This window comes from Danio rerio, chromosome 24 (genome assembly GCF_049306965.1).
Source record: "Danio rerio strain Tuebingen ecotype United States chromosome 24, GRCz12tu, whole genome shotgun sequence".
NCBI classification, from domain to species: domain Eukaryota; kingdom Metazoa; phylum Chordata; class Actinopteri; order Cypriniformes; family Danionidae; genus Danio; species Danio rerio.
Genome location: NC_133199.1, coordinates 30,682,501 through 31,175,000, shown reverse-complemented (window position 1 = coordinate 31,175,000; position 492,500 = coordinate 30,682,501). Strand labels below are relative to the sequence as shown.

The 492,500-nt window shown below is 35.2% G+C and overlaps 13 protein-coding genes, 3 long non-coding RNA genes and 1 pseudogene across 79 annotated transcripts in view; 10 read left to right on the top strand and 7 right to left on the bottom strand.

Annotated features, from left to right (window-relative positions):
• The window catches only part of dip2ca (disco-interacting protein 2 homolog Ca), a 196,978-nt gene extending 112,385 nt beyond the window's left edge, over positions 1-84,593 (bottom strand). For all 16 annotated transcript variants that reach the window (XM_073940841.1, XM_073940843.1, XM_073940842.1 and 13 more), the window contains exon 1: positions 84,210-84,593. In XM_073940841.1, coding sequence (XP_073796942.1) covers positions 84,210-84,288 — 79 coding nt within the window. In that variant the 5' untranslated portion in view covers positions 84,289-84,593. The remainder of the gene's footprint in view (positions 1-84,209) is intronic.
• On the top strand, positions 5,281-6,854 carry LOC141380715 (uncharacterized). Its single transcript, XR_012399434.1, has 3 exons — positions 5,281-5,340; positions 5,659-5,765; positions 6,728-6,854. It is a non-coding gene; the product is annotated as an uncharacterized lncRNA (long non-coding RNA).
• On the top strand, positions 7,072-8,069 carry LOC141380714 (uncharacterized). Its single transcript, XR_012399433.1, has 3 exons — positions 7,072-7,111; positions 7,411-7,453; positions 7,553-8,069. It is a non-coding gene; the product is annotated as an uncharacterized lncRNA (long non-coding RNA).
• A 1,941-nt stretch (positions 84,594-86,534) lies between the features above and the next one.
• larp4b (La ribonucleoprotein 4B) lies at positions 86,535-111,234 on the bottom strand. 18 transcript variants are annotated; one of them, XR_012399158.1, is made up of 17 exons: positions 110,787-111,234; positions 107,367-107,505; positions 103,137-103,284; positions 102,892-103,047; positions 102,643-102,724; positions 101,099-101,235; positions 100,870-100,973; positions 100,667-100,777; positions 100,505-100,558; positions 100,210-100,416; positions 100,010-100,122; positions 98,195-98,440; positions 98,027-98,075; positions 95,603-95,785; positions 95,147-95,277; positions 90,323-92,343; positions 86,535-89,179 (listed from the first exon to the last, which is right to left on the bottom strand). XR_012399158.1 is itself a non-coding variant. In XM_021470196.3 (17 exons), exons 2-17 carry the CDS (start codon positions 106,953-106,955, stop codon positions 88,521-88,523), a joined length of 5,517 nt encoding a protein of 1,838 aa, XP_021325871.2. In that variant the 5' UTR covers positions 106,956-107,505; positions 110,787-111,234; the 3' UTR covers positions 86,535-88,520.
• A 2,627-nt stretch (positions 111,235-113,861) lies between these two features.
• stag1b (STAG1 cohesin complex component b) lies at positions 113,862-161,533 on the top strand. The gene is made up of 34 exons (XM_687028.10): positions 113,862-114,001; positions 126,810-126,942; positions 127,966-128,083; positions 128,171-128,308; positions 128,398-128,494; positions 130,574-130,650; positions 130,728-130,932; positions 133,820-133,971; positions 134,063-134,136; positions 136,059-136,182; positions 136,274-136,372; positions 136,464-136,543; positions 136,703-136,810; positions 136,919-137,033; positions 137,287-137,404; positions 137,498-137,601; positions 137,828-137,920; positions 139,641-139,730; positions 139,812-140,015; positions 140,659-140,729; positions 140,818-140,905; positions 143,124-143,204; positions 143,301-143,393; positions 143,502-143,676; positions 145,953-146,092; positions 146,164-146,265; positions 146,354-146,502; positions 150,379-150,507; positions 151,970-152,178; positions 154,011-154,185; positions 156,119-156,232; positions 157,787-157,901; positions 158,027-158,107; positions 160,555-161,533. The coding sequence occupies exons 2-34, from the start codon at positions 126,914-126,916 to the stop codon at positions 160,576-160,578; spliced, it is 3,771 nt and encodes a 1,256-aa protein (XP_692120.4). The 5' UTR covers positions 113,862-114,001; positions 126,810-126,913; the 3' UTR covers positions 160,579-161,533.
• Positions 161,534-164,667: 3,134 nt separating this feature from the next.
• Positions 164,668-169,030, top strand: msl2b (MSL complex subunit 2b). The gene is given in 2 exon segments (NM_001163313.1): positions 164,668-165,197; positions 166,606-169,030. Coding segments are annotated over 2 exon segments (1,794 nt in total). The 5' UTR covers positions 164,668-165,055; the 3' UTR covers positions 168,258-169,030.
• A 3,745-nt stretch (positions 169,031-172,775) lies between these two features.
• Positions 172,776-177,842, bottom strand: tnfsf10 (TNF superfamily member 10). Of its 4 annotated transcripts, none has more exon segments than NM_001002593.2 (6): positions 172,776-172,837; positions 172,865-174,182; positions 174,624-174,743; positions 176,081-176,126; positions 176,355-176,501; positions 177,657-177,842. In NM_001002593.2, coding segments are annotated over 5 exon segments (900 nt in total). In that variant the 5' UTR covers positions 177,780-177,842; the 3' UTR covers positions 172,776-172,837; positions 172,865-173,718.
• Positions 177,843-209,164: 31,322 nt separating this feature from the next.
• Positions 209,165-218,989, bottom strand: nceh1b.1 (neutral cholesterol ester hydrolase 1b, tandem duplicate 1). 2 transcript variants are annotated; one of them, XM_073940564.1, is made up of 6 exons: positions 218,437-218,989; positions 213,690-213,784; positions 213,386-213,611; positions 213,108-213,177; positions 211,655-211,826; positions 209,184-210,379 (listed from the first exon to the last, which is right to left on the bottom strand). In XM_073940564.1, the coding sequence occupies exons 2-6, from the start codon at positions 213,726-213,728 to the stop codon at positions 209,759-209,761; spliced, it is 1,128 nt and encodes a 375-aa protein (XP_073796665.1). In that variant the 5' UTR covers positions 213,729-213,784; positions 218,437-218,989; the 3' UTR covers positions 209,184-209,758.
• nceh1b.2 (neutral cholesterol ester hydrolase 1b, tandem duplicate 2) lies at positions 216,790-222,293 on the bottom strand. 2 transcript variants are annotated; one of them, XM_073940861.1, is made up of 6 exons: positions 222,069-222,293; positions 220,767-220,998; positions 220,613-220,682; positions 220,349-220,520; positions 218,437-219,055; positions 216,790-217,768 (listed from the first exon to the last, which is right to left on the bottom strand). In XM_073940861.1, exons 1-5 carry the CDS (start codon positions 222,207-222,209, stop codon positions 218,441-218,443), a joined length of 1,230 nt encoding a protein of 409 aa, XP_073796962.1. In that variant the 5' UTR covers positions 222,210-222,293; the 3' UTR covers positions 216,790-217,768; positions 218,437-218,440. The 2 variants fall into 2 exon arrangements, with proteins under 2 accessions (XP_073796962.1, XP_001335382.3); XM_001335346.8 differs by having other exon boundaries at positions 216,790-219,055.
• Positions 222,294-224,284: 1,991 nt separating this feature from the next.
• fndc3bb (fibronectin type III domain containing 3Bb) lies at positions 224,285-359,337 on the top strand. 2 transcript variants are annotated; one of them, XM_002666672.7, is made up of 26 exons: positions 224,285-224,425; positions 256,198-256,329; positions 256,517-256,592; positions 289,709-289,785; positions 295,557-295,785; positions 298,203-298,484; positions 303,416-303,474; positions 312,118-312,260; positions 312,524-312,583; positions 314,707-314,845; positions 316,784-316,837; positions 317,537-317,661; positions 318,584-318,758; positions 320,672-320,758; positions 323,484-323,619; positions 323,731-323,805; positions 325,704-325,822; positions 325,915-326,020; positions 329,809-329,987; positions 332,160-332,273; positions 335,316-335,465; positions 339,969-340,255; positions 347,068-347,277; positions 349,535-349,701; positions 351,621-351,748; positions 358,970-359,337. In XM_002666672.7, exons 2-26 carry the CDS (start codon positions 256,222-256,224, stop codon positions 359,267-359,269), a joined length of 3,585 nt encoding a protein of 1,194 aa, XP_002666718.2. In that variant the 5' UTR covers positions 224,285-224,425; positions 256,198-256,221; the 3' UTR covers positions 359,270-359,337. The 2 variants fall into 2 exon arrangements, with proteins under 2 accessions (XP_002666718.2, XP_073796958.1); XM_073940857.1 differs by lacking the exon at positions 224,285-224,425 and adding an exon at positions 249,003-249,262.
• On the top strand, positions 261,438-266,383 carry LOC141380716 (uncharacterized). Its single transcript, XR_012399435.1, has 2 exons — positions 261,438-262,920; positions 262,952-266,383. It is a non-coding gene; the product is annotated as an uncharacterized lncRNA (long non-coding RNA).
• Positions 359,338-368,889: 9,552 nt separating the features above from the next.
• On the bottom strand, positions 368,890-374,071 carry ghsrb (growth hormone secretagogue receptor b). Its single transcript, XM_002666671.7, has 2 exons — positions 373,282-374,071; positions 368,890-370,471 (listed from the first exon to the last, which is right to left on the bottom strand). The coding sequence occupies exons 1-2, from the start codon at positions 374,069-374,071 to the stop codon at positions 370,164-370,166; spliced, it is 1,098 nt and encodes a 365-aa protein (XP_002666717.1). The 3' UTR covers positions 368,890-370,163.
• A 5,230-nt stretch (positions 374,072-379,301) lies between these two features.
• On the top strand, positions 379,302-454,206 carry pld1b (phospholipase D1b). Of its 2 annotated transcripts, none has more exons than XM_021470348.3 (26): positions 379,302-379,419; positions 400,594-400,770; positions 403,279-403,445; positions 405,351-405,493; positions 407,419-407,530; positions 407,605-407,670; positions 407,759-407,817; positions 409,509-409,601; positions 410,513-410,665; positions 410,762-410,911; positions 415,329-415,412; positions 419,710-419,791; positions 419,963-420,073; positions 422,296-422,484; positions 424,480-424,696; positions 427,748-427,876; positions 428,174-428,292; positions 429,109-429,222; positions 429,313-429,423; positions 432,406-432,494; positions 432,732-432,845; positions 433,737-433,786; positions 448,242-448,376; positions 450,125-450,278; positions 450,371-450,488; positions 452,863-454,206. In XM_021470348.3, exons 2-26 carry the CDS (start codon positions 400,626-400,628, stop codon positions 453,085-453,087), a joined length of 3,129 nt encoding a protein of 1,042 aa, XP_021326023.1. In that variant the 5' UTR covers positions 379,302-379,419; positions 400,594-400,625; the 3' UTR covers positions 453,088-454,206. The 2 variants fall into 2 exon arrangements, with proteins under 2 accessions (XP_021326023.1, XP_021326024.1); XM_021470349.3 differs by lacking the exon at positions 379,302-379,419 and adding an exon at positions 389,867-389,973.
• A 1,465-nt stretch (positions 454,207-455,671) lies between these two features.
• Positions 455,672-460,574, bottom strand: LOC103909759 (uncharacterized). Of its 3 annotated transcripts, XM_073940858.1 has the most exons (4): positions 458,569-460,574; positions 457,455-457,586; positions 456,693-457,309; positions 455,672-456,602 (listed from the first exon to the last, which is right to left on the bottom strand). In XM_073940858.1, exons 1-4 carry the CDS (start codon positions 458,708-458,710, stop codon positions 455,727-455,729), a joined length of 1,767 nt encoding a protein of 588 aa, XP_073796959.1. In that variant the 5' UTR covers positions 458,711-460,574; the 3' UTR covers positions 455,672-455,726. The 3 variants fall into 3 exon arrangements, with proteins under 3 accessions (XP_073796959.1, XP_068073230.1, XP_073796960.1); XM_068217129.2 differs by having other exon boundaries at positions 455,672-457,309; XM_073940859.1 differs by lacking the exon at positions 457,455-457,586 and having other exon boundaries at positions 455,672-457,309; positions 458,569-459,738.
• Positions 460,575-460,937: 363 nt separating this feature from the next.
• Positions 460,938-467,577, top strand: LOC101887131 (uncharacterized). 3 transcript variants are annotated; one of them, XR_012399432.1, is made up of 5 exons: positions 460,938-461,019; positions 461,098-461,192; positions 461,309-461,488; positions 463,044-463,320; positions 466,912-467,577. XR_012399432.1 is itself a non-coding variant. In XM_073940863.1 (5 exons), exons 4-5 carry the CDS (start codon positions 463,055-463,057, stop codon positions 466,570-466,572), a joined length of 345 nt encoding a protein of 114 aa, XP_073796964.1. In that variant the 5' UTR covers positions 460,938-461,019; positions 461,098-461,192; positions 461,309-461,488; positions 463,044-463,054; the 3' UTR covers positions 466,573-466,653. The 3 variants fall into 3 exon arrangements, 2 of the variants coding, with proteins under 2 accessions (XP_073796964.1, XP_073796963.1); XM_073940863.1 differs by lacking the exon at positions 466,912-467,577 and adding an exon at positions 466,494-466,653; XM_073940862.1 differs by lacking the exon at positions 466,912-467,577 and adding an exon at positions 463,734-463,798 and having other exon boundaries at positions 463,016-463,320.
• Positions 467,578-468,538: 961 nt separating this feature from the next.
• LOC101886619 (rho-associated protein kinase 2-like) lies at positions 468,539-477,925 on the top strand (annotated as a pseudogene).
• Positions 477,926-485,683: 7,758 nt separating this feature from the next.
• Positions 485,684-492,500, top strand: part of tnikb (TRAF2 and NCK interacting kinase b) — a 145,296-nt gene continuing 138,479 nt past the window's right edge. For 20 of the 21 annotated variants that reach the window (XM_073940428.1, XM_068217083.2, XM_073940426.1 and 17 more), the window contains exon 1: positions 485,684-486,022. In XM_073940428.1, coding sequence (XP_073796529.1) covers positions 485,966-486,022 — 57 coding nt within the window. In that variant the 5' untranslated portion in view covers positions 485,684-485,965. 21 annotated transcript variants of the gene reach the window in all.

Below are 492,500 nucleotides of genomic sequence, written 5' to 3'. Positions count from 1 at the left end.
AATATCCTGACTTAGGCGCTGTTTATACCTAAGTCACATTAAGCTGTACTAGAAACCAAGACAGTTCAACATAAACACTTTGTTTAGTGGAAACTAAACTGTCCAGCTAAAGTGTTGAACTGATTGGACGTTGAGATTATTCTGTCCTCATTTGTCTTTTGTGGACGAACAGGTTTTTTGGGGGACTTTAATGAGTTAGTGACATTGTAAAGATGCAATCATTGTTGGGTGTAATTAGTTACAATGTTAACAACTTTTATACTAAAAGTGCATATAATATACTTAAATATTATACATAAGTTTCACAGTTCTGTATAAATCAACCCAGAGGAGCATATTGTAGCATTTGTTTTACAAATTTGTTTTGCATACTAATTTTATTTTCAAATACAGAAAGTTCAATTTATCAGGATAAACATGCTTAAGAAAATAAATAATTCAGTTGAATGAAATAGATTCAGAGAAGTAGACAAATAGTGTAACTATATATTTTTGTTATTCATATATTTTGCATAATATTCCGACTATGTTCAACAAAACAATGTTAGATTTGTCCAACAGTTGAACATGCCTAAGAAACAATGACATAAGAAATTTGCCAATATATAGTATGTAACATAAAATATGGTGTCATTAATTTGAAACATTTTCTGTGTTTTTATTATTAAAAGACTCAAATTAAAAGAGTTTAATTTCTACTTTCTATATGAGTTTTTCTCCCTGTTGTTTTTTTATTTCATGTGTAGGATATTAAAAAACATTTAAAGTTTAATGTTTTGATGACTTCATGTGTATTTCAGGACCATTTCTGGCTCGCGATACAGGAATGTGTGTCATCTGTTATTAGTGACACTCTGTAATATAATATAGTATAAAAATGTATTTGTCATTTCGTTTTCATAGGACAATTATATATATATATATATATATATATATATATATATATATATATATATATATATATATATATATATATATATATATATATATCAGAATTTAAAAGCAGTTTAATGATTTAAATGTTTATTATTGGATATTACGTCATTAAATGCGGCTATGACTTTACAGAGAGCTTACGACCAACAAACTACGGTCTGCCTTAAGAACATGTGATGCAACCGAAGTAAGAACAACTTTAGTTACAAACTAGCTAGTAGTTACTAACCCTTTAGTGTGGACTTTACATTCCAGTTTAAGAAAGAACTTACAAACAGCAGTGCAATGCTACCCAGCTCAATATATTGCAAAGTCAGTGAAAACTGGAAAGTTAAGTTAAGAACGTTGTTAGTTAAATAGGGTAGATCAGATAAATAAGGACTGTACCACTAGGCTTGCCTGATTAACACATAAAATTAAATTTGTTTAGGTTTTTTGTTTGAATATCACATTTAATATTTTATATTGAACCTTCAGTGCCTCAGAGAGCAGAGAGTTTTAAAAAATTACTAATGGCAAGAGAAGAAGAAAGCGGGTAAAATGACAACATCGAATAAGAATCAGAATATCTGCTAAAGTTTTCAGCCATGCAAAAAATCATGAGTTAAAAAATCCAAATGTTTGCACCTTGACATATATATATATATATATATATATATATATATATATATATATATATATATATATATATATATATATATATTTTTTTTTTTTTTTTTTTTTTTTTAACCTAGATTAAATTAGATCACATTTTAAATATGATCATAACCTAAACAAATTTTTTTTTTTTTTAAAAAGCATCGCATTCGCAAGTAATCTTGTTATCACAATACTCAACAACAATATCGATTATTACATATTTTGCCAATATCATCCAAAAAGTAACTAATGAAATATGCTTAAAACTGTTGTTAGGATCACTTAAAAAATGACTAAACATCAGTAATTTGTCCTTAAGTAGAGTTTAGCAGAGTTGTAGGTTATACTCTCATTTTAATCTCCACTAAATTTAGCATCATCCCCTTGAGATGGAATCGACAGAAACACATCTTAACACTAGGTGTAAACAGGGGCATAACAGCAGGTTTTTTAAATTGCATTGCAGGGAATTGTTTCATGTGAATGTGTTTATTGAGGCATATTTTCAGCTTTATGAACGCGTGACTCCTTGAGGTGATGAACACTTGTAGTCATGGGAGATCAGGTAACTATGGTGACTAAGAGAAAGCGAGAGTCAGCAAACAGCCGAGTGCTAATTCTCCATTAGTCTCACAGATTATTGAATCCACAGAGGCCTCAGCGAAACGCTCACGCAAGACTTGTTTTCTGGAAAACACGTCTTCACACCATCTAAATGTTAAGGGAGGAAATTGAAACGACGTGATTTGATGCAGCAGTTCAGTGAAGCAGGAGCGTGAGACTATGATGTTTATTATCGACACAGGTTGTTGCTTAACTTTATCATTTTTTCTCGTGCGGTGACAAAACTGAAAACTTGTCTAGATTTGAATCTCACACACTTCACATTAAGCAGTAGTAATTATATTATGTGTGAAGTAGCGATGCACTGAAAGAAATTGAAATAGCTGACACCAAATATTAAGAATGTTCTGACACCCTGTTACTCTTCCTGAATTGGATATGTGCCCGCCTGTCTGCAGTGTAAGCAGGTAGATCGTTTTTTTACCTGCCGCGCATTACTAAATACTGTAGCAAACGACGTCAACTCTGAGGCTTTCATTTTGGAACAGACTTTAGCAGAGCCCCAAACCTTAAATCTTATACTGTAAAACCCAAAAAGTTAAGGTAACTCAGACCATTTGAGGAAACCAATTGCAACATCCATTTAAGTTTAAAAACTAATCTGTACTTTGTAAGTACTGTGAACTTAATCCATTTGAGTAAATGAAGCAATCTGAGTACAGTAAAACCCCATAAATGAGGAGAACTCAAACCAATTGAGTACTGTAAAACCTTATAAGTTAAGGCAACTCAAAACGTTTGAGGAAACCGATTGCTACAAACCATTTGAGTTAAAAACTAATATATAAGAGTACTATGAATTTACTCCATTAAAGTTGAAGTGGTGAGTTCAAAACTCTTTTTTTAAATGAGTACAAATAACTTTCAGTCAATTTTGAGTTAACTATGCACTCATTTCATTTGACTGTTGGGTTTTACAGTGCATACACAAGGACTAAAAAAGCTTAAAAAGAGAGAGAGAGAGAAAGAGAGGGGTCAACATGTGCTACGTAACCAATATAAACTAATATAAAAATGTTGCATACATCAAGTGCATAAATCACGCCATGGATATTACATTAAGATGCCTACTGTTTTAAAAAGCCTAGAATAAAAGAAAATGGTAAAATGATAACTTTTCTGTCATAAACTATAGTAAAACAACTTGTCAAAATGAATGACAAAAAAATTAAACCCTGCGAACACATTAAATACTGGTATGGGGAAAAGATATGGGAAGGGTATGGGAAGAAAGGATTTTTTATTATCAGTTGTCAAGAGCGCCGGGTCTTTTTTTCTGTGTCATCAGATGTTTTTCCTGTGTCAATCAAATGTAAAATAGCACTACATAGCATCTCCATTGTTTAAATAATTTAATTTAATATATTTCATTAAAGCTTTATATGGTACAATTCTTTTGTGTTGGAATGCTTTAAACTCTCTTGATTTGCTTATACAGTCACGGGCCTTAAAAGCTTGTAAATGATAAAGATTTTCTCCATTATGGTAAAAATCTATAATGACTCCATGTTCTGAACTGTTGCTCCTGGTCAAATATAATCCCAATTCAACATTGCATATCCTGCAATATGATTATTGCAGATAGATACAATAAAAAAATGATATATTGTGCAGCCCTATTTCATATAAATAAAACAATTGTGTAATTTATATATTTATGTTTTTCAATATTACTATATTCTTATTTATTATAATTTTATCTTGAAACAAATATGCACATTATTTTTTGTGCACCATTTTTAAATTAAAGTTGCAAAAATATGAATCATAATTTTTTTTCTTTTTATTTTTATTTAACAGGGACAATGCACATTAAATCTGTAAAATAAAAAGCCAGAGTTATTCACAAGGGCTAATTTTCATCTAAAGCCATTTTTAAATCATGTCTCCACACATACTAAACAATCACCACATCCCTGACCCGGAAAGACCCTTAAACTGCAGAGAGCGATAGTCCTGTTCAGTCAGAGATGAAAACGTACAGTCCACCCCACTAATAAAGACACAGAGCTTGATTAGTCCTGCTGCTGGACAACCTGATGCTCTGCTGAGAGATTTGTTGGCTTTGAAACGAAGGCAGATGAAATAACAATCAGTCCCAGTTGCACTGCTGGAGCTCTAAACACAGATGTGGCTTAAAAAAAAAAGACCAATAGACTTACCACGTCCCACATGCCAGACTAACTCAAAAGCAACTCCTGAAGGTACCATACATGCTTATTAAAAATCAAATAACAGATCAGATGGAGTAAGTGGGTCCAATTCAATTAAAAAACACCCCAACATGCACTGCTTTTCAAAAACTCCTTTACAAAAGCTGGTGATTTGCATATTACACTTATGACACTTTAAAAAGAAGCGGTTTTGGCTGGAGCTGCCGGTCGTTTGTGGGTCAATAAAGTGGTCTGGGCTTTGAGTAAAGCCCTTTTAAATCTGGGTCCACTGAGTCACTCGAATACAGCATATAAATCCACAGCCTAAAGCTCTTACTCTACATACCTTACCATTCAGCTCGATATCAGAGCTTAATACTCGGCTCCGGGTCAAAGAGAAGTACTCCGCTTACAGTCAGACTGCAATAATCAACTTAGAGTAAGGCTGGAGTATTCAGATATTACTGTACGCAGAGTCTTATTCAAAGACTCCAGCTTTACTCTGAGTTGATTATCATGCAACCAAGATGGGATTTTCAAATTATAGTGAGTCTGTACTAATCAACCCATTATTAAGGTTATGTAATTATCAGCTCTGTCTCTGCATTGATTTATGGCAATGATTAAGGATATTGCACGGATATTAAAAATGTGGACAATAGCTGTACTTATTTTCACATTAGGTTAAGATAACTGATAAACATAAGATATTAAAAATTTGCTAGATATTTACAGGGTACACAGCAAATTCATCAGAGTTAAATTCTCGGTGTTGAAGCATTTCAGAGTAAAGTGTTGACGTTAAAGAGTTAGATTTTGATAAATGAATATAATAAGAGTTAGAATTGATTTTATTCAGTGCGAAATCAAGGAGTTATCTTTTTTACACTTGGTGGTGTTATTTCCAACATCCGGGAATTCATGCAGCCCCAGTCACTGAAGAATTTTCCAGACGCCATTTTCCATCTGAAGTTTAGAACAGCAACTGGTGAGTCAAACTACCTAAATCTTGGTATTTTACTGACTTTCTTTAAGGAAATACAGTTGTAAACATATTGTTAAGTTAATAACTTTAGAATGTAGTGACAATTTTAATCTTCTGCGGTTCATTCATGGTCGTTTGTGTATTTAGCTTAACTGCATTACTATCGACTTCTTTTCAAGAATGTTTTTATATGCTCACGCATACATAGTGCATAAAAACAGCAAATGTACATGTTCAACACATTTCTGTCACGCTTAATGCCATTTTGTGCGTTGTTACCCATCTGTAAAATAAAATCGACACTTCTCCTTTAATTCGAAGCAAACTAGCGAGGGAATCCCCGGAGCAGCCTAGCCTACTCTGCCCGGATGCTAACGGCAACACAGGACGGTTTCCATAAGCTCTGGAGAGTTTCTAAAACATATCTGGTGAGTAAATGAACATATGCTTACTTGTAAAAGGCTTCCTGACTAAAACATATGATTGTTTGTTATCCGTGTATGTTAATTTGGTTATTTTAAACACCGCAGCCCTTTTAAACTGGTTCATTCGTGGCCGTCCATATACCGTTAGTCCATAGACTCGCGTAATAACGTACACTTGAATTATATTAAGTGTTGACAACCATTAAAGTCGGAATGTTAACATTAATGTCTTTAAATGACCGCGTTTGCACTTTCTCAGACATTTGACGTTACAGAAGTCTCCCGGAAGTTGCGGGACTAACGTTAACGTTATCCCGCAAATGCACAGAGACTCCCAGATGCCTAAGTAGATGCCCGCAAATGAATGATAATCTCCCGGAAATCGTGCGTCTCCCGCCCGGTCATTAAACACTTTGCACACCCCTCTCCACCGCATCCCTCCCAGCTCTTCAGGTACGTCGCGCGCAAGTCACCCCCACCGCTCTTTAGGTACGTCGCGCGCAAGTCACCCCACCGCTCTTCAGGTACTCATCTCTCCCGCTACCTCCCGCAAATCAACTCCGTATCCCCCGAAAATGACTTTTCCCAACTCGGGATGTCTGACGTTAGTAAGTTAGGCTATTTCTGTAGTCAGGAACATCTTAGTCAAGCTTTTTCTCCCGCATGATATTGTGCTTAACACTAGGCTAAACTTAGCATGTACTGTACACAACATTTCCGTTTTATTAAAGACAATTTAGTGCGTTGTAAACAGCCACCTGTCTGTAAAATTAATCAACTGATTCATATTTGAGCAGCCTAATGATGATACAGGTTTGATTTGTAGATTTATTATCAATAATCAACATCTGAATCAAAATATATCTGAAAAAGTGTGAGGCATACTTTGTGATGTTCATCTCTCTTTTTTTATCTGAAGGTTATGAATATGTGTTTGATACTAATGTTTTGTTGTTTTTTAACAGCCACAGTTCTCTATACAATAACACAAGACCCTGTGACAGTGGCTGATTAGAGACGGATGGTGTATTTCCAGAGTTGGTGAAATGACCAAGCACACCTTCTTGGTCATATGTGGTGATAATAATGAAGGTATGTTTGATAAAGTTCTGTATTTGTTTCACAATAAGCTGAGAGGGTATTAGAGCATTAGAGAATAACAAATGACATGAAGGTGATAAGTTTTGTATTGTGGGTGAACTGTTACTTAAATAATGTTTTGCTCTTTGCTTTGCACTTTTCCTCTTCTGCTTATCCTAATATTTTAGATTATATTTGGACCTGAAACATCTGCTAGACTCCAGGAAAGGTGTATACTGGTCCTGAAAGGGCCCAACAAGTTGAATCTGGTAAAGAAACACGCACGCACGCACACACACACACACGCACACGCTTACAGAAAACGGAAGTTTATGAATATTTTTTACACTGTGGCCAATATTTTGGGGAAGTCAGCATCACTAAATGATATAAAAGATTTTAAGCTCCTCTAAATTTTGCTCCAAGTGTTGTGTTAAATTCAGGATTCTGGACAGACAGCTGCCTGTTTTTCCAGTTCTAGTCATAGTGATTAACCTAATTGTTTTTGGAGATCCAACAGTGATGTATGTGTTTTTTCTACTTTTCCATATCCTGTCACCTCAACCAGCTGGGAGAGTCAAGTTGTGGATCATCATGAAGATTTTCAAAAGGTGAGTTTAGATTTCTTGAATATGTTTTATTTACTTTAAATGTTCTTTTAAATATATTATAGAATTTGATTGCAATTTGTTTTCAAACATTTATCTTAGTCATGCTGGAGTCTTGAAGAGTTCTTAGAAGAGCATCACCCTATATCCGTGCATCAGGAACCACCAGACGAGCGATCAGCAGCTACTACATCGTCATGGATAAAAAGGTCATCCTGTGGCTGGGAAGCACTTCATTCACAGGACATGCTTGATGAGATTTCCTAGCTCCAGTTTGTTTTCACACAAGATTCCAGCATTTATACCTTCATTTAAACTGCTGTGTTTGATATGGAGGACCAAGGAAACACCAGAAGTGAAAGATTTGCACGCCAAGTTGTTAAAAATGTAATTTCAGAAGAAAACTATGCGTTCAGAAGAAAACTGATAAAACATCAAGTTTGGACCAAAGGACTAAAACAGCCTTTTTGAGCACTGGTCATACATATTTTGTTGATACTGTCTGTACTAATAAAACATTTAAAGCATATTTGACATTGTTGCATTTTAAAAACTGAATGAATTGTTGAAGTGGTGAATGTTTTCAAATAAAATGTTTTTTCTTTTGTAATTTACAGTCTATTTGAGTTTTTTACCATATTTACACTCAAGAGAGTTGAATAAAATAATATATTACACCAGGCGGTGTTAAATATAGTTACATTTTTTAACTCTGCCCAGAGTTAAAATTAACCCTTACTTCGGTGTCAATGTGCCAACCCTTTTGAAAGTGTTGATTTAACTCTGTTTTGAGTGGACCCCATGAGACACTTTTAAAGTGTTGAAATTAACACCCATAGAGTTGTTTTGGGTCCCCATATTTTGCTGTGTATATTCAAGAATCAGAGAGTGAACATTTTAAGACTCTTTTCATACATGTTAAGATCTCATCACCACTTTAGGTTTTAAAGCAGTAACATTAGGGAAATTTTAACTTTATATAAAGTATTTACAAAGTACTGATTGTAAGAAACTAATGTTGAACTAAAACATTATTCATGTACTGAATAAAACTGCTAATCCAGCAAGGGGTAGGGCGGTGCCTATAGAAGAATAGGAATAACGGTGTTGCCTTGGTTACTCCAGTAAACAAAGCAGCTTGAAGTCAAATCTAGCACGATTTTATCGATTTCAAAAAGGTCACAGCACCCAAATATTCGCATATTTAATCCAGGCAAACTTTAGCATACAACTATATATTGTATAATCAAAAATTATACAAAATGTAATACCTTTGAATACTTTTTTAAGCCCTTAATGTGATTATCAACTTTTATTACTTTTTAAGACCCCAGCGACACCAATATTTAATAGCATAAATACCATAATAGTCGTTGTTTTTTAAAAAATTTATACTTTTTACAGCAAGAAGGCATAAACAAGTATCGATCAAAAATATTTTGCTAAAGAAAAATTGTAATGATAATTTTCATAACAAACAAGTCTTTACTGACGAAAACTAGATGAAAACTAAAGAAAAAAAGTGATGATGATGATGACAACTACAATAAATATATGCTGAGTCGGTGCCAATAGCCTAGTGGTTACATACGTTGACATATAGCACCCAGGTGCTCCCGGCGACCTGAGTTTGATTCCTGGCTTGAGGTCCTTTGTCAATCCTCTCTCTGCTTCTTATACTTTCCTGTCTGTAAATCTCCACTGTCCTATTAATGAAGGTGAAAACCCCTATAAAATACTTATAAAAATATACTGGCATTTTTGTTTTTGGAAAATATTCAATCAGAATTAATCTTGGTGTGTGACGCATGACACATCTGTCTGATTAAGCTATAATAAAATGGCAACAGCTGAGAGAAAGTAAAGAATTACTGTAAATTTCAAGACAAAACTATCGTAAACTGTATGGGGAGGAAATAGCTGATAAAAACAACAAAACTAAAGCGACATCAGCAAACCAGGGAATCATTCTGAAATTTACGCAAAAATAAACTCTTTTTTATTTACCCGAGTGTGTGTTTTTGCTTAACTGAAATGCAATAGCCTCTCGCAAGAGTCGATTTAGTTGACTAAAATCTTAAAACTAACCTAAAACTAAAATGATACAGAAGACTAAAATATGACTAAAACTAAAATAGAAAGACTAAGACTAAAACTAAATCAAAATCTGCTGTCAAAATGAACACTGGTATCCATATTGCACTAAAAAAAATTATTCAAAGATGATTCCTTGGATTTACTAAATTCTTTTAAGTTAAGTGGTTGTAAATAGTTTATTTGGGTTGAATTTAAACAAACAAATTAAGTTGAGCATTACTAAACTAAATTTGTTTGATTAAATTCAACCCATATAAATTATTTGCAACAATTTTGCAGACATCACTTTTTCAGTGTGGCATATATTATGCTACAAATGATTTTGATTTCAGCTAAAAGACATTCTTTTGAAACATATTGTATTAAACAAAAAAAAAATAAGTGCACTAAATAAATATAAAGAAGCAGAACTGTTTTCAATTCTAAAAATAACAAACAAGATATATTTTTAATATAATTTCTGTTTAATGTATGCTCAAAATTTGTCACATCAGAAATATCTTACAGCACAAAATTAACTTAAACACAAACCTTTATACAAAAAAACACTTTACATTTTATATTTAACAATCACAACAATTTCTAATCCTTTAACACTCTTAAATTTTCAATACTAATGACTTTTTATTATAATATCTCCAGATTTACATAAAAAATATGAAATAAGCATCCATAACTTAGACTGTAATAATCAACTAAGACTCATCAGAACAGGTATGCTTTTTACATCCAAGAAAGAACACCTGCATTTCTGCATCTGTCAATGACAGCGTGGGAAGGAAGGAAAGAAACTGCCACCTCAATGTGCTCGACCTTGCACAAGAACCTTCCCTCATCAAACAGACAGCATATGATCCCAGCTAGCCGTCGTGCGTATTTTATGCTTGGCCTCTGGGCTCGACAAGGCTTTCAATAAAACCGGAGACCCTGTTGGACCCAAACACACACGTTCCAATGTAAAGAGAGGCCCGAGCGTCACACTAACTGTCAGCGGCTGTCACTCTCTCTTGCTTTTTCGCATGTACTATTGATTGATTGTGAATGAGTGGGTATGAATATTAATTTAAATGACACACGTAGGGGAAAAAAACGACACATTGATTTCATTTGGCATTTGTCAGTTATGACTCCACATTTATTCATTTGTCTGATGTCACACATCACAGTTTCTGTGTCCAGACGCCCTATCAGATGCCAAAAGCGAACAGCAAATGGTACTATTACAGTATATACTCAGAGTGTGCTGGAACACTACTGAAAACCATGATCGCAATGTTACAAGTTTAGTTCATCCAAAAATAAAATACTGTCATCTTTACTCGCCCTTTACTGTAGAATTTGCTTTTCGTACAATGGAAGCCAATGGTTACGTTTTCATTATTGCTGCACAATATATCATTTCAGCATCGATATCACAATTTATACAACAGTTTTGTCTGGTTCTCGAATCTGGTTGGCTTATAGCCTTGAAATATTAAAGTAATAACAGCACTCCTACAGCCTTATTAGCCTTGTGTATTACTCTGCCCACACAAGTGGCAAGCAGAGGACTACAGTTTGACAAATATTGTAGCTGTTAGACAACATAATGTACTTTTGAGGCTTTTTAGGCAAGAATGTAGTTGTTTAGATTGCAATATTATTTATAGGGACAGTGCCTATTTTAAATATTTATGATTTCAAAGATTTAGCGCGTTGGCAGCCATCAGACGGTAGATGTTCCACCACAAGATGGCGATAGAGACCGCATAGTAAGTCCTTAGGGGAGAAAAACATAACTTTTTCAGTGTACGTTTCAAACTACAGCTGATCAAATCATTATAGAACAGGTAAGTGACAGTTTAAGTCGATCTTTCTTTTGTATTTTGTAGTGCTGTATTTATACCAAAGTTATCTTTCAGTGTTTGCTTTGCTATGGCTTTTTCGGGGTTAATTATTGTGATTTCCTGATTACAACAGAGAAATACTGGGAAATCTCTGTAGGCTTATGGAATTTAACGTCGTTCAGCTTTATAATCTTAAAATGTGAGCAAAATCACCTGTTTTGGCATTATTTAGACATTACGCAAGAGAATCATTCAAATGCTAGCTCTAAAGTGGCTTTTGTGAACTGGCAACATCTGCAATTGTAATGTACGCATCTGCATTAGTCCAATCGCAGGATCGGATATGTCATGTTGAGATTATATTTAACCAGGAATCACGGTTCAGTGCACATGATTTATGTAGTCATTGTGAAATGTAACCCTAATCTAATAGGGTTCTAATTTACTTAAATGTGTTGTTTAAGGCCAGCAATTTAAAAGCAAACTTTTAAAAAAAATTGGCCAAAAGAAATTGTTACGTTTGCCACTTTTGAAAAGATTAATTGTGTTTCTAAAATGAAGACTAAACCATGTTATTTTAGAATTGATGATTGAATTTCTGTCCCTCAATTTGAGTGAGTAAATAGTGAGTATATTTTAATTTTTTATATATAAATTAATAAAGAAAGGTTTAGAACCAATTGAAAGTGAGTAAATAGTGAGTAAATCTTTGTTTTTGGGGGTGAACTAAGAGAAAACTACGATTTAAAGAAAAAAATTGAATGGCAATTTATCTGATCAATGTAGCGATTTGCGATTTAAAATGTGATTTACTACTATTATATAAAAGCCACAGGTTTGATGTGGTGGTTTCAACAGCACCAAAGAAAGACCAAGCACAATCACAAAATGCGCAACACTGCTACTGTTTATTTAAAACCTCTTAAACATTGTTGCCAATTTTTCCAATAAATTTGTCAGTTGTTATGACAAATTAAGAAAATAACATACAGCATTTTAAATTCAACTAAATTCTTTATATATGAGGATATTTAAATCCTATACATTCAGATTGTGCTACAGTTTTCACACTGATCAGGATAATGTGCTTACGAACTGTCAGAACTTTCAAAAACTATATGCTTGTTACCATATTTGATAGTGCATCCAAATAATAGCAGCTTTTGCACACATTTTCAAATCATGACTTCGTTTTTTTAGGAACGATTAATCATGTTGGCCTGGGGTGAACTGTCCTCTTAATACCTATGTCTGATCTGAGATGGTCAAAGAGTAATTCACCTCAAAATATTAGTGTCTGAAATGCAGAAAGCTGATTTCAAAATTCACTTAAATGTGTGAAATGTCTCAGCCGTGTTTATAAACGGCAATTGAGAGTTGTATTAGTTTAAATGAGCAGAAACCTGCACAAGAAAACACTATTCCATATCACAATTTAACAAGTGGATATTTAAATGAAACTTCACCATTGTTGTCCACAGTTAAGAGTGTATCTGCACTTCCAGAACCTGTTCTAAGGAAAAACTCTTCTGTTCGGTAAACATTCTGCCTTTTTTCCGGTAGATAGGGGTCATGCCTGTTGCTCATTTGCATTTAGATTAGCTGGTTAATATGATAGACTCCCTACGGTGGGCCTTTTCCAAAATCACTTTTACTCTGAGGAGAATCCAGACCAAGCATGTCAATGGCTGCCACATTGATAAGATGACAGGAATAACTCTGAAGTAAATCAATCCAAATCCCGTTCTGTGTGGTGAATTACACAGGCAGCTGTGGCCGCAGAACAGATGAAAGTTCAGAGAAACCATAAAACCCTGCCACGATATAGCGCATTGTAAAATATCAGCATTCAAATGACTTTTCTAAAAAGTCACCATCAGTTGAACCGAATGAGGTCTTGTCATGTGATCTCTGGATTTGTTACCATCTGAAACTAAAAGTGATTTAAGTATGATGTACGTAACTTGGGTGTCACTGGTGTCATCAAGAGGGATTGTATAAAACAAAAGCCATTTTCCTGAATCGTGACTGCCGTTGAGTAAAGCTGACTATAGCTGATCAGTCTTTTCAATGCAATTACAGTAAATGGGGAATATGCTTTAGAAATTATGCAAAAATATCTTGAAAGGCTAATCATAACACTGATATTCTGAGCCCCTTTCACTGTGTGCCCCTTTTCGAAAATAACAGAACAGCTAGACTGACCAGGCATAAAGAAACGTATGCGATAAATGGTGAAAATGTACTTGCATAGGGCTTAAGCCTGGTTTATAAATGAAGCATCCGCTAGTTCGCATGAGTGCGAGCAGCGAATGTGACGTCATCACTGCATTTGCAGAGGTTTGCTTTGGGTGCGCGGGACATGATTTCGGCTGCCGGAGAGCACAGTTTTTTTGGAGACTCGAGGGAACAGCGCCGCATTTCATTTGGCTGAATAGGATACACTTTGAAGAGATTTTGTTTGAAACAGGTACACCTGTACACACATCTTTATAATCAGTCACTGTGGATCAAAGAGATAACCACATGATCAATAATTCTTGGCTAGAACTTGCAACACCAGTGAGAAAGGAGGACTTTGGAAAACTTTGGAAAACCCTGAGGGATAAATTTGTTAAAACCAAAACAAGAGGCCATGGCAAAAGAGGAGATCCATGCGGTTTTAATAAACAATTGCAGAATATGTTTTTCCACCATTCATAGGTTTTACACTGGTGTATAAATTACAATTTTGAATCTAAAACAATTTATTACTTACAAAACTAAAATGAAGTCACAAATTATTTCATTGTTAACTGAAAAAGATTATTTGAACCTGTTAGTTTACAACATACTGATGCCCTGTTTTTAGGCTTTATTGGTGATAATGGTCAGGAATGTTGGACCAGGAATGTTGCAACCAAGCCAGACAGTAATGTGTGAATTGTTGTGTGGGTTGAATAAAAAAGTCAGCATTTTTAGGTAAGTGTGCTTTTTTTGCTTTTATGCTTGCCATAATAATAAAAAAATATTTGTAGAGCGACCCATTTTTCTGTTGTCATTAATATTTTAATATACTTTAAAAGGTACTGTCCAAGATATGAACAAAAGCAAGTGATGCATCAAAGTTTGAATTAAAAAAATCTAAAATGGTTATAAAGATCTTTATAATCATTAAAATAATTTATAAAAATAATTAAAAAAAACAATTAGTTAAAAACATTGAATGATATTAACAATATGACGTAGTTCCAGAAGCTTTGTACTTCTCTGTTTATCCGTCTGATTTTACGGTCAGTTTCTTTTGACCGCCCTCAGTCGTTTTAAAGAATATATATAAGTATAAAAGCCTCGTCCATTTCACAAGGTGCACACGCAGTCAGCAGAGGTCTGCGACGCGACGCCAGGTGAAAGTATAAATCAGGCTTTACAATGCAGACAGCAGGAACCCAAAAAGTCTGGGCGTATATTTAATCTTTTCTTGAAACCAAGACAAGCGAATGAAATGGATACATTTGTGAGATCAATCCGTCAAATCAACAGCGCTGTCACTTGCTAAAAAGATCAATCAAAAAGTGAGGACTCAAGACTAATTAACAAAACTCTTCTGGTTTTGGACAGCCCACGAAACTTGATGTAACATGATGTAAAGAAGATGTGACGTGACAATAACCAGTGAACTATCTGAGGATTCGACTCATAAGATCAACCCAGGCTCGTTCTGATTATGTACCCCTATATATATTTCTGGAGAGAGCAAAATACATCCCAGGAGCAATGTTTTTTTTTTTTTTTTTTGCAGTTTTTGTTTTCGCAAATCCACCAAAAGCAATTTTGAAAAGCAATCCAGAAAAAGAACAGCCATCGCCTGATTTGTACCAAGTTTTTAGATTTTCTTTTTCAAATTTACAGTATGTGTCAAGTTCCAATAACCACCCTGGTCAAAAGCCCTTCATGTAAACACCTAAAAACACTTTAACCATTGTGCACATCTAAATTAAAACATTTTATCATTAGCATCACACATTTATCTCCATTATCATTTATATTCCCTTATTTATCAGAGGTTGCCACAGCTAAATGAACCACCAACTATTCCAGCATTAGTTTGACCCAGTACTGGGAAACACCCATACACTCATTCACACACGAACTCAAACACTGCAGCAGATATTGTTTACCCAATTCACCTATAGCGCATGTCTTTGGATGGTGGGGGAAACCGTAGCACCCGGAAGAAACCCACACGAACACGGAGAGAACATGTAAACTCCACACAGAAATGCCAACTGGCTCAGGAGGTGAAAAATTCTGTTTTCTTAGCAGCATATAGTGGAGACAGACTGTCTAGTTTCATGTGTTCATGTGCTATTCCACTAGAAGCTGTAGTCAACAGCCTGTGTGGATCTATCACAGCGCAGAGGTAATCACACTGAGTGCATTCACAAATCACATCATGCCATTATTTGAGGTCTTAGTTTAGAATTCCATCTCTGTGTCTCTCTTCAGCGTAAATCAGCAGCCATACAAACAGAAGCTTTTAAGGAGGCGTCCTATTCTGAACGCACGGCCGTGACACATAATCAATTAGGAAAAGAACTGCAAACACTTTGGGGATTCACCATCCACCCCCTCTTCTTATCCCGGGGTCAGTGAGTGGTCCGCTGGCACAGAAAGCCCAGGCACTTTTAGTTCAGGCCTCCCTGAATGCCACAGCGCGTCAGATTCTATTCAATCAAATGAAAACGCATTACAGAGAAGATTAATTCACTCCAGCCCGTGTGTTCGTCTAACTCACAGGAACAACTTTAAGAGCTCAATCTTCTTTTCAGTCGGGGGGAAATAAATAAATTAATAAATGTTCACGTTAAGCAGTCTGTTAGGAGGACTATGCCTGACAGGGGCAACAATTGCAGTCACCATTAGAGGTTTAATAAAGCCATTAATGTCAATTTTGTTGCCTTATAGATCACCTGAGCAGACAGTGAAAACAGACCCGGCTAACGATCGATGGACAAGACCAAACCGAAGCACGACAGGTTATCGGCAGGTCTGTCCAGATGCATTAAGAACAGAAAGCTTCTTTAAATTCTCATTCTCACGTCCACAATGTGAAAAAAATAATAATAAATGAATAAGAGCTTATTGTTGCTTTTCAGTAAGATCCAAAATAAGCCCAATCAATAAGAAATTAAAGCAATAATATTGTTTATTTGTGTCTTGTGAAACTATAGTGGTGGTGTAAAAGAAAGTGGAAGAATGTAGCCAACGACTCAAAGTAATAAAGTAATAACTATTATTTTAAGGAATAAATAGGCTACTCAGGTATAAAATGTCATTTGAAAAAATAAATAAATAAATAAAATTAATTAATTAAATTAAATTAAAAATTAAATTACATTTTAAAAATGAATTAAATTAAATTAAAACATAATATAAAAAAATATTAAAAATGTATTTAATTTAATTTTAACAATTTATTAAAAAAATTAAATAAAATAAAAATTATTGAATTTAATGAAAACATAAAATTTAAAAAAAAATAAAAGAAAAATGTAAAAAAGAAAAAAGAAAATTAAATTATTATATTTAAATAAATTAAATTAAAAAAATTTATTTAATTAAATTAAAACATAGGGTGACATAGTGGTGCAGTAGATAGTGCTGTTGCCTCACAGCAAGAAAGTTGCTGGTTCGAGCCTCAGCTGAGTCAGTTGCCATTTCTGTGTGGAGTTTGCAGTTTTCCCCATAGAAATGCGGTACAGGTAAATTGGGTAGGCTAAATTTTCAATAGTGTATGAGTGTGAATAAGTGTGCATAAATGTTTCCCAGTGATGGGATGCAGCTGGAAGGGCATGCGCTGTGTAAAACATGTGCTGCATAAGTTGGCGGTTCATTCCGCTGTGGTGACCCCAGATTAATAAAGGGACTAAACCGAAAAGAAAATGAATGAATAAAATTAAAACATTAAATTAAATAAATAAAAATAAAAATAAAATAAATTAAATATTTATTAAACTTGCAGTTTGTACAAAATTACAGCTTTGCTTTCAGAACAGAAAATATAAATAAAATATAAGTACACAAGCAGAAATTGTAGTGGAATTTTAAAAAATACAAAGAAATGTTCTCTTTATTCAACGCAAAAACCAAATACTTTTCATTTTCTTGACATTAAATGCATCACTTTTTACAGTGTTACACTGCAACAGAATGTTACAGTGTATTTCAGACAAAAACATGACTTAAAATAAAATACATAACATGAAAATCAGCTATATTTAGAGTTCCAAAACAATCAGACCTAAACAGTCAGGACAAAAGCAAAGTTCTCTTAGCTTTTGTTTTCTACAAGGACGAGGCTTTAAAAAGATGGTCTGGTGATGTAACCTCCGGCACAGCAAGTGAATGTTTCTGGCTGTTTTATGAATTAAAGAAATAATAATAAAAATGGCTATATTTACACTTAGCTGAAGAGAGTCGTATAACCAAATCTGGCACACCAGACTGCCCTAATCACCGACCCAGAGTTCAAACCCCGTTTAGGATAAAAGTCAACATTCATTTTATTCCCGCCAACGCTCTTTGTCACCAAACAAATGACTCCAGGAGTACAACAGAGCTCTAATGGGGGAAAGCGAACATATTTCTGTCAGTGTGAAGGGTCTGCAAGGTGAGAGCTAATCAAAGACAGAAAAATAATAATATGACAAGTTGCACCATTAGGAGAGTCAGGGATGAGGAAAAGGTCAGACGATCGCTCACAGAAGGAGAGCCCATGGGACTTCTCCAAATTAAACTCTATAAATACTTTTTTTTTTTACTACAAACAATGCCTGTAAATATGCGTGGAGGACAGTTCAGTCTTTATTTCTTTCAAAACCAACAAATGTCAGTTGCACAGCATGTTGTGTCAACAGCCTTCTAGAAATGACTTATTTATCATTGAGTAAATTGGACCAAAGTGGACATAATTTGTTCATTTTATGGTTAGTTTTTTTCACTGTAAACCAAAACTTACCAAATTATGGCTTGAAAATCCAAATATTGAAATGAAAATGTAATGACAGTATGTGACTGCAACGTCAAGTTTATTGTAAAGCTTAAGTATATACTGTAAACTAATGGTCTCAAACTCCTGGATTTCTGGAGGGATGCAGCTCTGCATAGTTTATCTCCAACTTCCTCCAACTCACACCTGCTTAATGGTTGTGGCTAGATCAAATACGTTTGCGGCCAGAAATTAACAAAAATAATTTCTATTATTTATTAAACTTCTCATTTATTGTATTTAATTAACGTCTTCCCCCATCCCAACCCTAAACCTAACCATCACAGCGACGAAAAAACAGTACTGTAGTTGTACCGAGCATTATTTATGTTATCTATTAAATTACCCAATAAACTGTATTTTTCACACACCCCAACCCTAAACCCAACTATCACAGTACTGTAAAAATATTAGTTATTGTTCTACAGTGTCCTGAAAAAATGCACAAACATAAAAACTAGCTTAAGAAGATTTTAGCCCTTGTTGTTTATTAATACAGGCATTTATTATTCCTTAGTCAAATTTTTTCAGGTAATGTTATGGTTGTATGGTTACATAACGGTATTCCATGTTTAAAACTAGCAGATTATACTATATATTTCACATGTCATGTACTTACTGTTATTCAAGTATCTGCATAATAATAAAATAATAAAATGAAAAAAAACTAAAAATATAAATTGTTAATAAAGTTAAATTTCATAATTCACAATTCCAATTCTGATAACATAGAAAAACTACTACCCTATTCAAATTAATGATGAATAATATTTTTTAAAATTGAAGAGCCATTATTATAACAAAAACAAAGAAACTAATGGACTCTTTCCACAGGCCTGTTATGAGGTGTTTACCAGTCGTCATAACCTTAAATTCTTGAAAGTTTTCAATATTTTAATAAAAAAAAATGTATGAACATTTATATACATTTATGAATGTATTATATCCTCTTTGCGTCAAATTACAAAAAAAAAAAATACAGCTTATGCAAGGTGTTTTTAAATAAGTGTCTATAGGGCTGAGATTAAATTTGACGTTATTCTCTCTCTCTGGCTGCGGTTTTCAGTCTCACACTATTTTTTACATTTTTCTAAAAGTCTTGATACACCATCGTGGAGTTTTTCTTTTATTATTTCAGCAAATAGGATTGTAAAAAAAAAATATTTGTTGTACTCTCCCATTCACTGCACTCTAAGTTTACCCAGCTATGACGTCCTCTGCTACTGAGAAACCCGGATATGTGAAAAGGGTCTATTAAGAGCAACAGCACAAATAAACACAGTTTTATAATTAAATAAACAATGATTTAAGCTTTTTAAGTTTGTAAGTCCACGTACAAAAAAAAAGAATCAATTAAGTATAAAATAAATATAGATAATATTTTGTAAATTCTTTTTTTTTTTTTTGCCGTTATGACTTATGACAATGTCCAGACAGAATCTGCGGATTTCTGTGGAGAATTTCGTAAAAAATATCTGTGGATTTGTGCGGACTGAATTTGGGAGTATCATAACTGAAAAATTAATATATGAAATAAAAAAAATAATAAGTTTTAACTTTTACTTAATGTTTACAATGCAAATCCAATTAGATCCACTTATTATTTGGTAAACAAAGCAAGTACCTCAAATAACCATCTACTAAAAAATAGAAGGTTTTACTTTACAAACTGTATTGTAAAAATCATACAACGATTTTCATATTAGTCAATAATACTACTAAAATTAAATTAAAAACTGAATAAATATATACATATTTACACAAGTAAATAAATACACTATTATGGGCTAAAAATCTGCAGATTTCTGCATGCGCAGATTCTGTGTGAGCCTACTTATGACTGTATGACTTCAGTTAACTTCATTACTGCAAATATAATTCGAAAATAAATGAGGTCATGTGGAAAAATAAAATGTCTAGACATAGTTTTAATGTGACCTTCACACAAAATAGTCTTCAGTATTATTAAAAACCCACTACTGAGATATAAAAGTCCCCACAGCTGATGAAACCAACAAAAGCGTGACGCGATTGATCAGAAGTGACAAACAGGGAAGAAGAGGGAAAGTGAAGGCAGAACAGCTGAGCAGGGTCACGTCAAACTGCCTCTCTAATTCCCGAGATCCAGCTCTTTTCATGATGGAGGGCTGAAGGGATCAAAGCCCTCCAAAGTCACCATAGAGATGCCACTTCTCATCTCGGATGGCTTCTTTCATGGCTGCCTCTTATTTGTGCTGGATGAACACGAGCAGACCTTCAGATGAGGGTTTTGAAAAGTGAGACAGACGCACAACCGTCTCTCTGATTCCAATTCTGTGGATGGAGGAAGCTTTGGAAAGCGTGGATGATCTATTGTTCAGCAAGAAATAATTCAATTGCAATTCAAACTATGGTAAGCTATGATTAAGAGTCAGAAGTATTAGCTTTAAACTAAAAAACTCCAATCCTGTTCAATAAAAAAGTAAGCTAATATTGTTACAATAGTTATACTATCAACGTTAAGCAAATTGAAAATTATTGTTAAAAATATTGAAAAGTCTGTATATTTTATGGCACTAGAAAATGCTTTATTATAGTTGATTTTTGCAATTCTCTCCTTTATGTTCTTCCACAGAAATCCCTTGATAAACTTCAACTGGTCCAGAACTCAGCTGCCCACATCATTACCAAAACTACCTCTCTTCACCATATGACCCCCATTTTACAAGATCTTGACTGGCTTCCAATCAAACCCAGAGTCGAATATAAAATCCCTTGCATACATTCAAGGTCATCCATAACCTTGCACCACCTTATTTATCCGATCTCCTACATATCACCACTCATTCCCGTTTCCTTAGATCCTCCTCCATCGTCCACCTCTCTGTCCTATCTGCCCGTCTCAGCACAATGGAGAGCAGAGCTTTCAGTCGCTCTGCTCCCAAACCCTGGAATTCTCTTCCTCCTGACATCCGCAACACCGACTCTTTCCCTCTGTTCTAATCCAGACTTAAAACTCATAAATCACTTTAAAATAACATACTCTTTTATACACTGTAAACCCAGCTGTTGCCATTACTAAATATATCACGCTAATATAACTTTTCATTACTTAAAATATTAAGTTTTGGCAACAAAGCTTAAACAGGCATGCTTAACTTACTCATTAGGCACCAAAAAACTTTTTATTCATATTTTAAGTTCTCTAAACTTAGTATTTAAATTCTTTAAATGATTCACCATGTCTCTGTTTAAAATGATTGGTTGTGCTTAAAATTCTTCCTTGACAACCGCACTGATTGGTTGATATAAGTTAAATGGCACAAGGTGGTCATTTTCCTTGTGATGAAGCGCAGCAAGACAGAGGCACAGCCTGAACTCATCTGGCGAAAGAGAAAAGTTAAACTCAGTTGGCATTTCTGTGTGGAGTTTGCATGTTCTCCCCTTGTTTGCGTGGGGTGCTCTGGTTTCCTCCACAAGTCAAAAAATATGCGCTCTAGGTGAATTGGGTAAGCAAAATTGTCTGTAGTATATGTGTGTATGTCTTACAGGTTGGTGGTTGAGCATTGGGTTAACGACCCACCTCGTAAAAATTAGATGATACAAAACACCAACATGGTGCGGCTAAATATTAACTTCGATATAAATGGCCCTGCGAGTAAGTAAAGAATATAGAAGCTGAAAAATGTAGATGTTTAGTCTGTTAGCCATTTTTATTTTTTATCTTCAATTACACATTCATTAATTCATTCATTTTAATTAATCCGGAGAAGCCACAGCAGAAAGAACCACCAACTTATCCAGCACATGTTTTATGCAGTGGATGCCTTTCCAGCTGCAACCCATCTCTGGGAAACATCCATACACACTCATACACTACAGACAATTTAGCCTACCCAATTCACCTGTACCGCATGTCTTTGCACTAGGGGAAACCGGAGCACCCAGAGGAAACCCACACGAACACAGGGAGAACATGCAAACTCCAGCAACCTTCTTGCAGTGAGGCGACACCACTACCTACTGCGCCACTGCGTCACCTTAATTAAACATTTAAGTTCATTTAATAAAAAGCCACGTTTGGTCAACGCAATTAATTGAGTTGTCAATTTCACGTTACTCAAACAAGCTGAGGGAATCACTTTTCTCAAAGCATTTGAGTTTTCTCAACTTATTAGGGTTTACTGCAGTGTAACTGCCCTGCTACATTTGAATTTTGTCTTTGTACTTTATCATCTTCTCTATTTTATACTGTTGGTTTATAGTTTTTAAGCTATGTTGTACAGTGACCTTGGGTTAATTGAAAGGCGCTTTAAATGATAATAATTATTATTATCATTATAAGTAGACCATAAGAGACCCAACACTAAAAACATATATTAACAGTAGCTTTTATTCACAATTCAAAGCTCTATTTAATTCTTTTTTTTAATGTAAAAAGTTTGATCATTTATATGAATGACTATACATATGTCTATATTACATATTTTTTTTTAGATTTGTTTTAGTTTATTAGTTAACACACTAATTTCATTTTTAGTTTGACTGAAGCAGCTTATAGTAATTTAAACTAAGGAAAGGCAGAGGGTTGCTGAAGAACTACTAAGAGATTTCAGCTGCTGTCTAGTTTTTCACTGCCTTTTGACACCTTCCTTTCTTCATACGTTCAATACTTTTTCTCTTTGTCATTTTATTTTATTACACATAACTTAATTTTTTAACTAATTATTATTGTTTTCTTTGCATATAAGGATTTCTTTGGTTATTACCAACATCTAGTGAAAATGTCAAGTCAATTGCACCTTTAGAATATGTTTTCTGAGAAAAATGGTGACATATTCAATACTTATTTCCCCCACTGTACCTATTTTTTTTTAGCTAAAGCTTATTTTGTTTTTAGTTAACACATTCATTTCATTTTTAGTTTGTTTAAGTACTCAAGTAAGAATGAGCGGAAATTTAAATTCTGCCAATAATGATAAGCCAATGATTATTTTATGTCATGGCTGATAAACAGTAAGTTGCCATATATACATTTGTATCTAAATAATTTAAAATTAAAAACACTGAAAGCTAAATCAACTAAACTGTTACAGGTTTAAGAATGTAGGCATCACTACATAAAAGTATGAAAACTTGATATTTATTTTGATATTTGCTAATCTTTTTTATAAGAATGCAAAGTTACTTTTAATAGGCATAAGATTAGAGCAAATGTAATCTAATGGCAAATATGGGAGTAACAGACATCATTAAGGACACAAAATTGACCAATATCAAAATTACAGTGTTTTACCCTAAAAAAAAACACATACACAAGTCAGCAACAAACACAAAATTATCATGTTGTCATCTAAGAGCTGGCTTCCTAATTAAGCAAACAGAGATTATACTCTGTCTTTAATCACTCAGTGTGTATCAGCACGCCGCTGATAGCTGTCAATCAACAGGTGTAAACAGCTTCAGTAAATCAAGAGGATTGCTCTTCAATTTACTTACTGACTGCAGCGAGGAGGACAGTCTCAGCCTGTCGTACTGCTACAGAGTGACCTTGACAAGCTTTAGCTCAAGCCTGCAGGCCACGTTGATCCTCTGAGCAGCTCACACACAGTAAACGCTGGACGTGAAAACACAGTGAATATGAAAATGCCGGGCTCTCTCAGGGCCTCAGTATCCATGGTGAATCAGAGCATTACCTAACTCTTTTTGAGACAGGCTGAGCGGCATCAACCGTCTGAAATCGGCATCTGCACAGCACACAGAATATTAATCGCTTCCCCCCACGTTATGTGACGAATGTGAATGCTGCAAGTTAAAAACAAGGGGACACAAAAGCAAACCCAATGCCTTCAGCATCATCATACTTCCTAAAATGAGCACTGAAGCTGGACAAAAACATATGCTGTGTTTTGCAAACAAACATCTACATACAATAAGCTAATTGTGGTTTAAACCAATAATAACATTTTATAAAAGTTTTGTTAAAAAGTTTGGTGTAGGTTAGACTTGTTCTATTTGGAAAGAAGTTGTTTTATACCCACTACGGTAGTATTTATTGTTATATGAGCAATATCAAACTTGTAGCAGTGCGATGCGTCAGTAAATGGCACTGGTGGGAAGCGTGTGTTGCCTTAGTGTCCCACCAGTGGCTACAAGTGTGATATTGCATTTAGTTCGAAGACATGATCGTGTATATAAAAAAGAAAATCAAACAGAGAGTCTCAAAACCCTTTTGCAGGAGGAACTACTTTTTTTCTGCCATTCCTTCGCATCTGCAGCTGCATCTGAACAGCAGAAAGTGTTACTCATTCACCAACGTCACTTTAGAGCTAGAATTTGAATTATTCTCTAGCGTAATGTCTAAAGTGATGAGAAAACAGGATTTTACTGACATTTTAAGATTATAAGGCTGAACAGCATGAAATGCCATCAGTTTACAGAGATTTCCCAGTATTTCTCTGCTGCAATCGGGAGATCACAATATTACTATGGTGAAATACAGCACTACAACATACACAAGAGAGAAATCAACTTAGAAAATAATTTCCCGGTTTTATAATGATTTGATCAGCTGTAGTTTGAAAATACAGGGCTTATTATGCGGTCTCTGTCGCCATCTTGTGGATGAACATCGTCAACCGTCTTTGCTCAAAGACAGGCTAACGCCTAATTCACATAGTGCTTCAGCATAAACGCTTGACAGAGGGCGTGTGTGAAGTTGGGGCTGACACAATCGTCATTGCAGCAACAGCCAATGAAATTAGTCCACAATCTACTACTGTCTGAGCTGGTGTATTTCCATAAACCGATCTGGCTAGCTGGCATGTCCGTTGGTGCTTGAAAAGTTGAGAAATTCCCAACAGCGGCGGCAACAATGTGAACAGGACTAAGTGGCTGCCATTAAGTTGTCTCTCAGAATTGATACAAATTTTAAAATAGACACTATCCTTATAAATAAACTGCATTGTTGCTATCTAAACAACTATATTCTAAACCATAAAAGCTTCAAAAGTACATTATGTTGTCCAACAGCAGCAATATTTTTCAAATTGTAGAGTGTCCTCTGTTTGTAGCTGTATGTGGGCGGAGTAATAAACAAAGGGAAAGGGTGAAGAGGCTGAACGAGTGCTGTTTTGGCAGAATATCGCACTGCTATCAAGAACCAGACAAAACTGTATATAATTTTGTAAGGGTACTTTAGGATTTATTATGCATTTCTTAATCTCTCAAGGTTAATGTGAAAAGCAATGGACCTATTACTGAGCCCTGAGGCACTCCAGCCTTAGGGTATGATTGATATGGCACTTCATTTACTGCTACAAACTGGGAGGGGTTAAGCAATTCCACTAATGTTCTGGCGCTAAAATGTAGCTTATGTTTTATTCCGTTGCTATAGTTTAATAGTTGCCAAAGCATGGCTAAACAGTTGCCAGGGTGATACTTAAAACTGCTTGCCTGCTTATGTCCAAAAAGCACCACTACATTACTGTGAAGCAATACTTAATACTTGTCTACACAGTTCACAAATTTTCAGAAACTATTTTAATAAGCAGAGTTTCATATAAAAGAAATATATATATATATATATATTTATATGCTATAAATCATCTCGTTTTGGAATAAAACATAATTTTTTGTCTACAATAACTCTTTAAGACAAAATGTTGTTCTTCTATGGAATTTTATTTGTTATACGGTGAAGTATCTTGGTTTATCTAACAAATAAATGTATACTTTTATTGTCTCTACGGGTACCCTCCTTTAAAATGTGGTTGTCTCAAGTATGTATATTTCCAGAGAAACTCGCTCATGATATCAATCAAAAGTCCAATGACACCTTATTAGCATTATATTAATAATTTCTCCCGATTTTCTATAATATGGTGCATTTTCAGCTCCTATCCTGACTGTATTATCCTGTTTATGTGTTTTTATATTTCACATTAATTCCTACTGTATAGCTAAGACTATATTTGTATGTGCTGATGTATTAAAATAACCCAAGATTATTAAAAATAAATAAATAATTAAATAAATAAATCAACTGCTACTTAATTTCTGAAAACTGTGAAACACTTTTTAAAGATACATTGATAAATATAGTTTAAGTTGCTTTATTGGCATAGGATTTTTTTTACATTAATAGTACAGAAATAAAAGGCAAAAAAGAATAGAAAACATTAATTTTGATAAATATAAAGTTCAAAAGAACAATCTTTATTTGAAAGGATTACTTGCCTTGAATAATAAACAATACATAAATAACAATAAAAACTTTTTTAAATTTATGGGCAGCTTTTTACATGCATTTTTATTTCTCTTTGCTATTTGGGCTTATTGGAACCTAATTAGAAAAAAAACCCTAGTATCATCTTTTGATATTATGTACTTTTAAAGAAAAATTAAGTCCATATATGTGGACTCGTGGGCTGAATTTACATAAAACACTTTTTTTTCTGGCTGTTTTTTTAATGCATAATATACTTTTTTGAACTTGCTTTGACTATCAGAGAGAAGAAACAACATTTTTTCCTATTTTGGATAGTTAAAAATAGGGTTTGGGACATATCATATGCTGCAAAACAGTTGCAGGATGACACTGTATGTCTGTAACAAAATATAAAACATTCAAAGTATTTTAAAAAGCCACTTAAGAGCTAAAATGTGCTGTCCACATATGTGGACACTCAAGTCCTAGGAGGTTAAACACACAGACACACACACACTAAATATTTATGCATGTTTTTTGCATTAAATGTCAATGGGTATCAGTGTTGTTTTAGATCCTATTGACTTTCAAGGGACAAAAGCCGGTTATCTCATAACACTTCCAGTATTATAGGAAGTGCTTCGCTATTTGAGTAAATGAAGAACTATCATATCAAATCACACATTCAGTATGGAGTACCGCAGGGCTCTGTATAAGGACTGTTCTAGTATACTTTTCATGTTCCGCATAACAAAGAAACTGATTCAACTTTGAAACAATATGAAATAACGTTTGATATCATTTGACGTGATTGAATGACGACATCATTTCTGGCTGAACTATCGCTATAAAGTCTCTAAGTCATTCAATCTCTACATCTGTTTTATGACCTGACGTTATTACCGCGACCAGTAACTCACAGGTGTTTCTAACAACCCTGAGACAGCCGAGACTAATGGAACCAATTAATAAAGCAGACAAGAGTCCGGCTCAGCAACACACACCTTACCTGAGCACCAACCACAGCCAGAAAGAAAGCAAGGAAGCAAGGAATGATGAAGATATCATGATATCAGGACAAAAGCACTCAGATGTGAAGTCCAGGCCACTGTGTGTAGTTCTGTGCTGTTTACTACCTCCAAATGGCCATATTAAAAACTCCCAGAAGGCTTTTCTTCCCTTTTCCCCTGGAAACATCTGATAACCTGTGCCAGGGTCTACTGGTTTACGGCTCGGAGTCTGTTGCCTCGAATACGGCCCAGCTCTTATACAGCCACCACACGCTTTCCCCACTGACAGCCGCTCATCTATAATTCAGCAGATGAAATTTTTTGACCTGTTGGATTATTTAAGCGTGGCACATTTCTCAGGCTGTGGACCCTGTGATCCCAAAATGTCACTTTGTCACTTGTATGGTCCAGGGGATCTTAGAGGAACTGGGACAGAATGGGTGATGGTCACATATTGAGGTAAAATACACCCTAAAAACTGCAACAAAGATGTCAGGCAGTACAGGCAATGTGTTATCTGCAGTTGGAAAAATATATTGCATGTACTGTGTGCTTGTGTGTGTTTGTGTGTGTGTGTGTGTGTGTGTGTTTGGTATGTTTTAGCAAAGAAGATGGTACTCTGGGCCATTGCATTTATGGTGATATCAATCTTTTAACAGTTGTGTCTGGAGGTCTGGACTACAGGCTTTGAGATCTGCTGAGGTCTTAAATTTAGGTCAGGTCCTCTATATAGTGAAAGGCAACACGAGCAAGTAAAATAAATAGCTGTGTTGCAATTACGTTTTTGGGATAGTTTTGCACTCATTCCTCCATATAATATACAAATATGAAATTATCAAAGAAGCTAAACTAGAATTTTAACTAGAATTTCAACCCAGGCTCACTGCAGATACTCAGGTCTACATTTCTGGGGACTGAAATGCATAAGGTGCCTCAGCTCAAAGTTTTTGTTTTTGCAAATCCACCAGAGGCCTCAGTGTTTGATTTTGATGATCCCAAATTCCTCTTGTGATTGCTCTTCTCGTGTAAGTCCACCAGAAGGCGCAACATACACTTCAGCCAACCAGGCCAGTTTACTGTGAACTGAATGACTGGCTGACTGACCCACCCACCGCTTCCCTAAAGTCAATCAATAGTGTTTTCAAAAGCAATCTAGAAAAAGAAAAGCCATCACGGCCATGTGATTTCACCATGTTTTCAGCCTGTTGTTTATTCATGTATTCATTTATTTGTTGATTTTAAGTAAGTAAGTAAGTGAGTAAGTAAATATTGATATCCCTGCTTTCTGGAATTGTTCTTCGCCGGATTCAAACCCCATTGTCGTGGTCAACTCCGCTTTGCATCCCAAGTCTGCCAACATAAATAGTGTGCCACTGAGCAAACACCCGAAAAGAGGTTTATATGGAGGTTAGCAGTCAGCTGGTAGCACTAAAATGAACAGAAGCCACTGACGTTGTCATACAGCCCCGTATCGTTTGTTTTAAAGACGCACCTCTGGCTACATATTTCGCGCTCCCCAGAAACGTTACCAGGGGTACGCAACCACAATAAGCCTGTGTTGCAGAATTTAGATGAGAGGTTTGAAAAAATTCTAGAAACTAATTTTTAATAAGACAATCCACAAAAAAATTCATTGATTCATTTACTCCAAAAAATAATAATTATAATAATAATTTTAGCACAGTAAATATTATTATAAATATCACATAATGGCAAGTTCAGACAGCACGGTTTTCAAAGTAATCATCACGGATGTCACACTGCATGACTATCTGGGGTAGCGTTCCATTGGTGACGAGGGGTTTCACACTGCAATCGGCACTGCAATTGCCGATCTTATTTTTAATTACAAGACATTTCATACGGCATTATTTGAATCGGTGATTCTCTCAGATTGCGTATTTGATAGTTCACACTGTGTGATTGTTACTTTCGTGATCGATCACAAATTTGCCTGTGATTTCAGGCATTTGTCGTCGATTTCTCAAAAGCTGTCGGCGAGTAAAAATCTGGGCTAAAACCATGCAATCTGAACTCGGCATTAATATCCTTTAGAAAAACTGTTGAAAATAAAAATTTGATATTTATATAACGTATATAGGCGAAGCAGTGGCGCAGTAGGTAGTGCTGTCGCCTTACAGCAAGAAGGTCGCTGGGTCACTGGTTTGAGCCTCGGCTCAGTTGGCATTTCTGTGTGGAGTTTGCATGTTCTCCCTGCGTTCACGTGGGTTTCCTCCGGGTGCTCCAGTTTGCCCCACAGTCTAAAGATATGCGGTACAGGTGAATTGGGTAGGCTAAATTGTCCGTAGTGTATGAGTGTGTGTAAGAAAGAGTGTGTGGATGTTTCCCAGATATGGGTTACAGCTGGAAGGGCATCCGCTGCGTAAAAAACTTGCTGGATAAGTTGGCGGTTCATTCCGCTGTGGCGACCACTATTAATAAAGGGACTAAGCCGACAAGAAAATGAATGAATGAATGAATAATGTATACCTTGTTGATTAATTTGAAGTCTAAACCAGTTTAAAATGATTTTAGAGATATTTAGCAAGGTAGCACTATATTTCTGTCACACCACAGAGTTGACTGTTTCCAGCAGTTACGCCTCCATGTGCTAGACAAGTAAGTAAAGTCTTGATTTATTTCATGCTTATTCATTCAGAAAATCTCCCATTGCTCTATATATGACAAAATAAGCAGTTCCACTGAGACTGATAGGGCAGAAAATACAAAAAGTCACATTTCTAACATTTCAAGCATGTTACAGTGCTATCTATTTAAAATCTATGGTCTAGGTTATTTGATATTTATTTTATAGAACACACTTCACTATTTTAAAACTCAATCAAAAGCAAAAGTCATTAAAGTGGGCTGAACATGAGCCAGTCTGTTATTCTGTCAAATCTCTCTCTCCGGTAGAACTAAGAGAGCAGCTCTCTTCCAGTCACAGAGGAAGTGATGTAATTGATCACACAGCCACAAAACCCAGCAGATCTGTTTAGAACCACTTTCAACCCATTGCCAGCTAAATTATGTGCGCTTTAGGAACCAGTGCGGCACAAACGTGTGGGCCTGAGAACAAAATAATCAGGGCAACGGTCACCATAGCAACAGACAGGGTACCTTTCTCCTGTGGGAATAGTCACCGTTGGCTGAACCACCACAGGTGTAGAGTCTGAGAGGGCTGGTGGAGCGTCCACACATAGCACTTCCTCTTTGAAGCTGAAGATATCAATTTTTTCAAAGCTCCATATCCGCTTTGTAATGCACTCTTGTTGCGATGAATGTAAATAACAATCCCTGAGCTTAAACGATGTGATTTCATGCAAGAATGCCTTTTTTCTGTAAAAACTGGGATGAGGATTCCCTGCCATGGCAAATTTATACGACAGGCTGGATGCGAGTATGCGCATATGTGCACGCGTGTATTATGCATGTGCATATGCTTCTGCAAGCCCATCCGTATGAGGACTACTGTGAATAAACAGATCCGCACGCTGGATCACTTTAATCCCTTATAGCTGGTCAGTGGTGACCATCATAAAGCGGAGTATTAGGCTTGACCCTGAGTCATGAGGGCTTTGTATTACACCATTTAAAAACCAAATATAAGAGCTACAACCAAATGTCTATGTCATTTGAGGGTAATAAAGTGAATATTTAATTATGTTAAAGGAACATTAACCCTCCAAATCTTTCATGATTTATGCAGTCTCACAGTCTCTGTTTCAAACCTGAAAAGAAACGTGAAATAATTTAAAGAACGGGTTTAATACTGAGCCTTGCAGTACGCCATAATAAATTTTGTAATTGATATGACAAGTCTTCATTTACTGCTACAACTTGATAGTGGTTATGCAATTCCACTCATGTGGAGAGTTTTTTGTTCAATGAAAGTCAATAACCCCCCAATTATGTCATCATTTATTCCCTCTCATGTCGTTTCAAACTGATATGAGTTTCTTTCTTGTGCAGAACCAAAAAGAGAACAACGGTGCAAATACTGAGCCATTCTGCAGTACTCCATTCTTCATTTACTGTTGCAACTTGATAGTGGTTGAGCAATTCCACTAATATAGATATAATTGCAGGGCAATACCCCCTTATTTACATATATATAAATATATACATATATACATTCATATATATAAGAAAAAGTATATTGCGATACTTTTTCCTGCGATCTTATTGCAATATTGAGTACAGATTCACTAGATGGCTGGAATAGCTCTTTCTGAAAATAAAAAAATCATAATTGACTGCCTGTGATGATTTTGTAGCGGAGTGCATCTGCATAAAATAAAAAAAACTGTTTTCTGTGAGTCTACCATTATTCAGGCACACAAATTAAATAATCCAGTGTCAACTACTGTATAATACAATTACAACTAATCTTTTTTAAAATTACAAACAGTATAATTTCTTATGCCTGAATGATTTGCATGGCTTGAAATGTTCACACAGTCACAAGCTCTAAGAACTGCAAATGACAAACATTTTAGTAAATGTAAACTTTACAATACTCTACAAATCATTAGTGTTTTCAACTGTGGCTCCTGGTCAACTATAATCTCAATTCGACATTGCAGATCCTGCGATGTGACTATTGCAGATGTAAACATTATATATATATATATATATATATATATATATATATATATATATATATATATATATATATATATATATATATATATATATATATATATATATATATATAGGCTAAGATTTCTGCAATGTGGACAACAAGGACACAATCACAGAGTTCTGTCATAAAAAGAATATATTTGGTAATTTTGTATAAATCACTGTAAACATAGTAGCACAGTCAGAATGGCTTTAAGTTGTTTGCAAACATAAAAAAACAAAGTACGAATAGCTTATATCCAGAGTAGAAAACAAAATCTTATCTTAGAAGTATCTTAGAATTGAAATGAGGTCAAAAAGTGAACACTTAAGCCTAATGTACCGTGACCACAGCACGTTAAATTTGACCTATTTTTTAACAGAATTCAAGATTTGATTATTAAATTTACAGATTATGTAGCCTATTTTAATTGGATTACATATTACAGCCTGTAACGATTATGACATGTCTATTTAAAAATTAATGAATTACATATGCCTAATAACTATTACAGTATTGACATACTGTATTCCATTGCAGTATAACCATTAAAACTAATGCAGTATTACAACTATTACAGTATTGGCATATCCCTGATAACTATTACAAAATTGACATACTCTTACTACAGTATAACCATTAAAACAGTATTACAACTACTTCAGTACTGACATATCCCTAATAACTATTACAATATTGACATACCCCTATTACAGTATAACCATTAACACAGTATTACAACTATTTCAGTACTTACATATCCCTAATAACTATTACAATATTGACATACCCCTATTACAGTATAACCATTAAAAGTATTACACTATTACAACTACTTCAGTACTGACATATCCCTAATAACTATAACAGTATTGACATACCCCTATTACAGTATAACTATTACAACTATTACAGTATTACAACTTTTACAGCAGTGGCATATCCCTAATAGCTATTACGGTATTGACATATCCCTAATAACTATTACAGTATTGACATAAAATAACTGTAATGGATTTTACATAACCCTAATAGTTATTACGATATTGACATATCCCTAATAACTATTACAGTTTTAACATATTCCTAATGGTTATTACGTTATTAACATATGCCTTAAAACTATTACAGTATTAACATAATCCTAATATCTATTACAGTATTGACATATTTAGAATAACTATTACAGTATTGACATATCCCTAATAACTAACAGTATTAATATAGAGTTGATATATTTGAGTGGATGAAAAAAGGTTTTCAAAATTGTCCTAATACAAAAATGGGTGTTGTACAATAGTTTTAGGATAACTTAGATGAAAGGTTATGATCCCCTTCAAATGTTTACTACTGTATGTCTGTGTGCGTGTACGTGTTTGTGTTAGTCATGACTTGGTCACATGTTCTACCCCTAATTTAGACTGATGAATCTTTTATAATGCATTAACAAAGTAAATAAAACTCTAATCATGTTGACATCTCACATGTTCCTGTTTTGACATATACACTTTTCACTCTTCCCGAGATTCACCTTTATTTGGCCGCTTTGTTTTCTTTACAAATCAACAAATACATCCTGAGTGGAAAGAGTGAGCCAACTGCGGTGACCTGACCAGCTGCTCAGAACTGTTTCATCTATACACAAAACCTGTGTCGTTTTTTTCTCCCCACTGCCATTCGTTTCAGAGCTGCGGAGAGCTGAAATCAGCAATCTGGTAAGGAGCCAACGCACCACTGCCCTCATCTTGCTGGAAACGGCTCTAAGCGTCTTAGACAAATCTTTTTCCTCTCGTCCCCGACACCCTCATGAAGATCGAGCCGCGTCCAGGTTCGCCTGGGGATCAGAGGTAGTCAGAGGAAATGGAGGAAATCAAGCATGGCCGTGCTGTTTATTTCCCCGCCAAACACTGAGGAGAGATGAACACACGCTGGGTGATCTGTGCGAGGATGGCTTTGGTACAGCAGTCATCCCTGTCGCCCTGTATTGTACAAGGCGGAGCCGGAAAACAACAGAGGCCAGACCGATATAAATGAGACAAAACGCCCTGCGCGCAGCCTTCAAACACACCCTCATGCCAGCTCACACGTGTCAAGACGGCATGGTGAAACCTAGAGACAGACAGGCTGCCTGGGTGGCAAACAAAAAGAAACATGCATGCACCTTCACTGATTTTACTACAGCAAATAGAGCTTTGATGATATTTGATATGTTTTGGTTATATTTATGCACTTGCTCTATAACAGGGGTGCAAAAACATTTTCATATGAAGGGACAAAAACCATCACTGATAGCTGTGGGACAAAAATAAAAATACCAAACTGTTTTACATTAAAATTGCCATGGGTGATTTCATAATTTACTTCATAATATTAAAAACTAAATAGAAAACATTACTTTGCATTATGTTAACTAATGCAGTATAACTTTTTCATTGGAATTTATTGCAATAAAAACAATTAAATTCATAACACAGTAGAGTTCAATGCTGAGTTCACAAGTCAAGTAGAATCTTCCTTAGCCTTGATTCACTCAGTGAAGTTTATTCATAAACTAATTTCGAGAGGATCACGTGCTCATGATTTATCACGGCCGGTCCCGTATTTGCTAATCACTATCTTACAATCATATGAGCCCTAAGCTACTATAAATAACCACAGTTTTCAGTTCATTTTATCTTTGTTTGGAAGAAACCCCCCTCCTCCCCTATCCTCCTCCTTTACCTCTGATTGGGCGGCACGGCGGCCCAGTGGTTAGCACTGTGAGCCCCACAGCAAGAACACTGCCGGCCCTGGTCCCATAGGGCCCGTGGGTGTTTCTGTAAGGAGTTTGTATCTTCTCCCCGTGTCCGCGTGGGTTTTCCCAGGGTTCTCCGGTTTCCTCCCACCATCCAAAGACATTCAACACGTATAACAATCAAGCATTCGTCTAACCCCTCTGTTCCCTTAGCTACCGCAGTCGGGGAGTTCTGAGATCCACCGAGCTCAGGCTCCCCTCTCGCTCTGCCAACGGGAGGAAGCCCCGGGCTCGAGGATCCCTTGAGCTCGGGGCTCTCTCCCGGGACAGCATGCCAAACAAGCTATTATAAATCATCAGCTGAGTGTGAACTCTTGTACCAGTCTCTGCATTGTCCTCTATCCATCGTCTGTACATTTTTAACTAAATCTGATTAATTTACACCATTTACATTGAAACATTTCAGATAGCTTTTTGTAGCTTGAAACTAAAATAAACAAATATAAGCTTACATTAAATTTGAAATTACAATCTCTAAACCATTTTTAGATGGCATGGGGGGCCAAATCAAAGGTTACCACGGGCCAACTTTGGCCAGCCGGCCCTAGTTTGGCCATCTCGGTTCTATAAAGACATGAAATAGTATATTATAATAAAACAATTCAAAGATTATATACTGTAAAATATGGTTTAAAAAAACTCAAATCCTTCAGACCTCTTTAAAAGGGGTTATTCCTAAAGTCTTTACTATTATTAACACAAAACAGTCCCCCTCAACACATGTACTGAGGGTTTTTTTTGGGAGGAGGAACTGAATTTAACGACTGAAGAAAATATCTGGGATCTAATTCTTGCATGAATACATTCATCATCAAAAAATGCTTGGCAAACTCTTATTCAATTCAAGGCCGTGCACAGAATGCACTGGTCTAGAACTAAATTGAATACAATTTATCCTGATCTTGACCCAACTTGCCTGTACAACCGAACCAGCCACACTGTTACACACTGGGGGAAAGTCTTTAGGAGTTTTTCTACTGTTTTTTTCATTGTCAATAGACCCAAACCCCTTAACAGCACTGTTTAGAATCCTGCCAGATTATGTTGAAATAAATTCATTACAGGCTGATAGTGTAGCCCTTGCAACTTTACTGGCTAGATTACTTATTCTTATAAATTTAAAGTCAGCAGCTCCCCCTTCTTATCGCCAATTGGTTTAAAATAATAAATCAAAAGCCAGAACAGTCCCAGAGCCCTTTTCTAATTTAATTATTTAAGGAGACACCTATATCCTAATTGCCTTTTCCCCCTTTATTTTATTTGTATAATTAATTAATAAATTTATTTATTTGTTTGTTTATTTTTTATTATTCTTATTTTTATGTTATCTTATGTTTGTATATCTTTGTGTATATGTGGTATTTTACATTTTATTTATATACTTATTTAGTGTATAATTATGTTTTCCTGATAATTTCTTGTTTAGTGAATTGTATCAGTGCATTCATCTATATGTATCAATATTATGTATACTTAAAAAAACAACCTTCAAATCATACTTTCTATGTTGGTTTTACTTACTTGACACAATAATTAAAAGGACATGCAATATGTAATTTTAATTTCATTTTTTGCACTGAAAAAATAAATGAACTGGAATAGAATTTGAATCATCTCCATTCGAATTACTGAAGGGCTCAAGTTACTGAATCACTTTCATACAATTGCTTAATAATATCCCAATATCCATTTTTTTCCAAATCACTGAACTATTTTTATCCAAATCACTGCAACTTTTTTATTAAAATCACCACATTTTTTTTTATTCCAAGCAGTGAATCACTTTGCATCCAAATCACAAAATGATTTTCTTATAAATATCAATGAATCGCATCTTTCTCAAATCACTGAATCAGATTCAGAGTTGTTTACAGTGTAAAAGAGACTCGTTCACAGAATAAACCTAGTTCTAAAAATCTAAAAAAATATATTTACACAATGATTTCTTTCATTTTCCTTCGGCTTAGTCACTAATTTATCAAGTTTCACCACGGCGGAATGAACCGCCAACTAAGGCTGGGCAATATGGCAAAAATGCAATCTCGATAGTTGTTTTCCATATCGAACGATAACGATAACTATTTCGATATAAGTTGTTAATGCTTTCAGATTTAAAAGAGTTTCCAACAATCACTGAAGCCACTAAAATAAGATGTCCATGAAATGGCATAGCATATTTTGGGCCGATAAATTTTCAGTGGCAAAACATCTTTAATATCAACACACTTTTAGATTCCCACTGTTGTACATTTCCACTGGGTGTTTGGCCCTTAAATCAATATAGAGTAAAAAAAAGTCCAGAGCTTATCATTGTTATTGACATCAATTTTATTGCGATTTGTTATTATATAATTCATCAGCCAAGTCCTACAACCAACTATATGTTTTAAGCAGCGGATGGCCTTTCAGCTGAAACCCAATACTGGGAAACACCTATACACTCTTACATTCACACACACATACACTAAGTTTTTTTACCCAATTCACCTACACTGCATGTCTTTGGACTGTGGAGGAAACCGGAGCACCAGGAAGAAACCCACATGAACACAGGAAGAACATGCAAACTCCACACAGAAATACCAACTGGACTAGCTGGGACTCGAACCAGCAACCTTCTTGCTGTGAGGCAACAGTGCTAACCACCGAGCCACCATGCCTTCTTATTTGCATATACAACAGAGTATTTACTTTTAAAATTGCACTTTCACATTAGTATTAGATTAGTTTCAGATGTTTAAAGCATGGCTCTATTTAGTGTAATTCCTTATAGACCTTATTCTTCACATATGAATCAAGACTGCTCTCATTCACTTCCATTGATTTTTAGATGTTAAAAATAGCTTGTTATGATGCTTGATGATGCAAACTATTTTCCTCTCCTTTTATGTATAGTCATGAGTACACTTGTTTGTAGAGCAAGTATTTTAACCATTTTATGCTGTTTATTTTTTTAATAGTTTTTCCCATAGGCAACTGAATCGGAAGATCTTAAACAATCTCAAAAATGAGCACACTTCCGCATTGCAGAATAAGGTCAATATGATCACTTTGCAGAGTAGAGCGCACACTATTCACTGCAGCACTGCACAGGACTTGCTGGAGAATGACTCCAAAAAAAGTGCTTTAGAGCTTGTAGTCATTTGCTAAGTGGAAGCTGCGCTGCACTTGGGCACTGTTGACTCCGCAGATCTGCCCATGGCATGCCAGTTGCTCTGCTTTTTTCAGAGTGAACTGCAAAGATGAGTCTTAAGTATGTTTCCTAGAAGTATTAAACACCAAAATACTTTTCTAAGAAAAGATAGATGATTAGCCTTATTGTGATTTTATTTTTATTTTTCAAATATTTTCCAAATTTTTCACAGTATTTACTATTTTTTTTCTTCTGGAGAAAGTCTTATTTGTGTTATTTCATGTCGAATAAAAGCAGTTTTTAATTTTTTAAAACCATTTAAAGGTCAATATTATTAGCCCCCTTAGCTATTTTTTCAATAGTCTACAGAACTAACCATTGTTTTACATTCATTCATTCATTTTCTTTTGGACTTAGTCCCTTTATTAATCTGGGGTTGCCACAGCGGAATGAACCGCAAACTAATCCAGCACATGATTCACGCAGCGGATGCTCTTGCAGCCGCAACACATCTTTGGGAAACATCCATACACACTCATTTACACTCATACACTATGGATAATTAACCTTCCCAATTCACCTGTACTACATGCCTTTGGACGGTGGGGGAAACCGGAGCACCTGGAGGAAACCCACGCGAAAGCAGGGAGAACATGCAAACACACAGAATAATTCAAGAGGGCTAATAATTCTGACTTAAACTGTAATTTTGAACAAAATGAGCATAATACCCCCCCCCCCCCCCCCCAAACTAAATCATCAAATGCAAATTTCCTAAATATAAATCAATGATATACTGTAGATGTATCTTTTAGAGTTCAACGACACTACTTAGGAAAAGAAATTCATTAATATTTTTATCAATAATATTTCACAAACTGCTCAGTCTGGCTTCACACAAATTCTCAACACAACACATCAACAGAAAACACTCAAACAGCTTAAAATAACTGTTTCATCACAAAATAGTGTGATGTAATTTTTTTATTTCCGAGAAGAGGGATTCTTCAAGAGAGAAGCAGTCAGCCATCATCTGTGACTAAGCAATCAACTTCAGCGATCCCTTCCAAACATGACGGCATGTTGCATTTTTAATAACCGGACGAAGAAGATGAGGAGAAGAAAAGATTTGGGTGTGGAAGAGTGTCGTGCCAGTGCTCTTGCCACAGGTCAAAACTCAGACAGAAAAACCCTTCACATAACCATTACCATGGAAATAGAAGCACGGATTCTAAAAATGGAAACTGCACATATCCTGAGAACCACCTCATTGTTCATATTTTTCGAGGTTAATTTAGCACATAATACGCTTCCACTGATCCAGATGACCGCTGTTAAAGAATGTTAATGTTTCTATATATGCAGATGATCACTACGTCACATAATTAGGTATTTCCTCACAAGTTTGTATTTTTAGCAGTGGACGAAATGAGCCTTTCAGGGTGAGACGAGTGTATGTTACTGAAAATGGCCAGCTGTCCCAGGAGAACCAAAACATCTCTATAAACACTCTTCTGGCAAAGCTGTGAGCTCTTGTTAAGGAACGCAAATAATGTTAACACATACACACACACCCTTCTTTCTTTGGCCTGTTGTAGGTTTTTTGGCTGAAAAGCTATAAAGGTTTAGCTAACTAAACACTCCAATCCTTTTATGAAGCAGTGTGTAAACTCTTCAGCTTTTATGGCAGACTTCATCGTTTCGATTTGAAAGAAACATAAGCACAAGAGCTGTCAAAAGAACGACAAGGACATGCTTTTAAAACAATTATCTATTAGGTAAAGAACTGGCGCAGGGATATTTGGCTTGAGATTTCACTCTAGCTGTGTGAAGGAGATCATTCTTGCTAACTAATTTTCACCAACCATCTTTTTTACACATACACTCAACTAAATCAAATAATTGAGCCATAAATTAATTAATAAGTAACGTAATTAAACAGAAATAGCCATGAGGTAAAGTCGTACATTACTTTGCATTCATCTTGGCATTTAATTTAGCTTAGCATTTCATTCTAATGTGAAGCTATTAGCTGCAGGGACAAGTAAAGTATATAATCTGATAGAAAAGGAGATTGAGGGATCGAGGTATGCATTCGATTGTTTGTAACATAAACTGATAAAACATACAAAAACAAAAAAACCTACACTAACTATTGACCATTGCAATGATGTACTAAAACAACCTGATCACTTCATGCTATCATTGGAAATGGCATTTTATTTACCTCAGAATATAATTCTGCTAGTCATGAACACTCAATTTAGTATGGTAATGAATATGTATTTGGCAATGTTGATGTATTTGGTCTTGGCGGTATACATCTGCTATGCTGCTGCCGCTGCTTTGATTATTATGGCTGAGCAAGTACCGAGACCTGCTAATGCCAGTATATACACAGACAAGCCGTCTGAGAATATAACACGCTGCTGCTGCAAATGTAATACATATGAGACCCCGGTAGCAGATCTAAGCTCAGGTGGAACTGGGGTAGAGGAGGGTCTCCAAAACACGCCGCAGCTCGACAGTGTGAAATGACACAGAGCATTTAAACTGATGAGGAGCAAGCTCATTGGCTGCCGAGATGAAAGCAACCTGTGCCATGTAGTTAATGACGCAGGAGCAGATTAGGCGTGCACATTGAGTTTCATGGCAGAAATTTCACATAATCAAACATAAAGCTCTTAGCATCAGTGTTAATTTAGTAAATTAATAGTAATAATTATATACTATTATATTTTGTTATCTAAACAACATTTTATTAGTCTTCATGAATCATTTGAATTCATTAATTAAAAGAGGTTTTACATTAAGAGTACAACAACAAAACAACGGAAAGCTTTTCCCTTTGTATTTTTAAATGTTTCGAATATAGAAGTCACCTTCGTCCAAATGAACCCAAATAAAACTGTTCACATCAATCCTCAAAATTGAGTTTTAAAATGCTGCATTTTTATGTGCGTCAACAAGTAGCGCAGTGTTTCTCAACCATGTTCCTGGAGGACCACTAGCTTTACGCATATTCCAGGTCTCCTTAACTAAACACACCTGACACTGAGGCTGCATCCGAAATCATCTACTACTTATCTACTTACTTAATAGGTACTGCATGTGAATTTGAATTTACTACTCAATTGTTAAAAAAGTAAGTTCAATACAGTATGAATGTGAGTAGTATGAATGGAACTCGGGCGTACTACATTCGCCATTTTGTCATGATCACGTGACTTACCCAAGTCAGTTGTGTTACTTCATTCCCATTCATAAATTCTTTCATGGTGCATCATGGGATAGCATAGCATACATTAGATGCACACTTCAGAACTTGGACGCTGGAAGTAGTAGGTCATCCGGGTCCTTTTCACATACTGTTTTTCGAATTCAATGAATTCGGACATACTGCTCGGCTCGCATACTGTTTTTAGCGTACTATATAGTATGGAAGTATGCAATTTCAGATGCAGCCTGAAAGACCTGTAATGGGTGTGACGGGCAAAGGAGACATCTAAAACATGTCGGTGTAGCGCAACTGTGGTTCGGGAGTCCCAAGTTCGAATCCTGGCTTGCAGACCTTCCCGATCCCATTTCCCCTCTCTTTCACTCTCTCCAACTTTATCAAAATCAAAGGCAAAATTTACCAAAACTAAATCTTTAATAATAAAAATAATGCTGCATTTCTCATGCCAGGCTAGAAGGTGGCAATATTGCTATGTAATGAATGCACACAATACACACAAAATACTTAGTTTTTTAGTTAACAACAACAGCGCGTTGAATTATTGTGCCATTTTCTATCAAACTACAAGGCTGTTCCTTTTAGAATGACGAATCCACCAACACAATAAACAGACTAAATGATCAAATAAGCACTGTTGTGTTCAGGCTAACACAACATTATTCCACTACTCACAATCTTCAATTAGGATTAACATGAGACCCGTCTGACTAATAAGAACAACACATACTTGCTATTCACACAATTAATGTTGATTAGGTGAAACTCCATGTTACTTTGCATTAGCCTGCCAGTTTATTTACCTCAGCATTTCACTCTAATATGAACCTATTAGCATTAGCTGCGCCTTATGCTTTCTGGCACCAGACCAAGCCACTTTTTTCTGAAACGATTATCCCCCTTTTAAATGACAATCGCCCATTATAAATGTCAATACCAACAACACTTTGAGGGGATGATTAGAAACACGTTTATTTCATTTGCCTCTTTTACCATGCTTTTGTTTGCATGGGACTGTATTCAGGTCAAAGCAGGAGGAATGAAGACAAACCTTTGTTTGCCCTGTTGATGGTCTATATTGCATTCATTCCAGCAACACAAAGGCTTGTTATTTTCTCAAGGCTGCTAGATATATCTCTGATTGTCCATCTCTGTACAATTCAGCGACCATATGGACTATCCGGAATAGGATTCCACCCTTTAAGTAAACAAAAATCTAACAGAGAAAACTATTATCACAGCTGAAATTACACCACTAGTGTATTGCATAACATGGAGAACATCAGTTTTTAGATGCACTACACACACAGGCTCTATCAAAACCATGCAGCCTGCACAACAAACACCAAGCAGAGTCTAAAATTAACATTAGAAATTAATACTAACCAGTTTTACTGTTGTTTCTTGAAATAATAACAAATAACATTATCATCAATAGGAATAATTCTTATTAAAATGTTGCATTTCAATAGTGTTGGTATTAGTTATTAATTTATTAAAGGTCCTATGAAATTAAATTCAAATGTTTTAGATATTAGTATCAGTATTGTTAGATTTTAAGATATCTATAAGCTAGCAGTGTGCTCAAAAAGAGTGAAAAAATTCACGATTTATCAGAATCCCATGGCACTTCTCGTAAAGAGTAGGGGTGCTCAATCCCTCAATCGGCTCTTACGATCATGGCCTCCCGATCATTCCCATCCACTGAATTGGTTCTACCACCCTCTCTCCACTCCACCAATAGCTGGTGTGTGGTAAGCACACTGGCGCCGTTGTACTGTGGCTGCTGTCGCATCATCCAAGTGGATGCTGCACATTGGTGGTGGTGTGGAGACACCGGCCAATTGCCAGATTACCAGATTGACGTGAGTGTGCCTGACTATTGAGCCTAAAGGCGGATGTACAGCTGATTTAAATAATTTTCTAACCAAAAGCAACAGCACATGACAGAAGATATATTTTCCATACTACAAGGAGTTTTAATTAAAGGAGTGATTCAGGAGTAATTCAGCATGTACATTTAATAATGTTAAAGAGTTTTAATATGTATTAATTAGATTGTAAACCTTACAATTTCGCTTGAGTGCATTAAGTGCACTATTACTGTATGTGCTTCTGAATGGCTGTTTTTAAATCTCTGTCGTGTTTTGTCTGATGCAAACAGCCACACTGCTTATTACTGCTGCTACTGTCCAACGAGGTCACATTTTCTGTTGCGGGCACATGCTTTGACAGCCTTCCTGACTGAATGAATCCATAGATATTTACATTAGATGCAGTATACTCTATTGTTGCCTATTAGAAGGAATGCATCAATAGAGCCGCCATTTTGGTACAGTGTATCACTCCTTTAAATAAATGTGGGACCAAGAAGACTCAAAAACTTACATACAGCACCTTTAAACTAATAAAATGAAAGCAAAATACACAACAATATGATACTATTTATAAATAAATTCAACAACTCATATCAAACAACTCTGATTTAATTGTCGGAATTTACACCCAACATGATGGGGAAAAAAAACATCACAAACACGACAAACCAACCAAAATCTATTTTCATCAGTATATGCTCTCAGGCAAAAAGAATATAACATATCAGATATCAGACTTCATCATTTCCAATACTGCAATTAGATGCATTTCCCAGACTTGCCTGTTCTTAATAAACTACTCCACATGTTTATGGTCAATTAAAAATATTTATGGACTGTACGTTTTATCACATCACCATACATTGGCAAAAATATTATGTTTAACATTGTCTAGCTACAGTTCTGAAACACTCACTCACTTCTGACACACTTTAGGTCTCCCCTGCAGTCGCACTCGTCAATAAAAATGATGATAAACCTCTCTCTAACATCCAATATTTATTAAGCTGCAGGCGGAATTAAAAAAACTGCACATTTGTTGACTTCCCAACCAATGTCGCGGCTGGAAAATTGACTTTGTCATTCAGACATAACTCTACACGTTGACGTAAAGCTGGCAGCTTGCTTTACACGTCAGTAAACTGGGCCAAGCTGAAGACACGCACACCGAATCCCCGTCTGAATTGACTACAGCACACACTCCGCAGGGAGAAATGCATCTTCACCCGCCACAAACTCACACTCACTCGGAGACACAGAGAGTTGCCTAGCAACCGAGATCTTGGAAAAAGGCAGCAGCAGCCATTTTTCATTTTCAGATTTGACGTCTAAAAGCAATAATTGTGAGAGAGCGAGAGAGAGAAAGTGAGACAGAGAGACGGGAGGGGGAAATGTGTGTGCGCAAACATATACACATAAATACGATTAACACAATTAATTTGACTAATCAGCTCTTTCAAATTACATCCAGAAGGTTGCCTCCATGTGCTAATGAATTGAGGATTTGAGGGTCTGGATTCATGGATGCTGGGTGTTTTTGTTGCTGGTATTTCTGTTCAAGGAATAATTAAGCTAAATGATGAAATTATGAATCATTTACAAGCAAAAAAAAAAAAAAACACAAACAAAAATGCTGTACAACAAAATGTAACACATTAGGTTTTCATTTTTAACCAGAAACAAACATTAGTTTGGTGCAGAAATGGAATTTAAGGGACAAAAAAAACGATTAATTAATATACTTACTCTAAACACTAATAATAATTGTTTTGTTATTATAAAATACTATTTTTTTTACAGTATTTATAGGGGTACGATTCTCGTTTGGGTGCGGGTTCATATCCCAGATGAGCTCCCAATTGTTACAAATTTAATTAAAAAATCGTTAAAACTTAAAAAAATGTAACAGAATAACAGAGATTAAAGACATAATACCTGGTGCCCTTGCTCTCTCTCTCCCCAAAGTACCAAATAGTACAATATTACTTATTCACAGATAATGTTACTGTACAAAACGTATAAAAGCCCTTTCATAACGTTATAAAACTATATTAGTAATTTTCCGATTTTACATATGCATAACAATAAAAACTGAATAAACGTCTTTTTTCTATTAAATAGATTAAGGATTTAAGTATCTTTTCTTCACTACAACCTATGAAACAATTATTTTAATAACTGTTAGGTCCTTTGTTTACCTGATTTGCTGATTTGTGGGTGGGTCATCTCACCTGAGACCCATTATGTGGTGCCTATAAAGAGTCCAACATTTGACATGAGAAGAGAGCTGGATTAGCCGGACCTCCCTGCCTATCGTTTTGATTATTTTAGTTTGTTTTGGATCATGAGCTCATTTCCCTACCGTGCACATGCTTTTTACTATTGACTTCCATTTATACTGACTTTGATTAATTTAAATACTTCTGTTAATCATGCCTTTTGTTAATAAATCATTTCTCTTTTTAATTTACCTGGTCTGCATCGTCTCTTATGCTACAATTTTGAGCTGTTTGTAACATATGGGGGCTCGTCCGGGATTTTTTAAACCATGACAGTTTTAATATTACATAAACAACACTTACCTAATTTTTAAAACTTAGTACAATGGAAAAAAATATTCATTGGATTTACTATTTTCTTTTTAAGTTAGGTGGTTGCAAACAATTTATATGGGCTGAATGTAAACACCAAAAAAGTTGCAACCACTTACCTTAAAAAATGTTTTTAAATCCAATTAATCTTTTTTTTCAGTGTAGAGCACCATGATGCCAATATTCATAACCATATTCATTTACTTTGCCAGGGTAATACCATGTGAAGACATTACAATTGGCGATAAGACATTGGTCTGCATGAACATTACCTGCCCTGACCTCAAAATCTCGAGAGCTGCGGCAATAAAGCTAGTGAAAGGAGTAATTAGTAAGCTCAACACCAGCCCATTACAGCCTAATGATGAGGTCAATAGTCCCAATGAGGTCAACAAACCAGGTCACAACAAGAAAAAGCATGACTGTACATAATGGAGTCACAAACTACCGTGAATTGGTCACAATGGACAACTAAATTACTAAACCAACATGCGCCTAATTGATTACTGAGGTTCTGCTTATTTATTTTTTCCAGACGAGTCAATTTAGAAAGCGTTTTATTCTGCACATCCCCAGAAACAAGCAACACTAATGTTTACACGAGTAAAACACAAAACCCCTGGCAGAATGAACACAAGATGCTAAATGACCAGAGGGCTCTGAGCTCCAGTCGCAAATCTAAAACAAGGCACAAGGGCGAGAACTGAAGTCAAAGCTAATGTATTTCATGTTGCAAATGGGAAAACACCACCAGGAGACTCAATTAGGAATCAAAGTTTCCAAATACCGTTTGAGCAGGGCAGGATGAGACACCGCACTTGGGTAATAATGAACACCCAGAGTGATTCTGTGGGGAAGTACGTCTCTCATCTCTTAAAGCAAGTCAATTCTGAGGAAACATTATGGATGAAAGCCCCACTGAGAGCAGGGCAAACAGAGCCAATAAGGGCAGGAATGTTCCCCTGTGAAGCATATAACCCTCCACACAGAGACATCCATTGTCATCAACTACGTCAGATACTGTGGGTGAAGATGAGTCCTCGGGGCATTCTGGGGAATCTTGGGTCTTTCGCCGTCTTGTGATCAGCTGAAGATCATAAACGGCATTCAAGTAAACATGAAATTATCATTTATTTTCTTTAAAAGCATCTGTTATTGAACAAGTAATTCCAAACAGAATTCCAATTTGACTTGCTCTGCCTCGTCAGCTGACATTATCTTGGCCACAAGGACGGGGGAAATAATGTAAACCAAATGTTATTTATTCTGTTCAACATCAGTTCTGTATGCCAAACTATGTCCCAAAAAGAAAGAAATAGTGGGACACGTCCAACTTTATTCATACAATTTTTCACAAACTATACCAGTATGCATGATGGGATTGTAACAACTCCCAAAAACAAGCCATGATGTCTAAATAGAAGATTACACTGGAGAAATGGTAAATACAAATACTACTAACTGTGATGCACCAACACAATCTGCAGAATTGCCAAACAATTTGATGACTGACTCCCATATGCTCCAAAAACATGCTCTTTCCTTTCTTTATTAAATGGATCTTTTCTAAATGCAAAATCTTTCCCAACTTGATGATTTAACTATGAAATGTTGGTACTTACAAAGTTGCAAAATAAGTAACATACTGAGGGAAACTACTTGTGCTTCGTATTTGCTCAGCCCACACCAAACAAGGCCGCAATAGGAGCTGCTGGTTTACCAAAATGTCATTTTACTACAAAATTTTAAAGGCAATTTACAAATAAAAGTAAGCACTGTTTTAATTGGCACTGATAGGCTGGTGGGCTGTGCGCCAATATCTAGCGTCATTGTGATTCAGTTGTCCCAAATTTAAGTCCCGCTGACATGTCCTTATTCCCACCCTCCTCACTTCACTTGCTGTCCAGCTACTGTACTGTTGTAATAAAAGGCAAAAAATGAAAATAATAAATATAAAACAAAACAAAAGCAAAAGTAATCCATGTCATTTTTGTAGCCAAATATGTTGTTTTTACAAGGAATTATAGCTCATTAAAATAAATCATTCAACAAATTATACACCTGCTAAGAGTTTAGATTCTCTGCCCGAGCCCGACTTGACCCTGCCTGACCCAAGAGCTCTTTTGTTACTTCTCCAAGCATACCCCTGAGAGCAAAGCGAGTGTTTATCATTGTTCACGCTTTTTTAGGCTTCGTTTCTTCATTCGGATCAATTTGTGATCCATTCTGAATGAACAAACAATGCAATTTACATGCTTCATCCTTGTTGCATTATTTATTAAAATAAATCTAATTTAAATCAAACGACTCAGAATGTTGGCTAAGAACGTCTAATACAGGGCCCTATCATACACATGGCGCAATGTGGCGCAAGGCGCGGCGCAATAGTCTTTTGGTACTTTTAGCTCGGCGCAAAGGTCATTTTGAGGTGTTGTGCCACGCTGTTTAAATAGCAAATGCATTTGCGCTAAAATGTGCGCCCATAGGCGTTCTGGTCTAAAAAAGCAGGCGTGTTTTGGCGTGTTGCTATTTTGAGAAACTGTAAATAGACTGATCTTTAGACCAGAACAAAGTCGGTCTATTGTCTGGCGCAAAGTGCGCCTGGCTTACACACTAAAAACAAGATGCGGAGCAATATGCAAATATCTTTACATATGAAAAATATATAATATCTTAAGGACATATATATATATATATATATATATATATATATATATATATATATATAGTAAGAATATATACTGGATATAAATATAAATGATTAAAATATTACAAAACATATTAATTTCTAACCTACATGAAGATTTAAAAACCACTGCCTTGCTTTCTTCATCTTGGGAGGCTTTTTCAGTTTATTCAATTTGCTTTTGTATGTTATTATTATTAGCAGTATTATTTATTATATCCATATTTATATTTGTTTTATTAAAAACAAGCTTAGATTTGTCCACCTGTACGGTTTCAGACCATATGGGGCATGGCAGGTGTATTTGGAAATAACTCTTAATATTTGGAAATAACTGGTATTTTGACCACACTTGGTTATTATTGTTCATTTATTCATTTGCTAGAAATTAGAACTGAATTTAGAAATAGTTTTGAAACAAATCTTTGCGCTTAACAAACAAAATTAATTATATATAGGCTAATTGATGTCTGTGCGTAAAGGTTTCCCTATCCACGAGAGCAAAAGCGAAAGTGAACTTACTTTACGTCAAAATGCGCTTATGGCGCGACGCAGCTGGCTCTTAAAGGGAATGGGAGATGAGACTCTGATTGGTTTATTCTCAAAACACACCTATAACTCATTAAGAAAATAAACTCAACCCTTTTAGACTATACGCCATGGCGCAAAGCGGATTTTCTCGTCCTTAAATTAGCAAAAATGCGTTCTGACCCTGCGTTTTGCGCTCTGCGCATGTACCATCAAAATAGAGCCCAAGGTGTCAGGACTCGGGTAGGATCGAGTTTTTTTTTTTTGGGCCCAATCTAGGCTCTAATGCCCGCCACCCTCTCCCCCACAAAAAAAGAAAACACATAATTAAACTAAACCAAAAAAAAAAAAAACACTCATATTAAATCAAGTCATAAAACTACATAAATAAATTTAACAATGCAAAATTGTAAATAAAAACATATCACATAAAAAACAAACCACACAAGAAAATTATTAATAACATTAAACTAAAATAGAGTATCAGACTTGTGCACAAAAACAACTTCATCTCTGTTTGGCTGCTCATCGTAGCTCATTCTCTGGCTAAGGAACTGAGCAAAACTAAAAGTATGCACTGACTGACTGGATTTTTTTTTTTTTTTGATCCAGTACAGAGAGGGAGCAGAGCGAGTTTAACTCACACCCTTAACACACAAAGGACACAAGATTCACCACTTCAAAAGCTCTGGTCGAATCACTGCTGCAGAGACCGACTGGCATGCGGAATCAAATCTGCAAAACGTCCCTCAGGAGGACGGTTTAATCCCTGAACGTTTGGGCTGCTGGGAGAGAGACAGAATTCAAGACACGTTCCTCACAGTGGACATACAATCGCACAAGCGCACTCATACATACATACAGAGTGGGCCTGCAGAGAAGTAATATAACACCCAGGGAACAAGGTGCCACGCCTGACCACGCCGAGACGAGAGAAAAACAGACGGAGAGGGAGGAAAACCAAGAGCGAGAGACGGCGAAGGAGAAAGTGAGGAGCAGAGGAGGGTAGAAACATTATCCCACCTCTCGGCTTTGTGTGCTCCAGAGAAAAGGCCTTTTAACACACATTACACAAGGACAACAGACTTGTGTTCATGAGACAAGCTGTTTGTGTGTGTGTGTGTGTGTGTGTGTGTGTGTGTGTGTGTGTGTGTGTGTGTGTGTGTGTGTGTGTGTCTTTTTTTTGTGGTCAATGTGTGTAGTTAGAGTCACTTTTAAGTAAAATTTTATTGTGGAGCTGTTAAAGGGATAGTTCACCCAAAAAAAAAAAAAAAGAAAAACAACTCCCTTAATTGGTTTGAAATATTTATTAAGTTTTTTTTCTGTTGAACTCAAAGGAAGATATTCTGAAGAATGTTGTAAACTGGAAACTGGAGTTCCATGGTCAAGAAAAAAAATATCATACTTGTTTTACACATTCTTTAAAATATTTTCCTTTGAGTTTAACAGAAGGAAAAAACTCAAAAGCTTTAATGTATGTGGAGAGTAAATAAGGGGCCGATCACATCAAACACATTTTTTTTGTTGAAAGGTGAATAGTTTACTAATGAATGTGAGTGTTTTGCATGCTGCTTAAGCGCCCTGCTTGCCTCGCATTTTTGTTATTGCGCTCTGTGCGCTCGCCGTTGAAAAAAGTCAACTCTGAGCAGAAAAAGCTCTTTACGTCAGTCACGTCTTTTTCATTCTCCAATCAAATGAAAGCAGAGGCGGGGTTTCCGCTAAGGTGACAGCAGTGTTTGTATTGTCATGACAACTACAGAGATTTTTAAAGATGGACGAGAGACTAGTGGCCGATGTTTCCAGTAAAGGCTGATTTATACTTCTGCGTCAAGCGCATGCGTACAGTCCAGTGCAGCCTTCGTGTGGTCGCAATGCACTGCCGCCAGTTCCCGCCTCTGAATGAGTGAGCTTAAGCTAGTTGTAGTGTTTAGAAAAAAGAAAATATCCACGAAGACACTCAACACAGAGGAACCCACTGCCAGCTAGCATTTCCGAAGTGTTATTGCAGAAGTATAAATGCACAAGGCTTGCGCCGTGGGTCACGCCGATCACTCAATGCAGAAGTATAAACCGGATAAACCAGATTTATCCAGAGCTGTATGAAATTTTGAGTATTACAATATTTAAAAATATTATACTTATAACAATATCTATAGCAACACTTGCGCATAATATGCAGCTGATAGTTGTTACCTAGTGGCATAAAAAAGCGCACCATGCTTCTTTTTTTTCTTGTCAACAAAAAGTGTGGTGTGCCTTGCGTTTTTGGAATGCTAAAGCGTGTTTGGTGTGATCAGCCCCTAAATTATCTCTTATTATCTCTTTTTTTTTCCTTCCTCCCCTCCATTGTAGACTAAAGTAGAGTTGTCATGAGTATCAACTTTGGTTACAATCTGATACTGAAATTATAAAAACATTTATTATCCACTAACATTTGGGTGCTCAGCAGATATGACTGATTGTCTCTGAAGGTCATCGCGCCATCACTTTTCACTGCTGTTCACAAATGACAAACACAAAAACACAGACATGGAAGCGTTTGAAATCCACATCTATCAGTTGATTGGTCAGTGTTTTTTTTAATAATTCAAATCAATTTAAGTTTATTTGTATTGTGCTTTTCACAATAAATATTGTTTGAAAGCAGCTTTGGTACACATGACTGCAATACAATCAAATTTGGAAATAGCCATAACTTACCTTCACTAATGAACTAAGAGCTTTTAACATGTCAAGTTCTGATATATTGACAAAGTTAACCTGCAGTTATACAGTATGTAGGTGATATCTACAGTATGTGTACATGTTCAATAAAGTGTATTTGTATATTAAGTGTATGTCTAAACTTGTGTTGTCCTCGATGTCTTCGATGCTCATATATGCTCATACATGAATCAGCTGATAGATGCGGCTTTCAAACATTCCAGTGTCCATGTACCTATACACAGTGTATCTAATGTAGTGCATCTGATTAGCCATTGTATAATTAAAGGCTAATCAGCTGTGTTTAAGTATGCTTAACAACTCCCAAAATTTTAGTGGGAAGTGGACATTTTTGAAATGTCATTATTGATTGGCACTACAAGTTGATATTTTTGACAACCCTAGGCTGAAGTAAATCAAATAAAAATTAAATAAATGGAAATTTCATGAAATGAAATGCAACAATTTGTATGGCCAAATATCATCAAGGTTGAGAAAAGAACACAACCCAACAGACAAAAGCGACAAATAATGCCACTAACATTAGCTTTTTGGATGTCACATTAGACTTTAAAATTAGGTGTCACTGTTTCATATTTATCCACATTCATCCATACTTTCACCCAATTAATATTCACTATGTCTTACAACACCACTAGTTTCTATTTTATTGGATTAGACCCTACACTGATGTAGGAAGCTAGTTTAGTTCCCTCGAAATTAATTCTTATAATCCTGCAGAGCAATTCTGCCAAAAATTACTATATTTGTCAATAATTCTAAGAGTCAGTTCTAGGATCTAGCATACACTGTTTGTGTGTGTGTGTGTCTGTGTGTGTGTGTGTGTGTGTGTGTGTGTGTGTGTGTGTGTGTGTGTGTGTGTGCAACTTAATAACGACATTGTGTGTGACTCATCATTGCAGAAAGGCTTGAATTAACTCCACAACAAATACATTAAGTAACAGTTAGGAAAAAGTTCTACTTACTGTAGAAAGTGAGATCTGCTTCATTCTTGCCTGTCACTGTGCTGTTTATCTATGTGAATGCTACGGCTCTGACACACAAGTGGGAACGGTAGGCAGGCAGAACCAGCTCATTTGCATTAAAGGCACAGGCAACAAAAACAGCTACAATGCCATAACAGCATTATAATAAATAATAAAGGTATAATAAATAATCTGATGGATATTTTGAGCTGAAACTTTACAGATACATTCTGGAGACACAAAAGATTTGTATCTAATCTTTAAAAAGGGGTAAAATAGGTGCTTTTTAATGGAAATTTGGAGCACTTCAAATACCAAAGGAATTTGAAAAACATTAAGATGACAACAAAGCAATAGCAATATCATAGTACTTCTTTGTAAAGGACAGAATTACTGCTTCAAGTCAAGTAGGTGTAGGAGTCATGATGTTTTCTGCTCAGGGAAACAAAGGTTTCAATGTTACAAAGCAGTCTATCAGCAAGACTCACATTTAGCCATTGTTTTGAGGTGAGGGAAACCAATGAGAGACTGACTAGAACCGCAGAATAAAATGTCAACCCAACCCAAGTTCAAGCCATCATAATATGATGAGCAATGCGCTCCTTATTTCACAGAACAGACTTACTGTGTGGACGCATCTGACAGAACTTCAGAGGACCGTGCATGCCTTCACCCACACCCGCCTCCCACAATTCATAGCTTTTCTCCATTACATTCATATTTCCGCAGCTTTTATAAGAGTCCTGCAGAAGAGCGGTGGCTATTGGCCATGACAAAGGATTAAAGAAGCTTAGTCTCTCTTTTGAGATTCCGGATTCTCTGTTGGTTTGAAAAAGGGGATTACTTTGACAAAAAAAGACCACACTTGTATCCCCGAAAGAAACTTGGCTTTTTGTTTAAAGCCTGGTATCGATTTATTTCGAGAGGCCCATGTGGAAATGACTCTTGTTTCGAGAGTCCCTCGGACTGAGATGGGTTCTGGTACGCTTTCCTGTCATATGGACGTGGTGAGCGATTAGAAGAGCAATTGTGGAGTGAGAGGTGAGCAGCTGGATTCCTGGAAATCAACGTAACTGGAGAAGTGGTCTGGAGTCTCTGAGGCACTGATGGAGGGGTTGGGAATGGTGGACTCACCCTTGAGAAAACAGCCTGTTCAAAAATCACGCTGCCAGGTGTAAAATGCCAGCGTCTGTCGGCCATGCCTTGCCAAAAAAACAGCATCCATGGGTGATATTCAAATGTACTGCACTTTTGGAGCCCCCTACAAATCTGATTGAATCAAACATTTCACTGACGTTCCATCACATTAGAGTGCTTAAAAAGCAAGAACAGGTTGAAAAGTGAGCAAAGCATATTACTGGGGACTAAACATCACAGATGACCTTTTAAAGGTGCTGTTAGCTGAAGTGGAACCAATTCAGCATTTTAAACGGAGAGTCCACTACACTTCAGAGACCTTTTTCCATGAATGCATTTTGCACCAAAAATTATATTTCTGATTGGCAGGCCATTTAATAATGTGGGGTGTTTAATCGTTTTTGTTATAGGTGTGTCATCCAGAAATGTATGTGCATTAATTGAAATTATTTACATTAAAAGTTTAATAAAAAATTTAGGAACTAGAATTAAATATCATTAGTGTTTCTAAAATTATATTGCTTATGTATTCAGTCAAAGTTGGGCAAAAATACTAATGCCAAAATAACATAAAATGCCAAATACCAAAATACAGCAGTCACAATATGCATCAAAATAAAATACAGTATTTTGTATTTTAAAAATACTAACAAAATACTTTTACAAAGAGGCATGCCATTTCTTAGCAAATCTTCCATCAATTAAACTGACTTTAATTGCCATCATCTCTGTACATTGAGTATTCAACTTCTTAATATTTTAATATTAAGATAATAATATTTTAAATAAAGAGTTAATTCGATTTTTTTGTCCACAGAATTTTTCAGAAATCTTTTTTTTTTTTTCGTTTTTTTGGTACTGAACTCTTCAATACTCAATGTAAAAACTGTTTAAAGAGTTTTTGATTATTAAATATTAATGTGTTTCATATGTTATGACATCTTAAGGCTTACATCTTTCCTCTTCATTAACTATACAGTTTACCTACTGATCAACTGCTGGCATTTGAAACAGCCAATGAAGTATTGTAGGAATCACCACTGTAGGATTTATTTTTATGTTGTTTTAACGACAAACAATTCTTCTTTAGTTGGAAGAGTCATTAGCATCCAAAGCACCAATCAGAGGCCGCTTTTATATGATGTCATGGTGTAGATTTCTTACAAAGTATTTTTCAAATATTTTTAAAAGTACTTTAAAAAACAAAAATACAAGGCGCTTAAGTATTTTGATACAAATATTAAACCATTTTCATAAACCCAATCAAATACAAATTACAAAATACTATTTTGTATTTAAAATACTCATTCATTTATTTTCTTTTCGACTTAGTCCCTTTATTAATCTGGGGTCACCACAGTGGAATGACCTGCAAACTTATTCAGCATGTTTTACGCAGCGGATGCCTTGCAGCTGCAACCCATCACTGGGAAACACCCATACACACTCATCAACACATATACATTATGAACAATTTAGCATACTCAATTCACCTGTACCGCATGTATTTGGACTTGTGGGGGAAACAGGAGCACCCAGATGAAAACACATGAAAACATAGGGAGAACATGCAAACTCCACACAGAAAAGCCAACTGACCCAGCAAGGGCTCGAACCAGCGACCTTCCTGCTGTTAGGTGATTGTGCTGCCCCCAAATTTAAAATAAGGATTACGAAATACATGAAACATAAATACTGCCCATTTCTGTATTCAGTGATGATCGACAATCAAAAAAAGAAGTTCAATGAAGTAAGCCCGGATCATTTGTCCAATTTTAATGTCCTGGTAGAAGTTATTTCCTTATTTCTTACTTTTTTTTTCTGTAAGTCATGAAATGCTTTCGTATTAAATAATGGAAATCATTTTATCAATTCAGTCCTTTAAATATGGGATTTTAGGGCATTAGCTGCTTTCAATCAGATATGATTGTAACAAGACAAACAAAATATAATGTTATGAAAGCAAATGACAGAACAAACAATGCAAAGATAAAATTAACAAGACAGTACAACCAACAAAATGAAAAATGGATGGAACACACAGACGAAACTAATTATATAATGAATCAACTATACGAGGACAAAACAAATAAATAAAAGGTGAAACAAATAATGGGTAGCTTGAGAGGAAATGCAAACTTTAGCCTGAACAAATGACTGATCAGAATCTTGGATTTAAAACTTTGGAAAGTCTAAACTCTTTCTACTTTTCTTGATATCTGGATTCAAATTTTGTAGCCAACATATTTCCAATTCCACTCATGAAACGAAAGACAGCCAATTCCTAAATCGGTTCATTTTTGGTCTGTTTGCAAGAAGCTAACATATGGCTTCACAAAACTTGGAATGCTGTGCAAACTATTTTTGTGGTGTTTTTTTGGAGCATAACACAAAGCCTGAAGACTGTAAACTGCATTTCGGGCATTTCATTTTGCAAATTTGTTTAGGAAAAAGAAAATAAATAATAAGTGAAAAAATAATTCTCATTTTTGGGTGAACTACCCCTTTAAGTGTACTTTAAGTGTAAAAATAACAAAGCATGTGATTCCCTCCGAAATTCTTTCCCTGTGATAACACAAAAATCAGATCCATCAGTAAGGGGGTCCATGATACCAGTCAGACAGATATCAACATTGAACGTCTTATCTCGGAGCACATGTTTCTCTCTCGAAATGCCTGGAGTGCATTACAGCACAGATGAAAGCACCTGCATTTTACGCCACATTGAAATGAACACCTTAATTGCCTCAAGAAAGCGTGACACAGCAAGAAAGGTTAAAACGGCAATGATGACCGAGATGAACTTTCAAGAGCTGGTCTGCCGCTCTACTGGTTTTAATCGAATACAAATCATACCTTGTTTAAGCATAATATATATTTAACACATGGTTAAATGACTCAACACAAAGGCTAAAGCCTACAATAAAAACCCAAAATGACCCTGATTTCATTATTACTAAGCCCCATTTGGCAGTGAAATTCTAACTTTGTTGGTGCAATTGATATTTCTGTCATTATGTAGGAAAGAGCTAAGGAGGGTAAAAATATTAATGTTATTTGCAAGTTTAAAATGATAGCATGGTAAAATTATTAAATTATAATTCATTAAATCTATGGCCCTTTGACGAGGATGGAATCATTTCATCCAGTGCTAAAAATTTAAATACAAATAGGCCTGTCAGTGTCACAATAATCATTATATCGACTTATCACACAACACATGGGCTTAACCTCAATCATTTTTGGTGATGTAATATATATATAAAGGCCAACTCTTGACTCATCCTTGAAGGCATGGCACAATATTATTAGGGAAATGATTCCCTTAGAATTCCTTACTTGTGTCATTCATTTGTCCACTGAGGTTATTTTCAAGTCTGGAGTACTTACTTGGACTTTATTGATGTTTCTTTAAGCTGCATTTTGAGTTATGGTATGTCATAATTTAATTTGTGTATTTTATTTTATTTATTTATGCATTCCTTCATTAATTTTTTTGGATTAGTCCCTTTATTAATCCGGGGTCGCCACAGCGGAATGAACTGCCAACTTATCCAGCACGTTTTACGCAGCGGATGCCCTTCCAGCGACAACCCATCTCTGGTAAACATCCACACACACTCATACATTACGGACAATTTAACCTACCCAATTCACCTGTACCGCATGCCTTTGGACGGTGGGGGGAAACCGGAGCACCCGGATAAACCCACGTGAACGCAGGGAGAAAATGCAAACTCCACACAGAAACATCAATTGACCCAGCCGAGGCTCTAACCAGCGACCTTCTTGCTGTGAGGCGACAGCACTACGTACTACGCCACCGCGTCGCCGTTGCCATGGGTCATTTCCTAATTTATTTAATATTAATAATATATAAAAATAACTAGAAAACATTACTACAAACAGTTTATTTTATAATGACCTTATTACAGTGCAAACAAAAACAATGCTATTTGAAGTTTTTGCCTTGATTTGCTCACTGATGTCTTCTGCATAGCAAGAGCGACATTATTTACATTTTTAAAAATCTGATTATTTAAAAACAATTAACTGAAATGCTTGTTTATAGCTCAGCAATAAACAAACAAACAAAAGGCTATGTCAAATTAGAAATGACGATCTCTTTTAAAGGCATTCGCTCCAGTCCTCTCCATCCATCTCACTCTCGTCTCAGATGGGACATTGGGCCAAATCAAAGGTTACAATACACTTAATAAAATCTCTTTTTTTGCTTCCAATCCACATAAATTTGTTAAAAGTGTTAAGTTAAATGAATGGATTTGTGTTGGGAAAACATGAATGAATTGTGTGGAACCCTGCATTTTTTACAAACAACTTTGGCCTGCAGGCCCTACTTTGGGCGTCTCTTGTTAAAACGATCAATTTATTTTTTTATGCAAATATGAAGTAAATTACATGTTCAGTTAGGATATTAAGTGAATTTCCTTCCAAAAATATATATAAGCCTAATTATTAATTATTAATATTCATTGCTAAAAACGTATTTGGAGGACTTGATCGATATTTAGATTTTTCTGAAACCTCAGATTTCAGATCTCTGACAAATATTGTCATACTCTAAAAAATCACACATCAAATGGAAACCTAATTTATTCAGCTCTTCGATTATGCAAAAATTCTCAACATTCCAAAAATCTACCCATATGACAGTCAACAGCATTTTTTATGACACTGTATAACAATAATTCATATCTTTACAGTATATGACGGTCGGGTTTAATGTTAGGGTAGGGGTAGACGTTAATAAAATACAATAAATGGGAAATTTTAAAAATAATATATATCATTTTCATTAACTTCTGGACACAACCATATCTGAACAACCTCTCATTCCCCCGTGTTTCAACTACAACTGGAATAAACCAGAATTTGGGGAGAGAGGAGGAAAGAGGTCCAGACAGATTAATCCAGGTGGTGACTTCTTCGTCACCCAAAATCATACAATATTCAGACCCAACCGCGCATCAAAATCTGCTCCCAAAATCTGACCGCATTTCAACCTGGTGCACAGCCTCCAAAACAAACACACACACACACACACACATACACACACTGTAGTTCTGTACAAACTCAAAGGTGTTTTCAAACGTGAATTTAGGTCAGTGTGAGTCACAGATGTAGCTCGAATAAGCAAAAAAAAAACAAAAAAACCTCATGACTCGAATACGGCACAGCTAAAAAAGAGAGCAGCTCCACACATCCCAACACTCCCATGAGACAAAGCCCGGCGCATTCTCATAGCACAGCCTTCACATGCTCCTGAGCTCTAAAAAAGGCCTGCTCAGAGACGGCCTATGAATAGAGCGCATTGTCATCCACAGGCCTTAATGTGTCCACGGTTTCATACAGACGGGGCCTCTGGGCCGGCGGAGCTGAATAATTAAAGAAGAGTTCTGCATTGATAGAGTCAGGGTGCAGAGCGGCAGGCAGTCGGCTACGGCTCATGAGCCTCAATCTCTACATTTTTTTCAGCCTTCTCCATTGGTGAAGTGTTAACCGCCCATGATATTTGTTTGCCTTGGTAAAATGAGATGGTTGACGAGTCTTTCGGCGAGGGGCTTGTCGGGTTGATGGTTTGGATAACAACCGGACAGATTGCTACAATCTACTACTTGGCTGTATGGGTAGTTAAAATTTAAAGAATGTAGGCAACAAACTCAAAACACTGAGGAATAATATTCTAGAGTTTTTAAAGAGAGAAATGTTAGCTATAATTTTTTTTTCAGTTAATACCAAAATATTACTCAAAAATCAATTGTAATACTTTAGTTTAAGTATCAATTCCCACTAGGGCTGAACAATATATCGATTGAGCAATGTGTGTGTGTGTGTGTATGCTGTTAGGCTCTCCAAAGAAAACAAAAAGGACTGTTTATTTTTTTTATTTTGCTTGTAATTTATTATATTTTACATTTTTATAGTCTAAATTAATTAAATATTTCCAGATAGAGAAATGTGAATCATCTGGTGAAGTGTATATATCGTGTATATATTATTGCCTGCTTTTAGAAGATATTTGCTGTTTTTAGTACTTTTAAGGTATCTTATTCTACATCCCTAATCTTACCTAATGCCTAAACCCAACTACCACCTTGTTAAATATTAATTAGTAGGAAATTAATAGATTAATATGCCTCATAGTTAATGGTTAAACCATTAAAACACTCAAATTATATTTACGCCGAACAACTGAGATGTATGTATTCTGACTGCATATAAAAGTTCCCTTCGTTTATGTAATTGACATTTGTTATTTAAAGATAAATGAAAGAAATAAGAAAAAGATTTATGTAGTAATATCATTAATATTTCCGATATGTTTTAAATACCTCTTATTATTTCAGCTAGTGTGTGGAGTATGGAGCTGTGTCAATTTCTCCCCCGAAAAATAAGCAAACCAAATCTAATAGAATTTAACTGCATATATTTATACAATATTCATGTATTTTAACTGATTAAATCTAAAATTGGATTTTTTACAGATTTAGACTGATATAAATAATCTGACAACATACATTTTAAAAACTGACAAACTAAAAAAAAATCAAAAGGTTACAAACAAGTAATGAGAAACTTCATCGCAATTAATTTTTTTCATTCATTCAGTAATTGTCCTGCGGCTTAGTCTCTTTTTCAGAGATCACCACATCGGTATGAACCGCCATTCATTTTTTTAAATGCAGGAGTTGTACCTTAAAATAAAAAGTGATCAAAATGACATTATATATTATATTCATAGTATAAATAATATATATTCATTACATTAATAGCTTTAATAATATTAAATAAAATAATTTGATATTAATGTTTTAAAGTATTATGCATTAAATTCAGTGGTATATAAATACACTTAGATTTCATTACAAATTTGGAAGGTAAATTAAAAGTAAATATAGTATTAACAATATAAAAATAATAAATAATAAGCTTTAATCAAATTATTAAATAATATTAAATAGTATCAATATATTTTTCATATTATTTAAAATATTATTATAAATAAAAGTACATATATAGAAGTAAAATATCATTACATTTTTTAAATAGTATTAAAAAATAAAAAATAATCATTAATTAAATTATTAAATAATTCTAAATAGTTTAAATATATTTTATAGTATTAGTAATATTGTTGTTAATAGAAATAACTGAATTTTAATTGATTTGAGAATATGGTGTTATTTGAACTCTTGCATAGATTAATGAGATTTCACAAAGAGCGGAGTCAAGAGATGGTGAAAATTTCCTTTTACTTTTTACTTGCAGTGATGATAGCTAATTAAGACAACCACAATATGCTAATATAATACGCGCTCTTTTTTTAGTAGTTTCATGATATGTCTTTGTTATAACTCATCCAGTTTGACTCTCAACACCTCATTTTCCTCAACTGTCCGACTTCTAGAAAAGTGCCCAGAACAAAATGTAAAAAACTGTGGACGCTAAAACTTTAACAACCCATGCAGCAGTGTCCAAAAACACAAAAGAACATTCTTTCCCAAGCAGGGAATGTGAAATTGAAAACAGTGAGCGTTAGCCAACAGTTTGCCTCTTTTATTTTTTCATTTTATCCATGTGGAGAGATCCTTAGCAGAGGTTACAATACAGCCTTAAAGCATCCATCCTGCTGATATTCCAGAATTTGTCATTGATATATACACTTGTACAAATATTTGGCAATTTGCCCCCTGGCTAGATTCACAAGCTGTGGGTAACGGCTGAGAAGGGCTATTACACACGCAAATACAACAGGGCCGATCTGAAGAGTGTAAATAACAGAAATGCCTTTTATTCTTATTGGTCAGAGAGGCATTTCTAATTACAGTTGGCTTAATATCAGTGCACGTGCTTCATTCCACAAGGATCAAAACATGCGTTCCATTTGCCCTGCGTTTAAACAAATGGCATTTGAATCCATTAGAAATCAGACTATCTTTAATCATAATATATTACGACATAGTTAAATAACTGAACGCAGAGACTTGAGTCTATACTAAAAACAAAAAATTACCCTGATTTCATCTACTAAACCCGATTTGGCAGTAAAATTCAAGCATTGCAATTAATTGATTATGTCTTTCTTTTTATTTTATTGTCTTTCTTTGTCTTTCTTTTTTATTCTTTTATAACCTGTTTTAACACATCAGTTTTTTTTTTTTGTTTCTAGTTTTATTTATTCTTCCGTCCCATAGTGTTCATTTTAAAGACGAAATGCAGCCACGTGTATGTTTTCAGAATGAGCCTATGTTGTATTTATTAGTGTGTAAAATGAGCGAACATTGAACAGGAAAAGAGCTGAGGGTTAAATGGTTGTAAAGCATCTTATCAAGTTTAAAACAGGGTTCATCCATATTTTTATGACTAAAATGCCAAAACTTTCAGGTTAATTTTCATGACTTAATGTTTTATGTAATGTCAATGTATACATAATAAGAAAAACAATGCATGTTAAAATTTATTACAGCATATCATCACACACGTAACAATGTGTTTCGTTTAAATGTGTGTTTATATCTATGTAAAAAGGCAGCATGGTGGTTTAGTGGTTAGCACTGTTGCTGCGTAAAACATATGCTGGAATAGTTGGCGGTTCATTACGCTGTGGTGACCCCTGATAAATAAGGTACTAAGCTGAAGGAAAATTAATGAATTAATGACTAAATCATCTATGTGAAATGAATAATGTTAGCATGTTTTAAGCCAACGACAGAACAAAAGTAAAGACAACTAACCTATTTTGAGGCATAAAGATATGTGCTAAACTAATATCCATGACTTTTCCAAAAAAAAAATTCTGTTTTCCCAAAACATTTCCTTACCTGGAAAATGCCATGTCAAAATGCCATGTCAACATGCCATGTCTTTTCCAGGTTTTTCATGACCATATGGACCCTGTTAAAAGTCGACAGCAGGGTTATTACAGTTCACTAAAACTAGAGCCCCATAATAACGGTGATACGGAAAATGCAAATGGAATAATAGAATCCTGTCATAAAAATGGAAATAATTGTATAATACTGAATGTGTCAGAAGTTTTCCAAATTTTGGATAATTAAATGTAGGACTGCACAGTGCACACCTAATCAAATCATGGACTAGTGGCTGTGAATATTAAACATGAAAAGCTATTTCAATATAAAGTTCCCTACACCAGAGCTGCAGCAACAGCAACTTCGTCGGCATCTTTACAGTTTCTTTCAAGAAAAATCCACATTTCATAGACACACAGAAACTCAAGTGTCACAATAACCCATCAAAATAAGTTTGCTTTAACTTGAAGAAATTATGAAATAAACATATTAATACAGAGGAATGTACTTTTTGCTCATTTTTCTACCAGACTGACATGCCTAATAAAAATGATGTGTATTATTTTTTAAAAATATATTTTAAAAGACAAAACCAAAACAAAATTAATCATATTTTTTAAAGTATCATTGTTTGACTTAAATAGCATGTCTTAAATAGCATGAAAAAAAAGATTAGTCCTCTTCTGAAATTTTTATTCCTTTATAAATACAGTAGTGATGTTTAACAGACAAAGGAAATTTTCCACAGTATTTTCTAAAATATTTTATCTTCTGGGGACATTATTATTATTATTATTATTATTATTATTATTATTATTATTATTATTATTATTATTATGGGCTGGATTAAAAGCAGTTTTAAAAAATTTTAAAACAATTTTTAAGGTCAATGTTATTACAGAAATGTGTAATTTCTTAAACCACTGTTGTCCAATGTTGTCAAATTAACTTGCTTAGTTAACATATTAACCTAGTTAACTCTTTAAATAGCACTTTACAATAAGTCTGGCCAAATTTGGAATGCAAATCTGACATCGCGATATTTCTGCGATAAATATTGCGATATGAATTCAGTCTCGCAAGATAGTTTGAATAGCACTATTTGACGGTTTTCTGATGAGCCTAACAGCATTTAGGTACAAAAATGTATTAATTACAATGCAAACAAATGCTTTTCTTAGTTGAATGGTCTTGTTTCTAGTGCAAATACAGTATCTAAAAAATATTGCTTTGTTTTCAACTTGAGAAGAAATAAGTCAAAATTAGGAGTTTTTCCTCAAACAAGTAAAATAGTCTGCCAGTGGAGTAAGATAACCTTGTCCTTGCTTTGAAATGTAGATATCTGGAGTAGAAACAGGACACAAATTCTAAGTTAAAATAATGGGTGACACGGTGGCTCAGTGGTTGACACTGTCACCTCACACCAAGAAGGTCGCTGGTTCGAGTCTGATGGTTCGGCTGTGTCAGTTGGCATTTCTGTGTGAAGTTTGCATGTTCTCCCCATGTTAGCGTGGCTTTCCTCCGGGTGCTTTGGTTTTCCCCACAGTCTAAAGACATGCGCTATAGGTGAATTCAGGAAACTAAATTAGCCATAGTGTATGTGTATGAATGAGATTGTATAAGTGTTTCCTAGTGCTGGGTTGCAGCTGAAAGGGCATCCAACGTTTAAAACATATGCTGGATAAGTTGGCCGTTCATTCCACTGGTGTGACCCCTGATGAAAAAAGGGAATAAGTCGAAGGAAAATAAATGAATGAAAAAATTCAGTAATTAAATACAATTCTGTGGCTCCTGGTCAAATATAATTTAGACTCAACATTCCATGTCTTGCGAGGTGATTATTGCGCATTCGCACATTCTTATATCAATGCTGAAACTATATATTGAGCAGCCCTACTTTACCATAAATACTAGTGTCTTGCAAAATAAGTTGTAAAATACTATGCACTTTCATCATGGATAAAACAAAACAAGTTATTAGTTATTACAAATTAGTGATTAAAACGACTGTTTAAAAAATCTTCGCCACATTAAGCAACACTGTGGAAAAATTCATTTAAATGTCTACTAATTTTGACAGCAAATATCATTGTTCATACGCAAGGTTCTAGCTGCGATGCCAATTGGAATGTCAATTCCGTAAATGCTTTTATTATCGCTGAAAACATTAAATAAAACATTATTTTCCACATTTCTTATCGTCCCTCATCAGTTTGCCCGTCACTTTATCCATTTTCCTGTTATTTTAGCTTTCTCCGCCATTCACTGCAATTGAAATGTTTAAAACGGGAGATGATACCGATCAAAGCGCTGCGGACAGATAAGAGAAAAGCAGCGGGTCTCTAAAGGCCTGGAAACACAAGCACATTGTTCCTGAGCAGCACTATGATGTAAATAGAGGACTTGATTGAGACCACATGACTGCATTCCTATAGCAGCTTCAGAGACACACACAGGAGATGGACAGTAAAACTGCTGCTGTTATCCAGCTGTGCATCTGCTGTCTGTACGTCTGTCCCAGGATCATGTGACTGCGCCATTTTCAAAAGCATGTCAGCAATTTAACATCCAGAAAATGAGTGCTGCTTGTTTGTGATGCAAAATATTTATATGGGTGGCCATATCAGTATCAGCCAATCAATGCATGTATGTAATGTTATTATTATCAGCCAATTAAAGGATTAGTTTAGCAAAAAATGTAATTCGATCATTAACTATTCACCCTCATGTCATTCCAATCCCCTGAGATTTCCCATAGTATGCATAAAATCTGATCTGATGGGGGAGATGAAAATTGTTTATGGAGCTTCGTATGTTTACAGTTGAACCACTAAAGTTACATGCAATGTTTTGATAATGTTTTTGGTTCCTTTTCAGTACTTTGAACCTATCAGGACCATGTCTGTCGAGGATAAGAGAGCTCCTTGATTTCATCTAAAAAGTCTTAATGTGTGTTCTGAAGATGAATGAATGTCTCAGGAGATTGAAATGACATTAGAATGAGTAACTAATAACAGAACTTTCATTTTTGAGTAAACTAATAGTTAATACTAGGTTAAATTTAGGTCACCAGGACAATGTTATTTAGATGTCTAAAAACGATGTGAAATGATGTTGATATTATGTTATTTTGTTACATCTTAAACCAACGTCATATTGATGTCAAACACTGACATTTATTCATCAGGAATGTCAACCAAAATCCAACGTCTGATAGACGTCATAGTGGTACCGTTCACACATCATCAAGCTGTAACATTATTAGGGCTGATTATCTGCATGAAGTGCATGCTTATGCTCCAACACGTACCTCTCAAAAAATGTGACTAAACGTCACAATGACACGTAGCACAAGCCCTGTGATTGGTTGGCTTGGTAGCGCTGACGAGTGGGGGCGGGGATGAGAACCGCGCGAGCCCGTTGGAGCGAGTGTTTACAAGTGTCAAGTACTGTGAAGGAGCTCTGGAACGTTTTGTTTTGTCGTTACCTTATGATTAAAGTTGTTGCACGTACCCCAGATCCCGCCTCAATATGAGCATGTTTTAGCTACTTCTACAATAAAGTAGCATTCAGAAATAACAAAAAACCAGTAAAGAAACTCAACACAGAAGAATATAAAAACCTCGCTGCCAGCTTGTTTTGGAAGTGTTATTGCAGAGCAACATAAACAGCATGCAGAAATATAAATGCACGGCAACACACAAGGCTGTGGGTCACCCCAATCACGTGACGCAGAAGTATAAACCAGGCATTAGACGCTGATATTTTGTTGTGTGGAAAGTAACCAAAATGCAACATCTGTCCAACGTTGGACATTGACAAAAACAAAAATCAACGTCCCACAAAGTAGGGGTACAATGTCAATGTGACATCATGTTGACGTTCAGTGCCTGCTAGGAAGTTACAGATTATTTTGACCAGTTGATCCACTTCGGATGTGCGCTACTGTCCATGTTTTAGGCTAATAGGATCTTTGAAAAAAGTAAAACCAATTTGTAAAGTGACAAGGAACTGTAATCTGGTCAAAATCTGGCTTGTGTGTTTCTAACGATAAAATTACTCAATTTACACCACCCCTCAACCGATCAGAATTAACCATTCAGGAGCTTTCTAGAATTTCAAATATTTTTTGGTCTAAAGTGAAGTTGGATAAACAAAAACTAGAGACCACTAGTGAACTAATGAGTGATATCTGCTAAAACTGATATGGATAAATTGCTTGCTCTGCCTTTTTTATGTCGTATTTTTAAATATTAAAGTATTAATTGCATAATTTTGAAAGAAATGTGATATAAAAATGTATTCTCTCCAATCTGTCTGCAGTCACAAACACTAAAAAACACTCAAAAATGAACAGTGGCAACTCAAAGTAAACTCTAAAGATTCAATTAAGATTTTTTTTAACATTTTGAATTCATCCTAACAATGACTGAATTTTCACCAAAACTTTGAGTTTCACATAATTTATGTAAAAAGCATCTCTGAATAAACAGATTAGTTTTGTTGAAAGTTTTAGGGGACATTCAACCTTATTTTGTAAGTGCAGAGCATAGAAACTTGATGCTTGCTGTTTGTTCAAACTACTTATTTAAAATCAGCTGAAACAACATACAGTAGCTCTTGAGGTTTTTTTTGTGACAGCTCAATTGTTTTATGTTAAATCCACTTAAATCTGTAAAACTTATTAAGTTAACTTAATTCCTTCATGTCATCCCAATGATTGTGTTGAACCCAGCATGTTTTACAGTGTACATCGCCACCACATTTAAAGTAAATCCACACAAGAGATATTGGTATTATCCCACCCTATTGATTGATAGAACATAATCTTTTTAAATAATCAGTGAATACTGGTTATCTTTTTTATCATCTGCTATTAATTATTAACACATTGGTTCATCTCTAACAACTGAAAAAGCCATCAAAATATCAAAGCCAAAAGAAACATTTCGCGAGCGCTTATTGGTCAGATAAACAGATGGTCTGGCCCCAAACTCACACCATTGGCTGAGTGAATGTTGTTATACGTCAGCATGTTCAAACAAACTGCGTAACGTTTTAACGGCCCCATTTTGTTTACTCATTTCTACAGTACTCTCAGTTATCTCTGTACAGAGTAAGAGCAAAGTACACATATTAAAACAATTACACACTTCAGCTTTAAGACCAAAATGTTGCCGATTTCTTCAGAGGAGTTCAAGATTTCCATCTGAAATGAATCAAGCCTCGTCTCTACATGAAGTTATCTAGGTTCACTAAGGACAGCGCAGACATCTGTTAGGTTTTAGCACCAAACCGAACACATGTGCAATGTAATGTAAATAAATCTATATACTTATAAAACTCATTCAACAGCATTTTCACCTCCAATTACGAGTGTATGGAAACTTATAAACTGAACTAAAGCCTAAGTAATTTTCTTAAAGCACAACATGATTTTAATCTACAATATGAATAACTCTTTCCCTGCTATTTGACAAGATACCTCATCAATTAAAAGACGTTTTCCTGCCATTGACGAGGTTTATGGCAATCCCTAGTGCAAGTCCTGAATGAGTTACAGGACTTCTGGATATCCCAGGTAATTGGTCATAGTGAATTAACTTGGTTGTAAAAAGAAAAGTGATCAGATCACTTGTAAAAATGAAGAGGTATACAACTAAACAGGCATGCATTGATGAACTCAGTCTCTGATCGTTCATGTTTTAAGTCTTATTGCAATGGAGAAGTCAGTGAGAGAGGTCCTTTTACGAACAAAGAAACTTCTAGATGGTCATGAACAGACTGATAACCCCCTCTATCTCGTTTTCGCTTCCTTTCGGGTTTGTCGTTTCTTTATCAGGGATCGCCCACAACAGAATGATCCACCCCATTGATCTGGACAGAGTTAGATATGTTTTACACACAAACACATAACACACACACACTTGTATACATGGTTTTCAGGGACACTCCATATGCGTAATGCATTTTATACAGTAATAAAATGCTTTTATGATGCAATCTATGGCCTTACTCTAACCCTAAACACTTCCACACAAAACCGCCAACTATCCTAGCCGAAGCTTGACCCAGCGACCTTCTTGCTGTGAGGCGAAGCTGCTACCCACTGCGCCACCGTGCAGCCCAAATTTAAACTTAAGGTTTTTTTAAGACCTTTTTAAAAACTAATTTATTTCCTCAAATGGTTGAGTTGCCTTAAACCTATTGGGTTTTAGAGTAGTCAGTTTGAGTTCTCCACATGTATTGGATTTTACTGTGCTTAAATTGCTTTGTTTACTTGGATTAAGATCACAGGATTAGTTTTTGAACTTAAATGGTTTGTAGCAATTGGTTTCCTCAAATGGTTTGAGTTGCCTTAACTTACTGGGTTTTACAGTACTCAGTTGGTTTGAGTTCACATCATTTATCAGGTTTTAATGTGCTAAAATTGCTTCATTTTCTTAAACGGATTAAGTTCACAGTACTCATTAGGATTAGTTTTTCAACATAAATGGTTTGGTGCAATCGGTTTCCTAAAAATGGTTTGAGTTACCTTAACTTTTGGGGATTTACAGTGTATTTTTTGACTGACAAACAGACAAGTTGGAAACTCTGAGCTTAACAAACTCACATTTATAGAGTCAGAAAGACTGCATTAACAAATGGATTTAACACATCAATATAATCTTCCTGACATGACTTGAATGCATCAGTTGTTATTACAACATGCAACACATGCTAATTTTTTTATTCATTATTTTGAATAATAATTTATTCAAAAATTATTTCTCTAATTATAAAAGATAACAGGCAAAACATTCAAATTATCAGTACAATCAGTACAAAATACATTCAGACATAGTCCAAGTTATTTAAAGTTCACAGCAAAGATAAAATCCACACAACACACAACAAAAAGTTACATCCTCAAAATCAGGACATGCTTTCAGCTGCTGTAAGGAAACAAATGACGGTATTTCCGAAACGCATTATTTACAGCATTATGAAACGCCAGGTGTCTCCCTTCCTATTTACTCAGCACATTCTTCTGTAATCAGGACAGACGGCGGGTTTGGAGGAAATGAGCTTACACCTTTCACTTAGCTACAGGTTTAAAGGTCAATATGAGCCGGATATGGTCAGAGCTCTTTTGAGAGTTTGGTTACAAATGTAGCATGAAGCAAGTCTGATAACACGGGCGTACAGCAAGAAAAATGCACTCCATTCCCAGTATAAAAAATGCGCCAACAGTGAAAGGAGATTTAACTTCACTGAGGCTGTGGAGCTAGTCAGCAAGGTGTGAAATTGTTTACAGCCTTTCATAAGGCTATAAGTGGCTCCCTCACTAATAAATGACGCAAATTTGAGCGTTTATTAAGTGTACGTGGGTCTGTAAATAATACCAAGCAGTTCAAGCTTGGGTTGGTATGAAATGTAACAGTTTGAGCTTGTTCATACGTCTCTCTTTTTCCATCGACGGCTCCAGTTATGCTACGCTGAACTGATGCTACCAGCTTATCTCATAGGCATCCTATGACACTCATCCAACAGTCACAACAACAACAATGCAGGGAAAAAAGAAAGAATATTTGTGCATAACATGTGGGACAACTGGATGTGTGCAGGCATGTAACTTAACCTCTAAATAACCTTGATGATTTCATACTGAGACTTTATGTGAAACATATGTTAACAAGATTTTGCGTGATCATAATTTGTTTATGCTCATGTAATACGATATGTTTGTGTACGCGATAAAAAACAACTTTGTTTGACCAATCCGCTCTATTAGATCTTAACATCTGCTTTGAGTGGAGGGTTATGAGGTCAATGGACAACAGTGATTGGATGAAAAGCGGCGGATAAGCAGTTTGGAGGTCAGTAGGATGACATAATCCCACAAGGCTAACAGCAGTCAGAGGAGATTTGCGGTAACAGATCTGCTTTATTATCACGCTTCATGAAGACGTAACTGCAAGGTGGCTATCTTTGATGGTGTATTGCATCAAACAAACATGTCTGATTTACATTTCACCCCAAAATAAAACTAAAGTAGCAAATTAAGCTTTCTTTAAGCATTGTAACCTTGTTTTGGTAAAAATAAAAACATATTTTCGATTAAAACAATGTCATTGTAGAGCACTAGGATGTTTTATGTAAAAGGAACCTATTAATGCAAGATGTAAAATAAGTCTCTGATGTCCTTACAGTGTTTATGTGAAGTTTCCACTTAAAATACCACACAGATTTGTATGTTTTATACGTCTCTAAAAACTGCCTCTTTTAGGCTTTGATTTTAATTGTGCCATTTTTGTGACTGTCGCTTTAAATTTACATGAGATTGTGCTCTTTTAAAAAGCAAGTGGAGCTACGAAAGCCTGTGTGTCAGCATAGTGGCAGACTGAAAAAAGAATTAATGTCCTATGCTAATAAGGGAGAGACTGCCATTAATGGGCGGGTCTTTCCCACTCTGATGACATGTACAAAAGGAGAATGTAGGGCTATATATTGTTTCAGCATCGATATCGCAATGTGTGAATCAGCATGACAGAATATGTGATTTGTGGGGTCATTTCAAAACTTTAACCTTAAAACTGATTGAAAGAGCTTGTGTTTTTAAGACCTGTGACTGTGTAAGATTTAAGCAAATTAAAACCAAGAGGTTATAAAATTATATAAACCTAAATTAATTGTGTTTAATTATTTAAACAATGAAGACTATACTGTTATTGTATATATTTTACTGTTATGGTGTTATTTTATAATTGTATTATTTTTCTACCAATACAGTTCTATTACACAGAAAACCATCAAACTCATTTGTATCTGTTCAATTGTGTTGTATTTTATGCAGATACACCTTTACAAAATGATCCCAATCAAAGTAAAATAATGAATTAATTCAAAATAGAGTTATAAGTCCTCTTGTAAAATTATATTCATTTCACAATATATATCCAGGGTTCCTGCAGATTTCACCAAGTTAAATGTAGGACTTTTAAAGACATTTCTAAGACCATTATGAATGGAATTTTAGACTCATAAAGGATTTGTCAAATGGCCCGGATGGAAAAGATTTTTATTTGCTCTATAAAAAAATTATTATAATTTAATACATTGAATAATACAATAATAAAAAAATAATTAAAAAATAATATTTTAGATTTTTCTAAGCAAAAAATTTGTGCAAAAACAAGCAAGCTCTACTTGTAGTTTTTTCCAACATAAACTTTCTTTAAAATAAAAAAAGAAATTAACAAATAGATTACATTACATCACAATATTTCAGTAAATTTAAGACTTTTTAACACCCTATGGAAACCTTGGATATCACAGACAAACTAAATATCCCAATGTAAATTTTTGTCCATCATCGTGCAGCCCTATAGGAGAATGTCAAAGTGTTTCTGCAGACTGTTTTTATGAAATGTGATTATAGAAAAATTAATTAATACATTTTTACCATTAGAAGCTGGTTATATTCCCACACTGCTGCCACACGACAGCAGTAAATCCCTCATAAAAGTGATTTTTGCATAAAAGGACCCCTTTAAAAGTATTATGCTTCTCATGAAATAAAGAAATGCAAATTACACAGTACTATGACCTATAAACACTCCCATATCTATTTCATATTAGAAGCTACTATATAAAATATCTAGTAAATGTGTATCAAGACTTTTTGTCCTCTGCTCAGAAAATAAAATAAATGAAATATAAAACAGATGCTCTCAAAAAAGGACTTAAAACTCCAGTGTCTTGTTTTAATGTGTGAACCTTGAATCTGTCTTTAATGCATATTTAAAATATGCATATTATAAATTAGATATCACTTCACACGTGTGGATAAGACATGTTTTGCATTACGGTAATAAGAAATGGGGGTTGAGATGAGGAAATGTGCCCAATTATCATGTCAATGTCACAAATTAAAAATTCTAAATGTAATTTCTTAATGACTGTCCTCACATGTTCACTTTTCACCCAAGTGAGGTAAAAAAGGAAAAAGAGCAGGTATCATTCCATTAACCTCCATTTGCATCATGAGGAAGTGATGCTTACAAGGAAGAAAGAAAAAGCGTTGGTGTGAACAAGGAAGTGCAGTTGATTATTTTTCTATGCAATACAGGAAAAACGGAAAAACAGGGACTCATGGAATTTGTTCCTACTGAGACTAAAGAGAAAGAGAGAGGAAATGATGTCAGCCACAGCAGAAGCTATAGATACACAAACCGTACATTTCCAACTAAATCTTTCAGACAAATCAGTTAGCAAACGTCGAATATAACATGAAAACTGCAGGTAAAGCAGTCAGATGTCATCTGTTTGGCTCAGCTTAGGAATAATTTATGGCATTTAGCAAATGTCATGATCTCCCCATGTCCAGGCACAGGTGACAGGCAGTGACAGAACCTCAACGCTGCTATCCTGCACCACACGCGGCGTCACGACCCCACAGCACAGCCTCTGTCGGCTCTCATCATCAGAGCCCATAACACAACATGCTTCCTCTTGTTTCTTCATATGCCATATAGAGACTAAAAATATACTCTTCAATATCTTTACTACAGAATAAGTCAATAGGCTTATATTAAACTACGCACTTTTATTTTTAAATCTATTTTTGTTAGTTTTATTTTTATTTATTAGTCACACTACACAATGAGCACCAAACCAAATCACACTTTGATCATAACCATTTGCTTGATCTAAAATTCAGGAAAAACAATACAACTCTATTTTAATAAATTTTTGTAAGCAATTTCTTTCACATTGTTTTGCCGATTTTCCAGTCCTCAGTGTGACACAATCAACCCAGGCTCATTCTGAAAACGTACCCCTATAAACTTTTATGGGTAGCATCAAATACATTGCAGAAGGTACGTTTTTTGCGGTTTTTCTTTTTTATGAATCCACTGTGTAAGCTTTTTGAGATCTCAATTTTCTCTCGCGAGTGCCATTTGTGCCTGCTGCTTTCACGTAAATCCAAAAGAGGCTGCTGTCGACTGACTGACTGACTGACTGACTGACTGACTAAAAAGCAATCCAATCTTCACTGGACTCGAACCCCATCGTCAGGGTCAACTCGGAGGTATATGGAGGTATGGTGGCCAGCTGGTAAGCATGAAAAAGGAATGTGTCATAGCGCCCCATAGCGTTTATTTTAAAGACGAAATGCAGCCATACAATAGTCTGGCTACATACTTCGTGATCTCCAGAAATGTACTTAGGGCTACATTTTCTAGAAATGAGCCTAAGTTGCATACAATCTATCAGACTGATTTTTCGGAGTTTATTATTTTGTTGAACATACACTGCAAAAATGCTTTAGATTTGGGTTTCTAGCCCAAATATCTAAAAATTCTTAAATCATACTCCAAAATGAAGTGAGTTTTTCCTTAAAACAAGCTAAATAATCTGCCAATGGGGTAGCATAATAATCTTGTTTTTTGTTTTGACATAAGATTATTTTGTGATTCTACATGGCTGTGCCAAGTACGCAACATCATATCACAGATTCATGGAATTGATTTTCCATTGGATCCAGAGATATGTTTATTGGGCGATTATACAAATTCTAACCTCCAGCATAATCATTCTATTAAGCTTACTGAAATGTTTTTGACAATAGCTAAAAAAAAGTATTCCTTTGAAATGGGAAAGACATTTATGTACCAATTGGACTATGGATCTCAAAAGTTTGCAACTGTATACCATTGGAGAAGATACTCTTATAGAGAAAAGAGTGAAGTATTTAAAAAGATTTCGAATCCATTTTTAAATTATATAAAAACAGTACCACATAATTTGATGTGACAAAGTTTTTCCCTATTGGTTTATACTGTATCTCCTCCCTTTTTTATTCATTATTATTTTATTTATTTGTTTTGATGTTCTGTATTGTTAACTTTTGAAAAAGCAAAATAAATGTAAGTGTATAATAAAAAAAGGGATTATTTTCAAAGCTTTACAAAAAATAAAAAACACTTAATTTTGGCATATTATTTCCCAAAACAAAAAATATGCTATGTTTGTCAAGAAAATGCTTCTTGATTTAAGAATGTTTACATATTTGGGCTAGAAACAAGACTGTAGTGTAGCTGCTAGTAATTTTTTTTTTTCTGGATATTGTGGTTTATATTTTCCTGGAATCTTTGATGAATAGATTTTTTTCTTATTTTATTATATATAATTTGATTATGACACATTTCTTTCCAACTAATAAATTACTTTTTCAGTTTTCTTCTCTAAAAAAGGCTTTCATAATGGGAAAAATATTTGAAAGACCTTATAAAATCATGAATACAAGTGTCAGTGGTCTAAAAAGATATCAACACATCAATAAACCATCTTCTCATACAGAAATAATCCTTTGAACTGACATTTTTAACAGACAAGGCCTCAAGTCGGGGGTCAAATAGGGGTTTCTTTCTTCCACAGCCAGCGTGAACCCTGTTTAAAAACTTGACCTTTTCACTTACTAACAGTGTGACCCTAAGGGTGAAATGAGATCCATTCATCCTTTATTTGGCATGAACGAGACTAATACTGAGTTTGAAGAATCAGCATTCATTAAGATTCTGCCAGCACAGACTGAAGACCACTGAGAAAAACTCCATTCCAATCCAAGTCAAGCAAATCCAAACGAGTGCTGAACTAATTATTCAAGATGATGAATAATCATTAGTAATCACTAAATACGTTGTTTATATAACATACTTGTACTGTGTATATATATGTATATATAATATGCAAATCATGTATATATGTTTGTTATGTATAGAAAATGTTAAATATTTTTACAATATTGCCGGGAAAAGATTAATCGCGATTAATCACATAAAAAAAAAAGTTTGTTTTTACATAAATATTTAAAAAAGTAATGCACCCTTTATTCAAAAATATCTCACCTGTAATATGTGACCATATTTACTGTACAGAACTTGTCAGTGAACTGTGAGGGGAAAAAAATAAATAAATGAAATAATCATTCATTAATTGTAATGGAGTCAAAATGTTCATTAATCAAGATTATGATTTTAGGCCAAATCCCTACACAGTACACACACACATTACGCAAATACAAACTTTTATTTTGTTGTTACAAACCATGTTTATCAAACCATGGAGGCACTGAAACACGTGATAAACTGTATACAAACTTTAAGAAACACAATATCGCCCTTAAGGACAATCTAGGTTGAGTAAACAGATGCAAATCTATCTTCGCAAACTGATGAGCAGACGTTTGGTAATTTCCAGGCCTTTCATCCCGTGCCAGCACACTGAGATAATCACCTCTCCTCGAGCGCAGTGCTAAACAGCACCACAAGCTAAGCTGGAACGGCAAGGGAGCATCTTATTTCTACAAAGGCAAACACAAACACAAACGGAGGTTCAGAAGAACCATACAGGGCTGCAGAAAGAGGGAACCGAGCCAGAATATTCCCTCTACCGCAATCATAAAGTGAGGCAAAACGTTTAAATGCAAAACCAGCTGATTAAGGCTAACAAAGCTTGAAGGGCAGCTAAAAATACTCATGTCCACTTGCAAGCCTGTGATCATCTTAAAGTGAAGTTTTACTGAAATTACCTTGGAATCTAAAAAGGTCGCAACAGATTTCTATTCTATATTCTAGTCATATTATTAACTACAATAACAACAGCAATTCATTTTCTAGGACTTAATTACTAACAATAATTAGACAACATTAGACAGTGGTTTACTCTGAAAGCTCTTTGTATTATATTGTATTACATCACTTTATTATTTAAAAATTTATCAGATACTGTAATAAAAAAATCTGACAAATGTCACTTATTATGGTCATTTTAATATTTAAAACGGCAATTTTTCTAACCTTATTAGATGCTCCCTCTGTTATGTCAGATCCTTACACTTATAAGTGATAGTTCATTCAAAATAAATGACAATTTCTTCAGCATTTCCTCACACTCAAGGGGATCTAACATTTGAGATTCTTTCTTTTGTTGAACGCCAAACAAGATATACTGATGAATGTTTGTTATTGACAACATGTGGTAGAAACAAATAATACTCAATGCCTGCTTTTTACCCAACATTCTTCAGAATATCTTCCTTTGTGTTCAATAAATGGAAGAAACCCAAAACAGGTTTGGAACAAATGAAAGGTGAGTACATGATGGCAGAATTTTCATTTTTATCAACCAATCAAATTAAATCAACAAAACCCTGAAGCTGCTTAGAAATTAGGGATCTATTGCCAAAATGTAAAAAAAAAATAGACAAAACTAACAATTTTGTGTCCACATTTGGAGACTATTAACAGATTTGTATGCTGAGAAACATAAATCTTGACTCACACTTTATTTTAAGATACAATTATCACTATTGATAAACCCTCAACTATGATTTTGCCTTGATATACTCCCAATTTGCTGCTTATTAATAGTTATTATAATGTAGTAGTTGGGTTTTATTGACTAAGATTAGGGATGTAGAAAAAATATTATACAGAATATGCACTTTAAGTACTAATAACCAGCCAATATCTTAATAATAAGACACCTGTTACACTGTTGACAATTTTTGTAAATTACACAATATTTAACTGTAATATGAACTGTATTTTACAGTAGGTCTGTTATGCAGTATGTAACTGTATTTTAAAAAGGCATTGTGAAAATTACTGTATATTTTACAGCAGGCGTGACCAGCCCTGTTCCTGGAGATCGACCTTCCTGCAGATTTCAGTTGCATCCCATATCAAACACACCTGCCTGTAATTATCAAGTGCTGTTCAGGTCCTAATTAATTGGTTCAGGTGTGTTTAATCAGGGTTAGAGCTGAACTTTGCAGGAAGGTCGAACTCCAGGAACAGGGTTGAGCACCACTGTTTTACAGTAATGATATACAGTACATACAATTCTGTAAATACATAGACAGCAAGATAAATAGTGCTGTAAATGTAATTACAGTACTTTCGCTCTTATTAATTTACAGTAAGACCCTGTATACACAAATACGTTTTAGTTTTAAAAAACAAAAAAAAAAAATATCCACGTCCAACCTGGTGTTTCACCTAGCATTTCTGAGCACCGCTCTGTCTACACTTCAACGCTGAAAATGCACATCACTTGACCACACACAGTGGCATGCGTTGCTGCGCATGCGTGCGTCTGAGCTCCAGGCTGTCAGCGGGTGCTTTGAGCACACCTCCCCAGGTGAGAGCAGCTCATGTTGGACAGTAATAAGGGATCTACAAGGATCTACCTCTGGATCTAATCTCACTATATTTGTTAGACATGATAGTTAATTCATCCTGTCGCTCTAACGACATATTCCCCAACTTTGATCTTTTGAACCTATTACTTGTTCTCAGGTAACATGTTTTGGCTGAGCACAAAGATAAGTTAATATATTAATTTATGTGACCACGTACACTGATTCTGCAAATTTAACTGATTGCTTGCCTTTATTTGCTACAATGTATAAGCTTATTTTATGTTATACTTTTATAATGGCCATTATTGATTATTAAAACTAATATTCAGCGAGAGAGTATGTTTCGTATTTTCAATGAAAATGAAAGAAGGCAGTGATGTTATAGGATCCGTTTTATTAAAAATATGCATGCAGCGAAGATGACGCTCATATAAATATGTAGCTACATGACGCCTCAAACATTTTTGGTATCTTTTAAGTTGCTAATATTAAAATGAAAATTGACAGTTCCTTATATCATGTTTTTATTTTATTAAGAAAGTGAAACAACGTAGCCAGGGTGATGTGAATGTTATATAGAACACTGTTCCTTTTGAAGATTCATCCAACGTGTCCTTGGGAGTTTGTTTTCCATATCAAACTTGCGAAGTCGAACCTACAAGGAGAGGATGCAAGACTGAACTTTGTATACCTAATATTGAGGAAAAAGCCCCAATCAGATAGGCGAATGTCTGCAGCCTTGCCTACATTTTCAGATATCTCCGTTTTCCCCCATCCACACTGGCACAGAGCAGCAGCATTTTAAAATTAAAACAGCCACTTCAAGGTTTCCAAAATGCTCTATTTTCATTGCTCAAAAACTCTGGGGTATTGTGGACGGATAGTGCAACCATAGCAAAACTGACACATTTTAAAACTAAAATGTATTAGTCTAAACGTTATATCGTTTAAGTCATTTGATATGCAGTGACATGCAGTCAAATATTTCGATAAGCAGTCCTTAGAGATGCGGTGACACGCAGTCAGATAATTCGCCGAACAGATCCACCACTTTTGGCCCTCATAAACAATCATAAAGCTCTCGTGCTGCAGGAATGAGGAGGTCTGCTGAAGGTGCGCAGCTGTCGTGCAGTGAGGCGTTTGCGTCTTTAATAGGGATGTAACGGTATTGTAAATACCGTCATACCGCAATATTAAATTTTTTCGATATTACCGAAGTCGCATGACTCGGTAAAACTATAGGTCTTCTGAGAAAATTTGCTCAGGCGAATGAAGCGAACGGGAAGTAGCTGGAACTTCATTTCCCATCAGCCCCGGCGTGGCCATAATCCTTTGCGGTCTGTTGTCGCTACAGATCCAGTAATGCGGAAATGGAGTGTGCTGCTAGTAGCGGAGATGAAAAAAAGATGGAAATGATCGAACCTAAAGCGGGTGTTGTCGCCGCGCGCGTGCTGAATAGCGGTGCTGTCGCGCGCGTTCTGATCAGCTATGTTGTGGCGCGCGTATTGTAAAGCGCCGAGGGGGGGTTGAGCGCGCATACTCAAGAGAGGTGTTATCGCGCGCCTACTGAAGGGCTGGACTGGACGGAGGTTGTGTCGCGTCGCGGGGGCACTTTTGATCGTTTTGGAAGGGCATTTTCTATCCAAGACTAAAAAGGGCATGTGCACTGCACAGGTTGAGCCCTATGTGTGCACGTGCCTGCAAGTTGGGGAATACGACTAATAACAGTCATGGGGACTGCAGAAACACAGCACACTGTTCAGATTGATGCAGACATTGACTTGTACCGCAAAGAGATCTCTATCTCACTCATGGTTTGTCCTCTCAAGTGGGGGAAAGACAATGCACAACGTTACCCCACTGCTGTCAACATGGGCCAAGTCATATCTCTCTTGTCCCAGAATCCTCAGTCCCAAATGAGAGGGGTTTTTTCTGTTGCAGGGGACATTGTAAATACTCAGAGATACCAGCTTTTACCAGATTATAGTTATATGATAATTTTCCTTTAAACCCATCTCTATCTAAGTGAGTGATTAAATGTTAAATGTGATGAGTTTTTAACAATACTAAATTGAAACTTTATTTTTTTACATGGTTTAATAATTTTTTGTTATTAAAATTGAAGTTCCTGTTTCAAAGCTAACAGATAGATGGCTAATTTGTATGTCATTGACACTTTTGGCACTTTTTTGGGAGTATTTTCAAAAGTTTTTTTTTTCCTGTAAATGATTCAATAAATACCGTACCGTGACATTCATACCGAGGTATTACCGTACCGTGAAATTCTGATACCGTTACATCCCTAGTCTTTAATAATCTACGGCAGTTTGCGTTCATTGAACAGTAAGATAAACAGTCCCTTAAAGTCACATCTCGCTTTTAGTTTCGGGCTTTGGCGCGTTTTGCACTCACACTACAAGCATACCGCGCCCAAGCCAAAGTGAACTGCGCTCAGGCCCACCTCTTCCAACCGGGCCAGGGCCGGCCAAGTGAACCATGCCTGAGCCCGATTCATCGCACTCACACTTCTCAAATGATACGGGAAACGGGCCTGGGCACGGTTCGGATAGCATAGTGTGAGCATGCCCTACTGTAAATTCTACAAAAAAGTGTTAACAGCATAATAGTGAGAATTGATCTGATGCCTTTTTTTTCACTGTGAAAAACTCACACTTTTGGTCCGGACTAAACACACTAGAACAATAGAACCTCAAGTGTAAAAACACCCTTAAACATACTAGCTTAAGACTTTTTAGCAAGGTTGAGATAATCCATGTTTGGCTGATGACATGTATTGTATAAACAAAACACATATAGCCCTCATCCTCATATTTTGACCTCATTTAAGCAGGTTCGGCTTTAATTAGGGGCGTCAGACACTTCCATAATTCACACCCAGCATTTAAGATCATGACTTAATTAATAGAATTTTAACATGTAATGGACCGTTTAGTACCATAATGCTTTGTGTGAGTCTACACTAAACAAGTGTCAACCAGAGGTCTTTGAAACCTACTGACTGTGATATGTTTGGTATAAAATGATGCAGTTTTTCCTGACAGAGTCTTTAGTATCATTTGGAGACAAAGGTCTGCTGGAACTTTGAGGCAGGGTAAACAAATGCACAAGCACTTATAGCCTTAAATGGTTCAGATCTACACACAGCAGACAGTTGCACATCTACACACACACACACACACACACACACACACGTTAGAAATGAACACCATGCAATTGAATTAAAGAGATAGTTCACCCAAAAATGAAATCTCTTTCATCCTTTACTCACCCTTTACTTGTTTTGAACCTATTTGAGTAACTATGGAAGTCAATGGGTACCATCGAACAACATTTTTCAAAATATCTTTTTTGGATTCAATAGAAGAAAGCAACTTATAAAGGTTTAAAACCACATGAGGAAGAGCAAAAGATGAGGTAATTTTCATCAAAAAATGAATTTTTGGATGAGCTAAGGCAGGAAATGGAGCACAGGTTACTAGTTCACTCAAACCAGTTTGTGTTAGATGCCAAGAGTGTCAACACGATAAATTATTGTAATTTTACATGCCGGGGTTTCTGATCGGGTCTAAATATTATCAGTATGCATAAACAGAATGATGTATTATAATGCCATGTTAAGAATACCAACTCTGAGCCTGGTTGATACATTCGGCTTTTTTAGCATAAAAAGATTATTGGTAGACTCAATATTAAGTTAATACATACTATTTAAAAGGTCAAAAGATACACTCTGTAGAATTATTGGTTGTGGATTTTTTTTCAAGTAAATTTAGACTTTTTAAGCCATTTCACCCGAATAAGTTCATATCTGACCCAACGTTGTGTCACAGAAGCCCAGCATTTATATAATAATAAGTGTCCATGCAAAAATTACCTTTGCTGTTTGTTCAAACCACTTAAAATGAGCTAAAACAGCACAATTCTTGAGGGTTTTTTTGTGACAACTCAATTGTTTTATGTTCAATCCACTTAATCGATAATAATCATTTGTAAAGTAAAAATTTGTACTTTTTTCAGAATTTAAAGGTTAATATGGCATCAGAACAAGTCTACTTCTGTCATGACAGGAGCATATGCTTCATAATAATGTGTAATAGTTTTGAACGCACCATTTTATGCTCCTATAATCATAATATCATATATTTAAAAAGTGTTAATCTAATGTTATTGAATTTATGCAGAGTTAAGACTATTATTTATTATTTATGGAAAAAATGCAGCATCAAGTGCATCTTTTTGCAGTGTAAAGGTGGCATACAGATGCTATACAGTATAGAAGTCATAAAAAAAGCACTGCTCCATTTTTGGCTCAGTGCAAGAAGAATCCAAAGTCAGAACACACTAAGTTTGGTGCTGTCACAACAAAAGCATAGATTTCATAATGTATAACTATACAGAACTATTTGTTCTGTATTTGCATCTTTATACTATAATCACATTTTTTTAAACAAAAGCTTTTTTTGTTGTGAAAACCTTCAGGTGTAGGTTTTGCATTATAAAGATGGTATAACGATGGTATACAATGTGAACCGCCTTAACACCTGAACCTGTCAGGACAAGAGCATCTGTTTCCTAATGTATTATTAAATGTGTACATTTTATTCATAATTTTGTAATAAAAAACATGTTAATTTTAGTAGTTTTATGAAAGTATTATTGTGCATGTCTGTGCAGATTCAGATGCAGCTTTTGCAGTGTTAAAAACGGCAGAAAGATTGGATACACTACAAAAATACACTATACTGCTTTATTTGTGCTTCTGTGCTAAATGACAGCCTTAAAGTTTGTTGATGATTTATATACTTATATGTTCTATTGCATTATAAGACCATCAGAGCATATTTTGTGGTATAATAAATGCAGCTTTTGTGTAACAGAAACCAAATACGCTGTGAAAAAATATATATTTGCTGCATTACTGTGCAAAATGACAACCTTAAAGTTTGTTGCTGTCCTGACAAAAGCATACGTTTCATAATGTATACCTCTATAAAGAACTATGAGTTCTGCATTTGCATCATTTTACTATCTTTTTTAAAAACTAAAACTTTTGTGAGGTAGAAATGCAGTTTTAGGCAAAGGTTTTTGCATTATAAAGATGTAATAAAGATGGTATGCAACATGAAAACATTTCTGCTTCTGTGCAAAAAAGAAGAACCGCCTTAACATTTGGACAAGAGCATCTGTGTCCTAATGCAATATTCAGTTAGTACATTTTTATTCTTACTTCTGTAATAAAAAACATGTTAATTTTGAGTAATTTTATGTCCATTAGTGTACATGTCTGTGCAGATTCAGATGCAGCTTTTGCAGTGTTAAAGATGGCAGAAATATTGGACATGCTATGAAAATACATGATACTGCTTTATTTGAGCTTCTGTCCGAAATGACAACCTTAAAGTTAGTTTATGATTTGTATCATTAAATGCTCCATGTCATGTTTTTATAATGCTGATTTCACATTATAGTAGACCATCAGGACATATTTTGGTGTTATAATTAATGCAGCTTTTGGGTAACAAAAACCGAATACGCTGTGTAAAAAAACAATATTTGCTGCATTACTGTACAAAATGACAACCTTAAAGTTTGTGGCTGTCGTGACAAGAGCATACGTTACATTATGTACCACTCATACATCCATCATTTCGTGCTTTTATGTTCATAATTTCATACTGACAAACCATAAATCATGTGTAAACCAATATCTGCAGCATAACTACGCCTGCATCTTTTTGCAGAACAAAACAGAGCCTTATATGAAGGGAATAGATGGAATAATGGCGATGCATTTGTAGGAAACTGAACTGCTTGTTTACCAAACTGCTGGTGTACAGAAGACGTTACACTAGCATAAATAACAACACAGCCACAGAAATTCAAAACCATCAACGGCTACATGTAGATTCCACGGCGGAATTTCGAACGCTCGGTCCCTAGGGAAACGCGTTTTCAGAATCCTAACGGAACAGAAAGAATCAATTCCGAAGTCTTTGGTCTCCTCAAGGTCAAATAGATACATTGTAACAAAGAGAATGCGGCGGGAGTTACATCAAACGAACGAACGCCCTTACGAACGCAAGCTCCGCGCTGCTGCGGGGATAATAATTGGCTCCAACATCTGGTGTTGGTTGTGTTGGTATGGTTGGTGGAGGTGGTGGTGGGTTTTGGGGTGGGAGGAGGAGGAGGAGAGGAGGGGGGACGTTAACGTATCCTCCGCAACAACCGTATTGTCGAGCGAAATAAGTCATTTAAAATGCCACTCATACCTTCGGATAACTCCAGCTCCAGCTCAGCCAATCTGGCCCGCACCTCCAATGGAAGGGGCAATGCATCGCGGTCCGCCATTGTCCGTTCAAAGGGGTAAAAATCACTCTCGTCCTCTTTCTTCGACTCTTTCAGCGCGGCTGCCGTTTCTCCGAGTCGCAGCGGTGCATAAGGAGGGCTGCGGGAGACGCGTGTCCAAAAACAAACTGCTCGGTGAACGGTGCTACTCGGGAGATTTTCTGTCCCTCTCAACGAAGCCCCGCCATATCTGAAGGGCTCCGCCGTTGGAGTCAGCAGTGGAAGATGTGGACTGTCAGTGCGGTGAAGCTCACGGGTCGGAGCGCTGTGTGTGTGTGTTTCTCCAGTCTCTCCCTCTCTTTCTCACTGTCACTCTCTCATGACGCAAGGCGAGTGTGGTGTTTTTGGCCGCAAGAGGGCGGAAGAGCGCCTATGTTTATGTTTCCAAAAATAATGCTAGTAATTTCTTGATGAGAATTTAAGTAAAGTCGATCATTATTAATTATCGATAAATTTTAAAATAAACGAATGAATAAAAAGTATTAACTTACATTGTAATAGTAAACTAATACCGTTTTTATTCATAAAATGCATTTGAATAGATACGTATTTTAAGTTCTGATAATTCAGAATATTATTTTTTTAATATATTTTTAGTTGTTTTAAAAATGCAATTAAAAAGGAAACAGGCTTAAGTAGCATTTTTTAAAGTAGTAATGTTAATTTTAAGTTGTACTTCCCATTATAAAAATGAATATGTGTATCCATTTCTTAGTGAATATGGGTAATATGAATCGGTGCATTTGAACAAAACAGATTTATTAAACAGATATCTTTATTAAAATAATATTTTAGTCACAGAACATCTTTGGAAATGAAATGATAATAAATTAAAATTCATGCAAAATATTGCACATAAAAAAACACGTTTTTGTAGATTTTTGCTGTTTTTGAAAATCTTTAATATTTTTCCCTAACATATAAATATGGGCTACTAATTTTTGAACTATTATTGTAAGTGATTTTGTTAGATTAGGTCCAGATTTGGCTTCAGACTAATGTTTATGCACAAATAAAATATTGTAACCCATAATACAGAAAATATGGTGTAGTCATATATGCTGGCACTATATATATATATATATATATATATATATATATATATATATATATATATATATATATATATATATATATATATATATATATATATATAGTTGATATCAGAATTATTAAGCTACATTTGAATTTTTTTTTTTTTTTCCCAAATGATGTTTGACAGAACAAATTTTCACAGTATGTCTGATATTTTTTTGTCTTCTGAAGAAAGTCTTATTTGTTTTATCTTTAAAAACTATTTTAAGGTCCAAATTATTAGAACCTTTAAGCTTTTTTGTGGATAGTCTACAGAACAAACCATCGTTATACAACAACTTGTATAATTACCCTAAGCAGCCTAGTTAACCTAGTTAAGCCTTTACATTTCACTTAAGCTGTATAGAAGTGTCTTGTAAAATATCTAGTTATTATTTACTGTCATCATGGTGAAGATAAAATAAATCAGTTGTTAGAAATGAGTTATTAAAATTATTATGTTTAGAAATGTGTTAAAAAAATTACACACACACATACACAGCTTAAATATCAAATAGCTCTTTCAATCTAACTTAGATATTTACACCATGTTTATTATATTTGTTACTGTTAAGGTAACCAGAATCATGACCAGGTTTTTATGCAGTGTTGAATTCATTCAGCTTGATGCTGTAGTGAACCATCTTTCTTTTACCTTAGACTCAACGGTAATAAAGGGATTGTTCTACTAAAAAAAACACACTTGGTTCTAAACTTTTATAAGTTCTTCAGTTGAACATAGAATGATATTCTGAAGAATGTGGGAAGCATTGACTTACATAGTACACACATTCCTATTGCACTTTTGCTGATTTAAAACATCTTCCTGTGTTCAACAAAAGAAAAAAAGGTAAATCAGGTTTGAAACAAGTAGAGGATGAGTAGATGATGGCAGAATTAAAATGTTTGTGTGAACTACCCCTTTAAGGTCTTTCAGTAATGCTGTGGGTTTCAATATTTCCTTTACTTGCCGATATACACATTCAAAAACTGCAACTAAAAGTCCTGTATCTCCTTTATTCTTGTGGAATAAAGCCTATTAGACCGGAAGGTTGATTTTCATGAAGTATTAACGCTTTTATTATGCCACCTTGTGGTCACTTATGTCAGCCAAAGCCTGAGAAAGAAACCATGACCTGGTTTAAATAAAGCAGCCTAACTGAATAGACATCCAATTTGTCATTAACATTTATTTATTATTTTTTTTTCCCATACATTTTCTCATAACCAATTTTAGGGTACCTTTTTAACATTTTTCCAATTATTTACATCTGTACAAAGAAAGCACACACATACGAGTGTATACATGTACTACAGTTTAGACTACAAGCATTTACACAGAGGAGAAACGAAACAAAACAGAAATCCCATCTCAATCCCAAAAGTATTGTGCTACACAAAATGTAGTGACGAAGGCTTTGTGACGCCTCAACCACATCATCCTTTTTCCTACACTTTGGGAATTGAAAGAAAAACAAAAAAAACAAACAAAAACCTCCAAACTGTCATCTAAAAAGTTAAGGCAGAGACTTTTTTTTCAAGTTTAAATAAAATTCAAGTTTTCAAACACTGTTAATTTATATGTGATGTCTGTTTCCTTTTTTAACACCTTAAAGGTTTATGTAATGAAACTTTCAGAGTATGCTTCATTTGTTGATGGAAAAATAATCAGTTGCATTCAGAGTCAGAAAAATCAACATAAAACATTTTCTTTGATAAACCGAGGGGTAAAAAAAAATAAACAAAAAAATACCGGGAAGATACAAAGAGAATATAAACAACAAGACAAACATCTCAAAGCATTCTGCACGTGCTCCACACTGCAGGAAGACATCAAAACAAAAACATGGTCTGTCTCGCTCGACCCAAACACGGGTGAGAACCAACGAACTGAACGAATGATTAGTAGAAACGAGAGTGACACGGAAACGTACAGGAGAAAGTTCACAAAATAGCGCTGGTCCATGTGTGCTGGAGGCTCAGATCTTTTTTGCTCTTGATGTATACGTCACTATAGAAATGTACACAATCCCACACGTATAATTGTGGTGATATGAAAGCGAATGGTTAAAGGTCATACGACAGACATTGGTGCGTGTTGGTGTCTTTCGCTCCATTTACATAGATAAAAAGCACCAAAGTAACCATGTGACAAACCATAGCACCACACCAGGATAACAAACAAAGCCAAAGAACTCATCTATCATTTAGATCACATCAGACTAGGCACATGAACACTTCACCCTCGCAACCTGAGCACTATTGCAGTGTGAAGATCTTTCAGAATCCAATGAAGAGGCATCAGATTCTTCCCAAACAATCAGCGAGAAACAGAAATCATACAGCAAATCAACGTGTGCCATTAAAAGCTTAAAAAGAAAAAAGGAGAGGAAAAACAACCAAAAAAAAAAAGAAAAACGTAAAAGAAAGCATGCACACAAGAACAGGTATACATACACCTGCTACAATATCACATTAGTACATCTGATAGAGGATTAGCATGTAAAAAAATATTTCAGAGCTCAACGAATAAGAAAAAAATAAAGCAAATGTCACTCCAGTGCTGGAACATCCGAACGTAAAAACCGAACGCAAAACAATTTACACAAAGTCTCACTCATGCAGTTTGTAATGACCGGAACTGTCAGAATTCATATCGAATCGCGTCAGTACCAAGACACTCAAGGTTAGCAAAATTATATACATCTCAGTTTAAAAAAAAAAGGAAAGGAAAACCTAAATTAAAGTGTTTCAGGATCAGCACTATCCACAAAAAGAACAAAAATCTGTATTTTCTCCCAACAGCACTGTTTTTTTTAACCCCAAAATAAAGATGAGCTCTGACGAAATGTTTTAAATAGTTACTCTCCAACCGGTGCTGGTTCATTAATCCCATTTTCCTTAGAAAACAACAAAAGATCTTTTTAAATTTTGAAACAAAACGACATAAAGGACAACAAAAATATTCAGAGAACCCTTTATGCACAAGTGCTTTTGTCTGTAGGCCCTGATTCCAGTGACAAGCTGTCTGTGTGTGCACTCACAGAGACCGTGAGATAAGAGGGACTTTTCTTCTTCTTTTTTTTATTTTTTTTGCGGGGGGGGAGCAGCCCTGACAGAGTTTTCATTCCCGCTCGGTCCTGGAAGCAAAGCAGAGGCTCTCAGGATTGGTGGAAGGAAGCTGTGGTGCCAGCGGTCGCTCGATCTCCAGGACTCTGCTGAGATTTCACTGTCTCTCTGGGACACGCTGTGGCTGTGGATTTGGCAGGTGCGGACGCTGATTCTTTGCATCTGCGTTCTGCAGAGTCAGGAGTTTTGACGTCTTCGGCGGTGGAGCTGGGAGCTCGAGGATCCGCTGACGGCTGCTGTGTTGGTGCTTCTCTTATCCTCTGACAGATCTCTGCGTAGCTTGGCTTCCGGGGCTCCTGCTAAATAAATGAATCAAATTAAGTAGGTGATCTGGCATTGCTGTATTATAAGGTCACTCAGATGTCGCTCTTTTTAACTGATATGTAGGATGACAAGGCATTTTAATTATCTGTGTGTATTAGGGACACATCAATGCCAAACAACTAGCACCAACGAAACCCAACTGCAGTGTCCCTTCACTTTGGATAGTACATGGACCAAAAACTGTGCGCAAACACACCAAACGGGGCGAAAGCCGGCTGAAACGAGAGCCAGGTTCTGCACCTGTGCAAGAAGATGAGTCTTTACGCTCCACAGGGGGCAGTAGTCTGTTTTCTTGCACAGACAACATGTAAACAATGCAGTGTTTAGTACCATTGATAGTTTTCAGTCACATGACCTGTGCAGAGACCTGGGGCCTCATGTACGAAGACTTGCGTGGAAATCTTACTAAAACATTGCGTACGCACAAAGCTGTAAATGTGCGTACGCAGAAAAAAATTCAGATGTATAAAAAACACTGCGTACGCCGAATCTCACGCATATTCTTTTGTACATCCGAATGAACGTGAAACTGAGCGCAACATGCATGAGCGCAAAACCCCTCCCTGCCTCCTTCCCCGTATGAATATGCTAATGACTATGCTAATGGCAAAACCCAACGAAAAAGCAATGGCAAAAGCAAGCAAAAAGAGAAACTTTGAACAGAATGTGAATTGGACGTGCTGCTTTCGGAGGTAGATCGGAGAAAAGCGGTGTTATTTGCAAGTTTGTTCTCCGGAATTAACAACAAAAGAAAAAAAATAGAGTGGGAGAGTTTAGCTGATGCGGTTAACACAGTTGGGTCTGAACATCGCACTGAGTGCATTAAAAAAAATAAATAGTGTGGTTTATATCTGTAAAATGTTGCAGCACTTTTAACAGTCTCAGTGGCGCTTCTCGTAAGTTGCATGTGATCATGAATTGATACGTTCGAGCATGAACTCGGCTCGAATCCAGCGTCTGATGAACTCTCTTCTTTTTTTCCCCGCTACATATCAGATTTTGCCCACTATTTATCACAAGAAAGACAAGTAGGAATCATCAATAAGTTTGTGCATCATATTTTATTTGCACATTTATTGAATGGAAATGTTTCTGATTCACGCATGCAAATTCATCTTCAGATAGTGTCTTTATAGCAATGTGCGTGCAGTAGATAGCTCAGATTACATTGGGAAAACAGGCAACTGCTGCAAATTGTGCTTTAATGTTTAGCTGGTCAAATGTATGGTATGGAAACCTTATATACCTGCTGAACCCGTCTCATACAGCTGCCATTGCAAGGCTCAGACACTTTGTAGAGAGGGATTTAACACAACTGCCTCTAGGAGTCGCCAATGGAAATAAAACAGACACGCACAAAAAATGTGCGTACGCCTGCCAGAAAGCTGCCGTGAAGCTGCGCACATTCCCACGTTCAGTTCATTGTTAGTAAATCCAAACGTGAGCGATTCTGAGCGTGAAACCTGGCGTATGCAAAGTTTTTGTGCGTACGCACATTGATACATGAGGCCCCTGGCGGGCAAAAAATAACGGGCCGTAATGGAAGCTACACTGGAATTTCCATAGAAAAGCAGCACAAACCGGTCATATTTCAATCTCTTTCAAGATACGAATATTTGGATCACATATCAACAGAACAGACGTGTTCCCAACATTATCCTCCAATTATTTAAATATTCCCACCAATAACTTAATTTACTTGACACACTCAAGTGAGGATAGCGGCAGCAAAAAAAATAGAAAGTGGACATAAGGACCTTTTTTCAAAGAAAAGTGTAAGTCACATAAACTCAATCTTTCTTAATGAACGGGTCAATCATAATAATGTTGTTAATGCTAATGTTTTTTTCCATTTGACGCACATTCTAATGTTACAGCAGGCTGACATAATCTGTGAATAATATGGTCTGAAAACTAATTGTTTCACAGGGTGATTCACAGGTCCTTACCAATGTCAAGAGCAAACCTAGGCCCTTGGTCTTAGAGATGAAGCCCAAAGGCGAACGGTCCACCCCGACCATTAAATAACATTATCAAAAGACCTTATTTATTCTCACCTGAATTTGATACAGAAATCAGGCATGGGCCAGTATACGTTTCTGACAGTATGATAACCTTGGATAAAAATACTACGGTTTCACGGTATTGTGATTACTGCTCTAAAATAAGTTCTTTTTAAATGTCTATAAAAAAAATAAAAAAATAAATTTCCCCCTCTTTTAACACCATTTATTTGATTTCATGTTAAGAAACATTTTTAATATTTGTAACAGTAAACATGTCAGGCTAAATAGTTAAACTAAATCATTGACTTCTGCTCTTTTCATTAGATTAAAAACAGATTTCTTTACAAAACATAAAAATACATTTAAAAAAAAAAAAAAAAACTTACATATGCCTTGGGAACAGTATAACAGAACATTTAGCAGTGTTAAAACCTTGACTTTTCCAACCCGCCGTAAACCTTGAAACAGGTTATCTTCCCATGTCCAACAGAAATACATAAAAATAGAATTTCATAATATTCAAGTTTACAGTAAAAAGAAAACTACCTCATCTTCAGTGTCGCAGGATTCTTCAGAACTCATTCAAATAAACACGTTTAATGCTCAAGAAATATTCCTTATTACCAACATAAATGTGCAGCTTCTATTTGTGGAGTTGCTATTTTTGAAATTAAGAACAACATTTATTTGAAAAACATTTTGTTTTGTTACTGTAGAAGATGAATTACTGTTTTTCTGATCATGTTTTTGCACGTTAATGAATATTTTCTTTTCAAAATTTCTTTAAAATCACATTTAGTGTACATCTGCAGTGAGAGCTTCAGCAAAGTATTACAAAGTACTGAAAAGGCTGATGCAATACGAGTGCAACAGCTGCATTTGACAGAGCCACAAGTCAGGTGAGTTCAGCATCATTTTTTTTTTTAAATAGTGCTAATAATAGTTTCACTACAATCTTATTGGGAAAAAAAAAAACAACAACTCATAAATCACTCTGCTCTTTTGTCAACATTTTAGTCACAAATTATCTGCCAAATCAGTAACATAACATCACTGCAGATATTCTGTATTGATACAATCGAAGTCTCTTAACTGTGAAAAATAAAACTCTGTGCTGAAGAAACACTTTAAGTGATAGCCCAACCAAATCCCCAAATTTTCCAAACCTGTTTGACTTTCTTCATTTGATTACAAAAGAACATCTTTTGAATTAAGCTAAAAGCCTGTAACCGCTGACCTCCATAGTAGGAAAAACAAATACTATGGAAATCAATGTTTATAGATTTTCAGCTTTCTTGAAAATATCTTCTTTTGTGTTTAACAGAATCAAGAAACCCATACATAGCAAATATTTTTTTACAAAAATACCATAAATATAAACACAAACATATTATAACCACATGGTGAAGCTACCTGCAGACTCACCGTCACTGGATTGCTCAGTGGTGTGGTTTTAGCAGCGTGTGTGTCTGAGCATTTTTCTGCAGGTGTCTGTGTCTCTTTAGGTTTTTCTACAGCTGTCGGGCTGTAAAAAATAAAAACAAACCAGTCCAAATTTTAGAACAAGTCCACAGTTTTGCAAAATGGCACTTTACCCCCACAGAAAGCATATTAATGATAGTAGTAGTAGTAGGATATTTTCAACCTCCTATGTAAGCATTTTAGGCCATTTTCATAGCAATGTTTTATTATTATACAAGATTTTTTTTAAATTATAAAATACTGGCAAAGAAATACACAAAAATATTTTAAAGAATATTAGGAAAAGTGAAAAGTCAACTTAACTTGACATGATTATCTTCCATTCCATGAGTCACAGATTTTATGCTTCTTCACCTTTAAGTTTTTATGGAGATGTTTTGTTGTGATTAGCTAACCACATTTATGTGAATAATAACACCACCTCTGCCAAATTGTTAATTAATAAATAGGTGTTGACAAGCAAAGCTAAATTTTTATTTAAATTAATTCTCCAAACACTTTAAAGTGTTGAAAGCAGTTTACTTTGGAATGAAAATATCCCCAACTACATGACGAAATCCTGAGAAATCACACCTGTCACTGTGACAGCTGTAAACTAACTTCTGAAGAAAACATACATTTGCTTTTAGCCCCCAAAAAACAAACTTGCACATGTTGATAAGCCAATCAGAAATGCTGTAATATGCACATAAGCATTATTTACAGATATTTGGCTGTTCAGAAAATATTATTTTGGTATAATTTACACCTGGTATTAACATTTTTACATTTTCAGTATTCCAAAAACAAGCACTAGAAGCTTTATCATTTGCACCTAGTATTAATGTGTTCAAATATACAACATAATTGTTTTTTTTTTTAGACAGAGAGAAAGCAGGAACACTAAAAGTATGTGAATGGCAACAATTCCAAATGTAATATTTACGCTTTGGTACAACCCAGCAAAGTACTGTATGAACACCATGTTTTACCATGCTCTCTCACAAAACATTTTTACAGGGTTCCCATTTGAAGCTAAATATCAAATCATTTGACTTTCATTGACTGAATTTCAAATGGCATCTAATGAATGCCAACAGACTGCAGTTGGGCAGATATATTAATAATATAATATTAAAACAAACGGTAAAATAACAACATATAGAAACTATGACAATTTTAATAGCCACAGTGCAAAACAAATGCTTTTCCTACTTAGATGTTATATCGTTTCTAGTCCAAATATGTAAAAATCCTTAAAATTTGTGCACTGTTCAAATGTACTACCCTTTCACTGTGGTTGGGATGAAAACATAAACTGAATTAAGCTGCAGTAAAAATGCATCAGATTAATATTTTTTCCAACATCAGTCCTGATCAAAAATATTAAATTGTTAAGAAAAAAACTAGGATTTTAACTTTTTAATTGCCAAGTTCACAAATGATGTCACTAATTTGGTGAGAAAAAAAGTCGCATTTTTAATAAAAAAAGTAATAGTGGGCTAGATTTTTTTCTTTTATCACAGTCTTGTACAAGTGAATGATTAGTATCAACATTTGACTTTGATGCATTGTTAGATTTTCATTTTCTGTTGGTGGCTGTTTTTATGGCTGTCTTTGTTTTTATTTACTCGATGTCGTTTTGAGAGCCGAGATGCATATTTTCTCAGACACATCAGGGTAAGTTCGAAAAGGTCACTCACACACTCGCAGACACACATGCACTTTAATTTGCTGTTATACTTTATATAAAAAAAAAAATCCAGAAACTAGGCTTTTTTCTTTTTTTTGCAAAGAGTTAAAATCTAAAGAGTTAATGGTGCCAACTGATGATTACAAACTGTACCTCTTCCCAACTGGGAAAATCACAAACAATTAAAAATGCATCATTATATGGTGTCATGGTTTTGTAATCAAAAAATGTGGTTATAATGAAAGTCAATGGGGCAAAAACAGCCACCATCAGTAAATTAGGCAGAAAAAAATGAAAATGAATCAAAAACAATGCATCAAAGGCAATGTTGTTTCACATGCCCAAGACTTTTGATAAACGGTAAAAAAAAAAATCCAACCACAAATACTTTTTATATTGAAAATACATCTTTTTTTTCACCAATCAGTGACATCATTTGTGAATCTGGCAATTAAAGAGTTCGATTTTTGTAATTTTCCAAGTAATTTAATAGTTTTGATCAGGACTGAGGTTGATTAACAGATTTATACCAAAAAATTTTAAATATAATATTTATCTGATGCATATTTACAGCAGTTTGATTTAAAAGGTACATTATCTTGGCATGTTAAGCTTAGTTAGGAGGTAAAGTTTGGTCACAGCATCATTAAGGGACTCCCAACTGATGAGTGTGAAAGGAATCAAACTGAGCTGAAAAAAGCCAAACCATAAAATTAATTTTACACTTTATTAAATGAAACTAAAATTTAAAGCAATTAAAAAAGAAAAGAAAAGGAGCAAATATCCTATGTCTTGAATAAAATCAAATGGAATAGACATTTTAAAATTCCATTATATTCCGTGACCCTGTGGGAACTCTGTTTATAACAATGTGTTAGGTCAGTAGACAGAGAGTAGGTGGTCTTTTGTGCCTGTTTAAACTGATTTAACCTGATGAGTGTTTACACTATGAAAGCTATCCCATGAATGGAAGCCGTCTAAAGTGGACAAGCTCCAAAAATGTAGACCCTGTTTATTTCCTCATCCACTTGTGACAGGAATGGATCTTAATACCAGAAGTAAATGGAGTCTTTCAGATGGTGCAAGTGGCTTAAAACTACTACATATGAAGAAAAATCACTTGCAGCAACAGATCTGTCACATGCATTGATCAGTTACTCTACAAGAAACCCACCTTGTTTGGGCGGGAGAGGGTGAGTGTTGGTGGTCCACTGGGGTTTGAGCAGCAGGAGCCGGAGCAGCCTGAACAGATTCTTTGGGGGTCCCTGAGATCACACGGCTGGTGACCACATCCTTATTTAGAGGCTGTGGAGAGACAAAGGGGCTTCTGTCAAACTCCTAAGGCAAGGACAGCATGAACAAACATAACAGCTGGACATCAGGAACACACACACTTACTCACTCTAAAGCACTCAAAACACCCAAGGACATGTCATGGTTATGACTGACAGCAAGGTCTGCAGTGAACATGGCATTCCAGGCTTAGTGCAAGCTAATGTTTCAAAACCCAGAGCATCTGTTTACTCTCGAATAAGTTAAGCCTGAAACATTTTTTACTAGTCAAAACGAGAGGTTGATGCTGTAGCACTCAACGCACACAGAAGAAACGCATTTCAGATCGAAAGCCAACCTTGTCTTTTACTGCTCCGATAACAACGTCAGACAGCCGGTTGTCAAGGCTGTTTTCAGGTTTTACTTCAGGCTTCAGATTTCCTGCGGCTCCTGGCAGAGGAGGGAAGCTTGACAAGCCCAGTTCAAAACTGGGGGAAGGAGTGCGCTCCTGAACAGGAGGGGGCGACTGTGTTCCTGATCTCTGTGTTCAACACATAAGAGAAGAACAAGTATTGAAACATGCTCAACAAATTGCATTGATACATTTATGTTTAAATCTACATGAGCTGTGATGGAAGCATTTTTAAATGAACTTTCAGTAATTTTCCATTATTATCCTACATTATTGTAATAGACAGCTACACAGTAAAGCATAATTCTGACGTGTTAATCACAGCATTCCCTGGTCAAACACCAAAATAATTTTTTTTGCAAATGTTTCCCTATAACCAGGTCCATACAGAATCTGTGCCCACAGAAATATGCAGATTGCCAAATTGTTTTTTCTAGCTCTCTACCTAAGAAAATGTGTGTAAATAAATATTTTAATACTATTAATTTTGCTTAAATACTATAGAAAGTTAAATAAATAAAAATAATAAAATCGTCATCAGGTCAGGGACCTTGTAGGTTGAAAAGTTGTCCAATTAAATGTCTTTTGAGAGGTAAAGTGGCAGTGTGGTGATTTTTTAACTTTGTTGTGTTTGGTTTGATAGAGGACCTGCCTTTGAGATTTTGTGCTCACTGATGTCTTTCTAGCTGAAATTTTGATATATATTTACAATTATTTTTTTCATTATTGAATATTATTTATGTTTAGAACATTTGTGAATAATGTATTTTAGTGGATATATTATATATGACACCTACAGTGGCTTGGTGTAACAACAAGTGTTTCAAAGTGGATTAGCATTGTAAACTTAAATACCTGTTTAGTCTTTTAATATAGTCTCAAAATCATTCTGCTAAGCATATGCTGATAATTCAATATTGAGGGCAGCTCAAAATATTGTAAATAATTATTTATTATTTAAACTTTTAGATTGTATTTGCAGTGGTCGTTCATCACAGCACCACCAGCTTGAAGGTGATTTAATTTCACACGTTGACATTGTTAATCTGGATTAAAACTGTAGTTATTTGTTTGTTAAATCTGTATTACTCCATTTGTAAATGTAACAACGACAACAAAACCATTTATTATTCTTATGGATGTTCATTTCTTAGTTAATCCTAATAATGCATTAAAAGTATTGTTTTATTAAATGGCGATATGAACTAATAACGTTCTCTTGCATTTAGACTTTTTATTAACTTTAACATTCATCTGGTATAATCTGGCTTTTTCTTACTGTTGATTTTAATGCAATAACTGACATTTACTAATGAGACTTTATTGTAAAGTATTATTGTCATTCTTTTGCCGTTTAATTTCTTTAAAACATGGATTTACTCTGAACATGTATGCAATATTATTTTTTTGGTTATCAAGCCTGTTGTAGTAATGTTTAAAAAATAAAAATAAATTAATTAATTTAATTAAATTTGATACTGGCAGAAGCCAATAAATCCACAGATTTTTGTAGATAATAAAAGGCCACAGATTCAGTCTGGCCCTGCCTATGCAAGGTTTCTGCAGGCTTTACAAAGATTAATTTAAGACCCAAGACATTATTAATACTTAATACTTTTTCAAATATCCCAGTTAGAAAAGATTTTCACTAATCAAAAATGATTAATTGAATACATTTAACAATACAATAAAATTATTTTTGTTTTAATATTTTTGTATTCATTTTCAAATATATTCATTAACAAACCCTACCAATAATAGAAAAAGCATAGCTGTCAATTGCTCTACAATATTAATAATTTAATAATAATAAAAAAAAACACAGGTCAGGTCAGTATCCTCAGCAGTAAACAAATGGAGAACTTTTAAGCAAATATTACTGTAAAGAAAGTTATTAAATACTATTTTTAAATCTGAAGGTTTAATTGAGATGGATTGTTGGTGAGTGTATGGGTGTTAATGGTCTAATTGGGTAGCTATCAATGAACAAAGAAAAATTAAGACCCGTTAAAAAAAGATTTAAGACCTACAACACAACATTTCAGTAGATTTCTTAGACATTAAGGCCTAAAATTTAGCTTTTGAGATTTAAGACATTTTAAGACTTTAAGACCTCACGGATACCCTGCTGTAACACTGGTTTCTGTAACTGTCAAACTAATTTTTCAGTCCTATAAATATTTATCTTCATTTATTAACTTACTTCTTATACTTGTAAACTGTATAAGAAAGATATTCTACATACAAGCCCTTCAGGGTTGAGTTTGTATTGCATTTTACTTGAAGTAAACTGTTTTCCATCATAAAATCAAAGCTAATCCTAAAGTGCGTCTATGCAGTGTTGGTTAAAACAAAAAAATAGTCACATACTGGAAATTTGTTGTCATCTCTCCGTTTCCGGTATCCAAAGCCGCCCCTTCTTATAAAAAAAACAATCCAATCAAGACAAAAAGGCCACCATCTAGTATTTTTCCTAAATGTTGTATGCAATATGGCAATAGTGTGCATGAAATTAATAAACAGTTCGTATAGCATTACCTTCCACGACCCGCGTTTAGAGAGTAATCGGCCCCATTTACTTCCATCCGTCCACTTCCTACCTGGTCCCGGCGTGGATATGCCAGACCAGTCGGTAGTCGAGGTCTGCTACCCAAGTGATGAGTCTGTGGAGGACGCGTCCCGTTGGGAATTCTTTCTGTAGGGAAAGTCGAGAAAGCAGCAGGGTTTTCCAGTAAAGTGGTTCCACGGTCTGTTGGGAGTCGAATGTGAGTTTTGTTGTGGTTCCTGTTTGGATAAAAGGATGGTTATACATAGCATTGTCTAAAATATATTGAGCTTGACACTAATTTTACACTACCATTCAAAGGTTTGGGTTCTGTTTAGTGGTGTAATGGATCACAAATCTCACTATTCATATAACAATGTTTTTTTATTCACGAATTGGACCATTTTTCGCATCCGTCAAAAAAAAAAAGGGGGGGGGGGGGGGGGGAATTGTAATTTGCTTCCTTCCCATTTATTACAAAAACAGTACTGCAAGACACTTTTGGTTTTGAAAGACAGAACTTAGAACCTTTAATTTTATTAAAAATAAAATAAAGAAATAATCAGCTGAATAAAAATAAATTGTAAAATATTCAGTACTGTGAAAATGTCACTGTTACTGATAACGCTAAATGTGTAAATCTAACATTATAATTCAGTTATTCACTCATAAAACGTCATGTTTTATAGCAAGAAGTCTCATATTTGAAGAATTATTCAGTGGCATATTTTTGATGGATGTGCCTACAACTTTCATTTTTGAGCATCTTTAAATGCACATGCCAGTGATTTTAATCTTTACCATAAACATCAGTGGTTATATCCAAACTATAAACTGTTATGGCAGTACTTCTGTGTTATATGACTGTTTGTAACTTCCTAACCAACTCAAAAGACTAAAGACTCAATCTCTTTCTTGATTTTCGCATTTTCATATTTGACTGCAACGATTCAAAGGATTATTAAACATATGCAAACCACCATCATTTATAATTTATGTTGTGTGGTTGTTGAGATCCTAATTTTTTAAATTGTGCATAAACTGAATGCATTGATGCAGGCTAAACAAGTAGTGACAAAAAACCCACCACATCCCGAATAACCTACCACAACTTCTTCCGCCATCATTATATTTTACAGGAACGCTTAAATGCTTTCATACATGTTTTTTGAATGATGCGAGAATCGATCTCTCTGTGAACGTTGCAAATTTAGGATTAATCTACCACTAAAAAAGTATTAATCTGCTGGCCATGCGTGTTCCGAACCGTGGACTGTAATCTGTACGAATTACGGATCAACCGTGATCCTTTACAACCCTAGTTCAGTTAAAATAAAAATGTTGTGCTTGTACATGCTTTTATACTAAACACTTAAAAAAGAGACACATAGCATCTCCATCTTTAATAAATGCCAGGTTTTAAATGCCAGCTTAAACTTAGACATTAACAGTACCATTTAAAAAAGAGAAAGTTTAACTGTTAGAAACAGTTTTGATAAACAGTTGGAATCCGGTTTCATTCCCTCAAAATATCAAACATTTTTTTTGTGATCGCTGAATGCTGGATTTTTATTATTCCAGTCTTTAATGCGACAAATAATCAGAAATTATTGTAAGATACTGCTCTGGTGCACATTTCTCATCAAAAAGTAAGAATAAAATTCTTCTTAGGTGCTATCAAACATTTGTGGAAACAGGGACAGCTTTTTTCCAGGTTTCTTTGATGAATGGAAACTTCAACAGAAACCACATGCATACCAATAAGTTTATGAATATAAATTTCGAACTGTAAATTGATCAAAAAATACCTGTTTCGAGGTGCATGTGTATAATGTCTGACAGTTAGTGGAGATGTCGCAGATTTAAATGTCGGAGAACCAGCGAAGCCATTAATAAATGCAGGGCTGGGAAATGGAGAAACCTGTTGGCAGACAAAACATGATTAGTACCTCTCCAGACTCTATTAGGATATTACTCGGAGCTAAACAGAACACATGCAGGCAGTTACCAGAGTTGGGTCCAGGTAGCTCTGAGTAGCTGACCAGCCCTGAGGCGTCACCAGTCTGTAAAGAGGAAACTGTTGCTGTGCTCCATACACAGGTGGGATGTAGTAAGGTGTGTAGCGCTGTTGGACATTTGAGGACACATCTACTGGCCGATATCCATTTTTTGGCACAAAGGTATTGACGGCAATGGCCTTGGCCTTTATTCTAGCCTGTTATCAAACCAAAAATATTATGCGACAACACAATATCTGAAACTGCAACAGTCAAAAATGTGATGTCACTTATGCAGCAGTATACCTTTATTGGCTTTCCTTGAAAAGTTTTCACCTCTTCTCTGAGATATTGATATGCCTAAAAGAGTGATGTTTATCAGAGTTGAGCAATGGGAAATGAGAAATAAAAAATCCTGAAGCAGTTTTCTAAGAAGATCATATCAAATGCAATAAACATGAGATTTACCAGCTGAGCATCTGCCTCGGATTCAAAGGTGATGAACCAGTTGTCGTTGTAGGCAAACTCACAATTGATGAATTTGGGCAAGTTATCACTCTTAAAGAGCGCTTCAACTTCCTGTACAAATAAAAACCAAATGACATACAGAACAAACATTAGGTCAGACCATTAAAGATTTTATTTAACAAGATGGATAGCATAATGTGTACCTCCAGAGGAGTGGCCTCGGGAATCTCTCTGAGAATAACGATGCAGCGGTTCTGATTGGGCCGCACTTTCTCTCCACATTTGTCCACTTGGACAAGAGGCAGCGCTTGTGGGTCAAAAATGAATCAATGTCAGCCCTAACTGCAACATTTAACCAAACCCATATGAAGTCTAAAACAAAAAACCAAACTGTGATCTAATAAAATGCAGCAGTGATGAGTTCAGACTCACTTTTTAAGATATCTGAAATGAGATCCACATCGGTGGTGAGTTTTTTGATTTGATCAAGGTTTGCCAAAGTCACTATTGGCACATACTGGTCACTGTCCATTTGCGAGATGAGGTACATGTCATTAGCGAGATTCTCCCTAGAAGAGAACAAGAGAGTGGTCAGCATCAATCCAAAACAGACTCAACATGTTCAAGCTTTTTAGAAGTTTACAGACACTGTTTTTATATATGAGGATGTGTTAAATAGATAAGTGACAGTACATTCATATATAACGATTTTTTTTCTTTTTCAAATAAATGCCACTATCATTTCTTGAACTTCTATGAAGAATACTGAAAATATTCAAAGTACACCACAAATACTTTGAAATTAAATGTGCATTCCATTTATTTAACTGAGATCTTTGAACATCTAAATGAGATGTTAACTGAACGTATAAGTAGGGCATTGATATGTTAAAATGCACTTTGGTCTCTCAGATAACAAGTATAAGAGGACAATTTCCTTTTTACTCCTCTTTTGTCCACTTTCCTGATTCTTCAAGAGGACGATCTACGGGCAGCTGTATGTTTGTTTGAGCTTTCTGTGATCTTTGATCTAATTTAGCAAATTTGATTGCACAATTTATACAAGAATATGAAAGAAAAGAAAATAATACACAGAACATGCAGTTTTCTTTCTGCTCTGATATCTGCAAATCTACACAGAACATATGGGTTTGTGTTTTAATCAGGACCGATAACGGAACACTTCGAAAAATGTGAAAAACTCACCATTTCAGATGGCAAAGTTTAATGAGTTTAACCATCTCACAAAGTGGTCAAGCACAAAACCTTTCAGCCCTCATTTTTACCAGTTTCAAAAGTTCAACACTTCAGCTGATGATTGATAATAAAGCAAATTTGGCATGCTGTCCCAGGAGAGAGCCGTGAGTCATGATATTCTCGAGCCCGGGGCTTCCTCTTGTTTGAAGGGCGAGAGGGGAGTTTGAGCTCAGTTAGGTCTCAAGGACTCCCCTGCTTTTAAACGTGCTGAGATACAGCTGGCTAAGAGTTTGTCTTAAGATGCAACTTTGGAGTAGTCAATTTACTTATGGTGTATGTCTTTGGACGATGGGAGAAAACCGGGAAATCCAGGGAAAACCCATCCAAGCATGAGGAGAACATGCAAAGTCTGCACAGAAACGCCAACCGGCCTGGTAAGGGGCAAAACCAGCAGCGTTCTTGCTGTGCGTCAACAGTGATAACCACTGGGCCACCATGCCACCCAATCAGGACAAGGGGAGGAGTAGAGGTGGAAGGAGGGATTCTTCAAAACGAAGATGACTGAAGTGGAAAACTCTGATATTTATAGTGTGTCAGTATTCATCCGATTGGTGCAATATGCGGAGCTGATGTGGTACCAGCCATGTTCAATCACAAGCACAGGATTCTCTGAAATTAGTTTATAAATGTACCGCACTTCTAGCATTGTGCACTTATGATTGGATCGACAAAACACACTAATACCAGGGCTAAAATCTTATGAAGATGCTAGTAATTACCTAGAGAGGCAGAACTCCAGTGTTGCCTTCAACTGTTCCCGAAGGTCTTCAAGTTGTCTGGAGGAGTCTGAATCATCCACCCCTGCAAGAAATCATTTGATTTAATTCTCAATTATTTAAGAATGCGATAGCTAAGAGTCATCTATAATGACTGACTGCCACATCTTGTGCTATAATAAATGTACATAACTGTGAACAACTGAAATTTAGTGGGATGACACAGTGAACAAAAGCCCAAATGGATATTACCTTTCATACTGGTGTTCTGGTTTGACACAATGCCCTTCTCAATGACTGAGCTTCCCAAGTACACTGATTCTGGCTGTGCTGCAAAGGGCAATTCTACAGAGGTAGACACCTGCTGTTCCTCATTCCAGTTCCCTTTGTCTTCACTGTTGTTATATCCTAGAATGGACAAAACAAACAGATCAAAACATCCTCAGACTGATATAAGGTTAATATACAATAAATTATCAATTGAAGAGGAGGTTCACCATCTGAGATGCAGTTAGATGGGTCATCGGCCGCTTCTACCCATGACTGCTGAGAGTCAGGGCAGGTTGGAGCAGAAGCCTCCGGTTTAGGCATGTAATTGGCCCATGCCTTCGCATTGGGATTGAGGTCTGAGATCTTGGACGATTCCTGTAAAAACAAAGGCTAAATGTAAACATAAAATTAGGTAATTTTAAAAATTGCCATCACCACACCAAATAAGGGTCTAAAAAAAGGCTCTAACATTTGAAAAAAAAAAACACTTGCATACTCAACCCATCCAAAACATAGATTACTTTTGTCTTTTAGTAGAATATTTTAAAAGTTACATGTTTTTTACTACGACTAAAGTCTGCTTAGGGGCCACTGCATAATAAAAACCAAGCTGATTAGAAAGTACTTACAAGTCCACTATAAGCACTCTGCCAGTCCCATACACAAGATCCCTCAGTCGCTAACAGGTTATAAGGATAGGGCGCAATGAAACCCATTGAGGTCTGAAAATCCTGAAGGCCAACATTGGGGTCAGATTCAGTATCTTGTTCAACATTTTGCATTGTAAGACTTGCTTCAGAAACAGCATGGTCCCATGCTGACACCAATGCACATGCCTCCATTTGGTTATCAGAAAACAGCACATGTGGTTCCTTAGACCACGCTGGAAGGCAGTGACCAGTGTCCACCTCGTCATTCAACTCTGATTTCCCAAGAAGGTCTGAAACCATATTCAGCATGCCTTGCTCTCCATCAATTTCATCCAAGCCCTGAGGGTTTTCCACCTGCACAGGAACTGTTAGTTGAGCGTTATTGAGAAAATAAATCTCATAAGATGGGGTGCTGGCATAAATGTCAACCTGGTCAGGTTCTACCGGTAATGGAATTGCTGCATTTACATAAATGTCGTCACTGATCTCATCATCAATGACTTTCGAATCAGACGGATCAAAATCACGATCTCCAATGCTTGTTGTAGGTTGGGAAACACAAGCCGTTGTAGTTGTAGAGTTCACATCATTGCAACCGTGGCCATGTATGGCGCACAACTGCACCTCTCCGGTTTCAAGTGGCAGTCTTGCAATACTCACGAGAGGAATGCTGATGTCAACACCACCTCCTTTCATTTCTCTCATGTCTTGAAATTCTCCATGCTCCTGAATGTATGTCACTGAAGATCCTTGAGTGTCACTGGCTAGTAGTTCAGAAGATGATTCCATGTACTGGAAAGCCCTTTCCCTCATGCAGTTTGATGACCCTGAAGAGCAACTGGCAATCTCTGATACTTCAAACAGGCATGGTGCCTCAAACGGTGTATGTGCAACACAGTTAGCAGAACAACCAGATTCCAAATGTTCATTGTTGTTATTTGCATCATTTAGGCCATTAAGAATTTCTAATGTTGGTGCGAGTACCTGCGGTTCACATTCTGACATTTCAGTTTTGCCATCATCTGTACACAAACCAATCTCACCCAGTACCTTAGGTTCATCCTCACAGAAGTTTTCACTGGCAATATGCATCTTCTCATCATGCTGTAAACAAGACTCTCCAATTTCATTGTCCATTGACTGTTCTACGAATCCAGGCAATTCGCTTCCCAATTCCACCTGTGATAAACAACTCCCTGCACTGTTTCCTGCCTGTCCTTTGTTACAGATGTCTTTGCGTGATGTATCTGAAGCCAAGACTATACTATTAGACAGATCTTCATCAACAGAACAATCAGGTACAGTTTGTGTGTCTGTATAAACTTCAGCATCAGAAGAACCAAAAAAACTAACACTGTCGTAATCCAATTCACATTTATGAGTAACTTCCATCAACTGTTCAAAGTTTACAGTTTCATTCGTGGGAAGTGGAGATGGATTCACGTCACATGATTCAAAATTTGTAAAATCTGCCTTTAGTTCTACATTCTGTTCCCTGTTTGGAATGTCACAAGATTCTGACACAATCTTTGTCTGATTAGTGGGAAAAACACTACAAGTGTAGACATGTGGGGTCAAAGTCATGTCCATCTTGTCCTCTTCAGCATTACAAGTCAGATCTACACAAATACTTTCTGCATGAGATGGACAGTTCAAACCGTGAGGCACACCAGCAACCTTGAACATGTCAGATTCATTTGTCTGCCCTTCACACTGCAACACGCTGAACCGACAAGGACTGAAAATGACCTCTTCCTGCATTCCTATTTGTCTTGGTTCAACTTCAACTTTTTGACAGGAAAGTGATTTGGACAGGTTTTCTTTTTTGACGGAAGACACTTGGGTTTCAGAGCAAAATTTTACATTTTCAATCTCTTCAGAAGAGTTTTCATAAGATAACCCTTCTTGGACATCTATCTCTACCTGCATTCCTGATGCAGATGTGCTGACAGCTGAGAGAGCTTGGGATGTTTCTTTATGAACTTTCTCAGTATGAGTTTTCTTGGAAACACATTTATCCCATATCATGATAGGAAATTGAGGTTTATCTGCTGTGTTGCTAAGACAAGAAACGGAGTATTCGGCTTCATCTGATACAACTGTGTCCTTAATTAGGTCCATGGGTTCGGTAAAGTCACAAATTTTGTGTTTATTTTCCAATTCCACTTTATCCGGCAGACCATTTATATCTTGCTGAAGTGGACTCGACAAATCTGTGGTCTTGTAACCATTGCTATCATAAAGATCAGGGTTTTTAAGTAGGTCAGCAGGTTCCCCCTGTGGCGATGCAGCATTTGTACTTGACATCTGTCCATATTGTGACAGCAAGTCTGGGGAGGGTTGATCTGTGGTGTCCTCTACAGCAATATTAGGAAAACCTGTGCATTTTGTATCAGAACAGCAAGTTGATTCATTTCCAGATGAAGGCTTTTGGTTTTCTTGAACCGAAAATGGTTTTAGATCTTCATTTAGAAGTGCTAGATTTGCAGGAAGACTAGTAGAATATCCTAGAGTTTTCTCTGAGGGGCATTTGTCTGTTTGTTGTGCTGCTGTTTTTTTAAGTGAAGGGTCTGAACCTGATATTGTGCGATCTTGTGGGAGTGATGTATTACCAAACAAAGCCTTTTCAGAAACAGCTGGTGCACTTGCGTACCTGACTGCATCAGCTTCTGTCATGGACTGGTAGCCACACTCACTTCCAAGATCCTCTAAATCAATCAAGCAGATGCTGTAGAAATTCAGTTCTTTTTTAAAGCTATGGTCGGTAATCAAAATTCCAGAACTTCCCTGTTCTGAGTCACTTAGATTCACAGATTTCCTAATGCAATTATTCTGCAGTAAGGTGGCATGCTTTGGAAGAGAAGCAGATTTTGATTGTACATCCTGAAGAGTCTTAATTTGCTCCTGTTTTGCAATTACGGAGACAGCAGTGGAATGAGACTGTTGACCATCACAGAACCATTTAGCTCTCATTCTGGCATTGTCAGCTATTTTCTTTTTTACAGAATCCAAAGGTACAGTTTCCTTCATCTGGCAATAGTCCCTACCATCTTTTCCCAGTTCACTGGTATTTCCTTTCTGGACTGTAACCTCATTGATAGGTGGATCGCCAACAGGTGGTTCCCAAAATGTCATCCCTTCCTGTACACTGCTACCACCCTCTTTAATAAGGTTGAGACCTGCTGACAAGTTTGTGGAGGAGGCATTACAACTGGTCTCTAAAGCAACGTTCACAGTCCCGTTTTGAGAAGGCTTCTCGTCTGCCAGATCGGCAACAGACCAAGCGTAGTCTCTGAGCGCTTTCGTTGTGGAGCTCTCAGGAATGGCCTCTTGAAGAAGACTTGTTCTTTCGTTTACCGGGTTAGGATTCAATTCTTTGCTGAAACAACACCCCATATTTAAACGTGTGAAAGGATGTCTATGTAATCCGGTGAACAAAAACTTGGAAGCTCCTCTCACAAGCTCCTCGAAGAGGGAAAGGGAGACAGAGGCACAAGCTATGGCTGCTTACCCCCTCTCCAGACCCAAAATAGCACATTTAAAATTATACAGCTGACTCACATGGGCCCATCACTCAAAAGCAAACTCTGACCAATGATTGGTGCTTCAATGGACGCTGTACTTGCATTGTATGAATGGGATCAGCAACTTGGCAGGGTCCCAAAACACAAGGGAGGTTCAGACGACCGCCTTGTTATGCCCTTTCACAACGCCCAGAGCTAGTTTCGCTAGTAGGTTTTTATTCCCCAACCACAAGTACTTAACAGTTCAAAAGACAAACCAAACAATATATTGATTATACTTTACCAAAAGGGGAATCTCTTTCTCCTTTGCTTCCTGTGACTGCTGCACCTGTGGCTCCACGATAGTTTTTCCTTCCTGGTCTGAAGTCATGAGCTGTCCAGGTTCTAGCTCCAAACGCAGAGCTCTCCAGACCACCAGGGAACTGAGGATGAGGAGAAGAAATGACAATCTAAATAGAAATCATTTGTAAAAGATAGATAGATGGATAGATGGATAGATGGATAGATAGATAGATAGATAGATAGATAGATAGATAGATAGATAGATAGATAGATAGATAGATAGATAGATAGATAGATAGATAGATAGATAGATAGATAGATAGATAGATGAGAGAGAGAAACACCTAGCAATGGGAAACATCAGAAGCAATGTTATGAAAGTGACCAATATGCAAAGCACAATAACCACAAAATATTATTCAATACATTAAAAGGAGGTTATTCATTCAAAAAAAAAAAAAGTACATTTGCTGTTAATTTACCTACATTCAGGCCATCCTTGATTTAGTTAATAATTGTCTTGAGTGAAATAATAAAAAAGATTTTTTTTTATCTTAAACTGTGATTTATAAAATGCAAATCAGCCACTACTGGCACTTTGAGAGTCACCAAAAAATAATAATAAATTACACGCAGGCAAGACAAAATTCATAGCCATGGCTCATGATGATACAGTCGCAAGACAATCCGGCTGTGCAAGAAACTGGAAATTATTTATAACCTTATTATCTTAAACCACAGCCTTGGCAGGCTGTCCTGTGCACATTCATGAGAGTCTGAAGTGTGAGTTTCATTGTTGTGTAATGATTTACCACAAGTGCAATCCTCTGTAAGATACACAACATGTTATACTGTTCTTAAAAAATATTTATTTTTATTATTCTAGACTATGCAGGCAGTATTAAATAGTATCTGCTCATGTGGGAGTTTTTGCTTACATGAATATCATAAAGCAACAGAAGTGTGCGTTCCATATAGTCACAAACACACTCAGGACTGTTCAGTGTGGTGTGGTTTAAAGGTAGTAAGGTTGTAAACAATGTTCAGAGACTGAAAATTCAAGAATGTATGTTCCACTTAATAAAATATAAAAATATCTCTCATCAGGAGGAACCATGGGTTTTAACTTTGCTATGCCTGTAAGTTTTTATTTCTTTCTCAAAGTGCCAATAGTTGTTTACTTGCATCTAATAAAAACCACCAAACATCACTGTTTCCTGCTAAAAATCTTTACGTTCTACTGAAGAAGTGACAAAAAACAGGCCTAAGGGTAAAAAATTCTTTACACTTAGCTAAAAGAGAAACTGACACTACAATTACAGATGAATGAATTCCTTTACTGTTCACATATTTGAGACATATTTCTAAAGTATACTAAAATAGTACACGGCTGTCTTCAAATAACAGTTCCTGTTCCCAATACTACTGCATCCAGTTTACTTACTGTATTTCTAGGGAATGCTTATAAATATTAAAAGTGCTTTAACAGGTTCCAAACACCTAGTAATATTATAGATATAAAAATCATAGCTATTATTAATTATATTAATGTTACAGATATTAAAAAGACAAACTGACACTACAATTAGCAATCAGTCACACTTTACAATTCCATATGAATTATTTTCTATACTGTTCACATATTTGAGGCCAGCTTTGATTTCACAGGATTAAACCACATTCTAAAGTATATCAAATAATACACAGCTGTCTTCAAATAATAGTTCTTGTTCCCAATACTACTGCATTCAGTTTACTTACTGTAGTCTAGGAAATGCTTTAAAACTAATTAATTAAAACATGGTTTCAAACACCTGGGCAGTAATGCTATAGATATGTATAATTATTGAATAAACCATTCCACATATCAAGAGTAAAACTTTCACAGTAAGTACTAAGGATGCTGCGATGATTGGCCGTAGATCAGTATTGGCCATTAATCACATTTCACGACTTAATCGGTACTCGCTGATCTTGCCGATCTCACAAACCAATCAAAAGTGTTTGTTTACGACTTTACGAACAGAGAGAGATGCATGTGTTTGTCCGCGATATACATCAGCAGTGCTATAACATGAGCAATGTTTTCAAATTGCAATGTTAGTAATATTTCATTTTTTTTCTATCCGTTTTTTTTTTTGTAAAGCTGCTTTTGACTATTATATGTACGGAACATCCTTAATTTATGTTCTTGAGTAAGGCAAGATCTCATACTGAGAGGGAAAATGTGCTTCATGCAATGGCTAAGTAACAAAGTTTGAAGCATCAAAATCAATCGATAACCATGGCAAGGAATTGGTACTCAGTATCGGCTGAAAAAATCCTGACCAGAGCATCCCTAGTAAGTACAAAAGATTCTCAAAACTAAAGATTTTTAATCAATCTCTAAGGTAATGCTGACTGGTCAATTTGACTACTGTGGGAGGCATCTCTAAACTAGCTGATATAATCAAAACCTTCAAATACTTAAACTGAACTCAACCAGATAGCGCAATTGATTACTGTCAATAGCAGATGGCATTATCGTACTAATTGGAAAGTATCTTTTGTATGCAATATGTATGCAGTCATTTAAAAAGGCTGTATGAGGAGTACAAAATTAGCATTAAAATAAACATAAAACATTATTTAGGCGTATTTAGGCAAACAACCTCAATATAATGCACATTCATTCAAACTAGGTTCATATACAGGTTTCTACATGCTGGTACAAGTACCTAATTCGGATCTAAATAATATTTGGAATATTATTTGTCCTACAAGAGTCATAATCATCTCCATGGTCATGGTGCACGTTAAAAGCATACATTTGATCTGTCAAATGCAAAAGCTGACTCAGACAGTCCTTTCAAATGACACATGGAGGGTATTTACATTATGATGATACGTAAACATGAGAGCAATGCAAAGCCTACGCATCTTAAACGACAACAACAGATGATGTGGTACAAAACAACATACAAAACACACATATAAACCAAATGTCCATAATACTACATTAAATACACCGAAGATGTCAAGGCAATTCTATCCATATGTCAAAGCACATGAACACTGCAGGCCAAACCCACAAACACAACAGACAGCTGCTAAGTTAGCTGACTCTCATTTCTCTGTAAAGCTAACCATACAAGAAGACGCCAAAAACAAACTTTTAAAGCCTTAAAAGCATCGACTGTCATACAGAATATGTTTAATGTCTATGAAACTGCGCATTTAAAAAGAAAAACAACGAGAGTGTGCGTTAGCTTGCATGCTAAACACTGGCTGATAGTGGGCTAGCTTAAACTGTTAGCACTAGTTGCTAACTCCAAATTGTCAATAAACACCCCAGCTATTTATATTTAGATATAATTGTAGTCTAAACTAGAATTGTGAGATTAAATACGTGCTATAATCGTTCGTATGAGTTTCCACTCACCTGTATCTGCTCTCCGCGTACGGGAGACTGCTTGCGGGCCTGAACGTCAGACTTCCACGGACAAAACTTAGAAAAACAAACCCACAAATCCGTGCAGGAAACTTTTAAAGCACCACACAACGTTTAACAGCCTCCGATTTTCACCAGCTCCCTGGAATCAGGCCTGATAGTGAACTTTAAAGGTCTGTTTGGTGATGTTTAAGTGACTGGCTAACGTTTGTTGTCGAAATGGTAACGTAAACGACACGAGACGAGAGTGAATGTGTGTTATTCTTCAAAACGGATTGAATCACAGTGCGAGAAACGCGAACGACGTTAACTGTAACTGTACGTGCTAGTTAAACTGGGATATGATAATGAACGGAACCACACGCCTCTTCCCTCCCCGTGTATTTGTGTCCGGAGTTGAGCTTCTCTCTCTCGGCCAAACCGCACCGCGAACTCCCGCCCAGAGCCGCTTTATTGACTAGCCCGCCCACTCTCCACTGCGGCCCTTTCAGCGACTCAACGGCTGTGTTGTCTGCCCGCGTTTAGCTGCAGTTCAATGAGTGCTGTCGATAGGGGGCGGTATAACACAATGGATTTTGTTGATATCTGTTAATCGTTCTTATGATAAATAGCCTTTTTCATTTTAATCAGATTGTTTGCATTTTGTGTAAGCATGTCGATACGGCTGTATTATTATGTGCGTTTAATTAATTACAATAATGTATAATAAGTATATTTATCCTTTGTTTTTTTTTCAGATTATTTTACGTTTTCTATTTTAAGTTGCTTGTTTTATTTTATTTTTGTTTCTATTCATTTTATTTTAGTATATTATTACCTTATTGCCTATTACCTATTACAAAATACTAGCTAATTTAATTGAATTAATTAAATTTACTGTATTTTATTTTCAATAAATATTTTAGTTATTTTACTTTAAAAGCAGTTTTTTATTTTACTTTTTATTTTTATTATTTTATTCTAATCCATTTTATTTTATTATTTCCACATTGACCATGACCCCATCACAATGACCCGTTTTTAAGTAAGAACCGACCAGCTTTGTTTTTCAAAAGCAAAGAAATATTTATATGTTTATAATATTTGTAGATTATTTTAAATTGAATTAATGATGATTAATGTGCCAGCACCAGCAGAGCCATCTGCTTCTCTGATCTGGAATGTAACCAATCAGAGGCTTTACTGAGCAGCATGTGACTCATGTGTGTCTGAGTGGATGGTCTGGTTTGTGTTGAAAGATTCTGTGCTCATGCCTCATCTGCAGCATTTCTCGATTGGTTGAGATAGTCTACGGGTACTGATAATGGCCAAAAAAGACTTCTGAAATATCTGATGTTCTCATACACTCTTGTAGAAAATATATAAAAATGCATTTGGCACTGTGAGAGCCAAATATTGTATCAATTTGTTAAAAAAAACAAATAATATAAATATGAAAATGTCAATATTTCAATATAGATTTTTATATAATAAAAATACATAATCATAAATATATAAAAAAAATAATTAAATATTTGGTCACATGGGAATGTAGAGTGATTGTGGAATGTATGTAGAAAATTCTCAAAAACAAAAAAAAATTAAATTAAATATAACAAAATAATATTTAAAACAAAAAAATCAAACATTATTGAGATAATACATGCATATCTGTAAAGATCAATAAATATAATAATTTACCTTTATAAAGCATTTAAACTAAGCATTTTTAAAAACATTTTAATCCAGAGATGCCCAATCTAGGGTCCTCTGGCTAAATTTGGCCCATTTTTACCTGTGATTTTGCCCACTGTCCCAATTCAGACTGGAGGGATAATGATGGGGAGGTAGTTGAGGTAAATATTTTTGACTGAGATTGTCATTTTGAAATTAATGTAACTTTTTGCTTGCTTTGTTTTGTCAATGAATCTGATTTTTGCAAATGTACATACTGATACTTAATGAATAGAGAGCTATACGCAGTATATCAGCAAGCAAATCAAGGCAAAAGCAGGTGCAGCTTATGTATCCAGTACTGAACTCCATTGTGTAATATAATTGTTTACGTTTCTACTGTTATAAGTTCATTAAACCTTTTTTTAATATACTACATTAGGTAATATAATTTAAAGCAATGTTTTGTAGTTTTTATATATTTAAATATTAGGCAATGAATTAGGATATTACTCATGAAATAATTAATGTAAAACAGTTTTATAGGTATATTTACCTTCGGCCCACAGACCTCAATCAAGTTTAGGTTTTGGCTAGGGCTGGGCCGATAAACAATAATATATCGAATCACAATAAAATTTATGTCAATAACAATGATAAGCTCTTGGTTTTTTTTACTCTATACTGACCTATTTCTCACACAGCAGAAATGTGCAACAATGGCAGTCTAAAAGTGTGTTGATATTAGAATTTTCTGCCACAGAAAAATGAACGGACAAAAATGTCATGCCATTTAATGGACCCTCTAATTTTTGTGGCCTCAGTCATTGTTGGGGTATTTTAAAAAATCATTAACAACTTACATTGGAATATATATCGTCATCGTTCAATATGGAAAATATTTATTAAGATTGCATTTTTTGCCATATCACACCAATTTTTGGCTCTTTATAAAAAATGTTTAGGCACCGCTGTGGACCATTGATATATCACATTTTCAGACAAATTCAGACAAAGAATATCATTTGATTTTATTGAAACAAAAAAGCCAGTAAATTTTTGTACAATATTTTGTCAACAATATAATCTAAATACGTACGTGATTTATTTAAAAATTTAAATACCAAAATAGCCACAACCAAAGATTATTTCATGAAGAAATCAGTGACTAAACAAATAATGCTACTATATTGTTGTTTAGGGGAGAAATATTACAACACAAATGTTCATAAGACCGACAAGGGCCACATTTTAAAAGCATAATATCCCAAAAGAGTCAACTTTATCGATTTTTCTTTTCCAAACACGTCTTTTATTTAGTATTTGTGTAAAAATGTCCTCTGTCCACCAGGAGGCGACCTCAGATCAGTCTCCCATCGCGCCATTTCGTTGCGGTAAAAGCCGCCAGATGGCAGTTTAGGATTGCTTCTCTGAGGAAAGGCGCGGTTCTGCTTCAGGTCTAATTTACAATATAAAAACATAAACTATTTGGGCAATTAATCGCGCCGATTATTACTGACGCGTGTCCCGGAGGACCACTATAAGCGGTTGAGGTGAGTTTGTACGAGTTTTGTAACAACTGAGTCTGAATCTTTCCGTGGGGCGCGCGCTCACTGCGTAAATCGAGCTTGCATTAAAGATGGAGGACATGCAAGAGGGAGTGTGTGTGTCTGCGTGCGTGCGTGCGCGTGTGTGTATATGTGTGTGTGTAGGGGGATGGGAGCAATTCTCGAAGGACAGTATGTGTGTGTGTACATGCCCCCTGTGCTTGGTGGCACCGTCTTTCCTTTCGCACGTAGCTTTATTATCTTAATAGGCTGATGTACGTGTAATTTTGCTGTGTTATTACAGGAACGCGCGTGACATTATGCCTTCCTGCCGCCGTGCACGCGGACAGACAGACACACATACAGACAGTCAGTCAGTGAGCTAAGCGCGCGAGTCTCTCAACTGCTGTTGTTCTCTGATGCTTGTGCAGGTCGCCGCTAGTTTCAACTGTAATGTCTGGATTCTGTATTTAGCACTAAGTTAGCTCATTTTCCTCAAGTTGTCACGAATTTTATGAAGTGTTTACGGATTTAAGAGATAGAAGTTGATGTTATTTAGTCAATTTATGTCAGTAAAGATAGGACAGCTCAACTTTTTGTTTGTCCGAACTTGGTTGAACATCTGAGATGAAAGAATCGTGTTGGGTTACTTGTGTATTTGAACTATTCTTTAAACCAGTATTGTGTTTTCCTTTATAATTGTGTGTGTCTCTTAAAAATATTGTAGTAACGTACACAATGTGCCGGTAGTTATTAAGTTAATGTTGTATATGAGCACAGTTTAGATATCACTTAACGTTAAAGGCATAGTTCACCAAAATATCTAAATTCTGTAATCGTTAACTCGCCTTTTTACTTGCTCAAGCCTTTATGAGATTCTTTCTTCTGCTAAACACAAAATAATATATGTTTTTTTATATTGGAAACATGTAAGCATTGGCTATCAAGGCAGGGCAAGTTTATTTATATAGCACATTTTTATACACAATGGTTATTAAAAGTGCTTTACATAAATTATGTAGTATTTGGTTTTACTACTATGGATATCAATGGTTACAGGTTTGCAGTTTCTTCAAGATATATTCTTTTGTGTTTATAAGAAATTACCTCATAAAAGTTTGTAAAAAGTGAGTAAATATTCCATTAACAAGCTAATTAAAGGACTATTTTTTAGATTTGTTAACTAACCTGAGTAGTGAAAAGCTTCCAGAATTTCATTGACTTAAATAAGATCAAGTTGTGTACGATTTCTTGAATGAACAAAACATTTCCACACATTAATTGGAAATGTATAGGCTTTCATCTGTTACTTGCAACAATATTTATTTTGTACTATCACTTCAGTCTATTTGACTTTGTTTGTGCAGTAATATGAGCTTTAGGATTTAGAGAGATGTGCTTTAGGAAAATTAATAGTATAATAATTATAATATTAGTAGTACATTATTACACTTTTATTTTAAGAAAATTGAAATAAGGCTGAAGACTTTAAAAAGACATTTCTATGACTTTTCAGCTGATTATAAACACCCTTAAATTAAATCAGAACCATTTGAAAATTCGACAAACATCATTATTTTCTTTTTATCTAGACTAAATGAATACTGTTTGACATTATTAGAAGCCTCTGTTTACCCATCATCAGTTTGTTTTCTACTTGTGTCCCAATGCTCTAATGTACACGCATTATATGTTTTAGATTATGCTGCTTGCTTGGATTTGTTGTTTAAGGTGAGATGTTGGCAGGTGTCTGTAAATTCACATCCTGGCACTGAGTAAGCACTGAACAAGCATTAACCAAATGTTGTTTGTGCAGTTTTTGAGTGTTGATTCAGCACTCAGCCATTATAGTAATGGCACTATGTTGCATTTTAAGGGAAAGTGGTTTATTTCTAAAAATAAAATAGAATTTTTCCAAAACATGCATCAAATTTTGTTGTTAGGTTTGTGTTTTTTAAGTTGTGCACAAAATAGTTCTCATTTTAATGGAAAATTTGGAAATATTAGGTACTTTCAATGTAATAAGACATTAAAGTGTGTCAGAGATTAAAATGTTATTAGATTTTTTTTTCAGATTGGTTTTTGATTCATAAATCGCTATTTCGAATGGTTTAGATTTAAGTTTTAAGGATATCAATAATCAGCAAAAAAAAATCAGAAATGTCTTCTTAAAGTCTAAGAAATAAATTTTTTGTTGTCTTCAGCCTTTTTTGACTTTTCTTACACTAAACCACCATTAGGCGTGGGACGATAACCGTTTTCAAGGTATGCATGGTTTGGAAAAGTCAAGGTTTTCTGCTATACTGTTTTAGGACAACAGTATCTCCAGCAGAAAGATATCCAAAAATGCTGTTTTAAATTGTTTTTGAAACAAATGAAGACAGCAGAAATCAATGATTCATTTAAAGTATTCAGCCTAACTTGTTTACTGTTCCAGAATATGTCAAATGTTTCTCAAAATAAAATGTGTTTAAAGGGGAAAAAGGTTTTGTTTTTTACCCAGACATGCCAAAAGAATATCATTTATAGCGGTAATCACAATATCGTCAAACTGTGATATTCTTATCCAAGGTTATCATGCTGCCAGAATCTTATACCGGCCCATGCCTAACCACCATTAAAAATGTAATGTACCACTAAAATTTTCTGAAAGCACATCTCTGTTAATTCTAAAGCTCATAATGCAGCACAAATAAAAGCAAAATAGATTTGAGTAATGGTACAAAATAAGAATTGTTCCATGGTTTAATGTCAGCCAGTACTTTACAAACCACATTGATCTGTTATTTTTGTGGTGAGGGTTTTATACATGGTCGGTGCTGCTTTGTACATTTAGTTGTACGATTCAAACTTCACATATTCATCATGATAAAGCTGTTTTAGCATTTCAAGTTTATTTAAATTGTAATGCTTAATGTTGAATGTTTTAATATGCAAGCCTAATCGATCTCCAACGGTTAGATCCTTTGTAGATATTACCGAATCACTCTGTAAGTACTTTTAGCTATTGCTTGTAAGTGTTTCTGTTTACACTGTTGCCAGGAACCCGGTGGCTTTTTAAATCAATCAAATAAAGGCAGTGGTTTGTAACTCTATCTGTACATCTTGGCTTAGACTTTGTGTCAATCAAGTATGAAATGGTTGATTTCGCAATTAACAATGGTTTATTCCTGGAGATGTCTCCAACACAAAGCCTAAATCCTTGCTTGGAATACATTGGAGCTTAATATTTAGTAGCTTTTTCTCTTTTGCCTTTGATGGAGTCTTTGAAAACAGTGTCTTGGCAGGCTCTTACCTAAATGTGCTGATTTCATTATCTCTCACCTTTTATAGCGTGAACTGTAAGGCAGAAATCCCATATTGAGAAATTGCTGTCCTTGGCTTTGTCCCTTTGGAGAATAACATCCAGAGCTCTCTATTATTCAATAGCCTGTTCACTTTTGGTCATTTATTATTATTATTTTTATTTATTTTTTTGCATATGTCTTTTTATGTGTGTGTGCTACATTAAGATAAAAATAATGTTTTTATAATACCATTATAAGTAATGATTTTGTTAGGCTTAAGCTGTGTTTAAAATAGATGTTTAATAAATAGAAGTCATACCCGGACGGTCAAATGTATAATAAACAAGCAGGACTTTACTTTTTCTGTTGTAGTATTATGCCCTCTCCTGAGTGTGTTTTTGGCAAGCAATTTAGATGCGTGACATGTATTCCAGGAGGCCGTTGTTGCCATAGAAACACCCTCACTGTCGGTCATATGATCTAATCCTGGGGTTTTATTGGCTGTGTTAGTTAGATCAATGAATGTTGCTTTTAGAGATAAGGAAAAAAAAGTCCCATCACCTGTGGGATAAATGAATAGCATCATATTATAAATGGGTTTTAATATGTGTATTGTAAGCCCTGTTAGGATTTGAACATTTAGTATGGTGTTTTCCCTGATATCAATGTGCACGTGTGTATATTCATGCTTATTTAATACTCTGCTGTTTTGGCATGCAGTGTAAACCTGTATGAAATTTTGTATGGTTTGATTAACAGTGTGTTGTGCACTTTAGAAATGGCTGTACATCATGGGCAAAACACATTAAAGTTATTAGATTATTATTTTTTTTCACTTGTAAAACACAAAAGATGATATTTTTAGGAAGTAATGCTGCTTGGAAACAGTGTGTGGGTGTGTGACTGTTGTCATTTTAGGTGAAATACCTTTTTTATTGTGAAACTGCGGGGAAATGGACTTGCTGTTTGTGTGATTGGTTGAATATTGAATTCATGTTTCTTTTTCATTTTTCATTCTTCATTTTTCTACATTTTTGTGTATTGCAGAAGAATTCAATCAAAAATTCCTGATTTTATACTTTATTTTCATGATATTTAGATTGTTCACAATATATAGCTTATTATTTACACTGAGCTTATATATTTTTAGGTGAAATGCCATTTTCATTGTGAAACTGCTGGGAAATGGGCTTGCTGTTGATGTGATTGGGTAAAAATAGAATTTTTTTCATTCATATTTATTTATTTCATTCTGCTTCATTTATATTCATTCATTTAATCTTTTTTTTGTGTAATGCAGAAAAGTTACAATCTAAAATGAGTACTTTTATAGTTTATTTTCATGATATTTAGATTGTTAACAATATATAGCTTATTATTTCCCTGAGCTTATATATTTTTAAGTGAAATACTGTTTTAATTGTGAATGTGCAGGGAAATTGGCTTGCTGTTTATGTGTTTGGTTGAATATGGAATTTATACTTCATTTATTTAATTTTTTTCATTCATTTATTTCATTTGTGTGTGTATTGCGGCAGAATTACAATCTAAAATGCCAAATTTTATAGATTATTTTCATGATAATTAGATTGTTCACAATATATAGCTTATTACGTACACTGAGCTTATATTTTTTTGGTGAAATATCTTTTTTATTGTGAAACTGCTTGGAAATGGGGTTGTCATTAATGTGATTGGTTGAATATTGAATTTATACTTCATTTATTTCATTTATTTACAAAATATTTTGTGTATTTCAGAACAATTGCAATCTAAAATGCCTAATTTCAACAATCATTTACTACATTTGTGTTTTTCTGAGAAATTAAAGAATTGAAGAATCTAAATCGCCTAATTTTATGGTTTATTATGATGATATTTAGTTTGCTCACAATTTATAGCTTATTATTAACACTGAGCTTATATATTGTATTTTTTGTGTGTGTGTGTATATTTAATTGTAAGATGCTGCGTTGTTGGCATTTTTCTAACACATTCTAATTAGCTATTAATTAATTACTTAATATTTTTGTATATTTGTGCTGATTTTGGAGTAAATTCTGTTGAATATCACTAATATATAGGCGATGCGGTAGCACTGGCACCTCACAGCAAGAAGGTCACTGGTTCAAACATTGGCTGGATCAGTTGCCCTTTTTGTGTGGAGTTTGCATGTTCTCCCCGTGTTCGTGTGGGTTTCCTCCGGGTGCTTCTGTTTCATCCACAAGTCAAAACGTGCTATATGGGAATTGGGTAAGCTAAATTGTCTTTAGTGTATGCGTGTGAATGAGTGTGTGTGGATGTTTCCCAGTGATGGGTTGCAGCTGTAAGGGTATCCGCTGCGTAAAACATATGCTGCATTAGTTAGCGGTTCATTCCGCTGTGGCGACCACTGATTAATAAAGGGACTAAGCTGAAAATAAAATGAACGTATCATTGGTATGCAAAGAATGTCAGAAACCTTCATAAGGCAGGAAATATTCGAATTTTGAATACAGCTGTTCAAATTCTGTGCGCAGGGATCCTAAATGAACAAATTCAGGAGCAGGATTGCTGTAAACAGTGTTGCATTTATCTACATGTACATGTCTGCCCTCTTCCTATTCTATGGAAAGGGCCCTGGATCCTTATTAAAACACTATAAATTGTAGTTTAATCCCAATTAGAAACCCATAGCACGATACCAATTTAGATAAGTATTAAACACGACCAATCTGGTACAAAACCACCTTTCCAAATTGACTTAAATACAATAAAGCAATCAAATGTACACAAAAAAAAGAAATTAATCCTTTAACTCCCCGCTCTACAAAGTAGAAGACCATATTTTGACTGTTTTAAATAAAGACTGTTGAAGTCATTTTAAATAATGGTTTTCACACAGCATTTTTGGTTTACAACAAAATCAACATTAATCTTGTTGCACTACTACACTTGATTTTGGTTTTATTATAAAATTAAATAAATAAGAAATAGTGTTAAATTAGAAATATTTTATGACTTAAAAAAATAAAGATGATTTAGTATTAAAAATGTTTTATTTTGATAATTAAAAAAAATTAATTGGTCTTACATTTAATATTTTTTGAATAGTATATATGTTAATTCCAGTACTTTTACCATAGACCGACATATCAACCATTTGGTAGAGGTTGATATTTTAGAAATGGGATGTGTTGAAAAAAATGCATTAAATGTGTTCACTAACAACATTAGGAGTTAAGAAATGCAATACAAATTCATTTTTTTGTTAGTGGGGCAGTTAAAGGGTTAATAAAATTAAAATAAAATTTTTGTTTTTCCAAAACTCAAATAAACATCAAAAGTCGATATTGCATTTAGCAAAGCTCAAAAAATAGTCCAAATAAAATCTTTCATGTCTTCTTGCTAAAGGCTGAATTCCACATTGACGAGCCACACTGTAATTACTGTACGTTATTTAGAAAGACTTTGTTGGTGATTCCTCTCAGTGCGGCCCACTCGCCTGAAAAGACCTCGATTATGCTGATGTCTCGAGACAGATTTTGATCTATAAAACATCGAGTTTTCTTTCAAACCTGAGATGGGAATAAGCGTGCAAGACAAAGCTAGAGCTAACGCTGCTTTTCTCACAGGCTCTCAGGGCAATTGTCAAGCTATTTTCAGTGTTTCACAGATCATTAGAGACTGCTGTCTGTCCTTAACTGTTTATGAGATGAACAGACGAAGAGAGATGTATAAATCCACACTTATTTATTCCACTCTTCTAAAACCATACCTTGATAAGCTAAGATGGATTTATGAAGATATCATCATATGTATGGTATAAATGAGATGCAATATTAAAAGATGGATCACAGCATTTTAGCACCAGTGTAAATAATTGATAAACAAAAGAGGGAATGGTGGACATAAAGATTTCTGTTTGAAATGTGCTTTGTTTTTGAGAGCAGGTTTATATGGTTGGTATTTCAGAAATGGTTAGTTTTTTTTATTAATTTGCAAGACACTTTCATATTTATATTATATTTACATGGCTCATTTTGGCCCATCATATTGTCCATTTGTGGTCCAAGTTTTTTTAAAGTAAAATTTAATATAAAGTAGTTTTAATTTGTGATCTTTTGTCGTCGCTTATTTATATTAGTTATAAAGTACAGAATGGTTATAGCGCAAAACATAATTTTCTTGTATTAAAGGGATAGTTCACCCAAAACTGAAACTTCTATCATCATTTACTCATTTTCTTGTCAAAAACTTGTTTGAGTTTTCTTCTATTTAACACAGGGGTGTCCAAACTTGGTCCTGGAGGGCCAGTGTCCTGCATAGTTTAGCTCCAACTTCCTTTAACACACATCCCTTTTAGTATACATAAAAAGAGCTTGATTCGCCGGTTTAGGTGTTTTTGATTGGGGTTGGAGCTAAAATATTCAGGACACCGGCCCTCCACGACCACATTTGGACATTTGATTTAACACAAAGTTATTTTTAAAAATGCTGAAAACCTATATTTATTACTTTCGTTGTATTTCCTACTATGGTTATCTAGCTTTTTATTATTATTTTGCTTTATTAGGTTCATCAGACAACAAAATATACATAATATTGATGCATATAGATCAGGGGTGGGCAAACTCGGTCCTGGAGGGCCGGTGTCCTGCGTAGTTTAGCTCCAACTCTAATCAAAAACACCTGAACATGCCAATCAGTGTCTTCAAGATCACTAGAAATCTATAAGCAGGTGTGTTTGATGAGAGTTAGAGTTAAACTGTGCAGGACACCGGCCCTCCAGGACTGAGTTTGCCCATCCCTGATATAGATGCACTGATACAATTCACTAAACAAGAAATGATCAAGAAAACGTAATTTTACACTAAATAAGTATGAAAAATACGGTCAAATATCACGTATATACTTTCCCAGTGTTGGGTTGCAGCTGGAAGGGCATCCGCTGCATAAAACATGTGCTGGATAAGTTGGCGCTGAGGCAACCCTAGATTATTAAAGGGACTAAGCGGAAAAGAAAATGAATGGACAAATGACGTATATACAAACATATGCACACATAAGATAACACTAACTGTTTTTAAAATAACTGTGTCAAATAGAAAAAGGAAACTTGCAATGGTTTGGATCCATTTGAAGGTAATAAAATTACATTTTTAGGTGAGCTGTTCCTTGAGTTAGACCAGGGGCGTCCAAACTTGGACCTATTGGGGCCGGTGTCCTGCAGATTTTAGCTCTTACTTGCCTCAAGACACCTACAGGGATGTTTCTAGAAAGCCTGGTAAGAGCTTGATTAGCTAGCCCAGGTGTGTCTGATTGGGGTAAGAACTAAACTCTGCAGGACACCAGTCATCCAGGACTGAGTTTGGACACCCCTGAGTTATACTATTTGATGTCTATTATGATAATTCAATTTTTACATGTTAGATGTTTTAGCAGTAAATTATTATTATGTAGCGTGAGCATAAGAGGTGCTTTTATTGAACAAAATCATTTAATCTTCGCATGAAATGCAGCTATCAGAGATTTTTGCATGCTGCAAACAGCACTAAGTGGTCAGAACAGTCTTCAGTACAGCAGACTGAAGCATATTGAGATTCAGAGTGTCTTTTTCACATTACTGATTCAACTATGAGAGCCCTGAGTAATTTGAAGGAAATCTGTTGTGCGTAAACATTGAAAATCGCCAGTTCGGTTACCATCATCAGACGCTGCGGAAAAGACATAATTGGTCTGATTTAAAAGCATCTCGCCCAGGCGGTGCCAAGAATAGCCTCATTTCACTGTGATCATACAGTGCAAAGCATTTAATAGTGTGTCCCTAGACTCTAATGAATCTGTGCTGCTTGCTCTAGCAGCTCGATGGACAAGCTGCAGGCCCATTAGCACATTCACTGATCCATTGACTTGCTTTCAGGGCTTGTTTTGAGCAGTGCCTTTAATGGCCACCTGTGCACTTCTTTTTTTCCAATTTGACGTCACAACATGAACACTTTAATCTGTGATCTTGTGCACACCTTTTTGATTGTGTTCTGAATAGATCTATGTTCTTTCATGCTAAAGGTTTAAATGCTTTCACTTGTATTAAGTTGTTTTAAAGGGAAAAGGTTTATACGGATGCATTTATAAGGAAGTACAATCACATAAGATAAGTAGCCTAATACTACGTGCTGTTTTATTCAATACGCAGCGGGTCGCTTCATGGGAGCCGTCATTTAAATATCACATGACTAGCCAAACAGCTATTTATAACCCCAGTGTCATTAGATACTTTTACTGGTAGAATAAATTAATTGTTTCTGACTGAGAGCATTTTTGGAGTGATTAACTGTTATTCAAAGTTTTGCATGATGCTGACTGCAGGTGGTTATTAAAACTGGCATCAGGAATATTATATGGGAAAGCCATAAAAGTATACTGTAAAAATGACTGGGAGGTATTGGAGCACTGTTAAAATAACCAGTTGTTATTTATTTTAGTTTATTTATTTGGCTAAACTTTTTTTTTAGTTTTTTTTTTATTTAGCTTAGCTTTATTTAGTTTATTAATTTTTGCTAAGATTATTTATTTATTAATTTCCACAACAAAATTTATTTCTGATTTAAAATATTTAATTTAAAAAACAATTGAATAGGATTGTCTTTCTTTATTTAAATATATATTACCTGCATTATTAAAAATTGTTACAAATTTTAAGGCAGTGTTGCCAAGAACTCTGTTTTCCTGCAGAACAAGGGTGGGATGTTTTACATATGAGTAGTTATTGATTTTTGTAATTCACAGATTTAACTGGGTATTATGCTTTATATATATATATATATATATATATATATATATATATATATATATATATATATATATATATATATATATATAAATTACTAATACTTTCCTTCTTAGACTTTACAGACCTAAAACTTGCCTATAGCACTTATTCATTGTTGCTCTTATAGTTGTGTAAGTTGCTTCCTTGTCCTCATTTGTAAGTCGCTTTGGATAAAAGCGTCTGCTAAATGACTAAATGTAAATGTAAATATGCAGGGACCCCCAGGAACATTATTGGGAACATTATTGGGAATATTTGGAAATGTTTTGTTTTGAGGTCCTGGCAACCATGTCTTGGGTGGTTACGGAGATTACTGCCAAATGACGGAGATTACTTACCTTTACATTTACATTCTGCAGGCTTGCTGAAATCTGGAGATTATTTAGTCTATCATTAAGTCTATTTATTTACTTGTGTAATTGTGTGTAAATATATATTTTTTCAATTGTTATATTAATTTCAGTAATATTATTGAATTAATAAAGGGACTAAGCTTAAAAGAAATAAAATGAATATTATTAAATGATAGGTACATTTTTAGAGGATTTATGTACAATACATTTTGCAAATGAACATTTTCTTTTTATTCGTGGATATTTAGCCAAATACTGTGCTGAAATGGCAACAAAAAAGTCCACAGATGCCGTCTGGCTCTGCTTGTAAGGCAGTTCCACTTTTGAAGATGAGGATACCTGTTCGGTAATAACAATACATGGATTATTCATTATTTCATTTTCTTTTCAGCTTAGCCCCTTTATTAATCTAGGGTTGCCACAGCGGAATGAACCGCCAACTTATCCAGCACATGTTCTACACAGCGGATGCCCTTCCATCACTGGGAAACACCCATACACTCTCCATCACACTCATACACTACGGACAATTTGGCTTACCCAATTAACCTGTACCGCATCTCTGGACTTGTGGGGGAAACTAGAGCACCCAGAGGAAACCCACGCCAACACGGGGAGAACATGCAAACTCCACACAGAAATGCCAAGTGACCCAGCTGAGGCTGGAACCAGCAATCTTCTTGCTGTGAGGCGACAGTGCTACCCACTGCGCCACCGTGCTGCCCCATACATGAATTAGAAATAGAAATTGGTGTGAAAGTTTAATTCTAATGCTACAAAAATTCTGTACCGCTTCTTTAAATCGCTTAACTTTTGTAAATTTGTTGAATATTTTGGTGCTTTCAAATAATTAATTTACGACAATCCATTTAAGATGTTCCTCAGTAGTGTTTTGCTGACATTGACATTCATATTTCTGCATTCCCAAAAGGATTCAGCTCTCTTCACTGTCACCTACCTCCTCGCTGAGGTGTAAATGACATTTTCTTTTCTACGCTCTGCCCTCAGTACATACTACAGTTATTGCTTACTCATCAGGAAAAAAGCACCTTGTATAAACTTTCTGCTTTTTATTTTGTAAGTTTAATCACTATCTGTTTGTTCATGTGCTGCGCATCTCTGGTGTGCTCTTAAGTTTGACAACTGTCTTTTGTTCCGAATCAGGAATCCAGAGTTTTGGCCTGGTCATATTTACTGAGATATCAAAATGTGTGTGGGGGAGGGGAACGCTACAGATGCAAAGACGTCTTATTTTCTCCTTATGTCCAGTTAGAATAGCATGACCACAGTTTTCTCTTTAAGGGAATTCCAGCATGCTTTCCTGTTGAACGTCATCCATACGCCTGCTTCACGGTCACATGCAGCAATTCAAGTGCATTTGAACCCTCAGTATCCACTGAAACATCTATTACTACGGTGTGGAAAGTCTCCTCTGGGGGTGGGGAGCCATCTTGTGTTGGTTAAGATCAAATCATTTGTGAAGATGTATCCAAGTGCTTTGTCTTAAATCAGTCAGGGGTGGAAATATTTGCTTTTCATATTATCTCATCGCAGAGATATACCCTGATCTAATTTAGATCCATAAACATCCCATCCCGAGTTGACTTAAATGTGTTTAGCCATCAGATCTGCCTCAGTTTCTGCTGTTTCTACAGCAACAGGGAAAAAGCCATGCTTGGGATGCCCCCTAATGGCAGTGTTTCTTTTGTCAAATGCTGTGTGATATTTTGGCCTCAGGTAGAGGTGATATAATACAAATGTCTTTTTGTTGTAATGAAATGCATCCGTAATAACCATTTATTTGAGTCGTTGGCTATTTTTGTGATTCTGGTGCTGGTTTTTGGTTTCAATGAAAAAGCATGGGTTGTACTGTCCCTAGTGGTTGTGTGATGTCATTAGTTTGGGATTAATATAATCAAATGGTTTAGAATAGTAATATTTGTTAAAAATATATTTTATAATTATAATATAATATATATTTTTTATTTTAATTTGTTTAACTTTGTAAAATATTGTCATAAATGAATACATGTAAATATTAATAAATAAATGATTTATTTATGCAAGAATATTTACGATAGATCTTACGTAAACTACATGGAAAAATGTAATATATAAATGTTATTTAAAAATTCTATTTGAAAAATGATTGTTTTAAAGTTTTATTTGGTAAAATTATTTAATTATTCGTTTGTTAGTTTAGATTTGACTTTGCATTGCATATTTATTTATTATGCAACTAAAATAATTTTAAAAATGTTCAAATGTTACCAGGTGCTACTGATGTCAATTTTTAATTTATCTGTTAATAATTATACGTTTTTTAATCTTAATCTAACACACACTTCAATTTCAATCCACAGGTTATGTGGTCTGAAGCATTCTGGGGCTGAACTGAAGAATCGCAGAGAATTTAAGCCATTCAAATTCATCTCTAGAAAGCTCTAGATTTGTCTGAAGACTCAACATGATCAACTCTGACTTCCCTGTTTTACAGTAAGTAAATCATGTTCAAATGTTGGGACAACTTTCTCGTTTGTGTGTGTGCGATTAAACTATGCATTGCTTTGTGAAACATATACTTGTGAAGTGCCCTATTTTTAATTTTATCTGACAACATTTTTTTCTTAAAGTCTTAATGTCTTAAATCTCAAAAGCAAAATGTTAGACCTTAAAAAGTCCTAAATATACTGAAATATTGCGTTGTAGGTCTTAAATCTTTTTGAACAGCTCTTTTTTTTCTTTTTCTTTTTTTCTTTTCGATTGTTCATGTATAGCTACCCAATCTGGCCATTAACACCCATACAATCACAAACAATCCTTCTCAAAAAAACTTTTTGATTTAAAAAGCCTTTAATTACTTACAGTTATGTTTACTTAAGTTCTCTTAAAAGACCTACATTTTTTATTATTAAATTATTATTATTCTTTTTAGACTGAAGTATTTGACAGCTATGTTTTGTTCAATTGTTGGTGTAAGGGTTATAGGGTTTGTGAATGGAAATATTCAAAAATTAATAAAATCAATTTTATTTTATTTTTTTGATAGGGCAAGTGAAAATCTTTTTTTAACTGGGATGTTCCAAAAAAAAATTTAGCATTTTGAAAATTTTAATCATAATAGTTTCAAACATGTCTTAAAGTCCTAAATTTAACTTGGTGAAACCTGCAGAAACTCTGCATTCAAATATTCGGGGGTTGGATTTTTACAAACTATTAATATTATCTGTTTTAAACATAAATTAAAAGTCTTTGATTAATCTAAAGTTAATTAGTAATATATTTGCAGTGTAATTAATATTTGACTACATTTAATAGAATGTGCTCAATTTACGCATTTTATCTTATGTATTATTTATTGCTGTTGATAAATTTTCCGTGTTATAATTTTTTATTATAAAAAAAAGTGATATTCAAATTGAAGTGTTTTCAATTTGATCTGGTTTTGCCATTAAATAGAATATGAAGCTGATATGGCAAAAATTTCAAAACTTTCTCTCTGTGCATTGCTCTGTGTAGGGACTCGTCAAATGACGGTCAAGGTGACACCATCAGTCTGGCCATAAGCGTCAGTGAGCTGGATGATCCTGAGGTGGGAAAAGGCAAGAAAAAGAGAGGCAGGCCTGGAAAACAAGGAGTAAGAGCATCATTTATAATCAGACAAACTGTTTATTTGAACCTCAAATACATGCACTCATCCTAATTTCTTTTTCTCTTCCCCCAGGCGGCTAATAAGAAGGCCAGAAGGTCTCCGGTTGATAAAGGCGGGAGGAGGCCGAATGGAGTGGCCCATCAGAATGGAGAGGGCACAGACCCTAGCACTCTGTTTGAGGTGGTCAAACAAGGCAAAAGTGCCATGCAGGTGAAACATATGTCTTTTTTTTGTACTTCTGTCTATTCGAGGTTGTGTGCTGCTTTGTGACTGTTGTTTCGCTTTGCAAATGTTTCCAGTCGGTCATTGATGATTGGATTGAATCCTACAAGCAAGACCGAGACCTGGCTCTGCTGGATCTGATCAACTTCTTCATTCATTGTTCTGGCTGCAAAGGTCAGTTTTGTTTTCTACTTCTCTGTACCAGTGTTTAACGTCTACGTTCCTGCAGGACCACCAACACTGCATGTTTTGGATGTCTTCATTGTCTGTCACACCCATTACAGGTCTTTCGGTCTCTGTTATTGAGCTAATGATCTCAATCAGGTGTGTTTGGTTAAGGAGACATAGATTTGTGCAGATCTTGTGGTCCTCCAGGAACGTGGTTGAGAAAAACTGCACTATACTGTTCCAAATTAATTGCACTTTTCAGTCGTCATTAATCAAATTAGGGTTGGAAAAGATCAAATAATTATACTGGATACATTAACATTCTTAAATAAGGGGTTCTGTTTACTGACAGAACCAAACCCTACACATTCATACATTATTATAAACTGCAGTATTCAAATAATTAGGGTTGGAATTAAATATATATTATTGGGTTTATAAAAGTTTTGCTTATTGTAAGTTTTTGAACTAAAATAAAGTTACAGTAATATTTTTGCAGTGTGAATAATGTTTAACACTGTGTCCGCAGAGTCTTAAAAAGTATTAAAGGCAAAATGGGAAAATGTAAGTTTGGAGAAAGACGAGTTTAAACAGTGGCTGAAGCCTGTCACTGTAAACAACCACGGCATTTATTCTTTCAAGCTTTGTTAGTTCCACGCTTATCTGAGTTTTGCTCAGCTGTTTATTGACAACTGTTTATTAAGTTAAAGCTTTGCTACCAATTAGATCTTGAAGTGACGATGAGGCCTTTAAATATTCTGAGAAGGTCTTTAAAAGTTTTTAAAAAGTATTGAAATTAGCTTTAGGATTCCTGCATATAGCCTGTTTAATGATGTTTAATAGAACACTATTTGAAATATTATATTATAATATATTTTCAAATGTGGTTTAATCCTGTGATAATTAAGCTAAATTTTTAACCTCATTACTCCAGTCTTCTTTGTATCTTCACATAAACCTTCAGAAATCATTCTGATATGATGATTTGTTTTTTAACAAATGAAAAAAGTTTGTGGAAACTATAATTCTGTACCATTCAAATATTTAGGGCCATAATATATTTTGTATTCAGCAAGAAGACATAAAGCTGATAAAAAAATGACAGTAATTTTGATAACACTTTACAATAAGGTTCCATTAATGTATTTACTGACATGAAGAATACAATTATTACAGTATTTATTCATCTGTGTTAATGTTGATGAAAATAAAGTTGTGTTAACTTCCAGTGCATTAACTAGAATTACAAAGGGGCATTTGATTTTGAGTATCTACCAATAACAAAATCCGTTCCAATACCTCATTAATACATATAAAAGAATAAAGAAGAGCGAAGAAACCGATCCAGGATGTTCCTTATTTTTTATTTAATTAACCTTATTTTAACATTCAACATCTCTGTTAGAAAACAAAGCACTTCTGTGAGGTAGCTTGAACAATAAAGTAATAAATATCATCCATTCTTCACTTTTGGATTTGAAAAAGGTAAAAAAAAAAAAGTTAAATAAAAAACCGTATATAAAAACAAAGAGCACCTCAATTTAAAATACCTGGCATGCAATCACAAGTTTACATATCTCACAGTTTGCTATGGCAATGTTGTCATTCCGCTTCAAGTTGCTTCCGCATTCTACTTTGCCGGCATTTAACTAATAGCGTCTCTGCAACAAAGTGATGCCATGTCGCAAGTGTTGCTGTTTCTGTTTAAAGTCAAGAAAGAGGTCTAACTCTGTGCCACTGCATAGCTATAGATGTGTTAAAAATAATGAGAATATGTATATATTCGAGTCCTAATCGGGAAGTAACGTCCGATTCCAATCGAGTCTGAAACCGTGTGATCAAGCCCAATATCCGATCAAGTGACATCCCTATTAAAAAGCACAAATTTGGATGTTAAAAATGCAGAAAATGTTCAGTTACGATTAATAAATGCAGCACAGTTATTGTTTGTTTTTATTTAATACTAGTAAACACATTAACCAAAAAAAACCTTATTGTAAAGTGTGTCCTAACTTCTCATTTAAAATAAATGCTATTAATGAACATTGTCAATCACATTAACACATCAATGTCTTATTATCACAGGCACTGTACGGATCGAGATGTTCAGGAACATGCAGAATGCTGAAATAATCAGGAAAATGACAGAAGAGTTTGATGAGGTTGGTTTATTATTATCTTCTCACTGACTAAATACCTAAATTCTCTGTTAATTATTATTTCTAATTGTCTAATCCAGGACAGCGGTGATTACCCTCTCACGATGACAGGACCTCAGTGGAAGAAGTTCCGCTATAACTTTTGCGAGTTCATCATGGTTCTGATCCGTCAGTGTCAATACAGCATCATCTACGATGAGTACATGATGGACACGGTCATTTCTCTGCTCACTGGACTTTCAGACTCTCAGGTCCGAGCCTTCAGACACACCAGCACACTGGCAGGTCAGTGCCTTTTTCTTGGAATTTACAGTGTCATGAACCTTTCCGTTTTTTCAGTCATCCGATTTTAAATGGGGTGTTGCCAGATGTGAAAGGGTGAAAAGATAAAGTGTGGAAAAATGGGGAGGTTCGTTACTATCTACATCAGGGGTTACCAACATGGTGCAGGAAAGAGGAAGAGATGATTTGAAAACATGGCAGAAAAAAAACGTAATTTTCACAGTAAATAGGAGGAAGAGTTCTTTTTTACTTTATTTGGCGAAGACAAAGCAGCTCAATAATGAAAGACATTTCAGAACATGTCACACAAGCTAACTTTACCATGCTAACTACCCACTGTGCAGCGCACTATAAGTTGAAAAATTCTGCAAACTAAGGGAAGGTTTTTGAAAACAGCTGTCTTTTTTCAAGAGACCGGTGAAAACTCCCAAAAAACAATCGAAGACTCATTTAGAGCTACACATTTTTGATTAGAAAACAAGGCATTTTCAGACAGGAGAGCAAAACTGTGCATAAAGACTAGAACAAATATAATCTCCACTCTTTCCAATGTCCAACTCCAGGCAACTACAATGGTCAGAAGAGTGTGGGCTATGTTAAAAATGCTGTAGATTTGGTGATAATTTCAGTAAATTCTGAAAGTTGATTTATGTTACACAATTGATTGACAAACATGGTACTTTGTAGTGCATGATTTGTTAAAAATTGTTAGTGGCTAGTGAAAATATTGTAGAAGTAATCATTTCAAAATGTAAATACTTGCAGAGATTTATAGAAATAAAGTGTTGAGTATCAATATTTATCTGTTTCCTACCTTGTTATATCATTGTTGACAATTATTGTGAGAAATCATTAACATGATCAGTGTCTTTACATAGATGAATATTAATAATTATTCATGTGTATCAAACTGGTATCCTTTCACATAAATCGATAGTCCAGAAGTAGCTCTCCGTTTCAAAAAGGTTGGTGACCCCTGATCTAAATAATCCACTGAACTTCTTAATTTCTAAGCTTTCTATTTAAAGCAATGTTTTTTTCCTTTTTTTTTTTCGAAATGAAGACGGTGAAAGAACATATAGTCAAAAGAGACATACTTTCTTATGAATAGTAAGAGAATCTGGCCAGACAGATCTCGTGACATTTGAGAATTTTGTTAAAAAAAAAAAAAAAAAAAAAAAAATCTGCTGATTTATGCAGAATGATTTTGGGAGTTTCATAACTAAATACTTAATATATAAAATAAAAAGATACATTTTTTACTTTTATTTAATGTTTACAATGCAAATCCAAATAGATTCACTTATTTGGTCAATAAAGCAAGTCTCTCATATAATATATCTACTAAAAGACAGAAAATATGACTTTACATACTATTGTAAATAAATTATATAAACATTTTCATATTAGTTAATAATATTACTGAAATTAATTTAAAAACTGAATAAATATAAATTTATCAGACTCGGTGATGGGCTGAAAATCTGCAGATTTTTTGCATGCACAGATACCATGTTGTCCTGTATCGCCTATAGCAGGGGTGTCAAACTCAATTCCTGGAGGGCCGAAGCCCTGCACTGTTTAGTTCCAACTCTGCTCCAACACACTTACCTGTAGGTTTCAAACAAGCCTGAAGGACTCAATTAGTTTGATCAGGTGTGCTTAATTAGGGTTGGAACTAAACTGTGCAGAGCTGCGGCCCTTTTGGAACTGAGTTTGACACCTGTATCCTATAGTAATGAAATTATATCTCATATTTTGCATTATCATAATACATTCACTATTATATATCATAAAAGTTTGCATTAATTGGATAGAATCAGTCCTTTCTCATGAATAAAAATCAGATGACAAACTGTAAATGCATACTCACCAGTCATGCAGAGACTCTTAATTAATGCATATGTCATAAAATTGATGAGTCCCATTAGTTTACAGAATTGTGCAGGACACGTCTATTTAATATATATATATATGCAATGTGCCACCCATATCTGCCCACATGGAAAAAACTACTGTTTTCAATGAAATGTCAGAGTTAAATGTGTTTGTCCCCCAAAACAAGCTAAATAATCTGCTACTGAGGTAAGAAAAATAAACTTATTTCAAAGCAAATCCAGTTTTTTTGCTTACTTCATTGGCAGATTATTGTGCTTGTTTTAAGGAAAATCTCACATAGTTTTGAGTTATTTCTGAAAACGAGACAATATTTTTTACTGGTCTAGAAATTGCATCTTGATTTGAAATTTTTTTTAGATATATGGACTAAAAACAAGACAAAAACTAATCAAGAGCAGCCTTTTTTTGCAATATGATTATACTGATAAATTGTAATAAGTACTGTATTTTTTTTGTCTTTTGCCAGCAAACTGGGTTGTATTGTAATGTAATACGCTTTAGATGTTGTGTTACCATTGAAACGACGTAATCACCACAACAGATTATTTAAATTCATTAATTAATTACGCTACTATAGTATAGTTTAAAAACACTATAGTTTTTACTATAAATTACTATAATATTTTTTCATGAGGGCAGCACCGTGACTGGTTAGCACTGTCACCTCACAGCAAGAAGGTTGCTGGTTTGAGGCCCGGGTGGGCCAGTTTGTATTTCTGTGTGGAGTTTGCATGTTCTCCTTGTGAATGCAAGAGTGTATGTGTGTTTCCCAGTACTGGGTTGCTGCTGGAAGGGCATACGCTACTTAAAGAATATGCTGGAATAGTTGGCGGTTCATTCAGCTGTGGAAAAAAAAATAAGGAACTAAGCCGAAGGAAAGACTATTTTCATGTCGATGTTTGACTCTTTAGTGTTTTGTGACCCTGTAAGTTCTACATGACACCGCAGTTGAGTTTATTGAGTTTTGTCATGCGTCTTATTTCCCCTGCAGCAATGAAACTGATGACAGCGCTGGTAAATGTTGCTCTGAACCTGAGCATCAATCAGGATAACACGCAGAGGCAGTATGAGGCTGAAAGAAACAAGGTTGCAGGGAAAAGAGCCAACGAGAAGCTGGAACTTCTGCTGGAGAAGAGGAAAGAGGTGGGATGTTGGTTTGTTTTTTGTTTTGCTGAAATTTTGCATTTCTGTCTCCTGTATCTAGTTTTCAATTTGTGTTTCATTCATCTTCTAGCTTCAAGAAAACCAAGATGAGATTGAGAACATGATGAACTCCATCTTCAAGGGTATTTTTGTTCACCGTTACAGGTGAGTTGTACACAAATAACGACATTATGTCAAATTACTTTTCTATGTTATATGCTTTTCAGAAAAGGTGTTTACACAAGATATTAAGGGTTTAAGCACACTAGGCTATCTGAACCATGCCCGGGCTCGTTTCCCACTTCGTTTGACCAGTGTGAGTGCTTCGAATCGTGCCCAAGCACGGTTCAGTTGGCCAGCCCTGTGCCAGAGAGCACAGGTACACTTGTAGTGTGAGTTCAAAGCACGCCTGAGCCTGAAACTGAAGATGCGATGTAATTTTTAATGGACTGTTTCATATGGTTTTATTAATCATTTTTACTGTTCAATGAATGCAAACTATCATAGTTTATTAAAGACGCAAACCCCCATACTACACGACAGCTGCCACCTTCAGCAAACCTCCGAATACGTGCTGCACGAGGACTTTGTTTATAATTTATGAGCGTCATATGTGGTAGATTCCGCAAAATATTTGACTTCACGTCACTTATCCCAAATTACTAAAAATAATTCATTAATTTTATTTTTGGTTTAGTCCCTTTATTAATCAGGGGTCGCCACAGCGGAATGAACCGCCAACTTATCCAGCATATATTTTACGCAGTGGATGCCCTTCCAGCTACAATCCATCACTAGGAAACATCCATACACACTCATTCACACACTTACACTACGGTCTTTGGACTGTGGAGGAGAGGAAACCAGAGCACCCGGGGGAAACACATGCAAATATGGGGAGAACATCCAAACTCCACACAGAAATGCCAACTGACCCAGCCGAGGCTCGAATCAGCAACCCACTGCGTCACCGCATCGGCCACTAAAAATAATACAAAATGATATAACTAAAGCAATGTCCACTGTGCTGAGTGAGACAGGAAGCTTCTCTTCCTGTTAAACTGAACAGTCACATCATCGATGACGTAAGCGTACTCCGGCTCGGAATGTATAATGCAGTGTAAGTGCAGAGCGAAGAGTTCAGACTAAGATGTGTTTTCGTTGATTGGATCACAACTGGACAAGGGAGACACATTGTTTGATTTACAACTGGAGTATTAACTTTTTTTTTTTGTCCACTTGATTTGTTTTGAGGGTAAATCTAATTACAAAATTAATTAGGCCAAATGCATTTTCAATTATGTGAGAAAATGGTCAGAAGTAAACAATTTAAACTTCTCAGAGCCTGTTTACAACTGTATTTTGTTTCATTTACTTGTGATCAGATCAACAAAAACACATCTTGATAGCAGGTGTGAACAGGTTTGAATCATGTTTAATAGTTTATTAGTGAATCATTTACAGTTGAAGTCAAAATTATATATTTTTTTCTTATCAGATATTTCAAAAATGTTATTTGACAGCAAGGAATTTTTCACAGTATTTCCGATAATATTTTTTTCTTCTGGAGAAAGTCTAATTTGTTTTATTTCGGCTAGAATAAAGGCAGTTTTTTTTTTTTTTAAATAATTTAAAGGTAAAATAATAATAAGCCCCCTTATTATTATTATTAGCCCCCTTAGCCCCTTTTTTTTTGATTGTTTAAAGAACAAACCTTCAATACACATTGATTACCCTAACTTGCTCAATCTAGATACGACTTTAATGTCACTAAGCTAAATAGTATCTTGAAAAATATTTAGTAAAATAATATGTACTGTCATCATGGCAAAGATAAAATAAATAAGTTATTAGAAATGTGCTGAAAAAATCTTCTTCGTGTTAAACAGAAATTGGGGGAAAATATACAGGGGGCTTATAATTCAAGAGGGTTAATAATTCTGACTTCAGTTGTAAAATGAAACCGATTAAAAAATAAATGAATAAATAAATAAATAAAAATCTTTTTTAAATAGTCACAAACATAGTCATTATATTGAAGTTTTTCCTCTGGGTTTGATGTCGTTTTCTTTAAAAATGTTTTTCAGGGATGCCATTGCAGAAATCCGAGCTATTTGTATAGAGGAGATTGGTGTTTGGATGAAGTTGTACAGTGATGCTTTTCTTAATGACAGTTATCTAAAGTACGTGGGTTGGACACTACATGACAGAGTAAGTGTTATTCATAAGTTATTATCACACACAACAAATGTAATATTGTTGGTCTTGGTTAATAAAATGGTGTAAAATGTAATCATTACAGCAAGGTGAAGTTCGACTCAAGTGTCTAAAAGCCCTTCAGACTCTCTACACCAACAGAGAACTTTACCCCAAACTTGAGCTCTTCACCAATCGATTTAAGGTAACACGTGAACTATTTTTAATAATTTGGTTCCATAACATTTCTGTCATTTTCAAATGGACTCATTGTGATGCGGTTTAATTTCTCTTAGGACCGTATTGTGTCCATGACGCTGGATAAAGAGTATGATGTGGCTGTTGAGGCCATAAGACTAGTCACTTTGATTTTGCAGTAAGTATTATCTAGAAAGAGCTTGATTAGCTGGTTCAGGTGTGTTTGATTAGGGTTGGAACGAAACTCTCCAGGACACCAGCCCTCCAGGACTGAGTTTGGACACCCCTGTCTTACCGCATCATTAAATCTCTCTCCTTGTTTTATTTTCTCCTGTAGTGGTAGTGAAGATGCTCTGTCTAATGAAGACTGTGAGAACGTCTATCATCTAGTATATTCAGCTCATCGCCCTGTTGCTGTGGCAGCTGGAGAGTTTCTTCACAGGAAGTGAGATGAATGACCTTGTATATTGACTGCTTTACTATTTTAAACATGACCACAACACGCCAAACTCTCCAAACCTTTTGATGAGCTGTTGGTTGTGTTTGGCTACAGGCTGTTCAGCAGACATGACCCTCAGGCTGAGGAGGCTTTGGCAAAGAGACGAGGTCGAAACAGCCCGAATGGGAACCTTATAAAAATGCTGGTGCTTTTCTTCCTGGAAAGTGAGGTGAGAAAATTTTGGCCATTTTTGATGGCTTGTATGCAAGCTCGAGCCTGTATTTACCAAACGTTAATTTGATTTCCTTTTGCTTTTGTTTTAAATTTATATTTTCTTAGTAAAAAAGGATTAGGTGCCATTTAAAGTAATGTACATTGAGGTAGCAAACAAGCTGTTTGTTAAATTTTTAATAGAAGAAATCCATTTGAAACCATAAATGCATTTCAAAAGCCCATTTAAACCTTCGTTTTTTTTATGGCAGCTTCACGAGCATGCGGCGTACCTGGTGGACAGTCTGTGGGACAGTTCACATGATCTGCTCAAAGACTGGGATTGCATGGTAGAGCTCCTGCTGGAGGATCCTGTGCAGGGGGAAGAGGGTACAGCAACCCACCATTATTTCTGATCTTTTTGTGTGACTCTTGTACCTCTGTGTTGCTCATTATCCTGTCTGATTGTGGATTTTGTTGCAGTGTTGGGAGATCGACATGAGAGCGCTTTGATTGAGCTCATGGTTTGCACCATCCGACAGGCAGCAGAAGCTCATCCGCCTGTGGGCAGAGGAACAGGAAAGAGGGTAAGACATATTATTAAACACACCACATACATCAAGATGTATCTGTTCGCAAGTGGACGATGCTAAATATAGGTGCATAAAAGGTTTTGAACTCGTCCACTTTCAACAAATTTCTTTGAAAACCCATTTGACTGGATAGCTGTGATTTAAATCTGTGAATAAAAATGGTGATACCTGAAGGAAATTAGGTTTTAAAAGTTTGTTTGTTGTTGTGTGCTTTTCTTAGGTGCTCACGGCCAAAGAGAAGAAGACCCAGATTGACGATAAGAACAGATTGACTGAACACTTGATTGTTGCTCTTCCTATGCTGCTTTCAAAGGTAACGTCAGAGTCCTAGGCCCTGTTTACATTGGCAGTTAAATGTGACCCAAATCTGATCGGATCTGTTCTATGACCTATATGTTTCCGTCATATGTGGAACTAAATCAGATAAAAATCGGATATGTGACAATGCGACTATCGTGTAAACAGGCATATCGGATTTATTGAGGCATGCTGTTTTGTACGTCATTAAACTTGCAAGAGATAGCTGTGATCTCTCTCATACCCACAAATTCCTCTGAATGGTGGAGGACACCATATTTAAACCATAGGCGCAAGCTGCGATGATGGCCCTTTCCCTCCTTCTCCGCCTCTGCATCCAAATCATTTTAAAGTTGTGCGGACTTCGCATATTTCACAGAGCTAAAAGAAAGACAATTTCTTCCATCGTCGCTAGTGTGGAGCAGATGCTAGAACCCGCATTTTTGCATGTGTGACGTCGTAGATTGTATGGCAAGTGTAAACGCATGAATCGGAAATGGGTCACAATTAAAAGAACGTGTTAACGAACAGGCAAAAAAATCAGATAAAGGCAACAAATTGGAATTGGGCATCAAGACCTGACAGTGTAAGCATGATCCAAGAAGTAGAAGAATGCCCTCACAACATGCAGGTTTAATAAAAAACAACTCTTACTGGAAATAATACTAACAAATAATTAAATTAGTTAACAGATTACTCTATTTTTAATGAATAAAGCTGTCCACACTTCTGGTGTTCATTGTGGCATGATACCATTTAGTTCTTCTTTTTTTTTGAAAAGCGTATCCAGTCGCTTTTACAAATATGAATGTGTGTGTGAATATGATCAATTATTATTTAAATTGTTTAAATTTGATAATTTTGTAAATCAAGAACATATTAAACTGGTAAAAATTTAGATAAAAACATAAGGATATTATTGATAATACAAATATATTCATGTTTGTATAAATGCTGTTTCTTTTTAACTTTGTTCTTCAAAAAATCCTAAAGAAAAGAAGAAAAAATATTAAGGTTGAAATTTTAAATTGTAAAAATATTTCATAATAATAGTTTATTAGTGCAGTTTTTGTGAGTATAAGTGACTTATACCATTTAAATGTCTAAATAAGAAATAATTAACAATAATAAAAAAAATTGCCAGTATATATACATACATACATACAGTTGAAGTCAAAATGATTTGGTTTATTTTTCAAATATTTCTCAAATGGTGTTTAACAGAGCAAGGACATTTTCACAGTATTTCTAAAAATATTTTTTCTTTTGGAGAAAGTCTTATTTGATTCATTTTGGCTAGAATGAAAGCAGTTTTAAATTTTTAATAAACATTTTAAAGTATAAATTATTAGCCCCCTTAAGCAATATATATATTTTCAATTGGCTATAGAACAAACCATCGTTATACAATAACTTGCCTAATTACTCTAACTTGCCCAATTAACTTAGTAAGGTCTTACTAAATTGCACTTTAAGCTGAATATTAGTATCTTGAAAATATAGTAAAATATTATTTACTGTCATCATGGCCAAGATAAAATAAATCAGTTATTAGCAATTATTCATTAAAACTTATGTCTAGAGAGAAATATACAGTGGGCTAATAATTCTGACTTTATCTGTACATAGATTAAAAAGCACAAATTAATTTCAGCTTGTGATGGTGTAAATATCCTCTGAACGTTATGTTCTAGGAAAAATAAATCCTTCACATTGATTCTGCTTTTGTACTTCAGTACCAGGTTGATGCAGAAAAGGTGGCGAATCTCCTTCAAATCCCTCAATATTTCGATCTTGAGGTCTACAGTTCAGGAAGAATGGAAAAGGTCTGTTTGACTTCCTAAAAATCTAGACAATGTGTTCCGCTCAAGTATGTGCACTAGATTTTTTTTTATATCTCTGTTTAGCATCTGGACGCCCTGCTGAAGCAGATCCGGGTGGTGGTGGAGAAACACGCTGAGATGGAGGTTCTGGAGGCCTGCAGCAAGACTTACAGCATCTTGTGCAGTGAAGAATACACCATCATGAACCGCGTAGACATCGCTCGCAGTCAACTCATCGACGAGCTTACGGACAAATTTGCTCACTCTGTTGAAGACCTGCTGCAGGAGGTAGGACAAATGGCTCCATTTCAATGCTTTTCTTCTTATGCATCAGTAAGCTGTGTTTCCATCCACCTTTTTTATGTGCTTTTTGGATATTTGGATAAATAACCGGTTGATGGACATGCGAAGATGTGCATACATTTTGAAAACACATAACAGAGTAGGATAAACCTTTTATTCGATAAGAAAAAATGTGTATAAACTACAATGGAAACACTTTTAAATTCCAGTATGTGCATTAAAGTCATGTGATTTTGTTATAGGAAATCATGTGATTATAAAAATGTGTGTGAATGGACAAACCAAGCGGCTGACCACAATGTAAAACATCTAAAATGTTGTTTTGGTTATTCTAAAATGCCGTAACCATTACAGTATTAGTGTTATTATATTATTAATTCCAGTCCTGTCCAGAGCTTCTACGCTCCACGTCTCACGCTTACAAACACCACCATGCATTCATTGTGTGCCGGCATTGTCTTCTGAGGCACGAGTAATTTATTAAATAAAGAAAAGATTCCCGCAGCTTCTCTCACCACAGCAAATTGCATTTTTATTTTTGATATTTGGCACCAGCAAAAAACATAGCTGATATTAGTAAATGGCTTTTATGTGTTTGAAAGTAAATTCTCTCATGTTTTTTTCCTAGGGTGAAGAAGCAGATGATGACGACATTTATAATGTTCTTTCGACGCTAAAGAAGCTCACTGCTTTCCATAAGTAAGAGGTTTTCTAGTGGTTTTCCGTGTGTTTATGAGTGTTTATGAATGTCTGCAGAGCAGTAAGGTTTGTTTTGTATGCCTTCCAGTGCACATGACCTTACAAAGTGGGACCTTTTCAAAAACTGCTATCGATTGTTGAAGATGGGAATCGAGCAGGGCTCCATGCCAGAGCAGGTAAACATGCATAGGGATCGACGGATCAGAAGTTCAGCATTCAAAATATTTTACGTAAAAACTTTTAAAAGGTTAGTTCACCCAAAAAATGAAAATCCATGCCGTTTCAAATCCCTGAGACCTTTGATTGTCTTTGGAAAAGGAATTATGATATATTTAGGATGAAATCTGAGAGCTCTCACTCATTGCCTATAGACTGCAATGGTCAAGCATCATTCAAAGTCTAGAAACACCCTCAAAATCATATGCCTTCAGTGGATCAATCTTAATATTTTCAAGGGCACGCACTCACCCACTCTGGTGTAAATAAGTGCACCCTATACTGACACTAATGAAAAGAAACCATTGAAAAACAATTTTATTTTTGCTTTGTGCGCACAAAAAAATTCTCATAACCGATTAAACTGCTGAAGGCATATGATCTGTTTGAAGATGTTTTTTGGTATTTTTTGAAAGACTGGAATATTGCTCTCTTGAGTGGCACGGTGGCTAAGTGGTTAGCAGTGTTGCCTCAATGCAAGAAGGTCCTTGTTTTGAGTCCAGGCTAGGCCAGTTGGCATTTTTGTGTGGAGTTTGCATTTTTTCCCTGTGCTCAGGTGGGTTTCGTCCGGGTGCTCCGGTTTGCTATAGTCCAAAGACATCCATTATAGGTGAATTGGGTAAACAAAATCAGCCATAGTGTATGAGTTCTTGCCAGAGTATGCGTGTTTCCCAGTACTGGGTTACGGCTGGAAGAGCATTCACTGTGTAAAACATATGCTGAAATAGTTGGTTGTTCATTTTGCTGTGGCAACCCTTGATAATCAGGCAGTAAGCCGAAGGAAAATGAGGGAATGTTGCTGTTTATGAAGAATGAGAGAGCTCTCAGATTTCATCTGAAGACAAACAAAAGTCTTGTGGATTTGAAACAACATGAGGTAAGTAATTAGTAGCAGAATTAGTTTTTTATTTTCAGTGAACTTTAAAATGGCAATGTTTTCACAATTTCAATAGTTTTTTTATTATTTTAAAGTTTATTATTTATAAAAAATATTGCTTTTTCTGTAATGTGTGTTTAATCTGCTATGATGAATTCAGCCTGGGTGAGCCTAAGATATTCAAAAATGTTGAAAATAGACATTGATTTGGTTTTGATTGATTCTAAAAACATGAATACTTTGTCAGCAAAGGTGCATTAAGTTGATAGTAGGGTTTAGGGCTGCACGATAGATTGTTTAGCATCGATATCGCAATGTGTGCATTCGCAGTAGTTGCATCGTATAGATATGCAATATTGAGTTGACGTTTACGTATGCAAAACCATAATGCATGCACTGTTTATTTCACTTTTACCTTTGCTTTGTTGCATTTATCTATTCTTGTAGTTTGTTTATTACATGTAATGCGTGATCATCCCAATAAATCAAAATTAACACATCTAATTTACATTAATTAATACATTTACATTTAATACAAATCAGGAGTTTACTGAAGCAAAGGTCATAAAGGCTTGCTAAAACCAAGAATTGAACCTTAAAATAAAGTGTGAACATATTGTTTCAGATGGTGCTTTTCAATCATTTGCTGGGATTGTATAATTAGATACAGTATATCGCAGAAAAACAAAATATCGCAATGTCAGATTTTTCTAATATCATGCAGCCATAGTAGGGTTTAGAAATAATGTTACAGAAAATTATATTTTAAATGGTCCTGTGCACGCAGATGCACAATAGGTAGTGCTGTCGCCTCACAGCAAGAAGGTTGCTGGTTCGAGCCTCAGCTGGGTCAGTTGGCTTTTCTGTGTGGAGTTTGCATGTTCTCCCTGCGTTCGCATGGGTTTCCTCCGGGTGCTCCGGTTATCCACCCAGTCCAAAGACATGCGGTACAGGGGAATTGGGTAGGCTAAATTGTCCGTAGTGGATGAGTTGGAATGAGTGTGCTTGGATGTTTCCCAGAGATGGGTTGTGGCATGAAGGGCATCCGCTGCATAAAAACATGATAAGTTGCCGGTTCATTCCGCTGTGGCAACCCCGGATGAATAAATGAATAAATGGTCCTGTGTAAATAATAAAATAAAAATTGTAGGTGTGTTTCTACTAAAATTTTAAGCGGCACAACAATTTTCAAGATTGATAATAATCAGAAATAGTTTTCAGCTCCAGATCAGCATGATAAAATGGTTTCTGACGCATGATGTGACATTTGAATAATTTCTTGTTTATTGTCTTGTGGTCAGATCGCTGTCCAGGCTCTTCAGTGCTCTCATTACTCCATCCTGTGGCAGCTGGTGAAAATCACTGAAGGATGTCCATCAAAGGTACGGTACACACCAATAAATGCAGATGACAAAAATAGTCCAGAAGTCTTAATTTTTTTTACCTTCTTTGCAAATCATGCATTTCATACATTTCAGGATGATCTTCTGGCATTAAGAAGAGTGGTGAAGTCTTTTCTAGCAGTTTGCCAACAGTGCCTGTCTAATGTGAACACTCCAGTCAAAGAGCAGGTAAAATATACATCCTACAGTTCTGTTTTTTTGTTATGTTATAGATCTTAAATTGTATATGTAAATGTTCCAGCATGTATTTTAAGTCAGTCCGTTTTATATTCACAGGCGTTCATGTTGCTGTGTGACCTCCTGATGATCTTCAGTCATCAATTGGTCTCAGGCGGTCGAGAAGGTTTGCAGCCGCTGGTTTTTAATCCTGATGGCTCTTTGCAGAATGAACTGCTCAACTTTGTCCTGGATCACGTTTTTATCGACCAGGATGATGAGAATCAGAGCATGGGTGCGTGTCTGCTTTGATTGAGACTTATTTGTTTGGATTTTCGCTGAGAAAATGAAATATTAAAAGTCAGAGAATTCATGTATTGAGCACTTATCAAGACAGTTCTGATAGGTCAACATTTGCTGTAGTGCAAAAAAATATTTAAACATTTGGTGTTACAAATGTTATTTCTGATTTTAAAAAATTTTATTATTATTTACACATCAGATTTATAAAACATTTAGTTTAACTCTGTTTTTATCGATGCATATTAGGTAGAGAGTTACAGTATTAAATGCACAGAATTACAAAACATCAACTGTTCCAATCTAGTAGCAAAAAACATATTAGTTCATGTTTTCTTCCTCTCTGAATCAAACAATAAAATGATATATTCTTGCATCAAAAACAATATTTAGGGCAAAACGCAAATAAAAATATATAATATTATTAAGATAAATAAATTAACATTATAGATAAAAGTAACACATATTAGGCTGTACAGCAATACAGAAAAAAATAAATACAAATTTGCAAAAGGTACAGCTGTAAAAAGTTATTAATTAAAAAATTATTTAATTAAAAAAGGAAGAAAAACTTGCATATTTTCTTTGTGCTTTCCATTTACAGTACAACTAAGCCAGGGGCAAGGAAAATAGGACAGCTATGTTTTATGGTCTGTTTGTTTAATTAAGTTACATTGCATCTACATGCCAACTAATTCTCAGTAGATTATAAGTAGACTGTTTGGGTTAGGTTTGGGTTAGGGTTAGTGTAAGTGAAACTTGCAGTTTCTTATAGTCAGTTAAATGTCTGTTAAAGGAGCAGTAACAACAGATATTAAGCAGGCAGTCTACTTATACTCATTTGGACCATCAAAATAAAGTGTTACCATTATTTTTTCCTTTTTAAAATTTGAGAGGGGGGGATTGCCAAATAGTCAAATTTTCCAGTATTACCTAATTATTTCTGTTTGATTAGACTGCATCAGATCATACATTCATTTTTAGATAACTGGGTGAAGAAAATTTTTTTCAGTTCATTGTTACAAGGCTTTTAACAGGTGTTAAACAGAAGGTGAGTGCATTTGTAAAGATGACAAGGACACATTAGTAGGGTTAAAGGTGCAGTAGGTGATTGTCTTCAGACACATTTTTTTGTTTTCATTCCAATAGTAATGTTTAAAGTAAAACAAATGCTGAATCAAAACTTTAAAATTCTGAATCAATATTATAGTTACTTTTGCATGCTGGAGGAAGGATGACACCATGACTAAAGTATTTCTGTTAGACAGGTAATGTTCTGTTTTAAAATTATTTTAGTCATGCAAAGCTGATGTAGATTTCCTTGTTTTATGAATGGGTTATACGCACGGACGTGTTGTTCAGCCACTGAATGTGAAAAACTGATGCGTCTATTTTCAATTTTATAAGGGACCTTTTACAGCATCGATGACATAGATTTTTATTTAGTTTAACAAGAAAAAATAGTAAAAAGTGCTATTACGCCTAGCCTGCTTTACTGAGGTGAAGTTGGTTTTATATTAACATTGGTTCATTTTTGAACAATGACAGCCTGTGACGCGTTCCCTATATTGTGTACCATGCTGTTTTGAATATTCACTCTGAAATAGTATGTAAGTATTGCTTGATAAGTGTAATTTCTGCACCCTGCCGGCCAAACACTATAGCTGCTTAAGGTCAAAGCGCATGAGAGATTGAGACCAGTGATTCTTGCATACATGAAATATTGCACATTATATAGCATTATAAAGTACTCTAAAGTTTTCTAACTGGCGAATGACATGATCTAGTAGGTTGTCTACGGTCATCTTTAAGGTGCGCATTTGCGTTATCATGAGGCGTGGCTTTGGACAGCAGGGGAGGTGTTTTCAAAGATATTATGCTAACGGACAGCATTTTGGCAGATCACCTTCTGCACCTTTAAGTCTAAATAATGTCTAAATAATTTATATAACATTTATAATTCTACAAGATTTGTATTTTTTATGTTGTTTTATAAATGCTGTTTGACTAAAGAATACTGAACAATGGATTTAAAATGGTTTCCACAAGATTGCATTGCATTTTTTTTATGTTGAAAAATATTTAAAGTAATAATATAAAACATGCATCTCAGTAGAATTTACATGCTAAAAGGCATTCAAATTAAAAAGAGCCTTTTAAATTATAATAGTACTTTTTTTTCTAATAAAATCTTCCTTGGTGAACATTTAAAAGCATTTATTAAGTTTAATAGTTTAAATGTTTTACTTCATGCTGTGTGGTTTTATTTAGAGGGTGATGAAGAGGATGAAGCCAATAAGATCGAGGCTCTTCATAAGAGAAGAAATCTGTTGGCTGCTTTCTGCAAACTCATTATCTACGACATTGTGGACATGCCCGCTGCTGCTGACATCTTTAAACAATACATGAAGGTATGAAAAACATTTCAAATCACATCAATCTGTGTTTGAAAACGATTCAAACAACTGGTGTTCATTTTCAGTATTACAACGACTACGGAGACATCATCAAAGAAACCTTGAGCAAGACCAGACAGATGGACAAGATCCAGTGCGCAAAGACACTCATCCTTAGCTTGCAGCAGGTATGATACGATTGGGTTTTTTAAAATGAATTCTGAATCTCCTAAACTTTAATACCTTATTATTGAATTAAATTTTCCCCATCTGCAGCTCTTTAATGAGCTGATCCAGGACCAAGGACCCAATCTGGACCGAACGTCCTCACACGTCAGCGGCATTAAGGAACTGGCTCGTCGCTTCGCTCTGACATTTGGGTTGGATCAGATTAAAACCAGAGAGGCCGTCGCCACACTGCACAAGTAAGAAACCCCACAAACTCTTGAGTTAGAAACTCTTGGAAGTTTTCACTGAGCAGTATGATTCAGTTCAGAACAGAACAGTGCAAATGTCGATCTCGCCTTGAAAAATATAGTTTTTCACCAAAATAGCGATCAAAATTTGCGGTTTACAATGTAGACATCAAAAATTTTCCTGATAAGTTGAATATAATAGTTTGAAAACATTGCCAAAGTCACACAAGTGGCAATTTTACATGGCACATCCATAACGGAGAGGCGCGTCATATCCATAACGGAGAGGCGCGTCATATCCATAACGGAGAGGCGCGTCATATCCATAACAGAGAGGTATGTCACATCCATATCGGAGAGGCGCGTCATATCCATAACGGAGAGGCGCGTCACATCCATAACGGAGAGGCGCGTCATATCCATAACAGAGAGGTATGTCACATCCATAACGGAGAGGCGCGTCATATCCATAACGGAGAGGCGAGTCACATCCATAACGGAGAGGCGCGTCACATCCATAACGGAGAGGCGCGTCACATCCATAACGGAGAGGCGCGTCACATCCATTACGGAGAGGCGCGTCACATCCATAACAGAGAGGTATGTCACATCCATAACGGAGAGGCCAGAGATGTATAGTAACGAAGTAGAACTACTTCACTACTGTACTTAAGTACTAAAAGGCAGTATCTGTACTTTACTGGAGTGTTATTTTTTTCTCCTACTTCCACTTTTACTTAAGTACATATTTTCCATGAGTTTAATACTTTTACTCCGATAGATTTTTTATGTGATGCATCGTTACTCGTTACTAGGGGTGTCAAAATGATCGATATCAGTTCAGTAATAGGTCATAACCGGTGATTACGTGATGACGTCATTTATCTCCTATGCGCGATGTCGCAATACTATTGCGGAGGACGGAGGCGCGAGTGAAGGCGGCACACGAGCCGCTAATTTACTATAGGGAGAAATGTTGTAAAACTTCACCTCTGCCTCTCTCTTTCTCACTTTGGACATTTGACCCGCTGGCCTGTTTGTAAGGTAACTTTCCCTCTTTTCTTGGCTGTTAAAGCTGTCGATCCATCCAGACACGAGCGTGCCTGATGTTCAAGTTTTCTCCACTGTGTCTATTACCTGTGATAACCGGCTATTCTTCCCGCCATGGGTGAACAGCGCTTCTTTTCTAAAGCCCTTTCTGTTGAGCAGATGAAGATAATAACCAATCATCATAAGACCTCGCCTGTCAGCGCTCAAAAAGCAGGCGGTATAATATTGACATGAGTTTATTAGCTGTAAATGCTCATGCTGTCTTCTGTGCATGAGTTTTGTTTGATACATTCAGAAAGAGTGCTTTCTTTAAGCAGGTCAAATTAAGAGTACAGTTCATATATGTGACTGCTGTATTAAAGAACAAAATTGTATTAAAAATAACCCTATAACTGTCACACCAAGACAAAAGCAATATATTTATGCAATATAAAAGCAATAAGTGCAAGACCAATTTAATTAAAAACATAATCAAAATTTAAAAAAAAATAATACTAAACCATAGCCATAAGCCATAAAGTATTTTAGAGTTTCTTTTAACACAGTACTATAGACACTTTCCTGTTTTTCTTTTTTCTTTTTTTTTTTACAATAAAATCAAAATCAAGTGAATTAGTGCAACAGGATTTAGTTTGCTTGTTTAGTTTAGTTTCACGACTGCTTCCAGAAGACATAACTCCTGTTTATTGTGGTATTAACCAATCAAACTTCAAAACTACCAAAGTGTGAGTGAATAATGCATGTAAGAGAGAAACAGTGTGATTGTACCTGTGTGTGCGTCTGTGTGTGTGTAAGAGAGAGAGAGAGAGAGAGAGAGTGTGTGTGTATGAGAGTGTAAAAGAGTGTAATTTCGTGTTTGTGTGTGTGTGCGCCCATGTATATGTATAACAACATCGGTATTACACAGATGTTAGGAGGAGATGGTGAATTATGTGGACATTATGTATAAAATTCAATCACACTAAATATTTTTTTATTTTCAGAAAGTAAAACTACACATAATTTCCTGTAAGGGTTGGGTTTAGAGATTGGATTTGGGGTTAGAGCATTCAAAAGTTTGTAGAGTATAAAAACAATTGTAACCTATGTAATGTCCCCACAATTCACAAAAGTGTGTGTGTGTGTGTGTGTGTGTGTGAGAGAGAGAGAGAGATAGAGTGAGAACTGTGTGTGAGAGTGTATGAATGTGTAAGAGTGTACATTTAGGTGTGTGTGTGTGTGTAAAAGAGAGAGAGAGAGAGTATGAATGAACATGCTGAATTATCTCATCAGTGAAGTGATTTTCTGGTAAAAGAGCCTGACGATGTGAATTCTTGTACCATAGAAATTATTTACAGAGAAAAACAGTATCGTTAGCCATGTTTCTTTTCATTCTGCTTAATCAAGTGCCCCAAAGATATTTAAAATAAACAAAACAATATGATGTCTTTTGACTGCCTTCTTTAATAACGACATTACACAATACTTGTACTTTTACTTTCAGTACTTGAGTAGTAAATTTTTAAATAAACTACTTGCAATACTTAAGTACAAAAAATGTTGAATACTTTTGTACTTCCACTTAAGTATGGTGCTTAAAGAGCACTTCTACTTCTACTCAAGTCACTTTTTGATAGAGCACTTGTACTTTTACTTAAGTATGGGTCTCTAGTACTTTATACATCTCTGGGAGAGGCACATCATATCCATAACGAAGAGGTATGTCACATCCATAACGGAGAGGTATGTCACATCCATAACGGAGAGGCGCGTCATATCCATAACGGAGAGGCGCGTCATATCCATACTGGAGAGATGTTACAACCATAACGGAGAGATGTCACATCCATTACGGAGTTACATCTGTAACAGAGAGACATCACATCTGTGACAGAGAGACGTCACATCCGTAACCAAGCTTTTTCCTCCTATAAATTTTTTTTATATTTTTTGTTCTATAGTGAGCCAACTCTTATTCTTTTGATTAGCATTGTTGATTGATTTAGGTTGTGCAGTTTAATTCATAGAAATTCTACAAAGTATGTTGTCGACTGCAATCTCGCTAACTTTTGTGGTCAAATCCATAACGCATGTTTATTTTCCTCATTTAAAATATAAAAAATGTTTACAGACTGATATCATTCTGATCTCATTACTCTGTGGTTCATTGTTTTGAAAAATGTAAACGGGTGTTTCAATATAAACAACTGTGATTGGTGTAGCCTTCATGTAGATAAACAACAGAGCAATACAGAGAGATCTCTATGGCTCTGACATGCGCCAGGGAATTGTGGGCGGGGAAAACTAGCTCATTTGAATTAAAGGCACTGGCAACAAAAACTGTTACAATGTACTAACAGCTCAAATTTCCCAAATTCAGAAAGCTATAATAAATAATCTGATGGGTGTTTTGAGTTGTAACTTTACAGACATATTCTGGAGACAAAAGATTTATCCTAAATCTTGAAAAGGCGGTAAAATGGGTGCCCTTTAAAAGTTCTTATCCAAACATGACATTAGGTTAAATGGGTGTTATGTACTCTATCCATTTAGACCAAAAGTCAACAATTGTATCTTTTTGGTTATGCACACAGTATGTCATTGTCTTTATAATGAATATATTTTTCAAAATGTTAATTTAATCTTGCATTTGTGGTGAATGAGGTTTATACTTGCACCTAGTAATAGCTTATTTACTTGAAGCAAGGATGACTCTACACATATATTTGTTTTTCCTTTTCAATAAATCCATTGACAGCTTACCCAAATAAAGTAAAGTTTTTAAATTATGTTCACTTGTATTTTGCTTTGTTCAATGTAAAATAAACCTGAACTAATGTATCTTAACAACAACAGGGATGGGATTGAATTCGCCTTCAAGGTCCCGAATCCAAAAGGACCAGAGTACCCACCACCAAACCTGGCTTTCCTGGAGGTTCTCTGCGAGTTCTCCTCCAAACTCCTCAGACAGGACAAGAAGACTGTGTAAGCACACAACACTCTACCATAGTTGAATGAGAGCATATTGTGAAAAAAAAAAATTCAACTTAATTGATAAGTTGATCCACACAAATTAATGTTGTTAACTAAACAATTTCAGTTCCCATTGATCTTTGTCATACTGATTTGATGTAAAGGCACAACCTAACACATTTTTACTTTATATTTATGTGAATAGAAATGAGGTTGAGTATATTTTTTTCTAATTAATTTCACACTTTGTTTCATTGTGTATCCATTTTCATTTTTTACCCCAAAATAATGGAAGTCAAACATGCCTCATAAGTGAGACACATTATAATATGGCAGCTTAAAAAGAATTTATGCATTTAAACAAAACCGTTTTATTAAGTAGTTATATCCATTAAAATAAGAGTTTGGTCACCTAACATCTTTAGGAATGGAAAGATACATTTTAAATTCAAAGGACTTATTGGAAAATAAAAATAAAAAGTACAAAATTTCAATTGAATTTAATATATTTGTATATCTCTGTTTTTTATTTTTTATTTAATATTTTCCCCCAGCATATTAATTTGTGTGTACAAAATATTTGGACTGTGATCTTAATTTGGTTGTTGTTGATAGATTAGTTTTGGCTTTTGGTACTCACTAATCTAACGTATATACACAAATATATTATTGTAAAGCATCATATAGAAAATATAAATTTAAAAGAGAGATCTGTGAGGGGTGTACTTGTAACAACGGGTCAGGGACAACAGAGGTGAGGATTATTATTTCTCTTATTTAAGAGATTAGTCAGGCAGGCAACATTCAAAACAGGGGCAAACAGGATCACAGAGGAAATCCAAGAGTGAGTCAAAAGCAGGTGAATGGTCAGGACAGGTGGCAAAACAACAGGAAGAATAAACAAAGCCAGGCAAGACAAGGAAAACGCTTTGTAATGCTAATAGAAAACAAGACTGTGTGTGCGTGCGTGCGTGTGGTATTTAAGTACTGGAAATTGTCTTCACAAGCTTCAGCTGCACGTTTGCAATCACAGGGAATCTGGGCCAGGTGTGTAAGTGCAGGAAATAATGGGATTTGTAGTTCAGTTCAGTGGCAAATGTGTAGTTAAGTGAATAATAGAAAGTATTCACTAACAGCCTGTAAGGGCAACAATGCTGGTGATCATAATTTTACTCATTTATGCTGAGGACAAACACACATAGATGCAAACCCACACAAACTCAAATAATTTGCTCATAAAATAAAGTAGTTATTAACTTTATCAAATAAAAGTATTTTTCAATTCTTCTCTCATTCTTCAAACAAACTTCTTTTTGTCCTGATTGTTACAACTTTTATTCTCATATATAGTACATAGCAAGTCATTATTTATTGCTATTTTCCATAAATGAACATCATAGAATTTGATCAACATGGAATAATGACATACTAATGCAGCTGATTTGGTTCACTGTTTAATGTGTTCCTCCCACAGTCACTCTTACCTGGAGAAGTTCATGACGGAGTATATGATGGAAAGAAGAGAAGACGTGTGGCTGCCTCTGATCGCATACAGGAACTCTCTATTGACAGGAGGAGATGATGATCGTCTGTCTGTCACTACCGGAGCCTCCTCCACCAGCAAAGCCAGCACAGTCCGCAGTAAAAGAGGCCGACCGCCACAGCACAAAAGAAGACCAGACGGTACAACACAGCCTTCAACATTTCAAAACATTACTCTAACATGCCAAGAAAAGTATTACAATTATTATTCATATCAGTATTATAATTATTTTTCATATTCGTTAATTTAACTTATCAAAGTAAATGTCTTATTTCTGTCAAGTTTAAAGGGCGAAAGAGAAACCAAAGAGTTAATAGGTAATAACCATAATATTCATTGATTCATTCATTCATTAATTTTCTTTCGGCTTAGACTGCCAACTATTCCGGCATATTTTTAGGCAGCTGATGCCCCTCCAGCTGCAACCCAGTACTGGGAAACACCAATATATTCTCACATTGACACACTCATACACTATGGCCGATTTAGTTCATCCAATTCACCTAAAGCGCATGTCTTTGTGAGGTGACTGTGCTAACCACTGAGCCACCATGCTGCCCTATAACCCTAATATGCCAATAAAAAAAATTTCAATAATTTTTTATATCCATTAATATCAACATTTATCATTGTAAATGTCAAATCTGACAGTGATAGTGATAGAGAAAATGCAGAATTAAAAGTTAAAGTAGACTTTTATTGTCAGAACATGACAAACACATCAACCAAATAAATATTTCACAAATCTGAGGTACAATATTTCTGATTAATAATATAAAACTTGTACTGATTACCTATTAGCATCTTTTTTCCTTAACAACATATCTTAATGGAGAAATGTATTATTTTGATCCTGCGTGTTCTTACAGGTGACTTCAAATCATAAAAACAGAAATATTTAATTAAATATTTATGTATTTAAATATTTAAATTTAATTGATTTGTGAAAATTGTACGTAAAACACGAACCTGAATATATTAAGAATACTTGTACATGGTATTGCTTTTTAACAATTAATACAGTAATTATATTACCTTACTCCTTTATTACATTTAATACATGTCTGCTACAATACCACAGAGATCAATCTGCATATAAACAAACCTGAACTCGCTTGAACAGATAAACAGACTGTGGGGGTGTATGCGATCCTGGATTAACATCTATGTTGATCCTGGAACATCATTTTTGTTCAAAAATGTAATCCATACCTATTTCCTGCCCCTAAACCCAGCCATAACTGTAAAATATTCCCAAAATCAGAGAAGAATAATAGTTGGATAACAATCATGTAGATGTGCATAAATCTAACCGCAAGCATAAACTTGACATAAACAGTGATCATATCACTTAATTCTGATTGGCTGATTGGAATGTTGTTCCAGGATCAACATAGATGTTAATTCAGGAACATGTCCTACTTGGTGAAATCAGGTTGGCAGTGGTGTAAAATAAATGAGACATAAGTGCCATTTAGTTGTTATAAAGCTATAGCATGTGTACCTAATATATTCAGGCTTGTGTTTCACATATAATGATCTGAAATCAGTTCAATTTAAATTGAAATATTTAAATACAAAAGCCTTTTTATGGTTTGATGTCAGCTGTGAGAACTTGCAGGAACTCAAAATAAATAGCAAAAAAGAAGAAAAAGAAATTGGACACCAGTTATCATATTTTTTCCACCCAAAACAATGATCACAGACCCTATTGGTCAATTGTTCTTCACTGCAAAGTGTGACTAGAAAAAACATGAATCATGTATATTAACTTTAAAAAATTGTATCTAATTTATATATTAATTTGTTTGTTGTTTTTAATTGTATATTTTTTAATGAAAAGCTGTGAAAATAGTCTTTGTTTCTGACATGGCATTAAGTAAAAATACATCATAATCTTTTCCCTCACTTTATGACTCTGGCATCTCACAACAATGGGTCTGACTTTGTTTTTTGTGTGTGTTTTTGATAGAGGAGAGTGTTGAGGGATCGTGGGTAATGCGTAATGACACACTGCAGACACCAGGAGGCCTCCACACCCCTCAGCTCACGTCTACCGTCCTGAGAGAAAACCCCAGACAGGCCGCAGATCACATCCCCGACCAGGACTCTTCAGAACCGGGATCAGAACCAGACTACATGCACAAGTACGAGTTTAAAGTCTACGAAAAACAGACTCATGCTCAGAGCCGTTTTACATTGTCAGGGTTCCCACGCTTCTTGAAGGTACTTAAATTTCCAAGATATGAATGAATTCAAGGGCAGGGATTCATTCTTTGCACAAGGATTACTGTTGGATGGATTTGATTATTAACGATTTGACACTATTTTGATTCGGGATCATTTTGTTCTTAACTTTTCCGAGAGTTGTTGTAATAGCAACAGTTCTGGTAGAGCAAAAATGCTTGGGAGCAGGCTCATTTCATATAAACAGGATTAGATCGGGTCATTTCAAGCAAAGGTAATACTGAAAGTATGTACTGAATGCTGACCTTTTCTTACAGTAGTAGGTATTTTCATTTGGGAAAATAGTAATAGTTAATGTGAATATACTGTTATGCGATCTGCTCTCTGAAATAATAGTAGCCTACAAGGACTGTCACGGGGTGGTTCTCCTTATGGACGTTTTAGACACAATTGTGTACTATTTTAAGGTACCAACCAGCTTTAGTACAATTTGTGTATGATAACAGACATGCACAATATTTCACTTTTTTTTTCAAAGGAATAATAATTTATGCAGTCATGCACATGTTATACAGCTAATATGATGGTTATTTGTTGCTTTGCAGATGTTTCAGACACCTTTACTGATATCAAAATGCTTTTTTTATGCAAAATTAACTTAAACAGCCAGTTTATCCTTGCGTAGATTAAGAAACTTAAATAGGCCTACTAAAATAAAGAAAATCCGCCCTAAATGTAAAACTAAATAAATTGCTAAATACTCTTGAAAATGTAAAGCCTGTAGCTCACAACAAAGGTGGAAAGTTATTACGCATCAAATTTAAAAGTTTACTATGCATTTTTAATAGTTGTAATTTTGCCCACATAGATAAGTGAAGTCACAAACTTTCGAGAGGAGCACGTGATATGATTGAGCATGGCTGGTTTCTCATCTGTAATCAGTAACAATCAAATCAGTAACAATCGTAATCAGTAACCCCCATATATACATGCTTATTGACCAGGCAATTATCTCCAAGCTCAGGGTTTCCAGGACAGCATGCCAAACTTGCTATTAAAGCCAAGCATATCTAAGTGTGAACTCGTGAATTGAATATTAATCAGATGATGTCACTACGCTGCTGTTCCATAAGCCAATCGTTGCATTGCTAATTATGATTTCGTGGACTGTAGACAACAAAACGAGGCAGCAAGCTCAGATCAGTTCATCCAGATATTTTAATCTGATTTACGAAATTGTTTTAATAACCAAATTAGCCAGACACCAGTTATCAACATTAAGAGATCCAGGATCTGCCAAATCTTCTTAGATCATTTAGGCAAGGTACAAAGTACGAACCCCTGGAAAGTTTTGAATTCTAAATTCTGCTTTAATTCAGAATTGATCGTGTTATTTCAACAATTGTACGACTACGAAAAAACTGCGAAATTCTTCCTTTAAAAATGTTCAATCTTATAAAGAAATCTTATACAAGAACTATGACAAATCATGCATTTTATCATTATTTCAGAAACCGCACTTGAATATTGCCAGTATTATATCCAACAAATTTTATTAAAGTTATTTGAACACGACTGTTTAAAGCGGTCAGCATTTTTTAAAATAACACATTCAAACATCATTACTGACATTTTAATGCAAATATACAATGTAAGTGAAATGTTGGGTACAGGAAGGACTTTCATGGTCCTGTATATGCTTTTTAAGTTGCTCGATTTAAAATTTATTAGTCCATGAAAGTCCTTAAATTTGGTGCCCATGAAAGTGTGGGAAACCTGCATTGTGGAGGAACATTTTGATGAACGTAGATCAGACTGATTTGTTTTGCAGTTTGAGCTGCGGCTGAAGCAATTGTGAGGCTGTTGTTGCATCACTTTGTTCCCTGATTTCAGCCCACAGATGCAGATGTCATGGTTGGATCAGCAGAAGATGGAGGAAGTGAACCGAAAAGAAAGAAGCGGGATGAACTACATGAAATCACGCAGCGCTGGAGTGAGACAGCAGGTGTACGTAATCATAATCACACCAAAGCAGATGACACTTCTCAAAGCTTTAAGCCTTTTGCTGAAGCAGTGAGACACGAGAGGGCTTTATAGCAGTCGCGTGCAGTTTCTAAAACTGTTTAACTGCAAAACTAAATATTTTGGAAAATAAGTCTAAATATTATATTGTTAATGTATGCTTATGTGTATTTGTTTATATATGTATACATGTATAATGATGGTTTGTTCTGTAGACAATCAAAAAAAATTGCTTTACGGGGGTAATAATATTGAAAACTGCTTTTATTCAAGCCAAAATAAAACAAAATACTTTCTTCAGAAGAAAAAATACTGTGAAAAATGCCTTGCTTTGTTAAACATCATTTGGAAAAAAAGAAAAAAATCATAGGAGGCCTAATAATTTTTGACTTCAGCTGTATTTAAAAGACAGAGCACAGTATAAATGAGATGACTTGGAATCAGGGTCCCCCCGCTGGGTCTTATGTCTTAAATTTCAAAAACTAAATTTTAGGTCTTAAAAAGTCTTAAATTCACTGAAATATTGTCTTGTAGGTCTTAAATAATTTTTAACAGGTCTTAATTGTCCTCTGTCCAAGTAAAGCTACCTAATCGGGCCGACATCCATCCAATCACTAATAATCCATCGCAATAAAACCTTTTTTTAGATTTTTTTTTATTGCATGATCAGCAGGATCCAATTTACAATAGCTGTTTGATTATTATTATTTTTTTTTTTTTTACAGCAATTTCTCTAAATTAAATTCTCTTATCGTAGAAAGAAAAATAGAAACAATTACACGATTCCTCATGATGATAACAGAGCCACATATAACTTTACATGATACATTGTTCTCAATCAATTTGGACCAAAAGTCAACAAATGTACATTTTTGATTATTTGTCATTGTCTCCATAATAGATAAATTTTAACAGTGTTAAACTTGTCATATAAAAGAAATATTATGTTGAAAAAAAGTGTAAACCACTACAGTTTTCTTGTTTTGACACATTAAAATATGTCGCTAAGAAATAATTACATTAGATTTTTGGGGGGATTTAATTATTTATTTATTTATTTTTGGTGGCAACCGACCAGGCCGTTATAAATGATCATTAATGCGAAGCCCTGTATACGTCTAAAATTATTATTATATATTTATTATTATATTATTAATTATAATGGTGTTAAAAAGTTTTACATTTGATTTGAATAAACCTGCAGAAACCCTGTTGAATATTCCTATCTATTTCCCAGTAAATATAAACAATATATTTTGGTTTGATTTATGTTCATTAAAGAAACTGTCTGGTCACCTAACATCTTTAGGAATAGTCAGGTAATTCATGCAGATTAATTGAGGGATTAAGCAGAAAAGAAAATGAAAGAATGAATGACTAATATATACTTTTAAAAAATCAATTTACATAATTTATTAACCTTACTAACCTTATAAAACTTATTAACCTAACTCTTAATAAACAAATAATGCCTTATCACAAAACTAAAGCCGAGAGATTGAATCTATCAGAATATTAATTAAACCTGATGTCTTTCAGGCGAGGCCTAATGGAGGATGATGCTGAGCCCATCTTTGAGGACGTGATGATGTCATCGCGCGGTCAACTAGAGGACATGAACGAGGAGTTTGAGGATACTATGGTCATAGATCTGGTAAGAGTTCAGAGATGTGTCCTTCAGTGTATTTTTTATGTTTCTGCTGGTGATCAGGAATCGCAACATCTATTCATCAGTTAAATTACTTTAACTTTGATCTTACCTTACAATTCACATTTCAGCCGGCGTCGAGAAACCGAAGAGAAAGAGCCGAACTCAGACCAGACTTTTTTGACTCTACAGCCATAATGGAAGACGATCCTGTAAGTACACAAGAGGAATTTGATTAGCTATAACTCGTTTTGAAGGGCACCCATGATGAAAATCACCTTTTGGAAGCTGTTTGGACAGATCTGTCTGTAGGTAAAGTGTGTCCACGGTCAAATTGGAGTGATAGAAACACAATAAGTCTCTCTTTTTTTTTTATCTCCCTATGTTAAAATAGGATCCAAATCCCTCATATTTGAGGCCTACCACAACGTGACGTTGGAGTGTGGTTTTTCCGCCCATTGAATTGATTAACAGACGTGTATTAACATCTCTCCGTAGTAACGCAAATAATCATATCAACAAGACAGAAAGTGCGCAAAGCAAGTTTGATTAAAAGATCTATTCCGCTCTCTGTGATCATCTGCACATCAAGTTTGAGTTTTATAAGTTTAAAACGTTTTTAAAACAGTGCATATCTGTAATAAATAAAGTAAAATTGGTGTAATTCATCTCCACAACCACATAGTGTCATTACAATTATTAAAGAAGATGCTTTAATCCCGTTTTGTGGACTTCAATCAGGTTTATTTTGTACATTAAAATAATATATGTCTATACAGCATTGTATATCCTTTCACATTTGTTATGTCCACGTGCACAAACTTTATAACGACGTTGTGTGCAACTCATCTTGCAGAAAGGCTAAAAAAAAATACACTCCTGAGCAAAATCATAAGACAGAGGGAAACATTTCCAGTATTCACATTATGCATCGACTGGATTGTAATTAGGTTGTAAGTACTGCTTTGAAATGCCAAATGAAGACACGGGTGCAACACGTGAAAAAAACAGAGAATAGGCAATTAAATAAAAATTTGCATTTGATCTCAAACAGGCTCAGATCAGCTAATGACACTCTGATGATCTCTAGATGGCATAGGCAAAAAGGCTTTCTCTGTTAAACGTGGCAGGATTGTTCAGCTGCACAAGCAAGGGCTCTCACAGCGCGTCATTACTGCTGAAGTTGGACGCAGTAAGACAGTCATTTTAAATTTCTTCAAAGATCTTGAGTGCTATGGGACAAAAAAAATTCAAGTGGTAGACCCAAAAAAATTACACCTGCACTGAGCTGGAGGATCCGACAAGCTGTCACAGAAGACACAGGCAGATCCTCAACCCAAATTAAGGCCTTTACTGATGCTGACTGTAGCCCAATAAATATAAGACGAAAGAAGGGCTTCAAGAACAAAAAAACGTCTTCGAAGACCACGTCTTCTCCCACACAAGAAACGCCCACAAACTTGGCCTTTTGGAATTTGCAAGGGAGCACCAAACATAGGACATTGAAAAATGGAAGAAAGTTTTGTTCTTAGATGAAAAAAAAAATGTAACCTGGATGGTCCTGATGGCTTACAACGTTACTGGCATAACAAGAAGATTCCACAGGAGATGTTTTCTACACGGCACAGTGGTGGAGGCTCCATCTTGTTCTGGGGTGCTTTTTCCTTCAATGGTAAAATTTGAGCTTCAGGTTGTGCAGGGGCTCCAAACAGCTGCTGATTACGTGGACATGTTGCAGCGGGCATTCCTCTTGACTAAAGGACCTCGTCTGTGCAGTTACTTTCAACAGGACAATGCTGCAGTTCACAATGCCCACAACGCTTCTTCCATGCTCTTTTGGACCATCCTGCATGCTCTCCTGGTTTAAATCCCATTGAGAACATTTGGGGATGGATGGCAAGGGAAGTTTGCAAAAAGGGACGCCAGTTCCAGTCCTTGGGTGACCTTCTTGAAGCCATCTTAACCACATGGAGCAACGTTACCACCAACCTCCTGGAAACACTTGTATCAAGCATGCCAAAACGAGTTATTGAAGTGATCAACAAGAATGGAGGTGTTACTCAATATGGAGTCATTTTTGACAGTTTTTGTTCTATTGTCGTGTTTTTTGGCCTATAGTGCTAAATTTTTGATCAGCTGATTTAAGCCTGTTTGAGTTTAAATTTTTTCTTTTTTGAATAAATTGCCTATTCTCTATTTTTTGGCTTTTTCACCTGTCTTCTTTGGGTATTTAAAGCAGTACTTAAAATCGGATTATGATCTACTAGTGCAAAATGTGAATAGCTGAAATGTTTCCCGCGGTCTCAAGATTTTGTTCAGGAGTGTATATAAAATAACCATTGGGAAAGTTTTTACTGTAGTTAGGGAGATCTGCTTCATTCTTGTCTGTCACTGTGCTGTTTGTCTACGTGAAGGCTATGTCTCTGACATGCATGTGGGAATGGTAGGCAGGGAGAACTATCCCATTCGCAATAAAAACAGCTAAATGTTATAACAACTCAGATTTCCCAGAATAAAAAAGGAATAATAAATAATCTGATGGGTATTTTGAGCTGAAACTTTACAGGCTCATTCTAGAGACACAAACGATTTATCTTAAATCTTGAAAATAGGTGCCCTTTAAGAAGGAAGTGCTAATCATCTGCTCTTTTCCTAACAGGGATTCGGAATGCAGATGTTTTAGGAGAGATTTCGAACTCGACGGGTGATCGCAACCAGCAACCAACAAGAATCACTTCAAATGTTTATTTAGTTCTTTTTAAATAGCAGTTTCACACAACTGTACGCAGGCATGTGAACTTTCCTCTCTTACTTTTCGTCATCAGCCCATGATCCCATTGTGAGCTTTCCTGTCAGTCAGCATTTCCTTCAGTTCAGATGGACCATAGAGAGCCTGGAAAATCCTCAATGGCGATACGATTTCAGCATCATCTTGACCAAATCGGTTTCTCTTTTTAACATATCATATCTATTGATTTCTCAGAGCAGATGCGGTTTAATCAGACATTTGTGTGATGCTGTTGATTTCTACATGCGTTAACGCCAATTCAAGTTCTGATTTTGGTCAGAAAGTATTCATATTTCAAGTTCATCCAAAAGTACTATTGGCCTTAAATTAATCATTTGGTTGTTCGATTGCTCAGATTTAGCAGATGAATTAAAGTTAAGCCCACATTTTTTTTTTTTTAAAAAGCTAAAGCTGTTATTTGAGGAGGAAGTACAGGGGAGTATTCAATACTTCAGACACTGGTCATGTGTTTTATACAGATATTTTGTTGAAGAACTCGTTTGTTCTGATTTTAAAGAAGTTTACCTCCTCTTGTTTAGAGTCTGCTCAGTGATTTACCTTTTTACTGTGCGTTTGTGGAAACATTGTAGCTTTTCACACAATACTGTATTGCTGTGAACATTTCTTGGTGGTTTATTGGGCTTTTATGTCCATCCGAATCTCCACGGAGCAGGTTTTTGATTGGACCTGTGTGGTGTTGAAGAGTGATGTCAGAACCCGCGTTTCGACTGGTGCTTTCCTGTTTCAAGACTCCAGTCAAACTGCGGGATTGTCATTTATTTTAACCTTTTCACTGTTCAAACTTTGCTTTTTTTAAAAAAAATGTTTAAATAAAAGTATTTAAAATTAATGTTGAGTATTTTCAACTTCATACTTGTTTTAATACACTTTAATTGTTGCTATGAACAAAGTTTGTTTTGGTTATTCTTAGACCATGTGGGACATTATGTGAAGCACATCTAAGTAAAAAAAAATAACATTCTCCTCCAATCTCCATGGAATAAGGAGAAATCTTAGAAACAGGGAAGGAACAGTAAGAACTGTGTCAACAAACATTGGTCTTATTGGGAAACGGGCTTTCAGCCAACATAATTTTGCCAGCAGGGAGTGTGTGTTGGTGCATATATACATACTCACACACACTCACACACACAGAAAAAATGGCTAAAAAAATCTTAAAATGATATTGCTTGTATTGTGACTAAATCAAGGTTGTCAGACATTTAGAGCTTTTTTTTATTATAACTGGGTGACACAGTGGCTCAATGATTAGCACTGTGGCCTCACAGCAAGAAGGTTGCTAGTTTGAGTCCCGGCCTGATCAGTTGGCATTTCTGTGTGGAGTTTGCATGTTCTCCCTGTGTTCATGTGGGTTCCCTCCGGTTGCTCCTGTTTCCCCCACAGTAGAAAGACATATGCTATAGGTGGATAGAATAAATTAAACTGGCCGTAGTGTATGTGTGTGAATGTTTCCCAGTACTGGGTTGCAGCTGGAAGGACATCCGCTGTGTAAAACATATGCTGGATAAGTAAGCAGTTCATTCAGCTGTGGTGGCCCCTGATGATTAAAGGGACTGAGTCGAAGGTAAATTATTTAATGAATCTAATTATAAATCAGGGTTATTAGAAATTGAATTTTCTAAAGATAAAGTGTCGGTACTGTGTTATTTAAGAATATGAACATGTGAAAACATCTATTTTGTTTATTCAATGCAAAAACAACCCTCTAAATGAAATTAATTTACAGTTGGAAGAAATGTCATGAATAGTTTGAGCAGAGAGAAAGAAATCTAAAGAGAGATAGTATAGTATTTTATATATATATATATATATATATATATATATATATATATATATATATATATTATACATACACATAAGTAATTGTGAATAATAAATAATTATATAGTTATATAGTATATTGATAATTTATTTTAGGATAAATTCTATTTTAAATAATGACGCAATTTGGTATATAATATTAATGTATTGTGAAGGTTTAATTCAAATTATCTAAAAAAAAAAAACCTGCAACCATAATGCACTTGAGAAATCGGGCAGAAAACAAAATGTATTAATTGCTGTACGCGTTAGATGGCGCTGTTAAAATGACAAATCCAATGATTTCAAATGTGCTTTTTCAACACTTTCGGGATGAAGTTTAGAAATGTACAGGTTAGGAGAAGGCTACAAAAACAATTCAAAGGCTGGAAAAGTAATTTGTAATTATAAAAAAACAGTAAAAGTTATTTGGAATGTGATTTGATTTCAGGCAGTGTCAAAAATTAATTATTTTAAAAAGGTATGACGATTTTACAATGTTAATTTGTATGTCATACCCCTTTAAAATAATATTTTTTTTATTATTGATTAAGTATTGTTTATTATTAGGTCATGTCAACAAATTAACATTAATACAGTTACAAAAAAAACTGAGAAAGAATATGGGTCAAACGATTCCAGTTGCATATTTTACTTTATGCAAATGGTTGTACCATTTCAACATTTTCCATACTTGTAATTTTTATAAAAATAAAATAAAATGAAGCTAGAAATATAAATTGAAAATGGAAATAACTTAAAATTAAAATGTGCACGGCACACATTTTTTACTTTTTTAAAAATGACAATAAATTTTATTAAAATTTGAAAGTGTTGTCAGACCCTACGGATTAAAACAAATATTCACTTTTAATTCAAACCCTAATAAATCCAGAGGAAAAAATGAAAGATTTAAAAGGTGAACAAATGTTCCACAGATATATTTATGATAAATAAGTGGTTTGAAGGATAGTTGTATTATGTTGAAAATGCACTGAATAAACTATAGACCATTTTGAGGGAAGTAAACAAAAACAATGGTCCCAGCGTATTTCCCGTTTTACATCTTTAATTTCTACAACTTCCGATAAACCAAAAGGAGCTACATATTGACAAATGATGCCATGACCGCTGTTTAAACACGAAGTTATGATTGAATTGCCTCTTGTTAGTTATGAAATAGTTTGACAACAAGCAGGACATGTTCATGGGCCGATGACATGATCACATTGAAATGATCTATAGAAATAGCGTTAAATATAGCCTAATAATCAAACAGTTTATAAAGATTTTCGTTACTCAAACATTTTACACAGAATTACATTTTAGTGGGTGTATTTTACATTTATAGCCCGTATTTTGTTTAGCATGTTAATGAATCTCTTGAATAACGTCTCTGTATGTCTAGTTTTTTTTTTTTTTTTAGTTTGTTTTTCTTCCGCCTCATCTTCACCCGCGCCACGCCCCGCATCTCAACCTTTATGTAACCAAGGGAACCAGTCGCCCACACCAGCTAGCGTTCCCTTCTCGCGAGTGTTCTCCTTATAGCCTCCAAAGCTGATGTATCGCGAGATTACCACCCTCCTCTCCCACAGCTGCCGCGCTTCAGCTCTCGCGAGATGTGTACAGCAGCTCCCCCTCCTTGTTCTACTGCGGAGAGGAAGGGAGGGGAGAAGCCTTTTCAAATACAGATACATTTCAATATCGCTACTGGATATATAATTTCCCAGCTTCTTCTCCAAACGAATGTTTTGTGGATGATAAATTCGCACGCGTAACACCCTCGACGCACGCAGACGACAGGAAAGCGGCGGGAGAATGCAGGAAAGAAGCGAAGCGGCCTGTTTTTGTTCTGAGGCGCAGCTCACACTGACATCAAACAGCCTCTCAACTCACACCGCTTTTTTCCTCACACCCGACTTGAAATCACTTCGCATGGATGCATAGTAAATATCTTGCACCTTAAAGTCTTTTTTAAAAGGAAGGAGCACAAAAGGCGGTCTGTTTTCGTTTATTATTGTTTTTGCAGCGCCATGAAGCGCGGCGGACAATAACAGAGTGACGGTGTTTGCGTGTAGCTGCTATCATTCTAGCTTCAGCACGTATCGGGATTAATAAATAAACAAACAGGCGGAATAGCACCGCAAACAAGGACTGCATTCATCCCATATCACACAAGGAGGCAATCTGTGCTCTCTGTTTGAATTTGGTGGTAATCGGAGGCCCAGTGGGGCGAAGAGCGCCACCAGCGTGTTGTTGTTGAATTAAAAAAAAACAGAAATCGTGCAAATGCATCTCTGAATTGTGCTTTCAACCTGACCCCCGTGGATGTGGTTTCATCACACGATGATGACGAGGATTTGGTCGTATTTCGTGCCGTGGAAGAGGGGCAAGCGTTAAGATGGAGTGGTTTTAATTGCATGCGATGAACAGACATTTCACAGTCGACGGAATTGCACGCGACGTTGATGATACGTGGGCTTTCACCGTCGCTCCTTCACGCTTTTATTTTCCTCCCCGAAGTGGATCCGTCTAGCACGACACTGCTGAGATGAACCCGGTGAATGCGACCACTCTCTACGTGTCAGCTTGTCGGTCGGTGCTGCAGTGCGATCCCCGGGACCCCCAGGCTTTGGCGGAAATCTATAAGCTCTTGCCCTTTTTCAGACAGTCTCTCGCCTGCCTTGTGTGTGGTGAGAGATCCCGTTTTATTCTGCCTCATCACTGCACGCTTGCATGATCACTTCTGCTTGATGCTTTATTATTGCACGCGAAGCTCCAGACAACATGACACACCCCCAGTGAGGCCACGAATTCCTGACCTACAATGACAACTGGAGCCTGGGCGTTCAGACACACAGCAGTGCATTTAGGCTGTGTTTATAGACGCATGGGCTTGAATAGTAATGGCTTGCCTGCTTGGTTAGACAAAATAATAATATTAAATCCTGGATGTTTTAGCAATTTATATTTCAAGACATGCTGTAATTGCTTGCTTAGATTCATTTGTCATAGGGGTTGCATGGAAATACATGGATTATAGAAACTATGATTAAAGTATATTTGGTCTTAATATATTCATAAACAGTTATTTAATTATTTAGAGATTTGTGTAGGGATCCAGATTAACTTAAATAAATTTAGAATTATTTATTGTATTTATTTTATTACATGTTATTTTCAGCACTGTATTTATTAGATGGTTTCAGTGGAAAATTGAAATATTAAATATAGTTTTTATTTATTAATTAGCATTATTCTTTTAATATTAAAATGCTGGCAACCAAATAATTTTCTTCAGAGATTATCCATGTAATTAATAATTAATTATTTTCAAAATAAATATGTAATGGATATTAAAAAAATATTTATACATTTTGTATTAATGTTACAACTGTTACCTTTATATTTTACTGTTAAAATATTTCCTGATTTCCTTTGAAACCTTGATATATAAATACATATTTAAATTTTTTATTATATATAAAATATATGCCATGTATATTTTTCATTATTAATAACAATTATAACGTTTAAGAAAATTAACATTTTTCCAGGCACGCAATTCTGTATTTCAAATAATTTTATATTATTTTATTTTATAATTAATCAGCTAGAAATTAACTTCATCAGTGTGAATAGGATAATCTAAATGTAATTCATCATAAGCAGGCAATTCATTGCTATCTTTTAATTTAGTTGTTGATAATCCATGCATAATTTCTAAAACCCGATTATTGTTTGTATTAAGCAGTGCATGTTTATTTGTTGTGCTTGTGTTTATAAAACTGCATCTGGATTTGCATTTGATATCCCTGCTAACCATATGCCTAGCATGTAATGTGAACCACACCATGAAGCATCACATGACCCTTCAAATCCTCGCATATGCTTTCTTCGATACCACACAACCATGTCTAATGAAATGCTTGTGTAATATTGCTTGTGATCTGGAAAACTAATTACAGATCTGATAGATCGTTTTAAAAGGTACAGCATGCAAGCAGGCGGTGATTTGTATAATTTGCATGCTAATGTGTCGGAATAATCCCCAGACTGTTGTTTCATGGTCTAAATATGTTTTCTTTTTTTATCACTTAGGCAATTTGCTACAAGATCCAATCGCTCCTACCAACTCATCGTGCCAGCACTATGTCTGTAAATCATGTAAAGGCAAAAAGATGATGATGAAACCGTCGTGCAGCTGGTGTAAAGACTATGAGCAGTTTGAAGAGAATAAGCAGTTGTGCATCTTGGTGGATTGCTACAAAAAACTCTGCGAGTACATCGCAGATTCTCCTCTCGCTCAACACATTTCAAGTACTGTGGAAGGGTCTTCAGACATCTTGTCCCTGTTGAATGAGGGACTGGAGGGCCTTGGGGAGGAGTCACTCTCCCTGAGTCTGACAAACCAATCACCAACACCTTCAACCTCTGAAACGCTCCCTGATGAGGGCCAGTCCCCTTCCACAGAGATCAAGGAGCAAGGCCTCAGCCCTCTTGGGGTGAATGGTCTACAGGATTGCAATGGCTTGACCAATGTAGAGGAATTGACTGCCAGCTTACCTTCTCTAGAAGCCAGTGTCCCAGACTCGGAGAGTAGCGGGGGTGATGAAGTGAAGCAAGAGAGTTTCACCAATGAAATCCCTGTTTGCGAGGCAGTGGCAGCAGCTGGCGAGGAGCTTTGTACCAGCACCATGGACATTTGTGGTTTCAGCGAGGATATTAAACACGATGGCGGGACTCTCCTCTTGAGTGTAGAGGAAGTGCTCAGGACTCTAGAACCAGATCATGTTTCCCAGGATGAGTGTCCTGCTATTTTGCAATCAACTCTTGAATCTACGGGAAACTTAAATGGACCATTTTCCTCGGTTGACTCTAGCCGGCAACTCTCCTCACTTCCACAGGACTCGCACGAAGTCCTCGTGCCCCAACATCCGGTGTCCCAGCAGAATCCGCAACATTTAGGAATATCCTGTTCTGCAGTGACGCCGCGAATACCACGGTCCAATCGGAAGCGCTCGCGGTCAGAAAGCGATAGTGAGAAGATCCAACCCTTGCCCATTTCCACCTTCATCTGTGGTCCTACATTGGGAGCCTCCGCTCCGGTTCAGATCAAGTGTGAGCCAAAATCTCCTGCACAGACTATCCCGCACATGGCAGTGGTGCCCAATGGTGGTGGCCTTCCAAAGGTGGGCAAGACATTACTAGTGCCTGCCAAACCTGTCAAAAAGACCCTAGACCACCATGGACCCAAGAAGGCGTACACTAAATCCAAACAAGGCACTCCAAAATCCAAGGAGAAGATAAAAGACAGGATTCTGACTAGCGCCCTCATTCCCGGCAGCCCCACCAAAGTGGTGTACAAAAAGGCGCAGGAGAAAAAGGGCTGCAAGTGCGGCAGAGCAACTCAAAACCCAAGTGTTCTTACATGCCGTGGACAGCGATGCCCCTGTTATTCCAACCGCAAAGCCTGTCTGGACTGCATATGCAGGGGCTGCCAGAACTCCTACATGGCCAACGGCGAAAAAAAGCTGGAGGCCTTCGCGGTGCCAGAAAAGGCACTCGAGCAGACAAGACTAACTCTAGGCATAAACGTCACCAGCATCGCAGTGCGTAACGCCACCGGCAGCGGCGCCGGCGGGATGCTGAACGTCTCCACCGCGGCTGGTTCACCTGTGGCCTCTTTCTTGGCTACGGGACCACACGAAGACAAAGGATTCGATGAACCATTGGACATGAGGTTTGACTGAGTCTCAGATGATTCTCCTTTAACATCGCCCTGTTTTCCAGACTGGCTTGCTTTCAGTGTGGTGGCACTGTAGTGAGGGGCCGATGCCAGCAGAGTCAGCTATCGATAAGGCAGCTACTGTGATTCTGTTCCAGTTCACATTATCAATTATACAAGCTATTGCTGAAGCTCGTGCCTTTCAATCATTTGTAATGTTTTCGGTTTACACGCACACCTTTAGGAGGAGACAAGTTTCTTTAGGTAAAGGGGTTATGTTAATTTTCAAGTGATCTATAAGGCACGATCTTTAGCAAGATATACCTGACCTCATTGTTGCGGGTCACGCTATGTGCATATGTGGAAGATTTTCAGTTTGTAGGCTAGCGGACGAGACCTGTTAAACGAATGGTACCCTACAGCATCAGTAGAGACTGGTTGTATTTATAAAACCGTTTTTTGTACACAGACTTAATGAATTCGATTTAAACAAACAAACAAAAAAAACAAAGTACATTTTATGATATATTTTGTAAGTTACATTAACAACATTTGCAGTATTTATTGGATATCACTTAACATAGATTACGGTCCACCGAGGGCATCAGCTGGATACCATTTCTACAGATGCAAGTCACACAGATGCAGTATGTACGGTTTTTCTGTCTAAATTATGTTGTTGTCCTGATTGTGCTAGTTTTTTGCTGTCTCAAACTGTTATTTTTTTCCCTTGGGGCATTTAAATACCTGTAATATAAATGTAACATATTTCCACAAAAAAGAAAAATCCTAACACGACTCTTGTCTTTCATTTCAAAAATCATTTTAGATTTGCATTTGCTTCTCTGAAGGTTTTAGAATCAGTGGTTCTCAACCACGCTCCTGAAGGACCACCAGCACTGCATTTTTTGGACGTCTTCTTTGTCTGTCACACCCATTTCAGGTCTTTCAGTATGCTAATGAGCTGATGATCTAAATCAGGTGTGTTTGGTCAAGGAGAAATGGAGAATATGCAGAGCTGCTGGAACTCTAGGAACATGGTAAGAAATACTTGTTTAGTTAGCGTGAGGCAGGGGTGTCCAAACTCGGTCCTGGAGGTTTTAGCTCCAACTTGTCTCAGCACACCTGCAAGGATGTTTCTCGAAAGCCTAGTAAAGCTGCGGTCACACCAGAGTTTGTGCGAAAATCTGTCTCACGGTGCTGCGAAAAGGGGTGGGATTAAACAAGATGATTAGACATTTTAAAAAGCGAGCGATTGCTCTATGGTTTAAATTCCTGTTCAGAGAGGTCATGTTTTGATCCTCGGTTGGTCTCACGCAGTCAACTGATGCGATTTCGCTGGTCAGAGTACACCAAGCTTGAACTTTGCATGGCAGCAACCTGCAAAACTTGATGCACGACCTTATGTTTCTGGTCTGACGCATTCACGTCTGTATGAATGGAAGTCTATGGGGAGACAAGTCCAGTGTGACCGCAGCTTCAGAGTTTGATTAGCTAGACCAGGTGTGTCTGATTGGGGTTGGAACCAAACTTTGCAGGACACCAGCCCTCCAGGACCGAGTTTGGACATGCCTGGCATATGTCCAACAAATATCCTGTGATGCAGTCAATAATAAGAGTGCATTACAATCTCAATGTTGTCCATGTATGTGTGTGTAACTTCCTGTACACATTATTTTTCCTGACAGATCATATACCTTGTGGAGAAATCATTGTTTTGTTAGACTTCTTCTTGACTAGTACAGAATCGCTTTCCAGTGGCTGACATGCAATATTAATGAGACATTTCATTCATATTGCAGCTTAGAATATTGCTGAGGTGGGCTTATTTCTTGGCTTTAATCTTTTGTGTGGAAAGACGAAAATCCATATATGAAAATACACTGCACCTGAAATATCATAGGTTAGAAATATACTATTCCAAAATATATATATGTATAGATGGTTAACTGGAATCATATGCTCTTAATAGTGCAATCAAACAAATCCATGGGGTGCAGTAATGTGCTGGATCTCTGCCCAGTAACTGTATTTACAAGCTTTTACCACAAGTGGGCAGAATGTAGACAGAAATGGCTATGATAAAATCATTAGGCATGGCTTTTGTATACCTCAAGCAGAGGGGGATTTATTGATTTGGGGGCCATGAGCAATTCCATCCAAGGGGCCCAACATTCTTAAACTGCACCTTTTGTACTTATATTTATTTTCTTTTTATTTATACCAGTGTTTTTCTCTCTCCTTTTCTATGTTTTGTCTTAATGCAATCTTTAATTTTGATAATTTTTTGTTTCCTTAAATTAAAAATAATAAAAGTATTTAATTTTTAAAGCTAAATCTTAACCTGATTTGACTGCTGGACTGCTTCATGATTGGGGTGGGGGACAAATTTGCGTAGATGTAACAATTAACATTCTATATGTAAGACCTTTACAATACTAAACAGGATTGTAAATAACATTATATAAAATGTATAATTTTTATTTATACTTAAAGGCATTTATTGGGGACCCCAGATTTCCTGGGGCCCTAAGCAGCACACTTACCTCACTTATTGGTTAAATCTGCCCCTGACCTCAAAAGATTTTTAATATTTATGAAATAATTGTAGTGAATGTAATTATTCAGTGTTGCAGTTATAGATGAGATTTAATTAGGTTAAGTGGGAATGCAAAATATTATATATATATATATATATATATATATATATATATATATATATATATATATATATATATATATATATATATATATATGTATGTGTGTGTGTGTGTATGTATATATATATATATATATAAATAATTCAGGGGCGTAGTAAGTGAGGGTGACAGAGTGCATAGGGTTGCAGAGATCTCTCTGGACTTAACGTTAAAGAACTGTAATGTCACTATCACATCATCGCCTCTACCCCTCGGTCTTCACTTTTTCTTTGGTGGTCCCTCTTAAAATACTTGTGCATAGGGACCGATATTGCTAGGGACACCCCTTGAGAAATTAATGTTTTCTTCCAAATTTAAAGTAAAATTTGTATTTTTGTTTTTAAAATGGTTTATACTATTTTCTAGACAACACAATACCAATTATTTGAACAGAAATTTTAATTCAAGTAGGGATTGAAGTTTATTTATAAACTAATTTCGAGAGGATCACATGCTTATTATTGCTTGTGGCCGGTTCCGCATTATCCAATTTATGATTCACCAATCAGACGATTCCTAAGCCACTATAAATACCCTAAGTTCCATATAACATCCATCTTCATTTAGAAGAATCCCCCCTTCCACTCTACTCCTCCTCCTTTAGGTGGCCCAGTGGCCACTGTTTTCTCACATCAAAAATGTCACTGGTTCTAGTCCTTACCAAGCCAACAACGTTTCTGTGCAGAGTTTACACATTCTCCCCCTGCTCACGTAAGTTTCCTCCGGGTTCCCCTGTTTCCTCCCACCGTCCAAAACATGCAACTTACAGTTGGAGTTGTTAGCCCCCGTTTATTTTTTCTCCAGTTTTCTGTTTAACACAGCAGATTTTCTCAACACATTTCTAAGCATTATACTTTTAATAACTATTAATTTACTAGATATTGTTCAAGACACTTTCAGTGCCTAAACTTACATTTAAAGGCTTAACTAGGTTAATTAGGTTAACTGGGCACTTTTGTCCTTAAAATGGTTTTTAAAAAATTAAAAACTGCTTTTATTCTAGTCAAAATAAGTACGACTTTCTCCAGAAGAAACAAATATTAGCAGACAAACTGTGAAAATGTCTTTGCTCTGTTAAACATCATTTGGGAATTATTTAAATAAAAGGGAAAAAAATTCAAAGGGGGGGCTGATAATTCTGACTTCTACTGTAAGTTGATTGACTATTCAAATCGGCACCATAGACATGCTCCTATTAAGTAGTTCTCTCTTAAGAGCAATCCCTATCTGTTCATTAGCTACTACAGCAGGGGAGTTCTCGAGATTTACCTGAGTTCAAACTCTTCTCTCGCCTTGCAAACGGGAGGGAGCCCAAGGATCTTATGAGCTCAGGGCTCTCTTCCGGGACTGCATGCCAAACTAGCTTTATAATCAATCATCAGCTAAGTGTGAACTCTTGAAAGATATATTTATGTATTTGTAATCATATATTTACATATAAACATGGGCAGGGTGGGTGGATTGAGTTAATATAACTTGGTATTATTAATAATAAATTGGCATTTGAATCCATACTTTTCTTTTAAACTACAAACACATACACACACATACACACACACACACACACATATATATATATATATATATATATATATATATATATATATATATGTATGTATGTATGTATGTATGTATGTGTGTGTGTGTGTGTGTATATATATATATATATATATATATATATATATATATATATATATATATATATATATATATTAGAAAATCTAGTAAATATATTAAACTTACAGAAATGTTATAGTATAGTTACAGGATCTAAAAACTAATAATATATGAAAATATTATTATTTTTAATATCAATTATAATGTAATGAATCACATAATCATTGTTTTAACAAAATTACATATTTGTTTAATATTGGAAAAAAATTGGCCAGGGAAATAAACATATCCAAAACAGGAGAACACAGTGTACTGTAACGTACATAGTTATGCTAAACTGAAAGTCAGTTTCAGATTAAAATGTTACAAAAAATATAAAACATTACAAAGAACAAATGAAAATGTGGAAAGTACTGAAAGTTATCTGAAGTGAGTGGATATTCCCACATTTAACGCTGGTAAAAAATATATACAAAAGACATTATATACAAGACAATTTACCATTTTACAAAGTCACAGTGATCTTCACATTTAGGTCAATGTACAAGATTCATGCTTTAGGAATGAATTATGTCATATAAACACATTAGTGCTGAAAGTGACACTCGCAATATGTCAGCAAAACAATCAAGGTTTGATTTATATAACACAAAGTTTTGTCTAAATCTCTCCAACCGCATTTCAACATTACAATCAGTCTTTCAATTGTTAAAAAACGATACAGGTCGCATGTTCAAAGAGAAGAGACACAAACAGGTCTTCCACAGGCGTGAAGAATCACGCTTTCCTTTTTCCTGCCCGGACAACAAACGCATCTTGTCCAACAAACTCGCTTCCAAAATGACTTGGCAAGCCCCTCGCTTTATATCGTCGCCCCTTCCAGGCAGACACACTGAATTTGAGCTCCAACACATTTCACCAAGGAACTGATTTACAATCAGATCCGCTGGCCATACGCTAAAAAAGCGCCAAATATTTGCACCTTTCTGAGCTCTCATCAATCAAGGTTCAACTGTTTTGGCAAGAGACCAAACTCGGCAAGTGTGTCCAAATGTTTTAAGGTGCCTGGCAGCCATTCCAAAGAATTCTCAGGTAGAAATACCAAGCAAGCCGAGTCTTGTTCCTCATATTGGCTCTCGAAACAAATCATCCAGTGCGTTTTTTTACTGACTAGCTCACCAGAAATGCTCCGAAGAAGCTTGACTTCTCATCCATGTCAATTGTGCTTACGTTGCTGACTGTCACAAACACTCGATCTCCACTTCCGAGTTGAAAAAGCCCAGCTTGGTAGATCGAATAAAGGCCGTATTCGGAGTCACGTGACCAACATGTCGTCCGAGCATTCTTCATTAGCAGAATCGGCACCTGATAGGAGCTTACTTTTTTATAAACATACTGCAACATCGGTTTCCCTCGAACCGATTCGCCCATCGAGCCGTACTCATCCTCGCGAGCACTTTCGTCTTCCTCGATCAGCGTATGACGAAAATACGTTTGCGAGTAGATATAATAAAGGCCAGCCTGAGGTACCACCAATTCTCCGTCACTTAACTCCACGTTCTGGAGAAAAGCCAGACCTTTTTCGGACTCCCAAGACTGGATCTTCTGTCCGTAGACCTTCCTGTTTGGTAGACCTGCATTGTCAAGCCAAAGAGAAGGATTATGGGTCGGGTTTGATAGAAAAGCTGCATTGTTTCAGCATTTGGCAGACGAATGAAAAGGGAGGGGGTCGTTTCAAAGAATCGGGTTGAGTTACAAACCAGCTTTTTGTTTCAGGCAAATGGCTACAGAGATATGATGAAACAGTGCGTTTGTTTTGTTTTTTTAAAGAGGAAAGCATGTCCTCTGACCTACATTAAAGGTTTTATGAGCTTCCTTTCAGGGAAGCCAACATAAAAACAATGTTTATTTGCAGGGACGCAACAGCGTTTGTGTGATTTCTGCATAGCTTATTGGCTTTTTATCTGATCTGGATTTCATCCAATTGCATATCTCAGTAGATTTGAAAAGGTGAACATGAACTTTGATCCAAAGATAAACACATTTATATTAGTTAGAACAGTAGAGAAAAGTACCTGCTCCGTCTTTTTCTGATTCTGGTGTATAACTCCCAGTCACATGGGCTGCAATCTTAGGCCGAGAGGAATCCTCTTGATCTTGGATCACCAGTGAGGGAAGAACACGAGAGACTTCATCTGTAAAAATGGTTAATTCACTTGTTGTTTGTGTTTTTGTATAAACTTAAAGGGACAGGTCATCAAAAATTAAACACTTGCTGTTAATTTATGATTTATACTTTTGCATTAAGCGCACGCAAATGCTCATACCTGCCAACATTTGTCTCCGAAAATTCGGAAGACCGGGGGTGGAGTGGTGGGGATGTCTAGGTGTCAGGGATGAGGTGTCTGAATAACACAGCAATGTAACTCTATTATGCACCAGGTTTTGGGCAGCTGCCGCTATCGTATACTATACAAAAGACGTCAATCCAGGGGATTTATAGACTGTTATAGAGTATACCAAAAAGCTGAGGAGCAGGTGAGATTACGGGAGTTTTCCGGGAGAAATAACAAAACGGGAGGGTGGCGGAAGATGGGTCTGAAATATGGGAGACTACAGGGAAAAGCGGGAGTGTTGGCAGTTATGTGTATGCTCCAGCATAGCCTTCACGCAATCCTATAGCCCTTGGCGTGGCTGACGCGCACCTCTCAAAAAATGTTACTACACATCGCAACGATGCGTAGCTCAAGCTGTGTGACTGGTCGGCTTGGTACTGATGACAAGCGTGGGTGGTGCTGAGAGGGCCCAATGAAGCGAGCGTTTACAAGTGCCAAGCTTTATGAAGTCCTCCAGATGGAAACTTTTGTTTTGTGTTTACCTTATGATTGATGTTGTTCCATATCCGCCAATTAAAAAAACAAAATGCCCACAAAGAAACGCAACACAGAGGAACATAAAAAACCTACTGCCAGCTAGTGTTTCAGAAGTGTTATTGCAGAGCAACACAAACAGCACGCAGAAATTTAAATGCATGACTACACGGAAAACAGGCGCCGTGGGTCACGCTGATCACTCTAATGCAGAAGTATAAATCAGCCTGAAGTATATCATGATGACAATTTTTTTTTAGCTGAACCTATTCTTCTTGCTGATCCATAAAATGCAAGTCAGCAACACTTTGATGTAGTGAACACAAGTAATACCCGTGGCTCCCGAAGATAGATTTCTAATCATTATTAAAGAAAAATGTTGGAAATTATGCTCAGGTTCTTGCATTTTTAAAGCCTCAATGTATCTTAAAGTGCTATGAGAGTTCATTTTTTGTGTTGGCGGTATATGTTCTTTTGACTCTTAAAGTGTAAGTAGCACTTTATGAATCCCCAAGAAGTGTGGTTTCAGCATAAAATCTGACTGAAGAAAAAGGTGGCTTCATCTTAGATAGCGAGTAAAATAGAAGGCCAATAAATTAACAGCAAAGTTTAATTTCTGGGTGAACTACCCTTCGATGTGAATGTGATCTGAAAAAACATACCTTTGACAGCAGATGTAATTTCTTTCTGATATCGACTGGACATTGACTGTAAAAAAAACAAACACTACATATCAGGTCACACTGAGCATTGTGAATAGACCAATTCTTCAGTATCATTTCTGAATATTGGGTTGGTTTACTCGATCTAAGCTTCGAAAAATTAAGGAAATTCCTCTATTAATTAAAAAAGAAAACCGATCCGAGTCCTAAATGGGTCCTTTGTCTTCACCATGGGCGGCTTTATGACTTTATGGGCCCCCTCAGAAGCGGATACCTTTTCAATCAGAAAGTGGAGCTGCTGCGTGACCTGCCAGCAGGGGTCGTCCTTGCCCTCGGCCCCGTTCAGCTCCTGACCCTTAATAGTCCTGAGGTTGGCCCGCATAAGACAAGACACGCTGCTCTTGGAGAACGTCTCTTTCATCTGTGAATTACAAATGGGATATTATGTGAGATGAATTTGCATGCCCCATATGAGCATTTATTCATTTTTGTTTTGCATACATTCAAAAAAAAAAAAAAAAAATTTTTTTACTTTAGGTTCTAGTAGATAAATCATAAATCAATTAAAGCAGATATAAAATGACCACTGCTTTAGATCTCTCTTGAATGCACAAGCAAATAAATGAAAAAAAAACAATAATACTAATTCGTTTACATATTAAATTGGCCTTTCTTTTGCATTAAATGCATAATTTAAATGCTTATTTTTCATTATGATCATTTACATGCACATATAATCATAATATCATATGATAAACATGCCAAATATTTATTTTAATGCATATATATATATATATATATATATATATATATATATATATATAATGTCAAATGTTAATTACTTGTCATCATATTCTTATTTTAACTGTAAAAAAAGAAGGTATTATTATTCAACAAAATGACACATTAAACCATATGAATTCACAATTATATGTGCAAATGCAAACATGAAGTCATATTCATCAAATAATAAATGTTCAAAAGGTAAATTTGCACTTTTAATACATACAATGCAAAAGTAATAAGCGTATTCTATAATAATCAAATTGTAACTGAAATATTATCATCGTAAGATGTAAACGTTGCATGATTTATCTGAACAATTATAGCCTATAATGTTTTGTAAAATAGAATACAAAACCAGATCCATTTAATCAATTATGATTATATTTCTATATATAGAGGACACAAATTAAGCCTTTTCTATGGATATTTTTAACTAAATACAATACTAATAATAAAAGTTACATCTTACAAATATTAAATGCCAAGTTATTCTCCTTTTGTTTATTTAAATATATATTGTCAGTGACTACAAATAGAGTCTACTGTTGCTTAACTTGTACTTCAGGCTCCACTGAGCGACCTGTTGGCAGCTTTCCACCAACTTACACAAAATGCAAGAAAGAATTCACAACAAACGAGCCGAGCAACGAAGCAAACAACACTCAATCTATCTAAAGTCTAACATTTACTGCATTTCAGTGCTGCACCATGCATAGCGAGTTGTACAGGGTAACTTTATAGAAGTTCTGAGGCAACGTGCAAAGAAACGCATTAACTCCTCGGCCCTTACCGTCGACAAGACGTTGCTGAAGTAAATGAAAGTTACAGCCACGGCTATTGTTTGCAGGAGGATTGCAGCCAGCAGCAGAAGTCCGATATACTGCATGGTGTGTGAGCTTGTCATGCTGACCATCGCGTGTGTATGTGTGTTACTGCAGCCCGAGACAAAAGCTGAGGCAAAATTCCTTCTCTCTTCATATGAAAAAACATGGAGGCGGGGCAGCGCTTCACTACCAAGGAAACTAACTGCAGGTTTTACTTTCCTGTAAAGACTATCGTGTAAGGAACTCTTTCGTTTTGATTTTCAGATTAGTGTAATCACTACAGGTTATACAATCAATCGTGTCCAACCTACATATAATGTATACAACATATCTGTAATGTAGTGTTTGCCTTGATGGAAGATTTAAAAATGGTGTCATTATTTAGGCTACTCAGCTAAATTTATTTTATTCTGTGGATACCTTTGTTGTGTGGAAAAATTATGATGATTTTAATAACTGCTCTGCTTTTATATGAGGGAAAATAAGATACAAAGATTTGCTGCAACTTGACAGCGAGAAAGTGTGACCGAATTTAAACTTGTAACGTTAAACCTTATAAAAGTTATTTAGCATAGTTTGATTGCTAACCTATATAGCCAAGTTAAATGGATAGTTCACACAAAAATTCATTAGTTACAGACCCTCAAGTTGTTTCAAACCTTTATGAGTTTCTTATTTTCCATTGAACACAAAGATATTTTGAAGAATTTTGGAATCTGACAACCACTGACCTTCATACTTGTTTTTGCTACTATTCCAGCAGAGACTGGACGTCAACATGACGTCAGATTGATTTTATACCCCATCGTCTTAAGACGTTGCATTTTTGGTGGAAATTAAATTTAGGTTGACATCATAACCCATGACAGGCCAACATCAGTATGCAAAGTTATTAGACGTTAAATTTTGGTCACTTTCCAAACCTAAAAACAACCAAATATCAACAGCTAATGATGTTAGTGCTTGACGTTGTGTGTATTTGACCTCTATGACTTCTATCAGACGTTGGAATTTGGTCGTCATACCTGATGAATAAATGCCAGTATTTGACATCAATATGACGTTGGTTTAAGATGTTGGATTTTGGTCACTTTCCAACACAACCTAAAATCGACCAAATATCAACGCCATTTGACATTTTTATTGGTGATCAAAACAACTTTGTCCTTAGACATTGGCTAGACATAGAATTTTGGTCACCTGACATCACAACCTAAATGTAACCTAATATTAATGTCTTGTGACATTGTGTGTCTGCTGGGATGTTTACTAGTTGCATTTTTCAAAATATATTCTCTCACAAGAACACACTTTTGAAAGTCAAGGGTTAGTTGATGATGACGTTGAGTTAAAGTTGGTTTTATATTCGTACATTAGTTCATTTTAAAAGTCCATTTATTTTTAACTACGCTAATTTGAATATTCAGTTCAAAATACCATTTAAGAATGACTTCAAAATAATTTAAATGGCTGTGAACAATGTTGTACTTTATTAGTCATTGGCTGATAATAGGATTTCCCTATTTAGAATTTGCAAATTATACTTTTCTGAAATTATAATATTAGAAGAAAGTCTGAATGTGCGGTAGTGCAGCAATGTTGTGTTGGGATTGTAATTAACCAGAAAGCACAGATTTTTTAGGCCCGCATGTGACTGTGCAAGATTTCAAGCAAATTCAAACCATTTGGGCACTAGAAATTATCAAATGTTTAGCTTTAACAAAGAATAAATGCATTTAGTTATTTCTACACTGAAGACTATTGTAGTCAACATTTGAAGTGGATCACAAAAGTTTTTCAAATTTGTCCTGACACAAAAATGGATGTTGTTGAATTTTTTATGAAAAGGTTTAGTGTTCATTTACATTTATTTCTGTGCCTCAATTCTGTTAGACTCTTTAGAAAACCTTAAAGCACTGTGCAATTTAACTTGTATCTTTGTTTTTATTAATTTACTCTTGTGATATATATTTATTATATTTTACGCAGGTACAAAGTCATGACAATCAATATAAAATTAGGATTTTTTTCCAAGTAGAGTCATAGTCATTGTAAAATAGGATTCATATCGCATTATTGCAGAAAAACAAAATATCGCATTGTCTGTTTATTTCCAATATCATGCAACCATAATGTGCGGATATAATACCAATTTTTCTTCAATAATAATGGCAGAATTTTCATTTTTTTTAAAACTCTCCTCAGGTCACCCAATATTTAAGTGACTTTTTTCTGTAGTACAATGTTAATTTTGTCATTTTAGCTGAAACTGTAGTAATTGATGATTTATAAAATTCAAGTCAAAAGTCAAAGGCTATACTATTACATTGAGAGTCAAAAAATATATAACACACCATTAATAGATAAATGTTTAGGTTATTATAAAGCGAAACCAGATGACACTTCAAAAACTTATTTGTGCTTATCTGAGATCCTGCAAATATAAAAATTTCTACAAACAATTTCAGCTAAAAATCTAGAATGTTCTTCTGAAGAAAAAAACATGCACTTGGATGCTAAATAAATCAATCTTTTTTTTTTTTTTTGCATGTATTGACTCGTCAATCATGTGGTTAATATCCACACATGAATTTATATGAATCATGTTTTTAAAATTAAGTTTTCATCTTTTAACTCATCTTAAATCCGTATTAATGTAATATGCAATTTAGGCATTAGTAAATGATTATACAGTAGAAACAGTGTAACCATAGGTAATCATTTACTCCCCCGCATTTTTCCATATAGTGTTTTTTTATTCTGTGGAACTCAAATGATGATGCTTCTCAGATGGAGAGTTTATTGGAAGGAGCTGTGCCAAAAATATGAGTAAACTGAATTGTGATAACATCTCAGATTGGGCTTCAATGGAAAATAAGTATATATAACTTAAAAATGAGGAAATGTAACAGAATTAAAAAAATCCCTTTAACCCTTTAAACCATATTGTAAAAATGTTCATACATTTTGAGACCTGTAAATTTTAAATGATATAAAAACTGAGAAAAAAGATTTTCTACTTTTAGCTCAAACTGTGATCCTTTGATATAATAATTGGGTTTTTGTCATTTTGCTGTGAAATATTTAATGTCTTTTTTTAATACTTTATTTATAGGATTTTTTTTTTACATATTTGCACAAAACAGAAAAGCAAACAAATATACAAACAAACATGCCAAACACTAATTTCTTTTTTGTGGCTTTTACATAAAGAGACACATAGCTGAAAGTCTGCAAACATCAAGTTCCTCAAGCGTCATACAAATGCACAGCAAGTGTATGTATAAGGTATACCTTTATTTCAAGCAAGTCCTGAAATCTTTAATGTCTTTTATAATCTAAGCAATTAAAATTGTTATTGTGCTTTTTAAAATGACATTTTAAGGAACCGTTCACTCAGAATTTTAAATATTTCATCATTTACTTTCACATGTTTCTATTTCGTGGAACAAAATGAAAATGATACAATGTATTTCCAGACCAAACCTGAAAAAAAAGTACCGTTAATCTACAAAGAGTTGACATTTTAAAGCATTGTCAAGCAATTGAAAGCATGTAACAAACAAAGTATGCTTTTAATGGGAAGTTTTTCCATGGAGAAATTTCAGTCCTGAATGTCCTAAGAGCAGGGTGCAAATAACGGGGTGTTTGACCCCACTAATTAACACTTGATCCCCTTAAGAATGTCAAAACAACATACATTTTACACCCCTATATGGTGAATGCATGATTGTGCCCAGCTGTCTATGTGGGAAAATATTTAGTTGGCTGTCTGAAACCGGCAGATATAGACAAAGTGTGCAAAGGAGACTTTTTTCTGTAAAATAGTTGTTTGTATTTAAGTATAGCCTAAAAGTAAAGTCAAATTATACTCATGTTTTGTATTTTAATAGATACTTATGTCCGCACATGGCAGTTAAGCAGTAATTTACTAAGTGCAATCTTTCATGGTCGTAAATTTATTGCTACAGGAATACAAACTTGTCAGCATTTGTTTTCAATCAAGAATAGGTTATCTTTGCGAAACACTCATCTGTTGAAATACCCTGTTTTACTCAAAACGTTTAAATCATAAATGGGTTTGATTAATAAATAAAATGTAATTAAATAAATATATGAAATTGAATGTATGATAATTGAACACCCCCCCCCCCCCCCCACCACCACATCACCACCACACCTTTTTTGTACCAAGATTTAAAAAGATTATTGAAAGGAAATAAGACTTAAATGTCAACATTGGAATTCAAATACATTCATTCATTCACGAAAGTGAAGAGGACGAGGGGATAGGGTGAATAGGTGAGTGGTGAGGTGGATGGGGTTTTTAGACGAAAGTAATGAGTCGGGGGAGAGAGTTGGGGGATGAGGGGGGAGAGGGTTGGTGGATGGGGTTTTCGAACAAAAGTAACGATTGAGGGGGGAGGGTTGGTGGATGAGATTTTCGCACGACAGTAACGATTGAAGGGGGAGGGTTGGTGGATGAGGTTTTCGTACGAAAGTAACGAGCGAGGGCGGGAGGGTTGGTGGATCGGGTTTTCAAAAGAAAGTAACAAACGAGGGGGGAGGGTTGGTGGATGGGGTTTCGGACAAAGTAACGCATGAGGGGGGAGGGTTGGTAGATGGGGTTTTAAGGCGAAAGTAAGGGTGAGGGGGGAGGGTTGGCAGATCGGGTTTTCAGACGAAAGTAACGAGCAAGGAGAGGATGGGTTGGTGGATGGGGTTTTCAGACAAAACTAACAAGAGAGGGGGAGAGTTGTTAGATAGGACTTTTGGATAAAAGTAACTAGTGAGGGGGGAGGGTTGGTGGATGGGATTTTCGAATGAAAGTTACGAGTTTGGGGGGAGGGTTGGTAGATGGGGTTTTTGGACGAAAGTAACGAGTGGGGGTGGAAGGTTTAGGAGGTGGGGTTTTCGGACAAAAGTAACGATTGGGGAGTGTATAAGGTTTTCGTACGAAAGTAACAATCGAAGGGGGGAGGGTTGGTGGATGGGGTTTTCAGACGAAAGTAACGAGTGAGGGGGAGGAGGGTTGGTGGATGGGGTTTTCGGACAAAAGTAACGAGTGAGGGGGGAGGGCCGTGGGGGGGGGGTGGTTTTGCGGAAGAAAGTGAGGAGCTGGGGGTGGAGCTGGTAATGTCTCCCCTAGTGGTGCCCCTGCAAGGAGAACATGCAAACTCTACACAGGCATGCCAACTGGCACCGCTGGGATCACTAAACTAAACTGAAAATGACGTACAGGTCCATAAGATGTTCACACACCATCCATAGAAATGAATACATATAATTTATTCTAGATTTTTCCAACAGAGTTTAAGAGAGTTTGAATGAATTTAAGTATTTTCATTTTGTAACATGTTTATTTTTTATCTCGATCTACGCACTTATGTGTTCCTTCGTAACGGTTGTGCTTTCTTTGTTCAAGAAAACATGACCGGTTCTGACTGTATTTGATTTCTAACATGTGGTTGCAATCTGGTCCCATTTAGAAAGTCTAGGGGGTATTTCATGTATTGTGCTTTTCAAGGGCTGGCCATTTTTTTGCCATCTGATTTAAAGAGCTATTCTGTTACTCCCATCAACTTCAGTTGACAGCTCTTCGGGGGGCCCCTTTAAAACAGTTAATTCCAAATCTCAGTGCCCAAAAAAGGAAAAAAGCCTACATTTTCTTCCTGTTGTCCTAATGCTATGGTTTTCATAAGACAAAACCATTTGCTTGTGCCATTCCAGGTCCTCCATAACACCCAATCCCAAGCCAACAAACAAACTATCCATTGAAAGTTACATCCATACGGTTTAATTAAAAACAGTGCTGCCTTTGTGTGTAATGGTTAAGTTTAAAGGCATAATAAATATGAACGACGGTCTTTAAAAGCACTACTGTTTCCAGCAAACTATATTTACTCGTTAACCTGGAGGTGCTTACATTTGCTCTCACATCGCCGTTTATGGAGGCTTTTAAAAATGACTCCCAATGCGAGTTCACAGTTGAGCTGGATGGGGGCCTTCTGAAGCTCTGTCAGCGTCAGCTAAAGTTACCCAATATTACTTTTTTTTCATGACTTGTTTGTGCCAGATGTGTCATGCTGAGATTAGATCAGCTTCGATAATCAACAGCAGATGAACAGAGGTGACCAAACAGACTTTAGCAATCTCTTGGGACAGTGACTGACTGTGACTTCCTTTTTGAAAGTAAATGCTCAGCAGAAAATAGAAGGCGTGCTCATTTATAATGGATTAGTGGTGTTTTTAGAGTACTTTTTTAAGAAGAAGAAGAAGAAGAAACCCATGACTGCAAAAGGCACCTAAAATAAGTTTTATTTTCCCCCAAGTTGTATTTAATTTTACTCTGTTTTTATTTGTATATACTCGATTTTGATTATAAAATTCAATTCTCTAATTAATTTAAATCATGAAACAGGCACGTTAACAATTCTTAGTTATGACCGCATTTATACAGTATTATTTTACATATTTTAAATATTAAATGTAGCAACAAAAATCTAGTTCAGTTGCATTTCTTTTAATACAGACTGGAAATGTGTGACTATTGATTCAAAAAATTGTATTAATAATTGTATTCATTATTATTTCTATCAGGGCGGAACAGGGGCACAGTGGGTGGCATTGTCACCTCACAGCAAGAAGGTAGCTGGTTCGAGCCCTGGCTGGGTCTTTGTGGAGTTTGCATGTTCTCTCTGTGTTGGCAATGGTTTCCTACTGCTGCTTCGGTTTCCCCCACAATCCAAAGACATGCGCTATATGTGAATTGGGTAAGCTAAATTGTCCGTAATGTATGTGTGTATGTCCTGGTCCTCCAGATTGGGTGATAAGCGTTAGGCTGATGACCCACCTCGTAAAAACTTGTTACGAAACACCAACATGGAGCGGCTATAAATATCAACTTCGATATAAAACAGTCCCGGGAGTAAATAAGTATTTATTATTTATATTATTATTTCTTTTAAAATGCACTTCACAGTGCAACAGAAATAGCCCTATATGTCTGTCACAATTTCTTAAAATTAAACTGGACTTTTTTTTTGACAAGTTGACTATTTCTAGTAGTTTTTCACAAATGCTAAAACGCTAGTAAAAGTAACATGGTTGCAGTTTAAAGCACTTTAGCATATCTCACCCTGGCAACCACAAAGCAACCATTTGGAACTATCTGGCAACCAGCCATTACACATAGCAACACCCTGACAACCACCCAGATAACATAGCAACACCCTGACAACCACCCAGAGCACATAACAATGCCATTTTCCAAAATAAATGCTAAAATGCTGGTAAAGTGGCTTTCTAGCACAGCTCTGGACAATAAAGGGCACCTATTTTAGACTTTTGTGTCTCCAGAATGTATCTGTAAAGTTTCAGCTCAAAACACCCATCAGATTATTTATTATACCTTGCAGAATATTGGAATTTTCTGCTCTGGACACAATGTAGCTGTTTTTGTGGCCTGTGCCTTTAATGCTAGTTCTCCCAGCCCACCGTTCCCACGTGCCTGTCAGAGTTTTTCTGTCTCCGGCTGGGTCAGATGCGTCAGCACAGTGACTGACATAAAGCAGATCTCACGTAATGTTTGTGAGAAATACTACAGTATTTACCAAAGTACTTTCCCAAATATTTGATGTATTTGTTTTGGGGTAAATTCAAGCGTTTCTCCAACAATGAGTCACTCACAATGTTGTTACAAAGTTCAAGCACACAGCGTTTAATTTTGCACTGTTTTTGCATGCAAATGAGACAGGAAACATGTTAATATCCACTGCTGTATGGATATCTGTTATGTTAATGTACAAAATCTTCTTTTATAACTGTACTGACATGCAGCTGTGGTGATAAATAAAGATGGTAAAATCACTGTAATTAATTTCAATCATGCACTGTCTTAAAAACGTTTTAAACTTGTAAAACTCATGATTGATCATGTTTAATGATGATTGGTGATCACAGAGAGCTGAACAGATTTTTTTAATCCCAGTTTCTTTGCGCACATCCTGTCTTGTTGATTATACGCATTACTACAGAGGCATATTAATACGTGGCTATCAATCAATTCGGTGGGCGGGGAAACCGCAATCCTACATCCCGTTGCGGTCAGCCTCAAAATGGGTTGGATTTGGATCCTATTTTAATGTCAGGATAGTTAAAAAAGAGACTTATTGTCTTTATATTACCCCAATACGACAGGAGACACACTATACCTATACACAGTTCTGTCCAAACAGCTTACAAAAGATGATTTTCATTATAGGTGACCTTTAAGCACGTGTTTATGTTCTCATAAAATATATGAATTCATATTTAAATATACATTTTTGGCAGATTTACCTAGACTTTTCACAGACTCTAGTCCACATTATGATTTAGTGTACAGCACTACTTTTGATTTCTTCATGCCAAATTCTGTGAAATTCTTTATTATATACTGAAAATTGCATGTTTTATGGCTTTATTCCATGATTCTTCCTGCGTTTTTCACCTCGCAGAAATCACAGAGCCCCAGTCAAACAATTCTTGTCGCGATTGTTTACACTGATTCACAATTCCAAAGTCAAAGCAAGGGATTATACTGCAAACATATAATGACCTTACATGCAGAACAATAGAAGCTCTGGTATGAACCTTGTTCTTATTCAAATATTTCTTTTTTTGTCTCCACACCCATTCTCCTTCGCCCTGTTTCTTTCTTTCTTTCACTATATCTCCGTCAGCCAGCTGCACTTCGCTGCGGTCTCTGAAGGCCACGGTGTTGACATGTCCTGCTCTGAATTGAAGGCAACCTAAACAATGCAATAAGCGGCACTGTGGATCTGAGCATATCTAGCACAGACATTCTGGAAGGGAGGAAAAGAGAAACACAAAGACGGAGAAAAAAAGAAACCGAGCGGCAGGCGACCAGTGGACGGGCCGGAAACTTGGGATTTTCCAGCAGAAGCGAATGCAAAGTGTAGATTTGGCTGGGTTTGTTTTAGCTGACGCCAGGAAAAGCTGCAGCCAAATAGTGACAAACTCATCGTTTATGGTGACCCTGCCATATTCATACATCAGCAGAAAGATCTGAGGATGCCTTTTATGAGTGTGTGGGTGGTGTTGGTGTGGGAGGTAGCGGAGGGAGATTCTTCTGCCTGTGAAACATGACTGTAGTCTGGCGCCATGATTGACCGATGTCCTGCTCCAGGGAGAAAACACTCCCCCACTGACTCCCTTTTTCTTGGAGCTGAATGTTTAAGCAACCCCTGAACACACGGGAACACTCTCGCACGATAATCTAACACACAATTGGAAATAGAAGGAAGATATCCAAGATTGTATTTGGCGAAAAGATATAGTTAATACTTGTCTTTTAAACCAATCCAGTAAGCTACCTAACAACACTTAAACAATCACATAGCAACAGAAAGCACTCAGAACACCTTAGCAACATAACAGTTTCCAAATTTAAGCTGAGAATGCGTACAACCACATAGCAACGCCCCATAGATATATACTCTAGATATCGCATACGGACCCTGAGCATGCATCAATTCCGCTGCCACACTTGTACAGTGCTCCTATTACAAATGGCATTCAACCAACTAGTCGAGACTATTTTGTAAATTAAAAAATATTTGCAAACTGATCACTGGGAAAACTTGTGATCATAGATATGTGTATATTAAGGGTGTCACGATCCTCCAAATCCTCGATTCGATTACATTTTCGATTCTAAAGGCACAATTCAATTCGATTTTCGATTATGAATAATTAATTAATTAATGACCAATTAATTAGTTGTAGCCTACCGTTTAAACTACCTGACCTGCATGGTCTTTGTTTTACCCATAAACAAATCATACAGTAAATGAATAAAGGCAAGATACACTCATAATTACCACCTGTCAATCACTTTTTCTGCGGGACTCGTGAATAGGCAGTGATCTGTGTCGTTATAATGGCGTCGGTAAAAAAGACGCACAACCAACAGGAACCAGCCAACAGTATCTGAGGTGTTCGCTAAAACGACTAAGTACAAGTGAGTGAAAGATTGAAGCAGTCCTCTGACTGCCTGGACCTGCTCTCTCGAGCGCATGGCTGTGAGTGCGTCTGTGTGGTCACGTGATGTGCATTTTCAGAGGTAGAGAGGAAGGAGGGCTGCTCAGAAATGCTACACGCCACTGTGGATGTCAAATCGTTGTCGTTCTAAAATGCCATTTAAAAACAAAGACAGTGTAAACAGGGCCTGAGTGTGTACTTTTCGCGAGCGGATTTGCAACGGGGGCGGGCGGAGGATCGCGATGCCGGTGTTGTCTAACGGACGAACCGTACGTAATACGTACATAACAGAGCTTGCAAAACTGTGTTTTTTTTGTCGACAACACGAACGTTGTCAACATAACTCACTGGAAATCCAAAATGCTTCCACACCGGCGACTTCATTAAAAGAGGAGAGGGTTTAAGTTCTGTCGACGGGTCTCCTGCTTCTGCAGTTTAACAAGCACTTCAACAAGCCTGTTATTTTCCCGCTTGGCAAGCCAAGCTGACGTGACATGGGGGTGTGGCAGCATCGACGATTCTATTTTTGGATTCGATAACCGAGATTGAGCATAAATTTCGATCGAATTCGATTAAAAATCGAAATCGTGACACCCCTAATGTATATATTACATACTCCGGATGGCCAATCCTCCACTAAACTTTGGTCCCACATTCAATTCAAAGGAGCGCTACACTGTACTAAATTGGTGGCTCTATTGGCGCATTCCTTCCAATAGACAACAATAGCGTAGGCGACATCTAATGTAAATAATGTAATATAAATGTAACACCCTAGTAACCACCCTAGTTCTCATCTTTGGCAACCACAAATCAACACTATAGCAACCATTTCAAACAAATACCAACAACAAAGAAAAGGTCATGACAACTATCCTGAACACATGCTGTAGCAATGCCATGGGTACTATCTAGAACTGTAAAAAAAACACTCATCCCAACTTGGCATTCACACACGATACCATCCAGAAAACATAGCAATGCCATACCCAATTGATCCAGAATTGGCCTACCTACCAAAAATCCTATGGTAGCTATTTTGAACAACTTATCAATTAACATAGTATCAAGCCATAGAACCAGAGAGTGACCATTTAGTCCACCGTAGTAGCCACTCAGAAGACTTCGAAATAGTGTTATGTATCGGTTCTGACAACGGAGTTGAGGATCCAAATGCAGCGTCTTTATTGACAAGATCTAAACTTGTCTACACCTGATCTGGTAAACTTCCATGTTAATTTTCCAGCATACATTCTTATGCTTGATTCACACAGGGCATCAGCATCAACGCTTCCCATTCACTTTGAATGGGTGACGTCAATCGTTGCTGAACTGAATTGTGGATCTGTTGCCACCACTCGCTGCAGAAGTTGGGAATTTCTTAACTTTTCAAGGGTTGTTGCTAGATCAGATATGGTTGCGGCCGGAAGTTAACGAAAATTATTTATATTTTTTATAAAATTTTCAATTAATTAAATTTTATTAACATCTACCCCCACCCCAACCCTAAACCGAACCATCACAATAACGTAAAAACAGTAGTTGTACCGAGTATTATTTATGTTATCTATTAAATTTTACACATTTAAATTAATTTTTTTATGCCTACCCCTGCCCTAACCCTAAACCCAATCGTCATAGTTCTGTAAAAATATGAATTATTGCTCTACAGTGTCATAAAAAATGCTGCTATATTGACGTGCATAAGCGCCAGCAGAAGCATCAGCCAATCAGATCGCTTAATGCAAACACACCAGCTAAGACAGATCACGTCAGACTCCATTTCAGACACGCCCTCTGTTAAGCATTGATGCCGAAGCCCCATTTGAATTTGGTGTTAGTCTTAAGAGGAACAATTATATATAACAATTATATAATATATAATTATATATTATAAAACAATTATATAAGATAAGTGAATTGGGTGAACTAAATTGGCCGTAGTGTATGTGTACTGTTTCCCAGTGCTAGGTTGCTGCTAGAATGGCATCCTCTGTGTAAAACATATGCTGGAATAGTTGCCAGTTCATTCCGCTGTGGTGACCCCTGATAATTAAAGGGACTAAGCCAAAAAAAATGAATGAATGAGTTAATCGCACTGAAAAATCTCAACCCCTTAACCCCTCTAACTGTTACTTTGTTATGAGTTAAAGATGAGAGGAGGGGAGCAAATCAAACCCTGCCTACTTAATATTCCCATTAAGTTGGAAATCTGTCATCATGCGCAAATAAGTCTGCAGCAACTTCATGTTTACACAGACTTTAAAATAGTTTCACAACCTCATTTAATGTATTGCCAACCACATTGTAACTAGCCATAAGGAAATACCCTGACATCAACTCAGACAGAGCACATTGTAGTGCGATAACCTTTTAGCATTTATCAACAACTTTGGCAACCTTTTACACCAAAGCAACTACATAGCAACTATTTAAGTACGTAACAACACCCTAGGAACCACCCATAATAGCAACACCTTAACAACACTGTTACACAAGAGTAGTGGGTTTTGCACTGGAAAACACCGCTGGATTTGATCGTAATGCAGCATGACAGAAACACATCAAGCTGTTTTATATCAGCCCAAGGTTCATTGCAGTTATATAGAGCTGAACTGTGATATCATTGCGATACTATGTGCTTTTTCAAACTGATAGCGAGCTGAAGTGAGAACTAACAATAGGACCTTCGGCTGCGTTTCCATCCTCAGGGATTTTTAAACTAAGCTGCAGAGGCTGTAAAGGCTCGACAAGTCGCTGATAAATGTGTGATCATATCCGCTGAGAAGAACATGGGGGGTTTCAAGGAGAGTTACGGGGCCTTGATTCAATGCTCCATTGCACTTGGGGAATCAGGAATTTGGCCAGCGAAAAAGACCCCCAATTTCGAGGGGCCCCACTTTATCGTCTGAAAAAAGTTGCTGTTAGTGTCAAATGCGCAAAAATGGAAAACAGAGCTGGAGGAAATGAAGAAGAGGTGAAAGAGTAAAGTGCTTTGTGGGAGCTATAAAGTCATGGGGGGTACAATGATATTCTGACATGCCTAAGTCACGCAATCAAAGTGGCAAGAGACTAAGGCTGTTACACCAGTGCATTTTCATTTTTAAATTCATAACTCTTCATATTGTAAGGCCTAGCATGCATATTAGTATTATGTAACTATAAATTCTGATTGGCGTCTTTATATGCTAGAGTTTTACTTATACCTTAGAATTGCATACATTGTAAAAAATTGTTTCAGCTCATTTTCAACAACTAGTCTGACTGATTATGAGCAAAATAATTTTCTGAGTGTATATAGTATTATACACTCTCAGAAATAAAGGTACTCGAGCTGTCACTGGGGTGGTACCTTTTTAAAAGTTACACATTTGATCTTGAAGGTTCCATATTGGTACCTCAAAAGTAGTACCTACAAATTTTAGGAGGAACACTTTTGTACTTTTTAAGTACTAATATGTACCCTTGAGTTATTAATATGGACATTTTAGGTACAAATTTGTACCTTTTGAAAAGGTACCACCCGAGTGACTGCTCATGACTTTTATTTCTGAGTGTAGCTTCTTGTATTTTCTCTATTTGGTTAAATTTAAAGGTTTTGCTGCTGATTTAGAACTATAATTCTACCATGCTGTCATAATTATAAGACTAAAATCCAAATTCTGATAAAAAAAAGTCAACCAAGTCAGTTTTCTAAGGTAGAAAGTCATAATTCGGACACAAAGGTTGGGATTGAAGTCATTTCAAGTGAAATTACTGACACAAATACTGTAAGTCCTGCCACACTAAATCAAAATCATGAGATGGAAAGTGTTTTTGAGACATTTTGTCAAATTTTGAAGTTAAAAAGTCATTTAAAAAGTACATTTTTGTCATACTACATCAAAATTCTAAAATAAAAAGATTCAGTTCTAACATAAATGATCATGTAAAAGGTTTCAATTCTGAAGTCTGACAAAGTCATTATTCTGGCTTAAAATTCCACAATATTATACACTAATCCACATTTATTAAGTTACATTTTAGTCAAATTTCTGAGATAGAAAGTCATATTCTTACGCAAATATTGGGAATTAAGTCATTTTAAGTCAAATTACTGACACAAATAGTAAAAGTCCTGCCATACTAAATAAGTTATAACTCTGATTTTAAAAGTTGAAATGATTAGATTTTGTCAAATTTAGAAAATTAAAAGTAGACATTTTCGTCATACTACCTCAAAATTATAAGATAAAAAGATTGAATTCTAACATAAAAAGTCCAAATGATCACACCAACAATTTAAAATGATCATGAAAAAGGTTTAAATTCTAAAGTCTGGCATAAATGTCCAAATTATGAGCTGAAAAGTCATTAATATGGCTTAAAATGACATACTAATACACTTTTACTAAGTCAATTATTTAAGTAGAAAGACATAATTCTGATTCACATATAGTGAATTAAGTCATCTTAAGTCAAATTACTGTCAGAAATAGTTAAATTCCTGCCATATATTAAATCTAAATCATGAGATGGAAAGTTATAATTATAATTTAAAAAGTTGAAATAATGACATTTTGTCAAACTTAGAAGATAAAACGTACACATTTTTATTCACATACTACATTACAATTATGAGATTAAAGATCTAATTCTAACATAAAAAGTCCAAATTACCATACTAACAAGTTAAAATGATCATGAAAAAGGTTTAAATTCCAAAGTCTTACATAAATGTCTAAATTATGAGCTGAAAAGTCAATATTCTGGCTTAAAATTCCACAATATTACACACTAATCTAGATTTATTTAGTCAAATTTCTGAGATAGAAATTCAGAAATAAAGTCATTTTAACTCAAATTACTGACACAAACACTGTAAATCCTGCCACACTAAATCAAAATCATGAAGAAAGTTAATTCATTCATTTTCCTTCAGCTTAGTCTCTATTTCAGGGGTCGCCACAGTGAAATGAACCACCAACTGAGATAGAAAGTAAAAATTCTAATTTAAAAAGTTGAAATTATGACATTTTGTCAAACTTTAAAGATAAAAAGTCTACATTTTCGTCATTCTACATCAAAATGAAATGGTTTCAATTGCAAAGTGTGACAGAAATGTCTAAATTGTGAACTGAAAAGTCATTATTGTGGCTTAAAATTCCACAATATGACATACTAATCCAAATATACGCCATGATAAATTGTGCCATGTTATGTCATTGCAATTAAGATGCATATTGCTTATACCTAATATTAAAATTTGGTATCTATACTCATAGTATATCTGCTTAAATATCAACTCATATTTACTCATTTTTACATTGTCCTCTTCTGAATACCGGATACTGAATACTTACATTAAGCAGTGTGACATGCATTTTCAGTCATGAAACCTTGACATAGCCTATATCTTTTCTGAAACACAGTGGAAATGCCAGAATAGATGAGGATGGTTTTCATTTTAAATAGTCGTGTTAAATCATAAATCTCATAGTCTGAGATACAAGAGTGTATTGTGTATTCGCTGTGACTTCACTCCTGAGTAAGAGGGACGGGAGACAGGGAGATTCCCAGTTTTCCCTCTGGGGTGAAAAAGGCCGTATGTTGATTGCCACGTCTCCATGTGGGAGGATTTGTCCATCCATAGCCATTAATGCAGGCTATTCCTATTGAAGCTTTTAAATAGAAAATGCACCTCAGGTCAGAGATCGCTGAGAAAGAACCGCCAAGAAGGAGAAGATTTTCATGGCTGATTTATGTAGATGAAAATGTGAAGGCATTGAGGGGTGTTGTGTGCTTTTACACTTGGCAGGGTTTCTCCATTAAGAAGCTGTGGAAGCCAAATGGTCATTCTTGGGTGGGGAGTGATAGATGAGCTAAACTTTGACTCTCCGTGTAATTCAACATGTCATCAGAAATGTACAAGAAACAGGCTTAAGTTGTAGCCTTTTTTTCATCAAAATGTCTCGTTTGTACAAGCTTGACCCACTCACTGATGTATGTACATACCGGATGAGCTCATGTTCAAGCTGTACGGTTCATCTAATAGAAATATTAGAGTTTAGGTGAACAGTTCTGTCATAATTGGGTGGTGTTGACATTTATGAATTTCAATTTGCAGTAATTTGTTATCTTTGTTTTCCGTTTCACAGAACAGGAAAAGTCAGGCAGGTTTGGAACAACATGAGGGTGAGTTCATATTTTTTAAGTAGTTGTGTCTTAATAGTGGGTGAGAAAAAGAGGTCTTATTTAGCTGAATATGAAAAAAAAATAATCTTGATTTGGTAAATCAAAACTACACTGTAAAAAAATTCTGGCTTCCTAAATCATTCATTCATTTTCTTTTCAGCTTAGTCCCTTTATTAATCAGGGGTCGCCACAGTGGAATGAACTGCCAACTTATCCAGCATATGTTTTACGCAGCTGATGCCCTTCCAGCTGCAACCCATCACTGGAAAGCATCCATACACTCTCATTCACACACATACACCACGGATAATTTAGCTTACCCAATTCACCTGTACCACATGTCTTTGGCTGTGAGGGAAGCCGGAGCACCCAGAGGAAACCCACGCGAACACAGAGAGAACATGCAAACTCCACACAGAAATGCCAACTTACCCAAGGCTCGAACCAGCAACCTTCTTGCTGTGAGGCGATCATGCTACCCACTGTGCCACCATGACGCCCCTGCCTAAATCAAATTATTTAAATGAACTTTTCTAGTCATCTTTACTTACTTCAGTTAAACTGACAAAAAATGCTATACATTAGGACTGATTAACTTATCAAAATAAATTAAAGTAGCATAAAAACATTTGTTGTCATGATTTATTTCGGATTATTTTTAGTGTTTGATTTAAATTTATGATATCAATTTTACCCTGTAAAAAGCAACTATTTACTTCAAATAAAGTAAATCCGACACTTTTTCAACAAGTTGAACCCGTTGTAACTTGGAACTGTTAAGCTGATGTAACTTAATTTTTATAACCATGCAGATCCTTCATTTATAGTAATATTAAAGCTGCACAGAAAACAATATGCTGGGTTTCACACTATTCCTTCATGTTGTCCAAACACAAATCAATTAAGTTAACTCAATTGTTTTTACAAATTTAAGTGGATTGAACTTAAAACAATTAAGTTGTCCCAAAAAAACTTATTCAGCGCATTCATTCATTTTTCATCAGCTTAGTCTCTAATTTATCAGAGGTCGCCACAGCAGAATGAACCACCAACTATTGTTTTACACAGCAGATGCACTTACAGCGGCAACCCAGAACTGGGAAACACCCATACATTGTCACATTTACACACACTTATACACTATGACCAATTTCGTTTAATCAATTCACCTGTAACACATGTCTTTGGACTGTGTGGGAAACTTGAGGACCCGGAGGAAACCCACACCAACATGGGGAGAACATGCAAACTCCACACAGAAATGCCAACTGACACAGTTGTGACTCGAACCAGCGATCTTCTTGCTGTGAGGCGGCAGTACTAACCACTGAGCCACTGTGCCGTTGATTCAGCTTAATCTAAAATAGTTTGAAAAAGCTGAAAAAATCTTTTGTGTGTGCAGGTTTACTCAATATTTTTAAGTAAAGTCAACAAGTTGCTTTTTACAGCGTTTTAAGCATTATTATGAAATAAAACGTTTTCCCAGTAATGGGTTGCAGCTGGAAAGGCATTCGCTGCGTAAAGCATATGCTGGATAAGTTGGTGGTTCATTCCGTTGTGGAAACCTCATATTAATAAAGGGACTGAGCTGGAAAGAAAATGACTGAATGAATGAAATAAAAAGTCCACGTCACAAATTCTGACAAAAGAAGTCTAAATTATGACGTACTTGGTCAAGATCTTACTATTTCAAGTCGAAATTGCAAGCTAAAAAGATTCAGAGTGAAACACAAATCTAAATCATGAGATAAAAAGTAATGTTCTGGAAAAAAAATTAGTTTAAATAAAACACAAAGTCAATAATCCAGAATTGTAATTCTCACAAACTTAATAATTAAGAGTCATAATTCTGTCAAACAATTAAAATGACATCTGAGTTTTCAGATAAAAGCCACCATAATTATGAGATTAAAAAGTGAATTATTTTGGCAAAATGTTAAAGATATACATAAGGTAGACAGTGTCATTTGTTACATTTTATGTTCTCATTAGCAGTAAATGTAGCTGAAAGCACTGCAGAGCATAATGCCTTTATGGTATGATCATTTTTACCTGTGTTAGACTGGTAGTTCACCTAAAAAAGAAAATTGTCTTTATTTATTCACTTCTTCCAAACCTTTTTATGTTTTTTTTTTTTGTTTTTTTTTTGGTCAAACACAGACCAAAATATTATGGAGAATTTTAAAAAATGGGCTTGCTGATTCGAGTGCCAGCTGGGCCAGTTGGCATTTCAGTATGAAGTTTGCATGTTCTCCTCGTGTTAGCATGAGTTTCCTCCGGCTGCTCCAGTTTCCCCCAGAGTCCAATGACATGTGCTGTAGGTGAATTGAATCAACAAAATTGGTCATAGTGTATGTGTGTAAATGAGAGAGTGTGTTTGGCTGGAAGAGTATCTGCTGCGTAAAACATAAGCTGGAATAATTGGTGGTTCATTTCGCTGTGGCAACCCCTGAAAAAAAAGGGACTAAGCCAAAGGTAAATGAATAAACGAATTTTAAAAAAGCAGAGTAAAAACTGTCAAGTTTTTAAGGATATCGGAAACAGGGATGTAACAATTTGCAACATTTTTCTAAATATCTTCTTTTGTTTTTAATAGAAAACAACGACTCACATTGTGTTTCCACTGTAATGAAGGTGAATATGGTGAGTACATTTTTATTTTGGGGTGAACTTTCAACAGTGAATATCAGACTTCTTTAAGGAACCATAGGGAGTTGGAATTTTATGAAGAAATCGCTCAAACAACAGCAATAAGAAAAATAATGAATTGAGGTAAAGTTGGTTTTAAGGTCATGCATTCAAACTTTCTCCTTAATAATATAATTTCAGAAAAGTTCTCTTTGCAAATTCTAAACAGGGAAATCATATTAGCCGCTATTGACTACCAAAGTACAAAATTGTTCAAGGTCAAACAAACAGTGCTAATGTTGTTTTGAATTTAAATGCGATTTCAGACCGAATATTCAAAATGCATGATAAACAATATAAGTAGCATGTCACAAATTGTCACTGAATGAATGTGCCAACTTTATAAGACCTAATAAGACAACTTTATAACAATATAAAACCAACTTTACCTTAATAAGTAATTAACACTTTAAAAATATTAAATATCACCCGTTGAAAGAGTGAGTAAATTGCATGTATAGTTTTAACAATGTTATGCTTTACACTGAGGCCTGGCTTTGTGCAAGCACCTACTCTTAAATTCAGGAAGCAAAGAACAATGTGAACGATAACATTCCTCCGAGCGCTAGGTATGTGAACGACTTGGGTTTTGTTTTCCTGTTTTATACACTGCTCTCTGATTAATCATTGACTGCTCGCATTACCGTGTAAGATGCTGGCATGAAAACATTTTCCTGGAAGCAAATTATGCAAAAAATTAAAAACGCGTATCAGGTTTTGTAGCTGCTGGGAACAGGAACTGCCTCAAAGTTTAGCAGGGAGTTTCTTGAGATCAAGTTTGGCCATGCGACATGACCTGTCACACTCTCGACTAAAGTTCACATCAAAACACTGCTGCTTTTTTTTTTCACTTTCTCTGTCGAAGCACGAGCGATAACAGGTTATTCCAGTCCACAGGATCATCTCTCGGTTGGGCCTGCAGGCGAACTCGTATATCCTTCTGTCACAGTCTAATTTGAGCATTCTGGGAAGCAAAACAGCACAAACATCTCAAAGTCTCTTCAAAGGACGCTAACCAACAGCGGATGAACTTTAAGTTTTCCATAAAAGCGCTTGAACATAAATAAGGAGTTCTGCTTTCGCTTCTTCTGTTTTGAATTTTGGGAATTCAGCAAAAAAAGACACACCCAGAGAAGTTTATTGCTCAGAAGCTGATCTTTGTATTTCAGTTATATTGCTGATTTCAATCTCATTAGAGTTTGCATTTGCCGTATTCATATTCTTAGTGACATTTGGAGCAAGTAATAAGTTTGTTGATTTGCCACTGGACATCTTAAGTACATTCAATTATAATCTTTCACTTTAGTCCCTTTTTTAGTTCATCCAATTCACCTATACCGCATGTCTTTGGACTTGTGGGGGAAACCGGAGTACCCGAAGGAAACCCATGTGAACATAGGGAGAACATGCAAACTCCACACAGAAACGCCAACTAACCCAGCTCGAAAAAGTGACCTTCATGCTGTGAGGTGACAGTGCTAACCACAGAGACAATATTAAGCAAATATTTGGTACATTCATTCATTTTCTTTTTGGCTTAGTCCCTTTATTATTCTGGGGTCGCCACATCTTTTTCACAGCGGATGCCCTTCCAGCTGCGACCCATCACTGGGAAACATCCATACACACTCATTCACACTCATACACTACGGACAATTTTAGCTCACCCAATTCACCTGTACCACATATTTTTGGACTTTTGGGGGAAACCGGAGCACCTGGAGGAAACCCACGCGAACAGGGGGAGAACATGCAAACTTCACACAGAAATGCCAACTGGACCAACTGGGCTTCGAACCAGTGATCTTTGTGCTGTGAGGCGACAGTGCTAACCACTGAGGCAATATTAATATTAAGTACAATAATATTATAAAATGTAGAAAAAAAAATTGATTTGGATTTTAACATTACATCATTGATTTTTTATATTTTTTTATATTAATAAACTTAATGTGGACAATTAATTTTAATGAAAACTTTGAACCAAAAACATACAATCCTAATTCAGAAAAAGTTGGGACAGTATGTAAAACGCAAAAAAAAAAGAAGAAAAGGAAAGTAGTGATTTCTAAATTTACTTTGGCTTGTATTTCATTGCAGACAACACAACAAATATTATTTAATGTGTTCCTCATGATTTATACATATTTTTCTAAATAAACACGTATTTCAATTATGGTTTTTGCAACACATTTAAAAAAAAGTTTTAACAGGAGGCGTTTAGGGCTAGTAATCAGGTAAATTGATTAATGATGTGATTTGAAACAGGTGATGTCAACAGGTGGTAGTTATTATGATTTGATACAAAAGCAACATCCAAGAAAGGTCTTTTAGGAGCAGAGATGGGCTGAGGATCAGCTGTTTGCCAACAATTACCTGAGAAAATGATTGAAATCTTTAAAGAATGTTCCTCGAAGAAAGACATTTGAATATTTCACCTTCATTGGTGCATAACATAATTACAAGATTTAAAGAATCTGGAGGAATCTGGAGTGCGTAAAGGACAAAAGCACAAGCCTAAGCTGAACAACCGTGATCTCTGATCGTTCAGGCAGCACTGCATCAAGAATCATCATTCATCTATAAGCGACATCACCACATGGGCTAAGGACTACTTTCAATAGTATCTGGATGTAACCTTTATGATGCAAGCTGAGATTGCATCACTCAGCGATGCAATGTCAGACACAATGCGCTCAATAGAGTGAGTGGCATCACTGTGACGGGTAAGGTTAGGGGTGGGGTTAGGTGAGCGCAATAAAAAGTATTGAATGCAACTCAGATTGCATTGCACCAGGTCTGCATCCAGACCCCTCTTACTACTTTGGCTAACTTTTGACAATTACCGCAATACAGTTACATGCACAAATGCCAGTTAAAATTGTACTGTGCCAAAAGGAAGCCATATGTTAACAGTGTCCAAAAGCGTTTTTGACTTCTCTGGGCTCGGAGGCATTTGGGATGGACCATCACACAATGGAAATGTGTACTGAGGTCAGATGAATCAGTATTTCAGGTATTTTTAAGGGAGAAATGGACGTAAATGTGCTCCAGACCAAAGAAGAAAATGATCATCCAGACTGTTACCAGCAACAAGTCCAAATCCCAGTGTCTGCCATGGTATGGGGGTGTCAGTGCCCTTGGCAAAGGTACCTTGCACCTTTGTGATTGCACCATTAAGACTGAAAAGAAGACAACAAAACCATGTAAAACTACATTCTGCAGATTACAAAATCCTGGCTGCGGAGGAAGAGAATATAGGTACTTGATTGACCTGCCCGCAGTCCCGACCTGTCTCCAATAGAGAATGTGTGGCGCACTTTGAAGCGCAAAATGGGACAACAAAGATTCTGTACTGTTGCCCACCTTAAGACTTGTTTGCAAGAAGAATGGGAGAAAAATTACACCTGAAACATTTCATCACTTGGTGTCTTCAGTCCCTAAACGTCTTTTAGGTGTCGGGAAAAGGAATGGCAGCATTACAAAGTGGTAAATGCTGCACTGTTTAAACTTTTTTAAATGTGTTGCAACAACCAAAATTGGAATCTGTTTATAAAAAAAAGCAGTGAATAAAAAATGTTTGTTGCTTTGTCTGCAATGAAATACAAGTCAAAGTAAATTTGGAAACCACTTTGTTATTTTTTTCTTTGCTTTTTTCATACTGTCCCAACTTTTTCTGATTTGGGGTTGAACTTCAACCTAATTAAACACTTAAATAGAAAAAAAAATTAAGTAGACTCAAAATATAATGTTTGCTGTTTGTTTAAACTACTTATTTAAAATTAGATGAAACAACTCAAAAATAGATTTTTTTTTCCGACAACTTAATTGTTTTATGTTCAATTCACTTAAAATTTGTAAAAACTAATAGTAACTTAAATCCTTCATGTTATCCCAACACCACAGATTGTGTGGAAGCCACCATTTCTTACAATGTATTCGAATATCAATTCAACGTCCAGCAATCAGGATATGATGTATGCATTTTGTGATTTTTATTTCCTTTGAGCAGTGCTGGTGAACAGTGACATCTTTTGTGTATAAGCCTCAAAGCAAGTCGTCGTCAGTGGATTATTTTTGTGTGCAAGAAATTAGATCATCAAGATAGTTCCAGAACATTTGTACATTTTCACACGGCAAACAAAAGAAGCTTGATTACATACTCACATACCTCCACACATTTGAAAGGAGATAGCAGTATCATTTTAAACACTGGTATGCAGAGTGGTAACAAAGCAATTGAATACGAAAAGGAGATAACATGTTGTACTAAAAAGATATAAATAATTCCAAAATAGCTTCTTTAAAGTCTCCTGAAGTGCCTTGAAATGTGCAGCTTTGCTCAAAATCTTTCACTTGCATCAAACTAACGGTTGAAGGGGCGATGCTTAACATATTTTGCTCAAACCGATATCATCGGAGAAAGACTGCCCTTCCAGAGCTGTTTCATAAGAATGCTGCATTCCCGTGTTTCCCGTATCCGTGGGAAAATATCTTTATATTAAGTGAGGCTACTGCTCGGCCCGGATCCATTACCCGATGATACCACTTAAGGTTTACAGCTTTTAAGTCATCCTTTAAAAAATGTAGCCTACTTCTTTGTATCAGTCAGTGCTTTATTAATATATTTTCTTTATTAAACTTTGTAATTCAGATACTACATATTTAGCAAAATAAACACCCCTCACAGATCAATATTTCAAATTAATATTTTCTGCAGAATGCTTAATAATAATATGTTTTTGCATATACAATAGATTATTCAGTACCAAAGCAAATAATCTAACAACTTAAAATCTGTCTAAAAATGAGTACACTTAAATTAATCTGTTGAGGAAAAACATCAAGTAAAATTTTCATAAACAGGAAAAAAAATCAACATTAACACTTTAAAAAAATGAGTTGAAATGTTGTTTGTATTCTTAAAGATGTTTGGTGTATAGTTTCATTCATTATTAAGATTATTTAAGAATTAAAATGGCATCAAATCACAGCAGGTAAATGTTAACATTACCTTGATTAAGCTTGAACTTGACTTGGCCTAAGAGTTAACCTGCCCAGGACCGGGCTAGTTTAGCAGCATATGCTGGCAGAGTAACTGAGTTTGAACTATTGGAAATTTGATTTATGAAACCGAATCCACCATTAATAAACCTGACTTTCCAAAATAAGCCTGGCTTTTTCTTTAAGCTTGGTTTATGGAATAGCCCCCAGCCTGATCCAACGAGGAAACATAACTATTTTACACTTTGTCAGTTTATTGGCTAATTCAATCATATGTAAAAAGTAAGATTTTTAAAAGGAGGTGTGGCATCAAACCCCACCCCTAAACCCAACCATCATTGGGGGATAAACAAATCATACTAAATTTAAAATAAGCCACTGAATCAAAAAGTTATGAATTGCCATGAGATAGTGTTGGCCGATACAGAGAGGAATTATCAAATAATTACCAAAACAAACATATTTTTTTTAGTGGATTAACTTACACTCAATTAATTATTTACCTTAAGACTAACAATGTCTTCATAAATTAATTATTCACAAGACTAACTATGTGCCTTAGCAAAATAAATATAGTAAATGTTGCTGTTATGTGGACTTTTATCTGGAAAATAGGCAGTAGTGTTTTGTTCATGTCTGTCAACGCGATCCTCTACTTTAAAATACAGAATTCAGTGCAATTCAAAAGGGACCAATGCATCTTGTTGTCTGCACTGATTTGTTCTAATGGATAATAAACATAGAAAGTTCATGTCAACATTGTGTCAGCTACTATTTATTATTTTCTTAGGTCACACTTTATTTCGATGGTCCATTTGTTGAATTTAAGTTACATTGCATCTACTTGCCAACTAATTCTTATTATATTTTAAGTAGTAAGTTGACATGTATTTGCAAAGTTTCTTATAGTCATTTAAATGTCTGTTGAAGGAGCAGTATTAACAGATATTAAGCAGACAGTATACTAATACTCAAATTGACTATCAAAATAAAAGTTAAATTATCTTATAAATATGCGAGTGTGCAAGCAAACCCTCAGTATGAAAACTCTTGCATAAATGACCAATTTCAGTAGGGGCGGGACAAATAGAGAGCATTTGATTGGTCAGATCTGTTGATAAGCTGAGACACTTCAAGCTCCACATTTAGCTACAGTTTTGGAACATTTTGCTACAGTTTCAGGGTTGAAAATACTATTTTCCTGGAAATAGTGTGCAACTTGGTTTGAGATTTGACATGTTTTCTTGTTTGCTGGGTAAGTCAAAATGTCAGCCAATCAGCAGCAACATGTATATTAACCAGGTGTTATTAAAGACAAAACTTGAGCAATGAGTCCAAGTAAAGCCTTTTCATTTTTGTAGCTTTTTCACTGTTACACAAGGGTAGGGTTCGACGACTAGGTTCACGTCGTTTTGGATTGTTTGAATTTCTACTTCAGTTTAGTACAGATTAAAGTGTGTGGGATTATTGCTATAATTGTGTAACCACTGCCGTAACTTCCTGAAAACTGCTTTAAATCCGGGTCTCCCATCTAGCTTTTTGCCTAATGACAGGATTGTCTGTACTTCTTCTACTGACCACGATGCTGTCAGTCATGTATCTTTTTCTTTTTCTTACCAACAATACAGCCGTGGTGGCTGCTGACTATTTAAATACAACAAGCTTGGTTTCTAGTTTCACAAATCCATTGATGTTAGTAGTAACAATTCTCTTGGCCCAATAGATGATCAACGGTGTGTATACGTTACAATTTGCTAACAGTAAGGCTCTCTTGGAACCTCACCTGAGGCAATATTAAAAACAGTACCAGGTACAAAGTTTGGAATGTGATGAATAAGCCCCAAAAACTGACCTGTATAAGGGCAGTGGCTGTAACATTGAGCGTAGTTTTTGCTGTAATAAAATTTGATTTTTACTAATTTAATCAGGCTCCAAACATTCTTTTAAAAGAGCACAAAAAACGACCCTCTCAGCTGCCATAGTTGCAGCTCTTTAGTCATTAGTACAGGGTGTTCAACGCACCACTGTTTCCTTTTAAAAAATCTTTCTTAGTGTTTTGTTGGGGCTGAACACAGCTCTGAAGTGTTCAGTGTTGAGTTGTGCAAAATGAATTTATATAATATAGACAAAATAAAAAGTCTGTCATTTCATAGATCGCTTATTTTGTCACAAAATACATTGCTTATGGAAATACTTTTACAAAATATATATAAGCAGAATATTACATGCCATTACAGGAATGCAGGCAAAAACATGAATAACAGAGTTGTGAGAAAGTTGCAATCTTGAAAGTACAATGATTACATTTAGCATTTTGTGCATAATGATATTTTGCATATTTATCGATATTTTATAGTCCTTTATAGGCATGGGCCGGTATAAGATTCTGACGGTATGATAACTTTGGATGAAAATATTTCTTATTTATATTATTTATAATTTATATTTATTCACAGTTTAACGGTATTGCGGTTACTGCTATAAAATATATTATTTTTTTAATGTCTGGGTAAAAAACTAAAATACAAATTTTCTTTAAAAACTATATATATATATATATATATATATATATATATTTTTTTTTTTTTTTTTTTTTTTTTAAAGACTTAAATTATTTTGGAGCTGTAAACGTGTCAATCTATATAATTCAAATAAATCATTGACTTCTGCTGTCTTCATTACTTTCAAAAACTCAGATTTCTTTACATTTTAAAATGTATAAAAAAAATCTTACACACACCTTAGGAACGGTATAGCAGAAAACTTTGGCGGTTTTAAAACATTAACTTTTCCAAACCGCGGTAAACCTTGAAAACAATTATCATCCCATGCCTAGTCCTTTAAGTGTGGTCAATATACTGTATATAAACTAATAAAATAAAAAATAAATTGTACTATTATTATAATAAATGTTAATTAAATGTACAGAAATGGTACTATATCGGGATGTGTATCATTATTAGGACATGAGATTACTTGTATCGTAATGTGATATTTTTGTCAGATCGCCAAGCCCTAGCTTGTGATATCATAAATCGTTGATCCATATAGACGAAAATGAGAAACAATGATGTTCCAAGTAGACTTCTATGATTGATCATGGCTGGTCTCTCATCCGCAATCAGTCAGATTGATCCAAGCCTACAATAAATAGACAGATTTCACCCTACTGTCTTATCTTGGTTTTGGAAGAACCCCCCTTCCACCCCATCTCCTCCTTTTACCAGTGGGAGCTTTCAAGGCCTACCTGATCTTGGACAACCTTACATGACCAGGTGGTGGCCCTGGGCTCAATTATCTCAGGGGTCTCTCCCGGGACAGCATACCAAACCTGCTAATAGTGTCAAGCAATATCTAAGTGAACTCCTAAACTGTGAATTTTGTTACTGTTTTGATCCAGATTTGGAAAAGCTAGATCAGTGGTTCTCAAACTGTGGTACGTGTACCACTAGTGGTACGCAAGCTTCCTTCTAGTGGTACGCGGAGGAATCAAATATGTCATATGTACATGCTACATATATTTAAAAATGTATCAAAATGATTTGTATATGAATATGACAATGTATAGCCCATATATACTCTATGTTAATTAAGTTAATTAAAGTTAATTATTTAATTTTCAAGAACAGTAACCTACCATTTTTAACTTTTAAAAGCACATTTTAATTTAAATGTTGACGTTTTTATTTTTATTTTTGCTTTTTTTACATATAAGCACAGTACAGTCTTAACGTTCAGACTATTTATAATGTTTAAAGTGGCTGACAATAATAAATATTCTTAATAATAGTAATTAATCTGATACGTTTTTAAAATGTGCAGAGCTGTAGTTGCTTAATTTAGTCTACTACGCTACGTATTTCAATACTGCTCATTATGGTGGTACTTGGAGAGACTATTTTTTTCTGAGGTGGTACTTGATGAAAAAAAGTTTGAGAACCACTGAGCTAGATTATACGATCATCATATTGATGCTAACACTTTAACTTGGATTTCTTTAATGTTTTCACTAAGATTAATGGAAGTGCGTATAAAATCTCAGCAGAATACGCTTGTTGTCCCCACACTACCAATTAAATGGAAAAAAACCCAAAAACGTGCAATAATAGTGTCAGGTCTCACAGGTGAGAAAGCAGCATTCCGGTGCTCTTATCTGCACCGCCGGCGTTTCCCATGCGCTAACAGTGACTGATTGCTTCCCTCAAATCCTCCCTTCCAGCTTGGGTTTCATTCAGCCACCACACCACTTGCTTGTAGGAAATTCCCTTCTGTCAAAACTGCTGACTGCCAGCAGCAAAGAAACTGCCAAAGAAGCTACGATTCCCAGACAGAAGTGAGAACATTTTCCCAGTGGTATTGTATTTTAGCAGACATAAATTACACGTAAACATGCTGATATGCGTTGAGAGAGGATTTCACGGTATAAACACACTTTTTATGAATGTGCTATCAATTTAAAATACTAATATATTTGGCTGAAAACTCATCACGCCAACAAATTACGTCAACTCTAACAGTTACATGGTGCTCTGTGTTTTACAGTTATGGAAAAATGTAACTGGATTTGTGTTTGAATATAGATGTTGTGAGTTTTTTTGCATGTAATAACGTAAATGTTGGAGCGGCACGGAGGCTCAGTGGTTAGCACAATTGATTTACAGCTGGAAGGTCGCTGGTTTGAGTCTGTTGGCATTTTTTTGTGTATAAGGAAGTTTGCATGTTCTCCTCGTGTTGGCGTGGGTTTTCTCCGGGTGCTCCGGTTTCCCCCACAGTCCTAAGACATGTGTTATAGATGAATTAGGTAAACTAAATTGACGATAGTGTATGAGTGTGTGTGTTAATCAGAGTGTATGGGTGTTTTTCAGTACTGGGTTGTGGCTGGAAGGGCACCTGCTGCAGAAAACATATGCTGGAATAGTTGGCGGTTCATTCCACTGTGGGAAAAAGAATGAATAAATGAACATAAAGGTTTTCAGAGGTTTATATTTGCTTTCAGACAACACAACTGCAGTGTTTTCACTGTAGAAGAATTCAGGGATTAGTATTTTGTAAAATAATCACATTTGTTTTTCTGTTATTCTTGTTATAATATTGTCATTCACCCCAAAAAATGACAGTATTTTATTTGAAATTTGGAAGTAGAGTATCACCATTTTTCTCTATTGGTTTGGCTCATTTCTTGAAACAAGAATTACATTCTCTAAACAACATGGACAAACCTCCAAACCACTTGGCAATTGTTCACAACAGACTTGATTTTCTTTTTCATTTCATCAAATTCCAAATGTCTAAGTACATCTCTGCCAATGATGTAGTACAGGTAGCCAACATATAGCACAATATGCAAGTGAATAGATCTAGTTGATCTAAACTGATTGTTGATTCTCAGTTCAATGGTTGTTTGTTCCAAAATTTGTCAGCGTCATTTCATTGTATATGTCATCACATGCACAACAGTCTGGGCTGCGTTTCCCAAAAGCATCGTAAGCCTAAGAAGTTCGTAGAAATGATCGTACGACTGATCTTAATATTACGGTCTGTTTCCCAAAAGCATCGTAACTTAAGTAGCACTTGAAAATCTTAGTGGATCTACGAGTGCTCTGGAGTAATCGTAAAGCCTTAAGTGCATCGTAAGGAGACAGAGTTATGAGGGCACCTGCTGGACAACCGGCAAATTGCACCTACAATTTACTTCTCTTCAAAGTCATTATTCATTTTATTTGTACGTATATCTCTATTCATTTATATTTTCGTCCTATTAGCAAATGCACATCAGGTGGGGATAATTAGGCTAAACTTTTCAAAAATAAATGTAAGAGCTTATTTATTTATTTATTTATTTACTTATTTATTTATTTTGATGTGAGATAAGCAATTTTTGATAAAGAAATTGATAAATAATTCTACTTAATTAAGGTTTCATATAAATATCGAAAATGATGCTGATGTCATTTCCGGCAAGGACTGTTAGAATTAGTTTTATGCGAGATTGGAGCAAGACAGTGTTTTTACAGTACGACATTTCCAGTTAATTTATGTTTTTAAACTGGCTCAAAAATATTTTTTTTTTGTTATTCGAGTTGAATATACATTCACGCAAGTAGAAGAAGAATTATATGGATTGCTATAACATGTGCAACAATAACGAGCCATTCTATAGCGTGACATTTCAGCACTTAACAAACGGATAGCGACTCCTAAGTTGCACTTAAAGCTGGGCTACGTGCAATTGTGTTAAGTGCATTTTTGGGAAACGCACGTGAAACAATAACGAACGTTCGCAAAATGACTCGTAGAAAACGCTCTTAAGTGCTAAGATCAATCGTTATCGGGAAACGCAGCCCTGTTCAATTGTCAAAATTAGTCAAGACCATATTACCATGAATACCATATATGGTTCCGTGGAACATTTGATACATTTATTACAGCAACTGACAGTCAGGTGAAACTAGAACTTGACTAACAAAGGAGGAATTTCACACATCTCAGATGACCAATCAAGCACTCTAGGCTGCATATAATGTTCATAGTTTTTTGTTTGTGTGTTTATATTACAGTGTATTTTGTTTTATTCTGATATATGGAAATTACTTTGTGTGTGATTGAAAATGGTAATAATTTCCTTGGCAGTATGAGTGCAATGTGTGATGTCAAACCTTGGAGGCTACTCTTAAACTAAAATCCTTTTTAGAAATTTAAAAAATTGTATACATTTATTTATTTATTTTTATACACAATTGCATTCTGTCAAAAGACAAAAAAAACAAAAAACAGTAGAGTAGCCATTTTCAAAAACTGGGCTAAGACTGAAAGGTGGACATGAGGGATATTTCAATGGTCCTCTGCGATAGTGACAAAACAACTAAACATTTTGACTTATATTATTACGCAATGCCAAAGGGACAAAGGATTTTGAGGCCACTGACTGTTTAAATGAGAAGAAAATTTAGTTTTGACACACGAGTGAACAGTAAAAAAAAAAAAAAGGAAAAGATATAAGCTTTTGCAAGTGAGCTATAATGTTGTGCTGAACTGTAAAAATGTTTTGCAAAATAATCTTAGAGTGTTGAGATTGTAATTCCTGTTTCAAGAAATGAGCAAAACCAAATGAGAAAAACTGTAAGTCATTTAAAGAATGAAACAAATACGTTATGTGTAGTATTTCTACATAGGTAAACACTAAAGATGTTAAAGTTTTTTTTTACTTTACTCATGAATCATTATCATGTTTTTCTATCAAAATTAATAATAAGCCACTTATTGAATTTGCAAATGAGTTTCAACTATGTTTGATTTTAAAATTTAGATTTTTAATTTGAATTTACAGCATTAGTTTATTATTTTAACTTAGTCTTTAAATTTGCTTTCATGATAGGTGCCAAAAGCAAAATAGAATAATTTATTTGTTTGTAAATCTATTATATGTCAAAATATTATATATAACATATATATATATATATATATATATATATATATATATATATATATATATATATATATATATATATTTAACATGCACATAATTTTGTACATGTTTAAAAATTCATTAGCTTTGCACAGATTGTTTTAACTTCAAACAAAACGAACCTTTATAATAAATCCCTTTTATTAAATATAAAAAAACAACTCATTCATCAATACACCAGCATTTCATTTTTTCATCTTAAAAATCTATATTAAAATATATTTTACAAATACAGTTGATATCAGAATTGTTAGCCCCCTGTTTATTTTCCCCCAATATCTGTGTAACGGAAAGATTTTTCAACATTTTTAAAGATAATAGTTTTATTAACTCATTTCTAATAACTGATTTCTTTTATCTTTGCCATGATGACAGTACATAATATTTTACTTGATATTTTTCAACATACTACTTCATCTTAAAGTGACATTTAAAGGCTTAACTAGGTTAATACGTCTAGTTAAAGTAATTAGGCAAGTCAGTAATAATGGTTTGTTCTGTAGAATTAAGAATGCTTAAAAATATTGACCTTAAAATGCTTTCATTCTACCCAAAATAAAACAAAAAAGACTTTCTTGAGAAGAAAAAATATTATCGCAAATACTGTGAAAAATTTCTTGCTCTGTTAAACATCATTTGGGCTAATAATTTGACTTCAACTGTTTTCGCAAAGACATTTACTCTGAATCAAATTCAGAGGTTGTCCTTCAGCCATTGAATGTAGTTCCCAAAGCTTCGCCTTCCGACCTCAAAACTTAAGGGTCCGAAACCAAAACTGAGGCAGCCATGAAAACCATCTTCATAGTGGTCGAGAGTGACGTGAACTCCGGCCTGCTGCAGTCGTGTGGCGTACATCAGCCCATCATCTCTCAGCACATCATGTTCGCAGGTCATGATATAAGCAGGAGGAACGGCCTTCAGCACTTCACTTTCGGCCAGTAAAGGAGCCGCTCTCACGTCCAGCAGGCCTGGGAGCTTCTCCAGCAGCTTCGGGTCTCCGTGAAGAGGAGACACAGGTTTATAGCTCTTCTGAAAGGCTACCGGAAGAAGCCGAGTCCAGTCGATCTTAGCCCTGGCAGCTTCTATCTTTGGGCCTTGATCCTGAGCTGATTGGATGTTTGCTAGCATAGTGGGAAGAAGAATCTGTTCACCGTTTAGGTACTCCAGCCAAAAGCGGGCCATGAGGGGTCTATATAGAATAGGTGTGAAGGCGTTCTGCTGGTATGACGGTGTGTTGAAGTCTAGACCCTGAAGCACAGGGTAAATCAGAGCCTGAAGTTTGAATTTAATAGGGACGCTGCTGTCCACAGCCATCTGTGAGCAAAAAGACAAATAAATGAATTCTCAAATATGCCAACAAGAACTTTTGAGGTAATAATGTTGTAAAGTTTCTTGCACAGACTGATTGTTTCATATGTATTTGGCATATACTGTATGTTAAATCTGTTTTGCCTAGTTTTACCTCTTGAAGTAAATTGTGCAAACTAAGTGGTAGGGGTAAGGGCTTAGGTGTGGAATTGAGACTGGGTCATGCTCAGTGTATTGTCAAGAGTCATGTTAAATCTGTTTTGCCTATACATGTTTCAGGCTCTCAAAGTCCCAATACCAATTCTATTTTATACCCCTACCCATAAGCCTACCCCTCTGCCATCCCCGTCACCCTTAAAATAGAGTGTAAAGGGGTAGGGATATAAAGATTTTCCAAAGAATTGAAGCATCCCACCCCTTCAAGTTAATTGTGCAAACTCAAGTATAGGGGTGAGAGCTAAGGTGTGGAATTGGGATTGGGCCATGCTCAATGTATTGTCGAGAGTCATAAATGTTAATTTTGTTTTGCCTGTATATAAATTTTGTGGCTCTCAAAGTCCCAATACAATTCTATTTAAACGCCTACCCCTCTGCCATCCCCTTCACCCTTAAAATAGAGTGTAAAGGCGTAGGGATATAAATATTTCCAAAATAAATGGGACACCCCTACCCCTTAAGTTAAATTGTGCAAACTAAGCGGTAGGGGTGAGGGCTTAGGTGTGGAATTGAGACTGTGCCATGCTCAATGTATTCTCAAGAGCCATATATGTTAAATCTGTTTTGCCTATAAATGTTTTTGGCTCTCAAAGTCCAAATAGCAAGTTCATTTTATACCCCTACCCATAAGCCTACCCCTCTGCCATCCCCGTCACCCTTAAAAGAGAGTGTAAAGGGGCTGGGATAGAAATATTTCCCAAAGAATTGAGACACCCTACCCCTTCAAGTTAATTGTGCAAACTGAGTGGTGGGGGTAAGGGCTTAGGCGTGGAACTGAGACTGGGCCATGCACAATGTATTGTTAAGAGTCATATTTGTTAAATTTGTTTTGCCTATAAATATTTTTTTGGCTCTCAAAGTCACAATATCAATTCTATTTTATACCCCTACCCATAATCCTACCCCTCCACCATCCCCTTGTGCAATTGGGATTGGGCCATGTTCACCTGACATACTATATCTAGGATTGCCTGAAAACAAATGTTCATTTTTGAGCGAACTATTCTTGTAATCATATATTAAAGTTGATATTTATTTGCAATTTGATGCTGATATTTCTCACACCTGTTGCGCCACAGCAGCGGCAAGGTTTCCACCAGCGCTGTCACCTGACACTGCCACACGTTTGGGGTCTATAGAGTAGCGACTTAACACCTCGGCTGTCAGGATGTGTTTTGCGGCCTGAAAAACATCATTATACTGATCTGGGAAACGTCCATCCGGGGCAAGTCTGTACCTGAACATATTAAAACAAAACACATAATCTGGCAATTTAAGCAGATGATATTAATTATAACTGCAAGATGTAAACTTAGAATCGTAATAGATGAAATCAAAATTGTAAGTCTACAGAGTGTTTTCACTTAGGACCAATGTCATGGTTTGGTCAGTTAACATATATGCGGCCATTATGGAGATACTCAAGATGTCAACAACAGCATATAGGTTACATGGTTTTTTACTACTAAATATGTTGTTCTGGCTGTTTATGCAACCTAAACCACAGAAAAAAGTGTGTAAGCCGTTAAATCATTTAAAGAAGGACTCAGTAAGAGGGAAATTGGTGTAATATTTTGACAAGCTTAAATTAATAGGCTCTACTCTGCTTGAACTGTTATAACCTTTGGCAGACTTAAGTAGTCTAAATGTTGTTGGTTTTCAGACTGATTATTACGGACCAAAAACAAGACAATTATTGATCATTTTCATCAACATTAATCAGCAAATTATGAAATTATTTGTTAGGTACAGTGGCTTTTATGCTCTGCTCTCCGACTGATGATGTGTCGAGATAACGCATCTATAAACTTTCAGCTAATATATTCATTATTTTGATTGCAAGATGAAGACTTTTAAATATATTTATTACCTTTTTAGTCCTTGAAATACTGTGTTACATTTTTTATTTATTTTTTAATCATGAAATAGGCTTCCTTATTTTCTTTCCTCAAAGAGAGAATGTTTTCAAGGAAATTTTCAGGATTTAATTCTACAGAAATCTCATTGACTGTACTTTAACAGAAATATTACACTTGAAAAGCTCTTTATGTGTTCAATTTCTTTATATTTTAAAATGAAACGATTTGTTATTTTAACAAATAATCCCAAATAAATTGGGATGAGATACTGACATAACCCATGGCTCCAGTAAAACCAAACAGTCTTCTGATTTTTTTATACATAAAAATGTGTGGCTTCAATCTCTACTTTTTGACATTTTCTGATTGAAGTTGACACTGCTCAAATCTGTCCGAATGTGTAACAACAAAAAATGTCTCAGGTTTTTGGTACTGTATGAAGAACTGTTGTCTATTGACTCTTGATTTATTTCCATACCTTTTTATACAATTGTAATGGACATACTCTTTGTTTTGTTAGTCTTTTATTCGACAGTTATTGTCTCTTCTATTTTCCCTCTCAATATCTCTTATATTGATCTGCTGATTGTGGCTGTATATTTTCATTCATGACGATTGTTCATGGAATTTATTAACGCACATTTTACAAAATGACTTACTCAACAGACAGCACGACTGCATCTAGCTGTTTAGCCATCTCCATGCACTGAAGATAATACGCCTCCATTTCTTTAAAGAAAGAATAACAACAGTGACATGAAACGTTTGAACATATAAGAAGCGTTTCCTTTCTCAACCACTAGATGGAGCGAGACAACTCGTCTGCTCTACTGAGCAAATCTCTTATATTTACAACTTCAGTTGTATTCTAAAAACACTGCTTTACATTACATTAAATAATAAACACGTCAATCTAAAATTATAAACTATATCCTACTTGCACTTCCGACTGTCCATCCTCCTCCATGTAAATAAACCACGCCTCTTTTCAGACTCTTCTCCTGTGCAGTGGACTCAAACACCAGCGCTTCCACTCCTCCAAAAGAAGCTTCTGTGATCCGGACGTTTGAACAGGACAGGTTACTTTTTACATCCATAAGAGAGGAGAAATATTTCAAAAAGCCAAAAGGTGAAGTCAGCCCGAAGTCGTGTGCCAAAAAACTCTGAGAGGAAGTAAACAGACAGCATTATCTCTAACTCATCGTTACAGTTGTATAGGCTAATAGCGTTTATAGGCTTACCAACTGCATAGACGATCGTATCATTGCATCTGTGTACATGAGTTTCCATGGCTCCGTTATAGTGGTAGGAAGAGGTATATAAATATAATAAGCCGCTGCAATCGACAGTAAAATCGTCGCGATTAAAATGGGACGCATTGTTGGTTATGCTAAAAGAGAATTAAAATGAACTTTAGCACAAATGACAGTGCTCATATAGTGGGTGCATATGACACTTCACCTGATTGCACAAAATAGATAGAGGTTATGTGAAAGATTTTACATAAAAAGTCCTCTTGTTGAGTTTAGGTTATTTATTGTGTTTGGGATTTTTTAAATAACTTTATCTGTTAATGTTTTTATTGTACTTTATATATTTTTAGCTCAGTTAAACTTGTGAGTGAAGAATATTAAAATGGGGGTGGGCGTGAATAAATTTAAATAAATTATCCAGATTTAGATTTTACAAAAGAGATACAGATAATTAAATAACCAATTAACTGTGTAAAATACTGTACTGAGTAGAAAATGTACAATGTAGCTAAATAGAAATTAAATCGATTCAAAAACATTAACAAGGTTCATTTATACCATAACTATACCATATAATTGTGTTTTTTAACACAATAAATGGTATAAATTTCTTTCATATTTTAAGATAAATGTCCCTCTCACGATACTGATCACATTTGTAAGTTGGTGCATAACTGAAAACTCCCTGATCTACTGAAACTGAAACACAAAGACTTTTATTTTGAAATAATTGCCTTGTTCTGTCAGTTGCTGAAGTACCGTCACATCCATGTCAGATTTTTATATTTGATAGATGTTTTTTCTACTTAGTCGAGTATTCTGTTGAAATTAATGTTGGTTACATTGAATGCAAATATAAATTATTTGCTATTTTGAAAAAAATGATAAAAATATTAACAACCTTGTAAATTTCATCATTTTGAATAGTAGATTCTTTATACAAAATGCAGACTTTCAAAATACCACATACCCCCGAACTCCTATAGCCTATACAGATTTTGTTAACTAACTTATTCATTCATTCATTCATTCATTGTTTTACCTAAGTGCCTTTATTAATCTAGGGTCGCCACAGCGAAATGAACCGCCAGCATATGTTTTTATGCAGTGGATGCCCTTCCAGCTGCAACCTATCACTAGAAATCATCTACACACACTCATTTACTTTGGACAGTTTAGCTTACCCAATTCACCTATAGCGCATGTATTTGGACTGTGGGGGAACCCGGAGCACCCGGAGGAAACCCACGTGAACACAGGGAGACCATGCAAACTACAAACAGAAATGCCAACTGACCCAGCCGAGGCTTGAACCAGTGACCTTGTTGCTGTGAGGCGACAGCACTACCTATTACGCCACCGCATCACCCTAACTAACTTATTCTGGTAATGAAGTCCCTTAAAGCTGTGACATATGTAGTTATATCTATGGAAAGTTCATCTGTATTTGGCTTTTGTGAATGTCTTCTATGTTGTTTTATCTTATTTTGTTATTTCATTTCAGTTATTTGATATTATCTTTGTTGAAGTCAGAACTATTAGCCCCCATTTACATTTTTTTTCTTTTTTAAATATTTGCCAAATAATGTTTAACAGAGCAAGCAATTTTTCACAGTATGTCTGATAAAAAAATTTCTGGAGAAAGTCTTATTTGTTTTATTTTGGCTACAATAAAAGCATTTTTAAATTTTTTGAAAGCCATTTTAGGGTCAAATTATTAGCCCCTTTAAGCTATATATTTTTTCGATAGTCAACAGTACAAACCATCATTATACAATAACTTGCCTTATTACCACTATTAACCTAGTTAAGCCTTTAAATGTCACTTTAGGCTGTATAGAATTGTCTTGAAAAATATCTAGTCAAATATTATTTACTGTCATCATGGTGAAGATAAAACAAATCAGTTATTAGGAATGATTTATTAAAACTATTATATTTAGAAATGTGTTGAAAAAATCTGCTCTCCGTTAAACAGAAATTAGGGAGAAAAAAACAGGGCCTAATAGTTCAGGGGGGCTATTAATTCTAACTTCAAGTGTATGTGTGTGTGTGTGTGTGCGTGTGTGCGCGTGCGTGCGTGTGTATGTATGTATATATATATATATTCACTTCCAAAAGAAAGATAGCAAGTAGAAGACGAGAGATATGATTTGTCTCTTCACTTTACTCTCATTAATGATCTTGAATTATCACGCAATACACAACACATAACAATAAATATTACATTTAACACACAATTGTACATCATATAATGATGGCACTGTGGAATTTGATAGAATTGTGAATTAACCTGGCTGTAAACGATCCCAAACAGGAAGTGGAACCTGGAAAAAAAGACTGACAAAACTTTATATTTTGATAGTAAACCACACTTTTAACATGAGTTAATATAATATAATATAATATAATATAATATAATATAATATAATATAATATAATATAATATAATATAATATAATATAATATGCTAGAATCTTGAATTAAAAAGTACACTTAAGAATTTAACCACTTCACTGATTTTCTTCTATTGCACAGATTCTCATCTGAAATACGCAGATAGCAGGGGTTTTTCCACAAAGGAATCAATTCTTGCATTCAGAATGTGTTACTCAGTCCTGGAGGTATGAAAATGTACATCTGTGCATCATCACACGCCTTGATGCAGCTGCACAAAACTAGGACACAGCACAATTGCATGCTTGTGTGTGTGTGTGTGTTTGTGTGTGTGTGTGAGAGAGAGAGTGAGAGAGTAAAAATGTACAACGCTGCATGTCTGTGTGTGACAGACATGAACCATCTTGTCCTCCCCTCACCATCTGCTCACAGAACATCTGAAAAACAAAAACTTCTGAAAACTTTTTAAATGGGCTCAGAAATTGTTATGCTAAGGTCTATTAGTTTATTGCTGCATCATTTACATGGATTGAGTCCATTAAACTATATTTTGTTCAGATTTCATTTCATGTTGGGACATTTTTAATCCCAGGAAGAAAAAAGTTTGATTATGCAACAATAAAACTGTTATGTAATTATTATTTTTTTAATATCAGCCTTTTTTCATGCTGTTTTTTCATCTCATGAATAGTTGATGCATGGATGGCTTTAAATTGATCAAAAGATATCAGCCAATATACACTCACCGGCCACTTTATTAGGTACACTTAACTAGTAGTACCAGGTTGGGCCCCCTTTTGCCTTCCGAGCTGCATTAATCCTTCGTGGCGTCGATTCAACAAGAAACTGAAAATATTCCTCAGAGGTTTTGGTCCAGACTGACATGATAGCATCACACAGTTGCAGCAGATTTGTCGGCTGCACATCCATGAGGCGAATCTTCTGTTCCATTACATCCCAAAGGTGCTCTATTGGATTGAGATCTGGTGACTGTAGAGGCTATTTGAGTAGAGTGAGTTCAAAGTGATGTTTAAGAAACCAGTCTGAGACCACACCATTACACCACTACCACCAAGGTTCAACGTGTTCAGAGATGCTCTTCTGCATACCTCGCTTGTAACAAGTGGTTATTTGAGTTACTGTTGCCTTTCTATCAGCTGGAACCAGTCTGGGCATTCTCCTTTGACCTTTGGCATCAACAACACATTTGCCCCCACAGAACTGCTGCTCACTGGATATTTTCTCTTTTTCAAGCCATTCTCTGTAAATCCTAGAGATTTTTGTGGACAGATGTACCTAATAAAGTGACCGGTGAGTATATATTGGTCGCTGATACATCAGTGGAGTCCATTTAAATATTTATTTGTAAAAAAAAAAAAAATTGTAGATATAAACTTTTATGTAGATTTTAACTTGCATGGGTGGCACGGTGGCTCAGTGGTTAGCACTTTCACCTCACAGCAAGAAGGTTTTTGGTGGCTTTGCGCCCTGTTTTTGGCATGGGTTTCTTCCAAAAACAAAATTTGCTTTAGTGTATGAATGTGTGTGAAAGAGAGTGTATGGGTGTTTCCCTGTACTGGGTTGCAGCTGGAAGGGTATCCGTTGTTTAAAACACATGCTGGGATAGTTGGTGGTTCATTCCGCTGTGGCGACCCCAGATAAATAAGGCACTAAATTGAAGAAAAATACATTTGCATGTTTTACTCCTCGCAATAGAAAGTGTAAAAGCTTTCTCGCAATTCAAGCTTTTTTGAAATTCAAAATTTTTCTTTCAAATTATATTAGTTCTCATCATTTCAGGTTTATAGTCTTGCAATTCTGACTTTATTTAATGAAAAATCGAGTTCATATAAAGTAAAAACATAATCTGCTCATAATATAAGCTGTTCATAGATTTTGAGATAAAGCTGTGATATAATCTTGCACATTAAAAAGGGATTTAAATTTAATCGCTCACTTTAATACTTTTATAAATGTATATTATTTTGACATATTTTATCATCATTAGCAGCAGGATTACTAATCATCTGAATAATTTCAACAATACTACAGATATCCAAATAGGAATTCTCTAAGAATAGAGACGAGGATTCACTTTCCTGGAAATGCAAGAAGCCTCTTTGTATAATCTGGATCATCTTGCATTATTCATATAACACAAAGTAGCTTAACTCCACCACTCCTAAAACAATACAACCATTGTCCTGAAAGCAGTGTTTCAGCAGCTTTGGCACTGATTGATGCACGTTTCCCCCCATTCATAATCTATGGCATTGGCATGCAGCGATGCATTTTAATTCTAAAAATCCAATTGTTAAATTGTAAAACCAAAACATACTTCATTAGAGGTTCTCCTCCATCCACCTGATATAGTTCCTAAAGCTTTTAAAGCCCACGGAAAAGCGAAAGGGTCCGAAAGCGAAACTGAGGCAGCCGTGAAAGCCGTCTTCATAGTGGTCGAGGGTGACTGGAACCCCGGCTTGCTGCAGTCGTGTGGCGTACATCAGCCCATCATCTCTCAGCACGTCATGTTCGCAGGTCATAATATAAGCAGGAGGAACGGCCTTCAGCACTTCACTTTCGGCCAGTAAAGGAGCCGCTCTCACATCCAGCAGGCCTGGCAGCATCTCCAGGAGCTTCGGGTCCCCGTCGAGAGGAAACACAGGTTTATAGCTCTTCTGAAAGGCCACCGGAAGAAGCCGTGTCCAGTCGATCTTAGCCCTGGCTGCTTCTGTCTCCTGGCTCTGAACTGTGTGGTTGTTTGCCAGTAAAGACATAACAAGTCTTGGATCCCCGTTTAGATACTCCAGCCAAAAGCGGGCCATGAGAGGACGGTGCAGGATGGGAATGTTGCCGTTCTGCTGGTATGACGGGGTGTTGAAGTCTAGAGCCTGAAGCACAGGGTACAGAAGAGCTTGGACTTTGAACTTAATAGAAGCACTGTGGTCCAAAGCCATCTGTGAGAAAATAGACAAAAGACTAGATTATTAATTCCCCTTTTTGCCAATAATGAAAGCATCCCTGCAACTTGAAAAAATAAATGTTAGGCGGTTACTTGGAGTTAAAAAAGTGTCAACATTTCTTACGTTGAGGTTAACAGTTGAAGACTAAATGATCCGTCTGTTTTTCCCAGATCATGACGTATATTCACTTGAGTTTCTGTAAAATGTAGGCCGGTGCATGATTTCATCCTTTGGGAACTGATATGTTTGTTAAAGATGGGTGTTGCTAACAAAACAAGGAAGATTTGAATGCCAGTTTGCACTCAGTTTGGGTGGATTACTGTCTGTCGGGATCACCCTCAGAATGTTTTCAGATGGCCAATGATGATGAAATGTTACATTCATATCATATTTGCATGAACCACTTCCTTTTGTGCATTTCCAGGGGGGAGGCAAGGTTATGGAATTTAATTTAAGATTATGAGAATTATTTATTTATTTATTTTACAAAATAATATGTGTTCATATTCGTACATCATTTACAAGAAGAAGTACTATATACAGTTGGGTATTGAACACATCACCATTTTTTTCAGAAAACATTTCTAAAGGTGGCATTGACAAGAAATTTTCACTGGATGATGGAAACAACCAAATAAAGACATATATAAAAAGAAAACAAATTAAATTAGTTAACATTAAGTTACGCGTTAAAAAATGAAATAGCATGGGAAAGAAGTATTGAACACATGAAGAAAGGGAGGTGAAAAGGCAGCGAAAGCCCAGACAGCAGTTGAAATCTCTCAGTAGTTTTTTTAGCAACCCTCTGCCCCTCCTCATTGTAAATGAATATTAGCTGCTTCAGTCCAACATCTACATTAGCAGGATGATGAAGATGAAATTAGAGTGGACATTTCAGCCAAACAATGATCCCAAACAAAGCCAAGGAAACTTTAAAGTGCTTTCTGAGGATAAAAATTAAGCTGTAGAATGGCCTAGCCAATCACCTGACCTGAATCCAATAGAAAATACAGAATAAACATCAGTTTGGATAGACAAAACCCACAGGACCATCAAGATTTTTACACAGTTGAAGTCTGTGAAAAAATGCAGGCATATTTAGGCTGCCATCTTTTTGCCGTTGTATTTCTTTGGTTGTTATCAAATGCTTATTTTACATCTTGTAAAAAGAGGCATCATTAATAATACAAGACGTTACAACTCCATTTATTTCTAAGAACTACTGTAAGCATTAGATTTCATTCATCAAATATGTTCCAGGTTGTGACATTTTTTTTAAAGATTTACCTGTTGCGCCACAGCGGCAGCTAGATTGGCTCCGGCGCTGTCACCTGACACAGCCACTCGTTTTGGGTCTATAAAATACCGCCTCAAAACCTCAGCCGTCAATATGTGTTTTGAGGCCTGAACGGCTTCATTGTACTGATCTGGGAAACGTGCCTCCGGCGTCAGCCTGTACCTGAACACACAAATTACACAAATGACGACTCATAATGAATGCAATTAAGTCTATTAAGTAAAATAATACATTAGTCAACATACTGTACTTACTCAATTGATATTACAACAGCATCCAGCTGTTCAGCCATAGACCAGCACTGAAGGTAATAAGTCTGCATCTCTTGGGAATGATAAAAAAGGAAATATATTGCAAAAAAATCCAGTATATTCAAACTAAACATTGTTTATATGAATATTTACATACTTCCACTGCCTAATGTCCATCCGCCTCCATGAAAATAGATGATTCCTCTTTTTAAATATGGCTCCTGGTCTGCTTGTGTGGATTCAAACACTTGCGCCTGAACTCCTTCAAAATATGTTTCTGTGACCCGGATGGTTTGGCTGGACTGTGGAGCCTTTATTTCATCCCATGACGCAGCGTACTTTGCAACATCGAAAGGTTGACTCAGGCCAAGATTGTGAGCGAAAAAGCTCTATGAGAAATAATAATTAAAGAGGGATTGATAAACACACTTTAAGAGTCAGCAAATCCCTTTAAGATTGTGAAAATTCCCTTAGTTCTGAAGGGTCATCATGGGGAAGGGTTAAATGAGATCATGACAGTTTGAATTAGTAATGTTTTTAGCATTACATAATCAAATAATGTATATTTTAACTTTATTTAAGTTGTCAGCAATTCAAAAAAGTTGTCAATATTTAAAATGTAAACTTTTTGAGCCAAATATTACATTTGGTAAATGGCGTAACAAGGTAATGTGGTATAATATGGTAAAAAGACAAATAAAAAAATGTTATTTTCTTATTTTTAAACAAATATGTTAAATTTAATTTACATTTTTTATTGTTGCATTTTAGATGTAATCTCTGATTTAAAATGTTTAGTTTCTTATAGTAAAATTAAATATGGTGAGAAGACAAATAGTACACTTTTATTTAAAAATCATTGTTAAGATTGCATTTTATTAGATATTTTTAAATTTATAATAATTTATATATATAACAAATAATATATTTTTCCTTTTTTTTAATTTAAATGATAATTCAATTATTTAAAATAAAAAATATGGTAAATAATTGTTTTTTTTTTTTACTAAATTTGAGTGTTTTTATTTGTTACCAAAGATATTGTCATAAAATATATTTATAATATTTCATTAGTTCATTTTTAAACATAAAATGTTGGATAATTTTGTAAGGTCTCATAAGAGGTCAACAATTCAAATTAAACTTGAATCACAGAAAATCTACCATTTTCAAGAAACATAATAATAATAATAATATATATATATATATAAATATAAATATATATAATATAAATATATATATATATATATATATATATATATATAATTTGTCTATGAACAAAAAAGTATTAAGATTGAATTTCTATGACACAAAATGTACAACAAATCATTATTTATGTAAGAGTATAATATCTATTTTATCACAGCTATACCCCTCTTTTATTTAAATAATATATCCACATTGACTTGAAGTATGTCTTAATGTAAAATGTATATAACATATATAAGGAAAGTCTTACCACATGCATTACACCACGCAATATTGCATCCATAAACATGAGTTTCCATGGCTCTGATATAGTGCTGGGAAGAGGCAGATAAATATAATAAGCAGCTGCTATGGATAGTAAAATCGCCACGATCAGAATGGACCGCATCATAGTGATGGTTTAGAAACTCATAGAATTACACCGGTCTCAGAGTTGACATAGTGACTGACTGGATGATGTTGTAATACCTCATCTGAACCCTGGAGCAGTGGTTTTGAAATCACAGCGAAATTTACATTAAAAGTCCTCCAGTGTGAGAACACCGAAGCTTCGTTTTTTAAACGCACTTGATATTATTTGTTGATTTTGAATCAATTTAATATTTATTATTTAGAATTTTAAGTAAATGACATCTAAAATGGATTTTATGTTTTCGGTTTTGTTTTCTGCAGTTAGACTGACTTTTATTTTGAAATGTTCTGTCATGTAACATTTGTTTACAGTTGTTTACATACGTCACTTTGGAATGTACTGTATATCAGACATCTGTTAGTTCCACTATGAAATCAGCAGGATTTATAGTATTTTACTGCGTTTATCACAACCGCTATTACTACTATTATAATTGCAGTTATAAAGATGTGTGTAATATTAGTCGTCGTGCTGATGCTCCTTCTGAAGTGGTTGTTAATATCCTGGTTTGATAAAGCACTCTTACATTGTTTGATCCCTTTATATGTATTTTAAATATGAGCTGCAATTGCTGCAAATTACCACAAAGTGGCGCTGTTAGCCTAGCTTTATGAAATTGCCACCCTTTAGCAACAGATTCTACTTCTGTATAAAACTTTTTTAAAGTAATTAATTAAACAGCATTTAAGCAAAACCAAAAGATTTAAGAATCATTTTTGCTCACAAATTAGGCAAGTCTTTCAAAACCTTTTTCAATTAGGCTATGATTAATTTGCAATGCCATTCACATGTATAATACAATATTAATAGATTTGCATTTAGTCATGGGACATAATGGAAGTGTGAAATCTTCTTGTGCATCCTGTTTAAGGATGTGGAACACAAAAAAGGAACTTAATATGTTTGTGGGGGGGAGCACATGATTTTAGACCAGTAATGAATTTTTGCATGGGTTGCATGCTTGTAATTTGATAGACAGATGGATAGATAGATGGATGGATGGATGGATAATAGATAGATAGATAGATAGATAGATAGATAGATAGATAGATAGATAGATGATAGATAGATAGATAGATAGATAGATAGATAGATAGATAGATAGATAGATAGATAGATAGATGATAGATAGATAGATAGATAGATAGATAGATAGATAGATAGATAGATAGATAGATAGATAAATGGATGTATGGATGGATAGATAGATAGATAGATAGATAGATAGATAGATAGATGGATAGATGGATAGATAGATAGATAGATAGATAGATAGATAGATAGATAGATAGATAGATAGATAGATAGATAGATAGATAGATAGATAGATAGATATATGGATGGATGGATGGATGGATAGATAGATAGATAGATAGATAGATAGATAGATAGATAGATAGATAGATAGATAGATACATAGATGGATAGATGGATAGATAGATAGATAGATAGATAGATAGATAGATAGATAGATAGATAGATAGATAGATAGATAGATAGATAGATAGATAGATAGATAGATAGATAAATGGATGTATGGATGGATAGATAGATAGATAGATAGATAGATAGATAGATAGATAGATAGATAGATAGATAGATAGATAGATAGATGGATGGATGGATGGATGGATGGATGGATGGATGGATGGATGGATGGATGGATGGATGGATGGATAGATAGATAGATAGATAGATAGATAGATAGATAGATAGATAGATAGATAGATAGATAGATAGATAGATAGATAGATAGATAACCTTGATGATCTATCTAGCATATGTTTTACGCAGCGGATGCACTACCAGCTGCAACCCAGTACAAAATACTATATTTACCATTAACTACTTCAGTATTTTTTCATATGTGTAGTTATATAGTTAAGATAAAAGTTGTTAAATCATGGGCCTATATTTTTTTTTATTGAATCTACAAAAATAAAATAAAAAGTGTAGAAATATTCTTGTCGAGTTGTCTATCCCAACAAGAGTGAGTGGTCTGTGTAGGAAAGCTCCGGGAGTGTATTAGGTGTTTTACGGTAAGCTTCTACACCCCCATGTGCGCTTCCACATAATTGACATGGCGGAATTCCACACTGCTCCTCTCTGGTCCACCGTGGATTTCGCAGCAACGGAATGACACGCTTTCTATTTCGGGACTAAAGTGTTACCACGCAAGATTTACTAAATCTGAGGTAAGTTGGCGTGTTTTCTTTAAATGTATTAAGACTTTAAGGTATTTTTACAAAGCGCTTAGAGAAACTGTTTCTCAAAGTTTCAAGTTGCAGAAAAGTCTCGAGCCGGTTGAGCCTCTGATGGGAAAGGGAAGTCCTGAACCCAATGGAAACGAAACGAAACCTATACGAAACTTTGAGTTTTAAACCTTAAAATTGTATCTTGAGCTGACTGCTTCATATTTACATGTGTTTTCTATGACAGATGTACTTTTAACAAGCACTGCTGCAGTTGCAAATATGTAGCATCTTGTGTTCTTTTGCAAGGAAACAACATTTGATGTATAGGCAAGCTACATCATGTGTTCTTTTGCTAGGTGATAAAACCATTTGTAATCAGAAACAAATACATTTTTATTAAAAAGTAGCCTATTTTTAATAAGAGTTAATAGAGAGGGCTTTTGCTGCATCTTTCCTGGAAACTTCTGGAATTCGATAGCCTATTCATTACGAAACTTTTTTTTTTGTAACAGGGTCTGTTTGTATAATATAATCACTCTGCGTTCAAATTCATGTAATTGTGAAACATTTTATACGAGGCTCAGACGTTTTGTTAAGATGCCAAAGACTGATGGAAAGTGACACGTCAATTCCAAGAAGTTGTTTGCTTTTAAAGCGTCACGCGAATAATTTAATTTCGCAATGTCTGCGCTGTTACATCACTGCAAAAGGTGTGACGTTGTTTATTGTACAAATAAAATTCAGTTCCGTTTACATTGTTACTGTAATCATCATCATCATCAAAGCTGTTTGCATACCATTCTTAAGCGAGAAACTATGCCAACTTGCATTGTGGATAAGCGTTCTTGGAGTTTAATCCTTTCTATAATTCATTCAACTGCTTTGAATGAACAGTTTTATATGGGTAGTTTTACACAATAATAACTTTGCTGTTTATAAGCTCGCTTTCAGGCCATTTTATAAAACTTATTTTCATTTCTACAACATATTTTTTAGTTAAAACTATGCTTATTCATTAAATACTAGTTAGGGATGCACAATATGGATTTTTTTGGCTGATATCGGTAACCGATAACTAGGGCCGCACAGAATCGGCATGTGTACATTTATGTTTATTTAGTTTTTGAATATATTTTTTAGTTACGAAACTCCCAAAATCATTCTGCATAATTCCACAGATTAATTACAAAATTCTGCACAGAAATAGCAAAAAATATCAGCAGATTCTCTCTGGCCCTACCGATAACCCTTAAGATTTGGAGTCCGATAACGGATATATTAACCGATAAATATAAATATTACAAAATGTTATATTTTTATGCAGTAAACAACTGATTTTATTTAAAAACTGATCTCATGAACTAAATAGCCTACTTGAAGCAAAAAAAGCAATAATTTCAAAATTGCAAGGTGATTAGATGTATATTAATGATATCACATACATCAGCATACCGAAAATAAATCAAATCGTTTTCTTCGCATATCAAATTAACATGCAACTTGATTGTTGTATAAAAATAATAGGTTAAATAACAAAATTGGATTTAATTAACATAACTTGATGATAAAATTTTTTTTAAATAAAATGAAAATGAAAGAACTAAGAACTGAAACCAGCTCAAATGTTCTTGAATAAAACATGTTACAGTAATGTACATGTATACAAATACGTAGGCCCAATCCCAATTCTACCCCTTAGCCCTTCTCCTTACCCAATCCCAATTATCTTTAGCTTGAAGGAGGGATGCTAAGGGGAAGAGCTAGATACAACTTCAAACAGAGATTTTTCAGGACCACACTCGAAACCATAGGGTAGGACAATTTCCCAGAGTACAACATCTACAACAGTAGAATGGCTGCACACGCAAGTAGGGGATGCACAAATGAATGTTTTTGTCATTATTATAAGTTTTTACAACAAACAAGCATGTGTTTTAATATATTCATAACCGTGTTTTATCATCGTGATTTAGAAGAAAAAAAAACGCTAAAATAAAAGCCAGCTAAATTTCGCTATCTATAATCTCTAATAATAACTTCTGTATTGTAGTCTCACAACATTCTGCCACTCAATGACACCCGAATACCCTGTCAGAAAAGTCTAGTGGCTGGGAATGAGCTTTTTACAGTGTCTGCTATAATGTTAATGATGTTTCATAGTACGATCGTCTGATCTCATATGCAGCAAAAGATTGTGATGTCAAGGGATGACGTGTGCTGGTGTTGTAGTGGTGTACCATTTCTTAGGGGTAAATTTTGGAGCCCTTCCCCTTCACATTCTGTTTCAATGGCCAAGGGGAGGGGGTAGGGGTACAAAAATAGAATTGGGATTAGACCATAATGTCAGAAAAAGTGAAGCTGCTAGTTAATCAGACAACGCTTTTATGTTCGCTTTGCTGTCTATTGCAGGAAAAATAATCGATGAAAGGTTTATGAGTGTGTTATAATGCACTGGACAAGTCTAAACCCACGTTCGACCCATACATGCACCAGTTTTATACAATTATGTAGTCTATCGGCTTAAAGATATCAGACTAATTTTAATATCAGACCAATAACGATAACATTAAAAATATCATTTATCGGCCGATATCGATATGGCCACCGATATATCGTGCATCCCTAACACTATTCAATTTTCGAGTCCGAAAAAATAAGCCCATCACAGTCAAAGCTAAATTTGATCTAATACATTGAAGCTTTATGAAGGGAAATGATCTGTGATCAGTAAACTGCGTCTTGGAAAATTCTTGAATTTGATACCTATTCATTACAAAACCAGCTCAATATTGTGGTATTGTCTTTTTTTTTCTTTCATAGTCAAAAAGCCATTAGCATCTCATGAATCCCCAATGATGGTTTCAGCTAAAAAGTAAAAGTCTTGTTCTACTGAAGGAAACAAATTACATCTTGGATGGTCTGTGAGTAAAATAACAGTAAATGGATTTTTTTAATCACTTTTTATTGAACCGGATCAAAGCAAGAACTTCCTATCAAGTAAACGGCTTTATTGATTAGAAGGGGAGTGTTGAAATGCTGCAGTATTGTTGACACATTATTATACCCTGTTTCCTTTGAGAATGACAGTTTCAATGTAAACAGTTGTGCAATAAAATGATAGACTGTTCAAATGTATTCATGAAAACCCAATGCATTCAACTGGGTCTTTGGATCATTCCCGTGAACTGGATCCTTTAGCCAGAGGAAACCCGATCCCAAATACATGACGTAATTTAACATTCCAGAGTGAATCTTGAGGTGCAGAAAGCAGCCTTGTAGACGTTAGAGACTCCGGTTCTGGCATCAAGCTTGATTTCTCCCCATAACCTGTTACTACAGTATTTATATTGAGTTTATAAGGTCAGAAAGTGAAAACTTGTTCTGTAATGTAAAGGAATAAAACTTTTATAGCGGTGCAAACTTCAGCCCAGTTTGAGATGGGTTGTCAAACATTGGGTTATATGCACTAAAGTTTTATTGTAAGTGACGCTTTTAAATCATGTCTTGTAAAGGAAATGCGCATTTTTGTGGTGGTAACGTGACCACAGGGTGAGCACTGATTTGTCTGCATCTTGCACCCCCCATTAAAACTCACAGGCGTACCCTGACCCCTCCCAACCCTACAGCCCTTTGGCCCCAAACTCAAACGCTGAAAGAATGCAGTGCTTGTGGGTATTTTCTGGAGTCCCATCCCATTCTTTGGCTCAATCTCCAGCCTGATGATAAAGCCAGGCTATATTTAGTGCTTTTTTACAACCTCCTGAAAGAGAGAGCTCACTCAGAAATTGTCATAATTTGACTTGCTCTCCAATTGTTCATAATTTTATATTTTTTATAACTATATTTATGTGTTCTTTCTTCTGTTGAACATGGTAGAAGATAGAAACTAGTAGCCATTGACTTCCATAGTGTTTTTTTTACTATTATTGATCTCAATGGCTATTTGTTTTCAATATTTTTCTAAATATATTTAGTGTTCAACACTCAAAATATTATTTTTGCTGCATGTTCAAACTACTTATTTAAAATGAGCTGAATCAACACAACTCTTGAGTTTTTTTGGGGGGTACAACTTGATTGTTTTATGTTTTTTTAGGGTTGTGCGGTTAATCGAAATCAAATCGCAATTTGAAACATTGCAGTTAGTAATCTCAAGAGGCTGCAATATAAAAAATATATGCAGACAAGAATGCCCGATAACATTTGAGATGAATTGCTTCAAAACCAGTCCGCTATGCTTCAGAAAATAAACATGCTAGACATTCTGCGATGTTGTCATGAGGCATCGCAGGAATGGTATCGGCTGTCATGAACTATGCCACTTTATATGGGAAGAAACGGTTGAATCTTGTGTCAAGATGTACATTTGTCATTTACGACTCCCCACGTCAAGGAATGTGTCGAAATTGTGTGATCTGACCTTGGCTTTTTTACCTAGCCAATTGAGTGTGCACACTTTCGTTCTGCCCAATCAGAGTTGCGCAACTGAACTATGCTCACAATAAAAAAAGAAAACAAACAGGAAAGTTCTGACAATTGGGAATTCTTCAGAAGCAGTAACAGACAAATTAGTTTCAAAGAAAAACAGCACTGGTAATATGGGAATATTTTGGTTTCAAATCACAGACACGAAACAAAACAAGTATAGTTTAAGAGCTGTCGCAGAATTGTTGCCATGGCTTACAGATTATTAAGCTGAAGCTTGAATAAAATTAAAATCACTTTGAAGTTTAAATTTAATCGTAAATCAAATCGTAATCGAAATATCTGTTAAAAAAAAATCGCTATTAGATATTTTCCCCAAATTGCACAGCCCTAGTTCATTCCACTTTCATTTGAAAAAACAATTAAGTTTACTATGAATTTGTGTTGGGAAAAGATTGAAAAAAAAGAAGTAAAAAAAAAAGGATTTTTTGAGGTAGAGTACATTGACTTTTTTTTTTTGGTTAGGAACTAAAAAGTCTAAAGGGGAATTAAGAGTAATAGTTCACACAAGGTTTCCTGACTATTTACTCACCCTCAGGTCATCCAAGGTATGTATGACTTTCTTTAAAGGTTTGTTTACACGACGCTATTTTCAACAAAAAGGAAAGCTTTTTACGGTCATTCATTTATATGGTAATGGCATTCTGGGGGCTTGAAAATGCAGACTTTTCAAAGCGCAAGACAAAACCGTTATCGACTCCATGTAAATTACAAAAATGCTAATTTGAGAAAACGGTGACAACATACACTTGCGTATTCAGCCTACAGGCTTTTCTTTTGCCATTTTTTGCTGACCTGTGTGAAGGGTAATTACTTTGACGTCATTGAAATTAGTACACAAAAATACTTATCCAATTTTTGAATACAATGTTGTGGCAATAATGAACCCTAAGGTGTGAGGGATTGTAGGATTTTAAGAAAAGAAATAGAAAATGTATAATTTATACTAGAGCTACACAATATTGGAAAATCTGATATTGTGACATTTTGTTTTGCTGCAATATATATTAAGATATGGATATAATTTCACCAAATTATTTGAGTAACTCTGTTTGGAAAGATTTCATTAATTTAGATCGACTTGGTGGCCAGGTCATTTTCTGTGCAGTGGGTCTGCATAAATTAAGCAAACAGTATAAAATAAATAAACAGTGCTTTGAGCAAATCTATGCAAATGTCAACCTTGCCATGAAAAAAAATGTTTTTACCAAAATAGCTAAACCCTTAAGTTTTTTTTTTTTGTAGGCTTGTATTTTACAGGACTGTAAAAATACCCAAAAATGTCTGTCAGTGTTCTCAAACTATTAAATTTGATTTACCATAGTCACACAAGTGAAAATTTCACATCCGTCACATCCATAATGTGAAGATGTCACATCCATAATGGGGAGATGTGACATCCATAACCAAGATTTTTTCCTTATAAATGCAAAAATGTCAAATAAAATAATCAATGATTTTTGTTCTATAAAGAGTCTACTCTTATCCTTTTGATTAGCATAGTTTCTTTTGAGTTGTGCAGTTTAATTCACTGAATTTCTACAAAGTATGTCGTAGATTGTAAACTTGCATACTTTTTTGGTCACATTCATACCGCATGTTTATTTTCCTCAATTAGGTATAAAACATTTTTACAGATAGATAATTTTTCTGATCTCATAACTCTATGGTTAGTTTTTTTGGAAAATATAAACAGATGTTTCAATCTAATGTTAACATCTACTTTCTCTGTGAGTTTATGTTTTGAGTTTTTACTGCAAATGTCACATCTATAACACTGGAATTGCCCTTTATGGTTTTCTGGATGGTACAGAAATTTAACAATCAAATGTAAAATAGTATGGCCATTATTAGGGCTTCATGATGTTGGAAAAAACTGACATTTGTGTTTTATTGATTTTTATAAGATATTCAGTTGAAGTCAGATAATTAGCCCCTTTGATTTTTTTTTCTTCTTTTTTTAAATATTTCCCAAATTATGTTTAACAGAGCAAAGAAAATTTCACAATATGTCTGATCATATTTTTTCTTTTGGAAAAAAGTCTTATTTGTTTTATTTAGGCTAAAATAAAAGCAGTTTTAAATTTTTTAAACGCCATTTTAAGGTCAAAATTATTAGCCCCTTTAAGCTAAATTTTTTTCAATAGTCTAAAGAACAAACCATCGATATACAATAACTTGCCAAATTAAGCTAACCTGCCTAGTTAACCTAATTAACCTAGTTAAGCCTTTAAATGTCACTTTAAGCTGTATAGCATATATAAAAATATCTAGTATAATATTGTTTACTGTCATCGTGGCAAAGATAAACTAAATCAGTTATTAGAAATGAGCTATTAAAACTAATATGTTTAGAAATGTGTTAAATAAAATCTGCTCTCCGTTAAACAGAAATTGAGGAAAAATAAACAAACGGTCTAATAATTCAGGGGGGCTAATAATTCAGACTTCAACTGTATATTGCGATATTGAATATATAATTTCACCAGATGAAATCAATATGTCTATTTGGAAAAATGTCATAACTTTCTGTACATTGAGCGATTTTATTAGAGAACATCTACATAAAATATAATAGACCTCATAATTATTGACTTATAATAAATAAATAATAATTATAAAGACCCTATAATAATTAACCTTATAATAATAAATAAAGAACTATAATAATAAATAATAATTATTTAGACCTCGTGATAATAAAAAGACCTTATAATAATAATACCGTATATAATAATAACAATAATATTAATAATAATAATAGACCAAAATTAAAGAATATATATAGTGATTTATGATTAAAAACACATATAAATGTTTTAGTAACTTTATAGTTAAACTTAGCAATAACTCCACAAATCATTAGTGTTTTCAAATGTGGCTACTGGTCAGTTATAATACTGGTTCGACAGTGCAGATCTTGCGATGTTAATATTGCGTAAGCGTATATTGAGATATCGATGCTGAAACGATATATTGTGCAGCCCTGGTCATCATATAAATAATAATCTTTATCTTTTAATCCTTAATAAACAATTTAATCTAACCTAATAAATATATCGTGATATCAACTCGCATACAACATATTCAGCCTTAATGTATACTTAGAAAAAATCCCTGATTCAGCTACGCAAATTCGCAAGATTCAGTTCATGACATTTTTTGTTTTTTGGTCAAATGTTGCTATGATCAAAACTTGAACTTACTCAATTTCTCAAATGATATCTTTCAAAAATGTAATTACTCTTTGGTTGAAAAAGCAATATTGTGCATCTCTGATGGCTTTTGGAGAGTAAATAATAAGCAAACCAAAATTTTTGGGTGAACTAATTCCATTTTTAAGGGGTACGTTGTAGACGGGTGTTTCCAAAGTGACCTCAACAGTTGTTATCATCAGCATTCTCCTCCTGTACCATCATGCACAGTTCACCTGGTGTGCTTTTGGGCTTCTGTCTGTCCACTGCCTCCCCACTTTGAAGCGAGCTGATGCTATCTCAGGAACAGAAATGCTTGGGCGTTAGTGCTAATGGCAATGTTTTGCTCTGTCTGTCTGCATCATTTCCTGAAAGTGACTCTAATGATCTGCAAAGTGTCAGAACTCCTCTGTTGTCATTTTGAAATTGGTCGTGCTGAATTGTTGCTAAAGGGCACTTACCCCAACTGAGATGTTCTTATAAGAAATGCAAGGCACATTTGTGAACCATTTGATCAAGGATTTAGCATGGAAAGTGTGGTAGTGGTTGAAAATCTGCTTAAGGAATGGGTGATTCATGATGTGGAGAATTACAGGGAACCCTGATCACCATCATACCCTTGTGCAATGGGTTCCTCTTTCAGTCCGGTCTTTTTCGTTCTTTTCTCTCAATGTTTTCGGTTGAGGTTTTGTTTGCAAGTATGAGCAATTAATTTTGCTTCTCAAATTGGATTGGTTGAGTGGTGGTCCAGGAGTGCTGATTGGACACTGTGTTGCTTTTTCTCTGACCATCGTTAGTGTTGCTCTATTTATGCGTGTTTCCGTATGTAAAAATCATTAAATAATCAGGATTGTATCTTTATTTGGATGATAACAAGTGAACAACTTATTAATTTAATTTATTTGTTCAAATACACTGATTCCTTTAGTCATTGAACTGATTTGTTTATTATAGGACTCTTCTAGTTACACAATTGACAAAGTTGATGATTGTATCTCTAGAATAAATGTTTATGTGCAAATGTTTAGTGCAAAACACTTACACAATTTGATCTTTTTTTATATTATTTTTTTTAATTTTGAGATTATGGAAAATTGAGGGTTTTTTATATCAAACATGATTGTTTTGTTAATAAGTTGCATCCCAACAGATGGGTTCAATAGAGACAGGAATGAGATGGATAACAGTAGCTGAATTTGTAGCTGCAGAACAATGTGACTAAATTGACCATATCTTTATATGGCAGCAACTGTAGGAGTAGTACGAGTATGAATTCAGCATATCTTTACGAATGAGTCACTGAATCATTCATTCAGTTGCCTCATTATTAATAATAACTGATTCATTCAGTATCAGCACTGGAATAGTTGTTCTAAAGTGAGTTCTACTTTAAGTTTTTTATACTCGAGCACTGTCAAAATAGAAAATATTAGATGCTGTTTACACTAGTGAGTTTTCTATGTTCAATGTGCAAGTTTTGTTATAGTTACGCCTGGTGTCTGCACTGTCTTTGACCCTTGTAAATGGAGCATTTTAAAAATGATAAAGTCCCTGTTTTAGTTGGAAATGCTTGTGTTCCTTGATTCTTGGTTCCTTATTGATGGATTGAAACACAGACTTTTTGAAAATGAAGGCGTGGCTATTCACAGTCGCTCTCTGATTGGTTTTCTGCAACTATTGCGTATCATTCCCCGGTGCATCAAGCCCCTCTCATATTACTATTGTTCAATCTGTAGTCCGTAAGTAAGGCCTTGTTCACACAAACACAAATATTTTCAAACCTTTTTTTCACATGAAAGTGCAGTATCAGGTGACCGAATCCTAAACTTACTGAAAACTCCAGCCAGGGTGAAGATTTTCCAAAACTCCAGTTACATTGTGGAGGAGTTCAGGCAAACTGAAGTGTTTGCGTCATGATGTCAGCTTGCACACCATTTTCTTTTTTTTGATTGGCCAGAATGTAGAATTCACACTAGGGCTGCAATACGTATTGCGATTATGAATATAACTTCATCAGATGAAGTTTACGTATCGCGTATCACGCACCAGATGCGCACATTTGAATGTTATTTAAAATAAAACTATTCAGATGGCGTCTGTGGTGCGGCATAAATATGAACAGTTTCCTGAGTTGTAGCTGGGCATCGCAGACAGCCGCTGACTTGCGGCGCCATTTGCATATCCTGATAGAAATCTATGTCTAGAGTTTTAAAATGCATGGCGCTGCATTGTGCGACAGGTTGCTGAGCAGCGCATTCAGTGTACAACCACCTTAACAGAATCCAGGTACAGAAATTTAAATAATCGAATATAAAACAACAGCCTTCATTGCATAAATTGTTTTAAAATAATAACATCTTTTAATATTGAATTAATAATCTAATCCTGCGACGTGACTGTGAATACACGCATTGCGATATCCATGCATGTGTTTTTGATGACTATGATTATAGAATGATTTTGAAAACATTCAGTTATAGGAAACTGTAACATTAATTATCTGTAACATTAATTTTATTGAATTAATTTTATCATTTAGTTACTGTACTTGAATATTCGGGGTTCTGGAAACGTTAAACACTTTTTCAGTTGTACCTTTTTTGTATTGTATTTACACGTAGTTATGGATAAAAAAAAATTTGAAATTGTATTCATATCGCAAAATACATAAATCGCAAAATAAAAAATATCGCAATGTTACGTTTTTCCAATATCGTGCAGCCCTAGAGTGAACTTATAGTGAAGGGCTTTTATCACCGCCTGTTGGTTTGCCATGCTCTTAACATAGGGATGTAACGGTATTGTAAATACCGTCATACCGCAATATTAAATTTTTTCGATATTACCGAAGTCGCATGACTCGGTAAAACTATAGGTCTTCTGAGAAAATTTGCTCAGGCGAATGAAGCGAACGGGAGGTAGCTGAAACTTCATTTCCCATCAGCCCCGGCGTGGCCATAATCCTTTGCGGTCTGTTGTCGCTACAGATCCAGTAATGCGGAAATGGAGTGTGCTGCTAGTAGCGGAGATGAAAAAAAGATGGAAATGATCGAACCTAAAGCGGGTGTTGTCGCCGCGCGCGTGCTGAATAGCGGTGCTGTCGTGCGCGTTCTGATCAGCTGTGTTGTGGCGCGCGTATTGTAAAGCGCCGAGGGGGGGTTGAGCGCGCATACTCAAGAGAGGTGTTGTCGCGCGCCTACTGAAGGGCTGGACTGGACGGAGGTTGTGTCGCGTCGCGGGGGCACTTTTGATCGTTTTGGAAGGGCATTTTCTATCCAAGACTAAAAAGGGCATGTGCACTGCACAGGTTGAGCCCTATGTGTGCACGTGCCTGCAAGTTGGGGAATACGACTAATAATCAGTCATGGGGACTGCAGAAACACAGCACACTGTTCAGATTGATGCAGACATGAGACCTCTATCTCACTCATAGTTTGTCTTCTCAAGTGGGGGAAAGACAATGCACAACGTTACCCACTGCTGTCAACATGGGCCAAGTCATATCTCTCTTGTCCCAGAAACCTCAGTCCCAAATGAGAGGGTTTTTTTCTGTTGCAGGGGACATTGTAAATACCCAGAGATACCAGCTTTTACCAGATTATAGTTATATGATAATTTTCCTTTAAACCCATCTCTATCTAAGTGAGTGATTAAATGTTAAATGTGATGAGTTTTCAACAATACTAAATTGAAACTTTATTTTTTTACATGGTTTAATAATTTTTTGTTATTAAAATTGAAGTTCCTGTTTCAAAGCTAACAGATAGATGGCTAATTTGTATGTTATTGACACTTTTGGCACTTTTTTGGAGTATTTTCAAAAGTTTTTTTTTTTTCCTGTAAATGATTCAATAAATACCGTACCGTGACATTCATACCGAGGTATTACTGTACCGTGAAATTCTGATACCGTTACATCCCTATCTTAACATGCATCAAAGTACAAAAATCAATTTATAAAAATACCTTTGTGAACATAGCCTAAGAATGCTGGCAAAATATGCGCATACCCAGTCAGTGTGAATGGTCATGTATCATGCGTTTTAGACTGTGTGGTGTGGAGGGAGCTCATATTTTATGTCTGGATAAGGAAAGTTTTTATTGTAAAGCAGTTTTTAAGTGGAAACACACTAGTATAAACACAGCCTCAGATGCTCTGGATGGTTTATGTCTGAGCTGGTGCATCATTTAGTTTTTCTTCTGATCCTCACCTCTTTGCTCATAGGTGTATTGGAATGCAAAAAAATGAATATTAGGTGTCGAGGCCAAACTTTTCTTGCCCTTGTATCCGCTGTCAGTTGCTGGAGGCAGGATTAAAAAGTAGATATTGATCCTCATCTCTTCCACTGAGCATCATTGGTATGTTTGGTCATAAAAGCCTATTGTGGGTGTATCTCCAGCATTATTTTGCCTCAGATGTTTTCTGAACTTGATGATCTACCCATCTACTGTCTACAGATGTCAAGCGGAACATGTCTGACACATGTCCTGAACATATATACAGACTAACCTAGCTTGCCTGTTTGTAGCTGAGGCCCAAATCAGCATAAGGAATGTGACCTGTTGACCTGTAGAAGAAGAGGGAGGGAAAGGGATGAAAGTGCTGTCGGTTTGTTTTGTACATACATGCACATGTTGATTCCCACTTTGCCTTGGCTGGAGGTTTGTAGACTAAAAACTAGTTTAAAGAATACTCTTAATATTAAAAAAGGAAACATAAGGTCATGGACTGAATCTTTTTGTAAGACATGCACTTCTAGTTAAAAATGATATTATTTGTTTTCTGATGGTTGCGTTAGAGTTATTTGACTGGGATTGTGTGGATTACTTTGAAATTGAAACCAAAAGAAATATTGTGCCTAGTTCACCTGCATTTGATTCACTAAAAAGAACTAGATTATACGTGTTTGGGAATTTGATTCCACTGTTTACACTATATATTTTTTAAAAGTGTGATTTGAACTGCAACGTTTTGCTCTGCGTGTCTTGAATTGCTAAAAAGGACCAGCTGATAAAATTCATTTGTTTAGAAATCTAGGATTTATGTTTTTCTTAAGCCTAATTTATATACTTTCGCCTGGCGCCGCATCGTGGACCTCTGCTGACTGCGCGTGCACCTCACGAAACGGACGAGGCTTTTATACTTGATGCGTTTGCCATTGTGATATTCTTTAAAACCACAGGGGGCGTTCAAAAGTAACCCACCATAAAGTCAAGCGGCTAAACAATAGTAGGAAGTTTCCTATAAATTTTTATAACCATTCAAGATTTTTTAAATTCAAACTTTTAAAGAGCCCATATTATGGGTTTTTGAAAATTCCCCTCCATGTAGTGTGTAACACAGCTCTAAGTGAAGTGAAGTATCCAGCTAAGGCTTAAATCTGTAAGAATACAGTGTTTAAAACTGTTGATTCATCTATAAAAGAGTCGAATCATAGTGCTTCAAACGAGTCGCCTTGATACCGACTCATTAGGTGTTTCGCCATGACGTACGAACGAAACAAAGTTTTTCACGTGCACGCGCAAACCCGGGAGATTTCAAACCTGAGGCCCCGCCCTCTGACGCAGTAACCCAGACACACACACACACACACCCACAAACACACGCACACCCACAAACACACGCACACAAACATGCCGGTCGATTGAAGTCACACTGCAGATGGATATATTGAGTCTCTACCCAAAGATGAAACCTCAGCATTATAACCAAGCAGTTGGAAACTTCTGGAAGCTACATGCTACAAAGAATACTTCATCTGAGTTTGTTAAAGGAAGGATCAGTAAAGAGTAACTGATGGACGTCAGGATGGGTTTCTTCCTACATTTCTCAAGTGTAAGTACGTGCGGTTAAAGTTGTTGCCTCGTTTACTCTAGCTTGCAAATGTATTTAGTTGTGATTTGTTACTTGTAACCGCGTGTACTGTATCAGGTTAACTGGATATATTATCTTATCGCGTGCAAAGTCACGTTAAAAACGCGACGCGTGCTGTTTGTTTATGGAGCTCCGTGCTAGAGTTCTGCTCCCGCGATTTATTCGGAAATGTATTCCCGCGCCGCAGAAATCTGGCGCGGGGAGAGAGAGCGAGAGAGAGAGCGAGAGAGAGAGCGAACGAACGAACGAACGAGCTTTGTGTACTTTGTGCTGTGTGTGTGTTTTTAAACAGACAGCTTGGCTGTCTGGACTGTATACTGGGTGATATTTGGTTGTGTTCTCCGCTCTAGCGGGACCGGGCGCGGCGGGCAGAAAACGGAGCGGGTTCTCAGGCTAAAACCTGGCGGGTGCGGGCTGAAGCGGGAGCGTTGTCATCCGGAGGTGTGTGTGTGTTTTTGTGTGTGTGTGGTTTGGCGAGTACACGACTGTCTCCTTCGTTCGGTTATCCGTGGCACTATCCACTCGCCATAGTGTGGCAGCTAAAGTCCACGCCTACACTATCGAGCGTGTATGAACTGTGATTACTTTTTAAATTGCTGATTAGCTATTGGCCATTTCCCTCTCTGACTGAAGGCAGTCGACCAATCGCGACAGACTGTCATCGGCCCAATCAGCGCAGATTAGCTTCGCGCTAAGGAGGGGTTTGGGAACAAATGAATCACTGGACGATTCATACAGGAGTCGCTGGGATAATTAGATAAAAATAAATGCAGATTATAAGACCATGAAAGTGTTTTTTGACCTTGCATGCATATTAGACTGTTGTTGGAGACCCTTACAACCAAGATATGACCTTATTTCATGTATAATATGGGCTCTTTAATGTGTTACTTGCTTTTGTTCATATCTCGGACAGTTCTACCTTTTAAAGTTTATTAAAATATTGATGATAACAGAACATTGGTTGCGCTACAAATATATATATATATATATTTTTATTATGGCAGGAAAATCTTTTATTTATTTATTTTTTTAACCCCCTCAACAGTTCACACATTACCGTCTGGCTTGTTTGTCCTCTACTGATATGCTAAAAAGGCAATAATAGTCCAACATTCATTATCATTATCACCAATAAAGCCTAAAAACAGGACATCAGTATGTCGATAAGTTCAAATATTCTTTTCCAGTTATCAAAGAAATAATTTGTGACTTCATTTTAGTTTTGTAACTTAAATTGTTTTAAATTCAAAATTGTAATATATACATCACTGCAAAATCTATGTGGAAAAACATATTCTGTAATTGTTTATTAAAACCAAATGGGTCTCCACTTTTGCCATGGCCTTTCGTTTTGGTTTTAACAAACTTACCTCTCAGGATTTTTCAAACTTTTCCAAAACTTTCTTCCTTTCACACTACTGTTGCAATTTCTAGCCAAGAATTATTGATCATCTGGTTATCCCTATGATCACGCATTGACTGATCATAAAGATGTGTGTACAGGCATACCTGTTTCAGACAAAATCTCTTCAAAGTGATACATATTCAACTCAAATTAAATGCGGCGCCGCACGCACTGTTCGCTCGAGTCTCCAAAAAAGATAAACATGCGCTCCACCAGCTGAAATCATGTCGCGCGCACTCAAAGTGAAACTCCACAAGCACAGAGATGACCGTACCTGTCAACCCTCCTGTTTATCCAATTTTGTTCTGTCTCCCGGAAAACTCCCGTAATTACCTCACCTAGACACCCCCCACCCTTTCTCCTGGATTTTCAGAGACAAATGTTGGCAGGTATGGCGATGACGTCACATTCGTAGTGTAAACTTGCTGACATGAGTATAAACTAGGCTTTAAGAGTCATCTTTTTTTCGGATTTTGCTGTATATATTTTTTGGTTCACTAAATAGGGCCTAGGGCTTGTTTGTTCAGAAATAGAATTCGACTCTTTGCATTTAATTTTTTTTTTTTGGCTAAAGGAGCCAACTTATAAAGCCTGATTTATACTTCTGCGTCAGGTGACCAGCGTAACCCACGGCGCATGCAACGCGCGTGGCTGTGCATTTATACTTCTGCGCGCTGCCTCTGTCGGTCTGCATTAACACTTCCGAAACGCTAGTTGGCAGTGAGGTGTAAATGTTCCTCTGTGTCGAGTTTCTTCGCTACTTTTTTGCTGTTCCTGAACACTTCCGGGATGTACAAGTGGCTCAAACTCGCTCATTTTGAGGCAGGAACCGGCGGACGTGCAACAACTTTAACTATGAGGTAAACACAAAACAAAACTTTCCATCCGGAGCTCCTTCATGGTACTCCACACTTGTAAACAATCGCTCGCGCCATTCGCGCAGCTCTCGGTCCCGCCCAGACTCGTCAGCGCTACCAAGCCAACCAATCACAGAGCTTAAGTTATTTCCTTAGAAATAAATTGAATGGGTTGTTTTCAATTACATGGTGTGAAATTCAGATGGAGGGCAGGAAGTAAAAACTGAATAAATATAGGAAAGTTTGTATTTTTACGATTTATACCACATTTTAAAAGAGATATGAATAGAAAATAACCACATATGTTGGGCATGATCCTTATATCATGAAGACGGCTGAATTTTCTACTGAACTAAAATATATTTGCCTGTCATCATCGAGCTGTTATACTGTATAAGCTATTACAATCTATGAAAATACTATAGTAAATAATATAGTGTTTGGAAGCATACTATAGATAATTAATTGAATTAAAATGTCATAGTAATTAGATTGTTGCTGTGGTACGACACAGCTATAGTAATAATCGAATTAACCAATAAGCTTCAGTTTTCAATGCTGTACTTATACACCATCATAATGCACCAACATAGTTTACACAAACATTACAACATTCAACGCCATCAACCAACATTAACCACTGCTGCAAATATAGACGTTAACGTTACGGTTGTTTATTCTGCCGAAGATACTGTGCATTTTTTTATAATACAGAGTTTCTATAGTTCTTGTGATAAACTCAAATAATAGATCTTCATTAGTAAAAATAACTGACCCTGTAGGCCTACTGTATTTGGCAGACAGCACAATTTAACCAAAAACATGATGCTTGCTGTAAACTTGGCCACATTATTTGAGCATTCGTTATGACATTGATCTGTTGTTGTCCAGCTTATGTTTCCTTTTTTAATATTAAGAGTATTCTTTAAAGTCTGTAAAAGGCTACCACTATTGACCCTAATCAAAACACAAACTGGTCTGTTAAATGAAATGTTAATATAAATAAAACTACAGTGAAATATTCACAGTTTCAGAAAAGCCTATATTAGACTAAATCATTTTTTGTTAATGACAATCCATATTGAATATGCATCTGTGCTTCACATTAAACTATAGAATGGCTTTAGAACATTTTGCAAATAGTAGGCATACATGAAAACTTTCTAGGCCCTTATAATAGGCTACTTTCATGGCTTTTGTTGGCTTATAAAATACACAGAATATAGTGCATACACAAGATCAGATTTGGATCGCTACCAGCTGGCCAATACCCAATCCAGCAAAAATATGCGGTATCGAACCGATATCTGATCCAAGTATCGGCATTTTTGCATCCCTTATAATTTTAAATATACTATAAAGAACTGTCCCGTGTACATTAGTTTTTTCAGAAATCCAACAACACTGTTTAAACCAACTGTTTTGATTTGTTTAAAAGAAACACTTTCACTTGTTAAGATTCACTTGTTTTGTAATCTGCTTTAGTTTTTCACATTATATCTTTTAATTTAGTAAAAGTGGCAGCTTGTATGAGTAGTTTATTTAAAAAATTGCACTGTGCCGCTATGCTAATCTCCAGAAAGAGTCTTTGATTCATTCATGCATAGGACAACACTGCTTTAGCTCGATGTTTTGATTCGCTCTTCCCTTATTTTACATTTTGAAGTAAGATCTTAAGGGTGTGAGACTGTATCATTTCCTCCGCTGTGACTATAGACTGCAAAACTCCTCTGTGCGATTGGAGAATATGATTCAGTCAACTTGACCCAGTTAAGAAGCTTCTCTGCTCCTTCTCAGCGCACCGAGTCTGGATCACATTTCATATCAGGCTTACGCAACTCTGAATTTGGATCCTGGGAATCTCTTCAGTGTCTTCTTTCTCTGCACTGTCCCTCATTTTATTGTCCCCTATCTGCTAGTGTCTTTTACAGCAAGTTCTGTAAGGTGAGAGTGGATGGAGTTTCAATGTGTGTGTGTGTGTAAAGAAACAGGGTCAGCTTTTTTTGAGGTCTGGGTGTGTTACTGCATTATTGTGCCTTCAGGGAGGAACCAGGTCGTGCTCCTGAGTCTGTGGTGTCAGTGTTGGGTAACACATTTATCTCTTAAACGGGACAGAGGCGCTCGATGATGCTGATTCTTTTATATAGACCAAAGCAAGAGAAATCGTTTACTAGCACAAGTGATTGACAGTGACTCTAATGGAAGAGCATATTTGACTCTTGAGAAACTGACTTTTGTAATGTCTCTAGAGTATCAGAAAAGATGCAACAAAGTTACAGAATGTTCTTGGATTTGTCAACATGTGCCAATGTCTGAAATCAGGTTCACATTTATTTAATTTTTTTTTTTTTTTTGCTAATTGGATCATTAACAGTTTCTCAATTATTTTCGACTTGAGATTTTAGAACTAAAGCTTACTTGAGAACTTTATTAACACTAGAGCTTTCAAGTAGGGCTGCACGATATCTGACATTGCAATATTTAATATCTCACAATATACAGTTGAAGTCAGAATTATTAGCCCCCCTGAAATATCAGCCCCACATTTATTTTTTTCCCCCAATTTCTATATTTAGTTTTTCAACACATTTCTAAACAAAATAATTTTAATAACTCCTTTCTAATAACTGATTTATTTTATCTTTGCCATGATGACAGTACAAAAATGTGACAAAAAATATATATAGCTTAAAAGGGATAATAATTTTGACCTTAAAATGGCTGTAAAAAATAAAAAACTATTTTATATCTGAAATGAAACAAACAAGAATTTCTCCAGAAGAAAAAATATTATCAGTCATACTGTGAAATTTTTCTTGCCCTGTTAAACATAATTTGGGAAATATTAAAAAAATAATTTTGACTTCAACTGTATATTGCGATTTATAAATACAATTTTGGCACAATTCTGAATATCTTTATTTATTATTGAACAGGTAAAGTCTCATAGAGGAGTGAAAGCATAAATAAATACTATAGAGGAAAAATAAAAGTGAACTAAGGCCCCGTTTACACTAATATGTTTCAGTTTTAATTCGCCATTTTAGAACGAAAATGATGCATGTCCACACTGGTGTTTCACCATTTATGAAAAAATCTCCGTCCACACTATACTGCTAAAAACGCACATCATTTGATCTCACACACAGCCTGACTTTTCCTAAATGTGTATGTATTTTAATATGACAATGTTATTAAACTGTAATGTTTAAATTCAGCATCAGCTACTTTTTCCTGTGTGTGCCACTGTTGTCTAGAAATATTCTGCTAACAAAAAATTACTTTCTAATAGCAAAAACGTAACATCAGAAATGTATTTTTAAAACCAAGATTTTTATTATTCTAAAAATCTTTTCCGCGAGTGAGATAGAGTTTGCACCTTCAGGACTGGTTTATCTCATTTATTTTTATCAACACAATTATAGGCTGTATTTAAAGGTTCTGTATGTAAGTTTTGGACTCCTAAGCATGAAAGACCATCATACGTTTTCAGATATTTAAGAAACATGCTAAGTGAACATACTTGTTTATCTAAAAAACAATGCTAAGGTCAAGAATTCTACTATAAAAATGTGAGTTACGTGCTGGAATAGCTGTCTTTGTTTTGGTCATATTGCCACCCACTGCCAGTTTAGCCAATTGTACTTCAGCACTCCGGTTGCCTTAGTGAAAAACTGCACATTTCAATTATTCAGTCAGGAAGCTTACACCCGCGACTAAAAATGCTACCTCTGGTTGACAATAACAGCCCCGAAATGAGACTCAGATTCATAGTTCCGCATGAGGTTATTAGTTAGCAAATAATAAAAATATGATGAACGTAAACATTAGATGAGCAGATTATTTTGTAACCCCGTGTTCTAACTACATGCTACATGATGAGATTTGCAATAGTAAGCAAATTTCGTCTGGTTTGCACCTGACGAAACACGATAGAAACGTAAATACAGCCATTCAGAAGAACAAAATTGTAAAGTTTACAGTCTAATTAATACATATAAAACCTCTTTAACGTTTTGTTAACTTGTGACATTTTATTTTCTAGATCTGAGATGAGCTATCTGCTGCTGCTTTCAGTATAAGGCAATAAATGTAAGGTAAAATGTCATTCAAACTCGCATTATTAGCATTTATCACTGAGTAAAGCACATGAGGTGCACCTGAGGTAATCATTTTGGTTAGGATAAAAACTCCTTTAGTATGGAAAATATTCCTTTTTTTGCATGTCGTTGCTTTTAGTTTAAAAACGGTTTAAATCAGCCTTAAATCAGCCTATAGGCTTGATTAGTCAGGCTCACTCACATTAATCTGGCAACCTGTGCTTGCATAATGTCGCCAGAGGAGGAGCTGAGTGAAAATTTGTATCAATCCAGGAGTGCAATACCTACTTCAACCACTGGGAGTCAAACTTACATACTACACCTTTATAAAAAGATCTTATTTTTAGGGTAATGGCTTCAACAAACATTACTACAGACATTCAAAGCTTAATTCTAAAATTTCAATACAAGCTTTGAATGTAAATATGACATGACAAATATGAATGGCCATTCTAGTAGTTCCCGAGAATTCTGGTAGTTCCAGTGTTAAAGAAGCACTTCACCCAAAATAAAACTGGAATCATTGTTTACTTGCGCTCATGTTGTGAAAAATCTGCTTGACTTTCTGTCTGCTCTTTCCTAAGCCTTCAAAATGCTTATTATTAGGGCTGTGCAACATTTAGATTATGATAATGTCGTAATTATTGTTTTACCAATGTGCAACATGACATTATCTTGAGGTGTTTTCATAGCATTATTTATACACTTCATATGCCACCTCTTATTTCAATGTCGGCAGTGATCATAAGTGGTCAGCCATGATTGATTACCATTTCAACCTTGGTATTAACATGCATTCAAATGCATCTCTTGTGTTTGGATTTCAGTGGCCCCTTTCCTCTTTTTTTTCTTTATCAAAAAAGGCCATTCACATGTTTGGTCAGTAGCCAGAGAGCTGGTCTTTTGTGGCCGTGTGAACGCATTTAAACCATGCAAGTGTTTACATTATAAAAGCAGCCTGTTTTCAGTTATTTTTTAGAAATGGTTTTAAACTATTCAGACTCCATTGATGCTATTTTTGGGGCTGCACTATATTGGAAAAATCTGATATTGCGAAATTTAATTGTTCTGCGATTTAAATATTGCTATATGAATACAGTTTAACAAGATGTTTTGATTAGCTCTATTGGGCAGTTCATTATTCTTATTTTGCTTTCTAGTTAAAATATCAAGAAATTCTTGCATCAAGTCAAAATATTGTTTTGTTTTCAGTTTCAGAAGTCAAAATTGAGTTTTTTCTTAAAACAAGCAAATGATCTGCCAGTGGGGTAGGTAAAATCTTGTAGATATTAGCGCTTTGCAATATTGCAAAAAAAATTCACAATATCATGTTTCATATCATTCGATATCGATAATTATTAAATATTTTTAACAATACATTTAGGTATTTTAACCACTTTGTTTTAATTTACCAACATGACTTCAAAAACAAAAATATTGAAACAATATATCATCTCTTTATAATAAAATAAACTGTGTTAAAGAAACTCAAACTTGATAAATAAAATGGTACAAAGTGTGTGTAATGTTAAAGTTTAAATGATGAAAAATCGAAGCAAACTTTGAGGTGTGAATAATAATAAAAAACTTCAAACTCTGTAAACTAAACTAATTATCATAATCAAATCTGAGCTTTCAAGTAAAGAATCCAGCCATCATTATTCAAACACATATTGCAACATTAATTGTGAAGTTGAATGACTACATTACCACTATGCTAAAAAATTCTTCAGATTGGGTGCAAGTGGCTAGGATGCACTAGAAAAGAAACCAAAAAGCCAATCTGGTGACCTCCTTACATGCTTTTTTTATTTATAATCACCTTATTGCGGCTATACGGCGCTCATTTTTGCATAAGGTACAGTTATTCTGACCTGAAGTGACTAACGCGAGGGCGTGGTTTCCGCAGCTCGCGCTTGCAGTCCCCTGAAGTTTTTTGTTAACTAGGTGACCATCAATCATTTTCAAAGGGTAACAAACAAACAAATCATTGCTGCAGCTCTGCAAGTTAATGGAGAAAATTAAAAAGCACTGCTTGTTTGGGTGCGCTGTGTTTGTCTCAGGTAATTAGTCTACTGTTATTAATGAAATGTGTATATTCCATACAAAGTGTGACTTGTGTGGAAGCAAAACACACGCTGCTTTTGCTTTTACTGGCCGCCATTACCTGTTCTACTTGCTACAAGTGCACTGCGATTCATGCATTTGTAAAAGTTCAGATGTTTTTCAGCTAGGTGCGCCAGGAAAATCATGCGTGTCACGTGTGCGTTACTTGCACAACATGTGCAGGTCGCTCCTATATGCGCGTCGTGCACCTCCATTGGAATGACAAACTTGCATCCCAAGCTTATTGGCATTCCTTTCAAGGTGCGCACTCAGCAGACACATTGTAATAAAAATATCCGCTTGTTAAGTCGTGATGTATTGAATACTGTTTCCGGGTCCAAGCCGCTACTCAATTGAATAGAGAAAATATTCGTTTATGGACATTTCCGTCATATCATACTTTAAAGGGCCATGAAACTCCACTGTTTCAGCAGGGTTTTTTCACACGTCTACTTTGGAAAAAGTCAGGAAAGTGGGCATGTCCCGCAAACACACAGACGCATGGGAGAAAGACAGTGACTGTGTTTACATGGACATCAGTAATCAAATTATTTGCCAAATTATTAAATGGTGGACTTTAACTGCAGTTTGGCTCTTTCATTCAGGAATTTCATTCATGCCCCTCGTGACAAACGAGATATTTGTTTTGAGGAGCTGCTGGAAGCGTGTATTTTTAATGCAATGTTTGATACCGCACGGCAAATGAGAGAGAAAAAACTCTCCGCATTTCTCTGTAACTTGGATGCACTCGGTAGGTAAAAAGCCAGAAAGCCGCGTGTGTTATTTCGGTCACAAAATGCGGCGAAAATCCTACACGACAGTAATAGTTTGATTCTGGTGCTTAAATGTTTACACTTAGAGAGCAACATTTACTGCGGATCTTTCAGTCCATAAAATTGTAGTGATATTAACGTACTGTAAACTGAGTAACTTAGAAATCGTTTGACTAAGGTCTGTTTTAAACACTGAAATAGTACTGCTGACGATACAAACTAACTTTACCATCTGTATAAACAAAGAACACTGATCACTTACTTACCAAATCTGTAACAGGACAATCAACACCCACTGGATCCATGACTTTATTAAAAGGAGACGAGCAGCAAATCCGGATTTCATCATTTCCAGATGAGAAAAGCTCTCGGTAAAAATTGTTCCTTAGACATGTATTTCTGTCACTCGTCACATGCACTGTAATACACACGTGAGTCCAGCTGCGCTCTCAGAGAGGGAAGATGAAAACAAAATCTTTGTTGCAGCACATTTAAAAACACAACACTGATGACCCGTATCTCCAAACAATTCTTCTCCCACTTGGTTTGGCAACACAACGAGGCATCTCTCTGCCGTCTGAATACTTAATCTGAATACTGTATCTGAATCTGAATACTGTAGAGGTAAAAACGAAGCTATCATGCATATTAATGCATATTAATGAAGACCCTTTGAATTGAATTTGATATAAAATCATGGTCTTGCTGCATTACAAATACCAAACTTTTAATAATTTGACATAATTTATCACTTCCTAGCCACTGGACATTAGGCATGGATATAAAAATTGCGATTGTAAACTTCCAAAGTATTACATTGCTTTGTAAAAATGTATTATTACCATTTTATGAGTCTTCCCATACAGTTTGATAGAGCGATTGGACCCGGAAGCAAGCGGATATCGCTTCATACCGAAACTTCGTACTGAACTTTTTTTTCCGATATCAACAATGGTGTTCGGTCAATAAATACTGATATGGTTATTTTATGGCCCAGCCCTATTAGATATTTGAACTAGAAATGAGACAAAAATTCCAGGCAAGAAAACCGCCTTTTTTGTCAAAAATTCTGTGTAAATTTATTACAATTAATTTTTGTTAAACCACCAAACATCATCATTTTTTTAATACCCAAATGTTTTAAACTCTTATAGAATGCTCAGTCACAGACCTTAAAAGCACATAAAAATGGTAAGCTTTCACTCTCTTATGGGCTAAACTTACCAGTGACTCATGTGTTCCTTTGAAGATGAGCACATTGCAATATTTATACTGAAACCATTTATATTGTGCAGCCCTATTATATTTGTTATCATGCTCTTGTGATCAGCTTGATTGAAAATGTATTACATTAGCAGGTGTAAACAGAGTTTAATGCCACCTTAAATGCCTTTTTTATACCAATTTATACTCATTTGTGTGTTGCATGCATAGGTTGTTTATCTAAATTTGACCGATCAGATGGGGCCATTTTTTTTTTATACCTGTCTCCCTACTCAGTAGTAGTGCTATTGGCTAGACTGGCCTAAAATTGAACCAATAGTAGTGAGCTCAAAATAATTATTTGTTTATTTTATCATAAATGATTTAAAAAAATAGCATTTTGCTTTGGAGATGTTATATCCAAATGAATACTATTGTCGCAAAATCCTACACTGCATATTTTCCCAGTATCATGCAGCCCTAATATTGTTATTGTTATCATTTTTGGTGTGAGCTGACCTTCACTCTTTAACTTTGTAGCTTTAGTTTGATATAGACAGACTGAGTTCCTCTGCTAGTTTTCAGGCCAACAATTCATACTAGAGCACTCCACTTACAGCAGACAAAAATAAAAGCCAGTGAGCTGGGTCTTTATTCTGCCACACTCCTGTAATGTGTCCTCAATTTCCTGTCTGTGCCTTGTCTGGACCGTTATCGCCTGCACTCCATTGTGGCCCAGATATTTTTAAAGAGATGATGTCATCTGGCTGTAAATGCTGATCAGAGTCGCAGACGTGAGTCAACGTCGGGTTGAAGGAAAGCCTGAGCGCTGCGAGGTGAGAAGAGTTACTTTGCAGGGGGAAAAATTTGACATTTAGATTGTTTCTCAGTCTCTAGGAATGTGCGTGTGCAAGCCTGAGCATGTGTGTGTGTGTGTGTGTGTGTGTGCGTGCACGTGTATGTGTGTCAGCTGATCAGGGCTGAGGGAATGAGAGAATAAAGGAACGAAGGGGGGAAATGGAGAGGAAAAAGTGATGGTTTTCTTGGTTTCCCAGCTTCCTCAGTGTTATTATGTGCCATTAGCTGGATTATAGGCCCATGCCATAGTGGGTCCACATCTGGAGCTGTAAACCTGCCAGATGCAAGAGCAGATTTCTGAAAGGAATTGAATCTTTCTTATGGTTTTGCTTTTGGCAGGCTGTCTTTTTAATGAGCTTTAAAGGTAAATTGTATTGTTGTTAATGCATTGACAGTACTTTCTAATAAATGCTTATTAATAATAAGGTGCCATTGTTAGAGTATTGTCTTGTTAAAGCATCTTGACTGATCTTTACATAGCAACACTGGCTCAGCCAATAGCGGGCTATCTTTTGTATTGACTTATTGATGCTGATGAGGATTCAGGAATTTCGCATGTATTTACTGTATTACCAATAAGTCATTCGTTCGTTCATTTTCTTTTTGGCTTCGCCCCTTTATTAATCTGAGGTTGCCATAGTGGAATGAACCACCAACTTATACAGCATATGTTTATTAGTTTTTTCCAAAATTGGCTCGCTTGAGAAAATTGACAAAATTTTTTGATTGACGTTGATTGACTGATAATTTTAGGACACATTACGACTGATATATTGAGGAACATAAATTTTCTCAGGCTTTATTAAAAATATTCTCCATTTGTGTTTGATGGATGAATCTAGGTTTCAACCTCAATGAGTGTGAGAAATTGTGAATTATACTTTTTAAATACGGTAAGCTGCCTGTATGAAGCTGACTGTAAATTGTTAATTAAATATTATTTACATCAGTATTACTCATTACATTTTTATATCATGATATTTTTAAATAACAATATATTATTACCCTCCTACCTTCTAGAGCACAGGCGTCAAATCCATTTCCTGGAGGGCCGCAGCTCTGCACAGTTTAGTTCCAACCCTGCTTCAACAGGGCCTGGTTTATACTTCTGACCCACGGCACATGCAATGAGCGTTACCGTGCATTTATACTTCTGCGCACTGTTTGTGTTCCTCAGCAAAAACACTTCCGAAACGCTAACTGGCAGTGGGTTTTTATATTCCTCTGTGGCGAGTTTCTGGTGTTTTGTTTTTTCTGAACGTACAAGTAGCACAAACTCTCTAATTTTAAGGCGGGAACCGGTGGAGGTGCAACAACATTAATCATATGGTAAACACAAAACAGCAGTTTCCATCAAGAGCTTTTTTGCATGGGACTCAACACTTGTAAACACTTGCTCCATCACTCTCGCGTGCCAACACTCTTCAGCGATACCAAGCTGACCAATCACATAGCTTGCGGTTTACGTCATGCAATGTGTAGTTACATGTTTTGAGAGGTGCGCGTCAGTGTCAGCGACGGCTATGCGACCACGTGCGCCAATGCATACACGTGCGCGTCACACAGAAGTATAAATCAGCCATTACTTTAGGTTTCAAACACAACTGAAGAACTTAATTTGTTTGATCAGGTGTGTTTAATTAGTGTTGAAACTAAATTGTGCAGAGCTTTGGCCCTCCAGCAACTGGATATGACACTTGTGTTCTAGAGTCATCTAAATGTGTCATTCCACTGGCCTTTTACCTTAACTTATGTGAGGAAAATCTACCATTGCACAGCAAAAAATCACAGCATCTCCAAAAAAATGGTCAAAAGCCTAGGGTACCTAGGTACCTTGTTCTTTTGGTGAACAGTTGATCCACTGAATAAAAAATATTTTGGTAATCTTCAATCAAATTCTGACCATTTACTTCTGTGTTTAGAGTGGCTATCTTTCTCTATCTAAGCGAGTTTTTGTCGGCTTCGTACTGTTAGTTTGCTATGAGAGTATGATGCACAAAAAACCAACCCCCTATCCAATATTCCATTTCATTTAAAGTACATCAACATACTAAAATAAAAGTATCTTCCAGTTCATGCAGACTTTAAACTGAATGCCTAAAATATTCATTTAGTTTGATAAATTTGATGGTTTCAATCAGGCGTATTGATTACTAAAATGTATTTTAACTATTTCTGGAAAATTGAAATGCAGAATCCCCAAAAAATAAAATTAAAAACATATTTCAAAGGGCTTTAGGTAAATGCATCACATCCAGGTCTCGTTGAAGCTAAAGAAGAGATTTGTTTGACTAGTGTTGTTTTGATTTTGTGAATAGCCTGCTGTTCGTGTGTGTGGCGACATGGAGGTGGTCTAGGGAATACCCCACATCACTGGGACCCTCACCAGCCCATGAAAGGCCTCTCTGTGCTTTTCATGATTGACACTCACTGTGATGTGGTCACAACAACATGACCCGTGAAGGTAGGGGGTCCGGCACCCCCTTCTCCCGGCTCTGACATTGTACGTATCTCTACCACTTTTCTCTCGGGGGATTTAGCCCTTTAACGCCCCCCTCGGCCCTGCAGAAGTTCAGACTCCAGCCGTCCTCAGGAATGAAGGGAATGAGGAGAGCTGAAAGAAAAGACAGATTGGATCTGAAGCTCGGGGGTAAAGAGAGGCGAGGTGGGAAAAGGACAGAATGGGGTTTTGGGGGCCTGGGCTAGGGGGGGCTAAAGCTGTAGTGTTAATGATTTTACTTGCTGGTAATTACATGCTGTGGCGTAGAGCGCAGGGAAAGGTAAACAAGCATGCTTAGATTGAGAAAAGCTAAAAGATGGATGTGTTAGCAAAGGATAATGTGAGCTTCTTTATGTGGAAGGGTTAAGAATGCTTCACTGTTAGACAAAATAATAGTTTTGTTTTGCACTGGAGTAATCAATTTTTCATGGAGAAATCCATGTGGCTCAGTGGGTAGCCTCACAGCAAAAAGGTTGCTGGTTCGAGTCCCAGCTGGGCCAGTTGGCATTTCTGTGTGGAGTTTGCATGTTTCTTCCCGTGTTCTCATGGGTTTTCTCTGGGTGCTCCTGTTTCCCCCTCAGTTTAAAGACATGTGCTATAGGTGAATTGGGTAAACAAAATTGGCCGTAGTGTGCGTGGATGTGAGAGTGTATGGGTGTTTCCCAGTACTGGGTTGTGGCTGGAAGAGCATCCACTGCGTGAAACATACAGTATGCTGCAATAGTTGTTGGTTCATTCTGCTGTGGTAATTCTTGATAAATAAGGGACTAAGCCGAAGGAAAATTAATGAATGTAAAAATCGTTGTTTATTTTAGAGACATTTACAACTAGTTCTTTATTCTGGTAAATTTGCAGACATGTCTTTCAACTGTTAAACACATCACATGCATAATGTAATGGGTTGAGTTCCTGTAAAAATCATTATGGAAAAAATCCTTCAGGTTAACAAAGTATGTTGGACTTTAACTTTATGGGATTCTTCAGAGAGAGAGAGAGAGAGAGAGAGAGAGAGAGAGAGAGTGAGTGTGTGTGTGTGTGTGTGTGTGTGTGTGTGTGTGTGTGTGTGTGTGTGTGTGTGTGTGTGTGTGTGTGTGTGTGTGCGTGTGCGTGTGTATATGTGTGTGTGTATATGTGTGTGCGTGTGTGTGTGTGTGTCTGTGTGTTACGGGTGGAGGTTGTATTTTGCACGTTGTATTTTGTTGCTTTAGTTTGTTTTTGTTGTGTTTTGTTTGTTAGTGTGTTTTGTTTTTGTTTTATATCTTGCTTTTTTGAAAGGGGGTTTGTTTTATATAATTTCTTTAGTTTTTAATTTATGTAGTATTTGTGTTTATGTTTTTTGGGGGTCGGTTTTGTTTTGTATTCTGTTTTATTTTACAATTTGTTTGTGGTTTTTTGATAGGGGGTTCGTTTTCTTAGTATTTTTGTTTTTAATGTATGTGTAATTTTTAATGTAATATTTGTTTTTTGTTTGTTTTTTTGTTAGTTTTTTGGTGGGGGGTTGTGTTTTTATTCTATTTTGTTTTACATTTTTTATGCTTGTGTTTTTTTGGGGGAGGGTGCAGGTGTTTTGATGTTTTTTGTTTTTGTTTTGTGAATTTTCCTTCTTTTTTTATTTATTAATAGCTTCAAGAAATTGTAATCCACCTCACTGTCCTTCCCAGTCTTCTAGAGACAACTTTTTACCATCCAGTCATAATTTATTTATTTATTTTATTTTTGTACCCATCAAACAATTTTGTGTTTAATAGACATCTAATATACATCTAAACATAGACAAGTTAACTAAAACAAGGCTAAACTTGGGCTGTCAGTGAAAATCTAATCGACGTCTAAGAATAGCCCAAAACTAGACTAGTAGTCAAACAGACAGATTAGACAGACTTTATATGTGTAGTCATTCATTTCTGTTTATTTGATGACTAGTCTAGTTTTGCCCTATTGTTAGACGTCGATTAGATTTTCGCTGTCAGCTCAAACTTAGCCTTTTTTTAGCCAAGATGACTTGACAAGAATAGACATCTATTAGAAATCTATTAAAACAAAAATAAAAAGGCTTGCTGGGTATGCAGTGTTGTGATTTGCACTGTAGATCTGCCTGACGATAAGAACCATCCATCAGCTGCTGTGTATATGATTTATAGGGGTTATTTTTATGAAAACTGCAGAGCCAATGCTACAAAATTTGTTCTTTTTACATGTGAATGACAAAGTCGAGGCATTATCTGATGACTGAAATTAAGTTGTAATCAATTAAAAATATACATTTATATAGTGTCTATATACATAAGGTTTACTATTATTATAGTAATATATTTAATATTATGTATAATAAATGAACAATTAAATGTTTCCTACAGTCAACTCCAAGCAGCACAGGTTGGCAGTGTGGGGTTTGTATGTTTGTGTGTCTGTTTATGAGTTGAAGTGACTGCATTTATGAGCCAATAAAACCTCCATTCTCTCTTCTTCCTCTGTCATGGAGATCAGAGGATGTCTCAGCTTCACATGTCTAAGAATTCCGAGAATGTAAATGATTCTTGTTTTTTTGTAATAATCAGCTGCTATGATTTCATTTATTATGTTTTTTTTTTTTTTTACAAAAAATTCCATTAAATACCATTTCTAAAAAAATCTGCCATTGTTAAAAGCTATATATCAATTATCTGATGATGGTTTCTATCTATTTAAAGGCTTTACTTGTATTCACTTTATGTTATTTTTCCCAGAGTGTGTCAGATGAATGATTTCTCTCTTTCCGGGTTTGACTCCTGTGGTTGATGTTTGTGTTTGGAGTTAATGGGACAGGTTATTGCCTTCTGAGAGGAAAATATAGCAGCAGTCAGATGACATTACCGCTGTTGTGCTGATCTTTCACCTGCCACCTGAACTTTGCTTGTTTTTTTCAGTAGTTTTAGGAGCGTCATGTGAATGTCTATTGCGAGGTGTTGAAGACTGAAGTGTATTGTCTTTCTTAATCAAGCTTATGGACGTCAAATGTATTGACTTCAGAGATGGTTACAGTTGCACAACTATCTGAACTGTTTGCAGAAGTACAACCGGTTCATTTTAAAACATATAAATGTAGTGAAAATGGCAGACTTGTGATCTGTACACTAGTTTGAAGATGCCACATTTACTTTGAGTGTTAGTTTAGTTGTTGAGAATTAAAAAAAAAAGTATTAATAATTGAATAATTTTCTAAGCTAGATTCAAAGCCCAGTGAATATGGTAGGTGTACATTTTAATTAAAAGTTGATATTTCTCTTTACATTTCATAATTACGTTTTGTTTTCATTTAAATTAGTAAACATTTCAGTATTTTTTATTATCTGCACTTTATAGTTTTTTATGTCTGTGTGTGTGGGTGTGTGAGAGTGTTTTTATTTTTTATTTCAAACCAAATAAACAGGAGTTATCGAGAAATTACCTTTAATTTGGATTTTATATATTATATATATAAAATATATATAATATATAAATATATATAAATATATAAAATATAATATATATATATATATATATATATATATATATATATATATATATATATATATATATATATATATATATATATATATATATATATATATATATATATATATATATATATATAATTTGTTTATTCCGGCTTATTTTAAGGCAGATGTTCATAAATAATTAACTTTTTTTCTGAAATGTATTTTTTATTTTTAATAATTAATATTGTTATATGGATATGATAATTTTAGTATGATTGATTAACTTTTTGAATTAGGTTTTCTATTTTGTTTTCATTTTAATTTTAGTAAACATTTTAATTTTTTTTCATTTTGTTTTTCTTAATTTTTAATTTTTTTTAAAATGTTTTATATATTTTTACACATTTATGTACATTTTCTATATTTTTTCTTTAATAATTTGCAAATAGCTATATAAAAATAAATTGTAGTTTTTATATTTGATCAGTTTTTCTGTTAACTCATGTTTATTTTGCCCTGTTGTATGGCATTAGTATTTCATAATCTCAATACCCCTGCTGCACATAATATGTGATGTTATCCCTTTTATTATTTGAATTAGTTTGTATATCATTTTAGTCATGCAGATGTAATAATATTGTTTCACAGAGGCAGTTCCTTTCTCTTATTTTCTCTCTCCGTCTGCTCTCCCGGCTGTGGCTGAGAGACTGTCGCCCCATAACTGCATTTTATATACAGATTACATCATCCTGACACACATTACATCATCATATAAACATCGGTGACATCATAATGATTTCATCCCTTTCCATAACCCACCAGTAGCCCTTCAGTGAGGTTTAAGTGAGTCTTTGATTTGTGTTTGCGGATGGAGGATCTGTTTTAGTCGTCTTCATCGTTTCATCACACAGTCCCATTTAATATTACTTTAATAAAAAGTGTGCATCTCTTTCAGGCTGTCGCCGGGAGGGCTCCATGAATGTTCGTCACCATGATGATGACGGACCAAATGCTGGACCTCCCGCCTCCATTGAGCAACGAGCTTCCCATGATGCACCACATGATCAATGGCGATGCATCACAGCAGGTCAGCTCTTCATTTCAATTCTCCCTAAAATCATTGTGATTATACTTTTCTTTTATTGGATGTTGACTTGTTGTTTTTATAGTCCTCACTATTATACATTGGTTGTTATGAGGCAGATACGCTTTAGCTCTCTGATATAAACAAAAGTTGTGATGAGCGAATGTGTAAATGTTTAATGTTTTTACAGATGATCTTGGTCCAGGTGAACCCAGGTGAGACGTTCACCATCCGCATGGAGGACGGGGCTTTGCAGTGCATCCAAGGTTTGAACAATTCTGTGTTTTGTTTTGTTTTGTTTTTTCCTCTAAGTTAATCTCACCTGTTTTGAAATCAATCAAGGCTCTTTTATAGAAGTGTTAGGTGCCGTTTGATTTATTTTTGTTTATTTTCTTGGTTAATGTGAATGCTGTTTTCTTGTAAATGTTGTGAACACATATCGTGGTTTTTGTCTGGACAATAATTTGGATGGTTGGCAATTAGTGGAAATACACCTTTGAAGGCAAATTTGCAAAGCTTATGATCGTGAGAATGAAGTATAATGAGCTTGTTTTAATGGATGCCACTTTTAAAAATATCTAAAAAAAAATATCTTAAAAATATCTTTTATTTGGCTTTGTTCTTGGGATGCAGGATGATTGTTTTTTGTTTTGATGTAATCACATAATTTTACCAAATTGTTGAATTATAAAACATTTTAAGGGTAATATTTAATATCAGTGGTTTTCAAACTGTGGTACGTGTACCACTAGAGGTACGTGGGCTTACTTCTAGTGATACGCGAAGAAATCAAAACAAAAGAAAAAATGAATACAGTTTAATCATTTGATGCGTACGATAACACCAATGAGATCAGTGTTGATCGTTCTCTAAAGCCTATGACCAAAGCGCTGTGCTTAGAATGTTTACTTTAGTGCATCGTGTCATCAGCTGCTAAAAATCAATTTAATTGGCACATAACTAGAGAAAGAGGTGCGTGGTGCTTGCAGAGCAGTTACTGTATGTGCTAGAGCAGTGGTCCCCAACCCTTGGGCCACAGACCGGCACCGGTCTATAGATCAAATGGTACCGGACCGCACATAAAATCCTTAATTATTTCAACTTTATTTTATTTTTTGAAAAATGACCATGTTCTCATCTCGGTCACTTGAGTAGAAAATTTAACCCACAGGCTAGCAAAATTAGTAATAACTGCAGCACGAAGCGCTTGCGTATTCCAGGTGTCCCCAGTTGAAAACATCTTAACTTTTCAGAATGCCGCACTGCGAGTCATGTGATAAGAACTGACCGATCAGCTTCATATTTTGTATGGAATATAATTTTGTTGAACGAATATGACTCTGCTTCGTTTTTGAACTGTGCAGTGCTGTAGCTGCTTTATTTGACCAACTACGGTACTTTATTTCAATACTGGTCATTATGGTGGTACTTGGAGAGACAATTTTTCCTGAGGTGGTACTTTTATTTTGTTATATTTTTCTGTATTCACAAGCTTGCATGTGTCAGTGTATGTATGTATATATACATATATTAAGGGGTTTTATACAGGGCTTTACATTAACGCCCGCCAACCTGCCAAATGCGGGTAGTTTTCGGTTGTGGCGGGTTAGACAGCCACTCCCACTAGCCACTTTGGCTGGCTGAAACAAAATTTTTAATTGCTTGTTGTCACTACAGATTAGTCTGTTATTTTATGACCGTTTGTCTATATGCGTATCAAATCTTAGAATCATGAAGCAGCACGACTGACAAAACAGCTTTTTGCGCGAGAATGCAGGTGTATAACAAATTAGAGGATCACACGCACGGTAAGACAGGGCTTTCCTCACTCAATGACAAGGGCTTTAGTGTTGCACGTTATAATACAGATTATTGAGCTCAAGCTAGAGCTGGACGATTCTGGCTAAAATAAGAATCGCGATTTTTATTTACTTATTTATTTTTTTGCCTAAAATAAAGATTATGATTTTCTCACAATTCTGTTAATGTAAAATAAGGGTTAATATGAGTGGGCTATTATTATTGTTATTCTCAAACATGTGGTAAAACAGCAATAGGCTTTGTGTAGCTGTACTGTTGGTTAAAATGCTAAATTTTGTATAGACCTGGAATGATGGACTTGAGCAGACTTTAGATTTGTCCTGGTCATTAATGCTGATGATAATTCTAATGTTGAGTTATTGTGTTTGAAACATATGCTTACAATCTGTCATATTCTGCTTAAAATTTGCCACTGGCATGATTTTTGTGAATACAGAAGACTGGGTGGGTATTTTTGCATTTCGGCCGGTTTTGGATACGTTTTGGGCTGTAATCAGTCAGCTACATCTGACAACACTGTGTGCGCTTTCGGTTTAATTTCAACTGCTAAGAGCGGTTCTTTTCCTGTGTGGCTCCCAAACGACCACTCTGTGCCACAAACTGAATGTTATTTACAACATTATTACCTGTTATTCGTGAATCACAGCCTATGCAGGTTCTGTTCACTAAAGTAGACTTCATTCAGAGGCGCGCGCGTGACGGTCAGCTCACGTCACGTGTGATTTTGCGGTCTCAAATACATTACATGAAGACAGAAATGTCATTTTTGGGGTGAATTATATCTTATAAATACAGCATGTGACTCTTAACACCATTTGGAGGTGTCCACGTTGCTGAACAACGTATGTAAAACTATGTGAAGACTTGTGAAGCCACCATTGCTTCTCTCCTGAACTTAAAAATATGATTAACAGAATCGTAGAAATGCTGGATTAAGATTGTCTTGGGGGTCGAATCGAGGTCACGATCTTTTACGATTAATTGTGCAGCTCTAGCTCAAGCTTAACTTCAAAATTAAATCACAAATAAAAACGAAATCACAATATCTGTTAAAAAAAATCACAATTAGATATTTTACCCAAATCACACAACCCTAACATGCAGTGATCAATATGCTGACTGCATTTATTTAGCACTAAAATTAGCCCGGACGCTAACGTTGCATTAATAACGACATGAAAGCGTTGACAATGCATTTGTTTTGCAGTAAAATTAGTCATTTTAAATAGACATATTAGACAAATATAGACATATTAGCCATAAACTTCTATGATATTCCTCTTATTTTAATGTTTTATTTGATCTTATTTTAAATAAATTTTGCTAGCTTACCCCGGTCTATAAATACACCAATTGCCAAATTGTGCAAGCCTACAAACATGCAAATCCATTTGAAAAATCCATTTTTTCCCTATTATAAAAACCATAAGCAGATATTTCCTAAATTCTGCAGCCCTAAAATGTTTCCACAGTAATTATTTGCAAAACCTCTAAGAGATCCATGTGTGTCAGTTCTCCAAAAACCATATCAAACCCTCTCTTGTGTGTGGACAGCACGAAAGGCATTCTCACTAAATGGATCCATACAGTAAATTGCGTCTGACCTCATAATGTCTTTTTAACTTCATAAAGGCCACTGGATTCCCTCAGTAAGAGTTTTGTGAGTGTATGTAAGCGATTTAAAAGCGGAGAGTCACAGTAGCCCAGACCGCAGGAGACTGGATCTGACCGTCTGAGCTCACATCACTGTTTACACAGCTAAGAGGAGCTGCGACGCTCGGTCTGATTGAGTTTGTCCAATGAGAAGAGCAGACTCAGCAGCGGAGGACTGTGTGTTTTATGAGCTGGCAGAAGGCCGACGGATAGAGAATGCAGACAAGAGAGAGTCTGAGCCTCGCAGGTCTGCAGAAGATGCCATCCGAGGCCACGCCGACGTTCTGGCATGTTCAGGATAAGAGCTTTTGTTTGATTTTCTAACGTTTGCTCGATCTTTGCCAGGTGGCCCGTCCTGAACTGGATAAGCCTCCAGTCTCCTGTTATCCTTTGATGTTGACTTTGCAGGTTTTTGCAAACAATTTGCTGATAAATGTTTTCCCAGGGCTGGGCAGTGTACAGTTGGCTTATCGTTATTAAAACACTGCTGTAAAGAGGATCTTGAGCTCGCAGCGCCTTCAGGGTCACAGAATGTCTGAAGGTGCTGAATGGAGCTGCATGAGGGTTTTCATACTAAAGATGATTACGTTAATCACATTAAGTGCATTTATTCTGTCTGTCTGTCTCTCTGTCTGTCTGTCTGTCTGTCTGTTGTTCTGTCTGTCATTCTACCTCTGTGTCTGACATTCTGTCTGGTTCTTTGTTGTTGTGTCTGTTGTTTTGTCTCTCTGTTGTTCTGTCTGTCTCTCTGTCATTCTCTCTGTTGTTCTATCTGTCTCTCTGTCATTCTGTCTGTTGTTCTGTCTGTCTCTTTTATTCTGTCTGTTGTTCTGTCTGTCTCTCTGTCATTCTGTCTGTTGTTCTGTCTGTCTCTCTGTCATTCTGTCTGTTGTTCTGTCTGTCTCTTTTATTCTGTCTGTTGTTCTGTCTGTCTCTCTGCCATTCTGTCTGTTGTTCTGTCTGTCTCTGTCATTCTGTCTGTTGTTCTGTCTGTCTCTGTCATTCTGTCTGTTGTTCTGTCTGTCTCTCTGTCATTCTCTCTGTTGTTCTATCTGTCTCTCTGTCATTCTGTCTGTTGTTCTGTCTGTCTCTCTTTTATTCTGTCTGTTGTTCTGTCTGTCTCTCTGCCATTCTGTCTGTTGTTCTATCTGTCTCTGTGTCTGTCTGTCGTTGTCAGTCATTCTGTCCCTCTGTCTAATGTTCTGTCTGACATTCTGTCTGGTTCTTTGTTGTTGTGTCTGTTGTTTTGTCTCTCTGTTGTTCTGTCTGTCTCTCTGTCATTCTCTCTGTTGTTCTATCTGTCTCTCTGTCATTCTGTCTGTTGTTCTGTCTGTCTCTTTTATTCTGTCTGTTGTTCTGTCTGTCTCTCTGTCATTCTGTCTGTTGTTCTGTCTGTCTCTCTGTCATTCTGTCTGTTGTTCTGTCTGTCTCTTTTATTCTGTCTGTTGTTCTGTCTGTCTCTCTGCCATTCTGTCTGTTGTTCTGTCTGTCTCTGTCATTCTGTCTGTCTCTGTCATTCTGTCTGTTGTTCTGTCTGTCTCTCTGTCATTCTCTCTGTTGTTCTATCTGTCTCTCTGTCATTCTGTCTGTTGTTCTGTCTGTCTCTCTTTTATTCTGTCTGTTGTTCTGTCTGTCTCTCTGCCATTCTGTCTGTTGTTCTATCTGTCTCTGTGTCTGTCTGTCGTTCTGTCAGTCATTCTGTCCCTCTGTCTAATGTTCTGTTTGTCATTCTGTCTGTCTGTTGTTCTGTCTGTCGTTTTGTCTCGGTCAGTCTGTCGGTCATTCTATCTGTCTGTCTGTCTGTCTTCCGCCTGGTGTTCTGTCTCTGTCAGTATGCAGGTCATTCTGTCTCTTTCTCTGTTATTGTCTGTCTTGTTCTATCTGTCTCTGTAGTTCTGTCTCTGTCTGTCTGTCATTCTGTCTGTCATTCTGTCTCTGTCAGTATGTCGGTCATTCTGTCTGTCTCTGTTATTGTCTATCTTGTTCTGTCTGTCTGTTGTTCTGTCGGTCATTCTGTCTCTGTCAGTCTGTCGGTCATTCTGTCTGTTCTGTCTGTTGTTCTGTCTGTCATTCAGTCTTTGTCCGTATGTCGGTCATTCTGGCTGTCTCTGTTATTGTCTATCTTGTTCTATCTGTCTGTCTGTTGTTCTGTCACTCTCAGTCTGTCGGTAATTTTGTCTGTCTGTCGTTCCGTCTGTCATTCTGTCTCTGTCAGTATGTCGGTCATTCTGTCTGTCTCTGTTATTGTCTATCTTGTTCTATCTGTCTGTCTGTTGTTCTGTCACTGTCAGTCTGTCGGTCATTCTGTTTGTCTGTTGTTCTGTTCGTCTCTGTATGTACGTCTGTCTGTCTTTCGCTCTGTCTCTGTCAGTATTTCGGTCATTTTCAGTATGTTTGTCTCTTATTGTCTATCTTGTACCATCTGTCTCTCTGTCTGTTGTTCTGTCTGTCTCTCTGTCTCTGTCATTCAGTCTTTCTGTTGTTTGGCCTGCCTGTCCGTCTGTCTGTCGGTCATTTTGATAGACCTGTCACAATATCCATTTTTTGTTGTACGATATATTGTACCAAAATAAATTGTTATAAAAAATGTTATTGTCATTTTAAGACCATTTATGCCACGCATTATATAATGCCAGAATGACAATAGAAAATCATCACAATGCAAGTTTAATAGTTTAATAATCTGTAATTGTAGCATTCATTCTATCTATTTGTTTGCCTGTTTAAGAGGTCAATAATAAGTATTTGAAAGCAGTAATATTACAAACATTATTAGCATTTTTAGCATAATTTCTCCAGTTTTTATGGTCAGACTTTCATTGTCTAACTTTTATTGTTGTTTTTATTATTATCAGCAGTAGCATAATTATCAACAATGTTAAAATGGTTGTCCTGCTCAATTTTGTTGTGGAAACTTTCTATTATTAACATTTAAATGTTTAATTGTTAAATTGAATCTATTGAATGTATCCCTGTGGCATTAAAGCTTTCTGTTATCCAAGTTATGTGACAAACAAAAGTGGGTTCCTGAGCATTTGCGCTGCATTGTTGATTATAATGTGAGGGATCTAGTTTTATTGGATCTGGCTATAGTGTTGTTTTTGTAAACTTATTTGTGTGGTAGGAACTTTGAATTTTTCGGTGGAAACAGGCAGGCTAGGAGGAAAAGGAGCATGTGGGGCTTGCTTTTCAGCCCTGCTGTGGTTTATGAAGCAGAAAAACATCTGAATTCTACTTCCTTCTCCTATGAATCACCTTTCCTGCTAAGTGTATAGGTCTTCTAATGGGGTTCTGCAGAATTGACACACTCCAGTCTTACAAAATGTTAAAAAATGTGAGTTTTTAATAAAATATGTTTTGCTTCTTAGATTTATGTCACTTTGCATTGAACCCAGATTATGCTTGTTTTTTTTTTTTTTTTTTTATAAATTTACGCATAGCCTCTGCAGCTTATTTTAACTGATTGTGTGCCGGTTGATAATCTTACATGTAGACCAGGAAGATTCATGCATATCCAGTTTCTTTGCTATTTCTCTCCAAATGTTATGAGTATTAAAAATATCTTTGTACTTTGAGTTAGAAATATTTTTAAATCCTCTAATCATTCGTCAATTAGAGTATCAGTTGTTGTTGCTGTGTTTAGTAGTTTATTTGTTTTTTTTTTGTTCTTGTATGGAACGTCATTGGGGATAAAACATTAAATTTATCGACACATTCAGTCTGACCATCTTGAGATGATGATTTTAAATGTGATTCTTTAGAATAGTTTGACCGAGTTCAGACCATATATATTTTTCTGCGTTTGTTTTAGTATGCAACATCTGACAGAAATCACTGTGATTGGCCATGAAGATCTTCAGTTGACTGAAATCACCGCTGTTTACTGAGTGTAACCACAAATACGGGGAGACTGGAGTGCTTTAAAGTCACGATTCATAAGCGGATCACACTTTGCTTTTAGACAAACCAGCTGATCAACGTGACTTTGAAACGCGTCAGTGTCCGTTATTCAGTAAACATTCATGAGTTCGATGAACTGATGACTTCACGTAGCACTTAAATGTTAGCAGGAAATGGAAGTTTCAAAAATTTCAGTATCGATTGGTACCAGATTCCAGTATGATGACAACCCTAATCTGCATTGCAGTAAAGGCTGAATTATACTTCTGCGTCAAGCTCACACGTATGCTACGGCACAGCCTACGCGTTGATGCATCGCCCTATGCCGTGGCCGTCGCTGATGTGCACCTATTAAAAAATATAACCACAAGCCGCAATGACGCGCAGCCTAAGCTCTGTGATTGGTCGGCTTGGTATCACTGTCGAGTCTGGGTGGGATTGAGAGCCGCGCGAGCCCGATAGAGCGATTGTTTACAAGTGTGGAGTCCCGAAAAGGAGCTCCGGATGGTAAGTTTTATCTTGTGTTTAACTCATGGTTAAAGTTGTTGCATGTCTGCGGGTTCATGCCTCAAAAGGAGCGAGTTTGATCCACTTGTACATTAGGGAAGCATTCAGAAAAAACAAAACACCAGCGAAGAAACTCAAGACAGAGGAACATTAACACCTCACTGCTAACTAGCGTTTCGGAAGTGTTATAGCAGAACAACAGAAACAGCACGCAGAAGTATAAATGCACAGCTACTTGCGTTGCATGCGCCGTGGGTCACGCCGATCACTCGATCAGAAGTGTAAACCAGGCTTAACTGTACCTTAGCAAACACCTAAAATCGAAGTGCACTTTAAGCTTTACTCAGATTTTCCTCACACAGACTTTTTGTCTACTCGCTCATCAGGAGGCCTATAAAAACACACATGGTCATGCATTCCAGAAGCTTTCTTTATTTGCATATTCTTGTAATTGAGTCGGTTCAACTCATTTTCTTTATAAAGCGCTCACTGCGCCTGTATCTAGCCCTATCTCTTTCCTTCTCTCCTTTTTCTCTGGACTGCGTAAATATGTTTCCTGTTGATGTGGCTCGGAGGCCTCCCTCCCTCTCTGTGGCCCCGCAATTCCTCACCCCTTTCCTCCAACTCTGAGAAACAGAACTCCAAAAGGCAGATGTCTGATATTAACAGCCATGGTCCCAAAATACAGTGTGCAAAAAAATGCGTCTCCCCTCTGACAGTGGAGACTGAGAGCAAGAGGCCTTGGGCAGACGTTAAGAAAACCTCTGAAAGAATGTGTACATGTGGAGATCAGGCACCGCTAACACATCACACCTGGCTTAGCACTCTTTGCAGGTTAACCCTGTGCAGTCGCCTTTGGCCCCAGGGGAGACAAAATACGAATGCTTTAGCATCACAAAGTTTAATTTGTGTGCAGTGCAAATCTTTTGATCTCAATGTGGGACTTGCTGGCATCGATGAACATTACATGGCTTGCTCATGTTTTGAAATGTTAAAATGAGATGAAACAACACAATACTTATGTTTTTTTGGGACAACTTAATTGTTTTGTTTAATTTACTTAAATTTGTAAAAACTAATAAGCTAACTTATTTCCCTCATGTTGTCCCAACACAAATCAATTGGGTGGTAGCCAGCATTTTTATAGTGTTACTTGGGGTGTTTTCATTCATTCATTCATTTTCTTTTCGTCTTAGTCCCACAGCGGAATGAACCGCCAACTTATCCAGCATATGTTTACGCTCGGATGCCCTTCCAGCTGCAACCTAACACTGTGAAACATACGTAAACACACATACACTACGGACAATTTAGCCTAGCCATCTCACATGTAGCGCATGTCTTTGGACTCTGATGCTAAGATTCATTGACACCTCCCACAGTAGCCTGAATGACTACAAACAGAACAGAGCAGGAGTTCCAGGGACAGATGGTGCTTCATTTTATTTATTAATAATACAAACAAATTTGTTTCAAACTCGTCAATTCCATGTTATTATTTAACGCTCTTCATCTCTTTCCGTCTTGTTCCTGTTTTTCTTTACACTGTCTTGCTTTTTATGGCTTTTGCTGTTTTTTCCCCCTGCTTTCTTTCCCTAGTTTAGTGTGTGACTGTTCTCATCTGGTCTGCGCTCTTTCCTGGTGGAGGAAACCCCCTCTGCCACACAGATGATCATAGCAGAGCTTCAATTCCATTCCTCTGACTCACTCCGCCAAGGAACAGTGGATTTTTGTGTGCATCATGGAAAGGCGCAGAAAGAGAGAGAGAGAGTGAGGTCTGAGGAAAAGGGCAGCGTTGTGTCTCAGTCACGTCCTTTTCATGGCGTGTCCCGTGTGTGTGTGTGCGTGAATATGCCGGTCTTTTCTAAATCCGTTGCCACCCTGGATACTTCTTTGTGAAAGGTCTTTTTGAATGAGTGCTCTCACAGGAAAACTTAATTGCTCAGAGGTTGTGCTTTCATGTCTCAGGAGACGGAGCGTGGAATCGGTGTTTGTGACCCTGTTTGTTTCTCTTGTTGTTGTTCCGAGTCTTATTGTGTGTGAATCACTGGTGCACAATATTCCGAGGGGAAAAACATCTTTATATGTTTCCTCAGGCTCTGAAGTGATTTTTATTTTGTTTTAGGAAAACATTACATAAATTGTGCTCCTTGTTTTTTTTTCACTTGGAAAGAAATGGAAATGCCAAATTTTAAAAAAGTTTAACCAACTAATTATGCTGGGCGATTTGGGCTATAATCAAAATCTCAATTAATGAACATTTTAACTCGATTACGATTAATGAACGATTATTTTATTAGTGTATTTATTTGTTTGCCCTCATAGTTCACTGACAGGTTTTGTGCAGTAAATATGCTCACATATTACAAGTCAGAGATTTTTGAACTAAGGGTGATTTACTTGATTTTAAAATTATACTTGAAGGAAACACACACTATCTACTAGCTATGATCCTCCAAAGTAAGGCTCAAGAATGGGTCCATCATCCTACTTGACCAGAGATCAGATGTGGCTGCAAATTGTGGTTAACAGAGCGGGGTCACGTGACTCCACGGTAGCGAAAATAATCAAGAAAGTGACCTGGAAAAATTTGATCTATTATAGATTCTGAATGTCGATTTCAATTACTTTTTGATTAATCGCTGCAGCCCTACTAACTAACGCTTGCTTTAGGTGATTTTGGACAAATAAGGTTTAATATGAATTATGGAAGATGGAAACACATTTGCTGAATAATCTCTGACCTAGCAAACATTACACCCACATGACCAATCAGCTGTTTTTTAAAACTTCATAGGCCATATTAGGTGTAAAAAAAAAAGTCTGCTCACTACGAACTCCCCCCCCCCCCCCCCCCCCCCCAAAAAAAAATTCTTCGAACATTGTCCTTACCATATACTTGAGGCTTGACGTATTAATGCCCTTGATGCCAGGGCATTCATAAAAATTCTGCAGTTGTTTTGTACATCTGCATAGGTAGGACATTTATACCAAAGACCCTTTAGGGCAAGTCATTTCACTCGGCAGCCATCTGTGAAACGCCTCTTGGCCAGTATGCTCCGGCATTCTGTCTGAATGGGAAAACATCAAATTCTCCAAAACTGTTTGCCAAGTTTATAATTACATTACATATAAGTAATCACCAATTAAATTACACAACAACAGTATCATAAGTTTTGTTTCTAAACGTCCGAATCAAACAAGATCGGCATATTTTCAGGTTGCTTAAGCTAATGCGCATGGGCACTTGAAAGAAACAAGATCACGGCACTAACCTCATTTATGGTCATTCTACACATTATCATGCTCTAGATAATAATTGTCAGATCGTGCTGATCTTCAGAAGTAATCCACTACTTGGTCTTGATGGTGAATCTCCTCTAGAAATGACAGCGACTCTTTGTTTACAAGTTTGTGGGCGTTTCAGTAGTTGTTATCATGCGATGTGCGTTTGACAGGACGGACTTTACCTCGTGTTCATTTCATACAATTTATTGTTTTCAAGTGCACTTGGTTCTTTTAAAAGTACAGATTATGAGCTTTATTTTGATACATTTCTTATGTCTGTGTTTCTTCTTGTTGTGTTTCTTATTTCTTCTATGTCCAAACAAGTGATTCTGCAGATTTTGTGTGATATGAACATTTAGAAATGAAACTAAATAGACAGTTGTTGTTTAAATTTATTGGTTATTTGTATTATGAAATGTAATCATAAGCTTGGCAAGTAATTTTGGAGAATTTGGTGTTTCCCCATAGAAACAGAATGCCCGAGCATACTGTCCGAGAGGCCTTTCAAAGATGGAATAAAATGATTTGCCTTAAAGGGACTTTGGTTACGAGCTTCTTTGTCAGTCAATAGCGATCGATGCTTGGCTCCTGTACTAGTAGGCTGTTTTCTCACGACTGTCATTTTTCTTGTGTTTTTCTTGTGTTAATGAGCACAAAGAATGTGAGCTTGAGTCATTAGTTGCTGGCTGCAGTTCACTTAATGGCCACCGGTGTCACAAATATTGTAAATTTCTCAATTCTAAATATAAACATTGTGCTGTATTAGTATAAGAATATTTGATTGCCGTTTGATTTGGCTGCCATTTTAGTAATGTTATTGTCCAGGAGAATCAGTCAAGCTTTTAAAGAGCTCTCATTTTTCCTTGCAGCTTCTGCCGCTTGTTTCGATTTAAAAGTTTTTGTGTCCTAATTCCCTGATTTTTCAACCTACTGCCACCCCATTCTCCAAAACATTACTCAGTGGAACATTCCACCAGTTGGTTTTTTTAATCCTCCTCTCTTTTTCATTTCTCTTTCTCTTTCCCTGTTTTTTTTTTTTTGTTTCTGCTGACCAACTGTTTTCAGCCACCGCTGTGTGTCCTGCAGCAGGCTTTCTGCATGCCTTCATGGGGCAGTGGTTTGCTAATCGTATTCTCAAGTTTCAGCATAACAAGGGCACACATAAAAACAAACCCGGTAGATTGACACCTCCAGCTCTTGCCAGCACACTGGCACTGTTTGCACTGCCCAGCCTGGAGAACAGGATGAGTGTGCACTTCACAGGACTGAACTCCATAACCCTCATAGCTTTACTAACCAGTGCAAACACACGTCACAGACTTCAGGCCTGTTCATACAAAGAATGAAAAGTGAATAAGAGTAAACACCAGTTCTTGATTACATTGAGCTCAATAAAACAGGATATATTGTTCATCATCTGGAAATTATTATTTAAAAAAAAAAAAAAGATCCTAATAATATTGCAGCAGTTTGGGTGTCCTTTAAAGCTATATCATTATATTTTTAAAAACATGTCTTGAAAGAAGTACAAAAGCAAAGCCTATTCAAATGTAGTTATTATTCTGTAATTCAAGTTATGAAAGCAAAAAAGTCCCTGTATGGGTTTTATTTATTTAGTTATTTATTTATTTATTTATTTTAAGTAACATCACATAATCATGAGTTGTATTTTTAAAACTTTGAGCTGTACTGTGGTGTTTTGTACATTAATGAATTAATGATATAGTTTTTGATCAAATTGAATCAATGAATTCATTCATAAATATAGTCGCATGATTGGTTTCTAAATGAATTAGCAGTTTTAAACCAATCAATTGAGATAGGGACTTGGATTGGGCGACGTCTACCAATTTGGCATTGTACGATGGCTAATGTGAAACATTTCGATGGACAATGTCAGCGTATGTGGAGGTGAATTAATTATTTTGAAATAATTTATAACTAATTAATTATTTGTAGCCACCTGTCAATCCCTTTGTATGAATAGGCAGAGTGATCTGTGTCATTATAACGCCGTTGACAAACTTGGTTGGCAAAAAAGGTGCACAACCAACCAACAGTATCTGAAGTTTTGACTAAAATTACTAAGTACAAGCGTGAAAGTAAAAGATTGAAGCAGTGTACTGATGCTGTGACACGTTACTTGATAGATTCAAAAGACCGAAGAGTCGTCAGATAGAGACAGGATTAATTAAATTTCACATTTAACAACTATAGTGAGACGCAATCCAGAAGTACATCCTTGATAAACTGTCCAATATGCACTGCTCTCTGGGGATCTTTGCTTAAAGCACTTGCTGACCGCTGGAGCTCAGATGCGCATGTCCGCTGCAGCGCATACCAGAGTGTGTGTGTGTGGTCAAGTGATGTGCGTTTTCAGTGGTATGTTGTGGACAAAGATCTGTTCAAAAATGCTAGTTGAAACGTCAGTGTTGACGTGGATCGTTTTCGTTCTGAAATAGCGTTTTAAAACTAAGACGTATTAGTGTAAATGGGGCCTAAGTGTTTTTTTTTTTTCGTGGGTTTTTGTCGCAACGAGGGTGGGGCCGAGGATCACGATGCCAGCTCAGCATAGTGATGTCTATTGGTCATCTGCGATGGATGATAGCATCCTCTATCGACCCATTATTACTTGCCGCCACCACCTAATGCGGATTTTATGATCATATTCAATTATCCTTAACGGGCCTAAATCAACTACCTCAAACCTCTAATAATATTGCTTAATCATTATCAAGAACAAAATAATAACAAATTAAAGATATTTTTGTCAAAAGCAAACACCCCTACCCTCACAGCTTTTACGAAACAAAAAGTGGCATTTTTTAATAATGTGTACACAAAGTTATCATATGACCTATCCTACAATAGTGTCCATATAATTCACGTTTTAAATCTTGGTATAGCATTGTGTGTGCTTTCTAAATCTTGACCGAAGCATTTACTTTAATTCTATTAAAACCGTTGCCAAGTTATTCTTCAGAAATTAGTTTTTTTTTTTTTTAGATCCACAGAACAGTCATAGGTTTGGGGAAATTTGAATAAATGATAAAAGAATGTTCAATTTTGATTAAAAAGTTCCTTTAAAATCAGATCAGCTCCCTATTCTCCGTCAGCAGTAATGTGAGCACATAGTGGGTTTTTGAAGGACTTTTTTAACAGACAGTGGCAGCATTTCTGAACACGACGGGCTGTATGTGTTTCTATCTTGTCCTCTGTATGTCGACTGGGTCTGAGCTTTAGATTGTGTTGGAGCAAAAGAAACTCCTTCCTGAACTCTGTGAGCATGTCCGAGCAGGTCTTTAATGGTCTCCTCTTTCTGTTTTATTTCTTTCAATCTTGCTACTTTTTTAGTGACTCTTTAGTGAAATTTGTACATCTAGTGCACTGTGTTGTCAACATGTTGTCAAATTCACCCAAATGCATTTTAGAACTTTTGTTATTATGGCCATTTATTAATTTCAGTCAATTGATTATTAATTGGTTGACTGATTGACTGACTGACTGATTGATTGATTGATTAATTGAATGAGTGATTGGTTGATTCATTCAAAGGAATTAAAAATAAACAAAATGACAACAGCACATTAAAAAAAAATACATTTTAAATAAATGATAAAGAAAACTCATTATGGAAAACTGAATATTTAATTCAATACAATTCATCTTTATTTCTCTAGCGCTTTTAAAATGTAGGTTGTATCAAAGCAGCTTTGTCATCCAGTTATCAGGGTTGAAGTTCAGTTTAGTTCATGTCAGTATGGTTTAATGTCCAGCACTTTTCAGTCAAATTAATTCATGTATAAGTAAGCAAATCTATTTTGATAAATTGCAACGCAGTGGTGCAGTAGGTAGTGCTGTCGCCTCACAGCAAGAAGGTCGCTGGTTCGAACCTCTGCTCAGTTGGCGTTTCTGTGTGGAGTTTGTATGTTCTTCCTGAGTGTGCGTGGGTTTTCTCCGGGTGTTCCGGTTTCACTCACAGTCCAAAGACATGCGGTACAGGTGAATTGGGTAGGCTAAATTGTCCATTTTGTGTGTGTGTGTGTGCATGTGTGCGTGCGTGCGTGCGTGCGTGCGTGCGTGTGTGTGTGCGTGTGTGCGTGCGTGCGTGTGTGCGTGCGTGTGTGCGTGCGTGTGTGCGTGCGTGTGTGCGTGCGTGCGTGCGTGCGTGTGTGTGTGCGTGCGTGCGTGCATGTTTTTCCGAGAGATGTGTTGTGGCTGAAAGGGCATCCGCTGTGTAAAAACATGCTGGATGTTGGCGGTTCATTCCGCTGTGGCGACCCTGAAATAATAAAGGGACCAAGCCGACAAGAAAATGAATGAATATTGACAAATTAATACGAAAATATCACAAGCACATAGTAAAATAGTAAAATTTACACAAGTTAGAATTTTACACATTTTATTTTATTTTTAACAGCAATTTAAGTAAACATTTCAAGAATATACATTTTATTTTTTATAAAATGTATTTATTTCTTTCCCATATTAAATTTCCCATATTTGCATGAATCCCATATACATTCACATCCGCTTTTGCGAGTCAGAAAAAAACCTGTGAATTTGAAACATCACCAGTCGTGTCTATATACAGCACTCTCAGAAATAAAGTTACAGAAGCTGTTTCTGGGACACTGCCTTTATACAAGATACGTTTTGGAACTATTATGTACCCTTTAACATACTAAAGCTGTGTCCATATTGAAAAGGTACAGCCACAGTGGCCGATTTTGAACCTTCTGAGACCAAAACATTCAGTCTTAGAATTGTCAACACTCAAAGTTCAGTTTACTGTTTGTTCAAACTACTTATTTAAAATGAGCTGAAACAAGACAATTCTTGCTGTTTTTTGGGACAACTTAATTGGTTTATGTTCAATACACTCAAATTTGTAAAAACTAATAAGTTAACTTAATTCCTTCATGTTGATCCAACATAAATCAAATGTGTGGAAGCCAGCATTTTTTACAGTGAAGTAAAGCCCCATGTTCAGAAGGAATGAGCAGATCGGGTGTACAGGGCTGTAGAGGAGCAGAGGACCATCAATTCTCCTTTCCCCCTTCACTTAAAGGAATCACACTACACAAGAGTCTCTTCAACTCCATCAAAATCAAACCACTGGCTGGTAAATTAGATATAAATAAATCAGATGTGCGTCTTCACGGTTGAGTGATACATACTTTCACTTTCAATTATTTAATTATTCTACCAACATTATCAGTATTAAAATAATATGATATTATTGGAAATAGCTTTATAATTTTCTATATTTAGATTAAAATGGCTTTTGTTGTGTTTGTTGTTGTTGTTGGTTAATTAATTAATTATTCATCCATTCATTTTTCTTCGGCATAGTCCCTTTTTTTATCAGGGGTCACTACAGCAGAATGAACCGCCAACTTATTACGCAGCATTTATTTACTGTCAACATTTTTAGTAAACCACATAAATTTATTAGTTGATTAATGAAATGATTTATTCTTTGGCTATTAAAGGCATTGCTCCCTTTTATTGCCAAGAAATTGGAATTAAAATATACCCACTTTTTACGCACCCTCGAGTGGTTCCAAATTTGGATGAGTTTTTTTTTCATTTCTGTTGAACACAAAAGAAGATATTTTAAAAAGCTGAAACCTGTAACCATTAACTTTCCTTGTGGAAAAACAAGTACTATGGACGTAAATGGTTACAGGTTTCAACATTTTTTGAAATCTCTTCTATCACGTTTAACCTAATACTTTAAAGCAAGGGTTTCCAAACTTGGCCCTGGAGGGCCGGTGTCCTGCAAAGTTTAGTTCCAACCCCAATCAGACAAACCTGGGCTAGCTAATCAAGCTCTTGCTAGGCTTTCTAGAAGCATCCTGCAGGTGTGTTAGAGCTAAAATCTGCTGGACACCGGCCCTTCAGGACCAAGTTTGGACACCCCTGCTTTAAAGTATTAGGTCATTTATTAAATACATTCTTAATTATCTATATTATAATATTAAAAACTATTATTATTAGTTGTAGTGAAAGTAGTCGTCATAGTCGTAGTAGTACTAGTCGTCATAGTGGTAGTAGTAGTCGTCGTAGTAGTTGTCATTGTTGTGTCGTTGTCGTAGTAGTAGTCTCATAGTCATAGCAGTAGTTGTTGTTGTCATCGTCATAGTTGTCGTTGTTGTAGTCGTCTTTGTAGTAGTACAAGTAGTCATCGTTGTAGTAGTAACTATTAGCCAATCAGCTAAAAATAACAATTAATTCAGTAAACTCTAGTTTACTATTTATTTATTTATTTATTTATTTATTTTCACTAGCATTTTAGGATTTTTTTTATATTAATAAAATATGTTTATAAAACAATTAAAAATTTATATATGTTAAATATTTTTTCAAATCTATAAAAAAAAATAATATAAAATGAATTTAAAATCTAAAATGAATTATAAAAGATTTACTCAAGCTTCATGTTTTTGGGTTTTATTTTTTTTAACGGATGTTTGGGCGTGGATGGGGTAAAGTTCTCACCCCGTCATCTCAGGATGGGAAGCATGGAAATGAAAACAATGCCTCGCAACAGCAGAGATGGCCTGGCATGATAGAGCCACCCGGGGCTGCTCCTCTGAATGGGCTTTTCTCAATGGCTCTGGGAGTAATCGAGGTCAGTTCTTGGACTCATCACCGCCGGCTGAAGGCTCATCGTCAAGTCGTCTCCTTTTCCTCGAGGGCTGTTTGCATAATGCTTGCTTTTTTTATTGCACATCCTGAAAGTTAACACCCTTCTGACTAGAGCATGCTGGGAATTCACAGACAAGCGTTACTGGGACCTGGGACCTGGATCTGCTGTAGACTTCTGCTGGGAATAATGCAAGTTTTGGGCCAACTTGCTTTTGCTTTGAATGATGAGCTTTGTCTTCTTGGTGTCCACAGGCTAGGGGAACACAGCAATATCCTGTGCTACACTGCTTCTGAGTGGTTTTATGGGCCATCTTTCATGCTCGTTTTAGCTATTTGACAAATACTTAAACTTTCTTTCTTTCTTTCTTTCTTTCTTTCTTTCTTTCTTTCTTTCTTTCTTTCTTTCTTTCTTTCTTTCTTTCTTTCTTTCTTTCATGCATTCATTTATCCATTCATTCATTCTTTCATTCATTCTTTCATGCATACATTCATGCATTTATTTATTCGACCTTTCATGGTTTTTATGATTCATTTATTCAAGCTTTTATTCGTTCATTCATGTTTTTATTCCTTCATTCATTTATTCAAGTTTTATATTTATGATAAATTATAATAATTTGTTTTATTTCATTCATATTTTCTTTCATTCATGTTTTTAGTCATTCTTTTTTTGTGTTTTAATTCATTCATTTGCGTTTTTATTTATTAATTTGTCTTTATATTCATTATGTTCATTCAGTAACTCTTGCATTCATGCATTCATTTGTGTTTTAGTTCAATTTTATTCTTCATTTCTTCATGCTTTAATTCATGCATTTGTTTTCATTTATTAATTCATTCATTCATTCATTCGAACTTTCATGCTTTTATTTTCATTAATTGAAGTGTTTATTCAGTCATGTTTACATTCTTTCATTCATTTATTCATTCATTCATTCAAGTGTTTTTTTATTTATTAATGTTTTTATTATTTGTTAATTTGTTTTTTAATTCATTCATGTTTTTATTGCTTCGTTTCTGTATTAATTCATCCATTCATTTGTGTTTTTATTTATTCATTTATTCGTGTTTTAATTCCTTATTTTCTTCATTTTGTTCATTCATGTTTTATTCTTTTTTTATTCATGCTTTAATTCATGCATTTGTTTTATTACATCCTTCATTCTTTCATTCATTCATGCATTTATTTGTGTTTTTATTCATTCATAAATGTTTTTATTCTTCATCATGCATGGTTTAATTAATGCATTTGCATTCATCCATCCTTTATTCATTCATTCACACATTCATGTGTTTTTTTCTTAATTTTTTCATACTTTAATTCACACGTTTGTTTTATTCCATCCTTCATTCTTTCATTTATTTGTGTTTTTATTCATTCATTCATGTTTTATTCTTCATTAATTCATGCTTTAATTCATGGATTTGTTTTATTCCATCCTTCATTCTTTCATTCATTCACACGTCCATTCATGTTTTTATTGCTTTATTTATTCATTTGTTCTTATTACTTTATTCATGCTTTCATTTATTCTTTTTTTATTTCTTCATTCATTAATTTCATTGAATTATGCTATAATCCATGCTTATAATTATAAATTCTTTCATAGATGCATTCATTCATTCATTTATTTTTTATTCTTTCACTGATTAATTACATTCATTCATTCATGCTTTTATTTGTAAATTTATACATTCATTCATGCTGTTATTCAATCGTTTATTTTTATTATTTCACTGACTAATGTCATTCGTTCATGCTTTTATCTATAAATTCAATCATTCGTTCATGCTTTTATCTATAAATTCAATCATTCGTTCATGCTTTTATCTATAAATTCAATCATTCGTTCATGCTTTTATCTATAAATTCAATCAGTCATTCATGCTTTTATTAATTCATTTGTTTATTTTTTGTTCTTTTACTGATTAATGATTAAATATTCATTCACATGTAGAAATGTTTGTTATAAACAGGTTTATTCATGTATCCATTTGTTATAAACAATACACATTTTTAATATTGTCAGGATAAATTTTTGTTACATACTATACTTATTTACATTGTCTGTCTGTAGAATAAACAAATATTTAGTATTTAAAAAAAATAGATATTTAAAAAATTATTCAGAAATGTATTTTATTTAAACATAAACAAACCGTTCTCAAATAAATGAATGAATGAATGAATGAATGAATGAATGAATGAATAAATGAATGAATGAATGATGAATGAATGAATGAATGAATAAATGAATGAATAATACAAGTAGTTTCGCTATTCCAAGTCAGCAGTCCACACTAAGCGAGAGGTCTCATTTCTACCTGTGGGACATTTTGTATTTACACTTTTAACAGAGTGCGTTTGTCTGTGTGTCTCAAGGCAATCTGCCAAGAATTCTGCAATAATTTTCATTAATGCGAATATAAACATTTCATAGTAAATATTTGGCATTTCCCCCTGTGATTCGAGTCTGTGTAAATCAACTGGGAAAGCAAAGCTCCACTGTTTCTTCTTTAACACCATTTGGAGTTACAACAAACTGACTTTGGCATCATATCTTGTTATGATTGCTGTTCAAGATGCCATTTTTTTTAACTAGCACTTGAATTAGGATAGATTGTGTTTAATTTTGGTCTGCGAGACAACACAATTACATTCTCCATGATCAACACTTGAGTAAACACTTGAGTGGCAGAAATTATTATTTTAAAATGTATATGTTTTTTATTTTACGTTTTCCCTCGTTGGATGGAGAGATGGTGTTTACAGCAGGAACAATGGGCCATGTGATCATAGACAGATGAAAACACAAACAAACCCTGTCGTGTATATACATAATCAGATGCACTGCAGGTCTGGAATTCTGCTGCTTTATCAGTTTGAAAGGAAAAGCTGAAGAAATACTGATGGAAGGCTCATGTTGTAGTGAATTTCTTTCAGCATGTCCCTGTCCTTGTTTTTATGAGCTCAAATATTGATTTTTCATTGTTATGGAGATCCTTGCTTATTTGTAATCAAGGATGTTTTACACCATCCTTTCTCACGTTTTATGCAAAAAAACAAAAATCAAGATGAAATGGAAATGTTTTGTTAATTTTTGTATGTTTTTGAAGGTATTCTCTATGTGCTTTTTGTAACTACACTGTAAAAATTTTAAGATCAATTAGTCCTGACGGAATACTGTATGTTGTCTGTCATTAGAACTTATTAAACTAAGGTAATGATGTTCTATCTTAATTTTATAAGTTACACAAACTGTTTTAAATCAATTTAACATATTATAAGTTCAATGGACTCAAAAGGTTAAATAAATATTTAAATAAAGATTTAATTCAACTTAAAAATTTAAGGTAACGTGTTTTTTTAAGTTTATAGAACTATGATAAGAATGTGTAGAACTTAGCTTAATTTTATTGAAGACATTTTTGACTAAATATTGTTTTCTATTGTCAACAATAATGACAATGTTCATATATTATTTATTAATATTTTAATTTCATTATTTTTATATATTTCTTTTATTTATCAATAATCATTTTAGCACCTACATTTAGACTTAAAGTTTTGAGTTAAGGCTACATTATTAATTTGAGTAAAATATTAGTCTTTTGTTTTATATGTATTTTTGTTTATTTTTTTATTTATAGGTTAGCATGCCCTTCTAACTTCTAAACTTCTGGCTGACTGAAGTTTTGTTTTAGTTTAACTTTAACTTGCATCAATCAAACTGATTAAAAATCTGAAGTTAAATTTTGTATAACTTAAATATAGTTTAAACCTGATTAACCTATTCAAATAGGTTAAATCAACATAAAAATGTGTTGTCTTGTCTTTTTGTAATAATTCTTTTAATTATAAATCTTTTTATTTTTTAGTGCAGAGAAATATTTGGAGGAAGAATAGATTTGTACAAATAGGTTTTTTGTTTTTAATGCACAATCATAGTATTTTTATTTAATGTATTAGTATTAACTTATTAAGACTTTAAACACTAGAGCTTTAAGATCTTTTTCATGAATACTAGTTTTTATTTTTAGTTTACTATCATGGTGTTTTTTATTTAATGTATTAGTATTTATTTATTTTACATGTATTAAAGATGTGGCAAAACTGAGCAGTTTGAGAGCTTTAAGAGCATTTTTCATAAATATTAGAGTTTGAATAGTAGGAGACCTGCTTAGAGCATGAAACAAAGGACATGTTCATGTGTTCTCGCTTGTGATTTTTCTCTCCTACAGAGAACTACAGTAAACACACACTCTCTCACTCAAAAACACAGATCAAATTTGCAAACCCTTGCAGAAAAAAAGCACTTCCTCTCTTCGCGGTCCTCAGATTGATGCAACACATTCCTTCCAGAAACATCCCTTTCTTATGCTCTTTTTCTGCCTGTCGTCTCCCTGTCTGGCCAAACTAGTCCTCCACAGTGAATTAGTGGATCTGACTTGGGAACTGATCGTTTGTGGAGCGCTGAACCTCTATTTCACTTCTTTGTGTCTATGTATAAGCACATGCACACACTGTCAATCACTGCTTCTGGAAAGAAGAAAGAAACCGAAAACGCAGCTTGGCAGCTTTTCCTCGAGAGTTTATCTGGAGCAAAAGCAGTGTAGACGTGCACGCACATGTACTGTAATGTGGCGATGTGTCAGCTACGTTTACACTAGTGTGTTTTAGTTATATTGTTGCATTTTAAAACAAAAATGCTACTCTGTTCTGTCTTGTCTAGACTACATTTCAGAAAAGGTCACTAAGGCTGCATTTACTGCACTGTTCAAGTGACTCAAATCCAATTTTTTTTTCCCATGTGACACAGATCGGATATGGCCCATGTACGTGCAAGCAGGAACAAATCACATGGATTCCGATTTACTCAGAATCAGATTCAGGCCTTGTTCATATGTGGAAATTTATTCAATATGAATCGGATCTGTATTCTCGTGTCTGCAGTGTAAGCAGGTAGATCAGATTTTCGCCTGTCACTGTTTCGCTCAGGCCACATCCTGAGCTGCTGATGGTCGTGGGGAGTGGAGAACATGAGTCTGATTCCAGCGACGCTCCAGGGACAGACGAGTCTTCGCTGAGGCCATCTTCCAGCCTAAACCACGGCGAATGAAGCTCTGCACAAGACTTTTGGCCAGCGGAGAAATTAAACTGGTCGTGCCCAACTGAGTCTGGTTCTCTCAAGGTTTTTTTTCTTCACTCCCATCAGGTGAAGTTTTTTTTCCCTCTCCGCTGTTGCCACTGCCTCGCATGGTTCAGGATTGGTAGAGCTACGCATCGATGAATTTGCTCTTCAGTGTTTGAACTCTCAGTAATGATTAAATCACACTGATCTGAGCTAAACTGAACTGAACTGAACTTAAACACTAAAACCTGAACCACACTGTTCCAGTTACTATGACCATTTATGTGAAGCTGCTTTGACACAATCTACATTGTAAAAGCGCTATACAAATAAAGCTGAATTGAAAAATTGAACTGTCACGCCATAGACATTAAGATGCCTAAAGTTTAAAAAAGCCTTTATATTAAAAGAGGATATACAAATGAGAACCTTTCTGTCATAAACTATAGTAAAACCGCTTGTCAAAAGTGAACAGTGAACAGATTACATACAGTAATAGAGAGAGGAGCACTCTTTAATTATCAGCTGTTAGTCAGCTTTTTATTTTTTTATTTTTCCTGGTCATTGCACCTTTGCAGTGCGCTGTGTAAATGCAGATGATTGGATACAAGTCACTTTTAAAAGATTATGTAAGCATTGGAATCGGATTTGATGGAATCATTGACCATCAAGATCTGCAGTGTAAATGCAGCCTAAATGGCTGAAATTGTAGCTAGGTAATAATAAAATAAACCTACAAATATTACATAAAACACAATTTATAATTGCATTAGTTATAAAGTATTGCTAATTTAACTCGAGAGAGAGAGAGAGAAAAAAAATCCTATAGGTAATTAAAGATAAAACCAGAAACTCGTATTTAGTGTTAAATTTAGCTTGGAGGAAAAGAAAAAGTTTAAGTTGGCAATAAATTTTAGCACCATATTTGTGAATATTAAGGATATTAGGTGAGTAATATCATTCAAAAATACATATAGAAAACCCAAATTATTTCCTCGTAAATTGTTAGAAAAACCAAGTTTAATGAGTGTAATGAGTAGGGTTAGGTACCGAAACCTCTGTAACCCGTATGTACCATACCGAATCAGCATATTCATTTCGGTGCCTTATTTTGGTGTCACTGGTGCTGCGATAAGGACGTAAAAAGCATCAAGGCGTATATCAAAGGCACAGATAGGTATGTGTTGTCATATCATCTCTAAACATCTAACTCTAAACAACTTTGAAGGATACGGACACCTTCTGCGTTTATTCTTGTAGCTTGAGCAACGCACGCACTTAGGCAATGCACACAATATAGAGCATCCGTTGAGCGATTTCCTTCAGTACGGCAAGTCAAAGACACGCATGATCACATTTAGCGAATTTGCTTAAACTAAGCATTCTAAAGTTGGCTACATTTTACAAACAAGGATTCTGACACAGCAATGTGCAGCAGATGCTTTACAATAGTTTAGTGTAAGAGGGAAAGCACATCAAACTTAATGAAACATTATGAGGGCGTATGGAATCAACTTAGGCAGGGGAATGCACTGTCTTCGACAGTTTGTGACATCATCTGACACTTTCACTCAGTACGTTTACTTAGACACCAGCATTCCAATTTTAATATGATTAAGACAATACTCTGATTAAGAGCTCATGGGCTATGAACGATATGTTGCAGATTAAAAGTGAAAGTGCCGAACTGCAGTTAAAGTCGACAAATTAAAAATGAAACACCCGAAATTACATGAAACTTCAGAGGAAAAGTGGATAGCGCAGTGACACAGTTAAGTTAATAGATGTACTATATCATGTAAAGCGTGATCATGAAAGGAACATTCAAAAGCAACCCATGTAAACACTGTAACCATATTATTGTCTTATTCAGATTAAGATAAATAATTAGATTACTGATGTCCTTGTAAAAGTAATCACAAACACCAAGCTTAGAAAAAAAGATATTCCTTGATTCTGATGACAGCCTTCTCACAGGTTAGTAGTAAGCTAATGTAATGTTAATAGCATTATGCAAATCTTAAATGTGTGCTAACAAACAAATGATCAAAAGAAATATATTAAAGCAATTCAATTCAAATATATAAAATATGAATTAAATACTTTCAACTTGAATTATATTGTTCAATTAAAATTAATTTTATTTATTTTTTTGTCAAATAAAATATTTTTCTAGAGTCATCCACCATAATTTTGTGGCTCAAAAAGTATCTGTTCAGTGTTCAGGCACCATTTTGGCACCGGTACCGTTTTAAAAGTATCGATTTAGCACAGATTTATCACTCCAAACTATACCCAACCCTACTAATGAGTGTAAAAAGCTTGAGTTACTTTACTTTAAAAAGTGTGTAAACCTACTGCCTTTAAAATCACCTATTAAAGTCACTTTAAATAGTCAGTAAACCTATTTTAAATAAAGTTTTTATAGACATAGTCTATATATAATAAATAATAATATACATAAATTATAATAATACATAAATAATAGTGACAGCTTAAAAAAAGATAATACATTACATTAAAAAAGTAAATAAATAAACTCCAATTTAAAGACAATAGCTACAACAAAGCCCCTGACAGCATTTCAAAATCAAGTAAAGCCCTCCTCACACTGAGATTTCAGCCATGATTCTGTCATCTGGGACAGACTTGGGAAATCTCAAAAGATTTCTGAAATCCTAGGCTAAAATAGGTGATCTTTGATCATTGGTTTCACATGTTGGCAGTCAGCTGCTTCGTGCCTGTTGCGATCAGATTTTTCCTCCGATGAAGTTCTGGCAGTGTCAGAAGATTTCAGACACTTTCCTGCAGTGTAACAAACAGCTGCAATGAGCGTCAATCCAAGAACCAGTAGGAGCTCTGAATTTGAAGACGCAATTCTTGCGACAATTCAAATGACCGTGGGTAAATGCCATGTTTTTTTTTCTTCCTGGTTTTAATATTGAGGCATGCTGTGCAAAATTGCCGCTACTGATTGTTTATGTTTACTGTGAGGAATTTTGGTGAAAGTGTCACAGATGGAGGACGTGAAACTCAGAGGGCATTTTCTTTCGTGTTTGGTTTCGTGTTTTGTTGGCCCTCATTGTCGTTCAGTCTGACTTTATGACAGCTGAGATCTTACAATGTGACATGGGAGCCATGTTCGTGCAGTCTGACATGCTACAATCATTCAGGATTATATAATTTTGCACAGTCGGCGCAATAGTCTAGTGGTTAAGGCGCTAACATATGGAGCAGTAGCACTTCAAGGCGTCTCGAGTTCGAAACCCGGCTCAAGAACATTTCCTTTCCCTACTCCCTCTCTCTCTCCCACTTCCCTTATTGTCTCATTTCTGTCCTATCAACTTAATAAAGGCAAAAAGCCCCAAAAAATAAATAAATAAAAAATCGCAGTTTGAGCCAGCCTTAAGTATGTTTTGATTAATGCTCAGGTCTGTTGGAAAATATCTGATTTAAACTGCAAATCTGAAGTCATGCGGCGTCATGCGTGAAGTTTGCATGTTCTTCCTGCGTTTGCGTGGGTTTCCTTCGGGGGCTCCGGTTTCCCCCACAGTCCAAAGACATGCGGTACGATAAATTGGGCTAAATTGTCCAGAGTGTATGAGTGTGTGTATGAATAAGTGTGTGTGTGGATGTTTCCCAGAGATGGGTTGCGACTGGAAGGGCATCCGCTGCGTAAAACGTCCTGGATAAGTTGGCGGTTCATTCCGCTGTGGCAACCCCGGATTAATAAAGGGACTAAGTCGAAAAGAAACTGAATGAATAAATGGATCTGCAGTCATTTTCTCAAATATATAAATATATTTTTGATTCAGTCTCTGTCCATTCAAAGTAGGTCATCCAGTTCACTGTAATTATCTTCCTAGCTGTTATTAATCATATATGTAGTGCAAATAAGTAAAACTTACAGAACTGATCAGGGGGGAAGTCATCAACCAAAAAAAATAATAAAATACTGGGTGCAATGGTATGTCATATCTTAAAACTTTACCAATCTCCCTTTTAACCTCCTGCCAATACACACCAAATATGTGACCCACCCCCCACTCTCTCCTGTATTGTGATAATTGTGTTGAACTATCGAATTTGGTGACCGCTAATGGAACTCTAAAGAACCTCATCTTCATCTTCCAGTCGAACTTCTTCCATATTTGACTGCTTATACCCTCATGACAATTCGTGCATGTTTGTTTACACAATTCATCCTCTATTAGTGTTTAACTCTAATTCCCAATTTCTTTTGATATAATAAGAGTCATTAAATTTATCCTGCATTAATTTTCTCTATATTGTAAATGGGCTACATGATTTTTAGTAGAACCATGTTCAATAATATCTACAAAATATTTTGGTTGGAGATCTTTTAACTATATCCTGTTGTTTATGGTTTGTGATATCATGTCACAGTTGTAAATATCTAAAGAAACTGAGTAAACCCATTGTAACTTGGAACTTTTAAGTTGCTGTTATTTTTTTATAACAATGCATGTAGTAGAGATACTAATAAATTAATGGGCAATGGGTTTGCTCACTTTAGATAAAGTCAACTAATCTACTTTTACAGTGTAGGTTTAGTGTGTGTTGGATATAAATATCTTGCCTATAGCTAAACGGGCATCTCTTATTTAAAAGGAATATGTTTATTTTCACACAATTTAGGCTAATTAGTTTTACATTGCAGATGTTTGTTTGACTGCAGACAACATCCTCAATTTAGCAGTGCCATGATATACTCTATTGTGTGCATGTATGAGATGCTCAGACACAATCGCAGGCTTCTTTGAACCTGATCGTGCGTGACTAAAAAGGGGTCTGAAGCATTTCCAATAGTCTGCATTTTTGTGGGTCTAAGACTCAAGTTGTGCATTTGAAAACGAAAGCGCACTATAGTGTAAACGTAGCCTGAGTGGACTTTCTGAAGTAGTCGGGGGGGAGAGCGGCTCTCTTGTGCACAAAGAGGGGTTTGTTCTGCTGAAGAGCCTCCTGAAAAGTCTGGCAGTCCCACAGATGAACCCCCATTTCCCAATATACACATCTGTCTGTTTCACTTCACGTTTTTGTTTTGTTTTGTCATTATTTTATTTTATTTTGTTTTATAATTGAATTTTGTATTTATCAGTGTTTTATTTGTTTTTATTATTTTATTCTGTTTTATTTGTTGTTATCCTTTTATTTTATTTGTTTTATTTTTATTATTTTATTTTTTATTTTTTTATCATTTTATTTGTTTTTATCGTTATTTTATTTTACTTGTTTTTATTATTTTGTTATTTTTTATTTTATTTGTTTTTATCATTTTATTTTTTTTGATATTTGTTTTTTGTTTTTTTCATTTATTTTAATTATTTATTTGTTTTTATTATTTTGTTTTGTCATTAATTTGTTTATCATTTAATTTTATTTGTTTTTGTCATTTTTTGTTTTTATCATTATTTAATTTTAATAGTTTTTATCATTTTTATTTTATTTGTTTTTATCATTCATTTTATTTTATTTGTTTTTACCTTTTTTAGAATATTTTTGTTTTTTTTCATTATTTTATTTTAGTTTTTTAGTTTTTTTGTTTGTTTTTATCGTTCTTTTATTTTTATAATTTTATTTTATTTGTTTTTATCATTTGATTTTGTTTTTATCATTTTTTTATTTTAATTCTTTTAAAATTATGCTGCATGGTGGCGCAGTGTTTGAACTTTCAGTAATGATTTAAATCACACTGAACTGAGCTAAACTGAACTGAACTGAACTTAAACACTAAAAACTGAACTACACTGTTCCAGTTACTATGACCATTTATGTGAAGCTGCTTTGACACAATCTACATTGTAAAAGCGCTATACAAATAAAGCTGAATTGAATTGAATTGAATTGGCGCAGTGGGTAGTTGGTTTCTGTGGGGAGTTTGCATGTTTCCTTTGGGTGCTCCGGTTTTCCCCACAAGTCCAAAGACGTGGTATAGGTGAATTGGGTAGGCTAAATTATCCGTATTGTATGAGTGTGAATGAGTGTGTATATGGATGTTTGCCAGTGAACATATGCTGGATAAGTTGACAGTTCATTCCACTGTGGCGACCTCAGATTAATAAAGGGACTAAGCTGTAAAGAAAATGAATGAATGTTTATAATTTCATTTTATTTTATTTGTTTTTATCATTACTTTTTATTAACTGGCTGATGATAAATATGCTTAAAAATCCAGGAGCAAGCTACAAAGATTTTTTTACACCTTTATCTATCTGTCAATTAAGTGATTACTGTGATCAAAATGACTGGAACTATCTGTGCATTAACCGATTTTAGCCAATCAAAGTCAAGAATTTCAACAGACCATTTAATAAATAACTATAAAATAGTAGTATACTGATTTCAGTGGAATATTGGTGTATTTTATATCAAAAGACATTGATTGAAATCAATACTTAAATAATAACAAAAAACCGAGGGCCAAACAGGCTTCATATGGAGTTATACAAGTGATATTTAAAGCAATATTTCTGACATCAGTAGTAAAAATCTAGTTTTCCCAATCTGTCTTTTTTAAAAAAGCTGTTTTTCTTTCCTTTCAGCCTTCACACCATCCATCTCTTCAACCTCTTCATTTGAAGTAGAGGAATGCTTGTGTTGTTCGCTTTCTTTTTTTTCTCATGCTCTCTCTCCCTCTCTCTCTCTTTTTCTCTCTCTCTGTGGGTCAAGGATAAAAGGGCCCTTCATATTAAGAGCCCGTGATACAATCCTATCACTCAGTCATGTCAGAATCCCCCACCTAAACCTCAATCCCAGCTCCTCCACTTTCACAGGAGGAAAAAATAGAAGGGGTTTGCAGCCACCTACCTGTGCGAGACCCTTTCCAAACACACACACGTGGTACAATCTGAATAGATTTTGTTGTGCTCTGTACACGTCGCCTCGCGAAAAGGTTATTTTAAGCCACCGTGCGTATACACTCGCAACCTGGTGAAACGACCCACACACATCACTATGTACACACACCCCTCCCTCGTCCCGTCTGCTCAAGAAACTCATGTGAAGCCCCTTCAATACAAGCACAAACAGGGTCTTATTCCAGCCTGCTAGCCGGAGAGATACTGACCCCCGCTATTGACTGATGGGGAAGAAACTGTAAAATTCATCAGGGTGATTTACCTCGCCGGAGGTTCCTGCGGGTCTGGATGAGAGACGGCGATGTCTAAAACAGCTGGAGGCCCTCGGCAGCATGGGCCCCGGATGAGGGTCCACAGTTCGGGCAGCATCTGTGGGCTTTATATTTCGACAACAAACAGTCGGTGCGGTGGGTGGAGGGGTTTCATTCATCGGCGTCTCCCCTGAGAGTCATAACAGAAGAGGGTTTGTGTGCTGGCGGTGGCCCATTCTTCCTGTAGTGCACCAGTTGGACTTGATGGCTCAATTTTGACTGTGTTGACTGCGGTGAAGCCATAAACAATGCCTTAAACTGTTTGTTTAACCCAGTGATGTAGTACCAAACAGAGTTCAGAGGGACGGTGGGGAAAAAATCTGAATTACATTTTAAATAACCGTCCACCCTTATGCCATGGTCAAGATACCCGTTTGATATTATTGACATGGACAAGGTGCATTGTTTTGTTTGGCAGCAACCATCACTTTTTAAAACCTTAGTTTGCAGGTTTTAGCAGACAGGGGTTACAGCAGTGTGCTTCTGCTGCTGTAGCTCATCTGCTTTATGTTTTTAACATATCATACTTTCAGAGGTGCTTTTCAGCAGAATCATTGCTCCAGTTGGACCTGATGGCTCAATTTTGACTGTACTGACGGCGGTGAAGCCATAAACAATACCTTTAACTGTTTGTTTAACCCAGTGATGTAGTACCCAACAGAGTTTAGCGTGGTGGTGGGGTAAAAATCAGACAGTTTTAGAATTACTGGCCATTACGATTGCGATTACAATTTGAATAATTGTCCAGCCCTATGCCATGGTCAAGATACCTGTTTGATATTATTTAAGCTTTGTGACATGGACATGGTGTATTATCTTGTTTAACACTTACCTTAGTTGGCTGTTTTTAGCTGACAGGAGTTGCAGCAGTGTGCTCTTCTGCTGCTGTAACTCATCTGCTTCACGTTTTAACACATTATACTTTCAGAGATGCTTTTCTGCAGAACCATTGCTCCATTTGGACCTGATGCCTCAATTTTGACTGTGTTGACTGCAGTAAAGCCATAAAAGCACAATGCCTTAAACTGTTTGTTTAACCCAGTGATGTAGTAGCAAACAGAGTTCAGCGGGTGGTCGGGCAAAAATCTGATTCTATATTGTTTTAGAATTATTGGCCATTACGATTGTAATTTTAGATTTTGAATAATCGTCCATGCCATAGTCAAGATACCTGTTTGATATTATTTCAGCTTTGTGACATAGACATGGTGAATTATCTTGCTTTGCAGCAACCTTAGCTGTTTTAGCTGACAGGAGCTGCAGCAGTGTGCTCTTCTGCTGCTGTAGCTCATCTGCTTCAGGTTTCAACATGTTATACATTCAGAGGTGCTTTTCTGCAGGACCATTGCACCACTTGGACTTGATGGCCCAATTTCGACTGTGTTGACTGCAGTGAAGCCATAAACAATACCTTAAACTGTTTGTTTAACCCAGTGATGTAGTACCAAACAGAGTTTAGCGGAGTGGTGTGGCAAAAATCTTGATTATTTAGATATTATTTATAATTACTGGCCACTTTATTGGGTATGCCGTTCTAGTGCTAGACAGGTTGGACCCACTTTTGGCTTTTTAACTGCCTTAATTTGTTGTAGGATTAATTCAACAAGGTGCAAGAAACTTTCCTGAGAACCAATGCAGGAGATTTGTCAGATGGACAATCAAGATGTGAAGCTCTCATTTCTGCAGCACATCCCAAAGTTGCTCTTTTGCACTCATATCTATATGCCATTTAATTTAAATTGATGATGAAACGGTTTCCACATTTTAAGTGAAAATTGGATCGGATTTGGAAGTGGTATATTTAGAGGGTTGTCGTAAACAGGGGTCAAAGACTAGTTCTGGTAATGAAGATGAGACGCAGGAAATGGCCTCCATCATGTATCAATTGATATCTGGGCTGTTACACACTAGATACAACATAGAGACCCAGTAGTAGACAAGAATATTTGGGAGTGCAAATGTCTAGATGCCATTTGAGTACAAAAGTAACCCATTGCCATGGTAGGGCTGGGAGATTAATCAACGGCAAGTTGAGTGCAGTGTCGTAGTTCACTGATGAGCTAAGCCAAATTGATTTTAAATTCAAATTCGGTGGTAATGGCAACTGTTTGTCTAGCTTTTTCAACTTTACCACACAAAATAACATGGTTTTACAATCCCCTTTATGACGTCAGTTGAGTGTTTGAAATAAATTCTTATGTGAGATAATTCTGTAGTCATATGATTGTTAGTTGAGCTACATCAATGAAATTAGTTAAATCTTCTGTTTATTCAGCAACCGCTATGGGTATTTCCTGTGTTTTTTCCGTGTTTCTTCAGTTATTTGGCTTGTACTTGCTAGAGCACCCTCTGGCCTTTAGAGTTGATTTACTGCTGACCACACTGTTCTTCCCTGACAAGATGTGCTTGTCTCAATCACGTTTGCAGTTTTATTATGAATGATCTCCCAGCCCTATTAAATGGTCAAGATAACAGTTTGATACTATTTGAGTTTTGTGACATAGACTGGGTGCATTATCTTGTTTACCAGCACTTTTGTAACCTTAGTTAGCAGTTTTAGATGACAAGAGTTGCACCAGTTCTCTTCTGCTGCTGTAGCTCATCTGCTTCATGTTTCAACATGTTATACCTTCAGAGATGCTTTTCTGTAGTAAAATTGTTTTGCCAGTGTTTTTTTTATTCTTTACTGTTGATTTTTTTTAAGCTTAAACCAGTCTTGCCTTTTCATCTGACCTCTGGCATAAGTACAAAATGAGACCAAAAATACAGCCCCTTAATATCAAATATTAAAATTTTTTATGAACAATCCACTGTAAACTCTCAGTAGATCAGCATTTTCTGAAATTCATGTTAGCCATCTCATAATCTAAGATTCCCAATTTGCCTTCTCCCCATCCAGGTGCTCAGTTTAATCTTTACCAGATTGTCTTGACCACGTTTACAACATTTGATTGGCTGATTAGCTAATGAGTGTTAGTGGATTGTATAAGTTAGACATACTATATACCAAGCTTTAAATATGCTTTGGGTGGTAATGTAGTTCACCTATTGTGACGCTACAATGATTATCTATTGTACATGCCATATAACTAACGCATTCCTGTTTCTCTACCGTTTTCTTGTAGTCCCTGGAATTTTCTTTGCTCAGCCCTGCATTACGTGATGGAATGAGGGGGTGGAGTCAGCTTTGTGTTTCTCTTTGATTGACGCCATTCTTCTCTTTTTTTTTCTGCCTTAGGGCCTGCTGAGGTTCCCATGATGTCACCAAACGGCTCCATTCCACCAATCCACGTTCCTCCTGGCTACGTCTCTCAGGTAACCAGCAGGAATGGGCCAGTCCTGTGCATCTGGGTGGCAAAAGCTCTCTTTTTACAATGAGAATGCGATTGCAGCCCTGACAGGAGAAATATCCCTTTCTGAGAAACACACTCACAGAGTATACAACCGAACAAACAACTGAGCCACAAGCAGCAAACTCAAAAGTTGTCCGTCTTTACTGAACTGTGTCAAGCTAAAGTTTACTAAAGGTCAGCTGCGGTGACATTTCAGTAGAAAGGTCAAAAAACTTCAGCGGAGAGGGCAGGAGAAAGAGTTTGATTTGTGGGTGTAATAAATCAGTGGGGGGTTATAATGGCACAAAGGTCACTTGTGTAAATATGATCTATTAGTGCATTCCACCCGAATGTGAGGGGCAGGACTGGTCCATGTTTGTTGGGCCGCCCGTTTCTTTGTCTCTTTTAACTTTCCAGCAAGATGGAAACTTTTTAGCTGAAGTGCATCAAAATGAAGTGATAATAATGCCCATTTGCTGTGTAATTGTTGCTGGTTCCACAGAAAATGATGGGAAATGGGTTTTATTGCACAAGCACGTGGCCTCATAAACGGATGTTTTTTCCCATCATTTATTTTACTTCTACTAAAGACTATAGAGTACACAAGATAGGTCACTCTTATAGTTTTGAAAAGAGAAAAATGTTGCGGTCAATATGGTGAATGAAGTCCTGCCTATTAGTACAGGAGTCAATCATCAATCATTATAGACTGATAGTGTCTCTGGGGGAAAAGCTCGAACGAGATGTGTGCTTTTACGACACTTTGGTGGTCAACAAACAAACTGGAATAAAAGCAAATACTTGCTTCACAGACATAAGGAATGTATCAAAATAATGATTGAAATCTGTGCTATTAAATTAACTGAGTGCACTTGAAAACAAACGTTTTTTAGTTTTGTAATCTGTATGAAATAAAGCACGAGGTACAGTCCATCCTGTCAAATGCACATCACATGACAGCAACTAGTCAAATGCCTCACAAACACGTAAACAAAGAGTAGCTGTCATTTTTGGGGGAAGATTCGCCATCAAGACCATGTTGTGGATTACTTCTGAAGATAAGGTTTGTGTCGTGATCTCGTTTCTTTTGAGTGTGTATGCGCATTAGCTTGGGCAACCTGTAAATATGGCAATTCTGTTTGATTCAGATGTTTAGAAACTAAACTTAAAAGACAATTGTAGTTTAATTTCATCCGTGATGCCAAATATGTAATGTAATCTAAAGCTTGGCAAACAGTTTTGAAGAATTTGATGATTCACCATTCAGACAGAATGCCCGAGCATACTGCCTGAGAGGCTTTTTAAAGATGGCCGCCCAGTTAAATGATTGCCTTAAAGGGACTTTGCTTCTACGCAAAAAAAAAAAAAAGCTGCAAATGTATTATTTAAATGATTCATTATTCAAAAATATAGGACCAGTAAGTAGGTCTGACACAATAATCAATATATCGACTTCGCGCACAACTCATGGACATGACCTCAGTCATTTTTGCTAATGCAATATATATCGCCCATACATAATAAAACAATTATAGACGCCTTTCAGCTGATTGTGCAACATCTCCGTCTCTATCATAGCTGCCGGTGTCGGTATGGTGAAAAATAAAACACTGTAGTATTTACTATAAATTACTATAGTGCATTTTCATGTGGGTGTCAGACAACTGAAAATAGATCTGGTAGCAGACATCGCAGCCTCAGTTACTTTTTACCTTCCACTTTTTTTGTTAACATATATTATTTATTTAGGATATGCGTTTTCTGATTCTACTACCTAATTATTAAATTACTAAAATAACTATAATTGAATGAAGTATTTCTAAGAATAAAATATGATTTGTTCTTTGCAAGAGTAAACTTGCATTGTGATGATATTATATTCAGTAATTCTGGCATAATATAACGAGTGGCATAAAATGGTCTTAAAATGACAGTAATATCATTTAACGCAATATATTTTGGTGCAATATATCATACAACAAAAAATAGATATTATGACAGGCCTACCAGCAAATTATTTTGATGCTTATTAAATATTGATATTTAATGCATATCAAAAGATCTGATCTGGCTTTATTTTTTGATAGGAAACACTGATTCCGCTGATATTTGATTAACTCACTATTTGAACCAGGACTATCTTGATTTCCCAGGTCTTGCAGAGCAGATCTTTGTTTTCCATTTAAAATCTTTTTTTATTTATTTTTTTAATATACAAAGTTAATTTTCTGCTGTCGTCACTGTATTGACCACAACTTTTAACTGGGTTGACTTCAGGATTTGAGGTCAGTGAGTTGGTTTCTCCCAAGCGAGCTGAACAGAATCTTCATCTTCCATGCACACATTCCTCCACTGGAATGCATTTGATTCCCGTTCCATTAAAAAGGCCTTGTTTACTTTTGCATTCCTGCCCTTTGTTTAAAGTGGCACCGAACGTCTGTGGTTGCCTCGTAACTGCCGGCACGTTGGATTTGGAGACGGCCTGTATTATTTGTCGAGTCGAGCACTAATGGGACTAGCTTGAGAATTGTTTAGAGCTGCTTGATTCTGGATTATTTTTTGTTTAATATAGATCACAGTTCTTCCATGATTCTCCTATGGTTCTGATAACTTAGACAACTTAACTAAATAATATGCGGTATACAAACATGTTTTGTTAAGTTCATTATTTTGAATTAATTTTGAACACTGTTAATCCAAAATACAGTTTTGTTTTATAGAATAGGGATAACCCCCCTCCCCAACAAACATTCAAGGTGGCACTGCGGCTCAGTGGTTTGCACTGTCCACTCACAGCAAGAATGTTGCTTGTGTAAAACATGCGGTGCAAGTGAATTGAATAAACAAAGGGTGCTTTCACACCTGTAGATCACTGGTTTTGTTCTGAAACAAGGATTAAATTGATGCAATGTTTATTTTTGTTCTTGGTGCTGTTCACTTTCACACGACAAAGTTTCTAAACAGACCAAAATAGTAAAATAGTTAAAAGTGATGTGCAAGTGAACTCTCCTCACGTTGGTCGGAGTTAAAGGGTTTATTTTTCAGTCACCAAAGATATGATAATGAGAAATGAGATATTATAAGCGAAAAGGTGCGATTTCAATTTGAATGGTGACACCCACAGACATCGTCACCAGATCATGAAGCAGATCAAGGTTAATCTTTCTTTCGAGATGTTATTATGACCCTAAAATGTAGGAAAAAATGTCAGATTCTAATTTCGGTCAATAATCCTAACAGATAAATGACAGTTAATATTTCATCATGCTTTCACTTTCGTATTCGACATGAAATGCGCATTTACTTGGTAGGAATGATGACATCTCACCCTACTTATAAGTCATTAAGCTGTATATATGTCTGTTATTCATAATACACTCTGATATGGCCTGGTTCATTAGTTTTGTTGGATCATGTTGCTTTATCACTTCAGTTGATCCAATTCACGGTTCGTTTTGATCAAGCGGAAACCTGGTGATGTTGGTGTGGATCAGAATGTGATTGCTTAATTTACATATGATGGGGGAAATGCACCAGGTTCCGAAACATGCATCTAGTTGTGAAAGCACCCTAAATTGTCCTTAGTGTATGTGTGTGTAAATGTGAGTGTATGGGTGTTTCCCAGTACTGGGATGTGGCTGGAAGGGCATCCGTTGTGTAAAACATATGCTGGAATAGTTGGCGGGTTATCCCGCTCTGGTGACCTCTGGTAAATAAGGGACGGAAGGAAAATGAATGAATGTCAAAAGAAAATTAATGATTTGTCGAAGGTATAATATACATATGCAAATCCCAATCATTTATAATTAAAATTTTGAGGGTATTTAAAACAAGATTAGGGTTGCCAACTTTGCCATTATAAAATTAAGGACAAAACTGAAAATGATGTGTATTTTTTTTTGTGTGTGTTTTTTTTTATTCAGATTCCTATGCTGTATCTTAAATTTTTAAGTAAAATAAAACTAAAATTATATGGTGATAATCCATAAAGAAAATACCATCTAAACATTTCTGAAAGCTATTATTTGCAGCAAAATACTAAATATTTTCTTCGGTTTTCTTCGGTCATCACAAACAGTGAGCTGTTCTGTCTGTCACAGTAGCCGATTCATGTTTCTGAAATCATGCATATCACAGAACATCATGGAAATTCAGAAGTATGAAATGAAGGAATGCCAATATTTGCTTAACTGGTTTACATTAGTACCGAATATATTGTGTTTTTCTATAAGTGCTTGTGTATGTGCTGTCAGTATAGTGTATACATTGTCAGTCTTCACCTTCTCTTTTTCCTTGCTTAATGCTTCGCTGAATGGAGTTTGTATGCAAGTCTGGAAAAAAGATCACGGCCCAATTCCAATTCTACCCCTTCTTTCCATTTCCCCCTACTCTTCTGTTTTACATGTTCACATGAAGGGGTTGTGGTGTCCCAATTGTCTTTTGGTTGAAGTTGCTGGGGTAAAGCAAAGGGCCGTACAGCCTTCCAAATAAACAAACAAAATTTTGCAGGACCACACTACAAAGAAGGGGTATGCAAAATGTCTCTGAATAAAGCAGCAACATGCCTGACCACTAATGTAAAAAAAGGGAAAAAAATATTAATAATATTTATTAATAAATTAATAAAAATAAGCATCTGGTTTATTATGTTAATAACAGCAGTTATTTTATGGCTATGATCTTTGAGAGAGCACTCACAGTATGCTATATAAACCATGCCCGGGTGCGTTTTCTGGTTTGTTTGACAAGTGTGAGTGCTCTGAATCATGCCCAGGCGTGGTTTAGTTGGCCTGTGTTACACTTTTACTCTATAAAGAGGCACACTGGATCACAGGAGTTATCAAAACCACATATTTATTTACAATATTTACATTTAAAAGGAACTAGAAACAAAACTCAACAAGAACATCCAAAAGCTGACAGGGGTGTTTTGCAATGTAATACCGGACAAGGGACTAAACAAACTCAGGGGTATTAATGCAAGGCACACGGATGCATGTTGCAACTGGAGGTCAACTACTATATATAATAACTTTATCTAAAAGCTTTTAGTTACTAGTTAATTAGTTCAAGTTATTAGTAACTAATAAAGTTATGGTAGCTAATGACCTTATAGCTTTTCTGATTTTGGTTGTAATGCAATAACCTTTGAACAAGCTGCTTTGAAACGATAACTATTGTGAAAACCTCTAAACAAATAAACTTGAATTGAGTTAAAGGGATAGTTCAGAAAATCATTTACTTAGTCTTCACTTGTTCTAAACCTGTTTGAGTTTCTTTCTTCTGTTGTACGCAAAGGAAAATTTTCTGAAAAATGTTTTTGAAAAACAGCCATTGATGTCCATAGTTGATTGTGTTCCTACTATGGATGTCAACATCCGCTTTTCCCCCCAGCATTCTTCAAAATATCTGCTTTTGTTCAGAAGAAGGAAAGTCATAAATGTTTAGAAATGAAACATGTGACGAAATGAGGAAAAAGATATTGTGGGTGACTGTCTCTTTATTTTAAATTGATTTATTTTTGTCTCTTTAATTTGTTCAATTATTTTTAACAATGTACGGGAATTCTTATTATTTTATTAATTTTCCTTCAGCTTCGTCTGTAATTTATTAGAGGTCACCACAGCGGAATGAACTGCCAACTACTCTGACATGTCTTTTTTCACAGTGGATGCTCTTGTATGGGAATGTTGGCAATTTTTATTGAAACTGCAATCTTTTATGAAATATTGTTTGTTTTATTTATGTTTTCAGGTTCTGGAGGACAACACCGGCGTGCGGAGGGTTGTCGTCACACCTCATTCTGAATGTTATCCTCCCAGTTACTCTCCAGCTTTATCCCCCAGTCACCACATTCATCCTCCATACCTGACGCACCCTCACTTTATCCCGGCCTCACACACGTCATACTATCCTCCGGTCAGCCCCGGTGACGTGCCACACCAGTTTTACCAACATCGGCTTCCACCCATATACCCAGAAGGTAAAGCTTCAGATGTAAAAGCTCTTGGTCTTATTCAGCTAGTTCAGCATACTTTAGTGAGGATGGGCTGCTGTGTCTTTGTGTCAAAGCTTAACTGTGTGCTAAACAAGCACAACATGAAAGTGAAATACCACACAAAGCTATAAAAACAACAAGCTGTCCAGACCTACACTGTCAGAGAACAGTAGGGACACGTTTGAGGGAAGGTTTCTCATCGTTATATAGATTTTTGATTATGTACTGAATTTTATTTATTTATTTATTTTTTTTTTTTGTAGATTAATGTAACGTGTACACCATTTATAAAATGTAATATTATGTTTCTTAATTGTTATTTTATATAAATTATTATATTTTAATGTATAGAGTATAAGCATATAAACTTATGTATTTTTGCCCTTTTTTCTACAGTATTTAGTCTTTACAAAACTAGCATTTCCTTTTAATGCAAGAAAAACATTTTAAATTGATTTTAAAGAGGATTTTACCATTTCCAGATGTGAAAAGCTCTCGGGTAAAAAAAATGTTCCTTACAAATGTATTTTTTTCGCGTGTTAGCACACTACTGTAATCCCCACGTAAGTCTAACTGCACTCTCATAGCGAGGAATTGAAAACAAAACCTTCCTAGCAGCACATTTGTAAATGCAGCACTGACGACCCATGTCTCTGAACAATTCTTATTCTTCCACTTCTTTTAATTACGGTTGGCAAAAACGTGGCGTCTCTCTGTCGTCTGAACACTGTAACAGGTAAAAACTTTAAAGTTATTATGCATATTAATGAAGTTGCACCTCATACACAATAGAGCTCATTGATTGGCGGTCTGGAAAGACTTGAAAGCCTTTCTCATGAATTAATGCTGAAAAGATGCTCATGTTGTACCTGCTGATACTGACATCCAGTCTACACACTGGAATACACACAAGCACCTAATCGCCGTGATGTCGCTTAAAAAAAATTCAAACCGGAAGAACAAATTTGCTCAAAGTCAAATACTCAAAAACAAACAATTTTCACTTTTTTTTTGTAAAATATATGTGTCCCTATAGTGTTTTTAGCAGCGTTGTGCTCATATAGGAGTCAGCATCTCAAAAAAAATGTGTTTTGGTGTTTTGTGACCATTTAAAGATATTGTATTTTATAATATTTGTTTAATATATAATAATTTAATAATAATTTAATAATTTCTGTAATATAATTTGTTGTTTTGTAATTATATAAACGTATCTAATTGTGGTGTAATATATACTTTTTGTACTAAAATTTTAAGCTACAAAATTTAAGTTAATATTAATTAAGTATTAATAAGGTAAATAAGTTTGAAAGAAAAGAAAATTGTGTTTGTGTGAGTGTGTGCGTGCGTGTACAGTGGGGGAAATAAGTATTGAACACTTCACCATTTTTCTCAGAAAACATATTTCTAAAGGTGCTGTTGACTTGAAATTTTTACCAGATGTTGGTATCACCCAAAGAAATCCATATATGCTAAGTAAACAATATTAGTTAGTTTACAAATGAAGTTATGTGCAATAAAATGAAATGACACAGGGAAAAAGTATTGAACACATAAATAAAGGGAGGTGTAGCAGGGCAGTGAAAGCCCAGACAGCAGCTGAACTCTCTCAGTAGTTCTTCAGCAACCCTCCTCATTGTAAATGAATATTAGCTGCTTCAGTCCAACATCTACATTAGCAGGATTATGTAGATAAAACCAGCGTGGACATTTCAGCAAGACAATGATCCAAAACATTGCCAAGAAAACTCAAATATTTTCAGAGAAAGAAAATCAAGCTATGGAATGGCCCAGCCAATCTCCTGACTTGTATTCAATAGAAAATACAAACTAAAGATCAGATTTGACTGACGAAACTCACAGAACTATCAAGATTTTTACACTGTCAAAATCTGTGAAAAAAAATGTCACCTGAGCAATGCGTGGTTTCATTCTCTATATGAGAAGCATCTTTAAGCTGCCATCACCAAAACAGCCTTTTATAAAAAGTATTAAATGCAAGTAGTTCAGTACATTCTCCTTGTGTCATTTCATTGTTATTACATACAACAATTGTTTCAGATTTTTTCTCTGGCTATATTTTTATGTTTGTATTGTTTGGGTTTTTACCAAAATCTGGATCAATTCCATGTTAACAGCTTCTTTAGAATATTTTTCCCCGAAAAAAAAAAAAAAAAAAAAAAAAAACATGACCTGTCGAATACTTTTTTTAACCCACTATATATATATATATATATATATATATATATATATATATATATATATATATATATATATATATAAATGTATGTATATATGTGTGTGTGTGTGTGTGTGTGTGTGTACACAGTGTAGCACTTTTTGCTTTGTTACACATCTACTATTATTTCCGTCATGTAATTATGATCTGTGTCTCATCTTAGAGATCATCCCGCTATACAACGTCTCCACTTTCATGGGACATGAGGAGTACTGCAAACCTCCACCCAAGAAGCTGAAGCAGCCTGTGGAGCGCACGCCTCTCAGTCAGATGAACATCCCAGTGTCCAACAGCTACAAAAACAGCACAACAACCACCGCTAATGGCTACGGCAAGAGTCACGGTAGCCCTGGAGGAGGAGGAGGAGTAGGAGGAAGCCCGGGCAACAAGAGGCCAGAGAGAAGAGCCAGAGGAAGCCCGAAACACACAGACACCGAAACACAAGGTGAGCACCCTCAAAAAAACATCACTAAATTTAAAAAAAAAATAGTTCACTTAAAAATGAAAATTGTCATAATTTACTCTTTTTCCATGTGCTTACAAACTTGTATTTCCTTTCTGCATTGACTATTTTTTTCTTCCTTCTGTGGATGTCAATGGCTACCAATCCTCAAAAATCTTCAAAATATGTTTCTCGGTATTCCATAGAAAAAGAAAAGTCATAAGTTTGGAACCCCATAAGGGCATGTAAATTGTAAGTTTTAATTTTAAGTAGAGCTGGGATAAATTCATCAAGCTTATTTCATTAATCCAAAACGAATTATTGATATAATGTATGTGTATACTGTACTGTGTATTTATAATGTATACATAAATACACACATGCATCCATATATTTATGATTTTTTTTTTATTAATATTTAAATATTAAATATAAATGTATATGATATAAATTTTGTATAAATTTAAATATCTATGTAACAAAATTGTTGTTTGTATTGTTTGTTTCTATATATGTGTGTGTGTCCCATATACATTTCAATACATTTATTTTGAGTGTGATTATTTGTGATTATTCTTTGTCCAGCACTAATTTTTACTTGACCTATTCCTACATGTTCTTCAATATCTGTGGTATTTTAGTATGTTTTACATCAACAGAGTGCAAAAACAAAGGATATTTCCAGCTGGACACAAGTTAAATCCGGCAGATCTGTTGACTCTTCATGATGAGTCAACAGTCTTATGCACATCTGTTCACTTTAAAGCCACGAAGCTTTATGAGTTGACAAAGTCTTTGTTTTTGAGCTGTTATATCAGTGTCAGCACTTACTCTTTAGTGTGACACACTTTGGATACAGTAAATCGTGCATGAAGCAAGTACTGTAGGGATATGGAGGAGCGCCCACTTCTGGAGTAATACAGGAAGCCGCTTCAGTAACACGGGCATTCTATTGCATATTCCCTTTTAATGCTATACTTTTACTTGCTTTTCAAGTTTGAACATGTTAAAATGATCAGAAGTGACAGTATAATAATACAGGAAAAAAACATGGACATGGTACAGTGATCAAAAGTGACAGTATTGTTATGAAAAATGTATTTATTAATGAAAAAATCCTATAAAAAAAAAAAAAAAAAACAGGGTTTCCATAAAAATCAATAGCCTCATTTGAATAATTATTTTTTAATATAATAAATATGCAAACCATTTTAGTAATTCAGTCTTATTGTTCATTTGAAGTATTTAGTTTACAGTGTTCACAGAAGCATGTGGTATATTTATTTGTATGTAGTATGCAGTAATCACTTGATTTATACAATAGAATACAATGTTCATTTCAAGTATGTAGTGTAATATTCATAAAAGCTCCAGTTTAATAAATTTAACACACATTTAAAGTGTCTAGTCAACAATGTTAATTATAAGAATGTAGTGTGCAATATTTATGGAAGCATGCAGCGTTCATTGATGCATGTAGAATACAAGGTTAATTGAAGTAGCTACTAAACACTATGAATATTATAAGTTTGTAGTATACAGGATTCATTTGAAGTATGTGGTATACAGTATTAATTTAAAGCATGTAGTATGGGTGTTTATTTAAAGTATGTAGAATGCAGTCAGTATTAATTTAAGTGTATATTCAACATTGTAAATTCTCAGTGTGTAGTATGCTATACTTATAAAAGCATGCTGCACTGAGTATTCATTGATGTATGAGGAATATAATTGTAATGGAAGTATCTACTATACAATATGAATTTTCATTGGAATAATGTAGTGTACAGGATTTATTTGAAGTAAGTAGTAGTATACATGTTTCATTTGAAATAAGTAGTATGGTGTTCATTTAAAGTATTAAGAATGCAGTGGTCATTTAAAGTATGTACTGTGTAGTCTACTATAGTAATTTGAAGTATGTAGTATACAATATTCATAAAGCATGCAGTATACGATTATTCAGTCAAGTGTATAGAATACAGTGTTAATTAAAAATGTCTACTGTACAATATTTAGTTGAAGTATGTAGTATACAGTGTTCCATTGTGAATTCTGCACCGCTGAGGGTCTCCGGCTGATCTGTTCTGGGATCAGTTGGTGGATAATTGTGGACCACATGTTGCATCAGATGCAGCAGATTCCATATTCTCCATATCATCCTTTCCTTTTCTTTCATCATTCCTTTGAAAACGACTCAGTCTGTCTCACTCTTTTCCTCTTTGTTCTTTAATGTCTTATCTTACTCTGCTCTTTGTTCTCGTGAACGATCGGTTCCCATGCCTCTTTGTGTGCGTGTGTGTCTGTAGTGTGTCTGTGGCAAAACCGCAGCACATAATGAGAGCCAGATCTTTTCCTGTCTGCAGTGACAGCACAAGGCTTCTCCTTGGTGAAATGCACAGAGAAAAGCCATGGCACATTAACTGAGAGATGAGATGTGGACAGTCAGAGAAGACGCTCAGTTCTGGCTGAAATAAATGACGTCAGAAGGTTAAACTTGGTTTTCAGTCTTCAGCTGTCTTTGGTATATTGAAGTTGAACTGTTCATTTATTTTTGTGTCAAGTTATTATTTTGAAAAAGTAGGGGTTTTTTTGTCTTTCATTATCATGATCAGTCTCTCATGTTATTTAAAAAATGTAATAATATAAGAATTTTAAAAAGCAGTTTTGTCTTATGTTTTATTTTATGAAATAATTTTAATTTTATATTTTTATAAGCACAAAACAGAACAAAAACATTTAAACAATCTGTAAGAATTTTTATATAAATGATAATAAAAAAGTTAAATAATTTAAAAGACATAAAATAATAGCCATGAAAGACCAGTCCATTCAAACATCCTTTTTATTTAAAAATATTTTAAAATGTCTCTTTTTTTGTGATTGAACAGTGTTTTTTTTTTAAGCAGAGAATTATGCTTAATATTTTTTTAAGTATTATTCTTTGAATGAAATATTCAAACAAACTGGATCTATATGTATGCACTACCTGACAAAAGTCTTGTCAGGCTATTGAAGTTTTAGGAACAAAAAATAATAACTTGACTTCTAGTTGATCATTTGGTATCAGAAGTGGCTTATATGAAGGCGAAGGCCACTAGATTACGCATATGTTACCAAAGAAAAGTATGATCACGCCTTAATTTTTAATTATTTCATTAGGACAGTAAGGTCTGACTTTGCTTATACAAAATGTCTTGTCATTGAACAGAAATAATGTAGAGTATAGAATATAAAGTCATGGTGCAGTGGAAAAAGAATTATTATTGTGTATGAGCTTGTAGGACTGCATCCATACTGCATCCATACATCTCTGCAATGACTCAAATAACTTATTAATAAAGGAGGCAAAAGGAATGGCAAAGGATGCGTTCTTGCAGGACTCCCAGAGTTCATCAATTCAATTCAATTCAGCTTTATTTGTATAGCGCTTTTACAATGAAGATTGTGTCAAAGCAGCTTCACATAAATGGCCATAGTAACTGGATCAGGGTAGTTCAGTTTTTAGTGTTTAAGTTCAGTTCAGATTAGTTCAGTGTGGTTTGAAGTCATTATTGAGAGTCCAAACACTGAAGAGCAAATTCATCGATGAGTAGCTTTTCAGATCCTGAACCATGCAGGTCAGTGGCGACAGCGGAGAGGGAAAAAAAACTTCACCAATAGGAGAGTGAAAAAAAAAAAATCAAGATTCTTTGGATTCTTCTTCAATGTCTCCTTATTCAACTTAACCCAGACATGCTCAATAATGTTCATGTCTGGTGACTGGGTTGGCCAATCCTGCAGCACCTTGACCTTATTTGCTTTTAGGAACTTTGATGTGGAGGTTGAAGTATGAAAAGAAGCGCTATCCTGTTAGAGAACTTGCCCTTTCCTGTGGTTTGTAATGTAATGGGCAGCACAAATGTCTTGATACCTCAGGCTGTTGATGATGCCATCCACTCTGCAGATCTTTTGCACACCCCCATACTGAATGTAACCCCAAACCATGATTTTTCCTTCACCAAACTTGACTGATTTCTGTGAGAATCTTGGGTCCATGCTGGTTCCAATAAGTCTGCTGCAGTAGTTGTGATGATTGGGATGCAGTTTAACAGATGATTCTTCAGAAAAATCTACCTTCTGCTACTTTTCCAAATGATCAACTAGAAATCAAGTTATTATTTGTTGCTCTTACAACTGAGATCCACGACAAGACTTCTGTCAGGTAGTGTAGGTGTGCAAATAATGTTATTGTTCTGCTAAATTATTCAGAATTTTTTACAAACACTAGCACGTTAAATCATTTAATATGTCATTTAAAGTCTCACGTTTATCTTTTAATAATTATTTATTTCTAAACGGTCACATGTGAAGTTGTCGTTTTGGGAAAAAAATGTTAGCAGAATTGTTTTCATTGATAAACCTTTATTACTGTTCAAAGCTTTTTACTGATAAATATAATTTGCAGTTTCACCGTGTTTTACTTCAAATTGTTTTTCAATGCTATCATGACTCATTCATATCTGATGAGTAATTCAGGACCACTCTGACCCTATTTTGTCTCATATTTAATCCATATATGGCTCGGAGTCTCTCATTTTTTCCATCCTTCCCCTCGTCCTACCTCAATTAAAATCAAGATTCCACTGAAAACATCCTCCATCTCTCAATCCCAGCAGCATCTTGTTTTGGGGGGAAAACCCTGGAGGTCAGTTTGGGGTCGTGTTGACTTCATTGCAGGGATCATGACTCATTGCAGGAGCCCCTCGGGCCCTGTAACAGCCAGACCTATGAAGCATCCATCAGATAATGCCCCAGATCTGCTGATGCTCATTTTGTGTGCTCTGTCTTTCTGTCTCTTTCTAAAGCTGCATGAAGATGTTAGACACACTCACACAGACACACATGAAATGATTTATGACTGATCGGCTGCATTTGATGTGTTTTGTGTGCAGATCACGATGTGGAAGCGAGACGAGTTCAGGCTGTGCCATCAGGAATGGACAAGCCTCAGGTGGGTGATTTAAAAAATAATAATAATAAGCCAAAAAAAGCCCCGTCTCGGAAATCTTCTCTACAACAAGACGATCCAGCGAATCTAGCAAACACTCACGTTTTAATTTCATGCTTCTGGTTGGGATTGTTTTATTTGTCCTGCAGGATTATCACCTCATAAATGTTTTATGGCTTGCTGAGGCAAATATTACATGACATTGCATTGGGAATATGAACAAATTGGTTAACGTTTAAAAAAAAACCCACTATTTATATTTAAACATTTTGCAGCATTATGTTAAAAAAAAAACGTTTGATTTTTCTTTCTTTTTTTTTCTTTTTTTTGGCATCTTTTGAACATTCTTCCACAGAAAAATTTGTTGCACTACTGATTTATTTATTTTAAAAATATTTTGAACAATAAAACATTGAATAAGTATCAATATGATACTTTATTACTTATTTAAGAAGTATCAAAAGAAATATCAATATAAATTGAGTTCAGATTATTATTATTATTTGTAAGAATAAGAGGAAATTAGATTATAGAATTAGAATTAGAGATTAGATTATATTTATTATCATCATTATTAATAATAATAATAATAATAATATTAATATTTTTTATTTAGTATTATTCAGATCTGGGGCCTGTTTCAGTAAGGAGGTTCAAACAACTCAGAGTTTAAACTTGAACTCTGAGTTGATTTACCGAGAGATTAAAAACTCAGAGTTTTCGGTTTCAGAACAGCTGATCTGAGTTGGGTCAATCAACTTCGAGTAGACCAACTCAGAGTTAAGCGCGCACACCGTGACTATAAAAAGGCATTATCAATGGAGCGCAGACATTACGAGTGACTATGGCAATATCTTATAAAAGAGATCACCATTTCTTTCTCCGGCTGAACTTGATGTTCTCATGCAAAGTTATAGCAAATATGACTGTATATATTTGAAAAGAAGCAACCATCAGTGAAGAAGAGACAGTGAGCGTGGGAAAACAGCTGCTCAAGTTAATGCCTAATTTCACTTTTTAAGTATTTAAATATTTAAGTATAATAAAATAAGTAATGAAATTTGTGACGTTTATATTTTTTTTCTAAACTTTCTTTTATACATTTATTAGTTTTAAATGATTTAACAGTGCACTTGTGTCTGCCTTTTTTATTGATCAAGTGATAGAGGTTAATATAAAATTTAGAAGGTAAGCAGTACTAAAAATTATTTTTAGAAAGAATAATAATCCCATTAATCTAGTTACAGTGCATGTCGAAGGTGAATTTAATTTAATTATTTATTAAAAAAGGATAAGCCATTCTAGTACAGTTCTTCTGTGACAAAAATGTAGGCAATAGCTATTTTCCATCCAAATATATTACATATATTTATGTGCAAAACTGGAATATTGCATAGAAGATGCGAATAAAATTCCATCCAACGAGTCAAAGAGAAAAAAATGGTCACTTCCTGATTAAACTGGCACCAAATATCAACAGTAAAAACAGAATTTACTGTGGTAGAAGAAGCTGCGTCAATTAATTCTTTATTTAGCCTAATTAATGTACTTGCGCCTCGATGTCAGAAGACAATGCTGAAACACAATGAACACGTGGGGGCGTCTGAAGCCATGAGACGCGGAGACTCTTGACACACACTAGACGTTCGGAGGTAATTAATAATATACACTAATACTGAAACAGTTAAGGCATTTTAGAATGACTAAAACAATATTTAAGACATGTTACAGTGTGCTCAGCCTGCTGTTTGTCCATTTACACACATTTTCATTATCATATGATCATGATCTTTTTTTTAATGTACATACTGTAATTTGTTCAGTAAAAGTGATTCCATCGTAGATTATGCGCACATTTTCGATCGAATAAAAGTTTATGCTACTCAGTTATGCGCGTTTTTTATACATATTTTAAAAAGTTATGTGCATCATGACGTTTCTATCAATCGTTTTTATGCACGTATCCAAAATAAGCATAAAAATAGGTGGGTGGAAACGTAAGGCTAAGGCGAGAAATACCGCTTCATCTTTAAAAAAGGGGAGGAGACCGACAGAAACTCTGAGTTTAGAGAATAAAACCTGCTTCTGACCAGGTTAGATTCACAGAGTAAGTTACCACAGTAACTGACTCTGAGTTAAAGTTACCTCTCTTTCAGAAACAGGCTTGACTTACCCTGCTTTCTCGAGTTTAACAAACCTGCCATTTTGAAACGGAAAACCCAGAGTTTCTCTCATTTCAGGGTTAAAATACTCTGAGTTTTCAGTTAACCTCCTTTCTGAAACAGGCCCCTGATCAGTCATAGAAAATCATATAACATATATATATATATATATATATATATATATATATATATATATATATATATATATATATATATATATATATATTAATGATAGTATTTATTATTAATATTATATAAATATTAATATAAAAATAATAATTTATTATTATTATTTATTATTTATATATATATATATATATATATATATATATATATATATATATATATATATATATATATATATATATATATATATTAATGATAGTATTTATTATTATTAATATTAATATTATTATTATTAAGAAGAAGAAGAAATACAATAAAACAGTTATTTAGAATTTACTATTCGTTACTCTGGGAATGAAAAATATTTTCAGACATAAGACATGTATCTTCACCAGTCCAGACTTATCTAGTAATCTGATTATTATAGAGAATCCCCTAGCAATCATCAAGAATACCTTTGCAACATCCTAACTGCCAATACCTGCTTCACACATGTGGAGCACTCAGGACGAGAGATATGTGAGGATGGTTTTTAGATGCGTTCAGAGTAAAGCACTTCCATTAATGTTCAGGAGAGGGCAGCAGTTCTTCATCAGTCCATCATTGATTACTCGCATCAATATGTTTTTCAACTCCCTGCTGCACTATTATGTAATCTTTAGGACATTCATTCAGTAAGAATACATCACACATGTTCAAAATAGGATGTTATTTTGCAGGAGTTGAAATTAATAAGACTGTACAGTATATACATTGATTGAATTGATAGTTTATTTTTGTTTAATTGTTTAATTTAGGCTCATTTTAGTCGATGTGTTAACTAACATTACCTAATGAAACCTTGTTGTAAAGTGTAAGCACATTTATTAATAATTCAAGCGAATATAAAGTTATAGGGTATTCTTGATTGTTGCTACTGTAGGTAGTTTCGCAGTCAAAAGAGTCTAGGTTTCACTGTGATAATCTGATTACGAGATGAGACTCAAGTTGGGTTTATATGTCTTTGAGACATTTTTTTTCATCCCCAGAGCAAAGAAACCGTTTAAAAAAAAAAGGTATTTTGCACTTCTCTGTCGCAATTTCACTGATTTTAACATGAAAAGGATAGCTTTTATCGTGTCACATTGCTGCATTGTGTGTAGTTTGGACACGATGTAACCCATGTTAAAATTAATATTATATTTACCTTAAGAATGATATTTGATAAGTGATTTAAAACGTCTCTGTTAGCAGAAGAAATAGTAAAGAGAGGAGTGTTTTGCTGACTGTATGCAGTATGTATATATTCCACTTTGAGAAATACTTTCAACATTTAAATGTTTTGGCATCTCGTTGTTTTGCTCATTTTTCCAAGACTCATTTGATGCACTACTGATTTATTTATTTTAATCTTAAAATATTTTGAACAATAAGGAAATTAATGAGTGCAAACGCAAATATGAAAAGAAATATCAATCTAAATTGAGTTAAGATTAATATTGTTTGTTATTGCTTTTGAAACATTTAGGTGCACTTTGGGTTAATGTATATTATTCAGTGCAGTTAATTTACATGTATATATTTTTACCCCAAGCCTCTATTTTGTATAAAGCTATTTGTCTTAATTGCCTCCATGTTCCTCTAACCTATTCTTATTAAATTAGATTACAATTTTAACTCATTTTTGTCACAAAGCAATCAACCATTTCTCAGACAAACACCATTTCTTCAGTATAGTAATGTTTTTCTGTACAAGGTCAATCTGACCCCTGCAGAAACGCAGTGAACTGTTCTGTAGAAAAATAAATAGCAAATAGAAGTAAACAACTGATAAGTGTGTCAGAACATTAGCATGGGAAAAGAATCCAATCTTTATATTTGAGCTCTTTGTTTTCCAGATCCAAGTAATAATTTTTATAAAGAATGAATTGCCTTCTTGTAAAATTGGATTTATTTGATTGAATTGTATTCAAATAATTTTGCTTATGTATATTTATGTTCACTCAGATAGAAAAATCTGGGTGTTATTTTTGATGATGGCTTGAGTTTTGATAAACAGATAAATGCAGTGGTCAAATCCTGCTTTTTAGTTTCGACTCTTAACAACAGTCAAACCTATTCTAGCTAAAAAACTGAAAAAAAATATTCATTGTAACTCACTATATTTTGGGATTAGTCTTACAAATATCCTGTCTTCAGTTAGTTCAAAATGCTGCTGCAAGGATTTTAAAAAATCATGACCACATCACACCAGTCTTATGTTCTTTGCACTGGTTGCCTGTGCACTATCATGTCACTTTTAAAATCCTTCTCATGGATTTTATATTACTAAATGGCTTGTCACCTTGTTATCTGTCAGATCTGTTGACAACATCAGCCTGATTGGTCTCTTTGGTCATTAAACCAGAGATTATTATGCATTCCTACTGTAAGTCAAGGCTGAAGTGCAGGGGTGACCATGCTTTCGCAGTAGCAGATCTTAGATTGTGGAATGCTCTGCCCCTCTGTATCATCTCTGTTTTAAAATCTAGGTTGAAAACTTAACTCTTTGATTTGCCATTTTATTAGTGAAAATTTCACATTGGTCAACCTTTGGTTGTGTTTAATAGTGCTATATAAATGAAATTGACATTGACATTACATATACATTTAATTATTTCCATTTTTATCATTCATGTTGTTGCTTTTTTTCTTTTTTTTTTTTCTTTTTCCAAATGTTTCCCAAATGATGTTTAACAGAGCAAGGACATTTCACAGTATTTCCTATAATTTTTTTTTCTTCTGTAGAAAATCTTATTTGTTTTATTTCAGCTGGAATAAAGTCAGTTTTTAATTTTTTTTAAATCATTTTAAGATCAATTTTACTAGCCCCCTTAGGCACTATTTTTATTTAATTGTCTGCAGAACCAACCATCGTTATACAATCACTTGCCTAATTACCCTAACTTGCATAATTAACCTAACTAAGCCTTTAAAGGGCATCTATTTTACCACTATTTACGAGATGTAAGACAAGCTTTTGGTGTCTCGAGTATGTGTCTGTAAAGTTTCAGCTCAAAATACTATTTGTTATAGCATAGAATCTTCCCATTTTGGTGTGGTAGCCTGTAGCTTTAAATGCAAATGAGCTGCTTCTCCCCACAACCTGTTCCCACATGTGTGTCTGCTTCTCATCATGTGTTACAGCAGATAAATAGCAGTCAGTGATAGAGACAGACTTGAATGAAACTGAAATACAGCTCTTTAGTCTAAAATACTAAATAAGTTTATTTGATTTATTTGTGGTGGAGTTTTTTCAAGCCTTTCTGAAACGATGAGTCCCACATAAATGCTGTTTGCAATACATACACACCCACACACACATTTATATGCATGTTTACTGACACCATAAGGCTGTGGTGATTGAAGCGGTTAAGATTTACCTTGGAATTTTACTTACTGTCTTTATTACAAATGTGCTCTGTTTTATAAACATTTTTAACTTCTAAAAGTCACAGAGAGTTAGAACAGATATTTTTATCACAGTTTCTTTGCCAATAAATGTTCCGTGGATATGTGTATACATTTTATTATAGAAACATGGTACCTATCAATTAATTCAGTGGGTGGGGAAACCGTACTCCTATGTCACTTTGTGGTGGGCCTCCAAATCACTGGAATTTGATTGTGTTTTAACGTCAGGAAATTAAAAAATTAAACTTATTGTGTTTCTATCACTCTAATATGACTGTGGATTCACTATACCTACACACAGTTCTGTCCAAACAGCTTACACAAGTTCATTTTCATCATAGGTGCCCATTAAATGTCACTTTAAGCTGAATACCAGTGTCTTGATAAATATCTAGTAAAATATTATGTACTGTCATCATGGCAAAGATAAAAAAAAAATCATTATTAAAAATTGGTTATTAAAACAATTATCTTTAGAAATGTGTTGAAACAAATCTTCCTTCAATAGAAAATTGTGGGGTGGGGTGGGGGGATATATAGGGGGGCTACTAATTCTGACTTAACTGTAAAGATGATATACATATATTAATTTATTGAGTAATTTTCCTTTGTTTTTATAGTTGTATTGTGTTTTCGAGTGTAATAAATCTAACAGGCTAAGCAGCTTTAGTTGTGCTTCTTTCTGTTATTCTCCCACCCTAAAAGCTCATTTATATTCTGCAGAAGAAGCTGTTTTGGTTTCGTACTCTGCTGATTGGCACAGTGGTGTTCCAGTTTGATAAATGAAGCTTTTTTTGCAGTCTTTCGTCATGATCATCTTGCTCAAAGATGTTTGTGAAGAAGATACTCCTCCTTGTAGGTCTTTTTTTCATTTGCCGCTAACTCAAAATGGCTTCGTTTGGATGCAGACGAGGAAGTGTCATGTAAATAGTCTGGTTTGCGATGGCTGAAGCGTCTTTAGACACAGATGTTTTTTGTTTTGTGAATGACTCGTCATGCTTCATTCACTGAGGACGAGCCTGCTGTAGCCTTGGCACCCGAATGAACTTCTATTTACAGCTGCCTACGTTTATTGATGTACCGGAGAGACATCATAAATTAGAATTCAAACGGTCTGCCGTCTTTAGTGGTTTCCCTGTTATTTGCGTTCATCTTCTCCCAGGGTTTTTTTAATGAAAATTGCTTTAGTTTAACTGGTATTGCTTTTTTCGTTTATGTTTTATAACAACTTAAATCTGTGTTTCTTCAGTCTGTGGCTTCTCAGCTGTCTAATGTAGTATGTTTCACCGTTGTTGTACTGCCTTTTTAAAATTCTGATTTAAATATATATACACTTACTGGCCACTTTATTAGGTACACCTCACTAGTACCAGGTTGAGCCACCTTTTGCCTTCAGAACTGCCTTAATCCTCTGGGTATAGTTTCAATAAGGTACTAGAAATATTCCTCAGAGATTTTGGTCCATATTTTTATGATAACATCACGCAGTTGCTGCATATTTGTCGGCTGCACATCCATGATGCGAATTTCCACCACATCCCAAAGGTGCTCTATTGGATTGAGAGCTGGTGACTGTGGAGGCCATTTGAGTACGGTGAACTCATTGTCATGTTCAAGAAACCTGTCTGAGATGATTCACACTTTATAAAATCACCTTTCTTCCCCATTTTGATGCTTAGTTTGAACTGCCGCAGATTGTTATGATCGTCCCTAAATGCATTGAGTTGCTGTCATGTAATTGACTGATTAAATTTGCATTAACTAGCAGTTGCACAGGTGTACCATGTAAGGTGTACCTGGCCAGTGAGTGTATATACATGACATAATCTTGCATGTAGAGTAAGAGGGGGGAAAAAAGCCAAATGTGTACGATTGCTATATCTCTTCGAATTACAATTCACTTAAATGGGGATGTCTTTATATTACCTATAGATCAACCATTTTCCCTACTCTTCCTGAAAATGTCAGTTTTATCCTGAACATAAATGTCACTTTTCCACTCGAATTTCTTCAATTATCTCAAACCACTGCTTATGTTTCAACGTTGAGTCTTCAAGGCAGTTCCTTGTTATAGTCTATTTTGCATGTCACAAGAGGAATCTTACACAAATATTGGTCACCTATGGGGACAGTGTTCTTAATACCTCTCATAAACAAAAATAATGTTAATTGTATTTTAATGTTAAGTTTTATTCAAAAGTTTGTTGATTATTTTGAAAGTGCAGTAAGAGGAATTTAAGTCTTTAAGAATTGCTAAATACAATTGTGAAGAATACATTATTTGAGTAAACCTTTTCTTGGCATTTGTTGCATTGAAACATCACGCCGAAAAGACTTATTTTAAAATATATATATATATTTTAATAAATTAGTTTAAAAAAAAAAAAAGGAATTTGCTTTATTTTGTACCATTGAGTTTTTTTTTTATTAAAGTTTAATCTTCTTCTAGCCCCTTATATAAAATTTTTAATTAAACTCTTAAAAAAACTAAAATTATACTTATACTTGTTTCCCTTAAGTCCCCACAGTTTATGGTTTATTTTTTATTAATAGTTTTTTTAAGGACTTTGAGTCTCCACAATTCACTGTTTTATTTTATTTATTAATTTTTTTAAGCCTTTGAGTCCCCACAATTTAATTTAATTTTGTTTTATTGTTATTTTTTATTTTTTTAAGGACTTTAAGTCCCCACAATTCACTTTTTTTGTGGTTTTTATACTTTTTAAGACTTTAAGTCCCCACAATTTTATTTTATTTTATTTTAACTCTTATTTAAATAAAAATAACTAAAGATATATTTTTTCTGTGAGATTTTAGTTAACAAAAATTAATTTTTATAAATTTTTATTTTTTTCATTTTATTTAATTGGATTTTGATTTAGAAGTGGTTGTTTTTCTTAAAAATGTCTTTATTTTGACCCCTCAGGTGTCTAATTTGCAGTCCCATTCTGCGCTTGTGTCATGGTCTTCAATTTCCGTATCGGGGTCTCCTGGACGAGTCCCATCCTGTAGTTACGAGCTCCAGCTCAAGGACAAAAGTCGTGATGGGAAATATAAAGTTGTCTACAGGTAAGGCCTTTTTAAACATCATGTTCTTCACTTCTGGCACAAAGTCTAGACCGATCATTTATTTGATCTATGTGCTTTTTGCTCCTTAATTTAGCTATTTGTTTACATTCATTTGTATAGTTAAATAACATTTTCATTTTGCTCATGTGGATAATGCTCCTCATGTACGACTGCTGCTTGTTTCGGAGTGTACAGAGGCTATTATTGAAGTTTTTTTTAAAGGTAATTCACTTCTATAAACAGACTGTCTGTGTTTGTTTCAGTGGCGAGGAGCTCCAGCACACTCTCACTGACCTCAGACCAGCCACAGACTATCACGTCCGGTGAGATTAGTGCATTACTTTTGCATTTATTCATTAAGTGCATACTTTTAACTAAAGCTTCTTACAAATGAGGTGAAACTCTCCATTAACTGAGTGCTTTGCATTTCATTAGTGTTATAAAGAGATGAATGAACTGATATCTGAACGACAAAATTAAAGATAAATGTGTTTAATGGGGATTATTGGTTAACTTGAAGTGATTTAATTAAAAAATTTACTTAAGTTATTTTATTATATAGTTAATTTATCCATCCTCTTACCATACAATGTTCAGGGGAATATTTTGTTTGTTCAGTATTAAAGCTGCAACTGCAGAATTAAAATGTCAGCGGCTACCAGCTCTTTAAGAGGAAAAATTTATAATAAACTTATGATAAAATTATAATAAACTTGTAAAAAATTAGGGTCAGTACAATTTTTAAATGTATTAAATTAAGCTTCTCCGGCTCACTAAAACTGCCTTTATTTAATCAAGAATACAAAAGTACAAATTGTGAAATGTTATTGCACTATAAAATAACTGTTCAAAAATAATAAATAATTAAATTTAATCATTTATTCCAGTGATTTTAAAGATGAATTTTCAGCTTCATTACTCCAGTCTTCAGTTACATAATCCTTCAGAAATCACTCTAATATTAATTATTGTAACTATTATTTTTAATTAATTATTATTAATAATTATTAATAATAATAATAATAATAATAATAATAATAATATAAATATTATTAATAGTAATAGTAATAAAAGCAGTAATGACTGGATCAATAATTTCATTTGAAACTACATAAAATAAAGAAGCAGTTATTTAAAAGTATTTAACATTTAAAAAAAAATTTTTTACATTTAAAAAATGAAGCCTTGATGAACAGAATGATTTTCTTTAAAAAAAACATTAAAAAAAAAAATTTGACCCCAAACTTTGCACCGGTAGTGTATATACACAGTCAGGTCCTTAAATATTAAGACATCAACACAGTTCTAACATTTTTTGCTCTATACATCAACACAAATGATTTACAATGAAAAAAGATGTGTGTTAACTTCAGATTGCCGGCTTTAATTTGAGGGTATTTACATCCAAATAAGGTGAACGGTGTATGAATTACAACAGTTTAGATTTGTGCCTCCCACTTCTTAAGGGAGCAAAACTACTGGGACAATTTGCTTCTCAGCTGTTCCATGGCCAGGTGTGTGTTTTTCTCTCATTATTCCAATTACAAGGAGCAGGTAAAAGATCCAGAGTTCATTTCAAGTGTGCTATTTGCATTAAGAATCTGTTGCATCCAAAGAGCTGTCACTATCAGTGAAGCAAGCCATCATTAGGCTGAAAAATCTTAATAAACCCATCAGGGAGATAGCAAAAACATTAGCCAAAATAGCTGTTTGAAAATTTCTTAAAAAGAAGAAATGCACCAGTGAGCTCAGAAACACCAAAAGACCACTGAAAACAACTGTGGTGGATGACCAAAGAATTCTTTCCCTGGTGAAAAAAAAAACCTTATACAGTATATAGGCTACACTTAATTAATATACATAAGACTATAAAGTCTTATGAACTTCACGGTTGTTGAATAAATGTGATGTTATAGATAACATTTCTTGCCCAGACAGTTTATTTTGCTTTATTTGATATTAATATATCGCCAGGAACCACTTTTTTTTTGTCTTGTTCATGTTTTGTTGATTCTCTGCGCTGGTAGCCTTTGACTTGGATTGATGAATGAGACTTGCATTTGATTTACATTTTTTTCCTAAATGTTAAATCTTCTCTAATTTGGAAATTCTTACTGTGTGTACGTGTTTTTATGACACATCAGGACATCTTTTTTTATAACAACACAGTATGACACTGGTATTTCAAGAAGATGGTGAATTATGAAAACATTGCTGATGTCTTAATTTTTCAAAAAAACTTTTTTTCAGCAGGTAAAACAGTTTTCTGTGAGGGTTGAGTTTAGGGGTAGGGTGATAGAAATATCAATTATACTTTTTGTACAGTATAAATGCAATAGAAACCTTTATAATGTCCCCCAATTCATAAAAACAAAACTGTCTGTCTGTCTGTCTGTCTGTCCGTCCGTCTGTCTGTCTTTCTGTCTGTATGTGTGTGTGTTTTCAGAGTAAGCACAGTTTGTAACTCAGTAAAGGGTCCCAGTTCGGATGTGAGGGCCTTCACTACCCAATGTGCCCCTCCTGATATCCCTCTTCCTCCCAGACTGTCCCATCGCAGCAAGAGCTCCCTCACACTACAGTGGAAGGTATGCCTGACTGAATTGCGCCATTAAAATGTTAACGCTACAAATAACAATAATTAAATACTATAATGTAAACTTTTTAGTTTAAACAATCGCTGTTCATGGTTGATTGTTAAGACTCTTACAGTTACAAAAAAAAGAATACAGATGTTTCTCAAATTGTATTATTATAATTGAATTTCAAATATGACTGTATTTTTGAACAAATACAGGTATGTGCCAAAAAAGTAGAATATCGAGGAAAAGTTTATTTCAATAATTTGTTCAAAGAGTGAAATGTGTGTTATATTAGTTCACCACACATAAAAGCGAAGTATTTCAAGCCTTCATTTGTTTCTGTTTGAATGATTATGGATTAAAAATGAAAAAAACTCAAATCCAGGATTTCTCAAAACTAGAATATTTCATTTGACCAATAAGAAAAGGATCTTAAAGTCCTCAGTACTGTGTTTGGCCTACTTTTGCACTAATTACAGCATGAAGTCAGTGTGGAATGGAGGAGATCAGCCTTTGACACAGCTGAGGTGTTATGGTAGCCCAAGTTGCTTTGATATCAGCCTTCACCTCGTCTGCATTTTGGGGTCTCTGTTCCCTCATCTTTCTCGTGACAATAGCCCATAGATGTTCAATTGGGTTTAAGTCAGGTAAGTTTCCAGACCAGTTCAGAACAGGGAGACAATGGTCCTTGAAACCAAGACACAGTGCCGAAGCTTCCAGTACCTGGTTTAAGTCCTGCTGGAAAATAAAATCATCATCATCCAAAAAGCTTGTTGGCAGCAGAAAGCATGAAGCACTCTAAAACGTCCTGGGTCAAGCTGGGTTGACTAAATTTATAATACAAAATTAGACTTGACTTTTGTGTTGCTCCGCTCTTCCTCCAGACTCTGAGGTCTTGATTTCCAAATGAAATACAAAATTTGCTTTCATTTGAAAAGAGAAATTCGGACCACTGGCAGTACAGAGCAGTACTTTTTCCCTTTAGCCCAGCACAGAGACTTCTAACATTGTTTTTTGGTTCAGGAGAGGCTTAACACGTGGTATTCTACAGCTGTAGCCCGAGTCATGCAGATGTCTGTATGTGGTGGTTCTGGATGCTCTGACACCAGCCTCAGTCGCCCTTGCTTGACAATTCTCTCAAGGCTGCGTTCATACTTGTGCACCTTTTGCACTCACATTTTTCCCTTTCTCTGCTCACTGAGCATCCAGCTTCTTTCGCCATTGCCTTTTGAGACTTTTCCTCCTTATAGAGCAGGGGTGTCAAACTCAATTCCTGGAGGGCCGAAGCCCTGCACAGTTTAGTTCCAACCCTGCTCCAACACACTTCCTACATCTGTAGGTTTCAAACAAGCCTGAAGGACTCAATTAGTTTGATCAGGTGCGTTTAATTAGGGTTGGAACTAAACTGTGCAGAGCTGCGGCCCTTTTGAAATTGAGTTTGACACCTGTGTTATAGAGGGTTACAGTTTTGGTCTTCTATACAACCATCAAGTCAGTCTTCCCCATGATTCTAAAGCCTACTAAGCCAGACTGAGACAGTTTCAAGGCTTTGCATTAATTAGCGAAATGGATTGAGACACATGGAACCTACATAGTTGAACTTTGTCATGATATTCACATTTTGAGAAATACTGGATTTGAGTTTTTATTTTTTTCATCTTTACTCCATAATCATTCAAATTGAAACAAATGAAAGCTTGAAACATTTCACTATATGTGTAGTAAACTAATATAGCACACAAGTTTCACTTTTTGAAAGAAATGTTTGAAACAAATGGATTTTCCATCGATATTCCAATTTTTTGGCACATACCTGTAAATGCAGCCAAATCATTTTTTTAAATAACTCAATCTAAAATTTTGAATTGTGGTGTAAATGTAGTTGTATTTGTTAAATAATAATTATTTGTTTTTTATATTAAAATAAATATTTTTTTATTTCAGCCTCCAGCAGACAATGGCTCAAAAATCAACAATTACATTGTGGAATGGGATGAGGTATGTATTTTTGTCCTCAAAATACCCTACAGAAAAATACAATTTTGAAGTGGATCAAAATCTTTAATCAAGTAGGTAAAAATATGTATTGAACAATGCCCATTCTAGTCTTAGGAGAATTTGGATTAACTTTTTTATCCACTTCAAAATATACACATTTTATACTTTTATATATATCTGATCTACCCATGTCTGGTCTACCCATGAACCACCCACTTGATTTCTCTGTCTCTCTCCCTCATTTCCTCTCCATTTAGTTCATTATTTGTCTTCCTTTTTGCTATTACTGTGCTGTTTTTTTCCTATCCCTGTTGCACGAGATGTGATGCTTTATGCCAGAGTTGAGAGATGCTTTATGCTAGAGACTGTCTGCTTTGGTGGTTTTATTTACTCAAAGCTTTTCTGTCTCATTAAGAGTTCATTAAAACTCTCTGCCGCTCCAGAAATGTCTGAAGCTTCTGTTTCTTCCCCGCAGAAATCATTTAGAAAGGCTCTGCCTTGAACTTTAAATCAATTCTTGTGCGTGTTGTTGTGACAATTAGCACAGCTTCCAGCAGCAGTTGTGCTCTTGTTGTTGTTCTTTTCATGTCAAGTGTGTCCTGTTCTTTTGACACAGTGTGCGACTCTCGCTGACTTTTTTATGCATGTTGCTGTCCTCTTTGTCACTGCTGACCGCATCCTTGCTGCTTTTTTTTCCAGGGGAAAAAGAACAGCATTTTCCGTGAATATTGTGTCGTACCCCAGAGACACTGCAAAGTATTGAGGCTGTGCCCTGGTGTCGGGTACACTTTTCGAGTTGCAGCGCTTAATGACATTGGCTCCAGGTTTGCTTCTTTGTCTCTTTAAACATTATAAATAAAAATTTATCTTGGCGTTTAACCAGTTATTTTATTTAATTATTATTTTTTTTAATTTTAGGTCTTTGACTCTCCACTATTTTATTTTAATTTATTTTATTTATTAATTCAATTTTATTTTATTTTATTTTAAGACCTTAAATTTCCACAATTTTAATTTAAATATATATTTTTTTATTTTTTCATTTTATTTTGTAAGACTTTGAGTTTCCACAATTTTAATTTAATTTAAATTTTTTATTAAATTTTATTTCATAAAACCCTGATTTCCCACAATTTTGTTGATAAGATTAAATTAATTAATTAATTAATTCGTTTTTTTAAGTCTTTGACTCCCCACAGTTTTTTTTCAATTTAATTTGATTTGAATTTTTTTTCATTTTTATTAATGTTTTTTTTTTAAACTTCTTTTTAAGAGTTCTGTAACCCTGTACCTTTGGTTTATACATCATTTGCGTATTACGTACACTGTGTGTTTTTGTTATTTCTCATGTTCAAGTATTGAATTGAAGAAATTGAATATAATAGTCAATGAGTATTTTGATATTTCCGTCTGATACCATCATTATATTACGGTTTTCAATAGTTTCTTTGAGGTTCAGGTGAAATACTGTCTTTTTAAGTGGATTGTCTTTAGCCATAAATCATAAAATGGCATTTATAACCCCTCAAGCTTTGGGTTGTACACAATTTATTGAAATGTTGTCTCTGCGGTGTCCTTAAGTTTAATGGTGTGGCAAATAAGAAAAAAAAAAATCCGCACTACTCGCTGTGAGTTTCAGCATAGAGGGAGAAAGTATAAATAATTAATATTTTTTGTGCTTTTGAAGAGAGTCAGATATGAAGTATAGTCTTGATGGAGTGTTTTTTTTTCTGCTTTTGTCTGCAGTGGATTCAGTACAGAAGTCGTATTTTACACCACAGGGAGCCTCCAGCAGACGTCTTTACCTCCACGGCTAGTTCTGGCTGGATCATCCTGGGTTACACTAGAGTGGACGCGACCAAACAGCTGCAGCGCTGAGGAAATGATCACGTACACCCTGGAGATGCAGGATGAGACCAAGGTGTTGAACTCACCCCTACCATACATTCTACATCCTATAATCCCCCTGAGCTTCTGTAGCATTATCTTTCTGTTTTCAAATATATATATTTTTCTCTTTGTTAGGGTAATATACTGGATGACATGTTTGTTTTATTTATTCCCTTGCTATTTTCTGGCTAATTGGCTTTCCCTACAGTGTAAATGGACTCTTCTGACTAATGGCCGTCGTGTTTCACACAGCAGTCTGATGCGTCATCCAAATATTTGAAATCTCACTCTTTGTTGTTTAGTGAGGCTGTCATTTTTGATCCACTAATTGTTAAGGAACAAATGTTCCTTCTTTGTTATTGCGGTAATGTAGCATTTTTTTAATTGTAGGAGAACACAATTATATGACACACACACACACATATACACACACACACACACATATATATATATATATATATATATATATTTTATTATTATTATTATTATTTTTTTTTTTTGTATATTTCTTTTTTTTTATATATAATAAAATACATTTCGCTGAGGTTTAAGTCCTGGCTGGATCAGCTGACATTTTTGTGTGGAGTTTGCATGTTCTCTATGTTGGTTGGGGTTTCCTGAAGTGTGCTCCGGTCTCCCCCACAATTGGCCATAGTGTTTGTGTGTGAATGTGAGAGTGTATGGATGTTTCCTAGTACTGGGTTGCGGCTGGAAGAGCATCCGCTGTGTAAAACATATGCTGGAATAGTTGGCGGATTCTTTCTGCTGTGGCGACGCCTGATAAATAATTGATTAAGCCGAAGGAAAATAATTGAATGAATGAAATAATAAAATAATGCAAGCAGGAGCTCTTTTTTTCTCTATAATAATAACTGCTGTCATAGTGTCTTGCTTTTGTAGGCAGGCATATCCTTTTATGGCGTAGAAAAAATATTAGACAACTAGCACACTTTTTTCCCATGCATGTTTCTAGAATTTATGTGCATCTTCTTGTTTCACCCAACATTATTATTATACTATTGTATCCGTACTATTGTATCCTTCCTCTTCTTCTTCTGCTCTGGGAGTCAATGGCAGCCCTATCAACTGCTTGCGGCATTTGTGCAAACTTTGGTGCACTGATAGAGGACAGTTTGATCTTCAACTACAACACATTTGGACTCTAATTCAAACTCTCTACCGCCACCACTTGTCCAATATTTCATTTATGTTTATCTTTATAAATTTAAACTGGATGGGCTACAATCAAAAATTCTCCTGATTCCTTTGCTCAAGCCAATTCAAACGCACCCAATGACGTAATTTTCGTCATGAAATTTTTTACGCTATTTTGAAATATTTGTAAAACCTATTTGAACGAACTCATCCAAGGCTGTTTTTCCATGGAGTTTTCCAGTTGCTCTTTAGCTTGTTGCCTTGCTGGTTTATGATGTGGCCACTGGGCTGCTTGGCCCCGATAATTGCTGCTTGCAGCTATATTTATTATTGTTATTATTAATTTATTTTAAATTTTTAATTATTTATTTTCTTTTTGCAGTATCCTAAAATGTGCATAAAAATAGGCAGATGTTGTCTGATGTATAAAGGGGTGAGTTGGGGTTTGTTGATGAAATTGTAATTTTTTTGTATATAATTAAATCGCAAATAAACAAAAATAAAAAAATAGGTAGATTGAAACATAGCCATTGAAAAGCATGAGGCATTAATGATGTCATCCAAAAAGAAATTTGCTCGAGTTTGGAGCAGTACTAGGCTTTATAATTGCTGCTTATTTTTTTCCACTTCATTTTCATTTTCACAGCAATTTTCCACTGTTTTCACTTGATTCTGTTTGCAGTATTTTTAAGTGTAAAATGATGATTTAGACGGGCTCGAAAGCAAACCTGTCAATAGTTGTTCCATACTTCACTTTCTGACACCTAAAAGATTATGTTTTTCTGGCAGGGACTGGACTTTCAAGCAGTTTACAGCGGTTTGGAGCTGAACCATAAGGTGGAGTCCTTGAGAAGGAACACACAGTACAAATTCAGGGTGAGTAATGAGCTTTCCAGCACTGATTTGAGATGCAAAGTCTTTAATGTGTACATATACTCTGCTTCCATTCATTCGCATACACACAAACAAACAATTCTGGTGTTTAACTAGCACGCATTCTCAAAACACCTCTGCTTCCTCATTTCCTTCTCTGCTAATCAGGCAATTAGCCATAATCTAATGAACGTTGGTTTCTTCGATAACCTGAAGCGGTTTCTCAGATCCTGCAGCTGTTGAGGTTGTTGTTGGGGGAAGGTGAATTGATTTCCAGTGGTGCTACGTGTTAAAAGCTTTTAGTCTAATCTCTGAGAAGGCTAAGAACACTGCGTTAGCATCGTCAAGGGAGAAACACCCCTCAGAGAGGATTTAAATGTCTCTCCCTGCGATGCTTCTGGTGATTGGGAATGCAAACGTCGTGTTGTCCTGTACACAAAAGTGCCTCCTGAAATCTTCAGTCGTCATCTCAGTTATCCGCTTTTCCATCATGTCATCTCAGGTCACTGCAAATGAGTGCTATAATCCTGAATAATGTACTGTTTAAGTCCCTGTCAGATAATCCACTTACATTATGGTTTGCAATGATGTGACTTATTTAGGTTGCACTGCGCGGTGGCTCAGTGGTTAGCACTGTCCCCTTACTCAGCAAGATGGTCACTGATTTGAGTTCCGGCTGGGATAGTTGGAATTTCTGTGTGGAGATTGCATGTTCCTTCTGTGTTTGCATGGGTTTCCTCCGGCTGCATGGGTTTCCCCCACAGTTTAAAGACATGCGCTATAGGTAAATTGGAAAAAGTAAATTGGCCATAGTGGTTTATGAGTTAGTGTGTGTGGGTGTTTCCCTGTACAGTAGTGGAAGGGCATCCACTTCGTAAAACATGCTGGAATAGTTGGCGGTTTATTCTGCTGTGATGACCCCTGATAAATAAGGGACTAAAAATGAATGAACAAATCAATGAATGAATGAGGTTTTTGCATCAGACAAAATATTTTGTAGTTCCTAGAACTATTGGAGATTGCACATGCGTTTTAGCTGGCAATGATTTTACTTTTTAGAAATGACTTTTGAGGTAGCTTAATTAGTTCCCACTTTAGAGCGAAACCTAATCCAACGCAATAGGAACTACCAGTCATGTTGATTTAGAGAATAAATGTCGAATGGAACACTGGCATAGTATTTAAATGTGTTGCAATACAGAACAATTACGTTAATGGAATTTGCCTTTCTGTGGCATTTTATTATAAATCCAATGACTTGATCCTTTGCGAAAGCCATGCAACTTGCTCTTGTGGCTCCCTTTTGTGGTTGATTTACTCAATTGCCTTTTATCAACAAAGGAGATCAACACTAGCTATGTTTCCATCCAAAAATGCTAAATAACTTTGTGCAAAACTGGATTTTCGCATAAAGGACGTGCGAATAAAGCAGCGTTTCCACCCAATAAGTCAAATCGAACAAAATCGTCACTGATTATCTGGCGCCAAATATCAACAGTGAAAACAGAATTTGCTATGGTAGGAGAAGCTGCGTGAATCTTTTCTTTATTTAATAAATGACTTACGCCTCAGATGGCAATACTGACATGCAGTGAATGCGCAGTGGCATTTAAAGGCATAAGACGCAGAGCACAGACGCTCTTGACAAGTCTGGAGGAAATGAACAATTTAAAAACACTAATACTGAGATGGTTAAGGCCTTTCAAGGCCACCAAAACTACATTTCAGATGTTTTACAATGTGCTCAGGCTGCTGGCTTGTCTATTCACACACACTTTTATCATCTTAGATCTCTTGTAACAAAATAAAACGATTTTTTTAAAGTGCATACTGGAATTTGTTTGGTAAACGTGTTTCAATCGTAATTTATGTGCATCTTTTCTTTTCGAATGAAAGTTTATCCTACTCAGTTATGCGCATATGTTTTTTGTGCATTTTCATAATGTATCTTGAATGGTTCCTTCTGTAACATGCCTGATCTGATCAAACTCAAATTATCTGTTTTCAGAACAATGTATGATTATTTTACATACATCTACATCATCTTGTTTGTCATCATGTTGAAACATGTTTTTAATCTTTTAATTTAAAACAAAGCAATTTGCAGCACAGTTTGGAAAAATAATAAACAGTAAAAGCTGTGATGCATTTTTTAGAAGATTCTTCAGCAAATAAGCAGTTAAAAAGCAGTTTTTGTTGTAATGAAAAAAGTTGTAGTCATTTTTGATCCTTTTTTGATGCACTTTTTCTGAATAAGCAACCAGAACCAAACTGTTAAACATATACTTGTGAAATGCCCTATTTTTAAAGTTAACAGACAAAGATTTTTATCTGGAGAGACTTTAAATGTAAATCCTTTCACAATTGTACAATTTTTATTAAAAATAAACCTTAAAAACGGCTCTAGATTTTCTTAAATATTATTATTATTATTATTATGTATTTTATCTCACATATTATTTATTGCTGTTGATGACTTTTTATTGTTCAAATATTTTCATAATTATAGAAGAGTGATATTTATAAAATCTGGTAAACCTAATGTTTTTTTTTTTTTTTTGCCATGACATAGCCAGAGAAGCTAATATGGCAATAAACTCCAAACTGTATCTTTTATGAATAAAAGCAGTGATTTCTTCTGAAAAACACACACTACATACATAATGCAGAAATAATATATGCTTCTGTTCACGGGATTCTCTAAAATCTCTCCAATTGCCTCCTATAGCTCATCACATGTAGTGGCGAGTGGCGTAGCGCACCGAGTTCTCTGCTTGTGTGTAAGACGACCGCAGAGAGACCCGGACCCCCTGTGAATCCTGCAGTTAACACACTAACATATCACAGCTTCTGCGTGACGTGGGGTAGGAAAAACTTTTATCTTTTAAGCATTTTATCTTTTAGATTCTTTTCTGTACATTTTAATAACACTTCCACCCTTTCCCCTTCTCTCTGTTTTTATATGATGAAATCAGAACCTCCAGAAGATGATGGCGGATCTGGAGACTTGACGTACATCCTGGAGATTTCAGAAAGTAATAATAATGAAGGTATTATTAAAGGTTTCCCTTTTTATTCCAATACTACTAACTCATTTAAATAATCTTATTTATTTAAAGGAATAGTTGGCGCAAAAATAAAAATTTCATATACCAAGACTTTATGACTTTCTTTTTTCTGTCAATCAAAAAATTTGCTAATTTGAAGAATGTTTGTAGTTTAGTTCCGCTTTGGGGCAATTCATTTGGAGATGGTGGTGCTTCAAATGACAAGAATGACACACTTAACACAATAAACACCAACGCTTAACATACCTGTCAACATATGGATGTGAAAATAAGGGAAATTCCTCAAATTACTAAATATGTTTTTCTAGAGTTCATTTTTTCATTGTAAATAAACAGTTTAAATGTAAATAAACTATCAGTAGTATCTTTTATTGTTATTATTATTTACTCAAGATAGAAAAATAGTATACATTATAGTAACTATTATAGTTAAATAGTAAACATTAGAAAAAGCTGCAAATAAATTAGCAGACTGTTATGGCTATAATAGCTATTATAAAGAGGGTGTGCTTTCTCCTATTATTTTCTGTGCCATCCTCAACACCTGAGTTCATAATAACATACAAGACTTCGCAGAGGAATTCACAAAATTTTTCTCCACACCTCCACCAGTGTGCAGCATCCACTTGGCAGCCACAGGACACGCCAGCTGTAGGTGAAGTGGAGAGACAGTCAATTTAGTGAATGAGGATGATTGGGAGGCCATGATGGTTAAGGGCCAATGGAGGGAATTTGGCCAGGACATCGACGTTACACCCCTACACTTTACGAGAAGTGCCTTGAGATTTTTAATGACCACAGGGAGTCAGGGCCTCGGTTTAATGTCGCATCCAAAAGACGGCGCTCACTGACAGTGTTTCTTTCACTACACTGGGGCATTAGGACTCGCACAAACCACAGGTTTAGTGCCTCCTGCAGGCCTCACTAACACTACTTCTGGCAGCGACCTAGTTTTCACATGTGGCTCAGCACTGCTTAGCTTCATTGAGTAATCAGTCTTGGGCTGCAGGGTGAAATGGATGTGGCCTTATTAATAATTGTATGTGTATTTTGATCAAATTTCAACCTGTTGTTCCAAGGCACCTACTGTATATTCCTCCACGACATTGACCTGTGTTTCATTTATGACCACCCTTTGGAGAGCAGGTGTTTCATTCCAAAGTTAACAAGCAATTCTTTAGTTTTTGACACATTCACATTTGCAACGAGCAACTATTTACTTTCGTAGTATTTCCTACTCTAGAAGTAAATGCTTTCAGGTTTGCAGCTTTTTTTTAAAGCATGTATTGTGTCCAACAGATGAAAGAAAGTCAAAGGTTTGAAACTACTGTACTTGAGGGTGTGTAAATAATGAGAAATGTTTCATTTGTGCATGAGTTATCCTTTTAAATGCACTCTGAATTTTTTCCTAATTAGAAAGTTCACAATATTAACAGCATCTATATAATTATGAGTATTTTTGTAGTTGTAAACATGTTTCTATTTTTACTTGAAATCAGATCAGCATATTCTAGTTAGGTATAATGTAATGATATGAAAGGTGACATTTAAATGAAGTAAAAACAGCTGTATACACTCAAGCAAAATATTTTTGCTGCTTGTTCAAACCACTTATTCAAAATGAGTGGAAACAACTCAATTCTTGAGTTTTTCGGGACAGCTTAATTAGTTTTATTTTATGTTCAATCAACTTAAAATTGTAAAAACCATTAGGTTTTCTTAATCGATTGAGTTGGGACGACATTTGTAATCGAGCATTTTTAGAGTGTAGTTTCTATTTAGCTTTTTTCTTGTTCTTTTGCTTGTATGTAAAGTATTGACATGTTCCTGATGGGGCTTTTGACATGAATCTGTAGTTAATCCATGTTCACTTTCATCAGAGAGACAGTGGGAGGCTGTCTATAGAGGACCAGAGAGGAAACATTCGTGTGAGGATCTAAAATCAGCAACGAGCTTCTCCCTGAGACTGAGCTGTGTCAGTGCGGCCGGACAAAGCCAGGTAAGAGAAGATCATTCACTGATCCCCACAGCTGATTCATGTTGTAAGGTCTTAGTTTGCTCATTGTGTTTAATGTTGACTCACTCGTGCAGTGGTCAGGTGAGGTGACGGTGCGCACTCTCATCCCGCCTCCTGGACGATGCCAACCACCGAGCATTATGGGAAATGTCAAACACAAGGAGCTGACTTTGCAATGGGGTGAGGCTTTTTTTTCATTTGATTACTTTATTTTTTTACTTTCCTCTGTGTTTATAAGTGTAAAAAGAGTGCATTCTCTGAAAATAGCATTCACAGTGCCTATAGAAAATCAGCATGCCTTGTGAAAACTTTACTCACATTATGCACCCTGCTTTCAAAAACAACTTTGGGGTAACGTTGTAGGAGAGTTGTTAGTAGAAGACTACAACAAACATTTCAAAAGCTGGAAAAGTTATTTATAATGGAATTTAATTTCAGGCTATTTGACCAATAAAGTAAATATTTCAAAGGGGTTTGATGATTTTTCTATAGTCACTGTATTGTGCTAAAGACTTTTTACCACATTATATGACTTGTAAATCTGTACCTAATAGTAATAATATATATTCTGACCTTTTTAGTGGTTTAGCAGTTGCAGATGTCCTGTCTTATCAGATTTTTAAATGATAAACATGTGATTTAACTTATAAAAATCACAAAAATAATTAGCTTAATTTTTCCAGAGCCACAACTTTGTACATTGAGATATTGATTTGATAATGTAGAACAAGTTAGCATCATGTAAGAAATCCGAAGGAAGGGTAAAATTATTTTTGCTTAATTTAAATTCTGAATTGCAATAAATAATGTTTGAGAAAAAAGTTGGGGATTTGTGAAAATTGTGGAAAAGCCCGAGAACTCACAACTGCGCAAAATAATATGCATTTCTAAGATACTAGTAGGCTCACACTGAATCTGAGTGTGCAGAAATCTGCAGATTTTTAGCCCATCATTATTTATTTATTATAGTCTGTTTTTTTACTCGTGTAAATGTATGTTTATTCAGTTTTTTTATTAATTACAGTAATATTATTGACTAATAAAAAAATGTTCATGTGATTTATTTACAATACAGTTTGTAAAGTAATAATCTTTTAGTAGATATATTGTATGAGAGACTTGCTGTGTTTACCAAATAAGTGGATTTTTTTAAAAAACCTTTTTTAGGTCAAACTATCGTTATACAATGAGTTGCCTAATTACCCTAACTTGCCTAATTAACCTAGTAAAGCCTTTAAATTTCAGTTTAAGCTGAATACTAGTATCTTGAAATCTATCTGGTAAAATATTTTGTACTGTCATCATGACAAAGATAAAAGAAATCAGTTATTAGAAATGAGGTATTAAAACTATTACGTTTAGAAATGTGTTGGAAAAATCTTTTGCTAACAGAAATTGGGGGAAAATATACTCAGGCTAATACTTCAGGAAGACTAATTATTTAACCAGATGTAGTATTTCAGACTTTTCTCCAATAATATTCCCATAGTAACATTCCCCTAGACAACCAGTGGACTGATCCATTTGAAGAAAAGTGAAAGCGCAGCTCCTAACAAGCTGAAGAAAAAGGAGCTTGATTGCTTTTATACTAATTGCTTGTTGTTGCCAGGTTAAAAGGTCAACTATTGAGAACTTTTTTTTTTTTCAATTATAGCTCGGAAAATCTCAAATATGTTTACCCACAATGCATCTGCACTGACTGCAAAAACTTTGCAGCTATGTTTTGTGCTTTTCACACATTACATCACCCCATTAATGTGTCGGTCTTTGTACACATGTACACATGAGTGAGGCAAAAACGCACTTGTTTGTTAGCGATTTCTAGCCCTGACTCACTGTTTTTAAGTGAAAGTGGGCTCGTTTAAGAGGCTGAATGCGCTCTATAAATAATTGAAATAGCAGTGCTGATTTGAGCCGTCCACACTGACTCTCAGACAGCAGACGTGAGCTTCCCTGCATGTTCTCCATCACTGCAATTGATCCGTTCCTTTTTGTAGCCACAGTCGTGGAGGAAACTGGGAGTGTGATTTAGTTTTGAGAGTTGAGATGTCTTGAGGTTCTCAAAAAGTTTGTGTTTTGGGCACGTGAGCATCGTTACAGCAGAATTGCATTGTGGGTTGCACAAAGGGTTTCTGTGATGAAACAGAATTGCGGATTCATAGTGAAATGATTTTTGGTATGCAGTGTTGAGTGAAGTTTTATAAACTAATTTTGAGAGGAAAACATGATATGATTTATCACGGCTGGTCTCTCATCTACAATCATGAATAAACTTATCAAATTAATCCAAACCTACAACAAATAGCCCATTTCATCTTATTTCCCTTATCTGTATTTTTAAAGAATCCCCCTATCCAGCACATCTCCCCCTTTACTTTAGGGTGAGATCTCGAGAACTACCTGATCTCGGATCGCCGTACCTGCTAAATTATCAGGCAGTAGCCCTAGGCTGCAATATCTCAGAGCTCAGAGTTCTTTCCGGAGACAGCATGCCAATCCTGTGATTATTATCAAGCAAGATCTAAGTGTGAACACTGGAATAATGATAAAAATTAATAAGCTAATTAATATTTATTATTATTAATATTATCATAATCATCACCATCTTCGTAATCATAGTAATAATAATAATTTATAAAATTTTATTATTATTATCATCATTATTTTTATTATCAACGCCATTATCATATTTATTATTAATATTGTTATCATTATTATTATTATTACTACTACTACTATTATATTAACCGTCATCATAATCACCATTATTATTATTAATATATTCACCATTATCATAATCATCATCATCATTGTTATTTATTATTATTATTTATTATTATTATTATTATTATTATTATATTCACCATCATTATTATTGTTACTATTGGTATTATTATATTCACCATCATCGTCATTATTATTATTGTTGTTTTTATTATTCCCCATATTAATCATCATCATCATTATTCTTATTATTATTATTATTATATTTGCCATTATTATTATTATTATTATTATTATTCATAATATTATTATACTCACCATCATCGTCATTATATTATTGTTGTTGTTATTATTCCCCATATTAATCATCATTATTCTTCTTATTATATCCACCATTATTTTATTATTATTATTATTATTATTATTATTATTATTATTATTATTATTATTATTATTATATTCAACATCATTGTTATTATTATTGTTGTTGTTGTTATTATTCCCCGTATTAATCATCATCTTCACTATTCTTCTCATTATTATTATATTCACCATTATTATTATTATTATTATTATTATTATTATTATACTCACCATCATCATCATTATTATAATTGTTGTTGATAATATTCCCCATATTAATCATCATTATTCCTCTTATTATTCTTCTTATATTCACCATTATTTTTATTATTATTATTATTATTATTATTATTATATTCACCATCTATATTATTATTATTGTTGTTATTATTATTGTTATTATATTGACCATCATCGTCATTATTGTTGTTGTTATTCACCAAATTAATCATCATCATTATTACTATTATATTATTATTATTATTATTATTATTATATTCACCATCATCATCATCATTATTATTATTATTATTAATATTATTATTATATATATTTTTATTTAATATATTAACTTTCATTTAATTAATAATTATGATTATATGTTTTTTTTATAAATACTACAAATTCGAAATAATATTATAAATGATAACAATTAAACAACTCATGTTGTTTTTTATACATAAATGAAAATAAACGCAATCGTTTTTTGATGTATCCACCATATTTGTTTCACTCAGGATGTCTGACACAGTTCGCCTTAAATATGTAATCATCTATATTGACTGAGAAGTGATGCTTTTCCACTTTTTTATGATTGTGTATTGTTCTGTCCTTGTCTCTCTATACCTCTCCCATTCACTCATCATTCTTTGTTTCTCCAGATGCTTCTTTGTGTGACGAAGAGACTGACGGGGTTGAGTTTTGTTTAGAGATGTGTGCAATAGAGGAGGATTCAGAGCCAGTGGAGGTGTTTCGTGGATCTAAAACGGAGTGCACTGTGGGTAATTTGCTCCCTGGCACCACCTACAGGTTTCAAGTTCGTGCAGTCAACAGTGCGGGGGTAAGCCATTTATTAATTTATTTCTGCATTAATTTACACACATATAAATGTTATGCGTTGATTCATGTGTGTGGTTTTGTATGTTTATACATTTCTGCATTTATTTTTCCGCACTTTTTTCTGCTTTGTTTATAGAATGAACATCAACATTGAATTAACAATGTATAACTGCAATGTCAATAACCATAAAAGTTTACAAACATAATTACTAATATACTAACTAAAAATACAGAACAAAATAAATTTTAAAAGAAAAACGAATACAAAAGGACATTATATGAACTAATGTCACATAATATATAATATACTTATTATATATACTAATACTACAAATGCACAAAAATTACTGAAACGTAAACTAATGCTAACATGAAAACGATGAATAAATAAAAGCTAATTACAAATATTGACATATATACTCAGCGGCCACTTTATTAGGTACATCTTACAAGTACTGAGCTGGACCTCCTTTGCCCTCAGAACTGCCTTAATCCTTCGTGGCATAGACTCAACAAGGCACTGGAAATATTTGGTCCATATTGACATGATAGCATCATGCAGTTGCTAAAGATTTGTCAGCTGCACATCCATGATGCGAATCTCCCGTTCCTCCACATCCCAAAGGTGCTCTATTATATTGAGCTCTGGTGACTGTGGAGGCCATCTGAGCACAGTGAACTCATTGTTATGTTCAAGAAACCAGTTTGAGATTATTCGCGCTTTATGACATGACACGTTTTCCTGCTAGAAGTAGCACAATGTGGTCATAAAGGGATGAACATGGTCAACAACAATACTCAGGTAGGCTGTGGCATTGACACAATGCTCAATTGGTACTAATGAGCCCAAAGTGTGCCAAGAAAATATCCCCCATACTCTTACACCACCACCACCAGCCTGAACTGTTTATACAAGGCAGAATGGATCCATGCTTTTATGTTGTTGAGGCCACATTCTGACCCTACCATCCGAATGTCGCAGCAGAAATCGAGACTCATCAGACCAGGCAATGTTTTTCCAAAGGTCCCATTGTCCAAGCTTGGTGAGCCTGTGCAAATTATAGCCTGTGCTTATAGTTTCCTGTTCTTAGCTAACAGGAGTGGCACCCGGTGTGATCTTTTGCTGCTGTAGCTCATCTGCCTCGAGGTTAGACGTGTTGTGAGATGCTCTTCTGAATACCTCGATTTTAAGGAGTGGTTATTTGAGTTGCTGTTGCCTTTCTATCAGCTTGAACCAGTCTGGCCATTCTACTCTGACCTCTGGCATCAACAAGACATTTGTGCCCACAGAACTGCCGCTCACTGGATATTTTCTCTTTTTCAGACCATTCTCTGTAAACCATAGAGATGGTTGTGCTAGAAAATCCCAGTAGATCAGCCTGTCTAGCACCAACAACCATGGAAGGTTCAAAGTCACTTAAATCACCTTTCTTCCCCATTATGATGCTCGGTTTGAACTGCAGCAGATCATCTTGACCATGTCTACAAGCCTAAATGCATTGAGTTGCTGCCATGTGATTGGCTGATTAGAGATTTGCATTAACAAGCAGTTGGACAGGTGTACCTAATAAAGTGGCTGGTTAATGTATATTATAATGGTACATAAATAGTATAATAATGATCATAGTATAAAATAATTAATTCAATTATATATATATACACATTCAATTTAGTTGTTTGAAATGTATATTAGATTAAATTTTGATCTTTTACACCAATCCATTAGTGTTTTTATTTCACAAATTAGCACATTCTCCTGAAATGCCACAATATAAATAGCATTTATTTTAACTAGTTGCATAATGCAGGCTTTCATAAGCAATGAGTCAGGACAGTTACATTTCAACCACCTATAATTTCATCCCCATCAGTCTAAATCCCATCTCTCCAGTTGTTTTCTCTCTCCTACGTGGAATCCACGTTTTATAACAAACCTTCCACATCACCTCAGGGTGACAAAGAGATCTGCTTTCTGTATTGGAAAACTTATTAAGAAGCTCATTCAGCCGTCACTGAGGATGGATGTCTGACAGGGTGTAGCACTTTGGGTTTTACCTGCCACAGAAATAACAGATTTCCCTCCTTATGGTTGAGCCCAGGCCATTCATTACATGAGAGACAGCAGTAAAAACACACTAAATCTTAGCCGGTGTTTCTCTCTTCTGTTTCTCAGTATGGCCCGTTCTCTGAATCTGTGGACATCAGCACAGCCGCTGGACCTCCAGAGCAATGTAATCCTCCTGTCATCAATGTGACTTCACACACCTGCGCTCATGTGACCTGGGAGGTGAATCAGCTTTCTTTTTTTCCTATTTTTCCATTTTTTAGTTCATTTGATAGCCAAATTGGGCCTTTCATTCACACACAGACACACATGCAGACACACATGCAAAATTGTTTAAGAAATCTAAATCGACATTGATTCTGCATTTTTTTTATTGGATTGCTGTTTTCTTTTTGATTTTGAGTTTAGTTTTTAGCAGCAGATGGCACTCTAGGCTAGTTTCTAACAGCAGATGGCACTCTAGGCTAGTTTTTATTGGCAGATGTCGATCTTGACTAGTTTTTAACAGCAGATCAGATGGTACTCTAGGCTAGTTTTTAAAATAGGATGGCACTATAGCCTAGTTTTTAGCAGCAGGTGGCGATCTAGGCTTGTTTTTAACAGCAGATCAGATGGTGCTCTAGGCTACTTTTTATAAGAGGATGGCGCTCAAGGCTAGTTTTTTACACCAGATGGCACTCTAGGCTAGTTTTTAACAGCAAATGGGGCTCTAGGCTAGTTTTTAGCAGCAGATGGCGATCTAGGCTAGTTTTTAACAGCAGATCAAATGGTGCTCTAGGCTAGTTTTTAAAAGAGGATGGTGCTCTAGGCTAGTTTTTACAGCAAGTGGGGCTCTAGGCTAGGCTTTAGCAGCAGATGGCGCTCTATGCTACTTTCTAACAGCTGATCAGAAAACGCTCTAGGCTAGTTTTTAGTAACAGATGGGGCTCTAGGCTAGTTTTTAGCAACAGATGGTGCTCTTTTCTAGTTTTTTAACAGCAGATTTTACTAGACTAGGTTTTAGCAGCAGATGGTGCTTTATGCTACTTTCTAACAGCAGATCAGATAACGCTCTAGGCTAGTTGTTAGCAACAGATGGGGCTCTAGGCTAGTTTCTAACAGCAGATGGCACTCTAGGCTAGTTTTTATTGGCAGATGTCGATCTTGACTAGTTTTTAACAGCAGATCAGATGGTGCTCTAGGCTACTTTTTAAAAGAGGATGGCGCTCAAGGCCTGTTTTTTTACACCAGATGGCACTCTAGGCAAGTTTTTAACAGCAAATGGGGCTCTAGGCTAGTTTTTAGCAGCAGATGGCGATCTAGGCTAGTTTTTAACAGCAGATCAAATGGTGCTCAAGGCTAGTTTTTAAAAGAGGATGGTGCTCTAGGCTAGTTTTTACAGCAAGTGGGGCTCTAGGCTAGGCTTTAGCAGCAGATGGCGCTCTATGCTACTTTCTAACAGCAGATCAGAAAACGCTCTAGGCTATTTTTTAGCAACAGATGGGGCTCTAGGCTAGTTTTTAGCAACAGATGGTGCTCTTTTCTAGTTTTTTAACAGCAGATTTTACTAGACTAGGTTTTAGCAGCAGATGGTGCTTTATGCTACTTTCTAACAGCAGATCAGATAACGCTCTAGGCTAGTTGTTAGCAACAGATGGGGCTCTAGGCTAGTTTTTAACAGCAGATGGGGCTATAGGCTATGTTTTGTCAGCAGATGGCGCTCTGCTACTTTTTAACAGCAGATCAAATCATGCTCTTGGCTAGTTTTTAACAGCAGATGACGCTTTATGATATTTTCTAGCAGAATATCAGATAACACTCTAGGCTAATTTTTAGCAACAGATGAGGCTCTAGGCTAGTTTTTAACAGCAAATGGCACTCTATGCTTCTTTCTAAGAGTAGATCAGATAATGCTTTAGGCTAGTTTTTAGTAACAGATGGGGCTCTAGGCTAGTTTTTAATAGCAGGTGGCCTGCTACGCTGGTTTCTAACAGGATATGGCGCTCTAGGCTAGTTTTAAGCAGCAGGTGGCGATCTTGGCTGGTTTTTAACAGCAGATCAGATGGTGCTCGAGGCTAGTTTTTAAAAGAGGATGGCGCTCTAGCCTCATTTTTAACAGCAGATAGCGATCTAGGCTAATTTTAACAGCAGACGGGGCTCTAGGCTAGTTTTTCCACAGCAGATGGGGCTCTAGGCTAGGTTTTAGCAGCAGATGGCACTCTATCCTACTTTCTAACAGCAGATCAGATAAAGCTCTAGGCTAGTTTTTAGCAACAGATGGGGCTCTAGGCTAATTTTTAACAGCAGATGGGGCTCTAGGCTAGTTTTTTAACTGCAGGCGGCCTGCTATGCTAGTTTCTAACAGCAGATTGTGCTCTAGGCTAGTTTCTTGCAAAATTGTAAAAATTACAGACAAGTGTAATTTTTTATTGTATTAGTAGTGGCTTAATTGTTTCAAATATACATTTTTTAAGGATTATGAATGTGAATATACAGTGGTGCGAAAAACTGTTTGCCCCTTTACCGATTTCTTTTCTTTTGCATGAGTGTCACACTTTAATATTTCAGATCATCAAACAAATTAAAATGTTATCCAGAGATAACACAAGAAAACACATAATGCAGTTTTTGAATGAAGGTTTTTATTAATATGGGAAAGCTAAATTCAAAACTACAGAGCCCTGTATGAAAATCGTTTTATTATAAATGTAGAGTGGGTTTTTTCCTACAGTAGAAATGATAAATCAAGCTGTTATATGATCGTCAGCAATTTTCTGCTGCACTGTGAATGAAATCAATTTTCAAGAGAGCGTTTAGGCTTTGGGACTCAAAGAAAGCAAATAATACAAGCATAGATTCACCATCCTAGTTTACACTGATGGATTTTATTTTGATCGATCACCCAGAGGACACTGAAGATTTTGTATATTGGAGAAGGCAGATCAAAACCTTATCAACAATAATTGCTCTTCCCATCTTTTCCTCTCAAAAGACACTTGCTTTTCATGACAAAAGGCCTGCTGTGTTTTGCAGTGAATGAAAATTAATGGGATATTTAGCCTTGTTGTGTCTTAAATGTCAAGATATCTGAGAGACTTCCCTTATTAACATTCTGTTTGCTGTCTTGAGTGGTTGATTCATTTATTATCTCTGGGTCTGATGCATGTTTGTCCTGATGAAACCGTGTCATGCAGGTAATTAGCTGTGTAATTCTGGGAATATGTGTTGTTGTTTGTTGTTGTAATTTCCTGGAGCGTAAAGTTTGCTGTGATTTTGATCCCGCAGAACACAGAGAGCTCTGGGATAGATGTTTCTGGGTATCGGCTATACTGGGGCCGGGATTTGGATTCGCTTGAACTGGTCTACAGTGGAGATGAAACCTACTTCCAGATCTCCAACCTGGAGGCTTCGACAGAGTACTGCTGCAGGATACAGGTATTGAAGGCAATAATGACAATGAGTTTTTTATTATTTGGACCATTAGAAAACACAATGGACACAATTGACACATTTAAATATTTTCATTCGTTTTTCTTTGTGTTGTTATTTTTTTAGGTTTCTGTTTCAAAAAGAAATGCGATTTATTTATTTTTTCATTTAGCATAAGAACTTGCTCAAGTAAATTAGCACTGTTAGTACTAATTAATAGCACAAATTTTTTTAATTATAAAGATTTTTTTTAAATAATCAAAAACAATTGTAAAAAAAAAAAAAAAAAAAATTATATATATATATATATGAGCAATATCACAGGAGAAGCAGTGTGATATGGCTGTATCATACTGCTACGAGTGTAATACTGTGTTTATACAACTGTTCGACAATATAATTATGTATATAAAAAGAAAATTAAACACGGAGAGTCTCAAAATCCTTTTGTATGAAGAACTACTTCTACCATTCATTCACATCTGCAGCTGACATCAGAACAGCAGAAACATTGCCAACATCTCTTTAGAGCTAGTATTTGAATGATTCTCTAGCGTAATATCTAAAGTGATGACAAACCAGGTAATTTTGCTGACATTTTAAGATTATACGGCATGAAATGCCATCAGTCTATAGAGATTTCCCAGTATTTCTCTGTTGCAATCGGGAGATCACAATAATAAACTCAGAAAAACCAGAGTAAAGCAAACACTACCAGTTTGTGTGGTATAAACACAGTAATACAAAAGAGAGAGATCGACTGTTCTGTAATTTGTTCAGCTGTAGTTTAAAGTTTGCAATGAGAAAATGCTGTTTTTCTAAGTAAATATATATATTTTTATTTATTTAGAATTTTCTGTCAAAACCTTGAAATATTATTTAAACATCTGGTTGGTATAAATGTATAAATATATTCATACAACTGCTGGTTGTTATAAATTTAAACATGATCATTATTTACTTTTTTTTTTTAAAGCAATACATTTAATTACCCTTTTATCAGAGAAATAACGACTGAGATTTTTCAGTTTTTTTTTTCTCCACAAATGAACATTTTCAATTCAGTAGCCATGTATATAAGCATAAACATTAACATAAACATAAGCAAGGCTCATGTTATTGCTTTTGAGCTTAATCACATTACAATCAATGCTTTACTACCAGCTTGCTTTATAATTAAGGAAATTAGAAGAGTGTAAAATTGTTACAATGTCTATTTTTTTTCTGGTGCGGTTCGCTTTCATGTGGCAAAGTTTCTAAACGGACCAAAATAGCTCAAACAAGTCATGTGCTGTAAACTCGCCTCACATTGGTCAGAGTTTCAGGGTTTATATCCCATAGATTTCGCTCAGCTGTCACGTTGTTTTTTTACTTTATGTTGACAAGCTGTAGGACATTATAATCACAAAGGTGCACTGTGATTTTGACACCATAAGATAACGTCACCAAATATAAATATAAGAGGAAAGACTTCCACATACATAGCCTCATTTCAGTTGTCAAATTTTGTAAAAATATAATTAATCTAAAAAAAATTATAAATAATAAATATAAAAATGTCATAGCTCTCTTCATATAGTAATATATATGGCTATTACATAACCACAGTGCACTGTAATATAGCCTTATTCGTTGGATCGTTTTACATTCTTACTAGCTTTCTTAATCGATCCGCTCCGGAGTTCTTTTAAATCGAACCAAGACCACCTTATTCAGGCGATCTCAGACCGTTTGATTTGTTGCTGATCCGGGTGTGATTGCTGGGTTTACATATGCCAAACAAATCACGCTAACTGCAATCAATAGACAGGTTCTCAAACAAGTGTCAAGGTGTAAAAGCACCCTAAGATTAACACTTATTTTTAGAATTAATTTTTTTTCAAACTATTGTAAAGATCTTGCTTTGCATGCATTGGTGTAGATATTTTTGTTTTTATGCAACAAAAATAAACCCACAAATTGCTTTGCTTAGACATCTTAAATAGTGATGTTAGACTGGAGTACTGTTATGATAATGTTCTGACCTTTGCATGCTCCTCTTTACAAATAATTGGCTCTGAATCACTGTGCACATCGTGTAGTGGAGGAAAACAATCTACCTGCACCAGAGTAACTAGATTTCTCCCATGCTCTTTAAAATGCTCAGTGAATGTCCAGATGTTTTGACAAACTGAAAGCATGTTTGCCTATAAAACTGTAAAGATGATCAGCAAAGCAAGTTAAAAATAAATCGTGTTTTATTTATTTAGTTGTTTCATTTAATGTTATCTTATATTAAGCCGTCAGTCAGAATTTAAATAAAGATAGTTGGCTATATAAAGATTCAGCATCTCTAGGATTCTAAATGATTCTATGATTCTAAATGGTCAAAAGATAATCAGCTAGAAGTGGATTTTTATTTTATTTTAATTTAGCTTTACTTTATTTTTCCTTTAAAAAATTACTATTAGCATTTATTATATTGATTTACTATTGGTTTTTGGAGATATTTACATTTACAAACTATTAAACAAGCAAAACGTTTAGCTATTGCTTCATATACTTAAGTGTTTTTTATTATATTTATTTGTTGTTAACACTTGCAGATATTTAAATCTGCCAGCTATTAAACAAGCAACACTTTTTGCTATAACTTCATGTATTTAAGTGTTGTGTTGTTTTTTTTATTTTATTTATTTATTGTTAACACTTGCAGATATTTACATCTGCCAGCTATAAAAGGGTCATGACACCCCCCACTTTCGGTTCAGGTTTACCACAGAATTTTTTCAAAAGATGCATCATAAAGGGCGTGCGTGCCTAACTGTTGTCAGTTAGGTCACAAAACCGATACACGAACCGTGAGGAGGCGCATGATTATATAGTTTACAAAGTTAAAATGCAAAAAAATAAACAATAATTTAATGCCCTGCTAACTTTGTTATTCGTAATTTCATATACAGATAACCACAATTTATATCAACGCCAGCCATTCTCCAATTCTCGTATTGCTCTCCCGACAAAAATGCTTGCTGCACACAAACAGCTTTGCTTTATCGGCCCTGACAGCATCGCAGGGAAAAACATGCAACAAACCCCGTGGATTATGGAAACAAACGCATACGACCCATCATGAACAGCTAAATACTGTGTGCCGTTGGTCTGTGTCTCACAGCTTGGCACTAACAGGTCTGCCTTGCTTTCGGAAAGCACTTGCAGTCATGAATTATTAAGAAGCTGGCTCTTCTCATAGGATAAGAAAACTCTGCTATGAATAATAATGAGAAACCGACGAGTCATCTTTGCACATGCAGTTTTGCGCTACGTCGCCGATTTTTATCCCGTCCGAAAAATCATTTTAAACCCGAAAAGCTGAAATTAGCTGACAAAAGATCAAAATTATCCAGTGTTTCCCACAATTAAAGCTATTAGGTGCCAACATTGTCTTAACTGATGCTCAACACACACAAATCTGTTAAAATCTTTTTAAAAAAAAGTACTCAAGGGTTTTGTGAACCTTTGAACAAGCAACACTTTTAACTATTGCTTTATATGATTAATTGTTGTTTTTTCATTATATTTATTTACTATTAACGCATGTAAATCTTTACGTCTATCAACTATTAAAAAAAGCAAAACCTTTAGCTATTGTTTCATTTATTTAATTGTTGTTTTTTATTATATTTATTTACTATTAACACTTGTAGATCTTTACGTCTATCAACTATTAAACAAGCAACACTTTTAACTATTGCTTCATATATTTAATTGTTGTTTTTTTATTATATTTATTTACTTTTAACGCTTTTAGATCTTTACGTCTATCAACTATAAATAAGCAAAACCTTTAACTATTGCTTCATATATTTAATTGTTGGTTTTTCATTATATTTATTTACTATTAACACTTGTAGATCTTTACGTCTATCAACTATTAAACAAGCAAAACCTTTAACTATTGTTTCATTTATTTAATTGTTTTTTATATATATTTATTTACTATTAACACTTGTAGATCTTTACATCTATCCACTATTAAACAAGTTAAAACTTTAGCTATTGTTTCATTTATTTAATTGTTGTTTTTTATTATATTTATTTACTATTAACACTTGTAGATCTTTACATCTATCAACTATTAAACAAGCAACACTTTTAACTATCGCTTCATATATTTAATTGTGGGTTTTTTATTATATTTTTTTACTATTAACACATGTAGATTTTTACGTCTATCAACTATTAAACAACCAAAACCTTTAACTATTGTTTAATTTTTTTAATTGTTGTTTTTTTATAATATTTATTTACTATTAACACTTGCAGATATTTACATCTATTAAACAAGGAACACTTTTAGCTGTCATTTGTAGCAACTGAATTGAACAATAGAACATATTCTATATTACTAATGTAACTTATGATCTAAATATTTGTTAAATTCAACAACAGATTCTCAAATGTCTGAATTTAAATTAATATATTGTTGTTTTTTTTCTCTCTCTCTGTCTCTCTTTATCTGGTTTACAGGCAGTTAACCAGGCCGGGGCGGGCCCCTACAGTGATCTGGTGACATGTCGAACCCCTGCTGCAGCCCCTGATCTCATATCCGGATTTCACCAACTCAACCTCCCTCTGAACCCAGCAGAAAGTGAATCCTTCTCCCTCTCCACCTGTCTGGCCCTCACCTGGGACGAGCCGAACTGTAATGGAGCCCAAATCATCTCCTACAACATCCAGATCGGGGACCGAATCATTTCCACTGAAAACACAAACCAGCACATTATCAGAGACCTGCTGCCGGACAGCGAGTACAGGTGAGCGCACATGCTGTTCAACACTTCAGATCCTTTTTTACCTTCATCCTCTCCATCAGCAGCTCTTTGCTGCTGGAGGTCACTGATACTGCATTAGTGCTGACCAGAGACCTTATTTCCTCATTATTTTGGTTCCAATAATATAGGGACGAGTACTGGTAAATCCCTGATAGAGCGTGTCAGTGTTATTAGCTCTACAAATGGACCCCTCTTACATCTGGCTCAAGATGTAATCAGCTAAATGCTGTATTCTGGGTAGATGTTGGACTTTGTGTGTTGCTTTATTGGTAGCAGGGTATATTTGATGCTTGTTTTTTTGGTTAGATGGTACAGTGATGGATCAAGTGGTAAAACTATGGTATTTTTGAAAGGGTTAAACATAAATTAAATGACTTAGTATTATGAGATATATAACACTTGAAAATGTATGGAATATGATACAAGTAAAGTCTAAAGAATAAAATCTAGAATGTGCATAACAAAAAAATGCTTTTCTTACTTAAGAGCTTTGTCTTATTTGTCCAAATATCTAAAAAAAAAAAAAAACAGAGCCATTATCTAGACAAGCAAAAAAATATTGTCTTGTTTTCAGAAATAATATGTAAAAAATTTTTGCTAAAACAAGCAAAATAATCTTGTTTTTTTTATTTGGCATGAGATTATTTTGCTTGTTTTAAGGAAAAACTTCATCACTTTAGTGATATAAAAGTAAAAGTAAAAATAAAAAAAAGTATAAAAAAGTTCTTAGCTGTTTTTTTAAGTGTGGGGTTGACATTGGCACAGTGATGCATGTATTTTGGGAATATGGCAGAATTGAAATGTACTAGAACAGTGGTTCTCAAACTTTTTTCACCAAGTACCACCTTAGAAAAAAATCGTCTCTCCAAGTACCACCTTACGACGCTATTTTTTAACCAGTATTAAAAATAGCGTCGTAAGCCTAATTAAGCAGCTACAGGTGTGCACAGTTTTAAAACGATGCAGATTACTTCCTATTAGTAAGAATATGTATTATTGTCAGTCACTTTAAACATTTGAAATAGTCTGAACATTAACTGTGCTTGCAGATAAAAAAAAAAAAGTTTTAGTTAAAATGTGCTTTTAAAAGTTCATAAAAAAATGGCGCTGTTCTTAAAAAGTAAAAAGAAAACTGCTGTACTTAAATCTAAAGTATTCATAGTAGCCTATTCATCAAAAGCTGGAAATGCTGCTTGGACCTTATAAATATAGGCTATATGTCATATTCATACACTTTCAGACAAATCTTGAAATAAATGTTAAATGTACATGACAGGGTTCATACAGGCACAGCCTAATGAAAATCAATTCCAGCACCTATTTTTTTTTTTTCAAGACTGACATGCTATGTATTGAAGACCTGAAATGTATTCTCAGCAACCCATAAAACATTGCATAAGAATAGATACAAATAAAAACCATTAATAATGATATTTATTAATCATATATTAATAGTATAATAAACCTGCACTAAGTGCTTGTGAAATCTTTTTTGTACTCAAGTAAAAATACTATTACACTGCTAAAATAAATTTTTTTTTAGTAAATAATCCTAATATTATGTAAAAGTACAAATTACTCTATTAAAAAGTACTAGTTGGTTACTTTTGAAAAAAAATCTGATTTTCATTATGAAATCACTTTTTTTTAAGTGTAAACCTGATTTAATGGTTTGATTGCTTACATCCCAAAGCTAGATGTATAATTTGCACTAACAAAGGAAGTATAGTAAATTTTTCCTTTCATGACAATTAATCTTTTTCAATAGCACTGGTAAAACTACCAAATAATCTTTAAGGCCATAGAGACACTTTTTGCCCATTTTTAAAAATATATATTTTTAAGCTTTGAAAGGTTAAATTAAAGTATATGGTAAAAAGATTTAAATTTAGCCTTTTATTTACATATTTTACACTATTTTCTTTACAATATGGCAAATTTGTTTCTTAAATAGCTGTACATCACATGTAGATTTTATTTTACACTTGATCTTAATCTAAAATAGAAACGTAAAAAAATACAAGTACACTGTCAGTAAAAAAATAAAACAAATGACTTCATTTTACTTGAGGTATTTGAAATATGACGACACTACATTTATCAAAGCAGTGCTTTAAGAGCCTTATTGTAAATTGTGATAAATAAACAATAAGTAGGCTAACAACGGATTGCTTTGACCTGTAATGCTTTAGGACAGATCAGAATACAGCTAAATGTATAAATCACACAAATACCTCATCCAGAAACATTTCCAGCATAATTCTTTTGTCGTAAAGAAATAAAAAATGTTGCACCTTTGCTAAAAGTAAGTTTCACTTCAAAACACAGCCAAATAAGAAGACCTTTAGCATTGTCATCGATCATGTATCAATCTAATTCTAAATATTTGATAACTTTGAATACTTTTGACTAAATTTAGTTAAGGAGCAAAGATAGCCTAAATAATGTCTACTTTAATAGTGGAGAGATTGCGATTGTATTCTATCTGAGCACACAGGCGATCATGAGAGGACTTGCAGTTCATTTGAAAAAAAGCCTATTTAAGAGCTCGCATATCTGTTTTAGCGATTTGCGTACATGAATGCGCTCTCGCTCTTTTGCAGAAATGAGTAATTGCGCAATACCTTCATTCCCGCGCCGCCATTCAGAATGTATTTAGAGGAGTGACAGGTCAGAGGCGAGTCGACTGGCTGTCGGAGAGCGAAACGTGTATGAAGATCATCAAATAGGCAGGAAATATGTCCGCGGTTTAATTACTCTGCTAGACATCTCTGTAGTGAAAACATCCGAGAAGCATTATTCCAACAAAACATTTGTTTTTAAGTTGTTTTTTCTGTCTCTGCAACACAGAAAGCCTTTGTCCCGCCCTTACGTTTCACGCAACTAGACAAGGTCGACTGTGATTGGCCACTTTTCATGTCAGTCAAATCACACTTCAGAGTCAATTCTTAAACTTTGGAAACAGATTTTCAGCAGCTTATGACACAATGCACTAAAATAAACACTCTAAGCACAGCGTTGTGATCGTACGTTTCACAAAACAGCCAATGCTGATCACATCAATGTTATATTACGCATTAAAGGATTAAAAGTGTTAATTGTTTCTTTCATTATTCAGCGATTCCTCCGCGTACCACTACCACAGTTTGAGAACCACTGGTCTAAACAATCTACATTGTTAATCATATGGCACTTTTTAAAATTCAGCTATTCTTATGTAAATAGAGGTATATTTTAAAAGGACTAGCTTCCTAACAGGATTGCATAAGGAAATGACTCTCTCACGTTCTCTACAGGCTAATGGGCTTCTGGCAAGCGAGTCTGTTAAAAAAGGGTTTAGTTTGTAATGAAAGACATTAAATGATCACAAATGCGACTTTCCACTGGGGTAATGGACCACGAAACACATCCTCAATTAATATGCCAAATACAAATGCACTTATAATAATTATCAGGGGCACATAATGTGTTTAATGGAGCTGCAGATTTCAGAAGCCTTCTTAAAAAATAACATGTTTCAGCTCCCCCTAATGACCTAGTGTGGCCTGAATGTGTTTGGATACTTAAATTGTGAATTTTAAGGTATTAAATAAAACAAAAATCCAACTAAGGTGTCTCAGGAAACAAATTATGCTCAACCTTTTTTTGAACTCACTTTTTTATATACCAATTGGAGTCAAGGTGATTTGAATGTTGAGATCATGTGTACTAATACTTTTTAGGCACAAATTGCCCTAATATTTTTGTCTTAAAACTGTTTATTTATGATGCATCATGCAACACTTACTAACAAACTTTAATATGGGAAATGTTTTGCTCAAATTGCCCCTTACATGCTTTTTTTTTTTTTTTTTTTTTCAAAAAAGCATGTTTTAGTGAACTGTTGCCTCAAAAATATTTTTGTTTGTTTGTTTATTTGTTTGTTTTTTGCTGTTTATTAATTTTTTTCTGTTAAGTGCTTTACGACATAAGCTTTTACCATTGCGGAAGACTTTTCATTAGAAAACAGCTTCAGGTTTTGTGAATAAGCTTTTATAGTAATTCTGTCGGGGTCATAAAGAGTGTTCTTGGCCATTTCATATTTTCAGCTTCCATTAGTTCTCAAAATGAATCATACTAGAAAAATACAGTGCAAAACAAGTTTTACAGGGTTGAAAATTGTCATTACCTCCTAGTCCTGTTGTTCCATACCTGTAAAACCTACTTTCTGTCTGAGAAACACAAAGTTGAGTGTGTGTTTGTGTTATGTACAATATTTTATATGTATTATATTTATTTGTATTTACACTTACTGGCCACTTTATTAGGTATGCCTGAACGACTGCAAGTGCAAATTTCTAATCAGCCAATCACATGGCAGCAGTTTAATGCATTTAGGCACGTAGACATGGTCAAGACGATCTGACTCCTATTCTGAATGCCTTCGGCAGAATTCAAATGAGCCATTTTAATTTAGATTAATCACATGAATAATCTAGATTAAAAAATTACCCATTATGCCCACAGAGATGTGCAGAAATCCGAATTTACATTTGCTGAAAGACAGTTTCAGCTACTTATGGGAATTATGGGAGATGTCGGCCAGACAATATATAATTGGATGAACATTTTTTTTTTTGTTTTATGCCTTACCCAGAATATAAAGATACATATAAACACATTTAGATCATTTACTTTAATCATTACTATTGGACTGTGAAGAGACTTTCAACCAGTACAACAAAAAATGTTTTTAAAGACAATCACCTACTGCACTATATATATATATATATATATATATATATATATATATATATATATATATATATATATATATATATATATATATATATATATATATAAAAATTTAAATGTATATATTTTCGTTAAATTGCAACATATTTTTGTAAAATAATATATTTGATTTCAATTTAGGAATTTAGTTGTAGTTAACTAACCCAAATCCAAGTAAGTACAGAGGATGTTTGTTCCACTTATACAGAAAGTCAGGTTCAGAATACTGTGAGAGCGAGTAAATGACAGATTGTCTATTTGTGGAATAATATTTAGTGTACATCAAACAGATTGCAATAACTTTCCCTCTTATCCGTGCTCTTCGGCCAAACCAATCTAGTAATGTTTTCAGTCCTGTGTACTCTTACTATAATTGGATTCCAGGTAGATAAGTTTGCAGAATCGCTCATTCAAATGCGTGGCCAGCTCTTCAGTCAGAGTAGATCAGTTTCTCCACTGCTGTCAGTCAGAGTGAAAAGGTCAGAGAAAACTGAAGACACCTGCAGGTACCGCCAAGGGGCAGGACGCTTTTAAATGCCTAAATGAATGTATGTGCACTTTTTAATTACTTTTACTTTTAAATTAGTGACTCTTGGGTGATAATTGCTTTTAGCAACAACAAAAGTGTACAAAGACAAAATAATTATCATGACGTTTCATTATTATATATTTTTTATAATACTTGGCAATAGTTCATCATTTTTGTCTCTCTCTTTTCTGATGGGGTGTGCACAGTACCATTTCTAAGCATAGATGAAGTAAGCGGCCACTTAGGGTGCCACATAAGCAGGATTGCCAATGAGCAGCAAATTATTATTCTCCCTAGTGATGATGTCTGCTTTTTAAAGGAGGACATTAAACAAAACCGAACAACTTTAATCTTGTCTAGGGTGACAAAAAGTCTAGAAACAGCCCTGACTGTGCTGTCCTGCCAAATATGAGCGCTTCTTCCTCAACATTGATCATAAGCACTAATTCATACAATCATAATATAATATAGATCAGTGGTTTAACACGGGACTCGGTGCTTGCGAGTGTTTAGTTTGTTTTCAATGAGAGAAATGTGGTGAGCAGTAAAATACAAGTGTTTTTAATGCTCAGTGACTAACAATAATGTAGTATGAGTGCACTTACTAGTGTACTGTATCTGCCATGTAAAAATGCCTACAGTTTGTGTGCAATATGTCTTTGTCTTGAATAAAAATATGCTGGTTCAGATAGTAATGAGTGTTTGGTTTCCAGCATGTACAGTAAGTTTTTGTCAAATCATAATCAGAAAAGAGTATGCTCTGAGAAAGTTGGGGTTTAAAGAGGCTGGATCTTTGAATTAACTGCTGAGTGAATAAAGCTGATGCTGCAGGGGTTATTATGAGAAAATAAAGTACTGTAATTCATGACCATGGATTGATATAAATCAGGAGACCTCCAATATAGAATTTTCAGTATTTTTAGACTATTTTAAAAGGGAAAGCTCACCCAAAATTAATAATATACTCTTGTTTACTCACCTTTAAGTGGTTCGAAAACTTTGAGCTTCTAGTAGATGAAGATATTTTAAAGAAAGCTGAAAACATATTATTATCGGCCTTCATATATATATAAAAAAAAGAATATTATGGAAGTCAATGGTTTTCAACATTCTTCAGAATATCTTCTTTTGTGTTTAACAGAAGAACGAAACTCAAATATGTCTCAAACAAGTAAAAGCTGAGTAAAACTACTGCTGCCATTAATAAAAAAAGACCAAATCTTAATTTCAATTGTTTAATCCCACTTAGCATTTAATAATGCAGTTTTACAATCATTATTCAAATAAATGTATAAACAACAAATGTCAACATTATTATCATTAGCATCAGTTTTTAACTTTGTACAAAGAGAAAACTCATTAAAATAAAAGCCATATTTAACCTCAATATGATGTAGTGCATTTGTATAAGCATGTTCTTTCTATAGCATGATCAGATTTTGACAGCACTTCTTTTGTAACATGATTTCTCGTTTTTTTTTTCTTTTCTCAGTCTAAAGATTTGGGCAGAAAATGAAATGGGCGCCGGACCCTTAAGTGAGACCCTTAGAGTGAGGACCAGACCCCTGCCACCATCTCCCCCGCGGCTGGAGTGTGCAGCTGTCGGACCTCAGAGTCTGAAACTGCGCTGGGCTTTCAGCAGCCGGAGTCAATTCACAGACGACACCAACTACATCCTGCAGATGGAGGATCGCAATCAGAGGTTTGCACTAAGAGAATGTGACTGGCAGTGTGAAATATGTGTAGTTCCATACTTGACTAATCAGAGGGATGTATTGATGGCTCAATTAGTCATGTCTTGATAGTTAGGCTAATTTAGATGTATTTTAAGATTTTTTTGGGGGTGCCTGCTAAGTAAAGTACACAATCTGTTTTAATATTCAGAACTTAGAACTAAGTGTGTTAATAGTTACTTATTTATTTATTTTTTATATTTTATGTTTTTTTCTAATTAAAAATGTTTTTTATAAATAAAAATTATTTTACTGTATTACAAAAATTAATCAAAATTGTTTTGTTTTGGCCAATTTTTTTCATACATTTTCATGTTAATATATAGTTAAGAGCAAAATTATTAGCACTCCTGTGTAATATTTATTCATATATTCATTTCAATTATTTCTCAAGTGAAATTTAACAGATTAAGGACATTTCATGGTATTTTTTTCAAGGCATTATAAGGAATTTCCTATGTTTTTTTTTTTTCTGGAGAAAGTCTTATTTTTTTTTTATTTCGGCTAGAATGAAAGCAGCTTAATATAAGGTCTATATTATTAGCCCCCTTTAGCAATATCTTTTTTCAGTTGTAAACATTCAAGCATTTAAAAGTCACTTCAAGCTGAATACTAGTATCTTTAAGAATATCTAGTAAAATATATTATGTGCTGTCATCATGGCAAAAATAAATCAAATCATTTATTACAAATGAGTTATTAAAACTATTATGTTTGGAAATGTGTTGATAAAATCTGTGTTAAACAGAAAAAAAGATTAAAGAATTCAAATTTATGTATGTTATACATACATAAAATTTATTATTAAAGTATGTTATACTGTATGTATACTACCTGACAGAAGTCTTGTCGTCGATCTCAGTTGCAAGAGCAACAAATAATAACTTGAATTCTAGTTGATCATTCGGAAAAGTGGCAGAAGATAGATTTTTTTGATGAATCATCTGTTGAACCGCATCCCCAGACATTAAAGGTGAATCCAAAGAATCTTGATGAACTCTGGGAGTCCTGCTAGAACGCTTCCTTTCCCCTTCTAGATGACTTTATTAATAAGTTATTTAAGTCATTGTAGAGATGTATGGATGCAGTCCTCCAAGTTCATACACAATATTAAATCTTTTTCAACTGTGCCATGACTTTATATTCTATACTGCATATTATTTCTGTGACAAGTGACAAGACTTTTGTCTAAGCAAAGTCAGACCTTTCTGTCCTAATTTAATAATTCAAAATCAAGGCATGATCATATTTTATTGTGGTAAAATAAGTGTAATCTCGAGGCCTTTGCCTTTCATATAAGCCACTTCTGATACCAAATGATCAACTAGAAGTCAAGTTATTATTTGTTGTTCTTAAAACTTGGATCAGCCAGAAGACTTTTGTCAGGCAGTGAATATTTATTTTTTGTTAACACTTATAACTCATAATTAAGAGCAATAGTCTCGTATTAAACATCAACAACTTAGTCAGATTGTGTAAACGTTCTTTCTGCTTATATTAATTATATTCACAGGAAAGCCTCTGTGTGTGGTTGTATGTTTGCACTTGATCACTTTAATTTGTCCTTCATGCACCCATAGAGCAGTTTCTTCTCTCTGATGTAAGCAGTTCATCAGAACAGCACATTTTGTGTTTGCGGGTCCATTAAGGTGGGGTTTGCTAATGAGAAGACTTGATCTCTCAAAGCGCTGTGCGGAATTAGATTAGAAGACTCGGGGTTATCAAGACCACCTGCCTTAATGCTTTCTCAGAGTCGCTCGTCACTGACCCACCGATGGCTCATTTAGAAGCAAATCAAGACGTCTGTTTGAGCTTTCAGCCTCGGGTCTACTTCTGAAAATTTGTAACCGTATAAGCAGTAATGGCGAATGGATCTAATGAAGGCCGGCTTCTACCTGCCTGTCTTTTCTTCATTCAGGATATTAATTAAAGCCATCAGAAAGTGACAGAGTTCAGATATAGGATCTCAAGCAATGGATTTACGTTATTTGCACTTGAGAGTTTTAATAAATGACAAAGTTATATGTTATTTTATATAATGCTCTTAAATTTTTTTGCATTCAGACTATCTATTAATGTGATGCGAGTTCACTTATATGATCTCAAGCATCACGTTTTTGCACTTAACACTGTACAAAAATTATTACGCTATCAGATAATAAAGAATATCGTTAAAAAGCTGTACCTAATTATTTTTTTTTGTGTATGTTTGTAATGTTTTGTTAGGTTTGTGGTGGTTTATCGAGGTCCGAGCCACACTTTTAAGTTGCAGAGACTGAATGAATCCAGCAGGTACCGTTTCCGGATCCAGGCGGTGAGCGAAGCTGGCGAAGGGCCTTTTTCTGAGACCTACACCTTCAGCACAACCAAATCTCTGCCACCAACGCTGAAAGGTACCATATTTATATACACATTACTTACTTACTTTATTTCTAGCTGTTCAAGATCATTTTTTTATTTATTTTAAATAGTTTTTTTTTTCTTTCTTCATTTGGTCAAATTCTTTTTTTATTTCTTCATTGTTATTTTTTTTTAAATGTGACAGGAAGGGCTGCCAAATGGTGTAATATTTTTCAGTATTACCGCAAACTGTATATTTTGTGTTCATTTTTATTTTGCAAATATGCATTATATTATTTACAAATGACAGCAAGTATATACACTACTGGTTAAAAGTTTGGGTTCAGTTTTTTTAATGAATTTTATTTAATAATTTAAATAAATTCATTCTGTTCATCAAGGCGGCATTTATTAAATGTAAAAAAAAATGTTAAATTGTTTAATACTTATTTATTGAATATTTATTTATTACTTATTGTATGTAGTTTCAAATGAAATTATTAGTCCAGCCATTATTGCTTTTATTACTATTACCATTATTATTATTAATAATAATAATAACAATAATAATTTAATATTAAAGTGATTTCTGAAAGATTATGTGACTCTGAAGACTGGAGTAATGAAGCTGAAAATTCATCTTTAAAAATCACTGGAATGACTGATTAAATTCAATAATAAACTACTTTTGAACAGTTGTTTAATAGTGCAATAACATTTCATAATTGTACAATTTGTATTGTATTTTTGATTAAATAAATGCACCCTTGGTGAGCAGTAGAAGCTTATTTCAAAACAATTCAAAGACCTACTGACCCCAAACTTTTGACCGGTAGTGTATTTAATATTTATGTTGTTATTTTGAGCTTCACTCATAAAAGAATGCTGAAAATGAATTTACAGATTTCACGAAAACATCAGCAATTAATTTTCAGAAGCAATTAGATATAATAGAATGATGAAGACTGGAGTAATGATGCTAAACTGTAATTTCATTTTGTTTTGTGTCAGAAATAAATGACAAATTAAAATATGTTAAAGTAGAAAAAAAAAATTACAATTCTGGTTATTTCACACGCAAAGAATGGGGCCTGATCGAATAAATCCAAGAGACATAAAACTTAAACTGCAAAGCAAAACAAAAAACCACTGATCCTGTATTATTTGTTTTATTGAGTAAATCTATTTTTAATTGAGTGTGTGTAACAAACAACCATATAAGTCCAACAAAAAAAAGGGGGATAACCATGTGACATTAATTGTATGTGTGGATACAAAAACAGTTTGGGGATATTTTCGCACAACCAAGAGTCTGATAAAGATTTATTTATTTATTTATTTATTCATTTATTTATTGTTAACAAATGAATGTTATTACTTGTACTGTAAGAAGGTCCATGTATTGTACATTGTTCATACTGTATTTTCTGTTTTTAAATAATAATAATAAACTTGAAAGAAATGCTTATTATTAACTCAAAGTTTCTGTTACTTAATTACAACTAAGAAAAAGGAATCAGATCTTTAGTGGTTTAAAGTGATGTGATGAATTGGAGCAGGCCTGACGCTATGGGGAGACAAAAGGGGGCACTGCCCCCTCAGAAAGAATTTGTGCCCTCTCAGTTTTCATAAAGGATTAGTTCACGCAAAACTGAAAATTCTTTCTGTCATTAATTACTAACACTCCCGTCATTCCAACCTTAAGAACACAAATTGAGATATTTTATCATGTAAAAGCAACTAAATTATGACAATTGAGAAATTAATAGATAAATAGTTAACAGATAGCAATAGTCCAGAGATCTGGTCTCCGTGTCAGGTCAGGGTGAAAACTGAATGACATGAAGCCGAGCAGCCTAATTCATTAGTATTGGTATTTGTGTGTGTGTTGTTTTTACAATTTAATAATTATAATTCAATATTTTAAGATTTTACTTATTTTTGTTTTAAATACTCATTTTTGCCCTCTTAGCTCCAAGAGTTGTCCAGCTGGAGGGAAACACTTGTGAGGTCACATGGGAGAGTATCCCACCAATGAGAGGAGACCGGGTCAGCTATGTGCTGCAAGTGTTGGGTGGAAGAGAATCTGAATATAAACAGGTAACATCAAAACCTCATTAACTCTCCTTCATCTTTTACTAACTTTCATGAATCTGTTCCCTCCAAATGTTGACATTGTTCAAACTATATGTGGTTTTTGCACTTTTAGTTTTGTTATTTGTTGTTGTTGAGCACTGACAGGCCTATTTTGCAGTTTATTGCATCAAAGTAATTGAAGCTCAAGCTGTAAAGACTCCGCCCTCTTCTGAAAAGGGGCAGGGAGCAGGAGCTCATTTACATTTAAAGAGGCACAAAAATACTGCATGGTGTAATAAACAATCCATGATGTATTTTGAGCCGAAACTTCACAAATACTTTCTGGGGTTACCTGAGGCTTAAGTTGCATGTAGATTAAAGGTCAAATTGGACTGTTTGACATGTTAAAGACAAGAATATCATGTGGTATTTTTACTTCGCTTCACTGAAGAAAGGGCTGCATTAGGTTTACATATGGCCACAGATGATGATGTTGATAAATAGAATTTATTTTGAAGCGGAAATGGAAAAACTGCTTGAGCTATTGGCATCATTTGCTCTTCGCTCCATTTTATTTGCCGTAACAATCAGCATTTGAATGAATCTGAGTGCTTCTGAACACACAGTCCCAGAGGATTCATTAAATTGTGCCGCGGGTTTAGAAGGGGAACTGGAGAGAGGGAAACGTGTGATTATAGCGATTAGAGTTTATTGAGGTGTGCAGTCGATTTGAATTTTTTTCTGCTTATGTCACTTCCATTGAGAGATCAATCAAATGAAAGCTGGCGTTCAAAATGATGTGTGAATTTATTCATTAAAATAAGAAAACGGGCTTGCCATCACAGTCCCTGTTGTGTCTGAGAGGATCTGTCTTTTTATATTCATTGTTGAGTTTTAGATGGAAACATCAAAGTCTTTTCTTTTATGAAATAAACAAATAGTACCAAATATTCTACTGCATATACAGTTCAAGTCAGTTATCAACCCTCCTGTAAATTTTTGCTCTTTCTTAAATATTTCCCAAATGATGTTTAACACAGCAAAGAAAATGTTTACAGTATTTCTTATAATATTTTTTCTTCTGGAGAAAGTCTTATTTGTTTTATTTCAGCTAGAATAAAAGCAGTTTAAAAATGTTTTTTAACCCATTTTAAGGTCACCGGGTTATTAATTATACTGTGTTGTTAGTAACTGTACTATGGGACTGGTTTCGGGTGGCCGCTGCGATCGGATACTACTGTATACCAAAGTTGACGACCTGGAGGTATTATAGACTGTACCAAAAAGCTGAGGACCGGGGCGTAACAAAAGAGCAGGGTGGCGGAGATGGGTCTGAAATATGGTAGACTCCTGGAAAAAACAGGAGTGTTGGCAGGTATGGTAGAGATAGAAACTAATAATTAATGCGTAATTTAATAAATAATATAAATACTTCTAGTTAACTTCCGATCGAAGCTGTATCCCTTCAAGCAACAATAGCAGCGTCCAGTACCCATCATAAAACATATAATATGATCATTAATAATGATCATTATGATCATTATTATTTCTTTAAATAACAAAACATATGTTCTATCATTTATTTAAGAATCGTAGTATTGGACATTTCACAATATAATAAGAATATTTGTCAATATCTACAGCAGGGGTGGCCAACCCTGTTCCTGGAGAGCCACCTTCTTGCAGATTTCAGTTGCTACCCATATCAAACACACCTGAACCACTTAAGTAGGACCTGAACACCACGTGATAATTACAGGCAGGTGTGTTTGAAATGGGTTGCAACTGAAATCTGCAGGAAGGTGGCTTTCCAGGAACCGGGTTGGCCACCCCTGATCTACAGGAAAGGGCAAAAAGAAACAAAAGAGGATATATACATAGATCATTAGGGCTGATGGGTCAGGTGATAAACTTTGAAGTAACGGTCACAAAAAAACTCACACAGCAGGGTCAGCTGGAGTATTTAAAACTTGCGAGTAAAAGGGTTAAATATTAAACAGGTTAAATGAAATAAACATTCATTTTCCGACAAGCTTTTAAAGACAGAATGAACCACATGCTGCTAAACTAGTGGGCAGGCACTAATTCTCTCTTTTATGCTCCAATTGGTTGTTATTTTGTGACCTAGCACAACTGCTTGTTCAAATTACCATCGTGGCCTGGCTCTTTCTGATTCACCCATACAGTCATACATGTGTTCCAATTAGTTCATCCTACTCATTTAATTTAATAAAATAAAAAGAAAAATTGTTGTAAGTGAAGGATTTGAGTTTTTCAGGCTGTAATAACTTGATTAACAAATTAATTCCACAGCCTTTTTTATTCTTTTCATGCAAACACCACTAGAAAATGATTATACTTAATTCAAGATGGTCGTTTTAATTGAATGTTTGTTTTCCTTTGTATGTTTGGGAGCTTGAGTATTAAAGATTGTCAATATTTTTATCCCATTTAATTAACAAGACTTTTAATACACAGAAGACTGACTGTACAGGGGCGATATTATTGCCTTGACACACACACACATACACACACACACACACACACACACACACACTATTAAGACCTCAAAAATTGAGCCACCGGCGATCAAGAGGCTTAAAACCCCTTTTGTTTCCATGGAGACATAAACTGTGCTCCATTTAAAACAGCTGCATATGACTGGGAACAAAGTCACCTGAAAACGTTTGCTAATATAAATGATCTCCATGTTCCTCTGTTTTGATTTTCTGTTTTCTGAGTGCTGTTTTTCTCTGCATGTTCCCAAAACTGGGACAACAACTGTATTTATCTGAGCTGCTGTGATTCATGTAGTTATTTTGATATTAAAAAAAATAGAATAGTTTATTTTGGTTGATTTTTTTTTTTTGAAGCATGTTTTTTTCTGAGGCGCTGAAAAGTTTGTTTTTCTGTGGTGCATAGAAACTTTAAAAGCAATAGTTCACTGTAAAATGTTAATTTGCTGTTAATTTATTAAACAGGACTTTTCTTCTGCAGTAGCCAGACCCCCCTTGTTTTTTAACTATTTTTTGTTAATTTTATTTTATTTTTTTCAGATTTTGTGGTGGTAATTTTCAAAAATGTATGAACAATCGTCGGCGCTTGTGGTGTAGTGGTTAGTGCGTCGACACATGCACTCCGGTGCTCACGGCGACCCGGGTTCGATTCCGCCTCGCGGTCCTATGCCAATCCTTCCCCTCTCTCTGCTCCCCATGCTTTCCTGTCAATTATCTATATTGTCCTATCAAAAATAAAGGTGAAAACTCCGAAAAAATAATTATAAAAAAAATAAAAATAAATGTATGAACAATTGTTTTTATATCTATTCAAAATCAAGTCAGAATTATTAGCCCTCCTTTGTTTTTTTGTTTTTTTTAGATATTTGCCAAATGATATTTAACAGAGCAAGGAATTTTTCACAGTATGTCTGATAACTTTTGTTCTTCTGGAGAAAGTCTTATTTGGTTTATTTTGGCTAGAATAAAAGCAGTTTTAAATTTTTTTAACACCGTTTTAGGGACAGAATTATTAGCCCCTTTAAGCTATAATTTTTTTCGATAGTGTAAAGAACAAACTATTGTTATATAATACCTTGCCTAATTACCTTAACCTGCGTAGTTAACCTAATTAACCTAGTTAAGCCTTCTTATGTCACTTTAAGCTGTATAGAAGTGTCATCATGACAAAAATAAAATAAATCAGTTATTAGAAATGAGTTATTAAAACTAGTATGCTTAGAAATGTGTTGAAAAAAAATCTTCTTTCCACTAAACAGAAATTCGGAGAAAGAAATAAACAGGGGGCTAATAATTCATGGGGGCTAATAATTCTAACTTTGACCATATATACATATAACTGTTCGTGCAAGCAAAAGAAAGCATGTGAATTCAAATGATCACGCACAATGAGACGCAGACTTTCTTCACGCATTGACGAGGGCTTCAATATCGTGTGCACAGCTGATGTGATGCGCGCAAGTGTTTATAAATCTTGCATGCTCCCATTTCCTTGTGTGAAGCAACATTGCCTGCAAACGCCACTTGTGCGATCACTTCTTTTTAACATAAACTGAACAAAAAGTGATGCTCATGCACTTACATGACTACTGCTTTCAAAAGTCTGAGATTTATTGCAAGCAGTAGCAGTGGCAGCTTTCACTTTAACCATTCTTTGAACCGATTATGGGCCTAAAGTTAACTGTGTGAATGTGGTCATCACCGCACATTGTGTTTTCACTTTGATTTCTTTTACATACAGTTATTTTTTATTTATGGTTTAATTATTATCATTTACAATAACATTGCTTTAATAGGAGATTAACTTCCATTTTTGCATAGTTAGCTGGTGATCTGGGACCTTTAGCTTGGACAGACTACTGTGCATAGTTTTAGATACATGACAATAATTCTTTTTTAAAATGTCTTTTTTTTAAAGAAAAGTATTGTTAAATAAAAAAGTGCAAATATATTGCTATATTTTGCTTGTTTTTTTATTAATTAAAACTTGTGGCTATGAAATAATTAGTTATTTGTTTATTTTTGGTGTGGCCAGAGAAAAATTTGGTAAATCATTTCTGTCGAGCCCTGAAAGTCATGTGAAATAGGAACTAATTGCAATGCAACACTGTGAAACCACAACCCATTTGCTCATGCTCATTGAGCAAGTTCACACACAACACACAAAAAGTGAAATGAATGAGGAGGCATGTGGACATAACACAACATCTAAATTAAGTCATTTTAGAAAAGTAAAATTTGTGCATATAAAATATATTTTCCTAACCACAAAATTGTGGCTAGTGAAAATGGTAGTGGCTAGTAATGTTGAAACACTACTAGCCTCAGTGGCAGGTGATCAGAAAAGTTATATAAAAACTGTATATATATTTTATTTACTATATTAGGTAGCCTACTATGTTAGGTGTGCAATCTGACACATTCACACAAATCATAAAAATAAAGCTTCTTTACTTTGGTCTCTTGTCAAGACAAGATCTGAAACAGAAAGTGTTTTCATATACAGTTGATGATAAAGTTATATGAAATTTTAATTATTTTTTAAAAAGATGATTTTACTGAGAGAGGATTTATTCAAAATACATGTTAAGCAATAGTTTTAATATCTAATTAACAGAACATATTACTAGTTATTTTACTAGTATGATACTGGTATTCAGACAAAAAAAAAATCAAGGGCTCAACTATATTACATAACATTAACTAGGCCATTGTTTGTTCTGCAACCAAACAATAAAATTGGTTTAATAATACTGAATAAAAGACAAGACTTTTTCCAAAAGAAAAAAAATTTATAAGAAATACTTTGAAATGTTACTTTCTCTGCTAAACATGACAAATGTTTGAAAAAGAATTAAAAAGAGGACTAATGTCTCCAGCTTTTGTCTTCAACTGTACAAACATCCAAGCGTCAGACATCCAAATTGCAAGTGCAAATTGATCTTCCAGCCTGAATTGAATTTCCTTTCATTTTTGTGCTCATTTCATTTATGTTTTGGATTACGCACTTTTAAATGACTACAGATCTGTTTTAAACAAGCAAGCAAGCACGAGCAGAAGCATTCATATAGTTCTGTAATCATCTGGGTTTCATGAACAAACACAAGAACCGCTCTCTAGTGTCAGTTTTAGATGATATTGCTCAAGACAGTATTGTTTACTCTCCAGATGAAAGGATTATGGTGGCTTGTTGAGATTTTCTTTCAGCAAAAGTCCTTTATCAGCCCGGATCTGATGATTCATCTTTTGTAATATGTGGGTCAAAGACGGAGTAAAAGATATTGTTTGTCCTTCTTTCAGCTGTCTTAGATGTTTGCTCTTTGACTGATCAATAAACCTGAAATCTTGCTGTGTCCTGTGGCTTGATAGATAGATAGATAGATGGATGGATGGATGGATGGATGGATGGATGGATGGATGGATGGATGGATGGATAGATAGATAGATAGATAGATAGATAGATAGATAGATAGATAGATAGATAGATAGATAGATAGATAGATAGATAGATAGATAGATAGATCGATCGATCGATGGGTGGATGGGTGGGTAGGTGGACGGATGGATAGATAACTGAGTTGATTGAAGGATGGATGGATAGATGGATTGATTGATTGATGGATGGATAGATGGATGGATATGGTAGATAAATGGGTAGATAGACAGGCAGACAGGCGGGCGGATGGATGGATAGATAGATGGATGGATGGATAGATGGATGGATGGATGATAGGGAGGTAGGTAGGTAAACGGATTGATTGATAAATGGGTTGATGGATGGATAGGTAGGTAGGTGGATGGACGAATGAACGAAAGGAAGGATAGATAAATGGGTTTATTGATTGATGGATGGATGGATGGATGGATAGATAGATAGATAGATAGATAGATGAGTTGATTGATTGATTGATTTGATTGATTGATTGACGGACGGACGGACGGATGAATGGTTGGTTGGATGGATAGACTGATAGATGGATGGATGGATGGATGAATGGATGGATGGATGGATGGATGGATGGATGGATGAGTGGGTGGGTAGGTAGGTAGGTAGGTAGGTGGACGGATGGATAGATAAATGGGTTGATTGATGGATAAATGGGTAGATGGGTTGATTGATGGATGGATGGGTTGATTGATGAATGGATGGATGGATGGATAGATAAATGGGTAGATAGATAGAGACAGGCGGGCGGATGGATGAATAGATAGATAGATGGATGGATCGATGGATAGGTAGGTAGGTGGACGGACGGATGAACAAACGAAAGGATAGATAAATGGGTTTATTGATTGATGGATAGATGAGTTGGTTGATTGATTGATGAATAGATTGATTTGATTGATTGATTAATTGATTGATTGATTGATTGATTGATTGATTGATTGATTGATTGATTGATTGATTGATTGATTGATTGATTGACCTACAGACGGACGGACGGACGGATGAATGGTTAGTTGGTTGGTTGGATGGATAGATAGATAGATAGATAGATAGATAGATAGATAGATAGATAGATAGATAGATAGATAGATAGATAGATAGATAGATAGATAGATAGATAGATAGATAGATAGATAGATAGATAGATAGATAGATAGATAGATAGTTATTAGTACTCTTGCTGTGACTACTATTTGTTCTGTTGCAACTATTTAAACATGCAAAATAAATAAAAGTAAATAAAAGTTGATTTGATCTAATGCGTGGTCTTCTCTCCCGCAGGTGTATAAGGGAGAAGATGCGTCCTTCCAGCTCCTGGGCCTGCAGTGGAACACAGACTACCGCGTGCGAGTCTTTGCATGCAGGCGCTGCTCAGACAGCCTCCAGGAACTGTGCGGGTCCTTCAGCCCCTCGGCCCTCTTCAGCCTGCGGCGGACGGACACCACACTGGCTGTGGAAGCGGACGTCAACAAATCGACCATCAGCAGATCGCTCTCTGACGAACAGTTTGCCGGCCTCATAGTATTCGGGGTGGCTTCTCTCTCTGTCCTCATAGCCTTCCTGCTTCAGCTTCTCATTTAGCGGCGAGGAACAGCACATTCCTGTCTGTCTCGACAACTTACAAAACCAATTAAAGGGTTTGAAATGAACATTCTGTCATCATTTACTCACCCTCATGTTGTTTCTGAGAGATTGCTGTCCCTCCTTTGAAATCTGTTCACTCTAAATTAACAATCTATTCGTTTTGTGAAGAGATAATATCACTATATATGATGAACAGATTTAATTTAGGCTTCTTTTTTTTAATGGTTACACATTGGTCAGCGAATTAAAGCAGAAGCTTAGTCTTGATCTGTCGGAACAATTCTTATTGGCTCTTGTGAAAACATTCTGCATCTAGAATGAATTACACTGCCTTTCACTCTTTAAGCAAGCATGTTTGAGCTTCCACGATTCCACCAGATTGTGTTTAAATGCTGAAGTGTTTTATATCATATTATATATTCGTATCGTAACATTAAAAGCCATATATGCTGAAGAGTTTCACCATTATACCGGTGGTCTTATCGTTGTATATTATAAACACTTATTTATAATTTTTATCGTAATTTGCCCTATAAATGAATGAACCATTGGCCAATAATGTTTGGATTATTTCTGCTGGTTGATTAACTTCAGAAAGCCAACAGAATTACGAATAGCTAAAGGGATAGTTCACCCAAAAATAGAATTTTATTTCCTAATATTTGAGTTTTCTGTCTGTTAAAAACAAAAGATATTTTGACTTAACCAGATTGATTTGTTGGAAAATAATTGCTATGGACTTCAATAGTTACACGTTTCCAGTTTTCTCCAAAATATAAAGAGTTCAGATGCAAAAAAACGTGCCATCTGAAATTTTCCTTTAAAATGAGCTTTTTTTCCCACAAGCTTCTGTATGAATGTTTGGTAAATTCACATTTATGGCAAGCAAATAGATTCTTTGCATTGTATTCAAAGTGAAATAACTGAACAAAAACATTGGAGGCTGAGAAAAATGCTCATTTTAAGGCTGATTTATACTTGATGTTGAGTGATCGGCGTGACCTACAGCGTCTGCCTTTTGGACGTAGTTGCGCATTTAGACCTCTGGACACTGTTTGTGTTGCTCTGCAATAATACGAAACGCTAGCTGGCGGTAGATTTTAATGCTTCTCTGTCTAGTTTCTTTGTGGGTGTTTTGTTTTTTCTGAATGCTACAAGTAGCTCGAACTCGCTCATTCAGAGACGGGAACTGGCAGACGTGCAACAATTTTTATCATAAGATAAACACAAAACAAAAGTTTCCATCTGGAGCTCTTTCACGAGACTCGGAACTTCGTAACCTTAGAATTATAAGGTTCTATCTGCGTTATGAATTATTTTGAGATATTGAGCTTTAAAGTTTTTGCATTCCATAGCAAACAGTATGTGTCTAACATTTGTTTAGTTTTTTTAAAGTCTTAAAATTGTAAACAACTTTAAAAAAATCCCATAAAGTAAATAAGTTGTCATTTAATAAAAATATGTCAATTACTAAATTTTTACAAACATGTCAGATAGAACCTTATAATTCTAGGGTGACGACTTGTAAACATTTGCCCTATTGGGTTCGCAGGTCTCAGCACCGCCCACACTCGTCACAGCTACCAAGCTGACCAATCACAGAGCTTGCGCTATGCGTCGTTGTGACGTGTAGTAACATTTTTTGAGAGGTGCGCATCAGCGTCGGTGTCAACCGTGGTGAGGGCTATACAAACCATACATGTGCACTTAATGCAGAAGTATAAAACAGCTTTTAACAGAAAAGACACTTAGAGGCTTTTACATCTGAACTCTTCAAATCTTCTTTAGTTTTTTTAACGGGAGAAAAGCTTATAAAGGTGCTGGATGTTGTAAATGATTTTTGGGTGAACTATCCTTTTAATTATTTGGGGAAAATAAAGATCTGGATGTTTCCAGTTGTTAATGTTTTACAGAAAGATCAATCACATATCAATATTTATATTTTGAGCATATATTTCGGTTACTGACCATCAAATCTAAAGGGTTATCGGTTATCATAATGGGAAAATTCAGGATGTAATCAGACGCAGTAAAAATATCATCAAGATTTAAGTTTATGGCCCAGGATATCATTTATTGACATCCAAATATCCGTGAGGAGTCAGGCTCCACAAAATACATGAGATTTATCGAGATTTATATTGATCAGAAAATATATTCATCATTTATGACTTGGAAACATAAGGAGCTTAGGCTAAAATTTCCATCCATTCCAATTAGGTGAATAAAAGCCTCATTTAAATCTGTTCATCTTTAAAAGTGATCACTTCAGCTTGACTATGAATAATTAATGAACATTTTAAACTATCAGACATTCAATCGAGGGAAAAATGGCTTATAAGCATCATATACTGTATGTTTCATTGCCGAAAGACATGAGGTTGTGTAAATAAATACAAAAACCAGTTTCATTTTGAGGTGAACTAACCCTTAAATACAAGTACTGTCATTTTTATTTTATTTTACCTTTATTTTTTTGGGTCATTGATCAAAAATGGCGCTTCTACCGTTCACCCGAGCTATCGAGTCTTAGATGAATTTCAGTAGAGCTTTTTAATGGTCAGTTTTGAAGTCATTTTAGATCTTTAAATCGTCGTCTAGACCGCTAAACGCCATCAATGTTCTGTTTCCCTCATCTGTGCCTCTCTAAAATCTGTCTGAAAGCTTCTTAAAAGCTTCTTTCATTTCTCCTAAAATAGGTGTCCTTGGAGTGTCTGTACAACAAGAAGTCAAAAAGCAACTGTCAGTCCAAAGAGCGTCACATGACAGTCGTCTCCATGGTCCAGAGTTGTGAAGTCTGGAGAGTTTTGTACCTCAGGGTCTTTAGAGGTAAATCTGTGCCTTTAAATCCACAAATCCAAACGGTCACCACAAATATCATTTCAGATCTGCTGCTTCCAGTGTTGAGTTAACCCTTTACGCCACGTTATACCGTACACGATCGTGTTTACTAGCTCGATCAGCCCTTAACCAAAGTTAGCGAGCGGATATGCAGTAACAGTTTGGTTAGGTTTATTTATGCTATATTCTCCTACTTTATAATGCAAATCACAGTGCAATCTTCATTTATTTATTACAAGAATCTTCAGAGCTGTCATATTCAATATTGTTTTCCTCATGTAGCATGTCTTTTTTTTTATAAAGGGAGGGAGGGGTTGTGACAAAATCGCTATTATTTTTACAAGTATAACACCGCATTTTAACAGCATTAACCTGTCTTGTTTCAGATATATTTGTATTGATTGTATTGTTTTTTTTTAATTGTGAAAATCTGATCAACCTTGGGATTTCACCTGCACAAACAGCAAGGTCTTGGCCTTTTTTTAAAAACATTTTTACTTCTTTTAATCTTTATCTACACTTCATCTAGTATACATGTGTATTGCTGAACTTTTTAGATAAACATTCCATGATTAAAAGAAGTTGAAATGACTTGACACTAGAAAACTTGAAGTGGAAACACTTGAAGAGCTTTTTTATTTTATTTAATTTTATCTTTTTTTTTTTTTAACTCAAAACCCGGCAATTTTTAAATGGAAAAACAGATCTTTTTGCTGTAATTCTATCAGGTATTACGTGGCCTAAACACGTTTTCCATATTTGCATAATGTCCATGAAAATCATTCCATATTACCATCTTTTTAAACATAATTGTCACATTTATTGATGTAAATTATAATCGTAGACATTATATTTAAAAAACAAACAAACTACCATATCAATTTAAATGTATAGATATTGAAAATACTACCCTTTTGTATTTAAGATGATTATGTATCTGTAGCAAATATGTAATATATTTATACGCAATAAATGTTTTTCAAATTTCTGAAATAATTGAATGTTTGTGTTTCATTTATGAAGATCTTGATGTCGGTCTCTTTCTCTCTATAATTATTATTTAACTAATAATTAATATTTTCTATATAATAATAATTCCTTACATTTATATAGCGATTTTCTGGACACTCAAATCTCCTCATCCACCACCAGTGTGCAGCATCCAAAAAACACATACTCTTTGTCCAAGGACATCCTGGGATTTTTAATGACCACAGAGTCAGAACCTCGATTTAACATCCCATCCGAAAGACATCGCTCACAGAGCAGTATAGAGTCCTCATCAATATACTGGGGCCTTAGGACTCATACAGACCGCAGGTTGACCGACCCCTGCTGGTCTCACTAACGCCACTTCTGGCAGCAACCTAGCTTTCCCATGTGATTTCCCATCTAGGTACTGACCAGGTGCAGCCCTGCTTAGCTTCAGTGGGCGACCATGTGAGAGTTGCAGAGAGCTATTAGTTTAGTCATTACTGAAGCCAAATCTGGAGTTAACCTTACAAAATACCTTACGATAGGTTTAAATGTTATTACACCAAAATTCATATGTTAGGGGAAAATATTAAATTAAATTTTAAGAAGAAGAGAAGCAAAAAATATATCAAATTTAGTTTTAGTTTTTTTTTTTTTTTGCAATATTTCTATTGGAGTTTAAATGTATTATATTTCTAATTTTAAAGATTTTCATTGACCTATCTATTATTTTAATGAATATGACTGTTTATTGAATCTGTTTTGTTCAAATGCACCAAAATATGTTACCTATATTCACTGAGAAATTGATAAAGATATTCATTTACGAAATGGGGTATACTCAATTATGCTAAAAACTGTATATATAGACAAACCGGACACTTTATTAGGTACACCTGTCCAACTGCTTGTTAGCGCAAATTTCTTATCAGCCAATCACATGGTCAAGACGATCTGCTGGAGTTCGAACAGAGCATCAGAATGGGGAAGAAAAGTGATTTAAGTGACTTTGAACATGGCATGGTTGTTGGTGCCAGACGGGCTGGTCTGAGTAATTGAGAAACTGCTGATCTAGTGGAATCATACACAACCATCTCTAGGGTTTACAGGGAATGAAAAGAGAGAATATCTAGTGAGCGGCAGTTCTGTGGCCACAAATTCCTTGCTGATATCATAGGAGTATGGCCAGACTGGTTCCAGCTGATAGTAAGGCAACAGCAACTCAAATAACCACTCTTTTCCACAGAGGTATGCAGAAGAGCATGTCTGAATGCACAACACATCGAACCTTAAAGCGCATGGGCTACAGCAGCACAAGACCACACTAGGTGCCACATCTGTCAGCTAAGAACAGGAAACTGAGGCTACAATTCACACAGGGTCACCAAAATTGGACAATAGAAGATTGGAAAAACATTGCCTGGTCTGATGAGTCTGGATTTCTGCTGCGACATTCAGATGGTAGGGTCAGAATTCGGCGTCAGCAACATGAAAGCATGGATCCATCCTGCCTTGTATTAACGGTTCAGGCTGGTGGTGGTGGTGTAATGGTGTGGGGGATATTTACTTGGCACACTTTGGCTCATTAGCACCAATTAAGCATTGTGTCAATGCCACAGCCTACCTGAATATAGTTGCTGACCATGTCCATCCCTTTATGACCACAGTGTACCCATCTACTGATCATGTCATAAAGTGTGAATCATCTCAGACTGGTTTTATGAACATGACAATGAGTTCACTGTACTCAAATGGCCTCCACAGTCACCAGAGCTCAATGCAACAGAGCACGTTTGGGATGTGGTGGAACGGGTCACATCATGGATGTGCAGCCGACAAATTTGCAGCAACTGTGTGATGCTATCATGTTAATATGGACCAAAATTTCAGAGGAATATTTCCAGTACCTTGTTAAATCTATGCCACGAAGAATTAAGGCAGTTCTAAAGGCAAAAGGTGTACCTATTAAAGTGGCCAGTGAGTGTACAGTATATAAAATGTTTTACGCGGACTTCCATTGTTACATTTTTATTTCATCGCTTGCTCAAATACAAATAAAAACGATTTTAAAAATACTTTTGAAATGTATTTTCAAGTACAGATAAAAACATTAATAACACAAAAAACATTTTAATTTTTAAATTAAGTAATACTGCATGACATCATACGCTTTATGCATGTTACACAAAACACATGGCAGCAAATGCATCACAGTGTGCATTAAATCGACACAATATATCAAATATAATCCAGAATGATTTCCACTAACAAAAACGAGATCCTCTGTGATTTACAGGCGTCTTGAGAAAATGGTTTGCATCTGAATTACCAGAATGTCATTAGCTGAAATAAAACACAAAGCAGTTTTTACAAACATGCAATAAGTGCACTTTTTATGCCCCATAACACATTTATGCAACATATACTGACAGCAGAAGCTTGGGTGTTAATGGCATGGGATTGAATCATTCAGCACCATTGTATTTCTCCCTCACAGGGTACAATGTTAGAGTGCTTACATCTACAGTGCTCTGTCATCCAGTACTTCACACAGTTTAAGGCATTTTTGGGTAGTGTGCGTATACAGTATTTACAGTTTGCATGGAGGGAATCATCACTGCTGGTGTCCGCTGATGATTTAATACTTGTGCATACGTTCTCAGAAAATACTTTAATATTTGGTGTATGCATCTGAAATGAATCCATAACAAAATCAAAGTTAGAATAATATTTCATTTAATTATGGTGGCTTGAAAAGCCAACATACTGTTATCTCACTTAAACTTATTATTATTCTTCTTCTTCTTTCTTCTGAGACTAATTTTAAAGTCTATCTCCTCCTAACCCTTTCAAGCTTCATACCTCAAACTTTCGTCAAACCTTCAAACTGGTCTGACTCGGGTTGCTATATCTTTTCCGACTGATCCGACTTTCGGTTTTCCGAAAAACGACCCGGAAAATTCCCAAAATTCCCATTGACTTAACATTGGGTCAAACTTTGTGACCTCATAACTCTGCATCAGACTGTCCTACAGACTTCTAACTGGGCTCATTTAACTCAGTCTTGCCAGCAGCCAATAACTGATGACCTTTAAACTTACTAGCCACTCCCTAGCAACCACTTTTGGCACCCTAGCAACTGTCCCATAGACTTCCATTGTAAAAGACTGCCATTGACTTAACATTGAGTCAACCTTTGTGAGCTCATAACTCTGCATCAGACTGTCCTACAGACTAGAGTCAGGCCTCATTCAACTCAGTCTAGTCAGCAGCCAATCACTGATGACCTTTAGACTTACTAGCCACTCCCTAGCAACCACTTATGGCACCCTAGCAACTGTCCCGTAGACTTCCATTCAAAAGACTCTCATTGACTTAACATGGGATCAAACTTTGTGAGCTCATAACTCTGCATCAGACTGTCATAGAGACTAATGGCTGAGCTCAATTAACTCAGTCTAGCCAGCAGCCAATCACTGATGGCCTTTTAACTTTCTAGCCACACCCCTAACTACCACATACTGCACCCTAGCAACTGTCCTATAGAATGTAATTAGCTGTGCTATCAAATGCTTACATGCATATCTTTGCATAGCAGTGTCCTATTGACTTGGGGGATGGCTCATCTGACTCAGACAACCAATGAGCATCTCAATATGATAATAAAGCTCACAAGCCACGCCCCCAAATTGATTCCATAGACTTCCATTAAAATAGGCCAAGATGCATATCTTTGCATAGCAGTGTCATAGAGACACGGGGGTTGGTTCATTAGACTAAGACAACCAACCACATTCAAGTTAACTCTGTAACCTCGCCCATAGCAACAAAACAGAGTACCCTAGCAACCATTCATCAACAGCTATATCTCAGCATCAGAACATCGTAGAGACTTGGAGATTGGCTCGTTTGACTCATGCTAGCAAACGAAACTTCCTATATGCTACACATGCTAGCAGTGACTAGCTACATGCTAATATTGACTAGCCAAGTACTGTAACTTGCTAGAAATGCTTACTAAGTATAAATGTTTTATCAAGCATGTATGTGAGGCTTGCCTAGTAACCAACCAGGGTACCCTAGCAACTGCCTAGCAACCACCCAAATTACCCTAGCAACCGCCTAGCAACCACCTAGCAACGGCCTAGTAATGCCTTAGTAAGGGCCTAGCGACCACTCAGGACACCCTAGCAACCGCTTAGCAACCACTCAGAATACCTTAGCAACCACCTAGCAACACCTTAGCAACCACCTAGCAACCACTTGGGACACCTTAGCAACCACCTAGCAACACCTTAGCAACCACCTAGCAACCACTCAGAACACCCTAGCAACTGCCTAGCAACTCCTTAGCAACCACCTAGCAACCACTCAGGACACCCTAGCAACCACCTAGCAACACCTTAGCAACCACCTAGCAACCACACAGGACACCCTAGCAACCACCTAGCAACGCCTTAGCAACCACTCAGAACACCCTAGCAACCATCTAGCAACCACTTAGGACACCTTAGCAACCACCTAGCAACACCTTAGCAACCACTCAGAACACCCTAGCAACCGCCTAGCAACACCTTAGCAACCACCTAGCAACCACTTAGGACACCCTAGCAACCGCCTAGCAACACCTTAGCAACCACCTAGCAACACCTTAGCAACCACCTAGCAACCACTCAGGACACCTTAGCAACCACCTAGCAACACCTTAGCAACCACCTAGCAACCACTCAGAACACCCTAGCAACCGCCTAGCAACACCTTAGCAACCACCTAGCAACCACTCAGGACACCTTAGCAACCACCTAGCAACACCTTAGCAACCACCTAGCAACCACTCAGAACACCCTAGCAACCGCCTAGCAACACCCTAGCAACCACCTAGCAACGCCTTAGCAACCACTCAGAATACCCTAGCAACCACCTAGCAACCACTTAGGACACCTTAGCAACCACCTAGCAACACCTTAGCAACCACTCAGAACACCCTAGCAACCGCCTAGCAACACCTTAGCAACCACCTAGCAACCACTCAGAATACCCTAGCGACCACCTTGCAACACCTTAGTAACCACTTAGCAACTAGTCAGAACACCTTAGCAACTGCCTAGCACCACCTTAGCAACCACCTAGCAACCCCTCAAAACACCCTAGCAACCGTCTAGCAACACCCTAGCAACCACCAAGCAAATAGTCAGACCACCTTAGCAACTGCCTTGCACCACCTTAGCAACCACCTAGCAACCACTTAAAACACCCTAGCAACCGCCTAGTAAAATGCTAATTCATGCTAGAATCATGCTAACAACATGCTAATTCATGCTAGAATCATGCTAGTAACATGCTAATTTATGCTAGATGTATGCAAACAACATGCTAATTCATGCTAGAATCATGCTAGTAACATGCTAATTCATGCTAGAATCATGCTAACAACATGCTAATTCATGTAAGAATCATGCTACTAACATGCTAATTCATGCTAGAATTATCCTAGTAGCATGCTAATTCATGCTAGAATCATGCTAGTAACATGCTAATTCATGCTAGAATCACGCTTACAACATGCTAATTCATGCTAGAATCATGCTAGTAACATGCTAATTCATGCTAGAATCATGCTAACAACATGCTAATTCATGTAAGAATCATGCTACTAACATGCTAATTCATGCTAGTAATATGTTAACTCAAGCTAAAATCATACTAACATTCTATTTACACTTTAAAACCACTTCAAACTTTCAGATTCGGCTTTTCAAGCCACCATAAAGTTTGTCCTCAAACTTTAATATCTAGTTAATGTCTGCTATATACAGGCGAAATAAAAAATAGTAGTGATTCGCTGGTGTTTTTAGTTACGCTTTTGAATTGCATTATGGGATCATTATCTGAGGACTTTTAACTTCTAAAAGGTTCCTTTTATTGAAAACAAACCTTTCATTGGTATTTTTAGTAGTTTGAAATCATATATTGTCTTAGATGATCATGTAAAACAGTTCAGAAACAAGGTATTGAGCTGCCAGTGTTATTTTCCACGTGTTTTTTACATTTTAAAACCTGCTTTTCGACACAAAAGTGGTTAAAATTTGGTCAGTTCCATCTGTTTGTTTAAAATCAGCCTTTTTAGAGAAAGAGAGTGTCTCTGTGTATTATTTTTATTATTGTAAAATATTGAAATTGCATTGTTTTAAGCTTCTAAAATTGTCGGTAAAAGTATCTTTTAGATGTACAGTTAAATTGTTTATTAAGATTATGGTCCCATAATGCAATTAAAAAGTGTAAACAAAGAGAAAAGTCCACAAACCATGAAATTTAGGCAACTGTCAACCTAGTTGGGACATTTTTCTCACTATAAATTTTGTAATCAGTTTGGCTGTGTTGATGTAAACTGCATAAATTGCCCTCATTTCCTTACACTATATCTTACACTAGAAAATGTAATATACTCAATGATCTTTTTGACCAATGTGTTGGCAAGTTTTTGATTTTTAATTAGTACTATTTTTCAACATGGCTCAAAAAATAATAATCCATCAATGCTGGCGTGTTATGACCAATGGCACATCTAGGACTGTAAAAATCCAAACGTAGTCTACCTTTAGTCTTTAGTATATGAAAAATAATATGTTTTTCCAAATAAAAAAACAGCAGAGGTGCTATTTAAATGAACTGTAATTTAAAGGGTCATCTCTGTCAGTTAATGCAAAGTCTAGAAAAATATATAAAAATATGATACTTTTATTTGAAATATATTTTTATATTAACTTAAAAGTCTTATTAACATATCTTACAATTTATGACATTGTGTGACTCAGCAGGGGTGCCCAAACTCGGTCCTGGAGGGCAGGTATCCGGCATATTTTAGTTCCAACCCCAATTAAGCACATGAACTAGCTAATTTTCTAGCTAACTAGCTCTTTCCTGGTATGCTAGAAATTTCCAGGCAGGTGTGTTGAACGAAGTTGGAGCTATAAGCTATGGAGGACACCGGCACTCCAGAACCGAGTTTGGGCACCCCTGGGTTATTGTCTGTTTTGAGTGCGTTCAGTCTGTGTTCTGTAGTGATTTTCCAGTGTCACGTGCTCCAGCTGTACTCATTCCATACTGACACGCTCTCCGCGTTCACTATACTCTGGAGCGATCGTCCAGGAGCGCGCTTCACTCGGAACAGTTTGCAGGCTGCGCTCCTGAACTTCTTCGACATGATGTTGTAGAGGATTGGATTGATCGCGGCGCTCAGGTAAAACAGCACGAAGGACACTAAGTTGCAATATTCACTGATTTGGGAAATGACCGGAGAATTCGCCTCTGAAGACTTGGAGACAAGATACCGACCCACATGAAATGGCAGCCAGCAAAGAACAAACGCCAAAACCACCACAGCTGATGAAAAGAGGGAGAAAAAGAGTAATATATAAGTCAGAAATACGTTTGACATGATGTAATTGTAAAAGTTTTATTTATCATTAGTAATAATTATTTGGCGTTGAATATAATGACTTCGAAGCTTATCGAACAGAAGTGTTTCTGATTCTCCTGAAAAAAACTATTCATTTGGGAATCGGACAACATCTAGTTTACTTATTTTAAATCGCCTGAAATTAAACCATGAATTAAACGGAAGAAGATGACATGTTTTGAATTTATAGAGAGTTACAAGCTGAATAATAGAGTAATGTTGAGGAATCGGATAAAGGTTACAGTGGTACCTGTTTATGAATCCCTCGAAAGAAGTGAGTGATTCTCGAAGAATGACTCGTTCGGCAGTTAATCGATTCGTTAACTATTATCGACGTTAAATGGTTAACAATGGGAAATTGGAAAATAGGTACTGGTAGCAATACTGATTTCTATCCATTTAAAGAATCAATCTAGTTCCTAAAAATGACTCGTTTTGAAAATGCGAATGATTTATGAGTCACAATTGGAAGTATGAGTCATTAGTAAGGCCAGACAGAATCTGCATACAATTATTTTTTTTTTTTTTTTTTTTTGCTATTTCTGCCCAGAATTTTGTTAAAAATCTGTGGATTAAGCAGAATGATTTTGGGAGGATCAAACCTTAATATATGAAATAAAAAATAATGCCTTTTTAATTTTTTTATTAAATGTATTTTATTAGATCCACTATATTTGGGTAAACAAAGCAAGTCTCTCATAATAGGCTATATCTACTAAAGACAGAAAATATTACTTTACAAACTGTATTGTAAATAAATTATATAAATATTTTCATATTAGTCATTACTAAAATTTATTTAAAAAATGAATAACTATAAATGTACACACATTTACTCAAGTAAATAAACAGAATCAATGATGGGCTAAAAATCAGCGGAATACTGCGCATGCAGATTCCATGTAGGCCTAGTCATTAGTTCTTAAATCTTTAGTCCCTGTATAAGTGGGCTATATGCGCAGCTAGTGTTTTTCAGCCAATGATGAACTTCCAGTGAAAGCTTTATGTGACTTTTTTCAATTTTATAAGGCTCCTTTTACAGCATCGGTATTGTAATGTAAATCAAATATAATAAGTAAACAGACTTAGCGGAAAAAGAAACACAAGACAGTTTAAACGCAGACACCGTCATTAACCGTTTGCTAGTGCAGAAATTCCATTGAAATTACTGGGGTACAGTAACATTCATTTCCATATTTTAAAAACATGGCGCGGAAAAATATAATTTAATGCAATGCTTTTGTTTGGTCTCATACGCACTTTATATCGCATCTCAGCCAGTCAGTGAATATGAAATCAGACTTAAACATAGCGATTATGTATGAGATGACAATAAACCGGAAGCCCTGGGGCTGGCTGACTGAAATTAAAAGTCTGTGTGCATAATTTGATAATATTATTAAAATTATTTTTTTTAAATCAGTGTTTCATACAATTATAATCTTAATATTTTTCTTTTTATATATATATATATACATACATATATACACACACACATACACACACACACACACACACACACACACACACATATATATATATATATATATATATATATATATATATATATATATATATATATATATATTTTATTTATTTATTATTTACAAATTTACACCACCAAAATAAGGAAATTTAAGACAAAATCCTGTTTTTTAATAAAATCCCATTTTTAATAAAGTTGTTTGATACATACTGCTAATGGACATTATTTTATTCAGATTATGATTAACTTTAATATAATAATAAACAAACGTAAACAGTTTTGCATTTAAATATTTGTATTTGTAACATTTCTAACAAAATGCCAGTGCATCATTGAACTATAAAGATACAGATTACAGAAATTACAAATAGAAGGAACGACAAATTTAAGAAAATATATGTAATTTTATTTTAACATTTACTAATTAATTGATAAACTGTTAACTCTAACTGCTTGCTTTACCAAATAGTTACCAAATTTTGACTGTTTTAAATAATGACTGTTAAATTCATTTAAAGATCGACTGTTTTAAATAATGGTGCACACACAGCATTGTTGGTTTACAAAAACATTGAACAAACATAATCATGTTGCACTACTACACTTGTTTTTTTGTTGTTGTTATTTTTTTTACAACAAAAACAAAATCATGTTAAAGTAGAATCTGAAATATTTATGGCATACTTCAAAAATAAAGATTATTTAATAATCAAAATTTTTATTTAGATAGTTTTTTTTTAATAATTTGGTTTTAGACTTCATATATGTAATAATTCTGGTACCTTTACCATAAATCGACATATCAACCATTTTAGTGAAGGTTGACATTTTAGAAGTGGGATGTGTTGGAAAAATTGCATTGTGTGTTAACTAGTGACATTAGGAGTTAAGAAATGCAATCCAATTTTTTTTCTTGGTGGGGCAGTTGAAGAGTTAATAAGACCATAGTAATTAGATAAAACGAATGCATATTTTAAAGTAAAAACATGTTTTATATTCATTTTCTGAATCAAACCTGCTGTAAAGATTTTATTAGTGGACTCTACAAAATAAACAATATTAAATTCTGAAGCAAATATTGAGATGTTTTCGATAAAGTAGGCTATTCTAATCATTGTATTTCGATTTTTTTTTTACATTTAATTCAATATACTTGTTTATCTGTAATAATTATCAATTTATTCAAGATAAATTCCAAATGTTGTTGTTTTTTCTTGTCAGAATTCAGTGTAAAATCATCGCGCTCACCAAGCATTTTGACCGTTTGTTTATTGCTCTTGTCTCGACTGGAAATGGGTCCAACTGGGTTTTCCTTCCTTCTCCACAGTCTTCTGCCTATGAGGCTGTAGAGCACCGTCAAACACAGGACGGGGAGAAAGAAAAACACACTGGACACCCAAACCATCATAGTAAGCAGTCCGGAGCGGATGGCGTATTCGGTGGCTTTACATTCATTGGTTTCCCACGCGTTGGTGCCGTTCTCGTGCTCGACCCCGACCAGAATGAAGATGGGTCCCGCGCTGCACAGAGCCACAGTCCAGAGGAGTAAAATCACCCCTTTAACTCGACCCCTCGTCACGATCACTTTCGCCCTGAGTGGGAAGCAGATGGCGAAGTATCTCTCCACGCTTAGGGCGGTGATGTTGAGGATGGTGGAGTAAGTGCAGCTCTCGCTTACGAACTGAAATAGTTTGCACAGCTCATCGCCAAAGTTCCACGGCCGGTAGCGCCAAACCCGGTACAAGTCCAGCGGCATGCACAGGAAAATCAGCAGGTCTGAAAGTGCCATGCTGCAGAGGTACAGATTCGTGGTGGTTCGCATGTCTTTGTATTTAGTGACCACTAAAATGGTCAACAGGTTGCCAGCAATCCCGACGAGGAACAGAAAAGAGCAGGTCACCGTGATGCCGGTCAGGATGGGCACCGGGAAAAGATGCACCGGGTACTCGTCCTCGGAGGTTGCATTACTGTCCATAATGTTCTCAGCGCATAAAGTGATGCTGAGCGGGCAGATGGACACGTTTGTCCAATTAGTCATTATGATGAGATTTTTTAAAGGGGCTTAATGGCACCTCTTGGTTTCCACCAGGCTGTGGTTTCCATGCACATCTTACAGGTGTTCAGGGCACAGTACGAGAAGTGCACGCGTGTAACCTGTCAATGATGCGCCTCGAGCTGCGCGCAGGGGGTACAATAATCTGCAACGCGCATGCGCACAACAGTCATTCATTAATTGTGCTGATTGTGAAATGCACATTTTGTCGTTTAGTTATGCATTTTGTGAGACTGCAACCTTTAGTTTTTACTGCAATTCTTTTGTAAATCTTGGGAGACTGGTTACTTTCAGCAGCTGGGTTAAAAGCTGATGGGTCGTATTTGTTGGCTTTATGCCATCTGGTGGTGTGAACACACCCATCTGATGGAAAATATGTCACTTAAAAATAATAAATCTTCATGCTTTGCTTGAGTAAACAAGCTGCTGTTGTCCAGAGTGCTAAAAGCTGTTTGGCAGCTGCTTTTTGTTTTCCCACATTTGGTTAATAATATTTTTGTGATAGCAAAACAATTAAGTCCACTCACCTGAGTGAGTTCTTAGTTTTTAGATTTTTTTGTATTTTGGGGTTTGTGTGTGGTGAAATGGGGAGAGAAGAAGAGTCTTGGTTTTATTCACAGGGGTTCAGGTGCTCTCGGAAAAGATTTGTTTAAGTATATCAGGAGTACATTTTAGACTGGGCTAAAATGATTATTGTGACACTCTGTATATCAACCTTACCCCAACCGGTTCCTGGAGGGGCACTGTTATTACAAAAAGAACAATTAGTGTCAATATCTTTTTCGTTTTCAATGTATATGATGAATAATTCTAAACGAAACTTCTGTTATCTTATTTGTAAATAAGTTGCTATTTGGGGATGAGCCATATTTTGTTTTCCTAACAATATCATGAACAAAAGAGTTCCAGTAAATAAATTACATCTGGACCTGATACAATTCTATTAAGAAATAAAGAGCATGTTGATTTGTTTAAATAAGTTGGCAAAAAACATTGTTTTTCTATCATTGTAGTAGAAGGGTCTAAAGAAGGAAAAACAGAAGGATAGGGGATGCCATGGAATAACATAATAACTCCAGATGGTATATGGCATCAAATAAAACAGCAAATTCTTTAGGGGGGATGTGAATATTAAATCTTTACAATTTATTAAATGGCCATTTTAAATAATCGACTAACACGCAGAATATTTGCTTCAAACCAGCTTTGAAAAAAGAGATGTGTTTTTGTATACAATATTTTTGTTATTCCAAAGCAAAATATTTGTGAGGAGAGAAGTTATATAGTGACCAGACAAGAAAAAAAATCTTATAAAAATTGAGATCATTTAGCTGGTATATTCTCAACATTATAATTACAAAGTAATAAAAAAATGAAGCCTCACAAATTTAGAAAATATATAATTTGGAATAAAGTTCCAGATTGAGTTTGGATTTCTGAGAAAATGTTTCCCCTATTTAGTTTTGACATTAAATTTACAAAAATCCAGCATATTAAGACCACCATTCTCAAAGCTATTCATAATTACTGATTTTTAAAAATATAATAAATACCTTTTTTTCCAAATAAAATTAAATAAAATCCTATCCGTTTGATTATCTCCAGACTTTACCCTGCATGTTTTTGCATATCTACACAATATTCTTGATCACGTCATCGGTGTGTGTTTCAGGGAACTATGCAGGCCAAGAGGACAAAGAGTAGCTACCTTAACCAACAATATTCATTTAAATATATAATATATGTATTATAATGTAGTGCATTATTTACCTATAATAAGTATTCATATAATAATGACATGACTTTTAATAGTACGTTGTGTGTAGATCATGAATTGTTCAATTCTTCCCACACGGTGGCAGCATCGTCACTTAACAGACACCAGTTTTAGACTTCTGCATTTGCAAAGTGTGCCATTTTCTCAGATTAACACACAGTATTTTGAGGAAAGCTGATAACGTAAGTAATATTACAAAAACAGGGAAGAGAGATTTAATAAATTAATGAATTCATTGTCATTTTAGAGAACAAAGACGTGCCTCTAAATATTTCCTTTTTACAGCTCCTTCCTGCTTTTCCAGTTAATTTAGTTTCAAGGTAGCCTAAGTATTGTAAACAGCAAGTTACTTTGGGTTTGGTAGTCGATAAAGGCTCCATTTACACACACACTTGAATAGCTATCCTTATGAGGACTTCACAGACGTAATGATTTTATACTGTACCCACAATATTATATCAGCCTAAACGGACCCCTGCAACACAAATTGCATTTTTACATTGTCAAAATACGTAATTTAATGTAATTCAAAAGACGTTTTCCTCATGGGAACAAACAAAAAAAGATCAAATGTACTGGTATTTCTATATACAATTTACACACATACTGTTTAAAACTTGACATGCTTGGCATTATCATCATTAGAGACAAACATTTAGTGAAATTAAACACAATGGCCAAAAGTACAGTAAGAGCCAGTAAATGGACTGAAATATGTTTGAGGAAATTGTTTTATTTTTGTCACAACCACTCCCTTTTACAATAGCCAATTATTCATTGTTTGAGAAGTGGTTTGAGGCAGACTTTATCAGATCTTGTAACATCAACTGTGACAGTCACATTCATAAAAATATTCAAGCTATGTGTAAGGAGTTTTTTCCCCGTCTATCAGATGCCTTAATTTTCCAGTAGCTATTATCTTTAAAGATAAAATGCCTTCTTTTATGTATCATTAAACTTGTGGTAACCCTAAACACACTTGTCTTCTCATGCATGAATGGGCAGTAATGCAGTTTAAAGCTTGAAATAAGAAACCTGTAAATGATGCAAGATAATATTTTGTGCCTGAGTAAAACCAGATTAGTGATAAAGCCTCAAAACCAAGAATTAAAGCCCACAAAACTGCTGAAACTGGATCAGGAGATCTAAAAATCGGAAAAAGTTGTGTGAAATAACCAAATAAATGAGCTAAAATGTTGATCATAATTCAAAATACAGCTCAAATGCAGCAGTTTCCGCTGTGTCTGCAGTTGATCTGTAGATAAGGACTGCGGTTACATTTATGTGGTTTGCCACACACTAGAACTTACAGCATGAAAAGCTTTGTTTTACTGTCTCTTGGATGTTTGACTTACAAAATTAAAAGAACAGGTTAATGAATGAGTAACTAGCCTAAAGCATATTTCATAGGGAAGATAAGAACCAAAAGTATTTCAACAAAACAAAACAAAAAGCTGAATACTGATTACGTCATCATGCACAGTTCAGTGAGACAGCAATTTTTATAGAAGTGGATGTAAAGTGTGACCTACATGACAGTATACCATTGCAATGTACTTCATAAACAAACACTTTGATGTTTATATATGTTCAAGCATAGCCTACTGCACCATTGGATCTCGTATGCAAAAATGACCTCAAATACAGCAATTTTATTGGCTGACGTGGAAGCACAGATTTAGCTTATTGCATTTTTGTCCTGATTGGCATACCGTGAATTGAAGTCTATATACTCCATCAACATGTGTACAAGAAAGAATTCATCCTGTCTGTGATTTTTCTTTCAGAAGTTATCATGAGCAATGAAAATTTGTAAAAATTTCTCTTTGTACTAATTTAAATTAGAAATGTACACTACCTGACAGAAGTCTTGTTGTGGATCCCATGTAAGAGCAACAAATAATAACTTGACTTCTAGTTGACCATTTGGAAAAGTGGCAGAAGGTAGATTTTCCTGCTGAATCATCTGTTGAACTGCATCCCAATCATCACAAATACTGCAGAAGACCTATTGGAACCCGCATGGAGCCAAGATTCTCATAGAAATCAGTCAAGTTTGGTGAAGGAAAAATCATGGTTTGGGATTACATTCAGTATGAGGGTGTGCAAAAGATCTGCAGAGTGGATGGCATCATCAACAGCCTGAGGTATCAAGACATTTGTGCTGCCCATTACATTACAAACCACAGGAGAGGCAATTTCTTCAGCAGGATACTGTAGCGCTCCTTCTCTTACTTCAGCCTCCACATCAAAGTTCCTGAAAGCAAAAAAGGTCAAGGTGCTACAAGATTAGCCAGCCCAGTCACCAGACATGAACATTATTGAGCATGTCTAGGGTAAGATGAAGGAGAAACCATTGAAGATTAATCCAAAGAACCTTAATAAGTCCTGCAAGAACACTTTTTTTTTGCCATTCCAGATGACTTTATTAATAAGTTATTTGAGTCACTGCTTTTGAATCATTGTCATTGCTTTTTTTTTTGTTTGTTTAAAAAAGTATATGACTTGTATTTTATGACAATGTGCAGTATATAATAATGATTCTACTATAAGAATTGTTCTCGCATGTTTTCCTACAGTACATGAACAAAAACCCTGCATGTTATCGGAGTAGTTTGTCTGGATTCATAGTATTCTGAGGACTGTAATAAGGGGAGCCGCTAGGGGGGCAAAAGTTAGGACTTTTCTAAGGGCCCACGCATTACCGTATGTTTTTGGACTGTGGGGGTACTGGGTGGTTCATACTATCTTAATTTACATTATAAGACTTTTTTAAACAATTGTATACACAAGTAAAGTTTTACCAATCGTGACGTAAAATCTAATTCAAATACTTACCAACCACACTGGAACAATTAGCTTAACGTCATGAATGTGTTTTCACATTGATTTTGGGTAATTTTACTTTTTAAAAAGTGATGGAATGCAACTTTAACTACTACATCAATGAACCACAATTAACAAACTTAAGGGATAGTAACTGGAATGCTAATGGCTAGGTTAATTTGGGAGTGACTATAGTCAACACCACTTAGCAACTAAACACCTTAAAAAGGGATAGTTTACCCAGGCCTACTTACCTCAACTGAATCACTGATTAAGACACAGATGAAGGTATTGTCAAAATATACTTGAAATTTAGCCAGTGACGTCCATTTGCAACATTATTTATAGTTTCTTCAGCGTTTAGTGGAAAGAAATGCAAACAGAACAATTGGAAGGTTAGTAAAGTAGCTTTGTCTGATTTTTTAGTGTCTGTGTCTTTAAAAACATTTCATAAACAACACCAAATTACGGCATACATAGTTTGACATTTTAAAGCCAAGCGAAAAACAAGCAGATTTCCTCGTATGAACACGGTAAATGTTATTTTTAACACTGTACATATCACCGGGTGTGGACGTTGCATGCATTATTTAAATGGGCGGGTCGAACAGTGCAGAAGAGGAAGCGAGAGCCCGCTGCTGATCCGCGATCATTTGCTCTCGTGCTCACTTTATAGTTAACAAGCGGATTCACAGCGCCGCGCGCGACTGTGCCTTCAGTTCTTCGTCAGGTATGTTTACGTGACTTTATATGACTAACAGACGCTCTTTTTCTGTGGGTGAAAGTGAGACGGGTAAGTTTTCAAACGCGGGAAAGTAATGACAGCTGGTGACAGTCCTGTGGTGTCCTAATGCAGTTGTAGTGACATATCTGACACACATGGCAGCAGAAGCTGGCAGCCATACAAGCATCTGGACTGCATTACAACTGACGATGCTACACCACGGGATTGTTTGTATTAACTAGAGTAAAAACCGAGTGTGATGGCTTTAAAATAATACATTTATGTTTTCACTGTCCACACCCACTGATTTTGTAAGGCAAACAACCAGCTGTACCTGCAGGGCAACTTCGAATAACTGAGCTGATTCTTATTGTTGTTACAAACAATACTAAACCTTAGTGACAAATACTAACAAACAGATTTGAGCTGTGTTTATGCTAATATTTTGATTGGAATTTCAGAATATGACAAATGGACCTATGTAGCATCCTTTTCTGACATAGTGTGCGTGAATTCAAATATATTTGTACTGCCTTTAAATCAAATATGTATGTTTAGACTTAAATACATTTCTGTTTCTTGTGATATATAGTAAAAAAAATTGAATATGTGTGTTCTGGACAATTTGTGACAGGTTTAGTGAGATTCCTTACAGAATGTCAAACAAGAGTGACAATTAAGGATTTTCTGTGATTTTTTAAAAATTCGGCTTCATTTTCTAGATTTTGCAGATTTCTTTTTCTAGATTTTAAAGCAAGTTTTCCAAAAATCTGGTCAATTAAGCATACTATTCGAGCATTTTTGGATAAATCTCACTAAACCTATAAATTACATGCCAGATTACACAAAGAAATTCTCTCTTTTGATATATTTTTTCTTTTTTTTGTACTTTCATAGTCAAACTGTAAATTTGTTTGTTTAGATTTTGTATTAAACTTGTCCTAAACAGTCATTTTGTGAGGTTCATCAAAACATTAATGGCTGATATACTTAATTAAGTTTAGTTTACAATGGGGTATATGCACACAGACTTTTAATTTTCAGCCAGCCAGTCTTTCCGATTCCGGTGAACTGTCTTTCCATTATAAAATTGCCATGTTAAAGGTTTGATTTCTTTAAAAATCTGCGATCTTCAGTGCCTGATAGTTACACGATATGAACTGGGTCTCAGACCGGACAAGAAGTACTGCATTAAAATCCATTTCCCCCCGGGCCCCGGCAATGTTTTTAAAATATGACTATTAATTTTAGCCCATTATTTTCAGTGGAGTTTCTGCACTCACCTGCTGATCCTGAGGGTGCTAGCAGTTACACAGTCTTTCATCTGCATTTATGCTTGAACAACTAAATGAATGCTTAACTCTATTTAACTGTATATTTTTAATGACATTACAACATCAATGCTGTAAAAAGGAACCTTATAAGTTTTAAAAAACAGTCATCTTAAGCGTTAATCGTTGGCTGAAAAACACTAGCTGTGCATATAGCCCATTGGCTGCTTGATTAGCTTTAGCAGAGGAGACTATACATTTATTTATTGATTATCTTGATCAAACTGTACAATATAGCCCTGCAAAATTGGTCATTTTGTTGTCTGTCATCAATCCGATCCCCTTAAGGATCTTGGGACACACTGGGAGTGTCTGGTTGACTTAGTGGGAGGTGTGTGATTATATGTGTGCTTGGTACACATATCATACTATTGTCTTATGGAGTTGCAACTTTACCCTTTGTACCCTAATGACACTAACTCCCACATATGACAACAGCATACATTTAGTTTGCATGTATGTGTATGTGTGTGTGTGTGTGTGTGTGTGTGTACACGTACAAAACACAGACCATACTTGTGATCTTATGGGTGTGGTTTCTCAGATATGACAGGTCTGTCATATGATAATACTCATATTATACTGAGCGCAGTGGTTAATCTATGTGATATATCAGCTGTACGTTACAATGATAAAAGTCTTGTAAGAGTTGCTAAACCTCCTCTTCCCCTGTAGCGACATCACTCTTCCTCCTCCTTTATTAAACACAGGGGGCCCAGCAAGATGTGTGAGCACTTCTGCGTGGTGTTAACCTAAGCACAAGTTGCTTTTTTTGTTTGGCAGTGGTGGTGGCTTGTGCTCTGCTATAGTGTTTTTGAGCACTACATGGTCAATCCTTTGTGAAATTAGTTTTTTAATATCATTATGGATTTGCATTGGTCTTGAAAGAGGAAACAGAGCTTGTGGTTGATGTGTAATTTTCTTTTATTCAGTTTGTTGTTGAGGGACAGGAAGTTGAATTCACCACTGTATTTATTTTTGATGTTGTGTGTGTTCTGGAATGGTTTAGTAGAATCAGACCCTCCTCATGTGATCATCTTTATTGCAACACATGGTACAAAATAGGCATACAGTAGATGAGAATGGGGTGTTGCAATGCAAAGTTGAAACCAGTGGTTTTGTTGGTGGTTTGAGATGTTTTGCAGTGACACAGTTGTGAGTTGCTTTTATTAACATGTGAATGATTGCAAGCTAAAAGGGATTGTTCGTCTGAACATGACGTTTTCTGTTTATTTACTTAACCTCAAGCCATCCGAGGCACTTTGAGAGTTAAAACAACATGTACTGGATAAACAAAGTTAATACTGTCTGTGCAGAAGACTGAAATTGTTGTGAACATTTGCGGAAGCTGTGAAAAAATAATGGTCCACAGAATATTATCGGCCATATCAGTATTGGCATCATTATTATACAGTATTATGTACAAGTGTCATAATTGTTAAAAAAAAATACTTGTATTAAGATAAAATATGATCATGCCTTGATTTTGAATTATTTATTTAGGACAGTAAGGTCTGATTTTGCTAAGACAAAAGTATTGTCACTTAACAGAAATAATGTACAACAGTATAGAATATAAAGTCATGATAAAGTGGAAAAAGAATTAATACTGTGTATGACTCCTATGAGCTTGGAGGACTGCATCCATACATCTCTGTAGTGACTCAAATAACTTATTAATTAAGTCATCTAGAAGGGCAAAGAAAGCGTTCTTGCAGGACTCCCAGAGTTCATCATGATTCTTTGGATTCATCTTCAATGCCTCCTCCATCTTACCCCAGACATACTCAATAATGTTCATGTCTGGTGACTAGGCTGGCCAATCCTGGATCACCTTGACCTTCTTTGCTTTTAGGAACTTTGATATGGAGGCTGAAGTATGAGGAGGAGCGCTATCCTGTTAAAGAATTTGCCCTCTCCTGTGGTTTGTAATGTAATGGGCAGCACAAATGTCTTGATACCTCAGGCTGTTGATGTTGCCATCCACTCTGCAGATCTCTAACATGCCGCCATACTGAATGTAACCCCAAACCATGATTTTTTCTTCACCAAACTTGACTGATTTGTGTGAGAATCTTGGGTCCATGCGGGTTCTTCTGCAGTATTTGTGATGATTGGGATGCAGTTCAACAGATAATTCAGCAGGAAAATTAACCTTCTGCCACTTTTCCAAATGATTAACTTGAAGTCAAGTTATTATTTGTTGCTCTTACAAATCGTTTATCTGGTTCCATATCATCAATTATCATTATTAGCTAAAATCATAGATGCCTTAGGGGCCGATTACACTAAATGCAATTTTCCTGTTCTGAAAATGCGAGGTGCACTGCACTGCCTTTTTTGTTGACAAGAAAAAAAGATGTGTGGTGCGCTTTTTATGTTGCCAGGCCTCGACTGAATCAGCTGCGTATTGTGCATGTGCATTGCTGTTAATCTTGTAATAATTGTACTATTTAATAATAGTGTAATATTCACGATTAGTGAAGTCATATACAGTAACTCCAGAGAACTCGAAACAGCGGCCACTTGTCTCTCGTCCATCTTTAAAAGTCTATAGTTGTTTTAACAACACAAAGACTGATGTCACCTCAGTGCTAACTCTGCCTCTGCTTTCATTTGATTGGAGAATGAAAAAGACGCAACTGACATAGCATGATTTTCTGCTCAGAGTCTACTTTTTCAACTACATGCATGCAAAATGCTTTTGGCCATTAGTAAACCATAAAAAAAGATACCTATCAATGCAACAAGCGTGTTTGGTGTGAACAAGGTCTTCGACATTTTAGTGAATCGTACATTACTCAAATTGCGTTTCATTACACATTTCAGATGACAAATAGCCTAGAGTGCGCTGTCTATGTTTTTTCAAAACTGAACTAAACATTTAAGGATGTTTTAAATAGTTTTAAAGCACGTTTATACAGCAAAGTTGGTGCAGAAACCACACCTGAAGTGCCATAAATTATCAAAAAATTTTATTTACATAAACGTGTTCAAACAATAAATACATTTAAGGCAACATTGAGACTGAATTCCGAAGCACGATATACAGACACAGACTAGTTTTAGGTCAACCTAAAATCTGTAGTGTAAAGATGCTTTTAGCCTTCATTTAGTGAAATGTAAAATACATTGCTCAGGGTTTGTTACAATCCAGATGACAAATGCACTATTTTTGCTGTCGACATTTTTGTAAAATTGAAATAAGTTATTCGGGGCAGGTTTTGTTATATGTTTGAAATAAGTTATTTAAGTTTCCCAGTATTGGGTTGCGGCTGGAAGGGCATCCGCTGTGAAAAACATATGCTAATAAGTTGGCGGTTCATTATGCTGTGGCAACCCCTGATAAATAAACGGACTATGCTGAAAAGAAAATGAATGAATGAAGTTATTTAGGGCAGGTTTTGTTTTATGTTTGTAATACACGTCCTGCTCATGCACATCCACAAGAAACTGTAGTCAATTATATGTTTATAGATGTGTTTGCAGATTGACAAAAATGTAGCTCAAGGCACATATTTTCAATGAGGCTCTGTTGCAGCCATGTATTTATTGTGTATTTTGACACTGAGTTTCTGCCAAAAATTTCCTTTAATGCTGAACTGAGAGAGGAAACGTCACCTACATCTTGAAGGGCCTGAGCTCGAGTAAATTGGAGTCAGCAAATGTACATTTTTGGATGAATTATTCCTATTATGAATGTCCTGTGACCAGACACACAGTCGCTCTGTCTTTACTTCAGCACAATAGACTGAAGCTTTTGCACATGATATAGCACTTCTGATTCTGTATTGATATATGTGCTAAACCATACATTTTTCAAAGATTCAATTTAAATGTCATTTGTGACCCCGGACCACAGAAAGTATGAAGGTTTGCAGGAATAGCCGACAATACATTAAATGGGTGAAAATTAAAGATTTCTCTTGTATGTCGAAAATCATTAGAATATTAAGTAAAACTCATGTTGTTAAACTACTCTGTGAGTTTCTTATAATAAATATATGAAAACTTATTTTTGATAGTATTATGCATGGCTAAGAACTTAATTTTAACAACTACATTCAAAAAAATAATTTTTGTAGCTGAAACAACACAATTCTTGAGAGTTTTCTGGGAACAACATCATTGTTTTATTGTTAAAATCTATTAAAACGAGTTATGTTAACCTAATAGGTTTGTGTTATGAATGAATGAATTGTGTGGAACCCTGCAGTTTTTTTTTACAGTGTATAAGGTCAGCTTTTCTTTAGAATATATATATTTTTGAACCCTTAGTTGATATATAAATCTCAGTTTCCCAAAACTGCCTATTATAACTGGTTTTGTAGTCTACATTTGACGCGCTTAAGGTAGTGTTTTGCAAGAATAACAACATTTATTAAGGATGACAGAATTGCAATTAACGGAGCTGGTGTTAAATTAAATCACAAGTTCTTTTTAATCAAATCCCAGTGAATTTAACTAAATTAAAGTCCCTCGTTTGTGAGGATAACAAGTAATGGGTGTCATTCACAACTAGAGGGCGCTTTACTTCCAAGATTTAACATTCAAGCCTGCAGTGTTTAATATAGGCGAAACGCATTAAAAGCATTACCCACGTGACATTGATATGGATTTTGAATGATCAGTGAGACAATAAATTAGTTCTGCTGTCTCAAAGCATGCATAGGAAACCAATGAATGCCAAATGGTCCACGCAATCTAGAGAGGCTTGATTAATAATTTATGTTTTAGATGGAATGGTTTTGGATATGGGGATTGTTTGCAATGCTACATTTAATCTGCTGTAGGAGCATTAGCTATTAACATGGCTTCATTGTGCATCGATGTTCAGTAAATAAATAAATAAGGATTCCTGGCAATGGTTGTGGTGGCCCTCCTCTGTGATTCTTTGTATAAGCCCATTAGAAAAGCAGTAGGCTGGATTCATGCTATTGGAAATGCAGTTAATATATCACCAGCTCGCAGTTCATGAATGCCTGGATAAAGGCTGTTTTGTGTGGTTAGACACTTGTTAATGTTGGTAAAGGGTGGGAATGAGGACCGAACAATGCTTGTTTTAGATTCTGAATACAAGATTTATACCCGATCGTTGCTCTGTCAATGATTTATTGTGCTTTACATTGTTGTGTTTGGCCGAGAGGTGCACAGCAAATTGCTTAATTTTTGTCACTAAAGGCTTTATTTTGATGTTGAATAGTTCAAGGTCAGTGTTTTTCATTTAAATTAATACAGATTATTTTAATAATTAATATATTTTTACATTGACTAAATCAATGAATGAAACAAATAAAAAATATTTACTGTCATAAAAATCTTACTAAATACTAAATACTTTTAAAGGTTTTTATTTATTTATTTATTTATTTACTTACTGGCTCAGTTTTGAGGCTTATTTTGTTTATTATAAAATCACATTGATAATTACACGTTAGTTATTTGAAATATTTATAATATCAATTCATGCATACAACTTTAGATTTTTATTTAATATTAGTAATTGTTGAAAATAACATCATGCAAAATCAAAACGTTAACTAAAATCAAAGCTATTTTAATTGTATTGTAGATTTAATAATGTTAAAATAACAATTATTATAATTTTTAGTTTCTTTTTGCAATGTAAAGAAGGATGTAATTATAATATGATTATAAGTACATATTATTTTTGTAATGTAAATATAAATATTGCCAAAAGGATAAAATATGTTTCATGTAAAAAAAGAAGAGATAAGTAAAAGAAATTTTAAAAAATTTAGGCAATTGACGAATGATGTATGTGGTAATGGGGTGGAAAAATAATAAGCTTGTGCTTCATCCCACTCCATTGACGACCATGTTGAAATGTATCTTTTGTTAATGATATTTTATGTATGATATTTTTGTTTGAAAATAAATCATAATCAAATCAAAATCAAATAACCTGGTGCTATACAGTGCATTTTTACCAACAAATAAATTCATGTAAACAGATGCATATTATTTTCGAAAGGTAAATAATATGGTGCTAGGTGTTTATTGTTTATGTATACTACAGTTCTAGATGCTAGCACTGCACAATGTAAAGCTTCAGCATTGGTATCGCAATACTTACTTAATGACTTATTTTTGAGGCTTATTTTGTTTAACTTGAAATGACTTGCACATTGATATCACAATGTGCAAACCTGCAATAGTCACACCGCTGGATGTCAGCCATGCCGAGATGATATTCAATATGATATTGAACACTATCCACAGTTCTAAATATACATGATTTGTGAGTCAATGCAAAGTTTAACAATACATTTATCAATTAGTTTGTCATTTGCATGTGTTTTAAGACCTGTGACTGTCTGAACATTTCAAGCCTATTTATTTGATTTTATGCACAAGAAATTGTGTTTATAACTTTAAAAGAAATATTAATATGATGCATTAACATTTCACTAATAATTAACATTAATATGATGATTTGTGCCTGTATGTATGCTGGACTCCAAGAAAACAATCAAATAGAATTTATTTTATTTGTGTCGTTGCTCTACTGTATCTATCAATGCTTGTGATTGGAGTATTGTTTTTATGCAGAAATCATCCTAATTAATAGAATTTCATTAATTTATATACTTTTTGTAACGTAAAATATAATATAGCACTGTATATGCAAATGCAAATGTTATATGCTTCCAGCACCATATTAAATTTACATACTTTTTTACATTGCAAAAATACTATTATACCAATCATATGGTATTTTTGCAATGTAAAGAAGCATGTAAATATAGTAAGATTTTATGCATCATTGTACTGTTACACTACGTTACAAAAGTCTTGTCATTGATCCCAGTTGTAAGAGCAAGAAATAATAACTTGACTTCTAGTTGATCATTTGGAAAAGTTGCAGAAGGTAGATTTTTCAGATGAATCATCTGTTGACCTGCATCCCAATCATCACAAATACTGCAAAAAACCTATTGGAACCAGCATGGACCCAAGATTCTCACAGAAAACAGTCAAGTTTGGTGAAGGAAAAATCATGGTTTGGGGTTACATTCAGTATGGGGGCATGTGAGAGATCTGCAGAGTGGATGACAACATCAACAGTCTGAGGTATCAAGACATTTGTGCTGCCCATTACATTACAAGTCACAGGAGAATGCAAATTCTTCAGCAGGATAGCGCTCCTCCTCATACTTCAGCCTCCACATCAAAGTTCCTGAAAGCAAAGAAGGTCAAGGCGCTCCAGGATTGGCCATCCCAGTCACCAGACATGAACATTATTGAGCATGTCTCGGGTAAGATGGAAGAGGAGGCTTTGAAGATAAACCTAAAGAATCTTCTAAAACTAAAACGACATTTAAAAACCAAACATCCCAGTTGCAAGGACAAACCTGTGGACTATTTTCAAAGACGACTCCAATAGCATCTTGATGTTGAAAACAAGTATAGGCACTCTGCGCATCTTACTGTGCTCACCGTGTAGCAAAGACCAAGAAAGCCCACACAATAGCAGAAGAGCAAATAACTGGTGATTATTATAAAAATGGTCATGATTGTTTTAATCATTTTACTTTAATTTGCTTGTTTGTTCTGTTCAGCAGGATCACTGTTGATGTTTTATTAACAGTTCGGTTTAGTTAATGGTACATAAACTTTTCCTCACGCTAACCACCGTTGACAGTATTTGACGTTTTTACTTTGTAATATTTTTATAATTTAATACATTTTGTTAAATGACAGCAATAAAAATGTTGTTTATTTGTAAGTCGTGATTTTCTTGTGATTTATCTGTCACTACTTGTGTATATTGTAGCGAGGCAGAGGGAAAACAGCGACACAGTTGGATAAGTTTACAGACAAGTCCCCGGAGGGTGCTTTATTTACAAAGTGAATGGTGTGCAAACGGTGCTCTTCTACAAGGTGAGGTGCTCTGGTGCTCCGGGAAGTAAGTGAAGGACAGTGAGTAGTCGGGTGTGGGATCGTCACGAGCTGGAGTCTGCTGTGGAGAGACAGAGAGACAAGCATTAGCGCAGGGAGTCATTAGAGGAATAAAGCTCGTCTTCTTCTGGCGTGGGCTTGGCTTATATGCCTCTCCGCTTGATGACGTCCAGCTGTGAGCGATCCTGTGCTGATGATGGTCCAGCTGGGTTGGATTAGCGACCAGGGCGACGTGGCATGTGTGTGCTCGTTACAATATTAACAAATAAATACAAATTAATTATAATTCCTAAAATTATATTATAGTTCCTAAAAATTTGGGTTGCGGCTTGATACATGTAAAAATGTGGGTCCCGTGGCCAAACCAGTTGAGAATCACTGATTTAAAGGGCTTTACCGTTCATAATAGCCACTTTTTATACCAAATGATCAACTAGAAGTCAAGTTATTACTTGTTGTTCCTAAAACTTGGATAGTTGACAAGGCAACTATTGTCAGGTAGTGTAGTTCAATCCTAAAATATAATGGTGTACTATACACACCACCACACCAAATACAACATCTACTGTACTTATAGATATGTAAAAAATAAAAATGATAAAATCTCCATGATGTAACATGAGCCGCTCAACAGTAACTGCCTATATTTGTGTAAAGAATCATCACAAGTTTGTTCCTTTATCACCTTTAACCATCGGCAGAGGTCGTTTTTTTATGACTTTCTTCAGCAGTATCTCCGCTTTCCATTGTGGCACTAAAAGACCCACAAGTGTTACATTTCAAACACGTGCAGCGCTCTCTCTTTTTCTCTTGATGTGGGTGTGTGTGTGGACTGTCATGTCATCTGCCAGGAGTTGAGCGTAATAACAGCTTTCTCCTTCAGTACGCCTTTTCCTTCAACCGCCATTCTGATGTGCATTAAAAAACAAAACACCATGAAAGCAATTGAAGTCTCTGATAAAGTACGTGCTTGTGCATCTCCTCAGAGATAAGACAAGGAGATAAGTGTTATATAAGAGGAATCATCTGGCAAATATTAACTTTTCTGAGTGTGTGTGTGTGTGTAAAGACACATACTGTAAAAAAAGGAGCTCATCCCACACAAAGCATATGGCATCTCTGTTAAGCTCCGCCCCCTTTTGTCATGTGACCACTCAGTTTCAGCCCCCCATATACACTGCTGTTCATCTGCGAGGGCTGTATTTACTGTGTTGCACAGTGCTTGAGGTTAGTTTGGACTTTTCTGAAGCAGAAGAAAGGGAGGATAACAGAAATGATGGGGGCGTCTCTGCCTGTGCGCAGGCAGGTTAGTGAACATTTTTTTTGTTTTGTTTTAGAATCAGTTAAGTTTTCTGTCATGGATGTATTAACCTCTTTTTAAATAGTTGAAATGCTTTTAGATGCGCTTGTCTTTTAAATGAGTCTAAAACATGCTCATTCATGGGGCTTTTTTTTTTTTGGTGTGTGAGACCATAAAATTCCATGCATGCAGACGGAGCAATGAGAAATATGTGTGTTTGCATTGAGGGTGTGATTATTAGCTTGTTATATCTAAATTATTTGCTTAATTCTTTTTTTTAAATGTTTCCTAAGTGATTTTTAATTTTCTATTATGTTTTTTCTTCTAGAAAGAGTTTTCTTCTAGTATTTTAGTTTGTCTGTAATTAATTTATTTGTAAATAAATTTGCAAGTATGCATGGGGCTAGAATGGAAATATTCTTTATATTAGAATATTTTGTAGCTTTATATTTGGAAATTTTCTGTTTTATCGTTCCTAAGGTATATGTTGTGTTTTTGAAACTAATGAAGTTAGCAGAGGTCAATGATTTATTTTTATTATTTAACCTGACATGTTTACTGTTTTCAAAATATTATAAATGTTTTATAAAATAAGATATATTGCATTCAAGGGGAAAAAAGTTGTTGTTTTTTACTTGGACATTTTAAAAGATCTTATTCTAGAGCAGTAATCACAATACTGGGATATTTTGTCCAAGGTTATCATACTGTCAGAAACTTTTACCAGCCCATGCCTACTTTTAAGGTCAATATTATTAGCCTTAATTTTCCCCAATTGGCTAAAGAACAAAGCAGTGTTCTCCGATGACTTGTCTTAAGATAATAAACCTACTTAAGTCTTTAATTTGCACTTGAAGATGAATGTTAGCAAAATATTATGGTCTGTCATCATGGCTAAGACAAAAGAAATGAGTTATTGAAAACTGTTATGCCTAAAATGTGTTGAAAAAACTCTGTTAAACAGCACTCAGGAAATATATGAATAATAGCTACAATTTATGAGGGCTAATCATTTTGTCTTCAGCTGTATGTGGGTTATCGTGAGTCACCGGCATTTCATTTAATAAAAGACGTTTGTATTAATCATTGATGAATATAAGCAGAATTGCTGATTTAATAAATGTCTAAATAAAGCTTTTTAATTGACACTTTGTTTCTTATTTTTTTACATTTTTATTTTTTTATTATTTTAATTTTTTTTTTATTATTTGCACAACAGGTTTTTTATAATGGTAAAAATATTAAACAGCTCTTTGTGGAACCAAAGAATTAAATTTTGGAAACTTTTTTTAAGATTGTTGATATAAGACCAAATTGCATGAACTAAATTCGCTGTGTGTGTGTGTGAATTCAAAAGTGTACGGGTGTTTCCCAGTACTGGGTTGCAGCTGGAAGGGCATCCGCTGCGTAAAACATATTCCAGAGTAGTTGGCGGTTCATTCCAATGTGGTGACCCCTGATAAATCAGGGACTAAGCTGAAGGAAAATAAATGAATGAATGAATGAATGAATTCAGGGGAGTACAGGGTAAAACAGTGCACAATGCTAATCCCCATACTTCTCCTTTTGATTGATTACATTATGCATTGCAAACATTTTTATTACAAGTTTGATCAAATGTTATGTTTAAATATGCAAGCAATGCATTTTAATTAAATTTGTGCTCATTTTCAAACATTTCTAGCACAAAAAAAAATCTGAACACTAGACAATCTTGCTCTTTTTGATATATTGGAGTCAATGTTTCTTTACTGAGGGGATTTTGGGAATCTCTTTCATATTTCTGCAAGTATTCACCCTGTGGTAAGCAGACTGATCACCGTCCACCTTCCTGATTTCTGTTTGCTAGCATACTGTGCTTCCTACCAGCTCTTTACATCCACACAGAAAACATTGTGTTGTATTTGCATTTGGTTCTCACTAATAACAATGTGGCTTGTGAGAGAATTTTTCTCTGTGGAGAAAAGATTGGTGTTATAAATGTTAATGTAAGGCATGTGTTTGGACATAGTATATATTTAAAATAGTTTCTTTTTCATCATAAAGTTGATCTAAAGCAGTGATGTCCAAACTCGGTCTCAGTATACAGTACTAGAAACTTCCTGGCAGGTGTGTGGAAGCAAGTTAGAGCTTAACTCAACAGGACACCGGCCCTCCAGGACTGGTTTTGGACACCCCTGATCGAAGGCTGACTTTTATTTTATTTGATTGTTTGTTTGTATTTTTTTACTTAAAAAAAATAATAATTTGTTTAATACTTTTTTTAAATTTAATTACATTTTCTATTTTTTATTTTATTTATTTATTTATTATTATTTTTTTTAATTGTTTTATTATTATTTTATTTACAATTTATTAACATTTTTTGTGTTAGCACTCAAAAAGTATACAGTAGGTTATACATGAGTATTTTATATTGGCTGTCAAGATTAGTTCAGGTTTAGACAAAAGAAGGTTACATATATACTGAAAATATTCCACATAGTTAAAGGGTTGAAAGGTTAAATCACTTAAAACAAGAAAAAGATATTTAGGATTTTTTACATTTTTATTACTATAGCCATAGGCCATAAGAAAAAAAATTATATATTTTAATTAGTACTTTAAACAGTGTAGGGCTGGATGATTTGGTCTAAAGTCTAAATCTCGATTTATTGAAGATTTTAACTCGACTATGATTTATGAACAATTATTTTATTTATTTATTTACATAGTTCACTTATAAGTTTTGTACTAAAAATATGCCATATACAATTGCACGAAGGATGAACTGGACCATACCCATGCAGAAGTATAAAGTAGCCTGAACAGGTTCACATGACTCCACATGCGGTAGGGAAAGTAATTGAAAAAATTGAGCTGGAAAAATTAGATCAATTATAGGTTCTGAATGGCGATTTCCATTTCTTTTTGATTAATCGCCCACCCCTTAAACAGAGCATTAAATTAAAACATTTTCTTATGCTGACCTGAACCTATAATATAAGTCACACTGTAAAAAACATTATTGATCCCTAAAAGTTTTTTTAGTTGAATCAACATCTGTCCAAATGACTAAAAGTATTAAGTTAAACATTGTATAACTAAAATATTTAGTTGAAACCTGATTAAATATTTACACTTAAAGTACCATAAAAACATTTGTTGTCATGACTTTTTGTATATCATTTTTTACAGTGCAGATTCCTTTTTTCTCAAATACAGTCATCATTTTATCTCTCTTTATGTTATTTGAACCTTTATGGACGTTGTTTTGTATCGGGTTGAGCTGTATTTCTGTTATGGTTTGGGTTTGGATATATGCAGGGATCTGACGTTGTTATACCGGTTTGACAGACTGTGCTGTTCAATGAAGGACTTGCTTCATCAGGTTGATCCACACACACACACACACACACACAAGGATACAGCTGCCTTTTTTCCTGCTTCTGTGTTTGAAAAGACTTGGTCTCCTGCCAGTTAAACGATACCTTTCAATGAACACTATTGGCTGTGCATTAATTACAGGGACAGTCCCATTGGAGCAGTGCATGGGTCAGTAACTCGCCAGTTTCTGAATCACCTGTGCAGCATGCAGTTTATTTGACTAAAGCCAGACTGGTAGAACTTCTATCATTATTCACTTATTCTGTATTTGTTCCAAACCAGTTTGGGTTTCTTTCTTCTGTTGAACACAAAAGAAGATAGACTAGAGAACATTTGGGAAAAAATACTGCTGTTGACGTCCAGTTGTTCCTCCTACATTCTTCAGAATGTGTAGTTTTGTGTCCAACAGAAAAAAGAAAATTTAGAACGTTGTGAGGAAATTGTAAGGAAATGTTTTTATTTCGGTGAACTATCCTATTCTTTGAACAACTTTGGGCAGGATGTCAAACAACAACATTAAATCGTATTATAAGTCAAAACACTGCGTGTGAATAGGGTTAAAAAACTCTCCGGTTTATTGATTTACGTTAAGAATTTGGATGCTTATGTTGTTTAAATAAAATACATTTATTATATTAAATATTCACAATTTTGCATGGATTTATAGAACAAAATCTCAGCATTGGATGAAATTGTTTTAAAATTTTTAAACTTTTACATTTTAGAGTCAAATGTGTTTAATGAAGGGTTTTGAGGAATCTCTTTTTATCGCTACATAATTCAGAAAATGTATTAAAAATCATTATTTTAGTTGAATAAAATGTTGTTTATAATCAGGCAAATTATGTATGATCATAATATTCCTCTGTAAAACCCTTCTGAATATAAATATTAAGTTAAATTATATTATAAAACTATATTATAGTTAACTATATTTAAAAAACTTGATTTTGTATATGACTTACTCTTGTTGTTTGTGGTTTTAGTTTTTGTGAAGCACACCAGTCAATTCAGGGTTTTTCATTTTTATTGTGCTATATAAATAAACTGTTATTGTCATTATAAAGTTTGGCTTGTGTAAGTGCTGCAAAAGTGAAGATTTATGGCTCAACACAAAATCTTTAAATCGGCTGGATCATGAAAAACAGCATCTTTGCCTGCAGCATCTCTACTTGCATCCACAGTGGTATACTGTAAACATATGAACATATGAATGGGATGCAGCTGGGTTCAGAATGGTTGCTAGGACTTTAAGTGGTTGCCATAACAATTCTCAAAAATTTCTTAACAGGAATTCAGTTGCTATTGGATTCTGAATGGTTGTTAGAGCATCTCTATGTGGTTGTTAGGGTGTTTAATGCAATTAGGTGAAATTCTTATTCCTAAATAAAGGTCCCTAGACATTTTCCTCAAATCGCACATCTCTTTTAGGCTTTATACCAGTGGTGGGCAATACAATTTTTCAAGGGGGCACCTTAGACTCTGGGGCAGTTTTAGAGGGCCAAACCAACACAGTTCATTTAATAAAAAAACTGTGAAACTAGTCAATAAACAAATATAAATACGGTATACATATAATAAATAATACTGCTAATAATAATAACATATACAAATGCAAATTGTCATGAATAACCTTTAAAAAAGCCCCCTACATGAAGGCATGGAGGTCGTGGTTTTCATATTTATGTAGTATTTATTTTATTTTTTTTTTCATTTTATTTCTTTATTTTTTTCATATGTAAAAATATTTGTGTATTGCTGTACATCTTGTCTGTATTAGTTAATGTGTAAGCGTTTGGACCATAGGTGCATAACTAACTTTTAGCTGGTCAATGGCACAGTCTATTTCAGTTTATCAAAATAGCAACACGCCAACAATGCGCCTTAACACACCTTCGTTTTTAGACTGGAACACCCATGAGTCAACAAAGTGGCACAAATGGATTTGCTATTTGAACAACGTGGTACAAAACGTGAAAATTAGGGAAAGTTATGGTCTGAAAATACCAGCAAATCACGGCAAACACGTCTTGCGCCTTATTGCGCCAGGATATGATAGGGCTCAAGATGTCAAAATGAATTCAGTATTTCCTTAAAACAAGCTAAATAATCTGCCAATGGGGCAAGCAAAATAAACTTATTTCAACGTGAAAACAAGATTATATTTTAGCAGATTATTTAGCTTGTTTTAAAGAAAAAACTCACTTATTTTTGTCATTATTAAGTAATAAAAGCATTTTTTGCAGTGTAAAGCAGCTTAATGCAATTTTGATATTGAAAGAATAAGTAAACATCTAAAATGCACTGGTCAATGTTTGTTGTTCGCCACAAATTTGCATAAAGCTGTAAATTTGATTTATTGTTTGCTCATTTTCAAATACTATTTGCTATTTTTATCATAATATTGATAACTTAGTGATAACTTTGGTCACTATAATCATCCTTTTACATTTGCATACCATTACATCTCTAACCCTCACAATACATACGTTTTCTAGAACTGCGAAAACACATGCATGCATTCCTCATCTCACCCTTATCAGGGTTGAAACTTTCTCAGCAAAAGTCAATGGGTGAACCAAGTGTGAATTTGTTTTGCAGACTACGAAACAGTGAAATGCAAAAACCACACAGCTGACTTCTCGTGTGAGAGATGTAAGTGCGTAACTGGACCAGGTTATTTGACTGTCTGATTTACATTTACACGAGGAATATTTGAATAAAGTCTGTAATCAGCATGCGTCTTTGGCTTTTACAAGGATTTGTAGAAAAAGCACGGTTCTCTTATAGCTCTTGCTATTATTTATAGGGATTTGTTACCTTGGCGAATGTGCATTTTTAACGGATCAGCTCTGTTACCCACAGCAACCTGTTTATAGCAGGTTTCCATTCATCACAGTAATATGAGTTGACATTTATCATGTTGAGCTTTTTTATTTTTGCATAACAGAATGATGAACTAGTGGACAAGAGCCAACTCAGAGATATATTTGTTGAAAGAGGAGCTCACAAAAAGACATAAGTCGCTGATCTTTCCTCTTCGCATCCTGCTCGAAACACAGTTAGTCCACACTTTGCACTTTAGTGGATGTGCAGTATACTGTATCAGCCATAATTTCAGATCATATTAGGGGGCACTTACATAACAGTGACTACATTTACATGGACATCAGTAATCAAATTATTTGGCTTAATCTGAATAAGACAATAATATGATTAAGGCGTTTACATGAGTTGCTTTTTGAATGTTCCTTTTATGATCACATTTTGCATGTTATAGCACATAATTCGATTAACATCATTGCGTCAACACGTTTTCCACATTTCCTCCGGAGTTTCATGTAATTTCGGGTGTTTCATTTTCGATTTGTCAACTTTAACTACAGTTTGGCACTTTCACTTTAGCTTCAACTCCAATCAAACACACTTGAACAAGTTAATCAGGATTTGATTAGGTACTCATGAAACTTCCAGGCAGGGGTTTGGTAAAACTGGCAGGCATGCATTGTTTGGTTGGCATGGAGGTAGAGTTTATTTGTGTGTCAAACTGATCCTCTTATATCTGGCTCATTTTAAACCACAATTTTGCAATACGATGTTCCTTAATCTGAGATCTCTGCAAGAGCCAGGCATCTTCGCAGAAGTCAAATCAGATCTATTTTAATCCTGCTTTTGTCATCTTATTCATAATCACACACTCGGCCAGTAAACGGCTCATTCATCAGAGAAGTGTTTGAAGTTTTACTGAAGATCTGCTGATTATAATGGACTTGCAGGTCACATCCATGGAAACAAGATCTATGCTTCACTCTGATATTCTCTTTTCATCATAAATCAGCCAAACAATCACTTGAACACTATTACCACTCTCACAATCACTGTACATAATGTCTAATTCTAGCTATTATTATGTTATATGACATTTGAGGACTAGATTAAACAGAAGAGTATCTGATCATTAATTCTCCAGTTTAGTGGTTCTGCGGTCACTGATATGAAAAGTGAAGGATTTAAATACGACACTGATGCAATCATTTATTGTGCAAAGCTGTTTCCTAGAAAGAAAAATGTGACATCTCAACCACAGTAGTATCATGTTGAATTTCTTATGAATGAAACTGTATATGAGAGTGTGAAAATTGAAAAGGGTAGATTTTATAAGCAAATTAAAGTAATTAAATAAATTTTACTAATATAATATAATATTATTATAATATCTATTTAATATTAAGGAATTGTAAAGTTTGCCTTAATAAGCCAAAGGGAATTGTGATAATAATATAATAATTATATATTTATTAATTATATATATAATATATTATAATATAATATATTATAATAATAATATAATAAACGTATATTTTTATCATATGTATATATTATCACTTTTTCCTATAATTAAATGTGTATTAATAAGCCGAAGGGATGTGAGTGATAAATTGAATTATAAGTTTATTACATAAGATTTTTTTAATCATTTTTATAAAATATTTTGATTTTGACTTTTTAAAAAAAAAAAAAAAATTATTTAATGTGCATTAAATGTGCTCAAGTTGTTGTGTATATTAAAGAAAATGTGTATAGTGTGAAGTGTAAAAGTTAACATTTATTGATATATTTAGTTCCTAAACTGTTTCGAGACTTCACATTTCTCACATGGAAAAAGTTTATACATTCTTGAACTAAATAAAGCAGTTGATTTTAGGTGAAATTAATTCTCATTAGTTATTAGTCATCATTCAATTATTCATTCATTCATTCATTCATTCATTCATTAATTTTACTTGTCGGCTTAGTAGCTTTATTAATCCGGGGTCACCACAGCGGAATGAACCGCCAACATATCCAGCACAATTTTACACAGCGGATGGCCTTCCAGCCGCAACCCATCTCTGGGAAATATTAGTCATCATATCCTCAAGAATACTACCAGAGAGTTTTTAATAAACTGATGCATGCTCGCTTGATGTTTCCAGCACGCTGACTGTAAGCCCTGTGCTCTTCAAATTCTCTATATTAATGGTTTTGATGATATCGCCCAACATGTTAACATACTGTAAAATGAATGTCACCAATATTTGACGGATATAAAAGTGAAATGACATTAAAGCCTTACATTTTTTAATGTTTTAAAGTTTATTTAGATTTTTATTTTAACATCAGATTACGAGAATCTAAATACCTTTAGGAATGAAAAGTTTTTGTCCCTTGAACGTGTTTATGCCTATACTTTAATTATGCTGTTGTGTAATATTAATCAAATGGTCTTACTAATACTACTAATATTTTTACTCAATGCAATAATTTGTGTGAAAGTATATATATATATATATATATATATATATATATATATATATATATATATATATATATATATATATATATATATATATATACATATCACAACATAAATAATTTATTGTGATCAGCATACTATGTAGATGTGTGGTATATGATGACTTTTCATTGTGGAGGATTAAAATGGCTCATGATCTGGTTTTGATAAATATATCTTCTTAAAGATAATATATATATATATATATATATATATATATATATATATATATATATATATATACACACACACACACACACACACACACACACACACACACACACATACATATATATATATATATATATATATATATATATATAATATTTAATAAATTCCCATTTATTGTGTTTTATATATGTTTACCCCTACCCAAACCCGAAACCCAACCGTCACAGTAAAATAAAAACAGAAATTGTAAAGAGTGTTATTTATGTTATTTAATAAATTAGCCAATAAATTGTATTTTATTAACGCCTACCCCACCCCAACTGTCACCGTACTGTTAAAATATTAATTATTGAGTAACACTTTATTTTGATGGTCCTAATTGCACTTTTTGTTGACTAAAAGTTGCATTGCATCTTTGCCAATTACTTCTCATTTGAATATTATTACTCTGTCTGCTAAATATCTGCTGATACTTCTCCTTCAACAGACATTTAACTGATTTTAAAAAAACGAACCCTAACCTAACAGTCTACTTATAATTTAATGAGAATTAGTTGGCATTTAGATGCAATGTAACATAAATTGAACAAAATGTGTTAAATGGATTATCAAAATAAAGTGATACCAGTTATTGTTATACATTGTTACAAAAATGATGCCGTATTGATGTGCGTATCTGCAGCTGTATCATATCTAGACGTTACCCTGTGAAACAGCACCAAATTAAGATTAAGCTATTTTAAAAGTCTGACCGCGCCAAAACCACACAAGATTTAGCCACACACACAACACATTTGGTTACTGTGTCTAAACTGAAAGGAAATGAATGTGTGAGGTAGGTCTTAAAGGGCCAGCAGACTAATAATAGACTGAACATACTTAAGGAATAATTTACCCCCAAATTTTTTTTGTCAATATTTGCTACCTTTGATAATATCCCTTATCTGGATTAATTTATTACTGTGTTTTTGATATTAATAAAACAACAAATCATTTTAAAGAATGGTGATAATATGTGATTTTTCTTTGAAAAGAATTGTGATTTGATATTTTTGCCAAAGTTCTTCAAGGCGAAGATCAAGATGCTCTAGGATTGGCCAGCCCAGTCACCAGAAATGAACATCATTGAGCATACAGTATGTGGGGTGGGATGAAATAGGAAGCATGGAAGACAAAACCAAAGAATATTGATGAACTCATTACTCATATTGAGGCATGCAAGAGCAGGTTAATAGCAGGTGTTTCTACAAAATAGATAAGTGACAAGACTTTTGTCAGGGACTGTATGGGCTATGCTGGTCTTGTTTTTTTTTTCCTTTATGGTGAAGGGAAAAGTGCCGAGGCCAAAGGTGAGGTTTGTTGTTGTGTTACTGAGCTACAGGCAGTGTGTCTGAACAAAAGGGAGGATTTTCGGTTTTGTAAGTGATGTTTTTATGCTTCCCGAATCTATTTGTAAGCCATTCGGAGGGAAGAGGAACAGGACAGATGTTGCAGTCTGCTGACCCTGATTTATACAGTCAGCAGTCTTACATGAGTTTCTCCAAATCCTCATTGTTTTTCCTGCAAACACGAGCTAACTTGAACATGTGTGTTTGATTTTCACTAATGTGTGTACAATACTTCAGTTATCATTTCTCACTCCGTTCCATCGATATTTGAAGGTTTTACGACTAAGAGCAAACAGTTTTAATACTTCCTCTTTTACTTGTTAAATAAAGTGTTGTGTATGTGTGCCGTGTGTGTGTGTGTTTTAGGTGCGCTCTGGCCGGCTGGCTGATTGTTAGCCATGCTGCGACCGCAAGATCCCACAGTCAGCACCCTGCATCTGGTGGCCAATGATATGACTGATATCATGGAGAACCTGGACACGAGAGAGCTGGACATCGGCGATGGGGAAGATGAGTTTGACGGCCAGGATCCCAACAGCACAGGTCAAAGAAATGCAGAACAGAGCAATTACTGTATACTAATGAAGGAGAAGAGATTAGTGAGGAACTTATAGGATATATGTTTTTTTTTTTTTTTGCTTTTTTTTGGAGTGAGGGTGAGGGGTTGATTCAGCAAGAGTACGCTTAGTTCATCAAAAGTGGATTTTACAAGTTTATTTATTATTATTTCACTGTTAAAACAAGCAGGTAATTTATTTTATTGATATAAGTTTTTATAATATACATGTTTGGTTTTTTGCCAATACTGGGTTGTGGCTGTAAGGGCATCCGCTGCGTAAAACATTTGCAGAATAGTTGGCGGTTCATTCTGCTGTGGTCACCCCAAATCCTAATTGGATTTGACTGAAAAAAGAAAAGTCATATATACTCGTATACCATTTCGACCAATAGGAGAACGCCTAACTCGGCAGCTTCACCCAATGAGTGTTCAGCTTTGTTTTTACTGTGCCCGTTCCAAGGCTATTTCAACTATTATCCACCTTCACAAAGCCGTTTAACCATACACTTTAGCAGCGTTGTTTTTTATTCACACCCAAGCTTTGATGTTCGATGTCCCAAAAAGTCATTTTCTGGCTGAAATGGATTGCATTGAATGTTGTGAAATCCTGCGAGAATATTCAAACGGAAGGCGCGAGTCAGTCTGATGCATGTCAACAGTCGTGCACTTTTATTTTTATAAAAATCAGGCTCAACCAAAAGGCTATGGTTCAATTCTAAAGACCCACAAGGAAGTAATCACACTTCATTTTTAATGTAAAGCCTTTTTTTAAGAACACTTTGGTGAAGATCGAGCATGGTGCAATTTCACGAGGATCCGGCCCTGCTCACTGAAGTGGAACTGAAAAGCGAGTTAATGGCGAAAAATGTTCCTCTGCCGAGCGCCGACAGCAAGAACGATGTATAATGTTCAGATTGCCACAGCCATATCACCCTGCAGCCCAAGACCAGTTACTCACTGAAGTTAAGCAGGGCTAAGCCTGGTCGGTACCTGGATGGGAGACCACATGAGAACACTAGGTTGCTGTTGAAACTGGTGTTAATGGGGCCAGTAGGGGGCACTCAACCTGCGGTTTGTGTGGGTCCTAATGCCCGAGTGTAGTGAAGGGGACACCATACTGTCAGTGAATGCTGTCCTTTGGATGAGGTGTTAAACTGAGGCTACTCTCTGTGGTCATCAAAAATCCCATGGCACTACTCGTAAAGAGTAGGGATGCAACCCCACTGTCCTGGCCAAATTCCCTCCATCGGCCCTTACCATCATGGCCTCCCAATCATCCCCATCCACTGAATTGACTCTTGCACTGTCTCTCCCCTGGATCTGTTGTCTAGTGGCTGCTGTCACATCATCCAAGTGGATGCTGCACACTGGTGGTGGTTTGGAGAGACTCACCCTCATGATTGTGAAGAGCTTTGGGTGTATGGCCATACACAATAAATGCGCTATATAAATATACATTACATTACATATGAGGGTGAGTAAATCATGGGATAATTTTCATTTTTGCGTGAACTAACCCTTTTTTGTTTTTGATTGAGTAACATTTAGCTTATTTCAAGTAACACCAAATGGTTTTGGTATCTTCCGATTATTTGTTTTAGGGTTAGTTGTAGTGCATTACCTCTTCACTACACTGTGAGAGTCTAGAGTTAAGATATTTATTTGATTAAAATTAAATATCATTACATTTTGTGGAGTTTATTTATAAACATATTTCGAGTGGATCGCATGCTTTTGATTGTTCAAAGCGGTTCCAACTTTAGCTAATGACTGATTATCCTATCAGATGATCCGTAACTCACTATAAATAACCAGACTTTTCTCATCTCGATATCTTTGTCTTGAAGAAACCCCCCCACCCAACCCTACTTTCCCTCCTTTCAAACGGGCGTCACGGTGGCCAGCGATTGGCGCTGTTGCCTCACAGCAAGAATGCCCCTGGTTTAATTCTTTTCCTAACCAGGCAGCGTTTCTGTTTGGAGTTTTACTTGTTCTCTCCGTGGTCACGTGGGTTTTCCCCGGGTCCTCTGGTTTTCTCCCACAGTTCAAAACAAGCACCCTAAACAATTAATCCAAAATATTTTAGGCAAGCTTTGAGTACACCTTCTCAGCATCCATATCTGACACTTTGCTACAATAAGCAGGAAGGGGAGTCATGGAGATCTACCTGAGCTCAAACTCCCCTCTTGCCTTGCAACGGGAGGGCGCCAGGGCTTGAGGATCTTACAAGCTCAGGGCTCTCTCCCGGGACAGCACGCCAAACTAGCTTTATTATCAATCATCAGCTAAGTGTGAACTGTTGAAACTACATTTAAATTTGAATTTGGAAGAAATGTTATCGGACCTTTATACTATAAAACTGATATTAACCTTTTACTCAAACCTATATCTAAGAAGTCCAATAAACTTAGAAGACCTGATCTCTTAGTGGATTTTTTCCGTAGCTCTACATTGAACTTGTCAGTCACTAACATGAAGCATTTGGTCCGCAGACTCCCGCATCCCCTTCTCAGCTGTATATAAAACCAAAGGCTTTAAAGAGCCCGGTGCGCGAGTGTTTCTCACCGCGCTCCCCATCACCGCCAAAATCCTGGAGGTGGAGCGATTCACGTCAGCGCAGGACCGCTTCAACATCACGGCCCAGAGGAGCGTCTCGAAGGTGAGAAATCCCACTGCCGCTGCCTTCAACAAGTGAGAGTTGTGGGCTGAACGCCTTTTATTTGTTGCCCGGGAGATTTCGAGGTTGCCAAGGCAATTTACATGTTGCCCTGGAGATTTGGACACTATATATGAAAATATTTAGCACATGCAAAATAGTTTTTCAGAAGAATAATGACAAAAGGCGCTGTTATTGAATCTGACGAGCATTCGCTGATTGTGTTTTGGGTGTCGTTTATTGCAGATTTCTATAGATGAAATCTATGAAATGAAAACTTAAATTGTGTGTTTTACTTTCATGTTGTTCCAAGTTTTTGTTTTGTTAAGAAAATGATAAATGTCGCAATAAATAAATAAATGTGTGTGTGTGTGTGTGTGTGTGTGTGTGTGTGTGTGTGTGTGTGTGTGTATACAGTTAAAGTCAGAATTATTAGCGCCCCTGTTTATTTTTTTCCCCAATTTCTGTTTAATGGAGGGAAGATTGTTTCAGCACATTTCTAAGCATAATAGTTTTAGAAACCTATTTCTAATAACTGATGTATTTTATCTTTGCCATGATGACAGTACATAATATTTTACTTGATATTTTTCAAGACATTTCTATACAGCTTAAAGTGATATTTAAAGGCTTAACTAGGTTAATAAGGTGAACTAGGTAGGTTAGGGTAATTAGACAAGTTATTGTATATTGATGGTTTGTTCTGTAGACTATCGAAAAAAAAATAGCTTAAAGGGGCTAATAATTTTGTCCCAAAATTGTTTTTAAAAAAATTTAAAATTGCTTTTATTCTAGCTGAAATAAAACAAATAAGACTTTCTCCAGATGAAAAAATATTATCAGACACACTGTGAAAATTTCCTTGCTCTGTTAAACATCATTTGGGAAATATTTAAAAAAAAAATCATAAGGGGGCTAATAATTCTGACTTCAACTGTGTGTGTGTGTGTGAGTGTGTGTATATATATATATATATATATATATATATATATATATATATACCTTTTTTTCAAATATTGCTTATTTAATTCTTTTGATGTTAAAACTTTAATTTTGGTGTTGTCTAAAAGTGTAAAAAGTAAAATAAAAAAGTAAAAAAAGTAAAAAGTTTTGTTTTGTTTTGTTTTGTTTTTTGTTTCGTTTTGTTTTGTTTCGTTTTTTTTCTTTTTTGTTTTTTTTGTGTTTTTTGTGTTTTTTTAATTGTTTCTTTTTTTCATAATTTATTTGTTTTGTTTTTATTTTTTCCCCATTTATGCTTTGTTTTTTGTTGCTTTGTTTTTGTTGTGTTTTTTTTCATTATTTTTTGTTTTGTTTTTTGTTTTTGTTTTGTTTTTATTTATTTATTTTTGTTTTGTAAAGTCCTGATGATTTACATTGTTTTTCGCATAAAATTTAAAACTCAATTATAAGTTTATAGTAACATTTAAATTGCAAATGTTTTAAAATTGAAATTTATAACAAATGTTATTTGAAGACTTTTTATATAATGAAATAAATATTAAGATTTTAATCAAACCGTACTTACTAACTACTACATAATAAATCCAGTAAATCCAAACAAATTCAGAATTTTTAAGCAATTTGTCTGTAAATATAAAAAATATATATGTAAATGAAACATTAAAATAATTAATACAGTATTCAATTCATTTAATCTTTATTTAAATAGCACTTTTACAATGTAAATTGTGTCAAAGCAGCTGAACATAGAAGTTCTAGTAAATTGCTTCTGTAATTAATTAATAAATTAATTAATTAATGCTGTACATCTTAGTATGAACTAAGATATGTTCCAAGTCTTTTGAATCCATCTTTAACTCTAAACCTTTCAATACAAAAATGAATATATGTTTACAGAAGTTTCATTTTTGCTTAAACCACCTCTTTGCTTATGTTCTCTGCATCCAGGTGCTTCCAGCGGTGTTTAAGATAGAAATGAAGCATGGAAACTTCACCTGGATGGTAAAGAGGAAGGAAAAGCATTTTATGGAGCTTCACAGGGAACTCAGAGCCTACAAGACCTTTCTCCGAATCCCACTGCCCTCCCGCAGGTGACCTGATAGAAGAATAATTATAACTATTTAGACAAATGTATTTAAAAATGTGTTATAGTAATATGTTTACAGCATAACTGGATTATGATACATTAGATTATTTGTATGTTTATATAATGTTTACATATTGCACACTATAAAAATAATACTTGCATATAAATTACTGAAAAAAAAAACGGTGAAACATTATTATTATTATTATACTTATTATTATTATTATTATTATTATTATTATTATTAATATTAATATTAATATTATAATTATTTAAATTAAATGTTTTCTATAATATTTTTTACTGTTACCATCCGGTGTAAAGTTTAGAGGAGGAAAAATCAAAGAGTGGATCCAAACGCAGCATTTAAACATTTAATTAAAAAACTATGACAAAACAAGACAAACTAAAACAAAGCAAAACAAACCAGGAACACACAGACATCATGGAAGCAATGCAAACAACAGAAGCTATGTTTCCATCCAAAAATGCAAATTAACTTTATGCGCCAAACTAGATTATTGCATAAAAGACGTGCAAATAAAGCAGTGTTTCCATCCAACGAGTCAAAGCGAACAAAATCATCACTCTCTGTTTAACTGACGCCAAATATCCACAGTAAAAATGAAATTTACTGTGGTCGGAGAAGCTGTGTCTATTTTTTTTCATCTATTAAATGACTTGCGCCTCAGAAGGCAATCCTGACACGAAGTAAACGCGCGGTGGCGTTTGAAGGCGTCAGACGCGGAGCAATGACTCTTTTGATTCTGGAGGTCATTAATAATAATAAAAATAACACTAATACTTAAACGGTAAGGCGTTTTAGAATGACCAAAACTACAGTTCAGATGGGTCACAGTGTGCTCAGCCTGCTGGTTGGTCTATTTACACACATTTTGATCATCAAATGATCTTTTATAACAGAATCACATGACCTTTTTTAATGCACACACTGCAATTTGTGCGGTTTCCATCCTAGTTTATGCGCATCTTTTCTTATCGAATAAAAAGTTTAACGTACTCAGTTATGCGCATAAGTTTTTATGTGCATTTTCAAAATGTATGCGCATCTTGGCAGTTTCGATCAACTGTTTTTTATGTGCATATGCAAAGTGCGCATAAAAATAGGTGAATGGAAACATAGCTAGTGAGAGGGGCACACAAACTAAAATATATAGTCCTGGTGATGAGTGGGAATGAGCCACAGCTGTGAATGTGTTTGTGTGTGTGTGTGAGAGGGAGTGTCTGGATGACGGTCAGCTGGAGCAGTTGTTGATTGGTGCAATGCATTCTGGTTGTGGTAGTTCATGTGGTGTGTGTAGTTCATGTGAATGATCTCTGGAGCTAGATCGCTGGTAATTATGACACTTACATAAGTTAAACATGTTTTTTTATAGTAAAATTGTAGTAACCTAGATTGTTTTTTCACATTGACCTTCATTTGTATAACCACAGTTTTATGACATATACTATGGTAAGACTATGGTTAGTGTTGCAAAATCATGGGTAATTTAGGGTTACCCATAGTTGGCCATGGTAGCCACAAATTTGTTAGATTTAAAAAAATAAAAGTTATAGTTTCAGAATGATAATTGTAGTTATTTTAACCATGATTACTATAATTTTACTGTTCAAAAAAACATGTAAGAAATATTTCTGTCATAGTGAATTACCACTAATCGTTCTGATATGCTGATTTGGTTCTAAAGAAACATTTCATCATATTATTAATTTAGAAAACGGTTGCTAGTTAATTTTTTTGTGGAGACTATAATATATTTTCTTCAGTATTCTCTGATCTCCTTCAGGATTGATATTGCTGTGCTAGTGTATGATCTCAACCATCATAGCCTCTGTTGATGTTATGCGTGTTTGTCTTCTTGTTAATCTTAACATCTCATCCTGTCCTTGGCATCTTCTGGTCAACAGTCACACAGAGCGAAGGCAAACTATAAACAGGAACCTCGAACGGCACATGCCAACTTTACCTCGAGGAGGAGGAGAAGAGCTGGCCAGAGAAGAGCAAGTCTCCAGTCGAAAAGTCAGTTTACATCAGCTTTCATCTGAATATGATTTTTGTATTAATATGCTGACTTGTGTCATGTTTTTTTGCAGAGACAACTTGAAGACTACTTGAATAAGCTGCTAAAAATGCCAATGTACAGAAACTACCACGCAACAGTATGTCCATATTTGAATTATGTGCAATATTTAGGTTAATTTTCTGGTATCCTGTGTGTTAACGGTTTTGTTCTTGGTTTTGCTGTAGATGGAGTTCATCGATGTGAGCCAGCTATCCTTCATTCATGATTTGGGACCGAAAGGCTTGTAAGAGCTCTTTCTTTTTAATAGCTAAAATGTTCTAGTCAGAATGACATTTGAATAAATGTTAAGCTTTAAGCAATTTGAGAGGTTTGAAAGCTCATCCCTCCAGAGAGTCATGGAGAGAATAAATGTTTTGGAAAGTGATCTTGGACTACAAATCCCGTTATCTCTTGCACCCACACACCTGTTTCAGTTCACCCTCTGATTACACTGACACAGGAGTAAGGCATTATCACTGATGTCCTGGACTATAAATGTTCTGTTCACACACTCAACCATTGCTCTGATTTGTATTTCTGTAGAGTGCATTTCAAAGCATTTTCCCAGTTCCGGCCTTGTGTGTTTTTGCATATTTGTTTGTTTGCTGCCTGCCCTGACCATCGCCTGTCTTAGTGTATTACTTGGATGATCATTTGCTGTACTGTTTACTCCTGTTGACCCTTGCCTGCGTGACATCCCTTTGTTTAATAAAGCTGCATTTGGAACTAGTGGTGGGCAGAGCGAGGCTTCTTGAAACACTAAAACAGATCAAGCAAATGTGTCAAACCTTCGAAATGGTTCGAAACCCGTCACTACAGTGACACCTAGTAGTAATTTTTTATGTATTGCTCTGGAACAGCTTCAGCAAAGAAATAGTTATGCAAATTGAGGAATTATACCCCACATCGTAGAATTGAGGTTTCAAGTGATATAGTGAAGCAGTGAGACTTCCTGACTTGCATGCGGAGGTAATGGGTTTAAATTTGAGGTTATGCAGTTATAGATATTAGTTTTTAAAAGTTCTGTTCTTTTAACGTGTTTTGTTTTAACATTGGTCTGACATCCAGAAAAACACTTATAAACACCTTAAAAAAAATGAACATTATTGAAATACATCAAGTTACAATTTCTGAGTATTTGTACAAGTCGGGTTTCGAACTCTGGACATTTGCAGCACAGTTACTCTTTACTTTCCGACCCTGTCAATCAAATGCGGATTCGACAGGTCTCGAAATGCTTCTGAAATGTCTGATGTTTTGAATCGCTTTAGTCACATGACCTGAGTGTTTTAAAACGCTTTAGTCGCGTAACCTAGGTGTTTTGGATAATGCTTTGATAAAGTGTTTTGAAACACTTATCTTTCGGGATCTCAACACTGTGTAGAAACCTCAGTTACTTTGTCAAAACAGTTACATTAGACATAATAGTTACTTTACAATGAGATAAATCACTCTTCAAAACCTTCACAATTTCTGTTTCTCTCTGGTGAAATGAGCTGCCACCCTTGGTCTAGACTGCATTTAATGAATTTATTTATTTATTTTTTTTTGAATAAAAGCATCTGGCTACAATTTTTTTTATATTTTTTCCTCAAGAAAAAAATCTGTGCTCAGTTAAAATATGAATTATTATTCATGCATGTCTGTTTAAAGAGGAATCCACTATTTTGTAAAAACTGCTGAAGATGGCAATATCTAAGATTTGACTCAGATTTAAGCGGGATAAAAATGACTTGTGGAATATGGCTGCATCATTATGTTTTACAAAATTCTACAAAATAATGGATTACTTTGTTAATATACATCCATGATATTTAATATTTTGTTTTACAATCAAAAATTTGAATCAGGGTTTTACATAGAATGACCTGAATGTAGTTATAGGTATATTCTTGTATTTCTTTTGTAATCAATGTTTTCCTGTTTCCATTTCAGGGAGGGCATGGTCCACAAAAGGTCCGGTGGTCACCGTATTCCTGGACTGAACTGCTGTGGCCACAGCAAAATGTGCTACCGCTGGTCCAAACGGTCAGTTTTATTTTCTAAAAGAACAAAAATAATTGTGTTTGACTCACTATGGTTAAAACGACTAGAGCTGATTATGAACAAAACCTCTCACCTTGTACTATATTTTCCAAAATAGAAGAAATTTTTTTATCATCTGAAACCTGCTGTGACTAATAGTCCACGCAAAGGATAATGTGCATCCAGCTTGTTATCATTGAAAGTTATGAAGTTCAATAAACAAAAGAAAAACAGCGTCCTATAAGTGGATAACTAATAACAGTGCAGTAATTGTCAAAATGCCTGTTCATCAAACTTCCTTTGAAGGATAAAGCAAGCAGAACAGTGCGACTTATAGATATATGCAACTTATTTTTCAATAAACGTGTTTGTAATTCAGCTAGCTCTCTGCAACTCTCACATGGTTGCCCTCTGAAGATAAGCAGGGCTGCGCCCGGTCAGTACCTATATGGGAAACCACATGAGAAAGCTAGGTTGCTGCTGGAGGTTATGTTAGTGAGGCCAGCAAGGGGCGTTCAACCTGTGGTCTGTGTGGGTCCTAATGCCCCAGTATATCAATGGGTAATCTGTAATTCTTAGTGAGTGCCCATCTTTCGGATGAGACGCTAAAAAACCTAGGTCCTAACTGTCTGTGGTCGTTAAAAATCCTGGCCAAAATTGCCCACTGGCCTCTGTCCATCATGGCTTTCTAACCATCCCCATATGATAATTGGCTTAATCACTCTGTCTCCTCCCGACCAATCAGCTTGTGTGTGGTCTGGCATCGTGTCATCCAGGTGGATGCTGCACACTGGTGGTGGATGAGGTGATCCCCCCAAAAAATATGTAAAGCACTTTAAGTGTCCAGAAAAGCGCTATATAAATGTAAGAAATTATTATTCTATTAATTAATATATTACTGTTGCTTTTTATAGGTGGATGGTGGCGAAGGACTCTTGCCTGCTCCTCATGAAGCCAGATTCTGGTGCCATCTCATTCGTCCTGCTGGTGGATAAAGAGTTTGACATTAAAATGGACACTAAAGACACTGAAACGAAGCATGGCGTTCGCATTGACAGTCTATCAAGGTGTGTGGACATTGGTCATTTAAGATACCATGTAATATGCTGTTTACTTGCACATTCATTGTAGGGTAAAGTGAAAGAGCTTTATGCTTCTTAAAGGACTCTGGTGCTGAAGTTTACGAGTTACCGTCATGCCCGCTGGTGGGGACAAGCCGTTGATGATTTTGTGCGCAAATACGGCAGCAACTTCCTTAAAGATCATCGTTTCGGGTCCTTTGCCAATGAACAGAAGAACATCCTGTCTAAATGGTAAATATCACTTTTTACATGCATTCCCAGACTAAAATGATCAAACCATAAGGGTGGCCACTTGTTATTTCAGAACACAATAGCAATAATTATAATATAAATAAAATATACAGTATATAATATAATATAATATAATATAATATAATATAATATAATATAATATAATATAATATAATATAATATAATATAATATAATATGATATAATATAATATAATATAAAATAATATAATATAATATAATATAATATAATATAATATGGGCAGCACGGTGGAGCAATGGGCAGCACAATCGCCTCACAGCAAGAAGGTCGCTGGTTCGAGCCCCGGCTGGGTCAGTTGGTGTTTCTGTGTGGAGTTTGCATGTTCTCCCTGTATTCGCGCAGGTTTCCTCTGAGTGCTCCGGTTTCCCCCACAAGTCCAAAGATGCGGTGTTAGTGAATTGGGTAGTCTAAATTGTCCATAGTGTATGTGTGTGAATGTGTGTATGGATGTTTCCTAGTGATGGGCTGCAGCTGGAAGGGCATCCGCTGCTTAAAACTTAACGAAAAAGTTTGTCGGTTCATTCCGCTGTGGCGACCCCAGATTCATAAAGGGACTAAACCGAAAAGAAAATGAATGAACGAATTATATAATATATTATAAAAAAAACTGTAATCTTAAGTTTCATATACATAAATGGATAAATATATATTATAATATACATATATTAATGTATATATGTTTATTTATTGGTTTGTTTTTTTATTCAGTAAAATTTGTTACCTAGTTAAAATCCAACTGTCTTACAAAATTATGTTATATTATTCAATAAAATATTAAATAATTATTACAAAGCAGTTTCTGTTTTTGGTCAAGTGCATCCAGAATTTTAGGTTTTTGGCCCAGAATATTAATATCAATGCTTATTTGAGGCCTTAAGATGATGAACCATATAAGTCCATATACTAAAATTTGGAGTAAAAAGATTTTTTTCATTTGAATTGCGAACATTATAGTATATAGTTTTATTTTACTTGAAGATAAACAACAAAAGCTTCTCAATTCTAGAAAAATATCATTTTTCAGTGTCATTATTAAAAATCAAAAGTTATTGTGATTCCTTTATCTTAGTTTTAATACAGTAACAGAAACTTCAGGTTAATATTAAGCATTTCTTTCAAGTGTATTATTATTATTATTGTTATTATTTGAAAACAGAAAATACAGTATGAACAATACATAGACCTTCTTACAGTACAGGCAATAACAATCAATTATTAACAATAAACAATAAATAAATAAGTAAATTAAACAATAAATAAATACAATGCAGACATGCATCACAGCTAAATATTGTCGTTTATTTAGAAAAGCTGGTGTATCTGTGTATACACTACTTCAAACTGTTGTTGTGCTCTGCCATCTCACAATATAAATAAAGATGTAAACACATAAACTTTGCTTGCTGTTATTAACACAGGACTGGCAGGAAATATGCATTGCTACAGCTTTATTATATATAGTATATGGTTTATTTTGATTGATTAACTGTTTTGTGGTGTTTAGCGCTCCTCAGCATGTTTAGAAAGAGAGATCACATCACATATATGATTTTTCCACTCACTACTTTTGGTAGATTTTTCCCATGGTTTTGTTCTCCTCTTTGATTCCAATATGGTTTCCCAGCATCCCTTAAAGCCTTCCTTTCTTTGATTTTCCACTTGTTCATCTCGGCTCTCCTTTTTGTGCCGAGGATTTGCCTTTTAATGTGCAAAGCGGACATGACAGCAAGCGCCTTCTTCATTTTTCTTTGTGAACATAAACATTTTTTCCGTGTGATGCTATTTTATTGTTTAAAATGCAGACTCCTGGGGCCTCATGTACGAAGACTTGCGTGGAAATCTTACTAAAACATTGCGTACGCACAAAGCTGTAAATGTGCGTACGCAGAAAAAATTTCAGATGTATGAAACACTGCGTACGCCGAATCTCATGCATATTCTTTTGTACATCCGAATGAACGTGAAACTGAGCGCAACATGCACGAGCACAAAACCCCTTCCTGCCTCCTCCCCCGTATGAATATGCTAATGACTATGCTAATGGCAAAACCCAACGAAAAAGCAATGGCAAAATCAAGCAAAAAGAGAAACTTTGAACAGAATGTGAATTGGAGGTGCTGCTTTCAGAGGTAGACCGGAGAAAAGCGGTGTTATTTGCAAGTTTGCTCTCCGGAATTAACAACAAAAGAAAAAAATAGAGTGGGAGAGTTTAGCTGATGCGGTTAACACAGTTGGGTCTGAACATCGCACTGAGTGCATTAAAAAAAGAAATAGTGTGGTTTATATCTGTAAAATGTTGCAGTACCCTTAGCAGTCTCAGTGGCGCACCTTGTAATACGCATGTGATCATGTATTGACACGTTCGAGCATAAACTCGGCTCAAATCCAGCGTCTGATGATCTCTTTCTCCTTTTTTTCCCCGCTACATATCAGATTTTGCCAACTATTTATCACGAGAAAGACAAGTAGGAATCATCAATAAGTTTGTGCATCATATTTTATTTGCACATTTATTGAATGGAAATGTTTCTGATTCACGCATGCAAATTCATCTTCAGATAGTGTCTTTATAGCAATGTGCGTGCTGTAGATAGCTCAGATTACATTGGGAAAACAGGCGACCGCTGCAAATTGTGCTTTAATGTTTAGCTGGTCAACTGTATGGTATGGAAACCTTACATACCTACTAGATGAACCCGTCTCATACAGCTGCCATTGCAAGGCTCAGACACTTTGTAGAGAGGGATTTAACACAACTGCCTCTAGGGGTCGCCAATGAAAATAAAACAGACAGGCACAAAAAATGTGCGTACGCCAGCCAGAAAGCTGCCGTGAAGCTGCGCACATTCCCACGTTCAGTGCATTGTTAGTAAATCCAAACGTGAGCAATTCTGAGCGTGAAACCTGGCGTACGCAAAGTTTTTGTGTGTACGCAGCGTTGATACATGAGGCCCCTGGCCCGCTGGAAATATTCCCAAAGTGTATACAAAGTTCACACAAACAATTAATGTCACATAGTTATCTTATTTACTTATTTATTTGTGGACTTATACGGTTGTTCGTTGCACGCACTCAATTATTGTAATATAATACATGTAATGATTTTTAAAACATTTTAGATTTAATAGGAAAATTGTAAGCTTTTCTTATGTTAAATGATATTATCTATTATATTGTATTAGTGATTTATATTGTGATTTGTTTCTTAATTAACACAATGTTTAGGTGATTTCAAAACAGTCCCTAAAAATCAACAATACAGCCCAAAGCAGAAGCAGGTCTCTGAAGTTTCCCCGAGCTGATGAACATGCAAGAGCTTAATTTGTCCGCCACCGGGTCTTCAGGTGAAGCCTGTTTCACAGGAGTAACCTGAGAGAATGAGAGGGAAAGTGTAACCATAGACTCAATCCTCTTTTGACCCACTGGAGGAGCGAGATCAAATCAAGAGCAGAGCCTTCACTACTGCTCTGAGGGATGATTTGCTGCTCATTGTTGCAGCATTAAGCCCTATTAGTGTGCATGTTGTTCCTTGAATAATACAAATCATGTAATTAAAGGGGTCATGACATGTAAAATCCAAGTTGCATTAATCTTCTGACATATAAGAGGTCTTTTTTCTATTAAATCTTCTGGCAAGTTTAAAGTCTTAAACGATTTGTTTACAACAAGGAGTGCATTTTATTTTATAAAGATGTAAAAAATGACAACGAGATGACGTGTGATGTCACAGTCGGGCATTCATTTGCATAAATGCCAACTCCAGAGCTTGAACCCTACGCACTGGCATTTAGTGAAGGATGACGTCCTTTGATGCAAGTGTTTGACTGCACAGTGTTTTGTAAACAAAGCGTATTTGTAAGTGACAGATCACAAATATTATTTTATTTGTTAAAGATTGAATATGAATATGCATGTTAATGATTTCACAATGTTTTGTCTGTAGATGACAGGTTTTAAATAGATAATGCTGTGAAAATCCATCAGTACAGCACTGTGCAGTTGTGAGTGGGCATCGATGGTGTTTTTTTTTTGCAATGACATCAGCCAATCAAAACATTGGACATTTGTTGACAAGCTTTAAAGGACCCAGTGCTTAAAATCTGACCGTTTCACATTTTAATTGCAGTGCAGTTCTTGCTGTTTCTCACCTTTCGCTATTGTGACCAAAATATATTGCTTAATTTAACCAAGATCATTTCAAAGGAGTCTTAGACTGGTCTGAGCCATAAAATGCATGTGCTCAGATAGCAAGGAACAAATTGGGATCAAACAGGTTAAAATAACAAATAAAATCCATGTCATGACCCCTTTTAGAGTGCAAGATTTGAGTATTAAGCTTGTTTGGCTGTGTGTGTAAATGCATGTGTGTGTTTTAGGTATGTGAATGGGAAGCAGTACATGGAGGACGTGGCTAATGCGCTGGAGGAGGCAGAGGAGGAGATCTTCATCACCGACTGGTGGTATGTTCTGATAAAACCTTCTTTTGGTACTATTGATTCAGGGTAGAATTATTAAACAGATCACATGACTCCATTGGTTAATGTTTTGACTTTAAAACATCTTCTAAATTCTAAAATAATCAATAGACTTTCCAGTTCTGGTTAATGCTGTGTGTTTGTATTCTGGAGGGTTTCTTGGAAACAAAAAACCACAGAGATCATACTGTACAGGTCCCAACCTGGCATCCCACTACAAGAACTGCAGTTTATCCAAGCATATCTATTGTTTTACATCAGTGAAATTTCAGTGTTTATGGGGTGATTATCAGCACCCATAAAAATCTAAAAATGTTAGTGAATATAAAGAATAAGGATAAATGATATTTTTGTATTGTTATACTTTGTATTTAATTTTTAGAATTATGTTTAGTGTATGTTTCGGTCATTAGTATTAGTGTTGTTGTTATATATTTGTATATGTGTTTTTTTTTAGAACATCAAAAAAATCTGAATGAAAATATAAAATATGAGAAATGATCATTTGTTTTTATTTGTTAATTGATTTTTTGATTTAATACTTGAGTACATTACAAATCAAGAACTTTTTACTTAAAAAATACAATATATTTATTATTATTAATTTTTATATTATATCTATTATTTATTGATTATATCATTTTTGTTATTATAATATTATTTAATAACATTTTTGTAAAAATCATTGTAGAACTTCACTTGAACTGAATTAATTTATTGTGATTTTTTAAAAATTGTATTCTTTTATCATATTTATAATCCTATATTCCCACTAATCACATACAGTAAGGAAGGAAGGAAGGAAGGAAGTAAAGGCTTATTTATATAGCACCTTTCACAGACATTGTGTCACAAAGTGCATTACAATAAGAGAAAACCAGAAAACAGGTAAAAGAACAATAAAAGAATCAATAAAAAAAAAAAACTAATTAGTCCTAAGACGAGTTCTGGGGATGGCTAAAAAGAAGAGATAAAGGCATGGACAAGCATCTCCATCTCTTCATTTAAAACAATATTTCTGATTGTTGCGATGTTCCTCACATGTAAAAAGCATGTATGAACAACAGACTTAACATTATTAAAACACAGAGCTCGATCAAAAATGACACCCAGATTTCTAATGTCACTCAAATTTGAAGATGACAAACCGCCAAAATGTTGCCTGATCATTGGGGTGATGATATCTGCAGCAAAAATCAACATTTCAGTTTTATCAGGGTTCAATTGCAGAAAATTGTCTGCCATCCATTTGTTAACGGAGACTAAACAAACCTGCAAGAGAGGACAGTTTGTCCAGCCTGTCGGGGCTAAAAGAAAAAAAACCCATTTCATCATCTGCACATAACAATGACAAGATATAACTTTAAAACTACTAATAATCTTGCTGAGAGGGAGCTTATATAAATTAAAAAGAAGAGGGCCTAGGACAGAACCTTGAGGCACACTACAGGACAGAGGAACTGAGTCTGATATATGAGTACCTATAGACACAGAGAAACTCCTGTCAGCAAGATAGGAGGTTAACCAATTCACTGCTGACCCAGTAATACCCACAAGAGAATGCAGCCTCTTAATTAAAGTGCAGTGATCGACAGTATCAAAACCTGCACTAAGATCCAGCAAAACCAGCAAAGAACATTAACCTGCAGCCATTAAAATGTCATTTGAGACCCTGAGGTGGGCAATTTCTGTAGAGTGATGTTTACGGTAACCAGACTGAAATTTCTAGAGTTCACACTTATCTGATGATTGAATATGAAGCTTGTTTGGCATGCTGTCGCGGTTCCTTGAGCCTGAGGCTCCCTCCCGTTTGCAAGGCGAGAGGGGAGTTTGAGCTCGGGTAGATCTCGAGAACTCCCCTGCTGTAGTAGCTAATAAACAGATAGTGACTGGTCTTAAGAGATAACTACTTACTAGGAGCATGTTTATGATGCCGATTTTATTAGTCAATTAACTTAAGTTGCATGTTTTGGACGGTGGGAGAAAGCGGAGAACCCGCGGGAAACCCACGTGAGCACAGGGAGAACGTGTAAAGTCTGCACAGAAACGTTGGCTGGCTTGGTAAGGACTAGAACCTGTGATGTTCTTGCTGTGAGGCAACAGTGCTAACCACTGGGCCATCTAGGAAAGGAGGAGGAGAAGGGTGGAAGGGGGGATTCTTCAAAATGAAGATGGCTGTTATATGGAACTTAGGGTATAGTGGCTTTGGAATCGTCTGATTGGTAAATCATGAATTGAATAATGCACGGCCAACTGCAAGCAATCATAAGCATGTGATCCTCTCTAAATTAGTTTATAAGTAAACTTCACTTGTCAAAGATATTATGAGTCTCCAAAACAGAATTCAGCTGCATGGTAACAATCCTTTCTAAAACCTTTGAAAAAAAAGGCACTTTAGATATGGGCCTGTAGTTATTAAGTGAAGCTGGATCAAGATGACTCTTTTTTTCAAGAGTGGCTGAATAATATCATATTTAAAACACTTTGGAACCTAACCTAGCCCAAGTGAAAGATTCATAATCGAAACTAAACAAGGGCCAATAAAAGTGATTGATTTTAAAATCAGCGATGCAGGTAAAATATCTGCGGTGCTTTGCGATAACTTCATCATACCAATTAACTCAATTAAATTAGTATGACAGCACCAAAACTTAAAAATGTATATATATTATAAAAGTGTTGTTGCTTTTCACATTTGCAACAACTCAAGAGATGCAGTAATTTGTTCAGTCATCGTTAGCCCATGAACTAAGAGAAACCCCCAAAGAAAGTGGAAGAAAGCAAGAGAGGGAAAGAAAGACATTTGTATACTTTGTACTCGGCCTCTCAGAGGGCACCTCCAGCTGGGAGCGATGGCCAAACGGATCTGTTACCTTCATCAGACTGAGTCCCGGTGCAGTGTTACAGCATCACTCAGTCATCCTGCGACTGTGACATTCCTCTGTGTATGTGTGTGTGTATATATAGTGTACTGGTGTTGGGGGTTTACGTGGGCACAAATTTGTGTAATAACATGGGTATGACCTAGGTATTGCAATGTGAAGGTGGTTTATGAGGACTTTACGCATGTCCTTGTTATTCAAAATGCTTAAAAAGCATAATTAATGGTGTTTATACGTTCAAATTGGCTACAGGTTTCCTGTGAGGGTTAGGGTTAAGGGTGGGGTTAGAGTAAGGCCATTTACAGTTAAAGTCAGAATTTTGTAGCCCTCCTGTATAATATTTTCCCCATTTTCTGTTTAACTAAAATATTTTTTTCAACACATTTCTAAACGTAATAGTTTTAATAACTCATTTCCAATAACTGATTTTCTGTTATCCTTGGCATGATGACTGTACATAATATTTTACTATACATTTTTCAAGTATTCAGCTTAAAGTGACATTTAAAGACTTAACTAGACAAATTAGGCCAGTTAGGGTAATTATGCAAGTCATTGTGTAACAACGGTTTGTTCTGTAGACAATAAAAAAAGAATTGCTTAAAGGGGCTAATAATTTTGACCTTAAATTGGTCTTAAACAAACTAAAACTGATTTTATTCTTGCCAAAATAAAACAAATAATACTTTTTCCAATGGCGACGCAGTAGGTAAGGTCGCAAGAAGGTCGCTGGGTCACTGGTTCAATCCTCGGCTCAGTTGGCGTTTCTGTGTGGAGTTTGCTTGTTCTCCCTGCGTTTGCGTGGGTTTCCTCCGGGTGTTCCGGTTTCCCCCACAGTTCAAAGTCTTGCAGTACAGGTGAATTGGGTTGGCTAAATTGTCCGCAGTGTATGTGTGTGTGTGGATGTTTCCCAGAGATGGATTGCGGCTGGAAGGGCATCCGCTGCGTAAAAATGTGCTGGATCAGTTGGCGGTTCATTCTGCTGTGGCGACCACAGATTATTAAAGGGACTAAGCCGACAAGAAAATGAATGAATGAATGAATGAACTCTCTCCAGAAGAAAAAATATTGTGGGAAATACTGTGAAAAATTACTGTTACACACATCTGAGAAATATTTGAAAAAGAAAAAAAAAATTACAGGAATGCTAATAATTTTGATTCCAAATGTAATAAGGAGATTTTTAAAGTATAAAATACATTGCGCCTATGGAGAGTCATCATAAACCACCAAAACCAACGTGTGTGTGTGTGTGTGTGTGTGTTTCTTTTTCGCTCTATGCTTTTGAGTTCAAGTAGGTGACAGCTGAGATGTTAGACTAGACGTTTATGTATATTTGATGTTACAAATGCTTCCCCTGCTGATGAGGTCGCTCTGTGTGTGTGTGTGTGTTATTGCAGGCTGAGTCCGGAAATCTTCCTCAAGAGGCCTGTTGTAGAAGGCAATCGCTGGAGACTTGACTCTATCCTCAAACGCCAAGCGGTGAGTTCTAGTAATCCAGAGCTGTGGTCAGACAGCAATCCATCTGCACTGACAATAAAACCGTCCTGTTCACTGATCTCCAGTGATAATTTACACTCCGGAGGGGGAGGGTGTTCTTGATAACATATTAATATTGACTAGTGGATTATGAAGAACTGTTTGTTCTTGCAGCAAAAAGGGGTGCGGATCTTCGTGATGTTGTATAAGGAGGTGGAACTGGCTCTCGGGATAAACAGCGAATACAGCAAGCGAACACTACTTCAGCTTCACCCCAACATCAAGGTGAGGACGAAATAAAACTAATCAGTTAACCCTTATGCCAACTGGGAGCCAATGGCTTATGTTAAATCTTTAAAAAAAGCAGATGTCAGAAAGAAGCAAGATAAAAAAGGGTTTTTCACATTGATGCCCTAGTACAAGTACCTTTTTTACTGAAATGTTCCTCAGAGAACTTTTTTTTTGCATAGGCTTTAGTACATTTTCCCTCTAAATAGAATGTTTTCTGGAATTAAAATATTCATTCATTTTTCTTCAGCTTAGTCCCTTATTTATCAGAGGTCACCACAGCGGAATGAACTGCCAACTATTGCAGCATATGTATTACACAGTGGATGCCCTTACAGCCACAACCCAGTGCTGGGAAACACCCCTATGGCCAATTTAGTTCATCCAATTCATCTTTCACCTATAGTGCATGTCTTGGATCGTGGGGGAAACTGGAGAACCTGGAGGAAACCCACGCAAACACGGGGAGAATATGCAAACTCCACACAGCTGACCCAGCCAGGACTCGAACCAGCAACCTTCTTGCTGTGAGGTGGCAGTGCTAACCACTAAACCACCGTGCCGCCAAAATGAAAATATTCCATGGCTATTAATGGTTCTATCAGTACCTTATTGATAAATGCTGGAAAACCGAAAACAAGAACAGGCTATGCTGAACATACCAACAACATTGGTGAACATTCATTTATTCATCTTCCTTCAGCTTAGTCCCTTATTTATCAGGGATTGCCACAGCAGAATGAACCGCTAACTATTGAACCACCAACCGGTTTAACGCAGTGGATGCCCTTTCAGCTGCAACCCAGTACTGGGAAACACCCATACCATTGGTGAACGAAGAACTGAAAATATGACTCAATAAATAATTCAAATATTTATTTGTATAGCGCTTTTCAAAATATTTATTGTTTCAAAGTTTGCACATTATTGCATTACAATCAGAATCAGAAAGGTTAGGGAGACATTATATGTAAACATAAAAAATAAAACCCAATAAACTATGATATAATAAATCATTCAAAACGATCCACTCAGTTAATGCAAAAATCCTTCATGAGTTATATTTTTTGCCATCAGCCACAGGCCCTCAAGAATAGCATTTTCTTTTGTTGCTGAGTTTGAGTCAGACGCTTAAATTTATCATAATGAATCATTTACTGAATATTTGCTGCATCTGAATCATTTGAATCAGCAAATTGTTGACTGGAGTCTTTCTCTGACCACATCAATTGAATCAGTGAATTCAGAAAACCGTAGACTGGCTCTTACCTTAATACTCTTACCTTGATAGTGGCTCTCACTTAATATAATTTGAACAGTTCAGAATACTGAAAAATTGCATGTTTTTATGAAATGTGAATTAAAAAGTCAAATATTATGCTTTGAAATATAAAGTAAAGGTACTTTTTACTGTTTTGTCCAAACAGAAAATAATTGTTGACCCTCAACAACACCATAACTTATAATCCATGCATATCTGATGGGTAAAATACTTGTGCCCCACAGTTTTTAAAATGTATTATGTATTGGGGGAAAAGCTGTAGCAAGGGGACAAAAAAGAAAACTGTATTTTAAAATCATAATTTCTTAGCATGGAAGAGTCATTGAAATTAATCATATTTCAGAAAACAAAGCAAAATGTAAAACAAAATGTTGTATTTCATATAATTTGGTTCCAGTTTGATGCTGTATGATTAACATACATGACAAAAACAATGTCTTGAGAATATTTCTACCTGTTTGATGAAGAGTAGAAGAAGAGTAAAACGTATATATGTTGATTATGTTTTCAAATTCACTTAAAGTTTCCCTTATAACCAATTTATATATAATATTAAAGTGTTTTTTTTTAGAATACATTTAATAGTTTCTGAAAACAAATCTCTATTCTAAATGTGTCCTTAATTACACATTCTCATATGATCATACAAAAATGATCAACATGGTGGGATTTCCCATTATATTTAACATAATGTGAGACTTACTGTACATTACTCACCTTCAGCTCTGAGTGAGTCATCGTTTCCTAAATGTCACTGTTATGAATCATGTGGTCATCATTACTTTACCAATACAGTTATTGTCACTAGCGGCAACAATATTTACGGTCATTGTTGTTTAATTGGAGTTTTGTCACAAAAGAATTGATTTGGTGATCTTTAAATCTTTAAAAAAGGAAACTTGAACACTTTCTCTTTTTTTTTACTTTTTAATCTCAGGTAATGAGGCATCCAGATCACGTGTCGTCTTCTGTGTACCTGTGGGCTCACCATGAGAAGATTGTGGTCATTGATCAGTCGGTGGCGTTTGTGGGAGGCATTGATTTGGCCTACGGGCGCTGGGATGATAGAGAGCATCGGTTGACTGATATAGGAAGTGTCACCAGGACTCTTCCTGTGTCTGCAGAGGTTTGGAAGAGCTTTTATTCCTTTGTTTTATGTGACATATTGATACTATTATATTAATATTGCTGTACTTTCAGCAAAACTGTACACAAGAATTAAAAATTCAAATGGGGTTTTAAGCATCAGAAAAATAAAATACAGCTTTAAATTTATGTTTTTCATACTTCAAGAGTGTGCTTTTTCTGAGCTCAAAATAAAAACTGTTGTACATTTTTACTATCATTTCCAAAAGACACCTAATAAAATGTTGCTAAGTGTAAAAGTAGATTATATCTTGTCAGTAATTTAATGACATTAAAATCACAGTGCAGTACAAAAATACTAATTACAGATTTATTTTAAATCTTCATACTTTGCTATTCTTTAAGCTACTAGATTTGACAAAAGAAGGTTTTATAAAATATAATAAATGTAGTATTATTAGTATTATATGAGCCATATCAAACTCATAGCAGTGCAATATGGCTGTATAATGTCACTGGTGGGAGGCGTGTGTTAGGGCCTACTCACACTATGCCATCCGTACCGTGCCCAGGCCCATTTCCCGGATCGTTTGAGAAGTGTGAGTGCGCTGAATCAGGCTCAAGCATTGTTTACTTGGCCGGCCCTGGCCCGCTTGGAAGAGGTGTGCCTGAGCGCAGTTCACTTGGGCTTTGGCGCGGTAGGCTTGTGTGTGAGTGCAAAACGCGCCAAAGCCCGTAACTGAAGGCGAGACGTGACTTTTAAGGGGCTGTTTCATATGGAGTTATTAATCATTTTTACTGTTCAGTGAACGCAAACTGCCGTAGTTTATTAAAGACGAGAACTCCTCACAGCACGACAGCTGCGCGCCTTCAGCAGACTTCCTCATTCCTGCAGCACGAGAGCATTATGATTGTTTATGAGCGCCAAATATGGCGGATCTGTTCGGCGAAATATCTGACTGCATGTCACCGCATCCCTAAGGACTGCTTGGCAAAATATTTGACTGCATGTTACTGCATATCAGACGACTTAAACGATATAACTAGAGAAATCTCCACTGTGCTGCTAAGTGAGAGGGCGCTTCTCACTGAGCAGCGCAGCAGCGATGACGTAAGCGTGCCGAGGCCCCTTTGTGGTGTGAGCGCGGGCCGTCGGGGGAGATGTGCTTTGGCCCGGTTCGAGGCAACTGTACCTAGTGTGAGTACGGCCTTAGTGTCCCACCAGTGACAATATACAGCCATATGACATTACTAGTGTGATATTGCGTTTGTACAACAGTTTGAAGGTATAATCATGTATATAAAAAAGAAAATGTAACACGGAGAGTCTCAAAAATTACTTCCGCCATTCATTCACATTCGTTGCTGACGGTCAGAACAGCAGAAACCATTGCTTAAGAATACGTCACTTTAGAGCAGGGGTTTCAAACTCATTTTAGCTCAGGGGCCACATGGAGGAAAATCTATTCCCAAGTGGGCCGGACTGGTAAAATCATGGTATTTATAAAAACAACAACTTCAGATTGTTTTCTTTGTTTCAATACGGTCAACATAAAACATGAAGCTGGAGCCTGAGGACAATGCGATCTCACGGCAAATTGTAACTTTTTGATTAGGGGCTAATATGTTATATAATATTATATATATTATATATATATTTTTTTTATATATAACAATATAAGTGATGTTTAACAGGGCACGGAAAGTTTTCTCTGTATGTCCTATTAAATGTTTCTTCTGCGGAGAATGTTATTTCTTTTATTTTGGTTGTAAAAAAAATGTTATTTAAAAAAATGTAAAAACAGCCTGGGTCAATATTATTTGCATTTTTAAGAACATTTTTTGTCTACAAAACGAACCCCATGTTGTCTCTAAATTCCCTAATCACTGTATCTCTACCTACAGTAATTACCCTAGCTAAGCCTTTAAATTAATATAAATTTACATAATAAAATATTTTATGTTCAAACAGTATGTCTCAACAGTTTGGCTTTAAACAATAACAGAGTAATCTCTTTAATCTTCTCTGTCACAGAATGCGTCTGAAGCCTCTCCTGCTATGGCCGCTCCATCAAATGGGCCCAGCGCGGCACTGGCTAATGGCAAAAATGTGCCGGCAGACACTGCAGACCAGCCAAAATTAAAAGGACATGGGAAGCCCAAAAAGACCCGCTTCAGCATCCGCAGGCACCTGCAGAAACACAGGCCGACTTCTGGAGATAGTGTGAGCAGCGTGGAGAGCTCTGAAGAAAGTGAGTACTGTACGCCTCCGTCTCTGGAACCATCCCCAATACTGACCCACACTCCCACATTCAGCTGTTATCACACAACACGACTGCTTTTATAATGCCCACTGATAGCGCTTTCACATGACTGACCGTCTTATGCAATCATTTACGGTTTAACATCAGTGCTGGAAAATATGAATCATTAGGATTTTAGGGAAGGGCTGTGATTTTATCTCTGACTGGATTCGAGGTGACATTTAGGATGTGTTGTTATAAACGAGAGCTGCCAAATACCAAAGGTGTGTTGGCACATATTGTAATTGCTAGTGTTGTTGTTGTTGTTCTTCCGCTATCAAGTTTTTGGCATTACAGAGAACCATATGGTAGAAAGTTGTGAAATTCTTGCTACAAATATAGAATGCAATCTCAGCTTTTTTTAAGTTTCTAACTTAACCTCTCTACCGCCACCAAGTGTTCAGAATTTGCACCTACGTTTATGTTAATGACATTTTAAACAGTTTGGACGGATAATACCGCTAAAAAGATGGAATTTAACTTTAGTCCGAATGTTTTTGAATTACTCAAAAACATATTCTATGTGGATTTTAGCAAAATGGCTAAGCAAGGGTTTATCTTCAAAACACTTAAGGCCGCAGTGTACTTCAAACTGAATCAGAGAACAAACTAAAATTCTAACTAAAAACGAACAAAATACGCCAAAATGACTTTTGTTTGTATCGAGTTTGTTTTGAGTTTGTATCGAGTTTGCTTTGAGTTTGTATTGAGTTTGTTTTGAGGTTGAATCGAGTTTGTTTTGAGTTTTGTATTGAATTTGCTTCAGGTTTGTATTGAGTTTCTTTCAAATTTGTATCCAGTTGGTATCGAGCTTGCATTGAGTTTGTATTGAGTTTGCTTCGAGTTTTTTTTGAGTTTGCTACGACTTTGCTGTGAGTTTGTTTCGACTATGTTTCGAGCTTGTTTTGAGTTTGTATCGAGTTTGCTTTGAGTTTGTTTTGAGTTTGTATTGGGTTTTCTTCGAGTTTGTTTCGAGTTTGTTTCGAGTTTGTTTCGAGTTTGTTTCGAGTTTGTTTCCAGTTTGTTTTGAGTTTGTATTGAATTTGCTTTGAGTTTGTATTGAGTTTGTTTTGAGTTTGTATCGGGTTTGTTTCGAGTTTCCTTCAAGTTTGTATCAAGTTTGTATCAAGCTTGTATTGAGTTTGTTTTAAGTTTGTATCGAGTTTGCATTGAGTTTATTTCGAGTTTGCTTCGAGTTTGCATCGAGTTTGTATTGAGTTTGCTTTGAGTTTGCATCGAGTTTGTTTCGAGTTTGCTTCGAGTTTGAATCAAGTTTGTATCGAGCTTGTATTGAATTTGTATCAAGTTTGCTTTGAGTTTTTTTCGAGTTTGCATCAAGATTTTATCAAATTGGCCAAACACACACACTAAGTGGTTGGTCAGGCAACATTGGGCCATCGGTGAGCATCTGTCAGACTAGTTTGTATGGTGCACCTCTCTTCTTGGTCACATTGGGTTTGCCCAATTCAGTTTGTAGAACTGATATTGGCCATTCGTGAAAGAGCGTACTCTGATTGGCTGTTTTGCTACAAAGCAGAATGGAACAAAAACTGTAGCGATGAAGCAAAGAAAATAACGCGAATCAAGAAGAAACAGAATGAAGCTTGCTGTCATGTCATTGCCTTTCTTAAATATTTGTAAACATTATGTATTATCAGACTATCAGACATATTTGCATGAGTGAATGTCTCTTTAGTAAGTGAAGTACTATGAAAATATATGTTTGCAACACTAGGTCTGGTTTTCTTTTGTGGACCAGGTATGGAAAAACACATCCCCTCACACAGGCGCAAAACAAATGTTCTTGTTTCAGTCTGCCGTTATCTGTTTGATGTGTTCATGCACAGCTTTTTGGTCCCGATACAGATGATGTGAGGCCACAACACAGTCAGTTCTCGTCACTGCTAGATTTTTGACGTCGGCTTGGTGTGTCCCAGGCTTTGAATTCAAAGCATCAAAGTCAACTGATGTCCGATTTTTCCCATGTTGGCTTATTTTGTTATTGCCCATTTTTAATGATGCAGTAAAATGCTATATTTTTTAAAAAACGCTGTTGTATTGTTAAAAAATTCAGTATGCTTTTGCCTATTATCATGAGAATGATTTCTTCGACCACTTAGAGAACACCAATAAAACGGCACATCAATTGATTATTTTAAATATATAATTATTATTATTAAATAATATTTAATTTTAAACTTATTTAACCTACCTAATTTGATCTTTCGACCATCCCAGCAAAGCATTTTGGTGTTGTAAAATGTTTTTAATTCCTAATTGTTGCAGTTGCTCTTATTCTCCCTGTCCTTATTTTGTTTCTATACATCTTAACTATCCAATGACGTCTTGCTCATTAGTAATTTAGTCCGGAATCCATATTATTTTTATATATCCATAATTATCCCTGCCAAGTTTTTTAGAGTGTTGCCCAGGTTTTAAAAATTACCCTTTTCTTCAGGTTATTCAAACAGTATTTGCAGCCACCAAAACTTGATCCCTCTTAAATGGATTGAGCTGAGGGTCTCCATGCCCTCCTGCTTGTGCCCTAGTGGTGAGTACAAATCAGGCCTGGCTGAGTTTTAGGTGTGGACTCTGAGAGGTTGCCCTAGTTCTGCTTCTGAACGGTTTTGTTGTGATTAACACATTTATGAGAGTGCAATTATCATTCCTGTTGAAGAGGCAACCTTTCAAACTGTCAAAACACTATGTGGTTTGCTGTGATTCAACAATCGTATTGTATTCTTGCAGACTCCTCAAGATGAGTAAGACATTGAATATTCAGCGCTCAGGCATGTGATTTGTAGTTTAGAATGATTCAGCAGTAACAAAATGGCATGAAAACATGGACGTTTTGCTAAAGAAATGTTCCATGAAACGTGGTTTGGTTGTGTTTTGTTGGTTTGATGTGTGATTTTTTTTTTTTTTTTTTTTGTACTGATTTTGTGCCTTTTGTTGTTTTTTTTATTATTATCATTATTGTCTGTGTTCCCCCCTCTACAGAGTCCGAAGCAACACAGGATTTGCAAGCAGATGTGATTGGCCTGATGGGAAACACGCGGTTCTGGCATGGCAAAGACTACTGCAACTTTGTGCATAAAGACTGGATCCAGCTGGATAAACCTTTTGATGGTGAGTCATTATATTTAAAGTAAAATTAAGCCTTTTTGCTGTTATTATTAAAGCATTTAATGTTTTGTTTTTATTATATTTTATTAATATACATATAATACAAATGAATAGAATATAATAGATAGAAATAAATTTTATTAAATTATTACTTTTCATTAATTAATAAAAGTATAAATGCAGTTTGCAAAAAATATGATTTCAGACTTTTAGCATTTAAAAAAGCCCATTTAAATACATTTTTACATTTATGTTGGTTCAATGAGTGATTTTGTTTTCTATAATATGATTTTTTTGTAGATTTTATTGATCGACACATTACTCCCAGAATGCCTTGGCATGACATTGCTTCTGTGGTTCATGGGCAAGCAGCCAGAGATGTTGCACGCCACTTCATTCAGCGCTGGAATTTCACAAAGGTCAGTATTCACTTAATATTGAACAATATCTTGTTTCTCAAAAATTTTTAATCTATGAATGTTAAACAAAATTGTGCATTATTTTTACACTTTTATACACTGACATCCATTTTAAAAGTACAGATATTGCACTTAGTCTTTTAATCCTCATTATATATTCAAAATCTTTAGTTCTTTTTTTAGTGTTCAGATCTGGCTTTAATTTGTTATTGTGATGTCGATTGTTATTATAAAAAATCTCATCAGTATTAAATATTATAATGTTTTTTTCATGTATTTACATAATTGAGAAATTATTTGAACATTTTGGATGAATTACACAAAAGAGAGAATATTTTTTTTAGAAAATTTTTTGAGAGAATATTTTGAGAATATTTTAAGAATATTTTGAGAGAATATTTTGAGAGATTTTTTTGAGGGAATATTTTGAAAGAATTCTATATGAAAGTGTCATTTATGAAGAGATAAAATTAGAGATGACTTTATAAAACTATTTTTTTCTATGTAAATAGTACTAGTTCAGTTGTTGATGCCGCCAGTAGTTTGCTAGTTGTATTTTGAACACATTTTCAAGTTTTATTCCCTTACTAAAACCTGTGCATTTTTAATCATCATTTTAATGTATTTTCCAGATCACAAATGTGTTATGAGTATTAATATGTAATCAGAGTCACTTACTTAATTAAATTGTAATTTGTTTCAGATCAATTATAACCAATAAAACATTTTATGTCAACCCCTGTGCTGTTGACAAAAATCATAAATCTTACTTTAAATGTACAATATGTTCATATTTACATTTCTGTCATGTTTCAGATCATGAAGCCTAAATACAGGTCTCTGTCGTACCCATACCTCCTTCCTAAATCTCACACTACAGCGAATGAGATCAAGTATCAAGTCCCTGGCTGCACACAGACCAATGTCCAGGTACAAACACATCAAAACATCAATATACTCTCATAGGATCAAGCAAATATCACATTCAGCTTTCAAAATATCAGTTCTCTCTTTGCTCAGGTTTTGCGATCCGCCTCAGACTGGTCAGCGGGTATAAAATACCACGAGGAGTCGATTCACACTGCTTACGTCAATGCAATTGAACACAGCCAACACTATATCTACATAGAGGTCTCTAATTTTCCCTCTTATATGTTTGTGTATATTGCTTTCATCTAATAGACTGTTATACAGTATAATAGACTAACATACTGTTGTTGTGTTGGTTACTAAATACAGAGACTGAGGTTTTTGTATCTGCAGTGTAATTAAAAATATGTAAGGAATAATTGATGACCGGCAAAGTTATTATACATTAGTTCATAATTGTCCTAAGAGAAGAATGGATGTTGTTCAATAGATTTAGGAAAACTTTGTTGAAAGGTTTTGATCCACTTCAAATGTTGACCACTGTAGTTTTGGGTTAAATACAGCATTTTTAAATTTGTTTTTAACTTAATACTATTTTAAATTGTGCCATGAATTTCAGTGTAGATTTACTTAGTTTTATTAATGTTTTTGTTTGTTTTAGTTTAGTTTTTTTTTTTGTTGTTGTTGTGAATACATTTCCACTTTCATTTATATATTTATTGGTTTTAGTTATTTACCATTTTTTACTTTTATTTTTATTTAGTTCATTTCTTTACAACACAGAACAATAATTTTACAGAAAAACATGCTAACATTGATTATTACATACATACACATATCAATATGCACATACATAATTACCTATATATATACACCACATAAACTTAGTAAAAAAAAGTAGAGTAAAAAAAAAAAAAGAAAAAAGCCAAACGCATAAGATTGCTATATCTCTTCCAATTACTATTCATTTAAATGAGGATGTCTTTATAATCACTATCAACCATTTCCCCAATCCTTCCTGAAAATATCCGTTTTCATCCTCAACATAAATGTCAGTTTTTCTATTACATGAATTTCTCAAATTACCTCAAACCACTGCTTACGATTAAATGTATGTAGCATTAAATATGTAGCATTTTTAAATTAGTTTTTTATTCTTTTTTTACATTTGCTTTACATTTCACTGTAGTTTTAGTTTGTTTCATTAGGGATTTTGGTTTTTTTTTAGTTTAGTCTCTATTTTTTGAACACATTTTCTTTAATTTCTATATATTTATGGATTACTTCTAGGTTATATGTATAATTTTTTTAATTAGTTTTTGTATTTTTGATACTCTTTATATTTGCTGTACATTTCAGAGTAGTTTTAGTGTGTTTCATTAATGTCTTTATTTTGTGAACACATTTCCACTTTCATTTATATATATATATATATATATATATATATATATATATATATATATATATATATATATATATATATATATATATATATATATATATATATATATTTATGGAGCTAATAATATGCCAAACAATCTGAATTTGAATTGTGTTAATTTGAATTACTGACAATTGTAATTTAATATATTTGAATGTATATATGCTATTAAAATAGTTTTTTTTAATAATTTTAGTTTTCAGTGACTGTTGCTAGTTTCATTTCGTTTCAGTTTTAATTTTGTGAATTTTTAAAAGTTAACAAAATGTTTTTTTACCAATATTTTAGTCTTTGTTTACTAAAATAACCTTGATAACCACCAAATAATGCACACCAAAGGGGATGATGCTCCTCCGATATGCAATACTTTCTAGTAATTCAGTGGACAGCTGTCAGTTATTCTTCTTATACCTTGAATACCACACCGAAAGATTGCTCAGATGTTAAATTTTAAGACTAATTTGTCAAGTTTTTGCCCTCTCGTGTGTCATACTAGTTTCTTAAATTTCCTCCAAAGACTGTTTTGTTTTAATTAGGTTTCTGACATTTGCAGGCTGTGAAATACAACTCAAAACCTGGGTCTTCTTTAGCTATTTTTTTTTAGATTTGCACACATTAAAATGTTCATCAGACAACAGAATCAAGGATTCAATAGCACTGTAGTATAAAAAAATTATTAGTATATACAGTTGATTAGCTCCCAGTATTATGTTTCTCCAATTTCTGTTTAACGAAGAGTTTTTTTCAACACATTTTAAATGTATTTATTTTAATATCTCATTTCTAATAACTGATTTCTTTCATCTTTGCCATGATGTCAGTACATACAATTTTACTAGGTATTTTTCAGGATACTAGTATTCAGCTTAAATTTAAAGGCTTAATTAATTTAGTCAAAGTTAGTGTAATTAGGCAAACCATTATATAACGATAAACAATAATATAACAACAAACGTATAAAAATATTGCTTAAAGGAGGTAATAATATTGAAAATATTATAAAACTGAAAATATATTAAAAACTGCTTTTATTCTAGCCGAAATAAAACAAATAAGACTTTCTCTAGAAGAAAAAATATTATAGTAAATACTGTGGAAAATTCCTTGCTCTGTTAAACATAATTGGGGGAAATATTTGAAAAATAAATAAAAATTTGAAGTTTTTCGAAGAAATGAAGTTTGCCTTCAACTGCATATTAGAGACAAATAACTTTGTGAAAGAGTTAACGTAAGCCATGTAGGGAGACAGGTGCCAATTTATTTTGGGTTTACCCCCTTTTAAGTTTTCTCCTGTTTTGGGTTTAGTCAGAGAGTGAGGTAAGACCATTGTCAATGATTTGAGTTTATTTATTTATTTTTTTTGTCATAGGACTTATTATCTATGTAGGAAGCTTTTGTTTTGTTTCCTATTTTGGCAGTACCCTCTCCTGATGATTTTGGCTAAGCAAGTTTTCATTGAAGTATTTCTTTTTTTTTCCGTTGGAAATGTAAAAATTTTTTTTTTAAAAGACTGACTCTGTTAAACAGTGAATAAAAGACAATTTTTCTTTTGAAATCTTTTCCATTATATCTTAAGTGAAAGTATGCTGGGATAGAGAAAAAAGACAGTCTGCACGTTATTAAACATTGATTTATTATTATTATTATTATTATTATTATTATTATTCATTTGAACAAATAAAATTTAATATTTAACTTATTTTTTTGTTGTGTTACATTTTCTCCTAGAAAGGAGGTAAATGTAACTATAAATATGTTGTATAGCAGCCTTTCAGTGGATTAATATTTGATTTCTCTTTCAGAATCAGTTCTTCATAAGCTGCGCAGACAGCAAAGTCGTTCACAATAGAATTGGAGACGCCATTGCCAAGAGGATCATAAAAGCCTACCGGTGACTTTCTGCCTCTTAATAATTATCTTTTGTAAAATCCACACACCTCTGATATACAGATTCTTTAATCTAGCATTTGTAAATCAATAGGAGATAGAGACAAGAGTTTGTTTAAAGACAAATAGGAGTAGCTAAACATTAATGTATGAATAGATGGATTGTGTAAGGTCATATTTGCACAAATGTCTATCATATTAATGTATAATCTTGTGTTCTGTGTGTGTGTGTGGTTGGCAGGGATGGTAAAAAGTACCGTGTGTATGTGGTGACGCCGCTGCTGCCTGGGTTTGAGGGTGACATTAACACTGGAGGAGGCAGCGCCATACAGGCTGTCATGCACTTCAATTACAGGTAATGTAAAATAGGGGATAGTTTGTCACAAAATTAACATGCACTCTGTTGTTTGATTCCCTCAAGTTCCCTCAAGGTTCCCTCAAGTTCCAATCAACTTATTCTGATCTGTACTCATGCAAATATTTCAATAATTATATAATTTTGTAAATGAATAAAAACTATTGTTACATGAGTTTAATGTTTGTCTTCTCTAAATCAGGCTAAAAATATTTCATGTACAGTACAAACTATAAAGCTTGATATAAACTTTTAGCTTATATAAAATTTTTATTTTGATGCTTGAAAACCCCTTTTATATTTGAAGCATAAACTGCCTCAGAAGTTTAAAGAAATATAATAAAACATTCAAGCAAAGGATGTATTCAATTTATTCAATTTGCTACAAATTTGTTAGCTTTCTGTTTCTCATCAGTGTTAAATAATAATATGGGTTACTCTTTATTTTAAAGAGACAAAGTTACAGTGTAATTGTTAATTTAAATAATAATATTAATCACATGTCCTTGCTATGTGGTTTTGGGTTAGAATGTGGGTAAGGCTTGGAGTTAGTTACATGTAATTATGCATAATCCATTGTAATTACTATAGTAAGTTCATGGCACGTGTTTAACTACGTCACCTCAAAGTAAAGTGTTACCATAATATGTTTTACATACTGAATCTTATTATGTTTATGGAAACATTTGCTGTATTTTGTTGTAATTGACCATAGAATAACACAAAGGTGATGGCTGGTGCATTGGTAATACAGAGAACAGCATATTCCTTATTCCAAAACAAACGTTTACATTATTATCATTTAAATAAAATGCTGATTTGGAGGAAATTTTCTTTTTATTGTTCCCCTTATATTTGTATGTCATATTTACTACTGTCGTCTTTGTGCAGGACCATGATCAGAGGAGACTGCTCTATAATCTCACAGCTGAAGAAAGAGAGTGAGTACAGACACCTTTAAATATCCAGATAATATCCCGACAATATGCCATCTGTAGTTCTGATTGAAGATCTGGTATATACACACAAACCAAATGATCTTTTCTGAGGTTTCTGTGTTGTTTTTGTGGTCAACTATGCAGTTACTATCAAAAACCATGTGGTTTAAGAAAAGTGGCTTTGTTGAGTTATTTGACGGATTTCTGTCTTAAAGGAGAGGCTCAAACTGGCAAGAGCAAGAAAACGTGTATTTCCTGAAGCGCTAACCTTTTACCCATATAGATTTCAGATTTTCAGTCTGTAAAATAATAGATCACTACATCTGTCTGTTATGCTTTTTGTATGACTGGCTGATATGGTAATAATATGATAATTAAATATATATATATTTATTAGTCAATATAAATTTTTATTATGGAATATATCTTAAATCTTTATTTCTTTTAAGTTAAATGGCATATTTTTGCTCCTGAGTTAAGGTTTTAGAAATCAAACTATTGTTTATTAAAATAATCTTTTATTGTAAAAATAAAATATGACAAACACGTCAACCAGTTGAGTATTTCACATATCACAGGTGCAGTGTTTATAATAATAAATATTTATGAACGTTGTATTGAGTACAATCGTTTGGGAGACTTTTACCCTTAAAAACCTTAACATAGGCATACATTGTAGCTCATGCATGTTCCAACAGGTAATGATATGAAATTATGAAGTCTTTGTTGCACAAATCCTATAAGCCTCTCATCAGTTACAGTTATTATATTCCATAACTGATTTAAATTAATAACATAATAGAACTGATATGTGTATATACTCCAATCCTACTACAGAACCATGGTGCAGTTACTGACGCTACAGTAAATCCATGGTAAACACGTGAAAAAGAGTAGTTTATAATAGTTTGATTTCTAAAACTTTTACAAAGCAAAAAAATCTACCTTTAAACAGATTTATTGTGGTAATTATGAATATGAACTACAGATACAAACATTTAATATGACCCAGTCCAAGCTACAATTTTTTATTATGAAACAATTAAGTATTTTAAGAGCCTGGATGGATCTAAACCTGTTAAAAGGCCATAAATCCCCCAATCTCATCATGGGGAAATGAAAACAAAACCTTTGTTGCGGCACATTTAAAACTGACGACCCATGTCTCCGAACAATTCTTCTACTACTTGTTTGAATTACGGTTGGCAACACAACGTAGCGTCTCCCTGAAAACTGTAACAGGTATAAGGAGTCTTCAAAGCTATATCATGTATATTAAAGAAGTTGCATCTCGTTCACTATAGAGCGTGCTGATTGGATCGAGCCAAAACTCAATGATGTCACTTTGTACCGGCCGGTACAGACAGCCAATCGCTGGAATTTACACAATGATCTCATCACAGCTTCAAAATTTCTTTTCAAACCCGAAGAACAAATTTGCTCTTAACAACACAAAAACAACCAATTTCAATTAATTTTTTTGAGAAGTACAGTATATGTGTTTTTAGCAATGTGGGACATATATATGACTTTTAACATCTCAGAATTGTGTTTTGGTGTTTTGTGACCCTTTAAAGAGAGGATCCTTTAGCATAGAGCTTATATGAAGCTTTAAAACAGTCAGCAGAAGTAAGAGGACAAAAATTGATAATATTATAATTATTACCCTACAAAAAAATCCAGCTTAAACCAGCCAAGGATGGTTGGCTGGTTTTAGCTGGTCGACCAGCCTAGTTTTAGAGGGTTTTTGGCCATTTTGGTCTTAGCTGGTCAGGCTGAGAGATGACCAGCTAAAACCAGCTTGACCAGTCTAGCCAGGCTGGAAGTCCAGCCAAAACCAGCTATGTCCAGCTTTAACCAAGCTGGTCAAGCTGGTTTTAGCTGGATTTAGCTGGTCATTTTCCAGCCTGACCAGCTAAGACCAGGCTGGAAATGGCTGGAAACCAGCCTGGAAATGGCCAAAACCCCTCTAAAACCAGGCTGGTCAACCAGCTAAAACCAGCAAACCAGCCTAGGCTGGTTTAAGCTGGACTTTTCAGCAGGGTATTTATTAGTAGTAATAGTAGAAGTAGTTTTTAGATAATAATAATAATTATTATTATTATTATTATTATTATTGTTATTATTATTTTCAGTCAGTTATACCCGCAGAAGGGTAACAAATCCACAAACCAGCTGAAACGTCACCCGTTTTGGAGCAGTAAAACACAACAGCGCCCTCTTGTGGTTGTTGATTCATAAAAAAAACTCCAGTTTGTCAGAGGTTTGTTGTGAAAAACCTCGTGAAGATGTGCGTTTCATCAGACAGACGCGCTGCTGCAGTGTGAGTGTGTGGTGAAGGAGAACCGTCACTTTGCACTCATTGACCTGCTGTGACAGAGGAAAGAGTGAAGTTTCTCTTGGTGTCTGAATTATCCAGCATGTTGTTGGTGTTCAGTTGCAGCTTCACTGGATCCCGCTGTGTCACGAATGCAGATACAGATACATATCGCTGTCCACTGGAAATGCAGAAGCTCGGATAATGGTGTGTTGTTGTTGGTTTGGCGAGGTTATTAATGCAGCTGCAGTTTATGTACTGTGCAACAACACAAGCACATGGATGTGAAATATCAATGCAGAAATATGTATTTAATATGCAGTGCCAAATGAAAGCTTGAGGATCATTTTCAGAATCTGTGAAAATGTGAGTATTTTAAAGAAAAAAAATGAGATCTTACCAAATTTGTGATAATTTTACTTTAATTTAATCCTGAGTAAGATGTTTTACATTAAATGTGTTCACATATAGATCGCAAGACAAAAGCTGAAATTGTTGAAGTAACCTGCTGGAAAAGTTTGTGTTTGGTTACCTAGATGGTTTACAACCATTTGTTTTTGTTCTTTGTGTTGGTTGTTTATGAGTTTCTTGTTTGTTCTAAACAGCTAACTGCTGTTCTTCAAAAAATTACTCAATGACTCCTATACATTCTTCAGTTTTCCAGCATCTTATTTGATTATATTATCGGAAGATCCGTCTTTTTAAACTGAGGACAATTCAGGGACTCAAAAACAGCAATTAAAAAGGTTCACACACTCCCTGATGCTCCAGCTGTGTTATTGTTACAACCGGCTCAAAAGTGCAACATTAGAGAGACAATACGGACCAGGTAAATTTAAAAGAGAAATGATTTATTATCAAAAACATAACTAACAAAAATATTTAAAGCAATCAAAGTCAGTATAGATGGAAGTCAGAAGTGAATAGCATGTGTATGGTAGTGAACTGAGCTCATGATCCAAAAAAAAACTAAAATAAATCAAAAACGCCATGCAGGGACGTCCGGCTAATCGAGCTCCCTCTCAGAAAGAATGCCGGACTATTTACTCTGTAGGCACCACACAATGGGTCTCAGGTGAGATGACCCACCGACCAATCTGCAATCATGCAGGCTCTGCAAATCACAAAGACTCAAACAACAAACAGGTCTCACATGGGACCTAACAGTTATCTTTTGCACAAAAAATATTTTACTGTGGATAGTACTCACATTTTGCTCTCTCTTATTGTGCTCAAATGATTCACATTTTCACTGTTTCTCCAAGGAGTTTTGAAACTTTCATTTGCCGCTGTATATCATTACCCCAATTTTGAAAAAAAAATCTGGCATACAAAAATAAAAATGTGATGTGTTAATGCTCCTAAATCTTTATTTAGTTAAGAGTAGGGCCAGATAGAATCTGTGGGCGTTTTTTTTCTTACTTCTGCCAGTGTGATCTCATGAGGAAACGTAACTATTTTACTTTTTGTCAGTTTAATGGCTAATTCATTAATTTCCCTTCAGTTTAGTCGGCCCATTTAGCTTATTCAATTCATCTTTAGCGCATGGCTTTGGACTGTGGGAAAAACCAGAGCACCTGGAGGAAACCCACTCGAACATGGGGAAAACATGCAAACTCCTCACAGAAATGCCACTGACCCACTGAGCAACCATGTCGCAACAGTTAAGTGGTTAACAGTTCATACGAGTCATACAAACATGTACAATTTTAAAAAGGAGGCTTGGCACCAAGCTCCCGTTCTAAACAATGATGTCAGTGAAGGATAAGTAAATTTTACTAAATTGTATATGACTGACATCGTACAAATTAAATCATAAAGTTACAAATTGCAGTGTTATCATGTTGATTTCTACACAGATTTTTTGTAAATAAAAAACTACATCTACAGCAGTTCTCCCATGTAATACACCCACTTAAAGACAGAAAATATTACTTTTCAAATTGTATTTTGCATAATTTATTAAATTATTTTATTCATGTATTTTTCATATTATTCAGTAATATTACTGAAATTAATATAAACACTGAATATGAGCAATTCCATGCAAATGTAAACCTTTCCATGAAAACAATTATTTTCACCAAAATAGCGAAACATTTTTGTTTAAGCAACACTTCAAAAATACTCCTAATAGTTTTTAAAAAAATGAGAAAATTTTGAAACAATTATATTTGATTTACCACGTTACACAGGTAACAAATGTACATCTGTCTCGTCTATAACGGAGCTTTTTCCTTATAAATACATTCATTCATTCATTCATTCATTTTCTTGTCAGCGTAGTCCCTTTATTAATCCGGGGTCGCCACAGCGGTATAACCGCCAACTTATCCAGCAAGTTTTTATGCAGCGGATGCCCTTCCAGCCACAACCCATCTCTGGGAAACATCCACACACACATTCACACACTACGGACAATTTAGCCTACCCAATACACCTGTACCGCATGTCTTTGGCCTGTGGGGGAAACCGGAGCACCCGGAGAAAACCCACGCGAAGGCAGGGAGAACATGCAAACTCCACACAGAAATGCCAACTGAGCTGAGGTTCGAACCAGCGACCCAGCAACCTTCTTGCTGTGAGGCGACAGCACTACCTACTGCGCCACTGCCTCGCCCCTTATAAATACAAAAATGTAAAAAATAAAATCAATTATTTTTGTTCATAAAATAAGTAATCTGACTAATGTTATTATGATTAGATGACTTAATTGAAGGCAATGAATAGTGCAGTTCCTCAGCATCTTCAGTTGAAGTCAAAATTATTAGCCCCCTTTGAATTTCTCTCTTTTTTTTTTGATATTTACCAAATGATGTTTAACAAAGCAAGGAAATTTTCACAGTATGTCTGATAATATTTTTTTCTTCTGAAGAAAGTTTTATTTGTTTTATTTCGACTAGAATAAAAGCGGTTATTAATTTTTTAAGCACCATTTTAAGGACAAAATTTTTAGCCCTTTTAGGCTATTTTTTTTGATAGTCTACAGAACAAACCATTGTCGTACAACAACTTGCCTAATTATCCTAACCTGCCTAGTTAATCTAATTAACCTAGTTAATATAAAATAGTTAATAATCTAGTTGATTTAATTACTCATTATTAATAACTCTTTTATTTTTATCTTTGCCATGATGACAGTAAATAATATTTGACTAGATATTTTTCAAGACACTTCTATACTTGTCTTGAAAAATATCTAGTCAAATATTAGTAACTATCATTATGCAAAGATACAATAAATCAGTTATTAGACATGAGTTATTAAAACTATTATGTTTAGAAATGTTTTGAAAAAAATCTGCTCTGTTCTGTTCTGTTCTGTTCTGTGAAACAGAAAACAGGGGAAAAAAAATATTCAGGCGGCTAATAATTCTGACTTCATCTGTATATTAACCCGTTGGTCTTCAAGTAACTTAACCCAAAGTACTGTCTGTGAGACACTACTTTATAATAAAGGATATGACCTCCCCCGGAGATCATCCAAATGGTTTTGTTGGGTCACAACTCTTGAATACCTGTAGGCCATTTGGTTCACACCTCTTCAGATGCAGATACTTATTTGCATATTGAACAAGCCATACAATCTATCAATAGTGAGCCAACTCATGATTTTGATTAGCTTTGTTTGTTTTAGGTTGTGCAGAAGGGTTGTGCTCGCAGACGTTTTTGGTCACATATATATGAATATTTTTTTTTTTCATTCAAAAATATTCGAGTGACACGTCTTGTGTACTCTATAGGCTGCGTCCAAAATCCCTTACTACTCAGTAGGTACTGCATTTGAATTTAAATACACAGCTATAGTCTTTGCCGAGGTCCACACAGACCGAACCAAGTGTTTTAAAATGAGACGATCTAGCCTACAGAGGACAGATCTTGTCTTGCAGCAATCATAACAGTTGCACATAATAAGCGGTAATAAAATTTGTAATTACTTTTTATCAAAGTGATTTTAAAACTTTATTAAGTGATCTGAAGGCAAAAAAGAAAAAGCTGGAAATATTTCCTTTGGTCCATACATGTACACATAAAAATGTCTGTAAAATAACTTTTTTAGAAAGACATTTCATATTCTTTCTGTTAACATGTTTAGATATGCAAATCAAGTAAAACTTACAAAACGTTTGAAGTTTTCTTTTAAAAACATCTTGCTGTTATCAGCGCGCAATAAATCTCGAGATGTTCGAGGGCAAGGGTCCACCGGTTGGATCCTTCATTACCTGGAAATGAAGGACACATTTTGAGGTTGCATTTAATTTTTAAAAAATATTTTTTGAGACAGTGTTCGCAGCGCCCTTCAAATGCATTCTTTGGAGGATACAGCCTCTGAAATTAGTCACAGCTATTGATATTTTCACCAATTTCTTCGGTTTTGATTTGGTTTGATTTTTGACTTGTAGGCTGTGAAATAACTGAAATCATATGTCTGCTTTGTAAGTCCTTTACCAGCCCATTTTCACCATTTTTCATGTAAATCAGGATATTTCACTTCTATGTCTTGTTAGTGTTGCAGTTCCTTTTGTCATAGAAAGCAGCTCACAGTGACGGGCACAGAATATCTGCACTATGACAAAGACTATAGAATACACAAGTCGTGTCCCTCGTATTTGAATGGGGAAAAGTGTAACAGTCAATATGTAAATAAAGCCCCGCCTACTAGTACAGGATCCAATCATTGATTGTTATAGACTGATAAATCTCCGGGGGAGAAACTTGAACCAGATGTGTGTTTTTACAACAGTTTGTTGGTCAACATGCACACTGAAATAGAAGCAAATATTTGCTTCCCAGACGTCAGAAATACATCCACATAAAGCTTAAAATCTGTACTTTTACATAAATCAAGATCACTTGAAAACTATTTTTTTGGTTTTGTAATCAGTATGAAATTAACGTGAGGTACATTCCTTCCTGTCAAACGCACATAACATGACAGAAAATACTCAAACGCCCGCAAACTCGTAAACAAAGAGTCACTTTCATTTCTGGAGGAGATTCGCCATCAAGACCAAGTTGTGAATTACTTCAGAAGACCAGTGCAATCAGACAAAGCTTTATTCAGAGGATGATAACAAGTAGAATATATAAATTGGTGAGGTTGGTGTCAAGATCTTGTTTCTTTCGAGTGTGCATGCGCATTAGCTTGGGCTACCTGAAAATATGCCAATTTTGTTTGATTCAAACGTTTAGAAATGAAACTTATGAGACAGTTGTTGTTTAAGCTTATTGGTGGTTTAAAGGCGCGGCGCAATACTTGTTTGCTAGTTTCAGCTTGGCGCAAGAGTCGTTTTGAGGTGTTGCGCCACACTCTTTAAATAGCAAATGCATTTGCGCTCATATGTGCGCTCATAGGCGTTCTGGTCTAAATAGGAAGGCGTTCTGAGGCGCACTGCTGGCGCGTTGCTATTTTGAGAAACTATTATAGATTTTTCATTTGACCAAAACAAACCCAGTCTAAACTCCAGCGCAGAGTTGCGCCTTGCTTACACACTGCTTTATAGCCTACACACAAGATGTAGACCAATATGCAAATATCTTTACATATGAAAAAATTAAAATATTTAGGATAGACCTATATATAGGATATAATAAGAATATATATAGGATATGAATATAACGGATTAAAATATTACAAAACATATTATTTTCTAGCCTACATAAATATGAAAAACCACTGCTTTTATGTCTTCTTCATCTCGGGAGGCTTTTTCAGTTCATTTATAACTATTTGCTTTTGTATAATGTTATTATTATTATCAGTATTATTTGTTATATCCATATTTATTTTTGTTTTAATAAAAACAAGCTTAGATTTTCCTACCTGTAGGTTTAAAACCATATGGGGCACAGCATGTGTTTTAGGATATAACTTTTTTGAGCACACCTCGTTATTATTGTTCATTTATTCGTTTGCTGGAAATTAGAAATAAATTTAGAAATAGTTTTGAAACAAATCCTTGCGCTTAACAAACGAAATTAATTATTTATAGGCTAATTGATGTCTGTGCGTAAAGGTTTCCCTATCCAAGAGCGAAAGTGAAAGTAGATCGATTATCTCTCATTCTCACGCGGTAGATGCTCTGTTTAATAGTTTTCTGTTAAAAAACTGTTAACTGCTTGCTTGTGAAATGCTCAGTTTTTCCACTTCCACTTACTTTGCGTCCTGTAAATAGCAAATTCGCTTATGGCGCGACGCAGCTGGCTCTTAAAGGGAATGGGAGATGAGACTCTGATTGGTTTATTCTCAAAACACACTTATAACTCATTAAGAAAATAAACTCAACCCTTTTAGACCATGCGCCATGGCGCAAAGCGGATTTTCCCGTCCTTAAATTAGCGAAAATGCATTCTGACACGCCCTGAAAGCGTTTGCGCATGGACTGTCAAAATAGAGCCCCATAAATTAATGAAATATTATAGTTTACTGTAAAATTGTACTTTTGTTTTATGGTTTGTAGCTTATATTGTTTATGGTAAAATACTGGCACACATTGTTAATTTCCTGTAGATTAACTTATTAGCAGCAGTTTGCCAGTAGCTTACTGTAATCAATTACAGCAAAAATACTGTATTTGCATTTACAACACCATTTATCTTGCTGTATATGCATTAATAGTATATCTTTACTGTTAGATATACAGTAATTTTCACAATGGAACTTTAAAATACAGTAACATACCGCATAACTCAAATACTGTTCATATTACAGTTAAATACTGTGTCTTTTACAAAAAATCATAAACAGTGCAGCTGCTGTTTTTTTACTGTACATTTTGCAGATTTTTTTTAGAGTGTGTGTGCATGTGTCATCTGTTATTCTAAAGTGACACTTTACAACAAAAACATCAGTGGATAAAGTTTTAGAGGAAGGAAGCGTTTCCTCTCCCTCCATTGATCTCCTAAAGTAGCATGAAAGACAAAAGCAAATGGATTGAACTGCTGCAAATGGACACTTGTTACAGAGCAAACAACTAAGTCACTCAGAGATAGTAGTATTCAAGTCAAAATGTACACCATGTGGCTTTAAATATGTTGAGATTTTCAGATTGAGCTCAGTTATGTTAAAGCTGAACCTAAATTCAGTTAATTGACGCTATCATTGTTGCAACGCTTATCATTGCTTTAACTGTTGCTTCAAAAACAGTGTAAAGTGCATTTTAAAAGGCGCAGGAAATTATTTGCAGTTATTCTAACCAATATAATTATTTTTCAGTTATTTTTCAGTTCATATAATAGTTTGGTCACACTTTACTATAGGGTTTCATTAGTTAATATTAGCTAATGTATTTACTAACTAGTTATGAATCAGACCCATTGCCAGCCTATTAAAAGGCCTATTTTTTTCTCAAAAAGTGGACCTTTTTAAAGTTATATGCCTCAAACGATAAAATTCAAATAATGTTAGTGACGTTTTAAGCACTAATTTTTGCTGGATTAGCTTGTAAATACTTCCTACATTTTTGTCAAAGTGCTATTTCTATTTCTTGTTAACAAAAATATAAGTTTATTTAAAAATGTGCAATTAAACTAAAAGTTATTACAGTTTTATTTATAATGTAATGAGATTAGAATTTTAGAAATATGAAAAAATATGTTTTTAAATGCTAATTTATTATCATACATCATTAAAAAAACATAAAAACAAGCAAACAAACAAGCAAAATAATTGGTAATCTGTTTAAAAAGTGTCAAACTGTAGCCTATAAGGTATAATAACAAACTGGCCAGCTCATTTCCCTTCGTCAGAATTTGTCGATTTAAATAATAAAATGCTTTTTTATTGGTTATTTTATTGGTTATTCTTCTTAAATTCTTCTTCTATTGGTTACCTTCACAATTTATGAGGGTATAATGTCCAAAATGGGACAAATTAGCTCATATAGGAGCCAAATTCTGGACTTCATCAGAAGGGGGTGGGTCTGTCGAACCACCCAAACCCCCACTGGCTACGGGCCTGTGAACGATATCTGTACAGCATTTATTAATCACAGTTCAACATTTACTAATGCAATATTAACATCCAAATTCCTGCTTGTTCAGATGAATGCACCACAAGTTAATATGAACTTACCATGAACAAATACTGTAATAAGTGTATTATTCATTAATTGTTTTTGTTATTAAATGCATTAACTATTAATACTAATACGACCTTATTGAAAAGAGTTACCAACATGTTAGTATTCATGCTGTTGATTTGTTAAAGTGTGAATGGTTTTGCATATGCTTTTAATCTAAAAAATGATAAATGTTGCTCATTTTAAAATTGTTCCAAAACTTTTTTATTTTTATCACTTTTCAAATGTTTTTCCTTAAATTTCTGTATTGTGCTTTTATCTAATTATTTTATGATTATTAATAGTTTTTATTAATTACATTTTTGTTTTTTAGTACATAGTCAAACAGAATTAGAATGGCAAAGTCTTATTCGTTTTCTCAAATATGTGTATATTATATTATTCATTCATTTTTTCGGCTTAATTTCTTTATCAATTAGAGGTCGCCACAGCGGAATGAACCGCCATCTTATCCAGCATATGTTTTACGCAGCGGATGGCCTTCCAGCTCCAACTCATCACTGGGAAACACCCAAACAATTTAGCTTACCCAATTCACTTATAGTGCATGTCTTTGGACTTGTGGGGGCTGCCCTATATAGTATTTTTTTATTTAATGTTATTTATAGTTTTTTAGTTCTAATAATTTTAGTAAATCAAGTTTAACTAAGTGAACTAAAGCATTCTATAATATATTATTAATATAATAACATATAATATAATGTGGGTGGCATAGTGGCTCCCAGTACTGAGTTGCGGCTGGAAGGAGATCCGCTGTGAAACATGCTGGAATAGTTGGCGGTTCATTTTGCTGTGGTGACCCCTCATAAATAAGCAGGGGTGATAGCGTTCCGGCACCACGCCGGATTTCCGGCGTACTGTGGCTGCGGGGAAAAAAAAAATCAGGTTCACGGATATTGATCTGTCATTTCTCTAGATTCACAGAATTCACTCACTGCTGAAAGCGCCGGATTGGTTTTTATTAAGTGCCATTTTGTGTGCTCGTGAATCATCTTTTGAGTGTAGACGCCATGTAAATAAAAGATTAATTGTGTAATTTAGAGAGCTTTATAAATAAAACGGATCTTTGTGAGATCTCTATGAACTAAGATTAGTGACGCTTTTTAGTGATAATAAGAGGAGCGTGCTTTGCACTTTCCAGGCTATAATCCATTCAGAATTTGTATGAAACTTTCGTTTTCGGCACATATACGCTGATATGTTTTGGGAATGACATCTGCATATTTACGCTGGGTTTATTCTCGAAATAACGGTGAAGCAATAGACGGGACAAAAATATATTTCCCCCTTCTCCTTAAACAACTTAGTGTTTCAGCTATGAAATAGTTCAGTTTTGTATGTAGCCTAATGGCAAAGTGTTTATATTTAGTTTCGTTTTTTATTCAGCTTATTTAGAAAAACGTTTGGAGCATTTTATATTCGTTAAAAATATTTTTTTTTAACGAACAGCGCCCAGCGGAAGACCATCATTGTCTGTTTGATCAGTTTGCCTTCTCAGATCATCACGACTTGCCTAAAATAAAAGATATAAAACAGTTAAAGTATAAAACAATGGTAGCTTAAACGTTAAAGAATGTGTGCTATTAGGCGCATAGTTTGCTTATAAAAAGCTTGCAGGACATCGAGGCGCCAGAGCAATCACTTGCATTTTTTCAGTGGGAGCAATTTAAAGTTATCCGTCATTTTTGCTCACAAAGTACGAGTAATACATCAAAAAACGTTACAGCGTTTTTATAAAATAAAGAAAACCAAAATGATGCGCTTTCTGTCGTCTGGTTTTTGAACAGGAGCGCTTAACAAAATGAAGCAAAATGTATATGCCTCACAGACATAATAAATATATTTATAGAAAGCTTTAAATTATTACTTAACGAAATAAAACAAATCGACAGAAATACACAACTCCTCCACGGCTCCAATTGCGTTTTGAGATATCCTAGATAGACTTTCTGGCTCAAAGACATTTATGCATGTTTATTTCATTGCTGTATTCTGACAGATTTCGCAAGGGTTCAGCAATTCTACCTGTCAGCTGGTACCAGCCTCAGTTTTGCGACTTGACTCGTTAGGCGTCTGTGTCTGGATGACAGCGAGAGAGAGAGATGAGATCAGACCTCAGATTTGATGTGTGGCCGCACGTCTCAGTTACTTTATTGCAATTTTTAATATTGACTCATCTAAATTAACTTTTCATTTATTAAAAGCCGAAATATTGCCAGACAGACGAAGCAACTTTCGGTTTTTGAAGAGAGCGTCCTCAGTGATAAAAGACGCGCGCACACACTGGTTAGCCCACTCTTTTGTCGGCCTATTCTTCATTGATTTTTTTTTACATTAAACGCATAATAATCAATTGCAAAAAAAAGATAATTTATTATTAAACTGTGAGATGATGGTCGCGTGATTTTAAAAATCAGAGTATGCGTTGCGCATTTATGGCTATTGATCTTATCTACCCGGGACCCACACATAGTTGAACATCAAGTGTTGAAAATGAGTGTATAAACTAGTTGTGTTTCCTCCAACTGCTGCCACCATTGTCAGGCAAAGTTTGCAGATTGCCTCATTTACCTACGTCTTCAGGTTCTCTTTTTGCAAAATATAGCCAAACAGGCGCTTTTGCATTGCGTTTTGACACTTATCCGTCCGCCATTCTCTTTCTGTAAATTCGACTCCTCTTGTTCTCTTGATGTGATAAATGAAATATGACGCATTGTAGCTATGATCAGATGATAATTATAGTGCATGCTCTCATCTTAGGTAAATTATTTAGAATTATGTTTCCCATTTAATTCAAATAAATATTTAAATAATTTAAAAAAAAACAATACTTAAAAAAAAAAAAATGTGGGGACTGTGTCACGGTGAAAAAGTGATGTCACCGGTGTTGCGTCTTAACACCGGTATCACCGTCAACACCGTCTATCATGGCAAGCCTAACGTCCGGTTTTCCACTGAAGCTTATGACATTAATTAACACGAGCAAAACCATATTTAATCATTACGCGACTTTTAACCTAATTTATCGCGTCGCAAGTTAGTTTATTTGCTGAGCTGCTCCACGATGTTTTAATTTAAACGCATTTATTTTATGTATTCGTAGTCATACTACTGTACGTAATATAGTCATTTGACAGCACATGTCAGTCAAATTTATTGTGGCATGCTTATGTATGGGAGGGGTTACACTTATCTGTTGTACTGTATATTATTGCATCCTGGCAGTTCCTTTGTTCCCTACAATATGGACTTCTCTATGTTTTTAATTCATTCATTTATTTTATTATTTAACTTATTTTCATTTAAAGGTATTTTAAATAATATCCTTTAAAAAGTTATAATAAAATGCATGTTGAAAACTCATAACATATGCATGTAAGATAACAGGTGTCATTTGCCTAATGATTTCTAAATATTAAAGCAAAGAGACTTATAAGATTAATGTGCTTATAACGTGCTTATACTGACACCTACTGGCACATGTCACAAGATCACTGACACTGGCATGTGTCACTGACATTACTGGCATGTGTCTAAAAAGAGCCACTTGACAATAATGATGATCAGGGTTACACATCGGCTGTTAATATATTTGGGCCCAGGGGCCCACAAGTTATGTGTTAAAAGTGCGTTGCATACATAGTACCCCCACCCCTACTCACCTCAGGGGCAAGGAAAAAAAGTTCAGGCTCAGGAATTTTTTCCACTATCAGCCCTGAATAAGGCACTAAGCCGAAGGAAAATGAATGAATGATATAATTTAATATAACAATGTAATATCCTTTGAAATATATGATTCAATTCTCTCTGATGAAAGTGGTGTTCATTTAGACTTCATTTGCCATTAGTTATATGGAAAAGACCAGAAAAAAAGAGACATTTCTCAAAACGTCTTTTTCATGTTGTAAAAATGAAAAAAAAACTCATAGAGGACTGGAATGACACATGGTTCTGTGAATAATAAGACATTTCATCCTTTTCAACTGCGTAAACATCAAATGAAAGGGGAAGATGAATTCATAAAACCCCAAACTCATTTGCTCTCTCCGTGTGTCTGCAGTGGGTGATCAGTGGATAAATTACATCTCGTTTGGGGGTCTGCGGACCCACGCTGAGCTGGAGGGAAGACTGGTGACTGAACTCATATATGTGCACAGCAAGATGCTCATTGCAGACGACAACACCGTCATCATCGGTGAGTAAAAATAGACAGAAAAACACGGGGACTGAGTATCATTTGGGCACGTGCTAATAGGAGTAATGCAGCAGACATGAAAACGCTGCTGTCGTGTTTTGAGGGTAATATGAGGTAAAATAATATACGTTTTTGAAACGTATCAGAGGAAATGACATGAAGTGGCTCCCTCTTGTGTTGAGTTGTAGTAATGCAGTTTAAATGTTAAAGGGCACCAATGATGAAAATCAACTTTTGTAAGCTGTTAGGACAGAACTGTGTGTACAGTAGGTACAGTGTGTCCACAAGTCTCCCCCGAATTGATTGACAGGCGTCATGTTTCTATGATAACATGCATACACATGTCCACAGAAAATTTTTTTTGCAAATAAACTGTGGGATTAAAATATTTGTTCCAACTATCTGTTATATTTTTATAAATGTAAAATGTTTTACATGTTTGTATTAAAGACAGTAAACACGCAATGCAATTCGCTATGCAATTCTAAACCGCTATAAACATCACGGCTGCATGGTGTCAGTAAGCGCGCACATACTGTATGTGTGTACTGCAAATGGCATTTGTGTGAGACTCATCATTTCATCCGAGTCTGTCTCTGTGCTATTTATCTGACTTAAAGCATGGTGAGAAGCAGACACGCACTTGGAAAGGTGGAAAGGGAAAAGCAGCTCATTTTCATTTAGGCTATTTTTCCAAGCTACAAAAACAGCTACAGTATACTCAGACACAATGTAAAAGGTAAAATAGGTGCCCTTTAGTGGGTAAAAATGTGGCAAAAATGAGTATAGTTAGCATTGTCATCATCATCAATAAATGGTTATGCATTTTCCATAGAGCTATTGTTATAAACTGCTGTGTTGTTACAATGTAGGGCATAATTCAACAAATTAAAGCTCTTATAAATAAATAAAAAAGAATATATATATATATATATATATATATATATATATATATATATATATATATATATATATATATATATATAATAGCTTTATATGAAGATAAGTGTCCAAAAATATAATAATCACTCTCGCTCTATTATTTATTATTAAGGCTTGTTTCCTTATGTTTGCTATGTGACACGATCCCCAGCTATCTAACTTCCAGAGATCGCTTGTAAACAATCACATGAACTACAAATCCACCATTTTATGGAGTACAGATCCCAGTCATGCAACACACACACTTACCTGCTCCAAGTCACCATTGATTAAACACTCACACAGCTGAAGCTGCTCAGACTGATTACTTGGACTGTAAGAACAGCACTTCTTGTCTACTGTACACTTATGCCGCGGTCACACTAGAGTTTGAGCATGCTAAATTCTTTAGTTCATCATTGCGAAAAGGGGCGGGATTAAACAAGATAATTAGACATTTAAAAAAGTGAGCGATTGATTCAAACTTCAAATTTCTGTACAGAGAGGTCATGTTTTATTCTTCGATTGGTCTGACGCAGTCACACAGGCCAGAGTTCACCAAGCTTGAACTTTGCATCACAGCGAACTGCGACGTGCATATGAATGGAAGTCTATGGGGAGAAAAGTGCAGTATGACCTCAGCTCCACCTGTAGGTTTCAAACAAGCCTGAAGGACTCAATTAGTTTTATCAGCGGTGTTTAATTAACTAATGTGTTTCATAGTAATGAAAATATCTTTGTCTATTTTTAACTATTTATGTCTAACACTTAATTGACAAATTCTATGTACACATTTATCATGTTATTATCTTTATTTTATTCATCAGGTTCTGCAAATATTAATGACCGGAGCATGCTGGGTAAGAGAGACAGCGAGGTGGCCGTCATTTATGAGGATATTCACACTGTGAAGTCAGTCATGGATGGTCAGGAGTATCAGGCTGGTCCTTTTGGATTGAGTTTGCGGCTGGAGTGTTTCAGGTTCATGAGTCTATAAGTCTGTTTTTTTGCTTCAGTATTTTCAGACACAAGCAATTTAGGTTTAAACACATTTTCCTCTTTAAAATCATTAGGATGATTCTAGGCGCCAACACTGACCCCAGCATTGATGTGACGGATCCCATCAGTGACCAGTTTTACAAGGAGGTGTGGATGAGCACTGCTGCACGCAACGCCACCATCTACCAGAGGGTCAGTCATTCTGTTCATCTGTCTATATATATATATATATGGCTATCATCTGTAGGTCTGCTAGTTGAATTGTCTTTCTTTCGATATATCTGTCTGTCCACGTACAGTATCTGTCTGTCTGACTATCTGTCTATATAAAGTTTCTGTCTGTCTGTCTGTCTCTATACAGTTTCTGTCTGACCATATCTCTGTCTGTCTATTTACAGTATCTGTCTATACTGTATGTCTGTCTGTCTATATACAGTATCTGTCTATATATAAAATGTAAATATCTGTCTGTATGTCTGATTGTCTGTCTTAATACAATATCTGTATGTATGTCTCTCTGTCTGTCTGTCTGGCTGGCTATCTGTCTGACTATTTGTCTATATGTAATGTCTGTCTATATACATTATCTGTATGTCTGTCTATTTACAGTATCTGTCAATCTGTCTAAATACAGTGTATGTCTGTCTGTCTAAATATCTGTCTCTCTATAGAATATATGTCTGTCTGTGTGTGTGTCTATATACACTGTTTGTCTATGTGCAGTATAAATCTGTCCGTCCGTCCGTCCGTCCGTCCGTCTATCCATCCATCCATCCATCCATCCATCCATCCATCCATCCATCCATCCATCCATCCATCTATCTATCCATCTATCTATCTATCTATCTATCTATCTATCTATCTATCTATCTATCTATCTATCTATCTATCTATCTATCTATCTATCTATCTATCTATCTATCTATCTATCTATCTATCTATCTATCATCTATATGTCTGTCCATATACTGTATATATCTGTCTGTGTGTGTATATACATTGTCCAACTGTCTGTCTATATACAGGGTTCTTACGGGTGCTGGAAATCCTGGAAAATGCTTGATTTTTATTTTAGTGTTTTCAAGGTTAGAAAAGTGCTTGGATTTTAGACGAAGTGCTTGAACCTGCTTGAATTAGCAGGATTGAAATTGTGACTGTTTTGGTTGCATATGTGCACAATTTTGTCTATGTGACCTCAATATATATGTTTTAATTTTGTCTATGTGACCTACATATATAATATGTGATCCCAAATATATTTGCGAGCATTTGTGCGAGTGGATAAATTGTTGTCGTACGACCAGTTTTCATTGCAAAATGTTCACCGCATGCGCGCATTTATGGAGGTAATAAATGCCAAAACAATTTGAATTCGAATTGTGTTAAATTGAATTATTAACAATTGTAAGTTAATAATACTGATTATATCCTATTAGAAATGTCTTGAATTTGTATTTCTTAACTTGATTATCTGAAATTTAAGACAACTAAATTTTTAAAGTCAGATTTTTATAGACCAATTTTTAAACCTAAAACGACAATCCAATGACTGTAAAGAAAAAATAGCAATGCACATGAAATATCATGTACGACACCCAAACAAAATCTGACTGTAAGCTCATTTCTTGAGATATCAACTTTACGTAGAAAGAGACCAAACTTAAAAGCATTTTTTATTTATTTTTTATTCATTTTTGGGTAAACTTTCCCAATAAATCCAACATAATTAACCGTGGTTATTAGTTGCAGGAAAAGCATACAAATGTACCTTGAAAGTGCTTGAAAAGTGCTGGAATTTGTAGTTGGAAAATGTGTAAGAACCCTGTATATACAGTATCTGTCAGTCTGTCTACGTACAATGTATGTCTGTCTGTCTAAACATCTGTCTGTCTATAGAATATATGTCTGTCTGTGTGTCTATATACACTTTCTGTTTGTCTATGTGTAGTATCTATCTATCTGTCTATCTATCTATCTATCTATCTATCTATCTGTCTGTCTGTCTGTCTGTCTGTCTGTCTGTCTATCTATCTATCTATCTATCTATCTATCTATCTATCTATCTATCTATCTATCTGTCTGTCTGTCTGTCTGTCTGTCTGTCTGTCTGTCTGTCTGTCTGTCTGTCTGTCTGTCTGTCTGTCTGTCTGTCTGTCTGTCTGTCTGTCTAATCTGTCTGTCTGTCTGTCTGTCTGTCCATATACTGTATCTATCTGTCTGTGTGTCTATATACAGTGTCCAACTGTCTGTCCATCTAAATACAGTATCTGTCAGTCTATACCAGGGGTGTCAAACTCAGATCCTGGAGGGCCACAGCCCTGCACAGTTTAGTTCCAACCCTGTTTCAACACACTTACCTGCAGGTTTCAAACAAGCCTGAAGAACTCAATTAGTTTAATCAAGTGTGTTTGATAAGGGTTGGAACTGAACTGTGCAGAGCTCTGGTCCTTCAGGAACTGAGTTTGACACCTGTGATCTATACTATATATAGATCTGTCTGTCATTGACTTGAACGACTAATAAGTTGTCTTTCTCACTAGCATGTAAATTTCTCAATTTCCTTCAGGTATTCCGCTGTCTGCCGTCCAGTGATGTTCGGACTATCCTAGAGTTAGATAGCTTCCTTTCAAAGCCTGGTTTGGACAAGGAGGACCCTGCCCGCGCTCAAGAAGAGCTCAAGAAGATCAGAGGCTTCCTGGTCCAGTTTCCTCTTCAGTTCCTCAGCGAGCAGAACCTCCTGCCCCCCATCGGATCGAAAGAAGCCATGGTGCCCATGGAGGTGTGGGTGTGAGAGAACCAGCCCATATCACCAGGCTTCAAACAAACTGCAAATGCACCAAGAAATACTGTTTATTTATAACAAACATCTTGAGACCGAAGAGGGAGAGACTTCAGCCATCAGTTGTTTACCCACCTAAAATTCGTGACAGCAGACTGGTTTGTTTTGCCTCTGTTCTACACTTGATTGTTTGTATGTTCTAACACTATGCAACTTCAACTAATATTATGTTTATGAACTATCCTCATAAGTCCTTGAAAATGCTGATGCTTCTGTGACTCTTTGGTCCCTTGATTGGCTGCTTCAGGAAAAGGATCTTCTACATTGATTTCTTTTTCGGTATTATTGGACGGTTTTGCGCACTGGATATGTATTATTCTCTGTGTTTAAGTGCCAATTTTGTCTGCGTATCATTGATCTTTCCTCTCTGTGAAGTACAAACATTTCTCGTGTGCATTATTTTAAGCTAATTTATGGGTCTGTGATGGTGGACGACGTGGTCCATTAATTGTTGTTATCTTATGGTACAAATTGCCATGTTTTGGTGGCCTTATTTGTTTACTGTGCACTTAATGCTGGGTATGAACAGAAATCCACCAAAGCATTTGTCTCTTAAAAACAAATTACCTTTTATTATATGAGAATTCAAAATAGTATTCTGATTTATTCTGATTATTTGTCTATATTGTACAGTATACTGTAGAAACACGCTATGCCTGGAGCTCTAATAAAGTTTACTAATCTTTCTTGAGGAAAAGAACCTGTCCATCATCACACATTCCATGTAGATATGCTGAATGAGCTAAAACACTGTTGGGGATTGTACATGTCATGATTGCAGCATGTGTGTCTGGCATTATGAATATGCAACTAGTCATTTTGAAACAGTTGTGAGCCAAGCCTTCAAACGTCTGCACTGTTGACTGTGTGTCTGCACTTTTACAGTAGTTCCAGAACAGTTCTTCTCCGATGTTCTTTGCCCTCGTGTCTTTGTACCCAATTCGTCATTAATTGCGTTTTTTGCACAAGGTATGTATCGTCAAAAACACATGTGAGCTGTGTTGGGATGCTTGTGAAATATGTGAATCGATGTTATACAGATGATTAAACCATGATTTTCACACTACTGAATCGGTCTGTAGATGGATTTATTTGTTTATCTGTATACTTTTTTACAATGTCTGTCTATATCTATCTACTGTGTCTATCTTTCCATCCATCCATTAACCATTCTATCTATCTATCTATCTATCTATCTATCTATCTATCTATCTATCTATCTATCTATCTATCTATCTATCTATCTATCTATCTATCTATCTATCTGTCTGTCTGTCTGTCTGTCTGTCTGTCTGTCTGTCTGTCTGTCTGTCTGTCTGTCTGTGTCCCTCCCGTCTGTCTATTGCTTAATTTACAAATATTATTTACACATTTATATATTACATATTCATCACTATTTTACACAGGTGAATATAGCTCTAACAGCATTAATGTAGCTTGTTTGAGCCTCGTCTGGGTCAGTTGGCATTTCTGTGTGGAATTTGCATGTTCTCCCCGTGTTCGCGTGGGATTCCTCCGGGTGCTCCGGTTTTCCCCACAGTCCAAAGACATGCGGTGTGTACTGTAGATGAATTGGGCAAGCTACAGTGTGCGTAATGTATGTGTGTGAATGAGTGTGTATGGATCTTTCCCAGTGATGGGTTGCTGCTGGAAGGGCATCCGCTGCTGGATAAGTTGTTGGTTCATTCCAAATTAATAAAGGGGCTAAGCTGAAAAGAAAATGAATGAATTTAGCATTTGGGATATGACTAAATGATTCCAGACACCCACCACTAGATGGCGAACTATTCACTCTAGTTCTACAGGATGCCATTTATAAGGACAGACAGACAGATTGACAGATAATGTTTTTCTCCTCTCTCTTACTATATCTTTCTCTCTCTCTCTCTCTCTCTCTCTGTGTGTGTGTGTGTGTGTGTGTGTGTGTGTGTGTGTGTGCGTGCGTGCGTGCGTGTGTGTGTGTGTATGTTTGTGTGAGAGTGGCAGTTTTTGCTAATTAAACACTTCCAATGGACATATTTTCAATTCATAATGTCAGTTTGTGCAACTGTAGGGTAATAGAAACGGAGCGACTAGAGACCTGCACTAAAAGTCTTTAGTCTTGATGGTAAAGTAAACTAAGAGTTCATTTAGTTAGAATTAGATAGAAGTCTAATTGAATAGATTATTAATGGATTTTTATCGTTTGAAGATGTGATGAGATTTTTCATGGATTTGTAAGTGGTTTCTATGGAAGCAATATAAATCTTAAAGGTCAGACTCCAGGATCTGTAGGTTTACTGTATTAGTGCTGGGCAGATTAATCACATGCAAAATATAAGTCTGACATTATATATGTGTGTGTATTATATATATTTGTTTTGTATATGTGATACGCACATATATAGAAACTAAACTATACAAAACAATTTTGTTGCATATATATGTTTACATTTATGTTTAATCTAAATATAAATCAACATTTTCTTTAAACAAACAAAATTCAATACTTTTGAAACAGAATTAACCAGATGAACACAACACACAGCACATACAGTATTGTACAAAACACATTTTTATTGATGTTGTACAATGTTGTTCACCCTCCTCCTTCACATACAGTATGTCTCTACTCCTCTACTTTGTTCTTTGTCTTCCTCGTTCATACTGTTACTTTTTCTTGGCCTCCTCCTCCTTCTCCTTTTCTTCACCACCTCCTCCTCCTCCTCCTCCTCCTTTTCAATGTCATTCATTTGCTCTTTCTCCTCAATGTGATTCTCCACCTCCTCACTTTCCTTTCCTTCCATCTCCTCCACTTCTTCCACCTTGCAGTTTTTTCTTGGCCTCCTCCTCCTTCTCTTTTTCTTCACCTCCTCCTCCTTTTCAATGTCATTCATTTGCTCTTTCTCCTCAATGTGATTCTCCACCTCCTCACTTTCCTTTCCTTCCATCTCCTCCACTTCTTCCACCTTGCAGTTTTTTCTTGGCCGCCTCCTCCTTCTCTTTTTCTTCACCTCCTCCTCCTCCTCCTCCTTCTTTTCAATGTCATTCATTTGCTCTTTCTCCTCAATGTGATTCTCTACTTCCTCACTTTCCTTTCCTTCCATCTCCTCCACTTTTTCCAACATGCAGTTTTTTCTTGGCCGCCTCCTCCTTCTCCTTTTCTTCAGCTTCTCCTCCTCCTCCTCCTCCTCCTCCTTTTCAATGTATTTTATTTTCTCCTCATTGTTCTCCTCCTGAGCTTTCATCTTGTCCTCCTCCTCCTTTATTTGCTCAAACAGAAACTTTGCCGCAGATAGCCTTCTGGCGATAATTTTCCTTCTCCAGAACTCCTTCTCTCGGGTGCTGGTATCTTTTCTTTTCTTTTTCTCCACCACCACCTTCTCCTCTTTCATCACCCCCTCCTCCTCTTTCATCACCTCCTCCTCCTTCTCCACCACCTCTTCCTTCTGCATTATCTCTTTCTCTTCTTCCTTTTTCTCCACCACCTTCTCCTCCTCCATTTTCCTTCTCCAGAACTCCTCCTCTGACAGTCGGGTGCTGGTATCTTTCTTTCTTTTCTTTTTCGCCACCACCACCTTCTCCTCTTTCATCGCCTCCTCCTCCTTCTCCACCTCTTCCTTCTGCATTATCTCTTTCTCTTCTTCCTTTTTCTCCACCACCTTCTCCTCTTTCATCGCCTCCTCCTCCTTCTCCACCTCTTCCTTCTGCATTATCTCTTTCTCTTCTTCCTTTTTCTCCACCACCTTCTCCTCTTTCATCACCTCCTCTTCCTTCTCCACCTCTTCCATCTGCATTATCTCTTTCTCTTCTTCCTTTTTCTCCACCACCTTCTCCTCCTCTGTTAGTTGGGTGCTGGTATCTTTCTTTATTTGTTTATTTTTCTCCACCATCACCACTTCCACCACCATCACCACCACCTTCTTCTTTTTCATCATCTGCTCCTTCTTCTCCACCACAATCTCATTCTGCATTATCTCCTTCCCTTCTTCCTTTTTCTCCACCACCTTCTCCTCCCCACTTTTCTCCTCCTCCTCCTCATTTGTCTTTTCTTGCTTTGTGTTATCTTTCTCTTTGTCCACCACCTCCTCCTCTTCCATCACCTCCTCTTTCTTCTCCACCACCTCCTCCTGCATTATCTCCTTCACTTCTTCCTCTTCCACAATCATCTTTTCATAGATCTCATGTTCAGAATCTGTTAAGACAAATGATTGCAGTTTGCACATAGTACAAAGTCATTTTCAAGGAGACGTTAAACTCCAGATAAAGGGGAGTAAAAATACAATTTATTAATGACATTATACACTAGAAAATATTGAGATGCAAAAACCATAATTTACCATCAGATGAGGAAAGTGTGAACGGCTCATTACGAGGACAGAAGCAGAACCATCGTAGAGCAGCTCTAATGAAAGAAGCAACCTTGCTCTTCTTTCTCTTCTTTCTCTTTTCTTTCACTTTCTCCTTCTCATCTGTTAAAAGAGAAATGATTGCACATCTTTACACACTTGTCTACAGTTATTTGAGACATTCAACATTCACCAAAAACAAAAACCCCAATATATAACCATTTTAAAAAGTTATTGTAGCTAAACCAAGGTTACCACAAGTTTACCATGGATTTGCTACACTTTTGTATTTTATTATTATTTATTGTAATTGACTATAATACTTTATTAATTTCATGTTATATAAAACTGCTTACACAAATGATCAATGCACCAAATGATATAAAAACTACATGTTCAGTGCACTTTTTTAAAATAGAAAACTGAATACTGGGTTATATTGCACAGCTAAAGTTTTTCAGCCAACAGTAAATTTCCGATGAAAGGTTTCTGTGATTATTTAACATTTTATAGGGTTGCTTTTACAACATAAACATCGTGATGTAATTAAATTACAATCAGTTAAATTAACCCAACCATTCATTTAGTTGTTTAAGCATAAAACGAGACAATAGTCTATTGTATGGAACCGCTAGCATCGTCAGTACCAGCAGGCTAGCGCAGAAACTCCATTTAAAATACTGAGCTAAAATAAATTTTCATGTTTAATTTAAATGTCATTTAATGCAGTGATTCTTGTCCGGGCTGAAACCCACTTTATATCAAATATATATTTGTCAGTGATGATCACATATTTTTAAAGAAAACAGATCTTAAATGTGGTGATTTTGTAATGGAAGCCATCGGGGCTTTCGGTTGAAAATGAAAAGTCTGTGTGCATATCTCATTTTACTAAAGGATTTTAGACTAAAGCTGTATCAGAAAAGCTGAAAATGAAATACATTATCATTTTACCCAAAATGTTGCGTTAAGATGCACATGAATGCAATGATAGCCAGCAGTTTAACCAGCTGTCTATTATCCTGTACAAACATTATTTTTAATAGTATATTATTATGTCAGGAAAACACTGGATATTGGATAGCACAATGTAAATATGACTCACTATTAGTGCCATTTCTTGGCCTTTCTTTGAGCTGCTTCACTTTTTTCTGGCTCTTGGAGATCTTGCAGGGTTTGGGAACTTCGTCTTCCTCCATTTTAGCAGCTGATGTTGTGGGGAGATCAGAAATCTGTTCAACCATCATATAATTCGGTACAGGGTTTCAGTCTTTCACCTGTAACCACTCAAAAACTTGGGGTTTGCTAGCTGGAATAGGATGAGGATTTCGGTCTTGCACCGTGAATCACTCAAACGGAAGATGTTCAATCGCTGAGACAGTCTTAAAACACTCGGAACGCAAGTTTTTTAACACTTAACAGCCAAAAGCACACCTGTACTACTCCACTTCAACAAACCCACAAGATATTCTCTGATGATGCAGGGCTTCAAGTACACTTTTGGAATGCGTTCTATTCTCAGAACATGTCACTATGGTAACAAGACATAGGACTAAGAAATGTTTTCTTTTAAACTCAAATGACTGCAAATGTGCAAATGACATAAAATAAATGAAAAAAATAGCTATATAAATTGATCTAAGGGACAAAAGCTGTCTTAAATAGATAATCAGTTAGAAATTGCTGTAACTGTAGACAAAGAAGCACAACAAATGAAACCTGAGAGGTTTTTGTGATACTCAAACCACAAAACTGACATATATAGACTGAAATAATATCTAATAAATTAATTTGAAGTATTCCGCTTCAATGTGATCCATCCAGCAAGACATGCTGCAAATATACATGCCATTTCCATAAGAAATAAAAAATATAGTCATTAGTGTAGGAGTGCAACATCAACTCGCAGGAAAACAAAAATCAAAACTAAATGTAAATAATTACCTTTGAACAGAAAATATAGTTTAACAAATGAAAATCAAGAAAATAATTCAGAATCAGGCCATAAGAGGCAGAACAAATGTGTGCAAAAGCGCAGGCAACATATATTCAAAATGTGAATCAAAAATAGTTGAGTTGGTAACACTGAGTGATCAAAAAATGAAATAAAAAATAACTTCATTTACTAAAATATAGCCAGAATGTTTTTTTAATCTGCAAATAATACTAAACATGCTAAACTTTTAGGAATAGGGTATTATTGTAATAATTGATCATTTTTATATCCTTTTACATAATCTTCCATTTACAATCAAATTATTTACATAAGAAAGTGTGAGTGGACAACATAAAGTTTATAAATAGGCATGAAACTTAAGGGTTTATAACAGAAGCGCGTTAGAATAAGAGTTATACTCAATCAATTTGGACCAAATGCAAACAATATATATTTTTGCATTTTTTTGTGTTGTTTTCTTCATAATATACTTTTAACAATGTTAAACTTGTAATTAAAAAAGAGGCATGTTGAAAAAAATCTACACAACTATTCAATTCAATTCAGCTTTATTTGCATAGCGCTTTTACAATGTAGATTGTGTCAAAGCAGCTTCACATAAATGGTCATAATAACTGGATCAGATGCAAACTAGAGTTTGCAGCAAGCATTTTTGTCGGGAGAGCTTTATGATATTTGTAGAATGGCAGACTTTTTTCAGTTGAGTTCGTTCCCTTTCAGACATATCGCCTATATCCACCTATGTTTAAAATCTTCCGGATTACCAGTAGGGATAATGGTTGAAATGGATAGGGCAAGAGACCTGCTGCACCTCTATCCACTGTGTTTGCGTTCAGACCCAGGGATTAAGGAGGAGAGAAATCCTCCTCATTTATAGTGTATATATAAGCATGATTATCTTTAATTATATAACAAATTGTCGTCATGTTTATATGAAATTATGAATAATAAATGTAGCAGGACATTAAATTGCTGTTTATTTCTTTGAATTTTAACTTTGTAAACTATAAAATCATATCTATAAAATATGTCTCCTAACGGTTTGTGTATATATGATATGATATGATATGATATGATATGATATGATATGATGTGATGTGATGTGATGTGATGTGATGTGATGTGATGTGATGTGATGTGATGTGATGTGATATATGCACAAAAATGTTAAGCACCAAGCGAATCAACATGTTTTCATCGATAAAATATGAACTCTTTAACACCAATAATTGTTCTAAACAAAGCAAATTATCCTATTAGAATGATTTCTTGAGTAATATTTCCGAAAATTCAGCTTTGAACTACAGGAATAAATAAAAAATGTTACAAAATGTTCACATACAATTGAAGACAAAATTATTAGCTCTGTAAAAATTTCACAGGCTAATACCCTTTACTTCAACTGTAGAAAACAGCTGCAGACTAGAAGAGATTTCTTTTAGAACATAAAAAATATCTTCTCCAGATGAATATTAATTCATTATTATTCTTCTATTCTACACAAGCTGTAGGAGTCAAACCGTACGCTGACTGTGGATGTTGCCAACCTTGCCGGTGAGAAAGAGGAGCTCAACAATAAACCGAAGCACATACAGCAAAGTGAGCTGACTTCTATAATAATATAAATAGAGTGATGGTACAATGTTCATTTACCATGCTTTAACATTTAATAAACAGAGCTGGAGAAGATCAAAGAAGAAGAGAAACAGATGAAATCTCTCACAGTGTCGTATGAGAAGCAGATACAGGTGGAGAAAACACTCAAGATTCAGGTGCATTTTGAATTTTTTTTATCACAGCTTTGTAACTGTTGATTACATCATAGCTTAAAATAGCTGTTTTTTTGCATGTCTCGCCTGAATTCCAAAGTCAGATATCTGTATTGTAGGCTATAAACAAGTTGGCGGAGGTCATGAAGAAGACGGACGGCAGGCCACACCAAATCAACAACACAGACATCCGCAGGAAGGAGAAGGAGATCAGACAACTCCAGCTGCAGCTCCGCACGAAAGAAAAGCTTAACCACTCCATTATCAAATACCAGAGAGAAATCAACGACATGCAGGCTGTAAGTGACACTAAATAAATGTAACATCTTTTTTTTTTTTAAATCCTTCGTTGTACATATCATTAGGCAAGGGCGTAGGTTTGCGCTTGACATTGGTGGGGACTGGGGACGAGTCTCCCCCGCCAAGAATGAATATTGTTTTATATATATATATATATATATATATATATATATATATATATATATATATATATATATATATATATATATATATATATATATTTTTTTTTTTTTTTTTTAAATATATATATATTTTTTAAATATTGCTATTTATTATTTAACTGCTATTAAAATGTATTATTAAGTAATCCTCTCTTCTTACAATTTATTAAGTTAAATTAATCATGCGCGTAGCCAAGGGGGGTCAGGTGGTTTGAAAGACCAAAAGTTAGATTGGACCAAAACAGATTTATTAGAAAGATATATTTAATAAAATAATATTTTAGTCACAGAACATCTTTAGAAATGAAAAGATAATATTAAATTCATGCAAAATACTGCAAAAAAAATCTACAACATTTTACGACAATTACAAACTACGACATTTCAACAGGATTGCATATATTTTTTGTTTGTCTTGATGTTTGCTATTTTTGAAAATTAGTATTTTTATATTTTTCCCTAACATAGAATTTTGTTTTATTTTGTTAGAAAAGCTCCAGATTTGGCTTCAGTGCTGATTAAACTAATGTATATGCACAAATATAATATTGTAAAGCATCCCATAGGAAAGAGGGAGGGGGGGGGGTGTACTCGTATATGCTGAGCACTGTAAGCGTGTATTTATGGATATTAGTCATAACTGAAATATTCTACTTTTATTCTACTGTTGTTTTAAGTTCTTTTGACGTTAGCAAGGCTGCATGTATATTATCAAATTATATTTATACACATAATAATGTGAATTGCTTCTTTTTTTACAAATTGGTAGTTTGCTTTCAAATATAAAACGTATCAGAACCGCATATAAAATAATAAATCATATATTTGTATTGATATATTTTATTACTACATGGAAAAAAAGGTGTTCATGTTAAACAAGACTGCAAGTATTTGATCCAAAATGTATTAACATCAAAAAAATTGTGACATATTTCAGCCAATGATATTTTAAAATATTTGAATGTTTTTTTTATTTGTGTTAATGTTAATTTACTCCTGTGATGTCAAAGCTGAATTGTCAGCATTTGTTTTTTCAATGTTGCTCGATCCTTTATTATATATTTACATTTTATACTTCATAAATTAATATACTACTATGATGTTCATGAAATATCTTATTATCAATGCTGAAAACAGTTGTGCTGCTAAATATTCCAGTGGAAACTGTTAGAAGCTTTTTAAAAGACATTAAATAGAGCTGAATTTCACTGGATTAAGATTTTTGTAACATTTTAATGTATTTACTGTACTTTCATTTTAGACCAGTTTAATTGCTTGCTAAAAATTGCTTGTTATAAAATTGTTGATATAAACCGAAGCTTTTGAAAATGCATTTTAACACATGGAGTTTTGAACTCTGAAAAGAATCTGTTTTTTGGTTTTTGTCCTCCAGTGAACTACGAGATGTCCACAGCGAAAGAGATGCTGCTGCTGGCAAACTCCACAGAGGAGCAGAAGAAGTGTGTCAGTCGGCTGCTCAAGAGGGTTCCGCGTAAACCCTCCATCGCCCACTCGTCCAGCATAGCCATATCCGCTGCGCCCTCAGAGGCAACACCCACTGCCCTTTCCCCTCAGCCTTCGCCTCGACTCGCTCAGTCTTCACCCAGACTTTCACACCGAGCAGCCGTCAAAGTGCACTCTACACGACAGCAGCCCTCCAGCAAGAACAGGTGAGGAGGAGACGCTTTCACTCACCCTCAACTTATTCCAAACATGTGTCTCTCTTCTGTTCAACACAAAAGAAGATATTTTGAAGAATGCTGTAAATTGGTAGCCATTGGCAGACACAGTAGGGAAAAACAAATACTTTGGGTACATTCTTCAAAATACCTTCTTTTGTGTTCATTAGAAGAAAGATACTGATGGAGATTAAAAACTGATATTGACTGAATTTATATTTTTGAAGAAACTATACCTTTAATGCCCAGATATGAAGAATGTTTTGTTCCTCGTTAGGAAGAAAAAACAAGTTTGAAATTCCAGAGTGGTGGTTTAGTGTTTGTGAACATCTTGACATCATCAACACGCCTCAGTGATGTTTAGATGAATATGTAAATATGTGCTGTGCAATTTTTTCTTACAGAAACAACTAAATAAATGTTAACAAAAATGGCTGTGGTGACAAAACAGCAGTTTTCAGCAATCCAGGCATGTGGAGTCTCATCATGTTTATAGCAGTTTAATCAAATACACTAAGTATTAAGCTTTTTAAGTATCAAACATGATCAAATCTTTTCTTAATAAATTACTCTTCCACTGTAAAGCAGCTCTTTACCAACAATGGTTACTTTTTAGTGCAAAACTTTTTAGAACCTTTATTTTGAATGTGTTGGATTGTATTGGCCTCAATAGACTTAGCAGAACAAATGCGCTGGAGAAGATTAACCTGTTAAAAAAGGCGAAGCTCTAAAGCCACACCTATGTAAAATGGGACCAGGCAATGACCGTTTAAAGGTGTTTACCAGCGGATGCACACTTTTGCTCAAAATGACAACATCAATTTCTGTTGATGTATACTAGGGCCTTTAGGTTATATTGAAATATAGTATAATTGTAGGATATAGTTACAAGACTTCATCTAAAGCAATGTTTGAAATCTTCTATTACTAACACTTGATGTTTTATTGGATAAAAAAAGAGAAATAGCTTGATTTATTCATCATTTCCCATTCAGCTCTTTGCCATTACCTCATTTTGTGTGCCAAATATTATCATTTTCATTCCAAAACATGTTTATTTGTAGTTCTACAATAGTAATGAAAAACAATTATAATTTAACGGTTCAAAACATTTGAATGTTTATCGTGCTTTATTAGTTAGAATTTGCATAACTCAGCATTTTAACCAATTGCAAAAATGATGCAAAAAACCTTCTGATTAACCACTGAAATAAGCATTAGTTTTGTTAAATATAAAAATAATTATCATTAATTGATAACATTCTATTTTTGTTAATGCTAAAAAAAAAACTACAAGCAAATGTAAATAAAATCATGTTTAATTTTCTTAATTCTGTAATAATACATTTGTGCTAATAGTTAAAACACTTTATTTTTTTATTTTTTATTTTATTAGACAAAGCTCTTCCATGAAAAATTAAATGCCTAATTCATGCCAATTCATGTAAAGTCACTTTCTGAAAAATAAATCTTTTTTACTTTCCTGCATACACTTCTGTCTGAACTGTTCTGCTCAGCTTTAAACTAAAAAGTGTATCACTGCACTGCTATTGTTGTTGTTCTGACTAATTGCTCATATATAGATACATATCTCAAAATAAAAGAAAAATTCATCCAAAAATGGACTTGTATAGACTGCTCACTGTAATGTTGTGCAAGGAGTTGTGGTCACTTTGAAAAACAAATACCTCACTAAACATAAAGAAAGTCAGCAAATCAATTTGGCATTTTCATTTTTGGGTGAACTACTGCTTTTAATTGAGGTAAACATAGTGTAGTGTCATGTATGTAGACTTGGCTGTGAAGATCTCAATAGCTTACAATGATACCGCTAACCTTTTGTAGCCCTGGCCCAATGCGCCGTATCATTCTTCACTGACCTTTCACCTTCCCTACTCGTGTAAATGTGTGGACAGTAAGTACCGTGCACTGCATCTCTTTTCTGCTCATCTTCAACATGTTTGGCTGCTTGTTCTCTTCTCTGTTTGCATCTGAATCCTCAGTACTAAAAAACACTCCACTAACAATGCAGGCTCTCTCTTTTAATTCCATAATATTGCCATCTAATCCTATCTAAGCTGTGAATATTTTATTTTATTTTAGACTATTTTCAACCCAGTAAATGGGTTACTCATAGTGGTCTTAATGTCTAAAATTTAACTTAAACTCTGTATGAATCTTTTAGTGTTCAAGAAAACACAAAATATCTCTCTATATATTTTTAAAGGCTGAAAAAGTGATAACATTACCAATCTTTTTTTATTTTGTGGCCAAAAAAAAAAAAATGTATCTTTTGTGTTTTTTCCCCAAGTTTTTTTTTTCATGGCATCTCTGCCATGGTCATTTTTGTGACATTTTAATTGAAATCTTTGTAAATAAAGAGCAGTGGGTGTCTCCATCACATCATGTAGAGCTTAAAAAAATAAACAGCAGTTTTCCAAAAATGAAATGTTCCAATAATGAAAAAGCAATAATATCATCATGAGGGCTTCTCTAGCAAATATCTACTGGTATAAAATCAAATAAAAAAGAAAGTTATCTGTAAATTAAGGATAGCATTTGTCCTCATCACGTATCTTGTGTAAGTGTAGTTTTAAATATACAGTGCTCAATATATATACATGAGTACACCCCTCACAAATCTCTCATTTAAATTAATATTTTCTATAGGATGCTTTCCAATATTATATTTGTGCATATACATTAGTTTAGTCAGTACTGAAGCCAAATCTGGAGCTTATTGGTGTAATTTGTCTTCATCACGTATCTTCTAAGTGTAGTTTTAAATATACAGTGCTCAATATATATACATGAGTACACCCCTCACAAAACTCTCATTTAAATTAATAATTTCTATAGGATGCTTTTCAATATTATATTTGTGCATATACATTAGTTTAGTCAGTACTGAAGCCAAATCTGGAGCTTATCCGTGTACTTATTTATGCTGAGCACTGTATGTATATATATATATATATATATATATATATATATATATATATATATATATATATATATATATATATATATATATATATACTGTATATATATACTGTATATATATATATATACCAGTGTACTTTTAAACTAAACTTCATAACCTTTATTTTAGACTTTGTCAATGGCATTTGTACATGAGGCCAAAAGACTCCTCTTTGTTGCAGATTGCTTGAAATGGGCCTGAAGGACTGGGGTTTGGCTCTTGGAGTTGAATTGAATGATGACGATGTTTTAGACTTCTGAAGACTTGAGTTTTTTTGAGGGGTAACCAGTGTGTGGCTTGAGGATGCATTTACATCTGTGTGTGTTAAGCTGTGGCTTAAAATCGGTTTTGCTTTTTTTGGAATGATATTAAAATTTCCCACTGTGAGGGACTATACAACACGTTTTGAATTTGCCAGCTGGTTTGATACACTTACAGTATACGAGTGGGCATGTTTGTATGTGTGTATAAAAGGGAGAATGGTTTGGTTCAGCTGGTTTGGCTGTATAGAGAATGGGATTTGACATGTCTGCCAGCATTTTATTTATGTAATTTTTTATGGTACTGAATGACCTCCATCTCCTCTCTCTTAATTTCAGCTAACCTTGGTGAAGGCCAGATAGGTGATCATGCATCTGGGGTCTATGAAAGCGGAAAATGTCATAGTGTTCATTTGGGCTAATGGCAGGATTTCCAAGTGCCAAACACCACAATATAAATGACTGGGGAAGGGGACGGTATATGATATTTAAATACAGGACAAGCCATAAATCACCTAAAGTATCTAGTTTTAATTTTAAGTCATTTTAAGAGTAGAGTGTTTGTGTCTTCCTATACTATACAGTTTGTCAAAAAGTGTCTTCTAAGCTTTTAAAAATATCAGAGGTTATTTTCAGACTCCTTATAGGGTTGTTAGTAAGTGTGACTGGATGTTTAAGTGTGTTTCCAAGAGCAAATGAATGATAATTACGTGATCATCAGGATTTATATACTCAAGTATTATATCTATTTTTGTTCAGAAAAACAAATATTTAGTGGCACAGATTATATTTTTGTTGTCTGTTATTTTGAAGAACACCTTCAATAAGCATTACGTCTGCTCTATGTATTATTGAAGACTGATATCATGATGCAAAGATGCACATTTTATTAAATGCTGTGACAAATTTGTATGCATAGTGGAACATGAAGACCTACGGTCCAAACATTTTCTTTATTTTATTATTTTGTGAAATTGTTAATAAAAAAAGCTTTATTTGATGGAACACTTCTGACTCTGTGATGATCCAAACACACCTTAAATATTTAAATAGAAATGCAAGAATGTTTAATATTCTAGCATACAAAACTGTCTATTGCTGCGCATGTGAAATGTGAAAAGTTGAGGAGTAAGGCTGAATTCATTTAGCATAATCATATTGAGACCAGGAAGAAACGTGGTGTTGGAGGAAAAATGGGTGGGAGAAAAAAAAACTGAGTGATAGAAAAATATATATATATTAAGTTCATGTATAAGCTCTGACTGACGGACTCTGTATGGTAAACTGATCCCAGCTCAGCTTCTGTATACGCCATTTAAAGAGGAGCTAAACTGCCGGACATTTTAAGACTTTGGTGTGTGTTTAAACAGATAAATACACTTAATAATATGTAAACATGTCTGTCCTGCGTGTTTTATTGTAAACACAACTAATTTTCTCTGAAATGAGCTCAAACAGTTAAATGTAATGGAATGCTTTCATTATAGATTTGTGCATTCTTACAGTGACACCACTGTTATAAAACAAAACAAAATGAGAGATTAATTTTCTCTTTACTTAATAACTATGGCAACTTTAATCAATAACAGAAAGTGTTAGTGGAACAACAGTTTTGCGAGGGAACGCACAATACCTTTGTGAGGGAAAAACTTTTCAAAAAATATTTTCCTATCACTGTCCTTTTTTTTTACCCACCCATTTTTCCCCACCATCATGTCCCTTCTAGGTCTCTGTATAATTGTGATTACTTAATAAAATGAAGCTTTTTTTATTGTGATGTTTTTAGAGGGGGCAATAAAAATGCAATTCTAAATCTAAAATGTAACGTATGCTGATATTATTTTCATTTGTCATGGTTAAAAAAACATCTTGTGATTTGTTGTGAATGATTTACAAGAATTGATTGATAAAAGTCCAGTGTTACACAAAACTTTGATGCACATGTGGACCTGGAAAACCCTTGTTTGCATATTGACAAATGTATTCAATGTGATTTATAAAAGCAGGATCAGTTACGCATGCTTAATGTACAGTAAGGCTGAGGCATTAGGTGATTGTGGTTTTAACTAGAATCCTTACATTTTTACTTCTGTTGCAACTTGCTCATAGATATGAGCAGATATTATTTTCTTACTCTTACAGTTCTGCTCAGGCTTTTTTCTCAGATACAGAGTGGCGTTTTACATCAAGGAAAATGCAGACAAGTCCTTGAAAATGATGAGGTCAGAGTCATTTGTCTTCATGTTGACTTTTAACAGCTACCCAGTAAAGTTTTTCCAGGAAACACCACAGACCTTCGTGTTCGTTTAAGCAATTTGAGCTCCATATCATCTGATGACCTGAAGATTTTCTCCCATCTGAGGCATCTCAGTCTGACCAGAAACCAACTGCAAACAACACCTGCGGATCTGCTCGTGGGCCTGTCTAATCTTTATGTGCTTGACCTTACAGGTAATTACAGGTAATATGTGTCTTACAAAACTATGGTTACTCACTACACATTTAGTAGAATAAGGGATGTTATAGTATATTATGATCAGCAAGGCCTATTAATATATAAAAATCATCTTTTAGACCCAACTCATATTAGTCTGGCAAATACTTAAAATTGTTTACTAGTAACAGTCACTCTTGAAATAAATGTCAACAAGTGTCTAATATTATTTAGAAAAAGAACCAGTTATCTAACAAATAAGTGCTAGTAAATATTAAAAAGGTACCAGCCTACCTAAGGAATAAACACTAATTCATGCAAAAGATAACTACTAGCATAAGACACAAACACGTTTTACTGATTAAATGCTAGTCACACCATTTGAACATTCCTAAATGTTTAATCAAAGGGACAGTTCACAAAAAAGTGAATCGTCATTTAATCACCCATCACGTTCCTAACCTGTTTTGTCTTCTTCTAAAAACAAATGAAGATATTTTGAAGAAAGCTGGAAACCTGACCCAATTGACTTCCACAGTATTTTTATTCTCTACTATGGAAGACAATGTTACAGGTTTTCACCTTTGTTCAAAATATCTTCTTTACTTTTAAAGATTTGAAAGCATTTAGGGGTGAGTTAATTTTCCTTTTTTTGTGAACTGTCCCTTTATGTAACAGCAATGCAAGGAAGGGGAAAAAGTATAATTGACTGCAAAAAATATAAACTTAAATAAAATAAAGTACATTTTAAGTACAATCTTATTTTTGTACTTAATAAAATTGGCATCTATCTATCTATCTATCTATCTATCTATCTATCTATCTATCTATCTATCTATCTATCTATCTATCTATCTATCTATCTATCTATCTATCTATCTATCTATCTATCTATCTATCTATCTATCTGTCTGTCTGTCTGTCTGTCTGTCTGTCTGTCTGTCTGTCTGTCTGTCTGTCTGTCTGTCTGTCTGTCTGTCTGTCTGTCTGTGTCTATTGCTTTTTTTTTAAGGAAAAACTGTAAATGGCAATAGTTAGCCGAAAAAAGATTCTTTAATAACCTTGTTTATTTATAATATTATGCGTCGCGCTTATCAACAATAATTTGTCGGTACACCTGGGTTTGTCGGCAATCTCCAGAGTTTAGACTTCAAAAATAACCAGCTGGAGGAACTGACTCCTGGAGCTCTGGTGTCTCTGTCAAAACTCGAGGCCCTTTACCTAGAAAACAATAGACTCAAATCCCTGGACCCGTTAGTTTTCATCGGTAACCCAAACCTTCAGCAGGTGTTTATGAGCGGGAACCGTCTGGAAAGTCTTCCTGCTGGACTCTTCCTTTAACAGAAAGAGCTTGTTTTCCTCAACCTTAGAAACAACACTCTGCTGAATTTGCCCTCAGGTAGCCTATGTTCTGTGGTTGTTTGTATGCGTTATTGTCTGGTAATCCATGGCACTGTGACTCTGCTTTGGCGTATCTGTGGCATTGGCTGCGTTTGCACTGAAGAGAATTTTTCATGATGATAAATTTACTTGTCAAACATCTGAACACATGAAGGGCAGAAGCATTTCTGAAATTGCTGCCACAGAGCTTGGGATCAAGGAGAACACTAGTCTATAAAGGAATAATGATTATTAGTGGTTTCACAAAGGGCAGCCCAGGTCTAGGCCTTGTTTAATTATTTAAGCAGATTTTTAGACATTATTTAGAAAAAAAAAAAAACATTATCGTTGTGCATCTTGAGAGAAATATATAAAACTGATGTAGGCTATTTTAAGATACCTCTCAGCAAGTTTTAATTTAGACAACTTAAACATGCACTTTAGTCTTGGACAAGGCTAAAGCTTTGTTAGTGAAACCTGGGGCAAATATTAGATCAGTTTCTACAATATAGCAAGTTAAAAAAGATTAAACATGTAAATAAAAAATGAGAAAAAATATTAGAATTATATAATTTAAATTCAAATTAGAGAAAACATTTATTGTTTATATTTATAACAAATTCAGCTAAATCATTTTGTTGGAATAGTTTCAATTAGCATGTTGTACTGATCTCTGCGTTATTGGAGTAAGCCAGATTTCCACAAATATTGCATTCTATAGGAAACTTAATCATTTAAAGCAATGTATTTTCTGAGAAATCTGTCAGGTTGTACTCATTATGGGTATTGTATAAGCTATAGTATTATAAAATGCTAGTTTAGGTCATTAAATGTGAAATAAGTGATCAAATCAAGTTTGGAGGATGGTGACAGTATTAACGTTGTAAATGAAAATAAATTTAAAGAATGTCTGATTTTGGTCAGCAGAGGACTCTAAACTCTGGTCAATGTCATTTACTGTAAAGACACACCCTGTTGAAAAATTGGATTATTTTAAACCTATGACCTATTTTTGAACAAAATTAATTTATTTTTGGGGTTGCACTGTGATCCTAAAATAGAGCTTAATGTGAAATTCTCTTTTCACATTTAATTTGGCAAAATATACACAGTACTACCCATTAAACGCAGCCTTGGAACAATAATTTGTACTTTAAAAAAAGCCCTGGTTTGGGATTAGGCATGGGCCGGTAAAAGATAAAAAACTAATAATGTTAAATGACTAAAACTACTAGTACTTCACGTAAATAGTATAAAATAGTATAAATAGTAAAATGTAAACCTGACTGAGAAAATATTCTTGACTGGCTGTTTTTCAACACTTGTATTTCACAGGATGCACCAGCCCATGTTGTAGTCAGTTAGTTATGTACTCGTGTAAATAAGGATGACAAAAAATACAGACCTGTTCATTAGACCTTGAAGCCTAATATTTCTGCTGCTGTAATGTTGATGTTAACTAACCAAAATAAAGAAAGTTAAACTTGATTTTAAGTATAACATCATTTAAATGGCCATAACTTGTTGCTAGTTGTATTTTATTAGTGCTGTCAAATGCATAATCACATAAAAAAATTAAGTTTGTATTTACATAATATATTTTTGTGGAGTGTATATATTCATTTAGCGTACAGTATATACGTACACAAAGAAATGTATATATTTGAGAAAATGTTCATTTATATCTTTATATGAAATATTTATTTCTACCTCAAATTATAAATAAATATAAATAATGATGTACATGTTATGAAGATGCAAATTTTAATTTTGGGTTTGATTAATTGCTTGACACAACTGTTTTTGTGTATGTATATGTTCATACTTAAAATGTCATTTAATATTCCATTTATAATTTTTTTAATATTTTAACTTGATTATTTACATTCTGTAATTGATAGCATTAAAAGTTCTTTAATAACAGTATTCAAATTATGAAATAAATATTTAAATGATTAAATAAAGTCTGTGTTCAATATCACATTGCTTATTATTTAATTTAGCTGGGTTGCTGCAACTAAAATTAATTATTGTTAAATTTCACTGGTATTGATTACTGAAATATATTGTGACTTCTCTGTTCACCACTCTATCTCTCTGTCCACATAGCTGTGCTGTGCATTCCAAGATGAAAAGTACCTTTATTTGGTGATGGAGTTCATGCCAGGTGGAGAACTGGTGACTCTGACCAGCAATGACATTTCAGAGGAATGGGCTCAATTCTGTACGGCAGAAGTGGTGCTGGCACTCGACGCCATCCATTCTCTGGGCTTCATCCACAGAGACATCAAACCAGACAACATGCTGCTGGACCGCAATGGACACCTCAAACTCGCAGACTTTGGCACATGTACGAAGATGGACTCGGTGTGTGATAAGTGCATTTGAAGTGTCTTTTAAGGGGGTTTGATTCTAACGAAAATGTTTCTCTCCTTTTTTTTTAATAATCTAATTGAACAATATTTTGCTTAGTGTGCTTTTGTGCTGATACCTTGGCTAGTTTAGGCCTGACATGGATTGATAGATATGACCACTAGGTGACACCACTACTGTAGGTGACAGCAAGTCTCTTTCTCCTTGTCAAAAATAGTAGGCTGCTATCTAAATCGGTACTTCATTTTAGTTCTAAGTTGTGTCTTGACAATATTAAAATAGAATAGAGGAAGTGAGAATGAAATTCAGGCTACTGCATTGACGTTGTTGTCACTGTCATGTTGACCTGTCGTCATCAGGCCTCATAGGATAGTAAATGAATTAATTCCACACTTCAGTAATTGATAATTCTGGTACTTTTTGCCTCCTGATTCATTCAATCGTTTTCCTTTGGCTTAGTCCCTTTATTAGTCAGGGGTCGCCACAGCGGATTGAACTGCCAACTTATCCAGCATATGTTTTACACAGCGGATGCCCTTCCAACTGCAACCCACTACTGGGAAAAACTTATTACACACTCCTTCAAACATACACCCCTGCTGAAAAATCCAGCTGGAGATGACCAGCTAAAACCAGCTTGACCAGCCTAGCAGGCTGGGAGCCCAGCCAAAACCAGCTATGTCCAGCTTAAACCAGGCTGGTCAAGCTGGTTTTAGCTGGATTTAGCTGGTCATTTTTCAGCCTGACCAGCTAAGACCAGGCTGGAAATGGCTGGAAACCAGCCTGGAAGTGGCCAAAACCCCTCTAAAACCAGCCTGGTTGACCAGCTAAAACCAGCCAACCAGCCTAGGCTGGTTTAAGCTGGATTTTTTAGCAGGGACTATGGCCACTATGGCCAATTTGATTTATTCAATTCACCTGTAATGCATGTGTTTGGACATGGGGAGAACAAGCAAACTCCACAGAAAAATTCCAACTGGCACAGCCGACCAGCGACCTTGTTACTGTGAGGTGACAGTGCTAACCACTGAGCCTCAGTGTTGCCCATTGCATCTTAATTTCTACTACTAATTCGGATGTACAAGGTCACATGCTGTTTTTCATAAACTGTATACAAGGGAAGTGTGGGATTTTGAATTTATTCTGTTTTGATAAGTGATTCAATGAACATTTATTCAAACAATTGATTCAAAATGGCTGACTCATTTAGAAACGAACCAATTAGTGACTGTCTTTGTTGATGATTTATTTAAAACATATTGAAGTTCAACACACACACGCACACACACAAACTCTTGCTCTAAGATGCACATTTTCTGCTTCAGCTTTTTGGGGTATTTTCTGTTGATCTGTTGAACAGAACTCGCTTTATTGTGTTTTAATGGATGTTCAGGAAAGCCTGCTTGTGCTAACTAGCTTGTATTATTTCACAAAATCCTACACATTTTAAATTTTGTTTGTTTTTCTCAATTGAATGAAGCTCTCTGCAATGCCAGCTCACAATACAAGTACATTTTTATTGAAAACGATAAATATCATACACCAGTAGTTGGTGTGTTTACATGTACTGTACATGACCGAGAATGAGAGAGTTTCTTTTAGATTTTGTAGTGTGGAGATTTACAATTATCACCTCACACATTGCAGCAGATTTGTTTAAACAATCATTAACGTACGTTACAGAAGTCCTCCATTCGGTGATGATAGATGTCAGTGCTGCCATCTTGTGGCTAGATTGTACAGTGCAGTCCTTGAATTGAATGAAAATGAATTGTGTAAATAATTTAAATTTTAAACATACTTGTATTTCAGCTACATTAACTCATCCAGTAATGTTTATATCCATGTGTCTACATGTGTGTTTAGACTGGTATGGTAAGCTGTGACGCTGCTGTTGGGACACCTGATTACATTTCTCCAGAGGTTTTAATGTCTCAAGGATGGACTGGTTATTACGGTCGCGAGTGAGACTGGTGGTCTGTTGGTGTTTTTATTTATGAGCTTCTAGTGGGTGAGTAGTGTCAGCTTCATATGCATCTCTTGTCATTTTAGTTCAGTGTTCTGATCATTAAATTTATTTATTCGTCTGTCACTCTGAGCAGGCGACACTCCATTTTATTCCGAGTCTCTGGTGGGCACATATGGAAAGATCATGGATCACAAGAACAGCTTAACTTTCCCAGATGATATTGAAATGTCAAAGGATGCCAAAGACCTCATCTGTGCCTTTCTGAGTAGCAGGTGGGACTGAGAAAAGTAAAGATTTGATTTGAGTTTTTTTTTAAGTTCGACTCTTAGTCTCTTAAAATATCCTTACTTGTTTGTTTTTAGCTGGTAACATGTATTTTTGTCAATTTGAAATTAACTTTACTGTAAAAAAAAAAAAAAAGCTAATTTTCAGGACAATTTATTACACACATGATGAGATTTCTTTTGTAGTTTGGAGTTTATAACCTGGGTTTGACATTAGCTTTTTTGATCACCAGCCACAGTGGCTAGGAGTTTTCCAACATTACTAGCCACTCGCCATTTTCACTAGCCACAATTTTAATGTTGGAAAAATATATTTTATATTCATAAATTTGAATTTGACATGCTAACTTTATTGATTTAAACTTTGTGTCCACATGCCTCCTTGTTCATTTAAAATTTTTGTGTGTTGTTTATGACCTAGCTTGCTCAATGAGCATGAGTACATGGGATGTAATTTTTATAGTGTCGCAATGTAATTCATTTTATTTTATTTTTATTAATAGTTTATTTCACATGAGTTTTTAGGGCTCGACACTAAGGATTTGCTAAGTTTTTCTCTGGCTGCACCGAACTAATTATTTCTTTGAAACACATTTTAAAAAATGTGTAAAGCAAACAAAATAAAGCTATATGCATACACTTTTTATTCACAGTTGATACTTAAAAACAATATTCTCATATACTGTAAATACATGTATCACAGCCAAAGTGGCTAGTGAGAGTGGCTGTCTAACCCGCGACAGCTGAAATCTACCCGCATTTGGCGAGTGTTAATGTCAAGCCCTGTTTATAACGTATTTAATGTAATCACAGGGTACCTTAGATCTGTTATTATTGTTATGTAATTTTCCCTATTTTGTAAATGTTTGTGGTCAGTAGGATTTTGTTTTTTTGCTTAATGATTTTAGAAAATCGTTGCACTTTTTTCCAAAATGGCAATCTTAAGGAATATTTCTTAAACACCAAATCATATATTTTTAAATTTAATTTAAGGAGAACATACAAGTCTATATTAATTTTGTGCTTTTAAAAGCTCTTCATAAAATAAGTCTTTCATAAAACTTTCATGTCCTACTGCTTTTACTAGACACTTACTAGCGTAATAAACCCTTACTTGTTTGTTTTTAGAGGTTGGCTGGTAGTGAAATTAATTAATTATTTTTTTCAATTTGAAATTAGCTTTACTGTAAAAAAAGTAAATTTTCTGGACAATTATTTACACATTTTGATTTCTTTTGTAGTTTATAACATATATAATGTAAATACAGAGTACCTAAGATTTGTTATCGCTGAAAACAGTAAAGTTTTCTTGCCATAAATTACAAGGCACAGAAATAAAGGAGATTAATTTAGCAGCTTCAGTGAGAAAAATGTGCAGTTTTTGCTCAGTTTATTCTCAGCTAATGTGATGGAAAAAACATATTTTGCCTCTGTAGCCAGAATATAATGATCCATTTCCCCAAACACAAATGTTGGCTATAAAAAATAAATAATCTTTATTAAACCATTCAAGATATTCAATGATTTTTTTCTCATAATTTTGCAGCCCTGTATAATTGACACACAGTTTTGTACAACCCAGTGTTGTTGTTGTTTACACTATGTAGTGTTCTGATTGATTGGATTAGTAAATAATGTGTATATTTGACAAAATACAACAATTTCAATATAATCTTAGCCTGATTACTACAGATACCTAAAACATAAATAAATAGTTTTATCAGTGAAAAAAAACGTTTTATCAGTGTTATTATATGAAATGTTCCCTATTTTTTAAGGTTTATGGTCAATAAGATTTTTTTTCTTTAATGGTATATACATAATAGATTACAAATATTTAGTTAAACTTGGTACAACTTTAAAAATGTTATTATATTAAAAGATGTTAAAGTAACATCAAAATATTTGTTGTCTTGACTTTTTGTCATTACATTTTTTACAGTGCAGCTAAAACGTTTTTTTTTTTTCTATTCTTTAGCGGATAAATAGCTTTTTTGAATTGCCTGAAAAACCACCACTTGCCAGTCTGAAGTGTGTGTGTGTGTGTGTGTGTGTGTGTGTGTGTGTGTGTGTGTGTGTGTGTGTGTGTGTACATGTGTTTTCTTGGTATATGCACAGCTGTCATGTTCCCTACAGACTGTGGTCTGTGAGTTACAGCTGAGCAACAGTCGCTCATACTATCTCCTGACCTTTGACTTGCCTTTAACATCACACCATTGAGGCTTCACATGACACACACTCATCAATTATAAAACTATAAAACCTGACCAGTGAATTTTGATGTCTCTTTGTACAGATTAGGAATATTGTAGTTCATTACCAAAGTAATGTTTAGTGCTATTTTAGAATTGAGTTATTGGTTAAATGTGGCCAGAGGGATGTATTGTGCAGTGAGATTATTCTGTTTAAAAATAGTGATTTAATACTTATGTAAACCCCTGGAAGAATATATTTTCCCAGGTGCAACATTTTTCCCAGTATGATTTAGGTTCTCACTGGGGTCATTCAAAGTTTAAAATACAACTACTGTTGGTGTTGAAAATAAATTCAATTTTATGGAAAAATTCAATCCAATTTTATCAGAATTAAAAATATTTCAGTATTTTAAAGCATTTTTAGTAAGTTTTTATTTTTTTAATGGTTTAAAATGGTTTTAGTTTAATAATAATAGTTTAACTGATAAAACATCTGACATTAATTTATTCCCTCAATATTGTAAAGTTACTTTTTCAAAAGAATGCGACTGGAAAATGATGCATAAAGGAACAGTCCAAAAATGAAAGTTATGTCATCATTTACTGATCCGTTACTTGTTCCAGAGGCGGCACTGCATCAAGAATCAACAATCTATAAGCGACATCACCACATGGGCTCAGGACTACTTTGGCAAAGCCTTGTCAAGTACCACAATAGGTAGTTACATCCACAAATGCCACTTAAAACTGTACTGTGTCAAAAGGAAGCCCTATGTTAACAATGTCCAGAAGCGCTGTCGACTTTTCTGGGCTCGTTCCAAACCTATTTGAGCTTTTTGTTGTAAGGCGGCACTGCATCAAGGATCGTCATTCATCTACTGTATAAGCTATATCGCCACATGGGGTCAGGACAACTTTGGCAAAGCTTTGTGAAGTTACACAATACGTAGTTACATCCACAAATGCCACTTAAAACTGTACTGTGCCAAATGGAAGCCCTATGTTCACAGTGTCCAAAAGCGCTGTTGACTTTTCTGGGCTCGTTCCAAACCTGTTTGAGTTTTTTGTTGTGAGGCGGCACTACATCAAGAATCGCAATTTATTCATAAGCAATATAACCACATGGGCTCAGAGCTACTTTGGCAAAGCTTTGTGAAGTTCTACAATACGTAGTTACATCCACAAATGCCACTTAAATCTGTACTGTGCCAAATGGAAGCCCTACGTTAACAAGGTCCTGAAGCATCATGGACTTCTCTGGGCTTAATCCAATCCTGTTTAAGTTTATTTGTTGTGAGGTGGAACTGCATCAGAAATTATCATTCATCTTCTGTATAAGCGTTATCACCACATGGGCTCAGGACTCCTTTGGCAAAGCTTTGTGAAGTAACACACTACTTAGTTACATCCACAAATGCCAGTTAAAACTAGTGTGCCAAATGGAAGCCCTATGTTAACAGTGTTCAGAAGCACTGTCGACTTTTCTGGGCTCGTCCCAAACCTGTTTGAGTTTTTTGTTGTGAGGCAGCACTATATCAAGGATCATCATTCATATACAAGTGATATCACCACATGGGCTCAGGACTACTTTTGCAAAGCTTTGTCAATTACCACAATACATAGTTACATCCACAAATGCCACTTAAAACTGTACTGTGCCAAATAACAGCCCTATGTTAACAGTGTCCAGAAACACCATTGACTTCTCTGGGCTCGTTCCAAACCTGTTTGAGTTTTTTTTGTGAGGCGGAACTACATTAAGGATTGTCATTCATCTATAATGCCTAGTTCACACTAGAGGATTTTAAGCCTGATTTGAGCCCGATTTGGAAGTTAACGAGCTCGCCAACAGATCGGGCTGTGATCGGGAAGAAATCTGCGGGTGCACGGCGCTCGCCGCTCTTTATGTGTGAACTACTGAACAACGCATCAACGAGGCTCGCTGACGCGTCGCCGACACCTCGCAGACAGAAATCCAACATTTAGCATGCTAAATATTCCAGAGCAGTCGGCCGACTCAACCCCAGCTGAATGCCTGTGTGCTCTGGAGCTCAGCAGAAACATCTGTGATTGGTCAGAATGGGCATCAACGCATTTGCTTCATTCTGTGTTAACACAGACATAAGAGTAGGCTATATTAACAGTGGAACTAGAATTCTGTAGCTATTAGAATTACCATTCTGCTCATTCTGACCGTTCTCATATAAAACGCCATATTGTCACAACATATTTACATTCATAGCTATTATTGAGATATTAAAATTAAGCTTTGAATGTCTGGCATCATATTTAATGACATCATTACCCTAAAAATATAATCTTTTTTGGTAATACAGCCTATAAATATGTAGTTAAGATACTAGAACATGCAAAGGTCTTGGCTTTCATTTTCACTTTCAAACAGGAGCTATTTCATGGCACAGAATATGCTGTTTTGAAAGATATCTGAAGTAAACTGATGTTTTTGCCATCAGAAAGTTTTGTTTATGTTAGCAGGAAGTTGCTAGGCAAAAAAATGCACACATATTTAAAGTCACAGCGAAAAGTATCAGACATGCATGCAGTCATTTTGACCAATATGGTAATTTAAGGCAGAAATGCTCAGTTCTTTACTGTTTTGTAATAAAAAAAATAACAATGTCAGAAAGAAATACACTGATAGTTAGAAAACTGCAGGGTGAGTTATACAATTACAAAAATGTAAAACTCTCTGTGTATCTATCCACTCGAACCTTGCAGATGAGTGATTAATCCGCTGATGCATCAGCTGATTTGACAATGTTTTTAAATGCTTTCTCCAAAGCTTGAAACGCTGTCAGTGATGTAATCAGCACACAAGCAGCCAATAGTGTTCAGCTTTTTCTGACGACTCCTCCCTCAAAATTTCATTGGCTGTGGTTTGGTAGCTTGAATGAGCTGATGGGGGATGAGTTGTTGTCAGATCATGTAGTGTGTGAACCCCCTCTTGTGGATCATTCACAGAGTGTTGCGTAATGTGAACACCACAGAGATTAAAAGACACAAAGTCAAGTCATGTAGTGTGAACGGCACAGCGATCTGCTGATGTTTAAAATCCTGTAGTGTGAACTAGGCTTAAGCGTATCACCACATGGGCTCAGGACTACTTTGGCAAAGCCTTGCCAAGTACCACAATATATAGTTACCTCCACAAATCCCACTTAAAACTGTACTGTGCCAAATGACAGCCCTATGTTAACAATGTCCAGAAACACTGTCAACTTCTCTGGGCTTGTTCCAAACCTGTTTCAGTTTTTTATTGTTAGGCGGCACTGCATGAATTGTCATTCATCTATAAGCGATATATCCACATGGGCTCAGAACTACTTAGGCAAAGCTTTGTCAAATACCACAATACATAGTTACATCTTTACACCAATGCCACTTAAAATTGTACTGTGGCAAATGGAACCCCTATGTTAACAGTGTCCAGAAGCACTAGGCTCGTTCCAAAACTGTTTGAGTTTTTTTGTTCTGTTGAACACAAAAGTTATTTTGCAGAAATTGGGGGGGGGGGATGTAACTATTGACTTTCATAGCAGGAAAAAGAAATATATAAAAGTCAACAGTTACAGGCTTCCAACATTAAAACAACTCAGAACAAAAAAATGTATTGGAACTATCCCTTTGACTATGTGTTTCACTCTTAATAAACACCTCAGGATATATGCCTGTCAGATGCTGTCCTTCTAGTAAACTCTTCAATGACATGCACTAATGTGAAGGATTTTTTTTTCAGCTAACGCTATTAGCCATCTCATTGTCCATTAGACAGGAGGAAAGAAGGATCACCCTTTTCCTCAAATCTTCAGAGACAATCTAAACAATAGTGGCAGTAAATCTGCTCTGAAGGCATGAAATGTGATCAGGCTAAAGCCACACATACAAAGGATTTTATCATAAAGACAGGCTGTTGCACTAACTGCTGCAATAGTGTTCACCGCACTGTCAGCACAAAACACTTTCACAGGCTATGCTAATGCTAGCAGAATCCCAGAAAGAACCCAATCAGGTTTTCAAGTACACAAAGATGGCCTGTTTTTACAAGCAAAAGTCACTGAGGAACAAAGCGGTCTTCTGGCAAAGAGGAATGAGAGAAATGTAGCACAGTCTGTGCTGATAAGATGAATGATTACGCAAGGGAAGCTTCACACCGGCTCAGCGCTTGACAGAGACTCACTCTAGGGAAACATGGATCTTTACAAACAAGATGTTGTGGGAAAAGCTTTAAAAGGCCACGGAGTGAGATTTTGATGCTTATATATTCTTACAAGACACATTGCACCGTTAAAAATAAGTGTTTGGCTGAAATTTTTAAGTTGAGTCAAATTAACCTACAAGCAGGGTACAAATTATACATTGACGACCGCAAGGGTCAACTTTTTCCGTAATGTTAAATTTTGTAAAACATCCATCAGTGAACCAAATGTATGTATTTCATTGATTGATTGATTGATTCATTCATTCTTTCATTTTCTTTTCTGCTTAGTCCCTTTAATAATCTGGGGTCGCCACAGTGGAATGAACCACCTGTATTTATTTAAATTTCATCTAATTTATTAATAATGTATAAAAATGTATTTACGTTTTCAGTATTTTGTTGAATATTTTGTGTATTCTGACCTATAGTATCCGATTAGCTACTTCTGAGGTTACTTTAAGTCAAACTATACATATAATTTGACTTTACTTTTAAGCTGTATGTAGTACAGTAGTCTTATAGTACTATATAGTCTTGTGTTTTGTGAACAGTTACGTTTTCTATTGGTGCTCTAGATCAGGGGGTCCCTAATTTTTTAGCCCGCAACCCCCAAAATGACAATGCCAGTGACTCGCATCCCCCAATATCCTCTAAGGTGGTTATAGATACAGAAACCTTGCATGCATTGTTTAATTTTTTAAATGTATGTCAGTGCTGTAGATGGGCCAGAAAGTTTAACCTGGTGTTTTAAAATGAATCTGCTGCATCTGACGTTATTGCTGTATCTTTAATAATTACCCGAGGGGTCGCAATCCAACAGAACTAGTAACTATAAGCTATAGGGACTATATAGTATAAAGTGACTATAAACCACAATTTTTTCTTCTCAGAAGGTTATGGATAAAATATGGCAATTCTTATGGTTTAATAAAAATAAACAGATTTTTGGAAATCACCATGCATCCCCTGGGGGGGTCCCGACCCCTACTTTGAGGACCACTGCTCTATATCTGCTGATTTTAGACTGTTGGAGTTTTTTTCATGCAGACTGATTGGTGCGATTATGTATTCACAGTGGAATGTACCATTATAGGGGTGATCAAATGTATATTTATATTATAAGTAATTTTTTTTATTTAGTTTAATTATTACTATTATTATTTAAAATATAAAGCAAAGCAAATTATTGCTTAGCATTAAAGAGCTGACCCCCCTATACATGTTGTTTTGATGTCCTTCAGGGGGGATCAACCTTTAATTTAGGAGGTCAATCTCCCTCAACCCCCCTGTAGTTCGCCTGCCTTCAAGTCATTTAAGTTCAATTAAGTTAAGTTTAAAACAGCTTGAGTTAATAACGTTAGATTGAAACAAGGCTTAATTAACTTTGAAAAACATTGTCTTATCGATCATGTAGCTTTATATTTTACAGTATGTTTTTAAGAAAAATGCTGGTTACATTTTAAATATAGACTAAACATGTTTTGTAACTTTGCATAAAATGTGATGTTGAAAATTTAAATGTATTTCAACCTAGATATAACAAAATATATGTATCAAGAAAAAAATCAGAAAAAAACATTATTCAATCTCAATAGAATGGGTAGACATCCAAAGCATTTTATATATGTTGTATATTTGTATGTTAAATATGTTTTGTGTACAACTGTCTAAATTGTGAAAGTGTTTCTATGTTGTATCTATTTTATTAGGATGTATAGTGTATACGGCAGCAAGGTGGTGCAGTGGGTAGCACAATCACCTTACTGCAAGAAGGTCGCTGGTTTGAGCCTTGGCTGTGTCAGTTGGGATTTCTGTGTGGAATTTGCATTTGTTCTCCCTGTGTTCGTTTGGGATTCCTCAAGGTGCTTTGGTTTTCCCCACTGTCCAAAGACATGCGGTACAGGTGAATTAGGGAAGCTACAGTGTGTGTAATGTATGTGTGTGAATGACTGTGTAGAGATGTTTCCCAGTGATGAGTTGTGGCTGGAAGGGCATCCGCTGCTGGATTAGTTGGTGGTTCATTCCTTTGTGGCGACCCCGAATTAATAAAGGGGCTAAGCTGAAAAGGACTTGAATGAATGAATTTAGCATTTTGGATATGACTAAATGATTCCAGACACCCACCACTAGATGGCGAACTATTCACTCTAGTACATGATGCCATTCATTAGGACAGACAGACAGACAGACGGAGATAGATAGATAGATAGATAGATAGATAGATAGATAGATAGATAGATAGATAGATAGATAGATAGATAGATAGATAGATAGATAGATAGATAGATAGATAGATAGATAGATAGATAGATAGATAGATAGATAGATAGATAGATAGATAGATAGATAGATGTAGTCTCTCAGTGATGAAAAATAGATAGTTCACCCTTTACTTGTTTCAAACATAGACTGTAAAATATAGGTTTTAAACCTTTATGATTTACCAGTGACTTCCATAGGTCTTTTGTTTCCTATTGATGTCAATGGTTACAGATTTTTAGCTTTTTTAAAAAAAAAACTTATTTTCTGTTCTGTTCTGACTCACAAAGGTTTAACCAGTTAAGGGTAAGTAAATTGGAGTAATTTTTTGGGTAAACTATCCCTTTAATCACTTCCAAACCAACTGTAGTTATGTGATAGAGCTGAGGTAATGAAACTGAATGGGGGTGAGAGGATGTTTTCCACCAAGGCGACTGCGAGAGGAAGGTGTTTTGGTGGAGGAGGTGTTTTATAATTCGCTCTGCTTACATAAAGGGAAGGTGAGAGGAAGAGTGCTCTTTGTGGCTCTCCTGTCTGAAATGTGGCTTCCTGTTTCTGAATGCCTTTTCACATTAATAAGCAGCTCAGCACATGCACACAGTCACAACAACAACAGTAATAGCAACAAACTGTGATGAAAGTAGTACAGAAGTCAGAGTCACATTTCCAGACATGTGGTGTATTAAGTGGCTTCACATTTTGATGCTTGGTGGTTAATCTGTTTCTGTATTAGATAGAGTTTGTTTTTATTTTAGTCATTAGCAAGTTATGATTTATTATTAAACTTGCAGTTACTTAAATGACACTGTAAATTACATAGTGGTGTTAACTGGGTGTGTTAGTTAGAAAAAAATATTTTTTAAACACTATAAAAGAAACAGGATAGGATAATCAAAAGGGTTATTTGCCTAGTTGTCCTTATTTATAGGTGGATAGATAGATAGATAGATAGATAGATAGATAGATAGATAGATAGATAGATAGATAGATAGATAGATAGATAGATAGATAGATAGATAGATAGATAGATAGATAGATAGATAGATAGATAGGTGGAATAACTCATGACAATGAAATAAATATGTAAATATGTGAATTTAATATGTAAATTAACAAATGGATGGATAGTTACTAATATGCAAATGAAACAAAATATAAATGATATGTAAATAGTGATCTATGTGACATAACAATATGACAATTAAGTGATGGATAGATATATAGATGGAATGAATTACTCATATGTAAATGAAATAAACAAAAATATAAACTTATATGTAAATAAAGTGATAAATTTGTGAATATAATGTGTAAATTAAGTGAAAAACACCTCTTTCAAGCACGAACGGTTGTATTATTAGTAATAATGCTGCTTTTTTGAGTGATGTTTTTATTTTAGAAACCAGTATACGTGTTTTATTATTAAAATATAATTGTGTGAAATAATGTTAGCTGCACTTATGGGTTAATTTAAGCATTTGATGATCTTATAGAGAAAAAAAAGCTGCTGTAAATTAAGTGATAGACAGACAGTCAGACAGACAGTCAGACAGACAGACAGACAGACAGACAGACAGACAGACAGACAGACAGACAGACAGACAGACAGACAGATAGATAGATAGATAGATAGATAGATAGATAGATAGATAGATAGATAGATAGATAGATAGATAGATAGATAGATAGATAGATAGATAGATATGTAAATAAAACAAAATATAAATCATAAATATATAAAGTCATAAATATGTCAATCTAATATGTAAATTAACGATAGATAGATATATAGACAGACAGACAGATAGATATATAGATGAACTTTTATGAGTGCCTACTATTGATGACTACATTAGTGTAAAAAACGTATAAAATGTCCCTGTTAGACTGTATACATTGAAAGTGTCTGTAATCTAGTGAGGATTGGCCCCACCCCCGTCACCCTGACCACGCCCTAGAAACCCCGGTGATTGACACGCCTTCACCGCGCCGAGCCCTGATTCACACACGTTCGTTCACTTGCGCGCTGGTGCTTCGGACTCGTGCACGGTCGGCCAGCAGATCATCGGTACCAGCACGAGATGTCTCCCTCACACGCGTCCATATAGCGGCGAATTCGGTTTTACAGCCCGGGAATCGCGAAGAAAGGCGACTTCGCACCATCCGGGAGCTTCATCTGGCGCGATTGAAGTCTGCCCAAGCCCGCTCGCTGTATCGCTCGAATCAGCGTCTGGATTCATGAGATTTCGGACATTTTATTGTTGAATATCAGCGATAATCATGGCGAGCGACTCTCCCGCGAGGAGTCTGGATGAGATCGACCTGTCTGCTCTGCGGGTGAGTGGAGAGAAACAGTGTAGTGACTTACAATGGGTGAAATATGTTCAGCATCTCGCCATTAATGATGGAGGGGAAATATGGGAGCTGATATTCATGCACCTGACCGAGAAAAAAACACCTCGTTCAAGCACGAACGGTGGTATTATTAGTAATAATGCCACTTTTTTGAGTGATATGTGTTTATTTTAGAAACTAGTATACGTGTTTTACTATTACAAACACAATTGTGTGAAATAATGTGACCGAAAGCTGCACTTATGGGTTCATTTAAGCATTTGATGATCTACTAGAGAAAGAAAAGCTGCTGTTATTAAATAATAATGCACAATTCGTGTGGATTTCCTGGTTATGCGGCATGGATGTGTGAATAATAATAGGCTAGCCAATAAAACTGACTAGTCGGTAAACATTAATCATTATTAGTCGTTAATTTTTATTTGTGTGTGACCAGCACGGTTGTATTGATTTAGCTAATTTTGTCAAATCTCAAACCGTGTAGCATAAGCAGCTTTTTCCGCATTGTGTGTGAATAATAGCTGAATGTTTTACACTGAATGTGTCTGCTATTCATCCGACTGAAATGCCCTATGCTGGATGAGGCCTGTGTGCATTGCAGACAAGTTCACTTCTCTTCCCCGCCATTATATGATAATGAATGTAATATATCAAGATGCTTGAGTGGCACACATGTGCAGATATTGTGTTGAGTTTGCTGCTTGTGTGTCTGTCTTTTGTTCGCTCTGTTTGAGATCATTTCTCTGTGACATACATTCTCTAGCTGGCTGGACTGAGGGGTTTGTGTGTGTGTGTGCTGCTCTGGATAGGCGCTTTAACTGATCTGGATGCTGAATTTCTTGTTTTTGGGTTGCTCCCATTGATGGATATTTTAGTTCCCATTTTCCATCAAGCGGAAAAATCACTGGTGCTTAAAACCTGCTGGAATCAAACTAGAAAGCTTGTGTACAAGTGTGAGGTACGACACAAAGGTCAGTTTTCTTAATTTGACACAATGTAAAACATTATTATGTAAAAATGTCTACATTTTTCAGTAGTGTAGTGAGGTAGTGTGGGAAACATGGCTCACACCAAAGTTACTTTTCAAGATCTTGATATTTCTGCAATTCATATGACTGGCTGATGGATAGATAGATAGGTGGATAGAATTTCTCCTATGGAAATGAAATATGAACTAATATGTAAATATGTGAATATAATATGTTAATTAAATGATGGAAGGATAGATAGATGCAGTTTTAGTGACTATTGTTAATGACCATATTAGTGTATAAAATGTCCCACCTATCAGCCTGTATATTGCAAGTGTAAATGCAACTAAATATAAATCATGAATGTGTAAATAAAGTGATAAATATGTTCATATAATATGTAAATTAAGTGATAGATAGATAGATAGATAGATAGTTAGTTAGGTGGAATAACTCATGTAAATGAAATATGGAAATATGTTACTTTAATATGTAAAATAACTAATAGATGGATAAATGGATGGATAGTTAATCATGTAAATGAAACAAAATATAAATGATATGTAAATAGTGATAAATATGTGATATAATAGTATGCCAATTAAGTGATAGATGGATATATAGATGGATAGAATTACTTATATGTAAATTAAATAAACAAAAATATAATCTTATATGTAAATAAAGTTATAAATATGCGAATATAAAATGTAAATCAAGTGATAGATAGATAGATAGATAGATAGATAGCATATGTAAATAAAACAATCTAAATTTGTTAATAAAGTGATAAATATGTAAATATAATTTGTAAGTTAAGCGATAGATAGATAGACAGACAGATGATCGATAGATAGATAGATAGTTACATATGTAAATGAAACAAATAATAAATTATGAATATGTAAATAAAGTGATAAATATGTAAATTAAGTGATAAATAGATATAATTACTCATATGTAAATAAAATAAACAAGAATATCAACTAATATGTGAATATAATATGTAAATTTAGTGACATACAGACAGATAGACAGATAGATGGATAGATAGTTACTAATATTTAAATAAAACAAAATATATGAATATAATTATAAAAATGTTAAATGTGATAAATATGTTAACATATATGTAAATTATAGATAGATAGATAGATAGATAGATAGATAGATAGATAGATAGATAGATAGATAGATAGATGGATGGATGGATAGATGGATGGATGGATGGATAGATAGATGGATAGATAGATGGATAGATAGATAGATTAAAAAGTGATAGAAAAAAATTTATATTTTTGCGAATTTAAATGACTGACTGACTTAAAAAATGAGTGAAATCTAAGTAGGGAACTTGTTAACCATCACTTGAAACTGACAGTTGTGCGAATTGTTTTTAGTTATTGAACTTGTACGTCATTTGGCAGTGGTATATGTGAAAAATGTCTATGAGGTGAAATAAAGTACAGGTTTAAAGTTTCGCATACAGATTACAAGCAAAAACTAAACTGAATTGCTCCCATTCACATGGATTTGTGCAATTACTAAGGTTCTGGTATACATGACTGGCCAGGAGTTAGCAATGTCACTTTGTAAAGAAACACAACTGTCCTGCCTGCATACAGCCCTATAGACTGAGGTAAAATTGGTTTTATATTCACGCATTCAGACTTTCTCCTTAATAATATAATTTCTGAAAGGTATTCTTTGCAAATTCTAAACATTGAAATCATATTAGCAGCCAATGACTATCAAAAGGACAACATTGTTCGTAGTCAAATAAATAGTGCTAATGTTGTTATGAAGTCATGTTTACATGTGATTTCAGAACGAGTTTTCACAGTACCGTGGTAAACGATATAGAGGGCATGTCACATATTGTCATTTTATGAATGTGTGAATATAAAACCAACTTTACCTCAGTGTCCTAGACTCCATCAGTGTTGATTTGCTGTTAAACATATGCACATCACTATAGACCGTAATATATATATATATATATATATATATATATATATATATATATATATATATATATATATAATGTCACTATACTTTGCATACTTTACTATGTAATATCACGTTCATGTATTTTCACACTGACAATAGTTTTACAATGTTGTCATTTTAGACACTCAAAGCATTCTGAAGCTACTGTATGTTTTAGGGTCTAACTTTCGTCATTCAAATCTCCCTTAAGTTTGTCACATTCTGCCATGAGTTATAAATGTGAAAATATACAACTTACTCCAGTTTCCTGTAATGCTGCAGACATGCTGCTTTTAAGTTTGCACTTTTCAACACTTATCTAAAAGGTCAAGATGTGGCAAATTGATCATCTATTGGTCAACACATTTGAACTTTGGAGCACAGTTAAATGTAAAAAGCAAATTGGTTGAGCTTGCATTTCCAGTCTTCTACTCACTTCCATTTATAAATAATATCTGAATGTAGAATGCAGATAAATAAAAAAACAGAGTATAATAAATGTTCAGTTGAGCAACATTTATTTAATGTTAATTAGTTTTTCTAAATGTTTAGTTCTTCTAATAAACCCTCAGTATCTGATTGAAATGCCCACATCTCTTAATTTACTGAACAACAGATTCATAAACTCAGTTTCATTCTTTTTCAACTATCAATTACACTTATTGGTTTGTCATAATATAGGAAAAAAGTTAATTTTATCATGCCTTTTCGGATGTTTACACATGGCAGGTCTGGTTCCAATAAAATGAACCCTGGTGTAATTGCTCTGTAACTTAGTGAAGTTCATTTGAATAAGTTTAAATGCTGTCAATTCTTGGTGTGCACCAAGTAAACCAACAGAGACCTTTTAAAAGACAAATCTACAATCACTTTAGAACCAACTGTGGTGTTATTTGATTGAGATATAAATGAAAAATGGACCAAATTAACCAAAAACAAGAGAAGGCATTACTTTTAAAAGGACAGACTGCTCAAGTAGGTCCTATCCCTGTTTTTCTTATGGTAACTTTGATGTTCCCCATTGCAAATTCATCAGATTTTCATTTGTAAAAGAAGTACAAAAAATGAAGATGAATAATATAGAAAAATAATTTGAACATTGTCAAATTTTAAAAGATGGTATCGGATCGGTTTATGGTATCAAATACTTCTTGAAACCGATGCCAGAATTTTTCGAGTATTTCCGATACTAGTATCGGTATCGAAACAACTCCATTGATAAACAGCGTTGCGTGTAGAAGTTCTCAGACAATACAAATATAGTCGCACCATCATTTTTTTATTTTTGATATGCCTGAAAGCCATGTTTTTTGTTTTGTATGTTTTTGGTTCACTGTTTAAAGTGACAGTGTGAACACTTAGCGAACTATTCTTGATGTATAACTAGAGAACTCAACAACATGTTTGAACAAACCAAAAATACCTTCATGATGCTAATATATATTTTAAAATTCAAACCTAAATTTTTGGATGCGTTATGTAGTTCATCTACACATCACTAATTTCTTTAAAGCCTGGCTCCTTTTGGAGTAATTCTAGTTTGAGCGTTTTCTTTTAGATGTTTTTCTTTTGACTGAGCACTGGACGCTTGGGAGGCATTCACACAGAATGCGTTTTTCCCTTCCAATGCGCTACTTTTCCATTGTTTTTCATGTAAACTTATGTAAACTTGACAGGTGACCATTATGTGACTATTATATAAATACCTCCCACATGATCACTGTTTTTAGGAAGTTGTGTCAGTTTAAAAAAATAAATGTGACTATATTTGTATTATTCAACAAGTAGTTAATAATAAAAAAAATTCTATATTTTTCACAGCTAATTTTCATAATTTTCTAATAGATAAGTCTGAAGCACATTGTCAATGAATTCTGTCAATTTATACAGAAGTATACACAACAGTTTCTACAGATACACATTTGGATATCGGTTCAGTACTTGCTATCACCCGATACCCTGAGCTCAGATATTGGTTCAGCACTTGCTATCCCCTGATACCCTGAGCTCAGGTATCAGTTCAATACTCATTATCGGCCGATACCCTGAGCTCAGGTATCAGTTTAGTACTTGCTTATGCCCGATACCCTGAACTCTGGTATTGGTTCAGTACTCGCTATTGGCTGATACTCTAAGCTCAGGTATCGGTTCTGTACTTGCTATCGCCTGATACCCTGACCTTAGGCATTGGTTCAGTACTTGCTATCCCCTGATACCCTGAGCTCAGGTATCAGTTCAATACTCCTTATCGGCCGATACCCTGAGCTCAGGTATCAGTTTAGTACTTGCTATTGCCCGATACCCTGAACTCTGGTATTGGTTCAGTACTCGCTATTGGCTGATACTCTAAGCTCAGGTATCGGTTCTGTACTTGCTATCGCCTGATACCCTGACCTTAGGCATTGGTTCAGTACTTGCTATCCCCTGATACCCTAAGCTCAGGTATCGGCTCAATACTCTGTATCAACCGATACCCTGAGCTCAGGTATTGGTTCAGTACTTGCTATCGCCCGATACCTTCAGCTCAGGTATTTTTTCAGTACTCACTATTGGCTGATACCCTGAGCTCAGGTATTGGTTCAGTACTTGCTATCGGCTGATACCCTCAGCTCAGGTATTGGTTCAGCACTCACTATTGGCCGATATCCTCAGCTCAGGTATTTTTTTAGTACTTACTATTGGCCGATACCCTGAGCTCAGGTATCGGTTCAGTACTTGCTATCGCCCGATACCCTCAGCTCAGGTATTGGTTCAGCACTCACTATTGGCGATACCCTCAGCTTAGGTATTGATTCAGCACTCACTATTAGCCGATACCCTGAGCTCAGATATCGGTTCAGTACTTGCTATTGCTCGATACCATCAGCTCAGGTATTGGTTCAGTACTCACTATTGGCCAATACCCTGAGCTCAGGTATTGGTTCAGTACTGGCTATCGGCCTATCAGTTTAGTACTCGCATCAGTTTAGTACTCGCTATCGTCCGATACCCTGAGCTCAGTTATCGGTTCAGTACTTCCTATCGGCTGATACCCTGAGCTCAGGTGTTGGTTCAGTACTCTCTGATGGCCAATACCCTGAGCTCAGATGTCATATCGGGAGAGAAAAATGGCTATAAGTATCCCTACTTATCAATATCAGTTCCAAAGCAGTGGCTCAATCAGAACAACTTAAAAGGCAATGCAAGCATTTATATCTTCTATTTAAAGAAGAAACTGGCATGACAGCTGTTTTATTTACGTTTTTAGACACAAAGATGTGTTCCTAATCCAAAGAATATATATATCTCTCCAATGGCGTGCTCCTGCTGTGGGGTTGTGTCAGATCCGTCGAGAGAAATGACAGACCCTGATTGTAGGCATGTTAGTTATGCAACATGATCTTACCTGCGCTGCTTGAGTCGCGTCTGGACATGATTTGTCAGGTAATCAGTTGACTGTGGGAAGCAGAAAGGGGTTTCTCTTTGTATTGTAATTGGGATTGCAGCAAGCCTGCAACTGT

What these genes read in the sequence shown, in the direction of transcription:
- nceh1b.1 (XM_073940564.1), bottom strand. Translation starts at nt 213,728, where the DNA reads ATGTACACAGATGCAATGATACGATCGTCTATGCAGTTG. An exon ending in ATGGACAGTCGGAAGTGCAA is followed by an intron (nt 213,178 to 213,385) that starts GTAGGATATAGT and finishes CTTTCTTTAAAG; the next exon opens with AAATGGAGGCGTATTATCTT. An exon ending in GCAGTCGTGCTGTCTGTTGA is followed by an intron (nt 211,827 to 213,107) that starts GTAAGTCATTTT and finishes TAATATGTTCAG; the next exon opens with GTACAGACTTGCCCCGGATG.
- tnfsf10 (XM_073940252.1), bottom strand. Translation starts at nt 177,779, where the DNA reads ATGGTCAGCATGACAAGCTCACACACCATGCAGTATATCGGACTTCTG. An exon ending in TCAGCAACGTCTTGTCGACG is followed by an intron (nt 176,502 to 177,656) that starts GTAAGGGCCGAG and finishes TGTAATTCACAG; the next exon opens with ATGAAAGAGACGTTCTCCAA. An exon ending in ATCAGAAAAAGACGGAGCAG is followed by an intron (nt 174,183 to 174,623) that starts GTACTTTTCTCT and finishes TTGACAATGCAG; the next exon opens with GTCTACCAAACAGGAAGGTC.
- fndc3bb (XM_002666672.7), top strand. Translation starts at nt 256,222, where the DNA reads ATGTTCGTCACCATGATGATGACGGACCAAATGCTGGACCTCCCGCCT. An exon ending in GGCTTTGCAGTGCATCCAAG is followed by an intron (nt 256,593 to 289,708) that starts GTTTGAACAATT and finishes TTTCTGCCTTAG; the next exon opens with GGCCTGCTGAGGTTCCCATG. An exon ending in GCCACAGACTATCACGTCCG is followed by an intron (nt 312,584 to 314,706) that starts GTGAGATTAGTG and finishes GTGTGTTTTCAG; the next exon opens with AGTAAGCACAGTTTGTAACT.
- LOC101887131 (XM_073940862.1), top strand. Translation starts at nt 461,130, where the DNA reads ATGAAATCTCTCACAGTGTCGTATGAGAAGCAGATACAGGTGGAGAAA. An exon ending in AGAAAACACTCAAGATTCAG is followed by an intron (nt 461,193 to 461,308) that starts GTGCATTTTGAA and finishes TCTGTATTGTAG; the next exon opens with GCTATAAACAAGTTGGCGGA. An exon ending in AAATCAACGACATGCAGGCT is followed by an intron (nt 461,489 to 463,015) that starts GTAAGTGACACT and finishes AACTCTGAAAAG; the next exon opens with AATCTGTTTTTTGGTTTTTG.
- nceh1b.2 (XM_001335346.8), bottom strand. Translation starts at nt 222,209, where the DNA reads ATGATGCGGTCCATTCTGATCGTGGCGATTTTACTATCCATAGCAGCT. An exon ending in ATGGACATTAGGCAGTGGAA is followed by an intron (nt 220,683 to 220,766) that starts GTATGTAAATAT and finishes ATCATTCCCAAG; the next exon opens with AGATGCAGACTTATTACCTT. An exon ending in GCTGTTGTAATATCAATTGA is followed by an intron (nt 220,521 to 220,612) that starts GTAAGTACAGTA and finishes TTGTGTGTTCAG; the next exon opens with GTACAGGCTGACGCCGGAGG.
- ghsrb (XM_002666671.7), bottom strand. Translation starts at nt 374,071, where the DNA reads ATGACTAATTGGACAAACGTGTCCATCTGCCCGCTCAGCATCACTTTA. An exon ending in ACAAACGGTCAAAATGCTTG is followed by an intron (nt 370,472 to 373,281) that starts GTGAGCGCGATG and finishes TCTTTTCATCAG; the next exon opens with CTGTGGTGGTTTTGGCGTTT.
- LOC103909759 (XM_068217129.2), bottom strand. Translation starts at nt 458,710, where the DNA reads ATGATGGTTGAACAGATTTCTGATCTCCCCACAACATCAGCTGCTAAA. An exon ending in GCCAAGAAATGGCACTAATA is followed by an intron (nt 457,587 to 458,568) that starts GTGAGTCATATT and finishes CTCTTTTAACAG; the next exon opens with ATGAGAAGGAGAAAGTGAAA. An exon ending in CACACTTTCCTCATCTGATG is followed by an intron (nt 457,310 to 457,454) that starts GTAAATTATGGT and finishes TTGTCTTAACAG; the next exon opens with ATTCTGAACATGAGATCTAT.
- pld1b (XM_021470348.3), top strand. Translation starts at nt 400,626, where the DNA reads ATGCTGCGACCGCAAGATCCCACAGTCAGCACCCTGCATCTGGTGGCC. An exon ending in AGCAAGTCTCCAGTCGAAAA is followed by an intron (nt 407,531 to 407,604) that starts GTCAGTTTACAT and finishes GTTTTTTTGCAG; the next exon opens with AGACAACTTGAAGACTACTT. An exon ending in CGCATTGACAGTCTATCAAG is followed by an intron (nt 410,666 to 410,761) that starts GTGTGTGGACAT and finishes TGCTTCTTAAAG; the next exon opens with GACTCTGGTGCTGAAGTTTA.
- larp4b (XM_021470196.3), bottom strand. Translation starts at nt 106,955, where the DNA reads ATGGGGTGTTGTTTCAGCAAAGAATTGAATCCTAACCCGGTAAACGAA. An exon ending in ATCTAACTGCATCTCAGATG is followed by an intron (nt 103,048 to 103,136) that starts GTGAACCTCCTC and finishes TGTCCATTCTAG; the next exon opens with GATATAACAACAGTGAAGAC. An exon ending in CCGAGGCAGATGCTCAGCTG is followed by an intron (nt 100,559 to 100,666) that starts GTAAATCTCATG and finishes TCACTCTTTTAG; the next exon opens with GCATATCAATATCTCAGAGA.
- stag1b (XM_687028.10), top strand. Translation starts at nt 126,914, where the DNA reads ATGATCAACTCTGACTTCCCTGTTTTACA. An exon ending in AAGGCAAAAGTGCCATGCAG is followed by an intron (nt 128,309 to 128,397) that starts GTGAAACATATG and finishes AAATGTTTCCAG; the next exon opens with TCGGTCATTGATGATTGGAT. An exon ending in ATTTTTGTTCACCGTTACAG is followed by an intron (nt 134,137 to 136,058) that starts GTGAGTTGTACA and finishes AATGTTTTTCAG; the next exon opens with GGATGCCATTGCAGAAATCC.